Source organism: Desmodus rotundus, chromosome 2 (genome assembly GCF_022682495.2).
Source record: "Desmodus rotundus isolate HL8 chromosome 2, HLdesRot8A.1, whole genome shotgun sequence".
Classification (NCBI taxonomy): domain Eukaryota; kingdom Metazoa; phylum Chordata; class Mammalia; order Chiroptera; family Phyllostomidae; genus Desmodus; species Desmodus rotundus.
Window position 1 is genome coordinate 29,632,681 of NC_071388.1, and position 576,716 is coordinate 30,209,396.

Below are 576,716 nucleotides of genomic sequence, written 5' to 3' on the forward strand. Positions count from 1 at the left end.
CACCTGGTAGGTACCTGTCTTGCTCTCCTCCTCACTTTCTTCACTCTTGATGCCTCAAATGCAGATTGTGATGGCTAAGGATGTAAAGCCATCTTGGATGGTGGGGTGACCCTGAGGATGGCAATAACATAAGAAGATGTAGTTGCTATACCAGCTCTTGACTGCCTATTCCCAGACTTGATATACAAAAGAAATAAACTTCTGTTATACCACAGTTGTCTGGTGTTCCCAGTAATAGAAAATTAAGCCAAATCCTCATTGATTCAACAGCCTACCTTACAAGCTATTCTTCCAGAGCTATGGCATAGGAGGTCAGAAGAGAAAGTAAATGTGATGATTACTTTTGAAAATTACAGATACATCTGTTCCTCTCCTGCCTGCACTTGTGGCTTTCATTTTTTAAACACAAAAGTTAAGAACTGTGCCATTGTTTGAACAACAAAATAATCATTCTATAAAAACGACAATTACCTATAAAAATGTGAAATTATATCAAAACTTATGCTAAATATCTCTTTCGTACTTAACTTCTACTGGATATATGAGGATTAGTTAATTTTAAAATAAGGGTGAAGTACATTTCTCCTCTTCGAAATTTTCTAAGCATTTGTGTATAGAAAAGTGTGTATTTGTTTTTGGAAATATATATATACATATTCATATATACATATGTATGTATACACATATATGCATGTTCATAAATATATGAATATGTATACATATATACATATTCCTATGTGTATGTATATATTGATATGTATATGTGTGTATATATTTATCCAAAAACAAACACATGCATATATTTGAATATGTGTATAAGTATACATATGTGTGTGTGTGTGTATATATGTATATATATATAGTTTCCTCCTGTCAGAAATAAAAGCAAATAGAGAGAGACCTTTTTTGAACTATATTTCCATACTGTTATTGAATATTATCTGCATTTGAAAAAAACCCACAAGATAACTCCATTAATCAATTAAATATTTTTATTGTTAACATAATTGTCATTTCACAGAGAATATTAAGAATATCCACTCCTCTTTCTTAACTATGAAACACATTTGCATTAAAAGAGGAACATCTTTATTTTTTTAAAGTTCATCTATGCCTGCTGGTTATTTCCCCACTAAAGTCATAATCTTGTTTGTAACACCATAATCATTTACCCGGCAAACAATCAGGATGTCACTAACAAAGAATTACGACTTTAGGTGGGGGATAAACTAGAGGCACAGATGAATTCTGAGGAAATAAAGATTGTTTTTATGAAAATGTGGCTAGCAATAAATAACCAGGGATGGAATTTATGCTGAAACAGAATATTCTATAAAAAACAGATTTGGGGAGGTATAAATAGTATGTTTTTAAAATTTCTCTTCTTTGAAAATATTATGCACAGAGCGTTTATAAAGTATCAGTGCAGTGTTCATATTTAAAAACTCTGAACTTAACACATGATGGAAGAAATCTGTACATAGTGAACAATGTTTCAGAAATATTTTTAATAAATTTAGATATTTAGCTTTCAACATAAATGCCAGATTTATACATTATTCAATCTAATTGTCCAAAGCACTAAAACCATTTTCCATTTTTGATATTCAACAATTTTTGTGAATCATTCATGTCAACTTTATCCTAAATTTACTAATCGATCCATCCATTAATTTGTCTCTATATTCAATGACTCCAAGTTCATACACAATGATGATAAACATGACAGAGCACGTTCCAGCTCCTCAAGTGTTTCACATTGATTACTGCATTTCATTCACACAACATTCTTTTGAGCTAAATAAAGTCAGTGTCCTTTTTCTCCAATGCATGATGAACACTTTCAAATAAGTAATCTGTCAGCTAGTAAATAGTGATAACCTGTGTTTCTCCCACTCCACATATCATACTGCCTCCCTTTGGGAAATGTTAAGGATGGAGATTGCTTATCAGTTGGATCCTGCTTCATTCATTCATTCATCACTCAACATTCACTTATTCATTACTAGTGACAACCCAGTCTAAGCTAAGCATACGCTAAGGGGCTAAGTGTATAGTAGTAATAGACAAAATAATAACAAAATAGACATAATCAATGATCCATTGAAATGTGTAGTCTAATTGGAAGACATACATTCAAAATACGGACAAGTAATTATAGGTGCTATGAAGAGAAAAGTAGGATGCCATGAAAAAAATAAAGGAAAAGGAAAAAGAAGAATTAATTTAGATAGAAATTAGAGAAAGTCTCATTGAGCAGGTACATTTTGAGACCTTAAAGAAATAGCATGTGGCCAAAACAAGATGAGATAAGTATATAAGTGTTGCTCGAGATCTTTCCAACAATTGAATCATAAGGACAAAGAGAAGTTGTTTTCTAAGTAAATCAAGGCATTATTCAAAACACCTGAGTGCCCTATTACAGAGATGAAGCCATTTTGTAACATTCATTGCTTTAAAAAAAAAAAAGGTTTTCTGACTATCACAGAGTTACGGACAACATTAAGTGGTCTTAAGGGTAGTGTACCCCTGGCTTGGTGTTGTGGGACCCACTCAGAGTGCACTAGAGGTGAAGGACTTCAACAAATGACAACAACAGATTAAAACTATCAAACATAATTTAATACCAATTTGTTTGCATCATGTGTATGTCCAGACCTATAAAAGTACAGAATTTCATCAGCTATTACCCCAGCAGGCAAGTCTGAATATAAACGACTAAATCCTAACATGCATGTAATACCATGTGATCATTTGTATACCAGTTGTGAGAGGCACACCATACTAACTCCAGCATTAGGAATATGGCTGTGATTTTTCCGGATGTCTATAATTCAATTCAACAGTCAGAAGTAGATGCTTGCCTTAAACAGCAATTTTAAGCTTGAGCTTCAAAATGAGAAAACACATTGCAGCTGCTTCAGGCAAAGGCTCTAATCTTATTTAGTTTTATTTCCTCATTAGCCTAATGGCAAAGGAATTAAGGAACTTTTCTAAATGTGTGGTTATGGGAAGCAAATAAAGGCAGAAGGGGGTCTGCTCTGCTCGTCACAGAGGGCCCTCATATTTAACTCCAACGTCATATTGAAAGTCAAATGACAAAGTCAATGGTATGCTCTTTCTCAAATTCTGGCCAGAAATGCACTGATGACAACTAATTATCACCTTAAATTTTTATTTCAGAATTCTTATGTTGTAAAAGGCAATAGCATTTTACACAATTTTTGTCTGAGCTAGTTCATAGAAGACTCAAACTATCACTGAAAGCACAGAAAGAGTACTAGTGGTCGTACTTTCCTCATGAGAATAGAACACCTCCTCCTATCACTTTGAGAAAGACACTGGATTTATATATTTCATTCAGTAGAAAAATGTTCTTCATCAGAAGTACAAGGATGATATTGTCTCAGAGCAAAGGAGTGTAGGGAAAGTCAAGAAAAGTTAAACCTGAGCAACTATGCTTAAAAAATTACCATATTTGAACAGGCAATCCCTATTTTAATTAGATACCAAAATTCAGAAAGCTAGCAGCCACAAGACAAGATGCCAGAAGGGCTTTTGAGACAAATGATGAAGATTCAAGAGTGACTCATGTTGTCCCTCGATGGGATGGCAATAGGGGAAGTGTCCAGAGGACAGTGAAAATTACTGGGAACGCACATACTTGATGTTAAGATATTTCCTTTGAAAAAATTTATTTTGGTAGTATGATTGGTTTTGATGATTGTTACTTGTTCATTTATGTTAATCATGTTTAATAAAGGGCATTTTTCAGTTAAAAGACATAGAAATGGCTATAGGTCTCTTCCTCAGCATGTTCTATCCTGCCAGTAGATGATGTGTGTGAATGTCAGGACAATTTATTGATGCATGGAAAAAACTAACCCAGATAAATTTACACTCAACGACCATCAGTCTTGCATAAGGCATTACTATCCAGAATCGCAGAGAAGAAAAAAGTTTGAACACCGAGATATGACTATGCTACAGTGATGGCACAACCATCCGGCAGGGATGTTTTTCTAAGTCCACAAACTCCTTCAGGAGAAGCTCTCCTAAAAAGTCTGTAAAACTCTCTCTCTCCATACCCTCTTCTGCTCCTAAGACCCTGAATTATAAGATTCTATAAAACCTTGAACAACCACCAAGTCAAGTATCCACTACTACCCAAGACTAATAAAATAACTTCCATATCTACTATTTTCTTTGGCTATCACAACAATCCTTCAAAGTGACTGTAGTAGTTAAGGTTCTCCAGAAAAGCAGAACCAATTGTGGAGGCTAGCAAGTCCAAAATCTGTGGGGCAGCTGGCAGCATGGAGATTCAGGGAAGAGGGCGATGCTGCAAACTGAGTCTGGAGCAGGTCGGAAGGCAGAATTCCCTCCCCCTCGGAGGACCTCCATCTTTCTTCTCTTAAGGACTTTAAACTGATGGGGTGAGACTCACTCACATTATAGGGGATAATCGGCTTTACTAAAAGTCTACTGACTTAAATGTCAATCTCATCTAAAAGCACCTCTGCAGAGACAGCTAGAATGATGTTTGACCAAATATTTGAGTACCGTAGCCTAGCCAAGTTGACACATAAAATTAACCATCACACTGGCCCCCTAAAGTAAGGTGCTTTGGGGATCTTTTTTGTGTTTTACCAAAACAGAGGTTAAGTATTATATCCACTCTATTTTGGGTCCTCTTTTAGTCTTCTAGCAGAAACATTTATTTAATATTTATTTATTTTTGTTTTTTATTGTATTTTTTCCATTACCATTTAGTCCCCTCATACCTCCCTCCCACCCAGTAATCACCACACTGTTAAACATGTCCATGAGTCCTTTTTCCTTTTTCTAGAAGAAACTTTTGAAGCTATAAGAAATTCTATAAATGTCAAAACACTAGCAAACAAACCCCCCTATAATTACCAAAGTAAAATGGATTCCAGGCACAATTAATGATACTGCCAAGTATGGCTAGGCCATCAATATACACTCTTATTGATGACATATTATTTAAACTATAATTTGACAATTAAACATAACTTTAAATGTGATAATGCCATAGTCTATGGTAGATTCTATAGACATGGTTATAACTGTTATTTTTTTAAATCACCAAATTTTACTAATATGATCTGCAATATAGATTATTTGATCCATGATATGTCATGTGGAAGAAAAAGTCCTTAAAGTTATAATTTTACTAATTTTTATTTGTCTGCAAATGTTAAACTATCAGACATTAATGAGAGTGAACATCTCCAGCAGCTAGAAGAGTAATCACTTGGTTACTTTTATCAGTTGTTAACTTTTTTCTGTTTACTTTGGGTGCAAAAAGTAAAAAGTAATGAACAAATGATCCTGAGGTACTCTTTGGCCATGGTATTGTGATGACAAGTTGCTTGTCAAGAAAATTCCTCTTCCTCTTCGTCTGTGCTGCTCTCAGAAATTGTCAGGAAAGACTGAATTTCAGTATCTTTTTCAGAAGAGCTGGAAATACATTAAAAGATCAATACACAATATACAGAACCAGGTCTCAACTCTTCATTTATCTTCTGATCAATACTACATACGTAGAAGTCACTGGAGGCAGGCAGATGTGAGGAGGCTGCCTCAGACTGGGGCCGTAATTTTCAACTTGCCCAATATACCAAGCCTCCTTCTAATGAGAAATTCTCATCATTCTCCCTCTGCCAAGAAATACAGCCACAGTGGTACCAAAGAGAGAAGATTTTACAATCTCTGATCATGTCTTTCACTGATGATTCAGAAGGCACTTCAGAAACTTGCTGAGCCTCAGGGTCATCATTAAAGACATTCATCATTGCATTGGCTGTTTAATAGAATCCCAATGAATAGACTGCCAGATAAATCACCTCTTTTGTGTACGGTAAATTAGGACTATGTGGATAGCCAGTCAAGATATGTCAAAACCAGAATTAATGACAACAATTATTGAGTCATTTTATTTTGTTGCATTTTATTGTTAAGAGGAAGTTCTGTTGGAGGCTCTAGGGTATAGGGTGCCAAGTTGTGAGAAAAAAGGTAGAGTGGGGAACAGAGGGGAGTCTGCACAATTCAAATGTTTTAGTCTAAGTTATTTAGATCGTCAGCCCATGTGCACCACTAAATAATATAAAATACTTGCTTAAGATCCCATGGTGGATATAAGCATTCTTTGCATTCTCTCTCATGTCCAACACAAGCTAAATCAGCAGGGCCCATACTCTCATCCGTGATCCAGTACGGATTTAACTGTGATAAAAAATTTTCACTGGTAATGACTTTTACATGACAATCTTAATTTTAAAGCACTGTTTTATTCTGTTAATGTGTTCCCCATATTTTTGGTATTAAATGTCCTTTCTTTTACGAAATGATGGTGACAGTAAGTGGTAGGTTTAGTTACATTGTTTTCAATGGCTTTAAGGGAAAAAATAGCAGCTTTAGAATGACCCCTTTTGAAAATAAATTTTAAGTGGTGTTAGAAATACAAAAATCCAAGAACCTCAGCTAAATGATTTCCTCATTCAGAAAAGAAGAGCGTGTAACACTCTTGATTACCTTTTGTTGCAATATTAGACTTCAAATCACTCAGCAGAATTTACGATGCAAAGGACTTTTATTTACATTGATCATAAACCTCTGAAATAAACCCTCCTTCTTTTTCAAGGAATTCTAGTATTTCAATAGTACAGTGACATGATAAAATACTTCCCTTAAGCATTTATTAATATAACCTACATTCCCTAGAAACTGATCACCACCCCTAAAAATTCTTACCTTATGTGAGAAAAGAAAGAAATGATAATGAATTAAAATGTGCCATCATGAGAATGCAGACTGGTGAGGCCACTGTGGAAAACACTATGGAATTTCCTCAGAAAACTAAAAATGGAACTGCCCTTTGACCCAGCAATTCTGCTGCTGGGATTATACCCTAAGAACCCTGAAACACCAATCCTAAAGAACCTGTGCATCCCAATGTTCATAGTAGCACAATTTACAATAGCCAAGTACTAGAAGCAACCTAAGTGCCCATCAGCAAATGAGTGGATCAAAAAACTATGGTATATTTACACAATGGAATTCTACACAGCAGAGAGAAAGAAGGAGTTTATACCCTTTGAAACAGCATGGATGGAACTGGAGAGCATTATGCTAAGTGAAATAAGCCAGGCGGTGAGGGACAAATACCATATGATCTCACCTTTAACTGGAACATAATCAACAGAAGAAAAAAGGAAACAAAATATAACCAGAGACATTGAAGTTAATGTCTTCAATCTAACAATAGTCAGGGGGTAGTGGGGAGGGGACAGTGAGGAGAGGGGATTACAGGAACTACTATAAAGGACACATGGACAAAATCAAGGAGGAGGGTGGAGGTGGGGGAGGGAGGTGGGTTCAGCTGGGGTGGGGTGGAGGGATGGGGAGAAAAGGCATACAACTGTAATTGAATAACAATAAAAAATTAAAAATAAATAAATAAATAAAAATGTGCCATAATTAACAGCCTGGACTCAATTTCAAGAAAGAAACTTCTCAATATTCTATTCTAAAAACTTTATTCACATTGAGTAAGATTCTATTAAGGCAAAGTGTTAAAATTTTTAGCTTAATTAATGAATGTAAGGCAACTGTTTTTCAACTTAAAAAGGAATGGTGAGGGATAATTAAATTCCAATTTTTTATTTTTATGACATGTGTTTTGTGGCTCAGAATTATCTCTTCACATTATAGTAACACCTTCATAAGCCTTTTACTAAATCCTGATAACAGGTTAGCAAAGAACACAAACATTTTACAAGGAATGGCCTTATAAAGTACACACATGAGGACAATCTTCCTTTACATAATAAAAAGAATTAGTGAGGGCTTGTCAGAATGGTTGGTAGGCATCATGTTTACACAGAAGCTGCGGGTTTAACCTACCTCGGCTCCTCTATTCCACAGGGGCCCTCCGCACGTGAGGTCTTGAAGAAATCTGGGGCAGACTGACATGTACGAAGCGAATTGCAGTGGAAGGCTGGTGAACCTTCTGCGGTTAGGCTGTAAAGTTCTTCTGAAGGATCTGAAATGTTTTATTTCATGAATTGTTAACACATAGATTCAAGAAACAAATGCACAGCAAGTGACTTGCAAAGTTTATCCAGAGTGAATAATAAATAATATAAAGAGGATCAGAGATTTTTAATCATCTCTTAATTTCCCAGTTTGTGGGATGGGTAGAGTATGAGGTAAATTTGTTTTGAGTTTCCAAGTTATTTTAATCATGTCAATATTTTGGCAAATCACCCAGTTATATTTTTTCGAATAGGTAGGATATATTTGACACATAACATTTAAGTTTAAGGTGTACGGTGTGCTGACTTGAAACAATTATATATTGCAGAATGATGGCCACCATAGTGTTAGCTAACACCTCAGCCACATCCCATAAAGCCATTTCTTTTGTGGTGAGAACATTTAAGATCTACTGTCATAGCAACTTTCAGGTATATCATATAGAAATATTAATTATAACCATCACCTATACATTAGGTCCTCAGAAGTTCTTCATCTTATAACTGGAACTTTATACACTTTGATCAACATCTCCCAGTTTTTCCACGCTCAAGCCCCTGGCAACCACCATTCTAGTCTGTTTCTATGAGTTTAGCTTTTTTAGATTCCACATGTGTTTTTTCTTTGTTTTCTTTTGTTTTTTTAGAGCAGTAAATAACATTTACTTTAGTGCTTGCCTTGAGCCAGGCAATATTTTAAGTATTTTATATATCATCAATTTAATACTCATAACAATCCAATGATGTAAGAATTATTACTAACTAATTTTACTTTTCTTTTTTTATCAGTTTTTATTGGTTTTTCTATTACACATGTCCTGATTTTTCCACCTTTCCTCTCTCCACCCATCCCAACCCCCACTCCATGTGTTGTTATAGCGATTGTCTTTCTGTCTGACTTATCTCAGGAATCTTGATTTTTCAATATACATTATACTTAAGAAAAGTGTCAAATATTCTGATAATTCATAAAATTACAAGGAAAGACAAGCAATCCTCTTGAAGTTAGAATATTGTGCAAAGTTTAACTTATCTGAATGTTAAACACTTTATTATCTCTTTTTGTCTTCTAAGAAATAAAAGCTTTACCTCCACATAGTCTGAGGTAAAGGTTAGTCTTGGCAGAGTTACCCTTTTGTTTTTTTGTTTTTGTTTTTGTTTTGGCTTCCTTGGGTTGTTTGGGTAGGTGATAAGCATTTGTATATGAAAGTGGGGGAAGCCTTAAATCTCCCTTTTCATAATGCTGGCCTATGATTCAGCCTAGGTAGGAAAAAATAGTGCAAGTTAAGTAAGCAATTATATAAGCAAACATATCTTTATAGAAACTACCAAAAAGTCAGGCATATAAATAAAGGATTAGTATATTAGAAAGGCCTTAATGCCTTCTTTTTGTCATTGATAGAACTGTAAGAGTCATCTAACTTGAACATAAGGTTATGATGATGTTTACAATTGTTAACATTACTAGGCACTATTCTTCCCTTCCTTCTGATGAAAGTGCCAAGTAAACATCTTCCTGATCAGGACAACCAAACACCAAACCACAGTGTATTATACACTTGACTGAAGAGATATTTTATGGTGCTTTAGTGTTAATTTAAAGTTTTTGAGCAAGCAGATTCCCCTACTAAAAGTAACAGATTATTTCTGCTATAAGATAGATCTCAATACATTTATAATTGGAAGTGTCCTAAAAATTATTCAGCCCACTGATTTTCATATTATGATGCTCAGAGAAATTCTATAGGCTTAGGAGGATTGCCAAAGCAATCAGGAAGGCTTTATTTGGTCTCATTTACATTTGGAGGAAAAACAGAAGATTTTCAGCTAAAATTTTGTTCCATCCCCTCTTGTTGGAGACTAGGAAATTGGGGCCCCACAGGGGATTGGCAACTTGTTGAAATCCACATAACCACATAGTCAAAGAGCTGAAACTAGACCTGAGTTCTTTTAGTTTACCAGTAACATAAAGCACCATGTTCCAGAATCTAATTCTCCAGCTTTAGGCTACTATCTTCTTTCCCAGTTTCCCATAAGGTAAAAGAACATCGGTATGCCAGACACCTCTGCATGCCCCAATGATAGGAAATGGTACCAGTAGAAAAGCAGTCAATTCAGGATTTGGAATAGGTAGGATTATAGTAATAAAACTCAATAGTGATGCTTAGATCTAAAGAATACCACCAGAAAAGGTACTCAACCTATGTTAGGTATTTGAGTCCTAATTGAATGAAAAAAATGCTAATTCAGATTGTGCAAAGAGAATGGGCCTATTTTTGTATAATTACTCATTCTCAGAATTATTTTTCTGAATACCTTGTCAAGTTAAAAGGAGCAAAGATGACACCACTGGATTTTTCATGGCAGAGAAAAATAAAACTGCTAATAAAAGCCCTATTGCAAGTTAGTGTTAAAGCTAAAAGGTCAATTGTACAAAAATCCAAGTGTCCTCATTTTGTAATACAGAACAGGAGAAAACTGGATTGATTTATATTGAAATTCTACTTTATTACTGTCAAGTAAGCTCATTCCTGAGAAATGGATTAAGTTAAACCATTTCTGTCCCTAGAGTAAAGATATATGTTCTATGATTATTGAAGAATCTCTTAAATACAATAATAAAGAATTAGACAAAGGAGAAAAATGTGTAACACATTCATATACTTTATTCCACATGAAAATAAAAACATATAAATAAAAGCAATAAAGGGAAGAAGGAAGGACAAAAGAAACATTAAAAGTTTAAAAACATTAAAGTTAAAAACTTTGAAAAGTTAAGAACTACACAGCAGGTAGGCTACTTACAAAAGGAACCAAGACCAAAAAGAACAAAAATTTCTAAAGGACTATGACGTCCCAGTGTTTAGGAGGATATGACAATCCATGAGCCCCATGCTCAGCTCTTCAGCCTCCTGCACTCCTGTCCTTCCATCTCTCCTTCACTCTGCCATGGGGTCTTGCCTTTGTTTATCCCTCTAAACTTTCTTCCCTTTACTTTCATTCTGCCTACAGACTTTCCTGCTTAAGTGGTCACAATATTGATCTGAAGTAAGGATTTCAAATCATTTAAGTGACATTGTGGTATGTTGGTAAAACAAAGGAATGTAGGGCAGACGTGCTTGTAGGTTTCTGCCTGGGCTCTCGTGTGCCCAGGGGAGACCCATGGCAGGTACATTGCCCAGAGCTGGTATCTACAAAGGAGAAATCAAAAATAGCTCCTGCCTCATCTACCTCCCCGAATAGCTAGGAAGAACAAATGGGGCAACACTGCATATGAAAAATAAATGGTGAATATTATTGCTCATTGAATGGTTTCATATACCTTATATCAGAATTTTTAATGTTGACTTTCATTTCCAAAGGAGTCCAAAAGAAAATGATTGCCATTGTAGCTCTTCATGACCTGACTGTCTTTACAAGGGTTCTCTAGTGCATCTGCTGACTACAAACCCTGAGTACATCTTTTAAAACTTAATGTCACGTGTAATGGTCAACCAATGAACAAAGGCTGCAATTACATAGGAATCCAATGGTTCACTATTTGTTTTTTTATTATTACTACTTTATTGTTGTTCAATTACAGTTTTCTGCATTTTTTCTCCACCCCTACCCCCTACCCCAGCCAAACCTACCTCCCTCCCTTGCATCTACCCTCCACCTTGGTTTTGTCCATGTGTCCTTCCTGAAAACCCTTGTCCCCACTGTCCCTTCCCCCCTCCCCTCTGGCTATAGTTAGATTGTTCTTAACCTCAATGTCTCTGGTTATATTTTGTTTGCTTTTTTCTTCTGTTGATTATGTTCTAGTTAAAGGTGAGATCATATGGTATTTGTCCCTCACCGCCTGGCTTATTTCACTTAGCATAATGCTCTCCAGTTCCATCCATGCCGTTGCAAAGGGTGTAAACTCCTTCTTTCTCTCTGCTGTGTAGAATTCCATTGTGTAAATGTATCATAGTTTTTTGATCCACTCATTTGCTGATGGGTGCTTAGGCTATTTCTAGGACTTGGCTATTGTAAATAATGCTTCTATGAACACTGGGGTGCATAGGGTCTTTTGGATTGGTGTTTCAGGGCTCTTAGGGTATAATCCCAGCAGTGGAATTGCTGGGTCAAAAGGCAGATCCATTTTTAGTTTTCTGAGGAAATTCCACACTGTTTTCCACAGTGGCTACACCAGTCTGCATTCCCACCAACAGTGCACTAGGGTTCCCTTTTCTCTGCATCCTCTCCAACACTTGTTGATTTGTTTATGTTGGCCATTCTGACCAGTGTGAGGTGGTACCTCATTGTGGTTTTAATTTGCATCTCTCTGATGACTAGTGAGGCTGAGCATCTTTTCATATGTCTCTGGGCCCTCTGTATGTCTTCCTTGGAGAAGTGTCTGTTCAAGTCCTTTGCCCATTTTTTAATTGGGTTGACAAACAAATCATCTGTAACCATTGAAATGGTACATGCTTTAAAGTGCATCGTTACTGGTATTTTCTCATAATGCATCTTTTCTAATATTTTCCAGATATTTTCCAGGCTGTAACATCTAAACACTGACAAGGTGCCTTAGGTAGGTTATATGATATACCCTTGAATTTATTAAGGAAATGATTGTAGTATTATTTACAAAGATATTTATGGAGAGAATAATAATATGGCATGAACTCTAGCTAACTACAATCCTCAAAGCAGTCTAGAAAAGAACATAGTTTTAGAATAGAAACAACTTTTACATTTTTTTTACTAAAATTGAGACTTACTAAGAGCATCTTACCATATTGTATGTAGGAAGCACCGCCCACTGGTTCCTTATCTAATGTAACATTTTTCCCAGGATGTAGGAATGGGTTAGGCACTGCTGAGTGTGCATGTGTGTGTATGCACACGTGTTTCTATTTCATTCCCCAGCAGCTTGTCAGGACCCAAACTTCTTAGTGTAGGGAGAAATAAATATAATATATTTAATATATAGTATTAGATATAATTTTTAATTATTTTATTGTTGTTCAATTACACTTGTCTGCATTTTCTCCCCACCCCTCTACCCGACCCCAGCCAAACCCACCTCCCTCCCCTGCTTCCACCATCCCCCTTGGTTTTGTCCATGTGTCCTTTATAGTAGTTCCTGAATATATATATATATTTGAATTCAATATTTGAATATATATATTTAAATATTTCAATATATATATATATTTGAAATATTTAATATATATTTGAATTCAACCACTGGACAATTTTATGATAGGGCCTATTATTATACTCTTTTATACATAAAAACTGACGCAGAGTGAGATTAAGAAAATAATTTGCCCAGTGTCACCAAGATAGTGAGTGGTTGTTTTGTTTCAGAATCAGCTCGCCCTTCGGATTTCCCTGCCCCAGAGCCCCACTTCCATCGCCCTGCTTCGCTGTCCTTCTATCCTGACTCAGCAGGAAGCTGTGTCTGCACACACATCCCCTGCTGTGCCCGCCCCACCTATTCTGAAATGGCTCTAATATCAGCCACAACAATCTAAATCAAAGGAGACATACTTTACTTAATGTAATTATTTTCTGTCTTTTCTGCTCTCAGCTCCTTTGCGAAGTTATCCACAGAACTTAGCAGAAGTAGATGCATCCCAGAGCCTACAGAAAACGGGTCAAGGTTAGCTGCTCACAAAAATGCAGCTTTCACAGGGATGTGAACACATTTACATTTGTATAAGAGTCAAATTGTGTAGCTGTGTCTGCGGGAGACCAAACCTCCAGAGTTTTGCCAGAATGCATCATAAGTAGCAAAATGTGGGTGGAATTTTTCTGCCCATTGATGCTAAACAGAATACAAAATGCCTTGTGCAGAATCAGTGAATTTTCTAGAATAGGGCCTGATTTCACTACAGCATCTGTCACCTCACTGACTGTTGGGTTGATTCAGCTGATATGCCCTGTTCTTACTTCCTCAGCTCCAGGCGAGTGTCACAAAGCTGTGCGCTCATCCAGAGCTAATCTTCCCAAATAAAAAGAGAGCTGTGCCTGGGTCAAGTGTGTGTAAGTGGCAGCCTTCTGCTCCTGGCCCAGTGGAAAAGCCCTGCTGGTCACAGGCTATGCCATGTGTACCTGCTTTCATATACGAAGTTATGTATTCTAGTGAAAATGCTGGGGTTGGTGTGTGAAAAAGTGAGAGACACAGGACTCCCGTGAAGTATGTAAGAATAAAAGTGATAAAGGCAAGGGAAATCTCAGCGGTTAGAGACACACATACAAAAAGACTACTGTTTGTAAGTGCTGTATTTCATTTGTAAATAATGGAGCTTATTAATCCATCAAAATAAGAAACCCTTTATTTTCTGACTAAAAACTGCATGGTTATCCTTTTAGATCCAGGTCAAACCAGAGACATGCTTCATTTTACAATTTGTTTTTAGTGTGAGTATTATTACCTCCCAGGAGATTTGCATTTGATTTTTAGTGATTTAGAGTAAAGCAAATGAATGATGGATGGGTAAAGTTGGACCATAAACTCTCCTCCCTCAACTTCTAATGAAATGAATAGAAAAAGCATAAAAACAAAAATAAAATAAAATCATCAAGAACCAAACAAAGAAAGAAAACAAGTTCACGTAATAAACTTTGACAAGGGGCAGCCAATGAAATAAACGGAAGCTTCACTGAGGTGTTGCTGAGTGCTACCCCTCCCCCTCCCCCACTCAATATGCTAACAGTAGGAAAAGGAGAGTCATCTAACATACTGACAAGTCTTACTACTACCGCACCAATTCGGAGAAAAGTGGGTGAAGGGAAAAAAGAAATCTTTTGAAATATTTTTAAAGCCTCTATATATATACCAGCCGCAAGATTTTAGAAGAGGCAAGAAAATTGAAACCTGCAGGTGACCCCACAGAGAGAAACTTGAAACCAGGTTCAGTGGAATTTGGCATTTAATAAAATCCAAAAAAGATAAGAGAACCCAGATTCTCCAACAAAGGAGGCTGAGTTCCCCAGCCCTTCATCTATCCTCTCCAGGACATGGAGCTGGAGAATACAGAAAAGTACACTATCCAACCCACAAATGTAGCTCCAAAGAGATGACTGACATATCTCAGTAACAGGTGGAAAGCATTTCACTGAAAATGTCATCACACTATATCAGAAAAGAGAGAGGATATGAGCAAAGCTATCCACAATAAATATGAACAAATAAGATACAAAAAAATGATAGCAACTAGCTATGCAAACAAACTAGAATCCAAGAATCCATAGCATGTAAAGAATGATTAAATAAAAGACCAATCTGATAGCAAACAGATCAAGACCATAAGAAAATTCCCCATAAAGCTATTGATTACAAAAGAAATAATAAAAACAATATTTTTCAAAAGAGTCTCGTACATCAAACATGTCAAACATCAAAAAAGGAAAAATTAAATGGTAAACTGCTTCTGAATTAAATCCTGTACCAGAAAAAATCTGTAATGAGCATTGAAACAATTTTTAAAAATTATATATGCACTGTGGATTACAGAATCATTTTATATCAACGTTAAATTTCCTAATTTTGATCATTGTACTATGGTTGCATAAAAGAATATCCTTGTCCCTGGGAAATGCACACAAATTATTTTTGGTCAGGGGTAATGATGTTTACAACTTCCTCTTAACTAGTTCTGAAAAAAAGGGCTGTGTGTGTGTACATGCACACAACAAGGGCAAAAAACAAACAGGTGGTTAATTCGGTAAAGTGTAGACAGAAGTTCCCTGTACTATTTTTGCATTCTTGAAAATTTTCTGTAAGTTTTAAATTATACCAAAGTAAAATATTATTAAATAAAGTCAAAGAAATACCTTTAGAGAGCTAATTTATTAAGTAAATCAATAAAGAATGGACTACAGCCAGCTGAAAATTGAAATTCTGACACAGAAGCCACGCTTGAAAGAATCACAGTAAATGCAAAGGGAAGTAAAAAATGGATAAAATAGTTGAAGAAAATACAAGTAAATACACTGTACAAAGAGGATCCAACATAAACGAAATAGGTTTCTCAGCAGGAGAAAACCAAATGGAACAGAAAAGCAATTTAAATATACAATAGTAGAAAAATTCTCTGAGAATAAAAAGGAACTTATTTAGCAGACAGAAAGAGAAGCCTGTGTTTTAAGAAATGCTGGACCATTAAAACTGAAACACAATCTTGGTTCTGTTAGTGAATTTTAAAGATATACGTTGTTTTTTTCAAGCATCCAATGAAGAAAGAAGCCTGTCACATGCAAGAGAGAGGGTGCAGTAAAAGGTCAAGGTGACCTCAGACAATTTGCCACTCAAATATAAAGGCAGCAGACATTCTGAAATGTGAAAGAACTTCAGACATTGAGCTACCACAAGCTCTACCTGGGGAAAAAACTATTTGACAATCACATTCAAACAAACAAAATTTAGTGAGATAAACTGTGTTAAGGGACTACCTAGCACCACATTCAGGGACAGATGACAATGCAGAAATGTCTCCAAGTGCAAGGGAAAAAATGTGATCTACTAAATTCATATAGCTAACTTGCTAATATATCATAAAGGTAAAATACAGACATTCTCAAGAATGCCCTAGTCAAATCTTCCAGAGAAGAATCAAAATAAAAGGCTCAAAATTGGGAGTTGTAGTAAAATGATGGTTCTGACCATTTAATCAATATAAACTTTTACTAAGAAAAAAGTGTAAAAAAGGAAAATTTGAAAAAATGAAAAATACCATCAGTGTTACCGTAGGTAGTTAACTAGTTATTAATAAAGGGAATAAAGGGAATTGGACATTGAGTTTAATAAACTGGGAAGCATAAGCCCGTTTGTTTCACCAGGAATCTACAGCTTCACACTCCAGGGGATTACAGCATTGCTCCACCACGGTGACTGACAACTCCTCTCTTCACCCCTCCAGTATTGTTAGGAGGATGCAGGGGGAGGCGCTTGACAATGGAGGCCTGTCAGTCCAACTAGGGGATGGACCTATCAGGAAGTCTGTGAAAGCTTAGGAATCATTTCATCACTGATTCATCATTTTGAAAAAGCACTTGATCTGTCCCAAACCCAAGCTAATATCATCCCAGGGGAACAAAGAAACCCACTCCCTCTCCCTCTCTCTCTGTCTCGTGCTCATGACCTGCACTTATCCCTGGCATTAGCACATTCTTTCTTGTCGAGGAACGCACGACCATATGGGTCTGTCCAGCAGCTACCAAAGCCTGCAGAAACTGCGGGGCTCTAAACGACTAACCTTTAAGATGAAACAGAAACTCTGGACTCTGTCTTGTTTTGGCCTTGCTGAAGACACACTTGGACTTTTTCCATGGTGGGATGAACGGAGATGAAAAATTGGAAACCCCGGTGGCAGCTTCTATTTCCACCCTAATAAACCATCTTGCCACACCACAATCTCCCGTGCTGGGTCCTTAGAATGCTTTCTTCCTGGTCCATGGAAGAGCCTGCTCTCCACTAACATCACTATAACAGGGATGTATTCCATACTACCTACAATTACATGTGTAATAAATAGGAAATAAATGAATTCTTATCCTTTATTATAGGGATTTAATTATTACTGTCTAAAATAAATCATAAAGTTAAAAATGGCAATTGCTTACTACTTGTTTTTACTCTTTTCCTTAATTTTTAAAGGGGTATTTGTAAAAATTACAAGTTGGACCACACAAAATTGCCAATATCTTACTGTTTTTTGTCTAACAAAAGGCAATTTCATATAGTTTAACTTAATATTTGTTGTGATAAAAAATATTTATTTGAAATTTATAATTTCCTTTAGTTTCATTTCTTTTTTGTTAAACTGGGTAAATAAATATATAACAAAAATATTATGTAGAACATAAGTCCATTTTTAATAAAATTATTACTATCTTTCCTACAATCTATTCATCCTTATTACTATAAATTCTTTTATATATATATATATATATATATACACACACACTTATAAGAAGAGAAATTTAAAATGATGTTCATCAAATGTTATTAATGGTTATTTTCAGAGTAGTAACACTTTGTGGAGATTTTTACTTCCTTTTGTATTTTTTTGTATTTATTGAATTTTTCAAAACCAAGATGTATTCCTTTTAGGAAAATAGCAAAGTCATGAATCTAAGGTTAATATCACTAAAACAACAAGAACAACAAACAAAACCAACGAAGAGCCATGAGTGGAACCTCCAGGCCCAGAGAAGTTTCTGGCCCGCCTCTTAGATTGGCAGCTGGCTTCTATCAAACTGCGCAAACAACTTTGGATGAAAATTAAGATTTCTTCTCCTGAAGTTCTGTTACTGAACCAGACCTTTGTAAATTCAAGAATATGGTTATGATTTACTAGATTACATCCACTGAGGTTCAGGAAGTAGAGGGACAGGTTTAATTTCTCCACAAACTGCACTGTCAACCACCAGCATTCCTATGAACTGGGTACTTGCCAGACCCACCCCAGACATACTGAGATTGAATCTGCATTTTAACAAGATCTCTGGAGGCTTCCTGTATACACTGAGGTTTAGGAAATGCTGCTTTAAAAGATCCAACAGCTTAATTCTCCAACAAGGATTTTGGGCGGCAGCTTTCATAAAGCTATAGAGATTAGCCACTCGATGGGTTTGCATAAAGGAGGAAAAAAATTATTTTTCTGTCCCCATGAGGTTTCCTATGAAATACAACTTAATCATGTATTATGTGACCTAAGGGACTATCTCTTGCATGGCTGGCATCCACACATAACATTTTCAGGGTGACCTCGAGGGATATCCAAGAAAAGACACAAAATTCACTGGTTAAAGAGGGACAGGGAAAGGCTTTTGTGTCTGCTAGCTCATTTTCTTGGAGCAAGCATGACAGGAAGAATCAGGCAGAAGACAGAGTTAACAATGTCTACCGTGAAAAAAATAACAACATTACCTGCGAGATTTTTCAGCAGATTTGATTCCTTTTCCAGACTGTCTAAGAAAGGCTCACTGTGATCAGTAATATGAATGTTTCATTTCTGACATTTCAGAAGTAGCTCTAGACAATGACTGAACAGGGGCACTTCTTGGTGGAGGATGAGAGAAGACAGAAAGACAGCTGGAGCTTTTTTTCACAAAGTTAGAAAGTGGTAAATTTGCTGTTGAAGGTCTCTGTGATGTCTGGCCTAAAATGATTTTTTTTTACATCAGCTGCTTTTACAATTTTGAACGAATACTGAAAAATACAAAATACTAGCTTCCCAAACTTAGAGCAGTTAAGTCGTGCAAAAGAGTTTATGAAAAATCAAATTTTAGTTCATCATCTATACTTTACCACAAGTTGCTAAGCCCAAATTACTTTTCCTATGCCATAAAGAACACTTTGGGGTTATTTTCCCATAATTTTTCTACATTTGGAAAAAGATAAAATAATTTGAATATTAATTAAAGCAAAACATCTATGCAAATTCATGTTGAAATGCATAGCACAGGTAAAGTTTTAAACGTACTGATTCATTGCTCTGATTTAGATAAATATATTTATATTAAGTAAAACAATTTATATTATAAGATAACCTTGCATTCCCTTAACACAATTTGATGTTGTGTAAAATATTAAACTCTTTAGAGAAGTGCTGTTGTCATTATCATAAAAAAAATGATTTGACCGAACATATGCCATGATATGGTGCCAATCTACTGACTCAAGGAAAATGGAAAACTCGAAAGAGTTGTTCCGAATTTTAGGCAACTGTCATGTATTAAACATTTACTGACTGCTCATTTTTTTTTAAACTTTAAAGATCTACTTTGAATGTAGCTAGTACCCTAAGAAGAATCTGAGTGCAGTATGTAATTATTTAAGCAATTAAAACTGACTAAACTAAGTCCCAAAGGGCACCAATTTTAATGAACATTTTGGAAATCAATTTTGAAAACAATTTTGTTGGAATAAAATTATGAATAAATTAAAATGAGATCCTGACCTTTTGTGTCTGTGTTCAGGGACAATTCTGAAGAAAAATAACTGACAAAAAATGTGCTTATGTTTTAAGAAAAATAAATGTAAATATCCCTAAAAATTATTTTAATGACAAGAATGTGGAAATAATTTCCCCTTTTACCTATAATATGCAAAGAATCAATATTTTATTCATAGTCATCTAGAAAAACAAATTTGCCATTCCTGCATAATGAAGCAGTAGTAGGAACAGTAATAGAAGTACCGGTCAGTGAGTGTAACAACAATTCACCTGAATAAATCGAAAGTTCTAGGTCCATAGAGAAAACGATACCCTTCTATCTGCACTGTGCTAGGTCTCAGTTAAGTAAAATGTAAAGGGATTTAGAACTTTTATTAAAATAAAACAAAAAGATGTTATTAGCAAGAATTAGACTTATGACAACACAGATAAATATAAGGTGAGAAAATGTTCACATACTGTTGATGTCTTTCAGAAAATTCAGAAGAGTACAAATACTTGATGAGCTCTTATAACAGCATCTGGTTGCTACCGTATTTGAGGTTAATTGATACCAATTGAGAAAAAATAAATAAAAGTACACCAGAGATTATCAGATTTGTGCTTAGCACACAGCAAAGAAATAGACCATTGTTTTTGATGAAAATACATTCAAAAAGCAATTTAGAGTAACCAACATGCAGAAACAAACAGAAAATAATACTTCAATTCGGTTCTTGATTTTACTCATTTACTTTATACATGTGGGTATGTCCTTCTCTCTAATGTTCATTGTATAAACTTAGTAATGTTATTGCTAGCATTGAGATTTGAGGCACAGTTAAGTCTGGTATTAATGAAAAATGCCACTATTGCAAGGATCATTCTATACCTTTTTTAAAGTATAGTATTTAGATTATAAATATAAGAAATCTCATTTAGGATTAATTTGTGCTATAACTGGCAATGTAATCTTGGGAAATTATAGATTAACACTAATCACAGTTATACTCAAAATATAACAAAGAAACTGTCCTCAGGATTAGCTAAGGAATGTATTTTTCTATGACTACTGATGAAACCATGCCAATATTTTGTTATATTACTGGTCACAAGAATGCTAATAAGAATATGAAAATATGAATCACTCCCTCAATAGTATTCAATACAATAGCAGTTATTGTTGCTATGCTACTTATAAATTAAAATTGATGAAGCATAATCATGGCAACTTGCTTCTTGCTCAGTGTTTCAATAACAAATTCCATTCTGATCAATGGACCCATATTTTATTCTTGAATGAAGGTTGTAAAACACTATTGTCTGGATACTCTTGCTCAACTATGTAAATTATTAAGAATTTACACATAAGAGATAGGAATGTATTTTCTAAGAGTTCTTAAAACACACATGAAATGTTAATTAGCATTATGGTTTAGTGGAAAAACATTAAAGTAGGAAGCAAGAACCTTATCGTCTAGTCTCACTGAATTAGGAATCAGGTTATGACCTAAGACATGAGAATTCATATCTCAGCAGTAAAATTAAGGAGTTGTACAGACTGATGTCTTAAATCCCCCCAAACCCTGAGAACTTATAAGCTCACATCCAGTCCAATTCAATTACAAAAGCATTTGTCAAATCTTAAAATTGCCTGGCACTGTGTCGGGATCCAGATATTAAAAGCGTGGGAGATGTTGTCCCTACCCAATGGTGCACGCCAGGCTAACACACTGTCCTGCCATCCAGCTTACAGTGCTCCCGCCCCTGTTCCATCACTGAGGATGCAAGGGTGAACAGCACAGGCTACGACCCTGCTCTCCTCCCAACTACAGGTGGGGTAAGCATAAGATAAACAAATGAAAATAATTTCACTTACTGATAGGTTCTATGAGAAAGGTAAGAGAAGGTAAATGTGATGAAGGGACTCAAGACGCCAGCATTAAGTAGATGGGGTGGTCTGAGAAAACCTCCTTTTAACGAGTTGGTATCAGGGCTGAGGCTGAAAAATCAGAAAGAATGAATCATATGAAAAAGAATATGAATAAGGATATGAGGCTTCAGACCATCCTGGATCAGAGGGAGGAGCACATTTTGAAGCTAAGAAGTAAGGTAAGAGTGTGGCCTGTCTACCAACAGAAAGGAAGCCAGTGGGGCTGCAATGTGGGCGAAGTGGAGTGAGGAAAGACGGGCAGGGCCAACATGGTATTGCTGTGTGAGGCACAGTAAGGAATACAATTTCCTTCCATCTTCTCTAAGAAGCTGAGGGGTGCTTTTTAGTAGAAGTTTGTCATGATGCAATCTATGGCTTAAGTTTATGAAAAATATGATTCACTCCCTATAAATTATAAACAATTTTATGACAATATGAATAATTCATTCACTGACTATAAATACTAGAATTTGATGGAAAATAATCATAGTTTTGTGGAAAGGTAAAAGTAAATTGTGGGGAGACAAGTGAGAGATGGTGCAAAGCTGGCTTGGGCTCATCTTGAGCAGTACAAATAGAAGTGGTTAGATTTAGGGTCAATTTTAGAGCTGAAAACAGCAGAATCTGGGGATGAATAGGATGCAATGAGTAAGAGTCCAAAGGATTCCCAGGGTTCAGACTCAGCAATGTTTGGTGGCAGTGTCACTTACAGAGACAGAAAGGTGGGTTGGGAAGGAGCAGGGGTAGCTTTTGGCAGGTCGTGGGTAGAATCAATGGACTTCTGTCAAACACACATGTATTTCATAACTGTTAGGCTTTTACATTCACAAGTTAAAAAGCTTTACAGAAATACAAATTCCTTTATATACTGGTATCAGTTCAGAATAGAAGATTTCCATAACTTATAGTATAGCCAGGAAAATTTTAGGCCACAGAGAAAAAGCCATTTCTGTCCCCATAAAGCCATTTCTCTCCGCCCCCAACTGGTAAATCTTATGAATTCTTCCAGATTCAGCTGAAATGTCATTTAGTTTCTATTACCTTGCATATTTATACTTTTCAGTGGCAAAGCAATTATTTAATCATCTTTATTCCTAGAAGACTGCACAGGTACCTACCTCTATTATTAGTATTATTAATTACATGTCAATCTCCAAAAGTATGTTACACACAGTCCTTTTATAAAACTTATAGATGGTGTAATTTATATTTACATATCTATATAGCAGTTTTCTCAACATACAATTTTTGGCCTATTATATTAGCATAACATGGAGATGTGATAAAATAAATGCAAATTCCTGGAGCTTATCTCAGCTTTAATGAGTCAGAATCTCTAGGAGTGAGATCAAGGAAGCTGCATTACAACAGGTATCCCAGCTGCTTATGTTCCCACTGACAAGTGAGAACCTCTGTACTGGACTCTAGGATCGCAGATTATGGGAAGGAGAGCTTATTTTTAAATATATTTGGTTGATTATGCTATTACAGTTGTCCCAATTTCCCCCTTTGCCCCCTCTACCTGGTAACCCCATTCCCTCTGGCAACACCCCCTGAGTTCATGTCCATAGGCCATGCATGTAAGTTCTTTGGCTGTTGTTCTTAACATTCACCTGTCTATTCTTTACCTACCAATTTGCACTTCTTAATCCCTGCAACTTTTCCCTTACTTTTCCCCTTCCCCCTCCCAACTGATAACCCTACAAATTATCTCCTTATCTATGATTCTGTTTCTGTTATCCTTGTTTCCTTAGTTTGTTTTTCAGATTCAATTGTTGATACTTGTGAATTTATTGCCATTTTAAGTTTTGATATTCTTCTTTTTCTTAAATAAGTTCCTTTAACATTTCATATAGTAATGGCTTAGTGATGATGAACTCCTTTAGCTTTACCTTGCCTGAGAGGCACTTTCTCTGCCCTTCAACTCTCAGTGATAGCTTTGCTGGATAGAGTAACCTAGGTTGTAGGTCTTTGCTTTTCATCACTTTGAATACTTCTTGCCAGTCCCTTCTAGCCTGCAGTTTCTTTTGAGAAATCATCTGAGTCTTATGGGAACTCCTTTGTAGACAATTATCTGCGTTTCACTTGCTGCTTGTAACATTCTCTTTATCTTTAACCTTTGCTATTGTAATTATGATGTGTCCTCGTGTGATCTTCTTTGCGTCCATCTTGTGTGGGACTCTCAGTGCTTCCTGGATTTGTATGTCAATTTCCTTTGCCAATTAGGGAAGTTTTCCTTCATTATTTTTTCAAACAAATTTTCCATTTCTTGCTCTTTCTCTTTTCTTTCTGGCACCCTTATGATCTGAATGTTGGAACATTTGAAGTTGTCCCAGAGTCTCCTTAGCTTATCCTTGTTTTATTGATTCTTTTTTTTCTTCTTGCAGTTGTGATTGAATGTTATTTTTTTCTCCATTATGTTCTAAATCACTGATTTCATTTTTGGCTTCATCCACTCCACTGTTGGCCCCTGTAAATTTTTCTTTATTTCATTTAGTGTAAACTTCATTTCTGCCTGGGTCTTTTTTATGATGTTGAAGTACCCAGTGAGTCTTTGAGCATCCTGATACTTGGTGTTTTGAACACTACATCTGATGGGTTGCTTATCTCTATTTTGTTTAGTTCTTTTTCTGGAGTTTTGTTCTGTTTTTTCATTTGGGCCATATTTATTTGTCTCCTCATTTTGGCAGCCTCCCTATGTTTGTTTCTATGTATTAGATAGAGCTGCTTTGACTCCATATCTTAGTAATGTGGCCTGTTATAGAAATAATAGATTATAGGTGTGCTTTCTATAATAGGGTGGAGCCTTAGGTAATTGCCAGGGCGAGGCAACCCATGTGAACCAGGATGATGGAATCTCAGATATTATGTCACTTCTCTGTGGCTCTGTATGGGGGAGGACTCACAAAGGGGACATGCCACTGCCTGGCCTCTGGAGGAAGCTGTCCTCAGGCCCTTGCCCTGATGCCAGACACTTCAATTCACCATGTATGCCACTGGTGCCCTTCCAGCTGCTGCCTGGTGCTGGAGCCCAGAGAGAGTGAGTCTGCGTAGGTCCTAGGTCTGTTGGGGGCTCTTTAGGAGGAAACTCTTGAGAATCCCAGTTTCTTGTACCACCTCAATACCCACTGGTTTTTACAGCCAAAAGTTAGAGGAACATATCTTCCTGACACTGGAACATTGGGCTGGGTGGTCTGATGTGGTGTTGGGATCTTTCGCCCCCAAGGTATCCCTCCCAATTTTTATCCACCACACATGGGTGTGTCACCCCCCTTTCCATATCTCTGCACCTCTGTATCTCTACACCTCTCCACATGTCTCTGCTTCTCTGCCTCTCCTAACGGTCTGGATGAATGTGACATCTTTAATTTCTTGGTTGTTGGACTTCCATACAGCTCGATTTTCTGACTATTCTGGGTGATATTTATTTTGTAGTCTAGCTATAATGTTTTGCTGTGGTTGTTACAAGGAGGCAAACTGTATTTACCTACGCCTCTTGACCAGAAAGACATTCACTTCAGAGGGCTTATTTTTATCACCAGTATCTGGCAGTGCTTGGCCTAAAGTATGTGCTCTCACAAATGGTTTTTATATTAAATTATTGATTTCAACTGACCATTCCAAATGGATAATTAAAGGCATTGGGCTACTTATGTATAAAGATTTGTCTTAGTAACAAATTTCTCACAGCATGCATGTGAATTTGTTTTCATCAATATACAGTGACCTAAAACAATACTTCTGACTGCCTTAGAAGGAAGCAACCAGAATTTTTGAAGCTGATCTAGACTCTGATGAGAGTGTTGGTACTTAACAATAGAGCCAAAAAATTTATCTCAAATAGATATTTTTTCCATTAAAAAAAAATCTCATCTCTGACAGTTTCACACATAAATGCATATGAAAAATATCTTTTCTAGCCAAAGAGCTTTAATCATAGGATTTAGGGCAAGAGAGACATATAAATGTTACACATCTGTACAGTCATATGTAATTAAATTTATGGCATGAAGTTGGCCTTCAGACAAAAGCAAATAGCTCCTTTTTCAAGTGTTCTTCCTAAACCCATCTGGGAATATTACTTATGCATCCTCCCCCTGCCCCCAGCCCAGCACAGTACTAACATACTCAACACAGCTGTGTTGCATTGCCTTAATTCATCAGTCATCTGCAAATTCATGTGGAATTCAGCATCAAAGAAACCTACTTTAATAGGTATTATTGGATAACAATAATGATCTATATACTTACTAGAAAAATATTACAACAAACATTCAACATGTCAAAGAGTTATCCTATAGAAAAAAATTTTGCAATTATTTTGGTTAGAGAATGGAGTAAATGAACAAAATCAAGATCCCAGCGTTAACACATTTAGCCTTAGGTTTAGCATGGGGGTGTCTCGCCCACGCCTACCAGCAGTAAACTTAGATTAAGCCATTATCTAATCAGCCCATAAACCAGGTGGAGGGTATGTGAAGCTTAGTATAAATACACTGTTTTTCTCTAAGTGTAACGGAACTGAGCAGATAAGGATTGTGCAAAACATACACCATATCCTGAGCTACATTTTAAAAATATTGTGCTCTAATTCATTGCTACAGAAAATAACTAAGACTGTAACCCAGGTTTTTTTTTACAGGAATAATGGCTACTCTAGGGTTGGTTTTTTCTTTTGTTTGGGGGTTGTTTTTTTGTCTTTTGTTTTGTTTTTGTTGCTTGGGAAGAAAAGTAGAGGACACTTAGTTTAAATGACTAAGTTTATATTATAAAATGTGAAACTTAATTTTCAGGTGGCTGGTAAACTGGTGAAGTCACACTAACAAGGTGAGTCGCCAGTATGTCACTGTGGTCTTCAGTCCGCCTTACCCGTCCTCGGTGGGGCTCCACTCGTCAGGGGGCTCCGGGCACTCAGCACCACACCCAGGGCAACCTCGCTGTCAGCATGCGCACTCACGCTGTGCTCTGGGATCCAGTCTCTGCCTCCTCGGACAGAAAAATGGTACAATCACATACACTCTCAAAAGGAAAAAAATCCTTGTTGTTGCTTTATTTATTTACTATAGAGTTTATTAATTAATCAAATCATACTGTTACTGAATATTATTTAGCTAAATAAGGAACATTTATAATAGTTTGGTATATACGATGAAAGACAAAATCTCATAATTACACAATAAAAACCATTAGATTCACATAGCTTAAAACAAGAAAAATAAACTGTCAATTGCAAAGATACTACACACGTGTTTGAGTAGAAACAAATAATTTAAGAAGTAGTTAACAATATAAGGTAAAGTATAATCATTTGTATGTGAGTAAACACCTTTAAACACATAAGAAACCTAAGAATACACATGACACCAAAATCTCATTTCAAAAGGAAGTTACGGGTATGGCTCAGAAATCTCACAGATCCTGAGATTTTTGGAATTTTCTTTTAAGATGGCATTTAAGAATCATCATACAACGCTTAAGAGTTAATAAACTGAGTCAAAGAATTTTTATTTTACTGTTCAGAAGGGGCCACACTTCCAAATGCTAAAAATAACCTCTGCCCAATGTCATTGAAGTCACCCTGTCTGCCGTTCTGACAGCAGCCTTCAGGGCCAACAGGGGGCAGTCACACAGCACTGGTAGTTTATGCTGGAGAAGAATGAGATTTATTTGTTGGACAGAATTGCCCAGTATTTCCAAAATTGGGGACGAACTGTTTTAAAAAAACATGTCAGAAAATTGTTAGGTTGGTCCACAGGCCATCTGATGTCTGAATTTACCTGCAATTGTCATCCTAATACTGGAATAACCACGTTCTAAGTTATGAGAAGGAAGTAAGTTTAGTCTTTCATTTTTATCAGAAACAAAGAATCTTTCAAGTCCTTGGTATCGTTCCGTTATAGGCTTACTTCTGCAGGCTATTTCTTGTAACAACTAGGAAACAAAATATTCAACAAAATTAAGTTTATTTTACCTCATCAACACAAAACAGCACATTCATTTATTGAGCACCTACTACATTCTTAGCATGGATTCTGCCCTCATCAAGTTGAAGTTCTACTGGTGGAGACATGAATAATAACATTTATATATGGCAAGTTTTAAGAAATGTACAATTTCATAATAATATGAAACCACAATTACATAATAATATGAAAGTTGCCATCCACCCAAGGAGTGTCAGAGTTCATGAAACAAAGTTTCCCTTTCTCCTTTCCTTCCTTTATTTTCTTTCCTCAATGTCTTTGCACAGACGTTATCTGGAAAACCGAATCCCTCTCATACCCTGTGTTTTCAAACTAGTATTTTTTTCTGTACATAAAATAATTTTAAAGATGAAAGTAAAATATCAAAGGGAATAGATCTGATCAGATCACGGTCACAGACAGAGTCCAAATTAACAAAATATTCATCATGAAGCAAATGGGACACGGAGGCAGGAGCAAGCTAAGTAATTGGAGGAGTTTATATGTCTAGAAACTAGCTGACTTAAGTTTTGAATATAGGGCCATTTCACTTGACACCTAGGCTTATTCCATCACCCAATGAATTAGTTTTTTGATATGTTTTCATCCTAGGGAAGGCTATAATGAGATTAAAAATCTACAGGAGTCTCGTAGGAAAAGATTCGTGATTCAGAAGCAGGAGCTCCAGATGGGCTTAAAATGTACCAGAGTGGCTATCAGTATTTAAAAGTTCCATAATGGACCTAATGAATGCCTCAATGCAGTCTGTTCAAGGAGATAGCCAATGCAAAGAAAATTATTATAACTCTATTAAAATGTATAAATCATACAAATGGTAAAATGTTACAAAACCAAGTTAGTGACCAATAAATTATCTCCCTCAAAGACAAGTCCAAGTCCACTCTAACCCATCTTCACTGGTTCTCCCAAACACTGAAAAACCAATCCACAGAACCCCTTCAGCCCCAGTGGAGTTCGTATTTGGATTAGGCAATTGCAAATCTGGATGGGTTTACAAGCCTTGGCTGATAAGCAAGAACAATAAGAGCAGGTCTGTTTGTTTTACCAAATTCACAAAGTAAATATTGGTTGCTTCAGAACCAGAACCAAGAGCCCCTGATTAGACCGTGTTCTTCCCGGCCCCTGACCCTACCTCACTGCTGCTTGTTAATACTTAATTCCATAGGAGGTTCCACCTTTATGAAGAACTCAGTTTCTGAAAACTGAAGTGCAAAATGAACTGTCTTACACTCAATTTGGAAGTCAATAAATGTCATTGGTAAAAATTGCTCCTATTGCCCCCTCTTGAATTTTCCACCAGAACACAACAGATTTTAAAGTAGTTTCTGCTCAGGGAATGGCTTCTACGAGGGCAGGAGGAACACACAAATAGTGTGTGTAGTCAGTAGGGATGAAAAGAAAGCATATTATTTATAAAGCACTGTGCTCTATGATGCATTACCAATTTTTTTACAATAGTAGCATGAGAGATCAAAATATGATTAGTAGCTTTTTAACATTTCACTTTAAATTATGAAATACTTTACATAGATATGAACAACACATGATTCAACTTGATCACACAATGTAAAATCAGTACTTTGAAAGATTTGCTTCAGATTTCTAAACCAAAAATAGATATTAATCTTTATATATCTAACTAATTGTATTTCACTGAAGTTGACATACTCTATTCCAATAATATTTTGGACTATTACCACATTTGAGTGTATCCATAAAGAGTTATAAACATCGTAAATGTTTCCAAAAATGCTATCAAACTATATGTATCCTTTTACATTTCAATTTTAACATCATATTTTGAGATATATCCATGTTAATAAAAGTAGTTCGATTTTATTTATTTCAGCTACTATATTACTTTCTATTAGGATATGAATTACCACAGTTTATGTACCTGTGAGTTTTGCCAAATGCCTTTTATTAGGTTCCAGAAGATGATGTCTCCCCCTAGGACGAAGGTCAGGTAGACCTATGCCCAGTAAAAAAGAATGGTGTTTCCTATGCTCAGGTTTCCTCTCCTACAACATGACATGCTGCATGTCCAGGGGTCACCCAGCCCTCTTCCTAATGCCCTGTGGGAACTAGAAGATGGGAGGTCTTGTTTGTTCTGACCACAGAAGTTCAATCTATGATCCACTGTTTTCTGCACTGAGAGATGGGAGAGAGCAGCTCATCTGCAGTGAGGGTTTATTGGGGGGAAGCTATTATTATCTAAGCTTTGGGAATGTCTTCCCAGAAGGAACTGGAATTTAGTTTTGTCAGATACATTCAGGGTATACAAAGACAGGCATGGGTTAACATTAATACTAATTTCATGCCCGGAGATTCCAAGCAGGAAATGTACACTCAAACTCAACCTATGCTAATGGAAAGAAAACTCAAGATATCTATTTTCCAAATTAGATATCTTATTGACCTGGCCCAGATCCCCACAGAAATCAGTTTCCTTTCATCTTCTTGCATCTGTGAATATGTCTCCTGGTGAAGTCCTTCAGAGACTAGCAGACTATTAGGGATCTAAGGTTCTGCACAGGTCTCAGTTCTAATTTCACACTTCAAAAGGAACAAGGCCTGTCACAAAGTGGGCACAGAAATCCAATCCCCAAGTAGAAGCCACAGCAGCTCAACATTCAGTCTGATTTTTGGTACCACCTTCAGTTTAAGTGCTGTGGAGATTCACTTCATATGACTTTAAAGGATTGTTCAAATGTTTAACTTCCCAATTTCCAAAGAATTTGACATTTGTCTTGCTCAATTACCTGAGTTTATTATAGATAACACTATTAGTTAATATTTTCAGTATGTAGAACAGAAATTTATATGTAGTTTTAAAATTTGGCAATAATGCAATAATGAACTAGTTTACCTTTTTCCTGAAGAAACAAAATCTTCACCCCTATTTCTTTATTAGCCATGTTCCTTTAAATCCTATACTTACAGCAATCCACAAAAACTCATTCTATCTACATATGTGCCTTTTTTTCACTTTAACCAGTGACTATACAGTGAAATAACTAGAAAGGATTTATTACACTAAATTATTCATAATAGCGCATGCCATTTAGAAAGGTAACAGCACTCTTACTATGGTGCATGAGATGGGCCTTAAAGTTTTACTTGTTATAGAAGCCATTTATTAAAATGGCATTTGCCATATTAGAATCTGTCCTGTAAGTCATTAACAACCTTTCCCATATAACTCAAACTTCAACTACCTCATGATTATATATGGTAGCACATTCTAACTTCAGTAAGTAATATTTAAGAATATATTGTGTGAGTATAAATTTTCTTATGTTTCCTATAAACTTTTTAATATAACAAACATAATAGAAATTTACCAGTGGTGACTCCATGGTTTTTGAATCTTCACAGTCTGGCCTCTCAGGAAGATTGCCAAATTCCAATGATTCTTCGGTGTCCTGTGACAGTTTCTCCTTAGTGGAAGATGTTTCTAAATCTACACTTGGCAAAGAATCCTTGCTCTCAAATGATATGCAGGAATTATCCAACTTCTGATTACTTTCCATATCTTTTATACTTTTCTCTTTGAAATGCCTTTCAAAGAAGCTGCTTTCCCTTAATTTTTCAGCAGTAGGAGAATAAACATCAGGGTCGACATCTTTATCTGATGTTGTATTTGAAGTTCCTGCTGTCAAAAACACACATTTATAAAAGTTAACTAAATACATTTAAACAAATAAACTGATTAATCTGTTCCTAACCCAAATGCTCTGTGGCGTAAACCTGTATCGTTAAACACTATTTTATTAACATTTTTATACTGAGTTCTCAGTGTTAAATTACTATTACGCAGTTTTTGTTCATAAATGATAATCATGATTTACTTAGGCATTCAAATCTTAATGAGCTAAAGACTAACGGAGGGAAGCATGAATTTATTTTTTAATGAAATCTTGAAATTGATGCAAACTTTTATTCAGCCCATGGTTTAATTTCTACTTTCCTACCTCCTCTCTCTCACTCAAATTTTACAACAGCAATTTAAAGGAAGTAATGCGGAGGCGATCTTATTTCCACATTTCAGCCTCTCTTCCTGAGCATGCTAGTGACAAGGAGAGGGCAAAGGGAGGTCTGCCGGATAAAAGAGCAGTAGTTGGGGCACACAGAATGTCTAGGCTGGGACACCTCCCTCTGGAACGCTACAAAAGGAGCAAGATTTTATTAGTCACCACCTCATCATGTCAGCTTTTCATAGGTCACACGGTTTCCATCACTGGTTTCAATCTGGCTGCACAATGGATTCATCAGGAGGTACTCTTTAAAATTGTCAGTGTGTGGGCCTGACCCCAGACCAACTGAGTCACTCTATTGTCTTTTGTAAGTTTGTTCCTTTTCCCTCTGCCAATTATCTGGGTGATTATAATGTGCAACCTGGGTTGTGAAACATTGGTCTATATTTTCTGAAGAGTAAAAATTATTGAATAATTTTTGCACTATATTGCTTTCATTTTAAATAAAAAATATTTATACCATTTTCCAGATTTAATACAGCTTCATCTGATTATCCCGTATTCTCTTTCCAATATAAACACTGTATCTCTATAAGTATACTGTGTAAAACAGTAGAGGCTAAACCAGTCTCCAGTGGTGTGAATTCTACCTTGCAGGCCGAATGACTTGTGACAAGTGTTGATACAGCTCGGCAACTGCATGTAGCGTTTATAACGTTCACTTCCAACAACTCCCACCTCTTAAATTGTACAAATACTATGAGAAATGCAATAACTTATGAGTCATAGAAATGCTTTAATAAGAAGAATTTTATAAAGGCTATTCAGTTTAATAAAACTTCCACAACAATGCTGTACTTTCCTTCTAAACTTAAATAGAAATTATTTTATTGTTGTTGTTGCTTTTTGATAGAAACACCTGCCATTTAGTACATGTGAATGTCTGCGACTAACCACTACAATATTTTTTCAAGGTGGCAAAATTCTATTATTAGGATCTTTTGCTGAACAGGAAACAAAATAGCCGCTTATTAATGTTTAAAATGTGATGAAGAAAGTAGAGGCATTATTTAATTTAGCTTATTTATTAGAAGCCCTGTTAAGTCATAAAAATTAGATATCTTAGTTTAACATTCATAAATCAATTTAATTCATCACATCATGTTAAGGAAGAAAAATCACAGGATCATATCAGTCAATACGGAAAATGCACAAAAAAATCTAATACCCATTTATGATTAAAAAAAAAACTCAGCAAACTAGAAATAAAGGAATCCCTCAGTACTAGAAATCCCTCAACCTGATAAAGACTACCAAAAAAATTATAGTTCACATCATACGTAATAATGAGCAACTAGGAGTTCTACTCCTACAATGAAGAACAAGGCTAAGTTTTCCCCTCTTACCCCTCCTTTTTAAAGATTGAGCTAGAAATTCTAGCTAATCAATAAAACAAGAAAAGGAAGTAAAAGGTATACAGATTGGAGAAAGAAATCTGATATTGTTCACATAGGATATGATCATCTGTGTACAAAGTCCAAACGAATGAACAAAAAGAAAGAAATGAAGTGATTACTGCAAAGTTGCAGGATACGCGGTCAACATACAAAAGTCAATCCCTTTCCTACATACCAACATGAACAAGTGGAATTTGAAGTCAGCGTCATACCATTTGCATTAGCACACAAACAAATGAAATACTTCAGCATAAATCTAAAAAACTATGTACAGGTCTATATGAGAAAACTAGAAATCTCTGATTAAAGAAATTAAAGAACTAAATAAATATACAGTTCATGTTCATGGTTAGGAAACTTCAATATCATCAAGATGTCAGCTTTTCCCAAATTGATCTATAGACACCATGCACTCCCAATCAAAATCTCAGCAAACTATTTCGTGGATATTGATAAATTTATTCTAAAGATTATATTGAGAGGCAAAAGACTCAGAATAGCCAACACAACATTCAAGGAGAAGGACAAAGTCAGAAAATTGACAGACACTATATAACTTCAAGAATTACTATATGATTATACTAATAAAGACAATGTGGCATTAGCAAAAGTATAAAAAATAGATCAATGAAACAGAATAGGGAATCTATAAATAGACCCACATAAATACAGTCAGCCCATCTTTGACCAAAGAACAAAGGCAATACACTGGTGAAAAAAAAAATCACCTTTTCAATGAATATTGCTGGAACAACTGGACCACCACATGCCCAAAAAATTAAGCTGGACACAGGCCCTACACCCTTCACAGAAATTAACTAAAAATAAAGGGTAGACCTAAATGTAAAATGCAAAGCTATGAAACTCCTAGAACAGTGGAGAAAATGTAGGTCATACTGAGTATCATGGTGACCTTTTCAAACACAACACAGAAGGCAGAATCCAGAAAGAAATAACTGATAAGCTGGACTTTATTAAAAGTAAAAATGCCTGTTCTATAAAAGACACTGGCAAGAAAATAAGAAGTGAAGCTACAGACAGACTTGGAGAAAACATTTGCAAAATATGTATCTAGTGAAGTACTGTTATCCAAAATATACAAAAGAACCCTTAAATCTCAACAGTAAGAATGACTGACTCTTCAGTCATCCTGACAACCCAACTAAAAAATGGGCCAAGAACCTTAATAGACACCTCATCAAAGAAGATATATTGGCCCTGGCTGGTCAGGCTCAGTGGATTGAGCGCCAGCCTGCAAACCACTGGCTGGTTCAATTCCCTGTCTGGTCACATGCCTGGGTTGTGGGCCAGGCCCCCAGTATAGGGTGTGCAAGAGGCAACCACACATTAATGTTTTTCTCCTACTCTTTCTCACTCCCTTCCTTTAAAAATGAATAAATAAAAGAAAATATATTGATGGAAAATAAGCATATGAAAAGAAGTTCAAGATCATAAACCTCTAGGGAACTGCAGCTAAAAACAACAATGAAATACCAGAACACAATTATTAGAAGGGCAAAAATCTGAAACGCCAGCAACGTCAGATGCTGACAAGAACATGGAGAACAGAAACAGTCATTCATTGCTGGTGGGAATGCAAAATGGTGCAGCCACTTTGGAAGACAGTTTAGTGATCTCTTACACAACCAAATATGTACAACATGTGATCCAACAATCATACTTCTTGATATTACCCAAATGAGGAGAACATGTAGGTCCAAACAAAAACACACATATAGATATTTATAACAGCTTTATTCATAATTGCCAAAACTTGGAAATAACCAAGATGGTTTTCAATAAGTGCACATACAAGTGTAAATAAATTGTGCTAAATTCAGACAATGGAATTTCAGCACTAAAAATAAATGAGCTATCAAGCCATAATAAAATGTGGAAACACCTTTAAATGCATGTCACTAAGTGAAATTTGAAGGCTGCATATTGCACTGCATATGATTCCACCTATATAACATTCTGGAAAAAGGCAAAACTATGGAGACAGTAAAAAATATTAGTGGTAGCGAGGGGTTAGGAAGAAAGGAGGTCTGAGAAGGCAGAGCACAAAGGATTTTCAGAGCAGTTAAAACTGTTTTGTATGAAACTGTAATGCTGGGTACATGTCATTATACCCATCGAGTGTGCAACCAAGACTGAACCCTAATGTAAACTATGGATATATGGTGGTAACAATGTATCAGTGCATGCTTGTTGATTGACAATGCACTACTACTCTGGTTCAAGATGTTGCTAATGAGTTAAGCTGTGAATTTGTGGCAGCAAAGGGTAAATGGGAACTCTATACTTCCTGCTCAATTTTGCTGCGAACCTAAATCTGCTCTAACAGTCTATTTACATAAATTAAGTATCTTTAAAGTATCACTCAATAGACATTTAAAGTCAGCCTTTTCCCATAAGTAACTGAAACACCATGCTCCATGTAAATCAAAACATACCTTCTGGATGAGATTGAGAGTCCTCCAAAGTCCTAAACTCTGGTTTGGGTATATTTTCAGCCAGTTTTCTTCTGAGTCCTAAATTTTCTGGGTCTAAATAAATAGTAAAATAGTCAAAGCTTTTATATACTGCAATGCCAATTGATTTTATCAAATTACCAACATTTATTGCTAATAATATTAATCAAGGGAAAAGGTTACCTTTTGAGTTATCTTCACAGTAAGAGCTGTTGCTTAGATAAAGATGTAAGAAGTCTGTTTTTCCCTTTGTAAAAACATGATGCTGAAGGATGTCCTTTTCATATAGAAAAGCATTCTGATAATCATGAAATCTGCAACTTTCATGTTTATGGACAAGCAAAAGAATAGAGTTGAAAAAAATAATGTTAAAAAAAGTAAAGAGTACCAGTTTATTAACACAAATATAATAAAATCTTAAGGGAATAGGAATATTCATACTGTGTTTTAGCCTTGCTGTGGGACACGTTGTTAACTACAAGTAACTAAACAGTGTTATGGATTTAAAAGAAATAGGGAACTGGGCCAACACTGATTTAACTACAACATTTTAACTGAAAGTTTCTTTTAAAAATATTCTGGAATAAGTTTTGTTCTTTATATTCTTTCTTAAAATGATGGAGAGTTATCTTTCAAGCACATTGAAATCTGATGAAATCAGGGGTTTTTTGATTCAATTTATTGGGGTAACATTGGTTAATAAAATTAAATAGGTTTTGGGTATACAATTCCATAATACATCTTCTGTATAATGTATTGGGTTTACCGCCCCAAGTCAAGTCTCCTTCCATCAAATCAAAGCTTTATACTTAAACTTTTAATTGTTCATCAATGAACTGTAAGATTTAAAATGTCATGTGTGGTATTTGTTCTATTTTTAATGATGATTACTATATATAAGCACTGTTACAATTTAACATTTTCTATTGAGTAATATATTGAATAATGTCTGATAGTTTTGTAAACTCTATATAGTACCATCATAAAAACTCATGGATTACGCTTAATCAAAAAGGTCTTCTTGTATTGTCACCTATGATTCATTATTTTTCTTAGAAAATAAGAAGCTCTAAGAGCACCTACAAACTCAAGATGCCCAACTATTGCCAAAGCATGATCAGTAACTTTTTCTGCCTTCTCTAATACCATACATGGAGATCAAAGCAAAAATGTATAATAAGATATGTAAAAATCAAATTAAAAAGCAGAAGTGCCTTTCGTTAGGGGTACAGTAATGGATAAAAACCTCTTATTTACAACCAGAAGGTTGTCTACTACTTGCTGACAAAATGTCAACTGTCAAAAGCACTTTTGCAGCCAGATATCTGGGTCTATGTGTCTAATCATGGGGCTTTGCAGGTCCGAGTGCATCGCAAAAGCCCATTGCTGCTCCAAAATACTGACAGGGGCCTAAGTGGATCTGAACATATAAGCAAAGAATTGACATTGGGGTTACTTAGTAGAAACTTCATTTTGCTGTTTAACCAATTTAACACTTTGTAGTCAAAACATCTGAAATCCTAGCTAAAGTTTCAACAGTGAAGGGGACTTAAAGTAATTTTTAACATTACTAACAAACACAGCTAGATGTTATCTTCCATTTGGAAATGACAAAATTCTACAAAATTTGCAAAGTGAACCATTATACTTAATTTGTTAATTACACAGTAAAATGGAAGTAATCTATAATTTGGGAGCTCTTTTGATCTCTTAAATTAATCCTTAATAATATCTGTTTGATTTAGGGTTCATAGCAAATTAAAGTGAGAAAAATTCAGTTATCTTTGAAAATGAACACAGCTCATATGAAATATATTATCCTTGGTCAGCAATTTCAAACAATAATAATTCCTAAATTCATTGGCATGTATTAAATAATCCAGATGTTATGTAAGTATATAAATATATCATTGTGGACAAATTTCAAATTGTTGAATGATGACAAATATTAGCAATATTGTACCCAAATTTAAACACAGCTTTAATAAAATAGACTCTAACATAAAGCTATTTGTTTTTTACATTATATATTTCTCATTTAAAATGATACTTGCTTTTGGTGGGTTTTTAATAAGCCTCAAAGGTGAATCAGAAAGGCCTTACCTTTGCTGACTGTCTGCAACAGCTAATTCAACTTTGTAAGGTACGATGTTTCCTCGTTCTTCAAATTCCTCTTTGTAAGTCTAATTGAATGCATGTTGTGTAATATTAGTATATTCAATAAATATGCTACATATTAACCAGCTAACTTGCGGGTAATATTTAGAGAAGTTTCTTAAATAATGTCATGAGCTCTCTGACTATATGTCATAGATCATGAGTTTCTAGAAGAACCCAACAAATTCAACAGATATTGGCTGAGGGCATTTGCTCTGTCAGTCATTTTATTGTTACTCTCACACTCAGAACCAACGGTGACAACTGTTGTTTTGTTTCGTAACTACTAAGTGCCCAGTAGATTATTGACCGAGATGTTTTAGTTCTCTGGCCAGCGTGTTACAAGCTTACCATGTACATAAAGAATTAGTAATAAGCACACACACACATATATGTGTGTGTGTGCATATTTATTTTGCTCAATAGCTAACATTTGTCCGGAGGAGAAATAAAACTGTTGGTCGGTGCACACGAACACACATGTGCACGCACACATCAGGGGCTGGTAACCTAAGGAAGAAAGTAGTATTAAAGAGGTGTCTCCTACATTCTAGGACTTTTCCTTGACAACCACAGTAATAGAAATACTGAGGATAAGCGGTGTATTCAACTAGTAGGTGACTAGAAAGCCAGAAATATACTAAGTTGGTCACAACTTGAACTTTCAGCCTGGAGCTCTAGCTCTAACTGGCTCTAGCTTTAGCTGATCCTACTTGTTGTCTTCTAGAGATTTGTATTCAAGTAATTATTATACAAAATTCTAAAGTGTTCACACTATTTTTCCTTTAAATAGGAAGTAATACTAATGACATTCAAAAAACTAAATGTATACATTTTATTAGATACCATCCTAATCTGTGTTTAAAAGCCTGATAACATAAAAAAACTAAATAAAACAAACAATAAACTACATTTATACACATAAGTTAAAAGAATAAAATGTCTTCTCATCTCCATACATGCTTCCAAAAAGTGGCTCATTATCAATACAGAAATTGACTATCAGACTAAAATAATACTCTTATTACTATCAGCATGTTAAAATTCAAACACTTACAAATTTCCTATTAAATTATGTTGAATTATGAAAGAAAGTTTATTGCAAATAAAGTGTGGTTGTAACTATTGTTATGAAATTGCTGTTTGTTAAGTAACACGAGTGGTCACTGTGCACTTACATCATCCAGTTCGACTATTTTTACAGATGTTTCAGGTCTCTCTACTCTATCTTCTTCAACTGGCATAGAAAGCGCTGGGCACTGTACTGTGGCCTCCTCAGCTAGGAAATAAGATTAGAAAATAATGTAATCAAAGAATATACTTTACCTGATAATTTCCTGTCTTCAAATAACAGAAAAAGTTTTTTAAAAAGTATGTTCTCTTGTGCATGCACACAAATATATAAATGCTGTCGATGTTCCTAGTTCAAGTAAAATGCACATTTTCTTAACATTCAGCTTTTAAGTGAAACTATTTAAATTAGGCAAAGTAAATCTGGAAAGTGGGAAGTATGTATTTTGATTGGAAGATAAAGGGTACATAGTCCAGTTGAGAATGATACAATAAGACAAACAAAAGCAGAGGCTGATTAATCCTTAGACTATATAATTTGAAATAATTTGAAAATATTTATCACGACTGAACTAACCATCACTGTCTTCATCACTTTCGGGCTGAGAATGCTGTGCCTCAGTAGTGGTTGTGCATTGAGGTATGAACGTATCTGGTAGCATGTTTTGAAGTTGCTCCAGGGGAGTTCTACAAAACAAGAAGGAAGCAATTAGGAGACGAAAATACATTATCTAAAACTTCCCAGACAAAATCTTGATTTATTTCACCAAGGAGTGAGTCTACATAATTAGCAATGAAATCACAGTTATACTTTGAATGTACAGAAGAAAAGTATGATTGCATAAAAGAACCTTAATCTACTAAAATAATTTTGAAAATCAAATTAGCATCACACAACATTTTTTAATTGTATATCCCACTGTTTTTTGTTTAGGATGAAAAGTAAAGTTCTAATAGAAGTCAGTGTTCTTGCAAAAGGCACACAAAGCCCATTAAACATATCGCACTATTTGAAAATGAATTTATGAATGTGTGCTGTGTCTTACATCTTTGGCATTATGTTGATAAGTCTAAGAGAACCTGAAGACATTTTTCCAAGCTTCCATCAAGCCGGAAGGGTCCCATGACATGAATGTGAAGTGTTCTTACTGTGGCATCTGTCCCCAATTAATAATGAGGTCTGATATGGCCCATCTCACGCTGAAGGGATTGAAGCACAGGGATTCTCAGAGGTCAAGAGTGTGCATCTGGCCTCAGAGGTTATTCCCAAATGACGGGAAGCTGCTTACTTTCTAACCAAGAATAAAAGTAGCTGCAGCCCTTGTAGACCACACAATCTAATGCAGTCCCCATATAAAGGTCATGTGGCCTTCTTCATAACACTGATAGGTAAAATTGGTACATAACTTACCATGCATCAGGCTCTGTTCTAACTAATTTGGAGCATTTAATCTTAGAATATACATTAAATAGGCACTAGTGTTATTTTAATTTTACAGATGAAGACATAGAGGCACAAAAAACAAACCAACTTGTTCAAAATCATTCAGGTAATAAATGCAGAAGAAGAATTTGAACCCAAAGCATCTGCCTCCCCAAGCCCGTATTTATAACCATTAGTCTACACTGCCTTTGTCTCCATCTTCAAAGGCATAAAAAGCTGATAGTTTCCTGGCAATCTACAGTTACGTTCATGTTCCCAACACAGGATATGCATATATCAGAACACCCCAAAATATTTACTTTATGCAGCTTTGTGTCTTGACAAATTTGATGAGCATATCATTTTACATCCATAATTTAATTAAGTGATGAAAATATTGAAGAGTAAAGATCAAAGACAAATTGGTACCTGGCCATCAGAAATCTCTTTCCAATTTGACATGGATATACTGTATTAAAATTCAATCACAGATTCATGTAAGTGTATTATTATCCAAATACTTCTTCATGAAGTGCAAATGTCTGATTTTACGAGTAAAGACTTGAACCAAAGACTTACAGAGTCTAGGTAGTAAAGCACAGGAGTTAAGAACCCCTATAGATTGTTTATTATAAACTCACTATTTTCAAGATGAGAAAATGTAGGCCAAGAAAATTTAAGTGATTTGCTCATGAGCAAATAACCAGTTAGTGAATAAACTAAGTCTATTGTGGGTATTGAACCCCTGGCACCCATGCCTTGCTAAAAGATTAAGCCACATAAATAAAGGATAAATATACAAGATATTTTAAAATAGGATTATGTAAAAACTTAAATTGAACATTGAGGACATGTGTGATGAGTGGTTGTAAAGGTATTCTGTGAATTTGTTAAGCTGTTTGCCTCACAATCATCAAGGAAGATCATTTTTAAATGCAGCATCCATCTCTTGTCCATCCTTTAAAACACTGATTTTTAGATTCATCTGGGGTTAGGTAGAGGAATCAGTATTCAAAAAACTTGCCCGGGGTACTCCTGATAATGAACTAGAACTGATAATTAAATGTACTGAAAAGAGTAGGGGAATTTGAGTGGGAAAACCAGCTAACTGCTAATATTCACCCTTAAAATACTCTAAATTCAAATCATATACTTCCTGTCATGAAACTTTCCTAGAATTTTAAAGATCTGCTGGAGACATTAAGATATAGTAAGATCTGTCAACACTTCTATATTGGTTGCACATGAAATAAAAAAAACTTATTCAAATCATAAAAGAAATACAAAAACAAAAATGCAATGGAACATATATGCATAAATCTACTATGAAACATGACAGAGGCAAAGATAAAGTCTCAACCATGATCATCATTATCAACAGGGGAAACTTTTCAGAAGCGCAGCGTCAGAAATGTTGTGATCAATTTATAATCACAAACCTGTAAATGACAAATGGATTGCCCTATACCAGCATCTGAAATTAAGACATAAAGTATTAACTCAAAAGAAATGATCACTATTTAAAAAATATTAACTGGAAATAAGATTGTAGCAAGTATGTTCACTAACCATTATTTTGTAACGAGAAAATTTACCAATGCTCAGTATTCAGCATAGCTCAGGACTTCATGTGCCCAAGATTAAAGGTTTTTGCATTTGTGTCCAAGCACAAACGATGGTGGTCATTTAGTAACAAAATTGTGCTTCTTTCATTGAATAACAGACTCAGTATGAAAGGCATCAAAGAGCAGCCACCATAAAAGATAAGAGAACGTGATGTTACTTTTAGGTAATAATTCTTAAACTAAAAGGAGGCAACTGACAGGTAGACACCACTGAGTTTCACACCTGAAGGACTGTTACAGGCATCATACTTCAAAAGAGACATATAAAACTTAAATAATGGCTACATAGGAATAACTAAAACAGGATATGAATGAACTTAAAACCCTGCCAATAAACCACAATGTGATACAACTACAACCCTAATAAAGTGACCACCAAAAGAAAAAGAACCTGAAAATGCCAGGCACTGGCAAGAATAGAAAGCAACTAGAACACTCCTAGGCTGCAGGAAGGAACGCAAAACTATGCAGTCTTATGGAAGACAGTTTGGCTATTTCTCCGAAAGACAAACATACACTTACCATATAACTTAGCCAATCCAGTCTCAGATATTTACCCAGGAAATTAAAAACCTGTATTCAAACAAAAACCTATATGCAGATATTTATAACAGATTTAGCCATTATACAAAAAAAAACCCCAGAAATTAGAAGGATATTTTTCTTTTTTAAAAAAAGAGATTATATTTATTTATTTTTAAAGAGAGGGTAGTAAGGGAGGGAGAAAGAATCCATTGTTTGCCTCTCACACGCTCCCACCTGGAGACCTGAAATGCAACCTAGGCATGTGCCCTGACCAGGAATTGAACTGGCGACCTATCAGTTTGCAGTACGATGCCCACCCACTGAGCCAAGCCAGGCAGAGCACAGCAGGATATATTTCAACATTTACATAGATGAACTTTATATCCCAGTGATGAAATAATACTCCACAATAAAAAGGAATAGATTTTGATTCACTCAAGAATATGTCTGAATCTTAAATGCATTTCGTTAAATGAAGGCCACAAAGGCTACATATTGCATGATTTCATTTACATGACAGTCAGAAAAAGGCAAATGTATAAGGATGGAAACTGACCAATGGCTGCCATAGGCTGGGGAAGAAGAGCTGACTACAAAGGGGAAGTACGAGCAAATGTCAAGGTGATGGAATTGTGCTGTTTGGTACTCTGACAAACCCATGATTCCAGGCATTGGTGAAAACCCATAGAACCATACATGAGTTTATGCTAGTCAAAAATTTTTAAAGTAATTACTAAATGGTAAAATCACTCTACAGGAGGCAGGAAAGAAATGAGTACCATGGGCTGAGCAACTTTGGAAAGCAATGTTGTGCCTCGATACGGTAGGCTAACGATAGACAGCACTGTACACAAACAATGTACTCCAGTTGGGGAATTTTTCTCACAGTGATGTTAGCAATTCTGAAACCACTTTATACACATACCAAAGGTGATAAATTAATAAATGTACCATAGATAATGATAGCCAGAATTCTCACCCTGTAGGTGAAAGAAACTACAAATAAGCAAAGAGAGAATGTAATGAACCACAGGATTCTGGTTTAGAGCTGGAGGTATGAGTGTAAACTCACGTTAAAATATATGCATTTTTTTCTAGATGTTCTCTGAGAAGGCCTAGGGTCTGTGACACCTGAGCAGCAAGGAGCACAGCTAGAGCCCAGATACTGGTTTCTGAATACGATTCTCCAACAATAGGAGCCATGATTCTTTGGAGAAATGATTTCTGAGTTAGAGCAGATAAATACACCTTGAATGCCAAAAAAAGGAAGAGATACTCAAAGCAAAACAACTGACAAAGAAAAACCACATTGAATGAAGACAGGCATCAACCTGAAAGAGTCTCAATGGTCAAAGCAGAAACTATTTGAGTCACAAAATAAAGAATAGTATCAGATTTTAATCAAAAAAATAAATATCCATGAGTCCACATAAGTAACCAGTCAAATGAATAAATGGATATCCTTCCTTGAAGAATCCCAATAATAAATGTAAAAGAAATGAAGGAAATAGAAAATTACCAACAGAGCAGAGAGTAAAAGGTGCTGCAGGAAAATCTGCTGACAAATGCTAGAATTAGTAAATGAAAATGTAAGGAAAAGCAGGATTTTGCATCATTTCAAAGGATCTCCCCTAAAATATTTGTTAATTAATATGATGTGAATATCTGTGTCCCCCCTAAAATTCAAAGGTTGAAATCCTAACACCAAATGTGATTGTATTAGGAGGTGGGGACTTTGGGGTGATATGGTCATTAAGGCAGAGTCCGCCACGTGAGGATAACAAACAACCACCTATGAATCAGAAAGCAGACTGTCATCAGAGTCTGAATCTTTATCTTGGACTTCCTAATCTTCACAACTCTAAGAAATAGAGGTTTGTTGTTTATAAGCCACCCATTCTGCAGTATTCTGTTATAACATCTCAATGGACAAAGACAAAAATTGCTATCAGAAGCAGAGTGCTGCTGTAACAAATACTTTTTTAAAAATGAGGAACAAATTTTGGAACTGAGTAATGGATAGAAAAGGTTTGAAGTCCATGCTAGAAAAAGGCTATGTTGCTCCAAATGGACACTTAAAGACAATTCTGGTGGGGGCTCAGAACAAGAAGAAAGAGCTGTAGAAAAAGACAGACTTCTCAGAGAATACCTAAGTACTCTTGAACAGAACGTCAGTAGAAATATGGATGGTAAATGCCATTTTGATGTATCAGATGGAAACGAGAAACATGTTATTAGACAGTGGAAGAAAGGCAATCAATGTTAATAAATTGGCAACAAACCTGGATGAATTGTGTTTTCTGTCCTAGGGTTTTATGAAAGGTAGAATTTGCGAGTATTGAAATTATACATATATGAGCAGCCATCTTGCTCTGGCCCCTGACAGACTCTCCCATCCAGGTCACTGGGACACCAGGACTGCCAAGCGGGCCCTCGCTGACCATGTTGTCTCAAGTGGTACTTTCTGCTGCCGCCATTGCTGTCCCCTCTCTCAAGAACACAGCCATCCTTGGTCCAGAAGTATTGCAGGCAACAAAGATCTTTCACACCAGGCAACCAAGTCTTGCCCCTGTACCACCTCTCCCCAAATATGGAGGAAAGGTTTGTCATGGGCTGATCCCTGAGAAATTCTTCCAATTCCTTTATCCTAAAACCAGTATAACAGGACCCTATGTGCTCGGAATTGGGCTTATGCTATATTTTCTAACCACGGAAATACATGTGGTTAGTCCAGAGGCCATCTCTGCCATATCAACAATAGGGTTGTTTATCTACATAACTAAAAAATATGGTGCCTCAGTTGAGGAATTTACTGATAAACTCAATAAGAAAAAATTGCCCAATTGGAAGAAGTGAAACAAGCTTCCGTCAGAAACATCCAGGATGCAACTGATCTGGAGGAGTCCCACCAGGCACTGGTTCAAATGCGCCATTACCTGTTTGATGTCCAGAGGAATAACACTGTGATGGCCTTGGCGGTTACTTACTGGGAATGGCTGCAGAGAGTGCACAACGAGGTAAGGAATTACCTGGACTATCATATCTCTGTGCAGAACGTAATGTGTTGGAAGGAACCCCAGCACCTGATAAAACAGGTGGAGAAACACGAGGTGCAGAGCATCTCTACGCAGCAGAAAAGGGGACAGTGGCCAAGTGCACTGCAGATCTAAACCTGCTCACAATGAAGGCGCAAGCGCAGCCAGTCCTGTGAATGAGTTTATCTGGACTGACGCAGCTAGAAACACTTGACTGAATGGAAACTAGACTGCGACCAGAGCTTTCTGTACCGCTCTCTACTGCAGTACAGTCACTCCACCTAAAAATGAAAAGTGTGAGTTTCATCTTGTGGCAGAACTTAAGCAATCTATTGGCCAAAAATGTTTCCTGTCCTTCTTACTGTTCCATGATCACTTTTGAATAAGCAGTTCGCTTTTAACAAAATTTGGTACTTGACTAAAGACTACCAAGTTATAATTTAAACTTGTAATTAGTTTCACCATCTTATAATAAAGTGGCAGTTGGAAAAAAAAAAAAAAGAAGTTGCATATATGGCTGAGGCAATTTCTAAGCAGTGCTAAAGAAGAGTCCTGGTTTCTCATGTCTGTTCATAGTAAAATGCAAGAAGAGAGAAATTACTTAAAGACAGAATTATTCATCAAAAAGAAAAGAAAAACTTAAAATTTTAGAACATTCTCAGGCTACCTATATTGAAAAGAATGAAAGAGCCTATTCAGGAGAGAACAGGAAGTACAGGGCCAAAGGATCATCTGACAGGGAGATTAGCCAGCCATCTAAAGAGAAGACAGGACCTATTGTTCAATATAATAGAAGAATGACCCTGAAGGCAATTCAGAAACCATCAAGACTATCCCTCCCATCAGAGAACAAGAAAGCTCCAGGTTGCTACAGAAAGCAATGCCCAGGGAAACTGTAGGGACAAGGCTATCCCCATGACCCTAGAAAAGAAGAGACACCAGATTCCAGCACTGGACAGTCATAGGCATATGACACAGCACAGAGCCACCACAGGAATGAGGTCACCCAAAGCCGGAGGCCAGAGCCACACAGAGACTTGGGAGCTCAATCTCTGTCCAGCAAAGCTGCAGGGGCAGAACTTCTCACAGTGTTTCCAGAAGGCTGGACCCCTGCTCTAGTATGTCTAGAAAGTGGGACCTCCAACCCAATGGGTCTGTGGGGCAGAGTAACAATCAAAGGGATAATTCTCAAGACTTGAGATATAATAGAATTTGTCCTCTTGGGTTGCAGAGTGGCTCAGGACCTGTTTCTTCTTTCCTGTTTCTCCCTTTTAGAATGGGAATATCTATCCTTCGTCTGCCTCACCACTGTATTTTAGAAGCACATATGTTTGATTTCACAGGTTGACAGAAAACGATTTGCCTCTGAATGAATCGTGTATTCAGTCTTACCCATATCTGATTTAGATGGTATGTACATAAGAATGTGGACTTTAGACTTTTGGTTCTGGAATGAGTTAAGAATTTTAGGCCTATTGAAATGGGATGGACATATTTTGCATGAAAATAGGCCATGACTTTTGGGGGACCAGGAGCAGAAAACTCTGTTCGGAAGGTCTGTGCTCCTCCAAAATTGGTGTGTTGAAATCCTAACCTCCAAGGTCACAGTAGCAGGAGGTGAGGCCTTTGGGAGGAGATTAGGTCCTGAGCATAGAGCCTTCTTGAATGGGATTAGTGCCCTTGTAAAAGAGACCTGAGAAAGACCCTAGTCCCATCTGCTGGTGAGCACACAATGGGAAGATGGGCCTCTATGAACCAGGAGGTCTCCAGACACTGAATCTGCCGGCACCTTTATCTTGGACTTCCCAGCCTTAAGATCTGTGAAAAATAAATGTTGTTTATTCATATTTAATGTTAAATTTTAAATAATTTGTAAAATGGTGAATCTAATGAAAATAGTCTTCAAATAAAATATATTTGAATACTATTAATAAAATTATGAAATTAAAGGTCTAATGAAACTTAAAAGAGGATTCTGAAAAATATAGCCTCAAAAGTTTATGCTAATGTAAAATGTCCAAGAGCACTACCTTCTCAGAGCAGTCTTTCATTTATCATATGATTTTGCTATTATTCATTAATTTTATCCTGTTGTGTGCCTTTTCCCCACATTTACATTTACATTTCTCAAGGAAAACCCTAAACTAATGATGTATCATATACATAAATAGAATTAAAATTCTTATTAGAACGGTAGAAGCTTCATGGGAATTTAATATTGCATTAAAAGTATTCATGCAGATGTGAAGCTACCAGAAAGCATGTCACACAAGCAGAAAACATAAATAGCTTTTATATTTCTTATTAATAGTGCAAAAATTCAGAGAATACCTTCTGTGTTTTTTAAGCCATAATTTTTCCATGTAGGATATACTGTCTTCTTTAAATTCAATGTTAAGTGGTTCTCTCCAAATTTTCAAATTGGTTTGTACTTCACATTCTTCCAATGAGTCTGTAACAATAAACATCACATATGTACTTAATGTAACCTGGTCTATAAATCATTATAGCTTCTCTCAAGATACAGAACTTACCAAACGTTCTCTGGTATTTATTTACAATCAACGGTGCTAGGTTTAAATAATGCAAAAGCGTTCAATATTGATGACTTATTAAATGACTGTATAGACAGTTTTCTTAATAATCCCTTGAAATAAAAGAACCTGATGATTCACAAGGTTTTGAAAAGCAACTAATTCTTTTAGATGCTAAAAATAAAGGCAAATAGATTCATTATATATTCTATAAACACACAGAAACCTGAAGGTATGTATTATAGCCACTGACAATATTTACACTTTATGGGAAACAGAAAATAAATAACTCAGAATGGCACCTGGAGGAAACAACGGTCTTCATGAATTTATGGCTACATGGCAATTTACTTCCAGATGCTTAAGATGTTTCTGAAGTACTACCAAATTAAAACTGCTGTTCAGAGGTGTTTAAAACCGATGGAGATTTCTGGGAAAGAAATAACTACAGAACTTGGAAATTCAAAGTACATTACTAAGCTAAATGACTAAGAAACATATGAAAAAACACTCGGTGTCATTTATAATGAAGTGTGCAAATTAGACATACCATTTTCTCTCTCTCAGACCAACAAAACTTTTAAAATCTGACTTTTTAAGTGGTGGTGATAACGGGAGGCAACCAAACATTTTCTACACTGCAGGTGAGACTGTAAACTGATACAAACACTTAGGGAAATGATTGGTTTCATCTAGTGTAGTTGAAGCCATGTACACCCGACGACCCAGCTACACTCCCAGGAATAGACACCCTAGAAATGTATGTGCATGTGTTCCAGGAGACCTGTACGACTCAATGGAATATCCACAATAGCACCATTCATAACGGCAAAAATGAGAATCAACCCAAACAACCATCCACATTCAAACAGGTAAACTGTGCTATATTCATACAACAGAGGACTATTAAGCAGTGAAAATGAATGAAATACAACTATGCACATATTGATGAGTAAATAGCAGTAAATAATATTCAGTGAAATAAACAAGGTGCAAAAGAATTCATACACTAGCTTTCCACTTACATAATATTCCCATACATGCAAATTTAATAGTATGTTGTTTACACACAGGCAATAAACTGCAAGAAAATCAAGGGAGTGAAAACTTACAATTCAGGTCACTGATAGTCGCTTAGAGAGAAGGGAAGAGGGGAGAGAACAGGTGCTTACTGTTTTGTTTTTCTTTATAAACTATATAAATTTTATAAATGTTCCTTTATATCTCCTTAATATCTTAGGAAAATGAAAATGCTTACAAATATATACATATAATACACACAGACTATCACACATATAGTACTCTGGGGCAAATAAAAATCACATATTATGTCAACAAAAGTCCTCATCTTAATGAGTTCTCTGCAGAAACCACACTGTTGACCTCACTTCTTGATATTAATACACTGTCTTCCATTGGTTTTCATGAATTTTTCACCTATTACAAATTTTGTACCTATCTCTATGCCACTCTATATCTTCTCTACAAGTTTGTCTTTCCAGGCCAGTAGATGCAGTTCCTTTCTAGTCTATTTTGTTAAAATATTGTCCTTTGCTGTCTAAGGTCCAGCCATACCCACCGACCTTCAGCCCTATTGACACTATATGTTTCCTTCCATCATAGAGTGTTTGCAATGCTACCATCTGTCCCCACTCTCCAATTTACTCTCTAGACCTTAACTCAAATCTTGGTTTCTTAGAAATCCTTTTTCTGATCATCTGCACCTCAGAGTCCTGAAAACAAAAAGAAAACTTAAAGGGGTAATTTAAAGAAGGTCAAATGAAGGGACTAACTAATAATCACTTGTTAGGGCTACGGGGCCCTGGCTGGTGTGGCTCAGATTGAATGTATGCCTGCAAACCAAAGTGTCAGTTCGATTCCCAGTCAGAGCACATGCCTGGGTCATGGGCCAGGTCCACAGTTGGGGGTGCATGAGGGGCAACCACATATTAATATTCCTCACTCTCTCTTTCTCCCCCCTCTCTAAAAGAAATAAATAATTTTTTAAATATTAAAAAAACAAAGAAAGAGTGAAAAGCTACATTTGAGGGGACTAAGTAAGAGAACTATTGTAGGAAGTCATTGAAGGTAATGGCTGTGGGAGAGAGTTTATCTGAGTGATGCTAATAATGTGAGTAGAGAATGCAGTTGCTGCAAAACCTCAGCATATCAACAAGGAAAGGGAGAGTAAATGCCTCTACCTCCTTTTTCTCACCCTTCAGTGTCCTGTTAGTGTCTCAAATTGGCCAAACCCAACTAGAAACCAGAGAATAAAGAAGCTCAGTTGATGTAATATCCAGAGTTTAACCTCTCAGTTCACAGAATAGGGCAGAAATGGAAGAGAATGGATCTAGAGAGAAAGGGTCTACTTACTCCACATCTGAACAATCCTCTCTCTCTCTCTCTCTCTCTCTCTCTCAAGAAAAAAAGGAAAGAAAAAACTCATGTCTGAAGGACAGGAAAAACACAAGGTTCTATATGCACTTTGTGCCATGGAGAGAGTTCAATTTCCAACTTAGTGATACTCCCAAGTGAAACCTAAATTATAATGTTAGATATCTGTAGTACACAGCATATAAGGCTGCAAAAAAAGAAAGAGGAGGGAAAAAACAATTATTCGCCATAAATCATAGCTGCTTTGGTCGCAATTTTGCAGCTGGTTTTGAAGCCCAAGTTGATTGGATTACCATAGCCTCCTTCTTTCTCCACTCATTCCATGTTAGCCTTGCTGTCTGCCAACACTTTTACCCGGAGGATTGACACAAAGCTTCATGCCCAAAGGATCCAAAACCATGCAAGCCCATTCTTCATTGGATTGCCACATTTTCTCAATGAGCATTATCACTGAATACAGAAGATTAATGTGTGTGTTGTTGAATGGTTTCCATATGAGGTCTATTTTTTCTTCATCATGTAATAACATCACAATGGTTCTTTGGGTCTTAAGCTCAACCAACATAGTTGTACAGCACCCCTTCCCGACTATTGGTGTTGAGAACCAAAATGCCCATGGGTAATCTCAGCTACCTGTTTAATGAAAGCATGGCTGGAGTTTCATGTAATATATAGCACCCTATAAAAAAAGCACCCCAGCTTCACAGGACAGTTGTTTCTGTGCTGAGACCCATACTGGACCTTCAGCAGGGTATCCCACAATACTATCAAGAAAGCTGCTTCTAGAAACACTACACATGGTAAGATCAGTAAATTCGAAGGCTAGGAGCTGATTACTATATCTATTTCATAATAAACTGAGTGTTTTGGCTTGAGACAAATGTGTGAGATACCACAGTGATAAATAAGGCTTCTGTTGGCAGGCATCCTACAGGCAGGGAAGGCAAATCTGTATCTAAAATATGCAGATTTTCTCAGGTGGACAAATCACAGCCCAATCCATTGTAGACAGGGTGAAATACAATCATCCTGTACCAGATGCTGCCTATTCCCTTATCCCCTTATCCCAAATCCCCTTAGCACCTTGACATCAACCTAATGTGCAAGCATCATCATTTTTGCAATAGAAGACCATCGAGGTCCTTCAGGAGAGATAGTGTAGGTCTGGAGTGAGAGTGTGAAGGTATACTGTTATCCCTGCTATATGAATTCAAATTATTTCTCATTATCTTTATTAATAGAAATAGAAAAGAATACATTTCATAGGTCAAAGATCAGCAAACTACAGCGCACAGGCCAAATACGATCCACTAACTGCTTTGCATGGCCTTTGAGCTAAGAGTGTTTTTTTGTTTTAATGGTTGGGAAAAAAACCAAAAGAATAATAACACATTGTGACATGCAAACATTATATGAAATTCAAATGTCCGTGTCCATAAATAAGGTTTTAATGGAACATAGCCACTCCCATTTGTTTATGTATTGTCTTTGTCTGCTTTCATGCTGCAACGGCAGAGTTGCATGTTTCTGAATGGCCCTCAAAGGCTAAACTATTTATTATCTGACCCTTTACAGAACATGCTTGCCAGCCCTTACCCCTATACTAGGTCAATGGCTGCCCACCCAACCACAGAGAATGTGTGGATTTTCACTGCACCCAGGAAAGCAACTGTGATTGGCACCATCATCCCCATCTAATCAAGTCTGCTAAAACCCATGGTCATTCTCCAAAACCATTCATCGGCTTTTGCACCACAAAGTAAAGTTAAATAGAAATATAATGAAAAGAAGTTTTCATGAATCTTTCAAATCTTTTATGTTGGCATTAATCTCTGTAATCCCAAGAAATGTTTTGTTGCTTCTGGAATGCTACTTTAACATGGAAATTGATAGGGGAAGAAGAGAGTTCTAGGTCTTCTACTCATATAATACCACAACAACCTTTATGCTATAGGTCAAATTACCAGTATAGGGATTCTGCCTGTTATTAAGCATATCCATTGCCAATACATATTCAGGACTGGGAAAATAATCACATCATCATCTCCCAGTACCAATGCAACCACTGTGAGACAGAATCCAGACAAGACTCCATCTATCACTTCACTTCCATAAGTCCCTAAAACTGATGATTTGTGGCCTGTGGTGGTACTTAAGGTCTTTAGGGATAAGTATAAGTTCAGAGCCAGAATCTAATAACCCTTCTGAAGGTGTATTGTATTTCCTCATTACATGCTTATCCTGGTAAATAACCATAAGTTCTGTAGTGAAGGCTTGAAGGGTACTTAGTGTACCCTTATAACCACAATACAGTATCATGTAAAAGGACCCTCCCTCTATCTCAATTAAGAGGATACAGATGTGTGGATTGGCTTAGGTCTGGGAACTTTATAAAAACTCTGAATCTCCAATATAGTGGCTGAAGTTGGGTCTCTGCCATTAGGTAGAAATTTGCTACTTATATAGATAAAATAGGAGACTCTATAGCTTTTTTATTATTGGGTACCCTAATTAGCATCATAGATCTCTATAAATTGAATGTAGCAACCTATTTACCACTCTTCCCTGACACTTATTTTGGTAATTTTTCTACCACAACTTTGATGAGTATGTGCCAACACCTGGCCTCTACTATTCCAGGTTGCCACAATTCCTTTGAAATCAAGCAGTTCGACTCCATTAAAGCATCTCCATCCACAATTATCTTCCACCACAACAAACCTTCTTACAGGAGTCCAGTGCTTAACCCCTTGGTGATGAGAAGGTCCTCTGGGCCCTCACAGAGGTATAGTTAAAGATGACTGAGTAGGTTGCACACCATCAATTCCAACCTTCCCACCTATACCTCAGTGCCTTCAACATTCTTTCTCAACAAAGCATCAGGGAACTTGCAGCATCTCTCTGTGACTGACTGCAAAATCAAGTCCAGGCTAAAATTAACCAACTTAGTGGATTGTTAATGTCATTGCTAAAGTGCTTGAGCCAACACATTAAAGCCCATATCTTGTATGAGTACACCTATATTGATAAATCCAACCTGAAGTATTCTTATACATTATTTTCCTTAATCTAACACTTAAAAATCTCTTCCTCTGCTTACTTCACAGCCTTCTGTGATACAAATTGACAAGATACTGCATCTTCTTCAGGGGATGGTAATTTTCACTCAGTGTGGCGTTGGTGCTTCTCCAGCTTATGCAGGTCACTTGACTGATTTTGTCGCCCTGACTTGACTACAAGCTCCAGAAGAGATTGTGGCTGCTTTTGCACATCACTTCCCCACAGAGCATATAATAGTATGTACTCATTATTTGTTGAAAGAATGATTATAAGACAGGAATCTTTTATAACCCAAATATTTAAAATACTACTGATACCTAAATATTGGCAAATAATAAGAACAAAATATATTTACCAAAAAATTAAAACAGCCAATACTATTTCCCAAGTGAACAGAAAAATCTAGCTAAATGATAAACATTTAATGTCCATCAAATTAGCTAAAGTTAAAAAACTAGAAAATATGGGGAAATAAGTCATCTCACACTGGTAATAGACATTAAACTAAGTAATTTTTTAGAAGACAATTTGATTATATTCACTTATAAATAAATCAACACTAATGCAACATTTCTACATTTAGAAATTTATTTTAAGGCAATTATAGAAGTACACAAATAGCTAAGATGGTCATCACTATTCTGTTATAATAGTGGGAATTAGAAATAAAATATCCACCAATAAAGGCCTGATGAAGTGTATCATGGCACACAGAATACTATGCAACAGTTATAAATAATGACATATTCAATATAGGCATTTGTATAAAAAGTTGGCCACAACACAATCTCAGTAAAAAGTTAACAAATAGTGTATAGAGTGTTACCTCTCTTATGCTCCCATGTGTGTAACTGTGTCTGTTGAAAAATATTTACCAACATGTTAATACCAGTTACTACCATACTGTAAGATTAGGTTATTTATATTTTCTTCTTGGTAACTTTTTTATTATAATCAAGTCATTTAAAATAATCATGATATTGATTTTATTATTTAGTTATTTCTACTATAAGAGGCAATATTTTAAAATGGTTTTGCTATAATGAGATATCACTTTAAACCTGTCAAAATGGCTACCATCAGAAAATCCACAAATGACAGGTTGTGGTAAGCATGTGGAGACAAGAAAACCCTTATGCACTGTTGGTGGGAATGCAGACTGGTGTGGCCACAATGAAAAAAGTGTGAGAATGATCAAAAAATTAAAAATGGAATTGCTTAAAGACCTAGTGATTCTACTTCGGAGTATATATCTGAAGAAAACCAACACACTAATTCAAACAAATATATTCACCCTATGTTCCCTGCAGTGTAATTTACAATAGCCAAGACATGAAACCAACCCAAGTGTTCATCAGTAGATGATTGGATAAAAAAGTTGTGCTACACAGATGTGTAATGGAATATTACTTGGTCATAAAAAGGAATGAAATCTTACATTTGCATAAATGGATCTAGAGGGTATTATAGTAAATGAACTAAATGAATCAGAGAAAGACACATACTGTACGATCTCACAAAATTGAAACAGACTCGTAGACACAGGGGACAGACTGATAGCTGCCAGAGGAGAGTAGGGCTGGCGGACTAAATGGAGAAGGTGAAGGGATTCAGAAGTATAAACTGGCAGTTCCAAAATAGTGATGGGAATATAAAATGCAATGTAACAAATATAGTCAATAATATTGTAATAACTATGTATGGTGCCAGGTGGGTACTGGAAATATCAGGGGAACACTTTGTACAGTATATGATTTTCTATACTGTACACCTGAAACTAATACTAATTAATACTGAACGTAAATGTAACCAAAAAATAATTTAAAAAAATTTTAAATGATTTTAGGACTTACTTGACCTAATCTGATTCATCAAATCAGTCCTTCTTTTGCTTTAAGTCTTATGTCTTTCAAAGTGGACAATTAAAAAGATATTTCCATGAAAGACTTAGTCCCTTTCAAAGCAGAGAAGTAAAAAGTACATCAAAGTATGAAAGTTAAAATAAAAAGTACATAAAAACATAGTCAATGAGCATTATATTGAGGCACATAATAAAGAAAGTATACAAATAAAATCTTAGAAATATGAGTAAAATTAATGTATCAGAAAAATGTAAGAAAAAATATTTCAAGGAGAGAAATATATTTAGTAAAAATCCAGTTCTAATGAGAAGATGTTATGTGACACCTTGATGTTAGAAATTATACTGCATTATAAAAGAGGAATAATAAGGAGAGTTCCCACTGAAAAAGAATAAAATAAAAATAATAAAGTTGGATTCTGTCAACTAAGATACATTATTGAAATGTATTATCTAACATTTTATTTTTAATGAAAAGCAACTGGAAGTCCTTACAAGATTCTGAGCAATAAAATTAATAAATCAAATACTTTTATAAGTATGATTTTGCTCAAGAGATACTGAGAAACTCAAAGCAAAGATACTGTACACCTCAGTCATTCAGTTCTTTAGGATCTAGGAAATAGGTGTGAAAATCATCAAGGAAAAATAAATATGGAAAGTATTTCTTCAAAAACAAAGAAAAACAGAAGACAAATCAATTCTCCCCTAAAGTTCACGGCAGTATTTGAAACATATTTTTCAAGACACATATAAAAAATTATTTCCTTCCTTATCTCACAGACCCTCCTGTTACATGTGTTGTAATTACAATCCAATAAAGAAATCGTTTTCCTGACAAAAACTTTCTGCCAGGAGAAGGGGAGCTGAAAGAAACCAATTCTCTATTCATTTGAGGGCCTGAATTTCCATAGGGAACAAGCACAAACATCCCCAGTTCCCAGTTCAAGGGTTCTATAACTATTAAACCACTAACCAGTGGTCATACAGTGAATAGAATGTTGAGAAGTTATACTGATCTGCTGTCCCAGTGTTAACAGTTTTGAGCATCACATTTATATTCACGGGGAATGGAGATAAGAGAGTTCGGCTTTATTCTACCGCATTTGTTTTATAAAAATAGCTATACCTGGTTTTGCTGCAGGTACGTTCTGTTTCTCATCGTCAGAATGACGTCCAGTTCTCCATTCCTTTACAGCTTCCTGAAAGGACTGGGCAGAAGTTTCTTCATCGAATGACCCTTCACACAGGAGCCTATCTCTTGGGCTTGTACATTCTCCTTTTGGTGTTGCTGAAACTTCCATCTAAACCAATTAAAAATGTATCTAAGTATGCTTTTCTAAATTTTCTGTATCTTAAAATGCAGGTAACATTAATTGTGAGGCATTATAAGTCACACATTTTTTAAACTCAAAATAGATTGATTTAAAGTTGTGTTTCTTTATAAGTTTTACTGATTTCTTTAAAACTGTGTATCAGAGATCATAAATGGTCTCTTCAGAAGGTATTAAAACTGGAGCCTGCAGAACTGAGGGTTAATCATTATGTTTTTCACCAGTGTTCTCCTTGGGAAGGACAAGAGCCCTGTGTGTGACCTTCCCACTTCTCCAATCTCCTGCCCCTGCAACCGCCGCAGAGCAGAAAGAGCAGTTTTATAACATGCTAGTCTGATCATGTCAGGCTCCTGCTCAAAACCCTCCAATGACTCTCTATGAAGCCCCCAGATCCTACTAGGACTTACAAGGGGCTTCACAACCTCATACTCCCTGCCTTCTACTTCATTTCCTTCCATTCTTCCCCGCACTCACCCTGCTCCAGCCCAACGCAAATTCTTGCGGCTCTGGGAACCCACACTGCACACCGTCGCTAGAGGGCCTTGCAGTAGCTGTACCCAATGCCTGGAAGGAATGAACCTTCTCCACATCTCCACACAGCCATTCCACGAATTTCCTTCTGCCTCTGCTGACATGTCACCTACTCAGAGAGTAAGTGATGACCCTGCTGATGACCTTAAAAATAGACTCTTCACCCCCACACACTCTTTATAATCCCTTATCTGCTTTATTTTTCTCAAAATAACACCTCTGTGTGAATTTCTTTACATGTTTATTTGTTTACTGTCTTCCTATCCACGTTAGAATGTAAAAAAATCAGGGCATTTTCCCCCCAGTGCCAAGAGCTGTGCCTGGCACAAGGTGTTAGTTGAATGAATGAATAAATAAATACATATGGAACAATGCCTGCTTCTTAGCGTAATGATGGGGAAAGGATGAATTCAGTACAAAATATAGACTCACTGTGAACACACATAAGAAAATAAAGGGAGGATTTGGCATTAACCAAATCACAGAAAACATCCAAGTTAGGAAACTAAAGAAAAATAAATTCCACACCAAAGTGGGACTATCAATGTGGATTACCTATACTGATATCAAATTGTTAAACTCCACCGTGTATCTTCTAGATACAGAGTAGACTCTTTTATGTTCAGACCTTAATTGCAAAGTAAACGGGCAGATTGTTAGAGCACAACTGAGAGAAGATTGTTAAATAAGTGTATAAAATATTTTAATATAAAGAAAAAGGACCTGGGAACCTGCCGAACACCACGCAGTCGTTGGCCACAGAAACACAGGTCAATAAGGCCACAACAGAAGCAGGTGCGCAGAGCAGGTATCGAACTATCTAGTTCAGATGAACAAGAACTATGGGCAAATAGTGGCAGGGGCAGGACCCCAGAGAGAGGGAGTGATATATAGATGAAGCGTGGAGTCAAATAGCACAAACACATGAAACCGCAAGGAGTTTATATTGCTATCGTGAAAAGTGGGATCTGAAAAAATGTAAAGGGTGGACAGACAAACAGGGGAAGATCGCAAAGGATCCTGCCTGCCACACAGAGTACAGTAAATTAGGCTTAAACTTACTGGAAACACAAAACCACTGAAGAGTTCCACAGAGTTTTGTGGGAAAGAGAGAAATTGGGGAATAGTGAATATGGGTGCAAGCAAACCAATGAAAATGTTAGAGCCATTTGGAAATATCAATATTACAAATGTACGGCCCCCTTCACTTAGAAATTTCAGGAATTTATTATGTAAATATACATATATATGAAAAACAACATTTTTCCAAATTATTCTTTATACTATAGTTTGTACTGGCAAAAACTGAAACACTGTAAATGTTTATCAGTGGAAATTAGATTTTTAAGAGTCCAAAAAATGAAGTATTTTATAGCCACTATATATATAGAATGAGGTTTTAGAATGTCCTTTTAAGGATATCAAAATATTTTGTTAGGTTTAAAAAGCATGTTTGCAGAGCAATATGCAAAACATAGTAATATTGGTTTCAATACATACATACAAAATTGGAAATATTGATTTTTAGAAGGGGAGAGAATGAAATGCAATTTACACTCTATAAACCTTTTGTACTTTAAGTAAAACCTAATTTCAGCATTTGGAATACCAATAAGAATAGAAATGACCAAACACTTTTAGATGGTAGCCTGCATGGGATATGGTAACTTAATGGACATGCAGAGGCAGGAGAGAAAGGACTATAGAAAATATCTGTTCTTGTCAGCCTGGGAAGCTGGAAGACAGGCTGACACCAACAGTAATGTCTATAGGTTGTGGAGGAGAAATAACGAACCTGGTTTGAAAATACTGAGTTTTAGAAGTATGTTGGAAGGTAATTACAGGCATCCAGTAAGCAATATGTGCGCGTATGCATGTATGTATATGTATACTGCACTAATGAAGAAGTGTCGAAAACTCAGTGTTTATTATAAAAGGGTTTAAGTTTGCAGTCATTCCAGCAGCTCTGCAGGGCAGCTCCTTTCCACCCAATAAATCAGTGATATAAGACACTTGAATTTTATAGCTATGCCTTCAGATGACTTGGCTTCCACATAGTGGTGTCAGGATAGGAAAAAGCCAGTGGATTGTGCTTTGGCTCTTAATTGATTCAGTCCAGAAGTGTCATAGGTCACTTCCACTCAGCGCCCAACATGACCCTGCCCAATTCTAAAGGGCTGGAAAATGTGAAGAAGCAGTACTGTACGAGCATTACTCCCATGGGCCAAGTGATATCCTTCCCTGCAAGATATGTTTATCCCACTTCTTCCATGTATATGCATGCACATATACATACATATGTGTAAATAGATGTGTGCACATATACACATATATGCATATATACACACACATGTGTGTATAGAATATATATAAGGGGGGCCCCCAAAGAGAATTTATTTATTAAAAATTGTGTATTCAATTTTACATGTTTAAACTTCAGTCACCTTTAAAGTAGTCTTCATTTGATACAATACATTTATCAAAACATTTTTTCCACTGTTCAAAATAGTTTTTGACCTCATCTATTTTGATGCCTTTCATACTTCTGCTATTTTTTTGTTTCACCTCTTCCACATCAGCAAAATGTTTCCATTTGAGGATTTTTTTTTCGTCCAGGGAAACAAACAAGCAAAAAAAAGTCATTCGGTGCAAAATGGGATGAATGGAGAGGGTAGGGCACAGGGGTCATGCTGTTTTTGGTCAAAAACTGCAGAACACTCAGCCAAGTGTGAGCAGGTGTGCCCATAAATCAACCTTCAATAAATGGGAAAACACACTGAAAGTCTTCAAAAAAATTCCCTGAAACCAAACACAGCCTCTCACAACACCACCAGCTGGTACACTGATACAGATGGGTTCCTAGAACACTCACTTAGCAGGAAGCCTGTACTACAAGGGCCCCCCACCCAGAAGATAATTCTGGTTTTATACACATATCCCCACTTTCCAGAAGAGGAAACAGAGGATCAAAAAGGCTCAGCAAATAGCTTGATGTTATGAAAGCTATAAGAAAATCAGGGTCAGTATTTCAAAGCTCTCTCATGAATTGCACCCTTTTCAAAGGATATCCAGTGCCCTGAATCCATAAGCAAAGTCCTAAGGCAGATATTAAGCATTAGTTCCATTTTGACTCTTTTAGGCTTTGGAATTGCTTGGTAGGCTAGTTAAAAATCAGATTACTGGGCTGGAAACCAGATGTGAAAAAAATCAAAATTTGAGTGGCACACCAGGAATGCACAGCCACTGCTTCTGATGCTTATCACAGTTGGAGAACCACCCTCTTCAACACAGAAGAGCACCACGCACACTGGTGAGGGGCATCTCTTCAGTGCATGCACTGCCGACAGGTACACACCTGAGGGTCAATAGCAGGGCCTCCCAACCAGGACTCACCAGAATCACTGAGCCAGTACTAAACCCTCACATCTGGACCTGACCCACAGAGGTACTGAATTCCGTTCTGTTTCTCTAATGTTTCTCTAGTTGATTAAATATATACTCCGAGATGAAACCACTGTCTTAAGGCTCTTAAGACGAGGAGTGGAGGGTCTATACATCAGTTACTTATGTGGACGAGAGGCAGCATTTATTGTAGGGATTAGAACTACAGGTAAAGCAATAAGCTCTATAGCCTTTTAGTAGGGCTACTTATTTAACTTCCACTGTCCCTATCTGTTAAGCGAAGTAATAATAGTCAAAATATATGGTTATTGTGATTACTGAGTAAGATAAGGCAGATAAATAATTAAACACATGCCTAGCATCAGGTGTTTAATAAATGTTAGTTGTTGATTTATCACTATTATTACCGACAGGATAATTAGATAAAATGGCAGGCATGGAGGAACAATCTTAAAACCAGTCTTTGAGTAGTGGTTAAAAGCAAATAATCTGAAATAGAAGATCTGGATTCAAGTATAAGTTCCACTGTCAATAATTCCTTGGGTACTTTATAAAAACTGATTTTTTTGCCACTATTTTATCATTTAGAATAAAGAATTAAGAAAGGACAAAAATAGATACTACAGGTGAACTATTTAGGACAGTGTCTGGCAAACTGTCAGTCTTCAATATATTATTTTTATAATTAAGAGGTTTTAACTTGTTCAGTGACTCCTCACAAACACCCACGGCAGGTCTGTTAGAACGTGAAACCCATTCAAATATGCTGACTCTCCTGGACAGTTCAAGCATAGTTCCTCTGCTGAAAAGAGGCCCCACCAACATAGGGCACGTTTTCACTTATATCCTATGAGCATGGAACTCAACAGACTGACGAAGTGCAAGCCTCACCGTGTCACCAAGTCACCAGCTGTGTGACTTCAGGCAAGTTATACACTGTTTCTGAACTGCGATGAGAAGGTGAGTGGCATCTAAAAGAATACAGATTACTACATAGATCAAAATCTGAGGAAGTTTGTTTTTTGCTACAAAATCAATATAACAAGTCTATTATAAAAATATGGACATGAGCTGGTGAAAACTTACCTCGCACATCGTGGGATCAGTGATCAGTCTCAATAGCCACCAACATTTGCCATAAATCCCATTTTAAATAACTGGGAGATTTACCGTCACAAAAACATTTGGCAAGATTTTGTATTTTTAGCCTGTCTGAAGTTCTGATTAATATAAAATCATTATATTGCATTGTGTTATCTACTTTTATGTTCCTCAAATTCTCATTTATTTCCTGACATGGTAGAAATGCCCAGAAAGCCACATGGGCAAAAAATCATTCATCAAAAAATCAGCATTCAGTGGAATCAAAGCAATCTCTTCAAGGGATTTTTATAGTCAAGAGGTTTTTGATTAATAAAAATAATTCATATTAAATAACAATGTGATAAAATAATATGCAAAACTGTACATCCCCAATTAAGTAAATGCATGACAGTCTCCCTGATCACGTATGAGAGGAAATACCTACTCCGTTTCCTCGGCTTACCTCAGAGCTCCCCGCTTGCAGACTCGGTGATGGAGGTTTAAGCTGGGTTTTACTAGTCTCTTTTGTAGAGGGATTTTCCCTTTTGGGTTCATTGGGATTAACTTCCTTTATAAACTGATGGGCAACATCCAATACGTTGGCTAATATTTGAGATTTTGCCTGTTAAAAAAGAAACAAAATATGACTAAGAAGCATAATATATAAGCCTAAGTAACTTCGATACATAAAATAATATTTTCATTATTCTATGACTACTAAATTCAATGGTTTTTTTTTAATATTTAAAAATACAAATTGACATTTACACCAACCAATATAATAGTAAAAGCTGCCAATCTTTTGAGGGGCTAGTTTGGACTCATACTATTCTAACTGTCTTAAAAACATGTTATTTAACCCTAAAGTCAACTGTATAGTGTATCTATTTTTATCTCTGTTTCGGGGATAAAGAAACAAAAGCTCTGAATGTTTAACTAATTCATCCTTGGTAACATAATGAGTGGGTGGCAGAGCTGGGAAGTGACCCCAGGAGTATATAATTCTGACTCATTAGTCTTCCCACTGCATCAACCCCAAACAAATAGATGTTATTTTATGCACACCATGGCGAAAGAACTAAATATAGCTAATCTAGTAGAAGCCTGAACAAGCAGTCGTAAGCATTCCTTGGTGGTAAAAACATCTTTGGAAAGTATTAACTACCTAAAAGTGCAGATCAGGAAGGGTGTCCACCTGTAGTTCCCTAGTGCACGCCAGGCTTCTCCTCGTGTTGTGCCTTTGCTGAGTTTCAGTTATCAGGGAGGCCTCCATCCTCCACTGTCTTCTTTGCCTGGCAGACTTCCCCTTTTCTTTCTGGCCTTGTCCCAAGTTACTCTCATGTCTAGGAACCTTTCCCTGTCTTCCTTTCCCAGCCGTGTGAGGCGCCCACTCTCTGTAACCTCTGCAACCCTGAGTAGGTCTCTACCAACCTCTACAGTATTGATTTTTTGTGGGGGGAGGAGGGGGGGAAATTGGACATTTCGTTTTATTGAAAATTTTTTAAAAATCAATTATAGTTGACATACAATATTATATTAGCTTCAGGTATAAAACATTGTGATTAAACATTTACATAAATTATGAAGTGATCACCCTGATACAGTATTGATTTGATATCATCTTTTGGTGTCTATGTATTCTATGATAGCCCATAAGCTTACAGAATAAAATATCATGTCTTCTTAAATCTTGGAATGGCTACCACCATGCCTGGAAAATAACACATGGCGAAAATAGGCTGTCAGGGGGAGGGAGCAGAGGGACTCCAGGATTACACTAAGTGATTGAGAAAAATAATTCAAAAAAATCTTTACACATGCCTTCTTCTAAGTGGCTGAAAATGAATAAGCAAACCCCAGGAAGGCCCCATTCTCTGAGCACTCTCCTATCAGAGCTACCCCGGTCTGCCCGAGGACGCTGCAGGATTCTGGATGCCATCTGAGTTTAAGCCGAAAGATTTCCAGGGGAGATGCCGGCCCTTCAGAGGCTCTCTGTGAACCTCACATTAGAAACAAAAGCGATAGGTCTTACTTCCTAGAAAATGTCCTCAAAACAGAGGAAAACTCCAGCAGAAATCAGCAAGAATCATTTTGTACTCTCCAATGAAAATATTCTTATTTTTAAATTTTCACCTAGTTACCTATTTAAATAGCTAAGAACACGGAAACTTTCCAGCATGACCTTTTTTAAATTTGTAAAGATTCAATCTGATTCTGAAATAAGTCAGTAAACATCAAATTAACTAGTGTTACTTCACACTGAATCGGTAAGTTATACATGAAAAATGACTAACGTGACCTATGCACATAGATTGCTGTGCACATCAGATCTGTGGTATCTGCTCCAGATCTCCCAATGGCCATTCAGAAGCCCATGTAGACCTAAGCAGCCCCTTTTAAAAAAGAAATCCATAATTATAGTCCCTTATTATTGTGCATATTAATTGTACTCTGCATTAGATCTCTATGGCTTATTTAACTTAACACTGCTGAAGTGCACACTGAAAAATGATTAAGGTGGGAACACTTATGTTATTTGGATTTTACCACAATTTTAAAATAATGAGCACATATTAATGAGAGGTGCATTTTATTGTTTATAGATTGGAGATACATATAGTTGGTTTAACAAGAAAAAATGAAAAGAAGGTGAGAGAAAATAAAAAAATTTTTCAAGCCAATGGTAATGCTTTATCCTTCCAGAAATACCTGTATTTTTAGTAAATATTTTTAAACAGAATAGTCCAATCTAAGCCTGATTTTTAAATTTCCAAAAATAAAGGGCTGTTGATTTCAAAAGTAGCTAAAACAGCCAGTTTTCATTTTATCAAATATCAAAATAAAAAACAATGGTACTAATTTTATATAAAATTATGATGAGAGAATTATCATTCAAGTATGTATTTTTATTTAAACACAAAAGAAAGATTATTCCTGTCCTAAAATGAATCTTGCTATCAATGTTACAATACTTTTTATAGTATTTTAGGGGAACATTTTAAAAGAATATGAAATATGTTTTTAATCGGTCCAAAACCGATTTTATTCTTACATTGTTTACTATTAAAATATATGATAAGCATCATGGGTAATTGATAAAGTGGAATGCTATTATCTGGATGTCTTAACGTTATGTTAATTCAGATAAATAAATTTTCTCCTGAAAATCGTATATGTAAATATTACTTTGCTTCATTTTAAAAGTGTGTATGTTCACTTTATTTTTCTCATTCCTAAAATAGTCATTTCAGGAGAGGGAACAGACACTCTGATCCCTTGTTACTTAGATAAGAAAACCGGAGCTCACAAAGCTCAGGTGGAAGCCAGTGGACACAAAATGCCAGGGCTTGATTTAGAGGCAAAGCTTCCCTTCTTCTAGCCTAATCCTTTCCCCTCCTGAATTATGGTAACACCGAAAATATGCTTTACTTCTGATTTCTTGAAACTAAGATAAATTTTTTATTTTGTTTTTAATTTATTTTGCTTGTTTATTTTCATGTTGAGCAAGCACTAGGTAGTTAAAGGAGTAAAGATTCTCCTTCTGCTCATCTTCTCTGTCATTTACATACTTGCGAAGGGTTGAGGGGGTAACATAAACTTTGAAAAAATTATCTTTTGAACAACAAAGTTAAAAGTACCTTTTAAGAGTAGAATTATAGAATAAACTTAAACCATCTGTCTCTTCACAAACAGGTATATAATTTAACAAAATCAATAAGATTAAAAACCACAGTACTGCCTTGGCTAGTGTGGCTCAGTGGCTTGAGCGCTGGACTACAAACCAAAGGGTTGCCAGTTCGATTCCCAGTCAGGGCACATGCCTGGGTTGAGGGCCAGGTCCTCGGCAGGGGTCACACGAGAGGCAACCACACCTCTCTTTCTCCCTCCCTTCCTCTCTCTAGAAATAAATGAATAAATAAATTTTTTAAAAAAGAAACTACAGTACTATAACATCCTATTTTACAATATTTGTGAGTTCCTTGTTATGTGAAAAATGTATCATACATATTAATAATTTTCAGTTGCCTGTTCTCCAGACCCAATCTCTCATACTCACTCCAGAGAAGAATGACAACCAATTGTTAGGTACATCTCTCCCCCTAGGTGGGTTCTGCCCTTGGACCTGATAGAGCTCTGTGACAGCTGACTGCGTGGGAGAACGAGCAGTGAGTTTCCCTTCCAAAGGCAAGGCGGTAAGAAACAGATTACCTCCTCCACCCTGTTTACTGCTCAGTGAGCTTGGTGGATAAAAAAGATGTATGGTGACCTTGGAAGTAACATATCAAGTATGGAGAATGGTAAGGTAAAAGTCACCAAATCATTACTTAAGAGGGAAGATGTCTTAGGAACGTACATCCCTGTTGAACTCTTAGGTGAGTAAAAAATAAACATTTACCATTTTAAGACACTGAGATTAAGGGGTCCTTTTATGTAGCAAGCATTGCCCTAATGGATAGCCTCATATCTGGAAACTATACCTAACTGGATATTGTTTAAAACAGCAAAAATAAAAGTTGTTTTAAAAAGGTGTTTCCCATGAATAACATACATAAATGGGTTTCCATGGCATTGCCAAAGTTTTCCTGTCTCCTTGGGAAAGTGAGTGTTCCTATCATGATTTTATTTATCATTTTAGGCCCAGATCAAATGCTATCCAGTTCTAATATATATCCAATTGCATTATTTAAAAAAATAGCTTTAAAGGGCAAATCATTTAATCTCGCTGAAACAAAGTGTTCTTCCTCAACTAACCGTAGCAAAATTAATGTATCTTGTGTGTGATCTTATAAATCCTTGCTTACATCGATACTAGAGCTTTGCTCCATAATGTGTGACCCATAAATCAGCAGCATCACCATCACCTGGATACTTCCTAAAACTACAAAATGTCAGGTCCCATTCAGACTCACTGAATCAGGATCTGTAACCTAATCAGGATAGGTAACCCGAAAGCTCATTAAGTTTTGAGCATCACTGTGTCAAAACACTTACTAGTCGATTGTGTTACAATTGGTTGAATAGTGTGATTATGATTGCCTTGAGAGAGGGAACCGTGCCTTCGTCTGCCTTACATACCATGTTTTACATTGTCCTCTTTGGATTCTCCTCCCGGCAGCCCTGTCCTTCACACTTTCACAGAGTGTGAAGGACACTGCATAACGCTGGTTAACTTCTTGATAAATGTTGGTTGAATCAAATTTAACTGATTTTCTGAGATAAAAACGACTAAAAATTCCATTTGAACATTTGCTCCTTATACCCAAGCTAAGTCAATGTCAACACAGGTAACATAAATGACACTACTAATATGCCCAAAGGGCAAATCATGCACCTCACCGAGTCTAGGTATTTGTACCTGTAAAATGAAGACAGTGGTTACCTTGGAGAGCTGCTGCATATACATCCTCAATGAAAAACACCTAGCAGAGTGATAACTAATGTAATGCAATCAGATCATTGCTACCATTTTATTTAGATCACGATATACTTCTCTGTAAGATAAATTCTTCAAATATCCAGAAAACAGAATTTCTACTGTATTCAATAGACAGAAGTGAATCTTCAGACTTCTGTATAATAAAGAAGTCAGTAAATAATTATATCTTCATAAAACAAATACTAAATTGGATAAATTTGTTTAAAATTATTTCAGGAAATCAGCCAAAAGCAAACGACAAATTGAGAAGCATTGACTCAAGAAAAACTGCTGTGATATCAGTGAGTAAGAGCGAGAGTGCATGGCTTCCTCGCATAGGGCTGTGCCTACTTCATATCTCCCTTCCCAAGTCTATCAGTGCAACTAGGGCGAGCCTGGACTTACTCAATAGGGAGTGTACTTGATCCTCAGCAGAGGACAGGATCTTGAAGTTTCCATGGCATTACCAATGAACCAGAAAATTTGGTTATAAATGAATGGATAAAACTGACAGCTCTGACAGACTGAAGTTTTGGTGCCAGTTGAGGTTGGCAGTAGACCAGCCAAACATTTAATGGGATGTTCCTGCAAATCAGTATAGAAGGGCTGACTAAGAAATGGAAATTATCACAGTGAATCAACAAAAATTCTTGAGCGTGACCTAAATAGGTGAACAAGAGACGTGAAATGGAAGATGTTGCAGTAAACTTGATGATAGATCAAGATAATTATCCAATTTGAAAATCAAAGAAGAAAAGACTGAAGAAAAGGAACACAGCCTTAGAGACCTAGGGAATAGCAACAAGCACCCAACATATATTTAGTGGAAGTATCAGAGGAAGAAAATGAGCAAAAATTAGAAATAAATGCCCCCAAATTCTCATATTTGATGAACATTATCACTTTAAAAAGCCAAGATACTCACCAAACCCCACAAAAATAAACATAAAAGGATTCATACCAAAACATATTATAACCACTGAAAGCCAAAGACAATCAGAAAAATTTGAAAGCAACAAGAGAAAATTAACTCATCATATGTAAGCATGCACCAAAATGAATATCAGCTGATTTTGCAACTGAAAAAAATGAAGAACAGACAGCAGTGGAATGATAGAAAGTGCTAAAATAAAAAACTACCAGGAATAATTGTATATTCAGCAAACCACCCATCAACAATAAAGGTAAAAATTAAGACATTCCCAGGTAGACAAAGTAAGAGATAATTCATTACTAGCAATCTGCCTTAAAAAGAATACTAAAGAAAGGTTTTAAGGCTAAAAGGTATTAAATCACCAGAAGAAAGGTAGAACTCCAGGAACATTAATATATGGGTAATATAAAAGATGATTAAATATTTATTTCCTTTAAATATTTAAAGAAAATATTTAATTTAAGGGCATAAAATTATATACAGCAATAACATTAATACTACTGTGGCTTTGTAACATTGATATAATACATATAACGATATCACAAAGAAGTGGAGGAAAAGTAGAACTAAAATAAAGCCATTTATGCAATATTTTACCATAGTAAGTCATTGCCAATGTAAACTGTTATAAGACATATATTGTAATACCTGGAACGACCACTGAGTGAACACGTGCATATACTATATGCATGGATATGCAGGGGCATGTACACATCCAAAAGGTGATTTTAATGGAACAATAAAAAACATGTGTTTAACACAAAAGAAAGCAGTAAGGAGAAATAAAGGAGCAAAGGACATCTATGAAAACCAAATATGACACGGAAGATGTAAACCCAACCACACCAATAGTTACACTAATATAAGAGCACTAAACACTCTCATTAAGAGGCAGAAACTGTCAGACTTGATTTTTTAAAAAGCAATACCCAACTACTGCCATTTATGAGACTGACTTTACATTCAGAGACAGATAGGTTAAAAGTAAAATAATGAAAAAAATATAGTTTATATATATTATAAAGTGTATTTTATTAATATATAAATTAATAAAATATTGATATAATATATAAATTAATAAAATATTGATTTGTACATCAATAAAATGTATGTTATATATATATACCTTGGAAATAATAACCATAAAAGAGCTGGAGTAGTATATTAATAAGAAATATAACAAAACAAAGAGGGATATTTGATAATAATAACAGTCAAAAAACAGGAATATATAACAATTATATATGCAACTATCAACAGATCCCTAAAGTACATGAAGCAACAACAGACAACTAAAAAGTGAGTAAGTCCTTTAAAAATTACAATTAGAAATTTCAATACCCCCTCTGTAGAAATTAGTGAAACAGCTGGCAGAAAATCAGTAAGGATATAGAAAATTGCACAGCTCCATCAAGTCACTTGACCTAAGTGGCACTTAAAGAACCCTCAACCTCACAGCATCAGAACATGAATTCTTTTCACGCTCACATGAGACATTCTTCAAGACAGAACAACATACAACATGCTCCAAATAAATAAGTAGGAATAAATGCATGTGAATTGAAATAGAGAGCATGATCTCTGACCTCAACAAAGAAATTAAAAAATCAACAGCTAATAATTTTGGGAAAAAACAGAATGTTTAGAAGTTGAACAACTCACTTTTAAGTAATGTATGGATGAAAAAATAAACCACAAGGAAAATTAGAAAATATCTTGAAGTGACTGAAAATGAAAACACAGCATGTCAAAAGGTATGACATATAGTTAATGGAGTGATTTGAGTAAAATTTATAGCTTTATGTGCTTGCTTTAAAAGGAAGAAAGGTCTAAAATCAATAACCTAAGCTTCACTTCAAGAAGACAGAAAAAGAAAAGAGAAAAGTACAAAATAGGTGAAAATCAGAGAACAAGGATAAGCATGGCATCAATGCAATAGAAAAGAAATAAATTTAAAAATTGATGAAACTAAAACTTGGGTTTGTTGAGACTTGAAAATTTATACATCTTCAGCTAGATTGACCAAGAAAAAAAAGAGTAAATACAAGTTAACAAAATCAATAATGAAAGTAGGAACATCACTATATTTATATAGAAATTAAATGGATTATAAAAAAATTGAGCCCCAGTTGGTATGGCTCAGTGGATTGAGTGCAGGCCTGTGAACCAAAGGGTCACTGGCTTGATTTCCAGTCAGGGCACATGCCTGGGTTGTGGGCCAGGTCCCCAGTTGGGACACATGAGAGGCAACCACACACTGATGTTTCTCTCCTTCCCTTTCTCCCACTTTTCCCTTTTGTCTAAAAATAAATAAATTGGAAAAATTTATGCCAACATTTGGATAACATTCAGTGAAAGAAATTACCAAAATTGACTCAAAAATAGAAAATTAGAATAGAAGGTAAATGTTTGAATTAATAATTTAAAATCTTCCTATAAAAATAATTCCCAAACTCAGGCTACTTCACTGATAAATTATACTCAATATTTAAGGAAGAAATTATACTAGTCCAACACAAACACATTTAGAAATTAAAGAGTAAATAGTTCTAAACTCACTTTATAAGGCTAATACAACCCTGATAGCAAAGTAGATAACCACATTCCCCCAAAATAAAACTACAATCCAACCACACACATGAACGTAGATACAAATTTCCTTTGCCAAATATCAGCAAATCCAATCCACCAACACATAAAGTATGCATCATGACCAAGAAATATTACATCCCCGTATTGCAATGGTAATTGAACACGTGAAAACCAAGTAGCATAATAAACCGTATGAATCAAAGATAAAACAACATGATCACTTTAATAAGAGCAGAAAATAATCACAACAAAGAATACGAAGTCCCTGTGTATTCGGACAGGAGCATCTACAAAATACCTACAACTAACATCATATGAATGTGATGTTTGGACTCTGTCAGCTATCTCCCATGGGGTATAACGCTGATTGTTCTGATTATTCTCAACTGATGTCTTGATTCGATCGCTATCAACTTCAACTGGTCTACCAGACTGTGGAACATCGTCCCGTGCTCAATCTCCAGAATGAAACTTCGCAAACCACTTTTGACATGTTTGATCGTTCACAGAACTTTCTCCATACACTGCACAAATCTTTTTCTGTGTTTCAGTTGCATTTTTGCCTTTCTCAAAATAATAAGGCATAATATGCTGAAAATGTTGCGTATTTTCTTCCAACTTCAATATTAAAATGGCTACACAAAATTCACCAAAAAATGTAATAAGTTTTTTTTTAATGCATGCTGACATGACAGCTGTCACAATACAATCTAACAAAATTGTTTCGAATGAAGTTAAAGACAACTAAGCGCTACTAAAACAATGTTACAGAAAACATCAAATGAGCTTTTTGGTGAACCCAGCATTAAAAACTATTGAAATCGGCACCTCGCGGAGAGATTTGTGCAGCCATGATCCTAGCAGCATTATATTTGCAAGTGACCTCAATGTATGAATAAACAGAATGGGATACAGGTACAACAAAATATTTAGCCTTCAAAAAGAAAAAAATTGACATCTCATAACATAAATGACCCGTTAGAAAATTATGCTAAATAAGCCAGTCACCAAAGGCAAACACTGTATGAGCCCACTTATATTAGGTACGCAGAGTAGTCAAACAGGTAGAAACAAAGTAGAATGTTATTTCGTGGGTATAAAATTTCAGTTTTACAAGATAAGGTTCTGGAAATTAATTGTACAATAATGTGAACAAACTGAACTGTATACTTAAAAATGTTGCACACATTTGTAAATTTACTTTTAAAAATTTCTGCCCTCTGAGTCAAGGTTCCTTGGACAAGAAGTCAGCACCTGATCCAGTTTGATTTCATGAGAATTTAGATTTGGAATCAGGAAAGAGACATTTGGTCTGTCTGTTAGTGATCCTCTGTTATGTCAATTCATAATTTGTTAATGATAAGAAAAGAATACAGTAGATACACACACATACACACAAAGTTGAAAGTGAAGAAGGAGTCTCCCTGGGCTCACAACAGCTTTTCAGGTTCCAGTCCTGGCTCTGACCCCGACTCAGCCACGTCATCCCTGCTCCCTCACAAGACATCTGTGAGGCCTTCAGCTACAAGAAAAATTCTGTTTTGCTCGAGCTAGTGTAAAGAGATCTAAATATAAGAATCAGTGCTTCCCGATTTAGGGGACAAGATTTGCAAATGTAGGGAGGTGTTTTTGGTTTTCACAAACATGAGAGAATATTACTAACATTTAATGGGTAATAACCAGATTTAGCAAATTCTGAAATGTGAAGGGGTGGTACAATTTAAGAAGAAAAGTTCCTGCCCAAAATACTCAAGAGCATTCCTGCAGAGAAAAACATAGATGTAGCTTTACATTAGCAACATTTTAAAAATGACAGAAACACAGTGAAAATAAATCATAACAGCACCATATTAAAAAGTAAAAAATAGACGTTTCTTCTAAAGCATGAAGAGTACTTCCCAGGGATAACAGCTATTAACAGTTGGACATACACATATGTCTGCAGTGTCTGTCTCTGCTGAGAAGGACCCATCTACATTTGCAACCCAAAACAAATTATCTTTCACTTGCCAATGTAAAAACTATCACTTTAAATAATAAGCAGCCAGTGAACAAGAATGTGAAGGTTATTGTTATAAAATACTTAAAATAGATAACTGTGCCTATTAAATATCATAACACTGTATCATATCTATTAAAAAGATATTTTCAAATTTTAAAACTCAAAGATAGTAGTATTTCCTTCTTCTGAATATGGAAATTTACATATAGAGTACTAAGAGATATCAACAGAAAGCAAAGGGGACTAAAAATGATTAAAATTACCCGAACAACTTCTGTACATGCTAAAAATGTTTATAAACTAAACCAAAACAGTTTTCAGGGCACATAGTAAATCATATATCTCACCGTAGAAGAGAGTAGAAGCTTAAACTAAAACCAAAGAATGTGATTTACTGCCAGCGTTTCCAGATCCCCCCCCCCACATCCTTCACCACACGGTGTGATGGTAGGATTTCATCTGGTTGCAGTTCGAAATTCTCACCTGAACTTTTTATATGTTCTCCCTAGAATGATATTATCTTTCAAATTACACTCTAGAAGAATTCATCACTCTGACAATGTATCATTAATCAAAGTAAAGAGAGTTGATATGTTATAGCATTTTGGAATGGATGGCACCGTGTAGAAGTTTAGGTCCAAGAGTAAAAGTTTTAGTTTAGTTAGAAAAGTGATGTACTCTATGATAGTGCCAGTGCCAGAACTCCACCTACCACCGTCGCCCCAAACCCTGACTACCCAGCAATAAATATCGACGATCATGTGTGTGGACATCGCCATGCTTCCTTATGCGCCCAGGAAGTTCACATGTAATTTGGACCTATATTACTTCCTTCGTGGTGTGAACCCTGTGCAAAAGTAAGCGCTGCAGTGTCTCTCTTCATGGTGTTAACTTTCACTGATCTCCCAATCACGACACTTCAGAAGAGATGTATTGCAACCACAGCCTTGCATTAGAAACTAAACACTAATTTCTGCAGGACAGTTCTGTTATTTCATTTGTATATGCTAAGCCAAAAGATAGAGGTCGGGGTAAATATCCACACAGAGAAAAGAACATGTTACAGCAGAAGAAACATTATGAGTTCACTGGCTGCAGTGATTGTTGCAGTTAAACATAGGTGGACTCAGATAGTTTTAAATGATAAATCATTTCAGGAAGATCAAATTGTGCACTAAGTGGAATTTTTTAATTTCACACATATAATTTTATTTATTTGTTTGTTTTGACCTGGCTTTTAAGAAAAACACTCCCCCTCACATATCAGGGATACGTTCCCCAGCACAGTCGGTACTGTCTTCTTTGTTGTGAAATGCCTCATAAGCAATTGGTAGTAGAAGTGTGGTATCAGTAAAACCACGGAGTTCTATCGATTCTTAAGTTTTTCTTCTCCAGCACATTACTGTTCGGAGGCAATGGGGACAAGATGTCTCACAATTAAAGCCAAAACCTGAGCCATCAATGTATGGAGACCTTAAGAAGACAGTTGAAAATATATAGAAATGGGTCCCCTTAGTGCGAGTACTGACTGTTGAATGGTCTGAACGACTGTGTATTCCACTGTGGCACGCTATCTGGAAAAATGTGAGTGCAGACAGAGAAGCTGTAAAGACACTCCCTGGCTTTAAACAATTGATTTATAAAGGAAGCAGCAGTTTGACTGAGGTTTTGCATTCCGATGAAAATAATCTCTGCTGGAAGTGATTTGCTACCAGGATTTACACCACAGAAAAGGAGACACAAGTCCTCAATGCTCCTCCGCTGGTGGGTGTTTTTATCAGGATGGTTAACTGGTTTTGTTAGGGCTCCAGTCACAAAGTGCCACAGGAATTGAGTGGCCAGCCCCTAATCCTAGCCCTTCCCTAAGCCTGTTAGTTAGCAGGGTGATTTTCCAGAATGGGACATTTTTCAGAAATCATATCTCCAGTGTACATGCATTTCTGCCCTAAAACAACATACAAATTTGTATCGTTTTAGGGCAGAAATACATGTACACTAAAGAATTATGCTTTAACTTACAACAAAGTAATTTTTATTAAAAATTATGAAATCTTTGTTCAACATCTACTTATTCAAAGAAAGCCCTACAAATTATTTTGCCAGTATACTTCTATTTGTACATTGCATTGAACACATTGCATAACGGCAGTCTAAGGATCCCATTAACTAAAATCAATAACAAATCAGGCGAAATCTCTCTGAGCTGGGAACTAGGTGGAAGAGAAGGAATACTAACTGCACCAAGCAGATAAATTCCTCAAGTTATCATGGGTCTATGATAAGACACAATGATACCATTAAGTTTCCATTTAGTAAAAATATCTTCGCAACTTAAAAATATTTTATTTATAAAACACATAATTTTAAACAACCTAATTCACTAAACAGGAAAGAAAAAAATGATCTTTCTCTTTCATTTTTTCTACATTATTAAAGTATATCTTCTATTCTTAGAGCATATTGCTCTTTTGCTTTTCTGATGAATCCATCTTTATATATAATTTAATATAAATTTGGTTCTCTATGCTTTACCACAGAGTCAAATCTGAGTTTTCCATGACAGTTAAAGAAAACTATATCTATAAATCATTTAACCAAAGGTTATGTCTACTGTAAGGATCAAAAGAAAATAAGAAAAATGGTAAGTTCCAGCAGCTCGAAAAGCAGAGAAGCAAAGGACAGGGCTTTCCATGTGCCAGAAACTAAAACACAAAAACCTAATTTGAGTGAAAATCTTCATACAAAAGATGAAAACCAGAAGCAAACTAAATATTCTCTTGGTGAAATAAAACTGCAACAGGTGCCAGCTGAAGCTTCACGGACATCTCAGACCGTGAGATAACTTGGGACACACAGCACCCTTTCCCCAGTGCCAGAGCGAGAAGGTAGAAGGTAGAAGGGGCCTGCCTCCCCAGACCTGCTGGAGCTCCACATTAACCCTAGGCTGGCTGCTTCCGGCCTTTGATTTGAGAAATGTATTTCTGTCACTGCTTTTGAACACTGTGGCCACATGTGCTGAACTTAAATCTAATCAATTCACTGAGCTATTCTGAAGCTATATATACAGAATAAACTATATACTCATATGCAATGTGTCTTATGAAGTAAAATAAAACTGCAACAGGGGAACTTACAACAGAATCATGTTTTAAATCCAGTTCTGCTCATCATATTTCTAAAAACAGATATGGAATGTGCTTGGGTAGTACAAAAATATCAATGGTATAAAAAACTACTTAGTGCGAGCCAGACGGGAATCAAATCCTGAAAGTGTGACATTCATGTGGCTGAAGTTGACTGCCTATTTCAGTATCCTTCAAGTAGAACTTTAAGCAAAGAACTAAACGGACCCTCAGATTTACCTTCTTATAAAGGTCTAGTGGAAACCACAGGTTTTATTAATCTCAGATTTATGGGTTATTGTTCTGTCCCTTGACCTGGGCACATGCCATTGCTATAACTGTTGTTTGCTAGTCAACAGATAGTAAATGACAAACGTAACTAATCTGACTCTTTATTTAGTACTATCATAAAGTAACATGTGAACAATAATAAAATAAAACAACGCAGTTAAAATTTTTCAAAGGAAGGCAATATAGCATAAAATAGCTCAAAAGGTAACATTTGTCAAACATTTTTAATGTCTTGGTATCAAAAAATAACAAAATGAGATCTTAGTATAAGTAATTGTGCCTTTCAAATTATATTAGAACATTTAAAAATTCTATTTAGAGAACAATCCTAAAAGCGAGTCAGAAGAGCAACAAGAAAACTATGCAGGAAATTCACACCTGCAATCTGCTTTCTATTTGCAGTTTTGATGCCATATAATTATGCACAATATTAATTATCTTAGCAAGTACTTGCTGTTGTTTTAAACTCATATGACATGTAAAATGCATCCAGAGGAGTTAGCTATTTTCAGCAATTACATATATTTGAGTTACATGAGGAACAAATTATTGTATATGCAATGCTTTGAATGAGAGATTTCAGGCAGATTAGAATAATAGTCAGTAACAAACAATCGATAATCTGTCATGTCTCATTTTTATAGAGAGCAGTGCTGTTGGATCACAATTAGATGATTTTTATCCCATTAAGTCCAGTGAACATGACTGAAAGTACATAAAATCACTATAAAATTTGTCAGGCTCCATGATAAAGCTATAAGGTAACATAAGAAGCACATGCAAATCACAAAGGCTCTTCAAATACCCAGCATCATGGGACTGACTAACGGGTTAGACTAACGCTCTGAAGGGTCCCCTCCGAAGTTGAGATTCTATTATTTTCAATTTAGATAAGGAGGAAGTCTGTATTTTTCACTGTGTTTCCCAAAAGCATTCCAAAATATATATTGCTATAATCCTTTGGAAAACAGCCCTAAAACCAAAAGTAATCATTTCAAAATTACTTTCGACTCATTATTATTAATATCACTTTGTTTTCTAGTTTCTAAATTTAGATGGTGTAGGTATTGTACTGAATTTCTACAAACAATGTATCCTGGCTAATAAAACCTCATGTATGGAGCACCTGCCGAGAGCAGAATGCTTTTATAGTTGTTGTCACCTAATCTGACCTGCACGACCACCCTGTGAGCTTCGGAGCTTGCATGTCCGAGTCTATCTTAAAGATTCTCTCAGCACCAGAATCAGAGAAACCCCTCCTCTCCCTGCGACCTTGGTTCGGGCTGTCTCTGCATTAAACCCTGGCACTGCCTCTGCCCTCTCCACTGTGTCCGCCACTTGCTCCTGTAACATGCTCCCTAAACCACGGTGTTCTTCCAGCTCTTCACTAACGCCAGCAGAAATCCTTTTCTCCCTTCCCCACGCTCCTTTCAAATGTCCTCTTTTCCCTTCCTCTAGCTTTTCCTTAGTACTGGCATCTAAAAGATCGTCACCCCTCGTGTAGCTTCACTGACGTGCAGGATAATAAACAGTCCCATACCTAGATCTCAAAAATCCTTGTCGACATTTCCCCAAGGAAGATATACAAATAGTCCATAAGCTGTTTGACACCATTAGTCACTGGAGAAATGCAAATAAAAATCACCACGAGATATTCCTTTGTGCCCACTAAGGTGCTAGAATCAAAAAGACGATTATTGAGTGTTGGCTAGGACTGGAGAAACCAGAACTTTCCCACACTGCTGACGGAAGTGCAAAGTGGAGCGGCCGCTTCAGAAAACATCAGGCAGTTCCTCAGACAATTATAGACAGGGTTACCCCACGGCCCACTGCTGGAGACCAGCTGAGAGAAAACACACGTCCACACAGAACCCTGCACACAAACGTCCACAGCAACAGTACACATCATAGCCAAAAGGGAGAAACTCCAAAGTCCATCGAACAACGAACGGATAAACATAATGTGGTACAACCAAACAATGCAGTAAAAATTAGGTACTGACACATGTCAAAACATGGATGAACCTTGAAAATATACTAAGTAAAGAAGAGCCTGACATAAAAGACCACATGTTATATGATTCCACTTTTAAATGTCCAGAATAGGCAGAAAATAGGTTACTGGTTGCTAAGGAACTGAGGGGGAGAAATAGAGGGGATGGAAGTAATAGCAAATGGGTTTCTTTTTGAGGTGACAAAAACATTCTGCAATTAATTGTGCTGATAGTTGCACATAACTGTGACTGTACCACCATCCATTGGATTGTACCATTTAAATGAATTAATTGTGTGCTATGTAAATTATACCTCAAGAATGCTCTTTTTTAAAAAATTCAAGTCAGTGGTTCTTATAGCTGTGTTCTTCATTTACCTTTTTGGTGTCGCATCTTTATGACTTTTGAAATGCTGGTTAATTAAAGACCTAACTGCAACGCCCACCAAGGAGCTGCCTGGGTTCACTCAACTTTCAGATGCATAGCGCTGCCATCAAACCAGTCTTGACATCAGTATGCTCAGAGGGAACAGGATCAAGGGTTTGCCAACAGGTCAGCACCTTGTTGGTATGGAGTCTCGCAGCAGTTCACACAGAAGCACAGCTCAGGTAGCCGAGAGACACACTCACTTAGAGGCCTGTTTTCTGCCCAAGTTAATCCCCATCTGCAAGACTCCCAGAGCCCCACGCACATGTGCCAGCTGCCCAACTCACCACCCTCAGGGAGCTTTGTCTCCCTCCCAGTATTTATAGTTCTCCCATTTAGATGCCATTCGTCAATCAGGAGTCACATTTGCCACAAGTCTAGAAAGACAGTTGACATTAATACCTTTATCTGTTTCCCAGGGAAAGAGCTAGAAAATTAACTAAATGTCAAATTCTCATACTAAAGAGCAAAGGCTTTTGTTAACCCTTCGCCAACATAACACATTTAGCATATCATAAATTCTTCTAATTATCCAATCTTCAGTTTTCAACATTCAAAGTAAAACAAACATTGTTACTCAAAATATAGTTTTAAATTATTTCGGGAGTTGGAACATATCATTAGGGATTCATTCCCATTTTCATTTGTTCCAAAATTGACGTATGTGCACCAGATACAATATCAAGCCCTGAAAATACTGCGATGAATGTGGCAAGACAGTCCCTCTCCTCGCAGAATTTAAAATGTGTCAGAAGGTATGAGAGAGGGACTAGTCAGTAACAACACAGTTTTTAAAACCCCTTGATAGAGGAAGTGCAAAGTAATCATCATATTGAAGGACAATGAACCCGGACTTGTGGCATAAGAAATAAGCATTATTCCCATCGAAGAAATAAGTGAAACAGGCAATACGCAGTCAGGTGTGTGTGTACAATGCTTTATTTTTAAGTGTAATATGAATGGTGAATATATACATTTTGGGGATATATATACCACCCAGACTCTAAAATCATGTCAATTATAATCATTCCTTTCTGAGAAAATATTTACTCCCCATCCTTGTATTTCTACCTTATTGGTGAGACTTTGGGAGAAGAAAGTGAGCCTTCTGCCCCTTCCAGGTTCTCTAAGAGCTGCCTGTCCAGAGAGGGATGCATCCCAACTAGATGTTGGTCCATTAAGGAGTTTTACTGGGGAGGCCCTGCCCTGCCGAAGGGAAATGCCTACTATGTGATGGAGAGGCTAAAAAAAAGTTCAACTCAAGGAATTATCAGCAAGCTGAATTTGCCTGTGCACTACTCATACCACAACCAGCAATTCTGACGGTGACCGTAGTAAAATTGATATTTTGATTCCTACCTTTTGATTCTCTAATCTATTTCTCACTTGGCTCAGAATTTGGAAAGGAAAGAAAAAGACGTTATCTAGTGGCCTTCAAAATTGCAGCACTCAATCACTCTAAATTTAGGGCAATGATTATCTATAATTTTACTCGAAATCACATATTGTAATGGGTCAAGTTCCCCAGGAAACGAATTCTAAGGTTTGTCTGCCTGACTTTTACTGCTCTGAGGATACCCGTGGGCAAGTGAAGGAAACAGAACTGGGCAAAGAGAACAGCTGAGTTCAGTGCAACTGCCAGTCCCAAGGTGGGGAGCTCTGATGGCCCGTCAGAGCTGTTGACAACTGAGGGAAGTGAGCTGCTGGCAATTTGCACCCCCCCAATGACCAGAAATGGGACCGGGAAATGGGCTACCTCCAAAGATGGGGTTTAAGCTCGGAAGTCACAGCTCCCTTTGAGCAAAGGTAATTCCTGGGGAGAGACTCAGCTCTGGTTATTCCACAGGCAACACTCCAGGCAACCAGCAAAGTGTCTCAGCCTTAAGGAGTGGAATCAGGGCGGCAGGCCACAGCATCTGCAAATATGTGTCTGCACAGCATTTAAAACGGGCCACAATGAGATCATCCAATTAACGCAGCATGTTATCCAAAATGACTAGCTATGATTCAAAAATACTGTATGATGAGAACTGACTGGTGCCTTCCGGAGGCAGGGGTGCAGAGAGGGCAAAATGGTGAAGGGGGTGAAAAGATACAAACTTCCAGTTATAAACAAGTAAGCCATGGAAATGTAATGTACGGCATGGTGACTGTAGTTTGTAATACTGTATTGCCTGTTTGAAAGTTGCTAAAAGAGTAGATCTTAAAATTCCTCATTGCAAGAAAAATACACATTGTAACTGTAAAGTGACGAATGTTAACTAGACTTATCGTGGTGATCGTTTGCAATATACAAATATTGAACCATTATGTGGTAAAATTGAAACTAGCATGTAAAGTATACCTCAACAAAAAAATAAATAAAATAAAAATATTGTATTATTCTAAACAGTAACAGAATAAGAGTAATGTGAGCCCAAAAGCTAGTATTGGTCATTGACAACGAAAAGAGAACAAATCGACCACAGTCAGTCAGCACAGATTGTGCTCTGATGATGACTGAGGTTCTTCCTCATACTTTCCTGTAAATGTATTCAAACAAGTATCTGTCCCCACTTACATCTATATTTATGGAGACATCCCTTTCACTGGAGGTAAGAAAATGTAAGAGGCTGCATATAAATGCCTCAATTATTGTTTCTCACTCACCTCTCCACTTTCCAAGGTCCCTCCTTTCCACTTAAGAAAATCCCCATTCCAGTTAGGAAAATATACATAACAGAATTGGTTAATGATTTCTTTAATCCCACCTCCCTTGGTTTATGCCACACTTCACAACAGGATGAATGTCTTTTGTTGGTTTCCCGTAGTTTCTAATATCTCTGATTAACCTTGTCTCTTCTGTTTGATTGTTTGTTAAAAGGAAATAAAAATGCCGGATATACTAAGACCTTATTTTTCATCAATATGAGGCTAACGCACTAAGACAAATTTTTTTAAACCTTTACTGTTGAAAATCATCCTAAATATAGAATTTGCATCCTTAGTAATTCCCCTTGTACATTTACACTTTATTTTGCAAATAATTACTTATTTAATAGAGTTTGGAGGAGGTAAAAATAAACTTGTGTCAGACTCACTGCCAAGTATAAGTTAATTGTGAATCAAAAGAAAGGCCCTGTGAAATTATAATGTTAGTCAACATGGAAATGGTAATAGTTTGCCTTCAATTTTTCAGTGACTTACCTCACAAGTGAAACAAGATATGCCAGAATAAAATGGTCCTTACTGACTGTGAACTTTGTGCAGAGTCGCTGAGCTATAGGATGGGGGCTTAAACGATTTACAACAATCAAATTTTGCTATGCTTTATAATAACCAGAAATTCAGCATACGCAACAATGTAAAGCATGGCAGCCATTAGCCTAGAAGGTTTGCTTTTTATATAGTAACGATTAATATTCAAATATCAGATGTGCACTGACTTCTCAGAGCAGGTGTAAATTCAGCAGTCAATTAAAAATCTCGTGACTTTCATAGTTACCAAAATAGTGGAAAACTGAAAACACTACATGACTAGTTTACAAGAGCTAAACAGAGATACCCACTAATTGCTGGACAACAGTGATCAGGCCAAGGCACAGAGCACCAAGCACCTTAACTCACAGTGGTAAGGAAAACAAGGAGAAAAAAGTGAGATAACTTAGTAATTCCCTTCATGAATTTTACTTTGCTGATAATTATTTAACAGAGGTTGAAATTTACATTCTCTCTCTCTCCTTTCCTCTCCCTGCCGTGTGTGTGTGTGTGTGTGTGTGTGTGTGTGTGTGTGTGTGAGAGAGAGAGAGAGAGAGAGAGATAGAGAGAGAGAGAGAAAGGGAGGAGAATCAGACATGGATAAATCTTGAAGGTCAAATCCAAAAGTTGAGGGGAAAAGCCCTGTCTCTTCCTCTCCGTATGTTCTGGACCAGATAGCACAGTGCCTAAAGTCACTGAGCAATGGCTCAAAAAATGTACTGAATAAATCAGTGAATGGAAAATTCCTCACATGAACTCACAGTGGGGTAGGTACACCCTTTCCCCTTAAAGTAAAGTGTCTTTAGTTAAATTCTATACTATTTTTATGTTAACAATTACACTCAATTTTGTACACTTCAATTTCTATTTCTTGTGACCATTCAATTGTACCATCCTGAGGGAGAAGAGTAACAGGTAACTGTGTTTTTTTTTCATTTGTTTATCTTCCTTGTTCTTTCCATCATTTCTGCCAGGAGGATCTAAACATTGAGTAGCCACTCAAAAGTAATGGACTTTGATAAATGATGATATGAGAAAGGTCTATTTTGTGTTTGTGGTTGTCACAGCTTGGGTCTTTGGAGCTACCAATATTGCTATTCAAGTAACTTGTAAAGATTGAAATCGGGAGAACCAAGATGGCGGCGTAGGTAGACACACTGCGCCTCCTCGCACAACCAGAACTGACAGAGAATCCAACGGCAAGGGGGTCCGACACCAAGGAAATAAAAAATAAACATTCATCTAGACCGGTGGGAGAGGCGGAGACCGGCACCTGGGTGGAGAGGACTCGCGTGGCTGTGGTGGGACGGAGACTGGCGGAGTGTGGGCAGGCAGTCCGAGCACTAGCAGACCCTGCGGCCACACATTCGCACACAGATAAACCCAGAGGGCCGGACTCAGAGTGGCGGAGAGTGGGGCAGGCAGAGTGCGGGTAGCACACTGCAGCCCCACATTCAAACATAAATAAACCGGACGAACAGCGGGGATCGAAGCAGACCGTGCAACCCAGGGCTACAGCTCAGGGAAATAAAGCCTCAAACCTTTGAATGAAAACACCCGTGGGGGTTGGGGCGGCAGCGGGAGAGACTCCCAGCCTCACAGGAGAGGTCGTTGGAGAGACCCACAGGGGCCTAGGGCGTGCACAAGTCCACCCACTCGGGAACCAGCACCAGAGGGGCCCAGTTTGATTGTGGGTATCAGAGTGAAAGAGTGAAATCCGGAGGAGAGTGAGGCAGGCGCCCTTGCTCCCTCTGGGCCCCTCCCCCACGTACAGCTTCACAGCACAGCAACCAGCGTTACCCTGCCCAGGGAACACCTAAGGCTCCACCCCTTAAAGTAACAGACACGCCAAGACAAAAAAAAAAAAAAAAAAGGCCCAAATGACAGAACACTTCAAAGCTCCAGAAAAAACACAACTAAGCGAGGAAGAGATAGCCAACCTATCGGATGCACAGTTCAATGCACTGGTTATCAATATGCTCACAGAATTGGTTGAATCTGTTCGAAAAGTAGATGAAAAAATGAAGCCTATGCTAAGAGAAACAAAGGAAAATGTACAGGGTACCAATAGTGATGAGAAGGAAACTGGGACTCAAATCAACAGTGTGGACCAGAAGGAAGAAAGAAACATCCAACCAGAAAAGAATGAAGAAACAAGAATTCGGAAAAATGAGGAGAGGCTTAGGAACCTCCAGGACATCTTGAAACGTTCCAACATCCGAATTATAGGGGTGCCAGAAGGAGAAGAGGAAGAACAAAAAATTGAAAACTTATTTGAAGAAATAATGAAGGAGAACTTCCCTAATCTGGCAAAGGAAACAGACTTCCAGGAAGTCCAGGAAGCTCAGAGAGTCCCAAAGAAGCTAGACCCAAGGAGGAACACACCAAGGCACATCATAATTACATTACCCAAGATTAAACACAAGGACCTACATCCAAGATTACTGTATCCAGCAAAGCTATCATTTAGAATGGAAGGGAAGATAAAGTGCTTCTCATATAAGGTCAAGTTAAAGAAGTTCATCATCACCAAGCCCTTATTATATGAAATGTTAAAGGGAGTTACCTAAGAAAAAGAAGATAAAAAATAGGAACAGTAAAAATGACAGCAAACTCACAGTTATTAATGACCACACCTAAAACCAAAACAAAAGAAAACTAAGCAAACAACTAGAACAGAAACAGAACCACAGAAATGGAGATCACATGGAGGGTTGTCAATAGGGGAGTGGGAGGGGGAGAGGGGGGAAAGGTACAGAGAATAAGTAGCATAAATGGTAGGTAGAAAATAGACAGGGGGAGGGTAAGAATAGTGTAGGAAATGTAGAAGCCAAAGAACTTATATACATGACCCATGGACATGAACTATAGGGGGGGAATGTGGGAGGGAGGGGGTAGGCAGGATGGAGTGGAGTTGGGGGGGGGAATGGGACAACTGTAATAGCATAATCAATAAATATATTTAAAAAAAAGATTGAAATCGACCAGTGATCTTTCTAAACATAGATCTCATCATCTCCATCCTTGTGCCTCTAAGATAATAAAACCCTTGACCCATGACACAAGGCCCGTGGTTGTCAGCTTCACCTCCAGGTCCATGAGCAGGGTCCCAGTGTCCCCCATCTGTGTCCCATCACTGCCCAGCACAGACCCTGGGTCCTAAGGCATTCAATGAATATTTGTCAAATAAATTACTGTCAAATGAATGAAATCAAAGCATCATTAAATATAAATTCTGTAATGTCCTATCTATACTCACTATATTTGTTACTTAAGTATTAAAATTTTAAGACTCTCTGACATGGTTTGAATTTAGGCATTTCAGAAAGAATGACTGTATGAGGATAAATAAAAGCTGCTAATACGTAGGAGGAAAAGTAGAAACCTGAGAGATAAGCTTATTTAAATAATAATGGGTGAGGATAAATGAAACAATAATTTTTAAAGCTAAACAAAAAAAGCAAACATGAGATTTCTATTTATAAATTAGAGAAAAATAATACTTAAGTCATGTGTTCACTTAAAACAATAGATAAAAATATTGTCTAATTTTTAAATGTCAAGTTCACAGATAGAATGCATAACCTCAAAATTCTAATCAAGCTAAGTGTTTCAGAAACTATATTAAAACACGGTTTAAATAGCAAAACAGAATCCAGATTAGTGTTCAGCATAATGGTTTTAAGATATAGGTAAAGACTGTACATAACAGGATTTTAGAAATTAATGTAAATCATCCTAAATTCTAGATAATTAAGCATGTTTTAAATGTCTTTGTGTTGAAACATTTTATAAATACACTACCAGTAAAGCATTTTAAAGTTTTTCAAGTCATACCTGCAAAAGAGTTGTTCTATGGAGTTTCAGTGCCCCCTTCTGGTGAATTTTAGCAAAGCACCCTGAACAATAATCTTCTCCACATTCAAGACATACCTTAAAAGATATTAAAAAAAAAATACAATCTTATCATATGACTTTGAGAAAATATTTGTGTAAAGATGTTATTACTATTATCTTTATTTCTCCATTATATACCTAGGTGTCATTGGAATTGAGAAGTCCAAGGAAACTGAGACAACTATTTGTTCCAATTAAGGTTTAACTCTGAGAAAAATGAACTTATAAACTAATTACTCTCATATCAAAATAACTATAATAGCTAGAATAGATGTTTTATACATGTGTTGGATGGAGGTATGTATGTACAATGTCTGAATACATCACAAAACAACCGGCAGCATCAGGCCCAACTCCTTGGCCTGGTCAAAACTAAACAGCCCCACTTCTTTGTCTACTTCAGTTTCCGCTCTTCTCCCTCTCCGCAGGCACTCACAGGGCACAGTCACTTCCAAATGCTGTGGATACTATCTGTCTCCGAAAGTCCCCAGACACTTCCTTGAATGGAACTCCTTCCCTGATGATTCTCAAAATATGGTTGAAAAGTATTTTTAGAAGAGTCCTCAAAGAAAAGTATTTTTACAAACTGGATAGAGCTGCATCAAAAATATCAGCAATGTTTATGACCAGTGAAATGATTATGGAAAAATATATATTTATCTTCCAAATTCTTTACAGTGTAAAAATATAATTTTTAAAATTTAGATAAATTGAAAAATGTGATATCCTTGTATTCATGATGGTGCCCAGCAAACTAGAAGTTGATATGAAAGACAATGACATTTTTACTGCATGTGAAATTACTACTGTGCAGCTGTACAGCCACTTGAATACTCTTTACAATATGACAAACAACTGCAAATGGCTAAAATCCCTCTTTTCTTGAGTTTGCCTGGGTGAAGAACTACTGTTAGTGCAACTAAGAAAGTGTGAGGGCTCGGAGAGATGGTGTCAGGAAGTCTACGTCAAGGAGCTCGCACTCCCTCCGCCCCTCTTTTATCCCCTCTCAGGGTGCCCACCACCACTCTCCCCCTCCTTCCTCTGCCCTCGTACCAGGGAAACATAAGCATAAAACATTTGGGGCCGACTGGGGAGAGGCTGGCCGAGTTCTTCTGCATTGTACTGGTCGATGGTGGACTGAAACGTGCAATGCAGTGATGCTTCTCAAAATGTAATGTGCACGTGAATCCTACGGGACTGTGTTGTCAGTAGACTCCGTTCAGGAAGTCGGAAATGCCACCTGGGACGCTGCGTACTAACACGCCTCCAAGTGAAAGCATGCAGCAGCTGGTGCAAACCACACCCTGAGTAATCACACACCAGAATGTGTAAGACACAGAAAAGCAGACTCACTCTTATTAAAAATCCAATAGACATTTTAAGTCCATTAATTTTAAAAAATTGTGTAAGTCCCCACATAATGACATAGTTACCTACAGTAATGTAGACAGAGTCGTCGGATGTAAATGGTTAGGATAGCACTACCAAAAGGTTAAAAGAGTGAGAAATTTTTATGTCGCTGTAATGAAACTACAAAGGAAGGCTAGAATCAGACAACGATATTCACAATGTTTAGTGAGCATTCGCTCGCTGCTCTAAGGGCTTCACATATCTCATCTCGTTTGTTCCTCACAACAACCCCCTCTAGTGATAAAGGTCGTTGTATGTCCATTGTCAAGATGAGGTAACAAAAGAACATAATGATTAAAAATGTGTCAGTTGGTACAGCTAACAGAGCTAGAATTTCAACCTCACATTCTGGCTCAAAACTCAAGCTTTTACCCACAATCCACATTACTAATCATTAAATCAATTACTGATCATTAATTTCAGTCTTAATCATTCATTTAAAAACAATAAAACCTGCAACGAAATAAATATATCAATGACTGCATATTCTGGTATTTGTCAAAAGCCAAACACATTTTTTCCAATGTCAAAAATACACATATAACTCTGGCTGGTGTGGCTCAGGGGACTGAGCACAGGCTGCGAACCAAAGAGTCTCTGGTTGGTTTCCCAGCCAGGCACATGCCTGGGTTGCAGGCCAGGTCCCCAGTGTGAGCCATGTGCAAGGCAACCCCACATTGATATTTCTGTCCCTCTCTTTCTCCCTCCCTTCCACTCTCTCTAAAAAATAAAGAAAAGAAAAGAAAAAGAAAAGAAATCCAAATAGATATTTTTTCAAATATGATTAGCCCTATAGCACTGGAGTTTTTATTTAAGGGGAAGAAAAAGGGACACTATCCCTACTATGGGAACTAGTCTTACCCTTTTGACTCTTATTTCAAGAGCTAACGTCTCTTAGAGAAATGATGATAAACACACCTAAATACATAATTTTTCAAGTCCAAAATGAATTAAAAACTATAATTCCACATGCATATATGGTAATATCCTTGTATTAATGCATATTTCAAAATGTATTCTGCTTAATTTTATTTTACTTATCTGCTAATATTTTAATAAATTTCTTATAAATACTCAGCCATGGTTTTACAATGTAATGAGATGACGGAAAGTCACTTTCAACATACAATTCTAAGCCAAGTATCTGTTGACAGCAGAGTTTTAATGAAAGCAGCTGAGCAGAAGCTGTAGACTGGAAGATCAAAGCTGGAGCAGCAGAGTAAGCTTATGCATTTTGTCATACAAGCATATTTAGATTTAAATTGGGTTAAAAGGATCGTCAACTGGAAAATCTTTCTAGGCAGTTTGTATAACTAGCAGGACATACTGAGAACATAGACAAGCACTGCATTCCACCGCAGATGCGTCTCCAATGAGGGTACCCAAGTGCAGTTTCAGTAAGCATCCTTCTCCTTCGACCGAGGCAAGACCACTCAGTTGTACTAAGCCTTCAGAAACTACTGGAGTTTAATTAAATTACCCACATTTGCCAAATTAATATACAATTTTTAAATATCCATTTCACTTTTGCCATGTAGAAACAGTCTAAAGCTACTGTAACATCTTTAAAACATGAAAAATAATTAGAAGTTTGGGATTTTATTTTCACCATCAACCTATGTGAACGCAGCAGGACATAAGGAGATGTGCCAGAAACACATAATTTGGTGTCTCCTGACAATACACCAGGCACAATGCTGAATTTTTCACATGCATTAACCCACTGTCCTGAATAACTGAGGTATAGTCTACAGTTATTCATAGTATTCCATTTTACACGTGAGAGAACAGAAATATAAAGGAATCAAGTCATGTGCTAAAGGTCACATAGTTAATAAAAGGTAAAGTTGAGATTAAAACCCCCAAAATACAAGGTCTTAACCCACCCCAAAATATAATTTTCCCTGATGAAAAGCCTATCATAAGATATGGAAAGGTTGACTCATTATCCAACCAACATTATCATCTAGAATGATGGAAGCTAAAACAAAGGATAATCTCAGAGTTTAACGCTAAAACAGTCAAGTTCATTAGGTCTGCCTAGCTTCAATTTTTAAGCAATTTATTGTTGTGTTTTGACAAGTATATTATTTTCATCAAATCAAAGAGCATCCTTTATTAAAATCTTAGTGAAATGTTTAAGTACATTTAGGGCGTAAATCCCAGCTTCTGCAGTTTTCAGGCAAATCAGCTTTTTAATCACTGTGTACATTTCACTCATCTGCTTTCCAGTAAAGGCATATGTCATTTATCCTGTCTGGGATGTCATTTTCTTATATTTCCTACTCCATGGAAAAAAAACTGACCTGTTATTTTCAGGTCAAGTCTTGCCTACATACGCCGTACTGTTCAAATTCCACAGCCCCTAAAAAGTGCTCAACACAGAATAGGATTCCATACCAATGTCGACCCAGAGTTACTACATAAATCCTTTTCAGATCCTGAACAATGAGCCTCAACAATCCAATTCAACCAGTAAGCCCCTTTCATACTTCCAGCTTCAAAAATATTATTTGTTTAAATTTTTAAACATTCCTACATAGGTATAATTGGCTAATATTCTTTAAATTATTGTCCATCATTATCTCTAGTACTATAACACTATGATGTAATAGTAAGAACATTTTACCAACAGCCAGAGTTTTACATTTAATGTTCTTTTTAGCCCTTTATTAAACTCACAGCATTCTAACTCTGAGCCCAGTTAAAACTGCCATGAAATAAGGCTAGTAAAAATAGCCTTAAATCTGGCTATTTAAATAAGGCTAGTAAAAAATAGCCGAAGTGATTATGGCTAAATTCTCTGAAACTACAATATATTCCACAATATTAGTTATAATCATTAAATTATTTGGGAGAAAAACTACTTCTTAATTATGTGTAATATATTAAATTACAAAAAGTATTGGAGTATCATCAATACTAACTGAAAGGAAAATATGTGTAAAGTCTACACTACAGAAAAGTTTTAAAGCAATTACTCATTCAATAAATATTTGTTGAGTACCTACTAAGTTGCAGGCATAGTGGTGGGCCCACCACACTGAACAAAGTGAAATCACCATTCTCATCAAAGTTATATTAAAGGTGAGGGGAAAACAAACAGAGACACATTGTAGGTGATAACTGCTATGCAGATGAATGAAAAAGCTTCCTAAAACTAGAGTGCAACTCAGCTATTGCTATTTTCTAAATGTCAGTGGGGGTCAGTAACCTTTGAGTTGACCTTTATTGATATGAGGAGACTGGAGTGGGGGGGGGGAAATTTGTTGGAGATAAATGAAAGTTCAATTTTGAACATTTTAAGTTAGTAATTCCTGTTATACATCCAACTAGAGGTGCTGATTGGGCAGACTGAGTTGAAAGTTCGAGGAGAGAGGCATGAGTCAGACACAAATCTGGGAAGCATCAAAGTGGAGATGGTCTTTAAAGCCCAGATAATGAATGCAATTACCTAAAGAGCAAGTATAGACAGACTAGATAAGAGGCTAAGGACTCAGGGCTAAGGCATCACTATGTTAAGGGGTCAAGAATACACAAAGTCAACAAAGAAAGTTGAAAAGGGACAGCTAGCAAAATAAAATGAAAGCAAGAGAGAATGGTGTTTCAGAGAAAGCCAAGTGAAGAGTCCCAGGAGAGGAGAGGGATCCCGTGTCAAATATTAGTGAGGGATTAAGGTAAGAACTGAGAATAGACCACTGATAGACAAAAAAGAACCGAGAATTGAATGTGGAAGACACTGGCGACCATCAGAGGGGCAGTTGCTGGACAGCAGCAGAGACCCAGAACTGAATGGAGAGGGTTCAAGAAGGAACGGGAACTCAGCAGTTCCACTTCTGGGTCTACACCCCAAACAACTGAAAGTAGGAACTTGGACAGATATTTGTACCCCCACGTTCACAGTAGCATTATTCACAGTAACCAAAAGGTAAAAGCAATCCAGTGCCCACTGAAAGATGAATGGATAAACAAAATATGGAAAATACACTCAATGGAATATTATTCAGCCTTAAAAATGAGGAAAATTCTGATACATGCTATAGCGTGGATGAATCTTGAAGACATTATGCTAAGTGAAATGAGGACAATACTATATAATGATAAAAGCAGATACTGTGTGGTTCCATTTACATGAGAAACCTAGCCGTCAAAGTCATAGAGGCAGAAATAGAGTGGAGGTTGCCAGGGGCTGAGGGGAGGAGGCAGTGGGAGTTATTGTTTACTGAGCACAGAACTTGAGTTTTGCAAGTTGAAAGGAATTCAGGGGCTGGATGGCGGTGATGGAAGCAAAGCAATGGACTTTATGCCACTGAACTTTGCACTTAAAATGGCCAAGATGATGACATTTAAATTATGATGTGTTTTACAATATTTTTTTAAAACTCATGAATTGACATCTATGAAAGTCCCAGAGCTGTCAGAAAGCACTACATTTTTGTACTTCTTTTTAAGTTTACTTCAGAACTTAGAACTTTGAAGGAAAGAAAGAATAAATGTCATTCTGGGGCATAAAAAGACTTGCACGTAAATGTACACAGCAGCCTTAAACACAATAGGAAAAAAACCTGAAACAACCCAAATGCCATTAACATGTGAAGGAGTAAACAAATTTTGGTGTATCTGTACTATGGAATACAACTCAGTCATACAAATGAACAAACTACTGAAAAATGGAACATGAATAAATCTCCACATGGAGCAAAAGAGAACTTACACACAAAATACAGATACAGGGGTGGGCAAAAGAAGGTTAATACCAATAATAAATAATGCAAGAATAAGTAAATAATGCAAGAATAAACTCTTGTGTTTTGCATACTCACAACTATAAAACTGCTTTGCCCACCCCTCTATGTGTGTATGTATATACATATATATTATAATTCCATTTACATAAAGTACAAAAATAGGTACTACCAAATGTAAGGTGCTAAAAATCAGAGCTGTGGTTGCCCTTGCAGTGAAGATGAATCGGAAAAGGCAGAAGGGAACGTTCAGGGGTACTGCATTATCTTGATAGGAGTGTAGATATTTGTCAAAAGGTAATTAGTTGTATATTTAAGATCTGTCCACTTCACCGTAAGTAAAATATACCTCGATTTTAAAAAATAGACAGAATGAGAGAAGAGACGAAGATGACAGCAAGTATAGCCAACTCTGCAACTGTTACCAAAACAGAAGTGCAGAGGGAGTTGTGGGGGACAAAGGAGAGTGTTTGTTGTGGTCGTAGCTTTGGATGTAGATGGAAGATACTGCAGCATGCTTGTGTGCAGACAGGCATGACCCAAGGCAGAGAGGATGAGTTAAGCTAGTGCCTCAAACAGGAATGAAGGGTGAGCTTCAGGGCGTTGTAGGCAGTCCCCAGCAGCATGCACACCTCACCCTTAACGCGAGCCACCAGGCAAGGTGTGTGCCTACCGAAGCAGGTTGAGCTGGGAGGAGGGTCTGAGACCCAGCGCAAGTTCTACTCCACTATCTATTGAAGTGTACGTACTAGCAGAGCGGCTTTGTTCTCACACTGTCCGCAAGGCTTCCCTTTCCTCTTGGGTTTTTCACTTTCAGAAGCATTTGCCGTTTTAGAATTCAGTGGTCTTACTGATTCTGGAAGAAAAGACAAAGTCAGACTAATCATTTTAAAATATGATGTTTAAATTTCTGATTGATATAGTAATGAAAGTATGCATATTTCTAAATACTCAAATAATATTTAAATATTAGTTACCTAGTAAGAATGGCATGTGGCCAAGTCTAATTCTCCCAGTCAGCTGGGGAGCTCCCACCCCCCTCCTGTGACTGCAGGGCCACACACATCCATCCATGTCCACCCTGCTTAAAACCCACTTACACTGGACATGTGAAATTACAGAATAGTAAGTGTTAAAAACCACACTCTTGGTAGAATACTCTGGCATTCTGTCCCATCTCTGGATCAAACTGAAGCCTACACAGAACATCTTCTGCAATAAATGCTATATATATTATATTATATGTATGTATATAGTATATATAACTTGCTCTACTAAATCATCTTAAGCATTCAAATTAAATGTTATATATATTATAATTTATATATAATATATATAACTTGTTCTACCAAATAACATATATAAATAAATGTTATATACATAATATATATAACTTAGTCTACCAAAACATCTTAACCATTCAAATTAAATGTGTTTATCCACTATTAAGAAGTCATTTCCTTTGAAATTAGCATATATTTGAAATTGATTTTGGTGTTTGATATTGTCAAACTGTTTTAAAATATAAAGGAATTTTTCAATATTCTTTTAATTTTTTAGAGTAAAATTTCAATTTATAATTTATACTGAAAAATTCTTATCTTAGTTAAAGATTACATTAATAAACTTTAAGGACCAGTGTTATGAAAGTCCTCACTATTAAAAAAATGCTATATTCTAATCATATTCTAAGTTGTCATTCTTTGACAATAAAATAAGCCCCTCCCAAACAAACATAAGTAAGATGTATTTTGAATATCAGAAGTAAAGAGTCATCATTTGGGAATTTAGGATCTTTATACTGAATGAACAATTCTAGCACTTTATTTTCCATGTAATTCAAATGTAGAAGAAATTCTTTCTGTAGCAGCTAATAGCACAGTGGTAAACTGTTTACCTTGAAGCTGATCCTTCAGTAATTTTAATTTCAATTTTCCAGGAGGAAGCTGTATTAATGAATAGATATTATTTGTTAGGTATACATTTTCTTATTCAAAGAAAGTTTAAGTGACTAACAAAAATACTAAAAAGCCATAAAATTTTGGTGCATCTTGAACAAACCAAACACTTTGAAAGAATAACATAAAATTAATAAATCATCATAAGAGCATAAAAAACTTCTAATTAAATTAATAAAAATTCATTAAAAACTAAACTTTGGAAATACATAAAAACCAGTCTTTTAAACATGCCATAAATTATTTGTTAAACAAAATCATTATATGTCATCAAGAAAAGATTTTAGGAAAGTACTACTTTCCAAATATTAAAGGCTTTTCCATCTCTGATCTTTCTGAAAGGCACAAAGTCAAATATTTGTGTAGACTGATTCTAAACTGAATTTAAACTGAGCTACTCCGCTTACATACCTGGAGGAACCAATATTATTACCTTATTTGCCCAGTTTAGAGAATCACGTGTTTAAGGATCATAAACTTAACCTTCAAGTGTATTATTCGTGATTCCTGACTTTCCCAAGTTGTAGCCAGAAATATAGTTATACATGGGTAATTAAGACTCACTGCTAGGTATTTCAGATGAATATTCACTTAAAATCCCAGGATTTTTAAGATTTAAAGAAATAAAACACACTCACCAATTGCACACACTTGCCTTGGCCTTGTTAAAACCTACACTCAAAGCACACAAACGAACATGGACGAGAAGCACATTTACACAGATGCTGTCCATTTATGCCGAGTTTTCCATCTGCAATTTGCAAGCTCAATTGCCTGATTTTACATGAGAATATGAGAACAATGTTTGCCTCTATGTCTGTGGCTGTACCAAATGCACTCATCTGAAAATGTCAGCCTAATTATTTTCAGCGAATCGAGTGGTTTTGCTTCGAAAGGACATTTGTTGTTCATATTCTTTAAGCAGTTACTAAGATGCTATGTACCAAGCACAGCAAAAAAAAGAAAATACAGTTGAAATAAGCAATTCTTAGTGAATCACACTTTTACGTTTAAACTTGCAATGTTATACAAGTTACAAATAATTTAATCTCATTTTTATAACCAAATTATCGAATATTATTACCTTAATAGTGGAACATGATCAATGTGGTTATAGGCTACTTGGGCAGAATGGATTTGCTAAAGCAAACTGAACCCATTATTAGGAAAATTAGGGAAGTTTTATGCTTTGTTTTTAGTATTGTGAATAATATTTCCCTGCTCATATTTACTTACAATAACTCAAGGTACATAAAAAAATATTTCAATGAACAAACTGCTAGCTGCTATTTTTCAGAAAATAGAATTTCTTCCTAAGTCTGATTTTTATCTGTTTGGAAAGAGTTGAGGGTAGAGTAGGGCTGGACCAGGGACACATACATCCATGCGTGTATACACATATATGCACATATACATGGCTATATGTATATGCATATGTAGATATATCCAAGTACCAGTAATTCAATACACTAAAGCCTATGCCCTATTAACCCACTTATGCCTCCACCAGCAGATGCTGACGTGGTGCCATCAGGGACCAGGGCAGCTTAGTGGCTCCACCACACTGACATATCATCTGGGCCATTGGGGTCAGACTACGCTGTCACCCTCTGCCTCCCTGGTGTTCACAGATGCCTCCAAACTCCCTCCAATGCCCTAATCCCCCATGCTGGGCCCACACTTCTCCCACAGGCCACCTTTTCAAATATTCCCATTCTTAACCTAATTAGCTACTTGACCTTTGCCATTCTCTACTGATTGTCCTTCTATCCAGGCTCCCATGCCATTCGATGGAGCACTAATAAAACAGTCATTTAACTATGTTATGCCGTAAACCTTTCCTAAAAACATGTCTCCCAAAAGTTCATAGGAGCTGGACCTACCTTTCTTCTGACACAACCTCCTCCACAGGACTCTCCAAAGGAAACAGATCCATTTCTACTCCCTTTCACTCACCAGGAGAAGAATTTTTTTCTACCTCTTTGCTCCTCAGCACTGCTCTTATCATTCAGCTGCCTCTGCTAAAGGTTCCCACCATCCACTTACTGCCTTTATCAATATCGGGAATCTTCGTCCACCCGAAGGTCAGTGCTCTGCCGAGTATTTCTCTTCATCACATTTCTGGGGGATGATGGTGGAGGCTTCAACATCCATGTCCACCTGACATACTGAGGCTGAAGACCCTCCAACATGCTGACCACTACAAACTTCCAAGTGTCTGTTCAGCCCCCTGACCATTATGACCGAACCTGGAAGCTAAGCAGATATCTGTATGGCCACACCTTCAAAATGCCACGGTCAGAGTTTCTCAGTGCTAACCACAATCACCTTGCCTCCTTCCCCTTAAACCTCCCATACCAGCCTGGCATTGGTAGGTATGGGTCCCTTATAAATCCGTGCTGAACAACTCCAATGGGCTCCTATGGCTCTTCCACAACGTATGTACCCTGCTAATCCTCAGTCACCCACAGTGCATAATCCAAAACTTCTCCCTTCCAAAAAAACTCAAATTTACCCCATTTTTCTTCCTTAATCTGGCAGATGATCTTGCCGTCAAATTTACTAAGAATGCTGAGGTCTTCCCATTAGGAGTTTTCCACAGCTTCCTCTGCCTCACTCTGTCAGATAAAAACTTCTAAAAATTTACCTTTACTGCCACTTGTTTTTTCTTCCATCTTTCTGGTCTCAGAGAAAATGCATCCTCCTTCCCATTGGTAAAGAACTCCTTAATGAGCCACCCCTTCAAAGACTACACCGCCCAAAACTGACACCTTTCTCATTTCCACCTTTAATCTTTACTCTACTTTTGTGAGTCTACCTCTCAACTACATACTGACTCATCTTCTTGAAACAGGGTGCAGCCAAGAGGAGGGGCCCAAGAAGGGATTTGTAATGGGGTCCAGAACTCGAGGTGTCCAGGAAGTATTAAAAATATATATATAGGATGTCCTCACCCCTACAAGCCTGAGCTGGGGGAAGGGACACATGGAACAGGGCCATTCAGAGCTGTTTTGTATAGCAACAGCTTTGCAGCTAACCCCTGGCATGGTCATTTAACATATCTATAACCTTTAACTGTTTTCATAGATATGTTAAATAGCTGTGGCCACGCTTTGAGCCCAGGGGATGGGAGTGAATTCCACCCAAGATGTAACTGGGAAGTAACTCCCCCTGGTTACAGCACCTGCCTGAGAGCTTGGAGATGATTGGCTCCATGCCATGGGGCCATGCCTGCCCAGACTTACTATAGCAGCCCAGTAAAGCTGGAAGAATAGGGAATGCTGGCAGGTGTAACTGATTATAGGAGAAGTCGGAAATGGGGCTGCAAAGGAAGACAGGCTCTGGGATTTAAACCTAGGCGCGGCAGCCATAGAGAGAGAGGACCACGCAGTTTGGGGAGAGAAGGGAGAGGATCATGCAGCTTTGGCAAAGTGAATGGAGAGGACCACATGGTTTTGGGGTGGTCCTTTTTGCCATGCGGCTTAGGCAGCAAGAGAGACTTTGCCGGGAAGAAAAGGAGAGAAAGGACTCTTACTGGTGGGCCATGAGAAGGTGCCACATGGCTTTGGATTAGCTGGAGATTGCAGCAGCCACACAGCTGATGGTGCTGGGATCCTGAATCACAGACTTCTACTTATTTTCCTGAGATACGGTACCCCGGACTGGGCACAGGGAGAGGGAAGGACTGTGCATCTGTGGGTATTATAGAGGACTTTAGTACCTTATTGAAGACATTAAGTCATTACTCTAAGTCTGTGTAACTTTTAAATAAATAATTTCTTTCCTTTTCACCAGTCTCTGGCATTGAGAGACATCTTTCCTCTGGCAGCGGGCATTTCGAACCTAGTAGGTGTGGGGGGCGGGGAAGGGAACCTCCAGAGAGAGGGAAAGGGGGGTCCTTTCTGTAATAATATATTGGGAACCACCCCCCGCCTGTTCTGTAACATTCTCCCTTAGTCTAAAAAACAATGTAATAAAAGTCTTTCCTTGATGCTGTTCAACCCTTGAGAGATCATCCTTTTCCTCATGATCACTGAAACAGTAGTCTTTACTCACTGCCACCTGCCTTTCTTTTTCAACCACTTGAAAACACTTTTACATCTAATAATGAGATGATGATTTGCCAATCATCAAACCAAATTCAATGTTTCTAGAAATTCCCATTCTCCACAAAGAGACATTTTAAATTGATTTTCAGGTAATGTTACAATTGGCTTCACACCTATTATTTCCCACACTGCAAAAAACTCTGTATAGTTACCAAGTACCATTATGCATATATACAAATATGGTAACACAAACTCAGAAAGGTCAAATAACTTGCCTAAAATCACAGAGCTAGTAAAACGAGTGAGAAATTTAGTCTGAACAGGGTTTCTTGACCTTGGCCGGGACAATTCTTTGCTGTGAGGGCCGTCCAATGTACTGTAGGATGCCTAGCAGCACCCCTGGCCTGTAGCCATTGCTACCATTAGGAAAAAACAGCGACAACTACACCACCACCAACAAAAGACCCTTCCCAGGTAACAACTAAAAATGTCTCCTGGTGGCAGGAAGTTAGGGTGGGAGGGGACTGACCCCTACAGAGAAAGACTGGTCTAAAACTAGACTCAAAACTGGGTCCACTACACAATTATTAGGCAATGTTGGCTTCTCCATATTTTCTAAAAATACGCTCCTTCCCTTTCCTCTTTCATGAAATCACATTGCTTTGATTCTACTCCTACCATTTTTCTTTTTGCAGGATCCCTTTATTGCAGAGCTGGCAAATTACCTTAGGACTAACCTGAAAGCCTGCATTCTAAATCTTGGCCCTGGCACTTGACCTTCAGCAAGTTATTTAACCTTTCTGATGGTAAATTACTCCATCTGTGGAACTAAAAAAATAACAACTGCTTTTCAAGAGTGATATAAGCACTTAATGAGATAAAATGGAAACAGCAGCTAAACTGTTGACGGGTGTAAAACAGTCAGTGAGTGAATACGAAAGTTCTCTTTGCCTCCGCAGACTTGGAGCTTTACCCTTCACACCTGCCCTTCCTGAGCTTTATCCTTTATACCTTTCTTCCCCTTTTTATAAATTCTTAGGAACCAATTTATTCTCTCAGCTTCAACTAACACATGAAAATTCTAAATCTTTGAAATTTGCTAAAAGGGTAGAATTCAAATGTTCTCACAAGAGAGAGAGATGTGAAGTGATAGATGTATTAACTCAGCATGGGGATCTTTTATAATATGTATGTATAGTGCATCATCATATTGTACACTTGAAATATTTTACAATTTTATTTGTCACTTATACCTCAATAAAGTTGGGGGAGAAAGGAGGGAGGGAGGGTAGAGGAAGGGAGGAGAGGTCTAAATCAATATCCCAGAACTTTTTTTTCTAACTTCCTACTTTATTCTACTTCCTAGCCAACCCAGGCTGCAATATCTGTTATATATTTGATTTCTTCCTTTCTTTTATTACTGCTTTTTTGGTTCAATGTTTTCCTTTATATTTCTCCTGCTACATTTTAAGTTAGACTCCTCTTATCTGAATCTCTAGATTGTTTAATAGTCTCTCTGCCTCTATAGCAGTGTCTCCAAAGTAGCATGTATGCATGCCTGAGGGAGCTCAGGAAAAGACCAGAGAGAAGAAAAGAAACATCTATTATGTTTATATTATCCTTGATTAATCTCCATATTTTGCTTTAGTATGCATATGATATGCATTAATAAGCAAGAATATATAAAAATGAATTCTAGTTATATAAAGAATGCATGTGTACAAAACTATGCTCAGAATATATTCTTTATTGACGTGATGCATAGTCAAAATGGTTTGGATATCATGTGCTCTGTATTTACAAATTCCAACTGCATTAGATACTTGAACAAAATCAACCATCAGAAATCGTCATCTTAATCTCGCTATACTCCTCCTCCAAAGCTCTCAGGGAATTCCATTCACCTAGTGAAAAAGACCAAGATTCCTGGGCCCATTAGTGAAGGCCTTCCCTCCTGTCCTAGCTCATATTTACGCCCACCTTCTACAACATCCCCCCATTCTTTCATCCTTCAACTCAATTATGAAGATTGTGGGGACTAGCATTATGATTTATTCATCACTTTTTTCTTACAAACACATCTAGTAGACTTTCAAATATGTGTAGAACTGAACTATTATTTCCCAAGCACAGATGGTTCATACACTAAATAGTTATGGTAAAAATTATATACTGATGCTTTCTATAAATATTTTCATATGTGAATCACTTTTCACATTAGATGAGAATTTACTGGAGAATAAGGAAAATTCACTATATGACAGAGTCACTTAATCAATACTAAATAATAAAAATGTCAATAATCACAGACTTAGCATTTTTAATACATCATATGTATAATAACACCTGAAACATGGAACAGTATATCTCCGAAAGATAATAAAAAATGGAAAGTGGATTATGAAATGTTTAATCCAAAAGTTAAAGAAACCTATTTTAGCCAGAAAATGACATTAAACAATACAGTGCTTTTTCAAAGCCAGCAAGTTTAGAAGCATCAAGTAAGATGTTTGTAGATGCCAAGTGCCCAATGAAAGTTTAATGATAGATACATAAAAAAAGAAAAGCAATATAAGTTAAAAATTACAAAGTCACGATTCTTGTGCTTAAGAATTCAGAAGAAAAACAGTATTCTTTACAGAAAGACACTCATCTGGTTTTAATCATCCATATAATGTAATGATATATTTTACAACACATAGATAAAGATAAAGCAATTCTATGGCTGGGAAATCTGTAAGTTTTTTTTCCCTTGGGTATCTTCACGTATAGAATCAATAGGATATGAATAATAATTACTATTCAAGCAGAATATCAACATATTAAACAAATGTGATATAATGAAAAGGCAGAAAAAATGTCTTGTTACATCAAATAACAGCTTTCACCTTAACAGAACTACACAATTCTATTTCACATACTTGAAACCGGAACTGAACTTAGCAGAAAAAAATTTGTTTAGAAAATTCAACACAAAGTGAATTTCTAAAAATCAACTTGTAGATGGAAAACAAAAAGGTATCTGAATATGAAAGGTCTATGTAACCTATAAAAATAATCATAATCAAATAGTATGCAAAGTTGTTAAAACAAGAATGGGAAGGGAATGCAAGATCAGAAAAAATAATTTATATGTTTTTGTTAACAAATTGTTTGAGAATCAAATAGTGTTTTCTTACCTTAATAACATTTCCTTTATTTTGTGACATTTTATGTGATTGAGTACCCAATTTGCCCACTTTTCCAGATTTCCAGTGATATCCATTTGACCTTCAATACATGTAAACAGAAGTCAAATATAATCACTAAATACATTTCTCCTTTTAATGAAAAAACATATCTATTTCTGATTTCAGGAATGGTAACTCAGTTGTTAACATGTAACAGACCACCACAAAATGAAAATGAAATATTAATAGTGTCACAATGTCCTCAGTAACTTTAAAATATGAGGTCTGTCCAGAAGTTATCCAGCCATGTAAAATGAAAAATAGAGACATTTTTTGAAGAAGATACAAGAAACATTGTACGTAGGACAATGATGCCTCAGTCCCCTTCAAAGTAGGCACTTTGGGAACTCACACAGTTCTTCCAATCACCATTAGCTGCCCCGTTGTATTTTCCTGAATCTCACTGAGGCTCTGAAATCTCTTCCCTTTCAAAGGTGATTTGAGTTTTGGGAAAAGCCAGAAGTCAGCCACAGGGCACCAAATATGGACTGTAGGGGGCTGAGTCACCTGGGTGATTTGATGTTTGGCCAAAAAGTTCTGCATGAGACATGATGCATGAGCAGGTGCATTGTTGGGATGAAGCTGCCAGTCACCAGTTGCCCACAGCTGCAGCCTTCTGAATCATCAGAATAGTTTCCATGGAGGAATGTTCAAGCTTAACACAACATTTGAAGTAGATTTGTTGCTCCACTTTCTCAGGCATTTTACATGTCACAGCCACACAGTGCACAGGCTCACTCAATGGTGTCTACCACCCCCACTGACTAGTACAGTGAAGTCATCATTGTTCATGCATTCCCATTCCAGTCCATTCTTTTTGGCTACCAGGTTACATGATGCCACACAAACTGTTATATTAACAATGGCTGGACTTTTTCCAGACAGACCTCATATTGCTCTACCATATGGGGACTTTTGAGATGAAATGGATAAAAACAAAATGTCCAAACAGATGAAGAATTCCATTTTTAGACATTATAATGACTAAATATAGCTTTATTGACTTATAGAAAATTTTACAGATTGTCATTCAGTTTTAAAAGCTAAGGTCCACAAATGTAAAGAGGGAAAGTAAGTAAAACAATAACCAAATAAATTCAGCAGATCTATTAAATGATCAATTCCTTATTAAGACTTCAAATTAGCCCTACACTGAATGGTAACAGAGATTACGAAGAAGGCAAACTGTTTAGCTTCACAGTTTAGTTTTCAAAGCACCTATATTTGAGACTCACACATTTTTTTGAAGTCAACAGGGCAGGGAGTCCAATTCCGACCTAAAAATAATGAGACAAAACCTTGCCCAAGGTCACAGATAATAAGAAATAAAGCCAAGATGAGAACACTGGACTTCTAACTTCCTAACCACTAAGTGGCAGGTTCTCATTCTGGGTGTGACACTTACTATCTGTGTAACCTTAGAAAATCATTTAACTATTCTGAAAACTCAGTGAAGCTTTAGAATATATTTTAAAATTTTATAGAAGAGCTAATGGAAAGTCTCTCTTGAAAGCTGATTTCAAAACCTCTGATTCACAGACATATTTGTGATCCTCTGAGAAGTCCAAAGCAGTGAAGTTCCGAAAAATAAAACTAGTAATTGGATCATTAAGAGAAAAGCAGCAAGACACGAACAATAACCCTTGTCACCTGAGATGATGTACAGCATTGAGATGCCTTAATTAAACCAATACTCTGGTTATTAGAAAGGGTGTGTGTATCATGAATATTTTTCAAAGAGTTATACTTAAAAATGAATACTACTGAAACTCCAAAAAACATTTGAATTTAAATGTTTAGATGGTACTTCACAGAAATTTGATGACCATCACTTCTTGTACCAAACAAAATTTAATACACATAGAGTCTGGTAATACTTATTACCAGCAAAAGCACATGAAACATGCACCCTCATTCTCTATAGAAGAAATTTACACACTTTTGAAGCCTATTGGAAGGACATTTTCTACAATATCTACCAATATGTAAACCACTCATATACTTTGACTAAAATACACAACTAGGAGTTTACCCTATGGATACTCTTGCACATACAAGCAAAAAAATATATAGAAGTGTATTCATGGAAGTATAGATAATCACAGAATGAAAACTTAATTAAAATCTGAAAAAATACGTGCTATTATAACCACACAAAGAAATATTATGTAGCCGTTAAAAATGAGATCAGTGGGTGCTGGTTTGGCAAGAGTACTTATATTAAATAGAAATGTAGGATATGAATCAATTCACATATAATTATAGATAATCACATTTGTAAAAACATAAAAGACATCAGCTACACACACATTCATACACACACACACATAGGCTTGTATAAATATAAAACAATTGTGTTGAAAAAACTTTTGGTTGTTAAAAGTGGTGTTACAAACTGGGCTGGGAGTCAGCTTAGAGCTAAGAAGAGATCACTTCCATTATATAATTATCAGTTCTAGTAGACTTTCATCATATTTATTTATTATTTTTATAATAAAAGCAAATTCTCAGTAAAAGTTAGTACAAATATGCAAGCATAATATTACAGAATTATCATAAAATTTAAGCTAAGTACATTGCTAAAAATATTTCAAAGATACTTAAGGGCCTGAATGATTCTTATATATATGTACATGTAAACTTCTGCCTCAAAAAGTCTTTTAATAAAGAAAAATGTCCCAAAATATTAATTGGCAATCTCCTGTTGATGCCAATTTTATGAGAGCAAAGGAGAGTACTGCACTGAGGTCCTAAACATTCTAAACTATAAATGATTCAGAAAAAAAATGTAAGAGAAATAAGAAAATGTATGAGCAAATACGGTCCAGAGAAAACAAAAGTAATGGTAATTTTTTAAAAAGCAACATGTCTTATACAAGAAATTCAAATAGAAAAAGTCGGGGGAAGTTTTTTTTAATTTTATTGAATGTATTGGGGTGACATTGGTTAATAAAATTATATAGGTTTCAGATGTGCAATTCTATAACACATCATCTGTATATTGTCTTGTGTGCTCACCACCCAAGGTCAAGTCTCCTTTTGTCACCATTTATCCCTCCTTTATCCTCTTCTGTCTCTCCCCACCCCCCTTTCCCTCTGGTAATCACCCTACTGTTGTCTATGTCTACGAGGTTTTTCTGTTTTCTGTATCTATGCGTCTGCTTCTATTGTGTTTGCTTGTTCATTAGATTTCACATATAAGTAACATCTTACGGTATTTTGGAAATTTAACATTGCTTTTGCATCAAGAAAAGCCAGAAATTATTCTTTCAGGACAGATTTTTATAGGAATGACAATAGTATCTAAAATTGTCCTTTACATAATTCAGTTTAGTCCTCTAAAATGATCTAAAAGTGTCACCTACTCTCTTTCTTCCTTGTCTTTCCTCCTTGTTGATTGGAATTCTTGTAATTTCTTTTCCATCTCCTGGTTCTGCAACTCCAGCTGTACTTTCTCCATCCTCAGTTCTTGAGCATTTCTGATGAGATTTAAAGGCAGAATGTTCATTTGGGATAAACAAACAAACAAAATAAAGACTAAATAATTTTATATCATCTTTTTCTCTTAAGTAAAATTATGAACAATAAGTGGTAATAAAGTATTTCAACTGCTTTCTTTGTCCTTCTTTGAAATATGGTTTCTAAAGTTAGTATTTGCTCTCTACTAATATTCTTCTTTAAAAAGGTATTTCTTCAATTCTTAGACTTTTGTTTTTCCCATTGCATGGTTAGAGGTTTAAAATCATAATTCACTTTATATATGAGCTCTGCCTTTATATGTGAACAAATATCTATGATCCACAATGGAAAACAAAGGAAATTTTATGTTTTTAATTTTTATACTATCTTTTCTCTAAGAATTCAAGTAGTCTGAAGCCCACTATTTAAAAAACAATTTTTCCATATGAGCAGAATGCACATTTATGCTAAACATTCAGTAAATTTCTACCTGTATGTCATGAATGTACAATCAAAAAAACCTTTTTTTAAAATAAAAGAGCAGAGCCTGCTTGGGGAAAGCACCCAGTAAAGGTGTTGCTTTAGGAGCCATCAAAAAGAACAAATGGGAACTGAGCCAAATATCACCAAATGTTTCCACTGAAGCAAAGCGATGAAAAAGGCCTTTTCTGAGAACAGCAAAGAGCTCCCTCATTGATTCTTGGTCAAGAGACTTTGATATTAATATCTGAAGCTCATACACTTTTGACACAAGCCATTTTCTTCGTTTTACAATTGTGTTCTCTAGTCAGCATTAATCATTGACTCTCTCGTAGGTCTAGGCCAACATAGTTGTCTATCTTTCATGGTCTATCCTGAGTTTAAAACTGCACATTCATTATTACATTAGTGCTTTACTCTACACCTGTAGCATGGGCACCCATGCATGCTACAGCAAAGGACCAAATTAAGAATAATAGATATCAGCACTAATTTACATAGATGGTGAGCATTCACCAAAGGACAAGCGGGTCAAAGATATGTCCCCAAATAGACACAATCCAGAGAGAATATAAAAAATGACAGGAGGCAAAGGCCATCCAGAAGACTCAGAGAAGCTGCAAGGATATTGGCGGAGAGGCATTATTTTCACTATATCTGCTCTACAAGGAGTAATTCAGCCTCTACTGCATAAAATCACTGAAGTAGGTGGTAGGATATGAGGCCCAATGGAGCTTCCAGTACAGAGAGGAACACAGACAGGCATGAAGGTAACTGAACTATATAGCATGACGGTGAGTTCACTGGAGATGCACAGGGAGGTTTCAGAGCACACAGGAAAAGCACACTCATACCCAGCCTCTGAGACTACAGAAACAATTCCTGGAGCAAGTGAAGACTGAGCTGAGCCCTAAGGGATAACAGGACTTAGCCAGTCAAGGAGGTGGTGAGGGCAGTGTTCCAGGAATACAGAAAAGTGTAGGCACAAGTAAACAGAGTGATGGGTGGGCCAAGGAGCTAGAAGTTCTACGTGACCAGGAGTTAAGTGCAGGATGAAAAAGGTGGGCAGAAATGGAACTTCTGAGGGTTACAGTAGCAAGATCATGAAGAGTATTATAGGTTATGAGCAATAAGAATCATTGAAAGATTTTAAGATAATTGATCAGACTTGCTTTGTAGAGAGATCACTCTGGCTGCATAATGGAAAATTAAACAGCAGCACAGCCTAGAACCAAGAGAACCAGTTAGGAGACTATTTTAATAGTCTTTAACAATAGATACAGTAGAGAAAAATGCAAACATTTGAGAATATTAGAAACTGGAACTAACTGGACTTGGAGACTGACCAGAAGTCGATTACTGCCCAAGGAAAGCAACAAAGAAAAGTCAAAGACGATCCCAGTTCTCTTACTTGAGTGATCAGGAGGATGTGACACCATTTCTTGAACTAGATTGCTCTGGGATGGGACGGGGACAGATCAGGATTAGTCCCTGAGATGGTCTCCCAACCCAAAGTCCCAAGGGCCTACAATACTTTCCATGTGGCTTCCAGAGGAAGAGTTCAAAAGCACATGTAGGACTATGGCATTCATTTGCTTAGAGAATCTTTAATGTTTCTGAAGTCCCCACTGAGATACAGGAAATGAGTACAATGGCAAAAAAGTACTGGCCCACTGACCAAGTGGTCAAGTTTATGGTGGGACCGCATGTGTCCAAAATAAGACAAAGACTCTTCGAGACGGCCTTGGCCGCAGAGCCAGCCGGGCAGGAAGGCCACTGAAGAAACACTAAGGTTGATCCTACAGAGACCACATCAACACAACAAATCCAAAGGCCAAAAGCAACCTATTGAAATGATTTGGGGGCCGGGAAAGAGGCAACCGGGGGTTGGACAACACCAAAATGTGAGACAATTGTTAAAGTAATGTCAAATTAAAATAGGTTTGGAACAAGGATAAGAAAGGGAACTCCAGAGTAATTACCACAAAGTGGGTGTTCTGGTCCTAGTTTTTATGGGCTGAGGATCAGGGGTGCATCAGGGAGACAAACAGGCCAGAAAATAATGATTCCCCCTCATATCCAAGATAAATCCAAACTCCTTAGTGTGGTATACAAGTTAGCTTGTCATCTATATGACCCTTCCCTTCTCTCCAACTTTGTTCTATAAATCTTAGCGAAATGGATATGTCTGAAAACGCCCAAACTGTGTAGTCTCTGTGCCTTTGGCCAAGTTTCACCCAACTAACTGCTCAGAGAAGACCTAACCTCACCCCAGGAGTTTGGGCCAGGATCTCCTGGCTCCTGCACTCTCATATCCCATCATGGTCCACACTATATTGTAAATGTCATTTTACTCATTCACATCCTCCACAAGCTATTGTACCTGATGGAAAATATTGTGACTTTCTACTTTTGGATCCACCATTCCCTAGCACTCTAAATAAAAGTTTGTTGGGTGAATATGTATAAGTATACACACACAGAATTGAAACATATCACTAAAATCAATTAATGCATGCCCCCTGTCTTTTTGCATAAAAAAGGGTAATTAGTAATACTAGCAATTGCATTGCTCCCCTCCCCACCACAAAATGGTAATCCTTATCACGATAATGCCATAAGTTTGTATTATAACATTTTCCAGTTTACACAATGCTTTTACAGTAAATGGAGAATTAGGGAAGCTCTGAAGACACTGAATAACCACAGGACTATCGATCTGGATCAGGGACGGGACATCAGAAACTAAAATTAACACCTAACAGTCAGGCCCTGGGTGGCTGAGTTCGTTGGAGTGACATCCAAAACCCCAAGCAGTGTGAGTTAGATTCCTGGTTGGGGTACATGCCTAGGCTGCAGATTTGGTACCCAGAGGGAGTGCATGTAAGAGGTAACCTATTGATTTTCTCTCCTTCTCTCCCTTCCTTCCTCTCTCTCTAAAAAAATCAATAAGCATGTCCTCAGGTGAAGATTAAAAATAATAAATGAATAAATGAGTGAGTGAATGAATGAATGAATAAATAAATAAATAAAATGTGGCAATTAATCTCCCCACCCATGCTGGCTAGTCCTAGTGATGACTGACAGAAAGGTCTTGGGAATTTGCAGTGACTCTCAATGGCCACAAGGGCAAACAGCATAGTGACCTTTCGGGTATCCCTGCCATGCCATAAAATTCCCAAGATACCCAGAACTGCTTGGCTCTGACTGAATGCATCTAGTACAGAATGTACTCTTCCAGAGAAAGGGAAATTCAACATAGCATCTTTTCACTGTACAAAGTGCTAGGTTAGTACTTCCTTTGTCCTTTACAAGGTCACTCGCCCTATTAGTGTCCTTTTCATTTTCTTCAGGTTAATTCTTTTTTTAAATTTTGAATAAGTGTCACAAAAATATTTGTAACCTTCTGTTATAGTTCTAATAGTAAGCCCACCCTTCATTTTTAACTTTTCCCTTTGATTCCTACATAAATGTTTGGAATAAATATGGGCTTAATAATATGGAATAATAATGTGGCATAAATATTTGTAGTCCTTATTTTAAAAATAATATAGATTTATAATATTTCAAACTGACTCTGACAGATAAAAATACCGCTGTGAAGAAAATAGAGATAAACACTCGCAAAACTGTAGTTCAACTCTAAATAGTCTCATGTGAAAAGAACACTTTAAATTACAATATACAGAAGCTTTAGTAGCTATTCCTACTTAAGTAAATAGGCATGTACTTACTTATATTTTAGCTTTACCGAATGTCCAGGTTTTCCCCATGGAAGAACTACAAAATCTTTGGTGTTCATGATTACTATCTTAATATTGTCAAAATATTATTGTGATTTGTGGAAATTTCTGAAAAGTAACAAAGACAAAAGAATTATAGCAGAGGTAAAGAAGTTAACTTACAACTTTGAAACTACATATAACTCAGAAAAACTTCAAAAACAGAAATTGTTACAAGGGAAAAGGCTAAGTCAAAGGTTAAACAACGAAGAATTATTATATATGGTTAATTATGATGCCATATAAATTTATTTAGTAATGAAGTTATAAAATAACATTTCTGGAAGAAATAAAATTTAACCAATAATTATGCAGCAAATGACTGTGGAAATACTCATCTGAAAGTGAAGAATGAATTCATAAAGATAAGTAGAGTACATATTTTGGATCATCCTATGTTAAGATTATAAAAATATATATCAGGTATTTGTCCACCTCCAAAAATAATATCCAAGGCTAAATATAGTGAAAAGAGACACAATCCAAATTTAAAAACCTATCTTTTTACATAAATAATAATGTAAAATGAGAATATGGTATGTAATGATTACCCAAAGGCATTTTAATATCCTCATTTATCAAAGAAAAATTTAATGATGCTCTACCTAAGATATAAAATTAGCATATTTAGAAAGAATTCTCAACAAGAAATGAAACAAAAAAGATTTTCTGTCTAGCTCCAAGTTAACCAGAAAATTATATTATTCAGAACACCCTGTTTCCTGAGTATCCCAATTATTCACAGCTCTATAATAATTTTCTCCGTAATGCTGAATTACTGAATCACACGCAAAAACGCAAAATTATTTTTATATGAATAAAATTTTCCAAACTCCAAATACTCTTAAAAATATATAAAAGGCAATATCATAGTCTCCTTACTCTTAAATACCCAAACCATTTTATACTACCAGTTTACATATGTGTCCCTATGTGCACAAAACCCCTATAAATATTTATTAAAGCTCTGCTATTTGCAAGGTGCTGAGAGGTAGGAAAAAGTCAAGGCCCAAGGATATTCATTGTTTGGGCTCAAATGGAGTCAGAGAGGGTATTTAATACCTATATATAAAAGCCACAAAACAAGGTAAAAATTATAAGGGCCATAAGACTTATATGTGTAATAGTAGAAGTGAGAGAATTCAAGCTGGCTAGCATTTTGGCTAAGGCTTTAAGGAGAAGCAGGATTTACATGTTATGATATGGACTGAATGAACTTTGCACGCTGTAAGAAAGTATAGCACTTGAATGGGGACGAATGACACATTCCACTTGATTGATGTACAGGTTACATAAAGGGGGAAAAGTGGGCATAAGTTTGGAAATGCAGGCTGAGGCCCAGCAACAGGTGGCTTTAAATGCTCACTTAAAGCTTTTGGAATTTATTCTGTAGCTAATGAGAGTCACTGAAAGTTTTAGAGGGAAGAACATAAAATGACTCTGGAGGCTTTGCTCAAATCCTTCAGGAGAGAAGGCATCAAAACAGGAATAACCAAATGGGAGGCTATTGTGACTTCAAAGTCAATGTAATCGAATGACTAGTTCTTCACCGTTCTTCTTTACGGAAAGTCAGAATTTCAATGATGCATCCACTGTTCAAAACATTTGTGGAATGCCTCTTTTGAAACTGTGCAGAATCCAACATAACCTCAAAAAACATATCTACTCTGGTGTGAATCATTTAAAACTAGAAATGATATTGTCCAGCAGAAGTGACTACTTTGTTCAAATTACTCTACCTCTGAATATCAAATTTAGTGTGAAAGAGTAGACTTTTACAGTCTTGTAGGAAATTCTGAAGAAATTTATTCCCTGAAGATAATGCCAAAATGAAATTTCACAAAATAACTTTATATTGTAAACAAAGTAGTGATTGGACTAAGCATATTTGTGTATTTGGTCAACACACATTTATGCAACTGCTCCTCTGTGGTCCCCATTACTGGTACTGAAGTCACAATGGTAAATACCATGTGGCATCTTGCCTCAAAGAACTCACAACCAAGAGGAAAGCCACACAAGCAACAGCAATACTATGGGATTTCCTGAGAGAAGTACTTAGGAGGGGCGTCCAGTTCAGATTCATTTCTCAACCACCCACTTTTGTCTCTCAAAGCTAAAATCAGTGTCCAAAGGAACTGATGGTACCATAGCAATAGAAAACTAGGATTCTGTTTGCTTTGGGGGATGGTCCGTCTTTGTAGGTAAAGTCTTTGTGTCATTTTTATCAAACAAAAACTACAAAAGCCATTTTTTAAGAAAACCTCCAGGATAATTCTGCTCTTTTAACATAAAGTCTACATATCTCTTTTTGATTTTAATCAAGAAATTTAACTATCATCATTACCATTATCATTTAAAAAGTAAAAGAATCCCCAAAGTTAATGTGTCTAATTAATTATAATAATTTAAATTGTCCTAATTTTATGTATACATTAAGATATGCAATACAATTTATATGCAATGTACATATGCATGAAGCTGATCTGATACACAAAGACTGAAATGAATGGAAGAAAAGTCAGCAAATTTCATTAGGACGCGATGATTCAGATCTATAGCTCTGCTGATAATGTGATTTAACCAATAAATGGTCTTGTTCAGGGGGCATTTCACTGCACCGAATGCAATTAGTAAGGTTCCTTTCTCAATTAAATTGAGTTATACACATAAACCAATTTTCTTGTATGAAGAAAAAAGGAAGATTATAATTGTGAGTCATGCTGTTCTGCCTGTTTCCTTTCTTAACAGAGAATTAGCTACCTTTCTGGGGACAGCAAGAAGATAACAATGTCATCAGGAAGAATACCAAAGCACAAAACTTTGGTTGCCTAACAGAACCAGGGAAACGCAGATAAAATCCCTGTGACACAAACCTCATAGTTCCACCTGTCCTTTGGTCACTCAATTTTTTTTTTATCATTAAATACCAAAAGCTTACTAGTTATTTTGGAAACTTTTCTAGTTACCTGGTTTATTAGGCTGTATCATTTTTCTGACCCCAACCTTGTTCTTCCCCACACATGTACCAACAATATGACCCCAAATTATCTGTGATGGCTTGATGACCCCTCTACCCAGTTTTCATTCTGAATGCAACCCAGGCACCAAGGCCTGCTGCCCTGGAATGGAATCAGGGAAATCGTGATGAACTACAAACCCAGTAACTCAGGGCATTCGTCAAGAGTCGCCCTCATCTCCTAGAGAGTTTCCCATCACACCACTGGCAGAATGGGAGGTTTGGGGAAACATTGTTTTCAAGATGGGCCATTTTTTAATAACTGAAAACTTATCTAAGGCTAGTTAATTTTTCCAAAGACCAAGATCATCTTAGACCTGAAAGCTTAACAGCCAATAAATAAGGATTTTTTTTATGTTAGCATGTACTTTAAAAGGGTCTAATAAGCAAGCACTTTTGGGTGGATTAACATGTTTACCATGAACTTAGAAATCAGAGACCTATGCAAGAAATGTTAAATGAAAATGAATTTAAATAAAAATAATAGTTTTAAACTCTGAAGAGACTTAATTGCAGTATCTTCTCTATTTGGTACCCTTATTCTACATATATACATATATTTTTTAATTTTTTTAAAGAAAAAACTGGTCATCTATAATCCTGCATATAATATCTTGTGCTTGAGTGCCCTACTAAATAAATACATGTCATTTTCTTCTAGCACAGGCCAGAAAGGAAACCAGGTACTGACTTTCAAGCTGCACTCGTTCTTTTAGCCACCCCATCTACCCTTACATTAAACTCGGCATCAGGGCACAAACCAGCACTCTACTCACCCATGTTTTATATTCCGTGTGCAGGCTCCCTTGAGAACTGAGAAAGTTTCTTTAGATGTTAAGGGGCAAGATATCTTTTTAAAATACTCTCCAATTAAGATGATGAGTAATAGTAAAAGATACTGGGTTTCGGTTCGGAAGACTTTGTGTCTGTGATCTCTGAGCTTCACCTTATCCACATGATGAACATGGTGAGGATGCCCCTACGCCTCCCGTTTCAAGGATATCAAATAAAAGTTCTCTGATCTGAGGCCTGGAAAACAGTGGCTTCTGAAGAACCTCCAGAGAGCTTAGGGTCCAGGGAAGGGGCAGCCTTAGCAACTGCCTTGAGAATGGAATGAGGGAGTGTCAAAGGCTCTACTTTACCCACAGCTTGTACCTAATAAGCCTCTGCATCAGATTCAATGTAAAGAAACTCTTCTATAGCTTAAAAAAAGTTTGAAAGGCATGACAGCAGAGCAATATACAATTATTATTAATTCTGTATCAGCTAAAAACATCAGATTATAAATAGCAATAAGAATATTCAATATATAAACCCTAACTTTCAGGAACCTAAGCCACTTCATATATTTATTTTTGTATTTCTGTGTTATCTCTCCCACCTATTCTCACATAATCAACTATTACTGTAGATGCTCCCTTGTGAGTATTTTAGGAATGGGAAAATTATGGCATCCATCCAAGATTGGTAACAAAGCCAGAAATTACAATTTTATTCCTAGTCTTGTTAGCTTCTCTTAAGACTCCAAATCTAAATATGGTTCCAATTACTTAAAATGACTCATTCATACCATTCAGATTCATCCCCTTTTGTACTCTTAATGTCATAAAAAGGGATATTGAAAAAACTGTTTGACATCAAATATTTTCTTCATTTTACATCAATATATTTAAACACCATTAAAAAATCTTTTGAGTTTCAAATGACTCTAATGAAATGCGGGGCCACAAATTTTTGTCTCTAAACTTTTCCCCGTACCCATAGAAAAAAGAAAAGAAAAAAAAACAGTTGTCTGCTTGGTACTTAACATCTTCCATTAATGCATCCCAACCCTCCTAAGCCTTATGCTTAATTTTCTACTTCTCTGTTCACTAAGTTATTTTTCTATTCAATGCCCAGTTCAAAGGCCACCTCTACCATGAATATTTCTTCCATCAAAAGTGAGTTTCACCGACTGTATAGATACCATGTGTATGCATTACACCTACTTGCTATTATACACTGCCTCCCGTTATTTTTTTTTTGTCTTACTTTTCTTACACAGGTGTTGTTTCCCCAAGTATCTCAAATACTTGAGGGTAATTCCACCTTTGGTCTTTCAATCCCCAGCGACTAGAAGACCTACACAGTGTACTGCCCACAATAATGTGCGAAGTTTTAAGTATTTAATTTTTTTCTACTGCTTTGAATTTATGGCACAATCCACCTTATAATTTTTTTAAATGAACATAACACCCTCTTTCCCACTGCAACGTATCTTTTTGTTTTCTTTTTTTCCAGTACCCTACCAGACTTCGATGAGCTTTCAACAAATATACACTGAACACCTCTTTTGTGACAGGTATCAGGTGAAGCACTGAGGAGCAAGGTGGACCAAAGTACCCATTCCTCACTAAACTTACACTCCAGCAAAGAAATTAGGAAGACGATTAAAAACCAAATAAAATAATCATGTAAATTATTGTGTTTTGAAGCAAATCGAGAACTGAGACACTTTTAAATAATTTCAAATAATTAATTTGTAATACAACTGGCAGATCAGGGCAGACCTCTGTGTAACTTCTAAGATGCTAGAGGGAGCTGTAGGGGTTTAGTTTTGGTTTTGGTCTTGGTTTTTGCTGTTGTTGCTGTTGTAGGTTTGTTTTATTTTCTATTAAACAAATTTTCAGTTTGCATAGTTTTATCCTGTTTCAACTTGATATGACTTTCTGTTTTGAGACTGCTAGCTCTTGATTTTAAAAAATTGGGGTATTAAAAAAATACATAATTGACCCTATATATCTCAGCACCTCTAATGCTGATTTGGGAAAGAGGGAAAAAGTTCCACAGCTACAGGTTAGTCAGGTGGGGATCTGGCGTCCTTCTCTCTGGCCTTTACTTTGGAGGAGTGTACTTCTGCAATGAACTGGGCGCCTGTGGCTGCCACGTAGAAAGAAGGCTAGGAAAGGGGATGCATCATTATTTCTCAGGCACCAAATTTTTTCTAAGGCGCAAATGACTTCAAAGAATAAAAGAGATTAGCATTTGAGAAAGGTCGAGTTGTAGAAGGGGTACCATTGCCGAAGGCCCAGTTTCCCTGACTGAGGTTCACCCTTGGTTTAGGTCGTCATTAGCATCACAAGGTGGGAAGTCTTTTGCTTAAAGAAAAGAAGACTTTCCAACCCCTGAGGTCCAGGCCGCGTCTTGCAGCCCACAGGCCTGGCACTGCGCCGGGTACCTGGCAGGAGCTCAGCAGACACCTCTCCGCCCGGCGACGTCAGCTCCACCCGGAACCCAGTCTCTTTCCCCACGGTCTCACCCGGCTCCCTGCCCCAGACCCAGCGCGCTGCCCCGCCAGGGGTGGCCCTCCGCCCGCCGCCTCCTGCCCACCTTGAGACTCCAGACCTTCGCGCCACCACCGCCGGACTTGCAGCCCTGAGCTTCCGCCTTGGTCTCCTTGGTTACCGCGTTTCTTCCGTACCCATAGCAACCGGAACGCTGGGTCCCGCCGCCGTCTGGCTGTGAGGGAGCAAAGGAGCCACGCAAGGGTAGGGACGGGGATGGGGAGGGGGGAACGGAGGAAAAGAAAGGGCTGCGAAGCTCCGCAGGCCCTGGAGGCTTTCTGCTGGAGTGGGTAACAGTTGGCTACCACTTACCGAGCCCTCCTTTGTAATATTTTATCCATCCTCAAAACAGCCCCATGTATATCTTTGAAAATTAATGCACAGAAAGTTTGAATAACAACCCAAAAGTACAAAGACAGCAAAGGGCAGACCCAAGAAGAAGTAACACAAGGAAGTTCAGAGCTGTCGTATGTATGCTCTGTTCAAGCGCTCATCAAAGGTCGCAATAGACAAAGTCAAGACGAGGTCACTTGGCAAACTCAGAACGCTTGTTCTTTAAATCAATATACAAAACAGTCGCCGGTGGAGAACTTATTTTTGGCTTTTTAAATCCGTTGTAATTTTTAACTGCTGTTTTTATATACTGCAAATAGAATGTATGGTTGCTTCTGCAGTCGGTGAGTCCAAAAACACAAAACTGTGCTTATCCACACTGACTCTCCCTTGTTACTGAACTAATAATCTCAGCATCTGTGGTAAAGATACTAAACTTTGCCCCATTGCTTCCCACATTCATGGGCCTGCCAATACTCAAATGAGTAATGTTTTGTTTACTCGTGTAACGTTTTTCCTTGGCAGGTTTGATCGTATAAGACTATAACCGGATAAGAAAGAACAATGATAGTCTGTGGTCATGACTCTGGGCTTCGAAATCACAGTAGACCTGAGTTGGACTTCTAAGACCTGCCACATTGTTCCTGCTGTGTGACCTTGAACAAGTTATAAAACCCAGTTTAACTGGTCACATTACCCTTAGTCCATACATGATGTAGTGTGGAATAGTAAATGAAACAATGTATATTAAGTCTTTAGCACTAAGCCAGGCCCATAATAGGTACTTAATGTATGGAAAAAATGATGGTGGTGGTGTGATGGTGGTTGTTGTTGTCTTAGTACTCATAGTATTAAAAAAAATCCACTCAGTTCTTCCTTTATATCTAACACAGTGGCCAGTTTTAAATGGATGTGTCATATTTGTAGAAGTTTCTGGTTTGGGACTGTGTTTCCCAGATAGATAGCTGTGCTCTTCAAATTACCAGGAAAGGTTTTCATTATGCATCCATCCACTCATTCATTCATTTATTCAAAAAATATTTATTGGGAATCCACCAATCCAAGTTCTGAAAATATGGCAATGAAGCAAACTTAGTCTCTCCTTCTGTCAAATGTATATTTTAATGGAGGCAGAAAGATAATGAATAAACATATAAATCTATGGCAGGTGTTTTAAAAGCAGAGCAAAGAAAAAAATTGTCAACAACACTTCAAATTTATGTAAGAAGGTCAGGGAAGTTTCTGACTGCAGACATAGGGAAACACGTGGGCTAGTCCGGGCAAGGAATATTACAGCCTGGGGACAGGAAACAAACGTCACTCCTGACATAATGAGCAATATTTTACATAAAACCTCTGATTACTTCTGTGCAGCACATTTTTTTTTACTTCAGAAAAGAATTCTTAAAAGCATATGCTGGTATAATAGTAAAATTAAACTCATAAAAATAATGTACAAAATATTCTGGCACTTTTCAAAAGCATTAATGGACATCATCTTGCTTATATTTAGGAAAATACCTTAGTTCATGCACAGCTGTGCAAAACAAGTCAAAGCCAGAAAATAATAGTAAGCCCATGCCACATCACATAGCAACATGAAAAACTGTGAAGTGTCTGTCTTTCAGAACCACACAAAACCAACAACACCTTTAGAGAGACTATATCCTGAAACAGAGTGCATTTAACTAACACAGCAGCAATTCTGCAAATAGTTTACCATGTTTATATCGCGAGCACAGGACTCCTGAAAGCTTTTGCAAATTCATGCTTCATTGTGCCGGTGTGAAAACAGGATTTGAATGCAAGTTTTCTGAACTAGGGCTATTCAATTTAAAGAGAGAAAAGTTACCCACAAGTAAGAAATTGAGGGCACGGATTTATTGAATTTAAAGGGTAGCTTCAAGGTCATACTTAAAAAGACACATTCTCTCTCTCTCCCTCCCTCTCTCTCTCTCACACACACCCACACTCACACTTCCATTAAGCAAGCCCATCTCATTAAGTAACCTCACTTTGTACTCAGTAGGCCACTGCCTAGAGGAAAAGTGGGGCAGGCCCCAGGACTTTTCTGGTCAGTTACAGTAATAAAAGTGCTTAGATGAGGAAGAAAAATGTCCAGTCTCACATAATTGTCAAAGCTTTGCACACGACTTAGTATTAAGGCTTTTGTCCTTTTGCAGTTGCCAGGCATGCTGACTGCAGGCAAACATGAAGTCAAGGACCTGCTAAGAAAGGCCTATGGGTCTTGACTTTTCTTGTCTGACTTAAATTCACTTAGCATGATATTCCCAAGATCCACCCATGTTGTCGCAAATGGCAGTATTTCATCTTTTCTTAGGGCTGAGCACTATTCCACTGTCTATCTGCAGCACAGCTACTTTATCCAATCCTCTGCTGAAGGACACTTCAGGTGTTTCCACGGCTTGGCCACCATGAATAATGCTGCAGTAAACACAGGGATGCACATGACTTTGCAAATAAATGTTTTCAAATTTTGGGGGTAGATCCCCCAGAAGAGGGGTTGCTGGATCATATGGTAACTCTATTCTTAATTTTTTGAAGAACTTCCATATATGAACATGGAATGTTCCATATATGAATTTCATTTATATGTGGGAACCAAAACTGAAAGCAATAAATAAACAAACAAGAAAAACAACAAAACTCATAGACACAGACAACAGTTGGGTGGTTACCAGTGGGAAGGAGAGGGGAGGGTAGAAAAGGGTAAGGGGGTTCAAATATATGGTGACGGAAGATTTGACTTTGGGTGATGTATCATAGAATTGTACACTCGAAACCTTAACTTAAAATTATTAACATTGATTAATAATTTTATTAACCAATGTAACCCAAATAAATTTAATTGAAAATGCTTATGCTTCTATTTCTCATCATCCATTCTTGCTTCAGTCTTATTTATTGCCTATATTAGGGTCACAGAAAAGAATAAGAATTAAAACAGAAGAGCATAACTTGACTGCTATTGATCCTGCCAGGTGTTTAAAGCTGTGGATGAAAAAGGGGTTCAATGGAAAGTAACCTCGCAGAGTGATCTGACCATAAATTCTGAACAGGGTAGGTCTTATTGTAGCTGGTCATGCCCTAGGCATATAGCTTTTTAGTCAAAGGCTTCTTTTTGCCTCAAGCAAGCCCTGTTCCTGGTTTCTGTGCATCTAGGTTACCACACCTTTGAAATATCCCCTTTCAGACTCCTCAAAAGAGCACACAGTCTTAACTGTGTTGTAATCTCATCCCTGCCTTGCTGTCTCCCATCTTCTTGTAATCTTCCTTGCAGTTCCTCCTTCATTCACTTGCATAAAAGAAGCTGTAAACTGTCATTTCAGGAAGCATTTTTCTTAGTCCATTGAGATCTTGCTTCCAGATGTACCCTCTGTTTGCCTCAAATACATTTTTATAAAAACTCTCCATAAGGTCAGGCATTCTATGTGAACAAATCTGTCTGATCCAAAGAGACCACTGTCTACTGGGGACCTCTTCCGTAAATTCCTTTAGATGCCGGTCACACACTCTCCTCAGGTCTTTGCTTACTGAGCTGCTTGGATGCTGGGCATCAAGTGATTATTCTCACTCCTCTCTGCAGGCTCTTGGTTGTCCTCCTGGACAGCATTTTAAGAAACCCACTGCCTCTTACATTTTTTGCATGTTTCCTGTCTGACCTAGAGAAAATACTCTTGCATGCTTTGCCCTGCCACACTGTGGGAGAGCAGGACAGCCAGCTGAGTCGCCTCTCTTTGGCTCATAGATCGGCAACCAGCCAGCCTGACAATTGCACTTCTGACTCCTCAGATGAGAGTTAAAAACCAGCCCAGTGTCGGCAGCTGCAAGGGCCCATGGGTGTATCTTTCACCGGGCTTCAAATCATAGTCAGGGACAGTTAACCGACATTGTTCAAAGCCTGGAAATAAGGAATAACTACCTATTTTTCAATGTTCACTCTAAGAGCCCACTCCAAAGTTACCTTATTCTCTAGGAAAATGTACCTTTTTTGTGATTATCATTTACTATTCGTAAGACTCTGAAACTTTACAAGTAACAGTCCTTTAGATAAAATAATTCCAGAGCTTAGGGTTTCACTGCCCTGTATTACAATTACCAGTTTTGTGTTCAACGTAGAAATCACATATCAATACTTTTGGTCAGTGTCCCTATATAGTCAGCCTAGCAAAATTTTTTTGAACCAGCTTTACCTGTCTGGTTGCTCCTTCCTTAATGAGTTAAATAACCTATGGAACAAGTACATTCTATATTTATAAAATATCATGTTCTTAACTACTGAAATAATAATTATTACTATTATCAATTATTTTGTCCAGCAAAAGTACAACTCAAAAGTGAGGGCTAAATGAAGACATTTTTATAAGGAAAAAGTCTAAATGAAGTTGCAAAAAAAAAAAAAAAACCCTTATAATATTGACTTTGGTTAGAAGAAACACCCTATATAATGTCTTTTTTCTTACTGCAAGTAATTTTCAATAAGATGTTTACCCGGAGATTGGATAAATCCAAACTTTCCCCAAATTCCTTACAACCCCCCGTAACCCTTTCCTTCCCAGGGGTAACCTCCCCGCGTGGTCCAGTCTGCTCGGGATCTATGCCTTGTGACTGGCTCAGTAGGGACAGGACCGCTGACCAGGTGCACCCTCACCTCAGGAGCAGGATTTTCATGTTTCTCATTCTAAGCAGTTTCTTCTCAGTTTACACCACTGCCTCTCCTCCTGCTTGCTGCTCTTTAAATGTTCTTTTTCCAGGATCGTATCTATGCCCTTCTCTCTTTTTTCTTTTTTATTTAATGTATTGGGTTGACATTGGTTAATAAAATCATACATATTTTAGGTATACAGTTCTACAATATGTCATCTGTATATTGTATTGTGTGTTCACCACCCCAAGTCAAGACTCCTTCCATCACCATGTATCCTCCTATACCCTCTTCTTGAAGTTCTTTTTGATGGTACTGAGCCTTACTCGTTTGAAGGGATGTGGGACACATAGAACACCAGCAATTTAATCCCCACTTCACTTCTTGGCTCCTCAAACTCTCTTACAGGCAGAAGTTGGTGGTCAGTTCAGGGCTGCAAAACTAGTTCTCTAGCTTCTCCTTTTTACAAGTCCTGAAATGCGTCCTTCCTTTGAAATGGAGCATCTACTTCCTTCATGCCTTGGCAGACACTGAATATCACATCCCATTACATATGTATGGGATTTTTTAAATTGTCAAGAATAGCTGAGCATTAGAGGCAACATAAAATTACAAAAAGATTTCTCAGAAACCTAAATTAGTATGATGTGAATATATTTAATTGTATCTGAAGGGCTAAACTTAAAAGAAGGAAAAAAAAGAAACTCGTAGTTTGGAGATGACATTGTGCTTTTGTAATATTTTCCAGCATTGTAATTTCTGGCTGTCACCCATGACACAGAATTCTTCAGTAAGTAAATTTGCATAACTTAAGGCAATTATTACTGATGTTTCACAAGTGTAGGAAAGTCTTCACATTATATGATAAGTTTCTGCTTCCTACAGTGTGAAATTCTTTCTCAGTTGAAAAATAAATACATAGGGTTGTTGGATGGGCATAGTTTCATTTACTCAGGATCCATCCAACACCTGTTCTATCATAGGCTCTGCCCTCAGATGGATAAAAAGGAGAACAAGGATTGCATATCTAGCCTTCAGGAACTCATTGTCTATTGAGGGAAGAGAGGGTGTACAAAAACAAATTTAATATGTAACATAGCAAGTACAATATGTATTTACAGTTATAGGAGCATGACATGTTTGTGGCATAATCAGAATTTCTATATGGTTCTATATGTGGCAGGGAGACAAGGATAAAAATTATGCCATGGACACATTTAAAAGCACCTCAAACATTACACTGTTCACAAGAGAAACTCCAAAATTGTTTTTAAAACAGAAAATAATCGTCTCAGTATGCTTATAGCAACATCTTTTAAAACTAATTCTGGTGGCAATGTGAAATGAGTAAAAGGAGAAGATGGAGACAAAGAAACAAGTTTAAAATATCTTGGTCCAAGTTAGAAATGATGAGTCTGGAATAAATCAAAGTAAAGGGCACAGACCAAGTGAAATAGATTCCGGGGGTTTCCTCAAACTCCAACAAGACTTGAAGACTGAAGAAATGTGGTTGCTGAGAAACAGGGAACTGTTCACAGACAGTGGGGGCGAGGAGGTGACACAGAAATGAGTTCAGTTGTAAGTTTTTACCTAAAGATGGCAATAGGAGGTGATACAAATAAAATGTGAGACCTAGTTGTTGGGGAAGTGACAGGGACTTGTCACGTATATGGGGGTGTCATCAGCATATAGAGAGTAACCAAAGCTAAAGTAAGAATTGAAAATGTCTTCAAAGATCTATGGAGGAGATGGTTCTGAGAGAGACATACATCCGGCATTCCTAACGTGACCAATATGAAAGCCACACTAGGTTTATTTTATCCAACAGTATTTATTACAAGGTCCTCCCAAAAGAGTTTGATGACATGAAGAAGTTTATTAACGTGATCCTTAATTACTCCTTGTCATTCATACATTTACAACCAAGAAGCATGCTCTGCATGCAGCAGTAATAAAATAACTGGCATCAGCCCCTGAAATATTTGTTGCCAATATCAATTCACCCACATCCAATTACAGGAGCAGGGCTAGAGTAGGGGAAGGTAGAACTCACCTGATGAGGTCTTTCGAAAGACACTTTATTGAAACATAATGCTTTGGTTTTTTTCTTTTTTCCTACACTCTCTAATTTAACATGATGCTAGTATTTCCCAGTACCATCCAGAAATTGATAAACAACTATAACGGCCCTCATACATCTCCCTTTTCCTGGAAACAACCTGTGTGTCTTGGCAGCATTGTTCTCCTATACGACCCAGCCTACCCTTGCAATGGTTTACTGGACAGGAGTCCAAACTGGACCAGTCGGATTCTCTCCTGTGAGAATGTGGAATTGAGACTGAGAGATTCTTGGGTTAACAATACTCTGCCATGTGGACAATCAGAAGGAAGAAAGGATGAGCAGAGGAAAAAAAGAGGAAGGGAGGGAATTTTACGAAAGTTTCCCCTTCTTGAAGACTAACTACATTCTAGCCCTTGGGTCCCAGGATATAACCCTGCACCCTTAAAATAAATTGGCTTTGTTTCTTAAGCAAGCATGAGATGGTCTCAGTTGTGCAGAACAAAGAATCTTGACTGAGATGACTGCCAGAATTGTGATATAAAATAACTCCTTATATAAGGCAAGTTCAAAGTGCACATTTGCAGAAAATTCTTTTAAACAACAGTAGAATTAATATGTTTCTCATAATTTTAAACTAATATCCCTACATATAAAAAGTCAGGAAAGTCATCCAACATTTTTTGAAGACATTCCCTCAAAAAAAAAACCTCACACCTTTTTTTTATTTTTTAATCAGTTTAATTTCTTAGTTTGCTTTAAGTTTAGCTGTGCCAGTTTTGCTAGTATATAATTATTTATAATTGATGTAGCTTTAGGAAAAAGCTCATCTTTTTAAAAAAAATCTAGCATTTCAGAGAAAAAGTCATTCATTTTTGATCTTTGCCAAGTTTCAATAAGCATATCCTACTGTCTCCTTGAGATTTATGCACGATTAGCTCTACTTCAATTGGAAAATTTGAATTTTGCTCTCAAGCACTCAAGTTGGGAAGCACAAAACAAGACTCACAAGGTTTGTTTGGCATGAAATGTCTAACAGTAATTTTCTTTCATCAACTTTATTTTCCTACATTTCTGATTTCCAAGGGTAGATTTTTTTCATCAGATTTTGTGAAACATTTTATAACAACAGACTTATCTTTGCAGAAGTTGTTCCCAAAACATTCAAAAGGGGCTGTCACAACTTTCTCCATTACAGAACGAACTAGATATGCCCCCTGTGGGCTAACATGACCTGTGTACCCACCCTCACATTAACTCAGAAAAGCATAAACATCTAATGTAGCTAGCTTTCGTGAAAGTGCGGACATTCACCAGGTAGTTATTGAAGCCCTACTATGTTGCAGGTACTTTGATAGATAATGACTACAACCCTGAACAGATTTATATTCTGTATTTTCTGGAAAAAAATAGGCTGGATTGGAGATACAGATAGGAACTCAGAATATTAACTGTTAAAATTGTATGAGAACATGACAATGTAGGAGCACAGAGAAAGAACACTAACCCAGCCCAACAGCTGAAGCTCAAGAAAGGCTTCTCAGCATAAGTAACACCCTCTATATTCAACCCAGGTGGGTGAGCAGGAGCTCCAGAATAGTTTGGGGGTAGGGGAGTAAAATTAGGAAGTGTTTTGCATTTTTTAAAAAAGCATATGCAAACTTCCATACAGTGAGTTACAATATGTCAAATTTAGAAAATCTGAAAATGTCCCGTCTAACTGAACATGAAAGGGACTCAGCCATGGAGAAGTTGGGAGAAAAGAACTGCAAATCACAAAACTTTGGCAAAGAGGAGACTAATTAAGAGGATATTGTTATAGTCTGGTAGGTACTAGAGTGGCCTAGGCCAAGATAAAGGAAGCAAGATTAATGTCAAGTCAAAGGATCCAATATTTACATTGAAAAATTCATCTGTCGACTTGAAATTGATTGGATGAGAGGCTGAGGAATTTAGGATGTTCCCCAGCATTTTGGGGACTAAAGATAATATTGTTGCATCTATGTTTAGGAGAGATATTGGTTTGTAATTTTCTTATAATGTTTTGTCTTGTTTTGGTATTAGGGTAATGTGGCCTCATAAAATAAGTTAGGAAGTATCCCTTCTGCTTCTATATTCTTTTTTTTTTAAAGATTTTATTTACTTATTTTTAGAGAGGGGGAAGGGAAGGAGAAAGAGGAAAAGAAACATCAATGTGTGGTTGCCTCTCGCACGCCCCCTACTGGGGACCAGGCATGTGCCCCAACTGGGAAATGAACTGGCAACCCTTTAGTTCGCAGCCTGCACTCAATCCACTGAGCTACACCAGCCAAGGCTGCTTCTATATTCTGAAAGATGTTGTACAGAATTTATATAATTTCCTTCCTAAATTTTTGGAGGAATTTACCATGTGGGCCTGGTACTTTCTGTTTTGGAAAGTTATTAATTATTGCTTCAATTTGTTTAATAGACATAGACCTATTTAGATAGTGTATTTATTCGTGTGTGTTTTGGCTGATTGTGTCTTTTAAGAATTGTTCACATCATCTAAGTTATCAGATTTGTGAGCTTAGAGTTATTCTTTTAATGTCTAAAACATCTGTTAGATCCCCCCTCTTTTGGGGATTGGTAATTTGTGTCCTCTCTTTTCTTTTTGGGTAGCCTTGGTAGAGGCTTATTGATTTTATTGATTATTTCAAAGTACCAGGTATCCATTTCATTGATTCTTTTCTATTGATTTTCTGTTTTCAATTCCATTGATTTATTTTCTATTCTTATTATTTCTTTTTTCTGCTTACTTTGGATTAAATTTGATGCTTTTTTCTATTTTCCTAAGTTAAAAACTTACCTGATTCATTTTAGATATATTTTCCAGTGTACACATTCAATGTTATTAATCTCCCTCTGAACACTACTGTCACTGTATCCCACAGCATTGATAAATTTTATCTTCTTTTTCATTTAATTCAATTGTTTTAAATTTGCTTGAGTTCTTCTTTGGCCAGTGTACTGTTTAGAAGTGTTTTTGTTTAATTTCTAAATATTTGAAGATTTTTCCAGTTATTACTCTGTTACTGGTTTCTGGTTTAGTTCCATTGTGATTTGAGAGCACACATTGTATGATTTCTGTTCTTTTAACTTTGTTAATGTGTGTTCTATGACCTAGAGTGTGGTCTATCTTGATGAAAATTCCATGAGAGCTTTAGAAGAATGTGTATTCCGCTATTGCTGAATAAAGTATCTATAGATGTCCTTTTATTCTTTCTTTCTTTAACTTTTACTTATTTTTCAATTATAGTTGACATACAATGTTGTATTAGTTTCAGGGGTACTACATATGATTAGACATTTATATATCTTACAAAGTAATCCCCCCAATAAGTCTAGTACCCATCTGACACCATACATAGTTATTACAATATTATTAAATATATTCCCTCTGCTGTACTTTATATCTTCATAACTATTTTTGTAACTGACAAGTTTTACTGACTAGAAAATGTCTTAATGGGAATACAAACTGCTACCAGGTTCCTGGGGCAGTGGAATTGGGAAGATTTGGAGTATGAAGGAGAGTATATTTTCATTGTGTACATTGGATCTGTTTCACTTGTTAGCATTTCATCACTAAACTCTTCTGTCAACTATTTAATCTAGTTTTTGTTTATAATGGAAAAAACTAACACATATAGATATCCTTTACATCCAGTTTATTCATGGTGTTGATATTCAACTATGTCCTTACTGATACTGTGATTTTTGGATCTGTTCATTTCTGAAAGAAGGATGTTAAATTCTCCAACTATAACAATGGATTCATGCACTTCTTCTTGAAGTTCTACTAATACTTGTCTCACATATTTTGACACTCTGTTGTTAGGCACATAAATGTTAAGAATTTTTATGTTTTCTTAGAGAATCAACCCCTTTATCATTCTGTAATGCCCCTCTTTATTTCTGATAACTTCTTGCTCTGAAGTCTGTTCTGTCCAAAATTAACAGAGCTACTCCTGTTTTTTTAAGTTAGTGTTAGCATGATTTATATTTATCGATTTATTTTTAATCTACATGTGTCCTTATATATAAAGTGAGTTTCTTTTAGACAATATATAGTTGGGTTTTGTTTTTGGATGGACTCTGACACTGTGTCTTTTCATTGGTACACTTAGATAATTGACATTCAAAGTGATTGTTGATATAGTCGGATATAGTATATGTATATGTACATACACACACACACACACACACACACACACACATATATTCCCCAAAAAGTTTCTGCTCATCTCTTTGCAGTTAATGCCCCCAGGCAACCACCGACCTGCTTTTTGCTACTATGGACTAATTTTTCCTATTCTAGAATTTATTATCAATGTAAACATACCACTTGTATTCTTTTGTGTAAATCTTCTTTTACTCAACACAATGTTTCATAAATTTTTCTATGTTGTGTTCATTTTTGTCCTGATAAGTATAGATATACCACAATTTGTTTATACATTTCCCTCTTAATGGACATTTCATTGTGTCTATTCTTGTCTCTTATAAATAAAGCTGCTATAAACGTTTGTATGAAAGTATGATAGTTCCATTTGTCAACACTTCTTTTATGAGCATAACCTGGAAATTGTACATGTGGCTTATTCTATAAATCCCATTAAACAGGGCTTAGTCATGTGACCACACCTGACTGTGAGGGAAGCTAGAAATATAGTCTGTAGCTGAGAGACTTAGTGCCTATCTAAACCTCAGGGTTTCTATTACAAATGACAGAAAGACAAAATGGGAATGTCAGGAATTGGCTTCAGGTAGAGGAGAGAATTCAAACGTGGTTTCTAGATCTGGGGTGGTTGTTGCTACATTGAATGATTTGACATGTTGAGTTTGAGACGTTGTACAACCAAGTAGATGAGTAAGTAAACTGTTCACTATACCATTCTGGTATATTCCCAGCAGGGATCAAAGCTGGAGAGAGAAATTCAGGAATCATCAATATTGGGATGGAGTTTAAAGCCTATGGTATGGGACGAGATCACCTGGGGAGTAAATGTAGGATCTGACTTCTTTGTGATGATGCAATGATTTCATGAACTGTTTTGAGAAAACAAGCTAAGTATAAATATAACACATAAAGCCTAAAACAAACCAATCGGAATACCTCGTTACCCCTTTTCCCTGGTACACATTAAGCCCCTTAAGAATTAGGGTCCCCAGCCTCTCTGAAAGCTAGGTGTGGCTGCATGACTAGATTCTTCCTGATGGAATACGAGTGCTACAGTCTCTCTACCCATCTGAATGCCCCTCTCCAGACAGACTCTTATATCAAAGGAAAAATTAATTTCTCTTTTATTTGAGCCACTATATTTGATTTTTTTTAGCAGCTTAAGCCTTATCTTAACATTCATGGAGCATATTTAATTATTTCTTATGCTCAACTAAGCTAATTTCCATTGCCACTTATTCATTTTTATTGATTTTATCACAATCTTGTTTATTTTTTTGCATTATTTATGTGGATATAGTTTTCAAAAAAATTAGGTTGCTAGTACTTCTAAACTGTTCCAAGAAATAAAGTAATGATGTTATCCTGTAGAAAATTAATGAATATTTTCTTCATATACTTGTGATTCTTTCCAGTCATTGCTTCAATTAATTCTTGATGGTAACATTTAAAAAAAGCTAATGTAGTTGTCCTCATTTCACTGAAGAGGAAACCGAAGTAGAGATATTAAATTATTTGCCCATAATAGCAAACCAAGTTAATGGAAAAGCTGAAAGTAAAATATAATTATCTCACTTCTGTTTTTATTGAACTATTGGGTTATAAGTTACAACCAATTAAGTACACGATACAAGATCTAAGAAGCATAACCTTTTAATCATGTAGACAGCCTCAGAAAACTGCCCATCAGCACTTTGTAAAATGTTTCTTGAGATTTAAAAAATTAATTTTATCAATAGTTTATGAAATTTACATATAGAGATATAGACAGCTAAATGAAAATATGGAAAATATTTTAAAGTAGAAAATATAGTCACTGTAAGTTTTCCACACATATCAAAAGCTCTTTATACATGGATATATTTTCTGCCAGCCCTTTCTCTATCCATTTCACTAATCATTCAATTTTCACACACTCATGATCAAACATAAATTCAGATGGCATCTAGTGTATATGGTGTTTCTCAACACAAGTGAAATTCAACAGAAATCCATTGGGTGGAGTTGTACTATAACTTAACATTTCAAGGTGTTTTTCAACTTTGTTTTTAACCTTTTCCCAAGGCTTTATATAGGTTATGACTAAGCAATATCTGCTATTTGGATACCTTAAAAATATTTTATTCCCACTCAAAACTGTTTGGAGATTTTGGCTTAGACATTATTTTCTTTTCTGATTGCATCAAGTATAAGCCACATGCACACAAACACAATTTCATATTTAATAATCCTATAAAGAACATAGTTGCTTATTATTCAAAAATATGAAAGTTAAGAATATTAAATAGAAAATAGCAATGGACATGGTAAAAAATGCTGTTCTGTCCTTTCATCTCTCCCATTTATGTTTTTTCGGCTATTAAGAAGAGAGGTAAGCAGCTGATATTTTAATTCCTGTGAGACAAAATGCTACATGCCCCAAATAAGCAAGTCTTCATTAATGTTGATTCATTCTAATTGGTGCTACAGAAAGCTGCCAAAAGTTTGACATGTAGTTGGGGAACTAGCTTCTCAAAAAAGGTTTGTACTTGCATACACAATCAGGGAGTCTCTGGCGGAATTTCTGACTTCATTGTACATAAAGGACTCAATCCTAGAAAATCTGATTTCATCAATCTGAGATGGACCTCAAGAACCTTTACACTTTACAAACACCTGTAATGGTCCAAGGATCTTATGTGGAAGCACCAGCCTGAGCGAAGGAGAAAGAAAATGACAACCTACCATCAGAGAGTTCTCAGTCTTGACCCGTAGAAGGAAATAGAGGCAAATTAAAACTAACCCATGGTTCAATTATCCCTGTAAGTCCAATTCATTCATCCTCTGAAGGGAGACCTAAAGTTTTCTTATTTACTCCCTAAGGCTCATGCATCAACCCTCTCAAAAATGCTCCAGTTACTTGATGCCACTTAGAACACTGGAGGCCAAGTCTGTGGTGGGACCATGATGAGTATGAAGGTTGACAGACTGGACTAGATGGGTATTTTCTTTGGCTGACTAAGAATGACTAAATTTCTTCCTTAAGAAGAGATAATGTTCTTGAATGTTGCACTTTTGGTCTCAGGTTTTGTTTACAATAGTTATGAATTTTGGTACGACCTGGTTTTATCTGCAATACTGGTCTTCTTATGCAAGAATAAGGTTATGTTTTTTTTCCTAACTGGACGTACAATAAGAGCAGGTAGGACTACCTGTGTTAGAAAAGCAGACTTGTACCATGGAAAGATCATAAGGAATCTTGAGATCTGAAATTGAATCTTAATCCCACATATAATAGCTGAGCAAAAAAAGTGAGTTTTTCATTAGTATAATATCAATGCTAGTGCTTGAACAATTTTATCAGCTTGTGATGAGGTTCACAAGAGAGCACATAATAAAAATGCTTTATAAACTGTGAAGTGCCTTGAAAATTACAATAACCTTGTTTCTGATGAAACACTCTCACTTCCAAGTCACTTTCCAAAACACCACTGGCTGTGAACTGCATACAGATTGAAGGCTGAGAATCTGTCAAAATGTTCACCAATGATAAATCAAATGAATGCTGAACACCCTGTCTGTTCTTAAGGCAATGCTAACTCTGGTAGAGTCATGAAAGATATTCTCCCTTTGGTCCAGGTGATTACAATAGAATTATAGGGTATGAGAGTTGAAAGACACCCTACAGGTAGGTTTTTCGATCATGAAACTCATTTTGAGTACTTGTTAAAAACTCCAATATTTGGGCCCTACATATCTACTGAATCAGGATCCCCAGGAGATCTGAGAATCTGTATTCTGTAATAAATTAAAGAATGTTGTTATGATGAGAAAAAACTGGAAAGCTTTCTAAGCTGCTTTTTTTCCAAACTCCTCCACAATGTAAGTATAACTCAGGCAGTACCCTTTGATTCGGGTAAGCTCACATTTTCCAAAGGTAATGTATTCTACTATTGGTACTTCAGTGAGTGCAGAGTCGGGAAGGCAAGATTACATGCATGAAATAGCAGCAAGCACTATAGGTGGTGACTTTTGTAATGATACACACTAATGCTATGTTCTGGACACCTTTGTAAAAGCCATGTAGACAAAGATATACTTAAAAAATAAAATTGTCTAATTCCATGATAATATCTGTTTGGATAGCAACACATATCAATGTGCTTCCATAATAATAAATATTGAGAAGTAAGCTTTTTATTTTCTTATTTTTCTAACAACATTCAATTAACTCATGCATGGCATTTTAGAAGCACATGCCCGTGCCCAACACTGTAGAAAGAATCAAGAACAATTGCTGCTGGGTTTTCACGTGTCCCTGTGCTCCCTCAGAGCAGGCACTCTGACTCCTCTTTGTCCCCCTTTGCTCTGGCATAGGGGAACATAGGGTGCTCTGGTCTGCACCTCCTTTCTCAACCCACACTGCAGAAGATTGACCAGGGCCTTATTTCAAGAGGTTTTGAAAGGGCTAAACAGTCAACCTTGTTCTTTGTGTGATCCCACCTCCTCCACTCTCTTCCACTCAGGAAGGCTGGACTGAGGAGGGTGCCAGGGACTGCTCCCCTACCTGTCATCCCTCTCTCTCCTTCCCCACGTGATCACTAAGTCTAGTTATGTTGGCCTGGCCTGAGGCTCGCCGAAGAGGCAACTAAAGCCAGCTTCACCATATTGGGGGACACACTCTATGTACTTTTCTTTACATCTCTGATTCTGGCTCATCTGACCTTTTTGTCCATATATATAATAAGTTACAAATGTAGAAGAATTAATGCAAGAACATAAAATGAAGAGAGAAAGTCACGTGGTCTGCTTTGGTTTGAGGTTTGGTGTGCTTAGAGAACAAGAAACCTTCCTGGTTCACCCTCACTCATGAGAGTTCTGCTTTCAGACTTGAGCCCAAACCTCAGTTAAGGTAAAGTATTCCTTCATTTTGATTTGCCTCTTCATAGCTTACTCAGAGATTACTAGAGGATGAAGATAGCTTTATTTCAGAATTCTCATTTTCCTGGCACAGTTTCTCCTTAATAGACTCAAATCTTTTTCATGCAAAAATAAAGTTCCTCAATTTATGTAAGCTCATATGCTGATCCTGGGCCTGTTTGCCCCAAATCCACCTTTGCTCTCTACTCTATACTGTCTTGCAGCGGGGCTGATGGCTGCAGGGCGCTGTTCCCTGGCTCTGTGTCAGCTGCTCCTTACTGCGTGCTGTTGTTGAATGCAGAGTTGACCCTTGAACTCGCAGGGGTGAGTGCATTGACACCCCCCACCCACACAGTCGAAAAATCTGTGTATAACTTCTGACTCCCCCAAAAGTTAACTACTAAGAGCCTCCTATTAACCGGAAGCCTGGCTTATAGCATAGGTGATTAATTCATATCTTGTGTTATATGTATTATATTCTATAGTCTTAGAAGCTAGAGAAAATAAAAATTTATTAAGGAAATCATAAGGAAAAGAAAATATATTTATCATATTTATTTTTAAAACCCACAAGTAAGTGGATCCATGCAAGGGTCACCTGTATAAATTAGTAACTATGGAAACAAAGTCGGTCTGCATGGTTGCAAGCCTGGGTGATGGAAAGTCAAGATTACTATTGTGCACACCTCCTGCGGACAACATTAACTTTGAAGTATACCTTAACGGCATGTAACAGAATTGTAACAATGTAGCTTGTATGGCCAAGTTCAAGGCCATAGGGCAGAAGGCTGTCAGCATTGGCAGAGGTAGAAATGAGAGAAAAAAGAAAGTTTTAAGAATGGTAATGTTATAGTCAGAGTGGAGTAGTGGAAAGAACATTGGATTAAAATTGAGGGGGGAAAAGAAATTTTAATACACAGGTTAGAGAGGGAAGTCATCAGAATGGATAAAAATCACTGAGATAGAACATATGTATCAAAATAGGACAGAGATAAGGTTGAACTAAGAGCGAGGCTAATGGCCAGAATTAGCAGGGGGAAAGTAAGTGAAAAAAGTCAGGAGTGGTTAAGTGAATCAACTAATGCAAAGCTTGAAATCCAAGGGGCAAGGTTGGGGGGGGGAGGAGCAAATGTATCTAGTGGACAGAGAGCATAGTGGTCTCCTGCCGTTGAAAAATGAATGCAGGGCCTGGACAGTAACTATTAGCAGGAGAGTTAAAGTTTTGCTGGGGGAAAGGCCATGTGCTTGGCAAATTCTGTTACAAATCCCTTTGCTCTAAAAAGCACTACAAGTGATAACAGGTTCCATAGGTCTGTGATTGAGAACAAGGGCAATATTTAGGTTTGTCTGAAAACAAAAATTCACAATCTTCTGGGTACATAAACACCTTCTGGGGACTTGTTAGAAATGCTGGTCCCTAAAAACCATCTCTCAAAATTCAGATTATTTAGGACTTCCACCAGCCTGCTGATTCAAAATGCTTTGAGCACAGTGTGAGTTTGCAAACTGCTTGTTACCAGTAGTGGAGGAAAGAAACACAGATAATAAGGGGGGAAGGAGGGTGCAGACAGAAGGCGGAGCTCTGGTGAGCTTCACTCCCCTGCTGTGGAGGGGGTTGTAGGAGACAGCAGGTGGAGCAGGAAGCGGAGCTCAGGCGAGCTTTGCTTAGGCTGGGTCCCTAACAAGCCACAGACCCAGGAACTGGGGACCCCTGATACAGAGCATAAAACAAAAAATTTTAGTCATCCACGGAGTAAGGAAAAAAAAAAACAGGAACTTCATCACACACAGTTTAAAAAGCCTTGATTTAGATGATTCTGATGCAGATAATCCATGAACCAAATTTTAACAAAACGTGCAATTAAAAAGTTTCATAAAGATCTTAATTCACTCACATTGAATCCTTTAATTTTCATAACAGAGAAATATTATATATTTATTTTGCTATCAAAGTGATATCTCTTAACAGATAAACAGACATATTTAAAATGTTAAGAGTTTATTTGAGCAAAAATGCATTTGAATGGGGCAGCATCCAATCAAGCAGAAACAAAAGCACTAGGAAGCTGTACAAAATGAAAGCCTTTCATGAGAGCAGAAACGAGGAAGTTTTCTACTAGGCTAAAAAAGCAAGTTGGTTATTGCAAGGTTAATTTTCTTTTGGGGATGGCAGGGATCTATCAGGCAGATAAGCTCACTAGTGCTGATCAGGAGTTTTCTGATTGACTGTTTCCATTCTGGGAGAACAGAGACTGTCCCAGTTTAGTCATGTGGGCTTAGCACAAGGCACTCCATCTCTGGCCTGTTGCCTTGTTTTTAACATATTCTAATGGATTCATATACAATTTCAATTAAGTGGGTAAAATCGGGGTTCACAACCTAGAGATTTTTGTTATAAGCTATGTTTATGCTCAGATTTGACTTGTGTTTAAGAAGTAGCAGCTCCTTTTTTTTTTCTTTCTTTTTTTTTTGGGGGGGGCCTTTGTTTTGTTGAAACTAGTCATTGATGCCTGGGAATACTGTACATATTTGAGGTTTGTGAATGAGAGTGCTCAAGTGACAAAGTCCTTTAGAGATAAACACAATAATGATGATACACTGACATCTTTGAATTTTCATCATTTTGATTGGGAAAAATTACATTAGCAATTTTTCTTACCTGTTTGTTCCTAAGAGCAAATGGTGATGAAGGCTGAGATGCAGCAACATTACTTAAGGAAATTTAAATGACCTATCTCTGCTATTCACAAGATTTAAATTAAATAAAACATCACTAAAATGTCAAATCCGGTTATTGTTTTTGGAGAGGAAAGACAGGAAAGACAGTGTGCCCTGCCTAGTCTCATTTGTAAGCATTTCACTGCTTATTTTTTCTTTTCCCTCTCCTAATCATTAAATACTTGAGTATCTCATTTATAAACATGAAATACTCAACCACTCACTTGCAGAACTGATGAGATATTAGTTAAGCACAGAGATTCTCAGGGACAGAAAATCTGGCTTCTTTCTATAAACTCCTTCTACTTCTTATCTTCTCTGGTTCCAATTCCTTTGCATCTTTTAGGGATTTGTTTGTTTGTTTGTTTGTTTGTTCAGCCACCAACTGAGCTGCTGTTTCCTTTGAATAAGGAAAAACAACACTCTAGGTTCTGCAAAGATACAGAAATCTCATCACATACACACTGGATGACTGAGCCACAGTGCTCTTCTGGAAACAAATTACTTCTCATCCCGTTCCAACATATGTATGCACACCAGACACACATACTTTTTCCCACACCATAAGAAAATGATCAGATATGTTTTTCCTTACTTTTTCTTCTTCCTTGAAACACTGCTTATTCTCACATATTAATATTTCATTTCCAAATGTAACATGTCACAGTGAGGAGTTGTGTTGACTAGCAAGAAGTCAGAAGGTAAGAAATTTCCCTGATCCCAGAAAAACTATTGTTAGCACAGCAGACAATAAATAAATAGGAAAGGCAGGAGGAAGCCTTTTATGCTGAGAGAAATGCAGACGATGACAAAACTTATAAGGCTGAGGAAAAACAAATCATCTTTAGGAGAACTTGCACTGGAAATGGCTTTGCCTTTCAAAAGGAAAAATGCCCTGCTGAATCAGCAGCGTTTGAGGGAGAAAAAAGTCTTGTGTGGTTTTCGAAATACTAAACTCAAATTCACTGGCAAAAAAAGGGAAAAAGGTTGAAAGGTTGTATTTGCATGCAAAATGAGAACGAGTTTAAGCTCAGAAAAATTGCAAATTGCAGACAAAGAAAAATCAAACAGAGGAGTTGGGAAGAAAAGGAACAAAGCACGTCTGAGCTGGTAGCATCCTGATGTACAAAAGAAAATCCACATAGTTGGTAGCGTGACCACGTCACCCCGCACCCTGTTTCACCAACATGCTATAGGAAGGGGAAAAATGAATGAGCTCTTATGTTCTTCAGTCATAAACCTGTTCAGTCAAGCAAGATAACAGATAATGAATTTCTACGATGGAAAATTGATTTGTGGATTCTCAAATTCTTCATTTTGTTTATGTTTCAGAAATGTGTAGATATGACAGGGTGTCTTGCTGTTTTTTTTTCTTTTCAATATTTTATCACAGTGAAAAGAGGTGACAATTGTAACTGTGGAATGCAAATTTATTTTATCTTGAAATGTCAGATATACTATTGTCAGTCTTCAGCAAACATAAAAAGGAATAAGATTCTCTGAAAGACCAGATAACGTAGTCAATGTTATGGTTTTACTGTGGGAAACAAATTCTTCAATTGTTCAAAAAATATTCAGTCTGGATTTTTATGTACTTTAAATCTCTGGGTCATAAATTGTAATATGTGTGTTGCATTAGTTAGAAAATATTTTCTATACTTAGTAAATTTATCATGTAAATGTATACACCAACTGTATACAGATTTAATGAGCAACTATTATCACTACTGGTTGGTATTGACTACAAACCCTTATTCTCTTTTGTTTAAAGAATTATGATAACACATAAAGAAAGTTTAGTTTTAGATATCTAATACTTGCAACTTTTAGCAAAATATGAGGACTTGTGAGACATGAGAAATAAATGGTTCTTTAATTGACCGAGTATTGTCACAAGTCAACTTAGCTTCATTGAAAACTTTGTACAGGAGCAGCTAATTAAAAGCCATTGTTAAACTGATAAGAATGAAAAAATCTCAGGTACAAGAAAAAGTAGTTTACAAAGATAATCCAAGTAAAAAACCCAAGTATTCATCATTCACTCACTCACTCACTCATAAACTCACTCATTCAATACATATTTTGTGAATACTTTATAATAACAAGTATTTTATTGATTCCACACAATAATAACTGCCATTTAAAGACGCAAAATATGTGTCAGCCATTGTACATATGCAGTTTCAAAAAAGTTAAGAAACTTGCTAAAAATCTCAAAACATAAAGTACAAACCCAGTCCATTTAACCCCATTTCCTCTGAAACCAAAGCCAATGTTCTTTCACCCACACTAAGCTCCTTCCCTTCTACTATTTTCATAGCTTATACTCTGGTGCTGGAGGTTAGGACATAATTAAGACTACTATACAATGTGATAATTTATTTTATCTTGGACTCTGGAAGTCTGACTAAAAGGAGGTTTACTGACCTGGATGTTGAAGTAGAAGCTGGAGTTTCCCAGGAAAAGGAAAGAAAGGGAATTGCATGCAATCAGGTGGTGGTGCCAGGGTGGAGGGGCAGCATGTGCAAAGTCAGAGAAGCAAGAGAAAATACAATACACTCAACAAGCATTCATTATGTATCAATTTTGTGGCAGGATCTACACTACGTACTGGTTGAATAAAATGTGGCCCTTGGACTCAAATATTTTATTATCTCATAAAAAGATAAATCCTATAAACAATTACGTACTTGAAAGCACCACTGCTGATATTGTAGAATTGTATACAAGGGACACAACAGAACTATATTCAAATGAGAAGTTCAGTGAAGACTTCTAAGTAACATTTTAAGAGTCTCAAAAAATACTTAAAAGTTCTATAGGCAATTTCTGCTTCCAATTAGAAGACAGAAGACCTCAATTCCCATGCCAACACCTAAAACATCTAAATAATATAAAAATAATACTTACATATGGGACTATATGGGACTGTCAAAGGCTAATATATGCGAAAATGCTGGATGAACTGATTTGCAGCTAGGGGGTCCTTCATGAGAGAGCAGTGAGTCCTGGACAGTCTGGTGCAAGGAGAGCAGAGCGAGGGCTGCCCAGGACACAGACCTTCACAGCTGCATGGAGACACCGCCACTTGAGCTCCTGGCAACGGTGAAGATTGTGAGATGTGTGGGAATCTGAAATACTATCAAGTTTAGTAATAATTTCCTCAGCACAGCAATCATCTCCATGCTACTCTACATTGGTTTAGAAATCTGAAGTAAAAGTAGGACTGATAAGCAGAAAGAAAATATTCCACCTGGCCCACCTCCCACATTCTCTGTATACCTGAAATTGTGAAGTCTAAAGAAGTAATATGGGACTCTGAATCAAATTCGGATGAGAACAAAGTAATGTCCTACCTTAGGAGTCTGTGTTTTGGGGGATGGGCTGACCAGAGAGAGCTGAAGCCCAGTCCCAGTCAAATGAACCCTTGCTGAAATATGAATAATAAATCACCTCCTCACTTTAGCAAACAGATGAGAGAACTTGAAATTCCAGGAGGTAAAATCAAGCATTCTTTTCCATTCTCATTTGTTTTTTATAGCTAATTTCTGGATACAATAAAAAAAAAAAGAACTCAAAACCAAAGAAAAAATATAAGACCACAAATGATGTCATATAAGAATTAACAGAAAATAATTTAAAATTCAATTGTAAATAGGGAAAAATGGTAAGAATAGATGAATGAATGGGTAATTTCAATAGAGAAATGGAAACTATAAGAAAAAATAAATAAAAATTATATATCTGAAAAATATAATACATGGAAAACATAAATGGGTTTAATAGAAAAATCAACAGAGTAATTAAATAATTAGTGACTTTGAAGACAGATCAGAAGGACTTATCCAAAATAAAGCCCGGAGAGAAAAGATAAAACAAAAATACACTAAGAGCATTAATGGACCTGTGGATGGATCAATATCAAACAGTCAAATATACATGTATGAGAGTCCCAGAAGGACAGAAAAGAAAGCATAAGGCAGAAAAAAAAAAAAAACATTGAGAAATAATGACTATTTTTTCTATGTTTAAAATACATTAATCTGCAAACCTAAGAATCTCAGTAAATGTCAAGTGGAATAAGTCCATAGAATATGCACCTAGGCATTTCATTCTCAAGCTACTGAAATCCAAATGTAAAGAGAAAAATTCTAAAAGAAGCCAGTAAAACACATCATGTGAATGTGTGGTGGGGAGGAGCGACACGCTCATTAAAAGGAATACAAACCATAACACAATGGATTGGCATCTTTAAGGTGCTACAAGAAAACAGCCAAACAATAATCTTAACCTAGTATCTTACATTCAGCAAAAAGAGCCTGCAAAGATGAAGTGAAATACATACAATAATAGATAAATGAACAAATAATAAATGAAAGCTAAGGGAATTTGTTGCCATTGGATCTGTACTACAAGAAATGCTAAGAGAAATTCTTTAGTCCAGAAAGAAATGACAGCATTTGGAAATGCAGATCTTCAAGAAGAAATGAAGAACACTAAAAAGGCAAATGAGGCACCTCTAAATCTCTTTTTTCTTCTAATTCATTTGAAAGACATTTGACTAATTGGAAAAAAAATAACATTGGAAATGGGAGTGATGGAGTTATAACTTGGTGAGTTTCCTACCTTATATCTGAAGCAGAATAATGTTAATTCAAGATAGAAAATGATAGATTAAGTGTGCATACTTTAGTCCCAAGGACAACTACTTTAAAAAAGTAAAATAAAAACCCAACAAGTTAGATAAAATAGAACACTAAAAAATAGATTAATTTAAAAGAAAATGAGAAAGTAAAGGAAAAACAAATGAAAAATAAAAGTTATATGTCAACTTCAAGCAAATTATATCAATAGTTATGTTAAATATAAGTGTAATAAACATGTCAAAGAAAAAGTGATTATTGTCAAAGGGTATTAAAAATAATTACTAATAGTAACTAGTAACAACTAAAAAACAATTACTATTGATCTATGTATCTGTTTTTATGAAACTAGACCACCTTATTACATCACACACGAGAATAAATTCAAAATGGATCAAAGACTTAAATGTTAGACCTGAAACCATAAAAAGAGTACGAGAAAACATAGGCAGCAAAATGTCAGACATTGCTCATAGAAAATTCTTATTGGATATATGTCTCCAGGCAAGGGAAACAAAAGAAAAAATAAACAAATGGGACTACATCAAACTAAAAAGTTTTTGCACGGCAAAGCATATCATCAACAAAATAAAAAGACAACCCACAGAATGGGAGAACATATTCACCAACACATCTGATAAGGGGTTAATATGCAAACTTTATAAAGAACTTAGAAAACTCAACACCAAAAAACAAACAAACAAAAAACAACTTAATTAAAAAATTGGCTAATCTGAAAAATCACTTCTCCAACAAGGACATACAGATGGCCCATAGACATATGAAAAGACAGGCAATGTCACTAATCATCAGGGAGATGCAAATTAAAACCACAATGAGATACCACCTCACACCTCATAAACAAAGCAACAAAAAACAAGTCCTGGCAGGACGTGGGAAAAAAGAATCCTCATGCACTGTTGCTGGGAATGCAGACTGGTGCAGCCACTGTGGAAAACAGTATGGAGATACCTCAGAAAATTAAAAATGGATCTGCCTTTCAACCCAGCAATCCCACTTCTGGGAATATGTCCAAAGGAACCCAAAACACTAATTTGAAAGAAAGCAAGCACCCCTATTTCACTGCAGCATTATTTACAATCACCAAGATATGGAAACAGCCCAAGTGTCCATCAATAGATGAGCAGATAAAGCAACTATGGGGCAGTTACCCAATGGAGTACCACTCAGCCTTAAAAAAAAAAAAAGAAAAGAAAATTTTACATTTTGCAACAGTATGGATGGACCTGGAGAATATTATGCTAAGTGAAACAAGCTAGTCGGAGAAAGATAAATACCATATGATTTCACTCACATGTGGACTCTGATGAATAAACTGAATTAACAAGGGAAATTGGGGCAAACTCATAGATGGAGAACAGCATGACAGCTAGTAGGGGGAGGCGTGAGGGAGTGGTGGGATTGAGCCAAAAGGAAAATGAACTCATGGACGTGGAGAACAGTGTGGGATTGCTGGGGGGAGGGGCATATAAGGGGACTAAATAGTAATGGAAAAAAATACAATAAAGATTAAGTAAAAAAATTACTAATAACATGCCCTCTACAAGAATTGCAATTTAAGTGCAACATAGGTTGATAGAAAAAGGATGGAAAAATATATACTATGCCAGCCCCAATAAAAAGACATCTGGTGTGGCTATGGTAATATCTGACAATGTAGACTCCAAAATAGGGAGTATTTCTAGGGAGCAGGGGATATTTACAATGGCAAATAGGTCAATTCACCAAAAACATATAATTTTTCTCAACATGTATGCTCCCAATAATGGAACTTAAAAGTAAGTGAAGTAAAACTTCACACAAACAAAATATAGACAAATCCACAGGAGACTTTACCACTCTTGCAAAAATAAATAGACAAACTTAGAATTCTAGTAGTAGATTTCAACATGTTTTCTGTCATTAATCAATAGGACAACTTTTCAATATCAAAATAATATGACCAGATATGCATTTTTCAGGCTGGTGGAATTGTCAAGGGAGTATTGAAGAGAAAGGAAGATGTGTGTGTATGTGTGTGTGCTGAGAGCGGGGGGGGGAGGGAGAGAAAGGAGGAAAGAGGAAGAGAAATTATTAATTAGCCATCATTATCGTATCTAATGAGAGATGGTGATGGCCTGAATTAATTTTTAAAAAACAGTGAGCATAGAGAGAAATTAATTAACTGGAGATATATTCGATTTCTAAATATAAAATCCGGTCACTGCTTGGCTGTTTGACGCAGGTGGGAGGTGACAATAGGGAGATCTCTAGAATCTTCACAAGTTCTTTTTAAGAGACTGAGGGGATGCTTTTCATCAAAACGGTGTGAAGGAGGAGGATCCCATCTGAGAAGAAAGGCACACACTTCACTGTTAGATATTTTTGTAATGCATGGGAGACATTGTTGGAAATGCCCAGTAGGCAATGAAGATGTGGGTCTGGAGCGCGGGAAAGACATCAGGTTAAAGACAGTTGCCATGCCTGGAGTCGTCGGCAAGATCGAAATAGCCCAGTAAGCCCAGATAAAAGGCCACACACAGAACCCTTGGATTTTGACAAACAAAGGGTGGCTAGAGGAAGAGAAACCTGCAATGGAGACAAAAGTGGAAAAGACGAAATACGTGATAACCGGAAAAAGTATGTCCCAAAAATGAGGGAGGGATATTAGTTCAAGGAAGCTAAGTACTGCAAGCAAGTGAAGACCGCAGTGCATTCATTGAACTCGGCAAATAGATTTCTCCCAACATTAACAGAATAGGTTTTGTGAAGAGGTGACCTGAATAAAAAATAAAGGTGAAGAAAATTTAATGCAGACTATTTTCTTGTCAGGCACGTTGACTGTTAAACTGAATAGGAACTACTGACCTGAAATCAGTAATTATAGGAGACATTCTTGGTGAGCTGGTGTCACCCAAATTAAAAAGACTACTAAAAGTCATAAGAACGATGCAGGAGGCATTTTCTTCAACTTAAGTGACCAATCAATTCTTCCCCACTGGGGAGATTATCATAGTTTTTTAATGTTATGTAGATATTCAACCTAAGTGACATCTTCAGGGATAATTGGCCTTTAATAACTTCTCTTTACGGGAAGAACTGTCTGGATGAAGTTTCTAGGAAAGGTGTGCATTTATAAAGAAGAAGGTGAAAAACACTTCAAGGCAATTCAGCCACAAGCACACTTTTATTTTGCACAACAAACAGTGGAAAGGTTTAACTCACCTTTCTTAGTAATTTATACAATGGAGATCATCTCCAGGGATCTCATGGGATTGAAAGGGTGTGTGGAAAGGATGTAAATGTTAGAAAATCTAATTGATAATCCCATAAATAAGATGTTTCTTCTTAGGATTATCTCTGATTTGAACACCACACATACATCTAAGAAAATGTCTTACAACTCAGATTCCACTGCAAGTTAGTAAACTCTCTCGGTTCCCTTACCGGATCTCTGGGAATAAGGTAAAGGAAAGGAAAAGACTATGAAAAGTGGCAACAAAGAGCCAAACCTTAACTTTATTCCTGATAGGTAGGTGAGAAACGGGAGTTGTGCAAGGTAGAAAAATTTAAATTTTGTGTGTAGAAATTGGCACTTTCAAAGTGATAATCGAACTCAAAATATCAGTTTTCTGATCCTTGTAGTAGTTTCTGAATGGCCTGGCTGCCTACTGTCCTAAGAATGAGGACAGGCTGTTTTACTGGAAGCTCCACTCAGTCCACCTCTAGGAATGCCTTCCGGCCAGCTGGCTGCCCTCTTCGGCCCTGTCTCTAAGTGGCCACAAAGTCGGTGTTTGCTTGGTCTGCTGGTGGCGCCAGATCACCACGTAACTACAGAGTCCCAGAAGCCTCAAGCACTCAAAACATATAAATATAAATATACTTATGACCCTCAGTATATATTTAAAATTTTTCTTTAAAATTTCAAAGAAGGATACCAGAAAGTAGTATGAAATTTCTCAAGTGTGAATACATTCATTGAAAATGATTTTTTCTGATATCAATGCTGAAACATTTTTCTGTGTACAAATGCCCAAAGGCAACGTTTATGCCTAGGACTTTTCCAATCAGCGAGGCAAACATAGGTGTGGCATGGTATACAAAAACAGCACGCATATTATAATCACGGATGTGCTTGCAGACCGCTCTGGGAAGCTCTTGACCTAGTCTGACTACCATCTCAATGTAACATCTCCGCTCTGTCCCCAGGCGACCCCCCCTAGTGGCTCCAAGTTGATCTTTGGCGGCCATACTCCTCTCCGAGATTACCTGAGACACCAGGGTTTCCACACGCAACTCGTGGTCAGGCCCAATTAGCCTGCAAAGTGCTGTTCGCTGTCTCCTCATGAATAACATTGCTCTTTCATGCCTCATAACTCCAAGATTTTACTAAAGCAATAGCTACTTTATTGAGTAGACTATGCAGAAAGTGCTGCTGCTTTGAACGATTTTACGGTGGAGACTGCTACTTGTTTATCAGACTCCATATCCCTATTCTTCAGAGTAATAGAGTTCAAAGAGGATGTGTGGCCAGCAGGTCGGACACTGTTTTGCAGACCCGTCTGCAGCTGTCTCTGAGATGTGACTTAGTTATCACCGAGAGAATATTAGTGAAAGTGACAGTGCAATGTTCGCCTCACTGGTGTGAGATGAAATTGTCTCCCTCAAAACCTGTCCTTTTCCCTTGTCTTGAGTCGGTACGTGGGCACGTCTGCAATTTGGCTTTCATCGCTGCCCAGGAACGGACAGATATTTTAAAGCCTCTGTATTTGGAACATACTTTTTTAAATAGCAACTTAACCTTTACCTAACTAATACGGATGCTAATAGACCAGTAAGTTTTATCTCCCATGATTGCATTTTTAACACAGGCAGCAGAGAGACCCAGTTACTTAATGACAAGGAGCACTTTTATCTCCTACAAGAACTCTGCACGTCTTGGCGAGTCAGCCATGTCTGCTACTTGCACAGCACTAATGACTTGAAAGGCAAGACTATGTCTTTCTAGCTCTAGCATTTCACACAGGCTGTAGTACAATGATAGGTGCATAGTAATAGAGGTTTATAAATACTGGGAATAGGAAGGGTTTGCAGCCTCTGAAACCGTGTCCCAAAGGCAGCCACCTAACCTGTTAACATGCAGGGTGAGCCCTACAAAGGTTAGGATTTATGAGCACTAATATTGCTGATAGCTGGATATAATGTCAAGCCTGAGAAAGACCATATGGCTAATGCTTCCACATTTTGACCTGGCAGAAATTGTCAGTTCATCAGTAGATCGGCAGAGACTAATATTGACATCACTAACTTTATTGACATCTGAACTCTGCTTTAACATTAGGTGACATAAAACTGCATGAATGGTGAAATACCTACAGGCTTAATAAAAAAATACTGCGGGATTAATTTTCCAGATGAGGGTAATAAGAAATTTGAATCTCTAGCATTAATGTTGTTACTTGGATGCTGTGTGATAGCAATTCTGGTTCTCCCTGGAGCATCGTTGAAAGCTGTATTTGTGTGTGTTAGGGCACACCTGGGCAGATGCTAACATCATTGAAGCATTATTCATGGCTGAAAAGCATTTCTCAGGCTGCTCTGCACACAGCAATCTTAGCTACAGTGGTACATTTGGTCTGCCAATCTAGGTATCAGCGTAACAACCCTTGAAAAGTGATTTTTATTTTGGGAGGGATCATAACAGCGAAATGAGTCACAGAAGAAAGTACTCAACCTATAACTCTTTAACCTAATAAACCTAATACATGTCCAAGAAATACAAATAATACCCTTGCCGGTCACTGTCCCTTTCTTCACTAAGAAATCATAGGCAAGTGTAGAGAAAATGTTTATCAAGACCCAGGATAGTTCTCAGATACAGGAATAATAGAATAAATGGTTTTATTCCATTATTCTCTGAGTCTTAAAGTGAACCCTGTCTCCTCCACGGTCCTTTGCCACGCCTTCCCTTGCTTTTGAATATTGACTATATAGCAATGAAACATAGCCCTGTGCTTAGGAAGGATGTAAACAAGCTGCTTTGCCTGGTGTGATTCCAGTTTAAACCGTCTTATTATAAGTCAGGGGATTTTGGTTTTGTTTCTTCCTGTCCAGCTCAGCCTATAAAACAAATATTTTAGAGTTAGGGCAAAAGTCGTATATTAATAAACATCTGCATTTTTTCTGGAAACTTCTAAGGCTCTGAGTATGCTGACCTCTAATATTTGTGGGTTCTTGGAAAGAGTACAAATGGGGCCCACATAGCATATGTCTAAGTATTTAAAAGTTATATATCAAGCCAAAACATTTTAAAAGTAAGTCTACTTTCCTACTTCTGTAAATAAACCTTTATAATAACCAAAAACAGTTTGAATTTAGAATTCTTCAATTTCTTGGGGATTTGTAACAAACTGGCAGCATAAGGAGAGACAGACCCCATCCCTCCCATCTCTCGGTCCCACTCTCTGAAGGGCCCATCCCAATCTGTACCTCCACCTCTGCTGCTGCAAACACCAGGCCTTTGGCCCTTCCTTGGATCTTGAGGTGGGCCCTCTGGCTGTGCAGAGAGAACAGAGTCTAGGAATACCTTACTGGCCTTGGGAGCAGGCTTAGGGCTGCTTGGAAATTGAATTCTTGGACTTCAAGTATCTAAAGCATGGTCCAAAGAGAGGCTCAAGCTGTAGATGGACACACCTCTTGGTTCTGTAACTTTCAATTCCATGGACAGAGGACTTAGTCAGAGAAGGTTGTAACATGAGACCCAAACTCTCTTGCCTGGGTCTACGGGTGATACTGAATCTTGGGCAGCAGTAGGCAGCAGGGAGATTTGGGAGTTGGGCACTGGTCCTGCTTCCTGGTGCTGCCACCTGATTTCAACCTTTGGGAAAGTATCCTTTTTAGTGCATCAATTGTTAGCTATGCTTTAGGATGACACAGAGATCTATAACATCAAATCGGGGCCCTAGGATCTGTTAAAGACGAGGAAGAAATTATTTCTGGGCACAGTCATGATAAGCATTGAAAATGGAGATTTCAAATGAAGGTTTATAAAAAGGTTTATCACTGCAGCATAAGTCATATTGCCCTAGTTACTAAATTAGTCTAATTAAGATCTAACTTCCTAGTCCCAAGAGTGAAGCTATTGAAATTACTTTTCCCCTTTAATTAAGTGAGTACTCACAGAGAGACACAAGTAAGACAGTACTGGTAAGATACAGGCAAGGCTGAGCATTTCCACTTCAAATTCCTCCCATTAACTAGAGGAACAAAAGGCACAGTGCATGGCCACAGAAGAGAGGTAGGTGTTACATTTCCTCCACATTCTAGGCAGGACTGCATTCCGTTAGGTAGGACCCATTGTCACTCATCAGCCAGGCGATGCCTGTCCCCTTGACTCAGGCTGCAAGGAAGGGGCAGCGTCAGGCCTTTCATTACAGGAGCACAGTCCGCTGTCCTTCTAACGTCACCAAGAGAGATGCAGCATTCTGACCAGATGATTCTGGACAGAGTACTTTAAAAACTGACCCTAATGTGAAAAGTCAACTTTATGCTTTCATTGCAGACTTACTCAAATCCACTGTTATGCTCCCAGGCTGCATATCAAGCCCCCCCCCCCCCACCATTTATATAGGTTTTGATTAATTCAGGTGAGAGTCTGGTGCCCAAAGAAAGAAATGTCATTACAATATAGCAATTGCTTAGGGAGCCTCAAACTTCATAAACAGAATTCCCCAGGGGATTTCTACCAAAATAGTGACTGACAGTGATATGTAAACAGAGTGTTTACACCAATTATTAAAGCTGCAGTAATTAAGTGCTGCAATGAAGATGGACTGAGCCACTGGGTAAGGTACTAAGTTACCCAGAGATAAGCAAAAATCTCTTGGATATATTTACATATCTCGTTTCTAGTGAAAGGCAGTATTTGTCTAACTCACAAGGCACTTATTTGAGAACTAACTTATTCCTTAAAGAGCACAAGCTCCTAAATATCTCTGTGAAATAACTATCTTGATTGGTGCTAGACATAACCCTAATCGAGCCCACCAAATTATTTAAGCATTTGCAATTGGAATTCAATGATGATAGTTGGCAGCTGATGGTGGCTTGGTTTATATACATGAGACTTACGTGAGTCATATTTAACCATATCATGAAGCAGCAAAAACACCATTCTACAGAGATAAACTAATTTATTAGGATCCCAGAAAGAAGCAAAGAGGAAAAATCATGTGTTCCAAAAGGAAGGGCGTAATTTAATAACACCTTGAAGACTTCATGTTAGTCACTTGCAGGTTCTGACCCCTCCTGAAACTGGATTGCAGTTTCTTTCTTGGTAATCATAATATCCCTGGGTCATTTAATAAATCGTCTTTCCTGCTTCAGCATGAGGGTTTCTGTATCCAAGGAGCTTTGACAAAATATTACTTAAATTTCTCATTTACCCTGTAAAGATCTCTGCAAATACTGAGAAAATGAAATTGAGTCTTGCGTACTTGCTAATGAGTGTTCTCCACAAAACGATTTGCATGGTTATATTCCCTCAAGGTGGAAACGCACACACACACACGTATATGTGTAAATATATATAATGATTTTTTTAATTTGCATTGATTCTCTCTGGCCCTTCCTGTAGCTATATTCTGCTCTGCAGTAATGCTCTGTAGTCCATCCGTCCTACCGTCATGTCAGGATTTTATAGCTGTTCTGTTTCCTTTTTTGGTGGGAGAAAAATACTGAAGGGGGAGGGGAGCATTTAGTACTTGACTGTATTATGTATCTACGACTGTAATTGGCCTATTTCACAGCATAATAGTCTTGGTTTCCCAGACTCATGCGTCTACTCTCCCTTCCATTACTTATTGACATTTTTTGTGTATAATGTTTGTCTCATGTCAACGTGGCCTATGTGTATACACTAGGGATTCACAAGCAGTTTGGTCTATATCTCTTTCCACACTTACAAATCATCAAGCATACTGAAGAGCTAGGTATTTGTCATATTAGAAAGCAAAACTAAATAGTTAAAATGTATTTAGATTAATTCACTTTAACATGGCAATAATAAACTTATTACATGTTAACATATTTTTATTTTAAAAAACTGTTTTCCAAATTTTAAAAAGTCACAGAGAAGAATGATATGTCTTTATATTTCTCATATCTGTTTCATATCTTATTTAATAGAAGATAGCAATAAGCAGCATATCTGTCTTTGCATTTGGTCTGTTGCAATATTACATAGCTTGTAGCCTATAGAAACTCCACTGTACACGCATGAAAAACTAAGGGTAAATGGACAGTTAACCTCATAATATTATTGTGAAGGTAGTTTGACTTTATAGAGTTTCAGGCACTTTAAGAAGTATTGCTATAAACTATACAATCATAAGCTTAACCTATCGAAAATCAAAAGTAAATTCATTTTTATACAATTAAAAATAAGAAATTAAATATTTTAACATGAAAAATCTTGGTTTTGTGGCTTTTAACTGAACTGACCAAATTCACATATTTGAAATATCTTAAACCAATATAACTTCTGAAAGAGAAATTACATTCCTATTTTAAATTTGCTAATACATTTTCTATTTTATTTTTAATTGCAGTTTACATTGAATATTATTTTGTATTAGGTTCAAGTGTATAGTATAGTGATTAGATAATCATATACTTTTTAAAGAGTTCCTCTAATATTTCCAGTACCCACCTGGCACCATAGACAGTTATTACAGTATTATTGGCATATTCCCGTGCTGTACTTTACATCCCCATGACTATTTTGTTACCACCAATTTGTACTTCTAAATCCTTTCACCTTTTTCACCCAGTCCCCCAATCCCTCTTAACATCAGTAATCATTAGTGAGATGCAAATTAAAAGCACAATGAAATATCACCTCACTCCTGCCAGAATGGCTGTCATCGATAAATCAATAAACAAGTGCTGGTGAGGATGTGGAGAAAAGAAAACCCTCACTCATTGTTGGTGGGATGCAGACTGGTGCAGTCCCTGCGGAAAACAGTATGAAAGGTCCTCAAAAAATCAAACATGGAGCTGTTTTATGACCCACTGATTCCATTCTGGGCATAAATCTGAAGAAACCCCAAACACTAATTTGGAAGAATGTATGCACCCCTATGTTCATTGTAGTGTTATTTACAATAGCCACAGCATAGACACAACCCAAGTGCCCATCAATAGACAAGTGGTATGTATGCATGTATATATACATATGTGTATATGTACATGTGTGCACGTGTATATATACACGTACATGTGATACACACACACATATCTCACACAATGGAATGAAATATCTTACCATTTGCAACTGCATATCAACTTAGAGTACTATGCTAAGACAAATAAGCCGATCAGAGAAAGACAAATAACCATATAAATTCACCTATGAGTGAAATCTGAAGAACAAAGTAAATGAACAAGAAAAATTAGGACAGAGTCATAGACATAGAAAACAGACTATAAAATATTTCAGGGAAATTTAAATTGGATCTGAAAAAGCTTGTAAATCAATCTATATAATGGACTAGTTTATTAACATTTCATCATCATCTAGATAGAATGAATATATTAGTAACAGACTTTGCTTAAATGTCTTAAAAAGATATCAACAGAAGAAAAAAGCAAACAAAATATAACCAGAGACATTGAAGTTAAGAACAATCTAACAATAGCCAGAGGGGAGTGGGGAGGGGACAGTGAAGAGAGGGGATTACAGGAACTACTATAAAAGACACATGGACAAAATCAAGGGGGAGGGTGGCGGTAGGGGAGGGAGGTGGGATTGGCTGGGGTGGGGTGGAGGGATGGGGAGAAAAGGCACACAACTGTAATTGAATAACAATAAAAATTTTAAAAAAGATAACATTCCTCTTTTTCCTTTGAACATACCCATGAATAGAAATGGACTATTTTAGCATTTTTCAGTTTTAATATATTTTTGTACTAACCTACTGGTATAATACATATATTAAGAATTGAATATACTGGTCAAAATGAAGCTGCAGAATTCTACAAATCTCTAAAAGAAGAAGAATGTGTGCTGGTATGCTGTGGTGGATATATTTAATAAAGCTCAAATACTCCAGCTTCCAAATTACCTTTTTTCAATAATCTCTAGATAATTTGATCAAGTAAAATTTCCTCTCGCCATCTTCTGAGAATGTACGACAGTAGAACTCAGTTATAGTCTATCTGTCCTTAGACAATCAGTTCCCTGCCAAAGTCAATGTTCACAGAGATATGTAGGGTTATCTCCTCCTTTTCTCCACCATGGGCACGCAGAACACTTCAACGTGATGTTGAGGGTAAAGAAATCAGCTTAAGCAGGAGGCTAACTGGATTGCAGTTAATCATTGCACAAGACGCTGGCGGGAATATGTATCTGTGTTTTCCCTTTTGAGTCCTAGAATTTTGCTGCTTTCTTTCCAGGAGTGATGGCAAGGTGAAGACAAAGTAAGAACATAAAACTAAATAAGCAATGATTTTTATTAACTTTTACAATCATCCTGGAAAGCAATTGGTCAGAAGTTTCCAGAACTTCTCTCAAGACCTAACCCAGTGTATTGCAGAATTTTCTGCCTTTGGTCTTCAAAAGATCAAGCAGATCTGCAAGGAATTTCATAGCCCTTAAAATAAAACTCAACTTTTTAAGGTCAGACATAAAAAAAAAAATCCTGCATCCCAGCAACATAGTAACAATAGCAATGCCCAGCATCCAATCAGAATGCTATACATGGAAAGAGGCAGAAAATGTAATCTATAAATAAATGGAAAATTTATTCATAGAAAAATAGATCCCAAAATTTAGCTGACAAGGCCTTCAAATAGTATTATAAATATCAAGGATTTAAAGGGGAACCTAGTTACAATTTAGAGAAAAATTGAAAATACTTTTTAAAATGAAATTTTGAGAGTTATAATATATAATATCTACATGACAGTTTTACTGGGTAGAATTCATTGAAGATTAGATCCTACAAAAGAAAAGATTAATGAACTTGAAAATATAATGGGAACTATGCAAACCAATGCATAGAGAACAACAACAGAAAAAGCTACAGTGTCCTGTGGAGTAATGCAGCGCAGTCTACCATGTATATACTTGAAGTCCAGGAGAGAGGTAGGGGCGGAAAGAAAAATATATGAAAAAATAATGGCCCAAAACATACAAATCTGATGTGAACCACTGGCCCACAGATACGATAACAACCCCAAGCAGCATAAACACAATGATATTGACACCAGAGCACATTATAAACAAATTGCTGTAAAGTCGGTAAATCACAGGGCCACATTACCTATAGAAGTCACCTTGATTATGAGTTTTTCACCTTCCAGGACTTTTAGAATGAAATGTCTGTTTGTCTCATCCACCATCTATGGTATTTGGTTGTAGCAGTCTGAGCTGATTAAAGACACTATACCACAGGGGTGGGTTTACTGAGGAGACTGAGTCTATGCTGAACGAGGAACCCCTACGTGAGCCCTAGAGTGACAACTTCTAGACTTGCTTCACTTTACAGAAAAGTGAACTTTTGTCATCTTATGAGAGTCATCCTTTTGTGAGTCATGGTTACAGTTGAAACATACCTCTTACTCTACAATAATCTACAACTTTAGGACCCTCTTCTACAGACTAATAAGGCAAACATATACCTGAAATGATAACTCTAATTTTTTTTCATTTTTATTCAATTAGATGCCTCCTCATTGAGCATTTTATAGGTGCAGTGGAGCCCTAGGTTCTATGGGAAACATAAAGATCAGTAAATCTCACTACAGTGTAATTTAAAAACACAATGTCTCCCTGGCCTGTTATTATAAGAGCAGCTCAAACAAAGAACTGTTATGAAATAGGGAAAGAGTGTTAGTAGGAAGAAGTTGAAATTGAGAGCACCTTGAATGGCTTTTTATTTTTTTAGGGAAGAAAACATTTGAACTAGGTCTTGAGCAAAATTGGAGCTTTGACAGACAGATTTTGTTGAAGAGGAGAGGAAATCATTTCCGACAGAGGAAGCAGCTTTAACAGCCACCACACAAGGTGAGAAATTGGGGCCATACTGGACGACCAAGTACCAGTGAGTGAAGATTAGTCTAGAAATGTAGGATTAAATCGAAAGGCTTCGAATATTAGTTACGGTCTTTTATTCTTCATGCAATGAGCAGTCTTCATCTTTATGATTTATTTACCTCCTTCCATTTGAATTTTTAGTATTATCTTTATTGACTCTGGTATTCTGGAGCCTTCTTTTTATTTTGTTGATTGTAAGATCATTCTAAGGACAGCAAAGACCTATCATAGAGGAGCAGCAACGCACCCGACTGCAGTGCTTCTCACAGTATGGCTCCCAGACCAACAGTGTCAGCAATGCCGGGAAACTTGTTAAAAAGGCAAACACGGAGGACCCTGTCCAGACCTAAAACATCAGAAACTCTGGAGGTGGTGCCCAATAATCTGTGTTTTAACAAGCCCTCTAGGTGATTCGGATGCACATGAAAGTATGAGAACTGCTGACTGGGTGATTAAGAGGTCAGGTCTGGAGTAAGAGAACCAGAGTTCAAATACCAATTTCACCACTTATACTCCATGGGAAAATGCACTGGAACATCATTCCTGAGCTTCTTTCACAGAATTAGGCAAATCGAAATTGCATTCCAAAACATTTTTGTAACAGGTGTCAGGCATTAGGATGAGAAAACAATTATTACGTGTTAATATATGGAAAACATGTATTAAGAACTTAGTTATATTATTTTGGTGAGACCAGATGCCCAGTTCCCATGGCCTGACACCATATGGTGTGTTTCTTGCACGCAGCAGAGTCCAGTGTGGGGATCCCTGGTCAGTTGGGGGGGGGGCAAAGGGTAGGATGGATGTGATCTAAGCAGGCATCAGGATCCCAGGTTGATGGAGCCTCTGCCACCTTCCAGATGCCTTGAAGGCTTTCACAGACATCCTTAATGTTGATATACAGCCAACAGAGTGAACAACAGAGAAAGAAAGTGGACAAACTTGCTTCCTAACCACTGCAGCCAGAAGTGACACACAGCATCTCTGTTCATATTCCACCTGGTAAGAACAGGTCAAGCAGTCTACCAAGTTCAAGAGAGATGTGAAATGTAGTCTCTGGGTGGGTACCAGGTCAGTCCACACATGGTCTACTTTCCAAGTTGTCATAGGCAACAATTTTACCTAATATTTCCACAGCTTAGCAAGCTCTCCTGCCTTCCAGCCTGCTATACCTGTGTTGTTATTGCTATCCAACTTGAAATTATGCCACATACTTTGGGTTTTGTTATAACAAAACCCCAAACCCAAAACAGAAGCACCCCATTAAAGGTGCCAAACTAACACTCACTCTTGTCACTAATAAATCCCTCAAATGCCAATGAAAATGTATAAATCTTGTTCACATCACACTCCAATGCCAGTAGGTAGTCTCAGTTGACTTTGACCAAGATAGCAGGAAGTATCTATGATACACAGTGTGTTAAAGGAACCCAGGTCAACAGTGGTCTGCATCTTCTGGGGCTTCCAGGGTCATCTTGAACATCGGCATGTACCTGGTACAGAAGAAGAGAGCTCTTAGGGAGGGACACTGGCCAGCAATTGCTCGACACTGCAGAAGCCATGGCCAAAAGTCTTCACTAGACAGAGGTCTCTGCCATAACAACAAAACTTTTTTATATGTATTCTGTTTTTAAAAATTTAATCTCAAACTATAAAGAGATAGAGGTAAATAGTGAAGGATCATGTATGTATGTAAAGGGCCAACATGCTAGTGAGAAGTATATCCTGAACTTTCTTTGTGGGGAAAAAATGCTGCCTATAGACAATAATGATTCAAATGACATTATTCTAAAGAGGTGTTTTAGTTGAGAAGTCCAACTTTTATTAACATAGGACTTTGGCATAAAAACTAAATAGGATTTGTGTAATCCTTTACAATACAGGTGAGGAAACTGAAGCCCCAGAGAAATGAGGTAATAAGCCAAAAATACAATGTTCCACAGTGAAAAAGATTTCATCCTTTACTTTCTTTCTATACCATCAGGGTGGTCACTTGAGTTATCAGAGAAAGAAACTGGACCTCATGCTTCAGATTTAGAGATGATCACATAAGGAAGGAGCCAGGAAAAAAGGAGGGAAAGTCAGAGAAAAGGACCCTTCCAAGCAGGCAAGAGCGGACCCACTTTTTCACTCTGTGCATGGAGTCAGCTTCGGGACCCACAGCTCAGGGGGGCAGCTGGCTCCAGGTAGCACGTCTCGATGATCCAAGGCCGTACTGTGAAAAAATACCTTATGCCCAGGGTCCAAAGCACTGACTTCTAATAAAGTCTGCCTCAACTTTTCTCCATGTCTTTCTAGGTTTCCAAGTCTTCACTATCTAATTCAGGAGCATCTTATAAAACCCACCCCCAGAAAGTGACTGTTCATTGTTGCAGACCTTTGACCTCTCAGGTCCCGTAGCCTGAGGTAGCAGACGCCTCAGAAATACATCACTAATTATAATTATGGGAAGTCAGTAAACCCAGTCTCAAGTCGCCCCCCCCAAGTACTCCTACTTTAATGGCTTTTTGCCTCAAGGAGGGAAAAATACATATATAATTTAGTAGACTTTTATTTGCTATTTTAATTTGACAGTATTTTTATTCCACAAAATTGTGTACTGTTGTGAATCAAAATGTCATACGATTTGGCAAAGAAAATTATTTCAAACTTATTCTGTTTCACAATATACATGTTTTATAAATATATTTTAGGCATTTCTAACCTTTGTGATATGGAGATGTTATAACTACTGAGTTAACTGTAGCCAAAGGTGAAGATTAAAAATTTTAAACATGGAAGTGCTTTGGCAACTATATTTCTAGGAGGTAGAAGTGGAGGTTTTCTGCGTGAACCCACACGACAAGGATACATTCTCTACTGTAAGATCTTAAACTTTCTTTCTCCTTTTGTAACCGAAACACAGGTTCAGCAGCCCGCCGCTATAAAAACCAATACGAGAGAGGCAGGTGCTGACATAAAGGAAAGTGGTTTATTTTCATGTGCCGGCCACCTGGAAGATGGGGACCTCAAGCCTCAAAGCCCATCTCCACATCTCAGTGAAGGCAGAGTTTTTATAGGGAGGGAGAGGGGAAGCAGAACAAAAAGATCAAGGAAGGGGGTTGGAAAGTTCTCTATGAGCAGATGAGCACAGTCCATTCCGATAAGACAAGCGATGGACCAGTGTGCACCATCCTGGTTTAGCCCTCCTGGATTCATGTCAACACAGCTTCAAGTCATCTGGGTCCATGGTTGAAGGTCAGCAAATCTGAAGCTAGAATGCCTGAAGGTTGGAGTCTGTATCTTTTGAGGTTAGTTCTTAGGATTTTTATACAAACACGCGTTCCTATACAAGCTACATATTGGTCCGAGTCAGCCCTTACAGAAACAACGTCAAAAGAATGGTGGGGTGGGTTACAATTTCCTACTGTTACAATTTTCTACTGTTGCACCTTTTTTAAAGCAAGTCATACCTTCCAGACATAGAATGTGAAGTCATTGAAGAAAAACAATAGCCAAAACTACTCTACAATACAAAGTCAGCCTCCATAGTAGGGAACTTGAAGCAGATATTTAGCAGATCTTACTGAAGAAAAGCAAATACATCAGGAAAGCATTAAAAAAATGTACTTGAAGTGAAACTTGGGCAGCCTGTTACATCATCTTATTTAATAAAATCCCTCATTTCCCCACCCTATTTTACTAGTCATTACTTTTCACCATTTGAAATTGACTTACGTTTGCAGCTGTTCACTAGTTTACTGTCCTTCTGCCACCAGCAAAATATCAGCCCCCTGAGGGAAGAGGTCACGTCAGTTTTGCTCACTGGTTTATCCCCTGCATCTAGAACAGTGCCTTGAGTGTGGTGGAAGCTCAGTTATAATGTGCGGAAGGAATCAGTGAATCTTCAGAGCAGACTGACTTGTTACATGTGGAAGATCATGTGAACTCAGGCAATCCCAGCACAACAGGAGTCTGGACCAGGCCTGAGTAAAACTACTCTACTCTTAACTGACCTGCTTATTCTCTTCTTCCCGAATAGAGAAGCATATTTTTAAACCAATTCCATGATGAAGAGCAAATTTATGGCATGTCATTAATATGTAAATTAGTATCTGTTGTATTATTCCTAAGTAAGCTTAAGTTGACAGTCTAGGAAAATGAACATTGCTTTTAATATGTTATGGTTTTAAGCAATCACAATTAATTCTAAAATTGTCTTCATAATCTCTTGAATATGGTCCTAGATTTCACTGTAGTTGGACACCTAGACCTAGGGGCCTAGACAGCACAGTGGATCAGGGCGAGACCTGTGTTACACTGAAGGACTCCAACAGAAGGAATTATAACTCAGTGATCTTGCTCACAGGCTTCCAGGTCAGCTAGCCTTGGGTTCTAACTTTGAAATATGGTCCAGACCACCGTATTAATTTGCTAAGTATTCTTGATTGAATTATATAACATCTTTGAGTCTCAGTTTCTTCATCAGAAAGATGAGCAATAGAATCTCATCAGGTTTTTTAGTACATTTCACATAATGTAAAGTGTTTACTTGAGTGCCTGACACGTAATCAGGGATCAATAATGGGTAGCCATTATCATTAAGCCCTCTGCCAAGTACTGCAAAGACAAACAAATAAAAAGACACTTGACATCATTAACACGCAAATGGAAAAACTGTGAAACATGTTATATCAAGTCATTGGAACAAAGTATTATTTTAGATATTCCCATCTGACATTTCAGGGCATTGAGGAAGGGTTCTGCACTTAATCTTTATAGATTAAAATCTTCACTCGAACACTTTCTTAGCTCAGTGTTATAAAATCTCGGAAGGTCAACCTCCTGAATCACGCTAATTTAGCTGCCACTTTGCCACATAAGAAAGCTTTATAAAAGCTTGTATCATTTCTACTTTCTAGACATGTTGACAGCTTAAATCAGAACAGGAAAAAAAAAAAAGATATGTCCTAAAAGGTATTAAAACAAGGCAAATGTTAAATGCAGCACACAGAATATCTCATTAAGATTAGCAGAAAAACTCAAAGCTTCCCTATTGTCATAGACACTAGATCTCTGAATCTTAAGTGGCACCCCAGAGAGGCACACACATAACAGCCACTCTGTTAGCCCTTGAGTGCTAAGGGCCCAGATAGCACTATTATGTCTGGGAGTAAACTGGCCCAGTGTTTTAGCAATATAGAGGCTTTCAAATCTAAGACGGAAATTTGACATCTAAAATGTCCAACACAGGATTGTTCTAATACATTAAAAGGAGTATGGACACAAGTTCACTGCTTTTGATTCATATGGACTTCATAAAACATAAAAAAAAGAATAGAAGCACTAAATAAATTTTCATTTCTTGAGAATTTCATTTATTCATTAATACAGGTCTATGTTAATAAAGATGAACACAGGCCCAGTTTAAAACAGAAAAAGGTACATAGAATATATTTGCAAGATGATGATATTGCCAATCAATAATTTTCTAGTAATCAATCATTTTATCATTTGTGCATTTCATTCAGAGTGAATCTAAATCTCTTCCCGTCATGTTCTGCGTGTCAGGACTTGTCACCCGTCCCATAAATAAAATTGAATCTAGAAAAGAAAAAAATATTTTATGAATTTCTGGAGAAAAAAAGTTAATAGTAATTAGTTTTTCTTAATAATTTAACAAATCAGTTAAACAAATAAGCAATGTCTAACAACAAAGCCCTCTCCTTTGTCCAAAATAAATAATTATGTCATTATTAATTATTTTCTGGTAATTTATAGAGTAAATTAACACCCACAACAACTTGGCATGAACAACACATTAGTCCAGTTTTTCATATGGGAAAGAAAAATAAAGTGACCTGCACGTGTGCTTCTCAATGTAGACACTCAGTCAGGCAGACACAGCATAGTAACATAATGATGAGCACGATAGAGTTCTAAATTTAATGCATTAGCAGTCATCTTTTAATGCATGTAACATAGGCCCTTAGGGTTAAAAGTATAGCTTCTTAAGATCTTCAGCTCTGAATCAAAGCTCGCTGCTAAAGACAATATTTTTATAGCTCCAGTGCTTTCAAAACCTCATGGAGGTGATGCAGTATACAGCATAAACGCACACACTTATTTCCAGCCATTTTGTGTTCACAAGAGAAAAGGAACTAAGAACTAGAGAACAAAACAGAAAGAAATGATGCGCTGAAAATCCATTCACCTTTTATTCCACCAGGGTAAGGAAAGAGGTTTGAATGGAACTATGTCATGTGCTTTTAAGTTTTTCACAGCCATATGGAATAAAGGTTAATTTCAAAAGTGATAAAATGAGTTCCATGCAATTTTAAAGCTGATGAAAATTATATTTTAATGTCTCTGCAATAACAGTGATAGAGTCCTTTTTCATTAACTTTGTACTGTTCAGTCTAACGACTAACACGCTCTTAGATGAGCCAGAAACATAGAAATAGACATAATCTCTAGCAGACTTTTTCTTCTTTTTCTGAATAATTATAATCAATAATACCTTTATGGAAAATTATTTAAAAAATAAAAAAAAGAAAATTATAGTCAATAGCAATTAAAAGTCTCAAAATAGTTCTGGAAAAAAAGAAAGAAAACTAATACTCCTATTTTTCAGACAGATAAGGATGCATAATTAACTTCTCCCAGGGTATTTGTGACTCATATCTTTTTAATTCTATGGCATCAAAATTCTTATGAGAATTATTTGTTCAGGAAATTGTTAGAGTAACTTTTACAGAAATTCATAACTGAAGACAATAGTTGAAAATTTTAAATGCTTGGAAGTGTAGGACATTATTCAAAAGCCACTTGTCTCAGGATTTTTAATCAGTTTCTTTGACCCAGGAGAGCCACCTTTTAAATTAAGTATTCATGCACTCACCAATCTACTCACTACTATGCTGGGAAGGTTAGTGAAATCTCTTCTGACATTATAGCAACGTATTTAGAGGCAGGATGAAACAGAAATCATAAGTATTTTCATTTTTCTCTCATGCCCTCTTCTTAAAGAGGTGTCCCATATTTAATTATCATATTTATACAAATCTACGTAAGATATAAAAAACTTTTGCCTCCTAATATTAAAATATAATTGCATAACCAAAGCTAATGGCTTAAAATACAAGATTTCTTAATACATATCCTGCTGTCTGTTTCTTCCTTTAATTTAAGACCTGGAAGACTTCTAAACACAGTATTTTTTAATATGTACATGATACTGTCAGTTTCAAAATCATGATTCACTACTTTTTCAGAAATGACACATTTCATGTACCATCTTTCACAATTTTTCTCTGAAGTGTCTAAAGTTGGCCTATATCCTCAGCCTCTGAGCTCCTGAGCCCCTCATCCTAAAAGGATAAGCTTATACCCTTTGCAACAGCATGGATGGAACTGGAGAGCCTTATGCTAAGTGAAATAAGCTAGGCGGTGAGGGACAAATACCATATGATCTCACCTTTATCTGGAACATAATCAACAAAAGACAAAAACAAACAAAATATAACCAGAGACATTGAAATTAAGAACAATCTAACAATAGACAGAGGGGAGTGGGGAGGGGATAGTGGGGAGAGGGGTTTACAGGAACTACTATAAAGGACACATGGACAAAACCAAGGGGGAGCATGGAAGCGAGGGAGGGAGGTGGGTTTGGTTGGGGTGGGGTGGAGGGGTGGGGAGAAAATGCAGACAACTGTAATTGAACAACAATAAAAAAAATAAAAATTTTTAAAAATTCAAAAAAAACCCCAACATTCTTCATTTCCCTGGAAGTTCAGCTTAGTCATAACTTTGAAGACTATACTAAAATATAAAACTAACCTGATAGAAAAATATAAATAATGCATGGATTTTACACAAGAGAACTATTTGACCCAAAACAATTTTTAATTCCAGATAAAAATTGTTGCACTGAATCTGAAATAACTCATCTTCACACTCTGAAATTGTCAAATGAATATATTTTATGTAGAGCATTAAGCCTCTTAGTAGTCTACCGTGCTATGCAAAATCAACATCTTCATCAATCTAAATGATTTCTTGGGTTCATTTGTGAAAGAAAAATAAATAAATCTCTGAATGCGTGTTGTCTTAAGATAATAGCCCATTCTACATTTTATATGGCCACAATTTACAGCCCCCGCTAAATGAGTGACCATTTATTTTAAATAATACTTTAAGGAAATAGCCCTAGTTTAGAAAGTTACATTACAATTAAGCTCATGGAAGAGTAGAAATTGTCATTAAGGTCTGACAGTGGAGCCATATCACAAATAAAGAGATAAGTACTTTATTTTAGGTTTTGAATTTTACTGCCATTTAACTGATGACTATTGCATGGCTTTAGTCATTAACTTAGAAAATACAGAGTCAAATATCACTATTCTATATGCTCTTATTTCCTTGTTCATCGATGTCCAATGTAGCTTCATTTCTTTCTGTTCTCCATTCTCAATAATTGCATACTAATTGTAAGAAATTAGAGTTATCCAAAGGTTAAGTATGTATGAATCAAATGACATACTCAGAATATCTATAAACACTGGCACATCTACTACTGGAATTTAAATGGTGTTTATGTAATTTCAGCCAATATAAAACTGTTCCACTGTTCCCGGGGTACAAATTTTAGAAGGGCCATTCAACATTAGTTTCATGGAGTCTAAATAAAGAGACTGGCATACCATTTAAAGGGCCAATAACATCAAAATCCCTGGTTAATCTAACAGATTTAGATTTTGAAATTAACTATTTCTCCTTTCCATGTAAACCAACTTATACAGAGAAACTTTTTTTCATTTTCCTTTGTGTACTCAGTCATTCACTCAATATTTATTGATTTGTTTATAGTAAACACTATGAGCCAGACACAGTTTTATGGACTTCATATATTCTTGTATTTAACTTTATGAGATGAGCTATTACGTTCACATAGGAGATAAGGAAAATATGACATAGAAAGTGTAAATGATTGTGTTACAACTACTAGCTAATTGAGCTGGGACTTGAGCCCAGGTCCGACACTCAAGTCCCTACTCTCAGTCTCTAGGGATATGGATATCATGTGCAGGCATTCTGCCACATACTGGGCTGGATGCGTGAATGAGTAAAAAATGATTTTTTCTCTCCTCTGGTTTATAACCCTCACATAGCTGTTGTGACTCCTGGAGTCCTAAATATAAACTTAGAGAGAGCTCTCTCACTGGATCAAACTCCTGACCTCCCTTTTTCATAAAAGAGAGTACAGAAACATCTACCCAGACAAGCTGCATTTCCACACGTTAAAATTGTGTCAAACACCAACCCAATCCACCTTTATGACCTCTGCCTTTTGTACCGAACTGCATTATCTTTCACCAAATGACCGGATCAGAGATTTAGATTATGTTAGGCCCCTCCCTCCTACTCTGAGTCTATACCTATTCACTTACTCTTTCGGAGTAATCTACCTCTGAAACTTTTCACAACTCTGCAACTCTCAATTTGGACTCATTTTGTAGCATTGTAGACAGCTGACTTCAGAGACAAACATGTCCTACCTAGTCCCTCTCTGCCACTTAGACAAATTACATAGCCTCTGTTGAAGCTTCTGTGTCTTTATTAGTCAAGTATCTAACCTACTGGAATGATGTCAACTTAAAGATAATATTTAAAATGGTTAGCACGTATAATAGGTATGTGAGCAGCTATTATTACCACTGCCTTAGCTTAGGCCCCTGATATCTCTTAAAATAGAATGCGTGGTACAAAACAAGCACTCAACAAATATTCATTGCAAGAATAAGTGATTCAGCTATGCAGATTGCAATTAGAAGCTAGGAATCTGTTTAACCAAACAGCTGCCCTAGGGAATTCTCAGAAAGGTACCTGTTGGGTTATTCTTCATAATAAAGAGAAACGGACGGTTTGCTGTGAATTGGTTTCTAGCCAGGCTCATGATCACAGGGATGTGCACTCCTATAAAGTAGAGACAGTGATTACAGATGTTCACATTAAAATACCAGTGATGAAATATTTTTAACAATTAGTAAAGAAAATATGTCCTTAATGTTTAATGCTTTTTATGTCCTCAAACCAGATGACAGGAAAGGTCATCTGGTTTGAGGAGTTAACATGTGGAGAAATTACCATTTTCTAAATGCAGAGAAGTTTGGAATAAATTTGAAAACCAAAAAGCAGAAGAATAAATATTGGATCATTCATGGACTAATTCCAACTTCACATTTATGCTCAATGAAGAAGAAAGCCAGATACTAGATTCAATTTAGTGAAAGCAGTTGAAATATTTCATCTTTTAAATAGTAATTTTCTTCTCACTTTTTATTTACATTATGTGATTTATTCCTATAATGTTTCAACTCTAATTTCTACGCAGATACATTTGCACTTTATTTCTATTCTTCAGGCTTGTGGTAATCACATCTGAGTTTAAATTCATTTTTTTTAACTTACCTTTCCAAAATTATTCTGTGAGTTCCGAGCTTTTAGGATTTGTGCTGTCAATGTGCATGGGGTTTCTATCGTGAGATTAGAAGCTGAGATTTGCTGCTTTGGCAATTATTTACTCTGATAATTTATGCCACGCTTCTCTGTGGTGTCATTTGTCAATATTTAGAGTGGGTAAATTTAAATGACTGAATTTTTTCTTTCTAGATTAAATATCTCTACACCCAATTCAGATGTTTTCTTTACTAATAATACAATAATTTCATACAATTTTTAGACCCATGAAAAAATAAATTATTTAAAAATGTAACTTGTCTGTTCAGAATTGAAAAACAATTGTACAAAAAGAAAAAAAAACCTGTTCTTCTGCACTCTTTGTTTGGGGTGTGCACATTAAACTGACAAAAATAGATTAACAGAAGACACTGTTTATTTTTTATCCAATAGGAGCTTCACAGAAAAGAAGTGAAGGCCCAAAGAAGTGCTTAGGCTTGTACACATACATATACCATATTTACAAAGGGTGGTAAACTGTGGGGAAGTGAGTAGACCAAGGAAAAAGGATTTGGACTTGTAGGAGTGGTAAACCAGGAAATTAATGATACATTAGGGTTATTCACTAAAGTTTGTTATGCAGACTCATTTCACTGCCAACTTCCTTCTCCTGTGATAAAGGTACAAGTTTACGCCCTGATTAGGCAGATAGGAGTGGGTAGGGAGCTCTTTTTGTATCTCTTGTTTCTCAATTGCCTCCAGCTCAAAACAGCATTTCTGCCAAAAGTGGCATATTCGGGGGGGGGGGGGGGGTGTGGCATGTTCTGACCCCTTTCACAATAAAGCGTAAACTTAGGAACATAAAATACATAGCACTGTCCCATCTGGATTATAAGGGCTGTGTCACCCACATTACCAGTGAATACAGGCCCATGTCTGAATTAATAAGATAACTGGAAAAGCATTGTCAGTACAACTCCCGTTCTCCCGTTCTCATTGGGTGAATACCAGAGCTTCTTTGTTCTGAGCAACCCCCGAGCACATGCCTGAAAGCTAAAATAAGCTGACTGTACTGCGGTGTAACAGATCAGGGTCACCTCTGATCCCTTAAGGGTTGATACAGCCTCTTAGAGAACTTTAGACTTAAAGTGAGAGCCAGGGGACAATAGCAGAGAGAGCTCTGAACATGAAGTTAGGGAACTGATTCAGTTCAAACTCAGCTGTCAAGGAACAGTCTGACCCCAAGCAAGCCACTTCACACTGCTGGGTCTGTTTTTTCACCAGTATAATGAGAGGGTCAGAAGAACACTTTTGATTCTATGTGAAAGCAGCTGTAAAATTCTACATGGGGAGTAACCTCATACCAATGCAAACTTTTGATAGCTCCAAGAACTGAAATATTGCATCCCTTCCAATGTAAGTTCCTTGAGTACAGTAATGCAAACCCTTCCAGAGATGATGGAATGAAAAAGTCGAGTGTGTCACACCCAGATGTCAAAATCCATCGGCACTACATTACAAATTAATCAAGAAATTCACATTCATAAACTTACAAAATTATCAATAAGACAGTTTAAATAATACATATTATTGCATATTGGTTAGAATCTAAGTAGTTTAAAAAATTAAAGTAGATATAGGAGGGATTCATTAAAGTGGCTTTCTCATTTCTAATTAAATGTAAGGCTTTTCTCTAATCACTATTTTAGTGTTTCATATGCAGCATGGCTACTATTGGAAATGCCACTTTTTCAAGGGAATATATCATAGAGGAGTTGGTCTCAAACTGCAATGTGTACACAGAGCACCTGGAGACCTGTATTTTTCTGACTCAATAGGCCCGAAGTTGGGCCGAAGTTCTGCACATCTAACCAGTTCCCCAGTGGTGCTGACGCTGCTGGTCTGTGCCCCGCCGCTGCAGAGCCCCGGTTCACACCCCTGGAAGCACAGTGGAAATATTGAGGGGAACTTAAGAAAATGCTAGAGCCTAGATCTCATCTCCAGACACACAGATTTATCTCAGTGATTATTTGGGGCTGTGTACTGGGTACAGGACTTTTAAAAGCTTTCCGGGTGATTCTAATGTGCAGCTACGTTGGAGAACCATTGCCATGGAGATAATGACAAGAATCAATGACAAAAGACTAACATGGTGTGATGGCAGAATGAGATTAACAATGACTTAACAGTGAGCATTTCTGAACAATAATGGGTTTTTTTTATTTGAGCCTAAAGTTTTCTCCACATGTCCCATCTGCTAAGTGACAGGTTATCCAATTTGCAAATAAGTGTATATCAATAGATGGGCCTCAACCCCTAATCAAATTCTTTCCCATCTTTTTGCATTACACTACAGCTGCAGAGATGCATAAGCACCTTATATAACCAACTTGTTTTTATTCTTCCTATAGAGGACGAGACAGCAGGAATGAAAAGTGAGACCAGAGTACTGCAAAAACGCCAGCACCCTAATGCTCGCTGCCCCTCAATCTTCCCTCCCTGCCTGCTGTGAATCATTTGTCCTACCAGTAGACGTTGCAGCTTCACTGCCATCTTCATTTATCTCAAAGAAAACTTGCTGCATGACCTGGGAAACGTACAGCTCAGAGGAATCTGTTGAAAATATAAAAGTGCATTTAAGAGTTAAAATTCAGAGCCATTGCTTATTTGGTCCCAGGTTAATTACATTTTCAAATGAATGAAGAAAAGGAAATAAAGAACCTCTTTCCAAGTTAGTTAATTTGCGAGAGATAAAGGTGGTTTATGTTTAGCTTTTGCAGGAACAGTTTAGAGACAGGTACACAGACACCAACCTTAGCCCAGATATAAAAGGTAAAGACAGAAGGGTATGAGCCTCAAAACAGATATCTCATTAAGTGAAACATTTGAATGGTCAGCAGGTTTTGTTCCCTTTAGCCATAGTCTACAGAGAAGATGAAAGAGGCTTCATATATTCTCATTAATCCCACCCCATGTATTCAACCTCAAAGCCAACTTGCCTTCTAAATTCTGTTTTCAGTTTTGTTCTGAGTTTAAAACAAAATGTACTTTCCTTTAAGACTGGTGAAACAATGAAAGTGTAAAGAACTTCTGTGGTATCCATTACAAAATCACTTCAGAGCTAGACTTTGAAATGTCAACGTTTTCAGTGTATGATGGTGTCATACAATGTTTTGTTCTGGTGGATACAAGCCAAGAGAGACGGCCCCTCTTCTCTTTTCGGAGGAGCACATGTATGCGTGAACGTTGCCCACACAGTGGCCTGTGAAGATGGTCTCCTTGAGAAGGGGGAGAGACACCTGGAGTTCAGAAGCCATCAGCCTTCCCTGCTCTCATAAAGTTCCGCGGAGAGACAGCTGAAATGTGGCCCTGCATTCAGCGGTCATGAGAGTGGAGAGGAGGATGAGCATTGAAACCTGAAAAGAAAGGAGAAAGAGGAGCTTCCTGCTTCTAGAGAGAGAAGCTGACGTGATGCATGTGGACTCCACCCAAGCCACCAAAAGTTAGAGGATTCGGTAAGAAATGCCTTAGCAAAGGGGAATCAGCTCTGTAAGCTTACTGAAAAGTAAACGTCCCCAGGCAAGACAGAAGTCATTAAGGGACATTTGCATAAGAGACAGCTTCCCATCCCACTAAAAATAAACTCTGAATCACTTATGATGATTGTATTTGGGCCCTGATTACTTTTATCCTCTTCTAAGGTCTTGTCTTCTGTCTTCATCCAGCTACAAAGTCAAGCATCAAATCCTTAACCCTAGCTCTCCCGCTGCTTAGAACTTCTTTCTCCGATTAGCTCCCTTGTTATTCAGGTTTCAGCAAAACGTCACTTCCTAATAAGTCTTCCCTCACCTGTCTAATTCTGACATACAAGACAGAGAAAAGTGGACATCTGCCTCCTTGTGTAGATTAACCGAAATGCAGGAGAATGTCTTCAAGCCCAGGCAAAAAGGCACCTTCTTTCTCCAGGATTGCCAGGTATATGACAGGATTCACAGAGAAAGCACAAAGTAGATGACCTAGGGGACCATGCCAAGGGCCAAGACCTGAAAGCAGGTCGGGGAGAAGTAGAGAATTTCACCCATTTTCACAATGCCACCAGACCAAGGGACTCTGGCTATGAGACTGAGCCACTTGGTCTTGTGTATTTCATCTTACCACAGAGAAAGCCCGGGCTTGAGAAAAGAACAGGACATGGGAGGTAGTAGGCCAGAACAAGAAATCTTGGCTCCGTAAACTCACTCGTTTAACCTTTGTAATGATACTTTCCCTTAATTTTCTATAAAAATTCCACATATGTCTTTGTCAAATTAAAAAGACAAAAAAACTCATATAGTTGCTAGAAAATGTGCAAGTAAATATTAAAGATCCATTTACCCTATTTTTTAAAATTTAACATTTATTAACTACTATGTGACAGATGTTGAACCAGGTGACTTACATACATCCTTTTACTTATTTCTGCCACTAGAATAATTGTTGGGAACTGCCCTGCCTGGTTTCAGAGGCTGTAACCCCCCATGGTTAAGGCTGAGTCAGAGTTGGGACCATAAGCCACTAAGGAGACAAAGCTTGTCTCCCTGGCAGGTGTACCACCTCTGCCCACTTCACCCTGCTTGGCCCTGATCTTGGCCAGTTAGCCAATGACAGGTAAGAATCCTCAAGGGAGGATCAACCTAAGACAGGCTCTGGTCACCAAGAATAAACTCTCAGGGAAGGACTCAGGGGGCTGTGGAAAAAGGGGGTGATGGACCCTCGCCCCTCGGCTTTGAAATAGCCTGAGTCCTCATTCTGTCTGCAAGAAGTCTCCTAATCTCTTGGCTGCTTTACTTCCTTTGCCTGACTTAAGCCTGAAACAATGACAGAGGGCAGTGCAGTCCTGTGCTGAGAGGGGCGGATTCCCTGGGGAATCAGGCCTAAGAAAAAATACATACATTCCTGTGAAACCTACTTAATTTGTACCATCAGCTTAAAAGATAAGGGTCCAGACCTGAGATGAGTCTGGCGCCTAAAGCTTTATGGTCCTCTAACTAATTGGCTGTAACTCAGAATAAGCCCTCAAGGTTCTCTGTAAATCCTGTATTGTTTAACCCTTACTGGCTGACAGTGATTGATGAGCTTTATTGCATTCCTATGCGAATGAACCTAGTAAAAGCCCATGGAGGGAAAGGCTCAAGGCCCTTCTCCTTTGAGAGATCGGCCACCTCTCCTCCCCAAGCAGATCATGTCTTGGTAGTCTTATTCTTCATCCGTGGTGGACGGGGAGGGGGGGGGGGCTGCGTTAAAGCCCCCCCCCCCGACAAATAATTATCTCATTTAACAGATTTATACATTAATGCTCAGAAGGTTAAATATTTTATTAACAATGACATAAAAAGGAATAACAGCAGTCAAATCTTCATCTTAAAATTTTCATACTAACTCTCTGAAAACACTTCACCTAAAACCTCTGAACTGCCCTGGCTGGTATGGCTCAGTGGGTTGAGCACCAGCTGGCAAACCAAAAGGTTGCCCGTTTGATTCCTGTCAGGGCACATGCCTGGGTTGTGGGCCACGTCACCAGTAGGAGGCACACAAGAGGCAACCACTCATTGATGTTTCTCTCCCTCTCCTTCTCCCTCCCTTTCCTTCTCTCTATAAATAAATACATACATACATACATACAAAAATTAAATTAAATTATATTAAAAAAATAAAACTTCTGAAATACATTAGTAAAAGATAATGTCTCTTTTGTGTAAATACTCTGTAGCCCTAGTGGTGGACTGGGTCACAGTAGCCTTCAGTGAACGCTTATTACACAAATGAAAGGTAGGGAATAGCACTGAATTCATTCTTTTCCTAATGACCTGGGACAGTGCCAGCCTTGGCTGTGGTTGCTCTATTTCAGACAGTAAGACAGAACCAAAATAGTTAAAACAAATCAAGTAGGTAATTCAAGAGAAAAAGAGCTGAAAATGTTGGACATTTATTCTCTGTTCAAGGCTATTCTCTTGCACAAATTATTTTATGAATCATTTTGAAAGTATTTTCTTGACAAATCTGCCTATAAAGAGAGATTTTATACAATTCACAAATTGCTGGGAATTTGCAGAGTGAGTAACTGTCTGAAATTTCTGACGTACAGCTAGTAAGCTTGCAAAGGCCAAAAAGATGTTTAAGATGAAGAGGTGCTAGAAAAATGGCTTGGTTTATTTCAGGCAGCTGTGTTCCAGGGCACACTCAGATAGCATCCTGTTGCAGTAGTTAATGTTGACTGCCGCATTCCTGATGCTGGTGAAATTGTCAAAGATATTAGGTCAATCTGTCAGTGGGAGAACAAGTAGCTAAATCATGTGTGAAGGTGAAAATGAACATCTATGTCACCTGGGTGCCCCACCCCAAACTTCCACCAGGAAAGCTCATTCCATTCATGTACCCACATAATTGATGAGTGAATAAATTAATGAATACTTCTTAAAGCCCAGATATTTATATCATAATACACAAAATTTCCCTGTTACACTACAAAAAACCATCAAATAGATAGGCTTGTATTATCAGGCCTAGTTTATAAAACAGAAGTCTGAATTTAAAAGAGGGTAAGTAACTTGGAACTAATCAGCCCTCCTTATCCATCTTTTCTCTTTGTGTATTTTTGAACCAATGGGTGCTGCCAGGATGAGAAGAATTAAAAGGCTGCCTTGAGTTTTGTTGTGCAAGTGAGCATCTTAACCCAGCACAGTTTCCCAGGTTTGAGTTAGCACAAGAACATCTCAGTTTTGTTGTCAGTCCCAAGCTAAACCTACAGGCTGTAGCGTTACAGTTTCTAGATTGTGTTCATCATCCAGCATGTTCTGAATGCCTATTTCATGGGCTCTGATATTACTGAATTAACATTTGCAAATTGGTTTATAAGGGTTTTATTAGCTCTGCTTAGATGAGAGACTCAAAGTTGTAATTCCCATTGTTCAAATAAGAAAATCCAAATAGGGCCGAAATAAAAGCCCATATAATGCTTTACCTACATACTTTCATTACAAGAATAGTTGGAAGGCTTATCTAACATTGTAAAATGCTTTCTGGCTTTCATTAAGGAAAAAATACTTAAATGAAAAATAGAGTGCTTGTTTAGAGACAGCTCAGACATTTATTCGTCATCGAGTTGTATTTTCTGGGACTGAATGTTCCTTTTTAAGTTTTAAGATCAGTCAGTTAACATAGTTACTAAGAAAACACATTAACATGATAATATAAGAATTATTTATCATATTACCTGTTATTCCAGAAAGGTCACAGCCACCACTAAATATTTCAGTAATGTTCAAAGAATACAAAGCTTCTTTGAAATCTAATTTTTGTTCTACTTTAAATCTGTTAAAAAAAGAGAGAGAGAGAGGGAGAGATGAAATGTATTGAAACATTATATACATTTGCTATCAATTCTTTTTTATCTATAAGCTGGATAACTTGGAAGAGATTATCTTGTGAAATCTTTTGTTTTCATTATTGCAATTACATTTCCTTACATTTCCACATACTCTATTTCCCCTGCTCCACTAAGTATTTCTGTGTTGTTACTTGACTTCCAGATAAATGGTTGGTGGGAAGGGGGAAAGAGTACTCTATCTTTTGAAGTAAAAATTCCCCAACTAAACAGTGTGAGAGTTTCAATTGTTTGGCTCCTTCTCTAGAAGTGTAAATAGTCCCCTCCAGCAACTATATACACTCAGTTTTTTTCATACCATCCAAGACTGTTCCTGGCAGATGTCCAGGATGCTATGAGAGGGGAACAGGAGCCAACACTCCTTGGAGGGAATTGTTGCCTACTGAAGTACAAAGAAGCATTAATAACCTATTATCCTTCCCATCCATTGTCATAACTAATGTGACTTCCTTCAGTTTATGGACACACCTAATATCTTTCCAATAGGCCCAGTAAAAGGGGTAAAACTTTGAAAAGGAGCTAAATATCTTCCAAATGAAATAAAAGATAAAAAGTACAGGAGAAAAACAATGTTCAAAATGTTCAGTACTTCTAATTCCAGGCAGCACCCAGGGAGGCCAAGGGAGGACTCAACCCAATCCAGGTCCTTGTCACAGAACAAGAAGGAATTCAAGAGCCTGACAGACTGACTCAGCAAAGCACAGTGAATTTATTAAAGCAATAGTACGCACTCCAGAAGTGAGAGTGGGTGACATCGAAGAAGGAATTTGCTGATGGGGGTCTGGGTGGAAGGCTTTTATTAAACATGGGCAAGGGAGTGGATAGGGTGGTCTTCTGTTTCTGACACTGGTGGGCTCAATTTTGTCTCTCCTCTACAGATGTTTGATATTTTTTGGTCCTCCAAATTACAGGAAATTGGGGAAGGGGAAGTGGGGGAACAGGTGGTCAGTGAAGGTTGGCTCTGTGATGTCCCAGCCAGGACAGAGAAGGGAAAGAGAAGGGAAGGGGTAGAGCTTGAGGCCTTTGTTTCCTCTTCTAACTTTCCAGCCTCACTTCCAAAGCAGGGCCGGAAATTAGGATTTCAGATTCAGCTCACCTCTCCAGGCTGATATGAAGAGGGACTTTACACAGGTAATCTCAAAGATTCCCCTGGGCACTGGCTGAGCCTTGATTCCAAGTCAACAGCAATCACTGAAGCTTACTTTTTTTCCATTTCAGTAATAATAAATAAAAATAATAGTAATAACAATAATAATATAGGCTAATCCTCACTGACTTTACAGATGCTTAAGGCATCAATTTGCATTTGAAAACCATGTTGGAAACTTTGTTTATGAAAGAAACGAGTGTAAAATCCTCAAACAGGGGGCTATGCATATTCCTACCTCAGCCAAATTCCCAGGCAACTCCTGCCCAAGTTGCTCTGCCTGTGCCCTCATGGGCATTTGCCTCTGTGTTCTCAGGTTTGGGTGCAGACACAACTGCTCAAGCCCCAGACCCTGGCTTAGCTAACAGGTAAGCCCACATCTTGGGCTACAAATTAGCTTGAGCAATTGGTGTAATTAGATCACGGTTTTAATTGTCAAATACTGAAAGAACAGCTTCTTAACTTTAATTTATCATAACAATAAAAAGCCATGGCAGAAATGTTCTAGGTTTAAATTATTTCTGGTAAAATATTATGCACTTTTGGAAGATGTTAACTCATTCAAAACCCTAGCTAACTGGGAATGGGTACAACAGGAACATTAAAATCTACTTATAATGAAAATAGCTTGCTTTATGCCAACTGTTTTCAACTTCCTGCTAAGAAAGATATTGGTTTTGAGGGTTTGTTTGTCTGCTTTTTTATTACCACACTCTATTTTTAAACTGAATGGAGTATGGGTTTCTAAAAGGTAGAGAATAAATGTCCTACCTATAAACTATTTTTAAGATAATAGCAAGAATACTGTAAGACTCATTACAACTTCTAATAATGCCTAGTTGTTATCGGAGTCATTTAAGTAACAGTCCTGCTCATAATACAGTCCAGCGAAACCTACAGCAACAGAAATCCATTTAACCCAACTAAACAGGGTGAAAATTTAATAGAAGTATAATCTGCAATCACTTTCTAACTATCCATAATTATTGGAGCCATGAATAGCCATGTATGAAGTAGCACTTCTACATTTTAGGCACTTAATATAGATTATAGTTTTTAATCCTCACGAAACCCCAAGAAGTTAGCATTATTATTTCCCATTAGTATTCTTATTAACATATAAAAAAAGTGCAGGTCTCAAGAGATTGATTTTCAGGTTGAAGGTCAAGATAGCAGACAGAGGTAGGATTCAAACGTAGGCCCATTCAAAGTCAAAGCTAATGTGCTAACTCCCATTGCCTTCTAATAAAAATATAATTCAAAATCATAAACATATACATATATATGCATTATATGCCTCTTCCAAATTTTGTCTTGATATTTATTCTAAATTTTGTTCATTTCTTTTTTCCTTGGTCTTCCTCTAAAATTGTCAAAAGAATACAGCTAAAGTAAAAGAATGAGCAAAAGACTGGATAGACACCTAATCATGAAATTAACGTTTTAACATACATAAATATTATCTATTTTCTTGTGAGACAGAAATTGACTGCCGAATGCAGCCATTGTGTTTAAAGGGGTCTCACACAGGTGAAAACTGCAGAAAAATGAAACAAAGCAGTTCAGAATTTCTTTTTTGAGATGGATGTTTTGAGATGTTTCTTCTTTTTCCTTTCTAACCAAGACTCTTGTTTGATGAAAAAAAAGTTTTGGTTGGGTCTCCTTTGCCATCCCCACCTTCATTGTTTGGAATCCCAGCTTTGATACACTAGGCTTGAATAATCCTTGGAATGTTCAGCCTTAGAAACAACCAAACCAAATTTTGAAGCTGCACAAGGGATAAAAATATAACATAATCCTTGCCAATGGTGAACCTGGACTATTATGTTAGTGAATAGTAGTTTCTAGTCACTTTCTAACCAATTACCTCGAAGTCTGTGTGTGTGTGTGTGTGTGTGACTCTATTAGCATCAGGGTTAAGCCAAAAAAGATGTATGTTATTGAATACATATAAAATGTGTCTGGACAATATTTAATGTGAGTTTGGGATTTGAATTGGTATCAGCGTCCAGTAGGTTAAAGTAAAGGAATATTTTGTAATTACTACTGCAGCTGGTCATGACATATCTATTCTCATATCCACCCTCATTTTCCCTGAGTTCACCTTCTTTCACCCGGACACAGTTCGCATTCATCCACTTAGAAATTCACAGCTGGCCAAGCCTGGGATTGATTTCTAGCTCGGCGAGAATAGGATACTTCATGTCCTACAGCAGGAATTATCTTTTTTCAAAAGTCTCCTTGCACTGCTGCTCTGCATCTTTCCCCTCGATGCTCATTCTACCACTGACCGTCTGCCCTGTTCTGTGCTCTCCCTCATGCTGCCTCACATTACACTGTTTCCTGACTCTTGAAACGTGGGCTCTGCCATTTGTTAGCTATATACCCACAGGCAAGGTATTTACTTGTCTTCACTTTATTTGTAAAGCTGAATATCAAAATAGATCTTTATCAAATTTACTATGGAGAATAACTGAGATACAGTAAAAAGGAGAAGATTTGAGACTTCCAGTCAAGATGGTGGCATAGGCAGACATGGCTCACCTCTTTGTACAACCACATAAAAATTACAGCTAAAATATAGAACCACCATCACTCAGAACCATCAGAAATTGAGTTGAATGGAAGTCTGACAACTATTGTATTAAAGAAACCACATCCATCCAGATTGGTAGGTGGGGTATAGATGCAGAACAGGCTAGTCTCGCACACACGTGTGGTGGATAAAAATTCAAGAGGGTTATCTTGGGAGTGCAGCCCCACACCAGGCCCCCCAGGCTAGGGTTCCAGTACCAGGAAAATAAGTCCCCACAACTTCTGGCTGCAAAAAGCAGTGGGGATTCAGTCAGCGGAAAAAACTTCTGAAGGTCAAGCAGTTTCTCTTAAAGAACCCACACACAGACTCACCTACTAACTCACTCCCTCTGAGCTTCAGCACTGGGGTAGCATCTTGAAAGGTGCCAATGGCAAACTGGGAGAAATTGAAGTGTCTGGCATCAAGACAAGCAGAAGCCATTGTCCCTTTACTGAACCTTCCCCCCACAGAGCCACAGAGCTGGCAAGCTGATGCCATATCTGAGACTCCATCAACCTAGCTAACACTGTTTGGCCCACCCTGGAGATCCCCAGAGACTCCGTCCCACCTAACTTATGAGCTCACCCAACTTATGGGCCCATTCAAGCTGCTTTTCCATGAATGGCAGGTCTTGGATCATGCTTTACAACTTCTTAAATCCTGTCAAACAAGCAAGAGCCAACCTAGATTTCCAAGCCCAGCAGCCATCTCAGATTGCAAGGTGGCCCTGGTGCAAAACAGGTGGGGGCTGACCTTAGCCAGTGCCACCTGGGAAACCCCAGGGCCAGCACATCCAGGGGACAGCTACAGACCATGTCAGAGCACCACCAACCAGGTCCTGCACAGCTGATCCTCCACAGAGGGCAGAGGTTTGTGGCAGCTGACTGGCCTGGGTAAAACACTCCCATTGATCTGCCAGCAGCAACCAAGGCTCACCTACAAGAGGAGGGTGTAATCAGGCCACAAGAAGGTGCACCTCAAGTACCCAGCTTGGGTGATAGGGGAGGCTGTGCCACTGGACCCTGCAGGACACCTACTACATTAGGCCCACACTACCAAGACATGGAATCAAAACCACTACCTGCCTAATACACAGAAACATATGCAGGGAGGCTGTCAAAATGATAAATAAAGTAACATGGCCCAAATGAAATAACTGATCAAAACTCCAGAAAAAGAGCTAAACAAAATGGAGATAAGCAATCTATCAGATGCGAAGTTCACAACACTGCTTGTAAGGATGCTCAAGGAACACAGTGAAGACCTCCACAGCATAAAAAAGGTCCAGTCAGAAACGAAGCATACCCCAACTGAAATAAAGAATAATATACGGGGAAACAACAGTAGAGTGGATGAAGCCAAGACTCAAATCAATGATATGGAAATAAGGAAGCAAAAATCAACCAATCTGAACAACATGAAGAGAAAAGAATAATCCAAAATATGAGGATAGTACAAGCAGCCTCTGGGACAACTTCAAACATTCCGACATTCGCATCATAGGGGTGCCAGAAGGAGAAGAGAAAGAAAAAGAAATTGGAAATCTATTTGAAAAAATAATGAAAAAAAACTTTCTTAATTTGGTGAAGGAAATAGACATGTAAGTCCAGGAAGCACAGAGTCCCAAACAAGATGCAAAGAGACCTACTCCTAGATACTTCATAATTAAAAAGCCAAATGTTAAAGTTAAAGAGAGAATCTTAAAAGCATCAAGAGAAAAGAAGTTAGTTACCTACAAGGGAGGTCCCATAAGACTGTCAGCTGATTTCTCAAAAAAATTTGCAGGCTAGGAGGGATTGACAAGAAATATTCAAAGTCAAAAATTCAAAATCAGGGACCTACAGGCAAGGTTGCTCTACTCAGCAAAGCTATCATTTAGAATCAAAGGGCAGATAAAGAGCTTCCCAGACAAGAAAAAACTAAAGGAGTCTGTCATCACTAAATCATCATTATATGAAATGTTAAAGGGACTTATTTAAGAAAAAGGAGATCAAAACGATGAACAATAAAATTGCAAAAAACAAATCTATCAACAATTGAATCTAAAAAACAAACTAAGCAAACAAGAAGAATAGAGACAGAATCATGGATACAGAAAGCATTTTGATGGCTTCCAGATGGGGAGGGAATGTGGAAGAATGGGTGAAGAGGTGAGGGGATTAAGAAGTACAAATAGGTAGTTACAGAATAGCCATGAGGATGTAAATTACAATATAGGAAATGGAGTAGCCAAAGAACTTATATGCATGATCCCTGGACATGAATAATGGTGGGGGGGGGGATTGTCTGAGGAAGTGGGAGGTGCTGGGTAGAGGGAGGGTAAAGGGGAAAAACCAGGACAATTGTAATAGAATAATCAATAAAATATAATTTAAAAATAAAATTAAAAAAGGATAAGCTTTTAGAACAGTGTTGACACTGTAATAGATGCTCAATAAATGTTAAAATTCAGTAAAAACAATAACAAAAACAATAAGAGATAATACTGAGTGCTAAAATTGTTTCAGTATTATCAAGATATATATCTTATCTTCATACCAATCTTATGCAGCATTTATTATCATTATTCCATATGATAATAAAAAAGTTTAGGTAGGGTAACTAAAATTATATAGTTAGAAGTGTCCAAAGCTCTTGGTCTTCAATATGATGTTCTCTTTTCCATGATCTGGTTTCAACTGTTGGTAAAAATACTGTGAGATGCCACATCAGTCAATATCTTTAAAGAATACCTCTCTGAACTGCTATGACTATTGTTTAGCTATTACCATACTTTTGAGTAAAACTATAGTATTTAACAAGTTTAAACAACTGGACTTCCAAAAATTCAATGCTAACTAGGAAGCTTCTCCCTAGGAAAATTCATATATGACCTTGCTTGCATGCATAAACTTGATAATAATTTCAAGGCCTTTAAGGACTCTCTAAAATCTACTCCAGAACTCTCCAGAGTTCATGGTACCTGGACAGCTACAAAAGAACAAAAAATCACAGTCCTCTCACTTTCTTAATAAGTCAAGCTTAGAAACTCAAAACAATGTCACTCACATTTAGTTAATCACACACTCCGACGTCTGTCTACTTCACCAGTGCCCTTAGACAATTATTACTCAGTGCCCAAGTCATTGCAGTGGTTTTTAATTGATCTTTTGGGCTTTAGTTTTTCCCTCTTTACCACATCCTGAACATAACTACTATTTAGATTAAAGCAACACATTTTCATTGAACAGATACTCTTTTACAAATGCCTGCTTTGTGCTGGGGCCACAGAACCGAAATATGCATAGCTCCTTTCCTCAAGAAGTGGCCGTGAACCAAGGCAAAGGGCAGGAACTGGGCGGAAAGTGCAGGAGCACATTTGGGTTCATCACCTTGGCTTTCAAGCCGTTTGGGGTGGTGCTCAGTGTGGGGCGATGGCATCATATAGGACCCTGGCACCCATCAGCATTGTTTCTTTGGAGTCCATGTAATGGAATGTATCTTTCAAATACTGATATTTGCATTTTCTGTAACAATTCCTTATAATAAAATGAGGTAAAATTGTGCACTCAAAAAAAAAAAAAGAAGTTTACAGGCTAATGAGAAAGACCAAGAAGTAATTTTAACATAACTACTATGCAGAAATAAACAAAAGGTACAGAACTTTTCCCATTAGGGAGAAAGGAAGATGCTGTGGGATCTTGCATAAAAATATCAAAAAAGCTTTCTAAAATACAAACTTTGTTTTATGGACCAATAGAACTTATTGAGAAAAATGGAGGTTAGGATAGAAGAGAGTTGGTAAAGAGTTCAGACAAGTTGTGCAACATAAACAAAGGTATTGTGACTACCAAATATTAGTTAATATATTCTTCTAAAACACTGCCTTAATCATTCCACTATTCTGCTTGGAAGTTTTTAGTTACTCCCTATTACATGCAGGACTAATCCATCTTAATTCTTTTAAAGCCCAGTTCAAGTCCTTCCTCTTTGATGAAGTTTTTATTTACAATTCTAGTTTCTGGTGCTTCTTGTCCCCTCTCCTCTCTCTTTTTTCATAAGCTTTCTAGTGCTTACTGGCCCCTCATTTTTTTTTTAGTACTTACTGTGCTTTGCTGAATAGTGTTAGTAAATTTCTTTTTATTGATATTGAAGAGAGAGGAAGGTGGGGGGGAGACAGAGAGAGAGAGACATAAACTTATTATTCTACTTATGTATGCATTCATTGGTTTCTTCTTGTGTGGGCCCTGACCAGAGACTGAATCCACAACCTTGGAGTATCAGGATGATGCTCTAACCAAATGAGCTGCTGGACCAGGGCCTAGTAAATTTCTTGTCCAAATCCTACAACCCTCCATCTAAATGGTAACTGTCTTATTAATAGGCAACCTGTATACAAGTTTGCACCTGTCCTAGTTTCTTGTGTTGAGGGCTGCCCCAGTTAATCTGTGCTTCTGAACCGGAGATACATTTTCTAATGAGTAACAAACTAATGACTGTAAATTTGAAAAAGTTAATCCCAAAAGTTATTTCTATTATTAAAAAGTAAACTATGTGTCACATACACCATTAGATCCCCCATGGTTGGTACACAGTATTAGCTTTAAAAAAGTACTCTTTGAAAGCCTGAATAATCTCCAGGTAGAGATATACTGGTAATGGGGAGTTGGGAGACAAGTTGGAGAAAGTCAAATTTTAGAGACATGAACAATAAAGGACAAATTTTAAGAAAAGTGTAAGAAGAGGAAATATTTGAAGATGAAACTCTGGTGAACATTACTGGGGAAGTGAAAGAAAAAAGGCTGTCAGGGAGCAGGAAGTTATACAGAGAGAAAGAAATTAATAGAGAGAGTCTGCCACAGGGGTAGAAGAAGGATTTTCAAGAAAAACAGGTTAATAACATTTGGATCGGGAGCCCAGAGTTAGAATGAGAAAATCATAGACTACCTTTACAGGACATCAAAGAAGGGAGAAAAATAGATGATTAACAAAAATTTATACATATTTTGAGGTGAAGGGTAGAGAGGTGAGTTTGCTTGACAACATGTTTTCTTTAGGGAACAGGAAGTTGAGATATCTATCGCCTGTAAGAGAAAGCAACATAAAGTAGTGCATGGAGAATAGAGGTGAAGTTTTGGTGTGGTGTGGGAGTTAGAAAAGAAGGGGATTTGAAGATAAACATGGAGACCCCAGCTCCAGCCTTGGTGAGACCAGAAGTGACTGCTTTCTGGGTTTTGCCGAACAAAATCAGTAGTTGAGGAGCTAGAGTGGTTTTATAAGTAGACTCAGGATTGAGGGTGGTTGGGGAGAAAATTAGGGGAAAAGACAAAGGTGAAAAAAATTCAAAGATTTGGTGAGAGAAGGACTAAAATGACTGACAGGATCTTGGCTAAGTAGAAAAGAAGGAAAAGCCGAGAGGCTTAAGAGGCCAAGGATTTGGAGAGAGAGGCACACAGACCATGCAGGCCTTGATGAGAAAAAATTAGAAATAAAAAGACAGAATATAATCTATTAGACATCTGTCTCTTTAGAAATTCAGATATAGTGTGAATTGAGCTACTTGGGCACATCTTACTCTCTGAAATTTTTCCTATCATCTAGCAGCATAATATCACAAAATTAGTGTTTAAAATTACTGCTTACTGAGTCATTCCTTTGCAGTTTCCATTTTGTATTGATATCTAAAACTGATCCTAGGAATCTATATAAAATTCAGTGACTGTTAGAACAGTGTCTGTCCAAGGTGATTTAACACATCTTTTCATTGTATGGTATCCTAAGTGTTTGGGGGTTTTATTTTCCTTAAACCTAATAGGAGATAAATATTTTAAACTCTAATCAAGAAAAAATAACCTTGAATGATAAAAAGAGAATAATTGCTTTTAACCCTAGCATTCTAGTTTGCAGAGTTGCGGTTCCCCATCTTTATGATGGAATACACAGCACTTCGACTCAGTCGTCCTCATGGCAAAGCGAGGCTGGCGACGCTCTGACCTGCCTTTGTGTCCATGATGTGGAGTAACACTTCCAAATGTATTTTCCCTCTCGTTTTTGTCTATCGCCTTTCAAGCATTTGTTATAATGCTTTTGTCTATCGCCTTTCAAGCATTTGTTATAATTCAGCTGACTACACAAATCCCTCCATAAGTGAAAATATAAGAACCAGAATAATAAAAGGACATTACCAACCTAGGGAGGCTTATTTCCACTTCCTCTTCTTGCATCTCAGAGAACCATTTCAAGATTTGATGAGCAGTAATTAGTTTTTCCATTTTTTCTATGTTCACCCCTTCTGCAGGAAGTATAATGAGTAAACTAAACTCGTCATCTTTGTAAGGTAATTCCAAAACCTGGTAGTTCATGGAGGATTCAGAAAAATAACCTGGAAAAGAGAAAACAAAATAGTAAATATACCTGGCAATTCCCCAAGTCATGCTTTAGAGTATGATTTCTCATATTACCATATTTTGTTCTCAAAAGAGCCTTCATCATTGGAACTTTGACCGCTGCACCATCTTTCTCAGTGAAATTCATCAGCTGTGTGTCTTCTTTTCTAAATTTTTGTTTCCAATCCCCCTTGAAATAAATAGCGTTCACCAGGACAAGCCGAGTCAGAGGGCCAAATTCTTTCCCTGAAAACATGTCTTTAATTTTTCCTGTGAAGGGGATAGAAGAGGAGGCAGGAAGAAATATGCATTAGCTCAGTGGAAATACTTCACTAGAATTTTTTTAAAATTTCTTTTGCAGATCACTTATAAACAGAGTGCTTCATCGCCTAAACATAGCAATTTTGAGAGCAAAGGGCAGCACTATTAAATATTTTACTTAGAAACAGGTATAAACAGGATTTACCTAGGAAACAGGAGAGACAAGATTGTCTTAAGCAAATTTGAACTGACCTAGTAATGAACTCTCTTTAGTAAGATTTTCTATAAATTGTTTTTCAGACAGAAAAAAAAAGTCTCTTCTTGTGTATTTATTGGCATTTTTCAAATGCTATTGCAAGGTGCTCCAGTAGGTCTATCAGAATGAATAAGTTGATGGGACAATCAGTCTTCCACTCGCAGCTGCAGCCACTGACCATTGGAAGAGACAAATACACAGCTGCCAGTATGATTTTCTTCTTCCAAGAGTACAGTCTCCTATATCAATGTCCAATGAATATTTCAAAGTTATGAGACAAAGGCATGAATGGTGCCATGGCGCTACCTAGGAAGGTTCTCATTTTATATACTATTAATAGGACTTCCCTATGACCCAACTCACAACACCCACCTCATGTTTCATCTGATGGTTTCCTGTCTGAGGCTTCCCATAAAGAACATAGTAGAATCTTACACCATCACCACTTTTTTGTGGTAAAATGAATAAGCAAAGAAACAGACCACTGTTTATTGGGGACCAGATATATGCTTGTCACTTCACATGCATTATTGTTAAACTTTTTAATAATCCTGAAATTTAATAATATCCTCATTTTAATTGAGGCATAGCTTAGAATTTGTTAAAATCTGAATTCATCTGTATGACTTTTTAAGCTTGTGTTCTTTCTGCTATGTCATTCTATAGTCCTTTTGGAATTTTTGCTAGCTTGTATTTAATTTCAAGTTAAGATCACCATGTTTATTATAGGACTATTAACATTTATTATTAAACATTAACACATTATTTATAGTACTTGTGGGGAAAAAAGCATTTGGGATTGACAGATCTCACTTTTATCTGGCCAAAGATATTGTTCCTGCTGCCATACTTTAAAAATCTATACAATAACAAAAATTACTAATAAAATTCTTCCACTAAGAATTCCACAAATAGGTGTTTCTCAAAAAAATGATCTGTTCTTTTCAAAGCAGTTCACAGTTTCTCTCAGTTTTGTTTTAGTTTAAATTTGAATAGCAGGGAAGACAAATAAGAGATTTATCACTTGAGCCAATTTGGTAGGGAAATATTCAACCATTCTTTAAGATATTAAAAACTATGAATACAATGTTAAATAATGATTTTATGAAAGTGGGAAACTTTACCATCTGTTTTGCTTTCTACCCAGGCACTTATTGTTTCTGCACAAGCTTTCGCATCCTGAAAATCCACCACTTTTATGGCACTCTGAAAAAATTTCTTGTTGCCATGGAGATACTGTTCTTTCACAGTGAATCCTTCTTGAAGGTAGAGGGCATTGGCAAGATTAAATGTAAATTCCTGTTTTTTCTCTGAGATGGCAGAGAAAAACGACTTCAGCACAGAAAATTCTTCTCCTAAAAAATAATTATAATGTATACTGACATATTGAAAACAAAAACAACAGTTTTCCAGCTTTCCTTCTAAACAATCTGATTCCTATTACTGCTTTTTGCACACTTAGGTATAATGAATAATCCCTTCTAATTTAGTATAAATATTTAAGCATTTATCTCCCATAGAATATTCATTTCTTAATGAAATCAGCTCTTATATAGGAAAAAAAGTATCCATGTAAATCTGAAATTTGTCAGAAACAAACTAAACAGTGTGAGGGAAACTCCCTCTTAATAGTCAAATTTAGCTTATTCTTGTTGTTGGAAATTCAGCATTAGAATCTCATCCCTGGCATAACATGCAGTATTTATAGAAGGGTAATGCTAATGGATGCAGATGGGGCCTGTGACAGTGATTAGTAATTCTTTTCAACATTACTTTTATTTCCGTTTAAGAAAGAATTACTCTCTTATGAGCAACTGCACCTGTCCAAGATTTGATGTTCACAAGGCAATCCCTATAATCATTTCTCAAAATGCATAAGAATTAGAATTGCCTCTTTCTTCAAGTTTGTGAATCTACGTACTTTGGTTGTCCACATGAACAATAAAAGTCTTTAATCATCCCAACTATAACCCCTAGCCAAATGAGTCCGTCAGAGTCAGCTAAGAATCACCGTTGGCCTATTATATTTGTTTATCATTGGATCATTCTGACCAGTGTTGTCAGAAAGGTGTATTTGGCTAGGAGAGAATTCTATGATCTTTGTCAGTGGCTTCCTATTACTCACCAAAGGGTATCAATGTTTTTCATCCCCTTTGGCTTAATCCTGGAACTCAATCATTTAGTCTGGAAACTATATCACACGTCAAAGGTTTATTCAGGGCTTTTGTCATATTTTCAGTTAAATACTGAAAATACCACTTTTACAACTTTAAAGGTAATTAAATGCAATTAATTTCTATTGAAGAAACATAAATGGCTTATCATTGTAAGATGCGCATTACATGAAGAGATTTTAAAAATATTACTGAGGTAAACTTAATACTCGGTGTCTACTGGATATAAGCATGTGTGTGTGTGTGTGTGTGTGTGTTAACACTTTATCACCCCATAAGGTATCTTTGTGCAAACACGAGCACATGCCTTTGATGGGGTGCTATAACCTCATGGCCTCACATCTTGTCCAGCCGAGTAGAGGCTACATTTCAGTCCCTAACTGCCTCTTCGTCCTGGCACTCTTGTGTAGGTGCAGCCTACACAACCATACAGGAGGCTCTGGGAAGCATAGTGTATTATATTTCACACTATAAGTCCCCACACATGGAACATAGACACAGACAGAAAAGATTGTAGATATGAAAGTTCATCTGAAGAATTCGGGTAATTCTTTACAATCCTGTAATTCCTTACATAGGAAGGGATGAAAATTAGTCTGTTTTACTTGTTTATGCGGTGATTTCAGATGCAGTCATTTCTTACTGTTTGAAGCCAAGAAAGATGTCTCAATAGCTGGGAGGCTACAGAGGAGAATTAGGTAAAGGCAGGCAAGCTTCTCTAAAAGAATTAATTAAGGTCAGAAATAAAGTGGCAAAATGTGAAACCAGTTTGCAGGTACTTGTAACTCACGAACATCTTTAATAGAAAGGGGACGAAAAGGAGACTGGGAGAAAAAAATAGCTCGAACTCATTTATCAGAGCAAATAGATTTATGTCATGTACTTAAAGGTCTAAGACTGGGTGACAGACAATCAGCTGCCCTTTGATAGATCGCTGGACTCAGAAGTCAATAAAAAAATGTCAGCAAGTTGCACAGATCTGGGGCAAAATGCAAAGCTATCGGCCTTACAAATTTGATTTAATTTATAAATTAACAACCTCTCTTAGCATATATCAAAAATAATACATATACATGGCTTACAAAAAGCTATGAAAATACGTTTACTTAATTTCCTAAAATAGAGCTGGGGAAAACCTACTCGTCATGGGGTGAATATGACTTTTGGTTTGATTGTACCAGACCTCCATAAAATGTTCTGAAGTCTAGTATATGTTTACTTCTCTTGCTGTGGAAATCCCAAAAGCCAATTGTGAATGCAATGTGAGAGATTCAAAGATGAAAATAAAGATGATCACAGGATTAGAGATTATTTTCACCAAATGGTCCATATAAATCATCTCATCCAAACTCCTCTTTTTATAGTGAGGAATCTAAAACCCAGAGAGACACATGCAGTAACTTGAAAGGTGCCAAATCACAAGGTCATTTGATTGCAGAGCTGAGTCAAGCATTCATGCCCAGCTCTCTCTCCATAATGCCCTTGGAATGAAGAAGCACCTTCATGTGAGTTTTTGATTAGTAAGCAAAATTATTACAGGAAAAGAAAAACGGAGCATTATCAGAGGTTCAGTAAACTGGAAAAGGCAAATTTTGAGCAGATGTTTCAGTAGTGGGGGAAAGAAGGAGAACTGAGCACACTGAGAGCCCCAGTGGGGCAGGATGCCAGGAGTCATATGCTTATCTCTAAAATAAGCTGGGTGTTTATGTGAAACAGATTGGGAGCAGAAAAAGTGAACTATAGACTGATTCAACAGAGTGCACCTTTTGATAATCTTTGGGAACTGAAGGCAGGGCCAGGACTAAGATGAGTCAGTGAAGACACCTTGGGCATAAAATTTAAGGAGATGGCAATGAATTCAGTAATCGAGATAAACAATATTTTACTGTGATACATTTTTTAAAAGTCAGTATTAATTTCAATAAATTTATAATGAACAAAACATGCAAATCTTAAAGAAAGACAGGACCATGAGTACTGATGTTTCTTTCTGTCTTGGGTCCCAGTGTGGCTCTCCCAGGCACTACCTTCCTGCCTGTCAGAGTCTCCTCCTGCCCTTAGTGCCGCCGGTGCTCTTCCCGCTCCAGACGTCCTGGGCGTTTACCCTTCCCCCTGTCTCCCCTTCGTAGCTCTGTCTCTTTTTTCCTTATTCCTTCAATTCCCCTCTTTTTTATTTTTCAAATCTTCTCCCTTTTTGGATGGTCTTTTCTTTTCTTTTTGTAGTTTTCCTTCATCTGTGCCCCCACTCCCTTCACAAAGCATACCAGAAAGCAGATTTGGTACATCTTGTCATATGTGCTAAAATGCTCATGTTTAACTGTTTGTATACATTCATCCAAGGAAAAGATAAAGATTTTCATTATTGTTCTTATGATCTATAATCTTCACTGAATCGTTTTTGGAACTAGTTCTAGGAAAATCGCTTCACATTGCTTTGGTGACCTTATCTATACATCAGTGATATGTGTACTCACAGAGTAATTCAGAAAATTAAATGAGATCATGTATATCAAGCACATAAAACAGTTACTGTTAATATACATATATATACACATGTTTGATATACTGTCATCATTATTACTATGATTATTATTACATTCACAATCCAGAGTTATTAAGACATCTGTGTTTCTCTGTAAGATTAAATCCATTTAAAGTAATTTAGATTTTAGAGGCTCTAATTTGCTAGTTTATCATGGAATCAACTTTACATATCTTCATAAATGTTCTATTACTGTTCAAACTGTACCATGTGATTTAAATGTTTCTGGGACTGTGTAGTGGGATTTGCTGAAATTAACACAGACAGCCAAGACTAACTCTGGAACATAGTGGCTTCGTCTTACATTATTCACAAAGGAAAATGCTTGCAATTAACTTCACTCTCATCTACTTTTTTTTTAACATAAAATTGCCTTTGTTTAAAATGATGCAAATAAAATCTTGTAAAGGAGAAAAACACATTTCTAAATATAACTATGCTGGGCTAAGACAAATATATTGAAGTTAGTTATAGTAAATAAATTCCCAAAGCAGAAACCTGGATCTTCCTCTAAGGTTCAGGACCTGTGATCTGACAGAGATGTAAAAGTTTAAAATTAGAGTTATTATGGAAATTGAGAGTGCAGGGGAGCCAGGGAAATGGGCAACGGCCCCTTCAAATGGGGTGCCAGCCGCCTCCAAACCAGCAACCACTCACACGTAAAAAGGCCTCTGAAATGTTCATTTTTCCAAAATTTTTTTAAAGGCTAATAACCAAATACACTTTTAAAATGAATACATTAATGCTCTATTGTCTCATTTAAGTGAAAAGCTTCAATTTTACTTAGAAAGCTAATTTTGAAAAGCTAATGAAATCAACACAAAGATTTCTGGGTGAGGGTGCTCACCAGAATGTTTTTATTAGAGAAGTATTGGAAATGACCTAAGGAGGAAGGGCTAAGTAAGTAGTGATATTTCTGTAAGAGTCAATGAAAGACAACAATTAATATTTATATTCTGAAGCAGTTGCATGATCTGAGAAAATGATCACAACATAGCAAGGGCTAGTGGAAGAATATGTGTATATAAACATAAATAGATATACATGCATATGCACAAACACACATATACACGAAGCTTAATCTCAATTAATTAAAAAATATCTAAAACAGATCAGAATAAGATATACAGATACACTCATAATCTTATATCTGTATAGAATTAATTTCCTAATAAATTATTTTGGTAACATTTTCATTAGGAAACAATTACAAATGAATGGATATTATTTACATTACAATTTTCCAATTAATTATAATTTTATACTGTTTGTAATTTTTTTATTTATTAAAGTTCTGTGACCCTGAACTTATCTCTAATATTTTAAAAATAAATTTGGCCAGATATCATCCAGTACACATAATCATATGTAAGAATCTTACCAGTTGAGGTTTCCTGGAATTTTAATGTTTGTCTTATCTGCTGTTGTGCTTTTCCTTTTGCTCCCAGTTGTACCATTCCAAGAGCCAACATTGTTCCAAGCGGGGAAAATATAATATTGTTCTCATGAGATGAACAAAGAGCTTGATAAAGATCCGCTGCAAATTCAGTACTTCTTTGAGCCAAGTGTCGTGAGGCTTGACTTCCAGAGAAAGTCAATAGAAGACTCCACAACAAGACCTTAAACATTTTGACCTCTGTGCAGCAATTCAAAGTGTGTTAGTTTTCAGAGTAATCAGAGTTTATCATACCACACTCAAAAGAAAACTTTCTACCTGTTAGAATTTCCTTTCTTCTTAGGACAAATTACCACAAAAATATTCTGATGTCAGTGTTCAGACTAAGCATCATCTATTAAGAGAAATAAGCTATGTCATTTAAAAACAAGTTCAAAATAGATAGTAGTTTCTTAAAATCAAAAGAGATGTTATAATTCTCGGGCATTATTAATAGTAATACTATCACTAAGTGGCTCTATGATACATTTTTCTATCTTTTCCCATGGCTTTAAATGGAATTCCTAAAACTCTGGTATCAATGGAATCCTCTCTCCAGACTACTCTAAAATGGTTTATAGATCAAAAAAATACCCTGGCTTGTGTGGCTCAGTGGATTGAGAGCCAGCCTGCAAACCAAAGGGTCACCAGTTCAATTTCCAGTCAGGGCACATGCCTGGGTTTGAGATCCCCAACAAGGGGCACACAAGAAGCAACCACACATTGATGTTTCTCCCCACTTTTCTCCCTCCCTTCCCCTCTCTAAAATAAATAAATTATTTAAAAAAATGGAATTTTAAAAAATGATACACTTCTTTGTGGTTTTAGACCTATAACATTAGAAAATTAATATATTCTAAATCAATTAAGTAACCTAACTTTCTACAACAGTAAAAGTTATGAAATTTGTAGCGCAAAATACTCCAAAACCAACATGTACTTTTCTAAAAGGAGAAAAGAAACCTCAGAAAATTATAAAGAAATGAAATTACAACCAAATATAAGTAGTACAGCAATAACAAAAGAAGAAAACAACTTTTTAAAAAAATTGAAGAATAATTCAACAAATAACAAATACAAGAAAGCTGCAGTTGAAAACTATAACCGAGTCACAACAACAGTAATCACGCCCCATGGAAGGCTCGCCACTCAAACTGCAGGAAACTTGACCGTGATTACTCACATCTTGAGCACAATGAGGTTTCGCGATTTTACCATAGACTGGGTGGAAAGTCGACACTGAAGATCTTGTAAATCTTAGTAACACTAATTTTACCTTACAAATAAGGCACCTTAATAACTCCTAGTTGAATAAATTGCTAGGAAATAACATTTCATTGGGGAGTAAAGATAAATGCCTCTGGAATAACGTGTAGTTAACCTTAAATAATTGAAGAACTATATTTCTAGAGTGTTTTGCAAACCATTAGGGAAGTCCTCATGACCCCAAAATGAGTTCAGTTATGATGAATCACTGTCACATGTAGAGATCTCTAATAGTCAAATATTCTCCAAAACTAAGCTGTGGCATCATTATTTAAATATTCCACATTCTTTTCTAGTATATATACAAATATATTTAAATATTTGAACTTTACTTGCTTAGATATACAATTTGCAAAGGAAAAAGATCTCAAAGTGCAATCCAAAATGATTGTCAGAAAACAACGTTTTGTTAAACTGAAAATACAGATACATACAAAAATCAAGGATAAAATTAGTACACAAGGTGGTAAGTGGCAAAGCAACAATAGGAAAAGCTAATGAGTAAGACAAGTTTTACATAAAAAATAAATTTCTGTGTATCTTTTATAATATATTCATTATCTCAGAAGATTTCTGCCCAAAATATCAGTTTGTAGGTATATAGTCAAAATGTTATCAGCACTTTTAAGTAATCAGGTGGTAATCCATTAGGCATATGTTTATGTTCTTGGTTTGTATCAGAATAATAAACAATATTATGAAGGGTGTAACCTTTCCCCTATAGAGGAATCTGCAAGTTATCCTCTCATTGTTATTAACAATCTTAATAATTAAAATTTACATTCTTGAAACATCCATTTCTCCCAGAAAATTTCTGGGTACTTAATAAATTACAAGATCACACAAAATATTGATTTTAAAAATTCACATGTCATTGGCTTTTGGATTATATCTCATTAGAAATCACAAAATACTAATAAACTAAACAACCTGATGAACAATCTTATAAGAACATGATATTCAAATTTATAGTGGCACCTTTTAAGGTGGATAAAAGTAGTGTATTAATTTGATAAATTTAAATATGTACCAAAGTGAACTGAAATGCCATTCTTATTTTATTAAGCACTCATAATCAATATTATTACATACAAACTTTATTCAAAAGCTATTTAATTTTAAGGTACTTACTCAAAATTTGCTTCTGATCATTCACAGTAATGTTTTGATTAAAATATGCCTGCTGAGAAACATTAGTACATGGAACACCTGATCAGTCAAGGCCAGCTCTATTTATCTTGAACATTGCTAGATTAATTCCTCTGAAACTAAAGCAGGTGTTCACCACATTTGTATGAAAGGACTAACATGATCAGGTTAATGATCAATGATGAAATATGCGAGAACTGAGAGAGAAAACAATACTAGAATTTTAAAAGATCATTAAGTTTATATTAGTATTTTATTTATTATTTCACTTCTTTTATAACAAGTAGAAACAGAATTTGGAAGAATGCACCAGTGCTTGCAAATTTGCTAGTAATTAGTTCTTTTTGTTTCTCACAGGACTCCTATATCAGATTACCAATGTATTCCATCATAAATATTTCCAAATGCCTATGAGAAAAACAATAAAGTGCTATCAAGTCTAGAATGCAGAGAGACAAATTGCTGCTGCATTTACAGAGTTCTCAAAAATTCACTAAATTATACAATAGTCAGAGGAATTTCCTGCGGCTACACGGCCCATTTCAATCCTTAGTATAAAGTCTAAATATTAAAGAAATATAATCTTCATGCTGAACAAAAAGACCAAATTGCCAAATTATATCAAGATATTACTATTAAAATAAGTATTACTATCAAAAATTAATATTAAAATAATTCGATAGTTAACATTGGTGTTACTTTTATAATTTTCTTTTTTTTCTATAATTGGTTCATTAATAAAAAACAGGTATGTAATTGAATGGGTTTTGATCTAATTATTCTAGTTCAAATCAATCACATCAATGGGGATCAGATATTACAAACATTGCATTATTCGTAAGTGGCCTCTGAGAAGAAAAATGGAAAATTTGTTCATTACAATTAAACAAGTATTTACTATTGATTACTAAATGTAATATTATTTCTGGTAAATCTATGAAAAAGAAGTAAAATGAATAAAGATACCTTTAAAAGAGCTTATTAAAAATAACTTTTTCAAGGACTCTTACTAACATTTTTTAGTGTCTAAATAGGGCTATACCTCAATAACAGCCTTGAGAATCCTGATGGCTGATGTTGTCCGTGATCTCCTAACTTACTGCAATTTTTAATTGCCCATCTATGCATCTCTAAATATTTTCTAAATGTTGGGTTATACTCTAATATTTCTTATTCTGACATAAGCAAACCCATTTCCAGCTTTTAACTTCACACTGTTAGAGATTGTTTTCCAAAAACGCAGTTATCGAATCTAAGAACACTATCATTCTTTTATTCTACTCTGCAATTCATAAATAGTAAGTCTGAATGTCCCAGGCTATGATTCAATCAGTGCTTCTCTACACATGCAGTGACCCCAGCAAACATCCATCACAAGTACGCTTGGTTACCAAATCATTGTGCCTACGATGCTCGGATTATAATGTAATTTACCCAGGAACAGGCCGTTATTTTTCCTTCCAGTGACAGAGACAGACGCTCTGTCGTAGTAGGGTCGTTTAGTGAATTTGTTCAGTAAGGAAGTTATGTTATAGCTGTTCAAGCAGCCCGTACATTTTCCTTATTTGAGGGAGTAAAAAGCAATGGCCATGAATTTCTCCTCCATGGTTTAAGCTCTTTTAGTAAACATTAAGATACCACAAGTGTTCATAAAATATTACTGCAAACCTTTTAAATATTTTCACAAATCTCTTCCTTCTACAACTCTATTTTGCCACTACAACATCAGGAAAAACAAAATTATTAATTAGTGAAATCCAAAATGTCTTGGTATTAATTTGAGCACATCACCACATCCACTGTAAAACAAACCACCCAACAAAACCACCTGGGAATATATATAAAAACAATAGCAAGTAGGTTACAGTTTCAATTTCATTATCTTAGCATTTCTTAGCATTTTATGGTTTTTTTAAGTAAAAATGTGTTTACTTCCATACTTTAGAAACACAATCAAGTGCTCTCATTAATAAAAAAAAAGACTTAAAAGTTAATTCTTCCATAGATTACTTTCCAGTATTTTTCCCCCTCTGTCATTTTGCTCCATATATTTTGGATAATAAGAGGAAAATGGTTGAAAAGAGAACGAGTGAAATTACATTTAGTGTAAATCTTCGTGCCACACACAAAGTAGCCTACTGAAATGTATGCGCACCCTATTTTCATGTGGCAAGTTCTTTTCACTGTAGAAAAATGGATCTTAAATAATTCAGCCCAAATGTTGATTTCAGAAATAGCTTATGAAGTAAGTCTTCAGTTCTATTAACGTTTGGTAGGTGAGGCCCTGCCTAGCACAATTAGCAGTTGTAAGGTATAAAAGAGGAGTAAGACCTAACTAAAGGTCTTTTTATTTTCCTGGTGGTTGTGTTTTGTTCTTAAGTATTGGAAACAGTATCATTAAAAGAGATTTTCCCACTTTTAAAAGCTCTATTCTTACTACGTCTACTTGTGAGACAGCTCCCCTTTCACAGAAGCAGCCCTGAATTAGGCAGTAGGGCCACACACAGCATCGTGCTTACACACGCAATAGAACAGAGAGAAGGTCTGTCTGTGTGAACCAGACTATTTCAGACTGTCACTTCAGACAAAGTCATCTCTGGGGTAGAAATAGTAAAATATGTCTAGTAAAATAATTTCTAAATTATACTAGGAAGACTAGGGGGCTCATTCAATCTTTGCTTAATAAGCCATTAATAATGGCTTAATAATTAAGCCATTATTAATTAAAATGGCTTAAAAAGCCATTTATATGTGGCAGGGGGAGTGTATTCTCTTTATTTGTGTGTACATTGTGTCTAAAAACAGTCCCTTGCATATGCCTTCCATAACTGGATGGGTAATAGGTAGATAAATGGATAGACGGACAGGTGGATGAACAGAGGAACAGATGGGTGGATGGATAAGGAAGAGAGCCTTCAAAAAGTATTTGATACCCATATTACAACTCCTTTACATCTTAATAGTCCTTTACATTGCTGGAAATGTGGCTCAAGTCTCAGTCCACTGTGCTGTCACCAATATATGATTCATTAATCATATGCTCAAAGTTTAAAATGATGAATTGTCCAATCAATCTTCAACCAGTGGGAGAATTTTCTGCAATAACCCAGTGAGAAGCTTATTCAGTCTCTGCCTGGACATCTCAAGGAATCCTTTGTTCCAATGCAACATTTTCATTTTCAAAAAATAATTCACGTTGAAATACTTTTAAGTTTATAGAAAAGTGCTGGTATAATACAATTCTTCTGTTCCCTCTCCGTTTCCCCAATTGTTAACATTTCATCACAAATGTGTGCTCTTTCTATGCAACTAATTTCTATCTATCCATCCGTTTATCTATCTATCTCTAGAATACATATATGTGGCTGGGCACATACATGCATGTGTGTATGTATTATAATTTGAATTTTCTGAATCATTTGAGAGTGTGCTGCAAACATAATTTTCTAACACATAAACATTCCATTCTATCTCTTCACCTGTCCATCTGAAACCATGAGATCACAGTGATATCTCTAACCTCAGTCCAAAATCTCAGGGTTCTTTCTACTTTTCCTCCTTTCAAGGTTTGCAATTACCTTCTACAACAGTGAGATATCTGACCCTCATTACTCTCAACATATTTACTAATTTCATTCATTTATTCAGTTACTATTTGCTCAATATAATTAATCCCCCAGCCATGTTGGTCATTTCCTTCACTCACCCCTTCTGCCTTCTTACCTTCTAATTCCCTTCCCTCACCCACTCCCTTCTCTCGGGTCCAGTAAGCATATCTCTGGTGGGTCTTCTCTAGGGTCCTCCTTCCTCTGATAGCCATACAGTGGGCCTGCTGACAACTACTCCTCACCAAGATGGGAAGTGACAATGGGAAGAAAAGAGAAAATGAGATAGTTTTTTGTGTATTAACAGTTATTAGGAAGCAATTCTAGGATCTTAAAATTATGCCTATCAGTTCTACTTTTCCTTACCACAGCTTTGAAATATTTGAGGATAGGTTATATCTCCCAGGAATTCTCTTTCTTAAACAAGACCTGTCATGTCTTCTTCCTCTTAACATGCTTTCCAGGGTCTGGACCACTCTGAAAACATTCTCCAACATTTGTTGGTTGATCCTGTCATATGTATTATTCTGTTATATTTTCCCCATATGTGGCTACCACTCAATAAGAAGGAAAGCAGTGCCTGACTCAGGGTGCACTGAATTATGGACGGAATAGGTAACTGTCTTCTAAATGCCTTTCCTCTGTCATCCTCTCCGCCAAACTAAAACATTTGCTCCACTAATACTGGAAATTCTGTTGTTCAAGTTCACTTCACTGACTTTAAAGTAGTAAGGACCAAACACAAAGCGAAGGGCAAAACAGTGGTGTTTGGAGTAAAAGAGATCTGGGCTCCAATCCCAAATCTGCCATCAATTATTGGTCACTCAGATTTTAACCATGAAATACATATATCTTATATCATTATTGCAAGATTTAAATACAATGAACTTTTGCAGTTACTAGACAGAGTAGTCTCCTGTATATTGTTAATTATTTCATTTACTTTTGTTTGTTATTGTAAAATGCTTCCTAAAATAGAAATATCTTGAAAGGACACTTTAAAGTACAAATGTATAGCAAATAAAGTTATGTGAAACATTTTATTAATTATTCCTCCAGGACAGAATATATGTAATGCAACATAAGAATATTGGTTGCTTGATGGATGATATTTATAAAGAAAAATGGATCTAAAAATGAAGCATTGTGTTTCAGAACCAAGCATTTTTTATTTGACCATCCACATAGAATGAGTTTTTATATAAGCTCAGAACCCTTGTTTTCTTGAGGCTATTACCTCTTTGGTTGTACTATGCTACTCAATTTTAGAGTATAACAAACTATAGAGGTAGAACCTATGCAGTAATTTCTCAATAAGTACATATAAAGTGGATAAAGTTGATGAGTTAATAGAACAGCATTACTAACAAGGTCTAATTACATTATTAGTCTCATTTTTAAAAATCTAGAAAGTGTAAATAAGTGGGTATGTTTTTCCCAGTCAAATTTGTAAATATAATTTGTGTCAGTACTTTTTGTGTTTAATTTCAATGCAAGTTTTACAATAAAAATTGACCAAAATGTTTGTCTATAGTAGCTACCAAAGGTATGACTGGTCAAATGCTTTGTTCTGAAATTGTTCATTTTTAATATAAAAACACTTGGAAATAAGAATACCAACTGATGCTGCCCCCTCTTCAGTCCCATCTTTCTTTATGGAAAATAGAAAGAAGGTGAAAGGTGATAAATAAAAACATTGTCTGACAACAAATAATTCTAACGTTGAAGTATCAGGTAAAAAGGGTGGGCAAAATTCTTGATTTCTTTTATGTATTTTATACACATACTTGATGTGTCAATGAAATATTTATTTTTCTTTCAGTCATACTTGCTTCTTATTTCTTTTTATCTTCACCTTACTACTTGTTTCTTGAAATAATTGCTTGGCTCTTCTTCCATGATCCAGAAAGTCTTTGGGAAACAGGTTTTTCTCAACAAATACAGCTTTCAAAGCTAAAAATGAAGAAAATGACATGTAAATTGTACTTGAAAACGGACCCAATTAAATGAAATAGTGGGCAGAAAATATTCACGTTTCACTTATTTAAAAAATTGTGTGTTTTTGAAACCTACAGTTTCGGGGAGAAATTTTTCTCTTAAACTTCTGTTATTCTTTTGACTTAATTTAAATGTAAAAGTTAAATTTTACCAAAGTTGGTTCAATTAATGCATGCATATAATGATAAGATCATTTTAACAGCAGAAGACTAAAGAAGATTGTTTTCTATTTTTGTTTATAATATACTTAACAGCTATCAAAGACTCATAAAAAGCCCAGGAGAAATTATTCTGTATTGGAATAAGACAATTAAAGTAATCAAAACACAGTTTGACTGTCTGCATGACTGAACAAGTACAATTGCAATCACATCCTTTTCAGATGCTTTGATCTGCAGAGATCTGTGGCTTCAGGGGAAAAAAAAAAAAAAAAAAGAGCCAAATTATCCCCATGAGTGGTTATATTGCACATCAGTGAGAAGTAAGAAGGAAATTGTGCCATGCATTCAAAAAAATAATTTTGGCCTTTTGCTTAATTTTATCATTTCAGCAAATGTTTATCAAATGTACATTATGCACGATGTTCTCTACTCAGGCATAAATGAGGCACAAATATAACTAAGTCACAGGCTTTCTTCTCTGGTAGGAAGTAGGAGCAGTACCCAAATAACCAAAATATCACATAAAATAGGACACAGTTCTGAAAAGATATAAGCAATGGGAATTGTGGTTAAGCCTATAAAGAGATTACAATAATATGCAGAAACCAGAGGAAAAGCTTTAAGAATCAGATGCTGTTGCAAGGGAGCGTGAAGTCCAGATGGGATTTTCACTGATAATGAGAATCATGGAAGAGAGGAAGGGTTACCACGTGGAAAGGAAATCCAACTAGAGGGAACAAAGTAAACCAAAGTACGGGGAAACAAGAAGCACTGTTCAGGTAACTCTGAATAATTCAAGAACCTTCCACAAACATGTAAAATAGATGAAGGAGATGGAAGTTGAATGAGGTAGAGCTGGACAGAGAAGCATTTTAAATGCCAAGCCAAGGAATTTGAAATAAACTATGTAAACATTGGGCAACTTCACAGTATAGTGGCATCTTTATATATTTAAATTAAAAAAAAAACAAAACCCAAAACTCTGAACTTTCCATTCAAACCTAACTATATTAGTTAATATATCTCCCCTTTTTCTCTTGAATCTTATACAAGAACAACCAGGAAAATGAGGGAAAACCACTCTGCAAATAAATTCCATGTCAGGCAAAACCTTAAGACAGATGTAACCTTCAGCCTACAAAACATGAAGAAGGACAGCCAAACAGCTGGGACTGGGCAGAAGTCACACAGGACACAGTGATGAGAGTGGAGAGTGGAAGTGGAACGGCAGCAGCAACATCTCAGAAGTATTGATGAAGTGACAGCAAAGGTGAGCGGCTCACCCTGCAATGCCAATACTTTATCCGTCATTGACACCTGTGGGTGTACACAGGGGTGAACAAGGCTGGGTTCGAAAGCCCTCCCTTGCATCCCCTGGTGCAGAGAAACAGAGGAGGCAGGGCCACCCAACAGTCATACTCATAAGCCATTTTTTGCTAAAAGCAGTCTGCAGCTCTGGGTTGTAAAAGCTGAAGGCCACACTAGTCATATCATGAGTTCTCACCCAGGGACCTACTACAAATTTCAAGTCTAAGCAAAGCCAATTCATTAGGCTTATTAATTAAAAGAGAAAATTTAAAAATAAATAATTGTCATACCATGGACACAGTAGTGTTATAAGCAAAATTTAAAACAAACCATTTTTTTAAAAAAAGAACAGCAAAATGAATCAATATGTGGACCGCCACCATTGGATAGAGAAATATTGTTACTGAGCATTTGCCACAATTTATTTTTTAAAATTTGAAAAAACACTTGCTTCTCTAAAGGAAGATCACAGAACAAAATTGAAAGAACTCAGGGAAGAAACAAAGACACACGGGAAGTGGTAAAATGTGAGCCATCAGGACTGAAAAAAATATCACAAGTGAGGACAGACATATGGGAACCCGGAATATACAAATGAGAAAAACAAATAATAAGATGAAAATTACCAAGAGAACAAATGAAAGAGGAAAATGAGAGATGTTGAAAAAAATAGATCCCACGAACACATAAATGGGGTGAGTTCTTAAGATAGAAAACCAAAGCTGAACAAAGGTGTCACGTAATAAAACTGTCTTCATGTAAGCAACAACTTGACATACATAGGAAGGACATGCAGTCATCCCCCAGAGTCACCCGGACTGGATGCAGGAGCCTGTGCTCAAGTCCCTTATGTAAAGTTGACAGGTGTTTGGATACAACCTAACGCATCCTCCCGAAACTTAAGTCATCTCTAGATTACTTATAATACCTTCTACAGTGTAAATGCTATGCAAATAGTTGATATTCAAAATTGTTCGGGGAATAATGGTAAGGCAAAAAGTCTATACACGTTCAGTACACACTCCACCATCATAGACCTGACTACATAGTTCATATTGGCAACAAAGTAACGTTCTTTATCTAATATTTTCAATAGGCAGTTGGTTGAATCTGTGGTTGTAAAAGCCACAGATGCAGAGGGCTGACTACTGTGCACTAGGAGTAGTAGACTCTGAATAGTCAAAACCAAGGCATAGCCTAGTAAAATTATTAGACTTGAAAGATAAAGACAAAATCATTTAGCAATCAGACAAAATGATCAAGTCACCTAAAAAGGGAGAAATATATCTTGCATTAGATATCTTCATGGCAGTGATCAATACCAGAAGATAGCAGAGCAATACCAAGAAGATAATCTAGGAAACAGCATGTGAGGTATGAATATTACAAACATCCAAGCCGTGCCTCAAATCTGAAAATAGCAAATAGTGTCAACGTGCAGAGAATCCACACGCCATTGTTCCCACAAGTCCTTTATAAGAAAATTACAACAAATGTAATTGTTGTAAATGTAAATGTAATTGTAATTACAACAATTACAATGAACCAAGAAATGACTGAGGAAAATTGGGAAGAAGATTTGGTGGTGAGCACTGAAAATATTTAAAGGTAGAAGTGAGACTAAAATAATGTGTGGTTTCGGACAACATAACAGAAGGTATATGCAACATGTCTGACAATGAAGAAATGATTTAATTAACAAAAATTGGGAGGGTAAGGGAGAAGAAGCTTTATTCATGATAAACCAGTAATAGTTAACAAATGACTTAAACCGAGTCAAGTAAGAACAATAAAGCAAGTTTAAAATAAAGGTAGGCATAAAGAAAGATCATATTATTGAATAAATTGGGAAGAGGAACAGGGAGAGGGGAATGGAGAAACATGTTTATTAAATTGTCACTCTGCATGGACCTAATAGTGTCTTAGAGAAATAAAGGCCTAGAGGGATAAATGAACCTGGGATTATAAAGGCACCGCTAGAAGAAACATATAACAATTCTCCAAATAAAAACAAAGAAAAAATTACAGATCCAGTAAAAACCTCAAAGTATATGTAAACAAGAAATAGCATAAGAAGAATGTGACAAATACAGAGCTAAAATGTCTAACATACCCATAAAGGTAAGTGTGGTCAATTTCATGATGAAAGAAAATCCTTTAGTTGGATCCGAAGCAAAAACCAATGCACATTTAAGGCAAAGTGCAAAGTTTTAGAAAGAAGCCAGTCCGAGAAGACAAATCCCATGTTATCTGACTCATAGGTGGAATCTAATGAGCAAAATAAACTGACAAAGAAAACAGAACCAGAGGCATGGACACATGGAACAGACTGACGGACGTTAGAGGGGAGGGGGTGGGTCTGGATAACAGGAGATGAAGAGATTAACCAAAGAACGGGCATGCAGAGCCCGCAGACTCCAACAGCAGTGTGGCACAGCCAGGGGAGGCTGGGGCTGGGGCTGGGGCTGGCTGGAGGGGAGGGAAGCGAGGGGATGGAGGACACCTGTAATAGTGTCAACCAAAAAAAATTTTTGAAGCGATTCCAAAAATTTGAAGTAAAAGGATTGAAAAGTATCTAGGCAAATGAAAACCAAAAGAAAGCAGAGCTCAAAATCCAGAATCATAAATGCATATAAAAACCCTCAAAGGAAACATAGAAGCTCATAATCATGGTTGCCAGAAATAGGTGATGATAGGAACGGGACAACTCCGACTCAAGGAAGGGAGGGAGACTTCACTGAATAATTTTTTTACTGTTCTAGTATTAACACTGTTTAAATATGTTGTGGTATTTTTCCAGCAAAAATGAGTAAACCTGGAACTACCTCATACGTGAAGCTACAAATGAAAACACTTTCCATCTGCCTACCACAGTGGGGGATAATGTGGATTTCTGTACCTTAGCAGTTGGTCCTGTCCCATCTCACTACAGATTAGCACTTTGGAATCATAAGGATTCTGAGTACTCAGAGCTCTCCTGGATTCACCGTGGGAGCCAATATGGTACTTCGGAGATAAACCGTAGCTGTTTTACTGCATTTTGTCTCTAAACTAGAGGAAACATTTTCAATGTAATCAACCAGTTTTCAGGACAATTAAACCAATAACTAACTGATAGGCCCTTGTAAATATCTTGAGAGAGACCATCTTGCTGAGATAATTCATTTCTTTCTTATAGTTAAAAAACAGATGATAAAAAACGCATATACAGAAGTGGATCCCTGTTTTGGGGACCTGAAGCTAACTAACACTTTTGGATCTCTCTTTAAGAAAAAGAATATAAAATTACAAATACAAAATCATTCATGAAAGTGCCTGTTAATTTAGAATGAGAAAAAAAATCTCCACGAATTACTGGAGCTTCGTAGAGTTGAGTCCTTTTCTTCTGAGATCTCTTTTAGGAAACATACCTGAAATGCTTACCTGGAAATGATTCCTGCTTGTACACTTTACCTACATCACTCCAAAACTCGCAGCAACCTTCCTAATACTCACAAGAATATTTGTAGGGGAGCTGCACAAAACAAGATAATCTTCATTGGTGTTGTTGGCAATCTCCTTTATGTGGCAAAAACAATGTCAAAATTAACCTAACACCTTCCAACTGGATAATGGTAATCATTTCTTCTCACTCTTCAGAGTATATTGGAAACATCTGCTAGTTTAATGGCATATTGTTTTTCTCTAATGATTTGGGTGAGTCTGCAATATATTATGATACATGTTAAGAAACCATTCACCACTTACTGAACTTATCTAAGATTATTAAAAAATGTCTTTAGCCTTTCTCTGAAGATTATTTTCTTGATATATTAACTTGGCAAGGCTAAAGTTTTCAGTTGTTCAATTAATACTAATTTAGATATTGCCTCAACAAGATCCTGCTGATGTAAATAAAGTCCCTAAATCAAGAGACTTTAAGTAAGAAAGATTATCCTGGACCCAGCACACTGGCTGTCTCTCTGGAGCACACCCACACCTTTCTCCACTTCTTCCTCACTTCTTCCCCCAGGTATGAACCTTTGTCTTTCTTTCTCCTAAGCTCCAAGGGCCCTTCTTTTGCCTCTATAACTTGTTTCCTGAGCCCACGCACCCCAGCTGGCTCATATCTTTCTACTTCTGTGACTCTCTAAATGAATGTTCTCTTATAATTGGGGGAAAACTAAGGAAGATTATCCTGGATAATCTGGTGAGCCAGATGTAATCAGTGGGAAGGTCAAAAGCAGGGCTGAAGCTTCCCTACGAGAGGAAAGAAATTCCACCGCTGGGCAGCAGTTTCTGCCTGGGCCCAGCTTGCCCACGATCTTCCCTTCATTTTGGACTTGGTCAGCCAGCCCTCACAATCCCATAAGCCAATTCCTTGTCATACATTTCAATTTATGGTCCTGCTGATTCTGCTTCCCAGAATCCTGACTGATGTGCTTGCCATAAATATACTGTTTACGACAGAACAATTGCAAAGGGAAAGTGTTCTTATTGAGACCAATAAGCTGGTTTGCCGAGTTTCCTGTAGTTTGACTGGGATCTGTTGGATACTCCTTGTAAAGAAAGTTTGTGTTTATTTAAATATACAGCTTATCTTAAAGCACCCTTCTCTTCCCACATAGGTGCTAACATACGAACCTCAGGGGTCACATTTCTTGCTTTCTGGGCCCCACAACTCACTTCAAATCTTGGACAGTAGTTCTCTCAAACTACAGACAACACATATGGCTTCATGGGGTCTCATCCCTTCTTCAAATCTTCTAATGGTTTCCCTTCACATGTAAACCCAGCTACATGGCCCCATGTGGTCTGATTCCCAGCCCCCCTTTAAACTCATCTTGTACGAGTCTTTCTCTCTCTTACTCTGTTCCAACAAAACTGACTTTTTTGTCCCTGGAACATGTCACCCTTATTCCCACCTCAGCAGCTTTACACTTCTGTCCCCTGTCCTTAGAGTAATCTGACCCTGATTCTTTGGGGACTACTTCCTTCTTCCAGGATTCTGCTCACTGATGCTCCCCCCTCTAACCCATCTTATCACATTATGTTGTTTCCTTTTCTTCATACCTCATATCAATATCACTATACAAACTTGATCTTCTTCTTATAATTACTTATTCACTGTCTGTCCCTCTCCATATGATAAATTCACTGGCAGCAAAGACTTTGTCTGCCTTTATGTCTCACATACCCCCAGCCCCCAGCACTGTGTCTGGTACATGGAAGCTGTTCAAAAAACATATTTGTTCCATCCATGCTGTCACAAATGGCAAAGCTCCTTCTTTCTCTCTGCTGCGTAGAATTCCATTAATAATAAAAAATTTTTTTAATCAATTAAAAAAAACATATTTGTTGAATAAATGAAGAAATGAATGAAGATATCTCGAATCATGCCAAAGGGTGGGCTCTGTCCTCACACTTTGGAATTCTTACATTCCAGAGACCTGATAGCTTGGCTCGCTAATGGTAATAGGGGGATGGTTCTTGGGCCATACCTCCATGTATCCATCCACTTGCCACAGCCCTCACTCTTCAACATCTACTGTTATGTATAACCATTCACATCCACTATGTCCTACCTGGGAAAATATGATATTTATACATTCATCTCCTCCCTTGTTGGTTGACTGCATGATGAGATTTTTTTATGATGATAACAAAAGGTGTTCTTGAAACAAGAAAAATAAAAGATACCGGAGTCATGAAGCTATTAAAAGATTTTCACTAAAAGGGAATGAAAGTGATTTTAATGAAGCCAAGTTAATCTTTTGTCATCTAATTCTTTCCTTGCCCCCTGATTGGCCACTAATCAAATGAATACTAGTGGCAAACCTCACAAGGTGCCCTGGTAAGAAGGGACTCGGCGACTATGTAAGTATAGCACTGAAGTGACCAGCTGTTGTTAGTCTAAGAGTGTCCAGTATTCTGAAAGCCTTCCTTTAAGTGTACATCCTCCATCCTGTTCTAAGTCCTCTCGATAAGTGCTTCTCAAACTTTAATGTCCCTTAAAAAATCACCTAGAAATCTTGTTACAATGCAGATTGTGAGTCAATGTATCTGACTTGAGGCCTGTGATGGATGCTACATTTCTAACTTGTTTCTGGGTCGTGCTCGTGTTATTACCCACTGCCCACATTCTGATGTCCAGATTCTTATTCCTAAATCTAGACTCTAGATCAGTACTGCCAAGCCATCATTGAACTTCAGTTATCAGCCAGGGGACAAAGCTACAGAGTGGTGAGGAATAATCACAATGCTGTAAGACTCTTCATATGACTCTTAAGTGATTGTTATTCAGGACCTGTAGAGACTTCTTTTTCTTAAAAAACAAAACAAAACAAAACAAAAAACTATTTTTAACAGCTATTTTAGGTTGACAACAAAATTGAAAGGTAGGTAAGATATTTCTCATAAATCTCCTGCTCCCAGATATGAATAGCCTCCCCCAACATCAACATCATTCACCAAAAAGGTGCATTTATTTTTTACCCAGGATGAATCTACATTGACACATCATAATCAACCCAAGTGCAGAGTTTATTTGAGGTTTGTATATTTTGGGGATTTGGACATAAGGACGATGATATACATCCCTTACTATACTATCATACAGAGTATTTTCTCCCTCCTAGACAGTTGTCTGTTTCTTCTATTCATCTCTTCTCCCTCCACCCCTGGCAACCACAGATTCTCTTACTTTCTCCATAGTTCTGCCTTTTCCAAAACATCAGATACTTGAAATCATACAGCATGTATACCTTTTCAGATTCACTTTTTTCACTTGGTAATAGTTATTTAAGATTCCTCCATGCCTTTTCAGAGCTTAGTAGTTCATGTTTTTAAAGCTGAATAATACTCCATTGTCTGTATGGACCACAGTTGATCCATTATTTATTGAAGGATATCTTGGCTGCTTCCGAGTTTTGGTAATTGTGAATAAAGCTGCTATAAATATCCATGTAAATATCCAGTCCTTTTCAACTCCTTTGGGTACATACCAAGGAGCATGATTGCTGGATTGCATAAGAGTATGTTTAGTCTTGTAGGAAATCATCAGGTTGACTTCGTACATGATTTTGCATTCCCACCAGCAAAGTACGAGAGTTCCTGTCACTCCACATCCTCATCAGCGTTCGGCATCGCCAGTGTTCAGGATTTTGGCCATGCTAACAAGTGTGCAGCAATATTTCATTGCTGTTTTACTTTGGATTTCCCTGATAAAATATCATGTGAAATAGCTGCTGAACCTTTAAAAAATATTTTTGCCTCTAATGAGTTCTGTTTTGTATGACCCAAATGTTGGTGGGTGTATGTGACCTTTCAAGGTGATTTGGGGCTATCTTGTCAGCACAGATATGAAATTACAGGAAGGATTTTTACTTCTACAATGTCTCTGAGTTTTGTGTTCTTTCTGGATCTTTAGTTATTTCAAATTCCCTGACGTGAATCATGTGTAGTAATACCTCACTTCTTTTTTTTATTTAATGTTTAGTGTATTTTTTCCATTACCATTTTGTCCCCTTTTACCCCCTTCCCCAGCAATCACCACACTGTTGTCAATGTCCCTGGGTCCTTTTCCCTTTTCACCCCATCCCTCCACCTCCTCACTTCCCCCACCACTAGCTCACCCTGCTCTCCATCTGTAAGTCTGTCAATATCTCATTTCTTACTCAAAATGAAAATATTTATAAATGTTTTCTTCTTCAGTTTTAAACATTTGTTTAATTAAGAAGGTTTTTATATCAATGATGTTTTCCTTATCAGTACTAGATTTAAAACTATATTCTAAAGCAAAGATATAGTAAACTAAATTTTACTAAAGGCATGTATATATATTTTTCACCAGGAGTTTTAAGAACTATAGGGAGAAATTTTGTGTTTTGATGGAAAACCATGGATTGTCAGGTGGTCAGATTCTACCTGAGTTCACCATTTTTTTAAACTATCTTGCTACCTCTTTGTAAAATGCAAGTCACCAATGGATATGTGGTCGAGGACTACCTGTCTCATCTGGTAGAGTTTGGAAATGCCTGCAAATTGGACTGGAAACTTACCTTGCACCAATTATTAACTCTTACCAAATTTTCTTTTTTGTTTACTTTTTTCTTTTTTCCCCAATTTTTAATTCTTCCACTTTCCTACAACATTTGACTACAATCATCTAAACTAACTTTTCCAGTTCTCACATCTGACTAAACCTGAGAACGAAAACCCAACAATCTTTCCGCTGTCTTCTTCTCAGCATCTCTGGGAAACCAGGACCACTGATCTGGGCCACCACCTCACAACTTATATGAGGTCTGTCCAGAAGCTATCCAGCCATGTACTGTGAAAAATAGAGACATTTATTGAAGAAGACACCAGATAAAAGGAACATTATACATAGGACAATGACTCCTCAAGTCCCCTTCAATGTTGGCGCCTTGGGACCTCACACAGTTCTCCCAACCGCCATCACCTGCCCCACCATATTTTCCTGAATCTCATCTACAGTCTGAAATCTCTTCCCTTTCAAAGGTAATTTTAGTTTTGGGAAAAGCAAGAAGTCACAGGATGCCAAATCTGGGCTATAGGGAGCTGAGTCACCTGTGTGATTTGGAATTTCACCAAAAAACTCTGCTTGAGACCTGATGCATGAGTGGGTGTGATGTGAGGAAGCTGCCAATCACCAGTTGCTCATAGCTGCAGCCTTCTGAATCATCTGAATAGTTTCCACGGAGGAATGTTCAAGCTTAATGCAAAATGTAATGCAGATTCATTGCTCTACTTGCTCAGTCACTTTGAATGTGATGTCCACGTAGTACACATGTTCACCCAACGACTTCTACCACCCCCACTGACTAGTACAGTAAAGTCATCATTGTTCACACATGCACATTCCAGTCCACTCTCCTTGTCTGCCAGGTTACATCAATGTCATGCAAACCATTCTCATTATATTAACAATGGCTGAACACTTTCCGGACAGATCTGGGTTTTTTTCAAGTGGTTTTGCAGGAGTGACACCAACAAGAATCCCCAAAAGACATCTTGTTAGATCCTGCTCTGCTCCACCCAGGTTTGTGATCACCTCTGAGCTGTTCAGTTATGAGAGAGATTCCTTCATCATGAACAAAAGTGGGGTGGCAAATGATGTTGAGCATTCCTGATCCCTGTGCTCCTGAAAAGTGGAGACCGTTAAGAACTCTTCCCACCTTTTTTTTGTTCGGCAAACAGAAATCAGCAAAGGAACATCTGCTCTCTCATATTGAGATGAGACCCTCTCTACCCTTCCTCACAAGTCTAATGAGACTCGGGGATTCGCTGACCTGTCTCTAAAACAGTGCAGGCCTTCTTCCTTTCCTTTGAAATGTTCCTCTTTAATGAATATTCCTTCCATTTCATAGCCTAATTGAAATCATCTGGGTTCACCCCATTCATTCTGTCTTTGACAGAACACCACCAACAGAGCTCACCTGAGGTATCACCAACGCAGCATTTTCTCTGCACTGGCAGTTTTAAAGATTTACTGATTCAAAGTGAACTTATTGGTGAAACCTGACCCAGAGCCACTTCTAAGTGGATTTTTGAATCAGGCATATCAAAGAGGGGTTTCAAGCTGTTTGTGAATCCACGGGGAACAACTTGGAAGCTAAAGAGAGTGTGAAAGACTTTTCAACTTGAAAGGGAAGGAAACGGAATACAAAAGGATATTACAGACCCAGTAGGTAAGATTAAAAAGTCACCTGGGAATTACGAAGTGTTGGAAAACTGTCCCCAGTTCCAAAGTGATAGTTTAGAACACCGCCACTAAGTCTGGCAAAAAGCCTCTCCTCATACAATTGCCAGGCAACCTCTACACACTGTAATTACAGTGATCGCAGGGATGTGGGCAAAATGCAGCGCGAAGACTTAAGGGACACTCTGTAATGGTAGAGTGGAGTGGAGAGATTGGTAATTGAGATTTTTTAAAGTTCTCTTTTGTAATAACAATTTTTAAATTGAGCAGTATTACATTGAAAATGAAATGAACAATTTTAAATAAAAGATAATATTATAGTAAAATGGCTGGTTTCAGAAATCAGCATAGGAATAGGCTGCCTAGGGAATATAATTTGCACAGAATTTGAACAAGGAAGGCTGCACCATGCAGTATTAATAACATGGACATTTCCTATCTAGGGTCCATCTTTCACTAGTATGTGAAACTCTGTAAGTTACTTAAACTCTTTATGTCTACGTCATAGAGTGCCATCGACTCTGTATACAGAACAATAGGGACAATAACAATTCCTATATCATAGAGCCGTTTAGGGGAATAGCAATAAAATACTATCAACAAAGAAAATGCATCAAACGCTCATTTGGTGTCAGGCCCTGTACTAAGTCATCACATGGGTTATTTCACTTAACACCCATGGTAACAGTATGAGAGTAGTATCTAATATAATGTCCATTCTTAGTTGAAGGAACTAAGACACAGAGTTTAATTGACCTGCTCCGGGCCATATAGCTAGCAAGTGGCAGAGTCTTGATTTGAAGCCAGGCATATGCTGAAAATTTTGCCTTTACACTTTTATTGTCTTGAGTGTTCCAAGTTTTATTCCCTCTATAAATAGAAATCCTCCCAAAGGACAACTGTAACCATTAACACCTTATAACTTAGTAGAAATAATGACTGCAATTTCAAAGGTTACAAAATATTATAAAGAAACAGGAGTGGGAGGAAAAAGCGTGAAGAGCCAGGTGAGTGATAATATGCCAGTTATTAATTTACTGGACCTGAGCTCCAAAGTCACTCTTCACTGCTTGTTCTGTGGTATCTGGACTGGAGTCCTGTAAATATTTCTCCTTTGCCCAAGGGCGTGATGTTGAACTCTGTCACTAGAGGGCACTAGAGAGACACTGAAGGAGAAATGGATTTCTCTTCCAAGTGGTGGTTCCTGTCATCAAACTCCTGTAGCAGTTTCTCCAGCTCTAGGTTCATATAGAATTGAGTTACTCAGTCCCAAGCTCCTCCAGCTCCCCACTCTGGTCATGCAGATATGGCTTCTCCAGAGCCCAGAGCCAGAAGCTTCCATTGTTACCCTCTTGGATAGCTTTGCTGCAGAGTGCCACCTGTCTGGCACACCCCAGAGAATGGCTCTTCATAACACCCCAAGAGGCATGCAGAGTGTGACTCCCTGTGCATGGCCTCCGATGCACACCTGTAAAGGCTTTGCAGTGAGTGCTGAGATATGGCACCTCCCTGTATATGGTTCCCCCTGGCTCCCCTCAAAGCAGACTTCTAGCAAGTTCTGCCTGCTGGGTGGGCATCTCCCTTGGTCTCTCTGTCTCAGATCTTTACATCTGCTATTCCTGTGTTCTTTAAAGCTCTCTTTGCTTCTTACTAGCCGATGTTCAATAATGCTCACATATTATATCTAAAATCAGAAAAAAGTGAGTTTAAAATTAAAATTAATTCTAAAATAAGCCTGTATTGCCTGTAGTTGCTCTTTAGTTGCCCTTCTTTTTCTTTCCTTTCTACTTCAGTCAGTTTTTAGAGAAGTGTTAGCTTTTCCTGGTAGACATCCCATGGACACCTCCATCTCAACATATTCTAAAAACCAACTTTCAACCACCTTCTTCTCCTGTATTTCTCTCTCAGTGATAGTCTCTCTTTTGACATAATTATCCAAGCTAGAAACCTGATGGTCATACATGTCTTCACAGCTCATCGGGTCACATAATTCTTTAAATTATTTTTCCTGAACATTTTTCAAATTAGTGCTTCCTTTCTGGGGCCTCCTTATTGTCAAAGTAATAATAGATACCATTCCATGAATGTTCCGTATGTGCTGGTCATTGTGGTAAAATTAACCCCCTCGACTCTGAGAAGGAAGTATCATTATCCCACATTTTGCAGATGAGAAAATTGGGACTTGGCAGCTTATGTAATTTATCCAGACATAGACAGCTACAAAAAGGCAAAATGCGGGTTCAGAAGCAGGCAGCTCTTTGTGAACCAGTCCCCACTACTATACCCTGCTGCCTTCGTTCTGGTCTCTTTGAACTGCATCCACTACTCCGTTCCCTGAAAGCTCCCTAAAATCCAAGTCTGGTCAGGTCACTCTCCTGTTTTAAATATTTCAACAGGAATTTTATTTCTGGATAGGATTTAATAGGTACTAGCAGGCCATTCTTTTCTTTGCACCAGATAGGAAAAAAACAACAGCAAAAAGAACCTGGAAAATTACAGAAATAAAGTTTTAAAGCCATCAGGGGGCTGTGGAAGCAAAGATTATCAGATTAAAAATCTAGAGATGGTAGAACCCTTCTTAGATGAGCTGAGATTGCTACATATTTTCTTCCCTCTGGGGACTTATCATGGCTGGGAATTTCTGAGAAACGGGTTTACCATAGACAGAGAGGCTATTCTAAGGGAAAGTAAAATTAGAAAAGCTTTTGATGACTGTGTGGGTTGCTGTGATGCATTGGAATCTGGAGAAGTTTCATAGCTGTGGCCAGCGTTCCCCATAGGGCACATCCTGAGTGCTGGGGTGGAGTGGGAGGCGGTGGACGGGACTGGAGAGGCAGCGCAAGGCTTCCTGCAGTCTTGCACTTTGGAGACGATGTCCCACTAGAGGGAGAGGTCTAAAACAGACAGACATTAGACGTCAGACGTGAACTAAGAATAACTAAACTGTAACCCAGCACTGACCAAGCTCAATTTCTAATGGGATTAACGTGCTTGGCCCCTCATGCTCTCTGCTGAACTAAGGAAAGGGTGTCTGGGAGAAAATTACATCAATTTCAGTATCTATAGATCTTTTATACATAACTTCTGTCATATAATAAAAATTGTACAAAAATTACAGGACTTACAAAGAAGGAAAATGTGACCAATAACAAAGAGGAAAAAGTAGGCATTAGAAGCAGACACAAGAATCACATATATATTGATGTTAGCAGGCCAGGACTTTAAAATTACTATCATAAATGTGTTTTAAAAAACAGAGAAAAAAATAGAAAAACTGGATGAAAACGTGAGTAGCTTTGACTGAGAATTATAAACTATATAAAAGACATTGAAATGACTTTATAGAACTGACTTTATTGAAATGACTATAGAACTTTATAGAATATAGATAGATAGATAGATAGATAGATAGATAGATGATAGATAATATGAAAATGGGAACTGATCACAAAGGGGTTAAAAGCACACTGGCAAAACACAGAATTACTGAATGCAAAGACAAGTCGATACAAAATATCCAGAATGAAGCTTTATCCTGGCTGAGTAGCTCCGTTGATTAGAGCATTTTCCTGATATGCCAAGATTGCAGGTTCAAGCTCCAGTCAGGGCACATAAAGAATCAACCAATGAATGCGTATATAAGTGGAAAACAAGTAGATTTCTTTCTCTCTCTCCCTCCCTCCCTCCCTCACACCAGCCTCTGTCTCTCTAAAATCAATCAATAAAAAGTTTTTAATGAAGCCCAGAGAGAAAATAAAATAGAAAGAAGAACATAGAGAACATTTGTTATATTCTGAAAATCTAATGTGTATAATTGCAATCCTAGAAGTAGAGGAGAGTGGGAGTTCAAAAAAAATAATATTTCAAAAGATAATGGTTGAGAATTATCCAACATTGAAGAAAGGTGCATTTAAGAATTCCTATCACCCCAAGCAGTATAAATACAGAGAAAAATAAATTTATACTCATCATGATAAAATTTCTGAAATGAAGGATAAAGAGAAAAACCTTTAAATCAGCCAGGAAAAAAAGATACTATGTTCAAAGGAGCAATAACGATATTAAGAACTAGGTTCTTAAAAGCAAGGAAACAACGGGATGATCTCTTTCAGGAGTTGAAATTTTAAAAAATCCTGCTATCTAGAGTTGTAAATTTAGTGATAATATCCTTCCAAAGTCAAAATAAAATAAATGCATATTTAAGAAACATAGAAGTTAAAAAAAACTTAGTCAGCAGCAGCTCCACATTATAAGAAAAATTGCAGAAAATTCTAAGACTGAAAAAAAAATTGGATGGAAACCTTTACCACAAGAAAAAATAAAGAGCACAAGAAAGACTATTGTAACTTCTAATCACTAGAAGAATAAAAGAGATATTAAAAATGAAGAATTCATAGAAGACATAAAATAGAGTAATTCAGAATATTTGATTAAAGCATCCTGATGAATCCTCAGTTCTAATATAGTAAATACCAAGGTCCTTAGCACACAGTACACTAAGTGCTCCATGACTAGGCCCCCATTTACCTATCTAGCCTTAATTCTTATCACGCCCCTTCTAGACCCCAGCTATTTGGAACCATGTGTAGCTACCTCCCTTGGCATCCTTTGTCACTCATACCTCCCCATATCTGCATATGCCACTCCTTTGCCAGAAATATCATCCCCCTTTTTTCTTACCTCAGTAATGCCAACTTAGCATTTAATAATCCACATGAGGCATAATGCGATTTCTCTGAAAAACCATCCATGAATCTCCATGTAGTCTCTATCTCTACTCGCTGGTGCTTATCTCTATCATGACCCTTGTTGTAAAACATAATTACATTTGTTCTGTATTTGTTTTTTTTACTCTGTCTATTTTTCCAACTCGTCCTCAAGATTTTTGAAAACTAGGCCTCTGTGTGTTAGCTCTGTGTCTCCAGCATCCAGCCCAGGGTCTAACACAGAGGTCTTTCAATATCTACCTTAAGAAAGATTAAATACATAAACAAGCAAATATTGTTTCAGTATCAGCCAGTTGAATACTTTATGATATTATTACACACAGCATGTTCCAATCTCCTTCTATCCTCCACACCTTTACTTCTAAATGGCACACTTGTACCTCAAACTCAACACATTCCAGACTCAACTCTACTGTTGGGCGTCAAACTCAGTGACTGAGTCACCATCCAGTGAGCCATGGCAGCCAACTTGGAGTCATTTGGACTTCTGTCCTACCTCATCCTTGATGTGTCTTTTCTTACATTGCTTCCTTGATACTGACTTTCTGTTTCCCTCCCTCACCCTGTGAACTTCTTCTCATTTGAAGTCCCAACTCAGACATTACCTCCACTCTGATTTCCTTCCTATACCTGAGTCAGAGCTGAGCTGGCTTCCTTCTTAGTGATTCCATAGAACTTCATCTGTGGTGTCCTGTGTCGTGCATTCTGTTGTCCTCACTAGTTCGCCTCTATCTCTCCCTCAAGTCAGTGAAATGTTAGATAAAAAAGGAATTATTGTCACTTGCAGAGAAGGCAAAGGACGAACAGCTGAAGAAAAATTTAAAAGAAGCAATAGAGAAAAAAACATCTTCTCAAAACTGTGTGGAAATTACAGGAAATTTTGAAATTAAGAAATCCAGCGAGGAAAATTCTCTTTGAAAATGTTATTAGAGTCTTTTAGGTATTTTAAGTGTTTCCATCCAGCCATCAGCCCCACCTGCCCACACACGTTCTCCCTGTGCATCAGGAGGATTCATCTGGGGATGAAGGAGAACGTACAAGCTTCCTCACATAAATAGGCTTTCACAGGGCTAAGGAGAGGAGCTGGCTGCCCTGACTGCTGAGCTCTCCAACTTCCTGCTCTCCCCTTGTGAGTGCTCCCTGTGCCCCATTTCTCTTGCTTCAGCTCTGACTCCTGGCTCCATGCTGGTTTCCTCCTGTGTGCCAGTTCTGTGTCTCAACTGTCTTTACTCTCTGTCCTAGCTCTCTGAAGCCCTCTAATTGTCTGTTCCCCAGGTTCTCTTCTGTCTGTGACTCAGGAGGACAAGATTAATGCTCCCCATATTTATTCTTCAAGATGAATCACCCTGGGGAAAAACAACAGGCTGATAGACTGAAGGCCCTGTGAGAAGCACTAACAGTTATTTAGAGCCTTAACATTTGTGGGTTCACGTTTTTAAAAGGAATGAGCACAAGTCATAGATGACCCTCATGAGAGCAAATAAATGATGGTAAATTTAGAAAAGAGCAGCTCTGAGAAAAGGCAAAGGAAGTGGTAACAATTAGAGTGGAAACTCTCACAGTAAGGAACGACAACTGTACCTTGCTCTCGAGTGGAATTTCCACAAACAAAATGCTGACCAGCTGTTTTCCCTTTCCGTAGGAAACTGGTCAGAGATGAGAGGCCTGACCTTCCTCAAGTGTGGACGTGAAGAAACGCCTCCCTCCTGCAGTGTTAGTATTTCTCAAGGATGATGCTGAAATCCCCCCCCCCCATCTTGGAGGACGTGAAAAACTTAGAAAACTCCAATCTCAGGAGATGGTTTGAGTGCAGTTCTAATCTTTTGGTTATTGCAAGTTGAAAGTTGTACTTTTCATTAATTATTTTAAATGAGTTCCCTGCAGAGCCCATATGCTTTCTGAGTGCCTCCCTGAGAATCGGGCTGTGCCGTCTACTCCCGCTGCCTATGCCTGTGTACGGGTAGCATTTTTGTACAGAAATTGTTCTTCAAACTCTTAGAAACTCTGAAGCCTGTAACAGCATGAAAAATAGGGCATTCTTTTACACACATTTCCAAATCTTGAGAGATCATTCGCTGGTGTTTCCCAAGTTCAGCTTTCTTGTCCCTCATCATATTGGCCCAGCACTGCAGCTGGAAGTCTCTAAGACAATGCATTTTAAGTAGCCTCTATTTATAGCGTTTTACATAGAAAGAACAAAACCAGATTGTCAGAGACTCTCCTGAAGCAATCCTGTGATGTCTCCGGGGTATCAGTTTTGAAAATTAAGATTACTTGTAGGGCGGCCTTCCTGTCCATGGCAACTCGTAATACATCTTCATGCCATTCTGACTTGAGGAAAGTGACAAAATAAAAAATATTCTTTTTATGTAGCCAGGCTGTTGCTGTCCTTTCTGGGAGCTCGGATCAGCAGCCGAGCCGTAAATCTTAGCGGTGAAGCCACACTTCACTGCACCGCGGCCTCGAAGGCACACTGTGCTGCTTTCCCGTGCTTCTACTGCACTTTTCTAACTGGCTGAGTTTCATAGGGAGAGATGGTGGGAGTGTATAACGGCTACGGGCTTACTCTTAGAAGGTGATGGGTCCTCTGGAATTGGGGGACACTCCTTCTCTGGCTCTTCCCTAAAGTATTTCTCTGGGTCTAGAAGAAAAGCTGGTTTATTCACTTCAGGCAGCTCTTTCAGGGCTCCGATGCTTAATGACCTAAATACGCCTTCACAGCAGCAGGTTTTAGGGCAAGATAGAAGTAAAAGCACAACATCATTAATTCTTCAAAAGGAGCCAGCACATTTCCAAGTTCATTATTTTCATGTAACCTCCCTGTTCCTCAGCTGGTGCAGCTGCAGTCATCAGCGTACCCGGCAAACCCAGCTGTTCCCAACAAATCTGCGGTGCTGCCATTCAAGGAGACCAAAAGCAGCTCAAGGCTCCCCACTCATTTATTTTTTATTTTGTATTCTTTTGCTATTTCCCCCTGAAAACGAGTATTCTACAGTTTTGGAAAAGCTCCGGTTTCTCTTTTATCTATAAGAACATTGTATCCTTTGTGACAGAAAATCTACTTCCTAAGCATTTAATTTAAGAACATCTCTAACTGTCGAATTTACAGGTAGTTTTTCGTTTTGCTAACATGTAAACCAGGGCTGTGCTGTTGTATTTACGATGCATACAGTAAGACGATGGAAAGGAAGGCTCCTCTCATGATGCCCTTAAGAGCAAAAGTCTTGGACAAAGTGAAAACGTTTTCTTTTTGCTACAGAACCTTAATTCCAGATGTGATTTCATGTTCGTTTGGTTGTTAGCTCTGTGAAGGTGGGAACTACGCGTTTGTCATTGGGGAGGCTCAGTATCCAGGAAAAGTGAGCTCACACAGATTTTCAGCTCCGGCTGTGGGACAGGCCCTGTGTGACGTCAGTGGCTCTCAAACCTCGCCATGTTCCACAGTCCCCTGGCGAGCTTGTTAAAGCGTAAACTACTCTGCACCACTCCATTTCTTCCGTAGTAGGGTCGGGCTGGGACCTCAGCATTTACATTTTTAAGTTCCAGGTGATGCTGATGCTGCTAGGCCAGGGAACAAAGTTTGAGAAGTAATGTGTATGTCAAACCAAAGGAGGAATCCCCACAACTTGTAAGCTGTCATTGTGTGCTTCTGACAGGTGAGGAAATAGAGGAGGGCCCCAAGATGCTTTAGTAACTTGCCTGGATCTACACAGCTGGTAAGCAGGAGACCTGGGACTTGAGCTCAGGTATGTTACACTCCAGAGATCAAGCTCCAAGATGTAATAATGATGATAATAACAACAATAATAATATTGCTAATAAAATCTCATTGAGTTTCTGTAATATGCCAGGCACCGTTCTCAGTGCTTCACATGAAATATCTCTTATAATCCTGACAAAAAATCCTATGGAGTAGATGAGTTTATAAATGTGTATTGAATATTAACAAATAATGATGTAACTTTTGAAAGCAAAATTTCAACAAAAATTCTAAAATTAAAATATCTGCTCTTTGAAAGTGCAGCTTCCCCTTGGACATAAGGTGAAAAAAAAAGTGTGTGAAATAGTTTCATTCTACGATGGAGCTCTGGGAATGATTCTCACTACACTTCTAAATAATACGCTTCGATGTAATAATGATTCTTTTGTTTGCATTTTTTTTGTAATTCTTTTCCTAGTCAGTCAATAACTAATGCATCATTCTGTGTGGCTTTGGGCTTCCTGAGAGCAAAATTAGTGTTTATTCATTTTCATCTCTCAAACACTTGGGGGAAAGAATTAACATCTGTGTCCGCTCTATTTGGGGAACTACAGTGGGCAGCTGACGTGTGTTTCCTGGTTTAGATCTTACACTCTGCCACTTACATTGTGCAGCCTCGGACAAATCACTTACTGTCCCTGAGCCCCACTGTCCTCCATCGTTAAGTGGGGATCACAGGACCACACATTCAAGTTTATTACAGGGTACCAACATTCCTGCACTCAGAGTAGCTACTTGTTTTATTTGTACCAATCAATAAAATGATAACACTATAAAAATAGATCAATGGTGATTACTTACTGGATGGTTTTTGTATAACTTCACTGTTGTAAACATTACGTGCTTTTTGCTTATATATGGTTCTTTCCTTATATTTTATACCTAAATTTATGATGTCTGATGGTCTGACACTGGAAGAAAATAATTCATGGTGAAATAAAATTAACCACAAAGGATGAACAGACACTTCCCAGCTATAAATACATTTTTCACTTTGACAAAAAAAAAATCTATCCTGTGGACCTAAAGAGTGACATTTGTTTACACCACACAAGCCAAATCACTGAGTAAAGTGCCTGCCGGCTACACGACAATACAAAATGGTAAGAGCTGGAGAAGCCCAGAGGCTAGTTAAAGCAAAGACGCTGTCCTCAAGACAACTGGTAGGTCAGAGGAAAGCCATGCAGAAGAAAAGTAACAGAAACACACACCCTGCTTGCCCTGTGTGCCAACTATATGGGATGATCAGTGGGATGTGTGAAAAGCTCCTTTACTCTATTTCAGGCCTGTATCTTCACTTATGGTGTACAAAATTCAGGAAAATCCAGTGTTTTTCAGTACTGTCATACAAATTGATAAGACAACTTTAGATTAGCTCAAATCCAATGAAAAAAGTTTGATCAATAAAACAGAGAGTGAAATCATTATATAGTTATATATAACTCCAGACAGAAAACAAAAAATGGTCTCAAATATATTTATCACTCACTGTCACAGACCTCAACTTTAACAGCTACAATTTCATTGCCCAAAATCTGACTCCTCAGCTTGTTCTGCCATATGACAGTTCTCAGACGTTCCTTGTTTTTCATGACCCAGGAAATTTTGAAGAAAACTTGTCATATGTTTTGCATAATGTCCTTCAATTTGGATGTGCCTGATGTTTTTATTAAGGTTAGAGGGAGTCATGGTTGTTGGGAGGAAAACAACAAGGTGAAGCACTATTCTCGCCACATCTCATCAGGGGAACACGCTCTCAACCGGACTGACTGCTGTAAGTCATCACCTGGCCAAGGTGACATTCGCCAAGCTTCTGCACTGGCGTTTAAATTATTTCCCTTTTTTTCTATATGCGCTTCCCTAGAAGCAAGTTTCTAAGTATAGTCCATGCTCACAGGAGGAGGAGGAGGAGGAGGAGGAGGAGAACTCTACTTCCTTGATTGGGGGGGATTATCTACATAAGGTTTTTTTTGGAGTTACAGAGTGTGTTTTCTGTAGGAAAGTTTTGCCATCCAAAATATTCGTAGTTGACCCTGGGCAGAAAAGACTTACTCTTTATTGATTCAGAATAAGAATAAAGATCAATGAAAGAGACCTCTAAAAATGGATCAATTGGATTTAACGTTGGAGTCATTCTATAATAAAGAACGGTTCGATTGCAGGGACGGCCATGTGAGGGCAGGTGGCAGCTTTCTCCCGAGCACACTGGGATGGCCTCCCCCATAACATGCCATCCCCTATGAATAAGAACATATTATTTAGGCAGCCTCTGGGCTCTGTATCATTAGAGGTAATAGAGCCTTCAGCTGGTTGAACATCTTCCTGTGAAGCAACAGGTCGTCAGTTCGATTCCCAGTCAGGGCACATGCCTGGGCTGTGAGTTTGGTCCAAGGTTGGGTCCCGGGTCAAGACATGTACAAGAGTCAACTGATCAATATTTCTCTCTTTCTCTTTCTCCCTCCCTTACCCTCTCCCTAAAAAATAAATTAGTTAATTATAAAAAAAACAATGGTAAGAGAATCTGTAACAGTGAGAAGTGGGGGTGGATATAGGAAGGATAGTGTATGAGCAGTTAGGTCTTGTAGTCATTAGGTTAAGGATTTTCTTCCAGAAAAGTATTTTGAAATAAATTGAGGTATAAAAGGTTGAAGAAGGCCTAGAAGCAGTGAGGTCTATCTGTGGACTAGTTTTCACCAGATCTCGATTTTTCCCCAAACGGCCCAATCTCTTTCCTGCTTTTAGACCATTTGCTTTCTCACCCCGTGCTATTTAAATCAAATATCTTTTGTATAAAACAAAAGACTGGGCCTATCTTCACTAAAGAATGTAATGCACAGAGGAAGAGAAGTGGGCAGAGAGTAGCAGAGAATCTCCAGAGAATCGCAACAAATTGCACACAACCCAGGAAACGGAGCTGTGCTGGTAAAGCTCCAGGGCAAAGAGCAGTTCTGTGACAACCAGACTGCAGATGTAACTTCATATTCAGAGGCCAACCTATTGCTTCTTTCCCACAGACAGCTGACATTTGGGAAAGTGGTTAGTATGAAAATATACAGAGAACTAGAAAAAGGCGAATATTCCTGAAAGTCCAATAGTATTAATGGATGAAGACCAAGAAGCAGAAGAATGTAATAAAGGGCTGAGAGTTGACAACTTTTTGCACACACACATGTCTTACATGGTGATGCAGGAAAGTGGGCCTGCTATGGGCAATCATAGCCTTGCCATCAGTGCGATGAGAAGGAAAGGCTCTAACTGACCTCTCATTTCTTGGTTCTGGATGTAAAGGAGAGGAATGATGTGTGACAAATCCCCAGTGCCATACTAGACTTTAAAGGAAAGTGAAGATGCCTAGAATAGTGCCTTACACATAACAGGTACTTGGCAAAATATTTGATCACTCGGAAACCACTAACTTTTCAGTATTGTCACAGGACACTTTGGGGACAGGCAGGATGGAGTGGAGGCAAAGTGTGCTGACCCTGGAGCCAGATGCCTGCTTTGAGCTCCCTGGTTCACCTCTTGCTGGTGGGTTGACATTGAGCAAATCACTTAACCTCTGTGTGCCTTGCTTTCCTAGTTGTGAAATAGGGATCATAATTGTAGCTGTCTGTGAAGATTACAGTGACAATTAAATTAGTCTAACACATAAAGACCTTGGAACAGTGCCTGGAATGTGGTAAGAGCTCAATAAGTATTGGCTACGATCAATACTTTTACTCAAAGCAGAGAGATCCAATACTGCCCGTAGCCAGTTACCATACTCCTGGGAACTAGCAGAATGATCAGACAAAAATTAAGGACATACAGCATTTACAAAAATAATAATTTGTCATACAAGTATTTTTAAGACTTAAGTTTCAAAAATGGAATAGACTTTCATTTGTCACACATGAGTTGTATGGTAGCTATTGCCACAGATTGTTGGTGAAAGTAGACTGTCAATCCTCCAGGTGTTTTATGTCACATAAGACCTGATTTAAAATGAGATTTTAATGTTTTGTGTATTTTTTTGTTATAGTTGTCCATAAATTTTCCAATTTAATTTCTCACATAAGATCTACTGGCGAAATAATTAGGTAATCAGTAGCATATAAATAATAGTAAATATCAGTTTCCTCATTATAATAATATTGAATTTAGAACATCACAATTATTTCACATCTAAAAATATTACTTTTAACTGTATCTTCTGCCTTACATAAACTTTCTGAGAAATTAATGGAAATTTTGTTTCATTCCCAATCTGATTTTTTTAAATCCTGATCTCTAATGATTAACTTGATCCTTGTTGCCAACTTTTTTAATGGTAGCCAAAGGAAAATTTGGGGCTAAAAGAGGGTAGAAAAGACTTGTATGTCATTGTCCTAGTACAAGAATAACAATCAATGAAAGAGACCTCTACAAATGGACAGATTTGACCTACTATTAGAGTCATTCTACAACAAAGAGTGGGTCAATAACAGGTATGGCTGTCTGTGGGCTGGTGAGCTCATCCCGCAGCAATTGTTCAAAAGGAGGCTGGGACATGCTTCTCCTAAGGGTGCCACAGGAGTTTGTTTTGTAGACTTTGAGTGTCTCTCTCAACTTCATTATTGAATTATTAAAGGTTAATACGCATGTGAAAAAATGTTCACTTCTATAAGTGATTTAAAAATGCTATATAAAGCAATAAGGAAGATGATGGCGACATTTTTAAGACAACGACAACATGCAGCGTTGGTTCAGAGGCCACCAATTTCACGTACGCTGGAGAGAGCCCACGTGACGCGACAGCAATTTAGCAATGACCCAAAGCCTTTTAAACCTTTTGACTCAGCAACTCCACTTCAAATAATTTATTCTAAGAGTGAGCTCAGCTGAGTACTCTAACAAGTACACATGAAAGTATTTAAATAAGTGTTCACCCAGTTAAAATTTGTGAACAGTCCAAATGTTTGAAGAGAGTTGTTAAAAAGCCACATGATACATTTCTAGGGAGTCACTAATGACTGTTGATGTGTGTGGACATTCATATTAAAAATACAGAAATGAACTGGCTGTTTATTTTTGAGTGATAGAACAGGTTATAAATTATGTATACTAAATCCTCATTTTTATAAACTGCACATTTATTTATTTGCATAAGTAAGCCCCAAACAAACCTGAAAAGTGAAATTCCTGTTAGCAATGGCTTTGCTACGGGTGATTTCTTTCATCTTCTTCTTGCTTATTTTTACTCCAAATTTCCCCTAATGAACATTTATTATTTTTGTATTAAAATATTCTGAGCTAATATTTTCTAAATTATTTTATCTATATTTTTCTAGATTAAATTTTGGTGATTCCATAAGCTAAATATTTACATAAATGAAGAAAATACACATCCAGTGTAGTTTTTGCTGTCTGTTGTATCATTTAATTTATTTCTTCTTCTTTTTTCATTTTCTAATAGTATATGACTTTTGCAGGACCTAAGGAAGGATAAAATTTATAACTCTGTATCAGTTGTTAACTTAGCATTAGGACTTCCTTATCCTCTTAAACTCTATACGCATCTCCATCTCCTCAGAGCTTAAGTGGAAGGTGACATTTTACCACCAAGTTACTTCTCAGACATGATATTATAAAATACCCTAAGTACTATGGGAGACTGGTACTTATGTATAAACCAGAAGATAATATGTGCCAAGATTTTTATCCTGGGAAAAGAATCTTAGGAGTTAAAATGAAAATGTGGTTTTCGTTTCTCCATTTTTCTTATTGTTTCATGCCTCCATCTAAACACACCCCTACCTGCACACACCTGTACTGAAAGAACCTTTCCTCTTTCATCTCTTTAAAGTCTTATATGTTTCTCTCATATTTTTGTATATAGACAAGAACTGGCATGATTTTTCTACTTGGATTTACTAATCTGATTAGGAAAACAGCACATTCTTCAGAATAATTTTTTCTTCAGAAAGACATCGTTTGTGATCTCCTCAGTATTGGATGGAGGCCATGAAAAACACTTACAGCTGACGATCACTTTGCACCTGTGTGTTTTCCACACAAACTTACTGGGAGATGTGAGGGATGTATATACCTGACGGGTCAATTCTGAGGATACAGTTTTAACCTTTTTCTTTCAATTTGTTCAGTAACTTAAATGACATCATTCGGTACTATCTCATTACTAAAACGCCTTAAAATCATTTCGATCCAGTCATCTAAATTAGATAAAGGCAGAAATTTTAAAGATCACAGGTATTTTTGATACATTGATTCGACAAGACACAGTACAGTAGTGATAACTTTGTTTCTTACTGCTGGAAATTTCTCCCAAGGCCTACAGAAACTTATGACCAAGGTGAGAGTATCACTCTGCTGTACACCTAGTTAATCTGGCAAAATAGAAAATTCTAGTTTTAAGAGAAATCTGTGAATTTAAAAACCTACCTATCAGCACTAATTTTCATAATTCACAGTCATGAAACAATAGGAAATGTAGTAAGACGAGAGGGAAGTCAAGAAAGAAGTAAACAGTTCAAATTGCTAATTTTTAACTGAACGAAAGGCTCATTGAAAAATAATAGCTGAATTTGTCACGCGGAAGGGGAAACTAAGATATTTGCTGAAATACTCTTAAACGGGAACCTATGACACTTGCCTTTACTCTTTCAGGGTTGTGACAGGAAGAAAAACAATGAGCTAGCTGTGTAATCCTGGGTAACTTTATTTCCTGATCTATAAAATTGAGTTGGACAGCTGGGTGGGGTATTTTGTCATAGCGAAAGCCCTTCCATTCTCAGGATTCTATTATTGTGCAGGATTGGTCACGCTATATTTCTAAATTGAAAAGATCATTCTCCCTGAAAGTAAAATGCCACTTGACATTTTAGCAAGCCATAATTCAAGGAAATAGAAGAACAAATACCAAGTGTAATGTAGTGTAACAGAAAGTTTAACAGGGATTTTTCCTTCTACTCCCCTGTCAGCAGAGGTCCAAAAGGTCTGAAAGCAAACTAATTAATTAAGGGGTAAAAAGTAACCCATATTCCTAAGTGAGGTAGTTCCAAAACCAACCCGGTGATACCCAGGCCAACTACCATGATAAGATATAAACAGGCCAGAGATGCAATAACATAAGAGAGGAGAGGAGAGACTTCGTGTGCTTGAGGTCCACTCCCACAAGGGTGGAGGGAAGCTTCCCCTTGAATCTTAGCTTCCATTCACATAGACCAGTCAAAGAGTTTAATGTATCCTACCTGCAGAAATCCTTAGAGGGACACAGTAGAACAGTGGTTCATTAATTCCTTTAAAAAGCCTACAGGAAAAAAGTTGTGCTGGAGCTACCCAGGTGAGTAAGATTAGAGGGGACGACCAGGGAACAGTTAGCTGGTGTGGCAAGGATGAGTAAGTTTCCTACTGGCAAGCAGACGTTAGCCCAAGACGAGTTGTGCAAGAGTGAAGGCCTACCAAAGCACAGCAACTGAAACAGAAAAACACTGTGATGTATATTTCCAAAGGTAACCCCAGCTGGTGGGGGAGAGCCATAGGAGACTGGCCAGAGAGGGAAGTGATCTGGAAATGTGCTGAGGTCCCTGAGTGGGGTCATCAAAGAACATACAATTATACCCCCTTAAGGTAAACTAGGGACTTTAGTTATTAATAAAGTATCAATATTGGTTCATCAATTGTAACAAACGTACCACATTAATGCAAGGTAGTAGGTAATGAGGTGGGGAATATAGAAACTCCCTACTTTTTGTGCAATTTTTCCTAAAATCCTAAAAAAAGTAATATATGCACATGGTAAAAAATGTTTCACTTATATCAAAGAAAATACAATGGATAAAATCATCCTTTCAAAAATAATAGTTGCTTAGTACGAAAGGTAAAATTCAGAGAGCATAGGTTAGCAAGACTATAGGAAACAAAAGACGTAACTAAGCTGCCTGGCATGAGAGGAAGAGGAATGTAAAAACGGGGTCTAGCAGAGTGCCGAAAAGGAAGACATGGCTGAACAGCACGAAGGAAAAGCTGGGAGCATTAAAGGAGAGTCATGTCTAACAATCAAAGTTAGGCTCTTTGACCTTCTGTCATATAACCTTCTGTGCCCCATACCAAAATCAGGAGTAGAATCCAACATACATTCTGAGATAGATATAGGCCGGCATACATACACACACACACATTTTTTTTTTTTCCTTAGGAAAGAGGCTAATTTCTACAATTAGGTGGTTGATGAAGCAGAAACAAAGGACTGGAAGACACTGAACAGAAATCAAGACTTCAATGAAGGCAAGAAATAAGAACCACGTATAACCCTGAGGACATACACATTCCCTCTGCCACAGGCAAACCTCTCCACTCCCCCAATTTCAGAGAAATCGGGATAGTTGCTGGACACCGCAGAGCACAGAAGGATGTCTGGCCCATCTCACCTAGGTTTTATCTGGACTCCAGTTGACATCTGGGTAACACTTAAAATTACTTACTTGTATGTTGACTCATCTTTGTTTTCCTTATCAAATAGAGAATGTTCTGTTGGGTCTAAACATGATTCCTCCTTAGAAAGTAAAGGAATTTCCCTTACGCTTTCGCCTTGAGTCTCATTTTTTGTTAAATTATTATCTTTCTTAGGAAGAGAAAAACAGTTTTCAATTTGCCAATGCTTTGCCTAGGAAACAAAGAGATTGATGTTATTTGCATGGCTTTCTTTCCTAGAACATTTATAGTCTACATGGTTAATTAAAGAGCTGGGGGCATACACAGCAGAAGAGCAGGGCACGGTTTCTGTTCTCGAGAAACTTATGGTCTTGCCAGGGAGCTCACATGTAGCCATGGAACTTGAATAGAGGTAGAAAGGGTAAGTGTCGTCAAAAACTAACAAAAATTCCCTGAAAACAGTAATGAAAAAAATGGACATTCCTACTTTTAAAGTCCTGAATAGAAAAAAATACACATTAACTAAAAAGAAAAGTGAAACTTTTGTTGAAGAATCATCAGAGTTTGTTTTTGATACAACAACTACTTTTCATCTTATTTCCTAAAAATCTCAAAAGCCTGTCCAATTATTGAGCATTTTTTTCCCAGAAAATATATGTATTATTTAATGGTTGTAACAGATTTAGGCTATAATTCTTACTGCGTATCCATTTACCAAAAGCTCTCAATGACTATTTTATATTTAAAATACAGACCAATTTCCTTGTTTCTTATCAATTCACACTGTAGAACACACCCAGCGTGATAGCAGGGTGACAACAGGCATCCCCAGGATGTCTGACTGGTCCAGAAACTGGTAACTTTGTCAGACCTGCGAACTAAGTAAAAGGCGGACAGGAGGCAGGAAGACAATGCCAGCGAAGGAATCAAGGCTCACATAAGACGACCCAGAGCGAATGCAGCTCAGCGTCGGCGTTCATAGACAACAGAGAAAGGCGGGGCTGCACTGAATCAGAGAGCCATTTGACACTGGCTCTCAAGGAATGACCCATGTTCTTTTCCGAGAAAAGCAAGAAACCTGGATCTCACATGAAATGTCTTAATTTTTTAATGTGGGCAACAAAATCAAATTTTAAACACTGGGTGAACAGGCACAAAGTCACTGGCCCCCAGAAGAGGAGCAGCAGAGGTGCTGATACGGGAGGGTCTGGTGAGATTGCTGGAGAGACAGAAGGACCCTGAGGGGGTGCGGGAGAGAAGGGGGCGTGGGGAAATGCTGGAGGCGGTGGGACTGAAGCCATTGCACAGCCTGCAGTAGATTTCCACACCCTCGGGGAAAGGGGCGTGCCAGCATCCCCGCTGCACCAGACAGTGCAGCTCACGAAGTCTGGGGCCTGAAGATTTAAAGGGAGGACGTACACGGACTTGATCCTCTGGTTTCCCTCACTTGCTGGACTGGGGGCCAGCTTGTGCCAAAGCTAAGTCCTCTGCCCGGGTGTGCGTGTCCCGGAGATGCCATCGGGACACCACAGCTCTGTGCAGCACGGAAGGTCCCATTCAGCACCCGTCTCTGCCTTTGAGATCAGTGCAGGCCCGGAGTGCTCGCCGGCCCCTTTGGTGCAAGCAGTCTTCGGTGCCGGGCCCCAGGATGGAGCTCCTGCGGGACTGGCTACCGTGGTTGGCAGTGCCCCAGGTCCCTGCCACCGTGGGAAGCAGCGATGGTGGTGTGGCTATGCCAGGCACACTACACAGCCACGCATGCACACAGACTCAGGAAAGATTCCTGAAGCCATACTGACCAGGAACCAGCTAAGCCGTCTGGATGATCACACTGCCGCCACCTGTGTTTTCCAGAGGCTGGTATTTAAATGGCAGAAGGAATTCCAGGCATAGCTTTGAACTAATCTAACAAAGGGTGGTGGGGTTATTTTTCTTTGGGTGTTATAGAGGGAATGGGCTTTGAGGCAGAAGCCTGTCATTCTTCCAAAATTGTGTAGCTTTTAAATAAAAGACTCCTTTCCTTTTTTACCAAACCTCTGCCTCCGGAATTTATGGGCACTGGCGGGTGGCAGGACCCCATCTTTGTTCAGTAACAGTGCCAGGTAACAAACTCCACCCAGCCCAACTGTGGTGAGAGCTTAAAGACAGGCACCGAAGAAATGCCCACAGCATCTAATTTCTTTGTATACCACAGCCCCCTGACAGTTTCCTGGGATAAATGTATCTCTGTGGTTAAAGCATCTCCACTCCCGTTTCTCCAACTCTAGCATGAGACACACACCACCACTCACTTTTAAAATTCTAACTTGAAGAGCAATCTTAGATCAATAGTTATGTTGTAAAAGTGATTCACATTTATTTGAAAAAAAACTTTCATGAAATATGTAGAATCACATTGCATTAAATTTAAACACTTTAATCAGACTGTATATAATTCAAAAAGTAAGTCTTCACATGGGAAATTAAAATCTATTAATGCTTTCCTCCTGTTTTTATAATTGCTTGACCAGAATTAATTCAACTAGAAGACGAATTCCTCATTCAAATATAGGCCAAAAGTCACTATGCTTTACAAATCAAGTTTGTTCAGTAAAAATTGTCCTGATCCTAGTTATACTTACTAACTGGCTCTCTTCTTATCTTCGTATTTCCATCTGCCTCCCACCGTCTGCCTCCCATCTCCTGCTGTAAAAGGATGTGTCGTCTTACACACCACAAGAAGGACATTCACTAGCGGTACTGTCTAGCATCTGCTAGTTTTTCTGTTTCCATCCTTCCTCCCTTCCTTCCCCTTTCTTACCCAGGCCCCTTGTGCCTCTTGGGACTAGCAACACTCATAGTCAAGACTGTTTGATTTAAAATAAATCTTTTTAAAAAAACTTTAAATGCTCAAGCAGAAGGGGCTAGAAAACACAGCTGTCCCTGCTTTGCCAGACTTGACTTTGTAAAAGTACACCAGCTCCACTGACTCTTTTCTGCCTTCAACAGCAGGAAAAAAACAAAACAAAACACACAAAAAAACTATTTTCATGCAGGCTTCTGGGGGCTGAAGTCCTTCAAAACAACTAAGAAAAAATATCAAAGGCATAAAAACGAACAGTTTTACTAGCACATACTTCTTAATTAAAATAAAATTTAGATACAGATTGTGTTTCGTGCGCACAGTTTATATGGCACCCACACATGCGATAGTCTTATTTTTGCTTCAGTCCCATCTACGAGACTTCTTCTATCCCAGATGTCACCCATTTGATGTCGCTTTGATCCCCTGTCATTCTAACCTCCGCCTGACTCCTGTGAACCCACATGGCCTGTGTGGACAGCAATGTTAGCACTGTGTTAACTTCTCCACTGCCCGAAACAGCTTTCCACCTCTTCCCATGTTCAGGATGCCACTCGCTACACGCCTACCCACACACCCGTTCAAGTTCCCACTCAGATGTTGTTTTTCATTCTAAGAAAAGTCTAGCACTTGCCTCATTTACAGAGCAGGAGAGACTGCAGCTCTCGAGTGCTACACTGAGACTCCCACATTACCCGGCCAAATGTGGGTCCACCTCCCCAGATTATTTTCTGATTTAGCCTCGCCCTTCACATCCTAAAGTGTTCTACGGAATACTTTCAGCACAGGTGGACAACATCAAACTGACTTTACCAAGAGAGCAACAATAGGCTTTGTCTTCCCACAGGAAGAGAATGGCTGTGCTCTCACAGCAAGAGAGTGGCGCCGGAGGCTGCTGAATGGAACCAAGTCAATGAGCAGACAGAGATTATGTTTGAGTGTAACCTCACACCACCGGGTTTGAGCAGTACTGGTTAAAACAGATCAAGCTGATACTTTGTTCTCAAAGGCACAAAAGGAACAAGAGCAGAGTTTCCACAAAAACAAACAAACAAAAAAAGAATCAAAATGTGAGAAAATGAATACTTCCTTTCTTCCATTCTCCCACTACCCTGCCCTCCTCACCACAGGCAGGTGCAAATTAGAGTTTACTTTTATGGGAGTTAGGGATTAAAAGCATGAACTCTGACATAAGTCAGCATGAGTTAAAAGCAAAACTCTACTACTTATTAGCTTCTGTGAGCTCAGGCAATTTACTCAAACTCTCTGCACCCATGTTCCTCATGTGTAAAATAGGAATAATAAAAGTTCTTCCATAAAGAGATGGGCAATTGTGAAGATTACATGAGATAAAACTACGAATCTTAAAAACGTCCCCCAGGAATATAGGAAAACCACAGAAAATGTCAGCTACTATTATTTTCACAGAAGTAAACCAAATGATGAGCAGCAAGGTTTTTTTTGAGGGGTGGGGTACAGTGAACTTTATTGATTATGCAGGACAAGGCAGGGTTCCCTAGGCCCCTCCCTTCTTCAGGGGGTCTAGGATGGAAACTGGAAGTCAGGAGATTCTTAGTGTGTTGGGGGATCAATTTGGGGCAAAGACCCCCAGCCACTGAGAGTCGCTCTTCCTGTTGCTGGGGCTAGTGGCCACACCCCATGGATGCCATGTGGACCACAAGGTCCACCACCCTGTGTGGCTGTAGCCAAATTCATTGTCATACCAGGAAATGAGCTTGACAAAGTGGTCGTTGCGGGCAATGCCAGCCCCTGCATCGAAGGTGGAGGGGCGCGGTTTGCTTTTTTCTAAAATTTTCTATTTTATTATTAACTTGATTTTACTTGTCAGAGTCATCTGTGTTTAATAACACATGCTAATATTATCCACATTGTATTTTTACTCAGTTTTGAAATAGAAAGAATTCACTTATTTTAGAGGGAAACCCTTTTTCTCAGAAATCCTGGACTATGTTGAGCTGCACGGAGTCAACATCTTTCCTTTCTCTGGAGCTCTGCACCTGACAGAACGGCCGTGGTTCACGGTAAACAGGACAAGAGGCACCTGGGGCTGCAGCTCCAGAGTGGAAGTCAGTCCTTTCATGACCAATGATCATCAACAGCCACTGAGATTCGAATGGCAGTCAGCCCAAGTCATACTAAATGTCAGGTAACTACTAGAGTAATAAAGGAGCAGTATTTCTACCTGACCAAAGATCCGGACAGAAGCGCCGCAAACATCAGCCGCACAAACGCTGCAGTCTGCCGAGGACGAGATGATCAGTGAACTGCCGCCCAGCTCACACATCTCTAAGGAACTTATCTGGTCTTCATGAGCTTGGAACGATCTTATCAGAGCTGGGGTCTGTGTGATTTTGCTCTTACCAGCATCAAGACAGTACTCCTGAAGGAAAAGAAATGCCAGAACTCTAAAAAGTCCAAATATTAAATTATTGTAGTGATACATTTCTTTTAAAAAATGCCTCATACAGAAATGAAAAGCAGGCCCACTTGGGAACAATGATCTGTGATCCAAATGCAAAAGAATAGTTCACGATAACAGAGGTTAGAGAAATGATACGAACACACGAAAAGGTTTCTAACTTATTTAACTAACTTGAAAAATGGAAAGAAAGGAAGGAGGGGGGAGAGGAAGGATGAAAAGAAAAACTGAACAGTAAAGTCAGTTATTTGATAGAAGGGAACTTTATCATCTATAGGTAGTCCCATATTATACAATTTTATGATATTATTAGAAAATTAAGGAGGTAATCGGTGGCACAAGAATCCCAAATTAACTCAGGATGACAATAATGTTAGATGAAGAACTAATACTTTATTTAAATTGTGTTTATAGTCTTATTTCGAATAAGGTACATCCTAAGTATACTCAAACCATGCTATAGAACTTTACTGACGATCCTGACCTCTTAAACTGGGTGATTGACTTGAGTATATATTAACAGAAGATTTTTAATAGTAAGAAAAATCTGGTTTTCTCCATAAATTACTTAAAGGAAGTCACTGCTCAACACATGTAAATGTTTCCTTTAAAATATCCAAACTGTCAGGGGGGAGAGCCTTGTAAGTTACATAAATGCCTCACCACTCTGCTGTATACCTGAAACTAATACAATATGGAATGCGCATTGTAAGTAAAAAAAGTTTTGAAAAATTACTGTCAAAAATAAATAAAATACTAAGAATGAGCATTTCTTCTTTTATCTACAAAACAGACAAGACTGGATTCTTAGTTATCTGCAACAAAAAGCAATCAAAAATAAAGATGATGTAGACTGCACTCAATTCACCTCTATATTCCAGACGTTCAGCCGTCCATCAAGATCTCCTGTGGTGAGGTATCGATTCCATTTATCAGTAGCCATAATAATAGATCCAACTCCGCTATGAGCCAAAAACTCAGCCAGAAGTTGCTTCTTAAATGTATTCCAGAATCTGACATACCCAGATCCTCCACATGACACCAAGTTTGCACCTCCTGACGTGTAAAGGAACACTGAGTGAGGAAACAGTGACAATCATGACCAGAAACAGCCTCAGTGGCTCGCCCTGTGGAAAGCGAAGGCATGTTGTGGAGGCGGGCAGCCCATTCACAGCATTTTAATTCAGCATTTTAATTCTCTCAAATGTAAGACAGAGGTAACCCTATGATAATCTCACTGGGTTAGGTTGAATATTAAAAGATATAGGGTATATAAGATGTTCCATTAAATTTAGTTCCCTTTCCTTCATTCATTATTTTGATATTATTTGGGTTTTTTAACTAGAGTAGAATTAAGTTGTTCCTTCAAATAAACTTATAAAATATTAATTGAAACTTGTTGATTATACTCTGATTACATAAAACTCATCTTTCTTGATAACCCATTGGACATAAATAACAAAGTAAAATTCCGTGTGCACAGGTCTGGCTGCATACATGTAGTTATAGCAGTATAATTATTGCTTTCTCTGTAGTAGCATGCTTAGAATCTATTTATGAGGGGGTTTTTTACATTTTTAATCAAGAATTTATTGTAAGCTCTTATGAGACCTTTTTTTGGTTCATAGACCTAGAACCAAACTTTTCATTTGCCATTCTTATATGCTTAATAAAAGCACTTTACCTAAATTATTCTTCTGTGTCAAAGTTCCTATTATTATGTGATCAATCTGTAGATGACTGTCAATTTTCTTCACAAATGTACTGCCGATTAACAATCATATCTGTTTAAGGTAGAAATAATAGCATGTAGCTGCTTCAGTAGAAACAATTTAGGAATACTGAGAACATTAAGAAAGAATTAGTCAAGGAAATGAGAGCAATTTGAGGATAATAGCTCATTTTGTGAATATAAGTGAGTTCCAGAAAATAGAAAGTTGGAGAATCTAACAGTTTCAAAGGCTGCACCAGCACTAGGCTAACGTGTCCATTGAGAACAGAGGGGAAATTAAGGTAATGTTTATCTCCTCTATGTAATACAAATAACTGCAGTGAACCATATGGTAGTAGCAGTGGTCGCACACATCTCAGCAGAAGCTCTAACCAGGACCCTGATGCACAGCTGGTCAAGGCACCCAAAGTATAGCCCCGCTCCCAAAAACTTAAGACAAAAAGTAGGCACCTGTCTTGCCCTGGGATCAGCAGTTATTTTAAATTTTGCTATTGCCTCCGATCTCAGGTTTCACACTATTTTCTCCTTGTCAGTTGTGAACGAGCTGCCAGTCAGTACCTGAGCCTCCACCACGCTGCTGCATGTAGACCTCAGCTTAGCTCATGTATTTGGAGCATTTTTTTTAATGTTAAAATCATATCTATTGGGGTGACATTGGGTAATAAAATACATAGGTTTCAAGTGCACAGTTATGTGATACATCATCTATATGCGGCATATTTCTTACTGTGCTCTCTACCTTACCAACCCTCTTTATATCATGGCCGGAACACCATTCTGACTGTTGTCAACATTAGGTAGCTTGCCAGAGTTCTCCTCACTCCGATTCGGACCTATGCAGTACTGTAGAATCGCTGGTAGGGTCTAGTCTGGCTCCTGTTCTTGGGCCCATCCTCCAGAAACCTAACCACGTTGGCCGGTTAGGGTCTCCCGTGACCTAGCACTGACTGTTAGCTAGACACTGTCGAACTCCACAAGTCTTACATACAATTAGATCAAATTCTCTTTATTGCCCCATTTTCTAGCATTTTACAATATATCAAAGCACGCTACAGCCAGAAATAAATATGTATAATTTACCTGTCGCTGCAATGTCTTTTCTTGCCTCAAGGAAGCAAAGCCTCCTAACAGCATTATTGCCCATGGTGCCTGTCTCAAAGGAACCAGCTCCCAGGGCAGCCTGCTCTGCTGTGGAGAGCCTGGAGCAGTTTCTCCCTGCATTGAGGAGCTTTTGAGGCTTTATATCTGTGACAGAGACAAAACCAGGGTGTCTTAATGAAGAGAAACATCTACTTTTCAAACAAATGCTTATGAAAAACAACAAGCCCACCTTCATCACAATCTCAGATGACCCCGTCAAGTCTCAGAATAGGTTTCACTCAACATTCACCCAGCCTTCTGCTATTCACTTCTTCAACCTCAACTTGAAGGATTGTTTGATTCCGCTTTGGTGTGCATATTCCATATACTTACACTGTTTTCCCTTGATATGAATTAATAAGGATTTCATTTTGTAGTCACTACTAATATCTTAGAGCTCTTGATATGTTTAAGACAAATGTGATTCTATTATAACATTTTCAGCTTCTTAATCATTAATATTAATCTTGCAAATAATTTAATAAACATGAGATGACTATTTAAATATATTTAAATGATCTTTTTTTAGCAATGTTATTTGTTAGTGAGTTACCTTGGAAACGATATTCCTAATGGTATTTTAATTATCTCATGACATCATCTCCAAGCCACACTAATAAAAACTGGGGGCGTTCATCTTAGAATCTGAAAATCTACACACAGTTATGAAAAATCCATACACAAGTATCTTCAAATTTTTAAAATAAGAACTCTACAGCAATGTCTCTAGTGTCTTTTAGAAACATGATGCTATCTTCTTCTCTTTCTCATCCATCTGTATGTTTTTAATGGTAGCCATGGTCAGGTTTGCTATGAGACCAAGACGCTGCTCTCCTGAAGGTCAATAGAGAGGAAGAGGCAGAAATCCATTCTCTCCGTGGAGAGTTTGGATGAACCAAAATGGTTAATTCCTTGTACATAAAGCCGGTCAGAGTTATGGGCCTGGAGGCTAATAAGCCCTGAATCTCTGAAATTTGTTTCCTTACTCTTATCATATCAGTCCCTCCACTTTTCTCTCTCTCTCTCTCTCTCTCTCTCTCACACACACACACACCCTGTAGCTAATGACCAGTCTTTTCCTAAGGTCCAATTCAGCCTCTGTGAGTTTATCCAATTGAGACAACAGAACCGTGCTGGGCCATGAGGAATGACATATTCATTACCTGAATAAATGAGTCTAAGGAAACACCTTTAGTATCTAAGGAAACTAAAATAAAATGTGAAAGTCAATTGTCAAGACATTTTGCTTAAGTATAAAATATTAATGTGCTCAGCTAAATTCCCATAAAATACATTATACTCCCATCTAATGTTCCTCACAGGTTTCTAAGGCAAGAAATAATTTAAGATTTCCAGGTGGCATAATATTTAATGCACGCTCCAGACTGAGCCTGAGCAGCCAATCAAGTGAACATGAGTTCCCATTTTCTTGCCAAGGGTTCACTCAAAGGCAATTTGGTGAGGCTTATTGGCGAAAACTAAACTAGATAGAAATGAGAGACTCGCTCCCTGCTGTCAGTAATTCAGAAATGCTGATATAGTATAAAGAGAAAAAATGGCATGCCATGGAGAATTTGCTAAACCAAGTAAATCTCAAGGTTTTTTAAAGTCACTTTGACAACAATATCCCTAATCCCTGGTGCCTATAGCCAATCATCCATAACTTAGGAACAAGATGCAACCGTCCATGAATAAACAACCAGGCCTACTATGGTTTGACTCAGCCACGTTCTTTTAGCTTCAAATTGCACTCACCTGATTTTGATTTTAGCAACCTCTGGTAATTGGGGTGAAGGACATAGTGAGCATTTTCTGTTCTATTGTTCCACAGAATAATTTCTCCATCATAACTCCCTATATGAGCCAGGATGGAGAATATAAATTGCAGGAAAGTTAGAGAAATATGGGCAACAGCAATGAGAAGTCATTATCATAATGTCTTACATGGAATGTGGCACCTAGTGAGTACTCTATATATTTTTGGAAGCATGAATGAATAAAAATAGCTAGTATTTTTATTAAACTTCAGAACACATGATCCTCACAATGTACCTGTGCACTAAGTATGATAGAAATTACTGTTATATCTTTTTTTATCTTTTTCTTTTTTCACTGATATTCAAGTACAGGTGTCTCCATTCCCCCCCCCACACTGCTCCCCACTACCCCAGCCATCCCCGCCTCCCACCCTCAATCCTAATTTCCTTTGACTTTATCTCTTTATCTTATAGTAATACAGCTTTCAGAATAAGGGCTTTGCAATTTAAACAGCTTGAGTTTAAGTCCTGATTTTTCTACCTACTATCTGTGCAACCTTGGGCAAGATATTTAACTCTACACGACACCACAACTTCCTTATCTAAAAAACTGGGTTAAACCTGTATTTATCTCTTAGAGTTGATGTGAAGAATGAAAAGTACTTAGAATAGTGCCTAGCATATGATAAGTACTAAAAAATATTAATAATAATCTTTTTTTATTATTGAGGGCAGGCAAATCAAGTTTTTCTAGGTTTGTTTCCTATATCTCTTCTGTGCTGTGTGTGTGTCTTCTTTTCATTCCCTCCTTCCTATATTCTTCACTGTGTATTGCTTTCTCCAGTCCTAAAGTTTTCCCTGCAGAAAGTCCTTCCCCACTACTCTTCACAGAGAACTTAGGAAACCCCGATAATGAGGCTAAGTCTGACCGAGCCTGTCTTGCAGAGGAGCAACGCATGCCAGATCACTGCTCTCAGCAGCTCAGTGAAGACAGCTCCCTCCTGAGCAGTGTCCCTGTCAAGAGCAGAGGGGAAAAGCTGAGTCTGAGTGGGATGTACACATGGTGCCTTTGGTGGGATTTGGAGAGAGAAGAGAGTAATAATACTAAACTCCACACTGTCTTGGAGACAGCAACCTGTGAAACTCACAAATTGGCCAAGGATGATGTATTTCCATGGACTAGCTGCCCATGGCAGTACCTACCTTCTCCGATGATTTTGCAATGCTTTATTCTCAAACTGCTTGACTAAACATTTTCACACAGGACTGATGAAATGAGAATGAATGAAGAGATTATCTATTCACCAATTACAATGGCATTTTATGACACCTCAAAATAACAGCTATAAAGCCTTATAGATTACTTATTTCCATCATTGTTTAGTATGTGATACTCCCTGTGGGGGCTGACTTCCAGCAGCTAAAAAGCAAATTGAATAGCAGTGTTGGCTCTACTGGAAGGTAATCAGGAAAGTCCTAAAAACAGTGTGACTTTAAGTGGAGATAGAGCAGTGAACCTCATATTGTAACACGCCATAGATATTCTGGCTCTTTTCCTATAAGTTTTCATCCCTCTTAATTGATGACATTTTTTATTCTATTTTTTAAAAGTAGCCTGTCAAAATATGGGCTTGTTAATTTCATGGTGCAATCTGTCTTTATAGATTGTTTCCTTTGGCCAGAAATGATGCAACATTTTCTGATTTTCTTTGATATGTCACATCAAAGTCTGCTCATGGATGTTTTTAAGAGCTTAAATGTGTTGACATTTTTATGAAGCCAGCCTTTAACCAATATCACTAGGACTACATTGTGCCAAAGAGTTAATATGATTCCATTATGACACATCTGAATACCACAGAAGTGCAATTTTATCCAGGGTCCCTAATGCTTCTCCTGGAAAAAGGACAATAAAACTAAAAGCTGACTGCATTAAGCCCTTATACAAATTATCTTATTCAATCTTCACTATAAACTAAGATATAGATACATTATTGTTAGTCAGAGAAAACTATGATTTACAGTGTAAATAACTTGCTCAATACTGTGAGTTGCAAGCAGTGAAAATAGGATCTGAAGTCCTAGAAATAAGGACCGAGAGTAGCTTTAAGTGCAAGGACTGATTCTTCAAAAATCTATTCATTTTGTAGTGGGGCAAAGGTTTTTATTTTTTTAAGTGAATGAGATAAAAGGAACCAAACTTTCACCATTGAATGTCAAGTGAAGGTTTAATTAACCTGTAACAAGAGTTTGTGGAGGTGAAAATGCAGCACACAAGATATCATCTTGATGCTGTGTTCCTCCTTTCCATTCTTCAGGCTGGATGGAAAATTGATTGAAGTTCTGAGGTCGAAACACAGTAATAGCCCTAGTAAAAAGGATGTAAAATTTAGCTGTGGGTATAAAAGTGATCTAGATTCTGAGTAGCCGTCCTCCACTTGGACAGAGTGACTTGAGAGGTCCACAACGCTGCACTACACGAAGTTCTATCCCCACGTGCCATCCACTCTACTGAACTTCCCACATTGACCTTCCTTTGGATTCTCTCCTTAAATTATCTGGTAAAGGATAAATATTTAGTATTAGAAGATCACTTATCCTTTCACAAGCACTAACACCAAACTTATATGCATTTATCGCATTAACTATCTATCGCCAAGACCCTACAGGAAAGTTTACTCATATGGAACCACTAAGAGTTGTGTGACAGTAAGGATAAAAAAGGGACGGGTCCATGAATACATACTAGTTGGTAGTTTGAACAAAATTATCAGTGTCTTTTATGAGAGTGTCCAACACATGTTAACATCCCTTACATTTCTCATACATACTTGACCACAGGGTCCTTTCATGTACAGCATCTTGAAGAACCACCAGCTGTGGAACACACCTGGGAAATGCCACTCCAAAGGAATGGAACACAGGACAGATACATTTTGAACAGAAATAATCATTTTAAGAAAGTCAGTATCTTGGGGTACTGCTGGTGAATTTGAGGATAAGCTAGGATGAGCAGAGAATGAAATGCCTGGTGCCTGATGAGGAAGGGAGGAGCACAAAAGTTAAAGTGTGAGGGTGTTAATACCTCTCTGTTCCCACGTGACTTCGGCTCTGGCTACCAGCCTATGCTATGCTTCTCCTTCCTTCTAGAGCCACACCCAACTCAATGAGCGTTTGTAACCACAGGCTTGGTGTCTGCACCCTCACTTTCTTCACTTCCTTGAAATCTTGGTTCAATATTCCCACCACTTTAAAGGTCTTCCAATTGCCCTATAAATGTAACAACTCCTTACTCTCTGATGGAAGAGGCTTTCTCCTCTTGGAAACTCTCGTATGTATGTCCTGCTTCACTTTCTGCCCCCCTGATTTTCATTCCCTATTCCCTATTTTCCCTTCCCTTCTTCTTCTCCCTCCTTTTAATATGTACATCCCTAATTGTCATTCTTCCAATCCATCTCTCTACTCAAAAGGGCTTGTTCACAAATGTTGTGGACCACCATTAGCTCACTTATAAATGGTTATTAAATTGCCCATCATTTGTAACTTTTCCAACATTGAGTGGTTCTCCCTTGCCAGCTGACAATTGCATATAATGCTCACATCAACGATATATCAAAAATCCAAAATTTCCATCTTTCCCCCACATCAGCCCTCTTCAAATTCCCTATTTTGGTTAATAGATCAGAATTCCAGTCTTTTGCATGTCTTTCTCTTTCTCAGTCCAATAAAGTACTCAGATTCTACCTCTGTCTGTCTTTCCCTAGTTCCATGCTCACTACCTTATGGTTGAACAATAGTAACAGTCTTATCTGGTTTAACTGCCTCCTGTCTACCCACCTCTGGTACATTCTTCATCCTGGTACTAGATTATTCATTCCATTTCAGGAAGCTGTTATTATGCATTTATTCTACAAGCATTTCTTGTTTTCTCTGTGGAAGTCCCTAGTCTGCAGGATAGAGCCATCAGCATAAAGTGACTAAAGTGCAGAGAAATGTGGTAAGTGCCAAGGAAGTACTGACAAACTGCCATGGGATTCCAGGTGTAGGAATCACAGAAGGCTGAGCTGAGGGGTCATGTTGGAGCTGCCATAATAGATGAGTAGGATTGTGAAGAGGAAGACATTCTAGTCAGAGTGAGGAAATAACATGAGCAAAGATAACACTCATGCTCTGCAGGAAAACACTCATGAGCTTTCCATTTCCCACATAAAAAAAATTCAAATGTGTGGGCCTGTTATTCAAAACACAGTAACATTTGGGTTCAATCAACTTTTTAAGAATGATTTCTCTCTATTTTCTATCCTTGCTTTTAAAAGTAAAATGTGAATGTCCAACCAGATACTTGACAGAGCTACTGGGAGCCACAGGGTAAATGTAGCACAACCTCTGAAGTGTTAATTTTACTCAAAGAGTTTGGGGAAAATATTTTTTACACTAAAATAAGGATAGATAAATTAATATCATAGAATGCAATTTTCACCTGGATTTTAAAGATAGAATATAAGGTTTCAAATAAATGTCTTGCTTACAGGAGCTGTTTTGAACTGCGAAGAGTATTCAGGGGCCAAGTTTCCAAAGCACACCTTGTCATTCAACCCAAACAATATTCTAACTGCTCTCTCAGAATCTTTCTTGTTCTCTAAGCACCCTTCATGCTTCTTGCTGCTTTGTTTCACTCATGATGAGCTCTTCCATCTCTCTAGGGATTTTCTTTCGCACACAGACCCACATCTACCTACCCATATACTCAATCTCTAAGGCCTGTCTTGTTCTAGTAGGTGTCCTCAATAACTGGAGTGGAAAGAAATAGCTCCTTCTTCTGACCTCCTACATTGTTCACATTTTACTTGTAACATTGAATAAATATTATATAGCCTTCACTCCTCTGCTAGATTGTAAGCTCTCAGAAGCCAGGAATCTTGTCTTATTCTGCAACCCTACGGTAGCAAGTATAGCGACTTACACATATGGAGTGTTCAATAAATATTTGTCAAACAAATAGATGAAAAATTCTCTGCTCAAATGTTGCCTGCTGAGTAAGTCTTCTCTGACCACCGTAACTAAAGACTCTCGAGTCTCTCATCTCTCACCTACAGCATCTTTCTTTATTATATTATCATCAAGTGATATTGTGATCTATGTTTATTTGTCTTTTTCTTTTTCATACTTAAGCTCTAGGAGAGCAGAGACTTTGTCCCTTTCTTCATCAGCAGGACCCAGAATAGTACCTACAACATAACAGACATTTAATAAATATTTGCTGAAGCAATAGCTGAATAATTCTATTTGTAAAAGTAATAATCTAATATTAATCTTCTTTTAATATGAGGTTTAGCGAGTTATGATAATATAAGTAAGGTAATCTGAAGTTCTGAAATTGTAGTTAATCTCATTATAGCTTTATATGTATATATTTTTAATTTTTTCTTTACCTATTAGTAAGTTTGATTGAAAAGATTACCCTTTGGGAATGGATAGTGTGAGGTGGGAGTCAGAGGGAAGAGGCCAATTCTCTCTCTCTTCTATTATCTCTCAGCTAAAATTCACTGTTATGTGTTTTTTCACCAAACACCCATATTAACTAGATATATTTAGGGAGTCCCACCCAAAGCACAAAATGCTTTTCATAAGATGGCACAAAAAGTAGCACTTCTGACATTTGACCTTGTGTATCCAAATCTTAAGAACTAATTATCTGCCACCATTTCCCTAAAACCTGACTTGAAACATCTATTTGAAATGACAGTTATCCTTAAAATACCTTCAGAATCTACACTGTATTTCTTACTATTTTAAGTTTGTACTTCTGCCAAGAGTAAAATTAAAGTACAGAATGAGCCAATTTCAAGGACATTTTAGGAGCCTGAGACTTGCTCTTCCTGACATTGAAGGGCTTTCCTAGCTCCAGTTCACAGCTCACATTTGAAATCCTGAGGGTACTGTTACTGAGTTATTGAGTCACCTTCTGAAGATGACCATATCTGATTCAGAGTTTCGATATAATGACCAATCCTGTGAGAACAAAATTAGTTTTCCTGTCAAGTGCAGAAAAGTACAAAAAAGAAAAAATGTTTTTAAAAATACTCTTTTAAGATGAATGGGTTAGGTAAATAACTTTCACTAAAATTTATCATGTAGAAATTGTCATGGAAAGAATGAAAGTACACCATCAATTACTTGTTTCCTTTGAGGTTACTTGTTCTTGTGTTGCTAGTCCAACTATGCTAAGGACCTATGTACTGACTTTTCGGCTTAAAAGGAGTACCCCCTAAAGCAGAGAACTAGTCACTTTATAAGAGTTCATTTTTATCCTTTCCCCTAAAATTTTTGGACACAAATTTTAACATTAAAACCATCAAAAATTATGTTTGAGAGTTATTTGTGACTTTCAAACATCCTGTCTCCTCCTGACATCTAACATGATTATTCAGAATAAGTCATAACTTTGGACATTTTCACACTGATTCTTATCCTAATAATAGAAATCAGTTAAGTCATATAGGATCATAGTTCCTTACTAAGGCAATTATCAAGAGTTTATTATCTTGTGATGGGTAAGTGTTATTGTTGGAGAACTTCAAATCCCTAATCTTATTTCATTTTAAAGTATTTTTAGAAATCAAATTACATCAACAGTTTTTATTGAACATGTACTTTTTACAAAACTCTGTGAAGAATTTTGCTATTAATAACATTTTCAAAATTATTTGAAATTATATTAAAGATTATCTTTTTTAATAGTATTGGTATGTCTATATATTTTACAGAAATAAAATTTGTATAAACAATGATTTCACCTGTAACAGAAAAAATGGAAATAAAGTGGAGGAAACTAAGAGGCTGACTATTTTTATAGACAGCTCTTAAGTATAGAATCAGAATTTTAAAGCAGAATAAAATACCAAACTAATATGATTATTTATTTGATTTTACCAAAATATATATATTACATGACTACCCTAAACAAATGCAAAGATACTTGATCATTCACTCAATTTTACCAAAATAAACATGAACAGGTATTTAACCAGGTTTTTTTTTCACTATTTATTTATTTATTTTTAGAGAGGGATAAGGAGGGTGAAAGAGAGGGAAGCATCAATATGTTGTTGCCTCTCAAGCTCCCCTACTGGGGACCTGGCCCACAACGCAGATGTGTGCCCTAACTGGGAATCCAACTGACAACCCTTTGGGTCACAGGCTGGCTTAATCCACTGAGCCCACCAGCCAAGGCTAACCAGGTATTCTTTGAATTGACCCTATGTCACTTCACAACTTTGTCTCTAAAGTATATTTTGCTTAAAATGATAAGAAACACATTTTTAGAAGTTCTGAATTTGGGGCTTCTTTCTTTGGACAGAAATATTCTATATATAAGAATAACAGTGGTTCCAAATAGCTCACATGGACTCTCTAATTCAGGTGTTCCTAGGACAACTTTATGGTGGCATTTACCACATCCTGCCTTGTATGTGTCAACGACCCAATTAGAATGTGATATCACTGACAGCATGAATCATGCTTCTTCACATTCAGTCCATCATAGTTCCTAATTCAATGCTTTTAATCTAGGTGCAGTTTCAAAATATTTGTGGAAAGGAAAGGGGAAAATAACAGTAAGCTGAAACTTTAAGGTGTGGTTAAGTTGATATGTTTTTTATATGCTTCTTCAAATGAGCAGAAATGATTCATTAGCTTTTGTTGATATGACTACCCTACTCAACCAAATTAATTGTTTAAAAATGTATAGTTGCACCCTGGCTGGTATGGCTCAGTGGACTGAGTGCCAGCCTGCGAACCAAAGGGTCACTGGTTTGATTCCCAATCTAGGGCATATATGCCTGGGCTGTGGGGCAGGTCCCAAGTAGGGGGTGCACAAGAAGCAACCACACATTGATGTTTCTCTCCCTCTCTTTCTACCTCCCTTCCCTTCTCTCTAAAAATAAATAAATATTTTTAAAAAAGAAAAAAAAGAATATAGTTGCTTTCCAATGATTTAATGAATTCATCTGTAACTCAGAAATGATGTAAAGAGTGTGGACTTTGGTATAGAATTCTAACTCAGCTACCAATTAGCTCTGTAATCTTGTCCAGGCTACTCAACTTTTTAAAGCTTTGTTTCCTTTCTTGTGAAAGAGGGTTGATAATACTTAGCTTCCTGATTTATTGTGAGGAGAAAATAGATTTGAATATCTACTCTGCATGCCTCTTATCCAGAGTGTGAGTAATGGGTGATTAATCTTGCTCATCTTCAGATTCGCTGTCAAGTCAATGAACGTTAATTAAGTCATTCAACAAATATCATTGAGCATCTAATATATATACTTATAAGCATAAGTATATAGCATCTAATAAGTATAAGTATAAGCATCTAATAAGTATATATATATATGTATATATATATATATATATATATATATATATATATTAGATGCTCAATGATGTATATATTCCTATGTTGGATGAAGTAGAGAAAGCTAGAGAGCACAGAAACAAAATGAGACATATTTCCATCCTGGGAGTAAAGAGAGATATCTTATTGGGGAAGATATCTGAATGAGACTTGAAATAGGAATGAAAATTAGCCACATGAGAAAATGCCTGGAGAGAGGAGAGAATAAAGGCAAGGGGGTACGAAACAGCAAGGTTTGTATGGGACAGCAGGTTGCTCCTCAAGTTTACAATGTACATGAAAATGAGTGAGAATTGAACTAAAAAGAGGTCCAGGAATGAGGATACTTTGATTTATTCTGTGGACACTTTGAAAAGTGTCAGACAAGGAAGTGACACTGATAGAATGCAGCATAGAAAAAATCATTATAGCTAAAATGTGCAGTATCTATTTAAGAGGTAAAAGGGAGATATTACTCGAGGAAAGAACAAATTAGAAGTCTGTGACATCCATGTATGTGGAAATGACACTGTCAGTTAAACAGGTGGAGTAGTAATGAGAATAGGTTTGATAAATTTTTAGAATATAAAATAGATCAGGCTTAGTGACTGGTTGGTGGTGAAGCTGAGTGAGAAGGAAAAACCAAAATGGATGTCCGAGTCTCTGGCTGCTAACTGTGGCTCTGAATGTAGGAGAAGTAGTTTTGAAGAGGGGAATAAATGGTGCATTCAGTTTAGAATAAGCTGAATTTGGGACTGCAGTCAAAGACGTTCAACAAGCAAATTGGTAAATGGGTTTAGAGAGATAAGAGCTAAAGAGAGCTTTGAGATATCTACAAAGTACTGTATACCTTCCGAGATGAAGCTAAAGATTGAATTAGATAATGTATGTAAAATGTGGAGTGCTACAGAGCTCTGTAAATAAAGTAAATGAGATGGCATGTGTATCTACCTAACTCAATAAATGGAATCCTTATTCCACTCTGGGCAAAAATATCAAAGGCCTCTCTTTATTTAGCTAGAGCCTTAAATTAAAGCGTCAGTTTAACTGTTTTCTCTGAGTTTTTAAAGAAAGCCTAGTAAACTGACTGTCGATCCTCTAGTTATTTCTTCTCTAATCACTCAACTATTGAAGGGTTTCCTTAATGGACCATCCTTCCCCAGCTACAACCAAACAGTTGACCTATTCTCTTGCCTCTTTTGTTAAATGCCTCCTGGTAAAAAGGTCCCTGCAGAGATCTTCCAAAATCCATTCCAACATAAGGAAATATAATTTTTAAATCTAACAATATAAAGTGAAATGAAATAATTGAGTATGTATTCCTTAACTTTCAATTCCAACTAAGGGACTCAAGTCCTGACAACCCTGAGGAAGATGGAAAAGATGGAGACTAATGAAAGGAGTGGTGACGTTTTCTCCTCACCTTTCAGTCTTTCCAAAGCTTCCTTCCCAAGATTATAAAACATATTCACCCACTAATACAGATCAGAACAGCGGGTGTCCCTTTAAACCATTTTTAGATGACTCTGTACATCTCATCTCTTAAAATTTTTACCTGTAAGCAATCAAAAAACCTTATACTTGATGCTAATTTTAACTATATTTCAAAAAAATGGTATCTCTAAAGTTTTAAATTATACTGATTAATTTTAAAAATGTGTTATGGTCAAAATTTAAAATGGATCAACTATATACCACACATCTAGTCTGCCATGATACTAGAGAATTAAATTTATTCATTGCCACAGCCTAATTACAGAGATCATCAGGCCATAGTCTGTTGGAGTGGGTATGAGTCACTAACAGATCAGGTTTGCTCCCAGGGACGAAAAGAAGCCTTGTCTTTCAATGGTGAGGATGATTGAATTAGTTCTTAATGTCAAGTACAATAATCTGGACTATATTTCTTTGCTATAGTTAAACTTCCCCTGAAAACTAACTTGTGTGTGGCACTAGGTTTTCTAGTGTGGATATACACATTTTGCATTAGGAGAAAAGCCTTTCATATGATTCATAAAAATCTCCAAGTATATGCTGCTAGTTTTCTAGGTATAAAATCTGTTTAATCCCAGCTTCAAACCCTTAAGATAACAATTCTATAGTGAATAATGTTGGGCAAATTACTTACTAGAGCAATATTTTGTGAAATGTTGAATTTATGGACAATATATTTTCAAAACATAACACTTTAATTTCCCTGGTGCTTATACAGTGCCATAGAAAAGACCCTGTTTATGATCCCTTAGTACTTTCAGGAAAAAGGAAAGGAAAGTATTTTTCATTGTAATGAAATGGAAGAACCGCTCCTTGAGAACAGTAAGTGGGCTGCGAAAAGCCCTTCTCTGCACTAAGATGAAGAAGGTGCTAACACAGAGTTCAGTGGGCTATTTCCTTCTTGTGCTACAATTTAAAATAGGCAACAAGAGAAGGAATGGGCTCCTTTTATGGTTGAGATAATGCTACTCACACATTAAGTATGTATTGCTTATAAAATTTGCGGAACTTTCAGAGTTAATACTCAGGAGGTGCTATTATGTGCCTACCTGGAGTGTGAAAGAAAAGACAGATTCTCAAAGCCAGGAGAATGCCCTATAGCAATTCTCAAAGCTGCTCAAGCTACACAATCTTATAATATTGTAGTCACTAAGCACTTAGTCAATTCCAAGCAGTTTCACTCGTGTAGGTCACCCAGAAGTTAATGACTCAGAATCAGTCAAGATTTCTATGTTCTTTTTTCTTTTAGATTTTGATTCAAATAAGAGCATTCTCCTTTTACCTTCCCATTAGTTTTGCGTGAAGCATATCATACCTGTCCCAGCCTATAACCAGTATCGTCTTCTTAAGAACCAGGATCTGTGAAATATCCACAGCTCCTTCTTGCCCAACATTTAGTGTGTGGTGACAATATCCATTGAAGTCCCACACCTTTAAGAGAAAGATTAAAAAATCACCTAAGAGACAAAAAAAGAAAATGTCTTCTTCGATGAGTAAAACGACACGGTGTAGTAAGATTATTCTAAAATTTTTCATTTCCATTCTAAACAGGTGTTGATTCACTTGGGATATGTAATAATTAAGGAAAATCCTCTCACATTTAAATTTAGCTGTTATATTAATTACTCTATGTGTAATCCTATTAGTCTATTCTAATCATACTTGATTCAAAGGCCAATAAATTAGTGCATGTTTTTAAGGAAGAAGCAAATTAAAATCATGAAGAGCCACAGAGTCTGTGGAAACCCTGGTTCGCACTCCAAGTGTGTCTCTCTAAAACTGAGCTTCCTCACTTAGGACACAGGAAACGTCCTCCTCAGGATTGCTTGGAAGTTTAAAAATCTAAAGCATTGTTTATAAAAGCTAAAGATTTGAATCAACTTAGTTATTCACTAATAAGAGACTGAACATCAGAATGTGGGATATCTATACAGTAGCATATAATGTAGCCACTAAGAAGAAGAAGTCCCCTCCGTGTGTTTAAGCTCTGCCAAAACTAAACTGCTACGGAAACTTAAGCAACTTGCTTTATCTCTTTGGGCTTCAGTTTCCTCATCTGTAAACCTGGGATAACAATAGCACCAACCATATTTTTGTAGGTGTGTGTATCTGTGTGTGCATGTATATAAGTGCTAGGACAGTGCCTGGTTCAGAGTAAACATGCAATAAATATCAGTTAAGATTCTGATTATTGTTTGCACTTGTATGAATCAATGTCCAAGACTGGAAAGTGCAGAACAGCGTGAATAGTGAGCTGCCGTTGAGAACAAGTGCCCATAGTCTAGCAGCATGCATAGGAAACTTGTAACAGTGGTAGCCACAAATATGGAGCTGGGAATGGGTGAGAAAGAGACTTTCTTTTCACTTTATATCTATTTTATATTTTAAATGTTATTATATGCATGCATTAATTATTCAAAACACTAGTTAATATAAAAACAGACACTCCAAACCCTTGATAAATAGAGCAATACTTTTAAATCTTTGATTACATAGGCATTGACTTTCGATGTTAAATGACAAATGAGATTGGAAAATGTCATTCACTCTTGTTTCTTTATAGAATATGGCCAGGAGAGCCGTATTTATGTGTCCTATGCAGAGGTAGCCAAATCGCAGAATTCTGTTCTGCTATTGGGATAAAGATAAATGCACCTTCAGAAGGTGGGATTATACTACTAAATTCACATTAACTTCTAAGATATGAAGGCTGGAGCTGAGACAGAGAGCAGCACACATCTCCTCACCATGTCCTCTACTTTGTTTTCCTCTACACAGGGCTCGTAACCCAGCCCACCTAAAATAACCCCCACAAGCAGGTATTGTGAAGCTCTGGCTTCCCCAGATCTTATCAAGTCCCTTGGCTGGGACCATTTTAGCAACCGTGACAAGTCTGCCCCACCCTGGATGGTTACTTCCCAAGACAGGGGTAGAGTGAACCTAATTCACTTTGGTTTTCTGTTTTGCCTCATACCCCGGGACTAGTAGCAGGGTACTCGTTTGTTCCTTTGCCTAAGCCACTGTCTAATATTCCACTTCTAGGTATCCCTGTTTTATTCCACCTTAACTATTAGGATTGAAATTATTCCATTTCCTTCACATATTTTACCAGTCAGTCCTCCCATGAACTATGTTACTTGGCTTAAACCCAAGTTCCAGTTCGTACTTAATCCATTAACTCTCCCAGAGGCCAACTTTGGCCAATTTGCAGATTCTCACTGTACCACATCATAGCACCTCCTTCCCACTGATCAGAACCAGCCCAGAATCCCCTGCAAACTTACTCTCAACTTCTGCAGTGTTATACCTGCCTATCCAGGTAGCTTTCCCTTATCTTCCCTGACACTGACCTGAATGCATCATAGATCTTATCATGGAAGGTGCATCTGATTAATACCTTTATGACTCCAGATATGATGGAAGTTTGAAAAGCATTTGAAGCTTATTCAGAAAACTACCTTCTTTTGTTGCCTCAAAGTGTCACAAGTCATCTCCAATAAAAGACTGTCACTGTTCTCAGACCTGAAGGGAGCAGGGAAGACTCACTGATGAGCATGATTTCAGATTATATTTAACTTTGCATGAAAATGTGATCTCTTTTGCAAAGTAAAATAGCACCTCCTTCCCAGAAGAAATTAATAATTGTTAACAAAGTAAAAACCCAAAGCATAAAATCATGTTAGTTTAAGATGAATAATAAATACGATTATGATTGTTCTTCCTTCTTTCTTCAGTATCTCACCTTTACATAAAAATGAAAATTACAAAATGGGATGATTTAAAAATATTAACTTTCTGAAAAACTTCCATCTATACCATTTTTTAAAGTTTACTTACTTGCCCTCATTTCTAATTTTATAAATTGAGAAAAAGAAAACTAGAGACATTAGCTGAAGCACATGGAAATTATTCAAGTCTCTTATTTTCCAAAGCAGTTGTCTACCCAGGGAACTGGAAAAAGCTTTCTGAAATAAGTAAGCCAAGTTGTGTTTTTATTTTAAATAATTTACTCAGAAAAATCATTGATTCATTTTTCCACACAGAGGTTTATTTCCCTAACAGTGTTGTTATTAGATGGTTTGGGTTATTTAGCTCTTCTAAAATTGTCTCATGTCTCTTCTTGCAAGGCCAGGAAGGCAAAAATAAAGATTGTCAACACTGTGCCTCCTCTCACAATATTCCAGCCCCTCACATCTAGATAGAAAAGCATCACTCTGTTTGCACCTTAATAGTTCCATCTGTGCTGCCAGTCAAAAGCCGCATCTCATTTGCATCAAGGGCCATAGTCCTGATTTCTGCATTTCCATGGCAACCAGTAAATTGTTTGACTTTTTGCCCAGTGTCTATCATCCAGAAGGAAACAGTTGACCCCACATCAGAGCTGATTACCTAAGAGAAAATAACATTGTAAAGAAATCACATTTAGACCCAGAGTCCACCATTTTTTATTTCAATAAAAATATCTAACTTGTGCATTTTCCCTACTGGGATCCCCCAACATAGACATTTTTGAAATGTATTTTCTTTCTTTTTGTTGAGCTGATAACATTTCAATTTCTAGGCCAGAACTGAGGTAATAAAGTCATGATTCTCTTTATGAGAAAAGAGAGGAATCTGCTTCTCGTACCCACCACGCGGCTTAGTGTCTAAAGGCCATCCTGAAATCGAATCTTACTGAAAATAAACTTATAAATCCTCACATTTAAACGAGAAAGCTGATTTTGTTAGTCATGGTGATCTGACACTATTTACTATATGAAAAGACACATTTTATTACACGTCACTTTCCATTTAGCATTCAGAAAAGAAAGCACTATCAGCCATTATGGGGAAAAGCTAATTTCAGCAAATTGCTAGGGCTACTGCTTTTACTGCCATTAGTCCCCTTCTCCACCCTTTCTCAAGGTACTGTGTATATTTTTACAGCTGAACACTGTTATTAACGGATCACTAAAAAAAGAACACAGGAAGGTTAAATATAAATCTGCATAAACACCCCAGGAGGAAGGGAACAAGATAAATACTAGTACAGATAGAATCATATATAGTAGTCCAACACTGAGAAAACTTAGAGTGGCAAGTAGACAGCTAATTTCAGCTCTAGGCATTTAAGCACCTTTTAAAAGATTTACAGGTTAAACCATCTCACCCACAGGACTTCAGGACCTGAAGAATGAAAGGAAAAAAAAACCCACTAACTATACAAATGTGTCTATAGGAAGTTACCTGAAGCAACATCTACTCTGAGAAAATTTAAAGTATGTCTTTGTCTGCTGAAGTGTTGATTACCATTGTATAAATGGAAGTTCATTAAAAATATGTTACATTTGAGTCTCTCATTTTCATATGTAAAGGGGGTAAAGTTTATGAAATGTACATTGAGTAGGGGTGCAGAGCCGGCCACCGTGCAGGCACACGTTCAGTCATTCTGTGGGCTCACGCTGGACCCCCGCTCTGTGCCCGCTGCCATGGTGGCAGTGGGTTCACGGATGAATCCCTGCTCTCAAGGGGTCGCTCGTCTAGGCTTGACCACAAAAATCTCCTGGGAACTTTATAAACCATGACTGCATACCGGGCCAGAGACTCTGATTTAACTGGACCAAGGAGGGGCATCTTTCAAAGAGCTTCCCAGGCTACTTAAGTATGCTAACTGCATTGAGAACTACTTGTCTAGATGGGGAAATAGACAAGAACAGAAAATGTCAAGTCACAATCCAAGTCTAGACATGTCACCCTGGGTGCTGTGGGGGCACGGGTGGGAGATGGGGAGTAAAAGGTGAGAAGGGATACAGGCCTGAAGATAGGAACATGCATTTATTGAGTGCCAAGCCCTTTCCATTCACTGTCTCACTTGACCTTTATAAACACTCTGTAAAATGAGCAATGTTACCCCCTTCATCTAAAAGTGATAAAACTGATATTCTCACCAGCTAAGTGCCATTCCCAAGTTCACAGAATGAGGTTTGAGTCATGGGCTGCCTGCTCATAACACACTTGCATCGTAAAGCCTCCCTCTCTTCCAGCGTAGTTCTCCAGGTAGTTAAGACTATACTTAGAAGAGAGCCCTTGAATAACATTCTAAGCACTAGAAACAATGAGAACTGTAATAGAACCAGAGTGCAGATAAGGGGATAAATGGTGGAATATATCAGATGAGGAAGCAAGCTGGTGATACATATCTGACGTCCCTAACAAGCTATGCCAGAGAATAATAAGTAATGTATATAAAGGTCTTTTCACTCAGAAAGAGTCTATAGCTTTCACTGGATTGTCGGTAGGGTGTATGACTGAAAATGAAGTTAAGAACAATCCTATTGTTCTTAATAAGGAGAGTCATGTAGCGTTTTTTGTGGATTGGTTTGTGAAGACACCTTTGGCAACAGTGAGGAGAGCAAGCTGGAGCCTGCTGTAACAGTCTAGGTAAGAGATGCTCACCAAAGACAGTCCTGGAGGTAAGTGGAGAAGAGGAGCTGGGAAAAAGGGCCACCATTAGCAACATTTATGTCTCAGCAAAGAAAGGACCGTGAGCACATAATCTCTCATAGCCTTTTTTTCCTGAGGTCACTACTCTGAATCTGATACTTTCTCAAATGATGTAATACTATTTTTGATACACATTTTCTCTCAATGAAGTCAAAGTTAGCTTACATATTTAATTACCAGTGTTAAACGATAGTGTAATTCTTAGAACAAATGGCCTGGATCTTTCAAGTAGTACGACCTAACACTTTAATCATCACTCCAAGTAACTGTGTTTCTGTTTGTTTTGGTTCGTGCAACATGTGTGGCGGTGAAGAACGCCAGTGCCTGGGTCTGAATGTCATTGCCGGACCTTGGGCTCTTCACTTGCCCTCTCTAAGCTCCAGTTTCCTCACCTGTATACTGGAGAGAGTCATACCAACTACCTCAAACTGTTTCTAAGAGGTTCAAATAAGCTAATATTTGTAAAACAGAGTGCATGGCATACAATAAGTTAGCCTTAAAAATTGGCTAGTGTTACTATTCCATTTAAGCTTCATTTGTCTGAAATTTATTTGGGCTAATATCACTTTTTATATCCAAATCAATTTAACAAGAGTATTTAATATCATGCTTTCTTCCAACCATGACCGGGAATATAAACAATTACAATTTTAGAAATCAGATTTATACATGTACATTAAGATTTCAAATTATGTCCTACTTGTGAATATTTCTCATTAGGAATTTTAATTGTATTCCTTAAAGACAAAACTATGAAAACATAATTTTCTAAGCATGAGAAAATTTTGATAGTAGTCTTTTAAGAAATGGTTAAAGTTTATGAAGAATTTTATTATTTCTATTCAAAAAGCAATTATAGAGCATCTATTACATGCTAAACAGTTCCGTCCTAAAAATAAGCATTCCCTGGCAGAAATGGAAAGATCAAAATAAAATACGGTTATATTAAAAAAAAAAAGACTCGCTTACTTGTTTAGGACTGGCTCCAGCCACATTACAAAACATCTCATCATCCACCCCAATTTATCTGATGGAGACATTCAATCAAACATGAATAACATTCACTTTTTGCTGCTTTGCACTCTCGCCCATTTGCCCACCTGCCTGAGCTCCAACCTACTGTTCATCAGTTTTCAGCACCTTTCTGTGCTCATGTAACACTTTCTCATGAAATCTGAATTAATAATGGCAACAGTATATAATCAGTCGTGTTTCATTTTGTGGCAATCTGCCTTTTGGTGCAGGCTTCATGAAAACAATGTTTTGGAAAACAAGGACTGCCTATGTCACAACACACAACCGGTATGAAGAAGCTACAGTCACTATGACACTGTCAGAATACAAGAATAACGAAGCAGGTGAAAGGACTTTCAGAGTTTGGTGAGAGACGAGCGCATGTAACATCACTTGGCAGATGAAGGAAGTGGTGTGACTGCAAAATGGAGGCGACTTTATTTTTAGCAAGCTGTTTTTATTGGTAATAAAGCCCAGGAAGAAGTATTGGCATCACATTTATATGCCACATTTTGATGATATCAAATCTCTTTAAGTTTCCACTTCATTCCTGGCTGCCACTCATAGATGAGGCATCAGCCAATGTGGGCAGGGCCCTGGCAGTTTGCAGAGGAGAAATGGCTCTGTTTCCATAACTACACTCCTTTGCATTGGGCCTCCTGAACAAATCCTTGTTCTGACGGAAGTATGCTCTACCTTCTGTACCCGAGTTAATAACTGTTTAGGAATATATGAGTCTTTTTATCTCTCTCATCTGAGACTGTCACAGCCAATCAGACTATACGAAGAGATGTGACACTGTATCCATTTCCCCTAATTGTCTTCTTCCTGTTCCAACAACAGTAGGCATTTTAGCTGTCTTTCATATACATCCCAAGTCCGAGGTCTAAGCAAGAAAAGGAATAAAAATTACAGCAGTGGACATCGCTGGCTACCAAGGGATCAGGACATTTGATTTAATTGCTGTTTTATATATACACATTTTTAGTCAGGGCTGTTTATGGTCCCTTAATATAAAACAGATTACCCCCTTTATTTCTAATTTTCATCAAACCTCTGGAAATTACATCTCAGTAAGTAGCAAGATGAGGAGAATGGTAATATCTTAGAGTACTCATACACAGGATTCAAATACTTTAAGGCAGTCATTCTCCATTAATAAATCTTATTTATTGGCTATCACCTCTTCTTAGACTTGTAATTTGCTTTTTCAAATGCATTACTTAAATTTATGGAACACCTATAACATGCAAGGCACAAGATCTAGATTAGGGATACAGTGGTGGAAAATTCCTGCCCTTCTATCTAGTGGGAGACGTGGGGGAGGATGCAACCCAATTAGAAAAAAAAATAATAAATCGTTACATATATGTGTGTGTGTGTGTGTGTGTGTGTGTGTGTGTGTATAAAATGGTGAGCATTACCTGACTGAGAAGTAGGTAAAGGTCATTTGGGAGTCGGTGGAAAACTGGGGGACTCATTTGAGGAAAGACATGATGGAGGGGAAGGATGAAGCCATGGAGATACCTGGGCAAAGAAAGTTCCAGGCAAAGGACGCAGCAATGCCAAGGCCCTGAGGCGAAGCATCCTTGGCATGTTCAAGGACTGGCGAGAAGGCTAGCAAGGCTAAGGCAGAATGAGGGGAGGGGCCGTGGGCTGTGACCATCTGTGGTCATTGTACAGGCGTTCCAAACACTCCCGAGGTCACCAGGCACCCACAGTAAACAAGTGACAAAGTCAGAAAATTTTCATTTCCCCTTTTTGACTAATAACATAGACCTTTTCCCCTGTGTCATGAGTAATCGATTAGTCCCTGAGGCCCACCCACCTGTTCACCACTGTTATATATCTCCCGTGAATAACCTGAGCGATTATGCCCATGAGATCTCTTGTCTGTGCCGAGACGGTCTTCCTTGTAAGGCAGGCCACCTTGCAGTGGTCTCCGCTGCCCAGGAGCCAAGGAATGACACAGAGCACGCACAAATGTCTCATGCTGCTAAACAAGGTTTAATCCACAAAATTGTGCACGTGGGGTGAATAATGAATATAGCATCATTAGTATCAGTGTATAAGGGGACATGAACCTGAAAGTCCCAGGAGTCCAAGTCCAGCAGTGGTCCCTCAGATCCAGGAGCCAGTGAAGATGGTCAGCGTCTTGCAAGGCAGAATCTCAAGGTCAGGAGGTCAATGTAAAGCACTGAGAACTCTGACTATAACCCCCACCACCTCCTTCATTATAAAAAAATCTGAGAAAAAACTCCTTCAAAAAATTGTTGAGACTGCATTGGACGCCCAGGTTCCCATTCTGCATGTTTGGAATTCCTCATCCATTCTAAAAATAAGTAAAAAGCTGAACAAACTGAAAACCAACAACTTTTCTTAGATCAATATAAGAAATGAGGTCACAGGGCAACCCACTGCCCCTTAAATCAGAAGGACCAACAGGCAAATAAACAAAGTCACAGCCTATTGCAGCAGAACTCAGGAACTGAAAACTCCCCCAGCAGGGCCGAGATAAGAAAACGGGACTGCAATTGACAAACGCCAGAGGCTGCAAGCGGACAAGCCTGAGAGACAAAATTCCAGGGAGCGCCAGTCACTGGGGAACCCCCCAGTTGTCTAAGTTTTATTTTGAGGACATCCACCATGTTCTTACTATAAATATTGAAGAAACATCCTCTCATATTCCTGGCAGGGGCAGGAGAAAGAAACAATTTCTGAATATGTCAGAGTACTCCATTCATCCTAACTGCCTTCAGGAGAAACTGTTTAACCAGAACCTAACCTGCGAGGGTTTTATCAGAGGCTAACTGACCCGGGGAAGGGAAATACCAAATTCTAGCTGCCGCTCACCTTCCTGTTCTACCTAAGGGGGAAGAGGGGACAACTGAGGTGGGGACATATGCTTATATGGGGTCCCTTCCAGAGGCACGGGCTCACTAAAGCAGAGACCTAATCATAGGACTCTAGAAGGCTTCACCTCCCCGCACACCTCACTACCACGTTGCTAAAGGCCTGCTGACAGAACTTGCTTTTACTCAGTACATCATGTCCAACTATGAAAAAAAAATGCAAAACATACTAAATGACTAGAAATACAATTTGAGGATACAGAGCAAACATCAGACTCAGACATGGCAGGGATGTTGGAATTATCAGATCAGGAAATTAAAATAACTATGATTAATATGCTAAGGGCCCTGACGGGTAAAGTAGATAGCACTGATTCTAAACTGCTTCTAAAGATGATACAGAGAGGCCAGGCCCAGAGGAGCCAGCGCAATATTGCAGGAGGAGAACAAAATCAGGGACTGACATTACCCAACGTCATAACGCACTATAAAGCTGCAAGAATCAAGACCGTGTGGTATTGGCAAAAGAATACACAAGAGATCACTGGAGCAGGATAGAGAGACCAAAAATAGAGCCACACAAACATAATCAACTGATCTTTGACAAAGAAGCAAAGCAATATGACAGAGAACAGACAGTTTTTTCAATAAATGGTGCTGGACATCCACATGTTAAAAAAAAGAATCAAGATACAGACTATAGCCTTCAAGAAATCTAACTGGAATGGATCGCAGACCTGCATTTCAAACAAAAGTACTATAAATCTCAAAGAAGATAACATAGGAGAAAATTTAAATGATCTTTGGTTTTGTAATGACTTTTTAGATAAAACACTAAGGGTTTAGTCCATGAATGACTATAACAATGTAATTTTTTACAAAACTAAGCATGTTCTTACCATGAAATCCAGCAATCAGGCTCCTTGAAATTTGCCCCAAAGAGTTGAAAACATATGTCCAAACGCCTGCACACAGATGGTTGGCGGTTTTATTCGTAATTGCCATACTCAAAAGCAAGCAAGACATCCTTCAGTAAGTGAATAAATAAACAAACAGTGGTACGTCCATACAATGAAATACTATTTACTGCTAAAAACAGAGCTTTCAAGCCATTAAGAAATATAGAGGAAATGTAAACGCACATTACATATTATTGAGTGAAAGAAGCCAGTCTGAAAAGGCTGCATGCTGAATGAGTCCAACTATCGGACATTCTGGAAAAGGCAAAACTATGCAGGCAATAAAAATATCAGTGGTTGCCCAGCTTTAGAGGAGGAAGGTGGGAAGACAAGGTGGAACACAGAAGTTTTTAGGGCAGTGAAATTACTCTACATGACCCTGTAATGGTAGATACATGTTCTTACATATTTGTCTAAAATCAGAGTGTGTAACACCGACTGTGACCCTTAGTGTACACTGGCGACATTTGGTGATAAGGATGGGCCAATACAAGTTCAAGAGTTTGTAACAAATGTACCACTGCGGTGGAGAATGTGAACAACGGGGTGGGGTGCGGTTCATGTGGGGGGACAGAGGGTACTGGATATTTCTGCCCCTTCTTCTCAATTTCACCGTGAACCTAAAAATGCTCTTTAAAAAAAAAAAGCTGAGACCGTGATGATGAGAGAGAGTCTCAGGAAAGGGCCCTGCTGGTAGATTTAATGCAGCTTTTATGGAGAAGATTTGGCAATCTCTTTCAAGGTTGCCGACATAAATAGTTTCTGACCAGTGCTAGGAATTTATTCCACAGATATTTCCTCACCTGCGCCCAAATTTGTGTGTTCAAGGTTAAAAACTACCACATTATTTGCAACAAAAAAAATCAGCATTAATCTAAATGCCCGTAAGAAGTGACTAACACAAGTTCGGCAGACCCCCGTAACGGAGCACTATAAGCTGTGGGAGAAAAAAGAAAGAGCGTGACTTTTAGGTAAGGAGGTAAAATGACCTCTGGGCTGTAGCACTAGGTGAAACATCAATGCACAGAGCAGTGTTTCTGTGCATACAACACGCCACCATTTGTGTAAAGGCATTGAAACTAACATGCTCTTAAAAGTAATAATTCTATATATTTGAAAGTGAGTGTGCACACGTACTTGAGTATGGCTAGAAAAGCCCTGGGAGGGGGCTTATGAAACTCCTAAAACTGGCGGCCTCCGGGGCAGAAAGTTGAGTAGGTAGGCAGATGAATGAGGGGAAACTTTCACTGTGTATCTTTTTGTTCTTTTGAGTTTTGTAACACTGAAACCTGTTATTCCTTCCAAGCTAATCACATTTACCTGAGCGTGTGTGTGTGTGTGTGTGCCCGTGCATGTAAGTGTGCATAAAGGTTTTGGCATAACCTTAAAACTGAGGCACTTCCCAGGACTCCATCTACTGATTAGACCTCACAGGCTCAGGACTGACAAGACACCGATTGAAGCTTTAAGCTGGCTCGTGGAGAAAACCACAGCAGAGGTCCCACGGAGCCTGGCAATAGGCAGGCAAGTGTTTGTCCAGTTCTGTCCAAAAGACACACACTTGAGTTTGCCTTAAATACAGAGGCGTAGTGCCTTGTAAGGTGGAGATAAGTTTCCCTTCAGTTTGTCAGCTTACATTTTCTCAGGTTTTATAATTATCAAGGGAACTACAAGTTGAATTATTTAGATTCTCAAAAATCACAATGCCCCAAAATGATGTACAGAAAAAGAGGACAGGAGACGCAGTTACCAAAAAAGTATACCCCAGTCTCACGTTTAATGAACGTATGGTGTTATGTTTCTTGTGACGGTGTGAGAGGGAGAGTCGGTCTGCAAGAGACAGTACCACTCTGGACAACCTGAGTAAGGTTCAGACTTCAAACCACCAGAACCCACGTCCCGTGACGGGTTGTGAAACCTACCAAGGGTCTCGGGGCCCTGCTGGAGGCAGCCAGCCAGCGCATGCCTCTTTATGTAACCATGGGTGTGATTGATGTGTTTACTCTTAGAGGGTGGATAAAATGGTAAGATTATGAGAAGCAATTTGTGTATCAAATTATATACTGTGCGTATATTTTAACCTAGAAAGTCATTTCTAAGATTTTACCCTAGAGAGCTAAACTCATGAGCATGAATACAGTTATGCACCAAAAAAATTGTAATAGCAAAATTCTCATCAAGGCAAATTGCTCCGTAAATGATGATGTATACCTACAGCGGGATACGCGCTGCCTTTTAAAAATGATGACATAAATCGACATCCAGGTACAAGGAAATGCGTTTCAACCTATTATTGAATAAAAAGCAGATTCCTAAACCATATTTATGGAAAATACTCTGAACAGAGATATTTATAACATGATAATATTTAGTTTTTCATTTGAGTTTCACTGCATTGTTTTAATTTCTTAGAAGCATGTAGTATTTTACAAAAATTAAGTTATTTCAATAACAAAAATAGTCGAGTATTGTCTGTCAAAACTTGATGACACCGAAATGTCTAGCCAGACTAAACGTGTGTCCAAGATGCAAAACAAACTGAAATATTATGTATTTTACAAAAACCAATTAACCCACATCATTAGGATGAGAGCCATATTAATAACTCTGAAACTTTATCCATTCATGTTTACATCTGCAAATATAGTTTTTAAAGTTTCCTAAAACTCATGGGTTTTCAAGAAACACTTCATTTAAGAACTCAGTGCAAAGACATTTTATCAGAACTGCCTCTAGGATATTGAGTTACTTCGATTCTTTCAAAATTGGGCATTCCCGGGACTCCCTCATCCTGTCTCAACTTGTTCCGCCGCTGGCTGCGAGGGCAAGCTTTGCAGGGTGAAACGAAGCACGTGCTTCTTTCTGAGAGGCTTTGCGTGGCTTACCATCACTTTCTTAGATTAGGACACCAGGGTACCAAAAGTCAGAAAGATAAAGAAAATTCACAAAAATGTGCCAAGTTGCTTTTATATAGGGACTGTGTTAGGTCCCCACAGAAGTCAAATAGAATTAAATAATACTAAAGTGTCAGTGACATGTTGAAATGACAGCAGAAGAAAGGTTTTTCATTAATTTCAGACAAATAAAAGTCTTCAAAAGAGACACCAGACCAGATAACCAAAGAGCAAGCATCAGTGGGCTGAAAAAAGCATGGGTTTCATTTGAACTCGGAATGAGAAATGGCGATCACTGGCCAAACCTAGCAATTGGGCATCTATTTGGTATTCAGAAGAATGTTAGGAGTTGTTGGAAAATACAGGAGTGGAAGACAAGGATCTTTCTCTTACACCAAAAACATAGGAGGAGAGAAAAAATGAGTGAAGTGTTTAACTAGATGCTCAGAAAGGGCTGAGATAAGTGTACCCGAGGCTGTTCCTGGGGCCTTCGGGACCTGAGAGGACCAGAGATGAGCTCTAGGACTAAACGATTATGAGCAGGAACTGCAATGGCTGAGGAGGGATAGGACAAACAGCTTCCTCACCTCAGGGGGTATTTCTGAACAGGACCAGGCTAGGGACAAAGCCCAATCCAGGGTCTCCTCCATCTTCCGGACTTTCCTTAAGACCTGATCCCTCATGACACATGGTTAAAGAAAGATTGAGGAATATCAAGAAGTTAACAAGCAAAAGAGGTGTCATAAAGTATTAACATTCAACCTGAGAAATACAGGGGACCTGAGGGAGCCTCGCGAGGGCTGGCTGCTTGGGAGGAAGGCACTGTTTCCGAAAGGCAGCCACACAAGGAGTGCCAGTGAGAGCCGCTGTTACTGCCATCGTGTCTCTGCCTCCACAGGCACACATATTTTTAAAAGTTAGTAAATTGAAACTTAGGCGTGGTAAGTAATCTGCCCAACATTTGAACTCTGATTTCTCTATCCCAGAGGTTCTTAAAACTTTTGATCTTAGGGTCCCTTTACACTCTTAGAAGTATTGAAGAATTCAAATAGCTTTTATGCATATGGAAAACTAGATAGATGATAGATAGATAGATAGATAGATCGATCGATCGATAGATAGATAGATAGACAGAGAGACAGACACATACGTACGTATCTAGAATAGGCAGGTGATTTACATTGTCAGAAATTTAAACTGAGAATTTGTTACAACATGGGAATGCAAAAGCACACAGTCCTTTGGACATCCCCGCAATGATGTCATCACTCACCATGTAGCCTCTAGAAAGCTCCACTCTGCACTGGTGAGACAGTGAGAGTCAACATTGATATTACGATGAAAGTAGTTTTGATCCCACAGATTCCCTGAATCCCCTGGGGTCTGCGATTGCTCTGAGAATTAGTGTTTTAATGCCAAATCAATACATAAAAATTTTTCCAAGACCGGATGGTGGTACCTTCGGTGAATGACCTTCACAATCCCTAAGCTCCCTTTTCTGCTTCGACTCTCACGTTTGCCAAGTGCTCCCAAACTGGCCACACTGAAGCAGGGTGCAGCCAAGAGGTGGGCCCCAAGAAGGGATTTGTAATGGGGTCCAGGACTCGGGGTGTCCCAGAAACATTAGAAAAATGTATATAGGATGTCCTCACCCCTACAGGCCTGAGCCAGGGGGGATGGGACACATGGAACAGGGCCATTCAGAGCTGTTTTGGGTAGCAAGAGCTTTGTAGCTAACCCCTGGCAGTCATTTAACATATCTATAACCTTTAACTGGTTTCATGGATATGTTAAATAGCTGTGGCCCTGCTTTGAGCCAGGGAGATGGGAGTGGCTTCCACCCAAGATGGGACTGGGAAGCAACTCCCCCTGGTTACAGGGCCTGCGTGAGAGCTTGGAGATGATTGGCTCCAAGCCATGGGGCCACACCTGCCCAGACTTACTATGGCAGCCCAGTAAAGCTGGAAGAATACAGGGATGCTGGCAGGTGTAGCTGACTGTAGGAGGAGTCGGAAATGGGCTGCAAAGGAAGATGGGAACTGGGATTTAAACCTAGGCCCGGCAGCCATAGGTAAGAAGAGAGACCATGTGGCTCTGAAGGGAAGAAGAGACCATGTGGCTCTGAAGGGAAGGAGAGACCATGCAGCTCTGAAGTAAAAGAGAGACCACGCGGCTTCAAAGAGTAGGGAGGACCACAAGGTTATGAAGGGAGAAAGAAGAGACCATGCAGCTCTGAAGGAAGGAGTGAACCACGAGGCTCTGAAGCAAGTAGATAGATAGAGGTCCATGTGGTTCTGAAGTGGGGAAAAGGACCACGCGGTTCTGAAGGAGAGTAAAGAGGACCACGAGGTTTTGGAGTGCTTCTTCTTGCCACGCGGCTTAGGCAGCAGGAGAGACTTTGCAGCCATAGAGAAAGGGGAGAAAGGACTCTTGCTGCTGGGCCATGAGAAGGTGCCACATGGCTTTGGATTAACTGGAGATCGCAGCAGCCACACAGCTGATGGTGCTGGGAGCCTGAATCACGGACTTCTACTTCTTTTCCTGAGACACGGTACCCCGGACTGGGCACAGGGAGAGGGAAGGACTGTGCATCTGTGGGTATTCTAGAGGACTTTAGTATCTTATTGAAGACATTAGGTCATTATTCTAAGTTTGTGTAACTTTTGAATAAACAATTCCTTTCCTTTTCACCAGTCTCTGGCATTGAGAGACGTCTTTCCTCTGGCGGTGGGCATTGCGAACCTAGCAGGTGGGCGTGGGGGGGGAAGGAACCTCCAGAGACAGAAAGGCGGAATCCTTTCTGTAATAATTTATCGTGAACCACCCCCCCTCTCTTGCTCTGTAACAACACCAGCATAAACCGTCTCCCTGTAAATGCACTGTGAGTGCTCCAGCCTCCTGACAGGTGCTCAAGTTGTATTTTCTGTCTGAAACCATTTCCTCCTCCTTTGAAAGATTCTCACTCTAGCTTCCAGGGCTCTGCTGAAATGTCACTCAGCCCAGCCCCAGGCGGAATTGATCGCTCTTCCTGAGCAGCACTTTGCTCTTACCGCTGCCTCATTATACTCAGTCCCACTGTTGCCCTGGTAGTTGGTAATGTTTCTCATCCCACAGTCCCACCCTGAGGACGTACCAAGCAATAAGCACCAGGAAGACACCCTGGGCCTGCCCATAAAGACTGAATCTCCCTCAGCCCTGGTTCCTAGTATTTCTTCAAAGCTATTTTACTTGCTTTGTCTAATTATTCTAAAATAATAAATCTCACTGGTTGATGACACTGTGGGTGATACTATTTTCTTTTACTTTACTACCAATGCATTTTTATACATATAAACATAATGCAATCGTAAAGTGTTTCTTTATAGTTTAGCAGCTAATAGTTAGGAAGCATTTATGTATGTGGTACACAGCTTGATGTATTTTATATACATATTAATGCTTTTAATTATTCATACTATTAAGAGCAAAAATGAAGAGGTGTGACTACTCGACTTCGTTGTACATTGATTCTTCTTACATCACATACCACATGTGCATATTCTATCATTGCCTATGACTTGCATATATTTCTGTTATCTTGGCTTTATCTTCACATCCTAAAGGGAAGAATCCAGATCTTCTTTGTGTCTCATTTTCTGAATTCCTCAGGGAATATTGCTCATCTTCTGGCCAGGCAACAGAGGATCTTAACATCTAAGCACAAACCTAGCTTTTAACTTTGCAGATCTCAATTAACAAAATGTTCTCCTAGAAACAAATGCGGGGCTCAGTGGCCACCCGGGAGTCGTAGGAACTGGTTGCCTTCATAAAGTTCAGTAAAACATTTATGGCGGAACAATTCCCCAGATGGAATTCAAAATGGATTGTTTTGTAAAGGACTTTTATCTCCTAGAATAATCAGAAAACAGAATGCTTGAAATAGTGACATGACACCATACTCATTACTAACAAAGAGCTTTCCGCCCCTTGCACAAAATCCGCACTACTCATGTCTGTGTGACTGCAGACGCTTCTCCGGAAGGGAAGGCAAGAAAGGGTTGGAGTTATTGTTTAATTGGCTGCAAGCTGGATACTGGCAATCTTCTGGACTCCTGCTGTGCTGTCACAATCGTGCCTAAGGCAACCATGGCAGCAGGCGGGTGCCCGCGCCCTCCCTGACACCCCAGACTGGCCCTCCCTGCCCTCCAGGAAGGCCTGTGCTCTGGGCGGCATCTCTGCTCCAGAAGAGCCGGCTTCTTCATTGACATGCAGGTAGTGCTCCCATCAACAAAGGCTGCAGAGCTTCATTAAAGTGGTGGGGAGACAAACAGCACTCATGCTGCATACCAAGTGGCGCCACGTTTAACGGAATCATTTTATTATGAATACATTCCGGCTGCCACTGTGAGCCACTGGTGTGAAATATGCTGGCAAAATGGATCTCTGCTAATTACATTTCATGAATATTTCAGAACTTTCCACAGGGATACAGGAAGATGGTGTTATAAAAGAAAATTTTACAACCAGGTTCACTTGCACTCACCATCAAGATCCAAGCTAGCAGCTAGCAGAGATGAGTTCGATCATGTTACACGTTGTGTTTGTTTCAGCTGGAATATTGTCATTTCTTATAACTCTCTCAATGCTGCGGTGGCCACTGGTTGAAAGGAAATCATCTTCCAATCCACCTGAACACACATTGCTGCAGAAAAGCCCATGCCTATTAACTCATTAATTTCCCACATTTCCTTTTCTATATTTGTCCTCAGTGACTTTAGATGGAGTTAAGGAAACCAGCCTCTGGAGATGGGGACACGTTGGCAGAGTGACAGAAAAGCCTCATTACCTGCTTCAAGACTGAATTGTAAAGGACACAAGTGACTGCGTTCTTATGGCTCTTCACCCTCTTGCTCGCTTCCCGTTCCATTGCCAGCAATGCTAGCTGGTGATTAAAGGAGAGGAAAAGGTGACCATGGGCCTCATCGAAGTGGAAGAGGCATCTGAAGTCCTGACTTCTGGGGAAGGAACACACTATCCTCTGGATGGAGAGCTGGTGCTGAATATCCCAGAGTCTCAAGACCTGGATGGAAAGTGGTAAAAATCATACAAATAAGTCAAGAACAATTCTAATTTGTCAGCCATTTTTTTTCTGCCTCATCCTTGTCCCCAAGCTGACAGCTGTGTCCTCTGTGGTGCTCCAACTGTTGGCACTTCTGTCACAGCGCAGACTGCTTTTCCCCCGTCCCTCTGAACTCCTCATCAATTGTGATCTCCTCAAGGGAAGGGAAGGGATTGTGTTGTGTCTCAGCCTCTGGAGAAGTGCTGGCATGCAGTAGGGGCTGGTGGTAGGCAGACTAATGATCCCCAGAGACACCCATGTCTTATTCCTGGAACGTGTGACTCTGTCATCTCGCAAAGGAAAGGGGATTTCGCAGATGTGATAAATTAACGACCCTGAGATGGAGAGATTACCCTGGATGATTTGGGTGAGTCCAAGGTAATCACAAGGGAGCTGACTTTGAAGTTGGAGGAAGAGGGCCTTGAGCCAAGGAATCTAGAAATAGCAAGGAAACCTTCTCCCCCAGAGACTCCAGAAAAGAGAGCCCTACTAATGCCTTGATATTAACCCAGAACACAAAATATTTTTGTATTATTTCAATCCAAGTCTGTGGTGATTTGTCAAAGTAGCAATAGAAAAATAATACAGTCTCTCTCTCTGTCTCACTCTCTCTATTTCTCATGTATACACACACACATATACATATGTACATATATATAAAAGAAAGGGTATTAAATGATGTCAAGTTCAAATAATCCACAGATATTAAACTTTTACTCAAGCACAATTAAGACACAAAGATAGAACAAGACACAGAAAAAATGTAAAGAGCAGCTTTGCAGGCGCAGGTGTTGCTGCTGTGAGTGATGGTGCAGAATTAACTCAGGTAAGTGAGGGCAACTGAGTCCCAATGAAGACAGTGAAGAGCCCACCCAAAGGGGACTATCGGACAAACTCTAGGGCCACACTTCTTGGGTTCTAATTTTGGCTCTGTACCTCACTGTCACTTTATTCTACGTGGTTACTCATCCAATTGCAGATCTCATGTAATCTATGATGCTACTTATAAGAATTTTTCAAATATCTTGCAGAAACAATTACGTTTCATGTACCTAGGGCAACCCCTCCATCCACTTATAACAAACACGTGTGACAAACTTAAACAGACCTAATCAACCCTTAAACCGCATCACCAGTCCTCCTAATCCTTACCAAGAAAATACAAGGTGGGGCAAAAGTAGATTTACAGATGTTTATACAGAAAATAATACAATAATGAATAAACAATACAAAAATAAACATGTTATGCCACAACTTTTGCCCTATATTGTATATCTATAAAATAGATTGGTTTTCTTGGCAAGAATTTTTTTATTAAAGAACTTATTCTGTTCTTAATCATTATTAAATTATTTTTATTTAAAATATTCTGGAAGTTTTTCAGAAAATGTTTATACTCAGAAATACACATTCTATAAGAACTAAGACTCGCCTGTGGATTTCAATGTGTTCTAAATATAAATAGAATTAATAAACTATCTTTTGAATGTTAGGGCCATGAGATTAGACACAGCTAGATAATTCTCAGACACTCTTATTACTTAGGATAATCTTGCTCTCATTGTCCAAAATCCTGTCTTACTTAGTATGAACTCTGTTCTAAAATATAAAAATTAATTTCATGTCAGAATAATAATCAGGGGCATAGTTGAGTATAGATTAACAATAACTCAACAGTATTAATAGACTATAATTCTCTCAGAATCACTTTCCACTGTGCTGTTCAAATAATTTATATTGGCTTTAATATTTCATTGACATTTAGTCATATAAATTAAATAAAAATATAAAATAGATGAGCAATAACCTCCCTAGTCTATGACAGGTTACTTCTTGCTATTAGCAATTAAAATTAGAAACTTTTTAATCAGAATATGTATATTTGCTTGCTTTTCTTAAAATAGATTGTATTGTCTTGCTTTCCTTTATCTGGAGAACTCTTCTCAATTCATGATCCCACTGAGCCCACTTCCTATCGTTAGTTCTTAAATGTTTCTCCTTGCTGAGAAGCAAAGCAACAGCACTGAAACTCTGCCATCAGTGCATGCAACAGTGTTCCAGCGTTCTCCAGACACCATGTCATGGCATTGGCCCCACCATTAGCTCTTCAACTTTCCCTGCCCACCACCTTCTATACCAGTGGTTTTAACCTTGACCTTAAAACCACCTATGGTGCTTTAGAAATTGCCTATGCTTGGGTCCTTTCCCCAGGCCAATTAAATTAGAATCTTTTTAATTTCCCATGTATTTCCTTTGTGTTATACCTTAACTGCTCTACTTGGTTCTAAGGTCAATGCTAATCTCCTTAAATGAGAAACCTTAAATCTCAGCTTAATCAGTAATATTATGTGGTTTGGCTTTAAACCAAATAGCTTTACTTCTCTTCTTTCTTAATTAGTCTATATCCTTTTAATCATGAAAAATATCTCACATTAATTAAGTTTTATTAATCCAGTCCTTTGACAAATGTCACTTAAATATCTACTTACTATTTGTGAATCCTGGGTTTTCTTCTTTTATAGTCAAGTTGACTTTTGGAAAAGAATTAGGCCACAGTTCAGAAAGGACTATAGTTAATATCAATTTTTATTCTGTATATCCTAGAGATGTTTTCTTTATTCTTAGGAGGAAAAATACAAACACCTAAGCTTAAAAATAACAAGTAATTGTTGTTTTTAAGATATTTCCCACAAATTTTCGTCTCAACTGTACTATTTCTATTTGCATCACAATAACTACTAAGAACCCGGGACATTTGCCCACACACAGATTTACTAAGTGAAGTCCTTAAAATGCTGTGATTTAGGGCACTCTACTTTATCTTCATTTTATATTAGGAGGAATAAGTATCTGAGCTTATGATTTTATTATACCAAGGTAAAATTTAGCTATTCACATAAAGATGATGGCATTTTTTCTGCTTAGTCTTTATCTTTTTTCAACTATTAACTGTTGGAAAAGTTTAATAATGCAAATACTGTAATGCTTACATACACTAGAACTGGAAACCAGTTTATTGAGACTCCAGACATCAAGATCCTAGTTTTACACTATTCTGGTTTATCAGCTTAGATATGGGATGTCACCTCTCTATTTCCTCACCTTTCTGCCCAAGGGGCCCCTGCCTGCTCTGAAGTTCTGTCGATTTAGTCTGGAATATACTGAAGTACCCAGCCCACTATCTACAGATTCCAAAGCAACAACACTTCAAACAAACTGAAGAAATGGACATCACCACGTTTTCAGTATAGTTCTGAAGAATCTCTCCTTCCTTGCTGCCAGAGATGGACAGAATCATTTCACACAGGCATAATAAAACTACCACAAACAGCCCTGACCATGTAGGGCTCAGTTGGTTGGATGTCATCCTGAAAAATGAAGGGTCGCTGATTTGATTCCTGGTCGGAGCACGTGCCTGGGTTGCCGGTTTGAACCTGAACAGGGCACACAGGGGAGGCAATCAATCGATATTTCTCTCTCACATTGATGTGTGTCTCCTTTTTTTCCTTCCTCCCTTCTGCTCTCTCTAAAAATAAATACAATCTTTAAAAAACTATAACAAATAAATAATTAGTAAATAAAGAAGTACATAAATAAAATTGTCTATTATTTCCTTCAAAGCTACTGTTAGTATAATACTAAGTTAGTAAAATGAAAAAAGAAAGGAAGAAATTTAAAGTGTTTAGGTTTGGCTGAAAAGGAAATTTAAAGTTTAAATTTAGTTCTATAAGTATCACATTTATAAATGGATAACTTCATAGATAAGATAGGTTATGAATAGATATATGGATAAAGAATCTATTTTTAGTGCAGTTTTTGAAGCCAAATCAAGATTATTTACATATTGGCAACCTAGTTAGGGAAAAGAAATCCTACTTTCCTAATACTAATATAGGACTGAGGGAAAAATAGAAGACAGACTCAGTTGACTATGGAAATGAGACCTGTTTGGTTTCATCAAATATTTATTACTAATTCCTGCCATCCTGTAGGGGATGGATATGAAATGAGAATAGAGAGAGAGAGAATATATATCACTAGGGGGATTTGAGAACAACAGCTCAGCAGCTCAGATCTCCAGGGGTAATCCCCGAAAATAGATAGCCTACTTGCAGATATTAAGATAACAGGAACTGGAGCACTGGCTCTCCTGAATACACTTTTGTGTGTTAACAAATCTATTTATTTAGAATTAAGCCTTTGGATAATCCACAAAAGCATAACCAGTGAGTACTTAAAGATAATTTTGTTTAACATGATATGTGCTGGCAAAATGCCTCAGCTAACATTTTTATCTGAAAGTCATATAACAAATCTTCCTTTAAAAGTATTGTCACCATTTTCCCAATACTTAAGTCAAACAAGGTATTAGTCGCAAATTAAAATCTTCTCTTGTGCTATCCATGTTTAAATTGTTGTCATATCCATTATTCTTCTGTTTGTTCATTCTTTTCAACAAAAATAAAAGAAAACATACAACTCTAAGACTCAGATTTTTGTGATGTGTCTGTTTGTGTATTCTGTCACTGACATTGAAAAACTCAAAATGTTTTCTAACACTACGGATTGTTCTGCAGAAGTCTCACGTACTTCCCAGTTCAACTTTGGCTATAAATCTAACTAATTCCAACATTTTATTTCAGGGACTTTCTTTTTTAGAACAAATTTCAGTTCAGTAAGGGAATTTTAAATTTTTGATTAAATTGTTGTTGGGTTTTTTTTTCGCCATTGTCATTACTTACACAACACTGAAAAAAGTAACAGAATTTTTGCTTGTCTCTAAAAAAAATTCTCACTTTGCTTTTCAAAGATCACAGTTCCTCTTTTATTTTACAAAGTAAATTTTAACATTTTAAGTTTCTTTCTTCTTTAAGCTACTTAATATTTATACTAACAACAGTTTGGAAGAACAAAGGAACTCTGGTTCAAGTACCACTGCTGCATAGGGTTGTGTAGGGGGCCTTCCTGCTTCAAAGAAACACACCTCTGAATAAAACATGACGACTGCCTTGCTGGGCCTTCAGGGAGTGGGGACTAGCTTCACTGTTCTAAAAGAAGAAAGGGACAAAAAAATAAAAAATTTAAGATGAATACACTGAACAGTAGGCATAAAAGCAGAGACCACAAGCGGGAGCCTAAGCCCTGGACCGGCAGCAAGGTGGAGGCAATGAGGCGAGGCTTTTCAATTAAACTGGACAACGGAGAGGGGACTGCAGCAGCCTCGGGATAGAGTTTTCCTCTTTCCCACAATGCAAACACACACACAAATCTCCTTTGGAGGGAAGCATCTTCAGCTTAGCTCCTAGGAATGCCCACAATTTAACAACCGCAAATAAACCAAGGAAACAAAGATAACCAAGCATAAGAGGGAACAAGTCACCCGGAGGGAGAATCACCAAAACAGCAAAGATCAGGTGTGAATCACCAAGGACTCCAGATATTGGAATTATTAGATAAGAATGTAAAATAATACAATATTAAACAGCTGAAAGTCAAAATCTCCAAAATGAACAAACAATGAAAGACTATTCAAAATTGCCAAACAGTTTTAAAATGTTTTAGGAAAATAAAACTGTGTTAAAATTAAAAACTTAATGTATGGCTTATATAGAAAGTAGTCATATCCCCCATTAAAAATACCCCTTTTAAAGTTAAGAATATATATGATAAGTGTGTCTCCTAAAATATGAAGGAAAACCTGAACAAGGAGAAACAAATGTGTGCATAATTTTTTCTGAGCAACAGCTAAAAGTATGAATAAATGGGTAAGTACAGGATATGCTTTCTCAATGTGTTAAAGATGTTGAATATCAACTTCAATGAAATTCCAATTATATACTAATCTGGCTATTGATCCTAAAATTTACTTGGGAGGATAAAATGGCAAACAATATTAAACCTGAAAAAGAGAGGCGTTGCCCTGCCAGATGCTAAAACATACAGTAAAGCTATGCTGGTTCAAAGGCAGTAAATTAGTGTCAAAAAAACACAAGTAGACTAATGGAATAAATAAGCATCTAGAAATAAATTTGTGTATAGAGAGTAATTCAAATGATGAAAACAATAACATTTCAAACCAGTGAGAAAAACAAACTATTCCAAAAATAATCTTGGATATCTATTTGTAGAAAATAAAAACTGTACACAAATAAATGACAAAGTTAACTGCAAAAAAAATACCCTAAAATATGAAAAGTATCAGCAGAAAATAAAACAGAGTATTTTTATAAGAGGTGTGGATGACATTCCTAAGCTAGATGCACAATGCAGAACCATAAAGAAAATCATTTCTTAGACTCAACTTTATAAAAAATTAAAGATATTTTAATGACAAAGATGACATGAACAAAGATATGTACGCTTGAGAGACATATGTGCATCCTATATAATAAACAGTAACCAAAATATTTTCTAAAAATAAATCGGTAAGAAAAAGACAAAGTCTAGTTAATAAGATAAAGAGCATGATCAGATAATGCACCAAAAGCCAAAAATATAAATGGCCAATAAACATTTGAAAAAAATGTACCCTAATGTTTTGTCATCAGATTCACAAAATGGTGCACAAAATATTGGTATCTTCTATTGATAAGAGCTTGGGGAAATGAGGTCCTTTATACACATCTGAAGAGCATTGCAATTAGTGCAACATTTCTGAGGTGAAATCACCAATATTTATGAAAATTCTTTAAGAAGTGCATCCCCGTTGACCCTATACATAGCATAACTTCTAGAAACATACCACAAAAAAATTTACTTATAAAATGTTAATGGTGTGTGTGTGAACATAGGTAATAGTTAGTTTAATAAGGTAAAAAAATAGAAACAATATCTTTTTTATATAAAGGTGATTAAATAACTAAGTTATGGCCATCCATACTATAAATTACTATGTCAGAAAATCTCTAAGAGACATTATGAGGGAAAAGCAAGTTGCAGGAAAATATGACTCATGTTATACTATTTACCAGAAAAATAATAATAAATATTTTGCTGTATTTGTATACACACATAGAATGGGATATATGTTAATATATTATAAAATATCATAACATAATATAACAATATATTAAGTAGTAATAAAATAATATAAGAAGATAAACCTTCAACTGTTAGTAATAGCTATTTGGGAGGAGAGGAATTGACTTGAAGGGCAAATTAGCAAGAAGAATATTCCCTTTTTTACTACATGGCTCTTAACTTTAATTTTTATGGGAGGGCACTAATGCTTGCACTTAGGTAATTAAAATACAGTGGAAATGCCTGTTTCTGGGTGAATAGAGGAAGTTGAGAAGGAGGGGAACACAGAGGGGAAAGGACAACAAACAGGTGAGATGGAGGCACCAACACAATAGTCTAACGTATTTTCCTTACCAACCTTGGGTCTCCAATACAGAAACCTGGCTCTGGGCGAAACCGGGACCTCAAACAAAGGATTAAGTCACAAACTGATCTGTTTCTAGTGGGCAGGTCAGGATTAGTAGCCCAGGAGAGAAGGGTTAAGAGTAATAGAAAAGCCTAATCAGGTTCGCTCCATGGAACATCAGAGCCCTGCAGAGAAAGTCCCCCCGGGCTTTGAAAATCCTCTTACTCCCCAGGGTGACTCTTCCTTCAAAGGACCAAGTTGCTGGCTCCCAGCAGGGCCTGGCCAGTGGTGACTGCCATCTTATGAAACAGTTTAGGCATCCAAAACAAAACGCAACTGGACAACTATTTAGTATGCTCCCAAATTCTACAGGGATAAATTTATTGTTTATTCATCACTGGAAAGTGGCCATAGGGCAGTCTCCCAAAGGAGAACTGGTCTCAGGTCAGTTCGGGAGGAAACTAGATACGAGAGTAAGCTGCTGTGCTCTAAAAATCCTCTAATTTAGCAACTCATTGCCCAAAACATGGTCGGTTCGCTCAAAGGCTCTTTTGGAAAAACGATGCTTTCTTTCATTTTCTCTGTTCTCTAATTTATCCCCAGTCCTATAAAATATCCAAAATAATTGTATGACAATAAAGCAGAGGCTTAACCTGGTAGGAGAAAACCCTGTTGTTTGTTGTGAAGACATAAAGACTGAGATTACTGTGCATTTGTCAAAGGGAAGTGGAGTTAGACTAATGTGAAAGCAAGCATGACAAGCTTTATTATAATGTAATGGTTTAGAAGTCAAAGCAAAAATAAAATGATAAAAGTGCCTTGGAGGAGGCCAGGTAGTCTTCACATTGATAATAACTGCACACAATCAGTTCTGACTCTGAAAACATTTTTGCACTTGCTTTTAAAGTTATAAAACTTTTCAGAGAACTGTGCAATGATAAAATACCTTTTGTCATTGGTATTTATTGTATGTTTATATTTAACAGAGATTTGCTAATATAACTACTAAACAAATTTATTAGTTCCTCAAGAATTATTGAGGACCTACTATACGCATGCACAATCAAAAAAAGACACAGTCCCTAACTTCACAAATTCTATCAGTTAGTTGACAACTACACTATTTCATATATTATATATTTAACATGTGTTTAATGTGCACTAATTTTTGCAAGGTCCTGGGAAACACAAAAATGAATCCAACAAAAAAAATCTTTGCGGTCAATCTTTCAATCTAGTGAAAGATACAATGTACATACAAAACCTCTAGTATACAAGTTAGATTGTCTTAAATTCAGTAATGGAAGTTAAAACAAAGTGCTAAAAGGCTTCAAAAAATAAGACTAAATCTGAGTAGGGCATCCAAAAAACGTTCACCCTGAGTCTCTTGGGTGTTTGAGATTCACAGGGATGCGTCTCCACATCAAGCTGTCAGTAAATGATCACTGAGCAAACACTGTCAGGCACCAAGCCCTGAGATGCTATACCAGGTAAAAAGATCCTGACCCTGCCTAAGGAAGCTAATCACAGTTTAGTACAACATGACACAAACTCTAGTAAGGGACTCACAGGTAAAGTGGGAACGCAGAGAAACACTTAGGTGCACACAAAGGACTCCAAAAGGTCTGAAACCTCCAGGATAAATGGGACGTTGCCCGTTGATCGTGGAGGAGAGGAGATTGAGGGCAGAAGGAAGAGCAGGCTGTGAAGCCTTGAGACAGCACAGTGAAAGCAGCCAGGGGTTTGCTAAGACTGGAGCATTAAATGGATGGAAGAGGAAAGCAGGAAAAAAGCTTTGTATAAGAGTTCAAGCATCTTAGAATTGATATTTAGACCAAGGGCAAAGATGAGAAGTTGAAGAATTTTTCTTAATGGAGGACAGATTGAAGTCAGAGCAGTCTTAAAGTGGGGAGATGTGTTAGGAAAACTTTGCAGCACTTCGGGCAAAAGAACATGAGATTTGGAATTCAAGCAGTGGCAGCTGAGAGGGAGAAGTGAGGCTGTTATGAAACGTATTTTGATGGTATGACCAACAGGACTTGGCAGTTGATTGGTGAAGTTTAAAGGAAAGGGAAAGGATTTATGTGACAGGTACACAGTAAAATATGCTCATTCGACAGGACTTATGCATGGGGTGAGATTAGGAGCTGAAGACAAATTTCTGGTTTTTACATATCACTTTAGAATAAAACAAAATGTCAGATTCACAGTCTCAGAAGCTGTGCCCAATAAGCTTATTGTCCACCCTTCTCTTCACAACCAGGTGTCTTGAAATCTGTCACATGTTAACTGGATCTAGACATCAGGCATCATGTAAAATAGAAAGTTTACAGAGGGACCAATGACAAGAGTCTTAGAGATGAAGAAGTTTTCCTGAGGGGAGGTGAGTGGTAAGCCACGTGGTCAGGACTCAACAGGGACTACCTGGTTCAAAGTGCCATGTTTTTACTTCGTATTTAAAACATCCCATCTATAGCAAAGAGAAATGACTGGATATACTTAATTGAAATGTTCTTAATGTACTCAATATTCTTCAGATTAACTTTAATTTCTTACTTACCGAGTCTCTTCAATATCAGAGCAACAATAGCTAACTGGTTGTGTCTTACCAAAGTGACATTTCTTCACGCCATTTCTGGGTTTTTTTCTACTGAATTACTAGCACTTTTAAAACTCTTAGGATATGACCTATTAGGAGCTCAATAATAAGAATTAAATTTATAAGTACATAGTTTGAAAACAATTTTTAATGAAATATTTTCCCCTGCTACCCAGGACAATTGTTAAGTGACCACAGACCTCATTTCCAAATACAGAAGATTTCCAAAGACATAGTAGTTAGATGGTATATCTTAAAATCTAGACCAGCTCTCAGAGTAATCCGGGATCAAAGGTAGATTTGGATAGAACTGGGGAGGCAGAACTAAATAAATGCACAATGCTACTTACTTTATCTTGGGAGAAGCTGAAAAGTTGTTTTCTAGAAGCAAAAAACTGGACTGCTATAACACTGGCTGAGTGACCCCAAAGGACGCCAAACGGCTTAGAGACAACGTAGGGGTTCCAAAGACAAACTTTGTTGTTAATGCCAGCAGTTGCTAATCAGAATCAGAAAAAAAAGTTTTTTTAATAACATGAATAACCCACATTTTCTTTTTGAAATGAATTGATCATATAGCTGTAGATAAATGCTTTCTGAGCTCTAATTTACGCTGGCTTAAAGGATGGAAAATCTTGTCTTTGCCTAACAGCTCAGAGTAACAGGGCATGAGCTCTATCATATGAAAGAGCTGAGACCGAGGGAGCAGGGAAGAAGGGGTTACATGATGTGAAAGGACAACACAGGCCCATTTAGGAAGCAATCAGCTGCCCATCCAGGAGGGGACAAAATCCTGCTTTCTAGTCCTTGTATTGCTGCTCTCCAGCCAGCACACCCTAGGAGTGTATTTAATAGACATTTTCAAGTTATCCCAGGAGTAAGAAAGAACTAAAACAATATTTAAAGTTTCCAAACTAATTAAAAAGTATAAGCAAACAAGTTTTCACTGTCATGTAAATAATTATTTACAAGCAAACAGGAAGCACAAATATATTTCTGATGTGCTCTATTAAGAGAATAAGGTATTTTTGACCATAAATTGGCTGTACTAGGTGAGCAGGTCAGGAGCAGGGAGTACCGTGCTTCCTCAGGTCTGCAGAGAAACGAGAGGAGCATTCTTTGTGGTGCCCTCGTTTAGGGCTGCCCGGAGCTGAGCTTATTCACCCTCATTTTTCAGCACTGTGCCAGATGCAAAGTAGTGATAGTGGAAAGGGGTTGAAATAGTCAATCAATCAATAAACAAAGTGGTTGATATTTGAGTCCTTCCAAAGTCAATTCACCAAACTCTCCAGCATTCTCTAATAAATCTACAACACTCCTTGAAAGGTTAACATTGGCATATTCCTGAGTTCACATTCAAGGTCTCTTTTACCAGAGTTGTCAGCTCTTATGGTTGGGAAATTTAGAGAATCAGCTCTCTAGTGAAGAGTCTATCAATACTCTTTATATGAATGATAATTATTGAATGAGGGGTAATAAGACCCATTCTATAGATCATATGCATTAATTCCCTTTAACTACCCTTATCAAGTTTTCAATAGTACCTCACATTTGCTACAATGCTTGAACTAATATTATACATATCACATTATTCAGCTTCCAAAACATCTGTATATTACATAGTTAATGCCTGAAAACCTTTATGGCTTATTCCCTCAGCTAAAATATACTCTTTGACATCAAAAGAAACACTCTCCTTTAATAAACTAAAGCTAGGATAATCTGAAATTTCTCAAAAACAATTAGTGGTTGTATTGTGAAAGGTGAAAACATTCTACATTTTGCAGTTCACCTGTGTGTATGTGTGTGAGAAATGAGGAGCAAGGAAACGATGTATTTGGGGGTCAAGCTTTTGGTGGTGTTAGGACGATGGTAGAACGGCAGACACAGCACATGCTGTCTCATTTCTACATATCATTTTATCACCTTTCAATGCAAATAAAAACACTAATTAAAGCATTGGCTCACTTTCCCATACTTTCACCCCAGTGTGGCTCATGTATACTGCACATCATAATACATCATTATCAGACATTCTCAGGAAATAAAACGTAAGCTTCTCAAGTTGGTCTCTCTGGCAATAAAGCAACAAGGTGGAGCGTCTTCATGCATACAAATAGGCGTCCGGACTCTTTATGAGGCCCTCATAGTTATCATGATTTATTTTTACATACCAATTAAATTGAGCCGAGAGTGATAATCAAAAGCATGAATGCCCTGGGCAATGTTGAAGGATGTCATTTGAAGATGCTTTTTTGATTTCTCTCTCCAGGCCAGCACCACAGTATTTGTATTGTGGGTTGTGCTGGAAATGATAGCATCTAAAGACGCACTGTAGGTAACTGATTCAAAAAAAAGGAAAGGAAAATAAGCTTTAACTGATTTCTCATCAGACATGAGCAAAATAGAACCATTTTAATACGTAAAAATAAAAATTAAACTCAGATTATGATAACACAAGCCACCACTTAAAAAAACATCTTGCTCACCCCTCCCCCAACCTGCCATTAAGGAACTTACCTTGAAAAGTTATAACAAAGTCCACATTTGAACTCTCATCAAACATAAGGCTACCTTGAATTTATTTTTTAATTGGAACACATGGCAGGAAAAGTATTAATCACTATAACTGTATGTGATTCTGGAGATCTAAGTGAGCAATTGGCCAAATTCCTGGGTTCTTCCTCCTGGGTCTGAAGCAGGCACAGAGGAGCTTAGCAGCCATCTGCTGCTCTCGGAGATTTAGCTCCTTTCCAAACCTGGGTGTATGTAAGTCGTGCTTGGTCTAGAATGTTTGAGAGTGAAATGTCCAGGACTCGATGCCCTGCCAAGACTCGCAGTCACAGTCAGAGACTCGGGTAAAATGGCTGTTCCTACATTCTTGATGACCCAGAACCAGATGATGAGGAGCAAAATCCTGTTTCCCAAGTAAGGAAAGTGAGGACTCTTTTGTTGGGAGAAGCTTTCCCTCCTTTCAGATGAGGCTCCAAAGGCAAAGGTCCATAGCTGATCTTTCCCTAACTCCCAACCACTGCTGCCTTCCATGGTTAGGTGGAAGTTCTCCAGTACATTTTGCTCAATAATTTGTGTCCAGAGGTGAAGGATTTCTCATTTGGCCTCAAAATCAAATGCCTGGCTCACTCAAAGAAGGAAGCTGTAAATTTGCATAGCTTAAAGAGAGCTGCATTAATAGAATGGCCCTTAAAAATAGTTAAGATCTGAATATCCATAGAATCGAGAGTGACACTGTTAGGCAAGAACTCTCAATAGAGCACTAGAGTTCTCACACTCCTTTTGAAACTAACCACTCACTCCCTCTGTTCTAGACTATCTTTTCAAGGATTTGGCATAGGAAGTAACCTTGGGATGTAGAGAAGGTCTCTCACTTTGCAGCAAAATGTAGACAAACTTACTACCCAGAATAAGAAAAACAATGTCTTCCCCCAAACTAAAAGGCAAACACCCATTGGTCCAGTTTAAAGATTCAGATTCTCTAAGTTTGGGGTTTCTTTTCTGTCACACAAGTCACAGCACATGCAAGCATTCACCTGGGACCCTCACGTTGCCCCTGTGGGACTTACAGGCCGGGTGACTGATGTGAATGGGCTCACGCTCGTGCTGCTGCTGTGCTGTGAGCAATGAAGTCCTTTCTTTAATACAGGAGTCTTAGGTCCTCCGCATTGTAGGATTTTTGTCTCCAAAGTTCTCTCTTCTTATAAGGACAATAGTCGTATTGAATTAGGAGTCCGCATTACTCTGGCATGACCACATCTTATCTAATTTCACCTACAAGGAGACTGTTTCTAAATAAGGTCATGTATAAGGTCGCAGGGGTCAGGACTTCAACATATCTTTTGGGGGTCACTATACAACCCATAAGCCTACCTTTTATGTAAAAAATGAAGGGACTTTTAAAAATATGCATGTGTCTGCTTATTTGTGCAAAACAAAAGGGTGACAAAAGAACCAAGAAGCCAAACAAATGACAGGAAGTTGAGGACAGAAAGACACTACCGCCCTGGGCTGACGGCAGGCTCACCCCTAACAAAGAGCCCAGGGTAAGCACACAGAGGGAGGCCCGCATACCGTGTATCTAAATGTTTAAAAGGTAAAAGTCAAGTGACAAATTGTAATACCAAAACATTTTATCCTTTTACCTTACAAATACTTTCATAATGACAAAATTTTCAGATCTATGTAAAGTTATTTTTTGTACCAATAAAAGTTGTCAAAATAAGAAAAAAATGTCTCCAAGTAAGCACCACAGTGTTGGCTTTCTATTGTTGGCTGTATTGGACATAGCAACCTAATGTGTGTGTGTGAGACACACAAACACACAGACACATGCATATACATATGTGTACATATATGCATATATATATGCATATATACATTTCCAAATAATTATTAAAGGCCAGGAAATTTTGAGAGGCAGGATAGCTTGATACATTTCTTTTCCCCTAGCCTATTCGATAGGGTTAGTAACAGCTAGAATTTATTGATTTAAGAGCCTATATTGACATTTGTGAATAGCTTAATTTAACATAATTCTTATTTATCTCACTATGAAATATATGGCTTAACATGACCAAGTTAAGACTAAATTAATGAGATTGAGAATATCCAGTGTGTCATCTGTAGATATTCTGTCTCAAAATGTGGTACCCATCTTCAAAGATGTATTGGTATCTACTATGTGCCCTGTGCTATGGTGAGATTAATAAGAGGAGAAATAGACACAGCCTGGATGCCCCCCAACTTGGAATGAAAAATGTATATCGAACAACTAGATGAAACCTTAGCACATAATAAAGCGGTGGATTGAGTGGTACAGAAAGTCTAATAGATATTCAAAGAAGAACAAAACAGTGTGGGCTTCAGGGTTTAGAAGATATTTGGTGAGTACTGACAAATAGATATGATTTCAATAGATGAGAAGGGATGATAAAACATGTGTGTGAGAAACAAAGTAAACTCCAGAACTTAGAGCTGAAAGAGGACTAATCTACTTTACAGATGAAGCAGAGCCCCATGTGAGTTCAGTGACTTGGCCAGTTAGCAACTGCTTGTTGTCACAGTGTGGAATTCCGACTCTGATCTGGTACAATTTAATGTTACATGCATTTGGCAGAGCTACAGCACAAATTCAGAACACAGGGCAAGGCCTCTTGACCACTGGAACGGGGCTTCTCAAATTTCAATATGCATGGGAGTCACCTGAGATCAGGTTGCTGTAAAAATCATTTCAATGAAGTAGGGTTCTTCTTTTCTACCAAACCCCCAGTTGTTGCTGCTGAGGTTTACCAAACACCACGCATTAGGCAGCAAGCACTAGAATACTTGCTACAGAGTATCACCATTATTTTATACTCCAGGGCATTGTTCCAGAGGTCTTAAAATTGAGGAGGTCAAATATCCCTTTGGAAATCTAATAAAAGCTCTATACCCTCTCCACCAGAAAGATGTATATGCGCACAAAATTGTGTATAAAACACCAGGATTTTAAGAACCTCTCTACCTTCGCTCACAAAGCCCACCATGACAGCTCTGAAGAACTCAGGTGATGAACCTCCAGCTACAAGGTAATTTTGGATTTTTAAAACACTTCACTGGCTTTCTCAAGTGATTCTTAAAATTTTTCACCCTTTGTGCTCATCAATGCTTATTTTGGGCTCCATATTTTTTAGCTTCTATTCCTTTGAAGTATATGAGTTGAACTGATCTTTGATGTTGGGTTTCTCCTAAGCAATGACAGAGCACACTTTCTAAGAGAGAGAGGAGAGATGGGACGATGCGAAGAAGACTCCGAGCAAGGGGACTAGGAATTCTCCGTGAAGCGTGCCATGAAACACGGAGCACCGCCAACGGCCAAAATGGTCTATTTCTCTGCTCTGCCTGGAATTTGCCTGGATGGTGTGATTTTTGCTCATCTCCCATTGCAATCTCCCTCAACCGATGAATTACTTGCAGTAATTATTAGGATAGTTTATTGTATCTCCCATGTGTTAGGCATCATGCCAGGGGCTTCACTGCAATCGTCTTCAGCAGGTAGACTACTGATGAGGTAGCAGATGGTCCCAAGCCAATTCACCCAAGGGCAGGCAGCCAATGGGAGGTGGAAATGAGACTGAACCCACCTCTGTTTGGTTGTGAGCTGTTTTGCATTACCATATCATTCTTTTCCACTAAGCCACACTGCTGCATGTGTGCAGATCTGAGGTTCTTTCTATTTCCGACTACATGTATGTCCTCCACGCTCTCAACCCCAGACCAAGCCCCTACTTTACCTTAAGCCTTCCCTTTCCTGATCTCCTGATCTCTTCAATTTTCTATTGCCACTTACCATCTGGGAACAGTATTTTATGTCTTCCTTGTTCTCTCTCCATCCTTTTGTCTGATCTACTGTGTTTCCTTCTAACAAAGAAAAAGAAAAAGAATAGGGGAAGAGAGAAAGAAAAAAAAGGACAGAAGGCAGGAAGGAAGGAAGGAAGGAAGAAGGAAGGGCAGGACCCAAGAAGTGACCAGTTCCTATAAAGGTGAGTCCTATGAACCTCACTGGGGAGCATCAATTTTAGGGTCATAAAGGTCGCCGACCACCTGCTGCACCACTATTGCTACTTTGCCAGAAATATCGACAGTGTAAAATCTAATGACAATTGTTCTCATTAGAAAACAACCACATTGAAAATATTCCCTTTGTTTACAGAAAATACTAAGGGTTATTATAACCTGGCTCAGTGCAGCAGTACTATAAGATCTAAAACATATAACACGGACTATAATTATATCTTCAAAGTGATAAAACTTCCATAATATTGTAGCATAATCAAAGTATTTTCTACCCGGAAAACTACTCTGTCACATGTTCCCACATTATCTCCAAGTATCATCTTCAGTTTTGAGGCTATAAAGAAAGATGCATTAAAAAGTACATTCTGCTCTGGTATTCACAGCGTAGCTTTAAGATTTGAATCTGCAGGTTACCCAGTGACATTTAGGAACCTGTATGTACTGTTACATATTGAAGGCTCAACAGTTCACACTTTATTTCTAACAAGATAGAACTTGTTTCTGATTAAAATGCCAGAACTCCTGAGAATGCCTGAGTAAAAGGTGAGAGTAAAGCTATTTCCTTAATATCAAATTATCTGACAGATAAAAGTTTTTCTTACTTCTTAAAGATAGTAAAGGAAATGATAGGTTATGACATTTTTAAATATCAAGCTAGAGAATGGGATGAGCTGATAAAATAAATGATTTGTTTTTAGTATTCTTGGTGCATTTGAGAATTGGTAGAGGAAAAAAGCTTTTAAATCTCTGTTAAAAAGAAAAACAGAAACATACTCCTAGACATAGAGAATGAACGTTTGGATGGTTGCCAGATGGGAAGGGAGTTGGGAGGATGGTGAAAAAGGTGAAGGGATTTCAGCACAGATTGGTTGTTCCTGAACAGTCATGGGGATGTAAAGTATAACATAGGAAATGTGGTCACTGATATTCTAATAACTATGTACGGTGTCAGGTGGATATGAGATTTACTGGGGTGATTACTTAGTTATATAGTGTCTAATCACTGGGGTGTACACCTAAAATTAGTATAATTTTGTATGTCAACTGTAATTGGAAAAAATAAAAAATTATTTTAAAAAGATAATACACCAAGAGCAGCACAAACTATAAAAGATAGATAGATTTGACACTCAAATTAAAAGTATGTTTTCATGAGAAAACACCATAAAACAAAATGAAAAACAAGCCTCACACTGGGAGAAAATATTTTTAACAGAGATAACTGACAAATAAAATTACTAACTATAATATGGAAAGAACTACAAATCAATAAGAAAAAGAAAAACAATTCAACAGAAAAATAGGCCAAATAATTCACAGAAGTCAAATCCTAAACAGCCGATAAACTTGTGAAAAGATGTTCTATCCTCACCAGCAACCAGGAATACAAATTAAAACCATAGTTGATGAGTGGACTTCCCTCTCATCAGATGGGCAAAATTTAACCGTAAGTATAACAACACCAAGGCTCGCCAGGATGTGGCCAACCGGGATCTCTAATGCCCTGCTGGTGAGGATGTAAATTGGTGCAAGTAGTTTGGAAAACAATCTGGCAACAGATGGCAAAGCTGTGGCAGCCCTGGCAGTTAAAAGGTAGGTAAACCCAAACCCACAACTCAGCAGTTTCACTCCTAAGCGTGTGAGCTGAAAAGACCCCACATATGTGCTCACAAAGTGTGTAAAGAATGTTCTAAAAGCACGATTTGTAGAGGCAAAAAGAAAGAGGGATCTCCCTGCATGTCCATCAACAGGAGACTGAACACGGGGTGGGAAAGTCTACAGCCTGAGACATCATGGGGGAAGCCATGTAAATCAACACAGATTTGTCCCACAGTATGGGCTGATACAAACTGCAGGAGGGTGCAAACAGGATGATACATTTGTATAAGGCTTAAAAACATACAAAATGATACTACATAGCACTTGCTGATAAAACTCGTGCGGTGAAAATAAGAGAGATGCATGAAAAATAAGTTTCTGTTAGATAAAATTTTGAGGGAGAAAAAGACAACTTGATCATGTCTGTTATTTGGATGCTAACTTTCAACTTGTCTGTTTTCCTGCCATTTAGTCATTTTTAAAAAGGCACTGAGGACACCTGCTATCAGTCCTCATCCTCGTGTGTGTCAAAATGACCCTGTGTAGCAGCAATTAGGAAATGTGGGGAAAGATCTAAAAATGAAAAATTATACCTAAAAACGAAGTAACTCATGCTGTTAGGTGCACTTAGAGGAAGCGAGAATAAGACCACTCTCTCACTTGCCCACAGGTACATCCGTACCAGGGTAAAAATTGGGCCATTTCTAACTAGGAATTACTACCATTTTTCCAGGCTTTTACTTTGTGGTTCATGTAACGAAGGAAAACACCCTGCCTTGAACTTCCTCTGAAGTTCTTTTATTTGAGGGAGTTTACTTTCAGCTGCATTTATTACTCTGCAGTTCCATTCTCTGAGACCACCACAGGGCTCTCTGTATTCCGAGCAACCACTATTCGAAAGAAGAAAGACAGAAACAACTCTGTCTACTCCATTAAAGAAACTGAAGTGCATCGCCCTGGCCCGCGTGGCTCAGTTGGTGGGAGCGCTGTCCCGCGGCCGAAGGGCTGGGGCTCCACTCTGGTCAGAGCACATGCCTGGGTTGCAGGTTCCATCCCCGGTCCAGGTGCATTTGGCAAGCAACCAATCCATGCTTCTGTCTCACATCGATGTTTCCCTCTCTCCCTTCCTCTCTCTAAAAGCAATGAAAATAATGTCCTCGGGTGAAGATAAACTTTTTTTAATTTTTTTAAAAATAAAAATGCATCTAATTCAGGACTGCTAAGTAATTTTTTTAAATGTAATTAACTTCATGACTTTTGAAAATGTTGCTTAGACCCATGTTCATGATACAAATGGACCTTACCCTTCCATCAGGCTGCAGAACAAGCTACAGGCAGAGACCTCTTCCTTCAAACCTAGGCAGCCAGCTTACATCTCCTTTCAGCTTCCTGAGACACAGTGAGGGGACTGGCAGGAAAGGCGCCTGCTCTTGCTAACTCAGTGGTGCACCACACTTTGTCCAGAGGACTGATTTAGACACAGTGAAGTGGAACAACACACAAGCAAGACACTAAATCTGGCTTCTCTTCCAAACCCAGTCCCTATGAATTACAAAGTCTCCCTGAGGAAACAGCCTGGCGCCTGCATTCTAAATTCCCTGGCAGAGCTCCGTTAATTAGCACGGCAATTAGTGGTGTGGTTATCAGTTCTATTTTGTACCTTCTCCTGGCCATGGTCAAACAAAGGGGGCAGATCACATTTCAATGTAATAAAATATCAACAGTTTTTATGGCTGGTGACCGGGTGCTCACTCATTCAATAGCTGCAGCTCCATTCTGTGGTTTCCAACAATATTGTCTCCGTGAGAAGCAATTATTTGGGACCAAAACCAGGAAAATTCTCTGAGATTTAAGACATTTATGTCTTGCCACTCTTGCCCGAAATCTCTGTGATTACTTTTTAAAGCATTTCAAAATGTAATTATTTTTCCATTAAAATGTGACACAGAACCTCTCAGACAAGATGAAAACATTTTCTCCTTCAAAGTGTTAAATAAGAAATCTGAACCTTATCTTAAAGCAGTAAGCTAATATCCATGACTGAAGCTGAGATTTTCCTTTGAAATTTCAGTTTTACAGCTATTTTATTCTTCGCTTCAATGAAACATTATTGTCATACATGCTCGTATATTTCTTTCTTTTCTCAATTTTATATTTTCTCCTCACACTGAGAAGAAAATCAGCAAGAATGTGGCTTGAGGAGTTGGAAGAATATCAATTCATGTTGCTGGGGTAGAAAGAACGTCAAAGGAAAGCGGCCGTTGGTTGCTGGCTCCTGATAGGGTAAGTCGTGCACAGCAAGGGGCACAGTCACCCCGAAGCCCCTTGTCCCATGTTTGACTCCAGCCTCCCTTCCTCCTCCCCGTCTCCTCATTTCACCCTCCCTCCCTTCTTCTCAGATTGAAAGAACTGAGCTTCAAACAAGCAAACAAAAAGTTTTTATGTGATTTGTATTACTAAATTGGAGAAATGATACTCATTAATTGGTTAGGACTGAAGTAGGCTCCCCTTGCAGAAGTGCTTGAGCTTCAAATGTAAACCTTGAAAGAAGGGGAAATCTTATACAGACACTTCTTCACCTTTCTATATCCTTAACTCTCTCCCTTTTGAGTTCTCTTCTCTTCTCCTGAATTTCCCCAACACCCATTCATGCAGTATTAATCCACACATTATTTGTAAATGTGTTTTTCTCACCCAACCATTTTCTTTTAACCATAAATAACCCTCTAATTTTTAAAAGCATTTTACAAATATACTTAGAAAGATTTTATATGGTTTCTCTCTTGTCTTTTCAAATAGATTTCAATAACATTTACCCAGTGTCTTAGAGCATTTGAGTTGCTATAACAAAATACACAGGCTGAGTGGGTTAAACAACATGCATTTCTCACAGTTGTGGAGCCTGGGAAGATCAAGGCACTGGCAGGTTCGATGTCTGGTCAGGGCTCATTTTCTGGTTCATAATGGCATACCTCTTGCTGCCCCCTCCCATGGAGAAGAGCTGAGAGAGCTCTCTGAGGTCCCTTTTATGAGAACACTAATCCTATTCATAAGAGCTACACCTTCATGAGCTAACTACCTCCCAAAGGCACCATCTCTCAATACCATTACCTTGGTGAGGGAGTGGGGTCAGGATTTCAATATGTGAATTTGGGGAGGACACAAAAATATAGTCCATAATAATTTGCCTCTGTACTGCCCCCAAATTCATGCCCTTCTTGCATGTAAAGTACATGCCAACAGTCCCAAATGTGTTCTCATTACAGCATCAACTCTGAAGTCTAAATTCAAGTCTCACCTAAACAGCCTCTAAATCTGATAGGACTAAGATTCAGGATACAATTCGCCCTGAGGCAAATTCTTCTCCAAGCTGTAAGCTTGCATAACCAAACAAGTTATGTGCTTTCAAAATATATGTTGGGACAGGCATTTAATAAGCACTCTTATTCTGAAAAGAGAAATAGGAAAGAAGAAAGGACTAATAGGTCCCCAGTAAATAACCTAACAAGGAAAACTCAGTTAAATTTTAAGGCTCACAGCTCCTCGTGGGCTTGATGCTCTATCTTTCAGACACACTGGAATAACAGTGTCACCCTCATGGGCACTGTCCTTGATGTGGCAGTGACCCACCCATGCTGGAGCTCTCTGAGGTGGCCCTTCACAGGGTGCATTCCATGCCACAGGTCTCTGTAGCTGCTCCCTGTTCCCTAAGGCACTAAGCAGGGTATCCTGGCCCACCTGAACCAGAGAGGCAGCCACACCCTGTGAAACCTCTCTGCAATATCCCAGAAGAAAAGATCCAGTATCTTGAAGACATAGAAATAGAATCTAACTAAATTAAAGCATAGTGATTAAAGAAAAAGACTGAATAAAAATTTTAAAACCTCCGTAAGTTATAGAAAAATGTCAAGCATCTAATGTACACATAGTGGAAGGCCCAGTAGGAAAAAAAAAGAAGGGGTGGGGGGGCAAAAAAATGGAAAAAATAACACTAGAAAAATTTTCAAAGTTAATGAAAATTATAGATCTACATATTCAAAAAATCTCAATGAAGAGCAAGCAGAATAAACACACACACACGCACCCAAGAAAAGTAGGGCACATCACAATCACATTGCTTAAAATCAGTGAGAAAGGAAAAATCACATAAAATACTACATTATGTGTTAGAGGGGACACTAAGGAGCATAAAGGCCATACTTCCTTCTCTAAGACTGTCTTAACTTTTGGTTTATGTATAATCGTGATTTGCATGTGAGACATCCACATTTATCTGTGGGATTGGGAAGGTTGGCAGACAGGACTCAAATTCTGATGCGGGTACAGAAATGTGTGGGACTGGTTCACAGATTGAGCAGCATCTGAAAGCCAGATTTTAAAGAACTAGCCCAGGAGAAAAGCCAAACCGAGAACCTTGCAAATCATGCATGGAAGAGTTCATCTGAATTAAATGGAGAAAGAGGCAAAATAATGAGCTTGAAGAAGGTAAAGGAAGTTTTGGAAACAACAGGGGCAAGAAGTAATCTCCTTTGGGGGCAGATCTGGAATACCACAGAATAAAAGATCCTTCAGAGGTAGTCAACATCAAGAAGGCAAGCTGGGAAGAGACTGATCACTGGGCCCAGTCGGGCATCTCTGATCTGCAAGTAGAACACTTCCCACCTGGAGATGGAAGTCTTTGTAGGACATTCTAAACTGGCTCATCATGCCACATTTATAGATCCCAAGTCCTGAAGATTCCTGTTTCAGAAGGCGGCTTGTTTCTCTCTTTATCATTGCCATTTTCTCATGATCAAAAGACTTCTAACTGGCCAGACAGAGAGCAATTTCCTTCATTGTCCTCCAGCTTATGCTGGACAGAACTACCAGACGAACCTTTCCTAAACACCGTCTGCATTAGGTCTGTCCAAATTTCCTCAAAAACCTTCAGTGCTTTACTGTTTCATTTTCCATCCAATGTGAATTGACCTGTTTGCCATAGTCATCCAACACATGCCCTTATTAGATCTACTTATTTTTATTTCTTCAATATTCAGTCTCTATCTACTCAGGTCCATATGTTCCTCCATCATCATGATGCCTGCTGGTCCACCTTTCCTCATGCTCACCATGCTCTCTTTTTCTCGCCACCTATCCATCCTTCAGGTACCACCACCCACCCTTGAAGCTTTTGCTCACAGCTTTTCCAGCTTAAGAATTAGCATAGGAGTCAAAGTCTTGTTTATATGATTTAGTAGTTAATTTTTCATGCCACAGTACACTGTTCTAATAAATTATTTTATACCAATCTTTAATTCTTAGTTGTGTGTTAAGTTATGTTTAAGCCTATAATTAATCTTGGTTCTATAGTCTCCAATGCCTAAGACAGTTTCAAAGCACATAAATGATAAATAACTGTTGACTGTTTGACGCACCAAGTTCACAATTTAAATAAACTGGCCAAAGTAAATCTTCTCAGCTATTCTTATAAAGATTACCTGCTTAGTTACAATGACTTTTGATTCCAAAAACAAACAAACAAAAATGTAATCCAAGTTAGATAGCAAAGATCCCTAAAAATTTTTACATATAAAACTTTTCTGTAGTCAATTCCTAAGTGCAGTGACTTGGAGGTTAAACTCCAAAGTTAGATTCCTTAGTTTATAAACACAAATCTCTGCTGTTGATACTGAACTAAGTTCCAAAGTCCTCTTGTCAGTTGTCAAGAAAGCCACAGATAGTCCGAATGATATGTCAGAAACGTGATGAGCAATGAATTCACATTCACCAAGTGAAAAGCCCTTGTCCTTCAACTTAACAGACAAATGCTCTTTAACAGTTTACTTCACTAATAGGGTTGGTTCTGAGAGGTTTAAGTGATACTGAGACAGGGTCTACAGTGAGAATTCTTCATTCTTTCCCTGAGCATAAAAAGTATTTAAGCATTATCCATGTTCGTAAAAAACAATTTCAATTTTAAAACATTACTTGTTACATCCCCAACCTTCTCAAAAACAGATTTCTATTAGCTACTTCTCTGTATTTATCCATATTAGTGTAAGGTCATGGAAGTCAAATAACACACGAAAATGCAGGAAACCCACTACAAGTAGACTTCAAGAACGATGACTTTGTTCACATAGTCTACCTGGTCTTTGGTTTACACATGAAAATATCATGTTTATTTGGAAGCATTTTCAATAGCCCTCTAGAGTTTCTGGCACTGTGATTTTGGTTTCCATGTTATGAAATATAACACATAATTTTGTGCCTGCCATGCATAGTAATGGCCAAAAAATATCACCTTTTGTTTTTCCCACTATTAATATCATGCCAAAGTTAAAGAATCATTAGAAGGTACCAAAGACACGGTATGATTTATACTGAAGGAAAAAATGTAGGATCTATAGGTTTTCATGTGGAATATTTTTACTGTGGGTCAAGCATTAAAGAATTACCACCCTCCTAAAACCCCCACAGGGTACAACTACCATGAAAGCCAACAGTGGGGTCCATTTCGACTGTCTCTTCTTCTAAGTGTATTAGGAATAGACCTACAATGTAACAGTTGAGATTGTGAGTTTGCATTCCTTTCTGTGGGCATTATGTAATGTAGCGGTTCAGAAATGAGAAAATTGCCATAGTTCTTAGTGTCTGGACCAAAGGAGATACAGAGAGCAGATATCTCGCATTTGGGTCTTGAGCCATCATTTTCAAATTCTGTAAAATTTAGGCATGTTGTGAAACTAATATACTCATTGGTGACTAGGTTTATGAAAGTTCTAGCTTTCTTTAGATTCTGTTTTATAACATAATCCTATCACACAGAGAAATACTGCTCAAATACTCTAGATCAGAAGAACTCAGTCATTATACCAAAAAAGAGTAAAAAATGCAAAAAATAATTAAGAAGATCCTATTGATTGCTGGAGGGAGGGGGGCTCTGGAGGTGGAAGAGGGTCGAAGGTGGATAAACGTTAATGGAAAAATACAATAAAAAAAGAAGAGGATTCCACTTTGAAGACAGTCCTACTAATACTCCTCCATGAGAACATAAAGAAAACAAAGGAGTGGTTTGAGGGAACTTGTTGAACTCCTTTATTAAGCAATCCTGAAGTGACTGGATGAGACGAGTTAGGATCAGCGTCGAGTCGAAGTCAAATGGACGCTGTGAAAATTACCTCCCTTCTCTTGATATGTTTTGACTGCAAAGTTCACCTGAATTAACTGTATGAGGCACACTTTAGAAGGAAATAAAAGGAAGTATTCCTGCCAGTATGCAGGGGATAGCAGAGAGTGCAGGACAACACCTGAGAACCCATCACTGGTTTCTAAACTTGAACATTTGTGTGAAACATTTTCATCAAAGAATATACATGTAGAAGCCAGAGGACCGTTTCATTCACTGCAGTGGAAATTCAGTACCTTGCCTGACCCACTCTCCATGATGAAGTTTGTGCTGTAATGCATGACAACATTTGTGACGTCCAGAGAGCACTTCCGCCCAGTTAATGGTCACGGTGGCTTTTTCATCTTCGCATGAACTAGCCGGACGCTCAAACAGGGAAATCGTGGCCGTAGTGAAAACAATTGCTTGAACCTTGAGAGGAACATTGAAAGGAAACAAACAAGAGCAAAGAAATTGTTGCAAGAAATTCTACATCCTTTAAGACTAATAAAAAATTGAGATTGAATTAACAGGAAATTCTTCAATATTATTTACAAATGCAAGCGGTAATATTAAAAGACAGAGAAACTACAGGGTTAGTAAGGCAGTTAGCAAGGGTGGCTCATTTTCTTTTATGATACACTAGTCAGTAAAAACAGTCAGAATGAAAATATTTCACAATTATGGAAAGAAATTGTTCAAATTAGACTACTTAAGAGTTCGCAGGCACATTCTATTGTCATTCTGTGAATTAAGTAATGACACTAGAAATTATTAAGTAATAATCTCACATAGGTCAGGTGGAATTTGATAGGAAGACAGAAATCATTGCATCCATGTCTGGTGTCTGTGCTGCCCTCTCTAAGGTATCTGGCTTTTGTTACATGGTACAGGAGATAATCACTTTCCAGGAAGCTGGTACCGTGAAGCCTGAAACCTTATGAATAAAACTCAGAATAATCAATTTGAAAGTTATGAGAGGTAACTTTAGGCATTTGATATTTAATGTTTGTTAATATTTGGATCTAATAGATTATAAGCATCCTATGATAAAAAAATGAAAAAATATTTTAAATATGAAAATTGGGATTATTCATAGTCAAAAAACCCACACTGAACATTGTTTTTTTCATGAGCAAGAAGAGAAATTGAGACTAATCCATGTTTCCCTGTCCCTCGTGTGTGGCCTTATAATCTATAATAGAGTTCAGTTAGAAGGTCGCACTCATTGCATTTTATTCCTATATTTTGCTACTATTTGATGATTGAATTGATAGTGTAGTGTTCAATAGGATGGTTCCCTTACTTACCTTTCCAGTTATGTCCCCAAAAGACAGAATTGATTCATTGGTATCGAGAGGGTCATACCAATAATCCATGCAAATTGGTGTTCCTTTCAGGCCTTGGAGTTTGTATTGACAAGGGAATCCTTCACTGGACATCAGATCATAGAAGCAAATCTCTTTACTTGTAAAAGCCACCGCTATCTAAAGTAGCAAAGTAGAAAGTCAGAAAGCATTTCTAACGGAATTAGTGAAATCAATATGCAAAGCAGACATTTTCCTTGCCGGTTCTTCAGAGCATTACAGAAGTTTATCATGGTGCACAAATGTGCTTTACTCTAACTTTAGACACTACCCAAGAAAAAATACTTCCCATTGAAGTCATCTGAACATACGTTCTTGTCTGCCTTCACTTTATACACCCACCAACTTCTGTCCACGGATACTAGATGATTAGCCACAAAGGGAAAACAAAGGCTCAGAGAGCTACAACTTCACACAGTCACACCAGAAATTTTCACACCATGTTTTACAAAGTAAGAAGCTTTCACAGAAATCAGTAGGCAAAAATTTGGTAAGAAGCCTTCCTAAGTCAGATAATATCCTAAAATCTATTTTTAAAAAGGTAAGTAAATTTGTCAATAAAATTGACAAAACTAACCTAAACTAATCTAAGAAATAAAAGACAAAAGATACACATCACTAAAACCTTAAATAAAAGAGTGGATATTGTGATCAACTTTAAAGAAATAAAAAAAATTATAAAAGAATACCACGAACAATTGTATGCCAACAAAAAACTTCAATTAAATGAATAAATTCATAGAAACACAAAATTACCTAAACTAGCTCAAAAGACATAGAAAAACTTGGCAAACATATAATAAGAGACTAAATTAGTAATCAAAAAATTTCCATGAAGAAAATCCCAGTCCTGGGTGACTTCACTAACAAATTTGACCAAACATTTTAGGATTTAACACCAGTCCTTCTAAAACTCTTCCAAAAAAAAAAAGTGTAAGAAATACATCACAAATCATTTTATGAAGACAATACTATCCTAATACCAAACCACACAAAAGATATCACAAAAAATGGTATGTCAAAATCTCTAATGAATATAGATATAAAAATCTTTGAATAAATACTAACCAAGAGAATCCAACAACATATAAAAAAGATGACACTCCAGTACCAAGTTTTGTGTATATGTATGGTCTGTCCAGAAGGTATGCAGCCATGTAATATGAAAAATAGAGACATTTATTGAAGAAGATACAAGATGTAAGAAACATTGTACACAGGACAATGATGCCTCAGTCCCCTTCAAAATAGGTACCTTGAAACCTCACACAGTTCTCCCAATTGCCATCAGCTGCCCCATCATACTTCCCCGAATATCATTGCTGGTCTGAAATCTCCTCACTTTCAAAGGTAATTTTAGTTTTGGAAAAAGCTAGAAGTCACAGGATACCAAATCTAGGCTGTAGAGGGGTCAGGTCACCTAGGTGATTTAATGTTTTGCCAAAAAACTCTGCATGAGATGTGATGCATGAGTGAGTGCATTGTTGTGATGAAGCTGCCAATCACCAGTTGCCCATAGCTGTGGCCTTCTGAATCATCCGAATAGTTTCTGCGGAGGAACGTTCAAGCTTAACGGAAGATTCATTGCCCTACTGGCTCAGTCGTTTTGAACACAACAGCCACACAGTACACACGCTCACTCAAAGGCATCTACTGTCCCCACTGACTACTACAGTGAAATTGTCATTGTTCACACATGTGCATTCCAGTCCACTCTCTTTGGCTGCTAGCTTGTAACAATGTCACACAAAATATTCTCATTATACTAACAATAGCTGGACTTATTCCAGACAGACCTCATATATCAGGAATGAAAGGTTAGTTTAACATGTAGATACAATCAATGTAATACACCATATTAATAGAATAAAGGAAAAAACTGTATGATTATCTCAATAAATACAAAAAAATCATTTGATAAAAATCCAACACATTTTTATAATAATAATACTCATGAAACCAGGAACAGAAGAGAACTTCTTCAACCTACTAAAGAACATGTATAAAAGAAAAACAAAACCCACAGCTGATACAATAATAGTGAAAATCTGAATATACTCTCCCTCAGATCAGGAACAAGATGAGAATGCACACTATTTCCACTTCATTCAACACTCTACTCAAGTTTTCAGCTGAGGGAATTAGGCAAGAAAAATAAGTAAAAGCATCCAGATAGGAAAAGAAGAATTTCAATTATCTATACTAGTGGATGGTGTGATCTTATATGTAGGAAATCCTGAGGAGTCAACAACTAACAGCAATGACAACAACAACAACAAAGATTAGAACTAATAAACAAGTTCAGCTAAGTTGCAGGGCATAAGATCATTTTTTTAAAAATCTACTCCATTTTATATACTAGCAATAAGCAATCTGAAAATAAAATTACCAAGAGTAGTGTTGAAAAAATGAAAACACAAAAAACGTACTGGGGTACAGTATTTGTAAAGTATTCATTTGATAAATGTATAAACCCAGAATATATAAAAACCTGCCAAATCTTAATAGTAACAAATCTTAATAGTAACAAACCTTAATAACAAATGGTAACTCAATAAAAAATAAACAAAAGATTTGAACAGATATTTCACCAAAGAGCATATACAAGTAGCAAATCAGTACATAAAAATATATTCAATGTTATTAGTTATTAGGGAAATGTGAATGAAACACACAATACAATAAAATACAAACCTATTAAAATGGCTCCAATTAAAAGAACAAAAACCCTGATCATACCAAGTATTGGTGAGGTTGTGCTATATCCATACAATGGAACATTACACACCAATAAAAATATAAACTGCTGATATACCCAACAACATGGAAGTATCTCGAAACAATTATGCCAATTAACTAAAGAAGTCAGACAAAAGAAGGAGCACACACCATGATACTAATTGTAGAAATGTCTAGGAAATGCACACTAACCTCCAGTGATAGAAAGCTGTCTGTGGCAACCTGACAGGGAGGGATGGGAGAAGTTGGAGGGAGGTTTACAAAGGATACAGGGAACGTTTTCAGGGTGAACATGTTCGTTGTCTTCATTGTACTCTTGAGTCTTCACAGGTATATACATGTATTAAAATCTATGAACTTGGATACTTTTAATATGTGCAATTTATTTTGTGTATTTATACTTCAATAAAGCTATTTTTAAAAGGAAGTAAAAGCAGCATTCTTGAAGCTTCTATGTTGAGCAAGCACAAAGGAAGGGCTAAGATATCAGTCCTGGAGAGAAGAAACAGCAGCATAATCATTACATAATACAGCAACACAAGCATTCCATTGTAAGAAGAGAAGGCTGCACACAGGCATAAAAATGTCTGGACTAGATATGGCTTATATTTTAAGTCATACCAGTTAAGCATTAACACCAGATCCTCAGCAAGAAGGAACAGGATGTGATGTTAGCTGACACTACAGAGGCGGCAGCAAAGACTGAAGCACAGGTTCAGAAATCAGGCTGCTTCCATTTACAAAATTTGCGACACTGATTACATCCTGTGTGATTGGGGCAAATTTCACAGCCTCTCCTTGCTCAGTCTCTAACTCTGAAAGTGGGAATAACATCCACCTCATGGTGATATTGAGGGAATTAACAGAAAAGGGCGTGTCACATAGGAAGCTAATGAAGATGGTGATGATTCTTAATGGTTCCAGGAAGCAGGGAACACTATTTCCCATTTAAAAAAAAATCCTTGCTCTTTGGAGAAACAGCTGATTCTGGGTCTAGCAGACCCAGAATACAATATATGAGATGATCCTGAAACATCTATCATACGAGGAAGCAAAGTTTTCAAAGACTGCAGGATTATATCAAAAAAGACTCAGAAAGCTGACATGTATTAGTTCCACTGACAAAAAAAATGGTACAGTTTTGGAGATGGAACAATAACTCACAGGGCTGACACAATTTAAATTTGTTTAAACCCCTGAGTCTGCAATGATATTGATAACAATAATGATAGCACCACTCATGTTTTTTCTTCAGAGGATGGTAGAAAACCAGCTCATTATTTTGAATACTGGGAAATAAAAGTAAAGAATTAGGCATTTATTCTGTCTTTGTTACACAATTTGTACTGCATGATAGTTAAATAATTGACAAGGGGAATTTCTTTTTATAGAAGCATTCCAGTTTATAGGGGAAGAGGAAATGATGAAACTAACATGTCATCATCTTGCAACCATAACTGTTAACATTCCAAGAAGAAAGAGAACCAGGGATTTTGTGCCCCCTGATTGAGGAACATCTACATCAAAGCTTTCAACTTAACTGTCCATTTACTGAAAATACAGAGAACAAGTGGACATGTTAAAAAAAACCCAGGTAAATTCAATCTGCAAACCTAGAGTGTAGAACAGTCTAAAGGACAAACATCTAGTTTCTTTAACAAAAACATCAACCAGCAACAATAAAAATGCAAGAATAAGGAAGAGTGAAGGGAAATGTGTAGATCAATAGAGACATATCAACTATTTACAATGTTTTTGAACTGTATTTGGATCTTGATTCAAACTAACTTTCAAATAATCAAATTATAAACAATTAATAATCATAAGGTTAGGAAACATGTACATGACTGGATATTTAATGATATTAAAGAATTATTGCTATTTATATTAAATGTGACAGTGGTATTATAGTTATACTAAGCAGACACATTTTAAAAATACCGAATATTTACGGATTAAATGATTGGATGTTTTGGATTTCAAGAGAGAGGAGGTATAGATGAAACAAAATCAAGTGTGAATTGGAAAATGGTTAAGGACGGACATTGGTTTTTAATACTATTATTCATGCTTGTGTATGTATGAGTTTAAAATTTTTTAAGGTGAAGTTTGCCACCTACTTAATATAAAATAATAAAAATGTGGATTTTTAAGCTGCATGTTTCTCATAAATTGGTTTTCCTTTCAGTATGTTACCTTGACCATAGGCATAGTTATGTGGACTGAGTGGACCCTACATGTTGCAATTAAGAAACTGATTAGTCCACGGGTCGAAACCATCAAAATGAGAGAAGCAGCTCCCTGTAATTGCACTCAGCTGTGCCACGGCTTGTAGAGCCTCTCAGATCTGCATACGGAGCCATGATTCCGCTGCAAACCATACAGCCATAAAGGTCTCATTTGCTAGGAATGCAGCATGACCACAGTTGGGACAAAGCCAAGCACCTGAGCCAGTATCAGCCGTGTCATCTAAAGGCACACAAGAGAACGGCTTGGAAAACATAGTAGCTCCCTTGGCTCTACTTGTATTCCCTCGAAGTCAGGCTAGAGGCACAAAAGAGTCATGCAGCTCTCTGTCCCTGCTGGTGTTGTACTTGATGCTGATCTGGAACCCTGTCCCATCATTTCCCCTTTACAAGCAGTAAATTCATTTATAAAAATGTGTACCTTGTTTACATTTTCCAGAGAAACCAGACTTGTCACCCACAGGTGTTTGAACTTAGTGGCGTCTGGAGTGATGGGAAGTGTTTCTTGCAGCTTTAAATTCTCTCCCCAGATTCCTAATAAGCCGTCTTTGCTGATGGTTAAATAACGACTTGAGCTTTTTAAGAAAAGTACTGTTTGAATGGTGTCCTTGTGTTTCCCTGGGAGGAATTCAAGGTCTTTCCACTGGGGAACCACAGTCGCCTTTGCTCGTTCATCATTCTCGTACAGTGTTAACAGCAGGAATGAAGTCAACTTGTCCCAGTTAATGAAGCCATCTTGGGCCACATCCACTTTGTCAAAGAGTTTCCCATATTCTTCCTTTGTGCCCCAACCAACAGTCTCTGCCATCCTCTGCATAAACTCTTCTCTGGACATACCAGTGGTTTGACTTGGCCCTGGGGCCTACGTGGAAATTGGGAGAAACACAAGACAAGAGCGAAAGCATCATCAGTACCAGGGCGTTATGCTATACCACAAGGTCGATATAATCAGCGACTCTTTGAACGTGCAAAGAAAAATGTCTTTTACTTTATAACAGCAGTAAAGTGAATTGGTGCCGAGGAGCAAATAATCGATGGGGCTACAAGCAGATGTCCTCGATAACAAATGTCCTTACAAGTGGAAGAGGGGGAGGAAGCAGAGTCAGAGATCTGATGTGATGAGAGAAGCGGGGGTCAGAGCTGATGCCGGGTTACGTGCCAAGGGAGGCAGGCGGCCTCTAGAGGCAGAAAAAGGCAACGCTTTTGATTCCTCTCTAGAGCCTACAGAAGAAAGGCAAGTCTGACATCACCTGGATTTTATCCCCATACAACCTATTTTGGAACTTTTGATCTCTAGAACTATGAGATAATACAGTTGTGCGTTTTAAGCTACTGAATGCATGGTAAGTTGTTATAACATCCATAGGAAATTGATACAGTGGTTTACAGAAATGGGTGAATCCCTGAAGAAAGTTTAGCATAGCCAATAAATTATGCAACAGTAGAAATTCAACCCAAGGGCAAGAAGTATATTTCTGTGAATATACACAAAGAACAGTGAGCCCATAGACAGTTGATTTTTGGTATTCATCATAGTTATGTTCTACAAAGTCTCTACAAACACTAACTCAGCAAGTACTGAGCCACTGCTACTAGAGGAAATACAAGGTTAGGTTTCTTTGCACAGTATTTTTATCAACTGATTTTAATTCATAATTTTGTTTTATGTGTGTTTCTGTTGAAAGACTCCTTATATAATATATATTGTTAACTCATTAATATTGAATTCATGGCCGATAGCACTATAGCTCATCGACTGAGTGAAATTTATCAAACACACGTATTTTCTCCATAAGGCACATCACAGTCCTCTTGCACTTAGAAACACTAGACAGCACGTTAGGACTACTTCTGGGGCCCACTTTAAAGAGTGAAATCACCAACAAAAAGCATAAAATTCAAATAAACCCACAAAACTCTTGGCATTAAATAGACCACAAATAGGACACTTTTTTACAGTAAGAGAACAGAAATAAGAAGGCAAAGTATTATCTTGTTGAACCTCAGCCTGGAGTATGCACCTCACAAGGCTAATTTTTTTTGCTACTCTGTATATGTCTGTGAATGTTCATAAAATTGCCTTAAGTATTGAGCACAGAAGTACATATATCTTGGTAAATAAATATTTTCAAGTTTTTCAGTCATATGCCCAGAAGAGGGATTGCTGAGTCATATGGTAATTCTATTCTGAATTTTTTGAGGAGCTGCCATACTGTTTTCCATAGTGGCTGCAAATTTTAGCAAGTGAGCAAATTCGCAAACACAGAATTCATGAATAATGAAAATCATCCATATTTTAAGAAAGTACATAGCTTAATATTGACAGATTGTTTAGTTTCATGAAATTCATGATGAGAAAAATAGACTTTTCCTATTACTTCAGAGCCAAAAAGTCAGGATTGAGAGGTAGCTCTGGGAGGCAGCATACTATAGAGCAGGTCAAACAGCTGTAGTTTTACTCCTGACTCCACCAAGAATGGGGGGAACTGTTGGGAGTTTACGTCACTGATGAGCCAGTTTCCACAACTATAAAATGAATATGGTGATATCAGTCACAGAAAAATTGTTATGAAGATTAACTGACATATCAATAGATACAGAAAAAGCACTTGACAAAATTCAATACCTGCTCATGATAAATATTCTCAGTAAACTAAGAATAACATAAAATTTCCCTAACTTGATAAAGAATATCTGCAAACAAACAAACAAACAAACATGCAATACACATAATGGTGAGAAACTTGAAACTTTTCTACTAAGATCAAGAAAGTACAAGGCAAAAGTACTTGTACTTCTCGTCATTGCTTTTCAGCATCATCCTGGAAGCTCTACATAATGCCCTCAGGCACAAACAAGGGAAATAAGAGACATAAAGATTGGGAAGGAGGGCATAAAACTGCATTTGGTCTCAGAGGACATAATCATCTATGTAGAAAGTCTGAAAGAACTGACAAACTCTTGGAACTGATAAGTGATTACAGCAAGGCTGTAGGATACAAGGCTAATATACAAAACTTAATGGCTTTCCTACACACCAACAATGAACAAAGGCAATTTGAAATTAAAACCACAAAACCATTTATTTCAGCAGCCACAAAAATGCAATACTTTTGTATAAATCTAAAAAATACATATGTACAAGATCTATGCAAGGAAATCTATAAACCTTTGGTTAATGAAATCAAGAAGAACTAAATAAATGAAGAGATTGTCCATGTTCAAGTACAGGAAGAATCAAAATAATCCAAAGATTTCCTATAATTCCAAACAAATTACAGAAAGTTATTTTGTGGAGTTATCCACAAAAATAACTGATAATAAGCTGATATAAAGTTATCAGTCTTATATCAAAAAACTGATTATGAAGTTTATATGGAGAGGCAAAAGACCCAGATAAGGTAACAAAATACTGAAGAACAAGAACAAAGTTGGAGGACTGACTCTATCCAATTTCTAGACTTACTATAAAGTGATAGTAGCCAAGACAGTGTGGTATTGGCATAAGAACAGACAAATATACCAATGGAACAGAACAGAGAACACAAAAATTAACCCACATAAATATAGTCAACTGATCAAAGTTGATATGGAGATACAAAGGAGGAGACACAATGATGAAAAGATAATATTTTCAACAAATTGGCTCTAATAACTGAACATCCACATGATTTTTTTAAAAACGACTCTAGATACAGATCTTATGCCCTTTACAAAAATTAACTCAAAATGGATCACAAACCTCAGTACAAAATGGAAAACAATAAAACTCCTAGAAGATAACACAGAAGCAAACCTAAAATATCTTGATTTTGGTGATGACTTTTTAAATGAGATATACCAAAAGGCATGAATAATGAAAGAAAGAATTTATGAGCTGGACTTCATTAAAATTAAAAACTTCTGCTCTGTAAAATATAATGTCAAAAGAATAAGAAGACAAGCATAGACTGAGAGAAAATATTTTTCAAAGATACCTCTGATAAAGAACTCCAAAATGTATAAAGAATTCTTACAATTCAACAATAAGAAAACAAACAATAAAATTAACAATGGGCCAAATATCTTCCCAGCAAAGACATACAGATGGCAAGTCAGCATATTAAAAGGCAGAGAACTGCAAATTAAACAAAAATAATGAGATATCACTGCACACCTCGTAGAATGGCCAAAATCTGGAACACTGAAAACACCAAATGCTGACAAGAATGCAGGGCAACAAGAACTCTCATACATCACTGGTGGGAATACAAAATGTTACAGACACTTCGGCGGTTTCTTACAAAACTTATGAATCCAGCAACGACCCACATAAATCCAGCAATCACACTCCTTGGTGTTTACCCAAGGGAGCTGAACACTCATGTCCACACAGAACTGGCACGTAGATATTCATAGCAGCCAAGATGTCCTTCAGCAGGTGAGTTGATAAATAAATGGTGCTATTGAGTCACGAAAAGATATGGAGGAAACTTAAATGCATATTGCTAAGTGAAAGAAGCCAGTCTGAAAAGGTTACATGCTATATGATCAGAGGTTGCCAAGGGATTAGAGGAGTGGAGGAAGGAGGAACAGGCAGAACACAGAGCATTTTCAAGGCAGTGAAACCACTCTATATGATACCATAATGATGGATACATGTCATTATGCATTTGTCCAAATTCATAGAACATACAACTCTATGAAAGAACCCTAATGTAAACTGCGGGCTTTGGGTGTCTCTGTAGATTCATCAAGTGTAACAATTGTACTACTCGGCAGGGAGATGTTGAAAATGAGGAAGGTCATGCATGTTTCCGGTCAGGGATATTGGTGTAATCTCTGTATTTTCTCCTTCATTTTGTTGTGAACCTACAGCCCCTCAAGAAATGTAAAGTCTTAATACAAAAACGATTAACTGAGATGTTATGTGTGTAGGAACTATGTAATCAAGTATTTAATAGAAGTTAACCTAGGTTTTTAATTAAATTAATTTCCCAAGAAATAATTGGTGTCTAGCCCTTTGAACTACCCAGAAGTCCATAATTCTTATCTTCCTTAAACTATTTTTAGTCTAACAAGCTTAGATAGTTGGAAATTTTCAGTAACCCAGATTTTAAGTGTAGAGAAAGAAACCTGATCCTACAAACACTCCACTTAAGCCAAAACTGCAAACTGTTTGTGAAAGCTAAGTCATGTTGATCTTTTATTTTAAATTATTACATCACTCGACCCCTCACATCTATGTCAGTATCCCATTAATTTAATAAAATACATTTTAAAGCTTAATCTCAGAGTATTTTCTTCCTATGAACTAATAATTTATTTTCATTTCTAAGGACATAAAACTGTTCTGACAAATATCAAAACAGTCTTTCTTATTTATTGGAACATGAAATTGGAACTAGACTATAAACAAAGAATACAACAAATGTTCTTCCCCGAAGTAAACAATGAACTTCCTATTTTCCGCATACGGGTAATGCCCATGTGCACGGGGAAGACGTGATGAATACGCTCAGATCTGACAGACAAGCACAACCCTCTGATATACCTGACTGTTCCATCACCGACTGTTCACTCAGGAGCTTTTGTTGTTTTAGGTTTGGAAATAAAACCATGATTTTGCCATACCATTGGTTAAAATTCAAGAATTTGCCTTTACTGAAACATCTTAACTCATTCAAGAATCATTATTTCTTGACCAATAAGTATGAGGTTTATGTCTATTAATTCTATTATATGTTGTTTTAATAAATTAGATAAATGTAGAATTAAAATAGGTGATCTTTTATATGAGCTTTAAAACACAAATGCAGTAACTTTTACCATGCAGTTAATTCTTATTTGTCCATGGCTCCCATTCCCATTTATGTTCTGGGCCTGGAATTACTTCATTCATTCTGTTGTATTATGTGTGTGTGTGTATATATATATATATATATATATATATATATATATATATATATATATCACAATCTGTGGTAAGGAGACCATGGTTGTATAGTTGCCTCAGCCTCAGTTATTACACTTCTAAACAGGGACTGTAGTAACTAGCTCTTAGGGCTGTTATCAGGACTAGTTGATAACTCAATGCATGTATACCACATGTGATAATTTATTGTGTGTATAGCATAGTTATATTCAATAAAGGTTGATTCCCTGCTAAGTGTTTGAGAAGAACAAAACCATAAACTAAGCCATCATGACAACAGTGCCTCTTCTCTGAGGATTTAGATCATTGACTTGTTGATGTGTGTGTGTGTGTGCACAAGGCCTCCAGAATTGTACATATTGTTGGCAAAAAGATTCCTTTGCTTTTTTTTGTAAGATGGCTCTTGTAGCACTTAGTTGTCTTTAACTTCATTCCAAACAATTGTGTTAGACTGTATTGTGACAGCTGTCATGTCAGTGTGCATTAAAAAAACTTATCAAAATTGGTGAATTTTGTGTAGCCATTTTAATACTGAAGATGGAAGAAGATAAACAACATTTTCTGGCATATTATGCCTTATTATACTGAAATGCAAAAAAAAAGTTTTGGGCAGTGTATGGAGAAGGTGCTGTGACTGATCGAATGTGTCAAAAGTCGTCCTCAAAGATTTGTGCTGGAGATTTCTCTCTGGACGATGCTTCACGGTCAAGTAGACCAGTTGAACTTGATAGCAATCAAATCAAAACATTAATTAAGAACAATAAACATTATACCATGCAGGAGATAGCTGACATACTCAAAATATCCAAATCAATAAAGTTATTGGTGGAAATAAAAAACGTGTCTTTTATTGCATGGAAAAAGACCACGAGAACTTTTTGACCAACCCAGTAATGACTAATTTTAAGAAACTTACCCTACCCATTGTATCGGGGGTGGGCAGGTGCTCCCTAGAAGCTCTGAGAGACCTCGCAGTGGGTCGGGAGAATACGTGTAGGACACTCTGCAACAGGATCACGTGAAGCCCTATTTCCATCCCGATTACCAGCTGCTACTTTTGGGTATAACACCAAACAGAAGCCGTGTACACGCTGTTTCAGCTGCTTTTGCTCAAAGGCACACATACAGACTATCTTAAGCGAGCCCGATGAAAGTAAAGTGTACCCATTCCCGAAACCACGGCCATTTCATACCTGTAAGACCAAATCACGGTAATCGTAGCTTCCACCTTGTCCTGAGCCCCTTGTTCTGCTCCTCTGGGGACTGCAGGTGAGTCAGAGCTCTGTCTTAAACTTCTTGGCAAAAGGTTACTCCACAAAGGAAAGGAAAAAAAAACCCTTCAATCTAAAAATGGGCTTGAACATACTATGATTTAGTTGCTGCAAACTCTCAATCTGTAATTAGATTCAGTCATGAGTGGCAAAATAACTTATCTTTGTGTAATCTTTGGGTAGATATATCTTTGTATGTATATATACATATAAATACATAAATATTTATGTATAGATACATATACATACATATATACTTGCACATTTAAATTAGTACTAATTCAGTTAGCATCTGGTTTTATGCCTTTGTGACATTACATTTCTGTGGCCCCAGGCCACGGCATCTGAGGGTCCAATAAGATGACCTGTACATAAGGCCATCCTTACATTAAATTATTCTATTAAAATAGTTATTATTGTTGAAGCTATACCCACATCAAGCTAAATTCACAAGCATATATTTAGTATAATTAGGGAAATATTAATAATTTAGGAAATTTTATTTCATTATAAAACATAGAGCACAAAACAATTAATTCTCAGTCCTTTCAATTGAAAATTTAATTAGTATGGCTTTAATAAGATTTTCTTCCAATTTGTTCTAATTTGATGCATACCTAACAAATAAAAACTACCTAGCCATGTTTAAAACTATACCTTTCACTCCTATTAGTCAAGATTCTCTGTCTGGTCTTTGTGAGGTAAAATTTAGTGCCCCTGTGTCTCTTAGAACTCATTTTCTGATAAAGTGAAAAGTTGTATGATCCATTAAAAAACATATTCTCACTCAGCCCTTCCTGAGATAATGCTTTTAAACTTATTTTTTGTCTATTTAACTATTGAGTAAGAAAATAATGAGTTATTTTCTCCAATTTTTCTTGCAAGAACAGTAATATACTCAGAATGCCTGGTTGATTATCTCAGTAGGCACAGTGTTGGACCTTTAGAGAAGTTTCCTGTTTCCCCGAATCCCTGTCAAAGAATATTCTAAAAATCATTTCCATCTGCCCAGAAAGGTTTTTCTGCAGCTACAATCGATTCTAGTGAACTGCCTATCTATTTTTTATAAAAAACGAACTCTGTAAAATCCTGCTCAGCTTCTGAGCTTTGTAAGATTTGGATTTCACTGTAACTTACAGGAAAACTGAGCGCTAAGCCTAAGTGCAGACCTTCAAAAACCTACCCTTGTAAGAAATGTGACAGCCCTTTCCTCTTTAAGAACAGACTATGTGCTTTCGATTAGCAATGTGGGAGCCCATGCATTTTAAAAATTATTTATTTTTGCACAAAATAATCTGCTTTTACTATAGAAAACACAATATGTAAATCAGCCAAAAATTAAAATTCCCCATGATGCCATCAGCCTTTCAGGTTTTTCCTAGGCAGAAATAGAATATTTGCATATTATTTACCAAGTGGAGTCATGATATGCACATCTTTGATTGCTGCTCTTCCCCTTCAGGTCATGTCATGGAGCTATGCCTTGTGCAATATATACTGGTCTTTGTCATCATTTCTAATGGCTGCACGATATTCTACAGAGAAGGCATATCATTTATAAACACCTATTGTCTTCAATTGTTCCCAATTCTCGTCTGTCTTATAAAAATAACCCAGAGACAAACATCCTTACACGTATATCTTTGCTCAATTGTCCAATTATTTCCTGAGGAAAATTTACAAGAAGCAGAATTGCTCAGTCAAAGAATTCACATGTTCTTAAAGCTTTTGATATAGCTTGCCAAACCCTCCTCTGAAGATGACTGAACAAATTTACATTTCCATCAGCGAAGTATGAGATTGACTATATTGCCCCAAATGTCACCAAGTTGTGGTATTCTCATTCTTCATGAGACTCATCACTTGTTGCTAAAAAATAGTTCTAGTGTGCCTAAACATTGACATACTTCCTGGTAAAACTGAGCAATGCATTCCCACAGCAGACACCACTCTTTCAAAAAGCCTGACAACTCTTAAAATGCTGTTTATGTTTTTTTCCCCTGTAACTTTTTCCCAAGGCAATGCTTTATAATGAAATGAGGAAAGAAAAAGTTTCTTTGTTTCTCTTATTCTGTAAATAAGGACTTGCCCACAACAAGAAAAATACAGGTCCCACTTAAAAACTATGGAGAGAGCACAATTCAATTTGATCAGAAACCTGGGTATTCTCTCCTCTGTCAAAACTGACAGTGTGTTTGCATGTCACTGACTGACCGTGCCTTTATCCACTGGTTGCTCTTTTCTCCCAGATCCTGAAAACGGATCTGTTTGTTAATAAATGTGTATCGAGCATGTGCACCACACATGCTGGCATAAGGTAGGGTTATTTATTCATCTATTAAACAAATATATATTAAGTGCCCACTCCATGTCAAACTCTGTTCTAAACACTCAGCACTAGCTTTCAGATACGGTCTGTGTTCTTCAAATACTTAGACTTCAGTGGGGAGGCTGGGCATGCTGGTCACAATGATTCTAGGTACCAAAAGTAATAAAAGATCCCAAGAATCACACTAATTATGTTTTTCTTCCAATTTCAAACAGAATCTAGGCTTTAAACATGTCAAAACATTCCACGAACAGAAATCCTGTGTGGCCCAGAAATCTTTCCTTAGTCTGAATGCTTCTTGTTTCCTACCTTTCCTCCAGACCCTTAGAACTGTGCAATGTTTCTTTTTTCTACATCAAACATAGTTTCTAATAGGATCTCAGAATCTTGTTTTGCCCAGAACCTGCTAGTTTTATCAAGCACTTCACCATAAATAAAATTTCTTCTGCCCAATATTTGGCATGATTTTGGGGTAATGTTTTGTGACAGCTGAATTAGTATGCACTATCAAAATGCATTCTTTCCCCTTATCTCTGTAATAAAATTTAAAATTAACATGCTGCTCTCTCATGCTTCATCCTGTTGCATTTGCCTCAATTTCTCTTGATTACAAAGCATATTGGTTATGAATATGTATTAGGGTTTGCTGTCAAACCCTGTGAACATCTTCTGGAGCATATTAGATATGTTATTTCAAAACAAAAGCATCCGTTTAGATCACCCCCTGCAATTTTCACTTACCAATGAACATTCATGACAGACTGAACAGCTGAACAGGGGAGACTAGCCCACCAGCCAAGGTTCGTATTGCTCCTTTTTCTTGCTTCAATAGGTTTTAGTTGGTTTTAATTTTCATTTACATTATGATATCAATGATTCAAAAGCTCACCAATCTAAATGGAGTTTAAATCTTGTGACTAACAAAGACACAGACCTTGAAATCCCTGTACTGAATTTAAGGTTTGGAACTCAACTTTTCTAAACCAAAATATCAACAGTTAGATTTCCTATCAACTGGTAAATTAGAATTGAGTTGCATCTGCAGGAGAAACAAAGTCAATAAACCTACCTTTCACTTTTAAATAAAGATAATCATAATCCCCAAGATACATAATTGTCCATATCATAGTTCTCGGTCCATGAAAGTTTTCAGTTCTCTGCTGCAGACCTAAATGATGTTTATTCCCATCATCTGTTTTGTCTGAGCAGGAAACCTGGGGGCGTGCGCCTGACCAGAGGAATGGTACAGCCAAGACACAGCTGAGCTTCCTTGATCTTCATTTGGAAATATCACTACAGAAGGATAAACATATACTGTTTTTAAAAATGATTTTAATTGTTTTTTAAATATTTTTAAAAACAATTGCTGTCCATTGCTTGGAAACCATAAATGGAGTCAAAGAATTTCATGCATCCACAAATTCATGCATTTTGGAGCTAGAAGAAAGTTTGGAGACTCTATCCCAAACTCTTCATTTAAAAAGAAAATACTGGGGCCCAGAGAATTAAAAAGACTTCTCAGGTCACACAGCTCACTGTTGACAGAACTAGGCCTACAACCACTGATTTCTAGTCCCTAATCACTTTTATTACACCACAAATATGTTGATCTCAGCAAACCCGGATTATCTCTGGCATAACACATTCATCAGCAATCCAGAAATACATGAGGTTAAAATTTGTATAACCAAATAATGTCATGCGGTTTTGATAAAAGATATTTACCTAGAACCATAAAACTTTATGACGATATACTTAAAATTTCCATATGAGGTCTAAAATCAATAAAGCACGGATAATAAACTAGAAAGTCAAAAAGATTTCAAACCAGGTTCTAGAAGAAAATCCTTTCGTCCAAATTATCATCTCCTTCTCGCTCTTGCATCATTTTCCAACCAACTATCCAACATTTCAACTAATCTTTGGCCATCATACTCCTTCCTTTGACCTCTCACCCTTTCCTCCCAGGTATCAAGCAAAACACTAGCTGAGGGCTGACAGACAAAGGTCACTCAAATGCATAAAGGTATCATTATAATAAAATACACTCTCTCCAACCTCAAAATGTTCCTCTAACCTACTAGAAACCCTTTCAAGTTTCTTGCTGAACTTTTAGTCTTATTCTTCACATTCTTTAAACTTCTACTAATAGAGAAATTTAACTTGTAATTCACAGAAGTGAAGGAAAAGAAAGACGAGGACGAGAGGAAGAAGAGGATGAGAAAGAGATGTCAATCAGATGGGAACTTTCTCAGATACCTGCAAGATAGATTGACTTGCATTCTTTCCTTCCTGTGACAGCAGAACTGCTCCTCTCATTGGGATACTTCCTTTCACTGCCTCAAAGGATTGCTTCGATCATCCTCTTCCTGTTCTCTATGGACTCCTTTGCATCATCATTTAAACACAGTCAAGTCACTTCAATCATTAACAATCTTTCTTTGACACTACCATATGCTTTTAGCCAGTGCTCATCCTTCTCGTCCTTTCAAACAGCCATATTAAAGGAATCGGGTTCACATATTGTCTCCATTTGCTCACCTCCTACTTTCTGAACCCATTGCAATATAGCTTCTTTCCCTTTCCCTCCACTGAAGCTGCTCTGACCAAAAAGACTAAACACCAGTAGTGGTATCTTTCAGTGGATTCGTGCCAATTCTTATAAGATGAAAAATGTGCCAAGTTATTATTTGGTTCCAAATAGCTTGGAGAAAATTTCTTGAGATTCCTATTTAGTTGAAAAGTAAAACCAGGAATACATGTAAGACATCAATCAAAGAAGAAAAAGGCTCAAGCTTCTGTAAATGAGAAGGGAAGAATTTGATGGTTTGTTTTTATTGCTTTGGTTTCATTGTTTTTTTAGGCAGAGAAAGAGAAGAGTGGCAGAAAAGGAGGTGAACAGGGTGGGTGACAGCATGATGGCAAAGGGTGACATGGCAATAAAGAGCCAATTAGAAAGTTCCAAAGGCAATAAAGCTAAAATAACTTAAAATTAAATATATATATTTTTCTTACTCTTTTTACAAGCCAAGTAGTATACTGTGATTTATTTATCCATTCATTTAATGATAAATAATTCAGCTGTTTTAACTTCTCTATTTGATTGACAATATTAAATAAATATTCTTATACAAATATATTTTTGCACATCATAATTTATTTAGAATAGTTTGTAGAATTGGAATTGTTGACTCTAAAAGTAAACTTTTTGGATTCTGGCCAAGATGGCGGCATAAATAAATGTGCTACACCAATCTTTCGATAACCACATCAAAATCACAAATATACTACAGGACAAGCATAATTCAGAACCACTTGAAATCTAATTGAACAGAAATCCTACAGCTAAGGTTATAAAGAAGCCACATCAAGACTGGTAGGAGAGATGGAGATGTAGAACAGGCTCATCCCTTACCCCCATTGGGCAGATAAAAATTGGGAAGTATATCTTGGCTGCAGAGGTCCCTCCTGCAGATTGAAGGGTCCCAGCCCCACAGCAGGCCCGCCAGCCCAGGGTTCCAGTGTTGGGAAGGGAAGTCCCCATAACTCCAGTCTGTGAAAACCAGTGGAGATTATTGCTGAGTGAGACGGAGTCTCCTGGAGTCCCAGGCAGTTCTTCCTAAAGGATTCCTGTGTGGACTTACTCAGACCCTCTCTCTGAGCTCCAGCCCTGGGGCACCACCTCCAAATGCACCAGGATATATGGGGAGGAACTAAATTGTCTGGCATCATGGAGAGAACTGAAGGAACATCTTTCTTTCAGACAGAAGCACTGGCAGAGGCCATTGTTCTTTTTCTAGGCCCTCCCTCAGACAGCTGGCAGGCAGATGCCATATCTGAGTCCTTAGAAACCTAGCTAACACTGTTCACCGAACCCTGGTGATTCTATGAGACCCTACCCCACCCAAATTTTGAGCTGTTTCCAGTGGTTTTTCCATAGGAATGCCCTGTCTTGGCTCATGCCTCAGACTTTCCTAAAATCTCTCAAACAGGCAGTGTCTGGTCATTGTGTGCCCTGTTCCTCTCACTAAGTAGCCCCAGGCCTGGAACTAGCAGCAGCCAGCCTTGGTTTACAGCTTGGCCTATCCTGGGCATCTCCAAGCCCAGCACTTTTTAGATGGGCAAGACGTGGGGGGTGGCTGACCTTGGGCTGCACCTCTTGGGAGGCCCCATGGCCACCTCATAAGCAACACACTCAAGGGGAGGACTCAGTGGGCACCAGAGGCCTGATGAAGTAGGTCCTGCTCCACAGGGTGGGCCCTACACTGTTGATCCTCCATGGTAGTTGCAGCCAGTCCTCGTAATCGATGAGCCTCTCCCATTGACATGGCAACAGCAATCAAAACTCAACTACAAGAGAAGGATGTGCGCAGCCCAAGAAGGTGGGGGACAAACCTGGAATGCTCAGCTCAAGTGATCAGGGAGACTGTGTCTCTGCACCCTATAGAACACCTACTACATAAGGCTACTCTATCAAGCCCAGGAGACATAGAAGTTCTATCTAATACAAATAAACCAACACAGGGAGACTGCCAGGAAGAGGAGACAAAGAAACACACCACAAATGAAAGAACCACAAAATTCCAGGAAAAAAAACCTAAACAAAATGAAGACAACCAATCTACCAGATACAGAATTGAAAAAACTGGTTATAAGGATGCTCAATAAATTTAGGGGAAGATAGATGTACTTAGTGAGGATTTCAACACAGAGATAAAATATATAAAAATATAAGTAGAAAACATATAAAAGAACCAGCCAGAAATAAAGAATACACTAGCTAAAATGAAGAATATGTTACAGGAAATCAACAGTTCAGCAGATGAAGTAGAGGATCAAATCAGAGATTTGGAAGATGAGAAATTAAAAAAAAAAACAACCCAATCAGAACAGCAAAAAGAAAACCTGAAAAAAAAATGAGACTGGCATAAGGAGTCTCTGGGACAATTTCAAGTGTACCAACATTCTCATCATGGGTGTGCCAGAAGAAGAAGAGAGAAAGCAAGGAATTAAAAACCTATGTGAAGTGAGGAGAGGGGATTACAGGAACTACTATAAAGGACACATGGACAAAATCAAGGGGGAAGGTGGAGGTGGGGGAGGGAGGGGGTTCAGCTATGTGGGGTGGAGGGATGGGGAGAAAAGGCACACAACTGTAATTGAATAACAATAAAAATTAAAATTAAAAAAAGAATATGAACTCTGAAAAAAAAAAACCTATGTGAAAAAATAATTACAGAAAACTTCCCCAACTTGATGGAAAAATAGACATGCAAGTTTAGTAAGCACAGAGAGTCCTGGACAAGATGAGCCCAAAGAGGCCTACTCTAAGACACACCATAGTTAAATAGTCAAAGATTAAAGACAAAGAGAGACTCTTACAATAAAAGCATCAAGGGAAAAAGATTTAGTTATCTACAAGGCAGCTCCCATAAGACTGTCAGCTGATTTCTCAGCAGAAACTTTGTAGTCCAGTGGAGATTGGCAAGAAAATTTCAAAATGATGGAAACCATAAGATGGGAGGGGTTGCAGGATGGGTGGAAAGGTGATGGGATTAAGAAGTACAAAGCACTAGTTACAGAATCGCCAGGGAGCTGCAAAGTGCAGCATAGTCAATAGTGTTGTAATAACAGTGTATGGTGCCACAAGAGTACCTGATTTATCGGGTGGTGAGTTATATAATGTCTAATCACTGGGTTGTACACCTGAAACTAATATAATATTGTATGTCAACTGTAACAGAAAAACAAAAGATGATTAAAGTAAAAATTATACCTTTGATACATTTTACATTTGATGTATTCTGGAAAATTGTCTGCCAAAAGATTTGATAATTTACAGTCTTAGTAATAGTACTCATTTCTTTGATTCTTTGCCAATAGTAAATATTATTGGTCTTTTTAATCTTTGCCAAGTTGATGAATAAAAAAGGATGTCTCCTGTTCTTGATTAGAGTTTCAAATCTAATTCGTAATGAGTTGAGTATCTTGTCACATGATTAGCAGCTCTTTGTGTGGCACTTCTCCTTGAATGCATAAAAATGATAATATATGTAAATATAATGTCATGAAAGTGGCATGTGACATGTGCATATATAGGTAGAAATGGATAAAAATACATTGGGAAATGTAACGTTAAGAGTGGTTATCCAGGCAGTGCAGTGATTGCGGGCTGACCACTGTCATAAGGGAATTTCATGTGTTACTTGGACATTTTTACAATGAGAATAATGCATTCCAACGTTTTAAAATAATAAAGTCACTTAAATAAATAGACAACATAAAAAATGAATAAAACTGTATATGACTGGCTACAGCTTCTTTTCCTCTTTGCTTGCTTCTCATCCTGTTACTTCCTGTAAAAACCGTGCTTCTCTGTTGCATCAGCTTCAACAGTTTCTCTACCCACTTGAAGGATTTCCTGAAGATCTGGTCTTAGACACTCCGCTCTCTCCTCCAGCTATCTCTTTTGCACCCCTGGTCTCCACCCTCAGAGATCTATGGATCTCACACCGACATCTCTCTGCCTGCCTTCAACTTGGCTTTAAACAAATAATGGCATTGAACTTAATCAAAACATGTGCAATTACAGCAACAAAAAGAACACACAGGAACCTCTGAGAAGAGAAAATAGGAACATAGTAAGGTGCTAATCCAGCCTGGGTGGTGAGGCAAGACTTTCCTGAGAGAGGTATTTAAATATGAAGGGTGAGTAGGTGTTAGCTGGGAAACACCACTAAAGCATTCAAATAACTAAAATATGAGCAGCATAACTTAAACAATTTGAGTACTGTTAGACTAGCTTGAAGGAAAGTATTTTCTGTTATCTCTGGGGCCAAGAATCAGCGTGGCCTCCAGGCTCCAAGGCATGAGAAGTCTGATATGTTTCCAGGGGGATGGAGGGGCTGAGAGTAGTCCCTTGGCCATACGAATGTGGCCAGAAGTGAAGAAGTGGAACACGTTAGCAGGATTCCATGAGAAGGATCCAAAGTAGCATTGTCCAAAAGGACTTTCTGCAGTAATGGCAACATTCTATAATCTGTACTGTCCACTACAGTAGCTACTAGCCAATGTGGCTATTGAGTACCTTACATGTGGCCAGTGCTCTTGAGGAACTGAATGTTTCACTTTATTGAATTCTTACTTTATTTCAATTTAATTTAAATAGCTACATATGGTTTGTGGCCACCATATTGGGCAATGCAGATCCACAGCAAAACCAATGTGAAACCTGGCTTCGAATGTGTTGAGAATTAAGGAAGAACACATGCACACATGAAGAGCCCAGGGATAGAGGAAAATAGTGTACCTGGTAGTCCTTAGTGGACAATAGTGTTATCAAGAGAGTCGAGAGTTAATGAAAGTCATATCATAAAATAGTGGTAAGACATGATAAAGAAAGAAAAGCCCCTAAGGACTTGTGCCTAAGCAAGTGTGACTCAGAGACTCGGGAAAAGTTAGAAATAATGAAGAGACAATTCAGAGGTTTCCTACTTTTAGGAACAGAGTCGATGGGGTCTTGTGTCATCATTGGGTGTGCTGAACTTGATGACAGGTGAGAAATGTGAAATCAAAATGGTTCAAGTTACAGTTCTTTGGGGATTTTTTGTTGTTTTTTGTTTTTTAATTCTCAGGAAATTTGAAAAAGTAGACTTTGGTCTACTAGGCATCTTTGCTTTTCTTCTCTCTCCTTTATAACAAGTCTCCTAGTTGCCTTCCCTGCTCTAGATCTGGCTGAAGCTCAAGGTTAAAACATGTGTTTACCAAAAGCCCTCTATCAGCCCCTCTGATCCAAATTAATTTTTAGAATCACCTGTTCCAACAGCACACAGAGAAACTGGAAAAGGCATGAAGCTGTTAGAACTTGTCAAAGACTTTAACGCAAAGGCCAAGCGTGGAGGAAAACCAATTTTTCATGTGTGTTGACACACAGCTTCACTTATTGTGTTTTGGTGATGACATCATTTGCTGACCTCACCCATAAATTCTAGCAAGTCAGACAAAATCACCAAAAAGTCCTCTGTCATTTCCAATTGTGCCAGCTGCAATGGTATTGGATTTGTCTTCATAGTATTACCTGATGTTGAGGAGGGGGACCTGCAGAGCCTCACTGATTTTCTGCTGCCGTCAAAAACGGGCTTTTTCATTCCACTAAGGGAGCTGGGGCAAGATGTGTTCTGACCTGCTGCCTTTGTTCAGTAGGTGATGAATTGACTGAGGCTGTTGAATGCACTCCGCAGTATATGACAGAGTTATAAATTAAATGTCCCTGTTTACCTTCTCACAAGTCTTCATTGAGATGCCTTTAGAAAGAAAAATAGAATTTAAAAAGCAATGGGTTATTCTTATCTTTTCCTTTTATTCGTCCATTCTTTCTCTGCATTGATTTTATTGTAGGAACTGTTGATTATTCACCGATTACACAGTCATTCCAAGTTGCAAAGATACAGTGCTGTGCCATTAACTTAACATGCTCGTTTTATTCATGAAATCCTTATCCTATTCCTTACAGCAACACCCCAGTTAGGGGATGTCTTGCAGCCAGTGGGAGCCGTGCCATATAACAGGCTGGAGAGTGGACGATCTCCCCCCTGAGTCCTGATTCTGCCTGCCCCATTGTAATTCAATTAAATATTTTTGAGCGTCATTCTCCTTACCTGTAAATGGGAAATAAAAATGTCTGTCCTGCCTACATTCCAGGTTTGTGAAAGGATCAAATAACAAAATAGTTACAGAAGTGCTTGGTAAAATTGTACCGTACTTGGAAGATATTAAATTTGTATTTATTATTTTACCTCCACTAATTTCCAGAAAGAGTGTTAGTTCCATTACAACAGAAGGTTCATAGGCATTTGGGCCATTAAAGCTAAGCTAAAAGAACAAAAGTCATATTTGAAAATAGCAGATAATTGTTCCAGAAGAATCTACGTTAAGAATAGTTCTATCAGTCGAACACTGCATTTAGCGTTTAACTTCTTGGCAGCTGAGGCAGAACACAAAACACCATTAGGCACATGACTCTCCCTGATTTATAAAATGAAGCATGTTGTTTTATTAGGAGAGAAGAAAATTTTCCTGCCATTAAACTCTAAGCATTGTGGGTGAAATTGTTTTCTGGGCACACACCTGTCTACATGTTGCAGTTGGAATGCCAGCCTGGCCCACAAAACCTTCCCCAGGTGCTCCTTCAGGCTCTTCTCCCCACACTCGCTTGAGACACAGCAAGTGTGGAAGGTAGCCATTAGAACAAGCTTAGGCACCTGAATCCCTACTTGGAGTTACCCACAAATTAGATGTATGCACTTTCTACTTCATATGAGTGAGAAAAGTAACCCAGCATCATGTTCGAGCTATTTCACAGTTTGCATACTCTATAAAAATGAAGGTTTTCTAACTTGGAAGTTTCTTGGATAACATAATGGACAGAGTTTGGGGTGGGGGTTTGCTTCACGAATGTGCACATCACCCTTGCACAGGGCCCTGCTAGCCTTCTCTGTATTGTTCTAATTTTAGAAAATGTGCTGCCAAAGCACGCACCAGAGTTTTCAACTATCATTTGTATCTAATCTTTTTTTAATCTTTAGATTTTGCTAATCTTTTAGAATGAAACAAGGATGGGTGTTTTTATTTCTGTGTTTGAGCTGGTGACTCCTGGGGCGGACAGGAAAGAAGCACAAGAGGAGAAACGTTGTAGAACATGAGACACGTCCAGGAGGTCCTGTCCATTCGGGTAAGCTGCTAGTGGACATACAGTGGGAGATGAAAAGACAAAGAGTACTGTTCCTTAATACACTGGGAGGAATCCTGAGAGTGTAGAAAGAAGGACAAATAATGGAAAGAAAGGTAAAAAAGTTCTAAATCTGATTTTCCTGATCCCCTGAGAGCCCACTCTGCCCGGCGAGGATCAGAACCCTCAGCTTTGACCTGTTGGAGCAAAGAAGCATTGTTGATCAGCCCAGGTGTAAGATCTGTCTACAGCCTTTGTGGGAATTCTATAAAGACATCCAAGCATCATACATCTGTGGATTTATTCATTTTATTACACCTCAAGCCCAATTCTCAGATCTGCACAACTGCCTCCTGAACTTCTCTGGTTGTTAGATCAGGTGTGTTTTGTTTAGATTCCATTCACCATCCCTCCCCACCCCTAGACAGTCTGTTCTGAGAACACTTCCTGAACCTCCCCGGGGACTTCCTGCTTGGTCTTTACTATGCCTTTCTCACCCTGAACTGTTTTTGGCTCTTTCTCCTTTGCATATAAACATCCCACATTTTACACACAACTTAGGAGATTGCATTTCTAGCTATTTAAATCTCAAGATTTAGCAGGACTTGGGCAAATGACAGCATGGAATAGATAGGATAGGGCCAGCCAGCCCTTGGCTCTGGACCCCATCACCTGGGCTGGAACAGATGCTCCAGGAGGTGATATAGACACAGTTGTTGACAGAGGTAGGTCAAGACCCAATCCAGTGAGTCCAGCAGTGCAGTCAAACTATTGTCCCAGGTCAATAGGCAGCAGAGTGTCCCGGATCAAAGAACAGAATGTCCTGCCAGGTGAGGCCAATGGTGAGGAATTATGAAAAAGAAATACTCAAAACACCTCTGCAGCTAAGACTTTAGGAAGAAACTCAATCAATATATGTCAGGCCTCAGTGAAACTTCTCCAACATTCCGTTTCCCTTGACCCATAATTTCTACTTCTCAGGATGCCTATAAAACCAGCAAACCATAGCCATCCTTCTTCACACAATAGCTGGGTTTTGAAGTACCTAAGAACATGTGAAATATGGTTGACATCAAAATACTATGAATATCCAGAGACTATGTCATTTCTCTAAGCATTAGCAGTGCTACAAGGAAATTTGAGTAACAGCCATTTTTTTACAATTCTATGAAGAATACAATTTCCCTCCCTTCAAGCTGACATATGGCTTTTTGGACACCATCACTTGAAAGAAAATGAAATTCACAAGTTATTTTTCTAGTACTTCTACCCAAGTATCTTTTTGGTTCTAAAGAAGAGGATCAAAGCATCAATTAAAATTTTCTGAATGTTAATAAAGTAGGAGATGGAAAATGATGTTCTTGTTCTCTTCTATGTGAATTTATGTCTTTGCAAATCTTATTACCCCCCTTCTTACTGCAGCTGAAAGGAATGTAGAATCACGGTTGTGTCCTGGAAGTCTAATTGCCGATAGGAAGCATATGCATTAGAATCAAGACTGTAGAGACTATGTGGTTGAACCTGTACTCAGGGAGCATGTAATACCTCTCAATGAGCACTTGCTTTTTTGAGCCTTCTTCAGATGATATATCTCACCTAATCCTCGCAACAACCCCATTATCTCCCTGTTAGAAATAAAGAAAACTGAGCCCAAAAGAGGTTGAGTGATTTGCAGTCACATTATAAGTGACAAAACTGGGATTATAACACTAAGTGATTGTGACTCATTTGTACCACCACACAATAAACATAAGCATTACTGACTTTGTTCCTAAATGATACCATTAAGATTGATAAGATACGTAATATATCATTTGGAAATACATGTGAAACATTTGCTACACAATCGAATGACCCAATTTCCCATTTGTTTAATTAAGTATCACCATTGCTATTAAAGGAGATGGACTTTACCTAATGTCTGAAAACTTCAGTCCCAAATAAGGAAACGTCATACAAAAAGTAAAACGAGAGATAAAGAATCTAGTGTCAGAATCTTGTCATTTCTAAGATCGTGTCTTTAGTGACTGGGCTACAAATCACTGCCTTCAGAGTGCCGGGTTGTGGGACAGCTGCCAAGGGCAAGTTCTCTTCGTACAGTTCTATCTCTACCTGTAGCCTGTGACTTCGTGCTCATGGAAGATGGATGAGACTCCACCGAAACTGCCTGTGTGTCATTCTTCTCTAGGTGTTCATGCTGTGTTTGGAAATCGCGTTGGCTCAAGGGCTAGCAGTTAGTCCTGCTTGCCCATTGGCCACTGAATGATCCCATTCTGTGTGTGTTGAGTCTACTAAAAATAACCAGACTTCTTTTTTTTTCTTGAAAACACCTGCAAAGTTCAATTTCTTTTTAAAAAACTGTCATTAGATTCTCTGTGTTCATGCAGGCTCTGGACTGCAATCTCTTCTCCTACCGCTAACAAGTGCTTTTCCAACTGGTAATTTCAAAATAAGTGGTCTGGCCTTTGAAATGTTTAAAGTTAAAAAAGAAAAAAAAAAGTCTTGAGATTGATTTGACCAGTTTGCTGTGGGTTTACTCCAGATAATAAGTAATTTGAAAAGAACACCCACGCCCAACAGTCCGAAGCAGTTTCATTCTCTGTCGTAATGACGGTATCATGCTGACTCTCCTAACAGCCCCAAGCATTCAAAAACTCTGTGTTCTTAGCACCAGAACAAACCTGCCACGTTTCTGTTCATTCCAGAGTCAAAATTGTTATAATCTGCTGTTATGTTTTTCTGAATGTCCTGTCAAAATGTTTGCTCTGTCTATCAGAATATGTGAAACTCATGTGGGTCATCGAACATGAACAGCCCTGAAATCTTCCAGACAAATGGGGCTGGATGAATAGCAAATACGTGAAGATGAGAATGAGGAACGTGCAGGGCAAAGCATGTCTTTGCTATAAAGTGTGGTAGATTCTATTAGAAAGAAATGATTGATAGCCCTGGGACATTAATTTATCAACACAGGTAAAATCTAACTTATACAAAACACAGTATAGAGATTTTTCAGTGGTTAGCAGTTTTTTGGGGGGATGGCTAAAGATTAAAATTTGTTCCAGTTACAGGATAATATAATTGTTAGATTTCATCATACTATGTCCATTTCAAGGTGATATTTCAAAATATTGTATTGTCTGTTTCCAATTAATATGGACATTTCCAAGTATCTGGAAGGACCTGTGGAAGCTTTGAGACCATATTTGAGTAAGCATCATGAAGTAGAAAGAATTGAGGCTCATGCCTACCTAAATTCCACAGCACAGAAAAGCACTTCTTCCTATCTGCATGAGAAACTAAAATTCATTTTAATGCATGCTCTTTATGGTGCATAGCTGCGGAATTCCAAACTAATTAACTGAGAGAGACAAAAAATTATTCACTTATAATTAAAATTCCTAAGGTTCAGTTTATATGTAGAACCAAAATGAAAACTTTAAATTGTGTTTTCATTGGCATTGCTCCAATATTTAGAAAAAGAGCGGGACATTTGCCCTTCACATGGGATCTCCAGACCACGAAGTGCCAAAATCAGCTTCCAAAAGGAGCTGTGTCACTTGGGTAAGACCGAGAGAATTTTTGCAAACTGGAGGTGCATACTGGCATTTCCAGACGTCTACTTCCCTGTTACAGGCAAGGACATTTTTTACTGTGAGTCACCTTAGAGATCTGGCTTTCCCCACTCATAACCATAACTTTTGGCTTTCTAAAAACATGTTGATGTCTACGAAGAATTTTTTCCAAGAATTAATTTTCCTTCTTCTAGTAATGGTATTCAAGAGCAGCGTTTGCATACTAAATAATATCATTTGGCTGGAAGAATGGAAAGATAAAGTTACTCTGATGTTAAATCCTAGCCCGACCAATTCTTTTCAATTCCCTGTTTTGTTTTATTGTTTGTTTTGTTTTTAAGAATGATACCTACCCTTGCTGGTGTGACTCAGTGGACTGAGTTATCAGCCTGAGAATTGAAAGGTCACCAGTTTGATTTCCAGAAAGGGCACGTGCCTGGGTTGTGGGCCAGGTACCCAGTTGGGGTCATAAGGCAACTGATCAATGTTTCTATTCTTCTCCTTCTCCCTCCCTTCCTTTCTGTCTAAAAATAAATAAAATCTTTTAAAAAACCAGTAATACCTTTATATTTTATTAATTTATTTTTTATCTAAGCAGAGTAGGTATATAATCTTATATTGGTTATAGTAGTTTTAAGTGTACAATATAGGGATTTGACATTTTTATACCTTATAATGTGATTGCCACACTAAGTTTGGTAATCATCTCTCACCATTAAACTTATTTTTAACCATTAAATATATAAACAATTTTAAGAGGAAAATCTGTTTCATCCTAGTCTCCTTCATTAGCAACTCAAAGCCTCCAGTAAACAAAAGTAATGCTTACCTCAAAAGCCCTCTGTATTTTGACACAGTCACCCACACGGAGTTGGTTTTCAAGCAGAGCTGTGCTGTGGTCTTCACCGTCGGTTCTCTCCGGCCCAGGCCGTGACCCCTTGTGCAGCTCAAGTGCAGCGCTCTGGTAACTCATAATGGCTCCACGTCTTTTCAACAGCCTCCAACAATGTCTACACTTTCTTGTCTTCCTTCAACAGGTGTCTTTGAAAAGAAACCCAACTTAGCAATAGAATTCCAAATAAAAGTACATTTCAAGGCTTACAATAAGGAGGCACAATGTTCAAGCCGAGAGATAGAGAATGAAAGCCCTCAGCCCCCACACTTCCTTAACTCCATGATTTATTTTCAAAGTCTACAGTCCAATCCTTTTGAAACACCCCCACTTCATAGCCTGTTGAACCTGACTTGGTTAAAAATGGGTAAAGCTTCCCCCATGTTTATAGCATCTGACACAGGGTGCAGTTTCTAATCTTCATTTCAAATGCATTAGAAAAGCAACTTCTCAAAACCTCTTTGGCTAACCTTGTGTCTATTAACACGCTGAGGTTTTAAACTCCATTGTCTTGTCTGGAGACACTAGATGAGGCAGCTGCAAGTTTCCATCCCGGTGAAGGGCTCCCCTCTGAAAACCACCTTGGTAGCAAAGTGGGGCTGTTTGTTTCCTCTGTTCCTGCTGCTTTGGTGTGTTTCCTGGCAACCAGCATAGAGCCAACTCCAACTTTTCCTTTTCTCCTCTCCCTATGCCCCCAACTAGTGACTACCCTGAAGGTTTGAATATATGATGTAAATACTGATGGGATTTGTTTTTTTTTTGAAGACAATTCAGTCCATTTTTCATTAAATTTCACCGCTGTATTATTTAAAGACAACTTTTAGAAATATATTTTTTATGAAGCATGTCATGTATTATGAAATGATATGATTAGCCAAAGAAAAGAGCATGACATTCAGAAATTGTATGTTTTGCACAGAAGAAATGTTTTTATCTTATGCAATAAGAACCCATTCCTTATATTCTCTTTGGCTTAGTTTCTATGTATTTAAAATGGGGATGGTTTAAAAAGGCTCTCAATTCACTGAAAATATGAGAAAAATGTAATATGATAAACCGTGTGATGAAACTATGTATAGTACCATCACTGGGTCATCTACTATTACTGAAAAGGCGGGAAAAAGGAGAAAAGTTGGCATTTTTTGAGTATGTACCATGTGCCAGGCCCTACAGGAAACACTTTGTACCCCTTACCTTGTTTAAGCTTCACCACCACCCTCCAGGCAGGTAAGACCCTATCCCCACTGTTTAGGTGAAGGCCACACAGTTAGGAAGGTGTGGAATGTAGCAGCTCCCTCTTCCGGAGCCTGAACTCCAGGCAATGTCCTCTCTGCACCTTCTTTTCTCTCTGTAAAATTGAGCAGTTGTCTCTAAATATTCCCTAAGTTCTTTCCACTCTGTCATCCCACGAGCTGTTGTTCACAAGGCACATAGTGATACGCTGTACCTTTCCTACCTCACAGAGAAGGAAATGTCCCACAGGCATCCCGACACCAGTTTTAGAAAAATCAATGAAATTCCATTTATGAGGTCATTAATTCATCTGCCTGTCCCTAGTTTCTTTATTAAAAAACCTACTCTATATCAAATCCTGAATTGGACCTGGGACCTACCCCAAGGGGTTTACAGTTTTTTAAGAGCTGTTACCTCTCTGGTCCTCTTCAGGCCAATCCCAACCGCTTGCTGTTCACAGCGCTGTGCTGAGAAGGATTCTGAAGGCTGAGCTAGGTTCAGAGGAGAAGAGTGGCGTTATAGATTACAGATGTTTATCACGGGCACGGAAGGCAGGAGGGGCGTGTTGACCACAAGTGTTTTTTTGGGGTAGAGGAAGTTAGGAAACCATTTTTAAGCCCTAATATTGTAAATTCCTCTAAGTTATCTCACATAAGAACAAAATTTGTCCTATACCATCCTAACTTATAAATTAATAATAGCTTAGATCAGCTGAATCTGTCCCATAAATGTTTGCAAAACATTTTATAGTGGTGTTCTGGAGACTCAGGCTCTGTTCAGTGACAGACATAACGAGGGAAGAACAAGGAAATGAAAAAATCATTTAGTGAAGCTGCACTGGGAGAGGTAGAGATACCCCACTAGCTGATGATGCGAACTTCTCCAATTGTTCTGAGATAGCCCAACTCCCTGGCCTGCTAGGCCTTCATGAAGATGCAGCTCTAAACGTTTTCATTAGTCCAAACAAGAAAATACAATGAGCAGCTAACAAGTTACTGGAGAAGTTCATCAGTTGACATCTTTCTATAAATTCGTGGCAATAGAAATAATTCTTGATCATAAAATTGTAAAAGTGGTTTGAAATGTCTTTGTAACTGTGTGGTTGATTTTCAGGTTAAACTTCCACAACCCTGTAAAATCCATTACCAGCCTCTTGGCTCTGCTGAAATTCATCTTCTGGCTTGTCATGAAGCAATTATGACTGTGAATATCTGCCCCTGCCCACTCCACTACCAGACTCTTTGGGGGATGGTGTAGTGACGGAGACAGTCTGTGCTCTCAAGGAGTGCACGGTTTAGTTGGGAGAGAATGCCAGCAATGAATCAACACTTTCTCCCTTCTCTTGTAGGAACGGGCCAACACTCACTAGCATCCTGGAGAGCTGAGCACCCAAGCAACAAAGCAAGCTGATACATACACTCTCCTTTGTTTCCTTTGGGGCCTTGGGGACTGACTCACTCTGCCCATTGAACAGACACTCTCATTTGTGCCCTTATCTCAATTCCCCAGTCCACCCGCAAACCCCTGCTCTCTTCCGCCCCAGTAATGTAAACTCACCGACATAAATGTAGGCCTTGTCTTTCCTCTAATTCCCCTGCCCTATGTTCGCCCTCTTCTTGTACTGAAGCCTATTCTTACTTACATTCTTAATCTTTGCCTAGCATTCTCCCAACACCTTCTCACTTTAACTGAAACCAGCTTTCCCTTACCAACCTACTTCCCACCAAACATTTAGAGTTGAACCTGATTCTTGTCCCCAGTCCCCATCCCCTGGGGCCAGCAGAAGGGTGGCTTCCCCCTGCTTCTCGAATGTGGACCTTCCCGACATGGCCCCAGTGGCGAGACCTCCCAGGGCTCATTTTCAAACACAACCTCCTCCCAGAGCCGGAGGAAAAGGAAGCACCAGCCCTGCCTTGACAGCTTTTAAGCCCTCAGTAAACATTAGTTGCTTTCCCTTCTTGTTCCTGACCCTCCCAGTTCAAATTAATTACTCCTTCCACTCTGCAACCGCAGCATTTTGCGTGTACTCTAACCACAGCACTTTTTTCCTGCCTTGCAATGTAATTAGTTGCCGGCGTATCTCTCTCCAATTACATTAACTCCCTAAGAACAATGCCCAATGCAGTGCTTTGCATAAACTACACAACATATAGCAATGTGTACTCCACTGTAAGAGAACCTAGGTGGAAAGGGAAATTCACCGATTGCTGTGAGTGTGAAGGACAGGATCCTGGGAATAGGTGTCATTGAGTCAGAAACAGAGGCAGAATTCAATGAAAAAAGAAAATGAGGGAAACGAAATATGAGATTGCATCTTTAAGGCATTTTTAATGCACCAATTCAAACACTGTCAAAACAAAGCATTTTGTTTTGTATTCATACAGTGGCTGTGGAAGATGGAAACCTACGTTGAGGCCCTCACTCTGTGCGGGGTGCCACTCTGGGCACCTGAAAGGCAAAGGGGAACAAGAAGGCTTTGTGCCCACCATTGCTCAGAGACACATAGAACAGTACATGTTGGTTTGAAATCAATCCCTTTCAAGAAAACAGGTCCCCGGTTAAATCTTAGGCAACACGATGTTTGCCTTTTTCTGATCTGCTGAACAATGTCCACAGTAACAAAACTATTTTCATAACAGCATTTTGCAGATTGTTCAAGTATTTCAACTCTGAGATTTCATGAAACAATGATATCCTAAAATAACTAAATGTGTAATTCTGCACTAAATTGCTTATTATTGTACTTTAAGTTCTAGTCTAAGCCAGGAGTGGTGGCCAAATTTTAAAATATATGGAAGTGGAGTGTAACACTGAAAAAATCCCAATTATCGATTTACCCATTTGAAAAAGGCCACTGTGGTTTTATAAGTAGACACATAGGATTCACAGAACAGAATATTGGGAAACAGTGCTTTAAAAATATCTCAAGTTCAATCTTTTAATGCAAATTCTGATGGGTCTTCCCAACAGTTAATCACTTTTGAGTCCCCCTTTGCTTTAACAAATCCTTCTCTTTGAAATCCAATTTTCCATGTTCAAGGTTACACGTGGGCTTGTTGGTTGTCAGCGAGGCTTTCACTAGGGAGCCACTTTCTGGGCAATTACTCTGAACTAGGTTACCAAATTCCTTTGTGTTGCCTCTCTGAAAGAACACTGCATTTTATTCTACTTGGAGCTTTAGAACAGCCTGTCAAAGTCACCTTGATATTGAATACTTGCATCCATGTATGGAACTGCTAAGAGTCATAAAATCATTGCATGTAAGGAGTCACTGAAAACCCCGTAAACAGGTATTGATTTCCTCTTTGAAGAGAGAAAGAAAGTAGGTAGGTTGGAAATTAACAATTACTGAGTTCCTAGTATATTCCAAATATGGCGTTAGGCACTTTCACAAATGTTATTTTATTAAACCTTCTGATATACCTGCAAGATACTTAATATTGTCCTATTTTTTTATTGATGATGGAACAAGATTAAGTATCTTGCCCAACTTCACACAACTTGTGAATTGTATAATATAATAATGTCACACTATGCTCTCTGCTAAGACTTTAAACCAATTCTTTTATCATTTAATTCCCTTTGAAATCCTATGATATGGGCATATTATGGTCATCATTTTATAAATAAAGAAACTGAAACCTAGGCAGATTAAATAATTTATCCAATGTCACCTAGCAAAGAAGTAGCAAAGCACTAATATTAGCACAGAGGAAAGCAAATTCCTCCAAACTCAGGGTGATAGGTAGGAATTCAGAGAGGTATCGGAATATTGTACTTGTAAAACAGAATGAACCAAAGTTATCCATGTCACAACCCTTCCTACTGAAGCCAAAATTCTATAATTATTTGTATTGCTTCTAGGGCGTTCTAATGTCTAAATCTATTCAATATCAATATTTTCAAGGTTAATCATTAATACAATGGTAGTTATTAAAACACACATTAATACAATGTGTGTTTTTAACACTTTGAAAAAAAACATTTTCTGCATTAGAACGAGTCCCAGGTAATTGTAATTAACGAAGTCTTCTCTAAGAATACCTGGTCTGCCTGGCACTGTCTGAATCAACTTTTAATACATCAGAAATGGCTCTTTCCCATAACTAGAACAGTGTAGTGACTGTCATAAAGTGACTGTCTGAGACAGTTTGAGCACCCAAATCCTCAGAATCAGATGTTTTGTTTATAAAGCATTAAAAACTCTAACTTACAAGGGGAGTGCATTTTAATTCAATATGGACTCTCTGAATGGTTTAGCCTCAAGGGAAGATTATACATACATGTACATATACACCTACACATACACATATACACACATATACATAGAAAGACCAGAGAGAGGAAAGGAGTTGTGTAAGAGTGCACCTTCTCAGGCAAGTTGCCTAATGAGCAAGAGAGGAGAGTAGATACACAGTGCTTTGAATGAGCACCGATCACTACATGGGCGGCAGAGGTATCATTTGGAGATAAAAATGTCTCTGGAAAGGAAAAAACACAATGATCCAGAACTCTAACGTCAGAATCAGGAGACCTGGATTTGAATGCAGTCCCCACTGTGGCTATATAACTCCGGGCATTTACCATTTGGGGGCTTCGCAGTCAGACATAGAGATAATTCCTACATTCCCACGTCAAATACTTGCTTTGAGACTCAAATGAGATCAAGTATGTGAAAATGTGTGCTAACTAGAAAGGGCTAGGTAAATATTTTTTGTTGGTTCATTCATTCATTTTATGACATTTTTATGTGACTTAACATGTATAGACACTATTCTGCTGATACCAATGATTATCAGTCTTGGGTCTTAACAGTAAGGGGCATAAAATCTAAAAAATGAATCATATAAGTAAAGTATGTTACAGATAAAGTACTATGTGGGTTCAGTGAAAGAAGAGGTTGCTTAAATATAGCTGAAGCAGGATGACTTGGGAAGAGTTGACATTGTACTTGGTATGATGGCTGGAATTGTGTCCCAAAAGTTCTATGTTGAGGTCCCAACCCCTGGTACTCTAGAATATGACCTTATTTGGAAGAAGGTCATCACAGAGGTATTAGTTAAATTAAGGTAAGTTTATAATGGAGTAAGGCCCCTAATCCAATATGACTGTATCCCTGTAAAAAGGAGACATTTGTACAGAAATGCACACAGAGACAGAACGCCATGTGAAGACTGGAGTTATGATTCCACAAGACAGGAACTACCAGAAGCTGTAAGACCTGAAACAAACCCTTTCCTAGCACTCCCGGCCTCCAGAACTTGAGATGACACACTTTTGTTTAAGCCACTGTAGGTGGTACTTTGCTATGGCAGCCCTTGGAAACTAATGCCATTGCTTATATTGATATACAAGAAAGTTAATGTATAGAAATGTATGTCATTGATATGTTTATTGTTATCAGATACCTAGTACAGTGCTCAGCACATCATAGGCACCAAACAAGTAAATATTTATTGAATGAATGTTTCAATGAATATATCACAGAAAGAGGAATGTGTGTATATATATGTATATACACACGTATATATACATATGTATATATATATTTGATGCCAATAAATACAAGTACATATATATATATATTTTATGTGTTTCATACTTCTGCCCTTGGTCCAACCCTCTACTTATTATACACACACAATCAGAAAAATTTGTACTCCTTTGAAAAATGCTGCCTTTTCACCTCTGTTTACTCTAAGAAAGTCTACCAAGGAAAGCAAAGAAAATTTTAAAAACAAAAGGCAATAAAAAGGAATTCACAACTTGTAACACAGTTCTGAGACACACGCACTCTACAAGACTGAATCACAGCTTCAATCCCGAGAGCGCACCCCGGAGTTTTCTCCAAGCACAGCGCTCTGATGAAACGCCCTAAAGACCAAGGGCCCCTATGTCTCCGTGGCAGGAACAGCAATAGTCAAATTCATGTCGGAAGCACACTCCCAAATCAAGTTGTTCAGTGTGCTCATAGAGAAGGCCTCTCACACAATGCAGATGGAGCTTCTGCAATCATTGCCTAGACCACATGCCGTCAGAGGAAATGGGTCTTCATTTGCTCAACATATTTTGGTTTTGTAACTTTCAAGATTAATTCTTTTTTTTCATGTTCAAGGCAGTGAAAGACAAATATCAAGATTAATTCTTGCCAATATCTGAAAAAAAACACGAGGTCTTTTAAAGGCAAGCTTTTGAAATGCACTCTTGAATGAGGCAGGGAGTACACAGATAGTGGGATGCTGATTGCTGTGTCTGTGTGTGTGTGTGTGTGTGTGAATGGGGACAGTCAGCTTCAGAAAAAGAGCTCATCCACCTACTGGGAAAATATAGTGGTGGTTATTTACCAAGAGGGATGCTAAATTTAGGGAAGTGAGTCAGATTTTCAGCTGAGGGGAAAATGATACAAATCTATGACAACAGTTAGCTGCTTGTCCTTGGAAGAAGTTATTCACCTTCTGTTTCAGAATCTTCATCTAAAAAATCAAATCACATGATCATTTAAGTGGCTTCCGGTTTGAAAAAGAGGGGAGGGGAAAGTGTAAGAATGCTCCGAGCTCCACAGAAAAAGAAAAGGTGTTGTGCCCTAGGCAGCATTAGTGCAGTCATACTGACAGTGCTCAGAACGTAAACACGGACTGTCAATTTTTTAATGATGATGAATGAAATCATCGTGTGATCAGCCAGTGGGTCTGTCAAGCATCTGTACACCTGCCACACGCCGAGCTCTACACAATCTGCTCTCCTGTTGATTTACCAGTGGGGATTTGGGTACTTGCTTATGGCAAGTGAATTCTCTCAAAAGAATACAATTTAAGTATGTGTTTATTCACCCATTCATTCATTTCCCCGTGCACTGACTGAAACTATGGGCCAGCATAGTGTTAGGCACTGGTGATGTACAGTGACAAAGACAGCTGGGCCCCTACTCTCATGAAGTTTGCAATCCAGGAGGGGGAGATGAACGGATGAGCAGAGGATCACCTAACAGTGTTATGAGAGCAGAGATGAGGTGGATTCAAGGAAGAACATACAGGGCCTCCTAACCCAAAGGTGGAAGATGAGAAAAGATGTAACTGAAAGAAATCATAGCTCTGGCGGTAGCCAAGTGATGTTTAGCTATTTGCCAGGTAGAGTAGGAAGAAGGGTTTAAGCAGAGAACAGTTTGTCAAAGGCCCAGAGGGGACCCAGTTCACGGTGGATTTCTGGGGAAGAAGGTAGTAGAGCCTGCAGGGCTCCTGAAGCACAGGGAAGGAGGACTGGGCAGATGGGGCAGGAGGCCGGCTGCAGAAGTGAGGCTGGTCCAGGTGGTATTGAGGAGTCAGGTGTGCATGCTGAGCACACCGGAGGTATGGAAATTTTTAAGCAGATAAAACGTGATGAGACGTGCATTTGTGGAAGATTACTGATGCCCAGTGTTCTCATATAGGTAGGACCACCTCACTCAAGAAAACCATTGGCTCTGGAGTCACTTCAGCCATTACACCTGGGAGTCACATAGCACCACTCCCTCCCACCAGATGCCCATGACTGTGCCCGCTCTCCAGGGTAGCCTGCATCTCGTACTAGTAATTCATTTCTCCATAATCATTGCGACTGGGAAGTGGTTGAACCATTAGAGTCCTTGGCTGGACTCTCATTTTCCTTAGGTCCAGTATACATAACCTCCTTATGATTCTTGGAATTAATGTGGCAAGAGCAACTCTATAAAAGGTCAAATGCCAGGTATTTCTGAGGCTTGTAAAGGCCACCGAACCAACATTTAATCTTTTTCCTCTAGCCGTCTTGCAGGGAGTTTGGGTTTCCTACCACATCTCTTTCCTTGCTAACAAAACCCTCATTTCATGCAGAACGCCACGTCCAACACCAGGCAAGATGGCCTGCCTTTCCTTAGCTTCCCTTACATACAGGAATGGCCCCAGGACACAGTTCTGGCCGATGACTTCGTCCATGCTGCAGGTCCTGGGAAGGCTGTAGTTGTATACGGTAGAACAGGGAAGGAGCTCCCTTCTTCATCCTGCCCTGAAGGTGGACATGATGACTGACTGGAGTAGCTCAGGGAAAGATGACAAAATCTCAGAGAGGCAGTGCTGGAGCCACTTAAGCAACTGCCTTTTTCTAGGTCTTACTTTCATAAAAAAATTCCTATTTATTTAAACAGTAGTTTTATTACCTGCAACCTAATACTTCCTAACTGATACAATTAGGAAGATGATGACATTTGTCTTTTTAGAAAATACTACAGAGTATGCAAGGTGTAAGCAATAAATGCAGTTTCAGACTTGTTAGACCCAGGTTTCTGAGAACCGGCAAAGTGGGTGTCCAATCAAGAATGGGTACTGGAAGCAACCTAAGTGCCCATCAGCAAACGAGTGGATCCAAAAACTATGGTATATTTACACAATGGAATTCTATGCAGCAGAGACAAAGAAGGAGCTTATACCCTTTGCAACAGCATGGATGGAACTGGAGAGCATTATGCTAAGTGAAATAAGCCAGACAGTGAGGGACAAATACCATATGATCTCACCTTTATCTGCAACATAATCAACAAAAGAAAAAAGCAAACAAAATATAACCAGAGACATTGAAATTAAGAACAATCTAAGAATAGCCAGAGGGGAATGGGGAGGGGATAGTGGGGAGAGAGGTTTATAGGAACTACTATAAAATCAAGGGGGAGGGTGGAGATGGGGGAGGGTGGTGGGATTGGCTGGGGTGGGGTGGAGGGATGGGGAGAAATGCAGACAACTGTAATTGAATAACAATGAAAATTAAAAAAAAAAGAATGGGTTCAGAATGTTGGACTGTTTGTTTCTTATTTGGGATACAAGGAGGGAGAAATTAAGAAAATAAATATAACATTTTGGTATTAGGAAAATAAATGAATACCTAAATATTGATAGTCTGTAAATAGAACTACCCTAAAACCCGTTAGGTAATATAGATCAGGCTATTTCGATTATAAAAAACAAGCTCACTCAGATAGCAGAGTAACGAGGATTTGTTCTACGGTGCCGTTAAAAAGAGGTGGGGAGGGAGGGGGAAGAGAGAGAGACAGAGAGAGAGAGAGAGAGAGACAGACAGAAACTTCTGGAGGAGGCAGGAACTACAGCACCACCGAGTTGGATTTAATGCTATAAAAAGTACCGGAAAGTCATTCTAGAACCCAACCAGGGCTAGGAATTGGATTATTTTATCTCAACAGCAATCAATTTGGGTTTTCAACTAAATGTACCTTGAGAAACTCTCCAGCTGTTTTTTCATTTTTCGTTTCTACACTTTTTCACTACAAATGGACAATCAACCCTCACTCAGATCAATTCCCCCACCTCATCCTTACTGTTTCTGCTTTCTCTCAGTATTACCCATGGGTGCCCATTCTGCTTCATAGCGTCATTGTATTCTTTCAGCTTCCCCTCCCACTGCCAACAGGTCTTTACAATTACCAGTTCAGAAGCTGAAACAAAAATCCTAAGTGGCCTGGCTCATGATGACTGAGCAAAGCCAAATTATGAATCAGCAATTTCAAAGACCATTCGCCAGCATTTTTTGCCCTTAGATGGTTTCCACTCCTATTCCAATCAGTGTGGCGGGGCAAGGTCACATTCAAACAGCCAAGATCCCTTTCCTCCAGGAACAACTGTGGGTGACGCAGTGTCCTCCAGAGTCTGGAGGAAACTGAGGTAGGTCATATAGTGCTTCCGAGTACCATCGAAAAAGGAGAGAGGTAAGAAGTTGGTTAGTGAGTATACTGCTATGCAGAGAGTAACTTCCTACCCATACTCACAAAACAAGACACTGTAGGATAATTACAGAATGATACTAAATATGCTTGTGAATAGCTGATTTGATTTAGAAAGATGACTGCTATTTCCCAGCAGTGATATCAAATGACTCGGTTTATTTTCTCAGAGACCTTACTAACACATGATTGAAAAAGCTTAGCACTTTTTCTCAAAATATAAATGTCAAACTGTCAAAATCATAAAAACTCTCTGAAACAATTTTTGGAGAAAGCTTAAAAGAAAAATGCATAAACTTATAAAGAAGCTAAATACAAGTGCCAATGAGGACAGTAGGTGAAATAGACCGCTATACAGCCATTTCCCCCCACAGAAATCTTAGCTCACTTGGGATTTAATCAATGTAATTTCTTTTTCTAATTCCATTTAGAATAATGACTTGTTGACAATTTGTAGCTATTTAGGCAATGTGCCAAGGTGAAGAGATATCTTTAATGAAGGACTAATTGCTCTTTTATTTAGCATCTTTACAAAACAGTAACTTCATTATTTCATGCCGAATGAAACATTTTAGTACATGTATAAGGTCATGTTATTTTAGTATATTTCTAAGGTAATGTTATTTAGAATTGTCCTCTAGGACACTTCCCTTCTCCTAATTTCTTATAGCTAAAGGCATATTATGGAAACTCAATTTTACATCCTTGTGTTTCTTTTTTCCATGAGCTTCATCCCTCTTTTTTAGTATTAATTTTAGCATCTATCTTAGATTTTCCTTAGGATGTCTGAAGGTTCAACAGTTTTTGTTAGCATTCTTTTCCGATTCTTTTCCCTGCTGCTCTACCAGAAAATAGAAAAAGCCCTGTTTTCATTTAACACCTTTACTCATCTCTTAATCTTCTCTACAGATTTTCTACACTTAATATGTATTTGATATTATTGAAGCAAAATTATATTGCTTCAATAATATATATAATTATAATTATATTGAAGAATAATTATATTTATATAATTATATTGAAGAATGTCTATTGAGTCATTCTTTCATTATTTATGAAGTGCCTACGTGTTAAGCTGGCTTGTCTTTCCTCTTTTGGTCTCTGACTGCTTTTCTGCATACGTTTTAGGAAGAGGGGTGTATTCTGTAACATTATAATGTCAACAAAATTATTTAACAAATCTCATTCATTAGTCCTATTTATATTTCAACTAAAATGAGCTACATTTCATCTTTCCTTTAGGCCTACTTGGTAAACTATAGTTTTGGAAGGGGTGCAGTCAAAATACACTATTGATTTGCAAAATTCAAAAATTAAGATTTTATATTCAGAATTGAACTTACTGTAATGACCACCCTCATTAGTGATATCACCATCACATTTCAAAGACAATAGAGTAGTTCAAATGGAAATTAAATTCTAAATTCAGATTTTTAAACTGTTAGTTCTTCTAGTTCTATACCTTATTGTCATTTTTCAAGAACACTATGCTTTTCAACCATGGGTATCAAATTTTACTTGCCCCATAAGTTGTGAATTTCATACTCTGGGCAGGCAATATCTTGACTGGTGCTGTAGACTGAATTGTGGGCCCCAGAATTCCTATGTTAATGTCCCAACACCCAATGTGGTATTTGCAGATGGGAACTTTTGGAGGTCATTGGGTCATGAGGGTGGGGCCTTCAGGATGGATTGGTACCGTTATCAGGCACCAGTATTAGTACTCTCATAAGACACTAAAGAGCGCTTACTGTCTCCGTCTCTCCGTTCTCCCATAGGAGAGCACAGTGAGGAGCCGGCCATCTACAAGCCAGGGCGAGAGCCCTCACCAGAACCTGACTATGCTGATATCTTGATCTGACTTCCTGTCTCCAGATCTGTGGGAAAAATAAATTGTTATTGTTTAAGACATGTGTTTATGGTAGACTAATATGTGTGAATTTAACCATTTACAGCACTAGATTTTACTACAAATTCATACTACTCCATCAGTTATCAGTTAATTTGCATAGCTCACTGGATGACTGAAAATAAACCACTGGACTCAACAGACACATTATTTCTTAATTTGAAGTCTATGAGTAAGTGTTCCATTTTAGCCAACATGAATATGCCGTTTTAGAACTTTCTCAGAACAGAAACGTGTATCCTGAGTTACTGGCAAACGAACTCCAAGAGTTTCAAGACCAGGGAAAGTGCAAGGGAGCGTGTTTCCTACTAGGACTGCCAGTGGGAGAGAGGACAGAAAGAACTGAGGGGGGCCGCCAGCTTTCTCCTGAATCTGTCCTCCCACGCAAACCACCAGGCGATGATTTACTCCTAAGGCCCAGTCTTTTAACCCATAGGTTTCAGGAATTTTGGATTTCACAAATCAGCAGAATTATTTCAGAAACTGAAAAAGGAAATTTCGGGCTTGGAGAACAAGGATGGATGTCTGATTCTTAGTATTCCCCTGTGCCCTCCTAAATAAAATAATTTCAACCAGTATAAATTAAACTTTAGATAACTTATGCTTTCAGTGTTAGGAGACAGTAATCACTACAACCTTCAAATCACCTTTAAGTAGAGAAGAAGAATTCTCACATTGCTCACACTTTCCTACTGCTGGCAAGCCTGTGAGTGAGGAGAGTAAGCAAAGAGAAGTTTAAGAGACTCTGTGGGAAGGAGCAGAAAGGACAGAGGACTTAGAAAAAACAAAGGTAAAATCATCTCTAGAAAGAGAAAGTGCAACACTAAACCAAAATTCTGATAATAGGCGGTTACTCTGACAGTTCATAGGACGAGCTGCATGGAAGAGGCAGGACTGGAGGTGTTGGCGTTGATGAAGCATTGTATCCAGAAAAGAATGAAGCAGTAGAAAGGAAGAAAATAGAAGGAGAATTTAAGTATCTGATGGTGATAAACACGAGACAAGGCACTCTGAGCTTTCTTTCCTCAACATCAACATAATACATTTCTGCTGCTGAAAATACTTTCCCTCCAAAAAAACAACCAACCTCCAAGGAGCTAAGTAAAACTTTACCGGCATACCCCAAATAAGTAAAATATTGTCAAGTAAACATATGGCATATGAAAAAACTAGCCTCAATCAGAAGTACTATGAAAAGAAAAGCACAAAAACAGGGAGTAATGAGAACTGACTGAATGCAACAAAGAAAAAAAAAGATTGTATCAGAAATCAAGATTAAATTCAAAGATGCCTGAGAGAGAAGATTTGGATAAAAATTTAATAAAGAGTTTTGAAGAAAAGCAGGAAAATACAACCAAGGGAAATGAAAACAAAATAGAGCAAGAAGTTAAAAAGGTTTGAAAGCGGTTAAAACAGAAGATAAGCAAAGAGGGCTCAACAGATGTCAATTGATGTTCCAGAAGGACAAAAACAATGGAATAGAATATATACATAAAACTGTCATCCAAGAAAACTTTCCAGAAATAAAGACCTCAATTTACACAGAGAAAGGGCCCATCAAGTACCAGGAAAACTGACCTGGAATGATCAATTCTGATATATATCCTAATAAAACTTCTGGACTCTGAAAATTAAAAAAAAATTTTTTTTTCAGGATTTCCTGGCAAAAAGATAATGTAAAGGCAAGAGAATTAGACCAACACTGGACTGCTCAAAGCAACACACAGGGTAGGGCAAACATAGGTTTACTGTTGTATGTGAAAGTTATTTTTATATTACTTTATTAATTATTGTATAATTTCCTTATGAACTGTAAACCTATTTTTGCCCCACCCTGTAAGAAACAAGGCAACGGTGAAGCTACATTTTCAAGAAAGTTAAGGAAAGAAAATGTGAACCATGCATGATACAGACAACCAAGATATCCTTTAAGTATCAAGACTATAGTAATGTTGAACATACAAGAACTCAGAGATTACACACACACACACACACACACACACACACAATAAAAGCTACTAAGGGATAAATTTCATCCAACTAGATAACTGAGAAAACTTAGGTAAAAGTACTTCTCATGAGCAATTCATCTATTTAACTGTGCAGTTTAGAGTGAAACAACGGTGGGACCAGAGGTGGTAGGATATGTTTTGATAAAGTAGGAAAATGCAAAGAAAATGAGAAATGGGAGAGAAAAAGAAAAATGTAGAAAAAGAACACTGACTCTCATTCATATAACAGATGAGAGTTAAAGGATATATTTTAACCTGATATACCAGACAGTACAAGTTTAAGGGAAAAAAAGGGATTATCAATCCTATAAAATATTAATCCAAAACCACAAGCATAAAAATACAAGCCTGCCTAAACACAAAAAGGAACTGTTCTCACACAGCAAAGCAGTCCCACTAAAAAGAAAAGCACACACACAGCAACTGTAACAAATCATGTAGCAGGGCCAAGCCCACGTGACAGTCTTCTCATTCAATGTGCGTGGGTTTAACTCAAGGTAAAAAGACGAACTTCAGAAAGCATTAAACTAGACAAAAAGGGTACTTTATAATGTTAAAATCCACATTTCACATTTAGGATATAACAGGTATGACTTTCTATACAAGAAATAACACAAAAACCACCTATGTAAAACAAATATTGGAAGAGAGGCAAGGAGAGACAGAGAAACACACTATTAATAGACACTTTCATACGCGGCACAACACAGGTCAGTAAGCAAAAAAATAGTGAGGATATATGTTTTGGATTTATCTTAAATACTACATCCTAATAATAGAGAATACACAATCTTCTCAAGTATGCATGAGACATTCACATAGATATGCAAAAATCTGATCATATATTAGGGCATATAGAAAATATCAGCAGGTACTATAAAGTTATTACAAACTACTTGCTAGTTATAATGCCATAAAAATAGAAAATAATGCAACCAAAAAAGCTCTTCCACTTGGAAATTAAAGATATTCTAATAAACTTAACTCTTATACAAAAGAGAAAATAAACAAAAATTACAGAATTTCTGAAAATGGTAAATACATCTGTGGAATGCATTCTAAGCAGTGGTAAGAGAAAAATTCACAGCACTAAATACCTGTATCAATAAAAAATGAAGATTAAGTATATTTCCCTCTGAAAGAGCCTAAAACAAAGTAAAACAAAAAAAAGCCCATGGAAGAAAATAATACAAGAACAGAAATTAACATTTGAAAACTTGAAATTAGAGGTAGAGAATTACATCAAAGGAGTAAAATCCTGTAAAAACAAAAATATCAACAAAGAATGTGTTAGTTTAATTTTAAAAAGGGGGAGAAAGTGCACATATACAGAATAAGAAATAATAGAGAAGTAGCTATTGCTAGAGAAAAAATTCAAAACAAAAATTTTTTCACTCACTTCAATGGAAATACATCTGTATACCTAGAGGATATGGTTTCTTTCTTAGAAAAATACAGCAAAATGACTGCTGTACAATTAAAAAAAACAATTTGCATAAAAGAAAAAGTTATCAAGGAATTACTCCACAAAAAAGCACCACGTCCTGATGGTTTCATAAAGGAACTGATACATTTTTCTGCATACAAATTTTAAGTTTGTATGAAAAACAGAAAAATCAAAATCATAGAAAGACATAAAAGTGGTCCTCAAATATGAATTTTAACTTCACTTACAGGAGGAATGAAAATTAAAGCTACAATGAGGCATTTCTCACCATCAGATTGGCAAGACTCAAAAGCTTGACAATATATTGTTATTGAAGCTTTGGGGAAACAGTCTCACATATTCCTTGTGGGACCTGAACTGCCATAACCTCTATGAAAAGGAATTTGGCAATTATCTAATAAAGCAACACAAGCATATGTCCTTTAACTCAGTAATTCCACTTCTAGGACTCTACTCTGAAGGTATACCTCAAACAAAACAGAAATGCGTACGTAAGACCATTCTTCGTAACATTTGTTATTTTGCAAAATATTGAACACCACCTAAATGCCTGAGCATAGTGGACTGATAGGATACAATAGGGTACTTAAGACATTCAATATCTAGACAGAGAGAAAAAAAAAGAGAGGGAGAAAGAGGGGGAAGTGGGGGAAGAGAGAGAGAGATCAATGAACTTACATGGAGCGATTACTAGAGATGTTTAGTGAAAAATGCAAAGTCAATAAAAGCATGTACGTGAAACAGCTAATAAGCACATGAAAAAGTGCTCAACTTCACTGATCATCAGAGAAATGTAAGTGGAAACCATGGGATACCACTTCGTCCCTACAAGAATGTCTGTAAGAAGTTATTCACAAACTTCGGTGAGGACGTGGAGAAACAAGAACTCTCCTACAATGCTGGTGGGAATGTAAAATGATACAGCCACCTGGGGATCACTTTGACAGTCTCTTAAAAAGTTAAATATAAATTTATCATACAACACAACAACCCAACAATTCCACTAACGTGAAATGAAAACCACGTCCACATAAGACTTGCCGGTGAATGTTCACTGCAGCATGATGTATCACAGCCAAAAAGGAAGCAACCTAGGTGCCCATTACTTTTAAAGGGACAAACATGCATAGTTCAAGTAACAGAATACTATTCAGCAGTAATACTGATAGAAATGCTGACATATGCAGTGACATGGATGGACCTTGAACACATTATACTAAGTAAAAGAAACCAGACTCAAAAGATAACACAGTATGTAGAGTTCTATTTATATGTAATGCCCAGAAAACTCTATAGACCGAAAGTAGCTCCTGGTTGCCTAGAATTGGAGAGGAGCCAGGGTGAGGTGGGAACAAGGATTAACGGTAACCAGGCATGAGAAATTTTACTGGATGAAAATGTTCTAAAACTGAACTGTTGTGGTTGGAATGGACAACTCGTAAAATGAGTGAATTGTGTGGCACTGAATTATATAGCTCAATAGTTTTTTTTTTTAAGGATGTATGTGTGAATTTTATGGGATGTAAATTACTCATCGACAAAGTTATTTCTTTAAAAAAGCATGTATCCAGAATGACCAACTCTACCAGTTTACCTGTCTTGTCCACTTTTAGCTTTTTCTGAAAGTTATATCTCAAGGAAGTTCTCAGTGCTAGGCAAACCAGGGCTGGTGTCCCTACCTGTATGCGACCTTTTGTGTAACAAAGAGGGTGACTCAGAAAACATATTTACTGCTTTTCTTCCTAAAAAGAAACATGGGGAAAAAACAGTGAAGCTGGATACCTACAGGGGGTGGGGGAGTTGGGCAGAAAATGAGTGACACTTCTCTCAGTATGCCCTAGTACAGTTCTGACTTTTAGAAGCATGCTCATGTCAACATTTAAAAAATAAAACTAAAGATGGGAAGTTTGGGGGGAGGGACCTTAAACTTGGAAGAAAACTGAAACAAATGAACCCAATTTATTTCAAACAAATAACAATCACAGTGTAAGAGAAAAAAAGAATGACTCAAAATAATTTATGAATACGGAATATAATCATATATCCTCAAGTCTTGGACAGGGTACAGACAGGGAGAGAATACAATCTTACAGGCTTTTAGGAGTGTATTTTACAGTGACACGGGCAGAAGCAGGAAAAAACTACTTTAGATGTATTACAGGACTAAACAAGTGAATAAACTGATGGACTTTTTTGGGAGTCAGGATTCCAGGGAAGAAGGGACACAGAAATACGGAATGAGGAAGGCAAGAAAGAACCCTATGAGGATGGGTTGAAATGGCAGGTATTAGCGTAAATGCATGATTTCTAAAACCAAATACAGATGGAGCCTATGTAAAATGGATGTGTACATGCATATTTGTGTATATGAACATTTCCTAGTTATGTTTGCTGACGAGGCCTAGCAGCAGCAAAAACACCGCTAATGATGGGCACACCCAGCAGCCAGACAGATCTATGTATCTATCATTCCCAGGATCCCTTGAAAAAACTGCTGATTCTAGATCCTAGAGCATCTTTTATTTAAAAAAATGTGCTAAAAAAATAATTTAAAAAAGCAGATGATATAAGGAAATAGAAGCCAGATTAAAGAAGCTCCTGCTGGCCAAATCTAAGACAATTTAAGCACCAAAGAATTTAAGCACCAAAGTATAGTGAAATATAAGCCATTAAAAAAATGGAAAACCAGGAGTCCAAAACAATAGCTAATATAAAAAATTCATGTGGGCACATAGGGATGGGTGAAGGAGAGAGCAGGGCTCCTGCTTCCAGCAGAATGCTAAGTGCTAACTGGTACATGAGGACGAAATGCTGGAATTGGAAAATCATTCTCTTACTATCCAAATAAAGAAGGAATGAGCAAGAATCATCAATGGATGCTAAATCCTGGAGGAAAATATTGTTGTTAGCATGGACTTGAGAGTCTCTCACAGATTGTTCATTACATGCATGGCATAAAAAAATAGTAACTATACTTTGGAGAAACTGTACCACACCCTGACCTGGTGACCAAAATTAACATCGCCAATGGTGAGCAGATGTGACACCAATGTATTATTCTAAGAGTGCATAACCTGAATCTAATGATGAAACCCCAAAAAGGGGGGTAGAGACAGAGACTGTACTCTTCAAAAACATATTACATTAATGCCATAAAGACAAAAGGGGTCATGGGGAAGAGCCAGAGTAAAGGCAACTTCAGGGAGGGTAAATAAACAAGCAAATGTTAAAAAAAAAAAAAAAAAAAGCAAGCAAAATCTCAGTAGTGGGTGGATCTGGATAAAAGATGTATAAATGTTCTTTATTCTAGTCTTATTTTTGCCAATTTCCTGTACATTGAAATCATTTCCATGAGAAGTTAAAAAATAATTAGAAGAGACTGATCTTGCATTGCCAATCTCATGTTTTGCCTAATCCAGTTACTTAAAACACAGTTACTAAAACAAACAAACAAAAAGACTACCATCTATGATTTTGTCATTTCGTTTAAAGGACCAAATAGAAGAGTGACCCTTTAAAAAAAATTTAGATTTCTGAAAAAAAGACATCACATTGCCCTAGCTTCTCTGACTTCCCTGTGGACCAAGGAGAACTCTGCCAGCCTGGTGTTAGGGAATCAGTATTCTCAACAAGGCCCATTTGTGGCAATGGATGAAGTAGTTTGGTGCAAGGAGAATGGAGTCTAGAGACAAATGCTGACTCAAACCCTGGCTCCAGCTGTTGCCATCTCTTGAAACCTAAGCTTTCTTAGTTTCCTCCAAGGCAAGGCACGTAGCTAAACCATAGGACTGTTAGGAGAATTAAATTAATACATCTAGAATAGTGCTTCACACAGAGAAGACGCTTGGCATATCTCCTTGTCTTCCTTTCCTTGGGAGCCACCTTTCTGTTCTCTAGAGATGTTTCTGACTAGGGCTACCCCGGCCCTTTCCTCACTGACCTGAACTCGGCCCCTCTAGGAATATGTAAGAAACTGAACTATCCCAAGAATAAGCCTCCTTTCTGGAGGTAAATTTCAGGAAAACCAAAGCCAGAGATACTAAATAGTGGAATAAAAAGTACTGGCTTATGTTAGAAAAGTCTACTGCTCATAAAAAATAATTATATATTTTTCATATATTAATGTCTATTTTGCAAATGACCTTATACTTCCAAGAGTAAGTAACAGTTTATGTCAAAAATAAATAGTATTATCACCAATTCTATTTATTTTACTAGCTACTATCTTGAAAGAAAAAAATCAATTCAGTAAAATGTCCATAAATTATGAGATTTCATCCAGTAGTCTACTGTCTTTTTGCTTCTTTCCACATATTTCCTATTTCCATCTGACAGGGTAATCTCCTTTTCTATAGCAAATGATAATAATTCTTTAACAGTCTTTTTAAAAATGAAGAAAAGTTTTAAAAATAACTGAACTGCATCATAACAAAAAATTGTATTGCCAACAGAAAGTTAGTTCAACATTTAAAATCTTTATAAAAGATAAACAAATTCTGATCTTTCCTTTATTTCATAACTGAAAAATGAAAATGCTTAACATGAGTATTTGATACATAATTTCCTTAAAACTATATATATTTAGAGAGTGTGTATTATTATTAATACTCACAACAATTTCAAACCAACTAGCATTGGTATAGCTTCAAATCACTATTAGTTGTGGCTATTTTGGAGAAAAAAGGTACAAAGCTTATTAGGGACTACCACACACGACAGAGTTAATTTTACATAGTCATAGAGTTCAAAAGTGGCATTATAGTGTAAAGACACTTCAAATTGCCATCTCTCTCATATGTATCTTAAAGCAGGCTGGAAAAATATTCAGTACCCTATATATAGTAACTAAAAAAATACTTCCATTAACTGCTTTTTGCTCAGAGTGATTAAGGACCAAAAAAAAAATTCTTTTTTGTGCTGCTTTATTATCTGATAAACTGCTAATAAGCTCCCATTAGTAGTTCTTTAGATACTAACCCAAGTAGTCTTGGTCTTCTGATCATATATATATATTCACATATATATGCATCCATTTTTTCAAGTAAAGAAATGTTTAACAGATGTAAACTATTTATTGAATATTTGCCACCAAATATTGTTAAATACATTATCTTGCAGCATATCGCTTTCAAGTTAAAATGTCAGAAACAAACACCAATATTTACAATTCTTTTAAGGAATGTTATATAATGACACATTAAGGCGTAAATTCTTTTGGCTTATAATTCTTAAAAGAATGATAATAGCAAAAGTGATGCAAAATCTTCAGTGTGAGATTATGATTAAGCTACATTTTACAAAAATATGGTGTAAGATGGCAATAATCCCATTCAACATCCTGGATTAGATCCCTTCAGGAGGGACTGATAATTTATACAGTCAAACTTTAAAATTTACAGATAAAGGCAGTTCAATACTGCCACTGAGAAGTACATCTCTCAACATATACAACTTTCAGGCCACAGTTTTGAAGGTCTGAAGTATCAAGTTGGTTTGATGAATTAGTCGGTTGGCACTTATGAACACATTTATTGCCCTGTTCAAAGAAAAAGAAAAAGAACATTACTTTTATTCAAAACATTCATAATTTAAAAATGTTTATACTAATTCTATCTACTAACAGTAGCAATGAAGTCAATTTGGGGGAAAAAAGGTAAGTTAGTATGGAGTATCATAACTTGTATTTCAGATTGGAATTCAATGGTCCCCAATCATTTGAAACTAGGAATTACTGCCCCCTAGTGGCTCTGGTTGGCAATTAGGTGTTGGAGGGCTGCTAGTGACAGGTGGCACCTGAACCACCATAGTTTATTTATAGGTCGAACAAATAACTGATTCAAATGTACTCTCCAGCTGTGATTTCATAGAAGTTAGCGAGATAAAATCTGCAAAAGTACTACACTCAGTCTCAATGTCAATGGGCATTACAAATATTTAAGAAAAAGTTAATTACTTTCAAATATGATTTATCCCAATCTATTTTTAAAACAAAATAATCATGCAGTTTCAATATTTTGGAGCTGACAATATATAAAAACATATTCTAAAAAATTACGTTGCGCTACCCGACATTTCCTATTAGCCATCTTCATGTAACTGAAAGAGCTGATGCCCTAGTCTCATTATGTGGCCTTACCAGTTCCTTAATTGCATAGCTAAAGACTTTATTTCCATTCCAGGCATTTCTTAAAAAAGGGGAACACTGAAGAATTAAGTTGCATCAGTGCAAATTCATCTCCCCTATTGAAAAACAGCTCGAAGATTGGGCTGTAGTAATAACTTTCAGCTTAAGGAAACAGTACAAAACTCATGGCATATTATTCATACACAATTGTAACTGTAATTTAAAGAAGCTGCTGAATGAAGAAAAAGTAATGGCAGGAAGCCTGAATAATCCACATGCCTGTCTGAACTGTTAAAAATAACTTAGGGGCAACGGCACTGGGACTTTTAAATACTGAACCCAAGTGATTCTAGACTGAAAGTAATTTCAGATTAATGAAAATTAGGCTCTAAATAAATTTCTACCGTTTAATGTGCTTATTCTGTGATAGTTCTTAATTATTAGAATCAGAAATAATGGTCCCAACATGTAAATTATTCTTTTAATGTGTTTTTGGTTATTTGGGCTTAGCAGAGGACATCAAGGAAAAACAGATGTTAAGTTTATTTTCAGAACACACCTGCCAGCTTACTAAACTAAAGCATTTCCCATAGACAACCTGAATAGTAGTAGAATGGAACAATAAAAAATCATTAATACTTTTGCTCATAATATCTTTAGCTCATTAATATCTTTAGTTCATAATATGAATGTAAATGTTTTGACCTATTTGAATGATTAAAAATAGCTTTAAAATCAATAGGCCATTTTAATGTATTATTATTTTACAAATATTATTACAGCCATGGTCAGTGTGCTCAGTGGGTTGGGCATCATCCCACAAAGAGAAAGGTCACCAGTTCAATTCCCAGTCAGGGCACATGCCTGGGTTGCGGGTTTAGTCCCTGGTCAGGGGTGCGTACGGGAGGCAACTGACTGATATTTCTCTCCCTCTCTTTCTCCCTCCTTTCCCATCTCTCTAAAAATAAATGAATAAAATTCATTTCAAAATCCCACTGGGATTTTAAAAAACTGAACTCAGGAGAATCTAATGTGCAAACAGGATTGAGAACCATTGTTTTAACTTTAGTGCAGCAGCTCTCAACAGACCTACAGCATCAGTATCATCTGGAAACTTCTTACAAATAAATGCAAATTCTTGGGGCCATCCTCAACAATAAGAAACTCAGGGTGGAACCCAAAAGCAATCTGTGCTTTAACAAGCCCTCCAAGGGACTCTGACGCTACTAAGAAAGTTGGGCCAAAAAGCCAAATCTTACCTTGTTTCTGTATGGACTGCCTGCTAAGAATACTTTTACATTGTTTAAATGGTAAAATAGAAAATAAATACAAAGGAATAATATCATGTGACAAGTGGTAATTATACAAAATGCAAATTATTAGAATATGGCCATAATGCTTACTTGCTTCCATAGTATCTATGGGTGCTTTTGCACTCACTACAACAGCACGGGTGAGGAGGGAAGCTGCCACAAGCCCACAAAATCAAAACATTTGCTATTGGGCCCTCTTCAGAAAAAAGTCTACCAACAACTGGTCTAGACTGCTATGGCTGGGTTATCAACAATTCACTTTTTATTTTTAACAGTTTATCTTAGTAGTTGATATGAGTATTAATAATACAGTAAAAGGGCTTAATTTATATGGTCTTAAAGTCTCATATAAGCCATATAATTTATTTAATTTTAAAAGAGAAGGCCTTGGCTGGTGTGGTTCAGTGGACTGAGCGCCGGCCTGTGAACCAAAGGGTCGCTGGCTCGATTCTGGGTCAGGGCATATGCCTGGGTTGTGGGCCAGGTTCCCACCGGGGTACCCACGAAAGGCAACCACACACTGATGTTTTTCTCCCTCTCTTCCTCTCTCGCTAAAAATAAATAAATAAAATCTTAAAAAAGAGAGAGAGAGACAGAGAAGAGAGAGAGAGAGAGAAGGATCGCCCTGGCCAGGTAACTCAGTTGGAGCATCTTCTCAATACACCATGGTTGCAGGTTCAATCCCTGGTCAGGGCACATACAAGAATCAACCAATGAATGTATAAGTAAGTGAAACACTTAAACTGTGGTCTCTCTCCCTCTCACTCTCAAATCAATCAATAAAAACTAAAAGAGGAAATACACAAAAGTACTTACTTGCCATCTTTAAAATAGGTTTTAAGAGTATCACTGAAACTTTTGGAATACTTTACAAATTCTTTCTTTTGGTGTTCAAGTGCCTACAAGACATAAAATTTTTTTTTTTAATACTAAGAAAGAAAAGAGAAATAACGCAAAAGCCAAAGACAGGAGATCATTTCCAGTAATCAAAACATCTTAGTATTTAATTCAATAGAACATCTAGGTGTAAACCCAACTAGGGTGGCAGTGCATAAGGCTTCTGGTAAACTTACCCTGCGGTTCTGGTACTGGTATTTCTTAAAGACATTATTCACTGTATCAAGAAGTTCTTTTATTGCACTAGCTATATCCCTGTTGGATAAGAAAAAAAAGAACCTTCTTAAAATCAGTACATTTGAAAGAAGTTTGTATATGTATTTTTAAGAATTACTATCCACACTGTTAATTACCATACCAACACTCTGTCAAGCACAAACATCTGACCAGCTGGCTGAGTGGGAGTTTGCACACACACCCTTCTGTGCTCCCGACTTCTCTTGCACTGCTGACCAAACATTCCACAACATCAAGTTTCTCAATTTAGTAAACATTTCATTTAGCCTTACTTGAATTTAAAAGAATATGCCTCTGCCTCTCATCTTCTCCAGTTATAATTTTTCCTTTCTCTCACTAATATAAATTCAAGCTACCATATTCTCTACTTTTGCTATCTCATGAACAATTATATGAAATGTTGCTATTATATGTAACTCATTTCTAATATTAACCAACACTTTGAGTTACATACCTAATAGTTTGATGTTTTAAAATACTCCCTCCTCAGACATAGCTCTTCTCTCCACACATTTACCTTCCATCTAACAACTACGTCCCCTCCCCATTCCAAACCTATATTTATATATTTAAAGTACATTTAAATTTCTGGGAGAGACAATATCAGAGTATTTTTCTACCTTAACCCTTCCAGTAATCATTCTTTGCTACATCTATAAGCATCAACACCTCCCTCCCCCTACTAAAGAGAAGAAATCCATCCATTCTCATTTGACTATTCCTCCCATTCATGCCATCATTTTTTCTGAACTCGTCTTTTATATCTATCTATGCTCTTTTCAATTTTCATGTTCTAACTCCATAGCAATTTTTTTTTGTCAAACTGCATTTAACATAATTCTACATTTACAGTCTCACATTCTCCAAAGCAAGCCTTCTCTTTTTCACAACCATTCTCTTTCCTGCTCAAATGTAATCCAAGTGTGAAGATGTGAATAAAACATAAATCCAGACCGGTTCAAATGAAATTTTTATTCCTGACTTTTTAATCACAAATGTCAGATTTCAGTTACTTCATACCTGTAACACATTTCAGCTTTACTATTGAAAGAAAAACCCTCAGTGTCTAGATTGTCCCGGTTTCTCTGTGCGTATGTGTATTTCACAGCATATTTCTAGTAAACAAACACATGGTGATTCTAAATATTAGTAGTTAGGGTTTGGGCATTAAAAAAAGGTATTTTAGCCTATTCCAAAGTAGTTATGACATTTCAATAAATATTTACTTACTACATCCTATATGTAAAACATCAGCATCAGGCTTTGAAACATTAAAACATTAAATACTCAAATATTTTTTACATAGAAATGACACCTGTGCACTATTTTTTGCCTGTAGTTTAACTGTCCATTTGTTTTTAAGTAAGTTGTAGTCCACCTATGCTCAATAAAACAGTGTCAGATTACCATCATATCATGTAAGAAAGTCACAATTTCAACAAGTAAAAATTCTCAAATCTCAGAGCTTATTTAAAAACAAAGTACGATGGACTACATTATACACTGATCAGAAAGCTGTTTATACACAACTGTACTTTGTGGAATACTTTAGAATTCTACTAAAAAGGATAACAATGTCCTTTCAGTGCTAACAAACACCACGAACATATGTTCCCTATACAACGGTAATGGCCGGACTGCAAAAGAGCAATTCTAAAGCTGGATGCTCCCTCACTCACCCACGAGCAAAAAAAGGGGGCACAGGGGCAGGGAAGAGAAGGGAGGGTTTAGTGGACAGTACTCCATCCTACTAATACATTTTGGGAATTTGTCTGTTCTTTAAAAGAAAAAGGGCGGGGAGGGGAAGCTCTCCAGGTGATTCTGGTGATAAACCTGGTTTGGAAATCACTGTGTGTGAACTGAGAACCTCAGTTGAGGTTTGCTCCATTATTTACTACAGAGCTTTATAAAAACCAAGGCTGTTAATCCTCAGGCTTGGCCTTCTATAAAACAAGCACAGCAATTTATGTCATATTATGTCATCTGTATGTACACTGAACAGTATTTTCATTTATGGCACCAACGAAGCTAAAATTATATTAGCCAATAACTGAGGGTTTGTTTCCTACAGGGGAAAACACCAGCACACACCCCCCCCCGCCCCACACACACAATACCTCCAATTACATAGACAAAGAACTAGGGAAAACTTGAGGGCAAAAGAACTATAGTATAATCATATGCTGAAGTTAATGGTTTCTGTGTTAAGGGACACAGAGTATGGGTTAATAGGAATGAATTTTAGCAATTTGCAGCTGCTTAGTAGGGCAGCTCTGGAGAAACATACATACTAAAAGAGGACTAAAGGCATCGGATAAAATATAAATAAACGTACATCCTATCAAAAAATTGCACAGAATAGCAGAACTTCTAATTGTATCACCCAAATTTATAAATGTAATACTCTAGAGGAAGGAAATTCCTACGCTTATGTTTACCTTTTTCTAGACTGGACACCTCTGGAAAGGCTAATATGAATCCATCATTGAAACCAGACCCTGGCAAATTTTTGCCTATGAATATGCAAATACGTATTATAATGAACAAATACATAAATGCACAGCTTTATGGTCCAGTGAATCCCAAGTCTCCACTAGTCATCTATTAATTGGAATGTGTTGGACTTAAAAATTCTATGAATTAATTTTCTAAAATATTTGTATAAGCTCAAATGTAGTAAAACAGAAACATTCATTAATCAAAAGTACTTTATAAAATATCTGTTTGCTGGATCATTTTTCCTAATTAACTCCATAAAGAAAAATTGAAAAAAAACCAACAACCTTATTTTACAACGCTCGTATGTACTGAGTGGATGCTAGGTTCTGTACTATCATTTCTTTCAATTCTCACAACTATTACCTTCATTTTCACAGGCAGAAATTAGAATGACAGAAGCAAAGCATCTTGTCCAAGGCCAGACAGTTAAGTGTTGTAATGGAGATTCAAATCCAGCTCTACTGACACACACAAAAATACCTGGACATTTGTTAGCTGACAGGAATGATTTTTCTTCTCTAACATAATCCAAAGCACCATGTACAGTACTTGGTATACTAGGTATTTGATACGTACTCATTGAGAAATATTGATAAAATAAATGAATAAAGAACAGAACTACCTTAAATACGAGAAAGTAAAATATTTTAAAGAAAAGCAGGAACTGTATAATATGTACAGTATGTGCCTAAAGGATAAACCACGTTTTATTTCAGTAAAATTTTAGCCATTAATTTGTTAAAACAATTTAACAGTGGTAACAGTATCAAAATCTCTCTCTCAGTAAAACAAATAATTGCACCTTTAGCTATGTATGCTAACTCATACATCATTTAATTTTAGTCTCAGAAATAACACGTATTATGAACAAACTTTCCATGGCAAATTATCCCTCCTAGAATTTTAAAAAATAAATTTTAATTGCCAACAACCTTAATCCAGTTGTGCTGAGTACACTCCAGAAAACAGAGCTGAAACATGACTACTGCCCCATAATGAAAGGCAAGGCCCCAATGCAGCTTCTGTCAGCGACCATGGATAAGACTCTTAAGTTCTTGACCTGAACGTCCTTATGATTAAAATGTGGCTGTTAATAACGGGGTTTTCAAACTGTCTCTCTCTAAGAGCCATACTGGGTTTAGCACAGATGCTTCAGGGTCTCCACAGGTGGGAGAGAGGGAGTCAAAGTAACCAGATCACAGGTCTGGGCCAATCGTTTCTACTGCAGCTTCAACCACAACACTAATCTCCCTCTTACCTCCTGACATTCTATGTAAGATTCCCTTTATCACACTTCCCAAACAACAGAAACTTCCCATTCAATTACCAAATTAGATCAACATTATGAATCTATGATAGGGAAGCATCAGAGAAGATCCTGGAGTCAGTGTACTTGGTTCCAAACCAAGTTCTACCAACTTACCAGCTCTGTGAACTTCAGAAAGTTTCTTAATTTCTGATGCTTCAGTTTCTCCGTCTATTATAGGGCTTTGTAATAAGTTCATATGTGCTTTAAAAAGTGCTTAGCATGGAGTTCTATATAAGTAACAGTATTATTAAGATGACATCGATTCTGTAAACCTCTACTTCAATGACCCGAAGCAAAATTTGCTGAAAATACTACTTTAAAAATGTCAGATCTTCATAGAAATGTAGTATATAGATCACTAAAAGAAATTTAAACTTAATTACTAGAAAATCTAGATATAAGTTGTTCAAATAGCTGTGTTTAAGATCATTGACAATTTATGCTTTTATGGGACAAACATGTTTACTTTATACCTAAAAATAAAAATCCATGAACAGTTGATTGTCTTCTTTCTTCACATATTGAAAATAGTTACAGGATGTTGGGGCTTTTCATTAGTAGTAAAATATTTGCTTTAGTGTCTGTCCTCTGTTGCACATATTTTGACTAGTCAATGAAGCTTTTATCATCCTTTCTGGTCAATTAGAAGACTGAAAAGCAGAGGGTCGCTCCCTGATAGCTCTATTGGGTACCCACCACATGCCATGATTTTCCAAAATGGGACACACCCCTCTCTCTGTCAGTCAAAACACAGGTGCCCAAACGAGCTGAAATAGCACTCTGCCATGTAAATCATAAAAAATACTATTTCTGAGAAATGCGTATTAATATTTATTCCAAGTGAGCCTCCCTAAGTCTTTAAAGATAAGATGTTTGATATAACCAATAAAAGTTTCCTTTCTAGCAATTTCTAGTTGTGGTTCCACCAACAGGTTTTGTTAATAGTGCCACTACAATTATTCCCAGATTTCTTTGTTTCCTGTCCACTAAGGCTGAAGAAAATTTTCCAAGGCTTCAATTTAAAAATACTCACCTTGAAGTTATGTTTGTAGGTCCCTCCTCATCCCCCCACCCCTCACCCCTGAGGAGAGTACCCTAGGCTTGAGAACCACTGCTCTAGGACGACTCTTACCAATAGCCAGCCTCCTGGCCCCACATATTTTTAGCCTCTTTAAACCTGAATCCCAAAGGCAGGGGTTTGGAGGTCCAAAATTTTGGTCAATATCTGAAACACTATACTGATTTGTGCCATTTCTGAAATAAAAACAATACTGGTTTCCTTTGTTATCAATCCCAATAATTTACCCAATTTCTCTATTCACTTTAATCTGACATTTACATTTTTCTACTTTTATACAGTTTTAAACTATATTCCAGTTGATATACATTTCATTCACTGTTTAAAAGCAAACATTCTAAAAAAAAGTTATTGTACTCTGAAGCCAAATGCCACCACTTAGAAGTTAACGAAGATGTAGCATTTAAAAACCCCAAATTTATTTCAAATTATTCTTTTCATTTAATATTAATGTCATACCAAAATAAAACATCCAGAATGAGTGGTCCCTTTGACATACTTCGAGGAAAAAAGGACAAAAACAAAAAGTTGCTTACTTGATTGTCTGCAGAAACCTTACTCTGTCATTGATCTCATCGGGGATCTTACTGAGGATTTGTTTAAGTGCTCGTGCCTTTTCATTCAGGTCCTGGAATTCTGGCTCTGGTCGTTCAATCATATACTCTGATGAAATACACATATACAGCGTCATGCAACTCCCTGTCAAATGCAAGTCTTAGAATTCCCAGTGTTAGTCAAGAGGGAAGAGAGAGGCCATATAACTAAGAAAGGCAAGGTTGCAAAGCTGATTTATTAGAGTTCAACTCAGTTTGGTAATAACAGGGCTCTTACTAAGTAAAATAACAGAATATGAAAGACCCCATTTTCAATTTGGGGTAAATAGCTCATGAAATCATGCTAAATAAATAAATAAAATTAAAAGGGAGTCAATCGAATTCATCAGGCCTCTGAAGCTACATCTCTCAAGGAAACCTTAAAGCAATGACATTCATGACAAATACGATGGCAGCATGTGTCTGCCAATGGGGAAGAGGACTTTAACGAAAACTTCTATGTTGAATACACAAAGTCTCATTGTATCAAAACCCAAACAACGTACTAAAATTGTCAGTACATTCTTGAAATCTCACTTAAAAACAAAAACACTACCAAAAATTCAGTAAGAGGGTTGGATCACAGAATAGCAACTTTGGAAAGGAAGTTCAATCAGACCTGGTAGAGGTCTGGTATATTCCTACCAGTGAATACACTGGGACTCACAGGCTAGAAATGCTTATGTTTAGAATAATAATAATGACTTTCTTATAAGTTACTGAATCAGTTAAAATATTTACTTTTCTTCTCCCTACATATGGAAAATTATACTTCTATGTTTTTCTCAATTAATGGCAAAATGCTACTAAATGTAAGTGAAATCCATTTCTAATTATTTTAAAAAAGAAAAAAAATGAGAAAGAAGCAGAAAGAATTCTGTTGTAATTGTTCTCTCAAATCTGTGCTTAAAAAAACAAACAACCCACTATTCTAAAGTTAAAAAGAAACCTATTTTCAATTCCTATTTGTATAAAACGAACACAAAATCAAATAACCATTCCACAGAGTTTATCTTTGGCAAAACCCAAACTCATCAAACAACAGGGAAAAAAAAGTGTACAACATAAACACTCTACTTCAAGCAATTAAATCTGACAAACAAAAAGAGAACTACTTTTCTCTTTTACATAGTTTCCCCCTACTCCCATCACAATAATAACAAGAAGAAAAAGGAAGAAGAGGGGGAGGCTACCACCTTTTGTCAAATAATATAAGATTTGGAAGAAGTGTTTTTTAACAATGGTAAGAAAAAGAAACTAAAAACGGAATTGCCTTTTGACCCAGCAATTCCACTGCTGGGTTTATACCCTAAGAATCCTGAAACACTAATTCCAAAGGACCTATGCACCCCAATGTTCATAGCAGCACAATTTACAATAGCCAAGTGCTAGAAGCAGCCTAGATGCCCATCAGTAAATGAGTGGATCAAAAAACTATGGTACATTTACACAATGGAATTCTACACAGCAGAGAAAGAAGGAGCTCCTACCCTTCACAACAATATGGATGGAACTGGAAAGTATTATGCTAAGTGAAGCAAGCCAAGTTGTGAAAGACAGATACTATATGATCTCATCTATAAGTGAAACCTAATTAACAAAACTACCTGGCAAGCAAAATATAGCCAGAGACACTGAAATTGGCAACAAACTGACAGCAACCAGAGGGGGGGGAGAGGACAATAATTTGGGGAAGAAGGGAGAGGGCAGTAAATAAACATGAATGAGGGACCCATGGATGGAGCCAAGGGGGTATGGGATTGATGGTGGGAGGTGGGCGTGGGTAGGGCAGGGAAAAGTGGTGGTAGGAAAATGGAGACAACTGTATTTGAACATCAATAAAAAAAAGGAAAGAAAAAAAAAGAAAACTAAACAAGACTCTGTGATTACCTTCTACATCATCAGCGGCCATTCGAAGAAGAGACTCTGTGAAGTTAACTTCTACACTTTTTTTCTCTAAAATTTTCATAATGATGTCTTGTGTGAGTCCTGGATTTTCTTTTTCAGCCTGTAAAAAAGAGAAAGCTAGTTTTGAAATACAGAAACAAAATCAGAATTTCAAAAGCAAAACTTAATTGTTTGGAAGTTTTGTGAGCTTAGACTAATCAACTTAAAAGGGCAGAAATCTTTGTAAAGCAGGTGTGGTCATGGCATTCACGTCTGTTTTGTTAAAACTTAAACATCAGTAACTTAGTACAGACAGGGTCCCATTTTCCTTTTGAACATAAAGTACTTAACATTTCCTACTTCTCCTTTACAATCTCCTGCAAAGAAATAAATAAGCATTATATATATTTTAGTAATCCATCAATTACTCTTTTCAGTAGTTTAAATATACTGAAGACTTTTAGCTTTTTTTCATTAGCTAATCTTTTACCTCGGGGATCAAGGAACTACTCATCTCAGCAGTATTTTGCAGATTCTTTGCATTTACTGTATTTTTCGGACTATAAGACGCACTTTCCCCAAAAACTTGGGAGGAAAATGGGGATGAGTCTTACAGTCCGAATGTGGCTTGCCTGGCTGGGAGGGGTGGGCGGAGGGGGGGAGGAGGGTTTTTTCCTATTTTCCTCCTCTAAAACCTAGGTGCGTCTTATGGTCCAGTGTGTCTTATACTCCGAAAAAATACAGTAAATTAACAGAATGTCAGGGAAAAAAACAAAACAAAAGAACAGGAATTTTTTTGCAAGTTTTTATTGAAGCTATATAATCCCTTAAATACCCTCCCACACAATGATTTTCACTATGTTTTATTTTTGTAGCATAAATTTTTCCTTCACTAGATTTTGGAACATCATCAATCCTTTACTACCTCCTGAGCTTGCTTCACTAATGAGTCTGCATTGTTTCTATGTTACTCCCTTGGGCACTAAAATCATCCTAGTCATTTCAAGACTAAGCACAAAGAGTTCTGGGTTTACCAAAGTTAATTTTAATTTTCAAGAGTTGAGTTTCTGTCAGTAATTCTGTATCATTTCATAATTGCTTTGTTAATACTTGTAATTATACCCTGAGTTTGTTTCTTTTAGGATGACTATGAAGTTTAGTCTATTATAGCATTGTGTTTCTCATTAGATTGCAGTACCAAGAACTAAAAGGTTGTGGAATGAAATGGGAAAACAAAATATGCAACATTCAATTCTAAGATCATTTTAACTTTTGTCAATGCTATTCAGGGAAGTCATTATGATAGATAATTAGTAACAAAAAAGTGTGTTCTACTGAATTCTATTTCTTTTAACAATAGTTGCCCCTCATCCATGGGGGGATATGTTTCAAGACCACCAGTGGATGCACAAAACCTTGGACAGTACAAACCCCTATACATACAGATGTTCCTCAACTTAGGACCCTACAAGCCCATGACAAATGGAAAATAATATCCTAACTCAAAAATGCATTTCACACACGTAAGCTACTGAACCACTGCAGCTTAGCTAAGGTTACCCATGCTCAGAACACAGTATCTAAAAAATCCTGGTAACACAGTACACTGTAGAGTATTGGTTGTTTACCCTCATGATTGGTGCCTGACTAGGAACATGAGAGAGTGTCATACCACATGTCACTAGCCCAGGAAAAGATAAGAGTTCAAAATTCCAAATATGGTTTCTACTGACTGCAAATGGCTTTCAAGCCATTGAAAACTTGAAAAATTGTTGTCAAACCATTGTAATTTGGGGACTGTCTGTATTATGTTTTCCCTAGACATCCATATCTATAATGAAGTTTAATATATTAGGCACAATAAGCGACCAACAACAATATCTTAGAAAAAGGAACAACTGCAACAGTATACTCTAAGAAAAACTAAATGAATATGGCTTGGTACGACTCACTGCAGGGGATCCCTTGCTTCAAGTCTCCACATAGGCTTCACGTTTTCCAGGGCAATATGTTTCTGTCACCTACTGGAGCATTATCTGTTCATGTCTTCACCCACACATTTAATGACTTTTTTACTTAACTAAACAAACATGTATCACTCACTGTGGCCATAACTTTTGCAGTTGAGGTGTGACAGCAAACTTGGACAAATTTCACAAATTTTTCTTTCTTCACAATTACAGGAATAAAAGATTTGTTCTTACCAGAGACCTTACCAACCTCAATAAATGAATCTTTTCTTTCCTTATTAGGTTGAAAACTTTCACCTTTTCACTAAATGGATGCACTTTATGGCATCTCTTTGGCATATCTGAATTGCTAGTATAACTGCTCTTGAGCTTTGGAGAAATTATTAAGGAAAATAAGGGTTCCTTAAACACAAGCACGGTGATACCAACATGGACTGATCTGATGACTCAGAAAGTGACTAAACAGTTAATGGTGGGGAGTACAAACAGCAGGGAGAGGCTGGACAAAGGGATTCATGTCCTGGGTGGGACTGAGCGGGACAGTGTGATATTTAATCACAATACCCACAACGGCACAAAATTTGAAATTTAAGAACTTATTTTTATTTCTGGAATTTTAGAACTTATACATTTAAAATTTCAAGTTTATAATTTAAAAATTATAGAAACTATTTATGGAATTTCCCATAGAATGTTTTTGGACCTTAATCACAGGTAACTAAAGCATAACTGTGGATAAACTGTATAGTCTGTTTTGATTTTTTTTCCACAAACATATTTAAGACAGAATTGATGTAATTAAAAAAAAATGAAAAAACAGGTGTTGCCTTTAAAATAAAAGCACAGGGGAAGAGAGTGGAAGGGGGCTAAATGGCAATGGAAAAAAAAAGCTGTACAGATATGACTTCAGATATAAACTTTATTACAGTGAACTGCCAGAAAATTGCATATAGTACACTATTCAATAGGTCAGAATTTGATAATTGATTTATCTTTTCTAAGTAGCATTAAATTATCATAACACATTATCCTGAGAAACAGAGGAGCATTCTCTATATGCTTCCATACAATCCCTGCAGAAAACAATCTCTCTAATTAAGTTAAAATAAGATGCTGAAAAAATTAAATGCTGAGCCCTGGCCAGTGTGGCTCAGTGGATTGAGTGCAGGCCTGCGAACCAAAAGGTTGCCAGTTCGATTCCCATTCAGGGTACATGCCTGGGTTTCGGGCCAGGTCCCCAGTGGGAGAGGCACAACCACACATTGATGTTTCTCTCCTTCTTTCTTCCTCCCTTACCCTCTTTCTAAAGATAAATAAATAAAATCTTAAAAAATATATTAAATGCTGAAAGCCTGAAAGCAAAGTTTTCAACACCAAGTTGTTCTGGGCCCCAAAATGCCAAAGCAGGAACATTATAGAAATCTCACAGAGGCGCCTAACTTTCTCAGTTCAGTGTTCTTTGTGCCAAAAGAAATACCTAACAGGGCTGTGTATTAAATAGTTAGGTTCGGACAACTTAATAAGTGACATCCTAACAACTTAGTAACCTTTAAAAACATAAAAATTGAAAGAAAAGTAATTAATTTCATTCTTAAATAACCATAACTCCTTTTTCAAATGGGATTTGTGCACCCTGTCAGGCACTGCACAATGTCTCATATGCTGAATTAGATTGGAGTCTCTATACTCATTTACTGTGATTTTCTTATGGTACTTGCTTTTTACCACAAGCAATGGCCAAAAGTCCAGCTAACACAGACATGACATCACTGAAAGGAATGTAACCCAATCAAATATGTTTAAACAGCAAACTATGGCAAGCTAGTAGTTCAGTGTCAAACAGATGTTGAATATTACCGTGTTTCTTCAAAATATTAAAACTTCTCATGACATCACATCTGAGTTTGCTGTGGGCCCCAGGATGCCTTGGCACATAGTTGAGAACAGTTGTCTTAGGATCTTCTATTTGAAGTCTTACTTAAACTACTTATTTTAAAAGCAGTAAGTTTACCTATTGATTCTGAGAAAATAAATAGATCTACCATTAAATGAGAGACTCTACACCTACAGATTCCGCCCCCACAATAAAATCCTCAACTCTCTGGGTATCCAATTTTTATGAAGAATTCAATTGTGAGAGAAAACTATCCCCAAGGGCAATAATATCCATTCTTCTGAATCAGGGATTCTCAACAGCACAACCTATCAGATGGGAAAGGAAATCAAAAGCAGAAAAGATATCTTAAATGATAATATTCACTAATATTATTTTACCTTGAAAAAAGTTATTTTAATCCTTTTCCCCAAAATAACAAAAATAGATAATGAAGCTTAATAAATATTAACTGTTGTTGACCAAAAACTGGAAATATGCATATAAATACAGATAAATGGCTGGGTGAGATTTTTCAATCTTCTTCAAATAAGTTATAGTTTAAAAAGCACAAAAATCTTTATCTTTCCAATGTATGCTCTCCTTTAATTTCATGTGAAATTTTACATATTAAATATGGTAATTAAGAATAAATCAATGCATAAAACTGACTAATAGTTTCCTCTAAAATAACTTCCACTATCCTCAGATAAGAATCCATGCTGTGGATTACAAAATTTACCCACGTATCAACCAGATCTACCATAGCCACGCACTTCAAACATATTGTTTGCTTTTTACTTGTACTTCAGTGTTAAAACATGAGCTTATATTTAAGGACATTACAAGAAGAAGCTTCATGAAATTCATTGTTTTATCTCTTTTATGAATCTAATTTAGTATACCATCTACTGCTTCAGATAGGGTCTTCTTGATCAGATTATAAAGGAGAAACTTCTCTCTGCTCTTGGTATCAGGAAAGCTGAAAAATTTCTGCCTTATCAATACCATACTGTGCAAACCTATCATGTTTTTCCTTTTTTTCTTTGGTTACAATGATGCTTAAAATTGTTGCCATTATGCCTCCCTAATGACCAAATATGCCATTCCAAACCACACTAATAAGCAAAGAAAGAAAGAAAAAAAAATGATAATGGCATTGATTTGTTGGTTCTCTTCATTAACCCAATGATTTGGCAAAGACACAATTTAAAGAAGCTAATATGAATGCATGCCAGGCTCTACATTTCAGCACATGTCAAAACAGTTCCAATCCAACAAACATAATGTTTAATTTCTTGTGGAGAGATAAGAGAGATGTGTGGTTAAAGTGTCTATGCTATCAGTTAAGAGTGGTATATAAACTAATCTTTGCCATAAAAATAATGGAGGGATTTACAGTTTCAACTCCAATGAAACACAACTATAAATTTATTCTAGATTTAAACATTAAAATACTTAGCTATTGAGTATTTTAGCTATTGATGGGAACAAACACACAAAAAGTAAATAAAAATTAAAGTTTTGGGCACACTGATATGTACTTTGGGGGATGGGGATAAAGTTTTATATGTAAAGTAGGGCCACCCAATAAAAATAAAGTACAGGAAACAGATATAAGGCTCTGTAATTTTAAACTATTAGCCACATTAAAACATTAAAACATAATTATCTTAAGAGTCCATCTAAAATATTATCATTTGAACATGTAATCAATATAAAATACTTATTCCTAAGTTATTTTGCATTCTTTTTATTCTTACAAAGTCTTCAAAATCTGGTGTGTATTTTATACGCACAGTGCAATTCAACTGGAACTAGCCAAATGTTAAGTACTCAACAGCAACATGTGGCTAGTGATTACCAACTGAAAATCTCATGTGTAGAGACAAGGAAAAAATTCATGCTGAATGACTTAGCTGGACATACTCAAAGTGTCCTTAATCTGATGTACACACAGGTCTGATTTTCCCACTCAGAAACAGTTTTATAATTATGTCCCATAATTAAACAAAATGAAGAAAACCTTTTTGAGTTATAATTTTACAAAAGTTTTTAACATGTCAAGTAAAAAAGAATTCAAAAGTCGACTCCAGAGTTAAAGACAGAATACTCCAAAGGCAGATTTAGAAGCACAAAGTGAAAAGATAAATGCTAAGGAAAGAGCATTTGTTTCCGCTCACGTTGTGGAAGAGTGTTAAACTTCACAGGGTACACTAAACAGGCACGAGATGGCTGAAAGGGTTGTCACTAAAAGGAAGTAAACTGGCAATTATCAGCTGGTATCTAGATTTAGGTACAACATACATTTTAATAATCACGATGAAATTTTTGTGCCTCACCTTAATGAAAGCTGCTCTCAGTGTCTGAGCTGCAGACAGATTTACTCGTTCTAGCTGCAATAAAAATTTTAAATCACAATTAATATCAATTTTCTTAGAAAAAGCAACATTTCTGGTATTCCATTCTATATTAAGGATATTGACAGACACATCACTTAACTAACAAAAATATTTGCTAATAACTCTAAATCCCTAATTCTCCAAAGAGAGGCTATCTAAAATTTTTATTAAAAACCATGAAAAGTTAAAGTATGAAAATCAGTTATTACTTTTTTAAAAAAACTAGAAATACTCTACATTAAAGGTAAACTTATCTTAAGCACAGAATACAAAATAATATAAGCCCCTATGAAAAGAATAAACATATTTACTGGAATTAATAAAGACAGGGAAGGCTCAGGATAAACTCTAAATGCTCTGCTGCAAGTACATGGCAAATTGTGTGTTTATGTACTGAATATAAAATAATCAATACAAAGAAAACATTTATTACTTAAGCTTCTTTGTATTTACTACCTTACTCCTCCTTAATTGCTATTCAATCCCCTCAGCCAAGGATTAAGCTGAGATTAGTTTATTTTATTAATTAGCAAACAGTGCTGATAAAAGGTTTGTCTGACACTCAAATTGAAGACTGTGGATCATCCGGATTTCAAAGGTGCTTATATCTATCCTCTATTTTATCAGGAGTAAAAAACATTTACCTAACATACTAAATCAAAAGTTCAATCCAAATGCTTTTAATTTTTATACCAAATATGTAAGGTTTATAATTTTGAAAGATAAAATGACCTTATTAGACAATTTATGTAATTCATTTTCAGTGAGCCAAAAACATTATACAATTTCATATTTAAAAAATCCCTCATTGTTGAAGAGTTAACTGCTAGGCTTAAAATAACTATCTTCAGTTAAATTCAGATTTGTTTAATCCCAAAGGATTAGGCCAGTTAATAAGACCTCAATGTATGTATTTTTTTGCTTGGGACAATATTAAATGTTCAAAAGCATTGCAACTTTTATAAATTTTTATGCAAGTAGAAAATTTCTATAAAAACCTTATGAACATATATTATGCAATAAATATGCCTTTCAATCTCTTGCAGAGATGATGTAGTAGTTTTCCCTTATAAATGACATATAGTGTGGGGCAAAAGTAGGTTACAAGTTATGAGTAAGTTTATTCTTGTATTATTATTTATTACTGTATTATTTTCCATATGTAAACCTACTTTAGCCCCATCCTGTATATATGTATTTACATATCAAAGGAATCCCCAACACTTTAAATCAACTTATTTTCTAAACAAGACAAAAATGTCAAGAACCTTATCTCCCTATGAATTATTCACCTTCAGCATATGTAAAAGCAACAAAATCTGTGAAGAGAAATAATTTATCTCCAAAAATAAACAATGGATCATTTGATTTAGTATTGATTTACCTTCTAAAATCTTGCAAAATCTTAACATTGCCTTAGTAGGTGAAAGGGAAAACACAAGGGGACCAAGTTGGCAAGTAAAGCAAAAAAGGAACTCTGGGGAGTTAATAAATTTTTTCCCCACAGAATTCATTTAGTTGTAATAAACAGAACTAGAGATTAAAATAGTAATACTGTTCCTCTGATCTCAAGTTCTGGTTGTGCAAGAGAGGCAGGAGGAGACAGGATGAATGTTTCCACCCTGATAGAAACCTATTTCCTTATTTGGGTGAACACCACATTCTGACCTCTTTCAACAAGTCAAAGGCCTGAGTCAGATGTGTGCCTACAATTATCAGTGATATTAACTCATTCTGTAATGCCCTGACTGATAAGTGAAAGGGTCAAGGCAAGTAAAAGAGGCCAAGAAAAGTCAGTGAAGGACTCATAAAATTAGCCAAGATCCCTTAACTTCAACATCTCTACATTTCTAGATTAAGTTTACATGTGTGTACCTTAGAAAAGAAAGGGGAAGGTCAGACATAACACACTAAATCAAATCCATGAGCTGTGAAGCACCTCACCAGAACTCTGCAAGGAGTTATTCTGGGATACATTTTACACCTGGACATCTTGCAATAAACCCACTAGGTTTTATTACCTATGTGATATCCACATTGCCAGGCATAAAGGCCCATACATATTTTTAAGTTGAACTTAATCTCTTATCCATAAATTTATCCAAATTGTCTGGAATCTATAATTTCAACCAATAATACTTAGGTAGCAAGATAGGTTTTTTCCTTCCCAGTTAAAAGTATAAAAGTGCTTCTATTTTAGGCCTCTCACTTGTAATATACGATTTCATAATAAAATCATGTTCATCTTACTAGTACCTTTCATGAGACTATCAGTTTCTAGTAATATTCTAACAACAGCAACCATTTATTAAGGACTTATTACGGACTTCATCATACAGAGCATTTTCTAGAGAGTATCTCTAATCCTCACAATATAACTGGAACTAGCTATCATATCCATTTTACAGAAGAAGAAACTCAGTTTGCATAAATTTATGCAAATGTTAAATAACTAGGAAGTGCAGAGACAGGATTCATACCAGATCGGTCTGGCTCCCAAACTCATGCACAAGATACTAGTGCTCCCCTGCCTCCCTGTACTTGCCCACTCCAGACTAGAGTCTACCCTATCTTTGAATCTCTTCAATTACTTGAGAACAAACAAATTCCTGAGTTTCTACCCTGTGTAAGGAAGACAGTGTGAGAGCTGCAAAGAAACAGGGTAGTCTTGGAACCCCAGAAGCTCAATTTAGTAAGTAAGTAGCTTCCCGGAAATTGAACCACTGTCAAAGTAGAAAGTAAAATATGAATGAGATCTGAACTGGTCCTTGAAGAATGTGGCCTTTTAAAATCATTTTCCTTGGCAGTTCTCTCACTTAGCAGGTTTCTTCAGGGTTGCAAGATGGGGACAAAATGATCTCATGCAAGGTTAGAACAGAATTTTCATTTTGTGTCCAACACTTTTACCAATGAGTTAAGCATTTTTGTTAGTTTTGGGGATAACAGTCTTTGGCTGGGGTATCTTTAAAGAACAATACAGTCAATTTTTTAGTAGCACTTGATAGGGTATACACCTTGAGTCCAAAAGAAGGGGGAACATATGATTACACCTTGCATTAATGGATACTGGGACAAGGAGAGGCACTCTTTGGGCCTCCATCATATTGAACGTCCATGTCACCAGTAAAGAGTAAAGAAAAGAAGAAAATCAGAGAGAGAAAAGGGTACGTAACATCTCATCACACATAAAAGAGAAGAAAAGGTACCTGCTGAAGTACATTTGGAGGGAAATGATAGGGAGCTTAACATTAGGTCTCGCCCTAACCTTACATTCTGGTTTGTGAGCTTCTCCTGCAACTTATTCTTGATAGCTTTTGAGAGCACTATTAACCACAAACCTGTTAAATTTTACTCTCTGGATTATTTATAAAAACGCAGAGTCTGGCACAAACAACATCCCTTTTTTATTATAAAATCTTGTATTACAAAATCATAAGTATGTAATTCTGTACATAACAACATCGCACTCAAGTACCGCATATGACACTTTAGGTGAAATGTTCAAATTAAAACTATAAATTATTACACCCATATCATTATCCTACCAACCACACTCAAGCAGATGTAACTTCTGCTGGACCCTGTATTTTAAAAGCTTATCCATAGATTTGATTGCATAGAGCTCATTTATTATTTGCTCCCTCCAGAAGTATCAGTTCATTCCTATACTTTACTTTCTAGTATCAAGCCAGTTCCTTAAACTCACATTTAAAAAAAAATACATTTAATTAACCCTTTTGTTGCTCAAGTTTTATAGAGGCTTGCATCAAACTTTTGAAAGTTTTTTTTAATGTCAAAATAATTAGGTTAGTTGATCCTGAATTGTCTAAAAATCTCGTTTCCTCAAATCAAACATTTGCCACACTCATATCCCTCCAGCCCCCCTAAAAGATTATTGTAAAGAGGCCACATATTAACTTTGTGCTGCCAATGAGAAAGCAAGTGCAATCATCTGCACCTTGTACATAGTACGTTCAATACATGTTTCTAAAGAATCAGTCCCTGGGGTTGCCACATTGTCTTGCAAAAAAGGTAACCAGAACCACCTTACTCGTATAAAAATATTCCTTTAAAGCTTTGCCTATAAGTATGCAAAACTCTAGGCTATAATTATAGTTTTGTCAGAAAATTACAAGGAAGACTGCTTAATAGTAACAGCTAACATTTACTACACACTTAGTACTATTCTAAGTGCTAAAATATATTAACTAATTTATTTCACTGCATTGTGAGAATTTTTTTTATCCTCCTTTTACAAATAAGAAAACTAAGATGATTATATAACTTAAGTAACAGACCAATAATTCAAATGTAAACATTAACTATGATTACCTCTAGATGGTGGAATTGCAGGTTAAACCCATGCCTTCACTGTGAAAAAGTATGTTTGATATGCTCAAAATTTGGGATTTGTTATTTCTTCACTGAAGGGAAAAATGGAATAGGTAGACAGGTAAAGTTGGAGAAATATTTCCTTATTGGTAAATTAAGAGTTACATATTCTGCTGAGATTAGCAGAAATAGATGCTTAGAATGCTTCTAAATAGAATGATACTAATTATTCAGAAGCACCATTTTGTGAGAATTATTAATAAACAAGCAAATAAAACTTTTATCTAAAATTCATCTTTGGTTGCAAAATTATTATTTCTGTCTCAAAATACCTACTTCTTCACAAATTGTATTTCACCTAAGACAGTTCCAAAAAGTCAGAGGAAGATACATGATATATCTTTTCCTGGAATGAAGAATTGAACCATGCATCTCTCTTCCTCCATATATAAAGAATTAGTGAAAAATACTAAGTCCACAAGAACCTGAAATGACATTTGGCATGATGTTTCTATAAACTCATTCCATAATGCAAGCAGGAGACCTATTTTCACAGTACATTTACAACACATGGAATATACTTGGACTCTGAACTCTGCAGCAGCTGATTAAGCAAGAAACCCACTCTTTTAGCTGTCCTAGCACAGCTTCATTAAGTTTAGCAAGCATCAGGCTCCCAGAGTGCCATAAATAAAGGCCGCGTGAGCTGAAGTACTGCAATTTCCTCAGGTGTAAGGATGTATTACTGTCTACACATCTGTTCTACAACACGACTTCTAGACCCACCATTGTTACTACTATGGATGTAAAGTTATGGTGAGAATGCATAAACTTTTTAACTCTTATATTACATGGTGGACAAAATTTAGCAAATCATTTAGCTTCAGAGTAAAATGTTCATCCCCACTGTGGTACTACTTTCTGTAAGATTAATTTGACAACTATTTTATCTTTAAATCTGCATAGCACAGAAAAACAAAGCCAAACTAATTTCCCCATCAGTAAATTTATAGAAAAATCTACCTTTGAACTATAAATATTAATTAACTAATTAGGCATCTATTTAAGATGTTACATTAATAATACACAGGAATGTCAGAGAACAACACTAATACTTTATTCTTTTTAACCAAACAGTTCACATTTGAAAGCACAATAATTATTTCACCCCATTCTTAAAACCAAAATTTCATCTCTTTCACAAAAAGGAAACCTATGACCAGCACTATTCCCTAAATGCCTATTATTTCTGAACACACTTTTAAAAATATATGATTGAGGTAATTTTTTTAAAAAGCTTGATACCATGACATTTGATCAGTAAATTCAATTTGAGAATTAGACCCTACAATTTAATGTAGTATCTCTCAGTCTGCCACATCTAGCCATTTTTCTTTTCTTCAAATTTCACTTCTAATAATTAGTTCTTGAACCAGCAAGGAATCATTTGGCAAGAAGTTCTAATTCTGGGCCCGTTAACCTACATATATTTTCAGATCTCATCTCATCTGGAGAGAATCACCGCCTTTATTTATGAAAGAGATTTACAAGTCCATTCACAGCCATTACTTTTCCTTTCAAGCTAACTTTCCTTATACTTGAACAAATTAGAAAAGGTGTATCAGTATTTATCCCAATGGCTCATTTTACCAGAATCTCAGATCCTAAACAATTATCTTCCAAAATCAAGACTAAAATAAATTCCACTTTCCACACACAGAAAAAGATCACCTGCCCTGACTGGTGTGGCTCAGTTGGCTGGGCATCATCAGGCAAAGATAAAGGTCACCAGTTCAATTTCTAGTCAGGGCACATGCCTGGGGTGCAGGTTCGTCCCCAATCCAGGTGCGTACTAGAAGCAATAGGTCAATGTTTCTCTCTCACATTGATGTTTCTCTCCCTCTTTTTCTCCCTCCCATCCTCTCTCTCTAAAAGTAAATAAAATCTTTTAAAAAAAAAGCAAAGAATAAGATCATCCAAATTATTAGGATGATAATAATTAGGATGATTAGAATGAGAAAAAGCTTTCTCATTCCTCATCATTAATTAAAGGAGCAAACTGAAGCTCAGCAATGCAACTGCCCTTCCTTCAAGAAAAGACTCAAAATAACCCAGATAAATACAGAGTATTTCCCCAAACAACTTGACCCAATAGCCTACTGAGTTAGCTACAGAGTTAGACTACAGACATGAAAAGAGCGAGCATTTGAGGAATTGTAATAATGGTTCTGAGAGTCCCTGAGAAGTACAGACACTAATTGTCAAGACTGATTACTCACTAGCTTTCAGGGACTGTCTCCTTACTTCATACCTGGTACAATTAAATAAATAATTAAATATATAATTATTTATCTGCTTAAGCACTTGTGTTCCCTACAATTCCTATAAAGAAGTATGTTGCCTTCCCCCGCCCATGTATCTGCAGACCCTAGTAGAACACTCAGCAAATAAATGGTTGCCATTTAGTAATTACTTACTAAACAGAGGTGAAGCACTTGTTTCTAACTATAACTCTAGTCTTGCAACAAAATGGGTAAAGTATTAGAACAAAATGGTGGAAATAATTACTCAAGTGTCAGTTCTAGCTGCCAGACTTGGGTGTAATCAGTCCTTAAAAGAGTGGCAGCTACCATGGTAGCAGTAAAATAGAGAGGGTTTTCAAGACACCTCTCCTTGCTTCCTCTTTAGTAATAAACTTCTAAATTTCCCAACTTCTTTTGCAGCTTAGGTGTGGTCATAAGAGTATATTTTTGCAAATGAGATGTAAATGGCAGTCTTGTATAGGACATTCAAAAACATTAAGAAAGCTGAATCAGCTGGAAGTAACACCCCACTCCACGCTCCATTTTTTGCCCAATCCAGGGAACAACGATGAGCTTCAGCAGCTACACTACAGGTGAAGTGACCTTGATAATGGAAGGCAAGCACTAAGATGATGGAAGGTAAGATAGGACCTGAGTTTCTGATGATATTCAGCTGTAATACTAGCCCTGGTCTACTTACCTCTAGAATTTTTTATGTAAGAAAAATAAATTTTACCCAAGCCACTGTTTTATTTTCTTCCATGCATACTGAGCCTAACACTATTAGTAGACAACGTGTGAAGTTACAAAATATTTGTCTGAAATGGAAACTAAGTCTCTGGATTTCAAGTTGAAGAGGATAAATCACTGTCTATTGTCCCCAAGCTGTTATAAAATACATCAAATACATTATTATTAAACCTAATAATGCAGGAGAAATGGTTCTGAAACCCACAATCTTACTCTAAATATAAATATTTTACAAAAAGAGATGAAAACTTATTGGAAATGGTGGGGGCTTCCAGGAACAATAAGATTAATGGCATCAATAGCTTTCTAATTAATTAGATTAATAAAACAGCCAAAAAAACCCCTAATTAGACAAAAAGCCTGAAGCCACTGAATTTGGGGTCCTAGATTTTTAGTCATAGGTAATTTCACGGAAAAAAAATTCACATACCAGGTCCTTAGTTCACCGTTAAAGGGGAGTAATTAGATTATATTTAAGAAACTTGCACAGCTCTAAAATTCTCTACATACCTTAGCATATTAAAAAAAAAAAGTATTGATATTATTAAGTCTTAGAAAATTCCTCAAATTAAAAAAGCAACTACATCTTCTCTACATACAATGTACTGGTATGTCCATTCATCACTAAAAAGGTCACTACTAACTATAACTCATCAGGATATTTTTGTGCCTGCTCTTCTATCTAAAATGTGCTTATCCCCAGCTCTCTAGCGGTCTAACTCTTATTTATTCCTTTTAGATATCAGCATGTCTATTCTTCAGAAGGCCTGCCTTGACTCCTAAAATAGGTCCCACCTACTATTTCTTAAACTTCATAGCACTTAACACAATTTTTCATTCGTCTAATTATTTATATTCTTTTGTTTAATGTCTCTCTCTCCCACTACAGTGAAACTTTTAGAGAGGGAACAGTTCATCTGGATTTTCCCCCCACTGTTTTATGTCCAGTCCTGGCATGATACCTAATACATAGATTGAGATCTTTATATAAGTATTTATAATATGAAAAAACAAACAAACAAATGAATAAATGGAGTAGGCATTAAAAAACTGCAAAGAACCCTGGCTGGTGTGGCTCAGCGGACTGAGTGCCAGCCTGAGAACCAAAGGGTCGCTGGTTTGATTCCCAGCCAGGGCACATGCCTGGGTTGTGGACCAGGTCCCCAGCAGGGTGTGCATGAAAGGCAACCATACACTGATGTTTCTCCCCCTCCCTCCCTTACCCTTTGTCTAAAGATAAGTAAATAAAATCTTCTTACAAAAGAGGCAAAGAGCCTATGAGGAAATATTTACCGACTTACCTCATTAAATACAGGATACATGACTGCATAGAGGGGCATAGAAACCATGGAAGTGGTCTCCGCTTCATTCTTCATCTCTTCCATTGTCATCCTCATTCAAAGGCCAACGACAGCAGGAAAAGCAGTGCTAAAATGCAGCAGAATCTTCATTCACTGCAGTGTTTCTTCTCTTTTTGTGTGTGATAAAAAATAGGGCATAAAATATATACTGACCTGGTTAAAGGAGAGAAAGAACAGAGATTTACTGTATTAAGAGGAAACAACAAATACCAATAATTTTCTTTTCCAATGTAGAGTCTTCATCTTATGAAAATCTGATCTGTTAACATACCTTACTCATAAAGGCAGCCCTGATCAGTGAGACATCTCTTTCCCTTCTCAGACTCAAGAACTGCCCTTTCTTAAGAGCTAATATCTCTTACGAGGTTCTACTTTACAAAGCAGTGGTTCCTGAACCCACTCATCTTGAACTCAGAGAGAGCTCTCTATGAAGCACCATGGATTAATGATGTATCTCATTCCATCATACGCAAGTAGGGAAAAGCATCAAAATGCGTAAATATAGCAATTATATGTAATATAAAATTTTAATTATGAAATGTACAATGTATACGCACATATGGTGGACAAGAATTAAGAATAAAGAATTAAGGTAAGATTTTCATTAAAATCCTTTCGCTAATTGTTCACTGACTTTGCCACCTAAAAACAACAATAAAAACATAAGCAAGAAATGATTTAAGACAAATCTTAAAACTGTAAAATTGCTACCAAATGTGATCCATTAGGGGAAAATAGTATGTTATTTTATTTTGCCAGTGGTTCTTTTTGAATCTTTGTCCAAAGCTGACACAAAAACTAAACAAGAAATTCACAGACACTGGTAGTTTGGAATTAAAATATCAAGAATTCAGTAACATGAGAGAGAAATTTTGCCTTGAGGAGGTGAGTAAATGTGCTGCTTTTTAAGAGAAAGCAATTATATTTCCTTTGCTAGGCTAAAAAATGAGCCTAATTATAATGGGAAAGAGTAATAGTAGTGGCATACCTATATATTAAACAATATATAAATATATTAAACAAAAAGCAATCAATTTTGAATAATTTCTACCATTTGTAAACCATTCTCAGATTATAAAACATTTTTCATATGCATTTAGTCCTTACAATAACTTACTTTACAGTAACAACTATTCTAATTTTACAGATGAAAAAGTAGGCTCAGAGAAAATAAATAACTTGCTCAAGATCACACAGGCAAAGGCCCAAGACTGGATCCCAGTACTTAGAATCTAGATCTGATACTCCCACATCAGAAAATCAAGTCTGAAGTGGAAACAAAGAACCTGAGCTCATTCACCCAGGAAAATACCCAGAAGTAGAAGTTATTTATTTACTGAATGTTTAGCACCTGTCACATGCAAGATGTAGTGGGGGATGAACAGGATGTCCTAATCATTGACAATTTATGTGGGTCAGACTGTGGAAGACTAAGCAGTTTGAATGATACTATCACAGGCCTAAAGTACATAAAGCTTCAAAACTCTTCAATAACCCAACCTGTTTGAGAACTGCTTCCTGTCCTTCCATATCCCAACCAATGATGGGGAACTCAACACCTACTTAACAATCTGGTCCCATTCCTCATAGTTCTAAACACAGACAGCTTGTCCTATTTCTGAATTCACAGAACAAGAACAAAAGGCCAATTCCTAAATTTTATTCTATAGGGCAAGAGAAAATCATTACCCAATCAGACCATTGATTTAAGTAGATTGCTTTGGTCACAACATTAAGAATAGAATGGGGAACAGAAACTGAAGGGAGAGACAACTTACATCTTTTCAACAGGACCTGAATCATAAGCAAGAGGAAGTAGGTAAGTATCAGCTGTGGTCCTACTACTCCTATGTAACTAATAGGGGATTTGGTAATCTACTTTTCCACCTAGAAATAAATTCTGAATACTTTTTATACAAACTTGGAACAAAGAAAGGTTCAAATACAGAGAAATCAGGCAAAATGAAAATGATGGGTACTGTATGCACAGTTTAATAGTAAAAGAAAGCATCAATATCAATGAATGAAAGAAGCAATAGCAGGACAGAGTCAACAATAGGACCTTGAAGAGCTATCTCACTGGGTGACAGAACAAAGAGCATTTATTTATTTAATAAGTATGTATTTGTTACCTACGCAGCATTAGGCCTGGTACTACATAGAGACCAACAAACAAGGCTAGACAGCCTCTGACTTCATAGAGCTTCTACTCTGGAAAGAAAGACAGAAAATGAACAACTGTGAGTATCACACAGGGAGAAGTCAGGATGCTAAACTGCTATGGGAGAACTGGATGAGAGAATCAGCATCACAAAAACCAGGTGTTTGAAATACTCCCAAGCACGGACAGACAACTCTTTCTTTCAAATTTATTTGATTTCTTGGTGAGGTCAACAGTAACACTCAAAGAGTAGAATCACTTGTATTCTGGTAAATTGGGGAAGGAAATTCCCTTCATGAGAAGTCTTAAGTCTTCAAGAATCTCAGTAAAAAGGAGATGAAACACTAAAGAAGGTGAATACACTAAAGCAGGCTCAACGGAATAATTTGTCTTTCACTCTTTCAAACACGTACCCATCCCTGCGTATATGAAAGCACAGGTAATAAAGGAATCAGTAAAGTGGCCAGTAACTAAAATTCTTGAGGACAGCTTACCTATCTACCCCTCTAAACTTACTCAAATACTGAATTTTTACCTTTTGTCAATACTGGCATTGCATTCTTTTTTTTTCAATTGTGTTTAATAAGCAGTACCATTCCATGTCAGTAAATTTTCACTTAAGATATTTCATATTAATTATATTATTTCCTCTAAACTAATTTTACAGTACTATCAGGTACTACTTGTCATCAAAAATATGGTATTATAGCCACAACACTCTGGGCTAAATAGATGGCTGGCCTACGACACACTTAACCACCTTTCAATATTGTTCCCTGGATGAATTTACAACTTTTCAGAACACACATTCACAAATTAGGGCCACTCATGTTTCATTAATGTTTACACAAGATGAAAAACCACCAATTCCAACAAGGCTTTTTAAAAATTAAATTGTTCTGCTAATTTCAGTTCAAGTTAAAATATGTTGTCATTCCTTCTATATGCTTCTTTATTTGAAATGGTTAAATGGACAACGCTCAATCCAAGCCAAAATGTGCCTGCTACCTGAAGAGCAAGGGCCAGGAGAGTTGAGCAAAGGCTGAGGCCCTGCCCCTTTTACGATGGTTTCTTCCCCTCACTATGGGTGTGGCCAGGTGTTGACCAGCCAGGCGGGACATTATTGACCTTCTAAGGAACCCTGATGAGTTCTGATTACGCATGCACAGTCGATTGATGATTACTGACTCTAAATCCCAAATCTGGAAAGACCTCAATAAGTCACCTCATCCACCCTCTCAGCACAATAGAAACCAAAGTTTAAGAAATGACTTGCCCATGATAACAATTACTAGCTAATAATAAATAAAAAAAAATTAATGTGGATATGGTGGCAACATAGCAAGAACTACTTGTTTCCTATTTCAAATATATTGCTTTGGGGTAAAAGTTTTCATTTCAAAGTAAACTCCGTTTCTTGAGTGGTTAGCATTCATAGGGGGAAATAAAAAGAACCAGTACAACAGACACTAGTAATTTAGATAAAAGGTTACAAGGTATACACTTTCCAACAAACTTCTCTTTGAAAACAGCCTTTGTCACATGGGAACACCAAAACAAATAGAACATAAGCAACCTATTTATACTTTCCCCTGATTTCCTTGAATGTTCAAAATATCACTGCTAATTTCTAATATAAGGTGAATCAGTTTTAAATATCTTCTTGGGCTTAAAACAATTATTATGTGTTCAGAGTGAGGGGGCAACAAAAATAGGTTAAAAATTGGCCATTCCCATGCTAAACTCCTAGTTTTAGGAGTTTTGCCCTGCCCAACCAATAAGAGCTGTTCACTTAAAAGAACTGCACTTGGGTGTATCTCAAGACTCAACATCAGCACTTCCTGAACAGCCTCACTTTACTCCAACTGGGGCATGAGATAACTTTAAAGCCAAAGCTGTATTTACTTACAAATAAAAAGAGTGGACACAGGGAAATCCTTGGTACTGATGTATGCAGTTCTTAGGGTGGGAAAGAAGCCTCCTAAATAAACTTGACATTTAGTTTCTAGGCGGGTCTATTTGTCTTGTTTTTCTCTATAGTCAAATCCAGGACTGGTCCTAAATTCTTATAATTGCTTTACTTTCCCTCCCTAAAGGGAGAAGCATTATTCATTTATTTTGTTGCATCTCCAACCTGTCCATGAACATTTAGATAGAAGTTTACTCATTCTAGCAGTAAGCAGAATGAATCCATGTGTTTGTTACCATTTATAAGTGTTTCTTTTTCCTAATCAAGACATTAGAGTCTGCATAGCAAGAGTAGACAATTAATAAATGTTTGTTTAATGAACAAATTCATAAGAAATGGACAATATATAAATTGAACCAGCCTTGCTAATACATTTCAACTTATCAAGCCTGGCAAAACAAAAACATAGAAATCTAATTAATTCTATTAACAAAGTCTGGACCCAATCACATTTACCAGTTTTTACTTCTTTTTACTATCCTAAGCTCTTTCTACTATACTAAGAGAATATAAGCAACAGGTAACTGTAAATAAAACCAGAATTTCAAAAGAAATTTACCACAACACCAAATAAAAATAAAGTAAGATAAAATCAGAGGTTATAAATTCTAATAACTTCATTTTTATTTGGGCTGCTAGAATATTTTTTAGATCCTGGAAAAAAAACTGGTATATAATTTAGTATTTCACAGAATTCTCAAAGAATTTTGATTAGATTAGATTAACCTTGCTTTACACATAAGCAAGATCCAAAAAGTTATCCCATTTTTAGCATAAAGCAAAACTTTCTTTATGGGAAAGAGTGCAAGTGATACGGTTCCTAAATACTGGGTTGGCCTAAGTCATCATACTCACTTCAGTGCCTACTAAAAACACATATTCCCAAGACTACTCAATCAAAATCTCTATCGCAAGGTCTAAGAAGCTGTATTTTCAGCAGACAGTCCAGATGATTCTTGTGAACAGGACAGGCTGGAAACCATCAAGGTGGAGAGAACTGTGGCCAGAGGAAGAGAATCCAGCTGCTAAGGCCAGTCTCGGGGACACAGGTAAAGTTTAATTTGACTAAGCACCTGAGATCAGGGTTTTGGTTCTGACCCTAAGTTTTACTTAACCACTGACTTTGTTTCCCCATCAGATACAGAAAAGGAGTAAAATTATCTTAAGGCTTTGAATTTTAAAATTCAGTGATAATATTTTACTACATACTGGCATCTATCTACTCCACATTCAAAAGTAATCTCCTGGAAAAGTTTTTTAAAAAGAAAAACATCACGTCATTAAAAACTCTTTCCAAATTCTAGTAATGAAAGCCTCCTCAATAGTTGGCTGACTCAAGGTTTCAACTGACAACCCCTTACTTTCTTCTTAAACACCAGCCCTCACAAATCATACCCATCAGGCTCCTAAAGAAACTGAATTTATCGCAAGGCTGCATAGCTCAGTCTGACCATTTCATATCCGAAAAGGTGATCACGTATATCACAACCTACCTTTTAGAGCATTCTCATGTTTAAGTGTTGTAGCTTCCAAACAAGCGACAAAAGGGCTACAGGAGGAAGCTAGGAAAAAGGGAGGCAGAGGAATAAAGTAGATAGGAGATCCTACTCAGACCAAAATGAGCTGGAAGCCTTCAAGATATACCCGTCTCTCTCCTTCCTCTGCAAGTTATATCTTCTACAATTCAAGTTTCATAGAAATTTCAAATTTTGTTTTAAATAAGGTAATGGGGAACTCAACCTTCTTGAACATGTAATACTATGAGTTTAGCAGTTATTGAATATTGCATTTAGAGACATCTAGAAATAATCTCTTGTTTTAGAAAGAAAAAAATTATTTATGCTACTCTGAAATATCAAATGGATAATTTGTGCAGATAGGTATGAGAAAAGAGCATACAAATTAAAGTCTGAAAACAAGAGTTCCCATCCTGGTACTTATTCTCAAATATAAAGGACCATGCCTCTTTGATTGAGTCACTTCACCTCTCTATGCTTTAGTTTCTTCTACAATATGGATGAAAACTGAGCTGTATACTTGAAGGAGATGTGGCTACAATAAAAGATGAGGTAATTTTTAGATCAAACCATAAAGCCTCTATATTAAAAACTTCATTTTACTAAGCACTGTATTTTTCCATTTTAAAATAAACATTCAAAGAAAGTACACATTCCATCATGAAGTATCACCTCATTAGAAGGTCTACCCTACTCAATTGAATTTTTAAAGGCACTGTCTCTGTTTTACCACAGTTTCTGGGTATGTGATACCACTAACTGGCTGAAGGACTCCAGCTTTCCAATTTGTAAAAGCAAGATAAAAAAGATACAATCTTCAATATCTCTGTAAACATGACTGACCAAGTAAGCATTTGCTGTGCTACAGAAGTTTTAACTAAAATATCATCTGAAAATTGAGCTAAGATATCTTTGAAAACAGCAAACACTGGCAAATTAAAGTACAATGACCCATGAAGAAAAAAATGTAAAAATGCTCCGAAATTAACTCCATCCGTTTTATTATTTTTTGTTCATCTCTGTATATCTGTCACAGATAGGTGTTCCTTATGCAGGCTTGGGTCTAAACATGTGCTTTATACATTATTCATTTAACGCCTATAATTAATTTTTCTAGAGAGTTAAGGTTCCTAGAAAAACTTCAAAATCCACAAAGCTACTGTGAAAGGAAAACAGGAACACACGGCTGTTTCGATTATACTCAGCCAATTTTAACAGCACTGTCATTAGCGAGGTCAGTAAGAAGCAGTGACTCCAGAACCACACTTGCCTGGATATAATCCAGGGGCTACCACTTACTAGTTTTGTGAGTAGGGTATAAGTCTGTGCTGCAGTTTCCTCATCTACAAAATGGGGATAATAACAGTATTTACCTCTTAAGGTTTATGTAAATATTAAATAGAATGGTGCACGGCACATAGTCATTATTCAATATTAGGTATTAAGTACATTTTAATCTACAACAGGATCAGATCTCTTATTAAAAGTCCGATCTCCTGCACAGTCATCTAGCCAAGGAATCAAGGACTCTTGAACAAAAAATAGAGAAAGGTAAGTGATTTTAAATCTCTTTAAAACAGAAGGCTCATTTGTTTCTTTGTTTTCCAAATAAAATCTTTTACCAAACTCTCTCTATAAGATTAAACACTAAACTGTTAATTCATCCAATAAATGTGTTAATAGTTTATCAGCCTCTCCCTCTCTTAGGAGCTCTCAAACACCCCTCTCTCCACAATGCAAAAACCACCACTCTAGGACAACCAACACGGAAGCATTATAAACAAAGCATTATGAACACCACCAGTAAATGGCCTTGACTGTAAGGGTAAGGACCGGCAAAAGATATATTTGGACCCAGATTTTCCCATAACTCAGTTAATTCCAGATCTCTAAATTTCCCCTTACTCTTGTCACTCTTTTCTCCCCCACTATATATATGCATTTAAGAAAGTTAAACGTTAAAACTTAAAATTTTAAAGTGAAAACAGCCATTATATATTATCTAGTCCCATCTCCAAATTTCACAATTTAGAAATAAAAGTCCACAAAAATTCATGTTGGGGAACAAAATGGAATGGTGGCAGGTATCTTAAACAAATATATGCTGAGTTACTACAGCCTATTTATTGTACAGGACATGTCTGTCTGCTAAACTGAAGTACTTCTAGACTAGCCTGTCCTGCTCTGTCTCATCCATGGTCAGTTTACAGCCTAGATGCCCCCAGACTCCATGCACAAAGTTTGGAGACTAAAGCCTGATGGAATGTAGCTTTGATTCAGTTACTTTAGGATACTCAGCCACACAAGTTTGGATTTTCAATATGGTGCTGCTAAGACCTCTGATTTCTTCACCTTAAATGTTAAAAGCATCATGTCAGTGGATGTACTTGCATATTCTGAGGAGTACTATTTCTTAATACAAAAACGAACAAGCAGTTCATTTTTCTATGCCCAAATGGTCAGTATAGAGCAGTACAGATAAGCACTCATTTGAAACAAAGACCTGAATTTGAATTTTTGCTCAGCTGGGTCATAGCATTTGTTATTTAATCTTCCCAAACTCAGTGAGAAATAGATGGAAATAACTGATTCACTTCATGGGATTATTAAGAATACTAAACGCCTCCAACTGGTGTAGCTCAATGTGCTGGGTGTCACCCTGCAAACCGAGACGTCGCCAGTTGGATTCTCGGTCAGGGCACACTCCTGGGTTGCCCACCAAATACTCTGTTGGGGGTACAAGAGGCAACTGATAGATGTTTCTCTCTCTCTCTTCCCCTCTATTAAAAAAAAAAGTACTAAATGCATATAAAGCACTTAATACAGTGGCTAACACACAAAAAGCATTCAGTTCATACTGATATTTTATTGAAAATTCTATGAGCCTGACATGGCAACAGCACTGGAAATAGGGTGAGGCAAATCAGACACCTAGAGAACAAAATTTAGCTGACTTGCATGACACAGCCAGTGCCTCCTTAAATTTTACACCCTAGGCCCCATTCGCCTCCCCCTAGACCTACCCCTGTATAACATACACAATGATTGCTTAATACTAATATCACAGTACCATAAAGGCCATATGCTTACATAGCTCATCTTTAAAACCTTTTCTCCCCCACTATATATATATAACCATATATATATATAACCATATATATATATAGTACTTCTTTATAAAGAAGTACAATAGGTAGTTACAGAATAGCCAGGGGGATGTAAAACACAGTAGTACAGTACAGGAAATGGAGCAGCCAAAGCATTTATAGGCCTGACCAATGGACATGAATAATGGTGGGGGGACTGCCTGAGGGACTGAGGGGAACAGAGGGGGAAAATCAGGACAACTATAATAGCATAATCAATAAGGTATAATAAAAAAAGAAAAAAAGAAAACCTTTTCTCCCCATTAGCCAAAATGGAGGCATTAATACATTATTGGGCCACCAGAAAAAAGTTACGTATCATCCAAAGCAAATTACACAGTTTTGGAGTACTTAAAATGTTTTGGTCATGAATTGCATTTTTAAAACAATTTGCAAGTCAAGTAAAAATTACTTTCTATTCCCTTAATGTGCATACATCTACTTAATAAAGACAGCTGGGGCCCAGAAGCAGAGTAACAGAGTGAAGTCAAGATGCAATCAAGGACCTTCTTGAGATAATTTATAAAAGGAGACAAATCTATACAGGATAATCAAAAGTTGACAATTGACTCAAAGGGCTCCTTACCTCTGAATTAGCTGATGGGAAATGGTAACAACAATAAAAATACCAACTACTAGATTCTAAGACATTTCTGTACAACTGCACTGGGGAAAGAATATACTTCTTTTTAGTTGTGACAAGCCTCATTTTTCCCTCCTATTTCAATGCCTAAATGTTTATTAAAGCCAGGTCTGAACAAAATTTAAATGAAAACGATCTGCTGCTTAAATTTCTCCTATATAAGCCCAAAGCTTTCCTTCAGAAATTCAACTGAATTTAAGCACTCACACTGGTCCTATGTTCTCTTCTGGAAAGTACAAGCTAAGAATACACCACATGGGTCTGGCCTACCTGCTCCATACTACTTATAATCTTAGATATCAACTAGTTAACTTAATGACTCTTAATTGCCTAAAAACCTCCATCTCTATGCAATGTATATTTTCTTTATCTTACTTTACAAAATTTCTTTGCACCAAAATATTGCCTCAAGGCACAAATATAGATAAAAACTATCAGCGCCAGATAAATGGACTCTGGCTCATCTGTTTAACTCTAGGTACTAATAAGGACAGGTTCTATTTTGACGACATTTAACTTCACCTTTAGCTCCTACTTGATCTCAAACACAAAGGGTATTAGTCACAAAGAGAAATAAGGTAGAATGGTATCTGTTTATATTTTATACACAATTCCTCATGTAACCTTCACTTGCAAAACTGAAATTCATTTTTTAAGGAAGCACACCAAAATTTAAGGTAAGAACTCAGAAATTTCTCAAGTTTTGACACTACTGCCAAAATTCCTATTTTATTATAGATAAAGGCATTCACCAAGTATGTGATTTCTCAATAAAAGACCACAGCATTATTCAAAATCCTCTGGAATTAAATGAAGAACGCCTTGCGACAATCTGAACTGGTGGAAGAAGCAGTGGTAGCCTAGCGGCCAGGTCTGACTCATGCACCATTCCCAACTGGCTTTTTTTATAGCAGGCTTATATAAGTCTATGAAGGCAGCAGGCATGTGACATTTAGGGTTTTGTCATTCCTTGATTCCACTGGAGTTCCAGTTCATCCTGAAGGCATGATGGGTGAATAAAGCAGGGAAGGATGTTTCAGTGCCAGGCAACAGATGGTAAGTTAAAGAAACTATCACTTTTCCCCCTTCCTGACAGCTCTAACCCAAAATTATCTAATGAATTTATGAATGTGAAAGTACTTAATAATCAGAAAGGGGGTGAAGGGGAATCAAGGTAAAAACAAAAAGAAATCTAGAAAGAAAACATATCACAAAGGCTACATGTCCATATAATGGTCTTTCTACCCTCCTCCCCTTCTAGCCACTAAATTATCAATGCCCTAAAGGGAAGTTCTATTCCTTTCCCTATTTCCTAGTACCCAGCACAGTGTTCTGCTTAGTCAAAGTCAGCAACAATGTTAGTTGGAGATGTAGTGATAACTCAGATACACTCCGTGCCCTTGAGGGTGTGCAGTCTTGCAGGGTAGAGAGACAATAAAAAAGTGAGACATGTCAAGCTGCCACTTAGCATAATGCCAGGTCCATATGCAAAGTATGTACACGCTATATATATACTTACCCTACACAAGTTCAACAGACATGCTTAATATTTTCTTGAAGAAAACAAAACAGAAAAATAACTACAGAAATATGTACAGAGAGATCATACATCCATTCCATGCACATAAACTCCAGAACGAAAGGGATGAGACATGGACCTGTCATTCCCTGTCTCCCCTCCTCCGGCTGATTTTAAAGTCACTGTGCCTCTCACAATGAGCAGCTCACCCCACTGTGATCCCTTTAATTTTCCTGTAATACACATATGTCTTTTCCAAAAAAGCCTCTGAATAACAAGTCAAATACTTCACCTAGCACTCACAGGGAAAGTAATTCTATTCCAATGCTCGAGAAGAAACCGGCTGTGTCATGTTAAGTCTCCAATGAGGTAATGTCCAAAGGGATTTTTTTCAATTAAGTTCCAATACAAGTAATTTTTGCCAGCCACACTGACCTTAGCATCTAGGATACAACTTATCTGTAACTGCAACTCTAAGTCTAACTGCTCTCTAATGAAGCTCAATCACTAACATCATTTTACTTCAATGATTAAAAATATGGTCTCTTGAGTCCGACAGCCTGGATTCAAATCCTAATTCTAAGCAATTACTGGTTGTGTGACCACAGGCAAGTTGCTTAACCTTTCCATACTGTAGTTTCCTTGTTTATACTGGGGATTTTAGTGTCTCTACTTCACAGAATTATTCCAAGGATTATATGAGATCATACAAAATGCTTAGCATGATGCCTAGCACTTAGTTATTAATCAGTATGTACTGGATATCATATTAATTCCAACTCATTCCAAAGAAAATTTAAAACAGTTTCACACATGATATATACTGGATAAAAAAATTGATAAATGAATCAAAGTAGCATTATTATGCAATCTACACTTACTTCTGGTAAATTTATTTCCAAGGTACTGGCCTGAGTAAACAGTAGTGACTACTATTTAATATTTGCCACTGCTGTTACCTAGTAATTCATAAGCTTGCTGTTAAAAATCCCTCCCTCCCTTCTTTCTCTTTAAATAACAACGCTTGATTCTAGGCAACTGTAGAGGAGTCAGAATGAGACTGAATAGATTCAATTAACTTTTTGGGTGGTTATACAAAAAAAGACTACCCATGCAAAAATGTAAGGGTGGCCTTAAAAAACAGGATAGTGATATTACATTACATCCAAGATACAATTAATTTTGTAGCTAAAATGAGAAAACTGAAATTTTCTTCACAGACAAAAATAGACCTCCAAACTACATTGTTTACCTTTCTGCAAATAAATTATTTCTAATCACTGCAACAAAGGTGTTTTCATTTTTTACACTTTGTGTGTATTCCTAATACATAAATTTCTAAGACAGCAACTCTCTGTAACATTTCAAATGCAGGCCCTGGCCCAGCAGCTCAGTTGGTTAGAGTACAGTCCTGGAAACGCCAAGATTAAAGGTTCAATCCCCAGCCAGGGTACATACAATTACCAACCCAGGAATGCACAGATAGGTGGAACAACAACTAACTCTGTCTGTCTCTCTGTCTCTCTCTCTCTCCCCCCCTCTTCTTTCTTTTTCTTTCTTCCTCCCTCCCTCCCTTCCTCTCTCCCTTCTCCTCTAAAAATCAATGAAAAAAAAACCCATTTCAAATGCAATAATATATACAATCAATCACACTAGCTTCCAAATCACTTTTACAGTATATATTATGGAGAAAAAATTATTTTTCATGAAACTAACTTTAAAATCTTGGTAACACCACCTATCATTATGACCCTAAGAAGCCAACAACATATAAGAAGTAGTATTTCAGCTTTATTCTCCATTATTGATTACGGTAAGTTAATATGAAATTTTTTTATCCAAGATTCCAATAACAGAAGGACTGACTTTTAAAAAAGTAAATTTAGGACTTATCAAAGACTTATATTTAGTAATAAAAACTGGGAGTATTATCAAATTTTAAAGCCATCACTTTTTTGACAATATATTGTGGGACAATCAATTGGCAAATTCATGAAAGCATGTAAGTCTACAGCAACACAGAGCTGTTGAATTCATTCGATGTCATTACTACAGTACTGCAAAAGATTAGAGAATTTGTTTTTAGAACCAAAATCAATGCAATTTATTCCTGAAATATAGTTTTCATGTTTTTAAAATGATAATCTCTTTACTCTAGGAAGTACCTAGGTTAAAAGCAAATAAAGTATTATGATAAAACCTATTAAAATAGGAAATTTTTCAAGAAGCCCAAAATAGAAGTTCCTTCGAAACACGCACTACTCAACTATACAAAGGCACCTGTCTAAAGCAGGTAATATTAAAGGTAAGATTCGAAGGGAGATGCCATCCTTAAAAATCAAAAGGAAACAACAAAGTAAAAAGGAAATAGATTTTGTTTAGGGCAAAATGAGGTAACATTAGGAAGGAATACAATCCATTAAAAGTTTCTTAAATGTCTGTATTTTGTTATAATGAATGTTGCTTGCAAAAAACAGGATAGTGACAAGTTCTCCAAAATGCTGTTATATAGAAAGTTTGCTGTTATAGAAAATGACTTCTGCCCACCTGGTGTAGCTCAGTGGATTGAGCATAGGCCTGCAAACCAAAGGGTCGCCAGTTCGATCCCCAGTCAGGGCACATGCCTGGGTTGCAGGCCAGGTCCCTGGTATGGGGCAGCAATGTTTCTCTCCCTCTTTCTCCCTCCCTTCCCCCTCCCTAAGAATAAATAAATAAAATATTTTTTAAAAATGACTTCTACGCAATTTGCTCATAGAAAACTATCCTGATTTTAGAGATCCCCAAGAAAGAACATCTCTTCACAGTTTATATTAAATTTCTTTCAATAACTTCTTTTTATCTAAGAGTGGAAAGGATATCTGTTTTACCCATTTTTGTATTTCTGTCCCTAGCAGAGGGCTGGAAACATTGTGCATGAATGCACTCATTCATTCAATTAATCATTTATTCACTCATTCTGCAAATATTTACTGGGCATTTACTTTGTGCCAGATACTATATAAGTAGTGAAGACACAGGACAAATGATAGGGATCTGCCCACGTAGCTTATTAATCTAGTACAGAAACAGTTAGGTACCTGTTGTGATGATGCCATAAAGGAGAAGTATGTGGTGAAGGTATGGTGGAAACTTACTCTAATTTTAGGAAGGAGGGGTCAAACAGGTCAGGAAAGATTCCCCTGACAAATGACATTTAAACTGAGACTTGAAAATTAACTAGAAGTCGATCGTATTTGGGAAGGTACGGGGTAACAGAACCTATTCAAAGGCCCCCTGGGGGTCAAGGGGGAGTTTATGTATAGCATAACTGAAGGCACAATAAATGAGAAAGGCCGGGGAAAAGGATAGAGAGCTGGATAGGAGACCAAAGATAAATTGTCAATATAAAACAGAGTGTGAGAATGTAACAGTATCTGAATATTTAAGTCATTTGGAGTCTTTTTCTCATGTAAAATAAGTAATCTAAGGGAACTGAGACTACAATACTCAAGATCTGGAGAAGGAAGACATGAATAATGCATTGTACCCACCAGTGACCAGTTACATGCCCTTGCACTTAACCAATCTGAACCTCTTTATTCTCTTTGAAAACAGGTACTCAATAATTTACCAGCTGAAAATACAATGATAACATGCAGTCCTAAAAGTGATGTAAGTACATGAGAGAAATCCTAAGTCCTGAAAGAGATGATGTTCAAAGGCTGCCTGGAGGTTCCTGCAAAACCATTATAAAAATACAAGTGCACGCATAACCCTGTGAACCTTAAGTTTTCCAATATGCAGATATTCAAAATGAGCACAGTACTCCAGCATGTAACTGAAAGGTAGTAAATGTAACAGAAGTGTTACTCCACCATTGCAACATAGGTAAAATATCAAAACCGGGCCTCAGAAATGAAAAGAAGTTAGTGGCAGAACTGAACCAAGGACAAAAAATAACAGGTGCTGAACAAGTGCATTATATTAATCGATTAACTGAATTTCCAAATGTCCCTTTTAGTTCAAAAGCTCATTCTGCCTCACAGCTGCATGGCAAACGGCAGAAAAACTCATTTTACACTTTCCCTGACAAAAAGTAAATGCCTGTATTGCCATCTACAAATACGTGAATATTCTTGCTTTACGATCACTCACTGGTTTTCAGGTTGTGATCTACTTAACCAACTGCACTCCTGTAACAGCACAAAACCAGTTACCCTCCACATAATTTCCCATGTGTTTAGTTGGCCTGCCTCGTGTACTGCATTACTCATGGTGTTGTATTATTCCTGATTTTATTTCATTCTACAGTATCATACCTCCCTTCCATTTTAAATGCCATATTAATTTCCAGACTATCTTAACTTCGATCCATAGGGGAATGTAATACCTCTGATCCTACAAAATGTTTCCGCGTTCAAAAGGTAATAGTGATAATATTAATAACTGCAAAGTACATTCACAATACAGCGTATTTCAATGGTCAACTTACACCAACAGTAAACCATGACTCATTACCTGCTATCACTAGAGACCTGATTCTTTATAAACTTACCAGGAAGAAATCTTGATGTCAAAGAATATACTCCAAAATTTTATTAAGGAACTACCCAATAATACTCATGAGCTATAATCGGTCATAATAACATTTTATAGGGTAAGACTGGAACAGGCACACTACTTTCTACTCAACATAAAACATAAATGTCCCATTTTTCCATTCTTTAATTTAAATAAAGGATGAGTTAAAAATCATAGGTGACACCAGGGAAAATATGCACGAGCCTCATATTATTTACATAAACATCCCAGAGTTGAGAAAATCAAGCGAAGAGTTTTTTTAAAAAATCAACAAAAATGTGGTATTACCTCCGAGATAGGCGATGTATCTTCTTTTCTAGTAATAATCACACTAAACTCTCCTGATGCAGTATTATTTGAAAAAAAGTGCAAAATAAGTTTGGAGAAGAATTCCAATCCCATTATTAGTTTTACACAATGAGAGGGGGAAAAAAAAAAACAGTCCTAAGGTAGAAAGGAAAAATAATTGTCTTTAAAGGAAGGGACATACTGTTTTAACTGTCGTTGTCCTATGTCATCCTCTACCATTTAAAGTAGCAGTACAGTCCGTCACTTAATATAGCCCTAATAAAAGAAAAAATTATCTAAGTTGAAACGGATTATTTTCTTATGTTTCTAAAAGGTTAGAGTGTGTCCCTTTTTTAATGGAGGAATTTCTCCCGAGTTCATAAAGTCCACACCTCACAAGTGGCTTCTTAAAAATACATAAAATGTATTACTTTGCAACTTTTTCCACTCTCTTCAAAAAACACAACCAACTCTCTGGTGCAGCCGCTGTTTCAGAAACCGGATTGCAAAGAGTAAATTCAGAAGATCTGTCCCTCTGTGTGTGACCTTGGGCACGTCATTTATCCCCTCGGTTTCCTCATCAGCATGCCAAACTGAATGCTCTTGGCGAACAGTAAAGGTGTGCACCTACCTTAGCAATTACAACTAAGAGCATTAAGGTTTTCTGTTTAGGGCAAAATTATCTCCTTAGAGGGTCCACATCCTGAAACTGGAACTGAATCAGTCTATCTCTGTGAACATTTGACTCTTCCAGCTACAGTTCTCATTCTTCAGAGGACAGAACCTGAGTCACCCCAAGAACAGACTCCCAAACGTCCTTTCCCTCCTTCACTCCTCCCTATCGAACTTCTAAAGCCCGGAAAAACATCTGTCCCCCACACCCCAAGCCACACCTTCAGAGGACCCCACCCCAAGCACATCCGCCCTCTCCCTTCTCCGGGGGCACGGGAGGCCAACCTCGCCCTTCCCCTCCAGCCCCTACCTAGAGGAGACTTCCTGGAGGCGGTCGGGCCCGGGCTAGGCAGGAGGCATTTACAAGCCCGCTTTACGCCACTCGCGTAGGATAACCTCGCTTACGCCCATAGGGCCCCGTTCCCAGCCCCGTCCGCTCCGCCTGCCAGAACTAAGCCCGAGTGCCTCAGCCGCGGTCCTAGCGGGACGCCACACGTCTTGTGCTCTGCGCAGGGATGCAGGGACTGGGACAGAACAAGCCACAGCTTACCGGCAACTGAGGCACTGACTTCACTTCGCACCTTGGAGCCCTCTTCAACTCGTATCAATTCACTCCGGCGACGCCGGAAGGACCCGAGAGGAACCAGGCGTTGTCCGGAATCCTGCTCAGCCGGAGTGCGCAGGGGCCTATGGGGACTCGTAGTCCCATTCGCCGGTGTCGTCGGCGTTTCCTGCACAAGCAAGACTACAATTCCCGACAGGACGCGCGGTTGAGCACACGGCGACGGGTGGGGACACTCCCAGCCAATAGTACGAGAGTTCCCTGCCTTTGCTGGAGGAGGTGAAATGAAGAGAGAGGGTGCTCGGAAAGAAAATGAAGGGAGGGGTCAGCTCTCACCTGCGCCAATCAGGGTGCGGGGTCGGCTCAGCGGCGACTCACCCATTGTGGGGGCGGGCTAGAGGAGCAGAGGGGGGAAGGGAAATGGGGTGGAGGAGAGTTCGATTTCGGGAACGGAGAGCTGCTGAGCCGTGGACGCGGGCGGAATGAATGTATCGGGGCAATCGCCGAGGGGGAGGGAGGGTGCAGTGTAGGGAATGCTGCCTGGCCAAAGGGAGCAGCTTCCACGAAGGCGGCGGAGTCCCGGCCACATCGGGCGGCCAGATTTGCGAGTCGGGAAGGATAGGTTTAGCCCTTGCTCCTCGAGGAGGAGCCCGGGCGGGGCGGGATGCAGCTCCAGGCGTGAGGCCACGGAGTGAGAGCTGAGGGTTCCCCAGGGAAAGGGAAGCGGCAGAACTGCTGCAGGAGTGCAGAATTCAGGAAGGTATGAGCTGCAGCTTCCCGCCGCCTCCAGCCCCGGCAGCGGCGGGAACAAGTAGGGGGTGGAGCAACAGCTGCTGAATCCGCCAACTAGAGGAGGGAGAGGCGGAGCTTTTGTTCTGTAGCTGCCGAAGGCGCAGCCTGGACTGTAGTTTCCCGAGAGAGGAGAGCAGAAACGGGAGCGGAGCGGAGCACAGTGGTCTGAGGATCAGCTCCCGCATCCCGCCAGGGGTTGCAGGTGTGTGGGAGGTAAGCGTGGGTGTCTCTTCTGGCATCTGCTCGTTGCCCCGGAGAAAACGTCTTCCAATAGGAATTATATCTAGGCACGGCTCTAAAGAGTCTGTGACTCGGGTTAGAGAACTGGTGCAAACCCCTTTAGGTGCAATGTACATTTTTGGACTTTAGGGGCGGGGGGTCTGGAGGAAAAGGTGGCCTGACAAGTAAAGGGCGTGGTTAGTGTTTTTGGTTTGAGTTGTGGCGTGAAAACTGTTTTGGGAGATCCTAAGACTGAGGGAAATTCTGTTAATGTTAACTGAGAACAAGGTGAATGTTAATCTGGATAGGTGCGTAGCTGGTTACAAAAGATTACATTGATACAGAATTACTTCAGAACTCTTTCAGTAGGAAAATAACTTTGCATTCTTCAATGTCTACCCTTTACGTTGTTTTATCAGATTATACCGCTACCGACCTGTTTTCCAGGGTGGTTGTACTGCAGGTTCCTAGAATTGAAAGAGATCTGTATTACAGAAGCAAATGCAGGCAAGAGAAATCAGGATGACTAAACCTATCAAAAGTGTAACTTTTACCAGCAATAATGTAAAAATATGTTTTAATAGATGGGTACTTAGCTTTCCTTCCAGTGGCTATAGAATACTGGAACAAAGACCGGGACCTAGCCTACAGTACGAACATATGGTGTACTTCATTGCTGCTCCTAATTCTCTCAATTGTCACTGGTGATATTTGTACATTAAAAAAAAGTAAATAAAAAAGTACAAGGAAAGCTGTAAGAGGATCTTTTCTGCTTAAAGAGTCTGTGCTAATTGATTACCCTTCATATGTGTTACGATGGATTCAGAATCAAAACACTTGTAATAGTATTATAAGTTTATTCTTGGCATTAAACCGTGTGTGGTGTCTTTTAATGTAATTAAATACCTATGGATGAAAATGTTTTAATACCAGATAAAGATGGAAGACATACCTACCTTTGTGTAACTATATGATAATATCACAGCCTTTCCTTGTTAGCAAAGTATGTACAAAGCTATTTGCCTGGTTGTTTTTCTTAGAGAGGTTCCCCAGATTACATAGCTTTTAATCATAGCAGCATATTGCAGCACATTTTGCTCTGAAATGCCTTCATTGTGACAGTTGTATATTTCAGAGTCTGCCTGAATACTTTAATACTCTGGATTTCTTTTTAACTCTGGTCAATAAAATGGAGTAATTATATTCGATTTTCTGATTTTCAAGTTTTCTTGAGTTACTTAAGGATTTTATTTCTGTAAGGCACACAAAACTCCTTTTTGAACAGAAATGGCTGGAATTCTATTCATAGTTTAAAGTTCATTCTCATCAGTGTGCTGCTACTGCTAAACCTGAGACATCAATGTATTTACTACTCCCCTGCAGTATCCCCTCCGCACTCTCATACACCAGAGCAACAGAGAGGCTGACAGTCTTAAGAAAACAGCAGCCTTTAGTTTGTCCCCAGGCAGACCAGGTATGTATCAGAAGCAGAGAGCTTAGAAGGAAAAGCAACAGTAGCCACTAAACTTAGCAGCCATGGTAAGGATCTGATTTTATCTTTGCTACATCAAGATTTTGTCTCTGCTTCATCACGGGAGAGTCAATTAATCCACATAGATGATATGACCCTGTGGAAATATTTTGGAGAGAGAAAATGGGTATTAGGGTATAGTGAGACTTGGAAAAGATTGTTTACCCTTGTTATTGGTGATCAAGTGGACTGTCCTGAATCAGTCTTAGATTCTCTGTCAGACTACTAGTGATTCATTCTGTGAAATTGAACACTTACTGTCACTGGTTTATTTTTCCTGTGTAACAATAATAACAATTCTAGCGATGAAGTTCTTTCAGAGGCTTTATTAAAGATCTTTTTGAAAGAGTTTTGTTGGAGATCAGTTAATAAGTAAGTGAATGGGAAAGAAAATAAACATCAAAGTGTTGAAATTCTCATGTACTTTGAATCCCAACACTTCATAGATCTCTACTGTGAGGATTAATGAAAGATAGGATATCATTAGGAATGAATGAATTTGTGGTGTTAAAGTACTGGGTTTTTCGCTTCTTTCCAAGATGAATTTTTTTATTATGTCAGTGAAGGAGACTGGGTTCCTATGTCATTTGTGAGTAAGAAGCTCATGTTTTTATAAGGGAGAAAATCATTAGCAATATATGGTACATGGGTGTATGTTACCTTGATATCCTGACACATTTTAAATTGATGTTCACATTAAACCTCAGACAATCTGAAGACATTGATTGTATGACACTAGTGTTGAGAAGGTTTAGTACACGAGAATGCTGAATTTTATATAAATCACTACCTAGGTTAAAAGTACAATATTTATCCTGCTCTTGATTTTCACTATTTGTGTATGGCTGTCAGTGACTGTATGATATGATGAGAAAGGAAAACCAATGGAATGCATAATATCTCTCTTGAATGGAAATGTTCTGAGGATGAATGTTCTTTAGCCAAAAGATTTGGTTAATTACAAAATATATTTTGGACTTTTTTTTTTAATTTAAAATTCTGAATATAAGCCTATTGCGTAGTATGAATTTCTCTTTCTAACAGGAGATACATGGATAACTTAAAGGTTCAAGATCAAAAGACTTTGGTACAGTTGGGTGGGATTAGGGGCTTTACAAGTAGGGACAGATATGAAGAAAACTGTTTAAGAAACATACCCTTAGCAAGACCAAAGAGATTTTTCTTTTTTTTTTTTTCTTTCTTTTTTTTTTTTTTTGTTAAATGCCTGTAAGTGATTCCTGGCCTTCCCCCACCCCAGTCATTGATTTTTAGAGGCTTGTATCCCATAGTGGGATACAGTACTTTTATACATTGTCATTTTGATTGGAATCAGACTGACATTAATTCATTAGATTTTTGAATAATTATGGGTTATTGAAGCAAAGCAGAAAAGAACGTGTATATATGCAGTCACTACTAAGTGAAACTTACTATTGTTTGGATATAATGTTAAAAAGAAGTAAAAACCTAAAATGATGTTTGGCTCTTAATAACAGAGGTACTTGAACCAGACACTAAAGATGAACAAGAGTTACACGTACACACACCTATCCCCTTTTATAGCAAACTCCTAAGGGTGAAGACTGTGTTGACAATCAGGATTATTATAGAAACATAAGGATTTGTTTTTTGTTTTGTTTTTAACCTTACCTCTTGTTTTAGAATTTATTCAGTGATTATGTTTTAAGTAACTAGTTTACTAGCTTCTGTACTATACACTTTGTTCTTTCTCCTGCTGGTTCTGAGCACTTTATATCATGCTCACCATAAGTACATAGCCCTAGAGCCATTTACTGAATTAGAACCATTGACCAATACTTTCTAAAAATTTTATGTTGAACTTATTGGGGTGACATTGGTTAATAAATTATATAGGTTTCTGGTGTACAATTCGATAATACAGCATCTGTATATTGCATTGTGTGTTCACCACCCAAAGTCAAGTTTCCTATCACCATTTATCCCCCTTACCCTCTTCTACCTCCCCCACCCCTTTCCCTCGGGTAATTCCCATACTGTTACATCTGAGTTTTTTGCTTAATCCCTTCACCTTTTTTACCCAACTCACCAAACTCCCTTCTCTCTGAGAATTGTCAGTTTGTTCTCTCTATGGGTCTGTTTGTATTGGGTTGGCCAAGAAGTCCATATAGTTTTTTCTGTAAAATAAAAGACATATTTTTTCATTTTCAACAATAACTTTATTTGGATATTTTGAGTATGTCAGCTATCTCCTTTGTGGATAACATTGATTATGCTCAGTTAATGTCTCTCTTTGATTGCTATTAACTTCAACTTGTTTACTCAACGGTGGAGCATTTTCCAGTGAGAAATTTCTAGCACTAAACTTTGCAAACCACTTTTGACACATTCAATCAGTCACAGCACCTTCTCCACACCCTGCATATATCTTTTGTTTTGTATTTCAGTTGTGTTTTTACCTTTCTTGAAATAATAAAGCATAGTATCCTGAAATGTGTATTTTCTTCCATCTTCAATATTAAAATGGCTACATAAAAATTCACCAATTTTGATGGGGGCTTTTTAAATGTATGCTGATACGATAGCTGTCACAGTACAGTCTAACAAAATTGTTTTAAATGAAGTCAAGGACAACTAGGCACTACTAAAGACATCTTATGGAAAAAAACCAAACAAACTTTTTGGCCAACCGAGTATTATGTTGGTTTATTTGGTTCATTAGATTCCACATATAATTGTAACCATAGGGTACTTGTCTTTCCCTGTCGTGTTTATTTTGCTTAGCATAGTGTTCTCCAGGTCCTTTCAAGCTGTGGCAAAAGGTAAACTTTACTTTTTTTTACGGCCGAGTAGTATTCCACAGCTTTTTTTATCCACTTATCTACTCATGGGCAACTTGGACTGCTTCCAGATCTTCGCTATTGTAAGTAATGTTGCAGTGAACATAGGAGTGCATTTATTCTTCCAAATCAGTGTTTTCAGTTTCTTCAGGTAAGTTTCAGAAATGGAATCACTGGGTTATAAGGTGTTCTGTTTTTAATTTTTGGGGGGAACGCCATACTGCTTTCCCAGTGGCTGCTCCAGTCTGTATTCCCACCAGCGGTGAACCAGGGTCCCCTTTTCTCCAAGTCCTTGACAGCACTTGTTTGCTGATTTATTATCACCATTCTGACTGGTGTGCGGTGGTTTTAATTTGCATTGCTCTAACGATTAGTGACGTTAAGCATCTTTTCAGACGTCTATCGACCATCTGAATGTCCTCTTTGGAGAAGTGTCTATTCAGATCCCTTGCCCATTTTTTAATTGGACTGTACTCCTTGAGATGTCTTGCCCTCTGGTAGACGAGAGTCAGTTGACCTCACAGCATGATTGCTATTAAGCAAGCCTGCTGAGACTGTCTTTGTGCTGGTTAGCCTTTGCGAAAGTGTCAGTGGAGCCCAGTTTGATTCCCACTGTGTGGGCTGCAGAATGACTTACCTACAACTTTGCCTGCCAGTGTTTCTGAATTCGTCCCAAGGACAGCGAATATCATACGGGCCAGAGGAAAAGGCTCTCCCACCGTGGCGCCAGAGGTCTTTTTACAACCAGGGCAGCCTGCGTGTGGCTCACCCCCATTTTACCTCAGAGGGTGAAATACCTTCGTTGAAGCTTATCTATAAAGAGCACATTTCATTCTATAAAAACTGAATTTGCCTATCCTCTTCCTAATCATTCCTTCTTAGAAAATAAGAAGAAATCATGCTGATTGTGTTGACATGTGTATGGAGTTGGGCATTTATTTTTTGCACTTGATCTTGCAGAAATGAATCTGATCAGTGTTAGAATTAAGAATTCAAATGTTTTTTCCATTTATTTATTTATTTATTTGTTATTTTCATTGTATTTTTCCATTACTATTTATCCCCTGTATACCCCCTCACTCTACAAAAATTTTTTTTTCCTTTTCATTTTTATAAGACCTGGAGAAGTCTAGTTAACTGTAAATAGCTCTTAATTTAATGATTGCAGATATTTAGCTGTCTCTTGTGTTCTAACATTCACTAGCATGCTTATAGGTACAAATAGGCTTGGAACTCGTGATTGCTTCATCATGTTCCTTTGGCATTACTCTAATGCTTATCACTGTGCCTTGCTGAGTTCCTAATTGTCTTTACCAGATGCTTAGTATCTTCAGAGCTAAGACAGTTTCATGTACCTTTGTATCTGAGAACCTTCTGCATAGTCTATACTTGGTAACAATTTGTTTAAAGATTTGACAACCTATATGAAGTACCATTTTGCATTTTTCACAGTCAAGTATGCTAGAAAAATTAATTTTTCTTATACATCTGTTTTAGTACCAAATTCAGCCCTCTGCCCACAACAGTTGCTTACATTAAAGTTAATGTAAATATTGCTGTCTTTTGTTGGCTTTCTGAATGAATAGAACAAGCATTGCTATTAACTGCAACCGTGCATGTGTATACTTTAGATATAAATTTAGATATAAGTTAATTGGGTGCTGTTGGGAATTAGTGTGGTTTCTCCTTGCCTCCAGAACTTTGCTGACTTCAAATGTACTTTTAGGTGACACTCCCAACACATACATACACATACTTTTTAGGACTGTTTTTTTGGTACAGAAATAGAAACTTAGAGGAAAGTATATAAATGTAATATGAGGCTTTATCTTAACCAAAATTCAACTGCTCTTGAATGTTTTATCTTTAGTGAAATGGTTACATGGGGAGGCCTTGTTCAGGCTTATTATGCCTAAGTTACACAGGTGCTTGTCATCTTTGAGCCAGCATGGACAGGGGTGCATTCTGAGATTTGGCACTAAGCTCTCACTGCGGGCTCCTACACAGCGCAGCTGCTGAAGTGTGTGCGTGTTACCTCAGATTCCAGCCACTCCTCCAAGGCCCCCTTCTGGCTCAGCCTAGGAAGGGAGTCTTCTGAGCTCCTTACAGCTCAATTTAGTGTGGGAAGGAAAGAAGATGGGGAATTTACTTTGATTTAATAACCTCATTTTCCTAAGTGTATTGTTTTTCCCAGATGCAGCTCAGACCAGAGTTCTCAGTAACAGTAACTCAGGTGTCATAAAATGATCTTACAGCACAATTCGGTGATTACCTATCAACTTTATAGTCCATCATTCCCCCTCCCCACTCCCCTAGCATGTTGGCTTTTCCTTTTGTTGTTGTTGTTTATTGACTTGACAGAGAGAGAGAATAATCAATTTTCCATTTGTTGCTCTACGTATTTATGCATTCATTGGTTGATTCTTGTATGTGCCCTGACTTGGGTTGGAACCTGCAACCCTGGCATATGAGGACGTTACCCTAACCAGCTGAGACCCTGCCAGGATGCATGTTGCCTTCTCTCGAATGGACTCAGAAGAGCTCGCTGGCATACTTTTGATATCTTGCCCCACGTTGGATTGCTTCTGTCATTTTTTGATAACTTAAATTTTGTTTTTGAACAGCTAGTTTTATAGGAGGTCTGTTTATCCTATGTAACATGAAGGGTTAATTTCATTGTTTCCCACCTCTAGTACTATGCTACAGATACTGTATTATGATGTATAATTTTGGTCACTCACTTGAATTAAATCAGTTATTAGAGCATTTAATGGTTGTGTACTTCACAGAGCAATTTAAAATCATTGAAGCAATTAATGTTTTTTAAATATATTCAGCCTTCCTGTTAAAAAGCCTCTACAAAGTATCTCAAATTGCTTACAGATATTAAATCACTCACTCTATGTTCAAAGCAGGTTAAATTGTATATCATTTCATTTAACATATAATACTGGGTGAAATTTGTACAATGCCAATATTTTCACAGCTATGTAACAATGGTATAATTTTTGCTTTTGCTAAATCAAGAAACATTAAAGAAATTATATGTATTATGAGGTCTTAAGCACAAGGTACATTGACTAAATCTAAGAAAGGCAATTCTGTACTCCAAAGTTTCTGATGAGTTCTTTTAAAAATAAAATGCTAATAACTTAAAACTATGAAGGCCTAATAACTATTCATATTTTTAATATAACATCATATTTAGCTAATAATGAGTAATATAAAATTAAACATTTTGAGAGAGAAAGAAATCTTTTTATCCAAGATTATCATTTCCTTTAAAGATCGTATGTATTTATTTTTAGAGAGAGAGAGAAAGAGAGGGAGAGAACCATCGATGTGAGAGAGAAACATCGATCGGTTGCCTCTTGCATGTGCCCTGACCGAGGACTGAAGCTGCAACCTGGGCATGTGCCCTGACCAGGAATTGAACCAGCGACCTTTTGCTTTGCAGGACATTGCCCAACCAGCTGAGCTACACCAGTCAAGGCTCCAAGATTATCTTAAAAGCAATTTTTTACACACATTATGTGGTCCAAAACTAATGGACAATTTTAAAAAATACTTTTAAAGTATCAATTAGAAATGCTTTCGGTTTTATGCACGATGTCATAAACAAGAGGGATTTATTTTCCCAAAACAAGAAGTCTAGAAAGTAATTCTTTGTTTAAAGGTTGTCAGGGTTTTGTCTACGTGCTTTCTCTCCTGCTCACTACAAGATTGGCATTTCCGCTGACTCCCATATCACATTCCAGTTAAGGGCAGGAATAATGAGGAATGGGGTGGAGATATTGAGCCTTTCTCTTTTAATCAGGAAACAAAAAGCGTTTTCCCAATGACCTCCAGCAAATGTTTGCTGTGGATCTACTGTCCAGTGGCACGTGGCTGCCCCTGGCTTTAAAGAGGATTTTGGGCTTTTGTGGTGGATAAAACAGGGGAACAGTAGTTTGAGAATGACTCTTGAGTAACCAGTCAATAGTTTCAACTATAATCTGATAATGAAAACCTTGTTAACTTTAAATTGTATTCCATCTCCTTCTGACTCAGTGCCATTGGTTTGTCTGTTTTATCCCCAGATTAGGAAATTCTCATCCTTTTACACCAAGTTTTCAGTCCTGTGGCTACCAAATTCCAAGTTTGTGGTCGAAGGCATTCCTCGGAGACCTGTTCTCTCTGGTTAAAAAGTCACTTATGCCACATTTAGTACCTGACCTGTACTTTTCATATTCAGAAGTAGAAGGAAGTGTTCTACATTGTCATCAGGGAAGGCCTTGAGGAATAGAAGTAGAGAAGGATGATTTTATCATAAATCTGCTTTAAACCTCAAAGTAGCAAAAACATTTCCATATAGACTTCATTTGAGAATAGAGGTATAGGAAATGAAAAGAATTCACAATTGAATATTATGATTCTTTTTAAGAAAATTTGTTTATCTTCCGGAAAAAGCAAAACAAGCCATTGTTTCATAGGGAGGAATTCACTAATTTTTTTTTATCCTGGGAAGTGGTGTTACCCATTTCTAAAATGTTAAAACTATTATTGACATCTGTGCTGATTATTACCTAAATTATGACTCCTTCTTACAATGACACATCTTAAACTTTAAGTTATGACTCCTTGAAATAGGAAAATCAGAGGAGAAAATTGAAACTTGAGAAAATAAAAACCCTATTTTTTCTATATTAAAAAATCATAATCAAAGATGATGACCATAGAACCTTGGCTATATTTCAGTTTTCTATATTTCCATATCAACACTTTATTGTCCAATTTTTACATTTTATCATGTGACCTTAGGTGGGTAGCTTAACTAGGACAAAACTTTCCAGATATCATTACAAGTAAATTTCTAAATTACTCCTACAGTCTGTAGCATGGAGTTGAGTGCTATAAAGAGATACAGCAAAAGACAGGTTGGGGAAAAATACAGGTTGTCCATATGGAAAATAATAATAAATAATAATACAAGAATGAGCTCTTGCGCACTCACAACTGTAAAACTACTTTTGGCCACCTTGTATGTGAAATCACTTATTACTTGATAATACAAGACACACACATATAAAACAAGGGTATGTATCTTAGGACTGTAGCATCGCCGCAGTTATTCTGGTACAAGCCCAGAAGCAGAAGAAAACGCTCTACGTTGTCGTCAGGGAAGGCTTTGAGAAGTAGAAGTAGAGCAGCCTGGTACGCTGGTTAAAAGCAAGGGACTGCAAGCTACAGCTGGCGGGTTCACTACCTTTTTTGTAAGCCAAATTTTATTGAAACACAAGAATGCCCACCATTTGCATATTGTTAAGATTGCCTTCTTGCTACAACAGCAGAGTTGAGTCATTGTGAAAAAGACCACATGGCCCATCAGCCTAAAATATTTCCTATCTGACCCTTGTAAAAAATGTTTGTCAGCGACTGCTGTAAGCATGTGGGCTGTGCGGTCAGACAAAACTGGGTTCAAGTTTGGTTTTGTAATCTGTAGCTTGACTCAAAGGCCGTTTATGTGATTTCACATAACATGCATTGCATGATACCTGGCGTGTGGTAGATGTTCATTAAATATTTATTAAATTTATTAGATTTTTATTATGACTTACTATTTTAAATGAGCTGTAACTTTTAATTCAAATGGAGATTTGAATCTCTAAGTTTAAGTACTCCCTACCCCTACAATAAATGTTTAGTAAACTGGGAAGGGTATCATATAATCATAAGACATTTTCAAGAATTGCACAAAATGTTGTATAGTGACAATGAGATTGATATAAGAGCTAAACAACCTAAATGTATAGAAAAGTAAAGCCCAGACTTAAAAATACAATTACAGGCATACCTGGGAAACATTGCAAGTTTGGTTCCAGACCACTGCAATAAAGCAAATATTGCAGTTAAGCAAGCCACACAATTTTTGTAGTTTCCCAGTGCCTATAAAAGTTACATTTACACTACACTGTAGTCTAGTAAGTGTGCAATAGCATATGCCTAAAAAACAATTTACAAACCTTAACTTAAAAAATTAAAATATCTTATTGCTAGTAAATGCTAACCATCATCTAATCCTGTTGGAAAGTGGGACAAATAAACGTCTTACACAGGGTTGCCACAAACTTCCCCTCCGTAAAACAAAACGCAGTACCTTCCAAGTGCAATGCCGTGAGGAATATCTGTAATTAAAACCAAACATCATATTAAATGTAGAAAGCCATGCCCATCAATTAAAATAGAGGTGAAGATACTTTATGAGAACTTAGAGGAAGATGACGTTTAAAACTGAATATACTAAAGAGGGGACATCACTACCCATCCTACAGAAATAAAAAGAGATTGTTAGGGAATACTATGAACAATTACATGGTAACAAATTAGATAACCTAGGTGAAATGGATAAATTCGTACAAAAACAAACTACCAAACAATTTACGAAGAAATACAAAGTTTAAATATGGACTCAAAAATCCTCAACAAAATACTAGCAAATAAAATCTGGCAATAATAAAAAATTACATAGCATGATCAAATGGGATTTATTCCAAGATTCAAAGTTAGTTTAACATGAAATAAATCAATGCAATATGCCATCTCAATAGAATAAAAGGCACAATCATCTAAATAGAGGCAGAAACACATTTGACAAAATCCAACACATTTTCATGAGGAAAACACTCAACAAACCAGGAATAGAAAGGAATGTCCTCAAACTGACAAAGGATATCTACAAAAACCCCAAAGCTAATATATTTTTAATTTTTTAAATTGTTTTTCAAGAACAGGTGTCTCCATTTTTAATAGGATAAGGAATAAAAGAAGGATGTCTTCTGTTCAACATTTTGCTAGGGGTTCTAGCACAGGTAGTTAGGCAAGAAAAAGAAATAAAAAGCATCCAGGTTGGAAATGAAGTAAATCTGTCTCTGCTCACAGATGAAATATCTTGTATATTACAAAATCCTAAGGAATACACACACATACAATTAGAACTAATAAACAAGTTCAACAAGGTTGCCAGATATAGGATCACAATAAATCAGTTGTATTTTATACACAAGCAGTGACAATTCAGGAGTAAATTTAATGAAGTACAAAAGTTTTACACCAAAAAACCAAAATGGTGCACAAAATATCACCAAAAGAGATTAAAGAAGACCTAAATAAATTGAAAGATAGCTCATGCTTGTGAACTGAAAGACAATATTGTTAAGATGGTAGTATTCCCTGAATTAATCTACAGATTCAGTGCATCAAAATATCAGCTACCTTTTTTTGCAAAAACTGACAAATGGAAATGCAAAGAATCTAGACATACATTTATGTATCCAATGGAATTAAGAGTTCAGAAACACACCCTTACATTTATGGTCAATTAGTTTTTGACAAGAGAAAGCATAGTCTTCAGTAAATGATAGAGACAAATGGATATTCACATGCCAAAGAATGAAACTGGACCCCACCTGACAACATATACAAAAAATGTAACTCAAAATTGATCACAGGCCTAACCATAACAGCTAAAACCATGAAACTCTTAGAAGAAAATGGGTAAATTGTCACTTTTCACTCGTCCGTGGTTTCTTAGATATGACACCAGAAGCCCAAGTGACAAAAGAAGGTATAAATAAATTGGACATCATCAATTCGAAAACTTTTGTGTTTCAAAGACGCAATCAGGAAGGTGAAAAGGCAAGCCTCAGAATGGAAAAAAGTATTTGCAAATGAAATTTGGAAAGAGGCTTATATCCAAAGACTATAAAGAGCTCTTAAAATTCAAAAATAAATAAACAGTTAAAATAAGCAAAGGATTTATGGAATCTAATGAATAAACTGAACTAACCAGCAAAACAGAGACAGACTCATAGGTGGAGAACAGATGACAGCCATTGGGGTAGGGGGAGATTGGCGGGGGGGGGGGGGGGGGGGGCGGGTAGGAGGGATGGAGCAGAAAGGAAAAAGGACTCATCATGGGGACCACAGTGTGGTGATTGCTGGGGGAGGGGGTATAAGGGGACTAAATGGTAATAGGAAAAAACATAATAAAGATTAAAAAATATATGTTCACCCAAAAACCTGTACACAAATGTTCATAATAGCATTATTCATAACTCTCAAAAAGCAGTAACAGCACAGTGTCTATCAGTCTATGAACAGGTCAGCAAAATGTATAGCCATGCAATGGAATATTATTTTTTCCATCAAAAGGAATGAAGAGCTGATAGATGCTGCAACGTGGATGACTTTTGAAAACATACTAAACAAAAAGAGCCAGACACAACAGACCACATTTTATGTGAAGTAACCAGAACAGACAAATGTTTAAAGGCAGAAAGTAGATTAGTGCTAAGAGATGGGGGAGATGGGGAATGACCACTAATGACTATGGGGTTGCTCTGTGGGGTGAAAAGTTTGTAAAATTAGAGAGTGGTGATGATTGTACAACTTTATGAACATATTAAAACCACTAAATTGTACAATTTAAAAGTGCATATGTGAAAGAGTGAATATAATATAAAATTTTAAAAAACATGGGGAAGAGTCATGGAAGATTAAATTATAAGGAAGCCAGTCTAGCAGAGGAAAGTAAAATAGGAGGAAATACTCTTATATTATTTGGCCTCAGAGTACCAGGTAAAATTAATAAACAGAGTCTGAAATCTAGCCACACTTTGTTAAAGGCGTGTTCTTATTTAAATTTTAAAATGAAGGGGAAAAAAATCAAACACCTAAACAACATCAAACATTAGCAATAGTGAGAATGAAAACATCAGCTGGTCACCAGACCTCTCTTCTGCATCACCTGGTGATGGAAGGCAACTGAGCAGTGCACATGGAATTGCAATGAATAAGCTTATGATTCCAAACTCCTTGTCCAGCCTAGCTATGATTCAGTGTGCATAAGAATAAAAGAACGGGGTGGGGGAGAGCTATGGGCGGAAAAATGGGGACAACTGTAACTGAACAACAATTAAAAAAAGAATAAAAGAACAATTTTCTCAGTCATATGAGGGGAGACCCATACCACCATCACCACCAGCAATAACAAATGCATACTTAGAATTCAAGACTGGGACTATAAAATAATGAAATAAATGACATTTAAATAGTTTCTGCTACTTTGTTTTAAAACAATATGTTAAAAATAATTCTTATAAAATATATGATGTCTTATGGTAGAAAAAATAATACTGTGGATCAAAAAATCCAAGATCACTTCAAAAACAGGAAAGTATGGAAGAAACCATATTTAAATGCCTTATTTTACAATTTGTAGAGTCGTGTTATTTTATTCTTCATATTCATAGAAAAATATATTTAAAATCAAAGCAAAAAGAATAAACAAGTACCATAGCAAAAATGCTACACAAACTTCTTACAATTACCAATGAGTTTAGTCCTTTATTGAAGGTAGAAACAGCCATGCTGAGTGGAAAACACCCAGCTTGCGCTTTTTTTTTAAGACTTATTTATTTTTAGAGAGAAGGGAAAGGAGGGAGAAAGAGAGGGAGAGAAACATCAATGTGTGGTTGCCTCTTGTGGGTGTGTCCCCAACTGAGAACCTGGCCTGCAACCCAGGCATGTGCCCTGATTGGGAATCCAACCGGCCATCCTTTGGTTCACAGGCTGGCACTCAATCCACTGAGCCACACCAGCCAAGGCATACCCAGCGTGCTTTTTAAAGAGACTAATAAGCAAAATAATATATCAGTTGAAAGTAAAAGGATGGCAAAGCAATAATAGATGAAATCATTCAAAAATATATAGGGTGGCCATATTTATGAGACAAGCATATTGAAAGCAACATAACACTAATCTGTGCAAAAAAGGAGTAATTTATATTGGCAAAGATTTAATAGCTATGAGCCTATTTGTTCTGGTCATATCAAATTAAAGTACATTAAGAAGAATCTGAAAAAGAAAACATGGCCCTTGGTGTCAGATCTGGATTCCAGGGAAACGAGTGAACGTTGTAAGTAAAGAATAAGGAAAGGACCAACATGAACTTGGGAAGGACCAAAAGCAATGACAGTGGCCCAGAGGTGGTAGCAATGATGATACACATTGGAGGAAATTTGAGATGCAGCTTGAATCGTTTTTGTCCCTGTAACAGCGATAGTACAGGGATTACAAAACACGTCAGAAGTCAGCCCACAGCTAAATGTGTGTGTGTGTGTAAGTGTGTGGCATTTGGATGCCAGTTCTCCATAATCACCAACAGCCTCTATTGTCTTCTATAGAGAATGTTGTCTTATATTGTCTTAATAGAGACCCAGCTAGTTGGGGCTAAGGAAGAATAAGACAGTTGTGAGTGTGAGCAATAAGATAGAATGAATAATTGTAATAGTTCAAAAAGTAACAATTGTAAAAACTTAAAAATGCTTAATATGGAAGAGTTTTTATTTTTTACCACAATAAAAAATAAGTTCAAAAACCTTAAAAAAAGAGTAATGATTATAAATCATTTGAAATATTTAAATGTTTGTCTTAAAAGGATTATATTCATTAATCTGCTTCAGTTTGCTTCATATTATACAAAGTAATGGCTTATTGAGGCATGATACATCACTATGTAAAAATCCTCACCTTGCTTCTAGATTAAGGAAGTCAGTTTTCGTTAAAATACCGTCTCATTTCCTCTCTTTACATTTTTGTTGTTACTCTCATTTCACGTTCCTTTTATGTCACCCTAATTGGAAAATTTTAGCTTTTGATTTTACACCTGCTTCTTAACTGCTACAAAACATATTAATTATGCTTACTGCCCTTATAAAAAACATAACATTCAGCTAGCTAACTAGCATAAATAATCCATCACTGGGAATCATTAACCATCTGTGACAAACTAGAATTAATTACTATCTTTATACAAGTAAAGACAACCATTTGATTATAAAGCTGACAAAAACATAAATTCAGTTTCACTTTAAATGTAATAGTGCACCAGTTCATATTTCAAGTTATGTTTTCTTTCTTTCCCTTAGAATAACTTGTAAATGACAACCTTTAACAGGAAGATCTCATTTATCCAGTAGATTCATAATTCCCACCAAAGCACACCTTAGAACCCAGGAAATAAGCTTCCTACTCCAGCCAAATTTCTTGCTATAAAATTCAATTTATTTGTCCAGTAGCCCCTTAAGCCCTCATTCAGAGCCCGTTTACTTTGAATATACTGTTTAATTTACTGTTTAAAAACGATTAGCCCTGTTTAACAAATTAACAATTATTTAATGATAAAAGCCTCTCGATATTAATGAGGGGGGAAAATGATGGAACTAAAGAAATCATAGTTGTCCGAAGCATGCATGTCCTGATACTGCAGTCAAGTCTAGAGACATGTGCCTGGGACAGTGTTCAGTAGGCATCAGCTGGACGAGTGAAGAACAGCAAGTTTGGAATGTTCAGATGTGCCAAAGAGGGAACTTTTCATATAGTTTCATGCAAGTGATAAAAGAAATTTCAGTCCCTAAGTAGTACATTCACAGATATTGGCAAAATACAAAGCCAGGGTGACTTATTTTCAGAGAAATTAAGAAAAACAAAGTGTTCTTATGTGTTATAACATGCCCACATATGTGTTATCCAAGTATCTAATGTTTGTTAATGGTGGTATGTTTCTTTTAGAGACACACATGTGAAATGACTAGTTATACATTATGATGTAGGCTATCTCTTTTTCAGCTTGGATTTAGGAGATTCTACAAGAAGTATTTCAGCAGCACAGTTTACCATGGGAAAATAGGCTACTGCACGTAGAGATTAATAAAAGAGGAAAGGCAAGTTGAATAATAGGTTTACAATCTTGTGCCTGCTACTTGTTTGCACATCGTGTGGACTCTATTATTAGTGCATGAAGAGAAAGTGCAAAATTCTAAGAGAATAGAGGGTACTGTCGGAAGAAAATCCAGAGTACTTTACTGGGGTTTGTTTTGTTTTGTTTTGTTTGAGACTGAACTTTGCTATGACCTAAGCACTATGCTAGTATCTTTACCTACATACATTATACCCACTAGACTCTATTATTAGTGCATGAAGAGAAAGTGCAAAATTCTAAGAGAATAGATGGTACTGTCGGAAGAAAATCCAGAGTACTTTACTGGGGTTTGTTTTGTTTTGTTTTGTTTTGTTTGAGACTGAACTTTACTATGACCTAAGCACTATGCTAGTATCTTTACCTACATACATTATACCCACTAATTTTTATAATAATTCTATGAGATAAGTACTACTTTGATCCCCATTTTATAGATGAGGAAAGTGAGTCGTAGAAAGTTATGTGGGTTCCCCCAAGCATCACCGTGTAGTACCAGGCTTGCGTTTGTTTCTAGCCTAAACATGGTTTGTTCACTACTTCAGAAGTGACCGTAATCCTCGCTGTGCTGCTATAGAATGAACCATAGTTACTACACAGTGTTTCCAACTTGCATTCTGCAACTGTGAAATCTTTCATTCTTAATAAAAATTAAGACATTTACAATTATAGGCTTGGCCCTTTAAAAAAATAATGAAATCAATATATAAAAATTCTATCTTTGGACAAAGTAGAGTATGTCTAGTGATAATACAAAAAATCCACCACAAGTTTACTGTGAATAAGATATCCCAAACTCTCAGCTTGGCAAGCTGACATTCTCCCATCTCATCTCATCCCAACTGAATTGTTTTGCATAATTTGTTTTGGAAGAAAAAAAATTTAGGTGAGGAGTACCCTCTTCAATTGCCACTCCTGTCTGCTACGCTGGTCCAATTCCCACATCTGACATCTGAGTTTGTAAGCCCAGCTTTAAATCATGAGCCCTTAGCACATTTAAAATGTACTAAATGCTCTTGGATTTAGTAACATAGTTTTGGACTATGTTTGTTTGATAAAACGAACTAGACCTGTGATTATAGAAAGTAACTCAAATTGTATCAGAATAGTTTTTCAAAACCAGTCTTTACAAGCCAATATTAAATTATAGAGCAGTCAGTCAGTCATGCCTATTAATATCCTTTAAATGTTTTCTCCCTGTAGAAAGGAGTAGGAAATCCAAATTTTTTTTAAAGCCAGACTGAAAAGTTGAGACGTGTGAAATCGCACATGCTTACCCTGCTGAGTGTGTAGATTTATCAGGGAATAATATTGAGGCTATCAATAGTCAGAATGTAGTTATGAATTGTCAACGGCATTTTCAGGCTGTCAGCTTAATTGCCAGGGTAAAACTAATTGGTAAGTGCTATGCTGCAGCACAATTTGTTCTAATATCTTTTGTAAAGGAGGCCTCTAATGTTAGCAGAAGGTTACCAAGGGCACCATTTTAGCACTGTTTACTTTCCCATGGTCTAAGTGGGTTTTGTTTCAAATTGGGTTTTATAAGGTTGAACTTTATGAAATTGCCCAAATGTGGTTATTTTTGACCTACAAAAAGACAATTCACATTGTTCAACCTCGTACATCTGTTATTCCAAGCCAGAATATATCGTTCCAAACTGGGAAAGTGTTTTTTAACAGAAACTAAAATAGTTTGGTTTCTAGGTTAGTGATTAACATGCAAATTGTCCCTGCTTTCTGCCAGGCCCTGGGAGCACACGAATGATCATTTTTCTCTTCATCTCCCTAAGTCTTTAACTTACGAGAATTTCTCAGCGCTTTGCCATAGGCTGTCTCTTCCCCACACTCCCTAGGAAGGAAATCTCATCATCCTGATAATCTTTTATGTGCTGTGCACTCCCAAATGCATCTTGATCCCAGATCAGAACTCTACCCTTGTTTATCAACTCCTCCCTTAACTTTCCAAATAGATGTCTCATAAGCATCTCAGATTTACCTATTCAAAAAAAAAATTCTGATCCCCATCTCTCAGCCTTCTCTCTTCATGGTCCATTCTTCTCCATCTCAGTGAAGGGCACCCCACCCACCCAGTGGTCCAGGAGAAACGTGGGTGTCATCCTGACGCACTGTTTCCATTTCCTGTGTTCTGTTCAGTTGTTCTGTTAAATAAGAATTTCCACAATCTATTTACTCCTTTTCTGTCTCCATTGCAGCCACCTTAATCCAGCCACTATCTCTTTTCGTCTAGGTGGTTGCAATAACCACCTAATTTGTCCTTAGGCTGCTACTCTGGATTCCCTATAACCCATTCTGTAAATAGCTCATTAAATGCTCTGCATTTAGGAGAATATGCAACATCCTTGCTTCCTCCCAAACCCTGTAGGAGCTGCCCCCTATCTACTTAACCCAGCCTCCTCTTTCCCTTTCGTCCACGGATTTCTTTCAGCCCCTCCTGTTCTTAAGTCTCCTTCCTGCCCTTGGGCCTTCATTTTTCCCTGTGTCTGAAACACTGCTTCCCTCCTTAACTCACTTACCCTTCAGCTCTCGGCGTAAATAACTTGCTCAAAGAGGCCTTCCCTGATCCCCTCCCCAATCTAAAGTAGGCCCCTGTGGTGCTTTCATATAGCACATTATTATGTTTTCTTCATTGCATTTAAACACGGATTGCAATTAGATACTTGTGTGTTTTAGTGGGCTGATCGAGCTCCACAAGGCAGGCCTCTTGTCGTCTGTGCTCATCACTCTGCGTCCAGGCCCCAGTACTTACTGGATGCTAACTGCTTCAAGTGCAAAACAGTCTATCTTGTATGTTGGGGCTTGAAGAAAACCAGAGTGTTCAGAAAGGCTGTGATGCTGAGGGGCTTCTGAGAGTGGGGTATATAGGACATGAAGCACCGGCTGGTTTCAAATGTCTTCCTTTTGGGTGAGGTGACTTTTCTGAGCCCTTAGATTGCAAGCTTTTGAAAGCAGATACTTTGTCTCTTCTGTTCACTGTGGTATCACCAGTGCCTAGAAAAGTGCCTGGTATATAGTAGATGCTGAATAAATATTACACTTGTTGAGCGAATGAGCTTCTGTTTCTTCTTTTGCGAAGTTACTTTCTTGTGACACTGAGGGGTTCGATAAAAGAAAACATAGAAAGTGCTTAGTATATAGCAGGTACTCAATAAATGCAGAAAACCATAATGACTTTTTCAAAATGTAATTCTGATTTTTTTAAAGATTTTATTTGTTTTAAAGAGAGGGGAAGGGATGCAGAAAGAGAGGGAGAGAAACATCCCTGTGTGGTTGCCTCTTACACATCCCCTACTGGGGACCTGGCCCGCAACCCAGGCATGAGCCCTGACTGGGAATCAAACCAGTGACCCTTTGGTTCACAGCCCACACTCAGTCCACTGAGCTACACCAGCCAGGGCTGATTTTTTTTTTTTTACACCAGTGATTCTCAAAAACCCTGGGCCCCATGAGGATTGAGAAGGGGGTAGGGGTGGGGCCCAGGGAGGTGGCTGCATTAAAATACCTCTGCAGGCTTTTGTAAACTACCTAAACTTGTTCCTCACCTCCACTGCCTACTACAGAGTGGCTATTTGTATTTATTTTTTATCTGTAATAATTGCCAGCTTTATTCTTCTGGCGAAGAGATCCAAAGGTGATTTAAGGTTTACATTTTAATAGTTATTTCACTAAGAGTTTTTAAGTGCCCCATTGCTCTTATAAGCTGGTAGCAAATTTTGACTCTTACTCATTAAGAAAAACTAATTCTGTTAATTAAAAAATACATATAAGCAAAAAGAAAACTGACACCACACAGAGATAAGCCCAGTTAAGTTTCTGATGCGTGTACGTGTACACACGCCCATGCACACACACAATTTGGGATTTCATCCTACATATGTGAGCTGATACTAAAAACGTTGCTTTGTAAATTGTTATGTTTTACTTTACAACATGGAATGAACATATTTCATGCATATGTATGAAACTTCCCTGCTGAAAAATAGACCTGGCAAATAGGTCAAAATACAAAAATCCAGTAAGATGTGGGTAATAAGGAAACTATAACAAAATTTTATCAGATGATTAAAAATAAAACAAAGGTAAAGGATACATCAGAAAAATGCTAAAAGAAAGAAAGCAGGGGCCAGATTTTACTGTCAGACCCCCCCCCAAAAAAATTCAAGGCCTAAAGCACACAGGATAAGGATGTCTGGGTGAACGTCCTTGCTTCGAATGCATAAAACTTGTTTCTCATTCTTCTTATTTCTTCCCTAAGCCCTTCCAACTCATCTACTCCTCTTAGCATTTTTTCAGGGTCCAAATGCGTAGTGAGAGTGTCCTCTTATGTCCCTGGATGGGTTGAGTCAGCCCGCTTCTAAAGTTCCTTCTGCTTCCTGGCTTACGCCTTCTGTGGAAGGTTGATGATTTCCTTCTGCTTCCTGTGGTCCCTGTTCTGACAGGTACTCTTCTGCGGACTTCGGCATGTTGTGTGGTTTTCCTTCATTTCCTTCACAAGACTTTGGCCTGTTGAGTATTCTTCAGTTATTTCCTTTTCAAATAAATTAATCCTGCAGGGATTCAAGGCCTTTTCTCCCTCTTCCCTCACTTAGTTTCTGTTGCACCCAAAGACCAAGAGTCTTGATAAGATTCAGGGCACTTTGCTCTTTCTCCACCAATAGGGGTCTCTCTGGAGTGGCTATTTTTAAGTATATTCCTCAGGTGTGCTGAGGCAAAGGTTGAGAAACACGTGTCTAAATCTTTCCTAGACCCATTGTTACCGGAATAATAAAAGATAAATATGGTCGACTCTATTTCAGGGGACTGTCAATGTTTTTAGACAAATACCCACACGCACACACACACATAAATAAAACTGTGCAGTGATTATACAGTGATGCTGCTGTCTTTGTGTCGGTAAGAAATATCTTAATATGTGCTTGTAGTGTGTTCCTCTAGGTACATTACTCTGCATTTAATTCTAAAGACGGTTGCTAGCCCAAGTTAAAAAAGAAAGAAAAAGAAGGGAAGAATAGATTTCTTACTCTCCAAAATCAAGTATTAATCTTACTTCAAGCTCCTTTTTCAAGGGGAATATTTATATTCGTAATGACTGTGGTTGGGAGAGACTCAGTTATGCCACATTTACCTTTGTTTTATCTCAGTTTAAGAATTTGTGAGCTCTGCAGTCATTTTTATACCAGTTAATTAGGCATGAAATCCAGAAGGGAGAAAGGGATGAGGGTTAGAATCACCACAGGATGTCCACAAATCCCAGAAATAGGAGGAGTGAGAATCTATCAACCAATAGAACCACACATTACAGCCAGACCTTGGGCTACAGAGACACAAATTCAGCAATTGAAATAGATGAAAGTACCTCTCAAAGCCCTCTACTGGTCTATAATTGTAAAATGTTTACAAGCATTTGGGTCATGTATGCAATTGAAATATTTAAGCAATTCTAAGTGCCTTGCTTCTATGGGGCATATGTTTTCTCATAAGTTGCAGTTTCTAGCATGCAGCTCTGCCTTCTATACTACGTGGACACTGCTCAATTTGAATATTTTGAATGTCAATATAGAATAATATTAAGGTTTATGACCTGGCCTTAAGGAAATCCATGCTACAAATTCTGAATTCAGACATCTTTGGGACACACTGGGAATGTCACTAACCAGAGTAACCTGTTAGGAATGAAACTGCTGCACTGGCCAGCGTGGCTCAGTGTGTTGGGCATCATCCCACACAGTGAAAGGTCGCTGGTTCCATTCCCACTCAGGGCACTTGCCTGGGTTACAGGCCCAGGCCCCGGGTGGGGGCGTGCCAGAGGTAACCAACCAATGTTTCTCTCCCACATCGATGTTTTTTTTTCCCTCTCTTTCTCCCTCCCTTCCCCTCTCTCTAACAATAAATAAATAAAATATTTTTTAAAAAGGAGTAAAACTACTTCCGGTAGAGCTGTATTCAAGAAGGGAAGGTAACAGGACACACCCTCATTGTTTACTTATGGCATAACTTATTTCCCAGATTTGATCAACTACAGTCTTTAGTTTTCTTCCACTTCAGGATCTCTCAGTCTTTCATTGCAGGTCTGCAGGCCCCCCATGGAGTTCAGGCAGTAGCTGCTGCTGACTCGATTCCCATCACCACTGACCACCGAGTTGGCCACCCTGAATTCGTTTCTTCCTTTCCCTGTATCAAATATCTTTGATAACTCTTCCCTGTATCCCCAGGCAGCTCAGGGAGCCATTCTGTTGTCTGAACTGATATTTCCAAAAACATATTCACTTCACAAAATCCAACTCTTCACTTTTCCTTTAGTCTTTTAACTCTCCTTACAGGTTATCGGGTCCTGTCTCAGTGTAAGCATTACACATGTAACTCCACATCTACCGTAAGTTTATCTGTAGAGGAAAAGTGATACATTTTAATCCATGGTGTATTTCAGGATGAGAGTTTGGAAGCTATTCCTAATGAAGAATCTACTTGGTAGATTCAATGTTTTAAAATAAATGTACAAGTGAAAAATCAGTTCTTGTTTTAAAAGAATAACATAATAGTCTTAGACTCCTTCAAACAAGCCCATTGTGGTATAGCTATGCTTTGTAAAAAAGATCTGTTATTTTAGGTCAAGGGGTTAGGAAAGAGGTAACTATAAGCAGCCTTTGGTTAGTACTGGAACCTTATACAATGTAGACCAATATCACCGGCTGTTCATACTTGAAATTGCAGTAAATATAAAATGTGAATTTGATATTATAGCATAAAAAGTCTTTTTTAATACTTGTTTTTTATATGTTTTTCACTTCTCTGTAATTTCTGAGATTCTAGTAGAAATGAAATAATTTAGGTTTAGGTTAATAAACCTAAAGCCTATATTATTAACTATTAAAACAAATAGGTATTACTGATTTTCTAAAGTTATTCTCTTAATTAAACTTCCAAATAAGAATATCTGTCTATCAGTCATAAGATAAGGCATCTTTCTTATTTTGGAAGATGTAGATACAAGCACATTCCCCTTGTCATTAATAGGGCCATCATAGCCGTGAAAGCAATTTTCTACCACTGCAATTATTGAGATTAGCTATTTGATTTCCATTAATCAAAAGACCAAAAAAAAAACCCCAAAACCCTAAGTAACTATAATATGCAACCAACTCTCCGCCTCTGACTTTAAAAATAACGCATTCTGATAGGTCATTTCAAAGAGAACATATGGGACCAAAACCAGGAGCTCTTAATGCAGGGAGCTGAGATTGAAGTTCACCATAAGATGTAATCGACACTCAATAGTGCTATGTCTTCCTGAGGAGATATAAGATAAAAAATAAAAACAATGTTTTCTGAATCTCAGCTGACTCTTCATTATGTCAGGAGCCTAAGTCACTGTGTGAAACATGGAGTTGATGACTGTATGTAAATGAGTTTTTCTACCTGTAGGGAATCACCTCTGTGAGATTCAATATTTAAGCAGCTACAAAGAGGTTTATTAAAGAGAAAAGTGAGTCTATTACTGATTAGGATAGTTTGAGAGAAAGACACATTAAACAGCGATTTTTAAATAGTCAAGTTAGTAAATCATTATCAAATGACTTTAACACTGGAAATAATCTTAAAGATCAAAGACCACCCTGCCATCCTTTACTGATGATGCCCAGGGCATTTTCTAAGACCACCTGCAGCATTCCAGCTGTTTGAAAAGAACTCGGTTCTACCATACTGCAAGATCACTGAAGATAGTGTTTAATTGTTGCTCACATCCACCGTATTTGCACAGAGCTGGGGATATATTAAGCATTCAAAGTATGAGTCTGTGTGATGAATTCGTAAGTGATTTGATGAACAAACATGATCATCTGTCTGTTGCACAGGGATATGTGTTATACAAATCATACTCAAGATTGATTTTATGTGTTTTCAGAAGTTCTCGCTCATTAAAGTAGCCTAAACACTAATGATATCTTTATCCCTCTCCCTCCCTCCCTCCCTCCCTCCCCTTCTCTCTCTCTCACACACACACACACACACACCCCATAATTATTGAACTCATACTTCTCATTGGCCTCTGTATATTCAAATTAACCAAGAATATACAGATCCCTAAACACCCTTGCCAATTGCCAGACGGCCAAATCTCCAGCCAGAGTATAATGCCTGGGGTATTCAGTACCCTGAGCTTCTTTCTCCTTGTAGGTCTTTTGTCTTTATTCGGAGCTGCTGATGTCTGGATCCAGTATCCTGTGCCCTTGATCCTCCCAGACATTTTTTCTTCTCAGCTGTACATTTTAATCTTTTCTCATATGCCAGATACCCAAACAGGCATTTCTTGTGGGCCAGGGCAGTGGGGAGGGAGGATTGATTTTTTAGCAAGGCATTGATCTATGTGAGCGGAACCATCTAAAAAGGTCAGAGCAAATCTAGGACAATTTAAAAAATAAAATAATGAAAGCAACAGATGATAACTCATAGAATAAAATAAATACCTATGAGTTCATGCTCATACAAACAAATAATTTTCTTATATAGATAAATGAGAGGGAAAGGATACCTCTTCCTTACAGTAGAATTCCAAATGATGAATATAGAAAGAATGTTGCAAGAAGAATCACCATTTAGCAAACATAATGTTAATTGTTGCAGGTGAGAACAATCAAGGGATATTAAAATTAGTAGCCAAAAGTATAATGAGAAATAGGATATTTGCATAGTCTTAATGCATCTACCCACAAGATATTTTTTTTAACACTGCAGGAGACTAGGGAGACATGACAACTAAATGCAATGTGGCACCCGGGATAGAACGCAGGACCAGAAAGGGACATTAGTGGAATAACTGGAAAAATTTGAATGAGGTCTATAGATCAGTTAATAGTATTATATCGATGTTAATATATTGATTTTTATAATTCTGCCCTAGGTGTAATTAAGATATTAATATAGGTGAAAGGTAAATAGCATACATTTTTCAACCTTTTTGTAATTCTAAAATTATTTCAGAATTAAAACTTAAAATATTTTTTAAATGAATAAAAAAGCCATAACATTTTCTGATATTTGAGTGGCCCTTGATAAAAGAAGCCTAAGAAGTGATAGGGAAGTTTTTTATGATCCACATTTGACCCTGGAATTAGATGCAAGCCAGTGATTTGCCCAAGGCATTGCGGAGCCAGGTGTGAGATTCCTATGGCCCCTGTGTTCTCATAACTATTCACCGGGAGGATGGACAAGGTGTTATTACTCCCACTTCATAGACTTGGACCCAGAATTCCAGCAAAAGGTTTGCCATTTAGTGAGTGGTGGAGTTGGAACTCAAGTTCAAGTCTTCCCATTCTTAATCCAGTTTTCATTTATATACCATAAATGTAGCTATTTCTCTCTGTTTTCTTTTATTTTGTGACAAACATTTGTTTAGAATCTTCTAGGCAAGACACTGCACTGAGAACCATTCATACACAAATGGAAATGTCTTTTAGGGGACACTCCTTAATGAGGTGAGTCTTGAAAGAGTAACAGAAGTATCCAGGGGACAAAGGCTAGGAATTTCACTCTAAGTAGTGATGGTGGTAACTCAGCCTGTAAAAATGATAGCAAGAGTACAACAGAATGGGCCTTGAAGCCCAACATCCTTGAGGTCCCCTTTTATTATTTCTCTGTAAACACTTAGTGCCCATCCATCAGGGAAAGACCCCTTACAGGCTGCTCTTTAAAAGTACACATTAATTTCCTCACATTCACTATGCTTTGGGGATTGTTTTAGAATCCACTTAAATTCTGCTTCACTAGCAAGCTTAAATTAGTCTTGCTGCCTGTGTGTTTGTGGTTCAGCTGGCTGCTCACACTCGTTCTCTGTGTGGTGCCATCAATTGGATCTTACCGAAGTTCAATGATTCTGGTAGGAGAAGTGCCAGCCTCTGGCTGGTAACTAATGTCAAGAGAAGATGTGCCTGCCTGGCTTTGGAATGTTGAGTATGGCATGCTGTTCAGGCACAGGACAGTGGAAGGCAACTGAGCAGAGAATACGGGTGGCCTCCAATATTCTCACACTATGTCCCTGAGTTGAACATACTGCTTCAGCTTAAATTCATGAGCTGTCAACAGGAGCTTCCTTAGTTCTGGTAGCCTGGCTCCAAATCTCAGTGAGTGTGTGTGTGTGTGTGTGTGTGGTCTGAACCTGCTGAAACCCTATGGATTATTTAGTGGAATAGCTCTCCTGAATTTTTCTAATCTGGCCAAAGTTCACATAATTCAAAATATTGAACTGCCTTCCCTTCATGGTTTCACATGTGTCCGGATTATGTGAGGGAGATGAGTTCAACATCATGGGGATGTAAGGCATTAACACTTAAGATTCATTCCTCACAATACTGCAGATAAGTCACCATTGCGGATAGCAAGGCCAGCTGATTACTCTCCGTGGGGTGGTAGTCTCAGGTCTTCAGTTTTGGAGTGCACATTGTTGGCGGCACATGGAACACATACATCTGCATGTGAGCAAGCCTCAATACCAGTGCGACAGCTCCTCCTGATGCACAGTTTTGCTTGTACAACAGCCCTTTTCAACCTGACCTAGATGGGGAGTAAACAGTGCCTCTTATGTGGTTTATTCAGGTGTGATCTTTTGTTCTGAGCCAAACTTCAGACACTCGAATAATAGACTTCTGGGATCACTGGCTTTGTTATAAAGTTTATCCATTGCAAGACCACCACTGAATTTCAACAGCTTTGAGACTTGCAGAGTCCAGATAACAAGCCAAAAGTTCAGTGATGGCAATTTCAGTGTGTTAAACCATTAATTGACCCCAAGTTAAAAACTTTATGGGCCTCTACTTTATGGCTGAGAAATTTGCCCACATTCTTTGTTAATAAAACTAAATTCCCAACTGTATCAGTTTTCAAATGTATCATCAACTATATTTGTATTGAAACTTTAAGCCATATTAGCCTTACAGATTTTATTGATGTAGTAGGGTGAAGGAGTGGTGAATAATACCTTTATTAAAGTGACTCATGTATGTCTTTAAATAGTATGTTATCATTCAACCAGAATTACTCATTCCATATTAGCCCTCAAACATTTGTATATTATACTGATGTTCTAATTTCATAATACATTACAGTGATTTCTGTTGCATAAATAATAGCTTTTATTGCTTATAAAATTTGCTTTGACACACTCAATAATGTCTTCTTCAAACTTACATTGCATTGATTACATCTGGCAGCCCCATATGGTGAAACTTAGTTATGACCCTTTCAATTAAATTACGGTTGGAAACCCGCTTCTGGGGTGCACATCTGTGATCCACTAAATTTCTTAGTGACATTCAGAACATGAACTAATTTTGAGAGAATAAATTGGTAATACAAATGGGAGCAGAGGAGGTTTTCACTCCGTATTAATTTATATTTCAAAATTCATTACTTGTACAGTTTACTTTCCAAGCTAATTCTAACCAAAGATGAGTAATACTGCTTTGGCAAGAGTATGTACATAAGATATTTCCATATGTTAAGCAGAAATACCAAGTACAGTGCATGTGCACAAGTAGGATGCAGTGAAAAATATTCTTAAGGCAGGTTCTCTAGCGCCTGCTCCCAGACTTGTACTCAGCTAATGACCTTGCATCCTATTTCATGGAGAAAAGGAAATCCATCAGAAAATTTCCACAGCCTCCCACTACCATAGGCCCCCACCTAAAAGCATCTGTACCCACCCACTTTGCCTTTTCCCCTTTTTCCATAGGTGAATCGTCTGCTTCTGTCTAAGGCCAGCCCCCACCTGTGCTCAGGTTCTCATCCTCTGCTCACACCACCACTCACTCCTCAATCTCCTCTCCTGGAGCATCAGTGCCCCCTCTCTCCTGGAGCATCACTACCAGGAAATAAGCACCCTCTTTCTTCTCTTACCTGAAACTAGCAGACAGAGAAAACCCTCTCTTGGCTACTTCTTTCTCTTGGCTACTCCTGATTTCCCTGTTCCTCCGAGAATTGTCTTGGCTCAGTTTCTAAATCCTCTCTTCCTGTTCTTCCTCCACTCACTCTGACCAAGCTTTCACTCACTATCCTTCTCAGCCTCTCCATTATGTCTGTGTTGGATTCTTGCTAATCTTTGGACTAAACAGATACATTCCTTCCTCAGGCATTTGCTTTGCTAAGCCCTGGCCTCTGACCCCAATTATCAGTGGCTTGCTTCTTCCTTGAAGCCTTTGTTTAAAAATCACCTATGTAGTGAAACCTTCCTAATCTTTGTTTTTATTTTTATTTTTACTTAATTTTTTTATTGTCGACACTATTAGATGTCCCCAGTTTCCCTTCCTTTGTCCCCTTCCTCCGCTTTGTCCCTCCCTCCCTCCCACTGCTTCACTTACCCCCCCCCAACCCCGCCTTCATCACTTTGTTATCTGTGTCCATGGGCTACGCATAAATATATGTTCCTTGGCTAATCTCTTGTAGTTCCCTGCACCCCCCCACCCCCTCCGAGATCTGTCAGTCTGTTCCATGTGTCCATGCCTCTGGGTTTGTTTTCTTTGTCAGTTTCTTTTGATCATTAGATTCCACATATGAGTGAGAACATATGGTGTTTGTCTTTCTCTGACTGGCTTATTTTGCTTAGCATAATATTCTCCATGTCCATGTATCCACCCTTGCTGTCACAAAGGGTAAGAGTTCCTTCTTTTTTATAGCCTCATAGAATTCCAATGTGTAAACGTACCACAACTTTTTAATCCATTCATCTATTGATGGGCACTTGGGCTGTCTCCAGACCTTGGCTATTGTAAATGATGCTGCTATGAACATAGGAGTGCACATATTCTTTCTGATTAGGATATAGTTTTCGGGCTTCTTAGGATATATTCCCAGAAATGGAATTACTGGGTCAAAAGCATTTTCCTTTTTAATTTTTCGAGGAAATTCCATACTATTTTCCGTAGTGGCTGTACCAGTCTGCATTCCCACCAATAGTGCACTAGGATTCCCTTTTCTCCACATCCTCAACAGCACTTGTTTTTTGTTGATTTATTGATTATGGCCATTCTGGCAGGTATGAGGTGATATCTCATTGTGCTTTTCATTTGCATTTCTCTGATGATGAGTGACAGTGATGTTGAGCATCTTTTCATATGTCAATTGGCCATCTATTTATCCTCTTTGGAGAAATGTCTATTCTGGTTATTTGCCTATTTTTTAAAAAGATTTTATTTATTTATTTTTAGGGAGAGGGAAAGGGAGGAAGAAAGAGAGAGAAACATCAGTGTGTGGTTGTGTCTCATGCACCACCTACTGGGGACCTGGCCAGCAACCCAGGCATGTGCCCTGACTAGGACTTGAACTGGTGACCCTTTGGTTCACAGGCCTGCACTCAATCCACTGAGCCACACCAGCCAGCGATATTTGCCCATTTTTTAAATTGGATTGTTTGTCTTCCTACTGTTGAGTTGTATAAGTTTTTCTGTATATTTGGAAATTAACTCCTTATAATCCTTTTATTTAAAATCACAATGTTCCTTCCCATCCCTTCATTCTGTTATCCCCTTTTGCTGATTTATTTCTTTACAGGATATTTATCACATTCTAAAATTGCCTATTACATATTTCATTTTCTAGATAAAGTCCATTACAGGTTTTTTGGGGGATTTGAGTGTTTAACAGGCAGTGTGGATATAGGTCTCCTCTGCAAACAAACTAAATGGCTGATGACAAGGAAAGGGTGCTGGGGGTAGAAGCCTGGGTTTGGGATCCAGCTCTGACTAACTCACTGTGAACTGTGAACTGTGAACTGTGTGAAATTGTCATTGTTCACACTGTGTGTTCACAAAAGTGTGAACAATGACAATTTCACTGTCTACCATCTGCCAGTCTCTGTCTGCTCGTCTGTAAGTGCAGGTAACATACCTAGATCATTCGCTCAGCAAATATTGAGGGCAGTCTTAGGCCAAGCAACAGGCCAGGCCCAGAGAGCCCTGAGTGGGACAGATGTGCTTCCTGCCCTCATGGGGCTTGGCTAGGGAGGAGGTAGGTATTAAACAACAATTCTAGAAACAAATCTAAACATCACAGACACTTGACTGTGTAGAAATAAATGAGCTGACTTGTAAAGTGCCTTGTTTGTGATTAGTTCTGCGTCCCTACTTGTCTCAAGCTGTCACTGCCCAGCTTTAACCTCATTTTTACTGTCAGGCATACCCTAATTGGTATCCTACCAACTTACTGTTCACACTTGATTGCATCTTACAATCACGTGAAATATCTTTTAATACGAGCAACTTGGGCCATGTCTAGAATTTCTGATTCAGGAGGTTGGTGATATAGCCCCCAACCTTCATTTTCACCATCTCTTAGGAAATTCTGATGCAGAACCTCCAGACCACACACTGAGAAGTGCTGATTTAGAGGAATCATTTTATTGTCTCCCTTTTAAATAATAGGTTATAAAAATATTTTAAAGTCATGTCATTCTAAAGTAAATTATGCTCCCCCAGAAGCCCTTTAGTCTAGGACTTTTGCCTCGCGTTAATAATTTTAATGATCCTTAGAGGCTACACATGCACTGTCTAATCATACCAGATTCTCAATCTTAAAATAACTCACTACCCTGAGGACACCTTTTGTTGTCTAGTAGCTTGATTGCAAAAAAAAAAAAAACCACTTGAAGACTTTTAAAATGCCATCCATTTTCAGGGCTCAGAAGTGAGGAACACCAAAGAAAACTACAACCAAAAAGAAAATTGATCTGAGAGCCATCTTACCACAGACACTGAGAAAAGCCTTCAGCAAATGGTGCCGATGGCTGCCATGCAGATTCAGATGTGAACATAATTCACCCCGTTAACAAAATTATGCCAAGGGAAGTACTTTTGAAATATGACATGTAGCCATGTTCTGTGTGATAAGGTCATAAACCCACAAAATATTTCTTAATAAGTAATCATAAGTTAAGTTATATATTGCCCAATTCAGAATTATTGAGGGCTAGAAAATCTGACTTGTGCATTAAAAACAAAAGCAAACCAATGACAATTTATTATGTTTTTTAAACTACATTAATGTTACCTTTCACAACAGTATGGATGAACCTGGAGAGGATTATGCTAAGTGAAACAAGCCAGGCAGAGAAAGACAAATACCATATGATTTCACTTATGCAAAGTCTGTCTGGGAAAAAAAGTCCAGCCATTGTTAATATGATGAGAACGGTTTGTGCAACATTGATGTAACCTGACAGCCAAGGAATGTGGACTGGAATGTGCATGTGTGAACAATGACAACTTCACTGTACTAGTCACTGGGGATGGTAGACGCCACTGACTGAGTACGTGTACTGTGTGGTCATCACATTCACAATGACTGAGCAAGTAGAGCAACAAATCTGCATCAAGTTTTGCGTTAAGCTTGAACATTCATCCATGGAAACTGTTCAGATAATTCACGAGGCCACAGATGTGAACAACTGGTGATTGGCAGCTTCATCACAACAACATGCCTGCTCATGCATCACATCTCATGCAGAGTGTTTTGGCAAAACATCAAATCACCCAGGATACTCAGTCCCCCTACAGCCCAGATTTTGTGCTCTGCGACTTCTGGCTTTTTCCAAAACTAAAATCACCTTTGAAAGGGAAGAGATTTCAGACCATCATTGAGATTCAGGAAAATATGACAGGGCAGCTGATGGTGATTGGGAAAACTGTGTGAGGTCCCAAGGTGCCAACTTCGAAGGGGATTGTGGCATCTTGTCCTGCGTACAATATTTCTTGTATCTTCTTCAATGAATGTCTCCATTTCTTATATTACATGGCTAGGTACATTCTGCACAGACCTCATGAGTTTCTCCTTTTCTACAGAAATTATAACATAATATACATTCTATACACACTGATTTGCAACCTCATTTCTTGATTTAGTAGCATGTCTTAGAAACTACTTCCTATTATTCCATGAGGAGCTTCCACATTTTTAAAATTCATATGTATAGCATTTCACTATATAGATATGCCACAATTTACCTAATTGGTGTTCTACTACTAAGAATTTATACTATTGCAACCGTTTGCTATTACAAATAATGAGGCCATGAGTAATTTCAGAAATGCATCATTTCATAGGTGTGCAATTATCTCTGCAGGATAAATTCCTAGAAATTAAATTGCTAAGTCAAAAGACACAAATGTCATAATTTTGGTACGTATTCCCAAACTGCCCTCCATGGAGGCTATATCATTAAAAGCCCTAGGACATACACACAAAGAAACAAGGAAGATCTACACCGGTAAAACTGAGATGCTTCTGAGAAATACACACACAAAAAGACTGGAATAGTTCATCTCCCGTGTAGCATTCTCCCTGAAACGAGGGGAGATGAACATGCTAAACACACCATGGGAGTACAGTCAGCACAATCCAGATGGTGGGAAGCTCCACAGGACAACTGAGGCAGTTTCAACAAATAAATGTAGAAATAAAAGGCAGGGAGGCAGGGAGGCAGGGAGACAGATGGCTTAAAGGAGATTTGAGAGACACGTTAACAAATTACATGCCTATTGTTTATTTGGATGCTGGTTGAAAGAAACTGTAAAAATTATTTTTGTTATTATGAGACAATTGGGAGAAAGAGTAGAATAAGTGGAAATTGATAGCTTAGTTTTAGAAAGGAACATTCAATATCCTGAACATATCAGTTCTTCCTATATTATTCTCTACATTAACTGCCATTTCAATAAAATAGCAACTTTAAAAAAATTATACAAGCTATTTAAAAAAGTTATGTAGAAAAAAAGAAGCAGATAGCAAGGAAAATTCTGGAGAAAAAATAGTGGTGAGCTACTAAAGAGCATTAAAAAGCTACAGTAATCAGAATAGGGTGGTGAAAAGTATAACTTGGTATATGATAAAATTTGGCATGTAAAATCAGTGGGGTAAGAGGCATTTTTCAGTGCCTATAAAGAAGATGATTACTTTGTACTTCAAATCAAAACAAATTTCAGATGGATCAAACTTTAAACTTGAAAATGAAACTTTAAAATTCCAGGGAGCAAGCATGAGAATTTAAAAATATATATCCATAAGTGTGTTGTGTGTTTCATATATATAAACAATTATGTGTGTATATACATATGCATATATAATATGTATCTTGCATATATGTATGTATAATACTTATAAAATTTTTATGTGTATTATACCCCCATAGGCATATAGTACTTAAACAGAGAAGGCTTAACTGTGACAAAGACATAGGAACCATTAAAGAAAAGATTTATAAGGATTTATATTCAATCTTTTATTTTTAATTAAAAAATTTTCCAGACAGATGTAATATATTGCATATTGAGATATCTCCGGAAGATAACATTAATTGATTCCACCAAACAGAAATTGGCTCACTAGGGAACAAGAGGGTGTGTGGGAAAGAGAATCTTCACTGCATGCCTTTTTGTATGTCTGTGAATGATTTGCCTATTATGCTTTTTTTAGTTAAAAAATTTGTGTTATAATGCATTATTACATAGCAGGTTAAGATCCCAATTAATGTACTTTATGTTTAAAGATTGATATAACGTTGTTTGTCATCAATAGAAGCCGTATGTTAAAGAGAGTTAGATATCATCAAAACATTAAAAAGTACCTTGCCAGTAAGGACACCAATCTAAAAGTGAGATGCACAACTTTGGGTGTGCATCTCACACACACACAAGGAATTTCATCAGGGTCAGTCTGGTATAGAGAATTCCGGCCCAACAGAAGCTGCACGGCATGGTAAACAGGACAAAGGGTTTGAAGCCTTCAGACTGAAGTTCAGATCCCCTTTTTATTCCTTAGTAAACACACGCCCATGGTAAAATATTGTAAACTTAGTAGCTTCATTTTCCTAACCTACACAATAGGGTTACTTTCACTTACCTTCTGGCTTCTTTGAAGATCAGCAATCATTTGTACTGTGTTAGATGCCTGGTTATTATATTATTTCAGCTCTAGAATTCCATGAATTAGTTGGTTCCTGAGTGGAAAATTGGGGTCAAAGGACATATTTTTTAGGGGAAGAATTTCTTCTTTTGCTATTTTGAAACTTAGATATTCCTATCACCTTCTTGAATGTTATTAACAATTCCCTGCCGTAGGCTCCAGCCACGCACATGCAGACTCCCTGACTGGTGTGGCTCAGTTGGTCAGGTATCACCCCGCAAACTGAAAGGTTCTGGGCTGCATTCCTGATTGGGGCACATGCCGGGGTTGTAGGCCAGGCCCCTGGTTGGGAGCGTGCGAGAGGCAGCTGATTGAGGTTACGTGGACGTTTCTCTCTTTCTCCCTCCTTTCTTTTCTGTCTAAAAAATAAATAAATAAAATCTTAAAAACAAAAAACAAGTTGAGAGAACTAATTTTATTCAATTTACTCATGCACATTCTTGTCTCTAAGATGGAATCTGACACGTATCTTGGAGTCATAAATATATTCTCTGAAATTTCTCTGACACAACTAGCTTTAACTTTTGACAATTAAGATTTGTGAGAAGCAGCCTCCGAGATAACAAAACGAAAAGAGGACATCCTCTCCTGCACTTCCCCATGACGCTTCTGAGATCCTTCAGTGAGCTGAGGAGAGCCATGCGCCATACTGGTGTGCTGGGCCCGGCCGTGAGTGCTGGTGCTCACAATATAAATGCACAAACCATTCCTCCCATTTACCTGTCCAATGATGGGAAAACTCGTAAGCTGCTATAAGGAGCTTAATAAAGGACAATAATGGACAATTTCCTGTCAATGAAGACTGTTAAACTTGGAAGAGATTCAGGAGAAAATAATTAAACCCATTTCTCTCCAGATCTATGAAAATAAGAGTCATTGACTCTGTTTGGATTGGTTTAACTTTGCCTGTGGATATATATATATATATCTTCCCCTTTTTTCCCTACCCAACATTAATGCTGGCTGATTTCCTTTTTTTAAGATTTTATTTTTATTTAAATTTTCATTTTTCAATGGCAGTTGACATTAAATATTATATTAGTTTCAGCTGGACAGCATAGTAGTTAGATATTTATATGACTTATGAAGTGACTTCCCTGACATCACTTCATAGATTACAAGTCTAGAGCCCACCTGACATCATTCATAGTAATACAATATTATTGATTGTATTCCCTGTGCTGTACTTTACAAGCTCACGACTGTTGTGTAGCTGCCAACTTGTACTATTTAATCTCTTAACCTTTTTCACCCTCATTGTGGCTTTGATTTACATTTTGATTGAATTTATTGGGGTGACATTGGTTAATAAAATTATATAGGCTCCAGGTGTACAGTTCTATAATGCATCATCTTATCATCTGGATATTGCATTGTATGTTCACCACCCCAAGTTGATTTCTTTGACCTATCTTTCTACACACTTCCTAATGGTGTTACTGTATCATAAATGTGGTTTTGGAAACTATAAGAAAATGTAACGAGAATACTTTCATAGATCCTTTTATATCTACTTATGTCTTTCTTGATGGCCTACACTTTGCAAAAAAATTACAAGTGATCTTTTCAGTCATTCACAGTGATGAACAGGAAGAGGAAGCCAAAGTTTCGTTTAGAAATCCCCTCTTACAATGGGTGTGGCAGGTTTATAAGTAGAGTTTTAAAAGGTAGATATTTTTAGGGTAGCACTAAGACAGCATGAGTCGATTTTGTATTTCAGGGTTATAGGAACATTTTTTAAAAAGCAGTACAATTATTTTTGACACATTCTTTCTCACTTTCACTTTCCCTGTGGTCAGTAGTCCTGCAAAACCCCATTTATAAAGTAACGTATGTAGCTTCATTTCCCCAGGGTATAGTAAGGGTGGGCCATGAGTATTTTGTGTGTTTTTTTGTCTTTTAAAGAAAGCCATTTAATTTAGGTTGGTATTTTTATCACTTAGAGAGTTTCTTCTGTTAGTTTCTAGAATTTCTAAATAAGGTGAAAGAAAAGAATTCTAAGAGAAAATCATAATACAATTTTTTCCAAATTTCTAAATTAGTTGTGTTTAAAATACGAGATAGTGTGTCTTCTCAAACAAAACATTGAAACAACTGTATGAAATATAAGTTAGCAAAAACAGCATATGAGAGTTCTATCCTTCAGCCTGACGGACAGTAAAAGCTCAGTTAGTAGTAGATTAAAGCATAGGAAGTTGCTGATGTTTAACCCCTTTGATGTACAAAAATGGCAATTCACAGGATTGGACCTAATATTAATATCCTTTCTCTTTTACCTTGGTGTCAGAATCCCTTGAGCCTAAACCATCTTACTAAAAAAGCACTCAGATCTCAAAAATATTATACTTATTTGCTAATGTAAGGAAATGGGTTTGTGTAGTCTCAGTAGAATTGATGCAAAGTGAACTACATATTTCATCTCAGGAGAGTTTCAGGATATCCTCAAACTCTCATTCACGATTTTGTAAAATCAGGGAAGAGGTTAAGCCAAAGGAACAAAACAGCAACAGCTGAGAGGGATGCATAGTGTGGAGAAACAGAATCCAAAAACAAAGGAAAGACAAGACAAAAACACAGTAAATACAACCCACATACAGTGTAATGTAGTGACTGATATAAACACTGAGTAGCTGGGGTTCATACACTTTGGTGTGTATGGTCAACACCTGAATATCATTTTATCATAATATATTTACAGTTCTCACTACGCATTATCAAGACAAGTTTAAAACTGGCTTTGAATACTCTAAAAGTCATTCTGTAAGAGTTTTTTTCCTTAGGTTTGCACACTAAATAACCTCCTGAATATTTTACCTCGTTTCCCAGCCCTTCAGGATATACCCAAGCATTAGTAAATGAATGGAGGGTGAGTCAGGCTATTACTCCATCCAGGCTACTACTCCCCCCATTAGTAAAATAGTTGAGAAACAGCGTTAACATCTAGGTATTTTTAGGTTTTCAGGAACATGGCCAACTTTTTAAAACTTTATCATATAAGTGCCATTTGAATATTAAAATGTTAGAAAATCCAGTATTTTAAAGCTCTGAATAAAAAGCTGGGTATCTCTTTGAACAAGATAGACCCAACACATGAAGGAAAATACCAGAAAGACATATATCCTGTGTCATTCTGGTCTGTCTGTATCCCTAGGGCCTGACCTGTGGTTGGCAAGAACAAGCATTTATTGACTGAATGAGTGAATGAATACAGTTCTAGGTATTGCATTCATATTTGAATTTTATCAGTTTTAGCATCTATGGTAGCTGATTAAACATCCTTTGTATACCAGAAATTGTTCAATACAAATGACTGTTTCCTTACCTTGAAAATGAGACTCTAGACAGGTGTTTCCAACAGGAACATGCTACAATTTTATAAACACCTAAGCACACAGGCTGGGGAAGAGATTTCTTACCACATTAATGGGTAAGCTAAAACCATTAATGCCTGGCTGAGTTCCAAAATGGCCTTGGGCCACACATGACCTTGATTGATGATGACTTTTTAACAGGTCCCTCTGAAACTACTCACTGAGTTTTGCCTGGAGACTTGTGTGTCAGTCATTTAGCTCTCCTGACAGCATTCCAGCGGAAATCACTCACTGGCAAGCACAAGCACAGACGCTCTAGGATTGTGCCAAATGGAAAAATCCATCGCCATCTTATGGAAAGCTCAAATCACGCTTCCAGGAGGGGTGGGGACCCACCTGCTTACTGGTCCTGGTTAGCATTAGCTTTATTTCCCCCAGTAGCCACCAGCTTTAACCAAAAGCCTCGGAACTCCAAATAGAGCCTCTTTCTCAGTTGAGATCTTCCAAAGAAAGGTAATGTCATTCTAAGTAAAACATCTTAGGTAAGGAAACATGTTTTGTGGGGTTTATGCTACTAATTTTTCTGGTTTGGTTTTAAACACTTGTATTATGGGCTGTTTGGTCAAGAACCAATGTTACGAAGAGTAGATCTGTTTAGCTTGCTTCTAGCCCTGCGCTGTCAAATATGCTAACCACTGATCATATGTAGCTATTTACATTAATTAAGTTTAAATAAAATTTAAATTCTTCTTTCTCACTTTCACTAGCCACATTACAAGTATCTGAGAGCCACAAATGACAGATATATATATGTATATTTCCATCATCACAGAAAGTGCTATTGGACTACATTTTTCTACCTTTTTGAAGGACACAGAGTAATCAAGGTATTTTGGCTTTTAAGTGTATAAATTTCTCAGCCTATAAGGGGAAAAGGTTTAACCAGAGATTTATTTATTCAGCCTCTATTTATTGAGTCACAATAATTTTCCAAGAGGTTGTCTTTGCTGTGAAATGTTCTTGTAAGTGAACAGAGTTGGGGTGCTGCTGCCCACCACCCATAAATTCTGGAGGCAGAGTTTTGGTGAAAAAAGGAAAGGAGTCTTTTATTCAAAGGCTACACAATTCTGCCTCAGAACCCATTCCCTCTAAAACACCCCCCAAAAATAACCCCTCCACCCTTTGCCAAATTAGTTCCAAGCTTGTGCCTGGAATTCCTTCTCTCATTTAAAATACTGTGCTTTGGGAAATGCAGGCGGTTTAGCTGGTTCCTGGTTGCAGCCCGGCTTCAGGGTCCCTTCCCTCTCCTCAGGGATCTTGCCAGACCCCCCAGTGTCACTCTCGACGTTTTATAGCCCCTACTTTTTACTAGATGTGTCCCAGGGAGGTTACTGGGAAAATTCAAAAGCTCCTTGGAAGCCTTAGGAACTGCCAAAGAAAGGGAACCTTCTAAGTCACAATTACCTCTTCATTCCAATGCACCTCCTCTTGAGATTGAGGAATTCAGACAATATATTCATATATACCAAAGCACTTCAGAAATTCTAGGGAGTTTTAGCACTGTATCTTCCCCTGAAATGTTTTTCAGCATTTCCAGGATCGGTTAATCCTTAAATGAACGAACGGGCCACCATAGACTCTTCCAATCCTAAACTTCCTTTTGGATGCTTGTAACATTCCCAAGAACTTCAGACATGTAGCATCACCAGCTCAGCTCCAGCTGCTTTGTAGATCAGCAGTTCCAAGCTACAGAGTTCTACTAAGTCACTTTGGGGTACCACTGGTATGTTACCAATTGAATCAATAATTAAGGATTATATGGTGATTAAGAAAAGACTAATATTCCAGTTCTTCTCTACTGATTATTTGAGTATCCCATGAAAATAAGTATTTCTTGAAAGAAAACTTTTAACATTAAAGATTTAAAAATTTAAATAATTGTTTTTAAAAGGTTATAATCATGACTCTAACGCAAATATAAAAATATCAAAAAAATTTTATTTAGCTCATTGCTTAATGAGACAACCAGTAAGATGTTATAACCGATTCATGAGAGAATTCAAAAAGCGGATGAATATATATAAACCCATGAGGGATGCTGAAATACATTTGCTTAATAGATGCAAAACTGATCAATATCCACTGAGTAACAACCAATTACACTCAGGCAAACATGTACACTATTATTTTTGTGGACAAGAATCATTTGCATCACTAGAATTTTTGTGAGGCTTAGAGAGTTGTAGTATTGTTCAAAGACAACACAGGGCCCCAAGCCTATAGGTTATAACCTGGAAGGATGTGTTCTAGAATAGGCAATGCATAGTTTTTCATAGAAAACACTAGCAATCATCTTGGTCCATTTCCAAGTCTCTCATAATTTTTTCTGGTAAATTAAATGTTTATAGGTTACTCTCTCTCCACAGTTCTATAGCTTTGATTTATCTTTCCATTTCCTCTTTGTTTGAGAGAAACCTGGTGAGCTTCCTTTTTGCTTGATTCAATAAAACAGGAAAAAGAATATAAAGATGTATTTTATTGAAAAGTGTAAGTGAATATGGGAAGAGTCACATGGGGCTGGATAACTGGAGGGAGAAGCCAAAAGAAGAGAAAAAGATGAAAGGATTAAATCTATATCATAATTTAATAGATGTTGAGATTACAAAATTAAATCTCCTTCTGTCCTTTATTTCTTTGGTTCTGACCCCTTGGTTTTAGGACACACCGCAATAATAACACCATTTTTTAAAACAAATTTTGAAGGAAAACAATTGTACAGTCCTTCTTTAAAACATAGCACAATGGAGTATATTTATTCATACACTAGCCCTTGGCGTATATTCTGCCCTTAATAGCCAAATAGAAGCCTTCTTAACTCTTCTGAGTCACTTTTGGCCACCACTTGTCATGCATATGACATGATTCTTTCCCTGTGCATTTCCTGATCAAACTTCTTAGCACCTTTGTGATTAAAAATGGAATCTTAAGTCATTTCAAAATATGCCTTCGGTGTATTCTCTCCATTTCCATGTGATTGTTAGACGAGTCCATCCCCGCACCCCTGCCCTCCACACATACATCAGGAAGCTTTGGCAGTTTAGTACCTGACCAGTCGTCTTTCACAAAGTCTGCATGGGTCATTCACCTTCTCCTGCATTCAAAACACTGTTTTATTTTGCGAGATTTGGCAAATTCTTCTGCCTTTAATTGTGCTGCTTGACATCCAACAGGAAGTTCTTTTGTGTATATGCCAAGGACCAGAGATGTATCTCTGGCACAAATTTATCCACTTGCCTGTGTCTTCTATTCTTGGAAACTTTGTAAAACATTTGGTTGTTGTTTTACAAGAAAATCAGTTGGTTCATTTCTCAAGTGACGAATACTTGCATAACTTAAAATACATTTACACCTACCTTTCTGTTCTCCTCTGCATATGTGGTTCTTTTTTCTTTTCAGTCCTTTGGGGACAATTCTGGATACAAGTTTAAACAAAGACTCAATGGTGGGAGGCAGCTCTAATGGAGATAAGTCAATTGAGGAAACAACGGTAAACAAGTAGCCAAAAATGTACAGCTTGTCTCTCTGAGGACTAGCTGATTTTTTTGGACATTGATTATAAGATTTATTCCAATTTCAGATAAATTAAAATTATGGCTTGGAAGCAACGCCATGCATGTTAGAATTGAGGAAATTTGCAAAATTACAAATTGTAAATATACAGATTGTTTCAGAAGGTAATGACTTTTGTGTGCATGTGTGACAGATTCCTTGACAAATTTCTCCACCTCATGGCTGCTGCTCTAGGTTAACCCTTTCTCTTAGTAAGCCAGGACACAAAGTCCTGGAGACTTCAATCTGTTCTAAATTTCACCAAGCGAGCTACTGCTAACTGAAGTTAGAACAATGGTGTTCAAGCACTTAGTGCTAAAACATGAAGAAAAACAAAAGTAGTGAAACGTCATGAATTCAAATACCTGTATATCCACTTTCAAGGACTGTCTTATTTTCCTTTTGAAATGTCCATTCTTTTCTGTGAGTGATGTGTTTGTTGTTTTATGGGATTATAAGAGGCATTATTTTTGTTAAGTTTTTTTGCCCCATCCCAATGCATTTACTTGGCAAAATAAAAATTTAACAGCCCTATCTTGGTTTCCTCAATTTTAAAAATTACTTGTCTTTTACATACAAAAATCTGAGAATTAATAGGCCAGAGGGCTTCAAGACAGTATTCTTGGTATTAAGCATTTCTCCTTAGTTAGCTCTTGTGGCTGTTTTGCTGGAGAAAAGACTTTCTTCAGCCATTATTCTCTCCTGCTAAAGAACACCTCCCTTATTTTCTCAAGTCACAACTTGAAACATTTTTTAAAATAATAATTAGGTTACCAAAAACAAAGTGAGTTGCATTTATGAATAACCCATCTCTAAATAAGCTTAACTACTAAGGAAGTTTTAAAAAGGCCCTCTTTTTTACTGTGCTAGGTTTTAGTTTTATGATTTCTCATACCTCAGTTACAAGAAGAGGTACTTCCCTGACCTGTTCGGTGACGTGTCTATTCTAAAGCGGTAGATATTCACACAATGCCCACAACCTACTCTACCACTGGCAATAAGGAAGAGAAGTGCAAGAAGTAGTGGTGGTTTATTCACAGCTCAACGACTTCTGCCTCGTCCAGCACAGCAGCACTGCCGGCTGCTCCTCTGGTACTGCAGACCCTCGTTTTTACGTAAAGGTAAACGTTTCATTGAGTAGCTTGAAAGTAATGAATCTACAAAGTAATGCTCTGAGAGTAACTCATTTTAGAATGTGTTATTATGATTAATGGCGGGGCCCTGGCATTCTGTAGACTAATGTTAATGCAGTAACATTTGGGTAGCACGTTTTGTGATTTTTCAAGGTGGTATACTTGTTTGTTAATGCATCCCATGTCCAGCCGTTGTGTTATGCCAGCATTAGTGACAGGGCCACTTTGTCAGGCTGAAAAGATGGTCTCAGACTCAATAAGGAAACACTTTATCAAAAGGAATAAAAAATGGAAATGAAGTACTACCTTGAGCTCAGGTTAAATTAGCCTCCAGAACTCAGAAGCAGCAGCCACTTTTGCTGTTCCTTCTAACGCAGCCATGTGGGCCATTACATCCCGTGCTATATTAATTCCACAAATACTTGTTTGGCACCTACTATGTGTAATGCATTAGGAGCTTATTCTGATTATCTGGTTATCCTAAGATATACAAAGATGAACATATTTCCATCGGTGCCTTTAAAAAGCCTAGAAAAAGAGATGAGGGGAAATGATCTGTAAAAGAGAGCAGTGTTATGTGCTATGGTAGAGAGAAAATGTGCCAAGATTTCAGAGAGGGGAAAATTGTTGAACTGAAGAGCCAGGAGGGTGTTCATGAAGGAAGTGGAAGTGGAGCAGAACCTTGAAGAGGGGTGAGGATTTGAACATATGGAACCAGGCTGAAGGAGTTCCAGAAAATGTGCCATGCAATCCAGCAACAACCGAGGGAGATTCTGGGATATACATTGCAGAATTAGTCTGCAGACATGAGGGAGATCTGGAGATTTTATAAACACTGGAATACCTATTCATTACAGCCCATCAAGACAGTTCACCTGGAGGCCGTGCATATGTTCTGTTGAAAAGAACCATATCCTGGGGTTCGGAGAATGGCTGAGAGCTCTTGGTGGAGTCCTTGAGAATGCATCAGGGGGAAGAACTGTCACTATGGCTGTGGCAGTGGCCACGGGATGATGGATAGGAGAGGTGACAGCGTTGCAGTATGGAATAAGTGTTGACAGCTTATTGAACATAAGGGAAAATTAGATGGAGAGGAGTCAAGGATTTTGACATTTTAAGAAAAAAAAAAAGACTGAGTTTGATTGATGACAGAGTCCTATGTGAACCACCTGGAATTTGAAGTGCTGGCAAGAGTCAAAGACTAAATACACCAAGAATGATTTGCAATGCATATCAGAAATTAAGATTAAAATAAAGCCAGAGCTAGAATTTTACTTACTTGGGAATAACATGTTTGGGATAATAGTTGGAGGGTCTTTGTTTTGGGAGAAGTTTACCAGCAGGAATGAGAAGAACATTATAGAGAGAAGGCCAAGAATAGATCCAGGGAGATCATCTATGCTTAAACGGTATAAGGGGGAAAAGAAATCTTTCCTTCTCCTCTGGGGGAAAAGAAAGACTCGGAGTAGTCAGAGGCAGAAGCAGCGAAAGGGACCAGGAATCAGGGGTTGGATAGGTGGAACCAGTATGGCTGACCCAGGCTAAAAGAGGCTATTTTACTTGCACACTGAAAATCTCACCTTCAAAAGGAGGAGAGAGATCACTTGACTGTGAATAATATGTGTTTCCAGAGCAGAGTTTTCATAATCCTTACAAGTCTTCTGATGTGACCCACTCCCACCATTTGCAGCCATGCTGTTCCCAGTTTCCTAGCAGACCACGGAACAGTGGCCTGCTGCTCACTGCCCTGGGAAGAACCTCTCACAAACACATGGGTGCTCTTTCCAGGAGTCCTCCAGAAGCCCAAAGATGCATTAGTGCTTTTGGGATCTCTTTGCCACAGTAAGAGAGCACTGCCAGGCTGAAGGTCCATCTACACTTCTTTTTGCATCTGGACCATCTGCTGTTCCTAATCCGGAGTTCCTAACCTGAGGCCAGTGAATATCACGGCCAGGGGATGTAATATTCTGTGTCCATGTGTGCATTTTTCTAAAGAAATGATTCACCTTTCTGATTCTTATGAGTCTTTTTAAGAATAGATAAGAATGAATAGATCATACACCTTTGCACAGTGATGAGAGTTCCTTGAAGATAAGTTCCTTTATTAATTTTGGTGTTTATAATTATGCCACCTGTATCAATCTTCTTTGAATGAATGGCTAATGGTGCTACATTAGATGGGCCAACAGAAATGATAACACACTCGTTTTGGCTTCATAGGTTCTTAGGAAACATATTTCCTAATAATAAAGTTCTTTATTAGTATAACTTAGAGTTTAAAACAAGTGCTTCACACACACATGATCTCATTTATTTCTTTAATGTTACGCAGAGTAGGAAGTAGTGCCTTCATTTCACGAATGAGAAAGCTAAGACCGAAAGAATGCGTGTGACTGGCCAAAGGTCACACATCATATGTTCACCATTATTATTGCATGATACCTTCACTTGTAAATAAAAATGCCCATGAACATAATATACTAGGCCTTGTTTTCCTGGAAGTCTTACTGATTTGCAGTAGGTTAGTTTTTGCTTTATATGAATGAAACCTTTTTATTAGCCTGAAATTTGATATTCACGTTAAATGCAGTGGTATACACATAGTTCTATTATTGAATGACAGATACTACAGTAATAGAGTGACTTATAATTTTCTGGCCTTACACTGGATAACATCAGGTGAAAGTAGTGAGGACCAGGGCTGGGTCTTCACAGAGCAGAAGTTAAGATGGCATGTCTGATCACAGCAGAGTGTCGTGATTCAGATCACGGACTTGGGGATTGACTTGGATTTCAAGGTTCTCCTAAACAGTATTGCATCATAAGTATTAAATACTGAATATGTTTTAAACTCTCTTTTAACTTAGAAGGGTACTTGCTAAATTGTCATCTGAGTCTTAAAAGGAGAAAACTTATGTATTCTACCTCCATCTTTTCCTGGAGTTCTCTGGTGTAGAAAAGGAAGAGAGAATGCCATAGCAGCCCCCCATGAGTGGCTGAAGTTGGCAGACTAGCAGGGTAGCTGAGCTCTCTTGGACCTGGCCTCTGTCCCAGTGTGGCAGAATGAACGATGCTGGCCTGCAGCAATGCGATTGGTCTCCCAACATCAGCCCTCTTTTGCCTCCTCACAGAATGAGTTGTGAGCGTCCATATTTACATGTGGGCTAACCTTACTTTCCTAAACAGGAGAGTATTATTTGAAGTTCCATATAAACGTGGGTTTGGGGGAACAGAAACTTGGAACCTCTCAATCAAAATTAAAAAACTCCATACCTAAATTGAACCCTAAGGTGTGAAGGACTTACAAATTAACTAAGCAGTTCGCTGAAATTGAAATTAAAAATATTACAGGATTGATTAGGAAGCTGTGACTTAAAAATATGTTGGAAACACACTACTCTTAAGTTAAATGTGTATGCACTCTGTTAACTGAGTAATGGGGATTATTAATGTTTCATACTAATTAAAATATGATTTTCCAAATGTGTTTGCTCAACATCACTTTCCATGCTGTTTTAATGATGATTTAAATATATGTATATCAAACACAAGTAAGCTACTTAATTGTTTAAATAAAAAAATTAGCATCCAGGTGCCTACAGTGACAAAACGCAGGGATACAAGGAAAGGGTGTCCTGTCCCCCGTGTGTGCCAGTCCGGCTGTTTGTGGGGGTGCAGGGTGTCGGAACACTAGTGTGCTGGGATACAGAAATATTCTTCAAAGGTATCTGGACACTGATGCTGCTTTCTCTTCCCCTGAGAAGTCGGTTCAAGAACCAGAAGAGCTGGGTATTTAGAAACAGTCATTTAAATAGAATCTCTAGTTTGTTGGTATGAGCTGACCTGGTAATATTGTCCCGAGTCTGAAAGGCTAGTGTGGTAGGAGGTCCCTCCCTGCTCAGAGATTGTTCCTGGGAGCAGCAGCTTCTGAGAGAACCAATGGGTAAGGGAAAACCACACAAGGATGTGCTGAATCTACACTTTCTCTGGGTTACCACTTCCTGTGGGTTCTGCAGTCTGGGCTGAATCAACAGGGGCCCGTGGCAGGTGTGTGTCTGATCTCTTCTCACCACTTGGTAACCCAGCTGCATGGTGCATTAATGTGAACAATTCTGGTGAATGAGTAAAGTGGCATTGTTAAATGTCTAACTTCACAAGTTCATCTAAAACCCTATAAATATCTTTTGGTTTTCATTATACTGGTCCTGGATCTGTGTTGTGTTGAATAAGCTAGAGTCAACTGTTTCAAAATTATGACCAAAATATATATGGTGAAGCTATGAGAAATGGATAAATCAGCCTCAAAACACAACCTATAATTGGTTTTGTATGGGTACACAATCTTACACGCGTGAAGGAGGGGCCAGGGCTATCTTGTTCCTGACAGTATCCTCAGAATTTAGTGACATTATTTATTCATTTGACTACGAACTGACTTTTGAAAAACAGGACCTTCTAACACATCCTTTAATGGGGATTTTGTTATAGAGATATTAACGCTGTATGTTAAAGACAAATACCATATGATTCACTCATATGTGGAATCTAATGAACAAACTGAACTAACAAGCAAAATAGAGACAGACTGAAGATAGAGCAGGATGAGAGCTATGGGGGCTGGTTAGGGGGTGGAGGGATGGAGCAAAAAGGGAAAAGGACTCACGGACATGGACAACAGGGTGGTGATTACTGAGGGAGAGGGGTGTATAAGGGGGCTAAATGGTAATGGGAGAAAATACAGTCAATCAATATAAAAAATAAAAAATGTTTGGTTTACTTTATAACATATCTAGGAAATAATTCACATATACTCATATTTCTCTTTTTCTGAGATAATTCATATGTAAATTACTGCTTTCCAGGATTGAAACTGTTCCAACATGGCTTTCCTTGGACTTTTCTCTTTGCTGGTTCTGCAAAGTCTGGCTGGAGGGGCCACTCTCCCTGATGAAACCATTGCGGAGTTGTCAGTGAGTATGTATAATAACCTCCGAGCCACTGGGGAAGATGAAAATATTCTTTTCTCTCCATTGAGCATCACCCTTGCAATGGGAATGATGGAACTTGGGGCCCAAGGGTCTACCCTGGAAGAAGTTCGTCATTCATTGGGATATGACAGCCTGAAAACTGGTAAGTGTGCTCAGGTTCGACTTCTCGGGATGGTTTAACTTTAACTTTCAGCTCAGTTATGTTGTCTTATGCCAGAGGCAGCAGTGTTTACACACACTAACAAAGTAATCTCACTGAGACGGTGTGGCTACAGATACACTAGGAAACCCAAGAAAGAAGCTAATTCCAGGCTCTGTCTCAGGCTGAGTTAATCTAAGGTTATTATATATTATTATTAACAATAATGTTATTATTTAAATAAACCTTACTGTTATAAACAACAGCAAACATGGTTCTTGCTCTAATGGAATTTTCAGAGGGAGTGACATATATTGTTAATCAATTATCACATAAAGAAATGAAAAGTTACAACTGTGATGAATGCTATAAAGAAAAGCAACATGATTCTCTAAAACTATCAGGGGTTTTTATTTTTGCTTAAAATCAATTGTACCTTCATTGTTTAAATAGCATCTAAGAATCTTTTTTGAAATGTTGCATTATTATGAGAACTATGTGTGCTGGAGAAAATTCGTGGCCAAAATTTGTGACCGCTTTGACAGGATGTAAGATCTCTACTTCAATGTTTCTAAGATACAGGCGAGTTAACTCATTAAAAAGTTAAGAATTGAAACAATTTCTGATGGATTTTCTAGTTGTAAGATTTTTAAAAAGTCTGTTAAAAGTAAATTTTAAGAAATAATTTGATTTTTAAACTAAATAATCACATTTACTTATTTCTAATAAACATAAGACTAATTTAATGAAAGTAACCTAAGTACTTTGAAAGTAAACAACCAAAAATCTGACTTTATAGATTCTACCAAGATATTGATTAAAGTGAAAAATATTATCGGTTGATAATACTACACTGCAAAAATGTTAATTTGAACATTAAAAATCTCACAAGTATTGAGCCTCCTCACCATGTCAGGTTTGGGGCGTGAGGGAGTGCCTTTCCTTTGGGTCCTGCCTAGGTTTTACTCTTCCACTCTCCATGTTTGTTCCACTAAAAAAACTCACCCTGTGTCTTTTTGCAGGTGAAGAATTTTCTTTCTTGAAGGAGTTTTCTAACATGGTAACTGCTGAGAAGAGCCAGTATGTGATGAAAATTGCCAATTCCCTTTTTGTGCAAAATGAATTTCACATCAATGATAAGTTTTTGCAAATGATGAAAAAATATTTTAATGCAGAAGTAAACCATGTGGACTTCAGTGAAAATATTGCTGTGGCCAACTGTATCAATAAGTGGGTGGAGAATAACACAAACAGTATGTCATTTGGTTCTTTTCTTTCCCAAATAGCTTAGTTTTGACTTTCTCTTACTTCTGATATTATTTGTCTCCACATTCCTTTTGTATTTTGAATATTAGATAGCATTTAGTTGAGTATCTAATAATTATTTTGTGTAGATTAAAGTGTTTTTAGAAGCACTGTTTATGAGTAAACATTTGAGAAATAAGGTTAGTCTTTTGGTATGCATAGAAGTTTGGCACTGATAAATTGATCCAAAATCTGTGTTCTCCACTTGATGGGCTTTCTCTGTATAGTAATTTTAGCTCCTTTATTATGAAATTTTGCTTGAGCTTACTAATGAATTAGTTATTGATTGGAATGGCAGTTGGTGTCTGTCTTATGATTAAAATAGAATAAGAGAGTTAAAAGTCAGAGTTTAAACATTTTTCTTGGCTTTTAAACCACAGAACTTGATTGGTAATCAAAAAACTGTTTGGGATTCCTTTAAAAAAGAGCACCCCATTTTAGGCCCAAGTAAATGGAATGAAATTAGGAAGAGATGCATGAATTTTACATTTTATTTTTAATTGATATATTTTAAATGTATTTAAGTTTTCCAGGTGTTCCATATTTTATCATTTTATTTTCTAATTTTACCATAAAAATAATTGAAATTAGAATATTAAAAATTGAGACCAAATTTAAAGTATTTTTACTACAGCTTTTCATTAAATTAATTCAAATTGTTGACCTCCCCAAATGATGTAAATCTAATACATTTTATGTTGGAAAAACAACAAAAAACCCTGATGATATACCCTTGTGACATGTAAATCCTTAAAATGCTGAAGCATCTTTGTAAACACAGAAGTGCTGTAATTGATAAAATGAGAGAATACGGAGCAAAATTTGGCCCTGTCTTTTTCACTATATTACTTCTTCTCTATGATCAACCTCACTAAAATCACTCTTTCAACTATGAGATTAAAATGTAAGATAAAAGAAATGCTTGGTTTTTTAACATTCAAAGAATAAATCAAGAATAATAATCTGGAGACAACTGTACTTAAACAACAATAAAAAAAAGAAGAATCATCTACATGGAATACATTTAGTTATTAAAAGGTATTTGTTTCCAAACTCTTTTTAAACATGCAGCAATCAACAAAGACCCAGTATCTGTCAAAATAAATTTGGAAAGGAACATCTCAAGTCATAGAAAGGAAGGTATCAGTCCCTGGTCCAGGTGTGTGCGGAAAAAAAATAAAGAGGTATCATAGATCATAGGTTAAATTGGATTTCACTTGTCTGTTTTCACCAAGTCAAAAGTACTTGTTACATTTGGTGGAAATATATCCAATGTATATGGGTGCGTGTCTGAATTGAATGGCATTTAATCAGGTACAATGATTAATAATAAAGTTAGAAACATTTACTGAGTGCTTACTCTGTGCTAAGAGTTTTATATACATTATTGCTACTAGAAAGTACTGAAGCCAGAGATTCTGTTGTGTATGATTCTGTAGTTTGTGCAAGTATTAAGACAGTTGTGTTATTTTAGGTGGTGTGGGTATTTTAGATGCTCTGAAGCTATAATTGTATGTGTGAACATTTTTCTTTTGAAAGTAAGATACTTTTAAGTTTTATTTTAATTTTAGTAGTGGTATACAGTTTTTCTGTAACACTCTATCAGATGGCAGTTTGATAATCTTTGGTCCCATTTCACCTTCCAATTTAATATGAATTTTCATCCATTTATTTTTTCTGAATAGGTCTGTTGAAAGACTTGGTATCCCCAAGAGATTTTGACTCTGTCACTCATCTGGCCCTCATCAGTGCTGTCTATTTCAAGGGCAACTGGAAGTCACAATTTAGACCCGAAAATACACGAACCTTTTCCTTCACTAAAGATGACGAAAGTGAAGTCCAAATTCCAATGATGTATCAACAAGGAGAATTTTATTATGGTATGACATTTTGGCTTTTATTTCTCTCTTTTTGACGTAGTTTGACAAATTTCTAAAAAAGAACATGAAACATTCATTACTTAAATTCTTGTCAATCTAGTTTGAGCTACAATTCAATTTCCTTGGCTCCATTTTCCAAGCCTCTGATTAGATCCTGAGTGAGTATTATGTACATTGACAGCTTTTCAATATGTTTCTTTAATTTGCCAGTGTAATCACACCTGCAGCGTGACTTTATTCACATAAAAATGCCTGACCTTGTGTAAGAATATTCGATTACTACAAAAAGTCATTGGCTTTGGGTAGTTTTCAGTGATCCATATGTTCTACCCAGCTCTTGATTTGATTCCTTACAACTTTTTAAATCACAAACATTCTTTTGAAATTTTGCCTCCACACTTGTGTATGTATGGTCAGACATAACTATTCATTCATAGTTTCATTTATTGAGGGTCTGTAATTTGTGATACAGCTCAATATCCTGGGCATTACCTTCATAGATGTTTCATTGGATTTTTCAGAAGTTTCAGGTATAAATCTTTCTTACACCCTATATTAATCTGGATTAGTTTGTTTTCATAAGCAGAAGTGTAATTTTAAACTAGTAGCTTATTCTATTTAAAATACATTGTATAAATAAAAGATTATAATAACAGTTAATCAAATTAATAGTCAAAACTTAAAAGAAAATACCCATTTATATGAGAACCAAAATGTTTAATGCAATTTTTAAAGGCCTTAGATCAGTTGCAGGAAAATATTCACAACAAAAGCATTAATTGTTTTCAATGGGGAAAATTCTAAAGTCGTGGCAAGACCATTTATTTTAAAGACTAATTTGTTTTATGAAAGCCTAGTCAATTTAGCTAAGTTTATAGAACACAAAGTCAACTATCTAATTTATCTGATCACCTAATTTGAAGGTGATAATCACCACAATACACTAGACACCTATTGTAGAATGCAGTAGATTTCATTTTGGTTGTGCTGCCTGGGTCTCAAAACTTTTAGCTGTGATATTAATAGAACACCAGGTATTACACGGTCAATTTTCCCTTCATAGTAATCAGGCAGATATTGGTAAATGTAATATTGGATCCAGGACTTTATTTTTCTAACCAGAAATTTTCATTGTTTCTAATAATATCCTTTAAATTTATATTCATTTGAAGTCTCATTTAAAAATAAAAACTAAGTCTAGAAAACTTGTTATGACAAAAGTGAAATAATTCTGGGATTCTAAAATAAAATAGATGCTGCAAGGCTTAGGATTCACTTAAATTTCAAGGTCTATTTTTAAATAAACTCTCTTTTTCTCAGATGCCTACATTTCTTATATTCTACACTCTATTTTGAAAAAAAAGCTTTATAACAAATTTAAACATTTTATTTAGGCTTTGATGTGGAGCTTTGTTTTTTGTTGTTTTTTCTTTTAGGGGAATTTAGTGATGGCTCCAATGAAGCTGGTGGTATCTACCAAGTCCTAGAAATACCATATGAGGGAGAAGAGATAAGCATGATGCTGGTGTTGTCCAGACAGGAAGTTCCACTGGCCACTCTGGAGCCGCTGGTCAAAGCACAGCTGATTGAAGAATGGGCAAACTCTGTGAAGAAGCAAAAAGTGGAAGTGTACCTGCCCAGGTGAGAGGCTGCTGTGTGGCTCCCCCTGACAGCATGGTGGGGCGAGGCACCATGGGTGGGGGGAGGAGTAATCAGTAAGGTTCTGACCTGGAAAAACTCTTCCCATTACTTTGAACTTAAAGTCTTATGCTACTCTCCTCCTTCTCTGTCTTCTCCTCCTCCTCTAATATTCTCCTTCTCCTTTTTAAAAAGTATTCTTTCATTCTCATGCAGTCCCGCCCAGAGACACAGCCTGACTTATTAATTCATTCAGTACTGTTTACCAACACCTACTTTCAGATACGAGTCAATATTCTTAGCTTCATTTTAGGAGATTTTCCAATAGATTGTCTCTGAATATAATTTACATTGACCGTCTTCTGTATTTCATTAATATTTAAAGGTGATTATAGCTGCAAAAATAATCTCTGACAGTGTTGGAAAAAGTGCAAGCAAATCACTGTGCTAGGTGCCGAGATGCAACCATAAATAAGTAGGAAGAAGCTTAAGTTTCTCCTGTGGCCCAAAGAATAAATTCCATGCAGGGCCTAGATGTTCTGGCTACATTCGCTTCCTCAACCCTAACCTGCTGCCACTAAGCACATCAAATATGTAGTAGCATGTACTATCCATGTGCTTGTGGTCATGCCACAGACATCATGCTCTTTTTATGCCTCTGGGTCTCTCTGTGTGTTTTTTGTGTTGGCCTAAAATGCCCTCCTCACATTGCTTTGCCAGCTTTGTTTACTTAGCCTCCAGGGTACAGTTCTGGCACTAGTTTTAGGAAGCCTTCCACGAACCCTGTGACGGCGCAGGTGACCCTCACATTGTCCCCATGTACGCATCCCCCCATTATGACAAGACATTTATGGTCCCGCCCCACGATGGCCTTACCCTTCTGTTTACCTCGGTAAATTCTTCGGAAGTCAGATCTCTTCCCCATAACGGAGATGTGTTTGCAAAACCAAACCCAACTGAAGACATTTATTCTGTCCTTTAGTACCTAAAAACCTAGTAGGGGAGTGAGACCAATAAACATGTACAAGTTTATAAACGTAGTGCATTAGTTAGTGCTAGACTAGGAAACAAGACATACAAATAAATGATAGATAAACCTATATACGTGTGTGTATGTGAAAGTACAGTTTTAACATTCATTTGTATTAAGAAAATTTATAAATATGATTAATTAATATGAGCATTGAAAGGTGATAAGACATAGTATTAAAACTGAATTACTAACCATTCTTATTCTAATTTTAGGAGTTATCATTTCAAAGTTCACAGAATTAATTGGATTTCTAAAGAATATGAAGTGAAGAAAATGAGTTTTCGAATATTTTCATCACCCCAGTAAAATCCCAATGCCCATTTACAGTCAATCCCCGTTGCCATCCTGGGAGCCAGGCAACTACTAACCTATTTTTTATATCTCTGTAGATTTGCCCTTCCTGGATATTTAATACCAAATACATCACACAATATATGGTTAGAAATTTAAAAGTTATATCTTATATAAGCTTATTTTTCAAAATACTTAGCTGATATTTACTTATGTTAATGGAGATCTACTTGGAACTGTAGACAATTATGACTAGAAATATATATATATATATATTATGTTAGTATTACATATACATAGTGTATAATTATAGTAATATATAGCCATTCATTTCTTAGTCTATATATAAAAATTAAGGTACTTGCACTCTATTTGTTTTCTTTTTAGTTAAAATTTTGTTTGCATAACTTTCCATGACAACACGTTTCTGTAGAAAGATTACACTAAGTCTGTGCTCAAGGGGAGGTAGCCAATGAATACCTAAGAAATAAAGCCAAGGAGATTATACATATAATACTAGATGGTAACCAGCCATGTAATATAAAAACCAAACTTTTATTGAACAAGATACAAGATACAAGAAACATTGTACATAGGACAGTGACTCCTCAGTCCTCTTCAAAGTAGGCACCTTGGGACCTCACACAGTTCTCCCAATTGCCATCAGCTGCCCCATCATATTTTCCTGAATCTCATCAATGGTCTGAAATATCTTCCCTTTCAAAGGTGATTTTAGTTTTGGGAAAAGCCAGAAGTTGCAGGGTGTCGAATCTTGGCTATAGGGGGACTAAGTCACCTGGGTGATTTGATGTTTCACCAAAAAATTCTGCAGAAGATGTGATGCATGAGCAGGTGCGTTGTTGTGATGAAGCTGCCAATCACCAGTTGCCCATAGCTGCGGCCTTCTGAATCATCGGAATAGTTTCTGTGGAAGAGTGTTCAAGCTTAATGGAAAAATGGGATGCACATTCATTGCTGTACTCGCTCAGTCATTTTTAATGTGACAGCCACACAGTGTACATGCTCACTCAATGGCTTCTACCGCCCCCACTGACTAGTACAGTGAAGTCATCATCGTTCATGCATTCCAGTCCACTCTCCTTGGCTGCCAGGTTACATAGATTTCACACGAACTATTCTTATTATATTAACAATGGCTGGACTTTTTCCAGACAGACCTCCTGTATATATATGTATATAAATAATTGACCCTTATACTGAATATATAAACAATATATCTTAACTCTAAAAGCATTTACTTTTAAACATTACTAATTCAATTTAAATATCTAAATCAGATCTAAACTCTCATCCAGAGACTGTTATCATTAATATTGTATTTTTCTTTACATTATATAATGAATTCCTTTTGATAATATGGGAAATTCAGTACAGTGTTAATGCTTCCCTTATTGAAGCATCTCCAAATGCTTCAGTTTTGGGAGGATGCAGTTACTTAGAAGTATTGTAACAGAATTATAAATGAATGCTTAACAAGAATCACATATTCTAATTCAACCGTATCACTAGAAAATGTGGGCTGCAGGTCCCATGGAGAAACTGAACGTGGCAGCAGAAGAAAATTAATTTTTCACATTCTAAGAGATACTGTTCAATTATGAAACAGTTTGACTTGCTCACTCATATTAATGCCTGTTGCTAAACTAGGCACAGCTGATTAACATGTGTCCATTACTCTAGCAATTCTATGAACTCTCCCTCTGCATGGCTAATGCATAGAGAAGGGAGGCTAAAAAAGAGCTAAGATAAATTCGGTTTCTCTTTTTGAGAGATTGACTATTTTCAAATACTTATGTGTCAGTAGTAGTCAATGGAAAACCATTCACCCCCTCCATTTTACAGCATTGGCATCCTCAAAATGCTCAATAAGGGTACTGACTTACGTGACCCAATTTTAACAAAGGGAAACACGTTCTGGTAGCTGTGTTCTAGGTTCACGCAAGTGTCTGTCTTAAACGGGTTGTATAGTTTAATTCATATGGAAATTATTATCAGAAAATGAACTTTGCATTGCTGTAATTTGACCAGTTCTTGTCCTGTTTGACAGATATTTTATTTTGTTATACTAGATTTTATGCAAAGAGCTTTAAAATGTTTTTCTTAAGATGTATAGAATATTTTGGGGAGGGGGAGAAGAAGCAATGACTTTTGTATTTTTGTTTTCCCCCCAAATAATCCTATTAACAGATAACAAATTAAAGTTGTATATGTATCCAAAATACAAGAAGTCTGTTTTGTAGAGGGTAAGATTGCTATACCTATGGTATATTGCCACATCTAGTGAAATACCATAAGGTTTATGCATAGTCATACATTTCTAAGATCTCAATGAGATGGTCAGATATTCTTCCCATTTACCCATGATAGCGAAAGTAGTTTGGCTAACATATAAAATATATAGAATCTTAAAAGCGCATTAGAGTACTACCTGGCACAGAGTGGCATGTAAGTACTACATTTTATTACTATCATTTTTATTTTTCAGTGTACATTTTAAATACTACTATTTATCTTATCTGAATCTATGGGTAGTTTTATACATACTTTTCTCTAGGTAGAAGTTTTAAAAACTTGGTTCTCATGAACATTACTCTCTTCATTGCCCCTGTGTGTGCTGATTTTCCAGTTTTTGCTGATTCGGCTTAGGTATAAGAAGAGTTTTCTAAACTCAAAATCCAGTATCTGAAGACTTGGAAGGCAGAGGCGCAGGCTGTAGTATGTTTCCACTCTGACTTTTGTAGTCTCGCATTTGTCGCTGGTGATCACAGAGAAGTCAGAGGATATAAAGTGGTTCTCTATTTTGTAACCAGGAACCATGCTGTTATTTTGAAATAACCGTCTACAAATAAAGTACTTCAGCTTCATGTTGGTAAAAGAAAACCAATGCGCACGCCATCTGATTTTGTTCTTTAACATGAATGCTTTTTATTATGTTCCTCAATTGCTTCCAAACTTTAGAAATTCCCTTAAAGGTAATATCCTTGTACATTTGTTGTATTCTTACATTTGCTCCACACGTCTACTGAGTCTCTGATGCTTCCGCCCTCCACGCAACTCTTTGGCATGCTCAGGTAAAAAGGTGCAAATACACCATTATGTTGTGTGCTTTTATTAAAACAGGCCTTTTGGTTTTAAAACAGCAGTGTTTAGCCTTTTGTGATTGTTGACATGATTACAGATGTCCCACATTTCCCCCAGAATTCCCACTCTGTAGTTATTTGTTTTTACATAAACCATTGTTGGAAGTATAGTGGTTAGTGTTGGGGGCTTTGCACTCAGAAAGACCATAGTGCATGTCTTCATTTGATGACCTACTAGTGATGTGACTAGGGCAAGTTTCTTAGCTTGTTTGGACTTCCGTTTGTTCTTTTTTGGAACAGAGATAAGCCTGTCTCATGGGATTGTGAGAGGTTAGCCTAGGGATGATCAAATGAGATACCACGCATGGAAGGGTTTGCATAGTGCCTGGGACATGTAGTGAGCACTCGGTTTAAGGAAGATAATAATGATGATTTATATTAATACTAGCCTATGTTAAGAGGAAAGAGATTATTAATGTGTGATAGCTATTTTTTTCAATAGTTTGATGAGAAAAAGATGAATGAATGAATGGCGATTGTTTGCATCCTGTCTTCAACTTAGAATAGACATTCTCATCGACACCTAGATTATATTTCACTTCAACTTATGGGTTTTGTCCGATGCCAAGTACTACAAACATTAAAGTAAAAACGCTAGATTTGACTACTTTACAGTTAAAGTAGCAGGATTAATCCAGATATTTAATCAAGTTATTTCATCACTACTAAAATGTAAATATATACATCTTAACATCTATAATAATGTGAATATTATACATAATTTCAATGTAGTAAGAATTGTTACCTGTATTGCATGCCTGCTATATGCCAGGACCATCATAAGACTTTTAGAAACTTTTTTTAACCCTCTCAACAATACTATGAAGTGAGTATTATTATTATTGCCATTTTTTCACATGCCGAAACTGAGGCTCAGAAATCAGGGAACTTGCCCAAGTTCAGTCTGGGTAACTTACCATCTTCACCTGAACAACCAGCCTCCGAAGTGTGAAATAAACCAAGTTGCTTAAAGGAAGTAAAAAGAATTTTTCTTTCCAACTCCAGATAAATACATCTGGTGTCAAAGTCTCTGAATAAAAGACGATAGAATACATATAAAAGGATAGAGAGCTATATTCTCAGAAAATTCAGACAGAGGTTGACTACAGGGGGGAATGAGGACTTACCACGTGTAGACTAACAAGTGAGGTCAAGTTCACACTTTCATTGGCAGTTGTGCCCTTAGAGCCCTTTCGGTCGATGAGGTTTGTCTGGAAGGAGCGATGAAGAAGCTGTGTTAATTTCTGGTAGGCATTACGTTGGAAATGTTTGGCAATGGCAAAAGAAATAAATGACCCTCAGTTAAAGAAAAAAGTAATAGGAATCTACTCCTGAAATCTTCCTTTACTTTTCTGTTTTAGGTGGATCAGGATGTGTATCGTGCTGCCTGGACCCCTAATCCTGTTCTGCCATTTATTTAGCTGTGTGACCTCATCCAGTTATTTTATCTTTCCATCCTTAAGTTTCTTCTTGTTTTAACTGAGGATTATAATAATAGCTACTTCAAAGGGCTGTGTTGATATTTAAATTAATCTGATTTTTGTGCTCTTGGAACAGTTCTGGGCATATAGTAAGGTCTATATAAGTGATCAAAAATAAATTAATAATGATAATAATAACAAAGCACACAAAAAAACTTAATTAAGCCATTGAATGTTTTCTCTGTGACATCCCATATGTTCCTACTCATCTTCCTTTTATACTGTCATAGACAATGTCTACTTTTTTGTAAAAGCAAAATAGGGAGGGATAAAAAAAGCAAAATAAACAATGTAAGTCCAAGTTAAAGTATAGGATATAGATAAAATTTAGTACTTAATTTAATATGTTTGCTCTATATTTACTTATCTTTTGGGTTTTTTTATATATATAAACATAAACCTGCTTAAAACTATTCTCTCCTAATCATTTCTCTTGGTTCCTAGTCTTACTGATAGCAATCACTCCCTTGTCACTTTTCTTAAAGGCAAACATCAGAAATGATGCTAATGTAACATTAAGTGACTGTTGCAGACATAGCTCTTTTAAGTACACAGCCATTGCCTAAAATTGATTATTTTGCTCTGTATTGATGAGGAGGCACATGTAGGTCTAACCAGTTATTTTCATTTTTTAAAGAAAGTAATAAAACCCTTTGCTTTTAGTAAACACATTTGTTTGTTAATGCAGCCATGTTTTGTCTGTATCTTTAACTAGTAACATGGGTGATACAATTCATTGGTTTGCGAGATATTCCATTTTGGTAACAATCTGGCTTTCTGTGGAAAACTTGAGAGAGAGGAAAAGGGAGTGAGAAAGAAAGGGAAAGAAACATTGATGTGAGAGAGAAACTTCTATCGTTTCCCCTGGCATGTAACCTGATAGGGGACCAAACCGGCAGCCCAGGAGGGTGCCCCCACTGGTAACCTAACCGGTGCCCCACCTTTTGCCTTGCCAGATGATACCCAACCAGATGAGCCTCTCCAGCCAGGGCTCTGTGTAAACCATTTTTTAAAATTAAACCATGTACTTATTTGTATTTAAGTTTTTCAATAATGTTGTATTTACTTTTACAAAAATAAGGCACATTTATGTATAATAATTCATAAAGTGTATTATCTTGTATATTAATTCTTTTGAACAAAAAGGATCTATTATTCTTGTTTTAAAAATCTCTATATAATTGAAAAAAGTACATAGTTCTTAGGATGCAATATTTAACTCACTTTTATTGGTTAACGGCTTTTCTGGAGTGCTACCCTGAGAACAGGCTTATCTCCGAGAGGTTAATATAATCATGAATATATATATTTTTAACATGATGATTTTTATGTTACCTTTCTGTGAGTTGTATAGAGTTGAAATGCTAGATGTATTCATTTCACAGCAAAATTTGGTTCTTATTTAATGTTTTCCATTGGGTAGGAAGTTGACCAGAATATGAAGAAGAGAAGGAAACACCTTGGGTAAATGTATGATTAGTCAATACCAGCTTAAAAAAGCAACCATATTACTAGGTTAAAGGGTTTTGAATGCTATTCATTTACAAGTTTTACATAGAACTATGGTAATGATTCTTGATCTCAAAATTCATTTATTCCACCATGTATTATGGTGTTGTGTCCATATCATATATTTTTTCTACTTAATAATTTAATACTCTTCTGTTATATTATTTTACTTGACTCCTCCTCTTTTTACAAACACAATCAAATACTACTTGTAGACGAAAGCCAGTTTTAGCATAATTTTCCCTCTCAAAACAGACTTTAAAAATCAACATATCTAACATTTTATTTTTGTTTCAGCTAGCAAGATACTGTAACAGAATACTTTTAAAATGCTATAACAAACTATTTTCCTCCCCATGTGTTCTCCAGGTTCACAGTGGAACAGGAAATTGATTTAAAAGATGTTTTGAAGGCTCTTGGAATAACCGAAGTTTTCAACAAAAATGCAAATTTGACAGCCCTGTCTGGTAGGAAATAAACAATAATTTTTTTAAAAAGTTATTGCATAAAAGCTTTTTGAAGTGGTAATGTTGAATCCTCTATTTACTATGGAGTCCTGAGGTAAAATATAGTTAATTTCCAGATAAATATAATAAATATATTTAAATTCTACAAGCAAAACTATAACTTAAGTCATAACATTAATTTGATATTATTCTGGTCCATGTCTTATCTTCAATAATAGATTATATTCTCCAGAAGACCTGCCTTATACGTCTTTGAACTTCCCATCCCATCTGACACAATGCTTTGTAGAGTAGATACTCAATAATGTATTGATTGAATACCTCCATGTGTCTAGTAATAGAAAATAATAGAGGAAAGAAAGAAGGAAGAGAGGATAAATGAGTGTCTGCCGTGAGAACTAGATACTTTAAAAAGAATACTCAGTGAGATAATGTAAATATTATTCTAAGTCTTCAATCAAAAACATTGGTTTGAAGAAGCAGCTTCAAAATATACCTGGTGCATTGGGTGTTGGGTAATTTATTTTATCTATCGCAACAAAATAAAATCCACTCGAATTATTTGATTCAGATACCCTAGCTAAAAATCATATGCTAAAAATCATAGCATATTAGTCACACTAAAGTACTTAGAACATGCAAAGTCTTTTTAGAAAGATTTTAAGTAACCAACTCTAAGACATTTAGAATTAAGCTGCCTGTGAGTTTGAAACTCAGTTTATATAATTATTTTCTATCATTTCTATAGAACACAGAAAATAAAACAATCTGTTTTTGATGAGATAAAGTCGACTATATATCAAGATAAAAGAAACTCAACATGTAAGACCTCTTCATGTGCCACTTATTGAGCCCAGTTCTCCTTCTAGAGAGCTGAAGTGATAGAAGATTTCCTTAGCAACTCAAGAGTTGCAGAAGAGAATTTAGTTTTCTTCTCCTGAAGTAGCAAAATATAGAAAACCAAGCTGACCAAGTAAGAGTTTCTAAACCTGGAGTGTCAGGGCCCATGGATTGAATTCAGGGAAGAAGAGTTCCTCATTTCCGAGGTTGTATATGGGTGTGAATTGAATGCACAAGAGAGTGGGTGGGGGAACAGCAAGGAGGCGACAGCACATTCATAGCTTTCAATAAGTTCTCAAGTCTGCAATCAAAAAAGCCTTGCCCACCCAGACTGAGGATTGGGCAGACTGTTTCCTAAGCAGCACTGAGCTTCCAGCAGTGAGATGATACTGATGTATCTTCTACCCCTTACTTAGAGAGTTTACATTGCAAAACAGTAATAGAGCTTTTCTAAATATCTACTATATAAGTGTGTCTGTTGACACAAAAGAAGTGAATTTTCCCAAGTAAACGTTTTCATGACTCCCACCCAAGAGATGAGGATCTGAACTCTTCAGTGAGATTGTCAAGAAGGTAGTACTTTTTGAACTTGAGTCAGAAATACGTTCATGGTTCAAGTGTAGTGTAATTTAAACTTCATATGCTTCAGCACTGATGTGTGTGGTTCAGTTGGTTGGGCAATGTCCCACAGGCAAAAGGTCACCTAGGTTCAATCCCTGATCAGACCTAGGGCTTGCAGGTCCAGTCCCAAGTCGGGTCACCTAGGAGAAGCGGCTGATCAATGATTCTCTTTTACATCAATGTTTCTCTCCCTCTCTTTCTCCCTCCCTTCCCCCTCTCTCTAAAAATGAATGGATAAAATCTTTAAAAAAATAAAGTTCTATGCTCCCTTCCGTAGGAACTGAGAGAGTCTATCTACCACGCTGGCCAAATGCCAGCTGGATAATTACATGCCGCTTTCTGACCGCAGCTCTATTTTCAGTTTGATTAGAGATTCATTCCTCACTCTCTCACCCAAACATCTAGGCCGTTATTTCACACGCACAGAATATCTGCTGCTTTTCAGTCCTGGGGCATTAGCACCGCAGTGGCAAATCAATTATTGTGGTCAGTGTAGCTTAAAATTTTTGACATATCTGGAAGGTGTTTGAGGTAATAATTGCTTTTACTATGTACAGAGACAATGGAGCATAGATATACATTATGAACGCAGGTAGTTTGGAGATTAGAAATAACAGTAGGATCTTTCAGAGTTCATATAGTGTGTGAAGTCAGTTTGATCAAACCCCCATCAGAACTGAATCCTTCTCAGCATCCTGCTCACAGCTGCATTCCCCACACCTGGCACAGGCCTGACACATACTTGGCACACGGTAGGTGTTCGCTGAAGGATAAAATGAGGGAAGGAAGGAAGAAAGAGGTTTCCTTGGGGCCACCTCACAGATTACATTTCTTGGAATATATACTCCTTAAAACATCAGTGAAAAATCCAAAGTCAGCTGTCCCCATACACGACCCCACTCAGGTCTTCAGAATAATGTGATGAAAGATTTAAAGCCAGTACCTCAAGCTCTCGATGAGAAACTTGTAATTCTTAAATTCCTAGTTTTGCCAGAGTCTGCATAGCCCCAGCATGCCAGTCACCCCAACCAGAACAATCTTCATTCATTCTCTCTTTCTCTCACACATTAATCTATAAATCATTTATTCAAAAACTGTCCAGTGACACAACTACAAGGCTTGCGCCTGTGCGTCCTCTAAATTCAATAGTATTTTATCTCCGTATCATTTATTTGGGCACCATATACTCTGCCTTACATGGTTGGTATTCTCGTCACCTGTAAAGTTTTTTGCCTCTCCAAGTAATGATGAAAATGTCTTTGACACTTAGTAACTCCCATAGTACCGAGGAAAATGATTAGCATGCATTACTTTGTAACTACTTTCTACCTTAATGAGAACTGCATGGTGTTTAAGATATAACATTAATTATATTCAATGCCATGTCTATTTCTTTCATTTAATAACTCTGTGTGAGGCGGATAGTGTGAGCAAAGTACTATTTCAGAAAAATAAGGAAATGATTAATATTTCATACCTGCTGTAAAGAAGCCTACAGACTTGTGGGGAGAAGGACATGAACAGGTGGATTTAATAAAATGAAGAGTGATACAAATGGCCTATTGGTGTGGTGGTTTTCAACCAGGAAAATCTGGCCCTCGAGGGGATATTTGGCAATAGCTGGAGACCTTTTGGGTTGTCACAGCTCAGAGGTACCTGGGGTGGAGAGGCTGTGGATGCTTTCTGTATACTGTGATCTACACTGCACAGGAGAGTCCCCACACAAGGAACTATGCAGCCCAAAATGTCAACAGTGATGAGCTGAGAAACTCTTTACTGGAGAAAACATCATGGAAGCAGAGAGGGAAAGAAAGTCAAATTGCAGAATGGGAGCATAGTGGGTCCAAAGGTGGAGAACATAGGCATGTATTTAAGCTTTTAAATGCAAACAACATTTCTGAACAACATCTTAGAAAGTAATAGCAGTAGTTGCCTCTCAGATGCGGACAGAGTCTCTTAGATAAAAGAAGAATTTTCATTCCCCATACCACTGTCTACTGTTTGGAATTTTACCCTGTGTATGTTTTATTTCATCAATTAAAATTCTTACTTAATAATTGGACAGCACTTTAAAAATAACATAATTAGTGGGTTCTGTACACTGGAGAGCACCCCAAAAACAATTAGGTACCACCGTGACACTGCCACGTTCTTAAAGCAGGGGATAAAAAATGTACCTTCAGATATGGCGAATGTGATTTGGAAGTGGACCAAACAACAACTCTGCTTCATGTTCTCCTGCTGCTGGAGAAACAGTGACTTGAGGATGTTTGGCTCAGACCTCTGGAATCTGCTCTTTCATTTTCTGTTTCCCCGGCCTCCACCTTCATTTCACACTCCCATTACCGCTGCCCTGGACTATTTCAATAGCCTTCTAAATGGTGTCCAATCTCTCTTCCCCTTAATCTGTCTTATCTACTGCTTATCTGCTACTGCCAATATTAATCGCCTTAAAACTCACTCTCAGATCATTCCAGTTCCTGTTCAAAGCCTCCCTTCAGCCTACTGTGCACAGTCCCCTGCTCGGCGGGGCATTCAGACCTCAGCTCCCTCCAAGCTTAACTGTGGCTGATTGCGTATACACGGCTTGTGCTCCAGCCAAACTGAACACTCGCTCTGCACCACACATCCCCCTGGCTCCCCCTCTTTGTGAAATCTCCCCGACATGAAATACCCATAGAACTGAGCCTCAGCTCAGATATCCCCAACTTTATCAAGGCACTACAATTACCACAACCAGAAGTAGCCACTCCTTAAATCCTGAAATGTTCTATTCTATACGTCTCCTTTTGCCACATATTATATCTGATTTTATATTATTATTATTTTTGCACCAGATATCCCCTGCCAGCATTTATACCTCCCAAAAGGTTGATCCTTCTGTGTGCTTGGGAAGCACCTAGCACTGTGCTTTCTGCTTAGCACTTACTGAGCGAGGGAACGAATAGGATGAGAGGCTCTGTATTTATTATGCTTGTTTTTTATCTCAATTTGATGTCCATTGCTTTTGACGCTAAATTTCATTAACATAAAACATTCTTAAGACTCATATAATAAACATGGAATCTAGAATGTTGAGAATCATTTTCTTCCCAGGCTGGTTTTAAAGGCTCATCTAGTTGCAGTGAGGATCCTGTTATAGATCAGGGCTATTTTTGTAATGGAAATGAGTGAGTGTCAGCATTTGGATTAATAGATAATCCTCCTGAAAGTTGTAAGGAAGGAAAAAGCGAGTACTAAATCTTTCAGCATAAAGTACGAGCTTTAATAAAGGAGCCAATAAAATAAAGGAGTTAAGAAGACACAGCAAAAGCTGTATCCAGGTCAGACTAAAGTGCTTAGATTTATGCTAGACCGAATCTTACATTCTGCCCTTGTTTGTTCTCTTTCTCCTTGCAGCTGTAAGCCAGAAGGCTCTATTTCTTCTGGTGCCGTAATTCCATTTCTGCTCCTACTTTCTTGCCCCAACTATTGCAAAAGTTAATAGCTTCATCCTCCTGCCCCTAGCTTTTGCTCATCTGATTCACCCTTTACAGCTCCTGCCACAGGTATCTTCTAAAGTGGAAGCAGTCTTGTTCTGTTACCTCCGGACAAAGCCCAGCTTTCTAGTATCATGGTACAAATGTGTCATGTGGGGCGTATCCCCTGCCACACCCCACCTCCTCATAAGCCAGGCTCCAGCTGGACCTCAGATCACCCCCACTGCTTATCTCACTTTGCAAGTACAATCCTCCACTTGGAATGCCCTTGTACCCTTCTGTGACTTTCACTTCCTTCTTATTCTTCAAGAACCAGCCCAAATGTCACCGCCTCTGAGAATCTTCCACTGACAGACAGCCCTCCCTTCCTAGACGATTTACGTCCCTTCATGTGGACTCTCATAGCGCAAAGGTCTTCTCACATTGTTTGTTCACATACCTCTCTCTTGCCTCGGAGCTCCTCAGCAGCAGGGACTGTGTCATAGACATTATTCTATGCTCAGAACCCAGCACAGAGCCGGGCCCAGGACAGATGCTGGGTGGATGTGTGGTGAGGGAATGGTGCTTGGTTCTGGCTTGCTCCTGGTGTGGGGGCGTCTGTGAAACCTCCAGCCCTCATCACTCTCCACATTCCAGCCACACTAGCCCACTTTTGGGTCCTTGAACATCATACCTGGCTTGTATCTGCCTCTGCACTAGCTTTTCCCTCCACCGAGAACCCTACCTTTAGGTCTTCTCGTGGCTCCTTTGTATTCTTTAGGTGTAAGCTCAGATGGACCTTCTCAGATGTGCCTTTTCTAATGCCCTATGTAACGCAGCTCTTCTTCCCTGCCCTAGTCCAGCCCACACATCACCTAATCTTATTTCTTACACCCTGAAATTGTGGCCACTTATTGATTTGCTTTTTAATCGTTCTTGTCATTTAATGTCTGCTTTCCCTCATAAGGAGGGAGCTGTTTAGTTCACCATAGTATGCCCAGTGCATTAACAATGTTTGGCACATGGGAGGTGCTTAGTACGTGAACGAATGAATGAATATTTGCCTGTCTATAACAAAATCTATCCAGTAAAACAAACACTGCTCCTGCCTTGAAGGAGCTCAAATCCTAGAAACCTTTCTGAAGTTCATGGGTGGAACGAAAGCTAAAAATATTTTAGCAACTAAGTATCCAGCTTTTAGTGCTGTTATGGAACTCTCTTCGTTTTATTATTTTAAGCATGTCCTTGGTGATGCAGAAATCTATTTAAGCGGCCTGTGTTTAGGAACAGTGCCATGAAGGGAGCAGTGGCATCCACTTACAGGAAGGCCATGCTGCCGGCATTATGTTAATCACAGATCCTTAGAGCCTTGGGTGCCCCGCACAATACTTCACACAAAGAGGGTACTTGATAAATATTTCCTCAGTGACTGAATGAATGCCTAAGTATTTTGCCCGGCTTGCTTTAGAAGAACTTGAATAATTGCCCAGCTCTTCTCTGGGGAACCTAGGGTTGGCTGGCCCAGCTCCCATCTCACCCACGTGAGCAGCCTGGCTCCACACGGCCCAGAAGAGAGTAGGACCAGTCACTTGGCAGCGATGTCTGCTATGACCAGAAGAGAAGACTGCTTGGCACCAGTGTGTGGATTTTTTTCTTTCAGTAGCTCTGTTTGCCTTTGATTGATTGATTGATTGATTTTTGTAGAGAAGAGTTAACTTTTCTCTAACCAATAAGGTGAGCTCAGCAGTGTGAAACAGATCCCTTTAATTCCCCTCACATTCCGATTCATCAAATATCTGAGTGCGTACTTGGTGCCTGGGAGTGTGCAAGGAATCGATGATAGAAAATGAATAGGACAGGCAAGAGCCAGGCCCTCAGGGGGTACGGGTGCGGCTTAGCAGAAAAGGTGCCTGACCGACAGCATCACGTGGCAACGGGCAATGTGGGAGGGCAAGCATGGGAAGCGGTTCACTTGCCTGTACTCCTGCGTGACCTGATCTCCTTCTCGAATCTGGTGACAGCAGATGGATTCTTGTTTAAACCACTTTCAGCATACATTTTATTTTAATGTGGCTGCTTGAAATTTGTCCCAAGGGGAAAAATGTCATTTTCTTTTTTCCCCTCAGTATCGGTGATGTGCTTTTTCATTTGTTACATTTTCTCCTACTGGTTTTCCCCAAGGGCTACTGTTTTTCTGAAGGTTAAGTATCCTGAGGTCTCGTTTACGTCTGTAGACCTTTGCCAACCATCATGCATCCTTTAATCACCCCTGGGAGGCAGAACATTGGATGGGTCTTTCTTTTGCTGTCTTTGAAGTATCTATGATGACGCTGGTCTCTGGGATGCCATTCCCTTTGCTCTTCTACTCAATTAAATCTTTACATTTTTTAGTGTGTGCAGTCTTTGTATTCTTTCCCTCTCTGCTAGTGTTCTCCACCAGTTTTCCTAGAGCATCTAGTCTGGATTAGTGCTGTATGTTGCATTGACTACAAAAGTAAACTGTGTAGCTATAATTGTGAACAGAATCACAGCCATGGTGCCCACAGAGGGACAACACCCAAAGACTTACAGTAAGACATAGCTGACCCTGTTCCCTCAACAATTAGGTAAATTTCTTTTTATTGGGTTAAATATTGAAAAATTACACATTACCAGGAGCTTCCTCTCCTTAGGGCAGTTCATTTATTAGGCCCACTGAATGCTGGAACCCAGGGACACAAAGGGTAATGACACAATCCTTGTTTGAAGGATGTGGACAGTCTGGGAAGAGAGAGGGATCAATAAAAATATGATATATTATAAAGGCTTCATTCAATAGAATCAGATTCTGGGATGAGTGGGAAAGAGTGCTCAGTTTCACTTTAGCTCAAGGTAGGAATCAGAGGGAAGCAAAAACGGCATAGTAGGTCTTGAAGCTGAACTCTAAAACTAGATCAGGTGCCTTATTGTACAACAAAGGTTAAAGAGTTTCTTTGGAAGCAAAGACACAAAAGCAATGAAGTGGCAAAGCAGGCTATGGCAGTTCAAATAAACTGGAGCAGAGCGAATGGAGTGAGGAATGCTAAATGAATGAAGCCGAGGCAGCCTCACGGAGGTCCCCGTACTGGCATGCTGAGCAGGTGTGCGACACTGAAGGTGAGGTGGGAGGCAGGGCAGGCAGCAGAGGGATAGCGGGTTTTCAGTAGGGCACTAAGTCATCCCGGAGGAAGCTCCAATGGGAACTCGGACAGTGGAGTTGTTCTCAACTGCAGGGACATGACTGACGTCCCTTGAAACTCATTAAAAAAATGTATTTATATATCTTGCTGTGTTTAATTTTCTGACTTAAAAAAATTTACCTCCATGTTAATAGGTGAGTTTGGTTAATTATTTACTTATGTTTTTGTTGTTGTTCAATTACAGTTGTCCCCATATTCCCCCCATGACTCTCCCCTGCCCTACCCACCCACAACCTTCCACTTTCAATCCTTCCTCCCATTGTCCTTCTTCATGCATCCTTTACACGTGTTCCTTGACTTGACCCTTCCCCTTCTTTCCCCGTTATCCCTCTCCCCTCTGGTCACTGTCAGTTTGTTCTTTATTTCCATGTCTCTGGTTCTATTTGGCTTGCTGGTTTGTTTTGTTGATTAGGTTCCACATACAGGTAAGATCGTATGGTATTTGTCTTTCATCACCTGGCTTACTTCACTTAGCATAATATCCTCCAGTTCCATCCATGCTATCGCAAAGGGTAGGAGTTCTTTCTTTCTTTCTGCTGTGTAGTATTCCATTGTGTAATTGTGCCACATTTTTTTCATCCTCTCATTTAGTGATGGGCGCTGAGGCTGTTTCCAGCACTTGGCTATTGTAAATAATGCTTCTATGAACATTGGGGTGCATAGGTACTTTTGGATTGGTGTTTCAGGATTCTTAAGATATAATCCCAGCAGTGGAATTGCCACGTCAAAAAGCAGTTCCATTTTAGTTTTTTGAGGAAATTCCATACTGTTTTCCACAGTGGCTGCACCAGTCTGCATTCCCACCAACAGTGCACTAGGGTTCCCTTTTCTCCATAACCTCGCCAACACTTGTTTGTTGATTTATTTATGATGGCCATCCTGACTGGTTTGAAATGATAATCTCATTGTGGTTTTAATTTGCATCTCTCTGATGGCTAGTGATATCCTTTCATGTGTCTCTGGGCCCTCTGAATGTTCTCCTTGGAGAAGTGTCTGTTCAGGTCCTTTGCCCATTTTTTAATTGTATTGTTTGTCTTCCTGGAGTGGAGTCCTGTGAATTCTTTACATATTTTGGAGATCAGACCCTTGTCTGAGATATCACTGGCAAATATATTTTCCCATACAACTGGTTCCCTTTTCATTTTCCTGATGTTTTCTTTAGCCATGCAGAAGGTTTTAATTTGATATAGTCCCATTTGCTTATTCTTTCCTTTATGTCCCTTGCTCTAGGGGACAGAACAGTGAAAATATTGCTGTGGGGAATATCTGGAATCCTCCTGCTTATGTTTTCCTCTAGGACTTTTATGGTGTCACGACTTATATTTAATTCACTTATCTATCTTGAGTTTATTTTTGTGTATGGTGTAAGTTGGTGGTCGAGTTTCATTTTTTTGCACGTAGCTGTCCAGATCTTCCAACACCTTTTGTTAAAGAAGTGATTTTTATTCCATTTTATGTTTCTGACCCCTTTGTCAAATATTAATTGACCATAGAAAATTGGGTTTATCTCTGGGCTCTCTATTCTGTTCCATTGACCTATGTGTTCTTAATCTAGTACCATACTGTTTTGATTACAGTGGCATTGTAATATAGTTTGATATCAGGTATTATCCTACTTTGTTCTTCTTTCTCAAAATTGCTGTGGATATTTGGAGTCGTTTATGGTTCCACATAAATGTTTGAAATGTTTATTCTATATCTGTGAAATATGTCATTGGTATTTTAATAGGGATTGCACTGAATCTATAAATTGCTTTGGGTAGTATGGACATTTTGATGATGTTAATTCTTACGATCCATGAACATGCTATATTCTTCCATTTATTTGTGTCTTCCTTAATTTCTTTCTTCAGTGTTGTATAGTTTTCTGAGTACAGGTCTTTTACCTCCTCAGTTAGGTTCATTCCTTGGAACTTTATTTTTCTTGTTGCTATAGCAAATGAGTTTTTTTTCTAATTTGTTTCAGATGTTTCGTTGTTGGTGTACTTATCTTGCTTCTTTGTACTATTTTTAAATTTTAGTACTTGAGGCATTATTTTTTTGTTTTGTTTAATCTTGGGGAAAACTTGGAAACCCAAGATTGAAACCTATTATATTGTATAGTTTGCTAGGGCTGCTGCAGTGAAGTACCACAGACTGAGTAGCTTGAGCTATGAACATTTATTTTCTCACAGTTCTGGAGCCTGGAATTCTGAGTCTCTTCAGGGATGGTTCCCTCTGAGTCCTATTTCCTTGCCTTGTAGGTGGCTTTCTTCTTCCTATGGCTCCACATGTTGTCAAGGTTTTCCAGGGAAACAGAACCAACAGGAAAAATCTCTGTCTCTATCTATCATATATGTATGCATGTCTATGTGACATTTGTACATATGTGTGATGTATGTGTGTATCTATCTATCTATCTGTGGAGAGAGAGAGAGAGAAAGTGAAAGAGAGAGTGCAAGAGAGTTATTTTAAGGAATTAGCTCACACAGTGTAGTGACTTTGAAAATCCAAAATCTAAAGGGTAGATGGGAAAACTGAAAACCCAGAGAAAAGTTTTAGTTCAAGTCCAAAGGCAGTAAACTGGCAGAATTCCTTCTTGCTCAGAGGAGGTCAGTGTTTGTTCTATTAAGGCCTGTAGCTGATGGGATGAGGCCTAATGGTAATGGTAATGTTATTGCCATTAGCTAATAACATTAGCTACATGAATGGTTAGCTACGTTACCATTAGCCACATTGTAAGGGTAGTTTGCCTTACTCAAAATCTACCCATTTCAATGTTAATCTTATTTAGAAAACATTTCACAAAAATATCCAGAATACGTTTGGCCAGATATCTGGGCACCATGGCCCAGCCAAGTTGGTAAATGAAATGAACCATCGCACATGGTCTTCCCTCTCTGTCCGAATTTTGCCGTCTTGGAAGGCACCGCTCCTATTGGCTTAAGGACAGCTGCAATGACCTCACTTTAACTTAAGAATCTGTCTCTAAATATAGCCATGCTGAAGTTTTGGGGGTAAGCACCTCAACATACGAATTTTGAGAGAATACAATTCAGCAAATAGTAGCCACTAATTTGAAAATAAACATAAACAGAAAGATTATTCAAAGGGAAAACTAGTCCTTCTAATATTGAAATGTGTTATTGCCTCTGACGTTAGAGTCATCCTCAGATAAACCAATGAACTGAAATGTAAAGTAACTTTTTAATATATTTACATTTCTACAACTTAGAAAATTTTATGTTTTTCTTTGCCAATAATATTTAACATTACCTTTATAATTAGATTTTTAAAAATTTCTTACTCTGGTTATATCTAGATTTCTACTTGTTTTCATTTTGTGTCTTTAAATTTCAAATCAGAGGGCAACATGTAAGATGTTTTTATATTGAGTTATGAACTAATTTGAAGTTGCTATTGAAACAGAGCCACTTTTCACTTTTTATGGCAATTTAAAAATAAACAATGGGAATATTGTCAATAAAAATAAAAGGAAAAAAGGCAAGAGAATATAAAATGAGGACTAATCAGAATACACATCTCTGATGGTTCTCTCACATCATAAATGTAATCTTACAACATTATTTCTTATGGTTTATATCACATAGCAGTATATTATGTCTCATAGTTTTCAGATCCTTTTAACTAAACGGTAAAGTGCTTTTCTATCTCTGTTACTGAAGAAATGCTTCTTTTATTTCTTTTTTTGCAGATAGCAAAGAGATTTTCCTTTCCAAAGCAATTCACAAGTCCTTCATTGAGGTTAATGAAGAAGGCTCCGAGGCTGCTGCCACCTCAGGTGCCGAGTTGCTTTCTAAATCCTTCTCACCATTTCTAGATCTGTATTTGTGAAGCAATCTTGGGGAGGGGGGCATTTTTAGAATCAAGCCAATAAACCGACTACTGTGGCTCTGCTGTAACTTAGAAGTCTAGCTAACGCTGACCCAGCTAGGATTTCTAAATAGGCTGTGAATGAAGCATGCATTCAGCCCAGTGCCCCATGCCGGTAACTCCCATCTCCTGTTTGCTCACTAATGAGAGGCAGGAGGACATTGTAAGCCCTGTAGAATAGATTTTCCTGCTGTGCTGCCTGCTTTAATATTTCAAATATCTCCCTGCTGCCCATTTGAACATTTTTCTTGCTACTTAATTCCTTGTAGAAGTTAGTTTATAATTTTGTTGGTGAAAAGCTTTGATATTAAAAACACATATATAAACAAGAATATATGATAGCATGTAATAATTTAACTAAGTAATAATACCAATAAATCATAATTTAAAATAAATAGTTCAAGAAATTTGACATAAACCATGTGTCCAAAGCAAAATGGAAAATGTCCTTAATTATTTAGATCATTCTGACTTCCCTAATTAATTAAGAATGATTTTTCCATTGATTTTTTTCCTCCTTTTATTTGATTGGATTTGCTTCAATTTTATCATCAAATTTTAGTCAAATTTCCATCAACACCACCCTCATAAAATGTGACACCTTATATTTGCATGCATTATTTCTATCTTTGCATAAATTTGTCCATTAAAAAGATAGCACCAATTAAAACAGTATTTTCAGGAGGAAATAGAAACACAGTATTCTCAGGCATCAAGAGAGCTGAGAACTTACATAATTTAATAGTGGCTTTTGTCTGACGATTGAATCACCCCCCAGCAAGTATAGAACAATCATTTATAATAAGGACCTCAGGGGAATTCAGCTTCCCAGCTGTAGGAACACATGGAGTCTCTCACTGCTGTCCCTTCCCTTTAATCATTGCCGCTCTGGCCACTTGCTAGAAGCCTGGGAATTTCTCTGTAAAAACACCTGTTTCAAACACAAGAAATAATGATTTGAGAATATAAAATAACTATTCCTTTTTTAGCGGGTTTTTTTCTTCTCCTTTTAATTCAAAGACCATTTTAGTAAAGATACAAGTATTTATCTGAGACCGAGACTAAAAGTTTTGTAAGAGGCAGAATAAATTGTCCTGTTATTTGGGGTGGGGGTTGTAGAGGGAGGAAACTGTGGTGTGTATGGGGTGTGTGAGTGTTTCAAAGTTCAGTAGAAATATTAGCACCTTTATAATTTTTCTCTCTTTAAGTTTTAAAAATCATGTTTCTTATGAAGCATTGCCTTTGTGTTAAATATAGATGGTTCAGAGAAATTACTCATTAGTCCCTGCATACCCACAGACATGTAATTACTTTCTCTCTGCACTGTAGGAATGATTGCGATTAGTAGGATGGCTGTGCTGTACCCTCAAGTCATTGTCGACCATCCATTTTTCTTTCTTATCAGGAACAGGAGAACAGGTGAGTCTGTTATGAGAACAGAACTTTTTTAACAGGTTAAAAGGAAATAATTTAAAATTGAAAACACTTTTCCATCTTGTTTATTGGATAATTTCTAATGTTCAAATGATTTTTTAAAAAATGAAAATAATACATTTCTTTTTATTTTTAGAATATTGCTAGTTGTAAATAAGAAGAGACATAAATAATGCTTTTTAAATATTAAATGCATTTTTTTGTTGTTTATCCCCCCTTTCGTTCACTTCCAACCCAATGCAGGCACCATCCTATTCATGGGACGAGTCATGCACCCCGAAACAATGAACACAAATGGACATGATTTTGAAGAACTTTAGGTCACTTCACTTGAAGAACAAGAAAAGATAGTAACTAAGCACATTATGTTTGCAACCGGTATATATTTAAGATTCGTGTTTTACAGTATATCCTAAGATAATATTTAAACTAACTCCGTATAAAAACAGTATGTAAATTATAAGCCAACTTGTCCAGGAATGTTACCAGTATTATTGAAGTAATGGTCTTGTCGTGTCGTCGTGTTTGTTGTGCCGGTAACTAAAATAAAAGTACACAGTGGACGTGTGGAGAGCCCTGTTTTTCATTTCAGAAATTATAGTGTAAAGCTTCCTCTAGGTGAAATCTGGAAGCAGTGAGGTTTCTGGATGTCGTAAATCTTTTATGATCATGCAGACTCAAGGCACCAAAGTACACTAGCACTGTACACTTACACGTGACAAGCAGCAACAAGGGAATGAAGACCGGCACCCCACAAAAATTCAGACTGTTTTTTCCCCTGAAGATGATGTACAGTGTAATATAAAAGTATGCCAACTGAACATCTTCTGAATGGCTCCATGACAAAACGTGTTAAAAAATAGGGCTGTGCAAACCCATAGCTGATAGCTATGGTTTATTGACCATGTCTTTCAAAATATCCACTTGGCGTCAGAAGGCCTATGTCGATAACCAGCCTGGTATATCACCATGTTTTGCTGCTGCAAGTAAAATCCAAGCTACAACCAAGTTCTCAAAAGTCCCAAAGTGAACCGTACAAGCAAATTAATAACAAAAATATGCTCTATGGTATGTCCGTGACCAGAGCATTAACTAGAAAAAACATACTAGTACAGATGCCAGAAATCAGCAGGGCACGGGTTGAATTCTGCCCACAGAAGTGTTTTTGTTTGTTCTGTGTAGGTTTTCACAGTTTGAATCTGAACGTCTGTGGTCGGGGGACCACGTCTTTGTTTCTCCTGTGGGTTAACTGATGGCTCCTGGTACATTTGTTTGAGACCTCTGGGGAGTTCCAAGTACTTTGCAGCACATACTGATCTTATTCTCTAGAACAAGAAGTAGTTCATTCCAGTGGGGGGCAGGGCTCTAGTAAATTACTTTGTTGTCCATTGGCTGAAATAATGGCATTCTTCGGGGGAGTGGGGAGAAAAAAGAAAGGATGGTCTGATCATGTTCTATGAATGGAACTAGAGACACTTCATGCCAAACATTAACTTTAATTCTGTTCAGGAGACTTGCTTGGGGGAAACAGGTCTGACCCTAGGCCTGCTGAATTTTAAACTCTGAGGGAAAACTTGAAAGTCTGCATTTTTAAACAAGTTCCCTTGGTGATTTCGTTACATGCTAAATCTTGAATATTGCTAAATAAAGAACACGTGTGGAATGCTTATATACTAGTTGTTTAAAGTTAATTTGTAGAAAATCAGATCACTCAGTGAAGTGTCCTAAGTGAGTGGTTCTCAAACTTTCTGTGTAATAGAATTACCACCCGGGGATTATAAAAGAGATTATCACATAGTAGGTCTGGAGTGGTAGCTGAGAATCTGCATTTCCAAAAAGCTTCAGGGTGATGCCATTGCTTTTGGTCCACGGACTCAGGTTGGTAACAAGACTACATTTAACATAAGGTTTACATGTTTCATATTTTTCTACAGAGAAACAGAAAAACAGGTGTAACTGTCATCCAGCTTGGAGAGATTTGGGGGATGGAGCTGTAGATCTACATTAAAAATGCAATGCGTTTACACAAAATGAGAAAAAAAAAGGCTTTCTCTAAAGCTTTTTCCCTATTACATACAATGGAAAAACACTAGAAAAATAGACTTTGTCTGCATACTAGAACACTTGAAATATATTCTTTAAACATATAGAGACATTTACATATTTGCCATATTTGTATGTCTATTAGTTAACTAAATGAGTTACCTAGAAAGGAGAGTCAACATCATTAGATAAGCATAAAGCCCAAAATACAGTTTTTTAACTAATGTAAGATTAAACTCTACCATTCAGAATGTTTACCCTAAAATATTTCAATACAATTTAGATGTCCCTTAAATAAAACTTTGTTATTAACATGTTAGTGGAGTGCTTAAAATTAGGATACTTGATAATACCAAGTTTTCCTATTGTTTGACTCTTATAATTTCTTCATTATTTTCTTTTCTTTTGAAAAAATGACCTTGTTTGGTTCAATTTGGCTTCTTTCAAAATGCATACATTACTACACACAGTGTGAACAGCTTAACAGAAAGGTATTTCTCTTTGTATTTTGGGGGGAAGAAATCAACAACAATTATGCAGTGTTTGTTTTTAAACTAGTTTTTCCAGCTTTATTGAGGTATAATCGACAAATAAAACTATTTAAAGTGTACAATGTGATGATTGGAAATATATGCATTATAAAATGACTCTCACTATCAAATTAACACTAGTTAGATTTTTGTCTTATGTGACAGGAATGCGTGAGATTTACTCTCAGCAAACTTTAAGCATATAATACAGTATTTATAACTGCGGTCACCATGCTGTCCATTAAAGCCCCAGAACTTACTCATCCTGGAACTGAGAGTATGTGCTGTAGGCTTTGACCAATGCTACTCAGTGTTCCCTGAACTCCAGCCCCTGGCTGTCCCCTTTCTTCTCTGTTTCCGTGACTTTGACTCTTTTGTTTTGTTCTGTTTTTTAGCTCCCGCATTACGAGTGAGATCATGCAGTGTTTGTCTTTCTCTGTCTGGCTTATCTCACTTAGCATAATGTCTTCCAGATTCATCCATGTAGTCACAAATGGCAGGATTTCCTCCTTTTTATGGCTGAATAATACTCCTCTGTGTTTATAGTCATGTATGTGTACATACACATTTTTATATGTACATATATTAAATACTCATGTATGTGACATTTTCTTCGTCCATTCCTACACCGATGAACACTGGGTTCCTTCCCTATCTGGGCTATAACGAATAATCCTGCAGTAAACACGGGGGAACAGATGCCTGTTTGAGATACTGATTTTGCTGCCTATCTACTTTAGATATTAATTCTTTACCACATAGATGGTTTGCCAATATTTTCTCCTGTTCTCTAGGTTGCCTTTTCATTTTGTTGGTGGCTTCCTTTGCTGTGCAGAAGCTTTTCAGTTTGTTGTAGTCCCTCCTGTGATTTTTTCTTTTGTTGCCTGTGCTTTTGGTATCATATTCCAAAAATTATTGCCACAACCAGTATCAAGAAGTTTTTTCCCTGTTTTCTTCTAAAAATGCAAACACAGAGATCATGATACTTCGCCCAGTTGCTTTGTTTAATGTCTGCCAGCAAAGTTATTCTTGAGAGAGAGCTCTGCATGCACATAAACATAGCTACAGAAAGAATTCTGTGTCTTAGGAAGACAGGGAGAGAGATTTTCACAGAAGAATCAGTTTAATGTCTTTTGTTGACTACTTGGGTTCAAAGCATAGAAGATAGCTTAACATTAATAAACCTAAGCTAAAGGTGCATTATGTTCATTCTAGTTTCTGATTTTGGTGAGACAGAGATCCATAGATTTGTGGAAAGAACATTTAATTAATGAAAATAAACAAATGCAAATGAAACATGTACTTTCCTTTTTCCAAATTTACTCTTTTGTACACATTAAGTATAGATGAACTTTTCTTCTCTTTGAAAATTGTAGAGATTTTGCTTATTTGGGGCAAAATTAAGTGGTTATTTGTGACATATGGCATGTTCCAGAAAATGTTTCTTCTGCAGTCATCGCCGCTTCTGGCTGATATAGCAGTTTTTCTGTTCCTCAAATGGACAATATTTTATCTCTCTCCTTTTCTGAAAGTTTTGTGATAATTCACAAACATATAAACCTGACATTTGTTCACAGGATTGCTCTTTGCTCTGTCTATTATTCAAGCAAAATTGCTGATGGAGAGATTATTTTTCCGAATGATTGACTGACCCCTCTTTCGGTATTTTCTGTTTAAATATTTATGACCAAATACCTATGAAAAAATATGAGCTGTGAATGACAGAGAACCAGTGTTAAACACCAAATCTACCCCTTACTAGGTGTCTGCCTTGGAACAAATTATTTAATTTGTAACTATACATTTAAATAACACCTACGTCATAGGATTACCTTAATGATTTGATAATATAATGTATATGGAGACTATAAGTAGTACTTGACACAAAGCAGTCACCCATGAAAGGCTAGCTATCAGCATTAACATTACCATATTTCAGCTGGGCTAGGGTGCATCATTTTTCACATTTTAACATTACGAACATGGAGCGAACGATGGTGTTTTATGATTGCTGGTAAAGCTAGGAGTCACGACTTTAAAAAGGGGTAAGGGTTTTCAGAAACATGTAGAAAGGACGCATGGACCAAACCAAAGGGGGTTAGGAACAAGAGTGGGAAGTGGGGATGGCTGGGGTGGGGGGCAGCGGTGGAGGGAAAGTGGAGACAACTGTACTTGAACAATAAAAAAATTAAAAATAAAAAACATGACATTGCCTGTGCCTGCAGCAATCTTGTTGGATGACTGTCGTCTAACTGTAAATGCCTGCATTATTACACACACTATTAACCAGGACTATTTTAGGGACTGTGGTACATCCTGGTTATTGTCTGAAAACCTTTCATTGAGTGTGTGTGTGTGTGTGTGTGTGCTTTGGTAAGATAAAATGCCAGTTTCGAAACTTGTGGAATTGGTGTCAATCATTAGGAGAAAGTCCTAGAGACGAAGGGCGCACTCTGGGCACAGCTGTATCACCAGCCGAATCACAGGTGCTGTCAGCAGCACAGAGGCCAAGGGCGGGGCGGACAGGGATGTCTCAGCACGTGACCTGGAGCTGCTCTGTGTTTTAAAAACATTGTATTCTGCATGTGTTTTCATTGTGAACTACACATAAGTATGACATACAATAAAACTTGTTTAAATAAGTCTAAAAGATTTACTTAATGTTTTGAATGAATTTAAAATAATCTTTTTATTCGATGTGTCCTGGTTTAACTGCGGATGATTTGTTCCTTCTTAGTAGTGCAAAGGAGTGTCTTCCAGTTGATGTCTTGAATTGGAAATTGCATTATTACTTACAGCGACACTGGTGAAGGACTTATGTTTATTAAAGTACATAGCAAGTGGAAATGTCACCTATAATTTCCAAAAGTGATTGCTTTCTTTGACTATCAGAACTGTTATTTAGAAGTTCACATTCAAAAGGAGGAGAGAGAAAGAGTGGGTGAGGGAAGAAAGGAAGAGGAAAGTAAAAAAGCAAATGTTAATAAGCCACCTGCAAATGGCAATTATTATCAGCCAAATGACTCCAGTTCCTGAACTAGACTAACTTGGTCATTAAAAAAACAGCTGAAAGAATTTTTCTGGCACCCATCACATCGAAGTGACTGTTAATGACTGGAGTGTGTGTGTGCGGGTGTGTGAGAGATAAGGGCAGGATGGGAGTGTGGGAATCTTGAGTCTAGTTTGTCTTTTTTTAAAATTCACATCTCTTAATGTAGCGTAATAGCATTCTCACTTCACGTACTGCACATGTTAATTAAAGGCAGTCCATGAGGAGGCTGATAATTATCAGATTTAAATGGCAGAGGTTTAATTTTGCCCTAAGTTTTTTTCTTTCAATAAAATATTTCTTCTACTAATATTGTTTTAATTAGCTCGTCTAAACAATTCATAGAAGTTAGAATCACACAACACTTCAGCAGCAGCAGGCTTTTAATTCTTAATTCTAGTGTCTTTAAGACCAATTTCTAAGGCACTTCTTATAATGGTTTCAAAGGAGGAAAATTTTAAATAAATACTAATCTTGATATTTTTGAAAGAAAATTGAAATTATTCAGAAATAATGCATTTTTTCAGTTGGTTTCTACTTCAAATGATTGTTTTTTACTTTATATATATTACGTCAGTAAAGCTACAATTCTTTAGCAAGAACTAAAGCGTTAGATTTTTACCTGGACAAGTTTTAAAAGGAAAAATAAAATGCCACCAGATGTCACTGTAATCCTAATAAACTGGTAAGGGTAGTAACCACTTGTATTTCAACCTTTGAAGAAGTTAGGTGAAAAAAATCTTTCTACTAGGCACAAAGCAATTGGTAATGCTACAATGTATCTTTCCAAACCTACACGTGACTATAAAAAGTGCACCCTGGAATGAGTCTCTGGTATTCAATGGCAACTTTCATAAGTAGCATAAGAATCTTTTGCTCTTTTGAAATAAAATTTTCATTTTCATGATACAATTCCATCTGCCTTATTTCTGATTCAGAATTGAAATGGAATAATATTTTTGACTCATTGGAACTAAAAAACTCCAGGTAAAAGATCTAATAAAAGCTCTTTCTACTTATTCTATGATGTCTTTAATGTCTGTGAAAGGTTCCATTGGCAGCAAAAATGGAGAGGAAATTGGAAAAACAGGCTGGGCCATGAAAAAATTTCTCTTTTGGTAATATACTCGAGACATAAACCATAATGGACCTCCCATTCTTGCCATCTACCCTGTTGAAAGTCTCCAATTCATATCCTATAGTCAAAGCACATGGAATAAAAGCGGACATATAAACCTTTCTTAACTCTAGAGATAAACTCACAGAGAAAAGTGAGTTTAATTGGTTCAAGATTATTTTTACCATTAATTGGTAATGATATTAATGTATTTATTAAAGAAAGCCCTTCTGTGTCTTTGAATGTGTAAAATAATATTATATTTAGAATTCTTAGGGTTTAGTTACAAGGGGCTGATTATAAACATGGATTTGAAGACAACTTTTTTTTTAAGGTGTCCCTTTTTAAAAAAGCTTGTTACTGAAAATATTTCAGAAATAAAACTCTTATAACCAGATAGACTAAAGCCTTTGCCACCAGTAACTTTGGTGATCACTTTTCCTTTCACTGAATTTTTTTCCATATTTACTCACTTAATCAATTCATCGTGCCCCAGACATACAAAGATGATTTAAAGCACTAGAAGCCCATACTGGGTGCAGCTGGGGCATAGATGAAACAGTGAGTTAGTTCTTCAGGAAGCGGGGTAAGGAGGTCCAATTCGATATAAATCCCAAATGGGAGGCAAGAAAAATCTTCAAGTGATTGTTTTTCCTTCATTCGACATGCTTATTTATTTCCCTCTTTACTGAAACAAAACCTGCCAAAATGCATGATTTCAGTTTTATTTTCAGCTTTATAAATTTCCTTAATGAAACCAATCAGTTTTTAATTTGCATGACATTGTTAATGATGAAGAAATGTAAGACGTTGTTTACTTGAAGATAGAAAACATTTCTGAAGAGATGTTTTCTGAAGTAACGCTCATGAGGCTGCATAATCATACTGAGTTCTACATTTGTCTGCTTCCGCACGCGGCATTGCAGAAAGGTGTTTATTTATTGATCCACAGGTCTGTAAAAAAGAAGATTTTAAAAATCACTGTAATGGAAAATAAAGATGCAAAAAGGCCTATGAGTTTATCTTGTCAGCTAGAAGTTCTCTCCCTGTTAGTAAAGCATTTTTAGATTCCCAAGCCCAGAGTCTGGAATTAGGAAAACGGCCTCTCACCTGTGATAGGGCACAGCTACACTTACCCGTGGGAAGCCCCAGCATAGGCATGAACAGTGAACTCCTTGGTCCTGATCTCAGGCCCCGGTAAGGGGGGTTATTCCTGTGCTGAGGCAGAAATGGTTATTATGATCAGGATTTGGACATTATTACAAGCTGACAGAGTTCTTAAGTAGTAAATTTATAGCTAGGGACAGTCATGGAAGTTCTGTCTGGGCCATGATGAGGCTGGGACTAGAAAGGGCCAAGTTCATAGTCCTCATGCTCCTCCAGCCTTGAAGAGATCTCCCTCCGTGAATATCACCGGGTCCACCAACTCTTGGGCAAACTCTGTAAAGGGAGTCAGGAAGTGCTGTGTGCACTCGCCCACATCGGGTGTTGTTTATATCACTTGCATTGCTCTTTTGCTACTTGGGGAATAAACTCAAGTACTAGCAACCTAAACTGAGTCCAAGTCATGCCCATACCCCACTCTGCAACCCCCATCCAGCTTCTCTGCTCTGGCCTAGCACCTGCTATGGCTTCTTCTTAAAGTAAGAATCTTAGTTACTGTCAAAAAAAGATGTTTTCTTTGTAGAGCTGATTTTTTAAAATTTAAAAACAATTATCCACAAAAAGCTTCAATAGCAGAAAACAATGTGATCACAAAATGGACAAAGAACTGAACAGACACTTATTCAGCGGAGACATCCAGATGGCCAACCAGGATAAGAAAAGGTGCTCAACATTACTAATCACCAGGGAGATTTGAGTCAAAAGCATGATGAGATACCACCTCACACCTCTTAGAATGGCCGTCATCAAAATGGACAAGGATATAAGTTCCTTCTTTCTCTTTGCTGCATAGAATTCCATTGTGTAAATATACCATAGTTTTTTGATCCATTTGATGATGGGCACTTAGGTTGCTTCCAGTACTTGGCTATTGTAAATTGTGCTGCTATGAACATTGGGGTGCACAGGTTCTTTTGGATTGGTGTTTCAGGGTGGAGGTGGGGGAGGGAGGGGGGTTCAGCTGAGGTGGGGTGGAGGGATGGGGAGAAAAGGCATACAACTGTAACTGAATAGCAATAAAAATTTAAAAAAATAGACAAGGATAACAAGTGTTGATGAGGATGTGGAGAAAAGGAAAATTTTGTGCACTGTTGATGGGAATGTAAATTGGTGCAGCCACTATGGAAAACAGTATAGAGGTTCCTCAAAAATGTAAAAGTAGAACTTCCCTATGCTCCAGCAATGCCACTTCTGGGTATATACCCAAAGAAAATGAAATCACTATTTCAAAGAGATTTCTGCATCCTTGTCGCAGCATTATTTACAATAGCTGAGACATGGAAGCAACCTAAGTGCCTATGAATGGATGAATGGATAAAGGAAATGTGAGATTTTATATACATATATATTCAGCAGGATAAAGGAAGGAAATCCTGCCATTTTGCCAGCATGGATGAACCTGGAGGGCATTATGATAAATGAGGTAACTCAGAAAGAGAAACACTCATATATATGTATGATCTCCTCACGTGTGGAATCTAAAAACCCTGAACTCATAAAAACAGAATGGATTGGTGGTTGCTAAAGGCTGGGAGGTTTGGGGTTGGGGAAATGGGTGAAAGTGGTTAAACATACAAAAAATGAACATAACAGTTTATAGGAAGGAAAAAGACAGGACTAGCCTTGTGGCAAAAAAAAAAAAAGTGGCTTTTTATCACTGTTCATTTTTCTCTTTGGCACACAGCATATCCCAGCTTGCCTTGCAGCTGTGTGCAGCCCAGTAACTAAATCCCGGCCACAGGTCTGTAGGTGGACATATGTTTGTCATTTCACTATCCTCCAGGTCTTCCCGCCTCCCTCACCTGCAGGCTGGGTGCAGAATGCCCAGAGATGGGCTCAGGCCTTAGGTGCTGGAAGAACCCCAAGAGAGAAGGAGCCTGAGTTGCCACTTGGAGAGGAAAGGTCCAGAAGGGCCGTAGGACTGGGAACACTCATTTGACCTGTGCGTGAGCAGCAGCTAAATTTGTATATTTAAGTCACCAACTTTGAGTCTGTTTGTTTATTGTAGCCATTAGTCTACCGTGATCAAAGCATACACAAGACTGATTTATCCTCACAAGCATGCTATGTCTCTTTTCCCTCGTTTCTTTTCTCTTCCTTGACATTTTATCAAAATAATACACTAGGTAATATACGGGTTACAGGGTGGTCTCCCATCAGCAAGACACATATACTTTAAATTAAGACTTAATCTTTGTAAAGTCGCTCTCACTAACACTGTTGAATAATGCAGGACGTTGTTTTTAGGAAGGATTTTTGAGAGCTGGCACCTTAAGCGGCCCCTTGTACAGGCCTAGTGGGTCAACAACAGGTACCGACAGATGTTTACCGCCTCTGCTTCCGACTCCAACAGCCTTTTGTTTCCTGGCCCAGTCTGCCCAGGCCACTGCATCTTTTCCCTGATTCTTTCTCTCTGTCTCTCTGCCCCCACACTCTCCCACTCCCTCTCTCTAGCTCTGAACTGCACTTGAGAGACCTGACTGATTTATGGTCCTCCCGCACTGCTGCTGCAGATGCTGACAACGTTTAACCTCATCATCTTTCCCCAGGCCTGAGTCACTAGCAGAGGCAGCCAAGCAGCATAATAAGATAACCTGTTAATGAATGTTTATTCATTTATTGATTCATTCACCACTGACTGAGCAAGGGAGCTTGGCTTAGCCCCTGCCCTCAGAGAGCTCACACTCTTATAGAAAGAGGTGGGGGAGAGACAGGCATGTATGTAGGCAGTTAGGATCCTGTGCAAGTTGTGTGATGGAGGGAAGCTCAGGAGGGGTATTTGTCCAAATTAACTGAGTTGTGCAAACTTAAGGATGTGAACTTTATTGTGGCTATATAATACATTTTAAAAGTACTGTAAAAAGGAGCCTATAAAGGCATTTTTAAAAAATAGCATTTGTTATTACCTTCCCTCTTCCTCTGTTACAAAGAACACTTGCTTTAGACTTGTTTTCATACTGTGTTTATTTAAATATATTTATCTGTTATTTCTGATTTTTATTTTGGGCTTTTATTTTTGTCTTAAAAATCAAGACTTCTACTGATCCCTTATAAACTAACCTACTTTGAGGGTATTTATGGCACTGCCACTTCACAGGCATAACACAAATTAAAACAGTGTGAAAATACTTTGCAGATATAAGATGCTATGGGGGTTCTAAATGATAACAGAACAGAAGAGGGAAGACTTGCAGGCAATGTAGCAGTTTTATGTGCGTTTTCTCCTCTGAGAGACTTGAGTTCCAGCTATCAATATAAAAACTCAGCTCTGAGCATCAGTTTCAAAATCAAAGCAATACAAATAAAACCTCAAAACTCAACATGTCAAGTAAAAAGAAAAACAAAATCAATAGTCTAACTCTCTGCCCCAAATACTATACTAGCAACAACCAAAAATGAACCCTTTTTAATAGAAGTATAGGAAAATAACAGGTCATCAAATAGGATCTTTGAAACATATATTTTAAAAATGGTTTTCAAAAATAAATAGTTCCCTTTTTAAAATGTGTATGTATTGATTTCAGAGAGAGGAAAGGAGAAAGAGACACACAGATTTGTTATTCCACTTATTTGTGCGTTCCTTGGTTGACTCTTGTATGTGGCATGAGATGATGTTCTAACCAACTGAGTTACCTGGCCAGGGCCAATATTCCTACTTTGTAACTGTTGGAATCCTGACACATTCAGTAAATACTATGAGTAACATACCAAATTGTAGTGTATCTGGTATCGTGACTGTGTATGACTACAAGGCAGACCTTAACATTTTTCAAAGTAGTGACCCTAACTAACCAAGATCATTTTTTATCGCACAATGTTAAAATAAAAAGTATGACCATTGCTAGGATTTGGCATGCAATTCAAATATGGCAAAAGTAAATACTATGGAAACTTACCCTGTGCATGTCTCAGGAATGGAATGTTATCTCTGTGTGTTTGAACTTCCCACTAGCCCTTAGAGACCTCTCAGGATAACTAACTTATTCTAAGGCAATGGAGGTACAAATGCCTTCTGCTAGAAGTTCCCACAAGCTTCCTAATAATCATTAAAGAGAATCTGCTTCAACCCTGAATTTTTCAGGGGAGGAAAGAGAGACCCACAGAGGTGCAGCTGTCCCCGAACATAAGCGTCATTATCGATTTCATCATCGTGTGGACGTTTAATGTGCAGAGTCTGCATGCTGGCCACTGCACTTTATAACACTCCACCGTATCATCCTTTTAACAACCCTCGGTGCTATTTCCATCCTCATTTATTAATGAGGAAACTGATGCTTGAAATGATCGCGTATCGTGCTCAGGGTCACACCGCTAAAATTTAAGCTAAAATTTAAGTCAAGGAGGAGAGGTTGCTGCTTCATAGGCAACATCGTTAATCACTGCACCAAACTACTTGAGGGTTGTGAGGTCATAGTTCGAACACAGGGCTCAGCACTACCAGGCAGAGTCAATACAATCATTACACAATTTGTCACATTGTAGGCACTCAGATATATTGTTGAGCAAATGATTGAATGAAAAATGAATGAGTGAGAATTAAATGTACAAGACATATTGCTGTGCCTTCACAAATTGATCTGCAGTAAGTTCCCACCAGCACATCTGAAAGAATGGTTCCACTTATATAGTTAGTTACCATCAGTTTCATTTCTTTTTAAAGTTACCGCTACATTTGAATCTTTGTTTTAATAGAAAATAAAATATAAGACAGTTCAGAGAGGGATAACACATTTTACCTGCACACCTGGGTAATATACAAAAACTTCTTACTTCACAGCCTTTATACAAACTGGAAATACTTTTGCTCCCATCCATCCATAATTCTTCACTGATGTGCCTTACTCACAGAAATCTCCCTCAGCATTTCTTTTCTCTCTCTCCCCTCACGGTGGGTTAGGGTTACAATTACCTAGTCTTACTGCACACGGCGTTCTTACTTCATGGCAGAAATTATTTGTGTTATTAACCATTCAACATATGCCTCCTGTTTAGAACTGTTAGGTAACTGTTGTTCATATTTATATCCCTGTACCAAAAATAGTGTTTGGCACTAAATAAGTATATGTACAAAGTATAAATTTGACCTTGTTGGCATTATTTGTGTGAGAAAAAGCTAAGGTTACCAAAATGGGCTTAGACCCATCATAATTTATATCCTTGGTCTAGGGAGGAACTCTTATTTGAGCACAAAGCTACCTCATCCTTGAATAAAATTAATTTTCTGTTAACAAGACAAAAGGGGAAGGAGTGGCTGTTGGGTAGGTCACCAACATTGTCTACCAGAAATTTCCAATTTACTGTTGTCATAGACCAGTCACATCCCTTGGTTTACGTCAGCCCTGAGAGAAGCAAAGGAGAGCCATCTGGAGATAAATTTGTGGATGGAGGAGTTTTGTCTCATTTTTACTGTAAAAATAAGGGGGGAAACACACTGCATTAGTCAGAATCCTCCAGAGAAACAAAACCAAAAGGAGAGAGAGACAGTGGTAAGAGAGAAATTTATTCTAAGAATTGGCTTGTGTGGTTATAGACACCAAAAGTCCCACAATCTGCTGTCTGCAAGCTGGAGAAGCAGGAAAGCTAATGATATAATCCAGTTCCAGTTTGAAGGCCCAAGAACCAGGGTCTTCTCCAGTGTCTAAGGATAAGAGAAGATGGACATCCCAGGTCAGGAAGAGAAAGAGACTTCCCCTCTGCCATGCCATCCTTTTGTCCTATTAAAGTCTTCAATGGATTAGATAATGTCCATTCACATTCGTGAGGGCAAATTTCTTTGGGCAACACCTTTCACAGATGCTCCAAGAATTATGTTTTATCAGATATGTAGGCATCCCTTAGTTCAGTCAAATTGACATATAAAATTAACCATTACCCATGCATTATTGGCCAACATTCACAGAGATTTTCCTGCATCACCATATTTGGTCCTCCCAACAGTTCTGGACAACCTCATTAAAATTGTGTTATCATCATGCATAATTTACAAGAGAGAAATCACAAATGAGAGAGGTTAAGTAATTTGTCCGAGAGTGCTTGGCAATTAATTGCTAGGAATTAGAAATGGTAATCTGATTCCCAAATCCACACTGTTTTCCTTACACCAGTTGTTCTCAGATTACCAGCCTTATCTGGGAATTTGTTGGGAAGTGAATTCTGGGACCCACCCCAGACCTAATGAATCGGCAACTCTGCCAGTCTGACCTAGCAAACCCTGTTTAACAAGCCTTCCAGGTGGTTCTGATGCACATTAACATTGAGAACCATGGACTCCACCCTAGTACCCACAGTACTTTCCCCTAAATAGATCAAGTTTTTTAAAGATTTTATTTACTTATTTTTAGAGAAAGGGAGGGAGAAAGAGTGGGAGAGGAACATCAATGTGTGGTTGCTTCTCATGCACCCCCCTACTGGGGACCTGGCCTGCAAGCCTGGCATGTGCCCTGACTGGGAATCAAACCTGCAACCCTTTGGTTTGCAGTCAGGCACCCAATCCACTGAACCACACCAGCCAGGGCAATTTTTTTCTGATTGCTTTATGGTTTGGCAGGAAAAGGAAATTAATTATTGCCTTTTCCTAAAGGTCAACCCATAATACCCTTGATGGCTATCTGTTACCTCATAAGAAGTCAAAATTGTCTTTACCCTACTTTCAGAATTTGGAAATCATTCACCCATTAGGCCCCAATTCCAAGGTCGCATTCTTGAATCAAGTTCAGTTAGTGGCCACATTCATCCTGAGTTACATAACGACATGAGCAGGCAAAGCAAGCTAGGGAAAGTCTGCATCTCAAAGAACCAATTTTCTTTTACTTAAAAATGACTCATGCTAAACTCTCTCCTCTGCCAAAATGAAAGCCCTTTACCCTCTATTTCTTCTATTTCCCCTACACTTCTGTGACCCAAATGACACCTGCAGTATTTCCTCCTAAACACACACACACATAAGATACTGTAGTGACTAATAATCATCTCTGACAAAGATGCCCTCACTCTAGTACGAGATAAATGTGTCTTTGTTCAATTTTGCCACTGTCTTTTACTATATAATCAGCAGTACAAGATTTTTTTTTTTTTTCTGATTACTGGCCATAGACAAAAGCCTTAACCAGGCATTGAACTCTCAATCTTGGTCACGAGGAAGGCAGGGCTAGTAAAGAATCCTTTCCACCTATTAGAGAAGAATTCCCAGCACACAGTGTTTTGATGGTGATTTAGTAAGTGTTACTACGGGAGCCCTGTAAATACTCCAACTAGATTCAGTCTTCAAGTGAATTCTTCATATTAGTGCATAGGAAAGTAGATAAATCACATTTATATCTGTGGTGCAGAGCAAGTACTTTATAAAGTTATATTTCCCCAACCATAGGCATAGCAGTCCCCTACATAATTTTGCTTATTAAAAAAATACAAAGAGATAAAACATCAAATCAGTGTTATTCTCTTTCCAAGTTAATAATCCAGTTTATACCTTGATATATCAATGCATTAATAATTTATTTTTTAATTGCCATGGGGTCTAATAACAATAGACCCCATCAATGATCTATGAAGAGTATGTAATATATGAAATGTGTAAGTGAAAATGTACTCTGTGGTTTCTTATGTGACAGGACCATACACACATAGGCAGAAATGAGACATGAGGCTCTTTGGTAGTAAAAATTTCTACATCACAATTGAAAACTATTTTTCTCCTTGAAATTATTATATTTCCTGAAGATATGCTGTGTTGAAGAGTCTATAATAATAAATTTTCATCTCTATAAACTCATTTTATATACTAAATTTCAGTCCTTAAGTGATCAGTCTGTTTTCATTAGATAATGAAAAGCTATTCATGAAAATTTTGAACAGGCTTTTAAAAATGTTTGCTATAGTCTTATTGTGGTTAAAGCTCATGCCATGTTTTTTAGGTCTCTCACACTTAGTTAATTAATTAATTAATTAATTTATTTTTACTGTTTTGTTTTGTTTTTTTACCTTTTAACCCTCTTCACTCATTTTTCCCAACTCCTATTCCCCAACATCTGGCAATCCCCACTTCATTCTCAGTATCTATGAGCTTGGTTTCTTTTTAGGTTCCACATATAAGAAGCATCATATGGTGTCTCTCTTTCTCTGAGAATCTGACATTACACTTAGCATGATGCCTTTGAGATCCCTTCATGTTGCCACAAAGGGTAAAATTTCATTATTTTTTATGGTTGAATAACTTTCAATTTTTATATATAATCTCTTTATCTACTCATCCATTGATGGATACTTAGGTGGTTTCCATACCTTGGATATTATAAATAGCGCTGCAATAAATGTAGGGTGTTCTTATTTTATTCAGATAAACATCCAGAAGTAGAACAGCTGGATCATATGGTAGTTTAATTTGCAATATTGTGAAGAACTTCTATACTGTTTCCAAAGTAGTTTCATCAATTTACAACAGTGCATGAAGGGTCCCTTTTCTCCACATATTCATCAACACTTGTTATTTCTTCCACTTTTTATAATAGCCATTCTAACAGGTGTAAGGTGATATCTTACTGTGGATTTGATTTACATTTCTCTGCATCTTTTCATGTACCTGATGACCATTTGTATATCTTCTTTGGAAAAAAAAGCATTTGACAGAATTCAGCAAAGCAGGTATGGAGGGAGCATACCTCAACACAATAAAGGTCATATGTGGGAAGCCCACAGCTAACATCATGCTCAATAGTGAAAAGTTGGAAGAGTTTCCTCCATCATCAGGAAGAAGACAAGTTGCCCACTCTAGTCAGTTTTAGTCAATGGAGTATTGAAAATGTTAGCCAGAGCAATTACGCAAGAAAAGAAAAGGCATCCAAATTGGTAAGAAAGAAGTAAAATTGTCACTATTTGCAGAGGGCATGATATTATATAGAGCAAGCCCTAAAGACTATCAAAAAATGTTAGAACTAATGAGAAAATTGAGTCATGTTGCAGGAGACAAAATCAATACACAAAAATGTGTTGCATTTCTATACACTAATAACAAACTATCAGAAAGTAAAAGTAAAAAAAATCTCATTTACAACTGTATCAAAATGAATAAAATACCTAGGAATAAATTTAACCAAGAAGGTGAAAGACCTGTATTGAACACTAAAGATAGACCTTGAAAAAGACCCAAATAAATGGAAAGATATTCCATGCTCATGGGTTGGAAGAATTAATACTGTGTGCCACCCAAAGCAACTTCCAGATTCAGTGCAATCCTTATCAAAATTCCAATGGCATTTTTTCACAGTAATAGAACAGACAATACTGAAATTTCTATGGAAACACAAAACTGTCTGAATAGTCAAAGCAATTTTCAGAAAGAACAAAACTGAAGGCATCATGCTCCCTGATTTCACCCTTCACTAAAAAGCGGTAGGAATGCAAATAGTATGGTATTGATATAGAAACGGACACACAGATCAATGGAACAGAATAGAGAGAGCCCAGAAATAATATAATCAATTAATTTGTGATAAAGGAACCAAGAATATACAAAGGGTAAAGATAGTCTCTTTAGTAAATGGTATGAGGAAAACTAGATAGTCACATGTAAAAATACAAAACTGGACCACTTTCTAACACCATAAACAAAAATTAACTCAAAATGAATTACAGACTTGAATGTAAGACCTGAAGCCATAAAAATTCTAGAAGGAAACACAGGTGGTAAGCTCTTTGACATATGTCTCAGTGATGATTTTTTTAAACTGACATCCAAAGGAATCACAACAAAAGCAAAAATCAACAAAGACTACGTGAAACTAAAAAGCTCTATACAGCAAAGAAAACCATTAAAAAATAAAGGAAAAAACCTATGTATTTAGAGCATTTGTAGTAGTTTGGGGAAATATTTTACAATAGTCAATAAAATAATGTCTATTCAAATTAAAAGTAATAATTTTCTTATGAAATCAATCATTATTAAATCTTCTCCCCCCAAAAAATATAAAAAATGTAAAGGTAACATACTAAGTGGGAGAAAATATTTACAAATAATATACTGATAAGGAATTAATATTCAAAATATATAAAGAACTCATACAACTGAATAGCAAATGATACCCAAACAGTTGGATTAAAAATGAGCATTGCAATAATTCTAACCCATTATCATGCTCCTGTGCCCTGTACACGGTCTGGCCTCCACATTTCTGGCGTATTTGTGAGAACGAAGAGCGTCATAGACCCTGGGTCCCTTTCAGGCTCATTTGATGGAATGGCAAAGTCTGTCTCTCTCTCCTGGTGTTTGAGTCCTAGTGTTCTCGCTCAGTCACCGCCTCACCATGATAGTGGTTGTCCACAGACTTCGCTGCTTCTTGGTTTTCTCAGAGTTCTACACTCTCATACTTTACCACACTGCCCTCCCTCAACACCACATCTTATACTTTGTATCCTACTAAAGTTTACTTCCACTCAAGGAGGAAGGATTCTGCTGAGTTTGAAGTCAGACCGGCCTCATGTTGATGATGACCTTGAGCAAACTGCTTACGTCTTCGGTTCAGTGCCTTATGTATGAAACGGGCATAACGCAGTGGTTCTCACGTTGTAGGGTGCATTAGAATTACCTGGGGGGTTTATAAAAGGGGAAAACAAAGTGCTGGGTCCTCCTAGGTTTTCTATAGCAGGGCCTCTGAATTTCTAGGCAACACACTTTGAGAACCACTGAAATAACGTCGTTAAGATGAGAAACACTATTTGAAAAGGATCTGATTCAATGTAATCACTGCAAAGCAAAGGAATAGATGATAAAAATGAATTAATGATATTGGATTTGAATGGAATTGAACTAAATGCAAGTAATTATCTTTTGGCAAAGCCTTTCTGGAAGCAAACCACAAAAGATATTTCTATGGAAATAAATTATAAGAGATATTTTGAGGTTAATGAATCTTTAGAAGCTATTGATAAATATTGGCGAACACATCAGACAAAAGGCACTCTTATACATCATTAGTAGAAAAATAAAATTATATATAATTTAGAGGACAATTTGGTAATATCTGCCAAAATGTGAAAGATACATACTATATATATTTTTTTATTCTTATTGAATTCATTGGGGTGATATTGGTTAATACGATTATATAGATTTCAGGTATACAATTCTACAATACACCATCTGTACTGGTGTGTTTGCACAACAGGTCAAGTCTCCTTCCATCACCATTTATCCCCCCTTTACCCTCTTCTACTCCCCCAGCCCCCTCCCCTGCTCTTTGGCAATCACCATACAGCTGTCTGTGTCTATGAGGTTTTTTTCTTTGTTTAATCCTTCACTCTTCTGACTGAGACCTCCACCCCCGCCCCTCTGGCAGCTGTCAGACTGTTCTCTGTGTCCATGAGTTTGTCTCCATTGTGTTAGTTTATTTTATTCATTATATTCCACACAGACACACACTATATTTTGACCTAGTGTTTCACTTCCAGAAATGTATCCTTCAGAAATACATACACATGCACAGTAATATAGTGCAACATATTTGCATAGCAGCTTCTAAACTCAAGTGTGCAAGAAATGTAATTTTTTTCCTGTAAGTCAGCTTGATTTATACTTCAAGCCCATTGCTCCAGGTGGTAAAAATAAATCTCTTTCATTTCAGGATTAACTCTCTACCATTTCTCTAGTGTCGCATGTGAGAACCAGGAGGCACATACAGAGCAGAGGTGTTGCAGGTATGTGTGTGGGTACTTGGCCTGGTGTCATGCCGCCACTCTGTCATCTGCTCTCGTGGCCATTATTCTGTTGTACTTGCTAGATTTTGTATAAAAATGCTGCCACCTTATTGCAGGATTGTTTTTCCTCATGATCCCACCCTGCCTGCTGCTTCTACTACTCTCATGTCATGCTAGGCTGCCAGGCAAAATGGCAGACTGAGATCCTCACTCCTTTGATGCCACTTTCAGTTACTTGAAATTATTCTGCTATTTCTGTGCCTTGGAAATTCTGAGGCTGCCTAGGGCTCTCACCAACTACACACTTATTTATTTTCATCCTTCTAATATAGAGTTGATCAATAAAGTTCAACTGATAGTTTTGAAAATGTCACAGATTGCCATTTGAAATCCTATATTACTTTAGTTTTTATTAAATACTGAAGAAAGGAAAACAGCGATTTTGATGGTGAAAAATTTTGTTTTCAAGACAAGTCCCAGATGTAAGCCACTCCTTAATGAATGACTCAGTCATTATAACTAGCAACATTCGAGTCTGTGTGAACTATATATAGCTCTATTTTTGCACGCATTGAAATGAGCTTCTGATGGTTGAAATAGGTTTAATTTTCAAAATGATAGCAGCTGTTTATCCTTAATTCTGAGAATAATTTGGGAAGCTATGTACTTTATTTTTTGCCCAAAAGACAGGAATGGCTTCAGTGTTTAGATACAGAAAGAAATATGTTAAATCGTTCAACCAATGCTGCTTGAAATAAACTTCTTTAAAGCATATTTTGGTTGTATAACTGTTCTGAACTAAACTTGGATTGCCAAGACTCTGTATGTTATATAACCCCTGAGAAAATACAAAAGTAAGAAAGACATTTACATAAAAGACAATAAGGTTGAGACATTTCAACAGGCATTTTTTTTAACTCCCCACAACCTGCCAGATGTTGAAGATACACAGATAGGTATAACACATCTCCTGTCAATGAGATCTTGGACTAGGTGGGGAGATAATCAAGTAATACAGACACATTTCCATCAAACAATAAAAGCAATGTGGAGACAGATAGCATTTATTCTACCTGAATGAAGGCCTCACAGTGCAGGTAACATTTAATTTATGGTAGAAGAGCAAATAAACCAAATTTAAGAAGCAGGGACAGAATTTATTGAGACAAAATCCCTATTCATTAGACTATATCCTATTCATAAGTATGTCTGATTTACCTACTATATCCTTAATGTCTGGAAGAGTGCCTGATGCATGAGAGGTAATTAATATATTTTGTTGAATGAGTGAAAGCATGATTTCAGGAGAAGGTGAATAGTGCCAGGTTGTTCTATCTGGTCAAAACACAGAAAGATTGGGGTTAACAGATGAGAGAGGCTAAAAAGGTAGGTAAAGACCAAAGGCCATAACTATGATCTTCAAAGGGGTTAGGATTTTTCTCTGGCAGCCACCGGGGAAGCCATTGGTAGCATTTGAACAGGGCAGTGAGACAGGTGAGTATGCAGTAGGGTTTTGGGACTAGGATTCATAGGTGAGGACTCATAAGACTAAGTACCTCGTATTATGAAAACAACAACAACAATCACTTATTCAGACAATAGGCTTTACCTTTTCTTTCTCTCTCCTGCTCAGACCTCCTCTCAACCCCACACAAGCAGCACTGGGAAAAACAAAAGCAGCCAGGTAGCATTATTGGCCAGGTGAAACGTCCCCTCACTTGGTCAAATGACTGGACAACCGTATGGCCTAAGCCCCCTCTCTAATCTCCATACCCCCTCACAGGAAGCCAAGGGAGTCAAAGCGGTCCTTTCCTGTTCTCTCCTAGAGCCACTGGACTTAGGAGGATGCTCCCCTTTCCTCCCTTTGACTTTTCTTCATAGGCAAATTTCAGAATAGACCCTTTTGCTAGGCAAACCACTAGAGCAAGACTCCTGCTTTCATACATTTCGAGACTAGAAGGAGTTTCCAGTTCAAGAGCCACCTTCACACTAGACCCATCGAGCTTCCCAGTGATTCTTTTACCACGCTTTCCTCTGCACTCCAGTGCCCCACCAGTATGGTTCTCAGGTCCTGCAGCTGATCTGGCATCCAGCAGAATGCACAGCTCCATCTCTTGTAGGAAATTTCAAGATCTTTCAATCACTAACCTCCAAGCTTCATCACCTGGAGGAAAAGGGTAACTGCCTCTCTATATGATTGCTCTTGGGAGTGTATCGTTCGGTTGAAGCAGGGCTAATGGGGGAATAGTTCAATTGAGAAAGTCAGTTTAAAAATATCGGGTGTTTGTTTGAGAAAAACAGAACCACTGATTCGAAAATACATATGGATCTCTATGTTCATTGCAGCATTATTTACAATAGCTGAAATATAGAAGCAACCTAGGTGTTCATCAATAGATGAATGGATGAAGATGTGAGATATATATATATATATATATATATATATATGACAAAATATTACTCAGCAATATAAAAGAATGAATTTGCAACAACATGGATGGACCTAGAGGGTATTATGCTAAGTGAAATGAGTCGTATGGAGAAAGACAAATACCATATGATCTCACTTATATGTGGACTTAAAAAAACTAAAGTAAATGAATAAACACAGGAACAAACTAACAAACAGAAACAGTCCCATAGGTGCAGAGAACAGCTGATGGTTGCCAAAAGGGAGGGGGCGTGGGAATGGGAATTTAAAATAATACAATAAATAAAATAAATGAATAAATAAAAATGAATTTTAAAATATCTGGAAGAAATATTTTTCTTAAGTTACCGCCTAATTAAATACAAATTTCTAGAGAAACTTTTCCTCAAACTTTGTATCACAACATTTTTAAAAAACGATGAAATTGGTTACCTCTTAAAACACAAGTCAAGTTTTCTACCACAAAGGCAGCTCAGTATAGCCTTTTGCAAATGGGTGAGTCTACTTTCAATGGCCCGAAAACTGAACACAGGCTGAATATGCCCCATTTCCTGTGTTTCAGATTCATTCTTTTAGACTGAGCATGAAAGAATCAAGATTCAAGAGTAAAATGACAGTCATTACTTTTTAAATTTATTTTTTGGTTTGGCCAGTTGCCTCATTCCACAGAGACTTTACAAGATGTTTCAGTCTCACTTTTTGAAGGTGAGAAGTGTGATCTAATGGGGTATTTGGCAGGCACACTGAGGAGGCCCAATAAATATTAAACATGAGGACTTTATGGAAGCACTCTACCCCATACACTTCTAATTCAGACATCGTGCCAGCTTCCAGGGCAGAACCATTATGAATAGGTGGGTGGTTGGGTAGGTTAATGAGTTAAGTTATTAGGTAGCTTGCTGCCAAAATATTGCTACCTATAATAATTAAGTCATATTTCTTGGTCTTCTCCCAGGAATTACAGAGAGAATAGTTTCAACATTAAGAAAAAGCCTGTTTGAACAAATAGAAAGTAAGCTCCCTGCCTCTAAAAATTTTAAAGCAGAGGTTAAATCCCAATAAAATTCATTTCCATCAACCCATAAAATAAGAACCCCCAAAATAACCTGGCACCTCAAAATTAAAACACTTTAATAATGTGAGGATATGTGGTAGTTACAATAGTGACTCTGAATTATTCAAAATTGAAATATATTTAGTAGAGTTTTAATGTTAAATATATTTTATTTTTTCAAAGCTATTAATTTAAAAAGACTTTATAAAGTGCCTAATGCTTTTGTTTCAGGCATTGTTCCCAGGCTTTGGAAAACAGATGAAAATTCCTCCTTTCATGGAGCTTACACTCTACTGGAATATTTAATTCAGGAGGCTCTCAATCAAAATATTTTAAACATTTAATCTAATCAACTATTTTATTTTAAGTAGTAAATGATTTAGTTCATTCCTACTTAACAGAAAATCCACGAGGTAGGTGGGAGAACCAGGTAAACAGCCAACATTGTAACAGGGTGCAGCCAAGAGGGGGACCCCAATAGGGATTTTAATGGGGTCCAGAAGAGCTTGGAGATAATTGGCTCCATACATCAGGGCCACACCTGCCCAGAATGCTGTCAGCTGTGGTCAATTGTGGGAAGAGCCAGAAATGGGGCTGCAGAAGAAGATTGGCCCTGGGATTTAAATCCCAGCCCAGCATCCATTAGGTGTCTCTTTTAGGGACCGGGTGTGTTGGCTGAGAGTCAGGACCATGTGGCTTTGGAAGTGTTCCCTTTTTGCCATGTGGATGGTGTCAGTAGCCTGAATCCTGGACTTCTACTTCTTTCCTGAGATATGGTACCCCAGACTGGGCAGAGGGAGAAGGAAGGACTGTGTGTGTTTGTGGGTATTCTAAAGAACTTTAGTCTATATAACTTTTAAATAAATAATAATTCTTCTCCTTTTCACCAATCTCTGACCTCTTTCCTCTGGCATTGGGCAAAGTATGGGAGAGGAACCCCTGGAGAAAAAGGAGGGGGTCTTTTATATCACTCAGCCCCACCCCGGTCTGTTCTGTAACAACATCACTTCTCATAGCGTATGTCCTTCTCATAGCGCTGCGACCAGTACTTGTCTTTCTATTCACTTTGTTTAGGATCAGATTAGGAAAGGTTACAAGGTTCCTTTCAATGTTAATACTTTTTTTTCTAGTTTTGTAATAAAATATTGTAATCCAAATACAATCTCAAGAAATTTGGGTTTCAACTTAAAAATAAATTTAATTAGGCTAAAAATAATACTGAGAAAACAACCCATTCCTAAAAAAAGATTTTTAAAAGAAGGGCTTATGAAAAACTTGAGCATAAAAATGCAGTATAATCATATCCTTACAGATTTGATGAAGGTGACAGAGATTATATGGGAAACCTGAAGAATTGCATTTTATATTCAAATATATTGCTCTCTACTCTTCCAGAATTTTCCTGAAATGTGTTCTTAGGCTAATTAAGGTTTTATTGTTTCCCCATACATCATATATGAGGGGGGGGGCCCTCAAATAATGGAAATATCTTCTGGAGGTCAGGCTCCTTGTAGTATAGGCTTCCCCCACTAGGTGAGTGTTCTAGGAGCCCATCTGTATCAGTGTACCAGCTGGCATTGTTGTGAGAGGCTGCATTTGGCTTCAGTGAATTTTTTTGGAAGTTGTCACATTTGCTCACTGCATGATGAGTGAGTGATTTATGACCACACCTGCCCACACTGTTCTGAGTATTTAGCAGTTTTTGACCAAAATTGGCATGACCCCTGTGCCCCACCCTCCCTATTCACTGGATCTTGCCCCAAGAAACTGTTTTTTGTTTCCTCAGGTGAAAAAAGTCCTCAAAGGGAAACATTTTGCCGATGTGAAAGAGGTAAAACAGAAAACATCAGAAATACTGAAAGGCATCAAAATCGATGAGTTCAAAAACTGTGCTCAGTAATGGAAAAAACATCTCAATAGATACATGCATCAAACAGGGAGTACTTTGAAGGTGACTGAAATTTAAACATGTAAGAATAAATACACAGTATTTTATAAATAAATTTTGTCTTTTTTGGGTACCCCCCTTGTACATGAATATTATGAATGCCTGCCAGCCTTCTCAATGATATGACCATCTGCCTTCCCCTGAAAGCCTCCCACAGTCGGGTTGCTTCACATTAAATGCCTATTTCAACTATATTGGTGTTTTAAAAATTTGGCTTAAAAGGTGGTAGAAAGTGAAAGTAATGTAAGTGACAAAGAAGAGGTTGGGAAACACTATCGCAAATAATTGGAAACCATTCAATTATTTAGAAAATTCCTTCTTTTAAAAATTCTGAAAGAAACTTTGTTTCAGCTTCCCTGCCTTATTTAAAGAAAGCCTATTATTTAACTTGTCTTTGAATTTTTATCACAACTTTTAAAATGTCAAATGTATTACCTCCCACTTGTAGGTGTGAGAGAGGATACCTTCAGGGCCAGAACACTCAGACCTGGGTCTCTTTTTAGTTCCACTTTATGTTATAATTATTTTCTGAAATTTTATCTTTTAAAGAAGCTGCTGGTACCTCATAATCAAAATGATTTTGATTTCCAATTCCTCTCCTGAACTTCTCTCAGTTTCATAAATTCCGATAGCATTTATTTAAAACTTTATGGGCCAGATGCTATTTCTCTGCAATGCAAAAATGAATGTCATCTTACCTGCTCCCAAAGTACTGGCAGTCTAGAAAAGAAGAAGGAAACAAGAACCATGGAGGTAGGTGTAGCGAGAGAAGCACGCGTAGTCTAATGAAAGTATTACGAAAGGGTCTACAGACTGAGAACTCGGAGGGTTCCTGACACCCAGGGGAATCTGAGAGAGCGATTGGGCTTTCTCAGAAAGGCGTGAAGTCAAGTCAGCACTGCTCTTCCCTGGAATTTATGTCCATCATTGAGCTCATCATTAGTATATTTCATAGGCTTCATAACTCTCATTCTAGAGAGTACGTTCTATGAGTGAAGGCCATATTTGGTGCACATTTTTTTCTTGCAGGGTATCTAAAATAATGTCTTTAAGACGTAAAACTCTCAGTCAAGCAGTTCCATTCTGGAAAACGTAGATAATTTGGAATTAAGAGGCATATAACTTACCCCCCCACAAGGGATTATGTTAATTATATCATAAATGCATTTTGAAGGACTTAACATTTTCCTCACACTGAAGCAGATATGGACATTTGAGACCTTCTAAGGACCTGAGTAACTCTTAATTTTCGTGTGCTTACTAAATCAAAGCCCATGACAGAAGTCGGAGGGAATGATTTCCATTTTGTTCAGCCTGCCTATCTGTCAAACCTCACACAGAACGGTGTAGACAATATAAGTGAATACTGAATGGTGCTAAAGAGGGTAACTCGTCATACCATACATCAAAATGATAGCACTGAAAATCGATGCAAGACAAAGCAATTTCAACTGAAAGAGACATGAATTGTAACTTCCTGTATCCCTCTCCTCGCACTCCCACAGCCAGTCCCAAGAATTCACAGCAGGATTTCAACACATACATTTGTATTCCAGTATAAATGCAACACAAAAATTCTAGTAAAATATGGTCTTAAATGCTTACAGCAATCATCTCGGATTGGCACATTAGATAAAATAGCTTCTTTAATAATTTTCTGTATTTTTTGCCATGGAGATGCATTGCATTGATAAGCAGAAGATCGATTACACTATTATAATTCTAATCCCAGCTTTTCTCATGCTCCGCGTATGTGATATATGGCCTGCGAGTTTCTCTCCATCTCCAGCCCCATGACGTGGCCCCCGGTCTCTAACCTGTGTGACTGTCATGAGTGGGAGGGCATCCTCGCAACAATTTTAAACTAAAAGACAAAGAGGACATTTGAAATTAGAAATTCTGGGAAAGGCATTTTATAGTTTATCGGCACACATATGCTGGCTGACATCTAATCTTTATTTCTATGCGTACATTCACTGAAAAGCCTGACTCTATTTAAGTGGAATATTTAAATCAAATGTTTTGGAAGTAGGCTTCCCAGATGCCTAGAGCAAGAGATAGGGTCTCTCTTTGACCTTCAAGCTGGGCATTGTAAACATAATATTCAATTTTCTCTGTTTTGTGGATGCTACTCTGGACTATAACCTGTCGAGAGAAGCCATGTTTTTCTGTTTTGTACCCTGTCAGAGATTAGACCTCAGCGCATGACACAGGATGCCCACTTCCTTCTTTAGCATTGTGCTGAGAAAGGAAGGCCACTGCCCAGGAATTCAAAAATGCCACAGTTAAAAAGAAATTTGGTGGATCCTTTTTGCAAATGGTGTCACAAAGCCTGCATGTATAATAGATATTTGGAAATCTTCATGATGAGTGGACTATATAGAGTTTGTGGTAAACAAAGCGATGATTAAAGTTTATGCTGTTATTGTTATAATCATGCCATAAAAATATGATACAATGTATCTAAATCAAACATAGGAATGTAAGAAAACACCTAATATCAGCAGTTTTGGTAAATCTTGGCTTGCCCACACAGGAGTGTTTCCTTCGGAGGACGGGACATAAACACATTGCACATCTGACAGGTCACTGTCACCCAGCAGAGAGAACTCCTGCGTGTAAGGTGGTGTTTTCCAATGGATGGGAAAGGTGACACTTCTAAGTGACATTTTCTAAGATGAGAACCAGCTAGTTCAGGGTTCTGGAAAGGATAAACTCATCAGGAGCAAGTCCTTCACCGTCCAACTAAGTGGCACTTATATTACATTCTTCAAATAGCTGACTCTCAAAGAGCCTTAACTACAGATGTTAGAATTGGGTTCAGGGCTCCAGACAGGGATGAAACAGCCCTATCGGCCAACAGCAACTCTCAATCATGCATACACACCTGGTGTTCAAGACCTCCAAGGAGCTTAGACCGGAGAAAAGGGTAGAAGCCTGTGAACCACCCTCCACTCGGTGACCTCAGCTGTAAAAACAATGGCATACCTTCTCTTGCACTAACTCGAACTTAGCCAGAAAGGGGATAGTCTAGTACAACACTGCTTCCCAGATTTGAGTGCACACCAGTCACCTGGGGGTCTTGTCTCCCAGGGGATTCTGATGCTCTTAGACTTTAGACTGAGTAGCAAGCTCTTGGAATTCCATAGAGCCCTCTATGACATACTGAATCTGTTGGGATCCAAAAGGCTGGGAAAACTCTGCCCTTCCTGAAAGCTGGCTGTTGAAACCAGTGGAAGGTGGCACCGAGTGGTGCATGCGCAGCCTCAGAGGTGATGGAATGCTCCAGGCTTGACCTAGGGCTCTGCCCTGCTGGTAGGTACCCAGCACATGCTCAGACCACATTTGGTGCATGTGATGCGTGAAGAGGGGGCAGCCCTGTTCCTTCTGTGGTTGAAGGCCAGGGCTCTCAGGAGCACAGCTCAGACAGTGAAGGCCAACTTCACACCTGCCCAAACAGCACCTCCACCTGAAAGACTGTGTCCCCTTTGAGGGAGTGTGGGCGGGCATGCTAATCCCTTGCTCTTGTGGCTTCCTAGCCTCCAACTTCCCGGAAGACATTGCGCCCCATCCTTCTGTTCCCACCTCCCTGCAGAGCACTGAGTCAGACCGGTGTGTCAGTTTATTATTGTACCATCTGTATGGCTTCCCGAACTCCTCTATGGCCCCGGAGAAATGGCAGCCTTTGACTTGCATTGAAGTCTGTGGCCACCCCTACCATTCATGGCCCCAAGATAAAAGAAAATACCTCTTCACATGGGGACAAAAGATGTGGGTCAACTGACTCATGTCGTGGCTAGAGGAGCAGGGCTGGATTGAAGGATCTACTGGCCCTCTGTGGGCACATGGGCAAGGTACGACCTGCACGACCCTATTAGCACCTTTCCTGGGGCTAATCCCTGGCCCTGGAGCTACTCTCTGGCCCTGGCACCAATAGCCTGCTGAGAATCACCCGACTCTTGAAGTATGCAACCAGCAGCCAGTGAGTATACATTCCTGGAGGTAGGGCAGCAGAGGGGGAGGTGATTGGAGCCCCTCCCATTTTCATTCTTGACTGAGAATCTGCCCCTGGGCCCTTCAGGGCCAGAGCAGCCTGACTCATGCTCCCATTTGTGACAGGGAAATTGTCAAAAATAGGCCTGAATCCTTGCCAGGCCCCCTCATGAACTTGATGTAGCATGACCTTAAATATACTACTAGATAAGCCAGAAGCCTAAAATAGTTCAGCTCTTAAAATAACAGAACTTGGTTTTCTCTTTCCTTAATTGGAATTCTTAATTGTTAAATGTCAGACTTTCTTTGTTGATAGAATGTTCAAGGCCACAGCTGCATAGATTTTGAAGTGCTCATAAATTAATTTGCCATTATTAACCATTTGATTTCTGTTCTGATCTGGTGGTTGTTTAGAATAGTACTTTCGGTTATTTGTTCATGGTTTTGTTGATTTTTAGTTTTATTGGATATACAGGAGAACACGGCCTCTGTGGCTCTCTGGGAGATGAAGTGTAGGATTCCCATTGCGCATGTTCTAATCATGTAAGAAAATAACACAAATCTCTGTCAGTACAAGACAAACGTTTTAAATGTATGTGTTGGTAAATATTTGAAAAGGAGTCTACTGATCCTATTTTTAAGGCATTGACTCTTTACTTGATTAAGTTATCTTTGTATTTCTGGAGGATTTGGTTTTATATATTTTTGATGTTATGAGCCTGGTGCATGAAGATATAAACTGTACTTTGCTCTACAGCTTTTACCTTGGTATAACTCCTTTGACTCATTTAATGCAGTTGTAGATTTTGCTTTACCTGATGTATTGATACTCTCAGTCCCTTTTCCTTTTTTGTTTGTATTTGCCTTTATAACTCTGCATATTTTTTTCTTTTCAACCTTTGTCTTCATTTTATTCCAGGTTCATTTCTTATAAACAATCCATATCTTTATATATTTTAAAGTATAATTAAATATTTCTTATTTCATAATAAAGAAATTTAGTTCTTTTGAATTTATTGTGGAGGTGATACCTGTATTTTGGTTTTATTCTCATTGTATTTAATATTTACTATTTTTTAACCTCTCCCTATGTTCTTGCTCATCCCATTAACTTTCTCTTCTGTCATTTTAAAAATTAATATTTTTTATAATTCCCCAAACCCCTAAACATTATCCTACTATTATAAAAATAATATTAAAATCTGTGTGCTTCTATTAACACATAAAAATTAATATGTAACTGTAGCCACTAAGATATTTTATTTGTCTTTGCCTCCTATCCCCTCCTGCCCCCTCCCACCCACCACCTGTCCATGCCTCTCCATCCTGAGAAAATTCTCCACTCCTGCCAACAGCCAACACTTGAGTTTTGCAACATTAGGTTCATATTTTTTATGTTCTTGTCCTGGCTAGCCTTTCTTTCTGTTTAGGAACAAGTACTTAAAATTGAAATGTACTCTAGTTATACCATCTTATCCATTTTTTTATCTTTATGCTTTAAAAATCCATGGCACATCATAGGTCAACATTAAGAAATCCATTCATTAAGCAAACAAATTAAAGTTAGAACACTATTTGCCTTTTTATGCTTTTGGTTTTAGTAATATCCTTTCACATTCATAATCCAGATGAGGAGATAAGCAAGATTTTATCCCCCAAGGCTCCTTTTTATTGCTCTTTCAAACTGAAAAAAAATCCCACTGTTGCCATTTTAACCAACAGTTAAAGGTTACCATACAATATTTTGATACCCTTTTCTGCTCAAGTAACCTGCAACAATGATACTCAAATCCCATTTTAGAAGTTAGCAAACTAGTGAATTCTGCAGCATGGAATCCTATGAGATTTGGGGTGTAGAGCTGTCCTTCATGGGAGCTGACATTAAACACCTCAAAAATACCATACCTTCCAGGAATTCACATTCTTTATTGAGTATAGAACTGTGAAATCTTTAAGAAACAGCAGAATCACTTCCTGACTATCTCCTGCCTGTTAAAGTAGGAACTATAAAATAGCTCAAGGGAAGTACTGAGAAATTTGCTTTCATTATATTCAATAGCCTGCATCTGTTCAAACCGCCTTTGAAAGGATGTGGACAAATATCAATTAAAATTGAATTTTGCAGAAGAGGTTGAAGAACTGCCCCAGGATATATTAAAGGTATAAACTGAAAATTGATGTAGGTTATGAGCTCAGTGCTGCATTGACTGAAGGATTGCAGCAGTTTGGGGGACATTTTTTTCTTTCTTGGTTTTGATTTTACCAGACTTGAGATTTGCTAAGAGGTATTTAAAAAATAAAGATTTTACTGACGCTGAAGCTATGTGTAAACAAATTCTCTTCATTAACAGTAAGGGTATAAATTGGTATAGACTTTCAGGAAGAAATTTTGAATGTGTATAATTGTTTTTTAAAATACATACAGCTTTTAAAACCTAATTTCTTTAAAATTTATCTTAAGGAAATATTTAGACAACTGTGCAAAAATGCATGTGAAAATAAGTTCATTCATTGTACTCAGTAGGAAAAAAACCTGAAAAATTCCATAAACCTCTCTTAAGAAGGGCTGGCGAAATAACTGATTATACACCTATACAGTCAGCATTTAAAAATGCTCACTTAGCTTTCTGCGTGCTGACGCTGAACAATGTTCACACCACACTAACTGCAAAGCATAAACAGAGGAATAGGCTGGTATCTAAATAGAGAACAGCTACACGTCTACTTATAAACAGATAGGAAATATCTATAAGGATGTGGTCTAAAACCTTATTGGGGGTGTTTATTTGTAGTAGTGGGACATATGGGTGTTTATTTACAAATGGCTTTCAGCATTTCTCCCTTTTTGTGTCTGCTTTTTTTCCTTCATTAGTTGCCTCTTCTGATTTCCCCCCTTTCCGGAGGTTGATCTATTGGCTCATTTGCAGTGAATAAGACATTCATGTTACTGATAAGGAGAAAATTCTGAGATGTCCTAAATTAAATTAGAGCATCTGGAGAGTGAAAAGAACAGACAGAACTGATTGGTTTGCTAATGGCTGCGGGCCAGATAAAAGGCTGCTCACATTTCTTCCATCGCCTGTTGGAACTTCAGATTGATCTGCAGGTGGCTACTTCTGCAGGTTATTGTAGCCAGGCGCCACCTAACTCCAGAAGCCTTAGCTCCTTGTTTGCACACCAGCTTTCTGGACTGCTGCCCACAGCCAATCCACAGGAGCAGACATTTCCTTCCTTTGGACTCTATGCCTATCCTAGGGCGGGCCCTGCATCTCTGGGACCTTCTCCCACCCCTGTGACTATAGCTAGGATAATTTCTTCCAGACTATCTTTCCTACTTGATGTATAAAAATACTTCAAACTTAGGGACACCGGACAGGTAGTCTTCTCTACCTGACCATGATGCTGGTGGTTTAGACTCCATGTCCCGAGACTGGTCGTGTTTGGCCAGCATTTGGCTCAACAAAACTTTACTTTCAAAAAAGACTTCAGCTGTGGAGGCTATTTTTGTTTGATTAACATTCCAATGAGAGAGAGAAGATTTAAAATAGCATAAACATGAAAAGATGGGAAAGACATCCTATTATTTATAAAAATGTGGATACAAGCACTTATTTTTCTAAAACAAAAAAGAATGAAAAATAAGTCACTGATTGTATTAAATACTAAAGTTTTAAGTTCATTCCCATTTGAAATAGCAACAAGAGAAGGATTGTGCAACACATTCTGGTGAAATTATATATTGCTTTTGTAATTAAAAATAAAATACAATGTTTTTTAAGCCAACATATTTATAATACATTATGTAGGGAACCATTCCTCATGGTGTGGGGAATGTAGCCCAGCTCCCAAGCAGAAAGGCCAGTGGGGAGCGAGGTCAGCACACAGGACCCATGCCCATGGGTAGATTTTCCCATGGAGAATCAGGCCTGCATTGTACCTAGGCTGCTAGGAGATTGCTTTTGCTAAAACTCCCTCACCCTGGATTGAGGCAGCAAATGTTTACTGCATATCTCTAAAGTAACTTCCTAAAATCTGTGCTAAACCTCCCAAGTAGGGAGTGTAACTAGTTCAACCACTTTTCCTCTTGATCTGTAACATCCTTCTCTTTGAAGTAATTAGGAACATTCTTTCCTTTGTTATCTGTAAAAGGTAATCACCTACAGCGAACCTGCGCATAGTAAATGAGGACCATCCTCATTGTTATGTATCCAGAAAAGCAATAAAAGCCTCTCCAGGCAGGGGTCAGGGTCCTCTCTCACTCAGAGAGTGGCCATGCTGTCCCTTTTTCTCCACAGGACTTCTGTAGTCCATGTGGATTTGTTCATTGCAGCCACAACACACAGACCCTGCAGGCCAGGGTCTGCATCAACATTATAATCAAAACTAGATTTTATATTAATGTGTTCACAGTTTTAAATACATTTTATTGCTAAAATACTCAAAAAGTAAAATGTTTTAAATGACAAATTGTGAAGTAGTGCTTGATATTTAGTCGAGATATTTAACTCTTTCCAGTAATGGGGGCAGAGAGGTAATAAAGTGAGCTCACAGAGATGGAAAGCACCATTAAACATACTATAAATATTTTTTTGACATTTTACTTGTAATCTCTCTTCATTTTTCTAGCTACACATGACTTAGGCACACGCTAATAATGTCCTACATGTAAAACTTTTGGTATCTTCCCAACTCTTTATCTTCATTTGCATTTATCCATTCATATGTAAATTTTATCTAATATATCTATCTATCTATCTATCTATATCTTCCTTTACTAAGCTAATATTCAGAATGGAAAATAAAGTTTTATTTTTAACATTATTAATAAATTAAAATTTTCATGACAAACAGGAACTCTATTTCTTCAGCTTTATTGAATAAACACAAATTCTTAAGCTTTAGAACAAGTTGATGATTAAGAAAACACCAGGTATTACATGAAGAAATGCTTCATATAACCTGCTGGTTAGAGAGAAAATGTTAGAATGGTTGCAGTAAAATGATAGATGCTTAATGTTTTACCACACACAAAACAAAAATGGAACTTCTTTCAAATGTATGCTCTCAGCATACATTTCAAATAGCATTTGTGAAGTTTGCTATTGTATGAATTAAGATCTGACTCCCACTCCCTGCTTCAAAGCTGAAAGTCTCCTCCCCCTTCAGGCTTATCACGACTCGTCCCACAGAACCCACCCCCATCAGGAGACAGTTGTTGGAAGGAATTTAAATGCTGGAAGGAATTGAGGAGTGGTGGCAGCCAAACTTGGGTGGGGTGACTCCCACTTTTCATGCTGTCCCTAAATGCAGGTACTTAGTGACAAAACTACCTTGAGTTGTACTTTGGGGTGGTCATAAAACATAGAATTTTTCAAACATATTATTTAAGCATTCGAGATGAATCATAGGATTCCTTGTCACTAGAGAGCAGAAATATTTCTGTTGCCCTTAGGGGCTAGAATCGAATGTATCTACCCATATTAAACATTAACAAATCTTCTGAATAATGCCTTCTTAAATTATTCTTGAGTATAGTCAGTGAAAAACATATGATGCTCAATTAAGGTAAAGTTTTAAAATTTGGATTTAGAAAAATTTGAATTAATAAAATAAAAATAATGTTACTACAGGCAATTAAAAGTAATCGCTAATTACTCTAGATTAAAAAGATTTATTTAAACTTTTTATGTATCTTTTATTCATAAATCCACATTTTGCTCTTATTTTCTTTGGAGAACACTGCAATCCATTATTCCTCCAGTTTTTTCTTCGCCTGTCTGACATGCGTTCTAGGACCCGTCTGTGTATTCCAGCGAGGATGAATGATATAATGAGCCACGGGGGGGAAAGAGAAACAACTCCAACATAAGCGTTGAATTCCTAATGTAAAAGAAAGACATTACAAAAGAAAAGCTCTGGGTTCAAAACAAATATTTTCCCAAGTTCCAACTGTGTTTTTGTCTCTGTCTCCTTGTGGGTCCTGTTAGCTGAGATTTCTCACTGGTGGGCACAGCTGAGTGAAGTCCCTTCCCCATCGGTCAGGGAACTACAGCCACCTCTGTCTTTGAAGTGGGACAAACACCCTTTACTAATGCAACTGATCCAAAGTGAAAAATAAACGTACTACAGCAGACTGTTGTGGTAATCAATAAAGGTATTTTCACAGCAACTGCTTATTCAAAACACAATGAGCAGCTGCAGTTTTCTCTCACCCAAAAGATGAATAAATACCTTTGCCACTAAATCACGTCTTTACAAGTTAAGAGGTTCCATTTTAAAATTTGAATTACTTGACAATGACAATAATTTTAATTACAATAAAACCTATTATTTACATGATTATTAATTCAACATCCGTGTGTTTCCTGAATTTTACTCCTTCAGAACTCCATATGAGGTTATGGTGCACTTAATGGTAAAGAATTTTGTTAGTGAAGTCTTTTTATGCCTCAGTTTAACAATCTCAAAAATTGCTATATCAATACCTAGTTCATAGGGATTGTGAAAATAAAATACTACAGCTGTCATGCTTACAACAGAGCATGGTAAAACAAATTTTAGTTAAATCGTAATTTGAAGGTACAATTTCTATTACAATGATAAATAACTGAAAAATACTGTATTTGCTGTGAAACTAACCTTGAGTATTCAAAGGTTTCTGCATAGCAACAAGGGACTTAGCCCTGCCTTCTGAGACGGAGGTTGTATGTTGCATTCTCACAGACAGTGGTCTTTATAAAAATGTGTTAAAGTTGAAAAAACAAAGCAAAATTTAAAAAAAAAACTTTCAGAAATACACTTCCTGAAGATCCAGCCTACACTGAAGAGGAAGCTGTGATAATCTGTGCTCTTTGGAGAAGTGTTGCCCAGAAAGAGTAAATTCCTGAGTGTTCCCTCTGCTTGCCTGACACCTTAATACTGTCGACCTTAAAATAGAGCCTACCAATTTATTTCCATTTTTACTGCCCCAGTCTTTACAGTTCACCATGGATTTTAGAAAAATACTTAGAAATTATTTCAATGGACAATTCTTATTTTAAGTACTATATGCATGACGACATTCAATAACAGAGACTTCTACCCCATGAGCAAATATTTTCACCCCAAAGTTTTCATTATTATTATTATTTATTATTATTACTATTCCAACAATGGGCATTACGGTCTGATCAATTGTCCTCACTTTTCCTTAGCAACTACACTAGATTAGTGTTGCCTCCACAACACTGGGCATGAAGGTGTTAAACAGTAAGCCTCTGAGCCACGCCAGCCACGGAGAGGCTAGTGACACTTCACAGGAAGTGTCATGACTCTCTCATTTCTGCTCAATCAGGGAAATCTGCTTTCAATTCAAACCTCAGTATGGAAGCTGCTCTTCCAAACGAGGCTAAATAGCCCATCATGACAGCACAGTGGGCAATGGACAAAGACCCAGAGGAAGCCAGCGAGAGAAAGGCCGTACTACCGCAGAGAGACTGGAGGAGCTGGAGCATCATGCAAACACAGAGAAAAGACAGGCCCTGTTGATAAAACCTCTTAACCCCAGACATTTGTTAGAGAAGAGATTAAGCGTGAGCTAAGCTCCATTAGCAGTACTCCACTGCCTGCTGAGACGGCAACCCACAGTGAGGGCAAAGGAGTAGGAAAGTCACATTCCTGTGAATAAGTGGGGTGCCTGAGAAGAGAAGGTATGACAGAACCTGGAGAGTACACAGCAAAGGAGAACAGCCTGTGTTGAACAGAGGTCAATTTATTATTTGAATATATCTCTCAAAGTGTTTTCACTAGTTCTTTAGTGAGGGGGCACCAACAGCCAACTGTCAATCCTCTAAGGTCTGTCTGGAAAAATGCCTGGCTGTTGTTGATATAATGAGAACAGTTTGCATGGCATCGATGCAGCCTGGCAGCCAAGGAGAGCGGACTGCTATGTGCATGCATGAACCATGACCACTTCACTGCACTAGTCAGTGGGGAAGGTAGATGCCATTGAGTGAGCATGTGTACTGTGTGGCCATCACATTCAAAATGACTGAACAAGTAGAGCAATGAATCTGCATCAAATTTTGCATTAAACTTGAACATTCCTTTGCAGAAACTATTCAGATGATTCAGAAGGCCACAGCTGTGGGAAGCTGGTGATTGGCAGCTTCATCACAACACACCTGCTTGTGCATCACGTCTCATGTGGAGCTTTTTGTTGAAACATCAAATCACCCAGGTGACTCAGCCCCCCTACAGCCCAGATTTGGTACCCTGAGACTTCTGACTTTTCCCCAAAACTAAAATCACCTTTGAGAGGGAAGAGATTTCAGACCATTGATGAGATTCAGGAAAATACAATGGGGCAGCTGATGGCGAATGGGAGAACCATGTGAGGTCCCAAGGTGCTTACTTTGAAGGGAACTGAGGCATCACTGTCCTGTGTACAATGTTTCTTGTATCTTGTATCTTCTTCAGTAAATGTCTCTGTTTTTCATAGTACATGGCTGACTACTTTCTGGACAGACCTCATCTATACTTTTACCTATGCATGTTTCTGTTGTAGGAAAATAGAAAAATATCAGTCTCAAGTTATATTGTGAGTTCAGTTATTCTGAAAAACTGCTTTTCTTATCTCCTTAGTACTTAATCATAATCTTCAATGATCTGATTTATTTATAGTTTGTGTTCCCAGGTTGACTTCCTCTTGCAATAGAATATATTACAGACTGGGATAGAGGCCTTCTCTATTTTGTTCACCTCCGTTTCCCCAGAGTGAGGAAGAGTGCCTGGCACACAGCAGGCACCCATTAAGTATTTGTACTACAATGTATGTCAGACACTGTTTTAAGTCCTTTAATCTTCACATCCACTGTATGACTTAGATTCTATTACTATCCCCATATTATAGGTGAGAAAACTGAGCAATAGATTAAGTGAAGCAACTTGCCCAAACTGAGGTGCTAGTAAGTGGCAAAGGCAGGATTTGAACCCAGGCAGTCCCTACCACTCACTCTCCAACCACTGCCTCCAGTGGTCATGTATGCATTCACATGTGTATATATTTGCCGCATATATAAATGAAAACTTATTTCTGCCTGGGTACATAATACATTAAATTATCATGAAGTCTTTCTGAATGTAATTCAAACTCCTGGTCATAGACAAACTAATGGCCCATAATGGACACAATGATTATCCCATCAGACACCTTGTACTGCCTGAGTTTTCTTTGCAACCTCCATTACACTGCCTTTTTATCATCATAGTTTTACAAAACTTTACGACTGGAAAAGTACCACACTCATAAAGAGTTGTGCCTCAAAAGGCTAGACGTTCAGATATTTTCATGACTAATTATACATTTTTATGCAGCCAGATAGTCCCCTGTGTGTGATTTCAGTCTCTGTGTCACATCATCCCTTGTGTCAAGTTCATTCTGCAATGTTTACTGCCTTAATTCAGCCATTAATTTTCTATAAACTAAAATTTGGGGGGCGTTCAATGGACAGTGGAAAAGACAATTAAACGTTTGAGTTGGGTGTACCTGAGAAAACCCACAGTGTTTGTACATCTTGGACATAAATCTCACGAAGACTGACATATTTTCTTTCCTATCAAGTCATAAAAACAAAATTATGCTACCACCAAAACTGGTTGAAAATTTAAATCTTTTGACAATGTTTTATGGACGTTTCACCAAATTTGTCAAACTACCAGTATCAGTTTAAAATTACCTATGCAAAATTATTAGATGGAGAATCAAGTAATTATGCAGCCAGACAACCCCAGTTGTACCAGATAACCCCACCCCTTTCTCCAGATAGTCCCTGTTGGACCCGACAGCCTTCGAGCATTATTGGAAAAAAATGAAAGTAGACATTTTCAACCTTTTTCAGTGCTAAAATACTATAGTAGTCTGCAGAGCCCACAAACTTGGAACAGTAGGTGACATAGATTATGCCTAAAGATAACAGACTTTAATTCATAACTAAACTGCTGTTGTTTTTCATTTAATGCAAACAGGTTTTAGAGCCAAATTCATCCTTTTGTGAATGGACTTTGGCACACACTGAAAATATTTTATTCAACGGTTTTATTCCTGTCTTATATGAGTACATCTTAAAATCTATTAAGCTTTAAAGTTTAATTAACGTGTCCCAGACCCCATCACTCATTAGCAATAGTTTCTTCAAGTACAAAATGGGAACGAAAATCCTAGCAACTCACTGCATTCTTAAAAGGATTAAATAATGTCTGTTTCTTGCTTGACTCATAGTAACTGCTCATTAAATGTTCGTTAATAGAAGTACCAATAGTGTAGCTGTCATATTTAGCAAGCCATCAATTCTGTTTTCCAAGAATTCTCTTAGTGAGAATTATGCTGTTTTTTTCCCCAGTTGCATTGCTATATACAAGGTTATAACTCCCTCTTTAAAATTATCCAAAGACTAAGTCTGGGGAAAATGAACTAAGTCAAGAGTTAATTATCTGAACTGGCTGAGAACCTCTAAGGTGGGTAAAACTAAATGTATTATTAAAACAAAACAAAACAACTACATTTGTTCAAGAGGAAAAAATGAAGTTTCCTCTCAAAAGAAAACCCATTTTGGTAGTCAGCAAATTTTGGAGACTACTGAGTAGGAGAGTCAGTGTTTAACTTCCTCATCGTGTAGAAGGAAGACTAAGAGCCTGTTCAGAACTGAGGGGTGGGAGAGGGGGTGGAGGACAGAACAGAGAAGAGGCAAGCAAGATGCTGTCACTATTTCAGCCCTGAATTCTCTTGAAAAATAAAGTTGTAAAAAAAGATGAAAAAGAAAGTCACCATTTTATTGGTGCCACTCAGATTCAATTACAGGGAAACATACAGGCTTCAGTAATCCAAGGTTAGACCTGTTCAGTGGCAAATGTCACTTCATTTGAAGGCTCTGATTAGAAACAGGGCTGAGGTTCTATGGGCGCCTTCTGCTAGAAATAAAACAAGGTAACAGCAACTCAAGGCCTGGAGACTCCATGGCAGTGAACCCTAGGGTGGCTTCTGAGAGGGTTCAATATAAAGTTGGAAAAGCCTAAAGGATTCATACTTGAGCAAATATTGGAAAAGAATAAACTGGGTTAGGTACCACTTGTTCCTATATTTTATGTTTGTTTAGCTAAAGATGAAAGTTTCCTTTTATGGATAACAAGAATAAGGAACATAATCTGTATACTGAAACTTTTTTAAATGCTTAAGTATATTTTGTTGATTATGTTATTCCAGTCATCTCAATTTTCCCCCCTTTTCCTCCCTCCACCTGGTACCCCCCCTTCCCTCCAGCCATGCCCTCTCACTTCATGTCCATGGGTCATGCATATAAGTTCTTCGGCTTTTTCATTTCCTATCTATTCTTAACATCCCCCTGTCTAGTTTGTACCTACCAATTATATTTCTTAATCTCTGTACCTTTTCCCCTACTCCTCCCCTTCCCAGCTGAGAACCTTCCAGATGATCTCCACATCTATGATTCTGTTTCTGTTCTGGTTGCTTGCTTAGTTTTTTATTTTATTTACTTTTTTAGTAAATAAAATAATAGTTGTGAATTTGTTGCCTTTTTAATGTTCATAGTCTTGATTTTCTTTTTCAAATAAGTTCCTTTAACATTTCATCTAATAATGGCTTGGTGGTGATGAACTCCTTTAGCTTTATCTTGTCTGGGAAGCACTTTATCTGTCCTTCCATTCTAAATGATAGCTTTGCTGGATAGAGTAATCTAGGTAGTAGGTCCTTGCACTTCATCACTTTGAATCACTTTTGCCAGTCCTTTCTTGCCTTCAAAGTTTGTTTTAAGAAATCAGCTGACAGTCTTATGGGAACTCCTTTGTGGGTAACTATCTGCTTTTCTCCTTCTGCTTCTAAGATTCTCTCTTTATCTTTAATCTTTGGCATTTTAATGATGATGTGTCTTGGTGTGGTCCTCTTTGGGTCCAACTTGTTTGAGACTCTCTGCTTCCTGGACTTGTATGTCTAATTCTTTCATCAAATTAGGGAAGTTTTCTTTCATTATTTTTTCAATTAAATTTTCAATTTCTTGCTCTTCCTCCTCTCCTTCTGGTATCCCTATGATTTGGATATTGGCACATTTGGAGATGTCCCAGAGTCTTCTTATACTATCCTTGTTTTTTGGAATTCTTGTTTCTTCTTTTTGTTCTGGTTGAATGTTTATTTCTTCCTTATGTTCCAAATTGTTGATTTGAGTCCTGGCTTCATCTTCTCCCTGTTGGTTCCATGTAGATTTTTCTTTATTTCACTTAGTGTAACCTTCATTTCTTCTTTTATATTGTTGCTATACTCCGTGAGTTCTTTGAGCATCCTTATCACCAGTGTTTTGAACTCTGCATCTGATAGGTTGACTATCTCTGTTTCAATTAGTTGTTTTTCTGGGGCTTTGTTCTGTTCTTTCATTTGGGCCATATTTCTTTGTCTCCCCAATTTAGCACCTCCCTGTATTTGTTTCTATGTATTAGGTAGAGCTGCTTTGACTCCCTGTCTGAGTAGCATGGCCTACTGTGGAAAAGGCAGCTGGAAATTGTGTGGGGTGGAGCCTTAGGTAATTGCCAGGGTGGAGCAACCCTTTTCACTTCTTTGTGGCTCTGTTTGGGGGTGGGGAGGGGCAGGGAAGAGCTCAGAGAGCAGACTGTGCCACCTAGTGGTTTGCCTAGCACTCACCCCATTTCCAGTCACTTCACCCACTCCCCATACGTGAGTGGTGCCCTTCCAGCTGTTGTCCTGGTGTTGAATCCCAGAGTGGTTGGGTTTGTGTACATTCTAAGACTATGTGGGTCCTTTAATTGGAGTTTCCTAAAAACCCAGCAGTTTTTCCTGCTGCCCCAACCCCCCACTGGTTTTTGCAGCCAGAAGTTGTAGGGATATATTACTCCGGTGCTGGAACCCTGGGCTGTGTGGTCTGGTCTGGGGCTGGGATCACTTGCTCCCAAGGTATCCCTCCTGATTTTTATCCACCACACATGAATGTGGGACCACCCATGCCCATTCTGCCACCGCTGCCACCTCTCTGTGCCATACTACCTCTGTTCGCCTCTCTGCCTGTCTCTGCATCTCTACCCTTCCTACCTGTCTAGGTAAATGTGGCTCCTTTAAATCCTTGGTTGTTACACTTCCCAACAGTTCGATTTGCTGACAGTTCTGGGTGCTATTTGTTTTGAGATTTAGTTGTAATTCCTTTTGTGGTTGTGTGAGGAGGCTACTTATGTCTCCCTATGTCTCCACCTTAGCCGGAAATGTTTTGTGCATCTTCTATATTCCACACATAGTGTTAACCACTTTGCTACATTTTATCTTATTTAATACAACTTTTGGGGATAGGTAGAATTATTAGCTCCATTTCACAGGCCAAGAAGCCAGAGCTTAGAGAGATTAATTAACTTGCCCAAATTCACACAGCTGGTCACTGATAGAAATGGTATTTGCACCTGTGATGCCAGCTGAGGAATACCCTTTCTTATTTTACAATAAGTTTTCATTTAATTTTGTTTTATTACCCTGGAAATATCTGTTCATTGTGAGACACAAATCAGAAAATACAGATAAGGAAAATAAATACAACATCTGGCAGAAGTAACGCCTGCTTGAATGTGGTTGGTGGGGTAATAATATGGGTGTAATAATTTATACTTTTAATTTGGACATTTCACCTAAAATGTCATATGGTGGGCTTGAGTGCAATATCATTATGTTACAGAATTACATGCTCATGATTTTTGTAATAAAAAGGGCATTATTTGTGTCAGACCCTGTATATCTTTACCTCAGAGAGTTTAATTTGCTTAAGGAAAGTTATTTATTTCAAAATTCTACTCTGCAGTTTTTCACAGTTCTCTTCTCACGGAGGGTTAACCTCTTGAGCACTTTCTCTTTTCCATCACTGTTCCTGGGACAGTTCTTTGCACACAGTGAGCACTCAAATGTATGTGGACCAAATAAATCCAAGAAAAAGCTGTTTCTTTTTTTTTTTTTTAGTCACCACGTGAAGCTTTTATTTAAATATACCTATATATACTAACATATACACTTATATCGAATGCTTTTTGGTGTACAGGACCAGTAATTGTTGGGTCCTCTTCCTTAGTCTTAATCTCAGCTTCAGTCATTCAGGCACGTAAGCCCTGACAGGAGCTTGGTTCTCCAATGGAAATCAATAATTTGCCAGTAATTGAGGCACTACCCAGAACAAGCAAACTGTGGCTTTCTCCCTGGTTATTGAGGACAGCAGAAGGGTACAATGGGCAGAGCCCAAGCTGATTTGGTGTAAATGCAAGGGAGAATGCCGTTAGAGCAAAAGCGAAACAACTGGGGAAGATGTTGCAGGTGGCTACGAAGCCTCACAGGTGTACCTAAAAATGACTGAGAGAAAGCTGTTTCTTGAGGCTGCCGAGGCAGCATGATGACGCCTCGCAGTCACTCTTCCTGACTGCAGGCCCCAGAGTTCCCGAGCTGGATGCTAACACTGCCCAGCCAGCCCCGTGTTCTGCACATGGAATATCCTGATCCTAAACCAGCATCACAAACGCTGGCAGATCACTCAGCTAAGAGTGAATTTCACGGAAGTAATTGCTCCGTCTCTTTCTGCTCTCAAAACATGTCTGAGCAATACTTATTCACAGAGAAGAAAACTTTTTTCTTTAGTCTTTTGTTTTGTTTTCATTTTGAATACTGCATTTGGTTTTGGGGGAAATAGAATCGGTGAAAGAAAGAACATGGAGAATATTGTTGACAAAGAATAACATTGATCAAACTTAGAAATTTTAGGTTAGGGAATTTTACTCATTAGGTAGATCCTTATTTTATTTTAGTTTGCTTTATTTTTTAAAGGACAATATCATTTCCTTTTTTAAAAGATTTTATTTATTTATTTTTAGACAGAGGGGAATGGAGAGAGAGAGTAAGACAAACATCAATGTGTGGTTGCCTCTCACACATGCCCTACTGGGGACCTGGCCTGTAACCCAGGCATGTGCCCTGACTGGGAATCAAACTGGTGACCCTTTGGTTCTCAGGTCAGCACTTAATCCACTGAGCTACACCAGCCACGGCTGGATCCTCGTTTTAAAAATAATTAGAATGTAGAAAAAAAGAAAAGATGAAGGTGTCTAAATCAGATTCCTGATCAGTTACTTCTTTTGATCGATATATTTTTATCATGTATTTGGGCTACAGTATGTGTGTGTGTGTGTGTATACACACACACACACACACACACATATATATATATATCAGGAATAAAAAAGTTCTAGTCATAAAAAAGATGTAACATCCCTTCCAACATCTGTTGTTATTATTCTCCCCACATGTGTGGTGAAGAGTTATTCCTTCGTATGCCCAGACAACATCTTTCTGGTCTTGGGAAACGTCTCCTCTCAAATTCTAAAATATGGCCCTGATGAGGACTGCCGGTCACGTTCTCCCGCCCCAACAGTGAGGCACGGTAACTGTACTCTGCCTTCCTGGTCATGGAAATTAACCTGGGGATCCATGGGACTCAAGCCACTCACAGTACTTTTAGGGAGCTTTTCTACCTGGAGTTGGCAGGAAATAGCTTCTGTTCCTTGCTAGTTGCAAGGCTACAAGCATATAAGCCCAGAGCTAACTGCTACCAGTTCCCACCTCATGGAGATCACAGGCTTAGGATAGTGAAGGCAGCAATCGGACATGGCAGAAGTGTGTGTGTGTGTGTGTGTGTGTGTGTGTGCGCGCGAGTGTCAGACAGAGACAGGCAGATAGAAATACACCGACTCTGAGGCCAAATCTATTTTCCAAGGTTTGATTTTAGGAGGAAATAAACTGACTGCTCATTTGTTGCCTTAAAGTTGAATCTTTATCTGGCATAATGGCAGGATTTTGTCAAGCAGAGAGCAGTGAAAGGGGGCACTATGGACAGAAGAAACAGCATGTTTCAAGGCCATTAAAGTATAAAAAATACATATCATATTTGGAGAAAAACATAACCTTTGATATGATCGCAGCATCATGTCGTAGAGTCGGGTCACGGTGAGGGATCAGACTGAACAATTAGACTTTGATTCTAAAAGTCTTAAAGGCCATGCTGAGAGGTTAGGGCTTTACCTCATAGGCCAGGAGAGGCCATTCGAAGCTCTCAGCTGCATGAGTGACATGATCAGACTTGCGTATGCATGTGTGTGATGAACACCCATGTACCCATCACCCAGTGAACAGTGGTCACCTCCAGGGTGAGGCTGGGCAACGTTTCCTACAGTGAAGAGCAATTTGTATTTCTTTTTCTATAAGTTTTCTGCAGATCAGTCCATTCAATTATAGAGTTCTTGGCCTCTTTCATTGCAAGTTTGAGAAGCTCTTTATGTATTAGGGATAACTTTGTATCATATTTTAGTATACCTTTTGTGGTATATGTTAAAAATATTTTTTTCTCAGTCTGCCATTTGTATTTTTACTTTGCTTATGGTATATTTTCATCATAAAAATTTAAATTTTTAGATAATAAAATTTATCAATTTATTATCTCATTGTTTCTATGTGTTCAGTTATATTTAGGAAAGTTTTCCCACCCCCAGATTATAGAGGAATTCACATGTGATTTTTTCAAATACTTGCATGTTCTTTTTTTTCTTTTCTTTTGATTTAAATATCTGCACTGTTGGGAATTCATCCTGGCTTCCACTGCAAGAAATGGATCCAGTATTTTTTTTTGTGCATATGCCTGTCCAGCAATCACAGCCACAGTTATTTAAAAGTCCGCCTTTTACCCTGTGATTTGAGATGCCATTTCTATTGCATACTAAATTTCCACATGGAATTGTAGCTATTTCTGGATTTTCTATTTTTTCCATTGCTTTGTCTGCCTATTCATGTGCTAATATCAAACTGTTTAAATTATAGAGGATTTGTAGCACTTTTAAGGATCTGATACAGCTTTTCCTCCCAGCTCTTAGGAAAAACTGACATTTTTATGATTTAGGAATCTATCTTTCTTTCCCAAAATCTGTATGTCTTTCTACTCATTAAGATCTTGATTTTTCAAAAGCAAGTCACAGTTTGGCTCATATAAGTATTGCACATTTCTTGTTTTTTTTAAATATATTTATTGATTATGCTATTACAGTTGTCCCATTTCCCCCCCTCCACTCCACGCCATCCTGCCCACCTCTCCCTCCCACATTCCCCCCTATAGCTTGTTAAGTTTATGTCAAGGTATTTTCTTTTCTAAGACAAATGGAGTCTTATCCTCAATTACATATTCAAACTGGTTTTATTTATACATATATGTGTATGTATGCATATAAGGATGTGTATGTGTATATATATATATATATTTGCTATTAACTTTTTAATTCTCATTTTAAACCTGTGCCTTTACCAAATTGTCTTATTATTGTTTTTCTATGGATTCTTTTGAATTTTTCAGATATATAATCAAATTTTTTCTTAATAAGGAAGGTTTAACCTCTTTGTTTTCTTTTTTATTGTATTTTTTCATAGCCTTTTATCCCCCTTATACTCTGTTCCCCCTCCATCCATCCCCCTCCCAATGCAATCACCACCTTGTTGTCCGTGTCCACGAGTCTTTTTTCTTCTTTTCACGAATTGCCTTCTCCTGTCTAATTGCATTTGTTAGTATTTGCGACATATGCAGAATATTGTGAATATAGTAAATATCTTTATTCTTAACTTTAGAGGAAAAACATTATAATATTAAATATTTAACATTAAATTTTCCCCTGGTTTCTGGGATGTTATAAATATACTGTAATATATTTGTGAAGTTTATTGAGTGTTTTTAATATGAATGGGTGTTAAGTTTTGTCTAGTGCATCTACTGAATCTATGGAGTTAATAGTATTTTTTTCTTTTTAGTTCATTAATATAATGAATTACAATAATGTATTCCCTATTATTGGACCACCCTTACAATCTTCAAGTAAAACTAACTTGGTCATATCTATGTTTTAAAAAACTGTGCTGTTAGGTTATTTTGGCTAATATTTTGAGATATAGATTTGTGTTTTAAAGAGAAACTTCTCATAAATTCAACAGATGTTTTGGAAGGAGAAGAGATCAGAGGATAATTGGGACAATCTAAGCGCATAATTACTAAGATAAAGTTGTAATTTCTGTTCCATGTTAGTCTTCCCAGTAGTCTAAACCGTCTCCTTCATTGCCATTTCCCCAGGTCCCATTACATTCGTCAGCATATTCCTTAATGAATGAAATAATAAAAAGACACAAATGAATAAGGAGGGAGTAACTGCAGGGGATAAACTCAGGTGATACTTACTAGGAAGAGTCAACAAGATATCAGTACAAAATAAATGAGACATTAAATTGGATGATTTGGTGTTGTTAATTTAGGTAAGGAATTTAAGAAAGAAAATGGGTTAGGGATGGGTAAGATACTGATTTTCTAGATTTTGATATATCATTTTAAAGTTTCTATAAGACATCTGAATAGAGCCATCCATATGATATAGCTCTATTTTCTAGAAAAAGTCTTAGATGGAATATTTATTAGGTCCTTACATTTTGCCAGATACTATGCTAAGTGTATTACATGAATTGATTCATTCTTACTTAGCAACAGATGTTAAGATTCTTATTATCCTCAAATTACAAGATATAAAACCAAGACAATGAGGTTATTTATCAAGTTCACCTAACCATTAAGTGGTCGAACCAGCGATTGAACCTCAGCAGCCTAATGCCAGAGCCTAAATATAATCTCCATGTGGTGCTGATTCCAGGGATTTGAAGAGCAACTGGTGGTGTAGTCATTGTGGTTGAGACACTGGGAGGGAGTTAAATGTTCGAGTGTGTATAGAGTGCTACTGGAGAGTGGGGGGAAAAAAGGCTGAGCGCTGAAACATCAAAGAAGCGAGTGTAAGAGGAACCGCTGGACGAGACTGAGAACGGGCAGGCAGAGAGACGAGGAAAAAAATAAAGGAGAGAGTACATCATAGAATCAAGGAAGAGTAAAAGAGAGTTCCAGTAGGGAATTTGGTTTATTTTCTGATCGTAATTATTTATTTTTAAGTTCCAAAATTTCTCATTCAATCAATTCCTGTGGTTTTAATATTTATTTTTTTAAAAAGATATTTGGTGTGCAATACTGCAGGATATCCATAGCTATCTTATTAGCAAATTATCAAAAAGAAAAAATTCCCTTTATCATACGACAAAATCAGTATGTCAACTTATGAAATTATAAACTTATAAGGGTTCCCATTTTATAAGCTTCTGTTGCTTAAATATATTTAAAAGCATCAGTCAAAATACAAACAGTATGCAACTCTACAAAAGGAGTTTGGTGAATTAAAACATAGTCTCCAGCATACTCTGAAATTCAATTTTTATAATTAAGGGACAGTGAACACTTTGGTATAACATTATCCTACCAGCTTATGTGGGTTTTTTTTCCGCCCTGTACTCACTAGTCGAAAGTGCCATGTAAGGAGTAAATAACCATCATAGTGATACAATGAACAAACCATATCAAAAGGTTTTTTTAATGTACTATAACTAATTTAACATACCAATAAATGTATCCGCTTTGGTTTGGGATCTTTATGGCATTTCCTCCTTCTAAGATGTGAGATGTAAGACCAGTGAGGTTACTCATTCGGTCTTGGTTGAAAACACTCCCGTGCAACATTGCCATTCATTTTCATAGTCATTTAAGTGCAATTTGTTAGCCAGTTTCGTGATTCCACTTTATGTTTTATGGAGTTGATAAGATCCCAGAATTGCTTTCAAAATCATCCATCTTATATATAGGGGAGAGCTTTAATCCCTCCACCTCTATGCAAGGAAAACTGTCATAGAAACCAGCCCCAAACCCACCGAGTGAATTCTTCAAAAACAAGAAGGATAGAGAGGATAAATCACTACAAGGGTATGTTTCTGCAGCTCATGACTCTAAATTATAACGTTTCCTTCCTTGAAAGGATTTGTTGACTATGGTAACATTTGCCATCTGGTGGCTGACTTAAGCTACTACAAAATGAACTAGAAATTTTATTTTTATGTAAATAATATGGAGGAAGGCTAAGTTTTGGTCATTGTATTTCATCCTTGTTTTTTAATGATGCCAACAAAGCAGGAAGCATACAGGTTTTTACTTAACATGCTATTTTAAAAAGATTTTTATTTACTTATTTTTAGAGAGAGGGGAAGGAAGGGAGAAAAAGAAACCTCAATGTGGGAGAGGTACATCGATTGGTTGCTTCTTGCACACCCCAGCAAGGGACCTGGCCTGCAGCCCAGGCATATGCCCTGACTGGGAGTTGAACTGGTGACCTTTTGGTTCGCAAGCTGGCACTCAATCCGCTGAGCCACACCAGCCGGGGCTTAACAAGCTGTTTTTAAGTGCCAGATTTGAACTAATAATAACCCACTCCCTTTAGCTTAAGTATCTTCAAAGTAAAGGGGAGAAACAAACAGAACACAAAGAAAAAGAAAGAAAAATAAAATGACATTTTTACCTTCTACAACAGAAGATATAAACAGTATGGAAGTTAATTACATTTTTTAACTTATTTCAATCCCAGTGCAATTCCATTTTACATTGAACAAATGTTAATTTATTCTTGAAATACAATTAGAATAAAAAGTAACACATTTAAATGAAAACATCATAGATAAAAATGAGTGTATAAACACCCCTTATTTTTACTGTAATTGTTAAGTCTATTACATACATATAGTTAATCCTCTAAACTGACAGAATTAACTTTAATTAGATGGTCTCCATGCCAAAAGCAATGATAAATTTTCTGTCCTTATCTTAATCAATTTTCAGTAGCATTTGATATAGTTGACAGACATTTCCCTCCTTCTGGAATCATTTTCTTCACTTGCCTTCCTGGCAGGACTGGTTATATAATTGGGTCCAGAACAAGTGGAAAATGTGGGCTTCCTTATTCCAAAAGTAAGAAAAAAAAAGTTAAGGAACTAGTCATAAAGCTTTTTCTTTTTTCCACTATCTCTCTCTCAACTTCTTACAATTTTTGTTTTTAATGTTGTTCATAAGTAAAGAAAATTTTAAATTAAAATTATAAGCATGAATTTTACCATTTATCTTTATATTGTACAATGTCAGATTTAAATAAAAATATGAGAGCACTTAACTCATATAAGTGACACAGTTCGTATTTTGTAGCTCATAGATGCACGTATATTTCTCCAGAGAAGAGTGGGAACGCTGTGCAGAAGTAACACAACTACTTTTATTTCACTTCTTGACATGCCGCATTCTATCAGTACTCTATCTTTGGCTTACGGGTGCATAGGGAAAGAGTAAAAAGAAAAGGACCTATGGGTTGGTGCTCTATCTTTCCCCTTCCATCTACTTTGTCATTTTCAGTATATGTAGTTGGCTAATATAGGGAAGTAACGTCCATAAGAAAGGATATGATAGAGTTCTTGATTGTTTGTGTTCCTTAGGTCACCATTTCCTGCTTTCTGCTCTAAAAGCAAATTCTAGTTGGAACAGAAAGCACAGCCTCCCGAGACTGTCAGCACCAACGCCACCACTTGCTCTGTTGCAGGTGGAACACGCATGCCTGCATATTACACTTCCCTTGAGCCTGTCTCACCGGACACCCGAGCATAGTGGGTCCACTGGAATTCTGTGCTTGTGGGGCATCACAAATGTGAACAGGTGTCAAGGAATGGAGGGTACTCATATTGCACATACCTTCTCTCCTCACTTTCCTCGCGTGCATGCTTTATTGTCCCATCAAACATCACTTACGAAACACAAGTTCAGTGATATAATTATTAAGCATCGGTGGCCAGGGTCCTCCTGAGTGCGAGGCTCTGTGTGGCTACGCAGTCACACGCGCAGGAGCCTTACCTGCTTCCTGGGGCAGCACCTCCTCAGTCTCCCTCTTGGCTCTGAATGCTAGATGATTTGGCTTGCCTCGAAGACTTCTCTTATTTATTTCTTCTTTAGGTGATGTCACCCAGTCCCTGGGCTTTAAATATCATCTGTGTGGGGATTACTACCAAGTGTGTACCTCCAGCCCTGACTTGTCCTCTGAGCTCAAGTTGTACAGAATCAGACTTGCTGCCTGGCCTGCCACTTTGATTACAAAGAGTATCTTATATCTAACTCTCAATCGCCCCCACAAACTTCTGCCTCCTCTAGCCATCTTACTCACTATTTACTCCATCATTTTTAACACAGGAGTCTTCTCTGACTATTTGTCTTCAATTCCTTTAAATCTAAAACAAACTCTTTACCTTTACAATATATCTCCTATTCAACCACTTCTCTCTACTTATGTGGGGAGAAATCCAAGACACTACTACTTATTTCCCCAATGCAGAAATGACCTGCTACCCAAATTCCTTATTTCCATTTGTTTCTCTGTGGTTCCTTCCCCACACAGCAACCGAAGAGATCTTTGAAAGATGATAACCACTTCACAAACTCTCTGCTTCAGTGTTTTTAATGGCTCCCCTATACATTTTGAATAAAATTCAAACTCATCAAATGGTCTGGTCATGCCTTCCTGACCTGATGTCTTACCATACTCTATTTGTTTCCTGTGTTCCAACTAGTTTTGCCATGTTCATGATGGAAAACATCTACGAGATCAGTCCAGAAAGTATCCAGCCATGCACTATGAAAAATAGACATTTATTGAAGAAGATACAAAATACAAGAAACATTGTACATAGGATAATGATACCCCAGTCTCCTTCAAAATAGGTACCTTGGGATCTCACACAGTTTTCCCAGTCTCCATCAGCTGCCCCGTTGTATTTTCCTCAATCTCATCAGTGGTCTGAAATTTTTCCCTTCCATAAGTGATATTATTTTGGGGAAAAGCCAGAAGTCACAGGGTGCCAAATCTGGGCTGTAGGTGGGCTGAGTTACCTGTGTGATTTGATGTTTCACCAAAAAATTCTGCATGAAATGTGACGCATGAATGAGTGCATTGTTGTGATGAAGCTGCCAATCACCAGTTGCCCATAGCTGCGGCCTTCTGAATTATCCAAATAGTTTCCATAGAGGAATGTTCAAGCTTAATGCAAAATCTGATGCAAACTCATTGCTCTATTAGCTCAGTCATTTTTAATGTGATGGCCACAGACTACACATGCTCACTCAACGGTATGTACCACACCCACTGACTAGTCCAGTGAAATCATCATGGTTCACACATGCACATTCCAGTTCACTCTCCTTGGCTGCCTAACTCTCCATAGGTTACATCAATGTCGCACAAACCATTCTCGTTGTATTAACAATGGCTGGACTTCTTCCTGACAGAACAGACTTGCTGTTCCCTCTGGCCAATCCTCAAACTGCTCACTTTTTCAGGTCTCTTCCTTCTCTCTTCAAATATTGTTTTCCCAAAGAGGACTTTCCTGCTACTCTACCTAAAATAGCATCCTTGCCTTTCTCCGCCACCTTACATGTTAGAGCACCTGTCGGTAGTTGTATTCCTTAGCCATTCACTCAGTTGTTGTTGTCTATCACCCACTAGAACATAAGCTCCCAGAGCACAGGAGCTTTGCTCACTAGCTGCTGTACTTCCAAAGCCTAAAGCAGTGCCTGCCACATGGAAGGTGCGAAGTATTTGTGGAATGAATTAAAGGATGCTTTGTCTTCATATCCTTGGAAGCTTTCATAGCACGATGTTTTGCTCAATATAATTACTCAGTAAACACAGTGGAAGGAAAGAGGAAGGAAAAGAGGAGATTGGGAGAAAGAATTTAGATTTCTCAGTTTATTAGTTTACTATAAAATGATACTTTCTATGTGGTTGGCACCTAAATTTATTTTAAAGATAGATGAATTCTGCCAACATACATATACACAAAGTCTTTTAAAATGTTTTAGTATTCCATTAACATGGTTAAAAACTGTTTTTTAGTGGAGGACAAATAAGATTAGAGCTTAAATTGCAAGAAATTTTATCTTTTTGTTCGTTTACTTTCAACTCTGATTTACTTTACTAAGAAGGTACATGCACAAAATATCTAATTCTCTATTTAGTTGTAATAATCTCATAGGCAAAGGTCAAAATGAGATTTGAAATGTGCTTTGTTATGAATGATTGCCTGATGAACATCTAAATGACATTTCATTGTCTTTGTTGATAAATATGACAATGTACTTACGTCTATCATTAATGAAGATTATAAATGTAATTGCTGTAACTTTTTGAGAACAAGCACTTAGAAAATCTCTTTAAGCATAACAAAGCAATGTTGCATCTCACTACGACTAGCCTCAGTTTAACAGATGCTCAGTAAATATATGTGGTTGGTGAGTTTGTATGTCTTTCATATTTTTAATTCAGAATATACACTTAATCATACAGCTGTTTTACTGTGTATAAATTCAGAGTGGAAGAGTAGAAAAGAACTCACAATAGTTTAGTGGGTTGGTAGATACAGCTCGATGAATATGGCTATAACAACATCTGCTTTTCCTTGTTTGCCTATCACACAGAAATCTCCTTCTGGACCTCCACTCCACACCGGTTTGTGCACCTTCAGCAATGGTCGTGTCCTTTTGGGTTCAGTGCAATAAACATTCATTAAATATCTCACACCTGTGACAAGAACTATGCTAAGACTTGGGAATATAATCATGAATAAAACATATATCCTCCCTTCTGAGACTCATGGCCTAGTGAGAAAACAAACAAATCTCTCTGATTTCAAAAAAAAAATTACAATAGAAGGATACACTAAAGCTATGCACACAATAATAAGGGAGCAATGTGGACTATTGTATCTTGAAGGACAAACAGGACAGACTTAGGCAGAGGGTTACGGCATAGGAGGAATGCTACAGAAAGGGAAAACAGAATCCAAGACGCATGTGCCTTGGAAAAATTCAAAATGTTGAAAAGTAAGCCAGCATGATACTTAGGTATGTCACTGGGGGTGGACAAGGAATAGGGGTAGTGGTGAGAGGTGAGGCTTTTGAGGTAGACATTACCCAGGCGGGCCACAGAGACATTTGTGCGCCCTGCGGTGGATCTTAGACATCACCCTGCCGGCAATGGGGAGCCACCGAAGTGTTCGCAGCAAGGGGATAATATAGAAGAGAGCTGTCATACAGAGTTGTGCTTCTCATACTTAATGTTTTGTACAAATCACTTGGGGATCTTCTTAACTGTGAGTCCTGATGCAGAACGTCTGGTGGAGGCCTGCATTTCCAGCATGTTCCCGGTGACATGCTGGCTGTTTACTGGCCTGTGGACCACACTTCAAGTAGCAACATTTTAGCCAACTTCCCTTTGGGAGTAAGTATCTAATAGGGACAAATGTGGCAGGAACGCCCAGCAGACTATTGCAGCCATTTAGGAGTTGGAGCTGAAGAGGGAACAGGGCAAAGTGGTAGTCACTAAAGGTGACTGTCTATTGATTACTCAGTTTATTCATCTATCTATTTTTATGCATGCCCATGCAAGTTGCAGATATCAGTACACTTTTCTGCAATGAAGAAAATGAACATTGATTGAACGTAGGTGTAAAGGAATGTGGTTTGTTGTTCAAGTTTATGCTCAACGAGGAGGAATGTAGAAATACAAGTTTATGGGGTCAAGTTGGAGATGCTAAATTGAGTTTGACCCAATAACAATAAATTAGAGACATTGATTTAATATATGAATTATGCATATATGTATGTAATGTCTACAGCTTTAGTTAGATTTCACAGTTAGAGGTGTTGACTAAGAATCACCAGCTGGCAGTTAAAATGAAAGGAGGAGATCAGTGCTCAGACAGAGGATGTATAAGAAGAGGAGAGGATGCAGGACAATGTCCTGGGAAAAATGACACTGAAGACATGTACAAAGATAAAAAGATAAAATAGCACAGGAAGGAATTAGGGAGGCAAAAGAGAATCAGCCGGGGAGGGCGACAGAAAACGTTTCCTTGTGAACCTTTCCTGCATGGGAATACTGTGGTTTTAAAAGTGCTGACACTTTGCATCTGTGATATAATATGTATACTACGTATCATACTGAATTTGTGCATGTCTATTCTAAAATGCTGATGTGATACTTTGAGTAGTCCATCTGACCACACTGTTTTATATACACATCAGGGGAAGTAAAGAGCTATTTATAGAAAAAAAGATCATATTAAGTCACTTTTTCAACTCTTCCTGAAATGTAATAAAATGTCCCTTCTTTTACCCTGACTCTAGATGGCAACTAACTGCTCCCCAACCATCCTCGTTTCCAGGTGAGGAGCCCTTTTCTTTCTTTGTTTTATAAATCTTTAAAATAATTTTTTCAGTTACAGTTGACATACAATATTATATTATATTCAGGTGTACACACTGGTGATTAGCCACACTAAACTATCCATGTTAGATGTCCAAACCACAGTTCTCTCTTCTCTAGCCTCTTGCCTCTGCTATCCCTTCTCCGGAGCACATTCGACTCTCGGTTTTTGCCTACCCGGTTCTTTCTTAACTCCCAGTGTTGGCCTAAATGCTCGTTCTTCCAGAAAACCTTCTCTAACGCTCTTCCACCCCAAGGCATTGTGTGTCCCTTCTAGGTGATTCCATCGTATTCTGTGGTTCCTTCCGCTGTAGCACTTTTCATGTTAATTAACAGTTTCCCACTACTTCTTCTGCTTTCACAAAAGGTCCCTTCTTAAAGAAATCTGACTTGTTTACTATTGTATTTCTGTCACCTAACATCATGCGGAGCATACAAAATAGGAACTAAAATGCTTGTTAATGAACTATGATAGAATTTTTCATCAATCTGAAAAATAGTTTACTTAACTGCGGATGAAAGCTCTTAATAAAAATTGATTTATCCTATGGTTTAATAAGCAATGACCATTCAGCATTTGGGAATTATTCACCTTATTAATGCTGTCAAATTTTGCCATTGCAAATGGAGTGCACAGGAAGCCTATTCTTTGGGGGGGGGAAAGCAAGAATAAATTATTTTAAATATAATTTGATTTTTGTTTGGCATTTATCATAATAATTCTTTTTAATCACTTCTTTCAGAGCTGCCAGGCTATATGGCAATTTCAGTTGATTAAAGTGATTTCAGATTCAATAAAATTGCTTGAAGCCTTTACACTTATTTCTACCAGACTCGATATCTCACATTAAAACAGAAAGCATTAAAACTGGAAACCTATCTAGTTGTCCAAAGCGCTTCCGACACAATGAAGTCAGAAGTGGGCTCTTGTCGTTAGGGTCTGTCAGTGCGCGCTCACCAGTGATTTTACTGGCAATGGCTAGTTAAGTGACTTAAAAAGGGAAGTAACAAAACATTCCAAGTTTCTAGGAATAAGCTGTTTTGGAAAGTTAGTGTGATACATGCCAACATCAGACAGTAACAAAAATTTGGAGATAAAAACTAGAATGCAATAAAAGAAGTATAGAATACACAGTAGCTCCAGTAACTGTTGAACATGTATTAATCTCTTTTTCCCTGAAGGAACAACTCATTATGACTGGGAAATGTCGATAATTTTAATAGTCTTTGGCAAAACAAAGTAGAACACTTGGCACATATTATATCACATATTTTGCACGTAAAATTTTTAAAAATGAATTTTATTGGTATATGGTTAGCTGCCATTTCTACTACAGAAAGAAAAATCATTAGAACTTATCAGTTAGGCTAAACCAGATGATACATATGTGAGAAAATGTTAATATTTCCAGAACCAACAGTGTTATTACATGAGATTTGTGGCAACCCCAAATGTCATTTAGTTTATTCTCTCGTACCTTTTATCAGAACCATATTTTAGGTATCCAGAGTTGAGTTGTTAACTCATCCCATTATTTACTTGAAAACAAGAAAGTCTTCATATTTCATAAAAATGCCTGGTGTGCAAATGATGTTATACCAAAACACATGAGTTATATTAGTATGACACACCCTATGGCCCACTTTGAGATTCAGAATTGTAAATCTCCTGAATACATAGACCGTCCCTACTGCTTCATGTGTACTCCAGCAGCCTGATTACATCTCTAGAACAGCTCCAGAGCAGTGACTCTGAAAGACCCAAAGCTTGGTCCACAAGTTAGTGTCAGCAAAGCCAACCGCCAACAGAAAAAAAAAAAAAAAACTTAGTAGAGTTTTATAAAGAGATATGCTGTTAATTTAAAGAAATATTCTTTATTTTAAGATAGTATTTTTCGTCTTTGGATTACCTAATATATCTTTTCATTTTAGAAATGATGATGAAAATATATAATGTTTTTGTTGTTTTTGCTTTTAGTTACCTTATTTGGAAAATAAAAAATTTAATAAAAAAATTTTGCAACTCTCTTTGCCATGCAAGGATACAAAAGGAGTTGCAGCCTGCAGCCCATAAGAGGGCTCTGCTAGAGCCAACCACGTGCACGTCGGGCTTCCAGCCTCCAGAACTGCACTGCACCTCTTAGCAGCTGGCATGCTGGGCAGACTCTTCCCACTGCCCTGCTCTTGGAAGGCCACCGGTGGGCTGAGCCCAGAGGAAGGAGACGGGGAATCTAGACCAAGAAGGAGGAACAAGCAGAGCACCAGTCTAGGTGGCTCCCCAGAGAAATGAAGGAGCTGGAAAACCTATTCAAGGACTCCAGTGAGGAGGTGATAAGAACATCAAAGGAGATTTGTCCACCACACAGAGAAAAAAAAATTCTCTGAAATAAAATCACGATATTTTAATGTAAAAGTTTTGCAGATCCATGGAAGGGTGATTATTAAAACCTGAACTGGGAGATCAAAAGCAAAAAGTTAGAGAAAATTTGCAAAGAGGAGGCAATCATGGAGAAAGAATGTAAGTGAATTTGTGTACAGATCATGAGACTTAATGAATGAAGAATATCAGTTCCAGTAGGAGCAAAGGACGGAGAGGGGAGAGTTAATTTATAAACGAATAACAAAAGGAAATTTATCTGAGCTGATGAGAGAATAGGTCTGAAGAAACCCTCATTTTGCAGAATTTTTATTCTGAGTACTAGGCAGTACTGAAGAGAAAAGCCATATAACTCAGCATATCCTGATACAATTCCTGAACTTAAAGGGTAAAGAGAAAAATCCTACAAACCTCAAGACAGAAAAAAGTTGCAAAGAGAAGGAATCAGCCTGTCACTTGAACTGTATTTTGGCAACACAGCACATTAGAAGGTAGTGGATCAATGTCAATATGCAGCTAAAAGAGAAACATCTGCGCTAAGAAGCTCATGTGCAGCCGAGACATTATTCACTTGCCAGCGTGAAAGAATGAAATTTATGGATGAGCAATAAAGTCCGAGAGAGTATCATTATGCAGCACAGGAATAAAATAACTGGGAAAGAACTCTAAACAAACAGACCAGAATGATAAGCAGTGGACAATGATGGAATGAATGGGAATATGTAATGTAGATGCTGAATGAAGATTCTGATGTAAATGAGGCCTCCTCCCTGGAAAACAATCTAGAAGTAAAAGTAGCAAGCTGTCCTCCTACGCTTGGGTAGAAGGAAAGTAAAAACATTTCAAAGGTCTCATTTTATGGGGTGTATTGAAGAAGAGGGGGACGGGGCTGGCTTCGTGTCCAGCGATCTGCGTAGGGTCCCATGCTCAGAAGGGCTTCGTGCTTGATTGCAAGCTCCGCACTTGCTGCCTTGAAATTATCAATAATTTGGAAGAAGGGGTCCTACCTTTCCATGTTGCAATGGGTACTGAAAATTACATAGCTGTTCCTGACTAGAGACTGTTCACAGACTAAGTTTAAATCCTGAATTGGCCAAGTTTAAATCCAGAATATTCTGACTTACTTTGGGTGGAAAGAGTAAGATTTTTTTTTTCCTGGTCAGAAATGGTGGCTGAGAACTTGGTTAAATTGAGAAATAAGAGAAAAAACACTAAATGTTTTTACACCAGCTTCTCTAAAGCGTATAGCTAATACCATGCAAGGAATTTGAAGGCAGAGACTGTAAATGCCCCATCTGCGCATCCTGACGGGACTTCTCACAGAGAAGCTGAATGCAGGTGGAATGAAGCCTCACCCCACACTGCACCTGCTTCGTGCAGAGTGACCCGTCCTGGAGAGTGGAAGTCTTCCTAGGCATGGGAAGTGTTTTCTGTAATGAGACCCCATAATCTCTCATGTTTTGTTTTCAAGTAACACATTTCAAAAACCATGCTAAAGGTTGCTGGGAGACAGAGGATAAATAAATCAGGGCTACTATTCAAAAAAAATTTTAGTGTATTTATAAAGTACTCAAATTGTAAACTGCTACTTTACAATATAACTATAATATGAGCTACTCTGAAGTAAACTAAATTTTAGGTTAAAAATCTTTATTATATTTATATATGAACATACACATGCAAATACCTACATATTTATATAATTATGTTTGAAGATTCTATATGAGGTTATTCCATATTTTTTTAGGTCGGGGAAAATAATTTGAATCGAATAATTGCATGTTTTCTTCCCATACATCTTGCTTTGTGTTAGCAAGTGGCATTGTATTCCATTTCACTACAATATTACAAATTATTTATAAGAAAATATTAGAAATAACTCAAAAGTCAAGATGTTGTGAAATAAACTTTTTTTTCTGTAAAATCTCTACACCCGCACCTTCAACCCTCAAGAAGGAAATCAAAACAAGTAATTAACAAATATTCCCCTTCACAGATTTCCAAAGAACGGGAGGGGTCAAGAAACGAGGTGAAAATCGTGGCCTGGAGGAAATGGATGTGAGCAGCATTGCCTCTGTAACCGTGCTATTCTGAGTGAAATACCCTCACTCTTCCCTATCTTTCAAAAAAAAATTAAAATGACAGGAACTTGATGCATCTCATATTTTCTATCAGTTGTGTTGTCTAATAACAGTTTCTTTCAGTTTAAGTTTAAAGCTCTCCTCGTCTGCTTATCGATGGGTTCTGCTGGAGTCCTTGGTTTGCCTATTTTTCTCTGGAGGTAAGATCTTATTCTCTCTCAGGAAAATCAGTCTCTGGAAGCACTTCCAATTCATTGATTTCACTCCACTGTTAAGCATCTGTTATGTGCCACGACTGGGCCAGATACTCAAAAGCTCTGTTACACCAAGCACGTAACTGTTTATACCACAGGAAGAGTAAAAGGCAAAACCTTAATTTGTCTCCAACTTAATCTTATGGGCAGAAAATTAAAGATGTTTTCATGATCATTTTTTGACACCAAAGTGGAATGTGAGGCAGGCTACATGTGACTGTTTTATAAACTTGCCATAGAATTTTTCTCAGTGTTTGCCTTGTTGCCTGAGCAGTTATTCTTTACACAATACTACTATAAGGAAACACACACTTTTTTCCAAAGCTGCCAAATCAATTCGTTGGGAACCAAAGTGAGTTTCTACTAAAAGAAGCCTCTTGAAATGTTTTACATTCAGGGGTATCAAACTCATTTTCACTGGGGACCACATTAGCCTTACGGTTGCCTTCAAAGGGCCAAATGTAATTTTAGGACTGTATAAATGCAACTGCTCCTTAACTAGGGGCACGGAGCTTGGCACTGACGCCGGGTAGAAACAAGGTGCCGGGCCGGATAAAACAAGGTGGAGGGCTGGATTCGGCCTGTGGGCCTTGTGTTTGCCACCTGTGCAAGTAATCCACGTGTAAACACACGGACATTTCCCAAAAGTTACACTGCGAAGCCTTCTCCAGCGCACAGACCCCCTCTCAGCTCTGCACGGTCTCCATCTTCCATGTCAGCAGGCTGCCTTCAGACCCTGGTACTTTCCCTCATTCAGCTCAGCAAAACTTACATCACGTCTATGATACTCTAGTCACTGTGTCTGGTATGGAAGATAGTAAGTAGTGAGCAATAACAAAAGGGAACCTACTGTGGCTGTCGGTTCCTATAATAAGCAATGACCAGTGTGGGGAAAGATAGAGGAAGAGTAGCTGTTAGGATTCTCGTGAGATGTTTAAGGCTATCCCCAGGTAACCTTGTGTGGTGGGTGCAGGGACCCTTTATTGGGCACCATGTCCAAATCTATCCTCTGCATCCTGTTTTACTTCCCCAGTGCCCCTCAGCTTCCCACACGGTAGTTCTGCAAATTGCTCTGCGCTTTCCTGGCACCATGTTCTGAGTCCTTCCATTTTTTCCAACCATCCTTTGGGTTCATTTCCATGGGAATTGACAATGACTAACAAACTTTTGTCAATCTAACTGATACAGAGAAACCCATTTATAAAATAAATAAAAGCACAAGTCTGCTTGAAGTGTTGAAGGGAATGAAAAGCCTCAGATGAATCATCCTTCCTGTCTAGGGTTCTAAGGAGGATAGTTTAAAAATCACCACTGCATGATAAAGTTGGATAAATCAAAAAGCATCAGCATAACCTAAAGTAAATACACATTTCAGCAGGGTTTTCTGAGAGTATCAAATACCCAGTGGTTTTTTAAATATCTGTATCCCTGGAAAACAATCCTGTGGAAATTTTACAAACATTATCCCTGTGTAAAACAGATAATGAGGTAGTCCATTTATTTTAGCTCTTTTAAAGTTTAGTCATACATTACGTATAAAGACAATGAATGAAGGCCCTGACTGGTGTGGCTCAGTTGGTTGAACATTGTCCTGCAAAGCAAAGGGTCACCAGTTCAATTCCCACTCAGGGCACATGCCTGGGTTGCACGCCAGGTCCCAGGTTTGGGTGCTTGCAAGAGGCAACTGCTTGCTGTTTCTTCCCCACACCAATGTTTCTCTCCCTCTCTTTTTCCCTCCTTTCCCCTCTCTCTAAAAATAAATAAAATAAATAAAATTTTAAAAAGACAATCAGTACTTCTTCTCTTGCTCTTCCTTTTTTTCCTCTTTCTCTATGTCTCTCACACACAATTTCTCTTTCTCTGCCCCTCTCTCTATATGTATATTATATATCTGTATGTGTGATTAACATATAACAAACTGTGCTCATCTGGGTCATATAAATTTATAAAATTTGACATATGTATATACCTGTGAAACCATGGTCACAATCAAGATAACATACATGCCCGTCACCCACAAAAATTTTCTTGTATAGCTTTGTAATCTCACTTGTCCCTTCCCACAGTTCTCCATGTCCCCTTTGATCTGTTTTATGTCACTTATAGATTAAATTTTATTTTCATCGGCAACTAATTCTTTTTTATTGCTGAGTAATATTTATTGTATGGCTATATCGCATTTGTAATTCATTAAATTTTTAGAGACACTTGTTTTTTTCTAGCTTTTGATTATTAGAACTAAAGCTAGTATAGACATTAATGTATAGGTATTTGTGTGGACATGTTTTTACTTTTCTTGGGTAAGTAGCTAGGAGTGGAATAACTGGGTAAAATGGTAGATATATGTTTAACTTAAAAAAAAGTCAAACTTTTTTCCAAAGTCGTTTTATTACTTTATATCCCCACCTGAAGTATATGAGAATTCCAATTTCTGCATATTCTCACCAATATGTTGTATGGTCTATATTTTTAATTTTAGCCATTCCAGTAGGTTCGTAATGGTATCTCATTGTGATTTTAGTTTGTATTTCTTTATGACTGATGATATTTAGAACTTTTTATGTGCTTATTTGCCATCTATTATAATTATTTTTTACATCAATACATCAGTGCCTTGTAGTATATTCTAAGGATGCTACTCTGTTCTTTGTCTCTCATATGGGGTAACCAGTAAAGTGTTTTGATCAAAAGAATGACTTGTATACCAACCGAATTACTCTGGCTGTGAGTCTGAGGGTAGAATGTAGGGAGGTATGGCCTAAAACAGCAGACCAGGAGAGCAGCCATGTTAATGATATTGCTCAGAAATATGGGGTTTCACACCAGCCCAGTAGCTGTGGAGTGGGTGAGAGGTGGGCAGATTCTAATATATTTTGAAGATATAACTTATAAGATTTTATTTAGGATGAACATGATGTTTGAAGAAAGAGAATAGTTGAGGATGATTTCATGATTTTTGGCTTGAGTATGTGGGTATATGAAAGGAACTGATTTGGATAGGGGATTTAGAAGTTTATTTTTGGAGTGTTAAGATTGGAATAACTATAAAACATCTAAGAGGAATTTCAAGTCGGCAGGTGAATATATGAGTCTGGGACAGATTCATAAGAAAGAGAAGTCTAGGACGGAGTTATAAATTTCAGAGTCATTAGCATATAGATTGTTTTTAAAGCCATGGGATGGGATAAGATCATTAATGGAGTGAGTTAAGAGAGAAAAGAGTCTAAAGTCTGAACTCTGGGCACACTAACTAAGAGATTGGGGGGATAAGTAGGGAACAGCAAAAAAGGTTACAAAGTAAAAAAGAAAACTACCAGTGAAGTATGGAGTCTAGAAGCGAAAGGAAGAGAAGCTTTTGGGAAAAAGAGAGTAACTCGGTGTTTCAAATGCAGTGGATAGATGAAGAAAATGATGACTGGGAATTGCCCATTGAATTTAGTAACCCGAAAGTCATTAGTGATCTTGCCAAATGTAGTTTTCGTGGAGTAGTGGAGGGAAACAGTATTCCAGTGAGTTCAGGAGAAATGGGGAAGAGAATTGGAAGCAGCAGGCACAGCCAACAATTTTAACACTATTCCCACATGCTGAAATAGATGCAAAGGAATGATATGGGGGCTGAAGAGAGAATTGGACCAAAGGGCATGCGGCGTGCTCTTGTTTTAAACGAGAAAGACTGCAGCATGTTTGTATCTTTGTGGGAAGGATTCGGTAGAGAGGAGAAATTGGTGATACAGAAGAGAGAGAATTTCTGGATCAATGGCCTTGAGTAGAGAAGAAGACCCAGGATCTGGCCCACAAATGAAGAGAAAAGAATTTGTAAGTCAAACCTGTCAAAGAGGGGAACGCAGAACACATGGGCAGGTAGATGGGAATAAGTGGGTTTTTGTGTGGAAATTCTATTCTCATTGCTTGGGTAAGAGTAACCGCCAGAGCTCATGGAAGTTAGGAGAGAAAGGAGATGGTATGAAAAGCATCTGAGAGACTGAGGGAAAGGATGGATCTGGGAATCTAGGGTGACCTCGGGACGGCACCTTATGATAAGAGGCAATACATTTGAACGTGAAACCTGCCACCGTGGTGGTGTGATTCTCTTGAACCACATCCTGCCATACAGATGCAGCTACAGGTAAGAGGAATTGAGGGTGTATGATAGGAACTGTTTAAACATGATGATGACTGGGTCTTGCCCACTTTTAGATATTCTTGTTTGTTTTTTGGTTGCAGAAGGGCCTGGCCATTGGATTTTACTTAAAGCACCCAAGATGACCTATGGCAAAGTCAGAATCACATCACTGAAGCCTTTCACAGCTTTTGCCGGAGACACTGGAGGTATGGCGTAGTTGTCATCGGCTATAAAGCTAAAAAGATAAGTTAAATGTTGTGATTTATTTATCTTATTTAACTCATTTTTGGAGAGTATCAATCTACACTTTTTGGACTTGGAGAGGTTCTGAGGATGCTTAGAGAAGATGAGGGTAAAAAAATGGCTGATGTTTGGCATTTCTACCCCTATCATGGAACAAATATCAAGAAAATTGACATGTAACATTTTTCAGTATTTCATAAGTTTTTTTTTAAATTACACTAGAATAGAAACAAATCAATTCTTCAATATTAAATATGTTTTTTTAAAGCATGGAAGGTCATTATGCTAAGTTTCAGCCTAAAGTATTTTGTATGTAAAATTTAAGTTCTGACAGAAAATAAATGTGAAGGAGAATATGTTTCATTCTTTTAATATGAAACACACTCAAAAGTTCACTGACACTTTTTTTCAGTCTGTGGATGGGCTACCGCTGCACAGGGGAAGGAATGAAAGCAAAGATACACTTGAGGGTTTTCCCAAGATATCGTGAAGCAAGATGCCAAAGACCTTGTTTGAAACTAGGTCTTAAATAAAAAGCCCTCCCAAATATATTACTCCCTGAAGCAGTAACGACTATGGACGTATTTACTGTGCTTTTGGCAAACAACATTTCTCAGTCTTCATAAATGCAGCTAACATTTTTGTATCACCAGGAAAGGGGACATGCCCGTTGCAGGTGTAGAAGAGTTTCGTTTTGTCAGCTCATGATGGTAAAACTTCACAGTGCTATCTGTAGACAGAGCTGGCACTTTCTGTGCACTTCCTGCACCAATAAATGAGTACATAATATAATATGATGACCTCTCCCTTTTCTGTGAAAAGTTGTAAAAATTGGCTTTGAAAACCACCCCTATTACTTTCTTGTACTGAACGAGGCAGAATTCCCTGTCTTCAATTCAAAGAAGTTTTATTTGAGCAAAGTTCAAGCAGGAATTAGGTAACTCCCTGTTGCTCCTTCTGTTGGCTCTGAAACTAAAGAAGAGAAGCAAGAAAGCAAACACTGAGGGATAGGTTGCACAAATGTGACTTCATCTAAACCCAAGCCAGATGCAAACCATTCAAGACATAAATAATGGAACGGAGGACAGCAAACTTTCAAGGGATGCTGTGGATGTCTGTTCCCTCTTCTGTCATTTATGTTTCTGCAGTCAGGGTTCAGTTCAACCACAATTTAGACATCACCCTGGAAACAATCTGCACTGTTACTCTGTTCCAGGAGCATAGGAATTCTTTTGACGAGCTCTGAGAGACTGGTAACAATACCTCCTGCAGGGCCAGGTTGCTAGGTTACACCTTGTTTCCTTGGTCACGGTGACTGCCTGGAAGACCCCCAAAAGAGACTGCAGATTCTTGGTGGACAGCTCTCCTATGCCCACCTGGGGACATGATGAAAAATGTCTTCAGAAAAATAGCTTTATGAAGGCCAGAGGAACTTTGTGCACCAACAAGAAATGTCCGAAAGGTAAGAAAATAAAATTTTAAGAGTAACCTAAGTCGTTACTTGAGAGAAAACAAACCCACCAACAAAGATAGCATTACCAGATCAAATTTCATTTACAAATGTAAAGTCATGCAGCCTGTGTCACTGATGATGGTTGCTTTGAGAGAGAAGCAAATGTTTCCGCCACTCTCTCCCCAATGCCACACGACTGGGTACAAGTGCAGTGCAATTTCTGCGATCATCGTTGTCACAGAGGGAGATGGACTTACTGTTTCTGTAATGGTGCGTCTATAGATAAACAGGGCCCTTTAAAAGAGCTTGTGTGAATTTTAGCAGAAAAATAAACAAAGATAGCCAAAAGGAAATATTGATTAGTTAATATCTATTCCTTTTTAGTTAATATTAGTTAATATCTATTAGTTAAGTTTCAATGAAATTACTACCACTAAAACAGCTTGTATTAGCTCATTAAAGCTGCAAATCGGACTAAAGAAGAAGCCAAACCCCAGCCATTGTTTCCTCACTCCTAAATTTCATAGCTGTTTCATAAATGTTTCTCAAAGCATGCCTATAATTAGACAGTAGACCATTAGGGGGGTTATACATTTCTTGAATTTTTTGTCTTAATATTGATCTATAACCTGGCTCTCTATTTTCAAAAATGAGAGATTTGCACCTTTAGCTTTCAGGAGTAAGTACACCTTGACTTCGTATGAGTGTAAGAAACTTACAGCTTCGTTTACCACATGTAGTCAAGGGGAATCATGTGTAGGCAGGGTTCGGAGGATGAAGCTGCTCTATTACAGAAGTTCCATTTTGGTCAGCAAACTGCAGATCTCAAGCAATGTCTAGATTTATGTTGATTTTAATGCTAAAATTTGTGCCTTAATTTGGTGAAGTGGACCTGTGAAATAATCATTTCTAAATGGGTAGAAGTTCTCTGCAGAATTACGAACTTTATTTTCCCTACTTGCTAACCTATCTTTCATGCGGTATACCAAGAAGAGGTTTATTCATTAGCTCTGTATCAAATGATCTTTATGATCACTATTACTTTTTTAAACTAGTAAATATTTATAAAATTATTTTAGAGGTGTATTAAAAAGTGATGCCCAGATCACAACTTAAACTTATACTTCATCTTTGAAGAGGGAAGGAAGAAAGAGGGGCAGTGAAGAAGAAAGGGAAAAAAAGGAAGTTTTCTTCGTGGCAGTATTTTTGTTCAATCACACGTCTGAACATCAAAAAACAAGAGTCTTATACGTACCATCTTACTGACATACGGTCAATTTCACAGTTTTGCTTTTGTTCACAAGCCCTGCCTCAACCACATATTATCCATTAGTGTTTATGCTCTTCTTCTCTCTTGTAGTATTGTATGTGGTTGAATTTTCAAAGTTACAGCAATGTAAGGAGTAAAAAAACACTCCTCAAGTATTGAAAACCATCTAAGATACACTTATGTATGTAGTTCCCATAAATTTCTACAAACTTCCAAATACAGTCTTGTAGAGGGAGCATAGCAGTTTCTCAGTCTATCTTCATTGTTCTGGGTGTTTGAATACATCTCTTGCCTTATAAATGTCAGCAAACCCACTAATAGTTACTGAAATTTATCAACTTTCCCTCAGAGAGTTTAACAGATGTTTTTCCTTTACTTTTGCTGTACCTTACCCTGGTTGCCTCTTTGTGTTTGTAGGAACGTGCACGGGTCCAGTGCAACAGAGACGTGCAAAGTTTATAGGAATACAACTGGGTCACATAAAATTAAAATTTCATGTAGAAAAATAATTCTAGTATGTTTGTCAAAATTACAATTTACTATTACATGGGTTTAGAATCAGCAATCTAAATAATGTAGGCCATATCTGTTAAAATTGTAGGCTTCGAGGACAGATACTTTTAGCATATCTGTAAACCACAGTTTTTCAGAACAGCTTATTGCTATATTATTATTTACTCAATTGATGCATTTAGTTTCAGGAACTCAGTTTAGAGCTATCAGAAATTTAAACATAATAATATTCAAATTTTAAAACCTGTTATACCTAATTTGCCAATTCAGAAACTATCAAATTATATCAAATTTTTTCCTGATTTTATAAGAACTGCTTTCAGAGGACTTCCTATTATCTCATTATCATCTTTAGCATGTAGGTAGCATGATCATTACTCATTTTACAAATGAATAAAATATAGGCAAAGAAAGGACGGATTCTGGATTTCAGAAATAAAAAGAATAGTCAAAAAATCAAAGAGGCTGGTCTCCTTTCATCTAAATTTAATGCACTGGAGGCCATGGTGACTTTCTTCTACCCAGTATGTCCAAAGTACCTGGTTTTAGCAAGATCCCAGAGGATGTGAGAGCCTAGCTCAATATTTTGCAGAGAGAGAAAAAGGGTTTGAGAATTTGGGAAAAGTTTACCAATGGAAAAGTAAGAACTCTTCCTTCCTTCCTAAAAATGAAGCTCTCATGATGCAACACCAGATATAAATGGAACATTTGGAAACGAGTCGTATGCAGTACAGTTTTGACAACCTTAGATGTTGGTCTGAAAGAGCCTCCCTGGTCTCCTGTATGGCACGTACCCCGCGCTGCCTCTTTCAACTCCAGAGCTCGGCTTCCTCTCAGAAACTAGGCCATCTGTCACAACCCCGACTCATCTGACAAAGTTACATAATCTCCAACTTGACATTTTAATTAAACAGACAGCACCGGTTACAGCCAGCAATTTTTGAGGCTTATACATTTGTGATTGTAAAGGACACTGCAAACTTCTGATGAGAGGTGCTCAAGAGTTGATGTTATATTATTGTTGTTTTCATCCAATAGTCTTAGCTTGCCTGACTCCTTCTTGCTGGCCATTCTACATTTTTGAAAACCAAGAATAGATAGCCAATTCAGATAATGTTACCTATTTTAAAGGCACTATAAATCACTGCTGATGAATGCTATACGATTTTAGCTGCGGCATCTTCTCTGTGGCAGCTTTATATTAGAGCATTAATAATATTAATTCCTCTTTCATAAGCGTTTAGATTTGTAATTTATGATAATGGTTCACTGCAAGGAGAAAGATTAAAAATGAGAAACCAATATACCAACTAAACTGCATGTGTCTCGTTTTATTTTCTTTTGGGGAGGGAAAGTAGGAGAGGGTTTTAAAAACAGCTTGTTATCTAAAACAGTGTTCTCATGGGTTCTACTAAGGGCTTTTTTGTTTTTGGCAAATAATAACTACTCAGATTTATGTGTTCTATTAACTAGTGGAATTATTTATACTTAAAGTGGAGCAATCAGAATTAGAAAAATCAATAGTAATGATTTTCCTTAATAACTCCACCCTAATAATGATACAGCTTTATAGTTAAAGAGTCACAATAGCTTACCTGAATCTTATTTGAATCCCAGTGATGAAAAAACACTTGGTTGTCTACTAGTGTGACTTGGGCAAATTGTGCCACCTCTCTGTGCCTCAGTTTCCTCACCTGTAAAATCAAAAACAACAGCATTACCCACTTCATTGGGTGATGTCAATGATCAGATGAGTGAAGCTCTCATACAGTGCCTGGCACGGAGCAAGTACCCAGTCGGTGTTAACAATAACACGATTGCAGTGTGAGCTCTCATCATTGCAGAACAGAAACAAAACCAAAAAATCCTGTCGCTCAGCAGAGCCCACATCCCATCCAAATATTAAAGATGACAAACTACTCCTTGTCTTGCCCGAGGTCACAGCAGCACCTATTCCTTAGATTCCAAGGACTCCCAGATCTCGCACCTTTGACTTCCATGATACACACCTTTCATGCAGTTGTAGATGGAGTAGGGGTTTGGGTTAGTTGTGCAACCTGAGGGATGTTCTAGTTTTTCTTTTCTTTTTTAAACTACAGGATCAGAAATTATTTCATATTGCTGAGATCTCTCTCCCAAAAAGGCAGGCCGAGGAAAGATTTTATATGGAATTTCCAATAGGAGTAACAGAACAAAGACAATTTTGAGAATGCCCCAAAGTTTTTGCCACAAAATCCCAGCACAATGCCCTTCACCGCTGCACCCTGGTGTGGTGCCGAGGAGTAATAAAAAAGCGAGTGGAGAAATTCAGACTTTGGGGCCTCCAAAGAGATTTCACACTGGAAGACAATCTGACTAGTTGTCCACTGGTTAGAATCTTCTCAGGTCATTTGTCTTCAGCTGAAACGCTTGACCAATCTTAAATAATTCTGAAAAAGAGAGAGGGAGGGAGAGGGAGAGAGAGGGAGAGAGAGGGAGAGAGAGGGAGAGCCAGAGTTGGTGGGCATTTTAGTTGCCTATTGTGTTACCAGACTTTTTATTACCTTCTATTATTAATAATGTCTGATAGTAATCAGAATAATTGCACAAAGAGTTGTAGTTTAAACTCCAAAATGTTCTAATGTAAACTAAGATGATGAAATAATTTTCAGTTACTTTTATTTTTTTAAGTATTTTTATTGGTTATGCTATTATAGTTTTCCCAACTTTCCCCCCTTTATCCCCCCTCCACCCTGCCCCTCCAACCCTCCCACATTCCCCTCTCTTAGTTCATGTCCATGGATTGTACATATAAGTTCTCTGAGTCCTCTGTTTCCCATACCATTTTTATCTCTCCCTGTCTATTTTGTGCCTACTAATTATGCTTCTTCTTCCCTGTAACTTTTCCCACCTATTCCTCCCCCCCCGCCCCACCACACTGAACTCCCTCTGTGTGATGTACATTTCTCTGATTCTGTTCCTGTTCTGGTTGTTTGCTTAGTTTTTGTTTTCATTGTTTGTCTCTTCTTTACATTTATTGATAGTTGTGAGTTTGTGTCATTTTACTGTTCAAATTTTTTATCTTCTTTTTCTTACATAAGTCCCTTTAACATTTCATATAATAATGGCTTGGTGATGATGAACTCCTTTAACTTGACCTTATCTGGGAAGCACTTTATCTGCCCTTCTATTCTAAATGAAAGCTTTGCTGGATAGATTAATCTTGGATGTAGGTCCTTGCCTTTCAGGATTTCAAATACTTCTTTCCAGCCCCTTCTTGCCTGCAAGGTTTGTTTTGAGAAATCACCTGATAATCTAATGGGAACTCCTTTGTAGGGAATTTTCAGTTACTTTTAAATTTAATTTTACCTTGAAATTGTTGTGTTTATTCTTATAGCATTTCACAAAGAAATGGTAAAAACCTAACCAACTAGATATTTTTTATGAAATATTTTGACTATGTGAACTTATTATTTCCCCTCTGCTCTGCTTTGAGGAGATTACACAGGCAAAGTAAGACCATTTCTGACACTGTGGATTAAGGAACAAGAGAGGTGGGACTTCCGGTTGTTTCTGTTAACTCAACCTCTCACTGCATAACCATCACTGGAGTTCAGAATCACCAGACACCAGTCACTGAAGAAAAATTCAGTAGAGTTTATTATCCTTATTGTCCTGATTTTTTTGGTATAAAATGGCGAGTATATTTTAATAAAGACAAGTGAACCAAAAAGGTCAGCTAAACTTTCATTCTCTGCTCATCCCCTAATATATTATTTCACTTCCCCCCTTTTTTCCTCCCTGATTACTGCCCAAAACTCCTGCTGTCGATGGCAGGGTTTACCTGCTTCAAGCATAATATACTGTGCACAACTCAAGATTGTTCTTTTAATGTTTGTTCATTTGTTTCTATGGCAAGATACTCTTTGGTGATTTTAAGAAACAATATCTAAACTATTAAAGAATTGCCCAAGTAGGAAAGATATGAGAGGCTTATATTTTCTGACTTTTTCACAAAAACCCAAATTCTTTATTTTTTATTTAATGGTAGATGGAGGGATAGTTTTCTCCTTGATAACAGGGCATAGCTTTTTTTTCAATGGCACAGGAATGCTATTTTTAGAATATGACGTAATGGCTATGCTCATCTACTCTACCAGCTCAATTAGCAAATGAAAAAGGAAAGACATTTCTATATTGCAGTTCGTGAGGCAACCTCCATATATAAAAGATATGTAGTTTCTTGTAAGCAAAATTTCTAAGGGGCATAATAACTGTGCCATAAAATATAGAATGCTGTCTCTTAAGATTCTTGGAGCCTAAAAATGATCTACTTAGAGTAAAACAGGCTAGAAATAAAGATATGACTTCTAGTTTTACTTAACATAAAAAGATATATTAAGGTATTATTTTTAGATTGGCTTGAAATAGTGTAAAGAACCAATTACAGAAAGAGGATCTTACTATCATTGCTAAAGAGAAAAGGAAACATGTAAGCATAACAATGAATATTTGCCTAGAGAATTTGTACAGGAGACCAGAAAAGACATTTTCAATGTCAGTAGTAAAACAATAGGAATACAGAGGGGACTGGGTTGTTAGTGAATTGGTTGAGTAGTATTTCAAAGTGAGTAATGTTGATTAAAGAACCTGACTTTTTAATTTGTTTGCCACCAATTTGAGGAAATATAAGATGGTTGGGAAATTTTTCAGGGAAAATGTAAGGCCCAGATTAATGGGGAAACCGATTGGGGAGTATCAGATGCTTGTTTCAGCCTCAGCCATTGGCCCTGCAGCTCCACTAGGAATGGTTCTCTGATGTGAGGGCTACACCTCCTTGCTCCCATCTTATGAAAAAGAGTATTTGTTTGTAACAGCAGATATGCTTTTCTAAGATATACTGTCCATGTAGACATTCTTACCTTTGTGAAGAATTTATCTTAAGTGACCGTTAGCCATAAAAATGTGTTTAAGACAATGATAAGATCTGTAAGTCCCTGAGATCTAGGTATGTTCCTAAGGCATCATTTATTTCTCCTCTAAATGGAAAAATTGGTGCTTATAATTTATTGTTACTGTTTTTAATACAGAAGTGCTTACATTTAAAGAACATCAGTTCCCCTCTTTCTCCCTCCCTCCCCCTCTCTCTAAAAATAAATAAATAAAATCTTTAAAAAAAAGAGATATACAAATATTTTAAGCATTTTCCTGCACACAGCTCTTCAGGCCGAAACATGAACAGTCAGGAGACTTATCCACCTACCTCCTCCCACTGCTCCCATCTGAGTGAGTCACACCCTTGGTCAGCTCTGTCGAGGAAGAGAACATTTCATTCACGTTCCAATTCTGGAATATCATCCCAGGTAAGTATTTTTAATTAGCCTTCTACCTAGTGATAAGTTTGTACAATGAACTTTATCTTATATTTAACACTTTTTAATAAGTGTAATCTTCTTAAATCTACCCTTCTAACTGGGGAGGGGGCTGGAGGTGGAAATGAATGGTTGATACTCTCAGCCCCGACTTGGGCAGGAAAGGGAAGGAAGCTGGGGTGGAGAAACACCAGAGGGGATGAGTAGAAAAGATAATGACCCTCAAAACAAAAATGGCATCCCTTCCTTTCTCCCACCGATTTCAAATCCTGTCTCTGGTTTAAGATTTATGCCCTTTCTTTCTGGAATTTCCTTTGTTAACACAAGATTTCCCCCTCCTAAACTGACCATTTCCAAGACTTTCTCTAACCCACCTACGTGGAATCGCACGTGCTTTTCCTCCTTTCCTTTGTTCTTAATTGATCCACTTATCCCACTGACTCAAGGTGAGCTATTTATGTCTGCCTCCCCAAATTACAGAAAATGAGTTTTTAAAGCACCAATCAAATGTACAATATATATTTGGGGGGGTTAAATCAATTTATATTGTCATTTTTGAATAAATGAATGAAATGAAGCATACTCACTTTGAAAATATTTATGGAACCAATGAATTAGTCAACTGGTTTATAAGACTTAAAAACAGAAGAAGAACAGGGGAAGGCACACATATTCACTATCCCTTAAGAAGGAACATATTCACAAAACTGCAACACGTTGACAACTTTACCCTGACATAAACAAAGAAAGGCAAGGGCTCAACTTCCTACAACATCAGCGATTCCGAAATCATCCACATAACTCTTTTAAAAAACAAACGAACAGGTTTGGGGGGTTTTTTGCACAAAATTAGGCAACAGTTGAAAAATGGAAACTATCTTCTCTAATACAGCTTTAGCTTAGATTATTTTTCCTCAGCAAGAACCTTAAGGAATACCACACACAGGCAATGCTGTGTGAGAATTTAACTTTAAAGAAATTTTTGTTCTGTAATAGAAGCAAGAAAAAACATTCCAAAAACACACTACATGTTGGGAAAGAAGTTTACATAAACATGTAAACTCGACAACAAAGAGTAAGCCAGGGACTGCATTCCTCAATAATCTAAAATGCACAAATGCCTTTGTTCTTCTTAGGTTTTTGTTTTTTTTAATAGCTCTAAAGAATGAGTGAATTCCTTGAAAGCATATTAGCAACTCCTCAGGGTATCTCAAAGAATTGCTCAAGCATTAATATTTTATTGTTACTGTTATTAAGGTAGAAAGATTTTATTATCAGTTCTATTTTTTTAAATGAAGATATTTAATTAGGTACTGGGTCAATCAAGGTCATTCACTGAATAAGTAATTAAGATAAAAGATGAAAGCTAAATGATTATTAAAAAGCCACTTCTTCCCCGTTCATTTTGAGACAGCTTTTTCCAAATTCTGCTTTACAAGATGCAGAGTCCCACATCCTGCTCCAAGAATAAAAAGTTCTGTGTCTTAAAAGTTCAGGGGGACACTTTGTAGCATTGACTCACAGTACGTATTAGAATGCTAAAGGCTCCGAGAAGTCTGGTAATAAAGAGAAATGCTAACTTGGTTTAATCCGGAGCCTCATAAACTTACTTAATGGTGTAAATGTTTTTTATGTTTGTATTAGTCAAACAAACTTACAGCTCAAGCAAAGCATAAGCCCTGTGAAATGCTGCTCTGTAAGTCGAATGCAGTTGTTCCAAATACTTCAATGACATTCCTTTAAATCAAGTGTTCTGGATTTGTTTGTGTATGTGTATAATACTGGCTAACAGAAGAGTGAATCCATGGTGTGTGTATGTAACATAATGATCTTTTCCTAGTAATATATCTTTTCTGTTTGTGTTACCTTGAAATTACCATAAGCTGTAGAAGATAATGGGAATTGTGGTCGACTACAACCCCAATAGCCATAAACAGTATAAAATTTCCCTAAATATGATCTTGGCACATATTTTAGTCACTATTATACTGTCTAGAACAAGAAAGATGACCAGCCATGAAATAATTTATTCAGTACTGGCTACACATTTTAAGAGTAATGTCAATATATTGGAACTCTTCCCCAGGAGACCTGCATGTTCTTCCTAGATATTGAATCATTTATAAACCATGGTCTGTGGGTAATAATTGAATGACTTAGGAAGAAGATGACGATGGTTATCAAACGTTTGAACGGTAGTCTCATGTGAAAGGATTCTTTGGAGTCCACAGAGTGAAGAGCCCTTGACCATTACAACTGTTCGAAATGGAATGAGATGCTCCATGAAATGTCCATTAAATATTAAAGGACAGTTTATGAGAAGTGGTGTGAAGTGGACTCACCACAGGGTGCATATACTCGTTTCTGCTACCCTTCACCATCAGACAGAAATCAATTGCAGGTGTTGGAGATGCAAAGGCGAATAAGAACACCGAATTTAGATTAGACTAAGGCATCTTGTATGAGCACACCATGAGCTACTTGGAGTTCCATTTGGCTGAATGTTTGGCATGGATTTGCATCTCTTTTATACATAAAAGTAAATGAATTATATATTGCCACACGATATTTTTCTTCTCTCTTATTTTAAAGCTTCCCTCAGATTCTGTTAAGTACCTCACTTGGCACGAGGTAGAACACCATGACGTTCAAGGAAGTCAGCTGCGGTGCCCAAGAGTAAGAGAAGGTAAAAGAACAAATGTGTCTATTCTCTGTGTACATGCCCTGAGTAGATGGCTTTGTGGATTAAAATATATTACTTGAAAAAAAGATATTTCGTACAAGTAGAAAGAATTTTTTTCAAGATCGTGGAATTGTTAATTTAGTGAAGCCACCTTTAAAAGCATATTGTACTACAGGGTCCAGCACAAATAGGGCTTCTTTTTTATTATAAATTTACAAAATCATAAGCATGTAATTCTGTAACATAACAATATCACACTCAAGCACAGTATGTGACATTTTAGGTGAAATGTTCAAATTAAAACTATAAGTTATTACACCCATATTATTACCCTACCAACCAAACTCAATCAGGCCTTACTTCTGCCAGACCCTGTATCTGATTATAAAAAAAATAGATGTTCAGTATTAAATATTGGAAAATAGATAAAGAAGAACCTACAATTCAAGTATCCAGAAATACTTATTGTGACTTTTATTTCCAATTATGCTTTCTTTGAAAATCATAAACATATGAAAATTGTATGAACAATTTTGAATAAGTGAATAAGTATTTTCACTTATCTTAATATTGTGAGCATTCCCCAAAACACGTTTATAAAGGTTGCATATATTTTCATCACCTGTATATCAAACTTATTTAACCAATGGTCTTTTTGCAGTTCAGTTTATTTACTATATTTCATGAGCATGGACAACACTGTTACTTCAGTGGATGCTTTAACCTGTTTTAATTCTATACTTTCTTTTTTAAAGCATCAAAAGAGAGTAAATAAACCAAGTCATCTCATTTTATATTTTCACTAAGCATTTTAAATTTGGTAAAAATAACCAATATTTAAATGTTCCTTTTTCATCTTCAGATTTTACAAGCGAATTAGTGGGACAGTGTGAAGAATCATGATCTGCAGCCCCTGATATGCATAATTTGATTAGGATTAGTAGATTATGGTTTTATTTCTGTAAGTAGCTTTCAATAGACGATAAATTATGTAGGAACAGAGACCGTGCATTTCTCGTGTCTCTTTTGCATCCTCCACAAGCTGATGAAATAATATTAGACATAATTCCTGCTTCAGTGAGTATTTAGTTTCTATAAACACCCAATATCTTGGCTATCTTCCATCTGTATTTTCAGACTGACAATTATATTGCCCAATTATTATACTGGTTTAGAAAAAGTTGTTATAAATATTTTTACCTGCTTATTTTCCCCTCTCGGTTGCATTACTTCACTCACACAGTGCCTTTTGTCTCTCAGTAAACTCAGCTGACAAAGGGAGACTAAAATAGCATCATTTTCTAAAACTTTGAGTAAAATATGTTCGTATGTTTTAACTCTGTAAGCTTTACTTGCAGCTAAGTACTGACTCCTAATATTTTTTAAAATATTAGTAGATAGTAAAGCTAGAGGAAATTTAGGTTTGTCCTTTGGAGACCTTAGAGAGAATATTATCTCAAAAAGCAAGAAAATATGGGGAATTATAAAGAAAGAAAGAAGACCAGACAGAGGAAGGGAAGCAGTGAGTCGTCGCAGGTGTAAGGAATGCATTAGCAAAAGGAAAACAGGGCTACCTCAGGAACTAAAGCGGGTTGAGTTCAGTTGGTTCTTAAACGTTAGTTAAACTGCTGTGTGCAATGCAGATTCCTGGGCCATACTCCCCCAAATCTGATGTAGTTAGCATGGAGTGCGGCCCCAGTGTCTCCATTTGTAAAAATTATCACAGGAAATTATGCTGCAGATTATCTCATTTCTATGTAACACTGGTTTAGGAGGTTTGAAGGATAGGAGGGAAGGAAGAAATCTGAATAGAAAGTCAAAAGATTGGTGAAAGGTGGGGGTACTGGCATTTACGTGTGTATGAGGGAGGTGGTTGACGATTGTGGCAGCACAATGAAGAGAGAAGAAACTGGCATCTGGGCACAGGTGGAGAGTGAGGTTTAGAGAGGACTGCAGAATTGAAGAAATCGCAGGGGATGACCTGAGAATAAAGGTAGGAGTAAGCTGTAAGCGAGCTTGTGTAAAAAGAGTCCAATGGCCTCCCTCTTTCCCTGACTTAAGCAGCCAGGTCATGTGCAGAGGTCATCTCTCAGCAAAACCAATCCCACATAACGGCCTCAGCAATCATTCATGCAGAGGACGTCATTGCTGTGTGGAGATAAGGCACATTTTCCTGCCATAGATCGTTAACCACACCCAATCTCTGGCCAAGTGAGCAGTCATAAAAGGAATGGAGCATGATCGAGGGGATGCAAAACATTGGAAGATTCCATCACCTTCAACCATGGAGAAAATAATTGTCTCTTGTTCATAATTTTAAGGGTTTGTGGGTGTGTGTGCGTGTGTTTGATGGAGAACGAGTGCTTTTCAAAAGCATCTTGATAAGAATTACCCTCCTCTTAGCTGAGATCCTGAAAGACCCATCAAAACTACTTCGGTTGGGGATCAACTGCCCCAGCTGTAAATCCAGGAAGAGTTCCTAAGAAAAGAGAGGTTATCAGGTGTGTGATAAACAGCAATTTCCCAAGACTTTCATAGCCTTTCATTGAAAGATCAAGACTGACTTAACTCCCCCCAATTAACTCAAGCAAAAGAGCGAACTGTGGGCAGAATTCTTTTAAAGAATAAATGCTTTCTGTTTGAAAAGGCCTCAGCAAGCTGACTCAGTCACTGACGTTACAATGATAAATCCAGCAAGGAGACCAAGAACAATGGCAGGAGGAGCAGGGAGAAGCCAACACTCTCGGGCTGCCGGATACTCCAGACTGTTGTTCTCAACTGCTAAGAAGTATCTTCAATTACTAACTAAGCCTGAGGGGAAAAATATCCAGTTTAATGCAACTCCTTACAGTGGAGATGACCTTTGGCCTCCCACTCAAAGAAAACTTTGAAACCTGCTTTAAAAAAATAATTGAAAGAGCGGAAGATCAATAGAAGTCAAGCAAACAATACAGGGCAGGGTTAAATAAACTCTGGAGTATATATCTGTTGCACAAAGAAAGTTACCAAAACTGGGGGTGGGTATTAAAGGCAATAGAGCCAAAGCTCTCCCCAGTCAATGAGGTGATTGTTCCAGTTTTTCTAATTCTATGACTTTTAATTCTAATCATCCTAATAAATGAAAAAGATAATTTCCTAACACAAGAATATTTTATGTGTAAATTGGTTGAGATACTGCCACCTTCAGGATTAAGTTATTTCCCGGATGGCAAATAATACAGTTCATTATGAGACAAATGCCTGAAAAGGCAGGTAACACCTTGGCTTCCACCTGTGCCTAATGAAAGAACTGATGTTTGTGTCAAAATAATGAAATATTGGAGTCTTTGTCTTATTGCCTTCCATAAATCTTTTCTTGAATGGACTCTATCTCCCATCTGAGCCCAGACAAACCTGCCACAAAAAACAAAGTTTGCTCCTGATGCCTTTGTTATCTTCTTTCTGTTTATTTTTCACCTTTGCAATGAGGGGAATCATACATTCCAGGAAAAGAAGATGTTAGAAGTATGTACAAAGGGTACCAGGTGTGACTCAAAAAAATACAGTCTGTCAGAGTCAGGAGGAAACTGAAGTCACTTAGTAGGACTGACTGCTGTCAGAGGCCTGATTGGCATGATAACGGAGTGAGTCTGTCTGGGTAGCACAGAAGCTACCCAGACAAAAGGGGTTTATGGCAATGATAAAGCATATGTTGGTTTAGAATGGTATTTCGGTATTAGAAAAGTATTAGAAATCTATTTTTAATATAGCATTATGAAAATGAAACAAAATTTTTCTCATCCAGTTCAATTCATGTTAGTCCCTTGGTTCCAGTCTTCCTTGTATTTCAGCACATGTGGAAAGCAGAAGCTCAGGAAAGTAAAATTAGGCACCTGAAGTCAACAATTCCCCCGGAACCAACTCCATACTGGAAACAGGGTACCCTTTCCCTATCCATGGAAGTTTTGTGCAAACTTCATTTGGAGAGCAGTGAGGGTGGCAAACAGGGGGAAATGGGATTGGCAATGGAGATTGGTGAGGCTGTGGGAAACCTCGCTTGCCAAGCTAGGACGTTTCTTCTTTCTTGGATAGGCAACAAGACATTCCTGAATTGTTTCGAACATGTGAGTTCTATGGTGAAGCTGTAGTTTAAAGGAGGCTGTATGACAATTCGCATCATTGATTTTGAAGGAGAGAACACAGCAGACAAGGAGATCCAAGGGAAAGTTACATTCAGGTCGGAGAATAGGAGGGTCTGGATGTTGACGAGGAAGGGAAGAGGCTCAAGGGGGAAACACTGATTGAATTGAGATACAAAAGAGAAGTCAGGAGTGACTTCATATCCCCAAATAGACAATAACACAGAGATTAAAGTCACTATGCTGTTGAATTTCCCATTGGCCTGGGCTAGAAATAATTCATGTAGGTTAAAGGTTAACTCCTTTTGCTACTGCTCGCACTATTTGGGCATTACATGGATCAAATCTTGATTTCCTCAATCCAAATATTGAGTGGAAGTGCAAAATAACAGGTCAAGGACCAAGTGAGGATGTTAGTCCTGTCTTCCTAAACCTACTTCCTGGACCATCCCTTGTGATGTTGCCTAGGACCCCCTGAGGAAGAGCTCCTCTTCACATGGGACAAGGGAGCATTGCCTCCACGGAAACGAGTGGGAGAAAAAAGCAGATGGGAAACATGGCTGCAAGAAAACTGGGAGGACTGCAAGGTGAGAGCTAAAAACAAGCAGGAAAAAAGAACCTATTTTCTTCATTGATTAAATCATGACACTTGTTAAAGGGCAATTACCTGGATAAATATTTTAAGCATCTCTTCCCTATGGAGGCCAAACGCACAGCCTAGGCACCTGTCCTGACCAGGAATTGAACCAGCAACCTTTCGCTCTTCAGAATGACACTTAACCAATGGAGCTATGCCCATCAGAGCCCTTTGTGATCTTTTGAAACACAGAGGTAGCTCTATTTCCTCACAAATAGTAAATTATTTTGCTTCAATTTTTTAAAAAGGAGGTTGTCATTTTATTCAATAATTTTTATTGACAGAAATTGATGGTAAGATTGTGAAAATAAAAAAAGTTAAGTTGACTATTAGTAATAGAGTTTTCAAGAACAATGCTACTACTGAGAAGAGTTTTAATTTCCTTTACATCAAAGTTGACTGATGTTAAAAGTAAAAATAAAATATCAACTATCTTTGAAATATGCCAAGTACTTTTTAGGTATGTATCTCTAGTTGCTTTGAAACGAAATCATAGTTTTCATCTTTTGAATGATGATATCTTACTCTGAAATTTTTATAAAGGTAATTTTTTTTAGTATTTCCAAGGAGACTAAAGATAACTAATCCTTTAAAACAGTAAGTCCCAAATAAAGCTTTATCCCCTTCATTGCTTGAGAATGTCAGAATCTGTTTGAGGACCCTGCCTCACCCCCTTCCCCTCCACCTAGAAGGTCGTTTTAATCAATATTCACTCAGGATATTCACCTTCACTACCTTGAGAACCTCTGCAACATAACTTCAATTATTTGGACGTGTGAACATGTAAGAGGACAAGAAAAGGTGACAACGGCTTGTTTAAGTAACATATCCAATATACTTTTAGTTAACGACTCCTTTTAAAAGTTGACAAACAGCTTGCTTTTTCTTTTTGTTTTTCCCTTCAGAATTTGAACATTTCATTTCAGGATTTGGGGGACCCTTATCAAGTGACAAATTTTAACAGGATTCTTAGAAGACTAATTCGAGTTGAAACCCTCTGGTTAGTGGATAACTCACTGGTGGATTTAAGTGCCGTAAGATTGCCAAGGTATCTGCTTCCTAGAACGTGCAGTTACTACGACAAAATCAAATCTTCGCTGTTCGTAGATGTGTGGTGGTGACCGCTGCCTGTCCACATTGTGGTTCACCTCGCGTGATCAGGTCTTAGAGCTCATAGAGCTAACTGGTGCCGGGGCAAGGCAAAAAGGCCGATATGTGTATCAAAGTGTCGCACTTCAGAGAGAAAAAATCTATTATTTTCCAAATGAATATTGTTATCAATATCTAGGGGAGAAGCTTGTAATGGTAGAATCACATTGGCATTAAAAGCTGCTGTCTCTTCCATTGCCAACTAGAAGTGCAATTACATTATACGTACATTATTGTTGTAAGATAGCGATTTTCAGTTAGTCATTATTTACTAGGGGGAACACCCCCCAAAAACGGAATTATCTTCTGGAAGGCAGGCCCCTTCTATTACAGGCTTCCCCAACTAGGACAGTGTTCTAGGAGCCCAATTGAAACAGTGTATCAGCTTGCATTGTTGTGAGAGGCTGCATTCAGCTTCAGTGAATCTTTTTTGAGGAGACTTTCAGCCAGCACATTTGCCCATTTCTGAGGGGTGATTTACCAGCGCACCCGCCCACACCACACTGAGTGTTCAGCGGCTTTTGAACAAAACTGGCATGTGACCCCCATGCCTCACCCTCCCTATTCACCCAATCTTGCCCCAAGTGACTTTTTTATTGTTTCCTGAGATGAAGAAAGTCCTCAAAGGGAAATATTTTGCTGATGTGGAAGAGGTGAAACAAAAAACAGTAGAAGCACTAAAAGGAATCAAAATCGATCAGTTCAAAACCTGTGTTGAGCAGTGGTTTTTTCCACTGCTTTAATAATTGTTTGAGCAATTCAAGTGGAGAGTACTTTGAAGGTGACTGAAGTTTGAATATGTAAGAATAGATACACAATTTTTAATAAATAAATTCTGTTTGGGGGAGTTTTTCCCCCTTGTGCTGAGTACTTGTAAGGAAAAATCTACAGGTAGTTGACAGAAATCTCAGGGTCACATGTTAATGGAGGGTGGTGTTGGCAATAACAATGACAGAAACACACATAAAAAATTTTAAATTACATGGACTTCTGAGTCCTTCAAGTATCCCAAGATAACCTACCTCTCTGCTCTGGATTGCTTGAGAACTGTTAGTGGAGAGCCGACATCTCCTGCACTAGGCAGAAAGGGGTGCGGGAGTCAGCTTTGGTAGCAGCAGCCAGAGGTCCTAGGGAAAAATTAGGAGGCAAAACAATTGAGCAACCACACATTTCTTGTCCTAAGAAGACCTTTTAGTTTTCTTTTACATAAAAGGGCTTTTTTCTGATCTAAAATGTTATTTTCTCAATATAGAATTTAAGTGCAGCAAAGTAGAAAGAAAAAAATAGCTATAATCTCACAATTTAGAGGCAGTACTCTTCACAGTTTCTCTGCGAGAACGTTTCAGGGCTGAGTTTATATGCGGTCATTCCCTCTTTCATTCCGAGCCTACTGAGGGTCCACCATGGGCCAGAAAAGACAACGGATGCCTACGTTCAGGAAGCGTGCACTCTCATACACCCTGCTTATTTTCTGCTAGTACGTTAATGTAAATGTTTCTCTTTTCTTGCAAATGTCGCTTGTAGAAAACATCACTGTCCCTCCTTTGAGGAGTTAGGGCCTAGGTGTGGCATACATACCAGCCCTGTGCAAGATGGGAGAGTGAACTGTCCTCACTAGGAGACAAATGACGAGGTGTTTATATTTTGTGTTCAGCTGCAGAGTTTTAAACATGGATAAAAACCATCTCACATCTTTCAAGCAATTGCCAAAGATACCTCATATACAGCGTTTATCTTTGGCTGAGAATCACATTGAGACTCTCACCGGGCTCTCCGGTTTGCGGCACACTCCACTAGAATCCCTTGTGCTCAAGAGGAACCCTTGCGAATTTTACCAAAATTACCGGAAACGGTAAGACCGCAAGTGCCTTAAGTCACCTTTTTGTACTTCACTGAATAGCTAGTACAGGTTGGACGTTTAACGCTTCTAATCGCACCTAAAGAACTTTGAAGTGATCTTTTTTGGGGGGGTTCTTTAAAAAATCCTTACTATACTTTTTGTTAATCTGCAATTGCTGTACAAATTTTAGGCTCCTTCTTTAATGTGACTTTACATATACAAAGATGTTTTATTTAAGATTCTCAGATCTTATGCATTTTCTTTCATAATATTTCATAGATATTATGTCTTTAAAAAAATTCTAAATATAGATTCCTATCAAGGTCCATGTGAAAATCTCATAAACTGTTTATTCTCTGGTTTTATTTTCACTCCTTTGGGCTACAGGGCACCATTAAGTGAATACAAAGAAGTAATTGATTCAATCTACTCCAGTGGTTGAAAGAGCTTGAAAATATGCCAAGAACAAGCCATTTTTATTCCTTTGTCACTATTCAGAACATTCCTAATGATAATAATGGAATCTAAACAAACTTGGAGTGTGCACCAAGTAAAATGACTACCTATTTATCGCCAGCTAATTTCCAGCACCAGTATTAATGTACTTACAGGCATTATAAGGATATAAACAAGCAACTGAGTTCTCAAACCTGTATCTGTCCCCATATGACCACAAATCATCTCATCTCTCACTTTGAACTTGTTATATGAAGGTTTTGATCATCTCTAGGTTATACTCCTGTCCCATGATTATAGGCCTTTATCTACATCCAATTTCAATAGATGACACAGTTCTCATTACCTTTCTTTCTCACACTGCCATTTCCCCATGACAGCAACTGAAACCCAGAGGTCTGTATAATATTAGACTCTTCAACTCCTGATGTACAATGAGAAATTGTCAACATAAACATTCTAATCTCTGTTGTTACTACATAAATTCCATTTCTGCAGTTGTCTCCCTTATGACTATCATCTGAGAGCAAAATTTCACGTTATGTGTTAATGAATTCTCAAAGTGCTTTTACGTAAGTGAAAACTAGCAGCACATTTGCTTTAATATTTAACTATAATAATGTTTTGAAGTTCAAAATCATATTTTCCATAGTCAGAGGAGGTTTAGCTAGACATTTTAACATTATTCATAAAAAATCATATTTTCAGTCATAAAGATAATTTATTACTATTATATGTCATTTTTATTAATTTATGTGTGAGATTTTATAAAACATTTTAGCCCCAACTCTGTCACTCGCCTCCCTTCAAAGAATGCCTTACAACAATAGTGTTAAGATTAATTGTCTGGAATCTGATATGCCCTGAGGTCTCACTGTAAATCTGTCTTCAAAATTCATGATGTGGTATAGAGTTATGCGGGAATGAAGGACATAATGAGGTTCTTTCTTTTCTAGTATTAAGTCTATTGGATTGAGTCCAAAGTAGATATATACTGACATTCAAGCTATAAAAAGCAAGGGTGCATTGACTTAGGTAGCACAGGATTAATTTAAACAGAAAGATGTGGCCATTTTAAAGTTTGAGGGAAGTACATAAGTATCCACTCCTGCTGAGGAACTAAACTTAAGTCCCAAGTTTATCCAAATTGGGGTTTAGTTGTCTACCCAAAAGCCCCACTTTGAGCATTATAACAGCATTCATTTTGTCCTTGGGTACCTTTGTGTCGAGGATTTGAGCCAGACCTTCAATGATCTTTTACATTATGATCAAAATTATTTAACTGAGCTTTCTTGATTACTTGCACCTAAAACTGTGACTGTCTTTCCCTTCCTCCTTTGTTTCATATCCTCCAATAAGAAGACGGCACAATTCAAAAGTGAACGGGTTTAATGATAGAGCTAAGAGTGTAAGTCCCAGTAGGCAGAGGGCATCCCCACTTCCTGGAATACCCACAAGCAAACTCCTCTGCCATTTTCCAGAAGTCAGTGTGATATTAGTTCAGCATAGTTTGACTTTTTAAAAAGAAGTAGTGACTAGAATTTCCTGCCAGCTAAGTCTAAACATTGAAGACTTAGATTTTATCCTTTGCTCCGTCATCTACAGGCTTAATAATCTGGGGCCAATTACTTACAATGAGCGACAAAAACCTACCTGACAGAGCTGTTGTGAAGATGAAATGATTTAAAATGCAGAAGGCATTCCGTGCTAAAGGAATCAGGCAGCCAGTGGGAGTAGTCAAGGAGGTCAGCACTTCTTGGCATGTCTGCTAAGAGGTTTCCGTATCTTTTGTCCTGGGGAGATCCCAGGGCCCGGCATCCCCTCTGGCCAGATCTCCCAGGCTTCCCCAATCTAGAAAAGCTGTCCACGGGAGAGGAAATGCTGCTTTATAGCACTGCTAGGTAGATGACTACTGTTCAACAGAGTTGACGTGAAGGACTGTCTAAATTTGAAATTTGAACTTCCAAATTCTCTGTTAAGAGAAAATAACTGAGAATCATATTATTTCCTACCCCTTCTCTTGCACCTCTCAGTCAGAATTCTTCCTTACCTGTCACTGAACAACATGGGCTTGCTTTATTTTTTCTTTCTAAAACTTTTAACTTTATAACATGCACATATATCATGACCTCATTCTTTCTCTCATGGTTAGTTGGCTAAATCCACTCATTAACTTTTTCCCCTTTATAGGACTTTGTAAAAACTGGAATTAAATCTCTTATAAAAACAGACTGTATGCAGTCCTACTTCTCTGACCAATACTTAACGGATTACTGGACCATCTGGTAGCTCCCCGAGAGGGCACGCTCTGGCACAATGAACATGAACCATATTTTATTTTAACCCCATTGCAAAGATAAGGGAATAAAGTGATAGCCATTCATCTTTCTCATAACAATAGGCAAAGACCACTTATTTATAAAGAGAATAAGTGAAATACAATGCTTTTGTTCAATAGTTACTCATTTCTCCTTTTTATTTTTTTTCTTCAGAGTGTTCTCCTGTTTGCCAAACCTAAAAGTGCTGGATGGGATCCCAAAGCTTCCAGAAGATTCTCCACCACCAGAAACCAATATTTTTTCAAAATTATGCATTGCATCTTAATGCAATTTGTATAGAAAAAAGCAATCAGCATTGTCTCTAAAAGCTAATAGACACAAGAAATGCATAACTAAATATGGATATTTATTAGAAATATTGTTTATATATACATATATAATTTTCCTTTAAACCAGTGATTTCCAGTTCTTAAAAAATTCTATAACCTGTCAGTAAACAAAATTTTGAGTATATACATATAATTAATTTTATTTAGAAATTATATACATCAAAAACTACATAAATACATAATGTATATTTTAAAACATTGAATAGTAGATATCTGTAAAATGATGGGGTGAAATTTGAAGATGAACAAAGTCTCTAAGTTTTCCCTCATGCTCCAGGGACTCAACTGGTCCACTCCCAGGGCTATAAGCCCCTTGTTTTGTGAGTACTGCTTTAAACATCTGAACCCATCAAATGAAAAAGAAACAATCAGAAATGCCTTGTGTTATTTTAAACCACATACTTTCAGTTCTCATTTTAAATGTTCTTTCGTTCATCAGTGACTTTTAAACAATAGAAATTTAGGAATGTCCTGGGCCATATGCTATCCATCCAGGGGTGTCCAACCTGAGCCCTGAGGGCCGCATGCAGCCCAGGATGGCTATAAATGTGGCCCAACATGAAATCATAAATGTACTTAAAACATTATAAGATTGTTTTTGTGATTATGTGTTGCAGTGTATTTAATGTGTGGCCCAAGATGACTCTTCTTCTTCCAGTGTGGCCCAGAGATGCCAAAAGGTTGGACACCCCTGCTGAAAAAACACTTACAAAACAAACAATAATGGTAAAGCTTTTTTTTGTTTACAGAATTTCATAAATGTGATTTTAAAACTGCTTTCTCTATATGTTAATGAGAAAGAACATAATTCAGTTTAATTGCCTTCAAAATTTAGAAAGGTTAACAACTAGATCAATTTATGAACTTGTATTTATATTTATTGACAAAGATCAACTTTGTTGCAGAACAAAGGTTTCCCCAAGATGGTTCATAGATTAACCAGGGAGCCTAGCAAGAAATAAAATATTTTTCTGGGTCATTCTGCCATGAGTGAATGAAGCTAGTAACATTTTATAACAAAGATTCTCACAAGATCAAGATACTATCCCTTCCCTCAAAAATCTTAAGCATGACTAAGAAGACAGCATGCATAACTTAATTTTTAAATGTGTGAAGGCACTCTGAGGACTTTCTAGAGAGAACATTGTGTGAGGTGGATACTGTCGGCAGCAGCAGGTGGTTCCAGTGAGTCGGCTGAACGTGAAGAGGGGCACAAAGGCCAGGGAGTGTGTGGGTTGGATAGGAATGGGCCTGGCTGCAAAAGTCAAAGAGGTGGATTGACAATGGTTTAAAAATAAGTAATATTAATAATAATAGCTACAACATTTGAGTCTGTGCTATGTATCAGGCACAGGAGAGATGTATACCCATTATTTAAATCCTCAAAAAACTATGAGGTCCCAATAACTCTCACTGCACAGGCAGGGCTAGCTGAGGCTCGGGAGGTCACACAAGGCGGGCGGTGCAATCACTACACAGCAAAGTCAAGGGTCAAAGCCTGAACACTTCCCAACACCCTCGCTGCATCTTTTAATAACATAGTTCTAATTTAAATTTTTATGTGCTTTCATAGATAGCTTTCTCTCCATAATTCATCACAAATACTAGCATTTAATCACGATCAAGTACTCATCACTTGTTGAGCATACCCAAAACTTGCCTTATTCAAGTTTTCTCTTAGTTCTGCAATACTTTTTCCTTGAAGGCACTCCTAAGAAATGGTTACTTCTTTCGATGCTTACTTCAAATATTATCTCCTTCAAATATCGTCTCTCATATTTTCAATCATCTGTTTCCTCTGCAGGTCCATTGTATATTTTTATGACATGTTTTTTTAATAATGCTCCCACTTGATTAAAAAAAAAATTATCTCTTGCCTGCTCCCTCTCCCAAAGGCTTCAATCGTGAGATAAATAAGAAAGTGGGACACACTTCATTTTAAATGTTGATGCATGCATCTTTCTGCTTCTCTAAATCAGGGTAGAAAAACAGTGTCTGGAAAGAACTAAGAAGTATTTTAGTCTTTTCAAGCCATACAGTCTCTGTCATAATTATTCTTCTCTGTCTTGTAATGCACAGAAGTTGCCACCATATGTAAATTAATGGGTACAGGTCTGTCCCAATACCAATAAAAGTTTGTTTACAAAAACTTGTAACAGTGTGATGTTTGCTGACCCCTGCTCTAAATATTACGGCCATGTGGCTGATTTGTTTACTCTTCACCAATATCTATTGCCCTCCCTGGAAGAGGTATATACTTCCCCTATTCCTTGAAGTCAGCTGTGTCAAAGAACTTGATTCGGCCAGTGAAATATAAGTGAGTAGGATACAGATAACTTGTAGGCAGAAATTTTGAGAACCAGACTGTGCTTTGTCACTCTTTGCTTGTGCCACACTAGCAGGCAAATTTCCAGACAGAGGCCGTTCCATTAGACTGGGTCCTGCAGTGAATATGCTATGAGCAGATCCACATTCATCCTACAGAGATGTCTGAAGCGAGAGACAGTAGACCTATGGCATCAACCTCTGTGATTCCATTTGATGCCATAGCATAGACTGGTCTTTCTCACCTAATACAGCTCCTTAAATATAGGGACTGCAATTAACCTGTTCAATGTTGTGCTCCCCCCACACCAAATAGCATAGTAGGCACACAAAATGTTGAGTAAATGAATAAATGCCTATTATAGGAAATTATTACTGAGTGGTAGACTTACCAGGTAGCATATAACTTAATAACTTAAGCAAAATGTATTAAAAACTTTAAGGCAACAGTGTTGAAAATAGAAACAAGTTATGAGGGCATGAAAAATTTGGGCACTATGACAGCCAACAAATTGTTTTAGAAAGCTAGGTTGAATTGACTTGTCTGTTACCTCCAAGCGAAAATATTCTAATTGGCAACAAAAATCATGGGTTTCACATGTGGAAGGTAAGAGGTACTGGGTGCTGGGTTGCTGTGAGGAAGAAGGGCTGGCCTCATGGATAAGTAACCATCTGTAGATGTTTGTCACACTGTTTCCAAGAGGTAGCCTGTGTTGAGTTGCAATCTGGTATTCTAATCTTAAGAGATACAGGTTCTATGGGCAGTGTGGCCAGAGAGGGTTGACTGAAGTTGATGATGCTCACCTAAGCCAGATTGGCACTGACTGGAGGGAGGCTAATGAACTCATTACCGTTGAACTTAATAGTGGGTCTATTGACTCGTGGCAGTGGCAGCGGCTCTAGTAGCCATCAGGGGTGACATGTCCAATACTGGTATGCTATCACTCCCAATAAAGCTGCTCACATGACCTGTGTACTATTTCCTTGCATATTCTAGCTATATTCTATTTAAGCATATTGGCAGATATACTGTGTTGAGAATATGCAAGGATTTTTATTAGCAATAGAGCTATGTTTGTGAGAATTATTGGTGCATAGGCACCAAAAAGGGCTAACTTATAGCTATATTCTATTAATGCAACAGAAGCACACCAAACTCCCATTCTAAAACTCCTAGGTACGTCCATCCTTCGGAAATATTCAGTTCTTCATCAGTGTACTGGAGGTAATAGGCATAAAAGGAATAACACACGTGCGCAGGTTCACAGTTATCTGAATGGCTCAGTTCAGAACAGTGGCAGGGATTAAACTGTGTAAATACGACAGCTTTCTGACAGACGACACAATGCAAATAACTCCTTTATTAAAAAATAATTCCAGGGAGAGAAGCTCAGTCGGTGAATGAACAAATGTTACATACCAACGAGTCCAGCTCTTCATGAGCCCCTAATGAATCAATTCGTCGCAACTCTACAACACCCAATAAAGGATTTTGCAGTTTACATTTGAACAAACAGGAATTCTAAACATTTGAAAAAATGTATACATATAATCTTTAGTATATTTTTTCAATTACCATTTAGTTCCTTTATAACCCCTCCCACCTCGATCACCACAGTGTGTCCATGTCCATGAGTTCTTTTTCTTTTTGCTCAGTCCCTCCACCCTCTCATGTCTCCTCCCCAACTAGCTGGCATCTGTTCTCCATCTAGAAAAAATTCTTTTTGATTCATTCTAATCTTTAAGATGTCCTGCATTATATTGAACTAGTATCTGCCTTCTGTAACTTCTCATTGTTCAAATGTCTCAAATAGTATAATTAATTCAATCTTCTAGGGAATTTTTCTCAGCTCCCAGGTTCTTGAAAGTATCCTGATATTTTCTTTTATATTAGAGTGGAAATGGAAATGGTTCAACTAGGATCTGTGGGAGGAGGCAGATGAAGAAAGAGTAGATAAAAGTTAACTAGAAAGAGCCAAAGCAGAAAAGAATCTTATTTTCTTCAAGTTCTATATGCATCTGAAGAGGAAGATTCCTAAAATGAATTTTCTGTACCAAATTTTTAGAATTAAGTTAGCAAGCTCATTTTTTAATCCTCTAGAAGTCATCTACTTTCAGTTATTCTTTCTTTCTAGAATAGAACAATTATAACTAATTGCTTGTCATTATACTACCAAGCTATGTTAATGGATGCCCATCTTTTTAAAGGCTAATTGCAGTCATGAAACAAAATTTCTAATTAGTTGTAGAGCTTTGGAGCAGATGCATAATATTTGAATCATGCAGGTGCGCATTTGCTTATCTGCTTTTTTTCCGTTCACAAGAAACATTCTAGGAGCTCTGTTTGAATTTCTAAAAGGTCACACCACAACTTATTACACTACTTTATGAAAATCATAGTGAAATCTACTGTTGCTAAAAAATTATTTTCTCCAAACTCTCAGTGTCCCTGAGCAATACATATTTTAAGGTATTTTTCACTTTATATTCCAGTTAGTTTTGACAATGTATAAAATACAAGTTCCTTCAAGGGCAGGATTCAACTTAATTCCTCTTTATAGCTCTCAAAAACTACATGGTTTCAATGAGTGCTGAGGGAATGAGTGAAATCTGAGTAGACCCTCCTTGAGGTTAGTCCCTAGTGCTGGAAAAAACCCACTTAAAGATTAAATCCCATGTAGAGGGCAAAAGTGTGCATTTTGTGGCAATCAAAAACCTTCCTGAAACATGAACTTCTCTATGAGACGGATGTTAGCCTTGGGGCTGCTCATGCTGTTCTACGTATTGCCTCAATCCTTCCCCTCAAACCAGATTCCAACCAGCAGTTCTGCACCCCTCCCCCTTCACCCAAGAAGAGAGGGCTGACTATTTGAACCTTGCTAACTGACTCCTCTGAGTTTTCTATGGGTGGAGCTTTCAAAAAGGCCATTTGATTTTTATTTTCCTAATTCTCTTCCTTCTACACTTGTAAAATGGTAAGGATACTGCTCTCCCCTCTCCCCTCCTATCTTCTCCCCTCTACTCTTCCTCTCTCCCTTTCCTCTTTGTCTCCTCCCTTCCCACCTCCTCCCCTCCCTCTAGTCTCCTCTCTCTACCTGCCTCTCTCTCTATCTCTCCCTCCTCACCCCCACCCCCCCACTTTTTCCCTCTCACTCTGCCCCTCATCAGGAGACTGTGCCCTGGTCTAGGAGGTAAGCCTGTCAGATGGTCTGGGCCCACTCAGTAGCAGGCAAATGAACCAAAACTCTTTTCTGCTTGCCTGTCTCCATGTTTTACTGAGCTGGCAGGTGTAGCTTTTTGTCACTTCTAAATGCCAAATCTGGGTTCAGTAGGGTGATGCCCAATAGCATATTTACTTTGGGGGTAAACTCTATGAAATCCCAGCACAATTTACAAGAATAGGTCAATGGCTTTTGAGTCACAGATGTAATTTGTAATAAAATGTAATTTTGTTTAACTAGTCGTCGTTCTTTTCACTTATCTCCTTCCAGAACATTGTGAGAGGTACTGTTCTGGGGAAGAATTCTGGTATTCCTGAGTCCTATGGCCAAAGTACTGTTTTAAGAGTGTGCTAATCTCACCCTACTCCCAATATTAGGGAATATATTTGCACACATAATAGAAATACACTGATAAGTTTCATACTAAACATTAAATTTGACTTTTGTCAACCTCTGTAAACAATTAAGATAATATCTTTATTAAATCTATAGGTCCCACCTGTACGGATTCTGAATCTATTGCCAACAGGATCAGGGTTACATGGAAGATATTTTCTACGCCTAACACAGAAAGTTAGTAACATAGCAAACATTTGTTGTGCGAATTATGGATTAAATAAGGAACTAATATGAATGTATATTTATTCTAATACAGAGCTGTGCAATTCAAGTGAGTAGCTAAATATTGGTCTGCACTACTCAGAAAAATTATGGCCTCTCTCTTTGGCTTTCTAAAATAAAAATGAAGACAAAGCAATAGATCACTAGGTAAAGGATGCCTTTCAAATGAATATATATTAAGTATCCACAGGGTATATTGCCATGGTTTTTAGAAGTAAAACTCATTTTGATGAAAAATTGAGCTTTAAAAGGTTCATTTATTTCCCTCTTGCAAGCACACACCTGTGCAATGACTATATATATTTTCTCTGCTTTTAAAAGCATTATCTGTATAAAACACATTTTTAAAAAGCTTTGTGTCTTTTTCTCTCAGTAAATTATCATGAATAAACATAGAATATGGCCTACTGGTGAGGAAAAGTAAATTTATAAAAAGAAAATGAATTTTATCATGCATCATTGTTCTAATACTCCAAACTTTTTGCGAAGGTTTATGCCCATCCCTCCCCCTGTTTCTTTCATATTTAACTCTCTACATCTCTTTCATCTATACAAAAGAGCAGACATAATTTAGCTCCGATTTAAGATCTGTTTAATAGTAGGTGAGCCACTGGATAGGAATAGGACACTGTTTGGTATTCCCAGGACAGTTAACATTCATGTACAACCACAATAGTCAAGCCCCTGTGCATGCATTTTTAGCCGCTGTGCTAGCATATACGTAACTTTTCTATCCTTTTTTAAAAATGTAACTCTAGCAGTGAACAGGCTTTGGGATCTGAGGATCCTCGTCCTAGCCCTCCAGTCTACAAAATTGCCTTCCAGAATTTCTTTCACATTTAATCCCTCAACTCCATCTGGGAGTGATATTCTTCTCCCTTGAGTTTTGACTGGGGCAGAGGGGAAAGGAGAGAGAAGGAGGTAGATGTGGTATAAGCACAATTGGGCCTATATGGGCTGTGATGGTTACATTTATGTGCTAACTTGACTGGGCTGTCATGCCCAGATAATTGCATATCATACAATTATAACATAATTCTGTGTGTTTCTATAAAGGTGCTTTTTTTTGGGGGGGGGATAAAATTAACAGTTAAAACAGTGGAGATTATGTAAAGCAGATTGCCCTGCTTAATGTAGGTGAACTTCATTCAATCAGTTGCTCAGTTAAGTTCCGTAAGATAAGCCCCAAGTATTTTCCATGTTGAAAGTACATGCTCTAAAATGAGTAGAAAAACTGGCCAGCTCTCACTAGTAGAGCAGTTTGCAAAATGTCAGCTCTGTACAAGGAATTTCAAGTGGTGCATTAAACAACACTGAGTCACATGGGTAGAAGCCTTCTCCTTTTAAATTTTGCTTTTTTTCTCTTGGTTAGTTAAGAAAAGAAATCTCAGTTTAGTGCTGGGATATCTTTATGACATCACTAATACTTGCTAGCATAGTTTAAGAAAGAGATATAAATTTCAGGCTCAAAGACTCAAGTAGGCAACAGTATTTAGCTGATATTTAATATCAAAGTTTTATTTTCACTTTATTTAAGATATATTATATATATAGCAGGTGGGTATTTAGTTAAATAGAGATATAAAGTTTCCTTTTAATATACTTTTATTTAAGTAAAGAAGTGAAGAGTATAATGAAATTAATAAGAAAACATTTATTTGGGAGAAAGTACAGAAAAGGGCAGACCTCAATTTGACTGCTGATCAAATAAAAATTACAAGTGTTTAAAGGAAAAACTAAAGACTAACACTAAAATGAAACTAAAATTAGCAAGGTCCTACTGCTTAGGGGTTGAAATATTTACTGTGTCATTGGCTGTGTCTGCATGTAAAGGGTGACAGTGTCTTCTTTCAACTGGGTGAATGACAGATGTTGACTGACCACATCTTACTATCCTACGTTATCAGTAATTATGTTTTTTATTTTCTTGTTGTTTTTTAATATATTTCATTGATTATGCTATTACAGTTGTCCCATTTCCCCCCTTTATTCCCCTCCACTCTGCACACCCCCTCATTAATTGTAAACAAATTAAACACTCCCATCAAAAGGCAGAGAATTTTTAACTGGCTCCAACTATATGTTGAGACACATTTTAGATTCAAAGGCACATATAGGTGAAAAGTAAAAGCATTAAAAATGTAATATGAAAGCAGTAACCAAAAATGGAGCTCGAGGCTATATTAATGTCAGAATAAATAGACTAGGAAACAAAAACTGCTACCACAGACAAAGATGATACATGATAACGATAGCAGGGTCAGTCCATCAGGACCTGTATTACTATAAAAGGAGCTTGTTTTTCCCCCCAGGAGTTACATATTCTGATACTGCCTATCTATCTATGTATCATGTTTATTTTCTAAACAAGTCCATTATTTTCACTCAGATTTTTTGTAGTGAATGGGGGTTTACGTGAGATTTTGGTATTTTTGCATAAGGAATTTAATTGGTATACTGACCAGAATCTAGGCATACCTCGGATTTGCATACAGCTCAAGAGGCTCATAGAATCTAGTTTGCACTGAGGGACAAGAGACACTAGATTGGAGAGATCCCCACTAGGACCCCTGAAAACATAACCCCCATAAATGAGGAAAGGGGCTGGCGTGGACAGATTCAGCCGTGAGGTCTCTGCCAGGGGAAAGTGGAGCAGACCAGAAGTGAGGACGGCGTTTGTGGGAAGTGGAGGGAATGTTTGGAAGCTGGAAAGGCCTGGGTGCTACTGATAAGTCTGTGAGAACTCTCAGAAGAGACCTAAGCTTCTCCACTTGGATTTCTTAACCCATCTCCCTAAAAGAAGAAAGTGAAGAGTATAGTATTTTCTAACACAACAGGGAGAGAGAGAGAGACAAATGAGATCCAGAGACAGGGGCAGGGAGATGAAGGAGAGAGAAATACCCCAAGGGGGTGCAGGGGAAGGCCACGGTGAGACGCCTGAGTGAAGGCCCAGGAGGGGCAGCCTGGAGCTGTGCGTAGAAGCCACCAGCTCACACCAAGAGCAGATAGATTCCTGAGTGAGAAAAGGCAGATGCTCTGGAAAGCATTCACATTAAATTTGAAATGAGTCCCCTTGGTGAAAGCGAACAAAGGGGAAAAAAAAAAGGAGATTTAAAATGGCTTTAGAAATATCAAGTAAAATCTAGAAAATTACACAAAGTTCAAGAAAGGCTATTTCCCATTGAGATCTATGATTGACGCAGCAGCCTTGAGAGTAATAAACTACACAATAAAACCCACGAGTGAAATTAGAGTGCTCATTACGATGAGGGAATACATTGGTGTATACTTTGTAAAACATTTCTTATATCATTGTATGTAATCTTCACAACTCGTCTGTGAGGTAACATCATTTCCATTACATGGTTCAAGAAACTGAGCCTCAGGTTGGTTAGAGCGACTCACTTGAGATCATCCAGCTAGTAAGTATTGTCTCTGGTTCAGCCTGAGGTCTCAGGAAGACCAAACCAAAAGGCTTGCTATAACACCTCCAGTCTTCACAGCGTTCCCTACACCTCTACTACCGCCCGGTTTCCAGACATCCTCCAGGAGCCTAGAGTATGCTTCCATCCATCAGTCACACTGACTTCACAATAGACCTAGTCGGGAACAGGTCACGTGCTAGAAGGCAAGATTACTCTCACTTGGGGCCCAGACCTAAAATTTATTTTCTTCATCCCCATGTAGGGTAAAGCTCAGACCCTACAGTTCCCTACTGGGGTGTCCTCTTAATTGTAGAAGTCTTCAAATTCTATAAAAGTGGAAACCTTCCGGAGACATGCATTTCACATTAGAGTGACTGGAGAGAAAGATGTACGTACGTGCGGTATTGACTTTGGATGAAATGCTGGGGATAGATTGTGTCATCCTCTGATCTACAGAATTTAACAAAAATGTAGAACTGTGCTTTGTCTCAAACATCTCCAAATATCTGATCATTAGGGATTTCTGCACTAATACGGATCATTAAGCTAAGATCTGGCACTGTATACCTGCATTAACCATCAGAACAAGGTGACTGTTCCCTCTGTTTTTCAAGAAAGTGAGGAGTAGAGAGAACTGCATCTGTTGGCTGTATAAACCTCCCTAAGTCTGTAATGATTTGTCGAATGAGTAAATGAATTAGACTTTTTTTAACTTCAGGTCTCAGGTCCCAGAAAAAAAAGTAAAGTCATTAGGGGCAATAATTAGTACTTAAGTTCTAATACTAGTACTTTGGTTCTTGATAAGACAGCTTTTGCCACTAAAACGCCATTTTAAAAGCTTTTGTGGCATTATACCAAGATATCTCAAAAGACTAAATGTGTCACTTTTGGTGACAGAGTCAAATGGTGCACTTAAATGTAAAATTTGCCATTTCAGGAAGAGAACAAAAGAGACACATATTTTAGATCTTTAAATTATAGCCATCTGCAGCAGAATTATCATCCTCACCGTCATCGTCAGCATCGAGGATCATCTGGGCACACATGGCACATGGAAGAAAGTTGGATTTACCCCCACGTCCCCCCCCAAAAAAAAGCAGAATGCCAAATGAGAATGCTTTTAGCAAAGAAAAGTAATCAATACTAAATGACACATTATTTATGCTATCTTAAATCTTTCTAAAAATGAAACAGAGGGGAGCCAAGGAAGATAGGACACAAAGCCACAGTGACTAAAACAGCAGCGATTTCTTTTGTGACAGATGTATATCCATATCCTAACACGAATATGCCCATGCCTCATTGTCCCCTCTAAAAACCACCTATGTAAATCTCATGTAGCTGACGTGCTTCATCAAGATCTCCACCTACTCCACAGAAAATTGCTCAGCTAAGAGAGTTGCCATACAATCTATAAAAACTCTGTTTTTCCAAGTTCCTGATGTCCATTTTGGCCTTTGATCCCCTCTTCCATTGGAAAGCATGTTGCATTCCTTCTTTGCATGGAAAAATTAAATCTCATTAAAATATCTTAGTTGTCAGACAAAAACAAAACAAAACAAAACCACGTCTGGCAACTTGTTAAAGTTCTTTAAAAAGTTGAGACCAAACTAGTGTCTTATATTGTAGAAATATTAAGAATTTCTTCCACACCTCAAGCATTCTTGACAGAACTTTCCCCTTAGATAACTATGTCTGAATATATAGTTATGAATATACAGTTATAGTTTATGATCAGCATCCTTATTATGGCATAATAACAATAACGGGAAAATCCTGAATTTAACATATTTTCATTTATGTACTTCATAGTTTTTACTACTTAGCTTGCTGTATAGTTCACCTGACTTTTGTTGTTTCCTGAGGCAAGACTTTATTAATGTTGGAAGCACTGCATTGATTTACATTCTGGCACAAACTCTTTAATCTGGGAGACTACTCCAGATCAGTTTCCTGTCATTACAACTGTCACCAGAATTTATTCCCAAAGTAAACTTAAACCCTGAACCACGTTTGCTGAAAGAATAATTACCAACACGTTCAAATCATGTATATATAAAAGAATCGTCATGAACAATATCTATGTATTTGTCAAGGTGTAGTGAAAAATATTTGTTAGCTTTATTTGTTTTTTTCTTTTTATGTCTTCATTTTATTTTTTTAACTCCTTTATTGTTGTTTAATTACAGTTGTCTGCATTTTCTCCTCCCCCCTCCCCCCACCCCAGCCAAACCCATCTCCCTTCCCTTGCTTTCACCCTCCCCCTTAGTTTTGTCCATGCGTCCTTTATAGTAGTTCCTGAAAACCCTTCTCCCCACTGTCCCCTCCCCACCTCTGGCTATTGTTAGATTGTTCTTAATTTCAATGGCTCTAGTTATATTTTGTTTGCTTTTTTCTTTTGTTGATTATGTTCCAGTTAAAGGTGAGATCATATGGTATTTGTCCCTCACCGCCTAGCTTATTTCACTGAGCATAATGCTCTCCAGTTCCATCCATGCTGTTGCAAAGGGTATAAGCTCCTTCCTTCTCTCTGTAGAATTCCATTGTGTAAATGTACCATAGTTTTTGATCCACTCATTTGCTGATGGTCTGTTAGGTTGCTTCCAGCACTTGGCTATTGTAAATTGTGCTGCTGTGAACATTGGGGTACACAGGTTCTTTTGCATTGGTGTTTCAGGGCTCTTAGGGTATAATCCCAGCCGTGGAATTGCTGAGTTCTTTATTTGTTTTAACTTGGTTTTCCATCTCACTCACCCAGTCCTTAATCTGGCAGGCTGTGATGGTGTCACTGGAAAGTACTTCATTTACCTTCTTTGCAGCAGAGTCGCCCAAGATTTCCAAGAGACAACCCTTCCCAGAGCCCCTTGCTTAAAAGCCTCCATGCCTGGGTGCGGTGCCACATCTCTGGTGGCCCATAAAGCACTTGTGTGGACATGAACTATAATGGTTTTATTTGAAATAGGGGACGCGTACTTCTGTCAGCTTTTCATTTTAATATTTTTTAAAGAATCTTTGATTTAAACATATTTCTTTATACTATGTATGCAAATCCTACTTAAATGTTTATTATTTGTGCTCCTTCATTGGCCAGCGCTTTCCCCACAGTCACACAGTGAGGTTTTAGCTCCTGTCCATCAACAGTGGCCACAACACTGAGCTCCATGCAGGAGGCTTTGTTTTTTTCTAACTGGAACTAGCGTGGGTTCTTCTGTGCTTCCCTCCTTAGACATCACTTATATTTTATTGACACATCAGAAAGAAAATAAGGTCTTGTCCTTCCTCTTGACAAAAGAAAAACTGTCTGGGAAACTGGGCTTAGAAAAAGGCCATCTTTAAATTAGGATTAAATATAAATAAATATAAATTTTACTTATAAAACAAAGTTAATGATGTTAAACTGTAAATTTAAAAATTTGGAATTAATAAGTAAAATAACTAAAATAATGTTATAATTTGATGTTTACCTGTTCTCAGACTTTTATACAATTTTGGATTCTAGTTGCCTAACTTGAAAATATCACACATGACTAGTATTTAGCTTAATCTTAAGCAAATCACCACCAAGTTCAAGGGCATCTGTAATGATTAAATAAGATGAGCTCTCTGTTCATAAACTTGGATACTATGGTATGCCAATTGCTATACTGTTTTCCAAATACTCTTATATTCTATATTTTCTTTGTGTTATATTGTTGCAAACCAGTAACCAACAGTTTGCACTAAGTACAGAACTCATTTTGACACTTAAGTATCAATCTATCTATTTATCTATTGATTGATCATCAATAATACAGAGGGAGATTTATTTTAAATCTGTAATCTGTACTTTTCTCTCTCATATGTTTTCTCAAAAAACTCTGTATGGATTGGATTTATTTAGCCATTGTCATTCTTTAAACATTCGTGTTCTATTTCAGGAAGTGTGTTCTGTTATAATTTTCAGTTATCCCTATCAAGGTCCCAACCTAACCTCAGAACTTACCTTAGTAAAAATAAGAAAGTTATGTATTACAAGATATTTTAATAGAAAATCTGTTTCAGAATCTTTTCCCACCCTGAATGAGAGACTAACATTACCTTTCTAAGACTTTTAAATAGACTCTTCCAGAAGGAAGAGGAAAATGTTATGGTAGCCCTTGAGAGAAATGAGTCCTCTGGATTTTGAAGGAGAAGGCATATAAAGTTTTCATGAGAATTAGGAGCTCATGCCTCACTCTCTTGCAGCGACCATGAGAGGAGGCAGAACTGCAGGAGGTATGATACCACGGTGTCCCAGACTGTCTAGATCCAGGAGTCTAGATCCAAGACACACAGCCTAAATCAAGGCCAAGTCTCTGCTGTCAAACCTCGGTGGAGATGCAATAGAGAAGATTTCCTCCAAGGGAACATGGGAATATATCAGTGTCATCCCGGGGGAAAGAGCCCAAAGAGCCCTTGCCAAATCTGGACTTTACTAGAAGCCCAGGACATTTACAAAACCCTGCAAAGGACAGGGAGGCCCAATAATGAATGATACTGAGGTTTCTACTGTTTGAGCCAGATAGGAGCTCAGAGCAGATATATCCCTTATTTCTCTCCCCTATTTAAATAATAAGTCATTAACTCAAAAGAGCAAATTATTCAAATAATTATGGTATTTTTATTCCCTTCTTTGCTCTTTTTATAACTAGAGTCACAAATGTAGTTACTGAATGTCATTAATTTTATTTCTCAATAAAATTTCTCAATTGTATGTGGGAGACAGCTAAAGCAGTGCTAGAGGGAAATTTGTTGCTTTAATGCTTATATTAAAAAAGAAAAAATCTAAAATCAATAATCTAAGCTTCTTAGGAAATTAGAAAATAAGAGCAAATTAATAAGGAAGATATAACAAAAGAATAATAAAGGTTAGAGCAAAAATCACTAACAGATAAACCATCAACACAACAAAGAAAATCACCAAAGCTAAGCTGGTTCATTGAAATATTTAACAAAATTGAGAAACCTTTTGTTAGATTTAGCAAAAATAAATGAGAAAAACAAAAATTACAAAAATCAGGAATAAAAAAGTCAGTGCCAACCTACAAAAATAAAAAATATTGTTAAGAAATATTATGAACTACTTTATGCACTAACGAGACAATTAAATGATATGGGCAAAAGCCTTAAAAAGACACAAAGTAACATCATATTCAAGAAGAAATCAGAATAGCTCCTCTTTAACAAGTAAGAAATTGCAATAAGAATTTAAATTTGTTTCTCACAAAGAAAATGTCAGCCCCAATGCCTTCACTGGTGAGTTCTATCAGATATTTAGGGAAGAAATAGTGCCGGTCATTCACAAACTCTTTCAGAAAATAGAGGAAGGAAAAGCACTCTACTCAACGTGGAACCACTCAGTCAGGATTCATCTGTTCTGACCCAGGGGCTCCACCACTATTTAAGACATAAAAGGCCTCTCCCTTTGGATCTCACCAGTGTCCTGAAAGAAAATCCACCTTTCTCATAGAGGAGTGGCTCCCAAGTTTCAGAGACACTAATGTATCATTTGGGTGAATATAATTTCCATCCACCCAATGACGTCTTGAAACAGAATGACACTCAATACAGTCTAAAGCTTGTACGCTGCTCATGCAGCTACCACAGATCAAAGCATAGCTCATAGTCATCAAAATCTGTGACTCTCTTCTGTAGTTGTTTATTTCCATGTAGTTGCACTATAATTTTCATAATCTGTTTCCTGTGACTTTAGAAATTCTGCAGTAGGAAAAGAGGTTCCTCTACAATATCTATTTGCATAATGTACATATAATCCATGTATGTACATGGTTAGTCTGGTTTATCTAGAGAAACAGAACCAATCTCTTTATTTATAAAGAGATTTATTATAAGGAATTGGCTCTTATGATTATGGAAGCGCAGAATCCCATTATCTGCAATTGGTAAACTGGAGTCCTAAGAGAGCCAATGGTATGGTTCCAGTTTGAGCCTGAGTCCAAAGGCAGAAGAAGACCCATGTCTCAGCTTGAAAACCATCAGGCAAAGAGAGTAAATCCCCTCCTGCTCAATATTTTGTTGTTGTTTTTCTATTTAGGCCTCCAACCAATTGGATGAGGCCCACCCACACCGAGGACAGCAATCTGCTTTATTCAGGCTACTGATTCAAGAGTTAAACCCAGAAATACAAACACACCCAGAAAAATGTTTGATCAAAACGCTGGGCCCTCTGTGGTTAAGTCAAGTAGACCCATGAAATGAGCCATGATACCATATTCCATCAGACAATCCACCCAGGATAGTAAATGAGATCACAGTCATTTGGTAATTTGATAGATAGTTATTAGCTTCTATCATGTATCTGTTCTCAGTGTAGACTCTGAGGATACAACAGTAATTAACACAGACAAAAACCCATCCTCACGGAGTTGACATTAAAAAGTATATTCCATATTTCACAGGCCCTGGTTTTCCACTATCTACTGAAGGATCTCTAGGCTCTTGTGAAGTTGTCCCACCCCACAGCATCCAACAGCTGACCTGGAACAATGCTGGGGTTGGGAGCACTGATCCAGCATGCAGTTGAAAATCCACATATAACTTTTGACTCTCCCAAAACTTAACTGCTAGCAACCTGCTGTTGACTGGAAGCCTTACTAATGACATAAACAGTCAATTAACACGTATTTTGTATATTGTATGTATTATACACTGTAGTCTTACAGTAAGTAAGCTAGTGAAAGGAAAATGTTATTAAGAGAATTAAAGGAAGAGAAAATACATTTACAGTATTTATTGAAAAAAAAACCCCACATATGAGTGGACCTGCCCAGTTCAAACCATGTTGTTCACGGGTCAGCTGTGTTCCAGGAACTTAGTCAATTAGTCAACCATTGCTTGCTGAATGAATGAATGCAAGATATTGTTTCCTCTGTCTCTTCCGAGGCCTGCGTTGAATCTGTGTAGCCAGATAGAGGTGCCTCTTATCTGGGAATATCTGAGGCTCACAGCTGACCCAGCTCTGATGGTCCCAGTAAAGGTGTCCCACCACTAAGAGCCTTGAGAGGTCAAAGGGATCTTGGTTTACTGGAGTCCTCAGCTCAGTGAAGACTATGTCTCACATATAATGAGGTAGGTGAGTGGCGTTTGAGGACATCCCCCTTCTTATCCAGCCCCCACATCTCACACTGTGACACGTGGGGAAAAAAAAGACTGTTTGCATCCAAATAACTTAAAGAGCTATTAGGACAAACATGTTTGTGATAAACTCATATGAACTTATATGAACCCCAGGAGAAAGTTTGGGAGGGAGGCTGCAAATCTACGTGACGTAAACCACGCTATTCTCAAAAATGCCTATTGGGTGGCTGAGTGTCTGCTCTTGGACCAGCTCCATGAACCTGACTCGTCTGTACCGTAGGATGATTTATCTCCAAAGATGTGCTTATTCTTAATATAAATAGATTTCTGGGAACCAGGGCCACTTGTCCTCCAGACGTGCCCAGTCACACCGAGCCCCTGCAGGGCTCACAGCTGCGGATCAATCAGGCACACCACGGAATCAGTTTGAATCTGAACTGTCACCTCCTTGGACAAATCAATAACAAACCCATTTGTCCTCCCTGAGTTTTTAAGACAAGTGTGGCCAGTGTCTTGCCATCTCACTAGAAAAATTAATCTTGTGAGTGATGAAAGATCTGACAAGTTGGTTCCATTAGAGGCCTTTTGTCCCAAAAATTCTTGATTTGAAAACGTTTCTATGCAAAAAGTTTCTCCACAAAAAGTTTCTCCTATCTGTCCTATGTAACTTAAATTTTGAAATTATATATTTAGAACTTGTTTTTTTCTCCTTCCAATGAACCATCCAAATATTTCTATGGCAATATTAATGGTCTCTAGTGATACCTGAAGTTCAAAACAAAAGTTTCAAACTTGGTATCTCCTTTTCTGTCACTGTATCCAGCATAGAATCTCCTAATGAATGATGAATGCAAAAGAGGTGGGACATGCCAGCCCCCTCGCTGGCTTGAGAAAGCTGCCAAAATCTTCCCTTTTGCCTTTCTGTTATAGATTCTTCCCTTGTGCTAAGTTAACTCAGTTCTTCCAGGTTTAGAACACATTTTTCAATTTTTTCTCCAACAAATAAGTTTACCTCTACTATTTCTTGAATGCTTATGTATTGAATTTGTTTTCGCGTTTGTATTGCATAGATTATCAAACACTAACACTTACTGAGAGAAGGGCACAGTTATAAGACATTTCCTCTAATCTCCATAACAACTGGCAAGGAAGATATTATTCTTTACAGAGAGCAATTGCGGTAACTGTGGCTGGAAAAAAAACTTGACTCACTTCACAATGTCACCCTGTTGTCGGTGGATCAGGCTTTTCCACAGAATCACGAGGAAAGCATTCCAGGGACCTATCACAGGAGACTGTGGTGTGGCATGGTTTATTCGTGTGGAAATAGAAGCTGTACCCTGGGTTTCTCTCTCTGGCCTGCCATGGAAAAAGACCAACTGTATCCTCAGCAATGCTAAGACAAAAGCCAGCATCCAGAGCTTTTGCTTAATATAAAAGCTTAGTCCTTTGGAGTCTTGAGGTGGCTGCTAAACTGTCTCATTGCCTGTGCAGGTAGCTTAGCTTATTCCCAGTTACTCCAGCAGCTGAGTCTGTGGCTGCCAACCATGGGGCTGGTAAGGCCACCACCTGACTATAGAGAAAGAACACGTGAGTGCATGGGGTGAGTGCATCACCAGGCGGGCAAGAGAGAGAGAGTGTGTGTGCTTCTTTGTTCCCCTGGGATTATTTTAGCTAGGGCTTGGGATGGACCAGGTGCTTCTATTTGCAAAGAACCAATCAATTTCCTAACCTTTAACAGGCTTTGGACAGGTTTACAGCCCCTAGTTAGACTGACAGGCATCTATGGTCCAGCCCCTCACCCTGCATCCCCAATAATCGGTATCAGAGGAGATAGGAGGAGTGTTCATCCCCTCAGTGGAGCACAACGCTGTGGTCCCCTGGACTGCGAAGAGCTGTAGCTTCCTGGTGAGGTAAACAGCCTCCTGCTTCCTTTTTTATTAAGCTCAAGGTCTAGTTCCCTTTGGCCTCTTTCCTTTATCAATATCTAGTTCAATACCAACGATAACAACCCAACCAGAGACTGTAAATTGAAGTTCAAAAAAAAGTTTTTGCTAATTTCTTGTGATCCTTGTGTGTCAGAAATACTCAATGTAACAAACAATGCGATATAGTCACAACACAGTTATGGTTATACAGAAAGAGTAAAATCCCGTGGTTTAGTGAATGCCTCGGACAGATGCCTTGAAAACCAGCCTCCATGTAGTTTCCTAGGTTCTTCTTGCTGATAATGACCTATGTGAACAGAAGGCAATACTGTTAGCTTTTTTCCTTGGATACACACAGGACAATTGCCCATGAAATTTGGCCCCACTTTTTCTCCAACTGAAGCCAACCTATTAGTTCTTGTGCAGCATCAGATCTTAAACATGGTCATGACCATGCTTTTTAGTAAAGATAAAGATGACATTGCAATGGAGGCAGCCAGATGAACAGACTAGCACCTCACTACATCCTGCATCTGCATAACGGCCTCTGAATGACGTCATAGGGCGCCTTTCCATACACCAGGGAAGCAGGGCTGGTTTTCCACCGTAAAAGCCTGAAGTAACTTAAAAACTACTTTAATATAATCAGTCAAGATTCAGTGATCTTGTTAAGCAGGGGTAAATATTGGACAGTGTAATCTCCAAATATAGAAAATTAAATATAAATTTAACATGCATATTTTTATTATTAAATATTATTATTTTAAATAGCCTTACTATAACATGAATAGAAATGTTTTGAGGTCTGTTTATGTATTTTAAAAAAGAAAATTAGTCCCTTCATTCCATAGCAGCACTTTAGAACCAGGTACGTTCCAGATAAACAATTAATCCCTGCAAACCCCTTTTGGTATTTTTGCCTTTCTGGCAAGAGGGTCCGTAGCTTTACTTCAGTACTCAATTGTTATGCGTTCCCAAAGTTATAAAACCAATGAGATTAATAAGATTGTTTCATTGTTATGAGAGATTTAAATAGATATCGAAAAGAAGCCCACCAAAGGGTTAAACATTATTTTAGGTTAGTGACACAAATAATTCTATTACTTTTATTTAATTTTAAAAATACTAAAAAATAGGAAAAGAAATCATCTATAAGTCTACAGCAATGTATATACACACTGATGTCCATTCTCCCCCCCACATCTCACATGGAAGTCGTTACCGCAAACTAGCAGTCTGGACGTGAAAAGGAAAAACCCAGTTCCTCCCAACAATGAGTTTCTTCCCCGCCAGTCTCCTTTACTACTCACACAAAACACTTCTGACACTTCTCATCAACAAATACGGGTTTTCCTCTCCTACAACAACAAGCAAGTTCCAACCTCACCTGGATGTCCTACTATTCAACTCAATCCTGACATTATCTACCTGGAGAGAGCATCAGATATCACAGGTTACAGGCTCATAGACCAGCACCCCCACTCCCACTCCAGATGCCAGTCCCAAGTTCACCTCATCACCTGTGCTTCTGACACACCAGCTATTGATATGAGGTTACAATGACGCCTCCTCAGCTTTGAATAATTTGCTAGAGCAGCTCACAGGACTCAGTGAAATACTTATTTATGTTTACCAGTTTATTTAAGAACATTAAAAAGGATACATATGAACAGTCAGAATTAAAGATACATAGGTCAAGGTCTAAGAGGGTCCCGAGTGCAGGAGTTTCTGTCCCCACGGAGCTGGAATGTGACATGCCCTGAACCTCATACTATTGGGACTTTATGAAGGCTTTCTCATGTAGGCGTGATCAAACAGCAGCTCCACTTCCAGTCCCCAAGGAACAGAACACTTCTGTACATTGGCTGTTGGCACATTCCGAACCCTGGCCTTAACGTGAACCCTCACTTCCTTTGATCCTGGACTGGTGATGCTAGAATGGAGAAACACGGATCAAACAAGGGCTTTGCATTATCTGATTGCATTGTCCAAGAGTCCTAGAAGAGACCGTGTATAGTTAAAAAATGGATGTTGATATTTGAATTCTCAGTCTAGCACATAATTATTCTGCAGAGGGTTTTCCTCTCCAGTAAAAAGGAGATTGTTCTATGTACTTAAAAGAGTTCTCGTGAGTTCTAAATTCATTAAGGTTGCTAAAGTGCATAGTACAGAATAGGCACTAGAAAAAATAAGTAATTTTTTCTTCTTCTTCTTTTTATAGATGATGTATTCTAGAATCAGGTTTATTCTGGGAAAAAATGAGGGAAGGTGAACAAGTTCTTCTTATAATTGCCTGAGCAGCTAGAGGTAATCTTGTTGGCCCATCTGATGATTACATTAGAGAGTTGATAAATTGTAACTTACAATGAATATATTGTCATAGCAGAGGAAAGAAGCAAGTTTAGCAATTAGAGACAGGCTGCAAGGATTTAACATTGGGATCCAATTTGGAACACAATTAAGGTGATGTAGGGGCCTAATAGCTCATTCATATAATAAAGTATCTCCAGGCCTGGTAGTGATTAGATGCAGAGTGATTTCCTGGCCCTCCTAACAGATGATAGCTCTGACACTGTGTCCTTTAACAAAGTGCCAGAAGAATAGCTCAATATACTCCAAAAGGACAACAAATCACATCTTGTCAGACCTACATGGTTCCTGGATTCTGCCCACCAAAGTAGTGGCATAGTTTGACCTTATTTTTCTCAAAATGTTCTGATGGAATCTTCAGACAAGAGGTCATTGCTTTATCTTGAAAACTAATTATATTTTTTAGAAAGAGAGTTATGCAGCCCTGGCCGGAGAGGCTCAGTTGGTTGAAGCATCGTCCTGTAAACTGAAATGTTGTGGGTTAAATTCCGGATCAAGGCTCATGCCTGGTTTGCAGGCCCAGTCCCCTGCAAAGAGAGGCATCCAGCTGATGTTTCTCTCTTTGTCTCTCTCTCTTCCTTTCCCTCTCTCTAAAATCTGTGAGCCTGTCCTTGGGTGCGGACAAAAAATTTTTTTATACAGAAAGAGAGTTAGATAAACTCATGTCAGTGTGTAACTAAAACCAAATCATGAGGCCTCTTATGAACTCAATGAATCTCAGTTTTGCACAGCAAAGAAGCCACTCGGTCATCTCCAAAGACATGACCTCCTCAATGTTCTTCTGTTCCCTTAGCCCATTTTGGTTTCTGATTACCTCCAAATTGCCTAAAGCTGCTCCTCCCAACGTTGAGCCAAGTCATCACACAGCAATAAAGAACATTCATAGGGGAGCTGTGGGTATTTTGTATTTTTAAGGGAAACACGTAGATACTTAGTGTCTCTCAGATGGCCCATAAATTACAAATTTGAGGTAATTTTCAGACCACATAACATTTCTTTGGATGACATATCTTTTAGAAGCTCGGTTTTCTGAATTGCTATGATAAAAAGCGAATACTTCACAAAAATTTATGTGAAACAGGAAATGAAGATAGTGATATCCAATTTGATTCCAAGGTTTGAGAAATTGTACAGTGCTCGACAGGTGTACTTCCCATTAGGACGTAATTGTGGTTATTCAAGAATGATATAAAACATTTTTCCTTCCTCTCTCTCTCTCTCTCTCTCTCTCTCTCTCTCTCTATATATATATATATATATATACACACACACACTATTTTTTCAAATGGTTACTGAGTGGCTAGGACATGAATACTTATGAAAGTGTTTTACTCTAACCACTCAGTACACTAGTATTTCTTTTAGATTAAGGATGTTATGAAAAAACAATGCTGAGACTCCAAGGGCCCCATGAAAGTTTGGAAGCTCTCTTCCACATTGTCAAATAGTTCAGCTAGATATTTTATCTTTAAAGCTTTATTTATCACAATAAATTGTCTGAGGAGACTTGTTTTTTCACTGAAGCAGAGAAAGTTAAAATAAATTTTAGGTCGTTAAGATCATTTCAACCTACTGAGAAATGCCTGCAATGACTCATGTCAAAAATTTGTCACCTGAGGACATCCATCTGTACTTTACAAATCTCATTTGGCCTTTGCTTCTTCTCTTCTCGACAAATTATTAGGTGGTTGATGGCTTGATTTTCAAAATCAGAATGGTCTGGGGTTGCCGATTGTACGTGTGTGTTTTTTTTATCTATTTATTTTTATTGTATTTTTTTCCATTTCTGTTTAGTCCCCTTATACTCCTTCCTCCACTTCAATCACCACCTTGTTATTCATGCCCATGAGTCCTTTTTCATTTTTGCTCAATTCCTCCACCCTCTTCCTGCCCCCCCCTTTAGCTGTCTTCCTGCTCTCTATCTATGAGTCTGTCTCTATTTTGCTTGTTAGTTCAGTTTGTTCATTAGATTACACATATGAGTGAAATCATATGTTATTTGTCTTTCTCTGACTGGCTTATTTCACTTAGCACAATGTTTTCCAGGTCCACCTGTACTGTCACAAAGGGTAAAACTTCCCTCTTTTTTTTTACAGCTGAGTAGTATTCCATTGTGTAAATGTCCCATAGCTGTTTCATCTGCTCATCTATTGATGGACATTGGGGCTGCTTTCATATCTTGGCAATTGTAAATAATGCTGCAATGAACAAAGGGTTGCTTATGTTCTTTCAAATTAGTGTTTTGGGTTCCTTCAGATGTATTCCCAGAAGTGGGATTGCTGGGTCAAAAGGCAAATCAATTTTTAATTTTTTGAGGTATCTTTTTTGGGGTATGTTTTTATAGCAATATTTATTCTGTCTACTCTGCTTTCCACATTTCTGAAAACAAAACATCCATATCTTATATATATATACTATTTAATTTCTAATCATGTTGCAGGCTGCACACACACTAAAATAATTATTTTTCCTTTCTGCTTAAATTGAAAAGCTGGAAAATAAATAGTCAGGCTTTATCAGTTATTCATATTAGAAATAAGGCATACAAACACCAATTTACAATTGCATTTTAAGATCTCAAGAATATGTTTAAAGCCATTTTTTCTTCTTTTCTCTATATTCATTTTCTCTTGGAGAATTCCTCCCACCTCGTTGCTACCCACAGGATATCTATGTAGACGGCTCCCAGCCTTCTATCTTCCACCCTCCTCTTGTCTGAAGTGCAGCTGCACATCCAGGTTGCGTGGATGTGCAGCAGAGCCCATGGTCATGGGCTCCAAGTGTGCTCACCACTTCCCTCTCATGCTGTTCTTTCTCCCTCATATTTCTCCAACCAACTCAGGCTCAAAATCTCAGTCACCTTTTCCTCCCATCCCGTGCTTCCAGCAATCAATGGATTGCAAGTCTTGACAATACATTTCATTGTTCGTCTTCTCCTCCTGCTGTGACCTCCCTAGTTTGGGTTTATATTTCGTCCTACTTTAGTTCATTCTTTACAAATCATCTACAGTGGTCTTTGTTAGATTCGTATCACTGCCTCCACCCCCAGCTTTATTGAGATATAACATTGTGTGAGTTTAAGGTGTACACAGTATAATAATTTTGTATATGTATACATTGCAAAATGATTAGCACAATAAAGTTAGTAAACACATCCATCACTTCACATTGTTACAATTTTTGTGGTGAGAACTTAAAAAATTTACTGTTTAAGCAACTTGAAATACACAACACAGTATGGCTAACTATAATCTACATGCTGTGTGTTATACTCACAGAAATCACCGTCTTAAAACTAGAAGTTTTTACCTTTTGACCTCCTTCACCCATTTTCCCCATCCCTCACCCTCTGGCAACCAACAGTTTATTCTCTGATTCTAGGAGTTCAGTTTTTTAGAGTCCACAGACAAGTGATGCCATGAAGTATTTGTATTTTCTTTTAACTTATTTTACTTGGCATAATGCCCTCGAGGTGCATCCATGTTGTCGCAAATGGCAGGACTTCCTCATCTGTTATGGCTAAATAATAGTCCACTGCTCAGATACCACACTGTTCATATACATCTTCTTTGTCAATGTATCCATTAATAGACCTCAGGTTGTTTTCATGTCTTGGCAACTGTAAATAATTCTGAGATGTCCTTTCATAATTTAGCTCTCTTGCTTTAGCCTTGCATGATTTGGCCCCTGCTTGTCTTGCAAGCTTCATCTAAAGTCTCTTACCATCTCCACTCGTAACAGCTCTGGCCTTCTTTCAGCTTCCCAAATACTCATGCTCCTCCCAACTCGGAGTCCATATAATGCTATTCCCTCTAACTGAAAAAGTTCTGACATTGGCCTCCATCTTTTTTTAAACGTGGGGCAGTATTAGGCTTAAACTGATCTTTGCTTGAATTCTAACTTCTGTAAGTGTTCTTAATTCAAGACAACAAAGACATGCTCCCACCCACTGCTGCCTCACCCCAACTCCGGGGGGAAAATGTTCTCCGGTCAAGCTGTGCTCAAGCTGGCGTCACATCTGGAGGACATGACAGCTTCACTATAAAGCGATCGCGGTGCCTCGACCCGAGTTAGCCACGGCAGGGAAAAGCTCAAGTGCGCATCGATTGTAAGAAAAGAAACTTTACAAGTACTTGAAGAAAACATGAGCAAAATCTCTATTAAGCTTTCAGTGGGACAATCTTCCTTACTACCCCTTTACAACTTAGAAACCAAGTAAAAAAATAATGACATAAAATTATTTGCTTTGAATATACAGCAATGTATATTCAAGTATCTCCTTGTCTTTTCACTTATCAACATATATTTATTGAATTCTACTTTGTTCTAAGGCTTGTGCTAGCTTCGCTATTCTAGTATCATTGTAGTATGTCAGCGATTGGCTGTGGATTGCCCCAGGGTTGGAAGGTGCAAGTGTAACCCTCCCAGATAAGATGCTTCAGTTTCTCCAGAATAAAAGGTTGCAGCTTGGAAGCACAAATTTGAAAAGTTGTAGGATGCGTACACCAGCCTTGGACAGAGTACCTGGGACACAAGTAGCTTACACTAAAATGAAAGAGTTGTAATCTTGGAAGCTCAGAAATGTTAAAACTCTGAGGTAGCAAAGGTCTGATTAACATACCTTTGTACAGCAAAACATGTAAGTTTTGTTGCAGGAGCAAACAAGGATGTATTATATTGCACAGAACTAGTTTTAACTCCTTCTGGTCCAAAGTGGCAACATTGGAAGCGATGACACCTGGGTCCCTGGGATCAATCAGTTTCTGTGGGTGTTATCTCCAGGAGACATTTAGAAGGAAAGCTGGCTTCCTTGGGGCTTTTGATTCATTTGGGGAACAAAAAGGCATAATAAACCTTTTGGAAATCTATTACATGAAGGGTCAGATGATTTCATTTAAAAAGGCATCTGATCACACTTGTACCCTTAAGCTAGTGAAGAGTACTTACAAGTATGGGCTGGAGAGGAGGAGGTTATGAGAAGGGCAAAGACGAGGCCCTCTAAGTCTCTGTTGCTCCCTTCTCTGTGAGGCTGGGAGTCATAACTTTGGAAAGGGGAAATCGTGATCAAGTGTAAGGTAATGCCAGTTTCCAGGCCTGGAAATGGAATAGGAAGTGTGAAAGGGTTTCTTATTGAGTGACCTTCTAATTCTCTCCATTTAAGCAGAGATTGTTTACCATGTTAAACAAACACTGCTGAATGCTCACGTGATTTAGTAAAAATAAATTAATGTTTTCAAACCAGGAATCTCACAACTTTTCAAAAATTTTGCTCAGATTTACTTTCTTTTTGCACTCATACTAATTCTTGAAGTTTGGTGAGAAGATACATAATTTTTTGTCTATTATTTTTATTCTTAATATTATAAAGCCTTGGTTTAGATGTTTAAAATAGCTGGTTACTAGATAACAAATAATTCAGCATGAACACTTGGATTTTTTAAATTTTACCTTGTTTTTTGAATAAGTAATCAACTCACATAGTTCAACATTGAAAAGCTGGAACACAGTGCACAGAGAGAGGCAGTGTTGTCCTGGAGATGGCTCTCAGGCCACTGCCACACCCCTCCCCAGCTCCGTGCTCGCTGAGAGCACATTGGTCTCTCGAAAGTGGACGTGGTAGGAGTATTTACACAATGGGAATTGGCAAATATACAGGTCAAGCCCCTCCCCACCCCCTTCCAGTTGTTAAACATTTACCAGGACACCACAGGTGAAACACCGCACCCTCCCCAGTCCTCTACCCAGCCTTCTAAGTTTGCTCCTCACTTGCAACTACTACTATTTGGGGTTATTGGAATGTCTTTCCAAATATATTTTGGGCATATACCAGCAACATATGAAGTGTAATAAATATAGACACATATTTCCCCCTTTGTGACACCAACAGTGATCTTTCAGACGTACTGTTCTACCCCTTGATTTTTCACTTGACAAAAACACCTTGGAGATCACTTTGTAGAGATGCACACCTCATTTCCTCATTCATTTCTTTATGCTTGCAAGGTAATTCATTCTAGAGATGTACCATGATTTTTATTTAATGCAACAGATGAGCATGTAGACTGTTTTTTCACTTGGGAGGGGCAGTGCTGACTGCTAAGATACAGATTGGCCAATCTGTATATTCATCATTTCATACCACAAGTGAGTCCATCCGCAGAATAAATTACTACAAGTGGGACTGTTGCATCTAAAGGCATCTTTATTATAAATTTTGATGGAGAATGCCAAGTTGTTGTTCATAAGTGTTCTAATTTGCATTTCTATCAGTGGTGTATGAAATAAACACTTATAATTAAATGCATGACCATCTTTTTTATAGTCAATATAAAGTTGTCTCTGTGAGAGAGAATATTATTTTCTATTATTCCTCAATAAACACAGGATAGAGACAGGGTGTTATTGTTTCATTAAATGAAAAGCCTTCTTTGACTAAAAATCTCTCCTCATCAGCAGAGTGCTCTGTGCAAAGTGGTTTCGCTCAAAACCCTTAGGAAAAACTTCATGAGACCTGACACAAGAAAAATCTTTTTTGGTATTCACTTCTCCAAATTCCTTTTCTGTCTCATTGCCACACACAAAAGAAAAGTATGAAATGATGTAGCGAATTTAAGCTAGGCAGTGATTTAGCAGAAAGTGCAGGAGCATGCCTTTAAAATGCTCATCTTTAAAGAAAAAGAAGAAACAAGTTTTTTAAAATGACTTTACTGTACATCTAACAAAAGAATCAATATCTGGTTTTTGCAGGAGGAGTCCCCAGGGTGAAAATAAAATCACTTACCCTTGTAGCTTTAAACAATGAGCTTCTATGCCTAAGGAGAAAAGGGCATTTTCTAGAGAAGCTTTAAAAATAATGAGAAGTGAAATTACTCATGTTCCATTCTCTTACAAGACTTGTTTCTTTAAAATGAAATAATTAATGCACCATCCCTAATGCCCCAACGCCTTAAGTAATTCTTCAGGAAGTTTACTAAATAGTCAAGACTGAAGCAAATGTTAGTAAAGAAAATTTTAAAAAAGAAAGTCTGCATTTCATACAGTATTATTTAACTTGGAGACCCCAAACAGGCAAAATGCCAATGAAATTGTCAGAATAAGCTTTTCAAAAGCTACAGGCAAGTAATCCAAGGAAAGATACACAACGTTGTCTTTAAATGAAAGAAAGTAAGATGCAAAGCAGGAAAAGTCAACATTTCACAACCACCGGTAGTCTCTGGGTTGTGTCCCCTAAGCCTCTAATTCAACTATACGCATTGCTTTGAGAGTCTGCAATATCTATTAAAATGGAGAAGGAGGCATGCTATTCTTGGCAGTGGCTAAGATAAGCTGGTGCATTTCTTGCATCTGAAGACAATACCATTATACGGTTAAATTCTGGCTCTCTTTGTGGGTTCTTGCAATCACGCTTTTTTGACACTGCTTTTGGAAATCTATGATCCAGCCATCAAAGCAAAGCTTCCTTTTACATGTATCTTACAAGATTCCTTTAACTGCCGCATATGTTCACTTCCAATCTTTTCATGTATAAAAATATATTTATAAAAAATTAATCTGGAATAACTGAACCACCAAAAGTTCAGAAACAGGGAGCTGAAAATGCAGATCTGAGACTCAGATACATGTACGTATTTGGACTCTTCAACATGAAGGTCACGGTTGAAATGTGGAAGAGGCAGAAGCTCTGGTTTGGTTTATGCAACACCCATTCTGACGCTTATCTTGTCTTCTTGTCCTGGACACCAGGAGCCCTAACTAAGTCATTACTAGGCACCCACCCAGCTACAGGTCCACATATGGCCTGGTTCCAAGTCTGTGTGCATTTTTGATGTGACAGTGAACAACTGCCAGTCACAAGAGGAAGTGATCTTCAGACAGGCAGGCGTGGTGGCAGAGGTCTCTGGGTTTTCTGGGACACTGGTGGCCGAGTTTCTAGCACCCCTTCCCCAGCATCCTGGAGTCAGAGTGCTGAGGAATGGCAACTGTGGTTTCTCCTGGGCTTTTTTACCGGCTGCTGGTTTTATGTCTCAGCCCAGTTTCCAGGAATCCGGGAGTCCCTGTGAGTTTCCCCAAAGTGGTTTATGGGTTTCTTTGTGCTTAAACGGTTGGGGTAGATTTTATGGTCTGCCGCTACATTTGTAAGTTACCCAAGAAAACAGTGAAACAAGAGATCCAAGACAAAGGCATGGGCAAATTGGGAAAGGAATACCTGAGAAGAGGTGAAGCAAGACAGCCCGAGGGTCCTTGCCTTATCCCCAGGTGGGATTCAACTTTATGTATTTCCCTGTCACTAGGGAGGGCACAGGTGTCTGGCCCTACTTGGTCTCCGGCCAGTGTCTCATGATGCTATGTCCTCTGTGCCCCTCACTTGGCCCACAGGAAGAAAATCTACATGGCTGTCTGTCAGGTCTCTCTTGGTCTGTTGGGTGTAACTTGCGGCTGATAACAGCAGGCCTGGGTACCACTCTTATCACAAGATTCTGCCCTCTGTAGCTTTTAGGTCCCAAACCCAGTCTTCTTCTCTTCTAATGCCCCTCTCAGCATTTCCAGACTTCGTGTGGGCCCCAGGAACCCTCTGGGGCTTCCTCTATGCCTCGTTGATGTGCGGGGCCCTTCAGAGCTGCTTTCAGACCCACAGCCCTGAACTCTCGCTGCCTTTACTATGTTTCTAGCACCGTGCCATGGGGAATGCAAAGCCATGTCACTCTGGAAACTCTCTTGGAGGCTCATGGCACCCACCGAAAATGTCTGGACAAGTGAGCACCAGACTGAATCTTCTGTTTGAGTGGCAACGCCATTGACCACATCCCTCCCTTTCTCAGAATTTTAACTCAAGTTGGGGACGCCAAAAAAAGTGCTTTTGATGAAGATTTTGAGAAGTCTAGTTCAAACACTACAGGGGGTGGGAAAAGGCAAAAGTAGGTTTACAGTTGTGAGTACATGAAACACAGTTAATAAAGCTACCGTAATCCTCATCAGCCGCACCTCTTTTTCCCTATGAACAACTGTGAACCTACTTTTGCCCACCCCAGTATTTAACAAATTTTTAAATACACATGGCCTTGAATAGCAATTTTACCTCTAGGAATTTATACTACAGACACAATCATGTTCTCACAAAATCCTTTTTATGAGGGCCTTCATCGTGGGATTATTTGTAGGAGTGAAGTATTAAAACCACCTAAATGTTCTTCTATATGAGACTGATTAGATAAAATACGGTAAATTCACACAATGGGAGATTACAAAGGCATGAAAAATTAAAAAGTGGCTTTTATGTCCTGATATGTAATATCTGCAAGATACATCTGGAGGATAACACTAACACCAATAATATTGATTTTCTGTGCAGAATAAGGTGCAGAAGCGAGAAGAATATTCACCATACAGCCTTTCATACTTCTTGAATTTTGAACCATGTGACTATAAAGCATATAAATATCACCACGTACATTTTTATCTTAAGAGTACATTTGTTTAATTTGTTAAAATATATTTTCCCCATATATATATATGAATAAAAATTATAGTTTAAAAATTGCTCCAAGCTAAGCAATTACTTATTTGGGTTTTTTTTTTTGGGGGGGGGGTGATGTCTACTTTCCCCTGAAGCTACAGTTGCTTCAGTTTTAATGGGAGAAGAGCCTCAGGGCAAGGAGAAGCAATTATTAGTTCCTCAGAATAAGCAATTACTGGTAACTGGAATGTAACTGTCTCAGTTTAATGTTTTCAAAAATGCCATCTCTCTACACATTGTCAAGAGTTGAGGTTTGCATCATTCTTTACTCAGAACTTTGTTGTTTTTCTCTTTAGTTCGTTAAACTAGTTCATACAACTTGGTTCAGTATTTCCATTAAAACTCTTCCTAAACTTGTCAGTGTATGGTTTTGTAGATTCCATAAAATTATATCACTTGGATATAAAATGACAACCACAAAGTAATCCATTGGGGGTTCACAGACAAGAGCAGCCAGCAGTTTTAGGGTGCTCAGTCTATATGAAGCATGATCTGAACTCCTTCCTGTATTTTTTGTTTGTTTAATCTTCACTATAACCCTATTAAGCAGGTACTCTTATTATCATTTTATAGATGAGGAAACTGAGGCAGAGGGAAAGTCACCAAAGTCATACCAATAACAAGTGATGCCAGCATGATTCAAACCTAGATCCTGCTCCATTAATGATGGCTGTGATAACCAACACCCATTAAGCAGTAATTATCTGTCAGGCTAACACTTTTTTGATGATCTAACCAATTTAATCCTTACAACAATTCCATAAATAGGTACTGTTTTCTTTTCATTAGACATGAGAATATTGTCTAGTCCGTTCCAGCTGCTCTACCAGAAAAGCGGACACTGACTGGGTTGCTTAAACGACACAGATGGATTTCTGAGAGTTGTAGAGGCTGGGAAGTCCAGGATCGAGGTGCACGTTAAAGACTGGACAGCAGCTCAGTGAAATCCCCTAGTTCGCAGAGTAGGGGTGATGCAGACAGGGTTGAAAGCAGCTTTTTCTGTCCGCCTTCTGCCGCCTGGGTTCTTCCCATCCCACAGCTGTGCCGCTCCCTAACCAAAGACCCCTGAAGCACAGGGCAGACCGCAGGGGTTGGATCTAACTGGCTCCTTGTTTCGTCCAAGTCCTCTGACCTCCCTGAGCTTCGGTGAGAACACTTTCGAGAGGAGAGGAGGGAGGAGAACCAGTTGGTCTCTGAAAACAATGACAACCCTGGGAGGTTGTGTCGCCCACGTTCCCGCCCTATCCTCTAGGTTTTGACAGTCTCTTTTTACCCTTCACATTCTGATGCTACAAGACTCAGGGGAAACTGTCTCGCTGCTGAAAAGGAGTTCTGGGCCCTGAAGGGCAAGGTTGGAAGTTCCAGAAGAAGAGAATTGACATTGGTCTCACAGACCTGAGTTCACGTGCAGACTGGGTTCACCTGACCCTCCTGTGTATCAGCCGGTCCCTGTTCAGCACGCCCACCCCCCACAGTCCTGGGCTTTTGCTCATGCTGAACCTTCTGCCTTCAATGTCTTCTGCTTCCATTTCTACTTTGAGGGCCAGATCTCAATATTCTCCAAGTCTATTTTAATTGCCTCCTCCTCTGTGAATCCTCCCTGTTCTCTCCTCTCTCCACTTTGGAAAGTCATCTCTCTCACCTGGTTTGATTTCTTCACCTAAACGCCAATGGTTATGAAAAGCACGGCGATCACTGGCATTTTAAAAATAAAAAAAATTGTGCTATTCTCAAAGTTTTTCTGCTTAATAAATGTTTGTCACCTCAGGTAAACTTTGCCTGCTGCCCTGGAAGCCCATCTTGATTTTTCACAAGTGAAGCCTTTAAGGAGGTTATTTCTTTAACAAGCAAAAGAAACTTTGACTTTTTCTAAAAGGAAAATTTCCCCTATTAATAATATCTTGGTTGCTTTTTGTGTCTCTGCCTGTCTCCCTATGAATCCCTCTCTTTCTCTGCCTCCCTTCCTCACTTGTCCTCTTCTTTTTTTCTCTCTCTCCTTCCCTTCTTTATTTTTTTAGATGTCTAATTCACTTCAATTGAGCTAGTATTTAGTGTTCCACTGGCATTGTAGAGGTTAAAAAGTTCAGAAATAATCTCTCCCCTCAAGGAATTTTCCATGTACTCAAAATGAAATATGCAAAAACTAATTATGACACAATACAGCTTCAGAAAAGCTTGGGAAACTGGAGATTAATCTTCATTTAACACAAATAATGCAGGGCACACACAAAAGCTATCTTAGAGGCACACTAAATAAACTTATAGCACATGTTAAAATTTATTTGTTTTGCTGAAAGAGAACCCCAAACACAAAATTAGTTATAATTTGGAAGTTCTTCCAACTTCAATAAAACAAAGAAAACAAAGTCCATTGTTATTGTTAGTTTAAAAACTAATCAGACAAGTTTATATCTAAAAAATAAAATGACCTTCTTATATAGTTATGTAAACAAAAATTAGACTAACTTTCATTATGGTATGAAAGTTATTTCATTTTTGGTGTGAGTTTTTTTTGGTTGAGTAGGTAGCAAGCACAACTCAATGGACCCCAAGTGCTCTCTGACACTATTTGTGAGCTAACGGCTGCCTTCTATGGAGGAACTTCAAAGGGGGGCACTACGGTGAAATGGTGAGAAGCTATGTAGCATCCCTGGCAGTCCAGCCGACATATGCGACTCTAACAGGCCACAGACTACCTGTGCGGTCACTGTTTCTGCACATCTCCCCTGGCTCATATTCCCTCCATCTGGAACAGGTGGCTTTAACATCTCTGGAATCTACACTCTGGTGGAGACTTCAGTGATGCCTCCTAGCTGGACCTACACTCCTCATCGATCCACTGAATTGAACCACCACTGAGGATTCCGTGTCTTTCCCTGCCAGCACTGAAAGGCAATTTTACTCATTTCTCTGTGAGTCTCAAATGAGCTATCTTGTATTTTATTTTATAATCACAATCACCAAAAAAAAGTCTTCATACACTTGTTAATTAATAGATTAAGAAGATAATCAATTTATTAATTGACTTGTGTATTGAAGAACTAGAAATAGTCCAGATGACATCATGTAGGTAACACAACACAATGTTAGCATTGGTATTGTAACATTGTTGTCATTTTTGTTATGAAGGTCAGAATGCATCTCTGAATTTACTGAAATATATCAAAAGATACATGTAATAATAGAGTTCAAACACACATATTTAAACATAAATAATTCTGCACATGTGTCAGTGGAGAGACAAGAATCAGATAAACAGAGAGGTTGTTATTCCATCCTCTGCCCCTTCCTTCACACACAGAAAAACCTTACTATCATATTGCCTTACTTCTTTTTCCTTAGCATAACTAAAAAAAAAGCTACATTTAAAAATACCTTGCACATGGTGAAGTTGGTAAAGTAGCAATACAAAACTCAGTGAGCAACTGCTCTACCTACAGCGACTTTGGGTAATGATTGCCACTGGTACTACTCATCCATGGTGAGAGTCACATACCTATTTACAATGTTCCCATTCATCAGCTTAAAAAACCCAGAGAGCATGTGAGTGAAGAGCTCTCCCATTACAAACAACCACCGGAAACATAAATATAACTTCCTCTTTCATCCGAGGTATTCTTAGCAAGATTTGCAATGCATCTTATTATTGTATCCACATAAACTACGCAAAAGGAAATTTAAAATGGAGCACAGAGATTAGATTTATTTATATTTCTTTTAAACATTTCTTCTCATGTGGTTTTGAAACAGTAAGTACCACTATATTTTAGTTAATAAAACCAATATTCTGTTCTTTAAAAATGAATTATAAAAAAATTAAGATACTGCAATAATGGAATAAAAAATACATTGGCTGATATTTTGCATATTTTAAAAATTCTGTCCACATAAATATATTTTAGGGCTATGACACAAGGAGCA

At 37.5% G+C, this 576,716-nt stretch overlaps 6 protein-coding genes, 1 long non-coding RNA gene, 2 other non-coding genes and 2 pseudogenes across 18 annotated transcripts; 5 read left to right on the forward strand and 6 right to left on the reverse strand.

Moving 5' to 3' along the window:
• Window positions 1–3,045: 3,045 nt before the first annotated feature.
• ZBBX (zinc finger B-box domain containing) lies at window positions 3,046–115,323 on the reverse strand. Its single transcript, XM_045197635.3, is given in 21 exon segments — window positions 3,046–5,407; window positions 5,409–5,484; window positions 7,930–8,068; window positions 26,781–26,897; window positions 27,689–27,842; window positions 31,240–31,550; window positions 35,786–35,878; window positions 35,987–36,123; window positions 37,907–37,986; window positions 39,139–39,239; window positions 39,609–39,718; window positions 47,971–48,091; window positions 56,618–56,792; window positions 62,302–62,460; window positions 85,690–85,785; window positions 92,654–92,760; window positions 93,802–93,850; window positions 101,091–101,181; window positions 104,507–104,620; window positions 108,815–108,931; window positions 115,251–115,323. Coding segments are annotated over 20 exon segments (2,469 nt in total). The 5' UTR covers window positions 108,883–108,931; window positions 115,251–115,323; the 3' UTR covers window positions 3,046–5,236.
• On the forward strand, window positions 45,047–45,815 carry LOC112304803 (ATP synthase F(0) complex subunit B1, mitochondrial pseudogene; annotated as a pseudogene).
• Window positions 115,324–157,153: 41,830 nt separating the features above from the next.
• SERPINI2 (serpin family I member 2) lies at window positions 157,154–188,982 on the reverse strand. Its single transcript, XM_024560484.3, has 9 exons — window positions 188,835–188,982; window positions 186,384–186,638; window positions 181,411–181,641; window positions 179,845–180,039; window positions 179,573–179,765; window positions 169,512–169,609; window positions 164,786–164,872; window positions 161,687–161,776; window positions 157,154–157,402 (listed from the first exon to the last, which is right to left on the reverse strand). The coding sequence occupies exons 2-9, from the start codon at window positions 186,628–186,630 to the stop codon at window positions 157,326–157,328; spliced, it is 1,218 nt and encodes a 405-aa protein (XP_024416252.1). The 5' UTR covers window positions 186,631–186,638; window positions 188,835–188,982; the 3' UTR covers window positions 157,154–157,325.
• A 4,472-nt stretch (window positions 188,983–193,454) lies between these two features.
• On the reverse strand, window positions 193,455–317,567 carry WDR49 (WD repeat domain 49). Of its 7 annotated transcripts, XM_045197655.3 has the most exons (21): window positions 316,902–316,984; window positions 310,848–311,073; window positions 303,840–304,063; window positions 300,364–300,480; window positions 293,678–294,118; window positions 288,215–288,391; window positions 287,162–287,336; window positions 273,763–273,930; window positions 271,939–272,087; window positions 261,351–261,584; window positions 246,548–246,712; window positions 243,639–243,754; window positions 234,675–234,805; window positions 232,436–232,534; window positions 230,621–230,785; window positions 228,677–228,864; window positions 227,572–227,769; window positions 222,577–222,758; window positions 214,916–215,025; window positions 212,921–213,067; window positions 193,456–194,410 (listed from the first exon to the last, which is right to left on the reverse strand). In XM_045197655.3, exons 5-21 carry the CDS (start codon window positions 294,089–294,091, stop codon window positions 194,280–194,282), a joined length of 2,949 nt encoding a protein of 982 aa, XP_045053590.2. In that variant the 5' UTR covers window positions 294,092–294,118; window positions 300,364–300,480; window positions 303,840–304,063; window positions 310,848–311,073; window positions 316,902–316,984; the 3' UTR covers window positions 193,456–194,279. The 7 variants fall into 7 exon arrangements, with proteins under 7 accessions (XP_045053613.2, XP_045053590.2, XP_045053586.2 ...); XM_045197651.3 differs by lacking the exons at window positions 300,364–300,480; window positions 303,840–304,063; window positions 310,848–311,073 and adding an exon at window positions 317,435–317,567 and having other exon boundaries at window positions 316,902–317,113; XM_045197661.3 differs by lacking the exons at window positions 303,840–304,063; window positions 310,848–311,073 and having other exon boundaries at window positions 316,902–316,999.
• LOC112309759 (U6 spliceosomal RNA) lies at window positions 312,202–312,303 on the reverse strand. The gene has a single exon (XR_002975301.2). It is a non-coding gene; the product is annotated as a U6 spliceosomal RNA (small nuclear RNA).
• Window positions 317,568–338,193: 20,626 nt separating the features above from the next.
• On the reverse strand, window positions 338,194–381,416 carry PDCD10 (programmed cell death 10). 2 transcript variants are annotated; one of them, XM_024563272.4, is made up of 8 exons: window positions 381,261–381,416; window positions 364,176–364,388; window positions 355,430–355,483; window positions 349,248–349,365; window positions 347,301–347,427; window positions 341,818–341,896; window positions 341,561–341,643; window positions 338,194–338,843 (listed from the first exon to the last, which is right to left on the reverse strand). In XM_024563272.4, the coding sequence occupies exons 2-8, from the start codon at window positions 364,269–364,271 to the stop codon at window positions 338,762–338,764; spliced, it is 639 nt and encodes a 212-aa protein (XP_024419040.1). In that variant the 5' UTR covers window positions 364,272–364,388; window positions 381,261–381,416; the 3' UTR covers window positions 338,194–338,761. The 2 variants fall into 2 exon arrangements, with proteins under 2 accessions (XP_024419040.1, XP_045053629.1); XM_045197694.3 differs by lacking the exon at window positions 381,261–381,416 and adding an exon at window positions 381,021–381,044.
• Window positions 381,417–382,136: 720 nt separating this feature from the next.
• SERPINI1 (serpin family I member 1) lies at window positions 382,137–456,347 on the forward strand. Of its 3 annotated transcripts, none has more exons than XM_024563276.3 (9): window positions 382,137–382,277; window positions 429,307–429,574; window positions 430,594–430,824; window positions 432,562–432,756; window positions 434,193–434,397; window positions 442,239–442,336; window positions 454,168–454,254; window positions 455,676–455,765; window positions 456,024–456,347. In XM_024563276.3, exons 2-9 carry the CDS (start codon window positions 429,325–429,327, stop codon window positions 456,098–456,100), a joined length of 1,233 nt encoding a protein of 410 aa, XP_024419044.2. In that variant the 5' UTR covers window positions 382,137–382,277; window positions 429,307–429,324; the 3' UTR covers window positions 456,101–456,347. The 3 variants fall into 3 exon arrangements, with proteins under 3 accessions (XP_024419044.2, XP_045053617.2, XP_045053626.2); XM_045197682.3 differs by lacking the exon at window positions 382,137–382,277 and adding an exon at window positions 420,040–420,244; XM_045197691.3 differs by lacking the exon at window positions 382,137–382,277 and adding an exon at window positions 420,040–420,215.
• Window positions 402,607–408,405, reverse strand: LOC112309202 (transcription elongation factor A protein-like 8; annotated as a pseudogene).
• LOC112309879 (small nucleolar RNA SNORA25) lies at window positions 405,625–405,751 on the forward strand. The gene has a single exon (XR_002975319.2). It is a non-coding gene; the product is annotated as a small nucleolar RNA SNORA25 (small nucleolar RNA).
• Window positions 456,348–521,471: 65,124 nt separating the features above from the next.
• On the forward strand, window positions 521,472–531,405 carry LOC139440515 (uncharacterized). The gene is made up of 3 exons (XR_011650743.1): window positions 521,472–521,599; window positions 528,571–528,715; window positions 531,317–531,405. It is a non-coding gene; the product is annotated as an uncharacterized lncRNA (long non-coding RNA).
• A 3,835-nt stretch (window positions 531,406–535,240) lies between these two features.
• LOC123479683 (acidic leucine-rich nuclear phosphoprotein 32-related protein) lies at window positions 535,241–542,345 on the forward strand. The gene is made up of 5 exons (XM_071220766.1): window positions 535,241–535,421; window positions 535,994–536,112; window positions 537,068–537,210; window positions 538,966–539,163; window positions 542,100–542,345. The coding sequence occupies exons 1-5, from the start codon at window positions 535,241–535,243 to the stop codon at window positions 542,209–542,211; spliced, it is 753 nt and encodes a 250-aa protein (XP_071076867.1). The 3' UTR covers window positions 542,212–542,345.
• Window positions 542,346–576,716: the final 34,371 nt, after the last annotated feature.

Excerpts from the sequence above, each read along its gene's own strand:
- SERPINI2 (XM_024560484.3), bottom strand. The coding sequence starts at position 186,630 with ATGTTTAAGGTCTTGTTGTGGAGTCTTCTATTGACTTTCTCTGGAAGT. Across the intron at positions 179,766-179,844 it reads TCTTTTGAGAACAAAATATG|GTTATTTTTCTGAATCCTCC; the intron begins GTAATATGAGAA and ends TCTCTTTTCCAG. Across the intron at positions 161,777-164,785 it reads TGAAGCTGCAACGTCTACTG|GAGTGCACATCCCTGTGATC; the intron begins GTAGGACAAATG and ends TCTACTTTATAG.
- WDR49 (XM_045197651.3), bottom strand. The coding sequence starts at position 317,045 with ATGAGTTACCAGAGCGCTGCACTTGAGCTGCACAAGGGGTCACGGCCT. Across the intron at positions 287,337-288,214 it reads TTGGGGACATAACTGGAAAG|GTTCAAGCAATTGTTTTCAC; the intron begins GTAAGTAAGGGA and ends GTTCCTCTCAAG. Across the intron at positions 213,068-214,915 it reads AGTTATACAAAAACCATCCA|GCGTATTTAGGTCATTAAGC; the intron begins GTAAGTAATCAC and ends GCTGCTGTGAAG.
- PDCD10 (XM_024563272.4), bottom strand. The coding sequence starts at position 364,271 with ATGAGGATGACAATGGAAGAGATGAAGAATGAAGCGGAGACCACTTCC. Across the intron at positions 355,484-364,175 it reads TGTATCCTGTATTTAATGAG|CTAGAACGAGTAAATCTGTC; the intron begins GTAAGTCGGTAA and ends TTTTTATTGCAG. Across the intron at positions 341,897-347,300 it reads AGGTTTCTGCAGACAATCAA|GGATATAGCTAGTGCAATAA; the intron begins GTAAGCAACTTT and ends CTTATCCAACAG.
- SERPINI1 (XM_024563276.3), top strand. The coding sequence starts at position 429,325 with ATGGCTTTCCTTGGACTTTTCTCTTTGCTGGTTCTGCAAAGTCTGGCT. Across the intron at positions 432,757-434,192 it reads ACAAGGAGAATTTTATTATG|GGGAATTTAGTGATGGCTCC; the intron begins GTATGACATTTT and ends TTTTTCTTTTAG. Across the intron at positions 455,766-456,023 it reads TATCAGGAACAGGAGAACAG|GCACCATCCTATTCATGGGA; the intron begins GTGAGTCTGTTA and ends AACCCAATGCAG.
- LOC123479683 (XM_071220766.1), top strand. The coding sequence starts at position 535,241 with ATGTGGAAAGCAGAAGCTCAGGAAAGTAAAATTAGGCACCTGAAGTCA. Across the intron at positions 537,211-538,965 it reads AGTGCCGTAAGATTGCCAAG|CTGCAGAGTTTTAAACATGG; the intron begins GTATCTGCTTCC and ends TTTTGTGTTCAG. Across the intron at positions 539,164-542,099 it reads TACCAAAATTACCGGAAACG|AGTGTTCTCCTGTTTGCCAA; the intron begins GTAAGACCGCAA and ends TTTTTTCTTCAG.